This window comes from Triturus cristatus, chromosome 8, assembly GCF_964204655.1.
Source record: "Triturus cristatus chromosome 8, aTriCri1.1, whole genome shotgun sequence".
In the NCBI taxonomy this organism is placed as follows: Eukaryota; Metazoa; Chordata; class Amphibia; order Caudata; family Salamandridae; genus Triturus; species Triturus cristatus.
The window spans coordinates 489,140,166-489,716,881 of record NC_140591.1 but is presented as its reverse complement, the minus strand read 5'-3'; positions in this window follow the sequence as shown (position 1 = coordinate 489,716,881).

The following is a 576,716-nucleotide window of genomic DNA, read 5'->3' as shown; positions in this document are numbered from 1 at the left end:
GGGAGACAGAGGGAGATGGAGAGAGAGGGAGAAAGAGGGAGGGAGACAGAGGAGGCAGAGGGAGACAAAGGGGGGTGTCAGGGGGAGACAGACGGAGGGAGAGGGAGACAGACAGAGGGAGGGAGACAGAGGGAGGGAGGGAGAGGGACAGAGACAGAGGGAGTGAGACAGAGGGATGGAGACAGAGAGAGGGAGACAGAGGGCAACAGACAGAGGGAGGGAGACAGAGAGGGAGCCAGAGAGGGAGACAGAGAGAGAGGGAGCCAGAGAGAGAGGGAGACAGTGGGAGGGCGACAGAGGGAGACAGCGAGAGGGCGACAGAGGGATACAGGCAGTGGGAGAAAGAGGGAGACAGACAGAGGGAGAGAGAGGGAGACAGAGGGAGGGAGACAGAGGGAGAGAGAGAAAGGAAGACAGAGGGTGACAGACAGAGGGAGACAGACAGAGGGTAGGAGACAGACAGAGGGAGACAGACAGAGGGAGGAGGGCAACAGACAGAGGGAGACAGACAGATAGAGGGAGACAGAGGGAGGAAGACAGAGGGAGGGAGGCAGAGGGAGAGAGAGGGAGGGAGACAGAGGGAGAGAGGGAGGGAGACAGAGAGAGAGAGGGAGGGAGAGAGAGAGAGAGGGAGACAGACAGAGTAAGTGAGACAGAGGGAGACAGAGAGAGAGAGTGAGAGAGTGAGAGAGGGAGAGAGAGAGATAGAGAGAGGGAGGGAGACAGAGAGAGAGAGAGAGAGGGGGAGGGAGACATAGAGAGGGAGAGAGACAGATAGAGAGAGACAGAGAGAGAGAGAGAGTGGTAAAGCGAGAGGGAGAGAGAGAGAGATAGAGAGAGATAGAGAGAAAAGTGTGTGTATGCCGGGTCTGGTGGCTCAGTGGACCAAGGCTTCCGCTGCAGGAGCGTTTGTTCAACCTCATGTTCACAGTTTTTTTTTGCTCTAGCTCCGCCCCCCTCCCTCACAGACCCCGCCCCCACCGGTGCGGCCCTCGGCCACAAACCACACGATAAATTTGGCCCACAAGAGAAAGTTTGTGAGTACCCATAGTCTAGTGGATCCCTTACTGGTATACACAGGCAAAAGTAGATAATACTAACGCTAATGAAAGGGTAGTGCTAAGCATTTGTTGTACTCTCAGAGGCAATAAATGAAACACATACTCAAGAATAAATCCAATTTGTAAAAATAACATAGATTTTTAATATTGTTTTCCAGACCCAGAACTTCGTTCTAAGGAAAGTACTTCTTAAGTAATGATCTTTCAAAGCTCGAAAATAAATCACTGTTGTGTGCAATTATGTACAATAGAAGCAAATGAAGGAAAATAAAAAAAAGCATATAAAATTACATAGTGGATTCTCAAGGTTCACCTTCTGGATTTAGGTAAGTAGCAGAGCCAGGTCCAATGTTCAAGCAGCAGAGCATCCCGGATTCAGCCGGGTGCTAAAGTCGTTGGTAGCTGGTTATGTTACGAGGAAGGGGGCAACCTGAAAACATGCTGCACAGAGGGACTTAAAGATAAGTCAGGAGATCCTACTGAAGGGAGCTGGTCACAAAGGCCTCAGGGCCATGGGAGCACAACTGGTTCGTTGTTACCCAGGCTTGATGCAGAGCAGATATGGCAGCCAAGAGTTATGCGTCAAGATGGTCCAAGCAGTCAGGGGCAGGCAGGTTGCAGGGACAATTCCAGGATTGATGAGCCACTCACTGAGCGTGTTTCAGAATCTCAAAGTCCCTCAATGGGCATCTGCACCTTGAGTAGTTGAAGTCCAGACTGGACTCATTCATCTCTGTATTTAGTGTAAGGGGTCTGGTGCCCATGGTATTGGCACGGCATAGCTCTGGCAGATCCTGGTGTCATATCACTTGGTGGTAGACAGATCTGATCCTCCAGAGTCGATGTACCTCTTCTGGTTAGGGTGCTGCATCGGAGTCACCTGGGTGCCGCAGATCGGTAAACTGGACTCCGTAGTCCGGGACATGCAGGCTGTAGGGGAGTAGCTCTTCTATTCCAAGGGAGGTTCTCTGCAATTGGTTGAAGGCTATCGGTGCTCTAGGGTTCTTGAAGGCCTCACAGTTACAGGACAAGACAGCAAACCACGATTGTTGATTCTGGAAGCAGCCGGCAGGTTTTGGCACCAATTTTCTGCAGCAGGTCTCCAGTTCTCGGGCCAGCAGCACTTTTTTGTCTGTTGATTTTCTTAGGTCAATTGAATCTAAATTCAAGGGTCCAGGGATGCCACTTAAATACTACATTTAGGGGTGTTAACGTGGATGACAGGTAGTATCCAATGAGCTACCTTCCTTTTGGGTGTCTACACCCTCCAAGTGTCCACTTCCTGTGAGAGGGGATGCTACCCTAGCCCTGAGATGTTCATTTCCTAACAACTGAAGATGGAGGAATTAGAAAAGTAGTGTCCACATTGCCTGCCCCACCTTAAGGGTGGTGCTGGCTGAATGAGGGCATACCACCTAACCTAACTAATTTTCCCACCTGTCCTCCAACCAGAAGGAGAGCAGGAAAGGGGGTTGGCATTCTCTACTATCTGGAGATGCCAGGGTTGCTTTTCAAAGGCGGCATAGCCTTTGAAGCTTCGTGACCCACCTGGCTCTCCCAGCCTGACAGAAGTGTGAGACACCTCTATCCAGAGCAGACTCTACTCCTGGTATCTGAGAGCTATGGCTCTCACCCCATGAGGCCAGAAACATTTCTGGTGGTGGCAGGCTGGCTAAAACTAGTCAGAGTCCATACTAGGGCTTGGTAGGTTTTATGGGGTTCCTCTAAAAGGGTCTCCTGTGTGCATTTATTAATAACTCAATCAGTGGTATCAGTAAGGATTTATAAGGATGAGACATTTGGCAACAAACAACTTAGGGTATGGTGAAGCCATCATGGGTCTAGGGAACTTGTAATGGCAATCCAGCCCATGTACTCTGTATGGTATTCCTGTGGACTTAAAATGTCAAAGAATAGAGTTGATATTTTAGGGTCATATCTGCTTATGCAAATATGTCCACACATGGGATATAGTGCACTCTGTCTTAGGGCTTTAAATCCTGCAGTAGGGGTGACTTACCCATACCTCATACAGTAGCAATCAAACTGCATCTGTATAGCTCAGCACAGTCAACCCTAGGGGTATCTGGGCACTGTGTCTCTGTGAAAGAGACAGGTCTTGAGTCTCTTTCTGAAGTCTTCCAGCAAGGGGTCTGTATGTAGCTGGAGGGGAAGGTTATAACAGGTCTTGGCTACAATGTGAGAGAAGGAGCTGCAACTGCTACAATGTATGTGCGGTATATGTGCAAGGGAGAATGAAATGGAGCGCAGGTCCCTAGAGGGCTGGTGGAAGTTTAGTTGATGGTTGATGAGGCAGGTCCTAGGTCATCGGAGGGTTTGTAAGCTTGCATGAGGATCCTGAACTGGCAACGTTTCTGGATGGGGAGCCAGTGGAGGTCCTGCAGGTGGGGGGCGATGTGTGTTCATTTGGGGAATTCCAGGATGAGTCTGGCTGCAGCATTCTGTATGGTCAGGAGTCTTCTGAGGAGCTGTGTAGGGATGCCATAGTGGAGGTCTCTGGTGACTGAAGGCCTGAGTGACAGTCTTTCTTGTGTTGGTTGGGATCCATCTGAAGATTCTGTGGGGCATGTGAAGCGTGTGGAATCAGGCGGAGGCAACTCCATTGACGTGTCGTTTCATGGTCAGTTGGCTCTCAAAGATGATGGCTAGGTGGCGTGCATTGTCAGTCAGTGTGGGTGTAGGTCTGAGTTTTGCATGCCACCAGCTGTGGTCCAAAGCAGAGGTGATATTTCTAAAGATAAGTACTTCACTTTTGTCAGAGTTGAGTTGGAGGCAGTTGTTTCTCATCCATTTGGTTAAGTCAGTCATGGCTTTGCAGAAGGTGGTTTTGGTGTTGGAAGAGTCCTCGGGGAGCTAGTGGATCAGTTGAGGGGAATCTTTGTAGAAGATTATGTTGAGTCCAAGGAATCTGACGAAGTCTGCAGGGTAGCCATGTAGATGTTGAACAGGGTCGGTCTGAGGTTTGATCCTTGTGGTACTCTGCATTTGATATCTTTGGGTGCGGAGGTGAAGGGACACTGTTGGATGCTCTGTGTGCATCCTATAAGGAAGAAGGTGATCCACTTTAGGGCGTCTTGCTGTATGCTTATGTTGTGGAGTCTATTGATGAGGGTGTTGTGGGAGACGACGTTGAATGCTGTAGAGAGGTTGAGGAGGATAAGGGCCATAGGTTCTCCATGGTCGAGGAGTGTTCTGATGTTTTTTGTGGCTGAAATCAGCATAGTCTCAGTGCTGTGGTTATCACAGATTCCTGATTGCAAGGTGTCTAGAAGGTGGTTTTGTTTCAGGAATTCAGCATGGCACACAGGGATTTGTGCCATGTGGACTCTTCAGTTTTCTCCGCACCGAGACATGGAGCCTGCAATGGCAGTGTGCATGATCTTGGTGAGGAGTTCCTAGAGTGGCACAATTTGTGCTGCTGTTCTAGTAGACTGTCTTCAGTCCCAATGCACTAGGTACCAGAGGTACCATTTACTAGGGTCTTACAGGGGTTGCTGAAGCTGTGTCAATTGTGGTACAGTTTTTAAGGAAAGAATACTTGTACTGGAAATCCTGTTATCAGGGACCCAGTACACCTCAGTCAAAGCTGAATTTAAAACCAGGCAAAAAGTGTGTGTGGGGTACTGCAACAAAACCCAGCTTCCCACACCACTTCAATCCATTGGCACAGCAGGACTAGTCTCATGTACAGGGAGATTTGCTTGGTGACTAAATACCTATCATCTAAGCCCAGGAGCAGTGATCGCAATACATACTGGTACTCCAGCACTGCAAGTCTAGTTCATAAACAAACTGCAAAGGGCAATAGAGAGGGGGCGCCAGACCCAGGCAGAATTTCACCATCCATTTATAAGGATGACCCAACATTCAGGGCTGCACAACTAAGACCGCTTTTCTCCACCATCTTGCAGCTTAATAGTATTCCCCTCTCATGGTGTGGCTCGATTCTTGCACAAATATTCAAGGGTAGAGAAAAAAGGTGTCACTGGGAAAGATTTTTTGGTAGCTCTAATTGACAATGATGTCAAATATTTCCCAGGGGTGTTAATGGAAGAGCAAAAGGACTGTGCCAAGGCTAATACGATCATTCTGCCAAACTAAACCGGGTTCACAAAGCATGGAAGGAGCTCAGTCAACATTATGACATTCTCCTTATTATCTGACCAGGCAAAGCCCAACAGCCAACCAATCTACTTGTGTTTCATCAACTACAAATCTGCATTTGATTGGGGTGGCTTTGGCAGAGATTGGCCCTCCTTAACCATTTTGGCTGCTAGGCCTTTCCCTCCCTGTGCTAAGCATTTTTTTGGGCTATTTGGGGTAGTTCTCACTTAGGCCCCCGTAACTTTTTGCCCACATAAGGTGTCCATGCAAAATATTCGTCCTTTTCTTCCAATATCTTGAGGATTCTAAAGTTACCCCGGGTTTGTGGATTCCCCTGGAGGGGACCAAGAAATTAGCCAAAATATACTCACTTTTGTTTGTTTTTTGGAAAAACAGAAAAAAAGGTGCAGCAGAACAGAGAGTCTACTTTTTTAACTGAAAAAGGTAGCAACAAAGAGTTTGTGGTGCTAAAATCACCATCTTATCAGCTTTTGGGAACAGGCAGACTTTTGTCAGAAAACCAAAATTTTATACACAGTTCTGGCCTTTTACTGTGACATAACCTATTTTTCCTATCTTTTGTGCTTTCAACCTCCTTCCAGTTAGTGGTAGAAAAGGCTGTGAAACCAATAATGGATCCTGGAAAACTATGCATTTCTGAAAAGTATACACGATTCTGAATTCAGAAAGGGGCCATTTGTAATAGATCCCTCAAGGTTCTCCTATGGAAAATAACAGTTGAAATAAAAGAATATTCAAATTGAGTTAAAAAACAACCATTTTTGCCAACATTTTCACCTGTAAATTCTTCTAAGTATGGCAGATTTTTAAAATCAAAATACATTTACGTCCAACGGATGATTCTGGTTGCAAGGATTAATAGAACTTGTAGGTTCACCAAGAGCCCACAGTACCCAGAGCCAATAACTGAGCTGCATCTTGCAATGGTTTTTCATTGTGCAGCCGGTATATAGCTATTAATTTGGTATAAATATAAAGAGTGAAGAATAGGTATCAAGGAAACCTATATATTTCCAAAATGTAAATAGAAAATAGAGTTTAGAAGCAGTGGTCATTTGCACATCCATGAAGTTGTGGGCACCAAACTAGCATGTGAATCAGAGGGAATTTATCAAAATTTCTTCTTTTTTACACATTGTCGTGTGTTTGAAAGGCAGAAATGCAAAGAAAGTCAATTGGTAATAACACTTGTTCTACTATTCTATGTTCACCAGAGTCTCACAATACAAATGATACCTCACTAAACGCAGCGTGGATACATCACAATTTTCCAGTGAAAACTGACACTTTTTTCGCATTGTGCCTAGCTGTAGATTTTACAGTCTAGCTCAGCAGGCACCTAGGGAAACCTAGCAAACCTATACATTTTTGAAAATTAGACCCCCCAGGGAAATCCAGTATGGATGACTTGGGCTCTCACTAGAATCTGTTACCCAGAATCCCTTGCAAACCTTAAACTTTGTAAAACAAAAACATTTCCCTCACATTTCTGTAATGGAAAGTTCTGGAATCTGCAGGGAGCAACACATGTCCACCCACCCAGCAATTCCTCAAGTCACCACATCGATATAAATGGTACCTCATTTGTGTGGTAGACCTAGTATCCACCACAGGAACCGGCCAAAAACGCAACGTGGACAGATCACATTTTATCACAAAAAACAGACCTTTTTTTTTTTAGTGTGCCTAGCTGTGGATTTGGGACCCTAGCTCAGCCAACACCTAGTGAATCCTAGCAAACCTATATATATTTTTGGGAAACTAGACACCCAGAGGAATCCAGGATGGGGTAACTTGTGTGGCTTTTGCCAGGGTTCATTACAACCCTCAAACTTTGTAACAATAAAAAAACATTTTCCTCACATTTTTGTGACGGAATGTACTGGAATCTGTGGGAAGGCACAAACTTCAACCCACACAGCATTCCCCCAAATCTCCCGATAAAAATAGTACCTCACTTGTGTTGGTATGCCTAGTTCCCGAGAAAGGAAACAGCCTAAAACACAACATGGACACATCACATTTTTCCAGTGAAAACTGACCCATTTTTTGCAATGTGCCTAGGTGTGGATTTTGGACCTCAGCTCCTCTACCACTTAAGGAAATCTAGCAAACCTGTATGTTTTTGTAAACTAACACCCTGTGGAGTCCAGGATGGGATGACTTGTGTGGCTCTCACCAGGTTTTGTTACCCAGAATCCCTTTCAAACCTCAAACTTTGTAAGGCAATAAGATATTTTTCTCACTGTCTGTGATGGAATGTTCTGGAATCTGCGGGGAGCCACATACTTCCATCCACCCAGCATTTGCTCAAGTCTTCCAATAAAAATCGTATCTTAAGTGTGTGGGTAAGCCTAGTGCCCAATACAGGAAATGGCCCAAAACTTACTGTGGAGACTTCAGAATTATCGACTACAAAAACACCTTCTTTTGCAAGAGAGGTTCCTGTGTTTTGGATCCTGGGCTTGGCGGCCATCTAGGGTAGCCTACCAAACCCAGAAATTTCTAAAAACTAGACACGGTGAGTCCAGGGAGGTGAGACTTGCATGGATTCCCCAAAGTTTTCCTACCTAGAAACTAAGGGTGGGCGTCAAATTCCGTTCCGCTTGCGGAATTTGTGATATTTTGACATTTACGCGTTCCGCGGAGAGCGCAAAAATGCCAAAATTTCCACGATTTGCAGCATTGTGAAGATTTTTTTCATGTTCGCACTTTGAAAATGCGTTCTCGGGCATGCGATCTCCTTACCAGGATCCTTGCGATCGCCGATGAGTTTTCCAATCCGTTTGCGTGCTCCATGAGATGTTAATAGCCGGTCGCGCTATCCCGCGAGAGTTCGCGATCACGTCATTCGCCTCGCCATCAGAAACCGCGAGAGTCTGAGATCGCGAGCACGTCATTTTCCACTGCGAGAGAGAGCATGAGGTCGCGAACACATCAATCTCCACCGCGACAGAGAGCATGAGATCGCGAACACGTCATTATGAACACGCCATCGACATCCGACGGAAGAGTGGTGAAGCTCGCGAACATGCCAAATTTTCAATTTGGAGAAGAATATTATCTCTAGCAGCATAAAACCTTCTGTAAATGATGATTTGGATGAAAAAAACTCCTCAGATTGACATTTGGCTGTCCTCTTTTGTGCAAGGGGAGAGGGTGGAAGTGCCCCAGAGTCTCCAACTTCCTGTTCTTGTCCAGCAGGCTCCTTCCAGTGCTTTGTCCATCTCCTGTTCATTCTGCCTTTGGAATTTTGAGCTGGAAAGATCACTCTTTGTGTCTGCTGCATCATTATCATTGGATTTGAGGACTTTTGAATTTTATATTTTACAAGTAAGATGGTGTTGTGTCTGTTTGATTGGGGGCATTGCAGTTGCTGCAACTACAATTTTGGTACTTGTCATTCATATTTTTATATTTTTGGGGGAAACCAGTAGGCCAGAGCTAGTCATGGGTGGGTGCATGATGAAGCAACTGTTCAGTTGGTGTGTGTTGAATGTTTTTTAAACATCATTTAGGGCATGGATGGCATTGGATTGAGTTGGAAAATGTGTTTTGGGGGGTATTTCTGTTTTTGGGTGTGTGTTAAAGAAATGCCTTTGTTGTGTGTGCCTGGTGTGTTGGTGTGCACCCTGCAGACCTTGTTTTGCCCTGTGGAGTTTCGTTTTTGCATTTTATTGCATTAAAAAGGCAAAGCAGTGTGGTTTAGCATGCATCTTGTGCCTAGCTTCTTTTATAGGCCTTTTGTCATTTCATTGTTTCCCAGGCCTCCTGCTTGTTGCTTGTGATTTGTGAGTGTCCATGTGGCTGGTGGCCTTTTCTGGTGAGAGTTATTAGTGTGCTGCTTTTGCCATGTATAGGCCTGCATGGCATTCCTTTGTGGCCTAGGCTTCTTGTTGTGGGCCTGGCCATGAGGCTGGCGGCCATTTTGAAGGCAGGCAGTGTGCTTTTTGCAATAGTCCTGCATTGTCTGTCTTCTGTTTCTTGTAGTTGGGTGGGCCTGTCCATGTGGCTGGTGGCCATTTTGAAGCCTAGGCCTGCAAGATTTTGTGGCCTTGTCTGCCCACGGGCCTGCTTTCACCCAGTAGGCTCAGAGCAGGTAGCCACAGGTGCATTAAACAAGTGTTTCTGTGTGTTCTGTTAAATTTAAACATCATTTAGGGCATGGATGGCATTGGATTGAGTTGGAAAATGTGTTTTTTGGGGGTATTTCTGTTTTTGGTTGTGTGTTAAAGAAATGCCTTTGTTGTGTGTGCCTGGTGTGTTGGTGTGCACCCTGCAGACCTTGTTTTGCCCTGTGGATTTTTGGTTTTGCATGTTATTGCATTAAAAAGGCAAAGCAGTGTGGTTTAGCATGCATTTTTTGCCTGGCCTCTTTTATAGGCCTTTTGTCATTTCATTGTTTCCCAGGCCTCCTGCTTGTTGCTTGTGATTTGTGAGTGTCCATGTTGCTGGTGGCCTTTTCTGGTGGGAGTTATTAGTGTGCTGCTTTTGCCATATAGGCCTGCAATGTTTTCCTATTGGCTTACTGCTTCCATCCATCCCCTTTGCCAGCAGCAGCTCCCTTCCATTTCATTTGTATTTTGGTTGTTGTTCTTATTCTTTCCTATCCTTCCTGAGAGTGTAATGTGTACACTGAACACAGTAAGTAGTATACCATAGCCCTTGTTGCCAAAGTCTCACAAATGGCTACACTATATCTTTTTTTTGTTTGTTTGTACTAGTAGTAATTGAACCACAACAACAAATGCAACATTTCACTGATGTTCTTCCCCTGGCTTATTTGCTTTTAGGTGCACAAAAAGACAGAGGAGGAGGTAACTATCAACATCATCTGTTGTATTGCCAGACAGAAGTCCTGCTGCGGACATAATGTCCATGTGTGACCACAGACATCTCTGCAACTTGTGCACCTGCGTCCTGCCTGACATCTGAAGAAGGTGGCCCTAAAGAAAGGTACCAGGTCCTCCAGTACCAAGAAGGTTATCGGTGGGAAGAAGAAGGAACAGAAAAAGGAAGAGGCACGAACCACGACTAGTGTGCAGGCAAATGTGTTTTTTGGGACCAAACAAATTACGCCTGCAGCAGTGTTGTCCAGGAACCAAGCTGGAAGCAGCACCTCCGCAACAGCGGGCCAACCCCACCAACCTAGGCCCAAGTCCATGAGTGTTGCAGAGGTAGCCAGTCTACTAACGAGCAGCGATGTTGAAATGTCATTATCGCAAAGTAGTACACAATCAACGCAGGCAGAAACTCAGCAGATAAGTGTACAGCAGCAGGAGCAGCCGCAAGTATAGCAGCAAGAACGGCAGCAGCCGCAAGAACAGCAGCAGCCTCAAGAACAGCAGCAGCCGCAAGAACAGCAGCAGCCGCAAGAACAGGAGCAGCCGCAAGAACAGCAGCCGCCACAAGAACAGCAGCAGCCGCAAGAACAGCCACAAAAACAGCAGCAGCCGCAAGAACAGCAGTAGCCGTAAGAACAGCAGCCACCAGAAGAACAGCCGCAGCCACGAGAACAGCCACAACAACAGCCTACAATAGTAGTTGTTCCTCCTGAAGTAGGGGCATTTCAGGAAATCGAGTTTCCTGCAGACTAAGTGGAGCAAACCACTGTTTCAGAAGATCCATTGTCTTCCAGACACCCAGCAAGGAAAAGGAAGGTTAGTCCATCATCTTCTTCTTCAAACCCGCTTCTGATGATCTTGATGACACTTGGAAGCCACCAACTCAGTCTGAGAGTGATGCACGCCACAAGACAAGGCTAGTGAAAAGGAAGGTTCCAGAAAGCCTTAGAGTTAATAAAGTAGATGTGCAAGAGGGGGATGATGATGATGACAAGCCAGTCATCACGGACATCACTCTCAGCCCAAAGGAGATGGAGACCAACATTATTACCCTATCCAAAATGGCTGCTAGGGATGTAGCACATATACCACCAACAGAGGTAACACCACCACGACCTCCAGCTTCCATATTTTCATTTGCAAATGAAAGGCAGGGACCTACATCCAGCTCAACCACCACCTCAGTAGGTAGTGGTAGAAGTCACAGTATAGCTGCACAGAGTCACATTCCAAGCAAACCCTCCAGTTCATCTGGTATTGAAAGTGGCATATCCAGCAGCACCAGAAAGTTAACCCACCCAGTTTGGGACTTCTTTTCAGTTAGCAGTAAGGAGGAGAACATTGCTATATGCTCAATTTGTCGACATGCTGTTAGGCGGGGTAAGCTTGGTACAAACTATGGTACCGGAGGCAAACAAGTCATCTCAAAATACACCACACTATCGTGTGGGAGGCTCACCTACTTCGCTTAGAACAAAGGAAAACTCAACCCATTGTTGTTGGGCATTAAGAATCAGGGGACGATATTATCGCGGTGGAAGGTGAACAAGAGGGAGACACTTCTAGCCCTGGCCCCAGTAGTGTAGAGGTACCGTCCACATCCTCAGCAACATCTCAGTGGGACCGCAGTAAGAGTCAGAGTCAGGTTGAGACACCAAGGCGACCGAGTAGTACTGCAATGAAACAAAGTGCGTTGTTGAGCCTAACTGGGATAAAGAAAACAACTGCACCACAAAGGAAAATAATCCAGCCTACCATTGACAGCATGCTGAGGTTGGAGGGGCAGTACCAACGCAACCACCCAACGGCATGGTTGTACAATGCGAAGCTGACTAAAATGTTAGCGCTGGACCTTCTTCCTTTTTCTTTTGTGGAAGGGGTGGGTTTCCTTGAATTTGTGTCAACCATCTGCCCTATAGGGAAGGTTCCCAGCCAGTCCTATTTCGCAAGAGTTGCTGTTCCAGCACTACATCATGATGTGCTGGAATTGGTTGGACAAGCTTTGCAGCACAGTGCTCTTCACAATATCCACCTGATAACAGACATGTGGACCAGTTGCCAAGCCACTGATTACATGTGCATCACTGCACACTGGGTCTCTTTTGTGGGGGTTAGAGATAAGCTATCTGAAGTAGGTGCTGTTGACACAGCTGAGATTTTTAAAGCTACTCTGAAACATGCAACTGTATCCATGTTCGCCATGGAGAAATCTCATACTGCTGTAAACATATTGGAAGAGTTTTACAGCAAGGTTTTTGAATGGCTGCGCCCAAGAGGGCTTAAGATTGGTTTTGTTTCCACAGATAATGTCAGTAATGTACTTAAGGCCATGGAGCTTGGTTCCTATTTCAGGGTTCCGTGTTTGGCGCACTGCATTAACATTATAGTTCAAGACTTTCTGAAAAAAGAAGCCATAGTCAGCAACTTACTGACCACCTGCCGAAGAATATGCACTCATTTCAGCCATTCTTTTAAAGCTTGGAAGCAGCTGAGGATCATTCAACATGACTATAGAATGCCAGTCAAAGCACTCATCCAAGAGGTGGCAACACGTTGGAACTCAACTTATTACATGCTTGACAGTCTGTTTGAGCAGTACAGGCCAATCAATGAATATGTCATGCGAAGAGGGGATGCCACTCTGAAAGGCATGACCCTTCAGATGGACCAATGTTGCCTAGTTAAATGCCTGACTGAGATGCTTCTTCCTTTTGAGGTCTTCACACGTGAAGTCAGCATAGAGGACTGTACTATGGGCCAAGCTATCCCATTGTTACAAATGCTAGAGCATCAGCTGCAGGAGGTGTCTGTAGCATACAAAGGTGTCGATCAAAAAAAGAAGCATATGAGTTGCTGGAGAGCTGGCCCGTCGCTTAGCTGACAATACAAGGGTGCAAAATAAGATTTTGTCACAAAAACATAACATTTGTGCCACAATTCTGGATTCACAAAATGGGCACTGAAGACAATAATTTCTTTTTCAGAAATGGATGATGCCTGGTACAAAACTTGGATAGCTGAGTCAGCAAGTAAGTTGGAAAATGAACAGCTGCTAATTAAAAGCCCACTAGATAAACCCTCAACAAGTACTGCAGCAGGGCATCCGGTGTCAAGTTCAACTTCGGAGCCTGAGGGCAGTGCGTTTGGCTCGGAACACTCACCAACACTATCGACAACAGCAAGAACTGGATCATTAGGCCCAATAAAATCGTTACACGGTTGGTATTTACAGCAAGGCATTGGTAAGTCTAGTGCTGATGCAACGAGAAAAGAGCCCAAAAAAGTTTAGCACCCCTGAACATTGAGCGGATGGTCCAGGCCTATCTGGATGACCCAACAGAGGTGTACATTGATCAAAGCCCATTGCTGTATTGGTGTGGGAAAATGGGCCAATGGCCACTGCTCAGCAGACTGGCGATAAACTATCTGGCTTGCCCTGTCGCAAGTGTCTCTTCTGAACGGGTTTTAAGTGCTGCTGGTTCCACTGTAACAGTGAGAAGGGCCAGTCTCTCGCCCAAAAACTTGGAGAGGATAACCATGATCAAAATGAATCAGCACTTTATACCACCGAATTACGCAATACATGAATCAAGGGAGGAAGATGAGGACAGTGGCTGAGGTGACGGAAGTGGTGTGTTAGATGATGATTACCTACTTCTGGTTGAAACCCCAGAGTTTGAGGATGAGCTATACTTCCCTGACAATTAGGCTTGCACTTCTTACTGTCCTCCTCCCTTATTTTCTTTTATTTGTGTGTCTGTCTTTCTGGTTAGAAACTTTGAATCACAACAAATCCATCACCACCGTCTTCTACTCGTTTTATTGCCCTATACGAGTTTCAGCTGTCTGCATTTCACAGTACTCTCCTCCGAATCCTGCTCCTCCATCCTCCTGAATCTCCCTAAATCCATTGCCCTCAAGAAGACAGATGATGGTTGGATGATGCAAAATATAAGAAAAAATAAAATCTTTCGTAGTCCCTCCAAAAGAAGTGTAACATGATTGATGATGACTACTATAGCTATCCTCCTTTCTGATCCGAGAGAGACTGCCCATTAACTGAAGATGAGAAGGAACAGGTAATGAATGATGCCATGCATTGGATGCTGACTGAATGATTTTGTTGTTGTTTGTTGTGCATGGTTACTTCATTGTGTACTATATATAATAATCTACACACTAAAAGTAACTCAAGTCACTTTTTCCCTTCTTGTATTTTTAATAAAAAATTTGTACTTCTACTGCAGGCATTTTGAATATAGGAAGGGGATTCAATCTGTACACTGCACATTGAGTAGGACAACACCATGATGATGATGGCGAGAGAGACGGCCCCTTCACTTAAGATGAGAAGAAACAGATAATAAATGGCATGCATTGGACACCGACTCTGAGTGATTGGTGTTTGTGTTTTTATTGTTTGTTGTGCATGAATTGAAGTCAAAGTGTACTGGTATTTACTCTACACACTAACAGTGACTCAAGTCAATATTTACACTCTTGTTGTTTAATAACAAAATTGTACTTCTACTGCAAGCCGATCCATTGCATTTTTGAATATGGAATCTGGACTCACTCGGTACACTGCAGACTGAGTTGAACAATACCATCATGATGACCACAGTGACATAGTATCTTCACAGTCACTCAGTACAAGGATCGGAGATGATTGATGGAATAAGTCAGGGCGTTTCATGAGTGGCATAAAAGATAAACAAGTAAACAACAACCACAGCAGACCTAAATGTCTGTGTAGCGGTGGAGTCAAGTGTAGCAGTGGTATGACAGCGGTGCATTGATTTAGTCACTTAAATTGTAAAATGCTATGTTGCTGGATATGTGCTTTGTCCAACTCTTTAAAAAAATGTATGCTAAATGGAGGATGTGCAAAGGGTGCCGTCACCGTGGGCCTGCTCTGTCCTGTTGGTGCTGTAGGTTAATGCTGGAAACAGACTAGAGTAGAGCTGATGTATCCATGCCGCTCTGGAAAGTGTTTTTGTTGCACTACCCCATAACTTGTGCATATTTTTTAACTTGGTTTCTCAATATCCCTTTTGTTTTTCCATCTACAATTACAGACCGGGCCTTACCCTGTGCTATACTTGGGAAAACAATGCACACTTACCTTACCAAATAATCTACATCTGCCAGGCAGGCAGTGGCGTCACCCAAGATTGATGGAGGGAGCATCCATGGAAGGGAGGACCAAGAGGAATGCCGAGATTCAACTCCCCATTTGACCAGGATAACAAAGTAACAGTCTCAACTTTCATCATCTTCTGAATAATTCGATTCATTTTTTTGTCTACAATCATTACAACAGTGTGTTCTTTTTGTTATTATTATCATTAGGTTTGCTCTCTGTTTATAATTCATCCCTACAGATATTTTAAAATTTTCTCTGCTATCTGTAAAAGTAAGCTCGGTAACACTGAACACAAAATGTATGTAATCCGGGTCTCCTTATCATCATCATGCATGCATTTCCTTTTTCTCCCTTAACATATTGATATGGATATGGTAGTCTACAAAGATTCTGTCGTTTGTTGTTTGTCCATGCGTACTGTTTTTCTTTCTCAAACCTTTCCCAAACCCCCCTTCCCAACCATTCAACAAACCCTAACCCTCTTCCCCCAGGCTCTGTGACTTATTGAGGTGTGACTAAATTAAATGTACACCAATAATTTATCACATACTTGCTGGGGCGGATGTGGCAAAAGCAACAGTACTTCAATTTCAAGGCAGGCCGGGGATCTTCTTCTACTTGCCCACCCATGAGCAGTATATTTGTGAGGTAATTGTTTTACCAAAGGAACCTAATACATCAACATTAATTGCCGGCATCAATTGGATTAATGGATTTGTTGTCATCCTCCTACACAGCACTAACAGTTACGCTTGTGTCCAGTGTACTGTAGGCCTAGTCAAGTGACTCGACACAACTAGAGTTTATAAATCTGTGTACTACTAGGCTATCCCCACCACTATTATGTTTTGTTGTATTTTTGCATATTATTGTTTGGCAGTAAGTTCTGTACTGTACTTCATTCTACTACTCCTTGAAGAGTCTCTCTCAGGCTACTGACTGTCTCATTTTCTTTTTTTGCAAATGCTGCTGCCAGTGTCTACTACTTCTACTACCACCACAACCATGGCATGTTAGGAAAGAAAACCATCATCACCATGCAGCCATCGCTGTGCCTAAGTTAAACATCAAGCAAAGGTAAGAGAACTTTGGGGGAGGCATAATTAATAATGGACATGTTTTCATTAATTCAATTTCACACACCCCTTTGAGTCCAGTTGCAGAATGCATGGAGTAGAAGAGACTGACAGTACTAGTAGGACAAGTCCCTCAGTGAGGGGACCCGCATCTATCTGTTTGTGTCTTACAAAGTCAGCCAATTATTAAAATCAAACACTGGCTGTGGGCAGCCCTGCACCAGCAAGGAAACAGTGTGATGTAAAACAGCAACCCCACCCAGAAAACATTAACAACATCGTATGTAAAGTAGAAATATATATCAGTTAATCCCCTAACAAAAATAAACTATGTAAAAAAATCCCACAACACCTGACCCACACCTCTCCCTAACCCCAACCAATGTCTGTAAAGCAAAAGTCCAACATAATGTCCAATTGTCCAAAGAAAAGAGAAAACCCAACGCCCAATTGCCACCCACCAAAAGAATAAATAAAAAAGGGGCAATGAACAGGGTCTTATGTTCAGCGGGCTCGACCCTGGAGGACACGTACTTGCTCCTCTAGGCGGGCAACACAGCGCTTCAATGCGTGGCAGTTGCATCCACAGGGGGGGCAGCAGTGATGTTAAAGGAGGGGCGGCAGCGGGCGGCTGCCAGACGGTGGCACTGTACCACTGGAGGGCGGTGGCTGGGGCCCGGGGCATTGGAGGAGGCTGCAGCTGCTGCCACCTCCTCCTCTTCCAGAACCATCAGCGACGGTATTCACACTGTATGGTCTCCAGCTTCCGGCACCGGGCCTTGGCTGCCAACTCCTTCCTGTCAGGTTTCCCCTTGGAAGGAGTAGCTATATCAAGAAGAAAAAACAAGACTATTGTAAAATATACTCTTAGCAAAGCAGTAAGACAAATTAATTCTACACATAGTGGCACGGTACCACTAGCAGGCACAATATATAACATTTGTGGTATGTATCTATCCTCCCACTTTCTTGGACTTTAACATTTGTGGGAGTTTCAGGCATTCAACCAACCATGCATCTGATTCCTATCAGCCACCTATGCATGCATGCATCCCACATATCCTTCTCTGCCAGTCATAAATATTAAATCTCACCCGTCCTTCTTCCTTCCACTCTTCTTTCCCTTTTCGTTCAACCCATCTATCAAGGTCATCTGATCTGACTTTTAGTCTTCTCCATAAAACTTTCACAGCTGAGTTAAAATCAGATGGAAGAGGCCATTTGTTACTCAACACTCCCACCACTAATGCTTTTACTAATGCTAAGTAAAGGGTGTCTTTAACCGTTCACAACAACTTCTTACTTAGTAAGTCTCAACTGCACAGTATACTGTACACCCTTGCAGTGAGTGTAATGTCAATAAGTAAGGATTAGGAATCTAACTTACCGCCGCCTGCCACTGCTGCTGGCTCACCCCCTGCAGCTCCTCCTGCAACTGCTGCATCCTCTCCTCCGTCAGCAGCCGTGTCGCCTTCGCCGCTGGCCCAGGCACTGGTGGTTGGTAGTGCACCTTGAAAAAACATTACACATTTTTTAGGTGTCATATACACCTCCCCCTATTTTTCACTAGCAAAATTGAAAAATGTGTTAATAGTAATACATACATATATAACATACATCACTAGTACAAATCAGGTAGTACTAGAGTAGACACTAGCAGTTATATGGTCCCTAGGGTTATTCTAGTCTTTGCTTAGTTAGCCCCTAGCCATGCAACCATTTTACCTTTGTGTCATTTATTTTTGCACACACGTCGTTACCTCGCAGCTTGTTGTATAAAGACGCCTTTGAGCCCACATGAGCTCATACTGCTACTGTCTAAGCGCTACATACAATGTCAAACAAAACAAGCCACTTTGTTATGGAGTTCTGGTGTTAGTCCATATTGCTTATCCATAAAAATGATACACTTTTTGGCACGACTGAGAAATGCTTGCACCATTTTTCTCATAACAGACGGAAGATTCCCTTCTACGAACCAGAGCTTTGCAGAGCTTATGATGTAACCAGTACTAGGTTCTTCTAAGGTGAGGGGTCGACAGAATTTGCTCAGAGATTTTCATTTATAATGTTATATAAACTATATTCCTGCCAAGGGGATGGTGGTGCTTCCACCACTGTTCAGTTGTCATGATTTTGCATTGTTTTTCTTCGTTCTATGGACTTGGAATTAAGTGTAACAATGTTTATAGTTTTAATCTTATGCATTTTGCTGTTGGTGCTGCATTATAGAACAACGTACAGAGCTTGTCAGTTGCAAATAAAACTTTTGAACTTACATAGACTCGTGGTATTTGGTGTGGATGGACTTACACAAGTAAGAGAGCGAAAGGAACGGTGTGCATGTGCATTGCTTTCATGACTGAGAGGTCGGGAGTGTTATGTTCTGGGTTGTCTACTCATTGGGTATCTTGGGGGTTCGGAGAGCTAATAGTAATGAAACACTACTATAACTATTTGGGCAGAGGATTGTGGTGGGTTCTGTTCTGATTGAGGGGTGAGGAAGGTCCAACCTCCCATCACCAACATCCTATTTTCTTGTGCAAAGTTCTGTATGTGCAAAATCCCTACAACAGTAGTAGTATGTCCTATACTATCAAAATAGTAAAATCTGGTTGGGCATTTTGTTGGTGGGAATTGTAGAAAAACATCAAGATAATTAATACCTCAAGATTAAGAAGACTAGAAGAGTACAAGAGGACAACCAAAAGGACTGGGCTCAATGGCTAGAGCTACTGGTGAATCTGAGGTTTATTTAAAACCTTTTAAATAAAGAGTGGCCAACTGGGCAAGCTTAGCTACAGACAGACTAATAATAGTAGTACAGAGAGTCATAGCAGAGGCAGTTAGAGGCAGAGATAACAAGAATTTAGAAACAGATAGTCTAGATCGAAGGATAATTGTTGGTAAAAATAGCATTAGGAAACGGAAACAATAGTTCGGAAAAAATACGGTGCAGTAAAAGTTAGTGAATAATAATTATTAATATTAAAAACAGGAAGACTTATTGGGGCCAGCAGAAGAGCCCTCGTTCTGGTCCTCCTGTCCTTGGTGTTGAACTGCTCCCGCCGACTCTGACCCCGTCTTCTTGCCCCTGGGTGCTGATCATGAAAGATATAAGAAAGAAAGAGACAAATATTGATGATTGGTGTGAAACAAATAAAATATTTAAAAAAAAACCTTTATGTAAACAACAATTGCAAAAAAATTGACCTATCTAATCCGGTCGACAAGTAGTATTGGGGGATTCGCGGACTGACTAGTTATTATTTATCAACACTAATCCAGTGTTCCATTTTGATTCCAGAATACTAACTAAGCCTAAGTAGTATGTACGACCTGAACAAGCCCACCTATTCCAGGCGTGCCAATTGTATATTAAGTAAGCATTTCCACTTCTTTTAGTCCTCAAAAATGCATAAATGGAGGACACTTGCCTACATTTTTGCGTACATCAAATTGTTGGTTGGTTGATGCTGATGTTCTGCTAGTGCTAAGCCTATTACCACACACTGAACAAACTGCAAAAGGTTCTAAGGACTGGGGTAAGTACTAGCAGCACTCAGCAGCACGTGACGTAACAGAGGGGGCGTCACGCAGACCACTAAAAAAATACAAACTCATAATAAGTAACTAAACCTAAGTATCAATCCACCCCTATCTCTTAGTGACAGGAAAAAGGAAGGACTAGAGTCACTCTAGCATTACCTAACTTAAGTTCTCTAAAATAAACTCTTACATAATCACACAAAACAAGAGCAAACGCAAAATTGCAAATAAAAAGATTAGTAGCGCAGAGCACCTGTGTCATAACAATCACAGAATACTTTTAAACGTAATTTACCTGTAATGTAAGCAGCAGCATTCTAGCTGGTCGGAAAAAAAATATATTGGCAATATATAACACATAGCAGAAGAACAGACACAAAGTAGTAATAATTAAATAGCTACTCACCATGACCCGGGACCTCCACTCCTAGCAGGTCCTGCTCCCGATACAGGATATCGGACCACCGGTGCATCAACTGGTTTTGGCTGCGCCGGACACCAGAGCAGCGAAACACTGCCCGGCGCACCTTTCCCCACCGCTACCGACACTCCTGGAGCCTGTACCCAGACCCAAGCCTGCTGCCAGGGTTAAGGGGAGGTGGCGCTGCACAAAAAAAACAGCACGGCCAACTCCACCTCCCCAAATAAGGCCTGTGCCTGCACCCCTTGTGGGCGCCGCCTTCCACAAGGAAGGCGGTTGCGGCTCTGGCTGCGATGATGAGCCCTGCTGTGGCCCTTTGCCATGGTTCTGGGGTAGGTGGGGGGCGGAAAAGAAAACGTAAAAATGAAAAAAGTAAGTAAAAGAAATGAAAAAAGCAGGTAATAGAAAAAGAGTGAAAAAGTAGTTAAAAACACACCAAAAGTAGACAAAAACAAAAAATATAGAATCAGGAAAATAGAGAGTGATATAATAAATGAAAAAGATCAAAAAAAAGTTTTCAGAAACAATGGATTGAAAAGATAGAGGGAGGATTGAAAAGCAGGCCCCAGAACCATAGCAATAGAGTGAAAAACAAGATGGCCACGCCCATTGCGACCGCATGGGCAAGTTCGCGCGATATTTTCCCCCCGAGCACGCAGAAAGCGTCGCAAACACGTAATACGCGTTCCCGAACAGGAAATAACATCGCGAGCGGGCGGGACAAGTGAAAACAAGATGGCTGCACCCATTAGCGACCGCATGGGCAAGTTGACGACACATTTCCAATGAGATCATACAAAAAACATCGCGAACAGGCGGGACAAGCACTTCCGCGTCCGCGATATTTCCGCATGTTTGCGGAGATTTTTGACGTTTTCGCGAAGATTTGCATAACGCGATTGCACCAATTCCGCCCACCCCTACCAGGATCCTTGAGAACCTCAAATGTAGCTGAAAAAAATCTAGTGTTTTTCACATTTCTGTGTGGTAAAGTTGTGGGATCACCGGGCTGACAACAATTCCTACAACCCAGCGTTCCCCCAGGTTTCCCAATAAAAACGGTACCCCACTTGTGTGGGTGGGTCAAGTACCCCGACAAGCAAGGGTCCAAAATATATTCCTGAGACATCAAAATTATCTATTACAAAATGACCTGGTTTTGCTAGAGGGGGCACCTGCAATTTCGGTCCTGGGCTTGGCGTCCATCTAGGGAAACTACTATAACCAGACATTTCTGTAAACTAGACACCTGGAGGAGTCCAGGGAGGTGTGACTTGTGTAAATCCCCAAAGTTTTCCTTCCCAGAATCCCCTGCAAACCACATATATTATCTGAAAAAATCAATTTTTCTCACTTTCCTGTGTGGGAAAGCAGTGGGATCACTGGGCTGACATAAATTTCCTACCACCCAGCGTTCCCCCAGGTCTCTTGGAAAAAATGGTGCCTTACTTGTGTGAGTGGGTAAAGTACCTGTGGCAGGAAAGGGCCCAAAACATACTGTGAAGCCATCAAAAACACCTGGTATTAGAAGGTGGTACCTGTGTTTTTGGTCCTGGGCTTGGCGGCCATCTAGGGAAACCTAAAAAACCCACACATTTCTGAAAGCTAGTCACCCAGGGGAGGGCAGGGAGGTAAGGATTGCTTGGATCCCCCAACATTTTCCAACCCAGAATCCCCTGCAATCCTCAAATTTCTGTAAAAAAATCATATTTTCCTTACATTTCCGCATGGAAACACCGTGCTGACACAAATGTACTATCACCCAGCATTCCCCTTGGTCTCCCAATAAAAATTATGCCTCACTTGTGTGGGTGTCCAATTCAGAATTGCCTAAAAGCATATTTTTAAAAAAACAATATAGGGTTTAGAACCAGCTGTGCTATCCCCTCAATCCCTATGTTTTTGGCCCTTCCTAGTCACAGGTCCTTGGCCCACCCACACAAGTGAGGTTCCATGATTTTACTCAGGACAACAAGTTGAATGCGGGGTGGTAGGACATTTGTGCCAGTGTGGTGATCCCAGACAGAAATCTGAGGAAAATTAGGTTTTTTGGGTTACATTTGAGGTTTGCAGGGTATTTTGGGTAAGAAAACGTTGGGGGATACATGCAAGCCGTACCACTCTGGACACCCCAGGGTGTCTAGTTTTAAGAAATGTCTGGTGGCCTTCTAGGAAAACCTTCAAATCCCAGACATTTCTGAAACCTGGAGACCCGAGGAAGTCCATGGAGTTGTGGTTTACGTGGACCCTCCAACATTTTCTTACCCAGAATCCCACACAAACCTCAAATTTAGCTGAAACAAATCATATTTTCCTCACATTTCTGTCTAGGATCACTGTGTCTGCTCAAATTGCCTACCACCCAGTTTTTCCCTCGATCTCCTGAGTAAAGTAATACCTCATTTGTATGGGTGGGCTAAGGGCCTTTGACTGTGAAGGGACAAAAACATAGGGTTTGAGAGGATAGCACAGCGGGCTCTAACCACTTTATATTTTTTAATATGCGTTTTAGGAAGTGAGGTATCATTTTTATCTGGAGACCAAGGGGAACGCTAGGTGGTAAGACATTTGCGTCGGTATGGTGATGCCAGGCAGAAATGTAAGAAAATATCATTATTTTAGCTAAATTTGAGGTTTGCAGGAGATTCCTGGCAGGAAAACGTTGGGAGATACATGCAAGTCACACCTCCTTGGACACTATCAGGTGTCCAGTTTTCAGAAATGTCTGGGTTTTGGTAGGTTTCCCTAGATGCCCACCGAGCATGGGACCTAAAAGGCAGGTGACTCCCATGCAAAACCAAGTCTTTTTGTGATCAATAATTTTAAAGTTTCCACAGTACGTTTTGGGAAATTTCCTGTCACGGGCACTAGGCCTGACCACACAAGTGAGGTACCATTTTTCTCAGGAGACTTGGGGAATGCTGGGTGGGTGGAAGTTTGTGGCTACCTACAGACTCCGGAACTTTCCATCACAGACATGTAAGGAAAATGTGTTTCTTTTTACAAAGTTTGGGTGGCAGATTGGGGGCTATTGCCCTGATATGCCTCCAAGGGGGGTAGAAAGCCTGTCTCCATTTTTTGGGGGGGTGGGGGCATTGTATGACCATTCTGGGCAGCCTCGAGCCCTACTTCAAGAAACAAAGATAATCCCTGGTACCTAGTGGGATTTCTGTCCCTCAGGGGGCAGATCGGTGGGTATTGCTCTCCTATGCCTGCGTGGGGACAGAAAGATTGTGCCTGTTTTTTAAGGGGGGCAGCCCCCACCCCTTGACTAAGAAAAAATATTGTCCTTGGTGTCTAGTAGTCTTTCTGCTTGCCCAAAGGGGCAGATCTGGGGGTTATTGCTTCACCTACCCCCTTGGGGCAACCAAAATACTTTGGTCCCCATTTGTGTGGGATGGGGGAAAGGAAAAGCCCATTGTGGGCAGCCTCTGCCCCTCTTGTATTAAAAAAAATCCCTGTTGTCTAGATGGCTTTCTGCCCCCCAGGGGGCAGATCGTGGGGAATAACCACTATCTTCCCCCCAGGAGCAGCAGAAAGTCTGCCCCATTTGTGTTTGGGGGTAGGAGCATTGGCATCCCCATTCCGGGTAGTTACCACCCCTACATATAAAAAACAAAACTCCCTGTCACCTGGTGGGGTTTCTGCCCCCCAGGGTCAGATCAAGGGGCTATTGTCTCCAGCTGTCCCCCGGGAGGGCCGAAAGACTGTTTTAATTAGATTTGGGTGTAGGCATGGTCTTGCCCATTGTGGGCAGCCGCCATCACTCTTTTATAGAAAAAATACCCTGGTGTCTAGAGGGCTTTCTGGATAATTTCCCCATCTGCCGACCAGGGAGGGTAGAAAGACTATCTGATTCATTTGGGGAGGCTGAGGGCATAGGAATACCTATTTTTGGCAGCCCCCCAACCCTACATATACATTAGAAAAAAACTGGTGCCTAGTGTGCTTGGTGCTATTGCCCCATCTTCCCCTCGGGGGCACAAAAAGACTAAACAGGGCCAAAAATGTTGGGAAACCAAAGGCCCTTGCCCAAGCGGCCGCTCTTCCCTCCATGGTGGCTAGTGGTGGATCACTGCTTGGGGATCACCCTCCTGTGGCAATACCCAAACAGGGATCCACTAAGGAGGGGGTACCATTAGAAAGGGGAGATTCTCTCCCATTTGCCTCTGTGCTCGGAGGGCTGAGATAGCCCCACAAGCACGTAGGCAGTGAAACTCAAATGAGCCGACTCATCCATAGAGCCACTCACAAACTCATTTACTCACCCAACCAGCCACTCACACAGCCACTTTCTTACCCTCACACCTACTCACGCTTCCACTCAGTCAGCCATACAATCACTCAAACAGCTGCTCACTCACTTATACAACTACTCACACTAATAATAATAATAATAATAAACCATATTTACAAACTGCAAACATATCACCCCTTAAGGTTTCAAGGCACTGGAGGCCGTTTTGGAGATTATATGAGCTATTGCCAAAAGACACATGATGCTAAGCTGAGCAGGTGCTGGTGTCGGGGTTCAAACCTTGATCCCCTCGCTCTGGAGTCAGCCCCTCTGGCTGCTGTGCCACACTTCTCCCCCACTCAATGATTCAGCCATACATCCACTCACACCCCAACTCACTCACCCACACAGCCTCTCAACAGAGCCCCTCACCCACCCATACAACCACTCACACACCCACACAATCACTTACGTACCCATTCACACTTCCTTACAAGTACTCACATGTCACTCACTCACCCATGCAGCCACTCACACAGACCCTCGCTCTCCAATACAGCCAATCACACACCTACTCATTTAAACAAACACTCACTCAAACATCCACTCACCCACCCATACAGCCAATCACACAGATGCTCACTCACCCAACAGCAGTGCATTGTTGGAACATAAGGTATAGTTAGCTCAAGTAACTATAGCTCCTGAATTTCACTGGTTTTGTATGAGTGAAATCAGAGCCTAACTATAACGTCCCTGTAACCTTTGTTTCTTTCAGTGAATATATATATATATATATTTCTATATATAGGAGCGAGATCAAGCCATGAAGGTGAAACGCCTCATTTTTTTGACTTGCCGAATAAATTATCTGCATGCAAACTGGGTGTCCGAGTGTTACCTGTGAATACGGGGAACTGTGGAGTGCATGTATATATATATATATATATATATATTTACTTAAAAAACCATAGGTTTCACACATGTTATAGTTAGCTGGACATTTCCCTCGTAAAAAACCAATGAAATTCCCCCGTTATAGTTAGTAAAGGGAACTATAACTCACGCGACCGCAATCCACTGCTGATGACGTCAGATATTACATCACTGTATTTATTCACTTATTTACCCATTTTTCTTTCCTTTATCCTTTAGCTATACATATTTAATAAATATTTTGTTGTAATTTTATCCCACTTGGTACAGTCCATGCACCCCTACCCCTATTAGGCCATTGGTACAGCCGTGGAATGTTGGTATGAAGGCCACCTTAGAATGTTGATGAGGTTGCCTTCACTCACTCTGACTAGCCTGTTTGACTTACAAGCTGGGGATGCTGTTGCGTATGTACTTAATAAACAGTTTGATAATCTTCATCTGCGTGACTCTTCACTACAGATTTGGCGACGAGTGACAAAGGAGACCGTGGCAGGGACGGTGCAGCATCCCCCCCTGTGGATTTTGAGCTTGTATTGGTGTTTCGTCAAGAAGTCTGTGGCAGTGCATGAACTAAGCGGGGGAGATACGAGTGGGCCACTCCTTCTCTGGTGGTGGTTTTTCGTGTCATCAGAGGTTTCTACTGTAACGCTACTCCCCTTAAAACTACTTTGGCGCTTATAGCGTGTGGCAGCTGACTTTCGTGAAGCTGTCGCCCTGGCCGGCGATTCTTCTGTGGCGTTAGAAGAGTAGCCTATTTACACTTGTAGAAAGAAGAGTGTTTGAGGAAAAATTTGGTAATCATGGCATAATGTTAGAAAGTCCAGACATTTCCCCTTCAGGTTACAATAAGATCCCTATACCACTAGAGGGCATGGTGAGGATGAGGATCTCATTCAAAGACAGGCACACAGTGGGGAAGGTGTACATTGCAAAGGAGGGGTCCAGTTTGCTGGGATGGAAACACCAGAAAGAGTTGGGTATAAAGCTAGATCCCAACAACAGGGAACAAGTATTGCTCATGGAAACACATGGGGACAGTGCAGGTCTCATCAAGAACTACCCTGAAGTTTTCAGTGAGGAGCTGGGGTTACTTAAGAACTATATGCACAAAATAGTACTTAAAGATGGGGCAAAACCGGTAATTCACAGAACGAGATCAGTACCATTGTTGATGAGAGAACCGTTGAGGATGGAATTGGAGAAATTGGCAAGACAAGGTGTCATCAAGGAGGTTGAGAGCTCAGCATGGTTGGCTCCCATCGTCATCACGACAAAGGACAGTGGTAAGAGCATTAGGCTCTGTGTGGATGTGAGATCTCTCAATAGTAGCATGGAGGTGGACAGACACCCCTTGCCCAAAATACATGAAATGTTAAGTACTTTGCAGGGAGCGAAAGTGTTTAGTGTCTTGGACCTATCATCCGCTTACCATCAAATAAGATTGCACCCAGAATCACAGCCGTTGATGGCTTTCACGACTCCTTTTGGTAACTTCAAGTTTCTAAGAATGCCGTTTGGTCTGGCATCGGCAGCATCGGCGTTCCAAAGGGCCATGCAGCATGTGTTAAAGGACTGTCAGAAGTGCATGTGCTTCCAGGACGATACACTGATTTATGGCACAAGTGAGGAGGAGCATAAAATGAATGCTGCAAGGGTTCTAGGAAGATTGAAGGAAGTTGGTTTCACCACGAAGGAGAGCAAATGCAAGATGGGTGTCACTTCAGTAGAATATTTGGGTCACATAATATCAGAGGAAGGAATCAAACCCAAGTACAGCCTGGTGGAAGCAGTAAGGAGCGCGCCTACACCGAAGAATAAAGAAGAAGTTATTTCATTCCTCGGTCTGGCGGAATATATGGCAAAATTCATCAAGAATTTTGCCATGATGGCCCAACCTTTGAGAGAAATGTTAAAAAAAAATAATGAGTTCACCTGGGAGAAGGAACAGGAAAAGGCGATAAGAAACATAAAGGAAGCCATTGCAACGGCCCCATACATTGGTAATTTCGATGTAAAGAAAGACACCATGATTACCACGGATGCTAGCAGCAAAGGAATAGGGGCAATGCTGTCTCAAAGAACGAAGGAGGGCGTGAAGGTAGTGGCGTTTGCTTCAAGGTCCTTGACGGCTGCAGAGTATAATTATTCAACCATCGAGAAGGAAGCATTGGCAGTATATTGGTCAATCAAGCACTTCAATTTTTATGTGTGGGGCATGCCATTTGAGGTATACACGGACCACAAACCCCTGGTGGGGATGTTTGCAAAGAAGGATTTGGAGAACGTAACACCAAGGATTGCGAAATGGATCCTTGGACTGCAAGGTTTTAACTACAAGGTAGGATTCGTCCCAGGGCAACAAAATAAAGTGGCAGACTTTCTCTCAAGATCACCTATGGAACAACCGTTGGAAAAGGAAATGGTAATGGAGGTGAAGATCCCCGCAGTAGCAAGAGAGGAATGGGGCCAGCATATGGACCAGGACAGGATCCTGGGTGAGGTGAAAGGGTTAGTGAGGAAAGGATGGCCTAACAGATGCAAGGACCTGCCAGAAAACATTCAACCGTTCTGGAATGTGAGGAATGATTTGTCCATTGAGGGAAGAATACTGCTCAAGTCAGGAAAAATCGTACCTCCTGAGGGTTTAAGGTCCAAAATAATCGATCTCACCCATGAGGGTCATATGGGCAGAAGCATGTGCAAGACACGTCTGAGAGCGGATTACTGGTTCCCAGGAATGGATCAATTAATGGAGGACAAGGTGAAAGACTGTTGTGCGTGTAGCATGAGTGACAAGTCAAGAAGCATAAGACACGCTCCACTCCTGCCTGTAGAAATCCCTATGGTACCATGGGACAAATTGGGGTTTGACATTACGGGGCCCATTCGGGCCAAAGGACCACAGGAGTGCTACCTTTTGGTAATCATTGATTACTATTCGAACTGGATAACCTGTAAATTCGTGAATTCCATCAACACCAGGTCACTGATAGAGTTCATGAGCGAGATATTCTCTAGAGAAGGGATTCCCTCTTCTCTCGTCACGGACAATGGTGTACAGTTTGTGTCGGAGGAGATGAGAGAGTTCTTGGAAGACATGTCCGTTACACATGTGCGCACACCTCTTTATTGCCCCAGAGCAAATGGGAAGGTAGAGAGAGCGAACAGGATGCTAAAAGAATGCATACAACGTGCGAACAATTCAGGGTTGGCCATTGAACCTGCCATTAGAGACATGCTCTGGGCTTACCACACTACACCCAGTCTCTCAACGGGTCATACCCCCTTTGAACTGTTGAGGGGAAGAAAGGCAGGATCGAAATTGTCCCCCAATTGGTTGTGTCCAAAAGAGTTGGGGGAAGTTGACAAGGAGGAATTAAGGGACAGAACAGTGGTCCGACAAGGGAAATACAAGGAATGGTATGACAGAAAGTGGGGGGTCAAGGAGAGATTTTTCTTTCCAGGACAAAGGGTGCACATCCGGAAACCTGAGGTCATGAGAGGTAAAGGGGGAAAGTATTACCCCCAGGGAAGAATTAAGGAAGTCAAGAGAAATGTGGTTGTCATGGAGGATGGGAAGAAATGGAGCATGGACAGGGTGGCTGGAGATGTGAGGGAAAGGCCCTGCGGTGAAGGCACCAGGGGACAAGGTATTGAAGAGAGGGTGGATGTGGCACAACAGAGGAGAGGGGACCGGCAAAAGAACGCTCCTAGCTGGCACCAGCACTATAGCATGGGGTGGTAGACATTACTCTTTTGTGTTTCCTTAGGAGTCCTCCATAGGGCCCTGGAACTTCCAGTCAGTCTGTATTGGTTACCACCTCTCCCCTTATTTCCCAGCAGTTCTCGCTGCACCGTTGGTAGGGGGGAAGATGTGTTGTAATTTTTTATCCCACTTGGTACAGTCCATGCACCCCTACCCCTATTAGGCCATTGGTACAGCCGTGGAATGTTGGTATGAAGGCCACCTTAGAATGTTGACTAGCCTGTTTGACTTACAAGCTGGGGATGCTGGGGATGCTGTTGTGTATGTACTTAATAAACAGTTTGATAATCTTCATCTGCGTGACTCTTCACTACATATTTATTTTACAGAAAGACACATATGTCATCAGTGATGTAATATCTGACGTCATCAGCAGTGGATTGCGGTCGCGTGAGTTATAGTTCCCTTTACTAACTATAATGGGGGAATTTCATTGTTTTTTTACGAGGGAAATGTCCAGCTAACTATAACATGTGTGAAACCTATGGTTTTTTAAGTGAATTTGCAAGGTTTTTTAAATGCTAATTCCTAACTATAAGATGTGTGAAACCTATGGTTTTTTCAGTGAATTTGTACGGTTTTTTAAATGCTAAGTTATGTATTTATTATTTAATTATTTTTTTTTTTAGGTTTTTCACCGTGCGCGTACCGTGCGCGCACCGTGCGCGCTCTGTGGGCGCACGGTGCACTTCGCGCACCGCGCGCCCACGTTACGCCGTTGGCGTAATTTTCACGTTTCTACCGTGCGCGCACGGTAAGCGCACTCCGCGATTTTTCGTAAAAATATTAAAAACATTTATGGCCCTTGGGGGTCCTTTGGGTACCCCCTGACAAGGGCTAGGGGGTCAGGAACTGTCCACCCTGCCCCCTTTTCATGTTCTCCACCTTTATTTTTCACTTCCCTCGGACTGCGAGAGACAAAATGGCGGCCGACACTTCCGGGTTTCGACCGATTCGAATGTTTACTAAGATCTAACAACCAATCAAAATTGCGCTCGTGCACGGCAGGGTGCGCTTACCGTACGCGCACGGTGCGCGCCTATAGATATATATATGCTTTTAAATGCTATTTTCTCAGAAAATACTGAACAGATTTACACCAGACCTGCAAAAGGCACATCCCTGACCTGAGGACTACCTCTCTGCCAAATTTCAAGGTTTTCTGTTCAGCCGTTCGGGCTGTAGCGCGGACTAAAGGTCCTATGGGAAAATGCATGGGGAAAACACGTTTTGGGACCCCCCCTTTTTCTCAGCCCTCGCTTGACGAATCCCCCCGAGACTTTCAGGGAAGGAGCGGAGCGGAGTGCCCCACCTATTTTGAAAATTTCGCGAGGATTCGTCAATCGACGCAAAAGTTATTCCAAATAGAATGTTGCGGATTTCCTATGGAAACACGGTCCTAACTATAACTATCTACTAGCAACCGCCAGTAAATAATATATATATATATTTATAGATATATATATATATATATATATATATTTGTTCCAGGGTTTCCCAGTGTTGACGCCGGTGCTCCTTTACAGGGCGGTGCAATCCTTCCGACAGGGAACAGTCAGTTAAATATGTGTCAAGAAGAACAAAGGCGCTGCCAGACGACAGCACCCTTCGTAGTTTAGGAATGCATTCACTCGTGTGCTTTAAATTCAAAGGCGCTTTATTAACAAAACCGCTCCTTCACCCAACGCGTTTCACCTCCACCTGAGCCTTGATCATGGGATGTTGTTTGTTTCACCCAGCCTTCTTTTATTTCCACTCATTGTGCACACACCTTCTATTTGTCAAGTGGTGCATTGTGATATTTGTAGTGTGTGCGTGAATACAGATATACATTTTTTCTTTTCTGTTTTATAGTTTTTAGTGCTCATATGCAGTGTTTTGAATAGTGTCCCAAAGAAGTGCTTTCTATCAATTGTGATTGATAAAGTTTATCAATTTACTGCGAAGCCATTGAATTGGAAATCAATATGTCCATTCATACTCTCTGGTGAGTTGTCCTTGTATTCACAGTTCCAGTTTTAATTGTCCTCATCTGTTCATCTCTCTGGTGAGTTGTTATTGCTCTCCTAGGCTGCGATTACACTCTCTGGTGAGCTATATTAGCAGCTTTTTATCCTGTTGGTCGGTAATCTGTTTTTTAGTTATTGATGAGTTTATTGATGAGTTGTTATTTTCAAATGTGATTATAGATGTACCTGTAATTCCTCATTTTGATTCAATCCTCTGGGGTCAAGGGTTCTGAAGGTTATGATGTGGTGGGATTCTTTCTGTCTTAAGATCTTCGTTCTGTCTCCGCCTCTTTCTGATTGTGGTATTTGTTCCAGAGCCCAGAATTTTAATGACTCCCATTTGCCATCATGATGTTGAAACATATGTTTTGCTATGGCATTTGTTGAATCTTTGTGAGTTGTGGCTCGGGTGTGCTCCAGGATTCTCTTTTTTGCTTCAAAGATTGTGCTCCCGATGTACCGTTTCTTGCAGGGGCATTCTATCATGTAAATCACATAAGTGCTTTTGCATGTTAGATGTTGCTTGATTTGCCAAGTTTTGTTTTTCCCCATGTCTACGGATTTTGTTGGTATTGCGATTTTACATACTTTGCATTGCTTGCAAGGCCAGAAGCCTATTCTTTAGAGCCAGGTTGTGATTGGGGTCTCTTGGAAGTGGCTATGTATGATTTTGTCACTAATGTTAGTTGCTCGTCGATAAGTGATATTCGGGTGGTTGCCGATGATTTTGGCTAATGTTTGGTCCAATTGGAGGATTCCCCAATGTTTCTTGATTATTGCTGATAACTTATTGTTTTCTGCACTTTGTGTAGTTATCAGTCTTATGATCCTTCCTTCTTTCTCTTTTGATATTGATTGTGGCTGTAAAGTATCTGTTCGATTCAAAGCCGATACTCTGTTCAGGCTTTTTGTCACCACATTTTTCGGGTATTTTTGTTTGAGGAATCGTTCTTCCGCCTGTTTGCTGTGTTTCAGGAATTCACAATCTTATGAGCAGTTTCTCCGCATTCTTAAAAAATCCCCATATGGGATGCTCCATTTGAGATTTTCTCTGTGGAAGCTTTCTCCATGTAAGACTGCGTTTGTCGCAGTTTTCTTTCGATGTAATGTCGTTTGGAGAGAGTTTTTTGTCACGTAGATTTCTGTATCCAAGAATTCAACTCTTTCAGCACTGAATTTGTATGTGAATTTGAGCTTCATTGGAATGTTGTTCAGTCTCTTAAAGTAGGTTGCGAATTCTAGTTCAGTTCCATCCCAAATGATGAAAAGATCGTCTATGAATCGCAGCCATAGTACTATCTTTTGTCGAAATTGATAATTAGTCGTATTCCATGCCACTTTTTGTTCAGACCACCCCATTGTTAGGTTCGCGTAGTTGGGCGAAAAAGAGAAGCCCATTGCACATCCTTTTATCTGTTTAAAGATTTGTTTGTTAAACAGAAAGATATTGTTGTGTAGACACATGGAGATCATCTCATTCAGCATTCAATTATGTTCTTTGTAATGAATGCTCCTTTTGCCCAGGAAAAATTTGCATGCTTCCATTCCTATGGTGTGTTCAATGTTTGAATATAGAGCTACCACATCCATGGTTATTAGGTTGTACATCGGATTCCATTTTATTGAGTTTAGTTTGTTTAAAAGATCCGTTGTATCTCTCAAATAGGAGCTCAGTTTGGTTACAAGGGGTGCCAGGAAGTGGTCTATATAGTCTGAGATTGGTTCTTGCAAGGAATTGTTTGCCGAGACTATCGGTCTTCCTGGGGAATTAGTTTGGTCCTTATGAATCTTAGGCAGACAATAGAAGGTTGCCATCGTAGGGTGTTTTTTGTTTAAATAGCGGTATTCATCTGCATCCAGTAGGCCCTTTTGAAACCATTTCTGTAGATTGTCCTCTAATTTGTTTTGGATTTCAGTGGTTGGGTCTTTGTTCAGTTGTTGATAACATGATTGGTCCGTTAACTGTCTTTTTGCTTCCTATATGTAATCTCTTTTATTTAAAATCACAATGTTTCCCCCTTTGTCTGCGGGCTTGATTTCAATTGTTTTATCCTCTTGTAAGTTTTTCAGGGCATCCATCTGTTTTTTGGAGAGATTGTTTTTCTTGTTGCAGTGGGTCATTTTATATAGATCTTCTATTATTGCCTCCTGGAAGACGTCAATCTTATTGCCAGCTGGTAGATTAGGATAATACTTGGATTTTATTTTGAGGCCACTCTCGTCTGCCCCTTCCAATAGTTTCAGTTCCTGTAGTTCCCCAATCGCTTCTCTCTCCTGGGACTCCGTAGTTGTCCCCATGGTCATAAGTAGTTCTAAGTTTTTTAGATCTTTTACTTGAAGATTACTCTCAATTTGTCTTATGGCGGGTTGTTCCATATTGCTGATTTTCTCTGCATGGATTTTTGCCAATTTTAGTTTTCGTGTATGTTTATAAAGGTCTATTCTTGTTTGAGCGATATCCAAGTGTGATGTGGGGCAGAAGTTTAATCCTTTCTTTAAGACCTCGCTCTCTGTCGGTGTTAGGATTTTTTGTGATAGGTTGATTACGTTTAGTTCTTGGGAACTACAGGTTGTCTTCTCTATTTCTGTTTCCTTGGTTGTCTCAACCGATCCTTGGACCACATGTCTGTTTTTTGTTGTTGTGGGTCCTCCCTTCCCTCTCTGCCCTCTCCTTGTCTTCCTCGTTGCGCTCCTCTTCCTCGGCCTCTGCCACCTCCTCTTCGTGGTCGGTTGGTTTTGTTTTGTTGCTCCAAGGCCATTCTCATTTCTGTTAAAAAATTGGTCTTTTTTCTCTGATCTATTGATTGCTGGGGGTCCTCTGCGTCACTGAAATCTGTACTTGTTAGGGAATCTATACTTGATGACTGCTGGTTTGTCATTTCTAGTTGCGTTTTTCCTTTGCGTTCTTCATATTGTCTGCCAAATGTGAAGATTCTGCCTTCTTCAAAGTCTATTTTGTCTCGGAGGAATTTATGTTGCTTACAAAGTTTCACTCATTCTTCGTGCTTCTCTAGATGTTTCAAGATGTCTGACTTCAGTTTCTGAAGCTCTTCGCTCAAAGTCAGTTTATTTATTTCCTCCTCAAGACTTTTTAGTTCACTTCTAGTTTCCTTTAAGGCTTTTTCAATATACTTTACTAGGATGAGTATTAGTCCCATTGATGACTCTAGTAGGTGTTCCCCCCATTCTTGCAGGAGTTCTCCGCTTGTGTCCTGATGACTTGGCATGAGCATGAGGAGCAGGCCTCTTGGGATTCTTTTGACCTCTATATATTTTTGCAGGGTTATTAGTTCCCACCATTTATTTATCTCTTTTTTGGATAATCTTTCCCAATATCTTAATTTATCCTTGTTGTCACATTTGGTCATTATTTCTCCTCTCTCAGTTCTGGTTGTTGGTGTCACTGTGAATAGATCGGAGATTTCCGCATTGCGTTTGGCTTCGCGTTGTTCCATTGTCAGCGTTTTTGTTCGTGTTGCTGTTATATTATATTTGGTTGCGCCTTTGATTCACACGAGCCCCAATTTCCTCTGTTTATTGTTTGTTATTTTACTGGTGTAACTTCATTGCCCGGGCTATACTCGATTAAGATCACTATAGCTCCTAGAAGTTGCTGCTAGCCGAGCCGCTCGGGCTGATAGCAATTCTGTGTAAACAATAACGTTTTTTTCAAAAAGAGGAAATTAGTACAACATCCTTAATTTGATGTTATTGGGGGCCCACTTTGTTACATTTGAAGCCTTGCAACATTGGTTGATGTCAATTGTTTGTGAGGAAGAGGAGAGAAAATAATAATAATAATAGTGCTTTCACGCTTTATTCATATGCGAGTCTGCGAGTTCAATTTTAAAGCGCTTGCAATGAAATTCACTGAAACGAGCTGAGGAAAGCAAAAAGTAGAAAGTCAGAAAATAACAAGGCAAAGAAACCTTACCCTCCGTTAGCAGTCCGATGCTCCGTAACGTTCGTTTGAGTAATCAGACACTTGTGGGTTTGATTCTTTGACCCTGGATTCACAGTGCTTCACAGTGATAAACTCATCAATAACTAAAAAACAGATTACCGACCAACAGGATAAAAAGCTGCTAATATAGCTCACCAGAGAGTGTAATCGCAGCCTAGGAGAGCAACAACAACTCACCAGAGGGATGAACAGATGAGGACAATTAAAACTGGAACTGTGAATACAAGGACAACTCACCAGAGAGTATGAATGGACATATTGATTTCCAATTCAATGGCTTCGCAGTAAATTGATAAACTTTATCAATCACAATTGATAGAAAGCACTTCTTTGGGACACTATTCAAAACACTGCATATGAGCACTAAAAACTATAAAACAGAAAAGAAAAAATGTATATCTGTATTCACGCACACACTACAAATACCACAATGCACCACTTGACAAATAGAAGGTGTGTGCACAATGAGTGGAAATAAAAGAAGGCTGGGTGAAACAAACAACATCCCGTGATCAAGCCTCAGGTGGAGGTGAAACGCGTTGGGTGAAGGAGCGGTTTTGTTAATAAAGCGCCTTTGAATTTAAAGCACACGAGTGAGTGCATTCCTAAACTACGAAGGGTGCTGTCATCTGGCAGCGCCTTTGTTCTTCTTGACATATATATATATATATATTACCAACTGGCAGTGGCCAGTAGGTAGTTATAGTTAGGACCATAGGAAATCTGCAACATTCTATTTGGAATAACGTTGGCGCCCATTGACGAATCGTCGCAAAATTTTCAAAACTTTTGGCCAGCTCTGGTCCGCTCCTATCCTGAATATTTCACAGTGATTCGTCAAGCGGGGGCCGAGAAAAAAGGGGGGGTCCCAAAACGCGTTTTCCCCATGCATTTTCCGATAGGACCCGTTGACGCAGCTACAGCCCAAACTTCTGAATGGAATTACACCAAATTTGGCAAAGAGTTAGTCCTCAGTTCAGACTCATGCCTTTTGCTTAAATGGTGTAAATCCGTTCAGTAGTTCCTGAGAAAATTAAAGTTAAAAAGATAGATATATCTGGGCGGAGCCTTACCACAGATCTGATTGGCTGTCAGTACTTCATCCAAGATGTGTTGGCAGCCATCTTGGGACCAATATACATGATAGCACCTCATTAAAAAGCATTGCAGTGAATAGAAGGTTTTAAGACTTTAGTTACATTATAAATTATTTGTTGATGGTACCATACTCATTTTAGGAATTGTGGTGTGGTCTAAGGTGATTTTACCATGTGAAAAAGCCTTCTGCTGTGATATCATGAATCATGTTTGAGAGAAAACTATTTTCTCATGCTTTTCCCACAGAGGTTTGGAAGGTGATCTATAAGCTAAACTGAGAGCATATTTTCTGTAAATTCACATTATCTTTCTCAGTCATATGAGAATGAAGTCTGACATTCTCAGTAAAACATGTACATCCAACAAGGGCAGAGACTTCAGTTTATTCCTTTGTGTTCTACTGCAGCTTCCCAGAGCGTTCTAAAGAACAACTAGAGCGCTAACAGTCCTACTTATGACAAACATATTGCACACCTGAAGCCATCTTGATTGGAATAAAGTGGTAACTCTTAAAACATTTAATTTAAAAAGGAACAAAATGAGGGGGTTCATTTTGCCATAGAAAGTATGATTAGTGCTGCAGAAAGAAAAATTAGGGCACATTTTGAGTGACTTCTCAAATCCTCTTCTATTTCATTCAAAAATTCTGACATGCAGACTGAAACATGCACTTTCAATACCAGCAGCAGACTTCCCTGGTGAGCTGTAGCTTTACTACAGTGGTCTAATAAGCAACTAGAGTGCTAACATTCTGAATTTATGGCAAATGTGTGACACATCTGAAGGCCTTCTTGATGGAATCAAAGTAAAAAACCTGAACGTATTTCCTACTGAGGAGACTGTAGTAAATGAGGAAATTAGGAAACTTCATAACAATTAAATCTCCCAAAATGGCCACCGGAGACAAAAGAGCCCAAATATCACCCAGATGTAGCCCAAGTATAGCCCAATGACAGAATGTCCCAGAGTGTTCTAACGAACAACTAAAGCGCTAACAGTCTTACTTATGACAAAAGTATGGCACACCTAAAGACATCTTGATTGGAATAAAGTAGTAACACTTAAAACATTTAATTTACAAAGGAACAAAATGAGGGGGTTCATTTTACCATAGAAATTATGATTAGTGCTGCAGAAAGAAAAATTAGGGCACATTTTGACTTCTCAAATCCTCTTCTATTTCATAAAAACAAATTCTGACATGCAGACTGAAACATGCACTTGGAATACCAGCAGCAGACTTCCCTGGTGAGCAGTAGCTTTACTACAGTGATCTAATGAGCAACTAGAGTGCTAACATTCAGAATTTATGGCAAATGTGTGACACATCTGAATGCCTTCTTGATGGAACCAAAGTAAAAAACTGAAAGTATTTCCTACTGAGAAGACTGCAGTAAATGAGGAAATTAGGAAACTTCATAAAAAATAAATCTCCCAAGATGGCCACCAAAGACAAAAGAGCCCAAATGTAGCCCAAATATCATCCAGATGTAGCCCAAGTATAGCCCAATGACAGAATGTCCCAGAGTGTTCTAACGAACAACTAGAGCGCTAACAGTCTTACTTATGACAAAAGTATGGCACACCTGAAGCAATCTTGATTGGAATAAAGTGGTAACACTTAAAACATTTAATTTACAAAGGAACAAAATGAGGGGGTTCATTTTGCCATAGGAATTATGATTAGTGCTGCAGAAAGACAAATTAGGGCACATTTTGACTTCTCACATCCTCTTCTATTTCATAAAAAAATTCTGACATGCAGACTGAAACATGCACTTTCAAAACCAGCAGCAGACTTCCCTGGTGAGCAGTAGCTTTACTACAGTGATCTAATGATCAACTAGAGTGCTAACATTCAGAATTTATGGCAAATGTGTGACACATCTGAATGCCTTCTTGATGGAACCAAAATAAAAAACTGAAAGTATTTCCTACTGAGGAGACTGCAGTAGATGAGGAAGTTAGGAAACTTCCTAACAAATAAATCTCCCAAGATGGCCACCAGAGACAAAAGAGCACAAATGTAGCCCAAATATCACCCAGATGTAGCCCAAGTATAGCCCAATGACAGAATGTCCCAGAGTGTTCTTAAGAACAACTAGAGCGCTTACTGTCTTACTTATGACAAAAGTATGGCACACCTGAAGCCATCTTGATTGGAATAAACTGGTAACACTTAAAACATTTTATTTAAAAAGGAACACAATGAGGGGAATCATTTTGCCATAGAAATTATGATTAGTGCTGAAGAAAGAAAAATTAGGGAACATTTTGAGTGACTTCTCAAATCCTCTTCTATTTCATCACAAAATTCTGATATGAAGACTGAAACATGCACTTTTAATACCAGCAGCAGACTTTTGTGGTGAGCAGTAGCTTTACTACAGTGATCTAATGAGCAACTAGAGTGCTAACATTCAAAATTTATGGCAAATTTGTGACATATCTTAATACATTCTTGATGGAATCAAAGTAAAAAACTGAAAGCATTTCCTACTGAGGAGACTGCAGTAAATGAGGAAATTAGGAAATGTCATAACAAATAAATCTCCCAAGATGGCCACCAGAGACAAAAGAGCCCAAATGCAGCACAAATATCACCCAGGTGTAGCCCACATGTAGCCCAATGACAGAAGTGTGCAAAACACTTTTTTTGTGTGTATTTGCAGTTTTATATAGTGCAGACTTGTCAGGTATTGGAGTGCTTTACATGAGCATTGGTTACATCACACACGATCAAATTCATTTTGGTTGTAGACATGGGGAGATTAAGTGATTTGACCAGAATCACAGAATGTTGAGCTGAAGCAAAAACTCCAACCTGATTCCCCAGTTGCAAAGTTTGCAGCTCTGGAAGTAACACCACATCCTCTCCCCTAGGTGCAACATTTAATCAAGTGGTCAACTGGATAAAAAAACATAACAATTACAAATAGTTTAAAATTTCTTTGTCGCTATTTGAAAACTCAGAAAATATGTCCTCATTTTAATTTTTTAGAGCACTAACCATAATTTTGATGCAAATAAGACCCTCTCGTATATGTAATTTCTAAAGGAAATGCTCTAGGTATTACAGTTTTGATTACATCAAGATGACGTCAGGTGTTCCACACTTTTGTAATAAATATAGAATGTTAGCAATCTAGTTGTTCATTGGGATACTGTTGAGAGGCAGAGGCCAGGGGCATGGACTCTGAAAATTGAAGGCAGGTAGGAGAGTGCAGAGGCAACAATTTGACCACACTGGGCAGGCAGGAAGGGCAGTGGCAGCACACCAGACTATGGAGGGCAGTGGAAAGGGGGGCAGGGGCAACAAACCAACAATACAGGATTGGCAAGAGAGGCTGTGGCAATATAATAGACCATTGTGGGCAGAAGGAAGAGGCAGTGGTAGTACAACCATACATGCCAACAGACCCATTTCAGCCAGGAAACGTCCAATGTTTTTTAAGCTCAAATGGCCTTTATTTGATCTGTCTCCTGTCTACAATCTCCTCTTTTTCAATGTAACTCAAAAGGGGAAAATCAATACCCCAGTTTTTTTTCAAAATCTCCCTCTTACCAAGATCAAAATGTTTGCAAGTATGGTACATTGGATCATGGTAGGCAGGAGGAATTGGGGTAGGGACATGGACTCGGATAACAGAGGACAGGAGGGACATGGAGAGGTGCACCAAACTGATCCTACAGGGCAGGCATCAGGGTTTTCAGCAGCACAATACACCACACAGGGCATGCGGGACGGGAGTACAGCACAACAATCCATAGAAAGCAACAGGGAGGGGACAGGACCATGCACATGGACAACAGAGAACAGAGGGAAAAGAGGCAATGGTAGCTAGTTGACCATAATGGACAGACAGGAGAGAAAGCTGCAGCATAACAGACCATAAAGGGCAGGAGGGACGGATCAGGGGCATTACAATGGAACAGACAAGCCAGGAGGGAGGGAATAGGGGTCTGCACATGGGAACAGAGGGCTGGGGGCAAGGGGGCAGGGCAGGAGCAGCAAGATGACCATGGAGGTCAGGCAGGATGGACACTAGAAACAAGACACACCATGGAGAGCAACAATGAGACTATGATAGCATACACACAGACCATGGAGGGAAGGTGGGAGGGGTCAGGGGCAGCTAGCTGACCTCACAGGGAAGGTGGGAGGGGCCATGGCAGCACAGAAGACCATGCATGGCAAGCGGGAGGGTTAGTGGCAGCACAATGGCTATGATGGGCAAGAAGGAGGCTGCAGGGGCATGCACAAAGGACCATGGAGGATAGAAGGGAGGGTCAGGACATGGGCACAGACAAGAGAGTTCAGGGGAAGGGGCCTCACAACAGACCGCGCGGGGCAGGCTGGAGGAGCAGTTGCAGCACAACAGACCAGGGAGGGCAGAAGGATGTGGCAATAAAATGGACCATGGAGGACAGGAGGAAGGGGATAGGGGCATGGCATGTGGGCAGGCAGGGTGGAGGTGGCAGGGACAGGTTACAGTCATCTGACAATGCTAGGCAGGTGGGAGGGGAGTGGCAGCTCAACAGAACACTCAGCGTAGATAGGAGGGGCAGGTCCATGGAACATGGTGGGCAAAAAGGATGGAGCAGAGGCATGCACAAAGGCATCGGAGGGCAGGGGTAAGGAGAATAGAGGCAGCAAGCTAAGCACAGAGGCTAAGCAGGAGGTCAATGACGGGTCATAGAATTGGGCAATGGAGGGCAGGAGAAGTGGACTGGTACATCATGCTAAATGGAGGGCAGTGGCAGCACACCAGACCATGCATGGCAGGAGGGAGGAGGCTAGTCCATGGATTCAGACAGACAACAGAGGATAGGGAGGAGATGGATGGGGCAGCAAGCTAACTGTTCAGAGAAGGTGAGTATTAGGTACTTTATTGTTTTTAAAATGTGTGTCTGTGCAAACTACTTAAAATATGAACAAGTATGCAGCATAATCTCACTTTTATTCAGGAAGAAGAGGACGTTTGTGACTGTGACTCCGGGCTCACTTGGCAGAAACACCCCCTGACCCTCCACTCCCCATCGCAAAATGTAATTCTTGTGAAAAGGGTAGGTGGACGCAGTGTTATATAGAACATAGCCCTGAGAGCACGATTGAAAATGAAAACTAGATATAGTATATGGTATAAACTATGCACCAAAAAAGTGTGATATAAGATGAACCGGGGCATGAAATATAATATGCAATACATTGTGCGCAATGACAGATTCATTGGAGAACGCGAGATAGCACAGGCACTAGCGCGTGCTATGTGATATGCGCCTTGGAGTGTAATATGCACAGGGCAGTGTTGTGTAACCTAACTAGTCTCTAAAGTTGTAATATAAAATATGTGCTGGGGTGTTTAACGTTGCATATGCACTGTGACAAAGATATGGATCCCAGATTGTAATATGTATGGCATAGCGCTGTGCGTTATAACATAGGCATTGAGGAAGGCACGTTAGATGGGGCAATATAACCCGTGCAAAGGCAAGTGTGGCATGACATATTCACGGGGTGGTGTTACAGTGCACATGGGCTAGAGAGTGTCAAAGCATACGCACTAGCTGGTGGAATACAACACAGAGGTGTGAGGCAATCGGCGGGCACTGGTGGATGTAACACAGCATTGAGCTCAGCCAGGAGGACGCTGTGACTCTCAAGTGAGGTTCGTCTCCTTTCCAGAGAGTAAAATAAAAAGTATTACGCGTCCGGCGGTGGATGTGTGTTTTTTTAACCGTGAGGGGGGTTTCTTGCATCGTTTGGTCGAATTTTTGTCGAATCCCCTTTGAATGGCTTGGTGTGTGTGTGTATTAAATGTGCCCGTCAATAGCTACCCATGTTTGTATAAATCAACGACAAGGGTGTCTACTTGGAGAGTACCCACCGGCGGGGGCGCCGGGATTAGGCATGGTAGGGTGTCAGACACGTCAGAGCTTCACTAGCGGTGTAAATACATTCCACGTGGATTCATTGTATGCATAGTCGCCTTTTAATGAATATCACGCAAATCGTCATGGTGATAGGTACATACGGTTTGTCCAGCATGTCCTAGGTGTTTCTATAAATATATATTTTTTTTTAAATAATAAAAAACAAAGGCTGGCCCCGGGGGATGGGGTCCCCGGGGCCATAAGTGGCCTGAGGAGGGGGGCAACACAGCCCCCCTCCTATAAATTTGTTTTTTTAAAAAGACCATGACCCGGGGGTTGGGGTCCCCGGGGCCGATTAAGGCCTTGGGAGGGCCAAATTTATTTTTTTCAACAAAATAAATTAGGGTGCAGGCCCTGGGGGATGGGGTCCCCAGGGCCAATAAATTTGAAAAAAGAAGGAGGGCCACACAGACCTCCTTTTAAAAAAAATAAAATAAATAAAAGCCCGGCATCGCGCCGGAGGCCACGCCCCCTCCTTGCAGCACTCTGCAAACGCGCACCCTGGCCAGTTGTAAGTTGGGGAATTAATTCCCCTTCAATACTGAGGGTCCCTGAGGGCCAACTAGCCCAACAGGTATCTCCAGTATGCGCCAGGGAGCTGCGTTGCAGACAGGTGTTCTGAGGCCACGTTCATTTTTACACCTCTATGCAACGCAGCTCTGTGGCGCATACTGGAGGTACCTAGTGGGCTAGTTTGAAACTAGGGACCCTTAGGATTCAAGGGGACATAATCTCTCAACTTAGAATGGCCACAGGGCGCGTTTACACAGTGGTGAAGGGAGGGGACGGGGCCTGAGGTGACGTGTGTAAACACACCCTGTGGCGCATTTTAAATTGGGGAAATAATTCCCTTTCAATCCTGAGGGACCCTGGGGGCCAACTAGCCCACCAGGTGCATCCAGTAAGCGCCACTGCTCTGCGTTCCAGAGAGGTGGTGCTGGCTGTGCCCCTTTTTACACCTCTCTGCAATGGCGCTTACTGGACGTACCTAGTGGGCTATTTTGCCCCTAGGGACCCTCAGGATTCAAGGGGGACTTAATTTCCCAACTTAAAAAACGGCCACAGGGTGTGTTTACACAGTGGGGAAGGGAGGGGACGGGCCTGAGGTGACTTGTGCAAACACGCCCTATGGTGCGTTTTAAGTTGGGGAAATAATTCCCCTTCAATCCTGAGGGCCCCTGGGGGCTAACTAGCCCACCGGGTGCTTCCAGTAAGCACCACTGAGCTGCGTTGCAGAGAGGTGGTCCAGGCCGTGCCACTTTTTACTCCTTTCTGCAACGCAGCTCTGTGGCGCTTACTGGAGGTACCTAGTGGGCTAGTTGGACCCTAGGGACCCTCAGGATTCAAATTAACTTAATCTCCCAACTAAAAACGGCCACAGGGCATGTTTACACAGTGGTGAAGGAAGGGGACGGAGCCTGAGTTAACGTGTGCAAACAAGCCCTGTGGCGCGTTTTAAGTTGGGGAACTAATTCCCCTTCAATCCTGAGGGACCCTGGGGGCCAACTAGCCCAAAAGGTGCTTCCAGTAAGTGCCACTGCGCTGCGTTGCAGAGAGGTGGTCTAGGCCGTGCCCCTTTTTACATCTCTCTGCAACATCGCTCTGTGGCACTTACTGGAGGTACCTAGTGGTCTAGTTGGACCCTAGGGACCCTCAGGATTCAAGGGGACTTAATCTCCCAACTTAAAACAACCACGGAGCGTGTTTACACAGTGGGGAAGGGAGAGGACGGGGCCTTAGGTGACGTGTGCAAACACGCCCTGTGGCGCGTTTTAAGAGGTAGTTTTAATCCCCTGCCCTATTATACACTAGGGGCTTACAGAGGAGGTCATGCTAATCACAGGGGGACCCAAACGCATAGTGTTCCCTAGTCTATGTAGGTGTTTTCACTGTATTCTGAGTGTCTTTTAACATAGCACTGGCTCTAGGACTGGTTAGTCAGACTCAGTTACCACCAGTGTCCGTCTGAAAAAGTTGAGGGTACAGGATGATTTTGCAACAAGGTTTCTTTCTGCTCTTCTGTTTGTTCTTTCTGCACGTTATCCTTCTTCCTGCACTTTTCTTCGTCTTTGAGGACTTCTGTTGCTTCATTCTGCATTTCTTTTTTTTCTTTCTGTACGTTTTTTCTTCTTTCTTCACATGTCCTATCTCTGTAGGCATAGTTAGAAATTTGCATTTAAAAAACCTTTGAAATTCAGTGAAAAAAACATAGGTTTCAGGCACGTTATAGTTAGGAATCAGCATTTAAAAAACCTTAGAAATTCACTGAAAAAACCATAGGTTTCAGGGGCGTTATAGTTAGCTGGACTTTTCACTCGTACAAAACCATTGAAATTCCCCTGTTATAGTTAGTTCAGCTAACTATAACTCATGCGCCCGCAATGCACTGCTGATGATGTCACATATTACATCACTCATGACATGGTCAGTGACATCACTCATGACATCACTGATGACATCTCAAATGACATCACTGATGACATCACTGATGACATCATCCTTGTGGTAGAGTGGCAGACCTCCTATCCCCCTAATATAACCTTTGATACACACATTCAAAAATAGAAACTAAAATTTTCAAAACAATGGACATACCAATACCAGTTACAACAACCTATTCAGTAATTCTAAGATCCACATCCACTCATTCACCAACAGTCCTAAACAGTCACTCATACATGTACTCACTCATCATATGTACTCATACACCTATCCATCTTGTTACACAACGCCACTCATCCATAGAGTTACTCATACACATAGTCACTCATGCTAATAAAGAATCAAACATCCTGTATACTTGCATATACAGTTATACACACACCACCACACTTACTTCTACAGAAAATTACACATACTTAGTCTTTTAAACAATCACTTATAGAAACACATTCACTTATTCATACAGGAACACTTTCAATCTCTCACTCTCACATATACTCACTTATATACACCAATAGTCACATATACTAGTTTAAAACATATGTAGTTACTCATAAAGACACTATTGAGACAGTCATTCACTCACTAACACACCCATGCACACACTCATCCACCCATACAGTCTTTCACACATGCTGTCTTCAACACATACAAACAGTGAGTCACTCATCCATGCACCTAGGCACTACGTAATACCCCCCACCGAACCATACAGACACTCAGACACTCATACTGATACTCAAAAAACCAACTAATAACCTATATAGACACTCATGTAGCTACTCACCAACCCATGCAGCCACTTATACACAAAGTGAGAGACTGATACAGATATTTACATATTTAAACATTACTAACTAAGCCATGTATTCACTAAGATACACTTAATCAGTCAGTTATACAATCAATTTTTCAAAAACAAATCATCCATTTAGACACTTATATACCCATTTATTCTTCCATCGACTTTGAGATATACATAAATAAAGCATATGTAATTTTCAGAAAAACACACATTCACTGGATGATGTCATCAGTGATGTCATGAGTGATGTCACTTGAGATGTCATCAGGGATGTCATTTGAGATGTCATCAGTGATGTCATGAGTGATGTCACTGACCATGTCATGAGTGATGTAATATGTGATCTCATCAGCAGTGCATTGCGGGCGCGCAAGTTATAGTTAGCTGAACTAACTATAATGGGGGAATTTCAATGGTTTTGTACGAGTGAAAGGTCCAGCTAACTATAACGCCCCTGAAACCTATGGTTTTTTCAGTGAATTTCTAAGGTTTTTTAAATGCTGATTCCTAACTATAACGTGCCTGAAACCTATGGTTTTTTCTTTGAATATATATATATATATATATATATATCTATATATATATATATATATATATATATATTCACTGAAAAAACCATGGGTTTCACACACGTTATAGTTAGGAATTAGCATTTAAAAAACCTTAGAAATTCAATGAAAAAACCAAAGGTTTCACACATGTTATAGTTAGCTGGACATTTCACTCGTAAAAAACCATTGAAATTCCCCCGTTATAGTTAGTTCAGCTAACTATAACTCGCGCGCCCGCAATGCACTACTGATGACGTCACATATTACATCACTCATGACATGGTCACTGACATCACTCATGACATCACTGATGACATCTCAAATGACATCACTGATGACATCACTGATGACATCATCCTTGTGATAGAGTGGCAGACCTCCTCTCCCCCTAATATAACCATTGAAACACACATTCAAAAATAGAAACTAAAATGTTCAAAATAATGAACATATCAATATCAGTTACAACAACCTATTCAGTAATTCTAAGAACCACATACACATACAGTAATTCACCAACAGTCCTCTACAGTCACTCATACATGTACTCACTCATCATATGTACTCATACACCTGTACATCCCGTTACACAATGCCACTCATCCATAGAGTAACTCACACACATAGTCACTCATGCTAATAAAGAATCAATCATCCATTTACTTGCATATACAGTTATACACACACCACCACACTTACTTCTACAGAAACTTACATATACTTACTCTTTTAAACAATCACTTATAGAAACACATACTTATTCATACAGGAACTCTTCCAATCTCTCACTCTCACATATACTCACTTATATACACCAATAGTCACATATACTAGTTTAAAACATATGTAGTTACTCATAAAGACACTATTGAGACAGTCATTCACTCACTAACACACCCATGCACACACTCATCCACCCATACAGTCCTGCACACATGCTGTATTCAACACATACAAACAGTGAGTCACTCATTCATGCACCTATGCACTAAGTAATACCCCCCACCGAACCATACAGAAACTCAGACACTCATAGTGATAAAAAACCAACTAATAACCTATATAGACACTCATGTAGCTACTCACCAACCTATGCAGCCACTTATACACAAAGTAAGAAACTGATACAGATATTTAAATATTTAAAGATTACTCAGTAAGCCATGTATTCACTATGATACACTTAAACAGTCAGTTACACAAAAAAAATTCAAAAAAAAAGTATCCATTTAGACACTTATATACTCATTTATTCTTCCTTTGACCTTGAGATATACATAAATATAAAAAATATATAATTTTCATAAAAACACACAATCACTGGATGATGTCATCAGTGATGTCATCAGTGATGTCATTTGAGATGTCATGAGTGATGTCATGAGTGATGTCAGTGACCATGTCATGAGTGATGTAATATGTGACGTCATCAGTAGTGCATTGCGGGCGCGCGAGTTATAGTTAGCTGAACTAACTATAACGGGGGAATTTCAATGGTTTTTTACGAGTGAAATGTCCAGCTAACTATAACATGTGTGAAACCTTTGGTTTTTTCATTGAATTTCTAAGGCTTTTTAAATGCTAATTCCTAACTATAACGTGTGTGAAACCCATGGTTTTTTCAGTGAATTTCAAAGGTTTTTTAAATGCTAATTTCTAACTATGCCTACAGAGATAGGACATGTGAAGAAAGAAGAAAAAATGCACAGAAAGAAACAAAAGAAGTGCAGAAAGAAGCAACAGAAGTCCTCAAATACGAAGATAAGTGCAGGAAGAAGGATAACGTGCAGAAAGAACAAAAAGAAGAGCAGAAAGAAGCCTTGTTGCAAAATCATCCTGTACCCTCAACTTTTTCAGACGGATACTGGTGGTAACTGAGTCTGACTAACCAGTCCTAGAGCCAGTGCTATGTTAAAAGACACTTAGAATACAGTGAAAACACCTACATACACTAGGGAACATTATGCGTTGGGGTCCCCCTGTGATTAGCATGACCTCCTCTGTAAGCCCCTAGTGTATAATAGGGCATGGGGATTAAAACTACCTCTTAAAACAGGCCACAGGGCGTTTTTGCACACATTAACTCAGGCCCCGTCCCCTCCCTTCACCACTGTGTAAACACGCCCTGTGTCCATTTTTAGTTGGGAGATTAAGTTCATTTGAATCATGAGGGTCCCTAGGGTCCAACTAGCCCACTAGGTACCTCCAGTAAGTGCCACAGAGCTGCGTTGCAGAGAGGTGTAAAAAGTGGCACGGCCTGGACCACCTCTCTGCAATGCAGCTCAGTGGCGCTTACTGGAAGCACTTGGTGGGCTAGTTAGCCCCCAGGGGCCCTCAGTATTGAAGGGAAATTATATCCCCAATTTAAAACATGCCATAGTGCGTGTTTGCACACGTCACCTCAGGCCCCGTCCCCTCCCTTCACCACTGTGTAAACGCGCCCTGTGGCTGTTCTAAGTTGAGAGTCCCCCTGAATCCTAAGGGTCCCTAGGGTCAAACTAGACCACTAGGTACCTCCAGTAAGCGCCACAGAGCTGCGTTGCAGAGAGGTGTAAAAAGGGGCTTGGCCTCAGAACACCTGGCTGCAGCGCAGCTCCCTGGCGCATACTGGAGATGCCTGTTGGGGGCGCGTTTGCAGAGTGCTGCACGGAGGGGGCATGGCCTCCGGCACGATGCCAGTCTTTTATTTATTTTAGTTTTTTAAGAAGGGGGGCTGTTTGGTTCCCCTTCTTATTCTAATTTATTGGCCCTGATGACCCCATCCCCCAGGGCCAGTCTCCTAATTATATTTTTTTGACCCCAATCCCCAGGGCTGGCCACTGTTTTTTATTATTTTTAAAAAATATATATTTATAGACACACCTAGGACATGCTGGACAAACCGTACGTACCTATCACCATGACGATTTGTGTGATATTCATTAAAAGGCGACTATGCATGCAATGAATCCACGTGGAATGTATTTACACCACTAGTGAAGCTCTGACATGTCTGATGCCCTACCGTGCCTAATCCTGGTAGACACCCTTGTCGTTTATTTATACAAACATGGGTAGCTATTGACGGGCACATTTAATACACATGCACACCAAGCCATTCAAAGGGGATTCGACAAAAATTCGACCAAAACTATGCAAGAAACCCCCCTCACGGTTAATAAAACACACATCCACTGCCGGATGTGTAATACTTTTTATTTTACTCTCTGGAAAGGGGACGAACATCACTTGAGAGTCGCAGCGTGCTCCTGACAGAGCCCAATGCTGTGTTACACCCACCATTGCCTGCCGAGTGCCACACACCTCTGTGTTGTATTCCACTAGCTAGTGCATATGCTATGACACTCTCTAGCCCATGTGCACTGTAACACCACCCCGTGAATATGTCATGCCACACTTGTCTTCGCACGGGTTATATTGCCCCATCTAACGTGCCTTTCTCGATGCCTATGTTATAACGCACAGTGCTATGCCATACATATTACAATCTGGGATCCATATATTTGTCACAGTGCATATGCAACGTTACACTCCCCAGCACATATTTTATATTACAACTTTAGAGACTAGTTAGGTTACACAACACTGCCCTGTGCATATTACACTCCAAGGCGCATATCGCATAGCACGCGCTAGTGCCTGTGCTATCTCGCGCTCTCCAATGAATCTGTCATTGCGCACAATGTATTGCAAATTATATTTCACGCCCGGTTCATCTTATATCACACTTTTTGGTGCATAGTTTATACCATACACTATATCTAGTTTTCATTTTCAATCGTGCTCTCAGGACTATGTTCTATATAACACTGTGTTCACCTACCCTTTTCACGGGCATTACATTTTGCGATAGGGGGTGGAGGGTCAGGGGGTGTTTCTGCCAAGTGAGCCCGGAGTCACAGTCACAAACGTCCTCTTCTTCCTGAATAAAAGTGAGATTATGCTGAATACTTGTTCATATTTTAAGTAGTTCGCACATACACAATATTTTAAAAACAATAAAGTTCCTAATACCCGCCTTCTCTGAACAGTTAGCTTGCTGCCCCATCCCCTTCCTCCCTATCCTCTGTTGTGTGAATCCATGGACTAGCCTCCTCCCTCCTGCCATGCATGGTCTGATGTGCTGCCACTGCCCTCAATTTAGTATGATGTACCAGTCCAGTCCTCCTGCCCTCCATTGCCCAATTCTATGCCCCATCATTGACCTCCTGCTTAAACTCTGTGCTTAGCTTGCTGCCCCTATTCTCCTTCCCCCTGCCCTCCGATGTCTTTGTGCATGCCCCTGCTCCATCCTTTTTGCCCACCATGTCCCATGGACCTGCCACTCCTATCTACTCTGAGTGTTCTGTTGAGCTGCCACTCCCCTCCCACCTGCCTAGCATTGTCAGATGACTGTAACCTGTCCCTGCCACCTCCACCCTGCCTGTCCACTTGCCATGCCCCTATCCTCTTCCTCCTGTCCTACATGGTCCATTGTACTGCCACACCCTTCTGCCCTCCCTGGTCTGTTGTGCTGCAACTGCTCCTCCTGCCTGCCCCGTGTGGTCTGTTGTGAGGTCCCTTCCCCTGAACTTTCTTGTCTGTGCACAGGTCCTGACCCTCCCTTCTATCCTCCATTGTCCTTTGTGCATGCCCCTCCACCCTCCTTCTTGCCCATCATAGCCATTGTGCTGCCACTAACCCTCCCACTTGCCATGCATGGTCTTCTGTGCTGCCATGGCCCCTCCCACCTTCCCTGTGTGGTCAGTTAGCTGCCCCTGACCCCCTCCCACCTTCCCTCCATGGTCTGTGTGTATGCCATCACAGTCTCACTGTTGCTCTTCATGGTGTGTCTTGCTTCTAGTGCCCATCCTGCCTGACCTCCATGGCTATCTTGCTGCTCCTGCCCTGCCCCCTTGCCCCCAGCCCTACTCCCTCCCTCCTGGCTTGTCTGTTCCATTGTAATGCCCCTGATCCGTCCCTCCTGCCCTTTATGGTCTGTTATGCTGCAGCTTTCTCTCCTGTCTGTCCATTATGGTCAGCTAGCTACCATTGCCTCTTGCCCCTCTGTTCTCTGTTGTCCATGTGCATGGTCCTGTCCCCTCCCTCTTGCTTTCTATGGATTGTTGTGCTGCACTCCCGTCCTGTATGCCCTGTGTGGTGTATTGTGCTGCTGCAAACCCTGATACCTGCCCTGCAGGGTCAGTTTGGTGCACCTCTCCATGTCCCTCCTGTCCTCTGTTATCCAAGTCCATGTCCCTATCCCATTTCCTTCCATGATCCAATGTACCATACTTGCGAACATTTTGAACTTGGTAAGAGGGAGATTTTGAAAAAAAACTGGGGTATTGATTTTCCCCTTTGAGTTACATTGAAAAAGAGGATATTGTAGACAGGAGACAGATCAAATAAAGCCCATTTGAGCTTAAAAACATTGGACGTTTCCTGGCTGAATCGGGTCTGTTGGCATGTATGGTTGTACTACCATTGCCTCTTCCTTCTGCCCACAATGGTCTATTACATTGCCACAGCCTTGAAGGAGGGTAGATTTTGCATCACAGGGGGCCCCTGGCCCGTTCTGTCCACACCTGAAGTATGAGACCCTTGTCCTTGCCCTGCCAGCTGCATTTGTAGGCCGTATTAAATTGACCAGCGGGTCCTGTATTGCTATATAATTATCCTGAGACATCCTTACCACTCAGCCAGCATAAAACCCCTGTGTAGGCCCTTCTGTTCAATATGTAGGCCTCTTTGTTAAATTGACCATAGCTCTGCAATTTTAGTGTATAGCAGTCTGAAGGCAGGTCTGCGAGGCCTTCTGATCCAAACTAGTAGCCCCCACCCTACCCGAGTGCTCCGTGCTCGGTATCAAAGTTCAACATCCCCCTGAAGCTGCCGACATACAGTAGGCTGCATCCTTGACTGGTACTTGCTTCCTGGGCAGGTTTCCCGCTTTTAAGGAAGTGGCAACCGCAGAGCGTCAAGTTAGGAGAACTGAGGAGATTTTATACATGAATATATTGAATTCCCGTACAATACCCATTATTTTCTGCTTGCTCTATGGAACTTACGATAAGCGATTGGCCTGAGAGACTGACCTTTTCACCCAGTCCATTGTCAGCATTAAGTGGGTAAATGACGAAATGTCTGGTAAAATCTGCAGTCGAAGCTTTTGGGTAGCATACGTAGGTAGATGTAGCGTGCAAAGGAGCCCACAAAATGATATAAAAAGGGAGCACCCACAGATATCGACGGACTACCTCGCCGTCTGTATGTAGGTTAACAGGCAGTGCAGGTTTTCCCCAAGAGCTGGGAGCTCTTGTCTTCCTTTGCTTAAAATGTCTTGCTCTGCTTTGCTTGAAGTATCTTATTCTATTTTACCTATATGAAATGTCATGTTATGTTTAACCATTGTTCTCTTTACTTTTGCATTTAAAAGATTTTGTATTGTAATTGCAGGAATGCTTGCTCTAAGAGTAAACGTGAGTGTTCCTAGGTAACATTTTCCTTGGTGTAACTTGTTTCTCATGATGCATTTATAGATGTGTTTTCTCTCTCTCTCTGTCAGTACATTAATTGAGATACAGAGAATATTATGACAGCTGTATGATTATCTGGATTCTGTTTTTTGTACTTTATGTCTCTATTCTGCGGTTTCTTTGAAGTTGCATCTTCTCATTAAACTGCCATTGTATTCTGCCTCCAATTCCATGTCTCATATGTCTGTTTTCTTCATTTTTGGAGCAAGCGTTCCTAGGCACCCCGGCTCAAATTAAGGTGCCCCTTTTGTCCCTGACTCACTCTCCTGCTCAGTTCTGTGGTGGCTCCCGGGGATCTGGGGACCGCCCCTAGCTTCCTTGACCCGTAATAGATCTTCCCTCCAACAGCCTCTCTTGCAAGTCCTGTATTGTTGGTTTGTTGCCCCTGCCCCCCTTTCCACTGCCCTCCATAGTCTGTTGTGCTTCCACGGCCCTTCCTGCCTGCTCAGTGTGGTTAAATTGTTGCCTTTGCACCCTCCTACCTGCCTTCAATTTTCAGAGTCCGTGCCCCTGGCCTCTGCCTCTCAACAGTATCCTAATGAACAACTAGATTGCTAACATTCTATATTTATTACAAAAGTGTGGAACGCCTGACATCATCTTGATGTAATCAAAACTGTAATAACTAGAGCATTTCCTTTAGAAATTACATATATGAGAGGGTCTTATTGGCATCAAAATTATGGTTAGTGCTCTAAAAGACTAAAATAAGGACATATTTTCTGAGTTTTCAAATAGCGACAAAGAACTTTTAAATTATTTGTTATCTTTATGTTTTTTTATCCAGTTGACCACTTGATTAAATGTTGCACTTAGGGGAGAGGATGTGGTGTTACTTCCAGAACTGCAGACTTTGCAACTGGGGAACCAGGTTGAAGTTTCTGCTTCAGCTCGACATACTGTGATTCTGGTCAAATCACTTAGTCTCCCCATGTCTACAACCAAAATGAATTTGTTCTTGTGTGATGTAACCAATGCTCATGTAAAGCACTCCAATACCTGACAAGTCTGCACTATATAACCCTGCAAAAACACAAAATAATAAGTGTTTTGCACACTTCTGTCATTGGGCTATATTTGGGCTACATCTGGTTGATTTTGGGCTACATTTGGGCTCTTTTGTCTCCGGTGGCCATCTTGGGAGATTTATTTGTTATGAAGTTTCCTAATTTCCTCATGTACTGCAGTCTCCTCAGTAGGAAATGCTTTCAGTTTTTTACTTTGATTCCATCATGAAGGTATTCAGATATGTCACACATTTGCCATAAATTCTGAATGTTAGCACTCTAGTTGCTCATTAGATCACTGTAGTAAAACTACTCCACCATGGAAGTCTGCTCCTGGTATTAAAAGTGCATGTTTCAGTCTGCATGTCAGAATTTTTTAATGAAATAGAAGAGGATTTGAGAAGTCACTCAAAATGTGCCCTCATTTTCTTTCTTCAGTATTAATCATAATTTCTATGGCAAAATGAACCTCCTCATTGTGTTCCTTTTTAAATTAAATGTTTTAAGTGTTACCAGTTTATTCCAATCAAGATGGCTTCAGGTGTGCCATACTTTTGTCATAATGAAGACAGTAAGCGCTCTAGTTGTTTTTAAGAACATTCTGGGACATTCTGTCATTGGGCTATACTTGGGCTACATCTGGGTGATATTTGGGCTACATTTGGGCTCTTTTGTCTCTGGTGGCCATCTTGGGAGACTTTTTGTTATGAAGTTTCCTAATTTCCTCATTTACTGCAGTCTCCTCAGTAGGAAATACTTTCAGTTTTTTACTCTGATTCCATCAAGAAGGCATTCAGATGTGTCACACATTTGCCATAAATTCAGAATGTTAGCACTCTTTTTGCTAATTAGATCACTGTAGTAAAGCTACTGCTCACCAGGGAAAACTGCTGCTGGTATTGAAAGGGCATGTTTCAGTCTGCATGTCAGAATTTTTTAATGAAATAGAAGAGGATTTGAGAAGTCACTCAAAATGTGCCCTAATTTTTCTTTCTGCAGCACTAATCATACTTTTTATGGAAAAATGAACCCCCTAATTTTGGTCCTTTTTAAATTAAATGTTTTAAGAGTTACCACTTTAATCCAAGCAAGATGGCTTCAGGTGTGCCATACGTTTATCATAAGTAGGACTGTTAGCGCTCTAGTAGTTCTTTGGAACACTCTGGGAAGCTGCAGTAGAACACAAAGGAATCAACTGACAGTCTCTGCCCTTGTTGGATGTACATGTTTTACTGAGAATATCAGACTTCATTCTCACATGACTGAGAAAGATAATGTGAATTTACAGAAAATAAGCTCTCAGTTTAGCCTATAGATCACCTTCCAAACCTCTGTGGTAAAAGCATGAGAAAATATTTTTCTCTCAATCATGATATCCCAGCAGAAGGCTTTTTCACATGGTGAAATCACCTTAGAACATACCACAATTCCTAAAATGAGTATGGTACCATCAACAAATGATTTATAATGTAACTAAAGTCTTAAAACCTTCTATTAACTGCAATGCTTTTTAATGAGGTGCTATCATGTATATTTGTCCCAAGATGGCTGCCAACACTTCTTGGATGAAGTGCTGACAGCCAATCAGATCTCAGGATGAGCTGTGTGGTTAGGCTCCGCCCACATATATATATGCTTTTAAATGCTATTTACTCAGGAAATACTGAACAGATTTACACCAGACCTGCAAAAGGCACTTCCTTGACCTTATGGCTACCTCTCTGCCAAATTTCTAGTAATTCTGTTCAGCCGTTCGGGCTGTAGCTCGTTCTAAAGGTCCTATGGAAAAATGCATGGGAAAAACGCGTTTTGGGACCCCCCTTTTATCTCAGCCCCCGCTTGACGAATCCCCCCGAGACTTTCAGGGTAGGAGCGGAGCGTAGCGCCCCACCTATTTTGAGATATTCGCGAGGATTCATCGACCGGCGCCAAAGTTATTCAAAATAGAATGTTGCGGATTTCCTATGGAAAAGGGGTCCTAACTATAACTACCTACTGGCGACCGCCAGTAGGTAATATATATATATATATATATATAGATATATATATATATATATATATTACCTACTGGCGGTCGCCAGTAGGTAGTTATAGGACCTAGTTTCCATAGGAAAAGCATTTTTTGTTTTCCCAATAACTTTGGCGCCAGATGACGAATCGTTGTGAAATTTTCAAAACTCGTGGAGCGCTCCGGTCAGCTCCTGTCTTGAACGTTTTGGGGTGATTTGTCAAGCGGTGGCAGAGCAAAAAAGGGGGGGTCCCAAAACATGTTTTCTCCATGTTATTTTCCATAAGAAACTTTAGACACTGCTAAAGCTCGAACTGCTGAATGGAATTTCACCAAATTTGGCAAAAAGGTAGCCCTAGGTTCAGAAAGAGACCTTTTTGTTAAATGGTGTAAATCCGTTCAGTGGTTTCTGAGAAATTTAAAAAAAGGTGTTGGAAAGTCGATTTCCCATAGGAAACTTTAAACACGGCTACAGCTCGAACTGCTGAACGGAATTACACCAAATTTGGCAAAAGGGTAGCCCTTGGTTCATAAAGAGACCTTTTATTAAATGGTATAAATCCATTCAGTAGTTGCTGAGAAAATCAAAAAATATAAGTTTCGATATCTATGGCCACTGTGGATCCACGGACCCTCCTGACCATGAGCTTTATTCCAATTGGCTGTCAACAGTCCAAACCAGGAAGTGTTGGCAGCCATCTTGTGATTCGGTAGAACTGGGTCACAAGAAAACAGAAAAACAAATGTGTAGAACAAGAAAAGGGGGCAGGGTAGAAACACCCTGACCCCCTAGGCCTGCTTAGTGGGTCCCACACGGACCCCAGGGCAAAAAAAAGCATTTTTTGATAAATCAGCAAAAGTCGCAGAGGATCCGCGGATCCTAGTGCGAAAATGAAAAAAATGAAGCTGGGGCTCCCACGCTTCATTATTATTTAGCCCCTGGGTGGGCCAAGTCCTAGGGGCATGTTATATTGTGATTGGGGGGGCCCAGGGGGGACCCCACAGCCATGGGCACCGACACACCCCGGGGCTTTCCTTAAATATTTGCGGGGGCACATGACCCCCCGACAGCCCCAGGGACCGCCACCCCCCGGGGCTTGTTTTTTTTATAAAGACCCTGTGTGTGGGACATGCCCCAGGGACCACCACCTCCCTGGGGCACTAACTATGTAAATTTGGGGGTTCGTTACGGACCCCCGAGCCCCGGGGACCACCACCTCCCTGGGGCTTTGCCAATGTTGGGGGGGGACACACAGCTCCCCTCCAGGAGCCCTTGATGGCTCTGGTGACCGCCAGGGCCAGCTCCTGCAGTGTCCCAGTTTGCCCACTGATGGGACACTGCTGATTGCAATGACAGGGCGGGAGCCATGCGGCTCCCACCCTGTCATTGCAAACTGCTTTGCTTCATTGAAGCGAGGGCAGGGAAACCTTCTCTCGCTTCAATGAAGCAAAGCAGATTGCTTTTCCACACTGGGAGCTGCATGTCAGCAGCTCCCCATGTGGAAAAGGAATGCCGGCTCTTGCAGGACGCAGGGAGCTGGTGGGACCGTGGGGGGCATTGGCACTCCCCCCAAGGTCCCCAACGGATAGGGCCTGCCCCTGGTGGATGGGGTCCCTGGGGCTAGAAGTGGCCCAGGAGGGGGGCCACGCGGCCTCCCTCTCCAAAATAAATAAATAAGTAAGTAAAGGCCGGCCCCAGGGGATGGGGTCCCCAGGGCCAATTGAGGCCTCAGGAGACATAAAAAACAAAAACAAATGTAGCCATGGCCTAGGGGAGTGGGGTACCCGGGCCCAGAATTGGCCATGGGAGGGGGCCCACGCTTTTTTTTTTATAAAGGGGTCAGGCCCTGGGGGATGGGGTCCCCAGGGCCCAAAAGAAGGGAAAAGAAGGGGGGCCACACAGACCCCCTTCTAAAAAAATTTTTTTTAAAAGACCGCGATCATGCCGGAGGCCACGCCCCCTCCCAGCAACACACTGCAAACGCGCCCTGTCCACGCCGTGCCCCTTTTTACACCTCTCTGCAACGCAGCTCTGTGGCACTTACTGGAGGTACCTCGTGGGCTAGTTGGACCCCAGGGACCCTCAGGATTCAAGGGGACTTTATCCCCCAACTTGAAACGTGACACAGGGCACGTTTGCACAGTGGTGAAGGAGGGGGCAGGGACTTAAGTGACATGTGTGCAAACATGCCCTGTGGCGCATTTTAAGTTGGAGAATAAATTCCCCTTCAATCCTGAGGGCCCCTGGGGGCCAACTAGCCCACCAGGTACCTCCTGTAAGCGCCACATGCCTGTGTTGCGGAAATGTGGTTAAGGCCATGCCCCTTTTTACACCTCTCTGTAACCTAGCTCTGTGGCACTAACTGGAGGTACCTGGTGGGCTAGTTGGACCCCAGGTACCCTCAGGATTCAAGGGGACTTCATCCAGGAGGTAGTTATAGTTAGGACCAAGTTTCCATAGGAAGAAAAATTTTTGTTTTGCTTATAACTTTGGTGTCGTTTGATGAATCTTCATGAAATTTTCCAAACTCATTCTTTGTTCATATCAGCTCCTATGTTGCAAGTTTGGGGATGATTTGTCAAGGGAGGGCCAAGAAAAAAGGGGGGTCCCAAAACATTTCCATAGGAAACTTTAGACAAGGCTACAGGTCGAACGGGTGAACGGAATTAACCCAAATTTGGCAGGGAGAAGGGTCTCGGTCTAGAAAGCACACTTTTGTTTATTTGGTGCAAAGCGGTTAAGAAGTTTTTGAGAAATATCGAAATTTACAGATATTGATAATTGGAAATTCTGCCATTGATTGGCTGAGGCGTTACGAGCACGAGCTTGCTGCTTATTGGTTGCGAGCCGTTGCAACTAGGAAGTGTTGGCCGCCATTTTGTGATTCTGTTGAAGCGAGTAAGAGGAAAAAAGGGTGAAAAAGGTAGGAAAGAGGAGGGTAGGAGCACTGCAACTTCTGTAGGGTGTGTAGGGTGTGCCATAGAGGGGGTGCAAAGCAAACTACTCATACCTACCTGTCTGAAAGTGCTGGGTACAGAAATTAAGTGAGGTATTGCGTAGTGTGATGCAGCTAAGGTGAGCTGCTGCGAGAGTCGGGGATGAAAGCGTGAGCCTAAACTGTGTGTCTTATGGTGTGAAGTCATGTGCCCTGGCCGCTGCAGCACACCTGTGGAAGTAGTGTCAGCATGTGTTTATACCTACTAGGATGAACTACTGACTCCTACTGGTTTGAAAGTCCTGGGGTACGGAAAATATGTGAGGTATTGTCTAGAGTCTCATGGTGTTAAGCTGAGGTGCTGCCGGAGTCGGGGATGAAAGTGTGAGTCCAAACTGTGTGTCATATGCTGTGAAGTCATGTGCTCTGGCTGCTGTGCCACATCTGTCAAGTGGTGTCAGCATGTAGTTATACCTACTCGGAGGAACTTATGTTTCGAACATTGTAACTTGTGTATGGTGTTTAGGGGGTGTTATACAGGGAGTGCGAAGGTAAATTTGCACATATCAAATCAATACGGTATTTGTAAAGCTACTCACCCCTATGGGTCTGAAGACCTTTGAGGTCGGCGTGGAAATTATGTGAGCTATTAAGTGAGCTATTGCCCAGAGTCACAGGGTGCTGAACTAAGGTGTCCAAAGGTGTCCTTCATAAGCATTTCCAAACCTACCACAGTCATTGTGCTTAGGTCATGTCCACCACAATGCACAATCATGAGGTCAGGGTGTGGAAGATACAAAGAGGTTTTACCAAAGGTAGCAATTGGTGCCACTTCAATCTTCTCTGTGTAAACCATTTAATGTCCACATTTTGTAAATCTAGGTCTAAGTCAATACATCTGTGTTCTGCATACCTCTTGCCCCTGAAAATATAGTTATGTCCTACGATCCACACTAGCATTTTGAAGGTATGGCTGTAGCTCAAGCAGTTCCTCCTTAGAATAAGAGATATGTTTAAAGATGGGGAAGTACTTTTTTGCCATACTCAATGATACGTGATTGAAAAGCATTCTTTTTTAAAAGTAGGGTGCACATTTGTTTTGTGGAAAAGCATCTTTGTGATTGGTTGAGAAAAAGAAGTTTCAACATGGAGTACATATTTTAGGATAACATTTGCTCAACTGAACCACAGCTGCTACTTGCATTTGGAAGGCACTGTTCAAACTTAAAATAATCGTGAACTTTTAACCTGCACATGCCTTTAAATGTTTGAGAAAATATTGCAAAAAATATAGTTAAGTTTAAAAAAATTGATGAACTTTTAACCTGCACGTGTTGTAGAATGTTCTAGAAAGTGTGTTGATAGAATATGTTGCACTTCTGATTTCTATGTGTTGTTGAATATTAAAGAAACGGTGTATATGGAAAATTAAAAAGAAAGCAATAGAGAGAAGTTTTGAAACCTAAAAGAATCAAGGAACTATTCTAATTTGTTCTTTTCATGTGTTTATGTGTGGAGCAACAAAATTATAGACACAACAGCACCAGGAAGAGGAAGAAGCAGGGAGTGGGGGGACGGGGGGAGATGGGCACAATGGCATACATGCACAATTGAGTACAGCACAAGTATAGACAAACAATGGCCAAAATGAAACACACCAACAAGGAGCACAAATCACACAACCCACCAACATCACACCACTGAATGAGCATAGAAGTGAAAACCACGCTGCATTCATACAAGATGTGTACAAAGGCCAGTCGTTGGTGTTGTGGGATGTCTGCGACCGTGGTCATCATGGATGAGATGCCCAGCACGTGGCACATGGGCGAGTTCACTGTGTGTTACGTTGCCAAACAGCTGCTCCTCCCTCCCTCGAGCCCCCACACTTTTCCACGGTGCGCTGTTGTATCTCGTGCACTCGTACAGCACATCATTGTAATGCCTATTTGTGCATGTCCTGCTACATTCAAACTACACCATCACAGTGCCGTTTGGAGGTGGTACATGCCACTTTACAAGATCGAGTGCTGCGGCCTTTGTGACGGGCCACACTAGAACACAGAGACACACTTACCGCACTTCCTGTACATGGACATGTCCGAGACACCCCGTTCCCCTTGCCGGATAGGCACACCCCTGCACTGACCTGTGTACTCTGGACCAGCACACGCTGGTTGTACATGCAGGAGGATGCGTGCATGCGTAGCTACATGTCCAGGCTCACTGCCGACGCTGAAGTGACAGCACACTGTGATGTTGCAGGGCTCATGCCTATCATGCTAAGAAAATGAACACAGGGACATACTTACTCAGATGTGAATTTGGGGGGTGTTGGCGGTCTTGGAGTTGTTGCGATGAGTCTTGTGGCCCTCATGGGTATGCCTGTATCATGCTCATTGACTCTATGGCACCTGTGCGTGTTCTGGTGTGGCTCTTGGCTGTGTTCCATTTCATGGTGCAGGTAGTCCTCCTGCTTAACACCAGCAGAAAACAGGTGTAAAATCCCTGGTGCTAACGTGGCTTATTGCCGGAATTTGTTTCGCATTGCAGTTGGTGTGAAAGTTGTGATGTGATTTTTTTTGTGTGATGAATAATATACGAATTGAGCAGTGTATCTCGTCAAGATCCAGCACCTGACGCACTATTTCCAGTCAATATAAATACAATGAGATTTCTTAATTGATTTTGTGTGGACACTGTAAGTGCAGCCACTACCTCAGTGCAAGTCAATACAGGAATTTAGTATTTAGAATAAATTGCAAAGGTGCACCTCATGTCTTTTTGTACGGGAACGGCTAGTCTGCATTTCATTATCAGCACTTTAATGCAAGTAAAGTTGAGATAAATTAAACACACTATTCATAAGTCGGTGCAAACTGCAGACATCACCAGTATTCCCACGATAAGTGCCCCAACATTGGTGGACTCCATCAAATAAGAGTAATAAGAACAACAAACAGTCATGCAGCAGTGAAGAGAACAACTAAAACCGTTATAAAAAAAAATTCAAAACTATTTTTTTATAAATATATATGTAAATGATAAACGAAAAACTATTTTCAAACTTTATTTTTTTATTAACATATATATATGAATGATAAACTAATAAACAAAATTTAACAAAAATAATAGAAAACAACAAGGCACAACACTCCTGTGGGGACCATGGATGTCGACGACAGAGCCTGGAAAATAAAGCAGAAAATAAGGACGTGTGTAATGGGGATATCAAAGGAGAGAGACACAGAGAAACAAAGAAGGAAAAAAAAGACAGAGAGAAAAAGAGAGGGAAGGAAAGAAAGGGAGTGATAAAAGGAGAAGGAAGAGAGGGAGTTAGAGAGATAGAAGGAAAGGAAGGAAGAGAGAAAGAGAGAGAGAGAGAGAGAGGCAGACAGACACTGCCGCCTCTGCGCATCCATGAGCAAATAATTACCTGGTGCCACCGGAGTGTGTAGCAGTGGGTACTCCATGTGCCCGTCAAAAATCTGCGCATCCCAGATGTGTCGCTTAGTCCTGAGTCATGAATGGCAGGGACCACATCGGCTTCTCCGCGGATCTCACAGATGTCACTGAGTTCTGAGTCATGAATGGCGGAAACCACATAATCTTCACGTTCTGGCAGATCTCACACATGTCGCTGAGTCCTGAGTCATCAATGACGGTGACCACATCAGCTTCTCCATGGTCCGGCTGATCTCACACATGTTACTGAGTCCTGAGTCATCACGGGCAGAGACCACATCAGCTTTTGAGGCCGCTAAGCCTGTGGAACTCAAGTGCGTGCCACGTGGTGGTAGGCCCCTGATGGCCATATGAGCTTTGGGTGGTACTAACCCTGTGCATCTGATGGTGGTTGGCCCCTGACGGCTATACAGATCAGGGTGCGACTAACTTTCTGCGCAACTTTTCAAAGACTCTTTATGGTATGTCTTTATGGTTGAGACACGTGGAGCATCCGCCATCTAGTCAGCACCAGCAATAAAGGATGTGACGTTGTCGATCTATTATATTTGCGTGGTCACATGGCCTGTGACGCATGTGCCGGATGGGTGTGGTGTGTGTGCAACCCTGCCCTGAGGGAGTGGCCATGAGATGTTGAGAAATAGAGCACTGACCTGCACACCAACAGCGAGTATGCCTGCAACAGGTAGCTAAGTGGGGCCAACGTCGGAACGGAATCGCAGTGGCGTGGCGTGGCGTGGTGTACGACAGAACAGGGCAGGGATAGCTACAATGACGCAGACGGCTAATAGTACTGCGTCTGTGAGTCGAGCGGATGGGCTGCAGCTGGCCCTCTGCGAGCCTGGGTGCAAACTGTTCATAAACTCACACTACATAAGCATTGAAAAACTATTTTGTGATTCAGTCCGTCAGCTGGCATTTGTCCGAGGCATTTGTGAAAACATATCGGAGTTCTTTCTGTGATAGATACCCCTTTGACGCTGCCTCTCCCCACATCAGCAGGTAATGCACCCTCTTCCCACATTACCATCATACCCCCAACAACCTTCTTGGGCCTGGAAGTGTCCCTGTGCGGTTGGACAAAGAGGAATCTTAGTCATGTATAGATTTACATATAAAAAACATTATTTAAAGAAAAGAACAACAAATAAGACTGAAGGGAGTCTGGTGCTGTGGTTGCTGTCACGAAGTTGGGGTCCCTGCCATTCAGGACTCAGGACACAGTTACACATGTGGGATCGGCTTGAGTTAAAGAGGGTTAGTGGGACTACGTGTCGCCGGCCTTGCATATCGAAATATGCCTCACTGATTGAAGGGAGTGTGGTGCTGTGGTCTGTGCCATGGACTTGGGGTCACTGCCATTCAGGACTCAGGACACAGTTACACATGTGGGATCAGCTTGTATTAAAGAATGGGACTACGTGTCGCCGGCCTTGCATATGGAAATATGCCTAACTAATCAGAGGGAGTATGCTGCTGTGGTTGCTGCCATAGACTTGGGGTCACTGCCATTCAGGACTCAGGACACAGTTCCACATGTGGGATTGTTCGGCTTGTGTTGAACAGGGTTAGTGGCACCACGTGTCGCCACCGTTGCATAAGGAAATATGCCTCACTGTTCGAAGGGAGTCTGGTGCTGTGGTTGTCTCACTGAGTTGGGGCCACTACCATTCAGGACTTAGGACACAGTTCCACATGTGGAATCGGCTTGTGTTGAAGGCGGTTAGTGGCACCATTTGTTGCCGGTCTTCCACAGTGTAGGCCAGAGGTAGCGGTGAGTAAAGGCCCACAGCCACGTGCATACGTTGGTGACCCCACCGGCCTGCGTAGTGCAGGTTCAGTGGCACCACGTGTCACGGCCTTCCATATGGAAATACCCCTGACTGATCGAAGGGAGTCTGGTGCTGTGGTCACTGCCATTCAGGACTCAGGACACAGTTACACATGTGGGATCGGCTTGTGTTGAACAGGGTTGGTTGGCACCACGTGTCGCCGGTCTTCCACAGTGTAGGCTGGAGGCAGAGGTCAGCAAAGGCCCATAGGCAGGTGACATTGACTTGAGCTGCACAGATTGGGAGCATTTGGTCTTCTTAACCCATTATAGACTCTTACATAATTTATGTAGGTACTAATCTTGAATTGTGAACCGTGTAACCCCAGTGTAGGGTGTAGGCAGTGATCAGGATGGGCGCACAGCCACGTGGTGATGATTTATGGTGCATTGAGTTAGTAGCACCTGAAGCACACAGCGTGTGCGCACCGTGCGATGATGCGTGGTCTGGGCGGGCCGCACTGGGAGCAACGTGTCTTGTGAACTGGACTGCAACATTTGCAATCTCCACTGCATCTGAATTATGAGCGCTGCTGTCTGCAGTGTAGATCGAAGGCAGTAGTCGGTACAGACATAAGTCTGCGGTGCTGTGCCGCTGGGTTAGCAGGGGGCATGTGTCGAGTAGGCCCGCGGTTATGGCGGCAGCCACGTGCCAGGGTGAGGGCTGCCGCTGTGACTAACTCGTTGGTCTTCCCTCAAGTGAACCACACCTAGGGCCTGGCCTATTTATTCATACTCCTATGCTGGAGTGGCGTATGTTGGAGCAGCCCACTCGGCTTCCGCTTCCAGGGGGGGACAATACAGCTATATGACCAAGATCTTCCCCACTGCCTGCGGTAACATGGTTGCGTCCACTGTGCACTACAGTACAAGTATCAATAGTATATCTCCACATGGAGAGGTTTGTGCTTTGCATAGTGAGGTCTGTGCAGCACATCAGCGTTACACTTGACATTGTGTGCTTTATTGTTGATGGGTGACTTGCCTCCTTCATATATAGTTGGTTGCCACATCTCCTAACATTCAGCTATTGTGTGGCTGAGGGGCATGGCATTTTGGGAAGGTCCGTTGTCCTGTTTTGCGCTGCCTCAGTGGTAGTGGGTGGGTGGTGCGGGGGGGAGGTTCCGGTGGTGGTGGCGCTGGGTGTTGTGGTGTTGTTGTGTGTCGGACCTGCATGATCAGTAACTCTATCACGTGTTGGTCTTTAGATGTGGCTGTGAGTTGGGTCCAATTCACGGAGTAGATAGTCGACCTCCTTACACCAGTTAAAGGTTGATGTTAATTTGTTACTGCTAACTCAGCTTATCGCCTGCTTTGGATCGCAGTGCAGATTGGCTGGTCATTGAAAATATGGGGAAGTGGTGTTTTTGTGTTTTTTTGTGCACGGGAACGCCTACTTTGCATTTCATTAGCGTTAGTTGTGGCTCTAGTTTGTGGCGATTTTGTTGGCGTAAGGCATCGATGGAAGAGTGGTGAGATTTGCAGTTTTCACCAACTTGAGAATGGGTTGATAATTAAAAAACACAGAAAAAAGATAGGTTTAATGAACATTATAATTAGAAATTAGAATTTAAAAAACCTTTGAAATTCACAGAAAAAAACATAGGTTTCAGGCACGTTATAGTTAGAAATTAGCATTTAAAAAATGTTAAAAATTCACAGAAAAAAACATAGGTTTCAGGCACGTTATAGTTAGAAATTAGCATTTAAAAAACCTTAGAAATTCACAGAAAAAAACCATAGGTTTCAGGCACCAACGGTTTTTTAAATGCTAATTTCCAACTATAACGTGCCTGAAACCTATGTTTTTTTCAATTAAAATATATATATATAAATATATATATATGTCATATTTTGAGTTTCTGTAAATTAAATTTATACCTCCGCCATTTAATCTTCACATCTACTCCATGATCTTTAAACAGACTAAAGAGCTCATATCCTTAAGATATATGTTTATCCAAACCTTTAATATGTGATTTCACATTTTGCCTGATAGAACTATAATGAAAAGCTCCCCTTTATGGCAAAGCGCAATAACATGTTCATTATCTGAATAGATTGCCATGGGATTGCTTTTTATAAGTCCTTCAACATTTCTTTGATATCAAGGTGCAAATTAGCATAGAAGGAAATATATAGTAGTTTGAAAGCAGAAAATGGTGAAGGGATCCTAGCAATTTTCAGCACTTTCCGCAAATGCATTTTTTCCTCTTCTTTCTGTCTTGTGTCTCCCCTGTATAAAACTTGCATGTCATGAGTGATGTAACAAGCGAGAGCATAAGCATGATGGGGGGGGGGCAAGTTAGGTTTAGTTCAACAAACTGTAGCTGGTGCAGTTCAGTCATTTTTGGAGTTTTAAGTTTAGTTCTTTCCTTAAAATGTCTAACTATAACGTCACTTTAAGCACTGTTTTTTTCAGTGAGCACACGCTCTCTCTTATATACATATATATTTCGAGTTTCTGAAAATTAAATTTACACCTCTGCTATTTAATCTTCACATAACTCCCTGAACTTTAAACAGACTGAAGAGCTCATTTCCTTAAGATATATGTTTATCCAAGCCTTTACTATGTTGTTTCTCATTTTGCCTGATAGAACTGTAATGAAAAGCTCCCCTTCATGGCAAAGTGCAATAACATGCTCAATATCTAAATATATTTCTTAGGGATTTCTTTTATAAGTCCTTTAATATTTCTTTGATATCAAGGTGTAAATTTGCATTGAAGGATATATATAATAGTTTGACGGCAGAAAATAGTGAAGGGATCCTAGCAATTTTCAGTGCTTTCTGCCAATGCATTTTTTTCCTCTTTGGTCTGTCTTGTGTCTCCACCAGGCGCACAACACCTCAAGGGCTTCAGCCCCCCCCTGTTGTGTGTATCAGCCTGGGCTGAGACAGCTTCCCGGGCACACACACAGACAGTTTTTGAGCTTATCGCAGCCGCACCCCAGTACTTTAAAGGTCTTTGAAAGACCAGTAACGTGTAAACAAGGCTTTGTTGTTTTTTCACCCCTTCTTCTTCGCTCTGCCTATTGCTGGAAAAATTACCCACCCCCAAATGTTTTAGTAGCCCCCCAGAAATTTGGCTCTAGTTGCGCCTCTGGTCTACCCTGTATATGCATACTTACATGTTTAAAGGTAAACAAAAATACTGGTGTTATGTGCAGGTTGTGTAGCTGGTATTGTCACTTTTTAAGGTAGGTTGGCATATGGAGGCCTATATTTTTTAACAATGCCATAATGTTTCGTAAAATATTAAACAGTATGCATGTACTAAAGTCTTATAAACACAACTTAACTCACACCTCCACTTTCTCTCTACATAGAAGGACATTGCATATTTTTATAAGCAAATTAAAACCTGACTTTAATTGTATTGCTGTCTAAATGTCGTCGTTATTCCTCATTTCAATCTTTATTTCACTCCGATACGTTCAACAGGTTAGTTGAACAGCACATGCGGATATGTGACGCCCTCCTCTGTAAATACCGTGATAAAAAGAGAACATGCAGAATTCAAATTAATTTGACGTATTCGGTAAAGGCAGCGACAGCCATTCAGCATTCCAGTTGCTCTCCTGCACACTTTCTGATTGAAGAGGCACCCAGCAAGGGGCCTCGTTAAAGCTCGAAAATGCAGAGCGCCTGGATTCCTTTCGAATGCCGGAGACAGCGGTGGTATCAGGTGAATTTTAAACTTGTCCCTCCTGTGAATGCTTCGATAAATATGTGACAAAGCCCTGGCTGTTTATAGTTGCCATATGCGCTTTATTTGCTCGGTTTAATGGCAACAACACACCTCTAAAAATGTATAGCTCTTAAAGAATGGCAGCACATAGGCTTTTGGGAGTTCAGATGAAACCCTCTGGAAGAGCGGATCGTCTACGTGATCTGAGATGCGATGCGAAGCCGCTTCAAAGTTGTTTTTATGAAACTGTCAACCCTCTTCGGGCAACGGAGGAGGAAACACTTAACTACTTTCAAGCACTGCAAATGTCAGCTGTCTGCTTCATTTATTCCATTACCCTTCCAGACAGGAGTCGAAAAAGATCCTTAAGAGTGACTGGCTGAGGGTACCTGGGGCTCCGGCGGCTTTGGAAAACAGGTCCTGTGGAAAATCGTTAAGAGAATAAAACAAAAGACTTTTCCTCAGTTCAAAGCATTTTCTTGACACTTTCATTCTTCTGTGTCTCTCGCGGGCACAGCAAAGCGGCATTTTCTAAGAGGGAGAAGGCGCCGACTTATGGTCCGCTTCCGGCACTGCTGTTAGGACGATGCATGAGACTGAAAGATACCAGGACTGCAAAGCCATTGGCAAAGGCATCCCTTAACAAACTGTAAATTCAGGCAAGGTAACATTTCCCAAAATTTACGAAATCAAAACATTTGCCATACAAATTATAGTAAAGGTGTTCTAACTCGCTGTCTGTGAGAGAATTAAAAAAAAGTAAAAATCAATAAATAGGTTGCCTTCAGAAACAAGAGAGTTACCGCTTGCAAACCCCATCCGTCTGTATCTATGGGTTGTCACGCTGGGTGACCAGCTCCAAACCCAATGTTTATCGGTCTGATTCCATGTATCAAAATACCTATTTGTAGGGTTTAATATAGAGCAATAACAACCCACACTTAAATATGTATTGGCTTTAATATATGGGCCCCTGAATAAACACATCTGGCCTAGTGCCTCTGCCTTTATCATAACATTTCAGAATAAGCAGTTCAGGACGCTAGTCATCATCTTTGGCATCCACCATAACCAACAAACCCGCTGTATCAAAGTATAAACTTGGCCACAAGCCAAAAAGTGCAGTACAATATTCTTGGAGTCCAATGATCTCCTTTACCCCAATCAATCCTCATTTCGGCTTATCATAGGGAGACAGCTCTTCTAGAGGTGACAGAACACTTCAAATGTACTCTAAAAAAAGGTGGAAAGACTGTAATGGTGCTGTTATATCTTTCAGCAGTCTTTGATAAGATGCCACGTGCTATGCTCCTCTACCGCTTACAGCCATTGGTTTAGAGGGCCGAGCATTGAGATGGCTGCCTTCCCTTTTGGGGATCAGACGTCAAGTGGTTTGAACCCCCCCCCCCCGCCCCCCCCCCCTTTGAATACTAAGGCTTTAATGCTAGGGGTGCAACAAGGCTCTGCTCTAAGTCATACAGTTTTTAATATCCATCTAACTCATTTAGCACAGCTTTCAGGATCCTTTGTAGCAAAAATAATCTCTTTCGCTGACAATACGCAGCTGCTCTTTTCTTTTAATAGAGGTGAGGGAATAGCTCCTGACCTTGTTAAGCCATGTCTGGCAGCAGTTTGCTCATGGCTGCGTCTGAATCAGCTACTGTGCAATGCAGAGAAGACCAAAGTCTTCATCTTTGACCTTGACTCTCCTTTTGATTGGTCCTCACGCTGGACCGAGAGTGCTCCCCCTTCCTTCCTCAATCAGAAGTGAATAAGAAGTTTGGGTCTTATTTATGAAGCCCTGCGTCACATTTACGATGCAGTTGTGTCACTTTGTGTGATGCTGCGGCGACGTAAATAATGCGCCCCATTGCTCCATATTTATGAAGTGATGCACTTAGGCAGGTGCGTCACTTCGTACACCCCTGCGCCACATTATACCAGCATCAGGTATAATGTATGCAGGGTGGGCGTTCCCCTGCATCAAAGCCTCATAGAAGCAGCACATTGAAATCTATAAGATTTCAGTGCGTTACATCTAGGATGCCATTGCGTCAAAACCTGACGCCTGCCAAGGCAGGCTTAAGGGTTACACAGGCCCTTTCAAATGGGGCATCCATGGTGTCATGAGGAGGGCACACTGAGAAGTGTTGCTTCGCTGCTTTGTCACAGCGTTGCAACACTTCTCATAAATAAGGGCCTTAGGGTTTAAGTTTGATAATTAGCTCTCTTTTCAACCTCAAGTTTTGGTGCTGGTAGGGACCTGTTTTGGCCTTCTTCGTGTATTACATTTCCTATTTGAATTTCCTCTCCTTACTAGCCAAGAAATGTAGATTTAGGCCTTAATTTCCTTGAGGCTGGATTATGCAAATGTTCTCCATTTGAGTTTGCCAGATTATTTAATTAATTGTTTTTAGATTGTACAAAATGCAGCAGTGCGGCTGTTTCTCAATCTTCCTCTGAGAACTAAGGGGATATATGACGTTACAACGCATGCTGTTACAACGCATGCTGTTACAACGAAAGTTTTACAACGCGAGTGCATTGACAACGCAGGACATTACAACGCAAGTCTTTACATCGACTTGCACTAGATGGCGTGCTAACATTAAAAAAGTGTACTTTACTATTCCAACTCCAGTCCACGTAACAGTAGGGAAGGTGTTGGGATAGTAAACTACACTATTTTTAATGTTAGCACGCCATCTAGTGCAAGTCGATGTAAAGACTTGCGTTGTAATGTCCTGCGTTGTCAATGCACTCGCGTTGTAACAGTTTCGTTGTAATGGTAGTGCGTGGTAAAAGTTGCGTTGTAAAGGTTGTTCCCCGAACTAGGGTCACCTCTCATCTCCATTTTCTTCATAGACTTCCAGTGAATAAACAGATTAAATTCAAGACACTTGTACTTACCTTTAGAGACTTATATTGTGGAGGCCCTTATTATCTTGCAACAAAAATCCATCTTTATTCTCCCACTGGGAATCTATGCTCCTCCAATATGGCCTTGGCAGTGGTACCATGCATCAATCACTCCAAGAAAGGTGGCTGCTCCTTCTTCTTTCTGGGCCCTCTGCCTAGAATAAACATCCCTGTGATCTTTGCCTTGTAAGGTCAGAACAGATTTTTAAGAAGAAACTGAAAACATGCCTTTTTATTACTTTATAAGTATATACATCATTTTCCTCACCATCATCGTTATGAGAACTGAATGTTTCTTCTTCAAGAAAGTTGTTATAAATCTTAGTGCTATGAAACTGTCTGGAGATTCAGATTTACTTTTAGGGTTAGTTTGAATGCATTATCATTCAGAGTGATTTCCAAAACTGTACAGAACTCCAAATCACATAATAATTGCTGAAAATCAGTGAAGAAGTGGTTGAACTTCAGTATGTGCCACAAGAATCCAATTTCTAGCCAATATAAGGCTTTCATAATTACCAAATCAAGGCTTTCATAATTTTGTAAGCCTTAGTTAGGCTGGATATTGAATGATTGAAATTGTTGCACTTATTGTATTTATTTGCACAATGCTGTTTTTTATAAAATGAAAACTCATCACAACAAATAGCAGAACTTGGACCTGGTCTCTCTGCAGAGCCACCCCCAAACTTTTAACCTTCACTCCTCCATTTTTGCTGAAATCGTTTTTGCTGGCCTTAGGACTCTGTGCACTTTACCATTGCTAACCAATGCTAAAGTGATTGTACTCGTGCACTAAAGCATGGTAGAATTGGTTTATACCCAATTGGCATATTAATTTAAATGTAAGTCCCTAGTAAAGTCGCACTACATGTACCCAGAGCCTGACAATAAATGCTGCGTGTGGGCCTGCAGCACTGATTGTACCACCAACTTAGTAGTCTTTAAACATGCCTCAGGCCTGCCGTTGCCGAGTGTGTTTGTGCAATTTAAACTGCCATTTCGAAGTGGCAAAGTAAACTTGTTTGTCAGACCCAAATCTTCCTTTTCAATTCAAATAGGTCACCCCTAGGGATGGCCATGGACAACCCAGAGGGCAGGGTGTAATGTATTTAAAAAGCAGAATATGTACTTTTAAGTTTTATATGTCCTGGTAGTGAAAAACTGAGCTGCCTTATTAAATGTTATAAGTGTAATTTCCAATTGAGAAGAGATAACCAGTTAATCTTTGATTTCTTTGGAATTAGGGTGAAAAGCCATATTAAGGGCCGTATTACGAGTTTGGAGGTCCCCCTGCAGCACCGCCGTGCCACCGCGCTCAAAGGAGGACCACCAAGCCTGTGGTGCACCCACCCATCAGATTCTGAGTTGAGTCCAGGGCGGGTAGTCTGTGGAACGGTGGTCTCACTGTAACTGTGTTAGGCTAATAGGAGAGCCTTAACAGCAGACCACCTGTGTGACAGCGCCTGCAGCACTTTCCTGCATGTTGTTGAATGCACCATGCTATGCATGCCACAACATGCAGGAATGTGGGCGCAATTCCAGGGGGACACAACATGTGCTCCCCTGCACGCCCTTCTCAGGCCCAGAAGCCGCAGGGGGCCCTTTGTTGCATCTCCACCACCCTTTCTTGGTGGGCTCACCGCCATCAAATTGGTGGTGAAAATGCAACTCAGAATATGCTCGGAAGTGCTGCAGAAGCACCACCAGCATATCACTGCCCCACCTCTGCTGGATCCTGGGTCCCGGGGGACGGGCGGTCCTCTAGCGGTCAGACCACCACACTCAAAATACAGCAGGTGGACTAGCAGTGGTTGGACCGCCACAGCGAATACGGCGGTCCTAGGACCACCATACTCATAATAAGGCCCTTGGTGTTGCATTGTTTTTTTATCATAATTTTAAAAATGCCACTTTTAGAAAGATGGTATTTTCCTGCCCTTAGCCCTGCATGCCTAGAAACTAGCCTGGGTCACATGACTGGGTGTAACTGACAGTTAGACTTTGTGAATTCCTTCCAGACAGGCCCACAATGGAGGAAGTAGGTGTGCCTGAGTGGGTCAACTTCTGGGAGGAGGGGGTGCGGAGCTAAGCACAGCCCCACTTATACCTGCTGAAGAATATCGCAGGGTCCTAGAGGGAGCATGGTAGACAAACTTCATCTTAAGATCATCTGGACCTGTCCCATGCAGGGCTTTAAATGCAATACATAAGGCTTTAAAGTCAATGTGTTTGCCAACAGGTAACCAGTGAAGTTAGGCTAAAGCCGGAGATGCTGACTGATGCTTGGGAATCCCCATCAGTATACATGCTGCAGTGTTTTGTAGGACTTGTAATTTGTTCAATAGTCTCTGCTGCATATTGCGGTAAAGGGCATTACAATAGTCCAGTTTTGAAAGCACAGGAGCAATAACAACAAGTTTCTGCAAATCTTGTGAGATGAAAGGAAGAACCTTTCTCTAGATCTTTAATACAAATAAAGAAGAGGAAGTCACACAATTAATCTGCTTGTCAAATTCTACTTTGTTGTCAAACTCTATCCCCAAATGTTTTACTTTGGAGACCGGAACTGGTAGGGCTCCTTATTCTGATGGTCACCAAGCAGGGGCTCAGAAGGAAATACAGTCACCTAACAATAGTACTTCCGTTTCACTGGAGTTATGGTTTGGGCAATTGTTGGCCATCCAATGACTAATCCCCTGCATGCAGCTGTGGAAGTTGGAAGCCGAGACCTCAGGGTTTACGGACACGGAGACCACAATCTGGGTGTTGTCTGATTAGCTAACCACCGAAAGCCCAAACATTTTAATTAAATTGGCTAAGGGGGTAATATAAAGATTAAAAAGGGTAGGGATCAGAGAAGAGCTCTGATACCTTGCATGGGAGAGGGGTGTATAGCTATCCATGGCCACAAATTGTGCTGTTTTGAATAAAAAAGATTTGAGGAAGGCAAGAACTGCACCCCTAATGCATAGAGAGGAGAGGCGGTCAATCAGTATAGCATGACTGACCATATCGAAAGCCGCACAGGAGTCCAACGGAATCAAGACTGTATTACTGCCATTGTCCAGAGTAGTCCTCAGTTCTTCAGAAATCACAATCAAGGCCAATTAAGTGCAATGTTGACTCCTGAAACCAAATTGAGACAGGTACAAAAGATTGTTATTTTCCAGAAAGACTATAAGTTCTTTATCTAGTGCCTTCTCCGCAATTTTAGCCAGAAAGAAAAGATGGGAAATTGGCCAGTAGTTATTAGGACCCAGGAGATTAACGTTGGATTTTTGATCAGAGTCAAAATAGAAGCTACTTTCCAGGCTTTAGGTAGGCTTGGTTAAGCATTTCATTGACGATGTTCAGCAAATCACTAGTAATTGTCTTTGGGATTAATTGCAGGATTTTAGGAGGATGAAGCCAAAGGTGGCCCAGATGTAATAGATTGAAGAAGGTACCACATTTGATCAGCCGTCAGGGCTGAAGAAGAAAAAACTGATGAATCTGCATGAGAGACAGTTTCACTTGACTCAAGGAGGATTCAGAGCAGGAAACCTTTGAACTAACAAACTTAGAGGTTGAAGGTCAATGTATGGGGAAAGGACACAGCCTATTCAGGTGTAAGTGAGAGGCTGTGCCCAGCTCCTCACTCCCACTCATGTAACGATAAAACAACTAGGCCCATTAAGTCACACCTAAGGTCACTATGTGTGTAGCTGTCTGGGGTAATCCACAAACCCCAGCCATCACCCACCCCAGACTGATCAGACAGGCAGCAGGCACCAATGCTTAAAGTAAGAAACTGCCAACTTTCTAAAAGTGTCATGTTCAGAATTGCAATTTTAAATCCAACTTCATCATAAGCAGTGATTTTAAATCACTATTCCAGAGACACCAAATCCCAAATGTATATTTGGGAATTACACTTATAAAAATGTAATCAGGTAACCCAATGGTATCCTGTGGAAAAGATATGCCTTGCAGTAGTGTCACTACCAGGACATGCAAAACTTAAACAAACATGTCCTACCTCTGAAATTTATTGCACCCTCTCCTCTATGGTGTCCAGGGCCTACCTTAGGGGTGACTTATATGTGTATATAGCTTTATCTTGCCAGGTCGAAGTGGCAGTGTAAACTGCACATACAAGCTCTGCAATGGCAGGCCCAAGCAATGGTTAGAGGGCTACTCAAGTGAGTGGCACAATAAGAGCTGCAGGCCCACTAGCAACACTTAATTTACAGGCCCTGGGCACCTGTAGTGCATTTTACTAGGGACTTATAAGTAAATTAAATATACTGATTGTGGCTGAGACAATAATACCATGTTTATTGGAGAAAGCACAAGCACCTTAACACTTTTTAGCAGTGGGCACAGGTTCCTAAAGTCAGCAAAAACGAGGTCAGACAAATGGAGGGAGGCCGGCAAAAAATTTGGAGAAGACCACCCTAAGGCTGTCAGGTCTAACACTAACACTAACTTAAGGCAGGTTTGAGTCTGTTCAGGGCTCCCACGGCAAGGGAGCCTGTCATTGCAGAATCCACCTTGCACTCTGCACTTTTCATTGGGGGGCTCCACAGCCCCCATCAGGCACCGCAGCAGGTTCCACCCACGTTCTTCCGTCATGCCAGGAGGTGCTGAAAAGCTGCTGGGGGCTCCTGCAGCATGGCAGCCTGTCATTGCAGAATCCACCTTGCACTCTGCACTTTTAGTTGGGGGGACCACAGGCACTACGGCAGGAGCCACCCATTCTCTTCAAAAGCTGCTCGGGGCTACAGCGGCACAGGACGCGCACAAGCTCACCTTGGCCATGCCTGGGCGAAGCGCCCATCAGAGCCCGGAGGAGGCTGGGCTGGTCCACCCCTCTGAGGCCTGCCTGTGGAGACTTGATCTAAAAAGTCATCGCAGGACCCAAGGTAAGTGCCACTCCACCCTGACAGCATACATACTGCTGTCGAGACAACGCAGCTGTCTTTTATTCTTCTGTGACTTGTGCAGGCCTTATTTAACTTTGGTCCCTGCTAACTTTTCCCTGGTTTTACTGGTTGCCACTTCCATCAGTAGCTAGCGACAAGGCAGAGCGTAGCCAAGAGACGTTAAGGAGTCTTGATTTACCCTAACGTGTTACCCTTAAATCCAAAAATGGGAAAGTGAACCTAAACCTGTGCTGGTAAAAAACAAATGCTACCCTCGCAATCCATCCACAACAACCTTTCAACCAACTTCAATTGACAGGATGCTTCAGAGGGCTATAGGTGTGGTGGCCACCCAAATTGAACTAACCGAAAGGCGTTTATCGTTAACCCCAGATCTAGAGTTACCCTTGACGAATCATGATGTATCATGCACATCACCAGTCTTGGCCACTGACTCTCTTAAGCCCCAGCCAAGGACTCGTGCAATGGTATGCGAAACATCCATTCGGAGGCCGCTCATCTGGGCCCCATCAAAATAGGGAAATCCAAACCTGCAGTGAGAGTTTGGACCAAACGCAATAAGTTTGTCACAGCGCCTAATGGTGACTTTGGGGAGGGAGGGTCAGGTGGCTATTCACCAATAGTCATAGAACAGCCAGCTTGGATGACTAACCTAGTGGTGGATCTACAGGTCCAAGTAAGGGCTATTGTTAAAGATGAACTCAACATTCTGATGGCGCGGGTTGACAAGCTTGCATCCTTGGTTGAGAAATGGGCAGGCAAGACAGAAGCATTCCTAAGGGGGGCTGAGTCTTCAAATCACCAGGTATTGCAAGCTGTTCCTCCCAATACTAGGCTGGAGCCCATACCTACAAACAATCTGACTTATTATATTCCCAAACCAGACCAATCAGGAGATTGTAAATGAAAGTATGAATAATTGAGCAAAGCTGAAAGCAATTGATAGCACACATTGACAGGGGCCTAGTCACAGGGTGGAGGCTGGAAATAAATGCAGGGTCTACCCAGTAATGCCAGCAGTATATGATAACTCGCCCTGACAAGGGACCAATCATATTGCTAATGAGGGGTATGTTTCACAAGCAGAAGCCAGCTAAGAGAGGCCAGCCTTGCCATGCATCAATCTTCCCCAGGCCTCAATCCCATGTATCATTATTTTAACTGGAGTACCAGAGTTGAATAAGGGGCAAAGGGAATCACACTTTGTACAGAAGAATAAATGTATATATTGGCTGGCCAAGCAGTGGCAATTTTCTTACAAAGATGCAGGCGAAATCCTTCTGACATGCAGGGTTGGATGGGTGGTTGGAGGCCGAAAGATGTGCCAGGGGGATTGCATTGTCATCAATTTCAGAAACCCATTGGTTGTACAAGCTCTACTAGACCTGAACCACCAAAGACAGGAGGGGGGCATAAGGTCTCTTCAATGGGTAATTTTTACCCCTTAGCGTTTGACCAACAATTCAGAAAAGCGGGGAGGCCACTGGGTGGGGACGTGGAATCAGAACAACCAACACACTATTTAAGGCCAGGATCAACCCAGTCCGTTATTTTTCAATCTACCATTATCACATAGATTTGAGACCTTAGAGTCAGTAGATTTAATCGATCCTGCATGGCTCTGAATCGAGAAATACGATCATCAGAAGGAGCCCTTGGGGAGCCTCACTCAAAGGGGTGAGTTCTCTCAGTGGAATGGGCATGTTAGGCAGGAAAGTGAACAGGCAAAGGTGTGTGCTGACGGAGTAGGAGATGTTAAAGTGACGGCTGGCACAGGTCTTCTATCAGCCAACCCCTGCCTGATCCACCTCATGAGTCCATGCAGGCACTTAATTGCCAACTGTGGGTGACATTAAAATCTCCATCCCCATATCTGACCATTGTGCTATTAGCAACGGTTTAAGGCCAATGAGGGTGGAGACAACCAGCCCTCTTCAGCAAGAAAATGGCATACTAGCGACTGGCGGTCAGTCTCAAAACTTAAATAAGTGTGCGGGCCCATCGAGGCTGCGGGTATTATCTGGAAACATTGCTGGTCTCACTACTAAACTGGACAACCCTGAGTGGGGAGCATTTATAGAACAACATAAGATCTGTATGTTCCAGGAATCCTGGGCTTGGGTGGACAAGCATAGACTAGGCCATGCGTCATTTAGCTTAGCAGACACTTTTGGGGGGAGGGGAAGGCCATCAGGGGGAATTTGTACCTGGGTTGGTGTGCATTTGGGTTGTGTAGCCAAACCGATAGAGACATCTTCATGTGATATCCTCTGTATTTTTCTGATCTTTCCTACAAAGGTCAGAATTGCCTTGATGAATGTCTATTCCCGACCGGCTGGCTATAGCCAAGAGTCAACGACTCTTGATCAGTTGACTGCCTTTCTGTTCACCATTCCTGATTTATTTCTTGGTGATTCTCGGTGGTGATTTTAATTGCCAGTTTGAGCCCCTGAACGGTCTGAATGCAGGTAACCGCAGTGATGAGGATTTCCACTGGGCCATTCCAGAGCCCAATATTTTGCCAACTAAGGTGTGGACCCCATTGGTGCTTCAGATGAACACCCTCACATTGAATCATTCATTAAGGGCATGTAATAGTCACATTAAATCTAACTCACCGGGTAATCACACCTTTAATAGAATAGGACATGCCTCTATCTTAGAATATGTTCTGGTAGATACAAAATCTTGGCATATGATGATAGATTTTAAGATTATGCCCGTCATGACAGTGACAATAACACTCTTATTTTAGAGGTGATCTCACCTTGTGTCAAATTCAATAGTGCATCTCAATCAAACCTCCACCTGACTCCAAATTAACATTGACTAATTGCAGGGGGAGAGTTCAATGAGGGGTAATCTGCCAATCTCAAGAAAAGCTGTCCTCTCTATTTCAAACCATAATTTCATTCCTTATGGTTCGAATCAATCTATTTTGACCGACGGCATCTCTATCTCCCTCTCTAAAAATTTTGATAACCATCAAGTCTCAATATCAACTAGGGCTAATATTTTTCATCCCAATAAAAGAACATGGGAAAATATAAGATCACGACACCTCTGGTATATCGATATCTGCCATATGGCCGAGTCAGCTCTCATCTCTGCTATTAAACTTATGGATAGGCTGCTAATAAGAGAAAAAAGGGCAGCCTACAAAAGCATAATTGACAAGGGAAAAAGAAGATGGGAATGAGATAATTGGGACACGCTGAGAAGCACCCTAAGTACCCATGACATGAGGAGCTCCTGGAACGTGGTAAATACGGGCTGCTCAGAAGGTAAGCTAGCTATAGAACGTTTATACAGGGGCAGATGCATGGAAGGCCCATTTTGAATCTCTATATCTAAGGGTAGAGTACACGGATGGGCTGAAAATGAGTTCTCCCCTTCCCAGTTAATCTGTTCTGATGCTCCCATAATTTCCCTTAAGGAGATAACTGATGCCTTGAGCAGGGTAGCACCATCTAATGCCCCAGGGTTAGAGAAGATTCCTGGGGACCTCTTCCGTAGTAAACCTTCTATCTGGGCCTCCAACCTGTGGACCTTCTTTAAGGCTATTCTGCAGGGAATGTCGATCCCCACCAACAGGGTGGGGGGTAAATTATACCAATTTATAAAAAGGGATCACCACTCCTTCCTGTTAATTATCGACCTATTAGCCGTATTGACGTTAGCCTTAAAATATATGCCCACATACTGTTAAGATGACTCCAGAGCTGGATGTAGGAGCACAATGACCTTAGTCCTCTCCAAGCCGAGTTCAGAGCAAAGATGTCCACAATAGACCAAATCTTTAGGTTACAACTTTTACATTGGAAAACAGTGTGCATAGAGGGTGGCAGTCTCTATTTGATATTTGTGGACTTAAAGTCCGCATTTGACCTGGTGCCGAGGGACAAACTGTGGGCTATTTTATTGGACTTGTGGGCCCCAGCCTATCTTTGCCTTCAGCTGAAACGACTGCATGAAGGTAACCCTGGGCATAGTTGGCATAGTAGCGCTGCGCATAGCTATGCGAAGTGCACTTCGCACTACGCGAGATACGCGTAGCACTACGTGAACTGCGTAGTACGCTGTTCACGATGATTGCACAGTGCCGGATGCTTGTCTGCACTGTGCAATCATTGCAAACGGCATCTTGCACAGTGCAAGCAGTCGTTTTCTGCCGCTCGAGTAGATTTTTACTCGAGCGGCAGCTTTCTCAACGCGGACTGATAGTTTCTCATCGCGAGCGGTCACAAGCATACGCGACCACTCGCAATGAGAAACCGGACATCCGCGCGTTGAGAATCTCGCCGGGAGTTTTATTTTCCATGCTTGAGATCGGCAAGTTGATGTTGCTGATCGCGAACAAGGAAAAAGTCTCACCGGGATGTCATTTTGCTCGCTCGCGGTCGCCAACTTGACGTTGAGGACCGCGAGCGAGCAAAAAATGCCAACTACGCGACACTATTCGATTTTGCACTGTGCTACGTGCAATTCGCGTAGCACGAAGTAGCACAAACTACGCAAACTTTGCGAGCGTAGCGTAGTTGTCCGCCCAGGGTTACATGAAGGCAATATTGCCCAAATCAGGTATGTCAAAAATGGTGAACTTACCGCCCCCATATCTGTAGACAGAAGTGTATGCCAAGGCTGCGTTCTGGCCCGACCCTTTTCTGCCTTTTAATTAATAGCCTAGTTGAGGCGTTGATTGCAGAGAAGGATATTGATGCACCCAAGCTGGCCAACCATATGGTACCTGCCATGATGTTCGCCGACGACACCCTTTTGCTCTCGAACTCACCCATGGGAATCCAGAGGGCCATAGACAAATTTTATGTTTTTTTGTACAAATCGGGGGCTGGAGATTTATTTGCAGAAAACCAAATGTATGGTATTCAATGCAGGTGATGGCACCCAGCCAGATCCTCGTTCAGATGGGAAACCTCTTGAGAAGGTGTCTGTTTTTTAATATCTTGGAATCACGATCACAGAAAAAATGGACTGGGGTGCTCAAATTATGAAAGCAGGCTTAAAGCTGGCCCAGACAACGGGGGGACTGGCAAAGGTATACAGGAGTTGTATCCATAAGTCTGTTGGTCCAGTGGTGGAAATGTATAAAGCTCAAGCAAGGGGTGCTGCCCTGTATGGAGCTGACATTTGGAGTCACCTTCCATCTAGCTCTATAGCAAAAATTGAGAATTCCTTCGCCAGGCAACTAGTGGGCTTTCCCTCAAGCTCCCCGCTTACACTGCTTTACATGGACCTTGGGATTAGACTAATTGCAGACGAAGCCGATCTTAGACCGCTTTTATTCTGGCCACGACTGTGGAGTACCCCAGATTTGGCGGCATACAGGGAAGAGCTGAGTGAGGTGTAGAGCTTACATGGTGCGAGCAAATTATCATGGTAGGCTTTCATCAAGATCACCTTTGTAGCCATGGAAGGGGCAAATTGTGGAATAATGCAAACAAACCTGCTCCATAACATCTAGGAAGGACCTGATAGAGAGCTACATGGAGCATAAACAGGCCCAGTCACAGGGCAGCTCTATGTCTGGCCCACTGACTACAGTGTCTACAGAAATAAAAGATCAGTACAGACTACAGCCTGCCCTGGATGATAGCCAGCCAGCCCTTGCCAAGAAGGTATATCTGCCGTTTAGGCATGGGGTACTCCCATTGTGTGCTTTTACAAAGAAATGGGCAGGTCCATCCAATTTGGCATGCCCGGCCGGTAGCAATGCAGCAGAGATGGAAAATCATGTAATATTTTTCTGCCAAGGGTACAAGAAGGTGAGACACCGATGGCTATTACAGTTATGCAGAAATTTTGGATCTAAGTACTGCACTCAGGTTTTTAGGATACTGAAATATGACACCCACATGCCCATTGTGTTTTCAATATCAGGTTTCTTATTTTCTATGTGGTGTGTACGTAGACCTATCCTAAAGACAAGCCTATAGGTTCTGCCTGACCCTTCTATCAAACTTTATTTCCTGGGCCTAGTATATTTTTAACAAGTATGAAAGTATTTTATGACTTTTACATTAGTATCTCTTAATCAAAATATGTTGTATACTTTGTTTTTTGTGCCTTCTTATCGGAATATCTTTTTTTAGGTGATCACGTGATGGCTGCGATGTTAGTATCATGAACCCTGGTTTCTGGAAAATTGCTAGGGCTTTACTACTGCTCATATATTGCACATGCGCTTTATTGGATCTTATACCCATAGGATAATTTTAGGACCGTAGGAGGGTAGCATGCTGGCTAGCAGAGTGTTTTATGTAATACCAAGGCAATGCACATGTACATTTTGAGTTACTCTGCTCCTTATTCAGAGCAATGATAGTTTCTATCTTCTAGAAAGAAAAATTGAATTGAATGAAATGTATTTTATTTTTATCTGTGCTTTTATGGTCATATTGATCGAAATAAAGATCTTTTGATGATGATGATGATGAGATAGTGGTAGAAAGAATAAAGCTGTAAACAATGTGGACTGAGCATGGTCAATAGCTTAGAAAATCAAACCACTAATGCTTCATGACAATACAGGTCTGGAATGGAATATGGTGGAAATTCTCTACATGGCCAAGATTAAGATGGTGGCCTTCATTGTTAACCTTGATAAGTGGTATGAAATATGCTAATCTTCTTCCTACTATAACCCACATAATTGTTTAACCAAATGCATCAACCTTATTATTTCTCAGTGCTGAAACTCACACTCACATTTTGATATTTGCTACTTGTATATTTCACACCTGATCTTAATAGGTGTGTTGAGACCCCCCAGCACTCAGCAGCGCCTAGAATTCACATTTACCCCTTCCCTGCAGCTCCGGTCCCGCTCTCGGCTGAGTATTGACGCCGAGAGCGCTGGGCGCCGGTTTTGCCGGCCATCTTGGGTCGGGCTGGGTTAGTGAGGCCATCGACAGCGCTATAAAAACAGACAGTGATGGCTCCGCGCAGCGGACGCGACCAGCGGACGTGCCGGACCTGCGCCGGAGTCGTGCCAGAGTCCTGCCCGTCTGCTCCCGTCCGCGCACGACTGGGCTCAGGGCTTAGGGACTCTGGCACACGCACCTGCTATACCTCAGCGGATCTCCTAGCACTGAAATCTGACCGGTATACCCTATCTCCTATTATATGTGCCACTCTCAAGGAAAATCACATCTTGCACATCTCTAGCTGTAAGAACTCAAGCCGTTCAACCCCCTTAAAGCTAGCTACCCTCAACACCAGGTCACTGCAGAAACACCACTTGGAAATCTTCACCCTTCTACAGGACGAGACTATCGATATCCTGACACTCACCGAAACCTGGCTGAGTGATGCCTCTTTCCCCGGATATCATCGCCGCCCTTCCCAGTGGGTATGATATGATCTGGCATAATCGACCAGAGGGGGCCCGAGGTGGGGGTGTAGCAACGATCTTTAAAAGGCAATGTATGGTAACCAAAATCTTATCAGAGACCATAAATACCGTTGACCTACTGGGGATAAAAATTACCATGAATAACTCCTGTCTTACTATCTTAACAGTATATTGCCCACCCCAAAGTACCCCCATGTTCAATGATCTCTTTTTTCCCATTATTTCAGACCTATGCACACGTTATAAAAACATCCTGGTAACTGGTGACTTTAATGTCCACTGGGATAAAAGTGATCAAGATCCGTCAGTCCAGAAATTACAGACCACCATGACCGCCCTTGGATTGACACAACTTGTGGAAACTCCTACCCACATAAAAGGCCATATTTTAGATCTCATTTGGTCCTCGACACCAAAAGCGGTCATCACAAGTATTTCACCCTGTATTTGGTCGGATCACCATCTTATCTCGTATGACTTACCGCAAAATATCTACCAGGCCAAACTACCGTTAAAAACAAAAAAAGTGCGCCAATGGAAAAAAGTGAATTCTGAGACCCTAGCCAAAGCCCTGCCCAAATACAAACAGAATTTTACAACCCCTTCTGATAGTACTGACCTAGACTCAAAGTATGATATGATAATAACCACCCTTAGGCAATCAATCGATGAGCTAGCTCCTGAAAAGACACAAAAAATTAAAGGTGCAGAGAAAGGAGCCCCCTGGTTCACCGAAGGTCTACGTGAACAAAAAAGAAAGCTTTGCTACCTCGAAAGATGCTGGAGGAAATCCAAAAAAGGATACCGCCAGGGAATCATATAGAACATCGTTTCAATTATACAAAAAGCTTATTATATCAGCCAAGAAGGATTATTTTGAGACACGCATTAACAACGCTACTAACATTCAGAGAGAGACCTTCCAAATCCTGAAAGAGCTGAGTAAGAAGGAGGAAAAGGCAGATATCTTGATTGACTGCGATACCTTTCAAGGATATTTCCTAGAAAAAGTAGCGACCATCTTGTCTGATATCAAGAAGGATAACCCAGTCCCCTACATCGAACAACTGCCTCTTTCAAACTCTTCAATTCCTGTTTTTACCAGCTTCCCCGAAATTGATTCCACCATTCTGAGACAACTTGTAGTATCCACCAAATCAGGTTGCCCCGCTGATCCCTGCCCGCCCGACATCCTTCGGCTAGCAATACCGATTCTAGAAGACCAGATTTTAGATCTTTTAAACACTTCACTAGCCACTGGATCATTACCATCTATCTTCAAAGAGGCACGCGTCAGACCCCTGATAAAAAAGTCTGGAGCTGATCCAACTAGCCTGAAGAACTACAGGCCAATCTCCCAGCTGCCATTTCTGTCAAAGGTACTAGAACAGCACGTACTAAAATCCCTGTCATCCCTCCTGGAATCTCACCACCTTCTCCAGGAGCGGCAAGCTGGTTTTCGTGCCCACCATAGCACAGAACTAGTAATGCTGTCGGTACTGGATGAGCTAAGATGCATGGCTGACAGTAAAAAGCCAAGCGCCCTGATATTATTAGACCTTTCAGCGGCGTTTAATACTGTCAGCCATGCACTGCTCCTGGACAGACTGGCTAGGTTTGGGATAGGAGAGCAAGCCCTCAAATGGTTAACAGCCTTCTTAACAAGAAGGACGCAGAAGATCCAGTTGGCAGACCAGGTCTCAGACGTGGGCATGTTAGCCTGTGGAGTCCCGCAGGGATCAGCGCTCTCTCCGCTCCTATTTAATCTTTACCTACAACCATTGATAGAGTCCCTGGCAAACACGAATTGTAAAGTTTTTAACTATGCCGACGATACTCAGCTGTTGCTGAGTATCGATAATACACCATCGGCTCAGTCCATGGCCCAAGACATGCTACGATTTACAGTGAACTGGATGTCGTCCAATTTGCTGAAAATCAATCCAGACAAAACGGAAGTCCTCGTAATCTCAACTTCTATTTCCCCCTGGAATGATTTGTTTTGGCCACAAGAACTAGGACCTACTCCAAAACCGTGCCCTAGTGTCAAGAGTCTTGGGATGAAAATCGATCAGGAACTCTCGATGGCCAACCAAGTATCCGCTGTAGTTGGTTCCTGCACCAATCTGATCAGGCAACTACGTAAACTCGCCCCCCTGCTCTCGAGGAATATGCTGCGAACCATTGTCTCAGCCACAATAGTGTCTAGAATAGACTATGGCAATGCGTTGTACCTCGGCCTTCCAAAGAACTCCATCAACCGTCTTCAGATTATCCTAAATGACGCAGCACGTCTGATTCTTGGAATGCCGAGGCGGACTCATGCCTCCCCTCTGCTCTATAGGCTACATTGGCTGCCTATGGTGCAGAGAGTCGAATTTAAGAGTATGTGTATCTGCCACAAAGCAATCCACGGACAGGCGCCAGCCTACATAAAAGAAAGGCTCGAAATATACGAACCTAAGCGCGCCCTGCGATCGTCCGGATCTTTTCTGCTATCCTGTCCACGTTTCAAGTTAACAACAAAAGGAGGCAGATCTTTTTCAGTTCAGGCTCCTACCATCTGGAATAAGCTACCGGAGGCACTTCGCAGAGAACCCAATCTTCTCCATTTTAGGAAGTCCTTGAAAACCTTACTCTTTAAAGACGCATTCCCATCTCAATAGTCGGTTACTAGATCAGACACCTCTATATTCTTATTTCATCTTTGTTGCTGTACTTGGTCAGTAGCGCTTTGAGACCTGTCGGTGAGTTGGCGCGATACAAAACCCAGTTACAAATTACAATTACACTACTACCAATTTGCGTCTAAAACACTCACAACGACTTCCAATCCATTTAATTCATTAATTGATTTTGAAGTCTTTTGGTCATGACATCACAAATTACTGCAGATTGAAAAAGGAGGATCACATGCCCCCCAAGATTGAGAAGAAAAGCTAATACTCTCCCCAGGTACTTTTCTGTAGCGGCAGTACAGAGGCCAATTAGGATGTGTGCTCAGGTGCTCCTATATTTAATTCATGGTTACTGTGAATTTTCTGGGAAACCTCTGATTCTTCAGCTATCTCGATACCGGACCAGGTAATAGTATAGACATCATTAAAGTGATGAAGAAATCTATAAGTATTTAGAGAGGTTCTTGTGGCATGGATAGGATGATGAATTAATGGAGAAGAAGTCAGTAAGTTATTTAGAGTTCCACAACTAATGTTGAACTGTGTGTAGAAAGAGGGCATTAAATTGGCCACCATTAACCACTCTTACAGTTTGTCTAGTAGTATGCAGGTCGTGTGATGAAATATTGGCCACAAAAATAAACTGTACCTCCATGGAATTCCAAGAGTAAAACTCCTGGTGTTCCACTCACCTCTAATATACATAAACCTTTTTCATTTTATTGACTCCAAATCTACTGAAAGATTTACACAAAATTGCAAAAAAGCCTTCTTCCTGGACCAAGATCAAGCTTTCTGCCAAATTTGGTGTAATTCCCTTCAGTGTTTCAGGCTTTAGTCGTATTTAAAATACCTATGGGAAATTGCATAGGGAAAATGCATTTTGGGCCCTCCTTTTTCTCTGCCCTTGCTTGATGGATCACTCCAAAACTTTCCGGACAGCAGGTGAAGTGAGTGGCAAACTAGTTTTGAAAATTTCATGGAGATTCGTCAAACCGTGCTAAACAGAAAATTACTTTTCTATGGATACTAGGTTCTAACTATAACTACCTACTGGCGACTGAAAAACTGAAAGACCCAAAGATTAAAGTTACGTTATAGTGAGGTGAATTTCTCAGTGACAACATTAATGCTTTGAAAAAACAAAAACACAAAAATTCACCAGTTATAGTTAGCGGTGCTAACTAAATCTTGCGCCCTCCATGCACCACTTATTTCTTCACATATGACAGGTTCTATGACATAATTTATGACATTATTGATGACATCCCCGCTTAATGGATCACGACCAAAACTTTGCAGGGAGGAGCTAAAGTGCGTGAATGTTTTTTTTCAAACGTTTCATGAAGATTGGTCAAATAATGCCAAAGTTATTAGCCACTCCTAGTATAAACCTGTCAGTTATGGCGGCACTTGTTCACTTATCCCCAAGACTGGCTAGCCATGGTGCACACTGCACAGGATGTTACGTTGGCTGCAAAATAAAAAAAGGAATCAAAAAAATTGCATTCTTTTTGCAATACGTCTGAAAACTTTTCTTAAGACATTTTCCTCTGGATAACTGGCACACACTCTGCTATGAGGCATTTTGAATCCTCTTGAAGTCTGGTGCAGTGACCTCATTGGCATTAACTCCAGGAAGCGTGCAAAGGCTTTGAGGTTAAGGCCAAGCGTATCCACAGATAAAACTCTTCCCATGTAGTTCATCGAATGCCTGTAAATGTTCAAATATACCTGATGCCTTTTGAAGAGTGATAATTCTTATCACTCCCTTTGGCTGAGAATTGAGGATACTGCAATAAACCACCGATTCTCTTACTCAAATGCCGTGGCACGCATTTCATCCTTCTTTAAGCAATATCTGAAAAAGAGCGTGCACCGCACCTGTCGATAAAAAACGTCTCCTGTAGGTAATACCAAGAGCACACTAGGCTCAGTTTAACCCCCATGAACAGTGGTCACTGCAGGGCCACAATACCTTGACTGCACTTTGAATCACCTTCACTATCATTGAAGTTAATGTTAAATGCTTACAAGGAGAAACATCCATTACAATGTAGGCATTACAACGCAATGCTTTTACAACATAGTCAATACAGTTATGTTATGATATTTGGATTTTTAACGCGCACGGGTGTCCTGGTGCGATGTCTAAAGGGGAGCAAGGCGACTAGCAAACAAAAAGGTAAGTTTCCAGATTTTTCTTGACTACTGTCGGGTCTTTGATATTGCGTAATGCCATGGAAAGTGCGTTACAAGCAGCCGCGGCCCTCTGTGCCAGTGAGGTGCCACCAAGCCTCTGGTACTTAAAGCGGGGGACTAGTGCGAGGCAATGGGATGCCGATCGCAACTGTCTTGATGGCACATAGAATGCAAACTGCTTTTGAAGATAAGATGGTCCAAAGCCATGCAGAACGCGATGGGCTAGGACCAGCGATTTAAACTTCACCCGTTCAGCTACAGGAAGCCAGTGAATGGAATGCAGGTGATGTCTGGCAGAGATGCCCAGAAGTCTAGCTGCTGTATTCTGGATGACCTGGAGCTTTTTTATCAGGTAGCCAGGGATGCCAATGTAGAGCGCATTGGCATAATCTAGCTGGGACAGGATGAGAGCACAGGTGACCGTTTCTCTTGCTGCTTGGGGCATGAGAGGAAAGAACTTTCTTAAAGTCTTGAGGAGACCAAAACAATTGCCGGCCAACTTCTTTATGTGGAATGAGAAGGAGAGGCTCTCGTCAAACCATGCCCCCAAATTCTTGGACTGCCTTCCTACAGAGGTGGGCAGTGAGAACTCAGGTGGCCAGAGAGCTTTCCGGAAATTGGGAGGGAATTTTCCAAACAGAAGAATCTCTGACCTACTCATTACATTTTAGTTGTGCAGCCGCTAACCATTTAAAAATGGAGGAGGGACAGTGGTGAGCCAAGGAGACAGAACTGTCGTCATTGTCCGAAGTAAAGAGCAACTGGATGTCATCGGCATAGGCCATCACCTTGGCTCCCAGGCTCTAGGCCAGATAGACGAAGGGTGTCACATAAATGTTAAATAGAAAAGGGCTAAGGGAGGACTCCTGAGGAACAACTGTAGTCAGACTGTAGAAGAGAGGAGGACGGAGGCATCCAAATCTGCGGGACCCTCCCCTCAAAAAAGGACCTAAGTCAGTTCTAGGCAGTACCCGACACACCTGTCCTGGTGAGTCATGAGAGGAGAAGAGAGTGTGGGACCGTGTCAAACGCACTGAGAGGTCAAGCATAATCAATGCTGCCCTCCCGCCGGTGTCCAAACAGTCCTGGATGGCCTTCACAACCTCCACCAGCACCGATTGAGTGCTGTGAGCAGGCCGGAACCCTGACTGTGCAGGATGCAGCAGACCCTCCCTCTCAACGAACTCAGAAAGTTGTTTAGTGACAACTTTCTCACACACCTTGGCCAGGCCAGGTAATAGTGATATTGACCTGTAGTTCCCTGGGATGCGAGGGTCTAATGACGCCTTCCAGGGCGCTGGGACACTGGCTGTATGGAGGGACAGATTAATGATGCCATTCCCCTCTGAATTAATCATCTCAGCTGCAGCTGCTAGCAGTTTAGCAGGGCAGGGGTCAGAGGGAGAGCCAAACTTTAAATGCTTCAGAATTGTAAGCGTGACTAGCAAATCCACCGTCTTAAAAGCGTCCAGACGAAGTTTGGCCCCCACCGGTGAAGGCGATGCCGTTGACTCGATATCACTGTTACCAGGTAAAAAGGCCTCTGGATCGTGCAGATTTTGTCCAAGAAAAAAGTTTAAAGAGTCTCGCACCAGGCGACTGAAGATAGAGACTCAATAGCTTGGGCTGAAGGCGACATAAAGCTCTGAACAATCGCAAAAAATTATTTAGCGTTGTTTTTAGCAGAGTCAATATGGGTAGCATAAATTTCCCTTTTAGCTATAGCTATGGCCTCATAATAGACTTTTTGCTTGGTTCTGAGCTTCGGCTTGGCTGCGCGGCAGTAGTTGCTGCGGCGCAAAGCTCACTCTAGAATCTTACATTCGTGTTTTAGTTCTTCAAGTTCTGGACTTTACCAGCGTTTAGAGGAAGAACCCGTAGACAGCCCAGAAGAGCGCTTCGGGGCGAGAGTATCAACTACTGGAAAAACCATCTAGTCGATTCTCCAGGTCTCAAGAAAAGATGGGTTTAGAGGTTTCCAGAGCTTGGATGAAAGCACCTGAGGCAATTTTGCCGAAGGCAGGATTGCGGAAGGAGCACGCTAAGGGCTCGACATTTTGCACTTCCCATGAGAAGTATGTCAGGAAGTGGTCGACCAAGAGGCCGGACACGGGTCCCTCATCAAAATGGGGAAATTGGTACAAATTGAGTCCAGGATATGGCCAGCCTGATGCGTAGGGACACTAACCTGCTGGTCCAGTGGGGCCAGATGTAAGATATCCCAAAAATTGAACGTGTCCTTAGCCTCTGCCTGGTCAAAATGGATATTGAGATCTCCAAGGGTGACTTAGTGGGAGAATCTCATCGCCCTGGGCGCAATGGCATCACCGCAGGCCTCTAGAAACGATCCTGCTGGAGCAGGGGGCCTGTAGATCAGCGAGCCCGCCAGCGTGAAGTGGTCCGAGAAGTGAATGCTGAAATCGAGGGCTTCACAGCCTCCCAGGAGGTGATGTCCCCCTCCGCAATTCCCAGTTATCTTTGTAAAAAATGGCCACTCCCCCCTCCCTTCTGGGCAGTCAGCTCTAGAAATCTTGTATCCCACAGGTGTAGCAAGGGTAACAATAGGGTCTGACGGGGCATCGAGTAAGACTCCGTAATAAACAGATGATCTAAAGATATGTCGTCGAGGAGATCGAAAACCTTGGCGTAATGTTTCCTGAGGGATCTGACATTGATCATGGCTGCAACAATGGGGGGACCCTTGTAGACTCATGAGAGGGAGTGCTGAGTTGGGTTGGGGTAACAAGACCCTGTCCCAGTCTAAAGCCACAGGTCAAGCACACCTTGTTGCTGCTAGCCAGAACATCCCAGTTACCTTGGGAGGGACAGAAGTGGGCGTCGTCAATGGCCTGTAGGGCATCCCCAGTATAGCATAATCTGCCCTCACATCCAGACGCTCAACAGGCAGGGTGGCTGGCGCTGGACACTTCCAGGTCGCGGACCGGCGCAGATGGGCTTGCCTTAGGTGTGCCTTTGGAGTGCCAGTGGCGCGTCAGCTGCCAAAAACGCAGCACGCATTTTTAACCATACAGCAGCCACAGAGACTGGAGTGCAGACTTCCCCAAAATGGAGCCTTTAAGTGGCATGCTGGACAACCCGGAAATCACTGCCCACTTGACCACATCAAATTCAAAACAGTAGTGCGGGAGAATGATTCAGAGCATGTAAGTACAGTTACACACTGAACACTTATTCTTGAAATCAGGTTAAAATTATTTGACAGGTTAAAACAATGCTCAATTTAAAAACGATAGGAGTTTGAAATAAAGCGTAAAATAGTGCAATTTAGCCGAGAATGTGCAAATGAACAGAGACAGGGAGGAACGCAGTTAGAATCCTGCACACCCCTTAAGGCCTACAGTGCAAGTTCCATTACAAAGCATGCCATTACAACGCATGCATTACAACGCATATCCCTCACTGACCAGCACCTTCCTTGAGGGAAGCTTAGAATAGTAATTTTTGTTGTAATGGAACATGCGTTAATGGCTTGCATTGTAATGGCAAGCACTGTAATGGGAGTTGCGTTGTAAAAACCATGTTGTAAAGGTATGCGTTGTGATAATTTGGGCTGTAACGTCATATATCCGCTAACAAGTGGCTTTTGAATTGATATTGGAGCAACATTATGAAGAAGCGAAATTGAAAGATTTGTACATAGCTAAGATAGAAATTAAATCATGGTGCACATATATGTGTGAGAGAGTGCATCAGGTGTAGTGACACCAAGCCCCCGGGCAATGTGTGCTCCTATATACTCCAAATATAGTTGTTGTTTTACCACCAGAAAATGGTCTGAGCCTCGCTTGCATTGGTGCTCATGGCATCCTTGTCATTTCACAGCATGTCCACTTTTATTTGATGCCTTCTTTTTAGCAACAATTACTTGACAGTAAAGCAAACACGTCAACATATTTTGTGACCCAAGAGTGTCCCTCCCGGGCTTCTGTTTACAAGGCAGTCACCACAGGACAGCAGTAAATGTCAAATCCAGCTCAAACAGTCATGGTGCTGGAAAAAACAACTCTCCTAACCATTGTATGTCAAGCCTTTTTTCATCAAACAGATTTTAACAATGATGCAAATATTTGAAATCTGATTGGCTAAACAAGTTTCTGAAAATGTAGGTCTAATATTCCCAAGAATCAAGTCTGCAGCCATGCAAACAGCAGCGCCTTACCTCAATGTTTTGCTTGGCTGCTGCTTCTCCATCTGTCAGAGCTTTATCACCCCTTCTACTCCTAATTGTGGAAGCCTGCCAGCTCTCAGCAGGTGTCTGCCTAACTCATCTTTCCTCCCAAGTGAGCAGACTGAGGCAGTACCAACAGCTTCATACACTTTCCTTTAGTTCGAATCTCCTTAGCAGTCACATTACTGACAGTGTCTCCACTCCCAGGGAGGAATGGGACACCGTTGCACACTCACGCTGTCGCATGATGCTGAGCTATTGACAGGGAGGGGCCTTTTAGTGAGAACTACATGCTACCCAATCTGACGCTGCTTCTCTGTGACATGCCCTGGCGATCATGTGATGTTGTCTTTGCTAAGGCTCAGTCCTCTAATGAGAACATGTCACTGCTGGTACAGCTGCTAAAATACAGCCATAAGAAAGGAGGTGAGGTGTAATTTCGAAGGGTGTGGAGCTGGGGCAATGAAGTTAGCATAAGTACTGTAAAAGTGGTTCAGGCAAAGTGTTGTGAACTTATGAGAAGCCGCAGAGTGGGTAGTAGGTGACCAAGCCCCAATACCTCAGCAAAAGAATCTCCTTCCACGCCCCCAAGAGAAACCTCCACTCTGCTGACCTAGTCACGGTCCCCCGCATTCACAGGGCTAGAGTGAGTGGCAGATCCTTCTCCTACATCATGGCCAAGACCTGGAACAAACTCCCCCTCTACATCAGAAGAAGCCTGACACTTCTCCTATTCAGAAAGGATATCAAGACTTGGCTCTTCGGATGACCACGGAGATGCTAGAGCGCCCCAATGCCTTGAGACCCTCACAGGTGAGTAGCACACTTAAAAAACCCTGATTGATTGACCAAGCGGTTGAAAGAGGTAATGTAGGGGTCAGTACTGGTAAACTCCGCCAGTGTGGAGTAGCAAAACTCCACAAATTTCGCTGGTGAAGTGGACTTTACTGTCCACCCCTAATATATATCTAGAGACATGGATCTACCTTGGATCCACTGAGTCAGATCCGAGTCTCCTCACTCCAACTGCAATGTTGTGATTGGTGGGCAGCAGCCTGAGAGGAAAGTTGCAGCTGCCATTTTGAGCACCAGGACACAGCTCACAGGGACAGAAAAAACACTTAAAAGTGATTGAAGGATTCAGGGTAGAGGTGCTCTGACCCCATGGGATTGATGGAGGGATCTGTTAAAGATGCCACATGGGCAAGACATTATCCAAAAACATTCTTTCAGCATGAAAGAATCCACCTGGATCCACCCAGATCCTCACAAACTTGGACTGATTTTGGTCAATCCATGGATCCAAATCCCAATTAAAAAGAAACAAATATATCCACTCACAGACCCACACACCTAGTCACATACTCACTCACACACCCATAAAGCCACTAACACACCAACTCACAGATCCAAAAAAACACTCACAGACCCACACAGACATTCACAGACCCACCTACTCACACACCCACTGACACACTCACACAAACACTTACACACCACACAACTACCCACATACAAATACAACTACTTACCCACCCACTCACAGACCCACACAGCCACTCAAACACTGACTCGCACTAGGTGTGTGAGTGGTTTTTTGGGTCAGTGAGGGGCATATTATCAAGGACGGCATTAAAATTATCACCGCTTTACCGGCAGAAAACTGCCGCTAAAGCAGCGCTAATGGGCTTGATAATATGCTGCAGAGAATTCCAATAGAAGCCCTTGTTCACACCAGAACATGGGCTTCTACTGGAATTCTCTGCGGTATATTATCAAGCACATTATCGCCGCTTTTAGCGGCAGTTTTCTGCCAATAAAGCGGCGATAATTTTAACGCCGTCCTTGATAATATGCCCCTTAGTAGGTGTGAGAGTGATTTTATGGGTCAGTGAGTGGGTATGTGAGTGGTTGTGTGGGTGTGTAAATGGGTATCACTTGCACACCCACACACAAAACTCACACACCAACTCACTGACCCACAAAACCACTCACACACCTCTTCACACACCCACCTACACACCCATAGTCACTAACACACCCATATAGCCACTCACACGTCCACAGTCACTCAAACAGTCACTCACACAGCCACTCACACACCCACATACTGATATACTTGCAGTTCTCTGTGTGTTTTACCGGACTCTCTTACCTGGGCTCATATCGCTGGACTGCGAGGACCAGCAGCCTCAGCTTTCCACACAGCTGGTGCCTCTTCCCGGTGTCTGCCTACAGCCCGCCTGCCTGCCTTCATAACTGCTCGCGGCCCCCGCTTCGCGGGAGCCACTCGTAGCAGTTCTCTGTGTGTTTTACCGGACTCTCTTACCTGGGCTCATATCGCGGGACTGCGAGGACCAGCAGCCTCAGCTTTCCACACAGCTGGTGCCTCTTCCCGGTGACTGCCTACAGCCCGCCTGCACTTAACCATGCCCCTTACGTGCATCTTGGAACATGCACGGGCGCGCGCCGGGCGAAGCCCGGGCCAAGGGCGGGCCCGTCTGAGCCCGTCAGAGCACGACAGAGGACGGGACGGGGCCATTCTTCTTATACCAGTGGCCAAAATCTTGTGAGACAAGGTAATATCAAATACGAGCGATTGTGTGCTATACCGAAGGGGTGTTTAGATCATGTACGGGCTGGTAGTCCCGTAATCAGCGCTCGTGATCCACCGGCTGGAGATAATGGCTGCACCTGGTTTGGGGAAGGGACGTAAGTCACTCAATGGGGCCGGAGTGGCTGGGACTTTGGATAATTTCCTCATCAGGGCTGCGTCCGAGTTACAGAGAGAAATTGAGATGACTGAAAAAAGGCTCTCAATTGAGCAAGAATTGGAAAAGCGGTCTTCGTTGGGCACACTTGCCTTGGTAAAGTCCCCTGTACCTCTAGTTAACAGCCAGGCCAATTTACTGTTAGATCCCATTTCTGCCGAACATGAAGGGGAAGGAAACCCACCTCCAGTTGTTGCTTGCAGCCTGCATAGTCTAACGGAGCTGGCGGATCCCACTGAAAACAATCCTTCCATACTAGTGCATAATGTGGGAACCACAAGATCCGGGTTGCCAATACGATTGATACCGGACATGAGTGTGGAGGCAAATGGTCAGATGTCAGAACAGGTTGTTAGACGAAAGCGGGGAGGAACAACTTTGGTCAATAAGAAAACGAAAATCCAAAAACGGGCAAATGCCGGGAATAACGAATCTGCGGTTAACTTAGATGATCAGCACACAGCATCTACTGATCATTCTATAGCCCAAGGCATTGATGACCCGATTCCGAAAGAGCACAGAAGAGACTTTTGGGCCAAAATGGAGCAGTTATTTACAGTGACCTGTCTTCCGATTCATGATAGACTTGACTCTATTGAGAGAAGACTTTCTAAATTGGAACAAATGTATGCTACATTGACAGGGGGGAAGGTTACAGGGGTTGGGGAGGGCCCAACTGAGGGCCAAGGTTCACTGGTTAAAGAATTAGATGGTTGTCAGTGCCTTGACCCTAAAATAGCAAACAAAGTGATAGATCTGATAGCCCAACCAACCCCACAGGGAAACAGAGTGGGTATTGTTGATCAAGTAGAACATAACGTGCCAACTTCACTAGCCCTACTAGGTAACCAAAGGGGAAAGGCGGATCATGCTGTAGCCAATACACAATTTGAGGTTAGAAGTCTTGATTCGATCCCTTACAAGACAAACCAATTGAGGGCGATGGTTGTATCGAAGCCTGTGCTACCATGTCTGGATCTGCCCCCAGAGTCTATTCCCTATGTAGGGATTCTTGTGGGGGTTCCTATTCTGAATCATGGAACAAGGGAGGTATTTAGTGAGCTTAAAAATAAGTGTATCCACTGGTTGAATTACAACAAACCCCTCCCCAATAAGAGCAGAAGTGAAATTCTATTTGTAAGACGTGTGGATTGGGTGGGTCTTAGAGCCAAAGATCTACAGGGAGACTGTGTTGTAATCAATTTCAGGGATCCTAGAACAGTGAGGCATATTTGTACAATGGAGTCAGGTAGCCCTGAAACAGTAACAAAAGCCCTTCCACTTACTTACTTCTACCCGGGTGCCTCCAGATATGGATGTGGTGCTTCCCTGCGGGGTTGGGTGGATCGGCCAGGAAATGATCTGGAGGGTCGTATTCCTTACCCTGGAAACAACAATCAAATTAAGAACCAATACTGTCCCCCCCACTTGAAATCTTCCACCACAATAATAGATTTAGTATTCTGGACCTAGTTGATTGACGCCCAGAGGCTAATAAGTTACTCTCTGTGGCTAGGGACTATACAGGTTTACAGAACACTAAGGAAGGTTTCAAGGAGTTGAAATATAATTTTCTTAAGCAGGGGCTCTTTGAAGTACTGGCACCCATGAATGATTTAGCGTGTCCAATTTGGAAAAGCCCAAGGGGTAGGGTTATTGAGCCATTAACAATACCAGTGTTGAGTGGGTTGGAGAAGAAGTGTGTGCAGGGAAACATTGATAAGGTAATTTTTCCATCTGATTTAAATAAGCATGCTAGTAATTTGACTACTACTATAGGGGAGCCTAATGCGAATACTAATATACTTTCCTGGAATGTGGCAGGATTACAAAATAAATTGATCAGCGAAGAGTGGGGCAAGTTTATAGACACATTTGATATTTGTCTAATGCAAGAGACTTGGGCTATGGATAATTTGCAGCGGACTGGTTTTGTGACTTATAATATACATGCAATAACTAGTGGCAGGGGAAGACCTTCAGGGGGCTTAAGTATTTGGGTGGCTCTGCATTTGGGAGTTACAGCTAATCAGCTTCCAACTAGCTCACATGATATTCAATGTGTTCTACTTGACCTGCCAGGGAACAAACATTTAGTTTTATTGAATGTATATTCTAGACATTCTTTGAGAGGGCTGGAGTCTAAGGTTATTACTCAGTTGAACGATTATATTTTGACCTTGGACCCAGAGTACTTTGTGATAATAGGCGGTGATTTCAACTGCCAGTACGAACCACTCAGTATATTGGATTTAGATGATACGATTGTGGAAAACACACACTGGAATATTCCTGAGCCTTTGATCCCTCTGGCTAAAGCTTGGACTCCACTGGCTTTGCAGATTACTGCTCTCACTCTTTCTTTGTCCCTGAGGTCTTGTAATGGTAGATTTAACTCTGATAGACCTGGTCATGCCACCTTTAACAGAGTAGGGCAAACTTCCATTATAGATTATATTATGATTGAAACAAGATCCTGGGCCAAGGTTTTAGACTTTAGGATTCTTGATCGGGATGATAGCGACCACAATGCCCTGGTCATGACCCTAAAACCAGGAAGTTGGGGTTTGACCAGCTATGAAATTGAGCCCAATGTGGAACCGCAGGCTCTCATTCTGCATAACAACAGACGGAGAGTAAAATGGGCACGCATATTGGCCTGTTCTAACAAGCTGGCAGAGATATATAAACTGGTTGTGCCCCACCTTAGTGAAATGGCCGGGGAAGGGTTGAATTGTACTATCACTGGGTGGGGTGAAAGGGGGTGGGGGAAATTCACAGGCACCTGGCCTCTAAACTATCGGAGGAGTTCTTTCCGGCTGGGAGCTCTAAGGATAAGTTGGTTAAAACCAACCCTTGGTATAATGTTGAGTGTCGGAAGTTGAAAAGCGAACTGATCCAAGCAATTAAGGCTAAGGATAAAGAAAGGATCAAAATATTCCGAGCACAGTATAGACAGAAGATCGGAAGGGAAAGAAAGACTTGAGAGGATGATAAGTGGGAGGAGTTAAGATTAGCCCTGCAGTATAAGGATTTTAAATCCTTTTGGGCCATTGTTAGCAATGGCAGGAAAGAAAATGAGATGATATTATCTTCTAATATAGCCCCAACTGCTTGGGAAGATCATTTTGGGAGCTTATACTCATGGACAGGCCCCAATCAAGCAGCTTCAACTGCTTTACATCCCCTTTATGAGTACCGAGCAGAGGATGTTCAGGTGATTACGATAATGGAAGTGGAAACCGCTATTTATAAATTATTACCCAATAAAGCGCCAGGCCTAGACAAGGTCCCAGGTGATCTTTATCGGTCAGAACCTAAAGAATGGGCTCCCTATCTCTGTGTCTTGTTTAATTCTATACTATTAGGTGCGGAACCGCCACAGACCTGGCGTGGAGCAGAGATAGTGCCTATTCACAAAAAAGGATGCCCATTGCAACCTTCGAATTATAGGCCCATAAGTCTGATCGACACTACCCAAAAGCTGCTTGGACGCATAGTCCTGGATAGAATTCAGACTTGGGAGGTGGATAATGATATATTGAGTATCCTGCAGGCGGGTTTTAGAAAGGGCACTTCAACTATTGACCAGTTATTCCGACTCCAGGTCCTCTATTGGAAAACCGTGAGTGTGGAGGGTGGCAGCCTCTACCTCATTTTTGTTGACCTGAGGTCTTCATTTGACCTGGTGCCTCGAGAAAATCTATGGAGAGTTCTCCAGGAACTCGACGTCCCTCCGTATCTTCTGGATGTCCTGAGAAGGCTCCATACAGAAAATTTTGCCCAGGTTAGATGTGGGAAATATGGAGAGTTGTCTGCACGTTTCCCAGTGAACAGAGGAGTTCGCCAGGGATGCGTGCTGGTGCCCACCCTGTTCTGTTTGTATATTAATGGGCTTATTAAACATCTTGAAGGCATTAAGGACACTGATGTCCCAAGACTTGCTACAGGTAGGGTACCGGCATTGATGTTCGCCGACGACACTTTGTTGCTGTCCCGGACATCTGCCGGCATCCAGCGTATTTTAGACGGCTTTGTGGACTTCTGTGTGGAAAGGGGTTTGGAGATTAACTTAGCAAAAACAAAGTTTATGATCCTCAATCCCCCTAAGCACACACGCCCGAATCCAGTTCTGAATGGCACTCCGCTTGAGCGAGTTAAGACGTTCGGATACCTTGGGATCACTCTTCAAGAACATCTCGGGTGGGAGGTTCAAGTCGCAAACTCAGCATTAAAACTGACCCAAATTGTAGGAGGATTGTCCAAGTTGCTTAGAGGTTCGATCTTTAAGCCTGCTGCGCCAGTGGTAGAAATTTATAAGACACAAGCTAGAGCAGGGTCCATTTATGGAGCAGAATTATGGGGACATTGCAGGCCTCCAAGCCTAACTAGGATTGAACATTCCTTTATGAGAAATCTGTTAGGCTTGCCTCCAAGCACCCCGTTGGTTCCTATTAGGTTCGGCCTAGGGTTGCTACCTGTGGAGGAGGAGGTGGCGTTGCAGCCTGTGACATATTGGAAGAGACTTTGGTCTACCCCGGAGTTGGGCTCTTTTCAAGAAGAATTTAAGGGGGTTTGGCCCCTAATTAAAAATAAGAAAATTCCCTGGTTAACCCATATCAGGGATACTTGTGACAAGATTGGTCTTTCTGAATTATGGGGTTCCCCGGAGGATTCATGTATGGTACTCTCAAGGGCAAACCTGGTAGACCAGTATAGGCACTATAATCTTATGAGCCTTCATGTGAATTCTGGTGTTGGCAGACTGACTGCTCAGTTTCTCCAAATTAAAGATGACTACAGGAGGGAGGAATTTCTTGATCTGATCTTCCCAGCTGTTGCTAGGAAGTTGAATTTCCAGCTGAGAATAGGCAGCTTACCGCTCAGGTCTTTTACCTCCAAATGGGAGCTGAATAAAAATACCGCCTGCCCTGCCTGTGGTTATCGAATGGAAAATGAAAAACATGTTTTTTTCTTTTGCCCAGTGTACCATCGGTTACGTAATCGATGGGTGAAACCCATCTGTAAAAACCTGGTATTCAGAGACTGTGAAAACGCCATAAGAGTATTGAAATATGATACCCACCCCCCGATTGTCTTTGCAGTTTCCCTTTTTTTTAAATGGTATGTGGATCAAACACAGAATCTTCTGTAAATAAGCAATAAGTTTAAACGTATTCCACATACTTTATTGTATTCTTTGTATAATCTTTTTTTTTTATCTAACTTTGTCTTTATCATGTTGTACTTCTATTTAATTTATTTATTTTATAATGATGAACTGTATGTTGTTATAACTCACAGGGTTTTTTTTTTCAAGAATTGTATCTGTTTTATTAATTGTAATTTGTACTTTTATGGCCTTTGTGGCCGAAATAAAGACTTTGATGATGATGATGATATACTTATAGAAATTGCAATAGCATATGGTTGTATTAAATTCTTAGTTATTTTAGTATTGAATATGTGCTATAACCAGCAGATTCCTTGCTTGTCTGTGGATTTATATATATTTTCACTGAAAAAACAAAGGTTACAGGGATGTTATAGTTAGGTTCAAATTTTACGCTTATAAAATTAAGGAAATTCAGCAGTTATAGTTATCTCAAAATCATATGACTCATGCCCTAAGGTAAATATAACTCACACACTCCCCTTGCAGTGCTAATTACCCCACATATTACATTGATCATGACATCTTCTACAAAATCATTGATAATATTACTACAACATTTGCAATAAATTTATTGATGAGAAAACTGTGCATGGTGGGGGTGCGAGTTATAGTTACCTTAGGGCAGCAGTTATAGTTTCTTGAGATAACTCTAACTCTAACTGGTGAATTCCTATGGTTTTATGTGTGTAAAACCTGAACCTAACTATAATTTACCTGTACTCTTTGTTTTTTTGTGAATATGTATAAATTTGTGTGTGTATGTATAACTATATATGTGCTTCTATATATGTGTGTGTGTGTATGTATTTATATATATATTCACTGAAAAAACCATAGGTTTAAGGGCTGTTATAGTTAGCTGGACATTTCACTCCTACAAAACCATTGAAATTCCTCCATTATAGTTAGTTCTGCTAACTATAACTCGCGCGCCCGCATTCCGCTGCTGATGATGTCACATATTACATCATTCATGACATGGTCAGTGACATCACCGATGACATCACTGATGACATCTCAAATGACATCACTGATGACATCATCCAGTGAATGTGGTTTGGTTCGATATTTAAATATGTATTATATATATAGCAATCTGCATTGAAGAATGAGTGGATATATAGATATGTGGATGGAGTATTTAGTAGCAGTGTGATTGACTGTTTACTTGACTAATTTATAGTGTCTCACTAAATATATTGGATAGTGACTAAACTGTGTGAATATCTGTATCACTTTGTCAGTTGTTGTGTACACTGCTATACCAGTTGGTTACTAGCTACGTGAAAGTATATATTAGTTATTGATTAGTTAACTGAGTATTTGTATGGGAGAGTGAATGTGTGTGTGATTCGGTGGGGGTGTGTGACTGCCTAAAGATGTGTGAATAGTTGTTTCAGTAGGTATATAAGATTAAGACTGCAGGTTATAACAGTTGTTTGGGTGAGTGAATATCTTTATGGGTGTGGTGATGAGCAAATATATCTCTCAATGGTACATGTCCAACAAACTACAAAAATAAAAGGCAGTGTATGTGACAGTTGTATATAAATAAGTATACATAAGACTCAGTGATTGTATGAGTGACTGTATGGATAACTGTATACTTGTAATAGTGATTTTATAACACTCTAAGTATGAGTTACTATCTATATGAATACATAAAGTGGTGTTTGTATAAGTGTGTAGCTGAGTAAATGTAAGTATGATCCATTGTTTGCATAAGTGAGTAGTATGACTGCATAAGTGAATAGGATGTGTGCTGGTGTGTAATGTCGATATAGGTGTATAAGTATATTTGATAGTGGTCTGTTGGTCATTGACAGCAGGTATGAGTGAATCTATAGGTAAGTGATTAGATGTGTGTGTACATCTAGGAATCACTGAGTGGGTTTTTAGAAACTTGTATTGGTGTGTCAATGGATTCAAATATGGTACTCTGTATTTTACAGTGAGTGATGAAAGGTTATACTACTGTATGATGAGGTGTATCTGATTGTCATGTGGATGATGTCATCAGTGATGTCATCAGTGATGTCATTTGAGATGTCACCACAGGGCGTGTTTTCACACGTCACCTCAGGCCCCGTACCCTCCCTTCCCCACTGTGTAAACATGCCCTGTGTCCGTTTTAAGTTGGGAGATTAAGTCCCCTTGAATCCTGAAGGTCCCTAGGGTCAAAGTACTGGTTCCTCCAGTAAGCACCATTGCAGAGAGGTGTAAAAAGGGGTACGGTCTGGAGCACCTCTCTGCAACGCAGCACAATGGCGCTTATTAGAAGCACCTGGTGGGCTAGTTGGCCCCCAGGGGCTCTCAGGATTGAAGGGGAATTATTTCCCCAACTTAAAACACGCCACAGGGCATGTCTGCACACGTCACCTCAGGCCCCGTCCCCTCCCTTCACCCCTGTGTAAATGCGCCCTGTGTCCATTTTAAGTTGGGAGATTAAGTCCACTTAAATCCTGAGGGTCCCTAGGGTCAATCTAGCCCACTAGGTACCTCCAGTAAGCACCACAGAGCTGTATTGCAGAGAGGTGTAAAAAGGGGCGTGGCCTCTGAACACCTCTCTGCAACGCAACTCCCTGGTGCATACTGGAGGTACCTGGTGGGCTAGTTGGCCCCCAGGGACCCTCAAGATTGAAGAGGAATTAATTTCTCAACTTAAAACACACCACAGGGCGCGTTTGCACAATGGTGAATGAAGGGGGCAGGGCCTGAGGGGACATGTCTGCAAACACGCCCTGTGGCGCGTTTTAAGTTGGAAAATTAATTCCTCCTCAATCCCGAGGATTCCTAGGGGCCAACTAGCCCACCAGGTACCTCCAGTATGTGCCAGAGAGCTGTGTTGCAGAGAGGTGTTCAGAGGCCACGCCCCTTTTTACAACACTCTGCAACACAGCTCCTTGGCACTTACTGGAGGTACCTGGTGGGCTAGTTGGCCCCCAGGGAGCCTCAGGATTGAGGAGGAATTAATTCCTGAACTTAAAACGTGCCACAGGGCGTGTTTGCACACATATCCCCTCAGGCCCCGCACCCTCCCTTCACCACTGTGCAAACGCGCCCCGTGGCACGTTTTAAGTTGGGGGATTACCCCCCTTGAATCCTGTGGGTCCCTGGTGTGCAACTAGCCCACCAGCTACCTCCATTAAGCACCACAGAGCTGCATTGCAGAGAGGTGTAAAAAGGGGCGTGGCCTCAGAACACCTCTCTGCAACGCAGCCCCCTGGCACATACTGGAGGTTCCTGGTGGGCTAGTTGCCCCCCAGGGCCCCACAGTATTCAAGGGGAATTCGTTCCCCATCTGCAAACACGCCAGGGGGCGCGTTTGCAGAGTGCTGAAAGGAGGGGGCATGGCCTCGGCGCAATGCCGGTATTACTTTTTATTTTTTTAAGATGTAGAGATGTTTTTAAGAGGCTGTAAGCCTCTGAAGAGAAAGCTGAGGAGCTTTTGAAACGCATCAGGCAAACCTACACGGAGGCTGTTGATGGCCGCAAACGGTATCCGTCTGTACCATGGAAAGGGATTTCTCTTGCTGCTGCTGGTCGAGTGCGACTTAACTGATGGACACATCCTGGAGCTTTATATAATACGCAGCCGTCCTGCCGCGGAGTCTGCACCACCCCGCGATAATAGGGGGCCACTTGACAAGGTATTTACCAAATCGATTATGTGGGCCAACAGCAGAGGATTCAGGAAGGGTCTGCTTGCGGGGTCCATGTGACCTATTAATAACAGAGTATAATGCGTGCATCCATTTGGAGGATGATCGATTACGAACTATACTTTCCATAATGCACAGTTCCATATGACCATCGCATTGGAGGGAGTGCCGTATTTAAATGGGAATGTCATATGCACGCATCCCTTCCGTGAAAGCCTTTGAAGAGAAAGCTGAGGAGCTTTCGAAACGTGTCAGGCAAACCTACACGGAGGTTGTTGATGGCTGTAAGCAGTATCTGTCCTTACCATTGAAAGAGAGTACTCTTACTGCTGCTGGCCGAGTGCAACTCAACTGATGGTCACATCTGAGCTGAATGTATTCACGGACGTCCTGCTGCAGAGTCTGCACCACCCCGCGATAACTGGGGGCCACTCGACAAGGTATTTACCAAATCGATTATGTGGGCCAACAGCAGAGGATTTAGGACAGCCCCGCTTGCGGGGTCCATGTGACCTATTAATAACAGAGTATAATGCGTGCATCCATTTGGGGGATGATCGATTTCGAACTATACTTCCCATAATGCACAGTTCCATATGACCATCCCATTGGAGGGAATGCCGTATTTAAATGGCAACGTCATATGCACGCATCCTTTCCGTGAAAGCCTCTGAAGAGAAAGCTGAGGAGCTTTCAAAATGCATCAGGCAAACCTACATGGAGGCTGTTGATGGCTGTAAGCGGTATCCGTCCATACCATGGAAAGAGAGTTCTCTTGCTGCTGCTGGCCGAGTGCAACTCAACTGATGAACACATCTGAACTGAATGTATTCGCGGCCGACCTGCCACGGAGTCGGCACCACCCCGCGATAACTGGTGGCCACTTGCAAGGTATTTACCAAATCGATTATGTGGGCCAACAGCAGAGGATTTAGGACGGACCCGCTTGCTGGGTCCATGTGACCTATTAATAACAGTATAAATGTGTGCATCCATTTGGGGGATGATCGACTACGAACTATACTTCCCATAATGCACAGTTCCATATGACCATCCCATTGGAGGGAGTGCCGTATTCAAATGGGAACGTCATATGCACGCATCCTTTCCGTGAAAGCCTCTGAAGAGAAAGCTGAGGAGCTTTCGAAACGCGTCAGGCAAACCTACACGGAGGCTGTTGGTGGCTGTAAGCGGTATCCGTCAATACCATGGAAATAGAGTTCTCTTGCTGCTGCTGGCCGAGTGCAACTCAACTGATGGAGACATCTGAGCTGAATATATATATATATATATATATATATATATATATATATATATATATCACTTAAAGAACCATAGGTTTCACACATGTTATAGTTAGGTGGACATTTCAGTTAGTTCAGATAACGATAACTCGCGCGCCCGCAATCCACTGCTCATGATGTTACATCACTCATGACATGGTCAGTGGCATCACTCATGACATCACTGATGACATCATCCTTGTGATAGAGTGGCGGTCGCGCGAGTTATAGTTATCTGAACTAACTATAACGGGGGAATTTCATTGGTTTTTTACAAGTGAAATGTCCACCTAACTATAACGTGTGTGAAACCTATGGTTTTTTAAGTGAATTTGTACGGTTTTTTAAATGCTAAGTTATGTATGTATTATTATATTTTTTTTAAGGTTTTTCACGGTGCGCGCACCCCGCGATTTAAAAAAAAAAATAATGTTTTTTTCACCCTTCGGGGTCCTTCAGGGACCCCCTGACAAAGGCTAGGGGGTCAGGAACTCTCTACCCTGCCCCCTTTTCACGTTCGCCACCTCTCTTTTTCAGTGTCGCACCCAAAACAAACAAAACGGCGGCCGACACTTCCTGATTTCGACCGATTCGAACGTTGACTGACATGTAACCACCTATCAGAATTACGCTCGTGCACGTAAGGGTGCGCGCACGGTGCGCGCTTATAGATATTTATGTACTTTTAACTGCAATTTTCTCAGGAACTACTGTACAGATTGACTCCATATATGCAAAAGGCACATGCCTGACCTGAGGACTACCTCTCTTCCAAATTTCTAGCAATTCTGTTCAGCCGTTCGGGCTGTACCTTCGACTAAAGGTCCTATGGAAAAATGCATGGAGAAAACGTGTTTTGGGACCCCCCTTTTTTCTCGGTCCCCGCTTGACGAATCACCGCGAGACTTTCAGGGTAAGAGCTGAGCGGAGCGCCCCATTAGTTTTGAAAATTTCGCGAGGATTCATCAACCGGCACCAAAGTTATTCAAAATAGAATTTTGAGATTTCCTATGGAAACTCGGTCCTAACTATAACTATCTACTGGCGAACGCCAGTAGATAATTACCTACTGGCGGTCGCCAGTAGGTAGTTATAGTTAGGACCCCTTTTCCATAGGAAATCCGCAACATTCTATTTTAAATAACTTTGGCGCCGGTTGATGAATCCTCGCGAATTTCTCAAAATAGGTGGGGCGCTACGCTCCGCTCCTACCCTGAAAGTCTCGGGGGGATTCGTCAAGCGGGGGCTGAGATAAAAGGGGGGTCCCAAAACGCGTTTTTCCCATGCATTTTTCCATAGGACCTTTAGACAGGGCTACAGCCCGAACGGCTGAACAGAATTACTTGAAATTTGGCAGAGAGGTAGTCCTCAGGTCAAGGAAGTGCCTTTTGTAGGTTTGGTGTAAATCTGTTCAGTAGATTCTGAGAAAATAGCCTTTAAATCAATATATATATCTGAGCCAGCTTACGGTACGCTTACCGTAAGCTTACCGTACGCGTACGGTGGCGTGCGCGAGCGCGATTCTGATTGGCTCTTAGATCTTAGTAAACATTCGAATCGGCCGAAACCAGGAAGCGGCGGCCACCATTTTGTGTGTTTCACTCAGAAAAAAAAGAGTGAAAACAAGAAAAGGGGGCAAGGAGGAGAGTTACAGACCCCCTTACATTTGTGAGGGGGTCAAAGAAGGACAGAAAAGTACAAAGAAAACATTTATTGATTTTTAAAAACATCACGGGGTACGCGTACGGTAAGCTCACCGTAAACGCGTACGGTAAAAAAAAAAAAAAAAAAGAAATGAAATACAGATTTAAGTGTTTAGATATTAGGGGGCTCTAAAAAGAGCCGTTGTGTTTATGAAGTGATTTTTTATTGGTACCTACAAGTAAGTACCGATGCAGAGTCTAAGGTTCAAGAGGAAGACTCTGTTCCCTTCATCATTGAAGTGCACACCATCTCCTCTATAAATGTCTTGCATGTCATAACGCAAGTTGTTGTGGTAAATGGCACCCATACCATAGTCACGGAGGAAAGCAGAAACAGATTTGTTGACGTGCTTTCTTGCTTTGTCAATTTGCGGACAGAAATGATTGGACCAGTTCCATTTTTGCCTTTGGCATATGTTGGAAAACACAAAGGCAGTTTTAGGGAAAAGAGAAAACAGTTTTGCAAAGGTGTCCTTCATAAGCATTTCCAGACCTACCCCAGTCAAAGTGCCTAGGTCATTGCCACCACAGTGCACTATTGTGAGGTCAGGGTGTTGGTTTTGCATGAAGGATTTCACCAATGGCATCAATTGGTGCCACTTTAACCCTCTCTGACCAATCCATTTAATGTCTACATTTGGTAAAGCAAGGTCTCTCACCATATCTGTTTTCTCTGCAAACTTTTCACTCCAGAAGACATAGCTGTGCCCTACAATCCACACTGTGAACATCTTTAAAGGAGATCTGGATGCACTCAGGAGGTCTAATTCAGTAGAATGGTAAAAAGAAATGAAAAACAGTTTGGAAATGGAGGCATACATATTTTTAAATAAAAAAAAAGAACTGATTGGCTGTTTCATACCATTCTACACTAAAAACTAGGCTGTATGTGTAAATTTATAGAAGCATGTTTTGTATTGGTACAGAAAAATGTGTTACCAAAGAACAGTACTATGGATTTGCTGTAAGGTTTGAAAAGTCAAGCACTCTTGCTCTGTGGAATTGAAACATTGTTTGGCGAACTTCTGACCTAACTCCACACAGCAGTGTTCCATGAGCTGTTGCTATGGTAGCAGGCAGAAGTCAAGTTGGGGGAAGGGTACTTTAAGAAAAGGGTTGGTTTTCAACCAATAGAAATGTGTGATTACATTTGAAAAAAAGGGGGAAGCACTGAGATTTGAAACTTACATGTATATGTGTGGAAAAATAGAGGGAAAGTTTGCCATTTTCTGGTTCTGCTGAGAGGAGAGAGGTGTAGAGAACAGAGATCCTGGCTCTGATAATCTGCTGTTTGAGTGCCACATTTCTTTCACAACTAACTAATTTTAAAGGTGAGTTATGAGTTTGAGAGGGGATGTATATGGTAAATTAAGAAATGAATAATAGAATTGGAATTCCTTTTGTAGAAGTTGTGTTTATTATTTTCTGTTTTGGGAGAAATTTAAATGTGAGGAACATGTAAAATAATATGGACTATTTTTTCATGATAAATTAAGGTGTACTGGTAAAAATAAGGAATACTTTAAGGGTTTGAGGTTGCAGTCAGTAATGCAAATACATTCAGCATCACTAAGGCTGGTTGCCCTTGCTGGAGTGTAGGCAGTCACCGAGGATACACATGGTGGTGGTCTGAAAAAGCAGTCTGGACATGGGCTTTTAAAAAAATCAGAAAAGTGGTTTCATAATGTGTCAGTCTGTAAAAGTGATTTTCACTTGCCAAAAAAAAAGAGCAGTAAGTGTGCATTTAGATTGGCAAAGAAATTTCGTTTTGGGACTAATGTGAAAACATGACTCTGTGTGCAAATAGGAATTACAGGCAGAGATTTATTGCGTTTTGCTCTGGTGATTTCACAGTTGCATTAGTTTGAAAAAGGGGGAGCGATTTTTTGGGGGAAGAAGCAGACTCTTAGCACACACCCAGCTCCTTTCCATGTATAATCATGCACAGTATTTAGAAGCGAGTGGGGTTTTGAGGTTTCAGTCTGTAATGCAAATACATTCAGCATCACTAAGGCTGGTTGCCCTTGCTGGAGTGTAGGCAGTCACCGAGGATACACATGGTGGTGGTCTGAAAAAGCAGTCTGGACATGGGCTTTTAAAAAAATCAGAAAAGTGGTTTCATAATGTGTCAGTCTGTAAAAGTGATTTTCACTTGCCAAAAAAAAAGAGCAGTAAGTGTGCATTTAAATTGGCAAAGAAATTTCGTTTTGGGACTAATGTGAAAACATGACTCTGTGTGCAAATAGGAATTACAGGCAGAGATTTATTGCGTTTTGCTCTGGTGATTTCACAGTTGCATTAGTAGGAAAAAGGGGGAGCGATTTTTTGGGGGAAGAAGCAGACTCTTAGCACACACCCAGCTCCTTTCCATGTATAATCATGCACAGTATTTAGAAGCGAGTGGGGTTTTGAGGTTTCAGTCTGTAATGCAAATACATTCAGCATCACTAAGGCTGGTTGCCCTTGCTGTAGTGTAGGCAGTCACCGAGGATACACATGGTGGTGGTCTGAAAAAGCAGTCTGGACATGGGCTTTTAAAAAAATCTGAAAAGTGGTTTCATAATGTGTCAGTCTGTAAAAGTGATTTTCACTTGCCAAAAAAAAAGAGCAGTAAGTGTGCATTCAAATTGGCAAAGAAATTTCGTTTTGGGACTAATGTGAAAAGATGATTCTGTGTGCAAATAGGAATTACAGGCAGAGATTTATTGCGTTTTGCTCTGGTGATTTCACAGTTGCATTAGTAGGAAAAAGGGGGAGCGATTTTTTTGGTGCAGAAGCAGACTCTTAGCACACACCCAGCTCCTTTCCATGTATAATCATGCACAGTATTTAGAAGCGAGTGGGGTTTTGAGGTTTCAGTCTGTAATGCAAATACATTCAGCATCACTAAGGCTGGTTGCCCTTGCTGGAGTGTAGGCAGTCACCGAGGATACACATGGTGGTGGTCTGAAAAAGCAGTCTGGACATGGGCTTTTAAAAAAAACTGTAAAGTGGTTTCATAATGTGTCAGTCTGTAAAAGTGATTTTCACTTGCCAAAAAAAAAGAGCAGCAAGTGTGCATTTAAATTGGCAAAGAAATTTCGTTTTGGGACTAATGTGAAAACATGACTCTGTGTGCAAATAGGAATTACAGGCAGAGATTTATTGCGTTTTGCTCTGGTGATTTCACAGTTGCATTAGTAGGAAAAAGGGGGAGCGATTTTTTGGGGGAAGAAGCAGACTCTTAGCACACACCCAGCTCCTTTCCATGTATAATCATGCACAGTATTTAGAAGCGAGTGGGGTTTTGAGGTTTCAGTCTGTAATGCAAATACATTCAGCATCACTAAGGCTGGTTGCCCTTGCTGTAGTGTAGGCAGTCACCGAGGATACACATGGTGGTGGTCTGAAAAAGCAGTCTGGACATGGGCTTTTAAAAAAATCTGAAAAGTGGTTTCATAATGTGTCAGTCTGTAAAAGTGATTTTCACTTGCCAAAAAAAAAGGAGCAGTAAGTGTGCATTCAAATTGGCAAAGAAATTTCGTTTTGGGACTAATGTGAAAAGAGGACTCTGTGTGCAAATAGGAATTACAGGCAGAGATTTATTGCGTTTTGCTCTGGTGATTTCACAGTTGCATTAGTAGGAAAAAGGGGGAGCGATTTTTTTGGTGCAGAAGCAGACTCTTAGCACACACCCAGCTCCTTTCCATGTATAATCATGCACAGTATTTAGAAGCGAGTGGGGTTTTGAGGTTTCAGTCTGTAATGCAAATACATTCAGCATCACTAAGGCTGGTTGCCCTTGCTGGAGTGTAGGCAGTCACCGAGGATACACATGGTGGTGGTCTGAAAAAGCAGTCTGGACATGGGCTTTTTAAAAAAACTGTAAAGTGGTTTCATAATGTGTCAGTCTGTAAAAGTGATTTTCACTTGCCAAAAAAAAGAGCAGTAAGTGTGCATTCAAATTGGTAAAGAAATTTCGTTTTGGGACTAATGTGAAAAGATGACTCTGTGTGCAAATAGGAATTACAGGCAGAGATTTATTGCGTTTTGCTCTGGTGATTTCACAGTTGCATTAGTAGGAAAAAGGGGGAGCGATTTTTTGGGGGAAGAAGCAGACTCTTAGCACACACCCAGCTCCTTTCCATGTATAATCATGCACAGTATTTAGAAGCGAGTGGGGTTTTGAGGTTTCTGTCTGTAATGCAAATACATTCAGCATCACTAAGGCTGGTTGCCCTTGCTGGAGTGTAGGCAGTCACCGAGGATACACATGGTGGTGGTCTGAAAAAGCAGTCTGGACATGGGCTTTTAAAAAAAAATGAAAAGTGGTTTCATAATGTGTCAGTCTGTAAAAGTGATTTTCACTTGCCAAAAAAAAAGAGCAGTAAGTGTGCATTCAAATTGGCAAGGAAATTACGTTTTGTGACTATTGTGAAAAGAAATGTAGTAATATATTTAAATAAAATAAAGGAATTTTTTTTTAGTTTTTTTCAGGTATTGCTGAAGAGCAGTGAACAAAATTTAAGATGCCTACAAAATCCAGAGTTCAAAAACGCACAAAAAAAACCTATATTTGAAGACAACTAGAGGACCAAAGTTAGTAGAAGATGCTCATGTTGGGAAAAAGAAAAAATCTTCTGGTAAGCAGAAAAAACAATTTCTAAAAAATATATTCAAAAGAATGAAAAATGTACAAAATGTCTGTACTGGAAAGGATGTTTTGAAAAAAAAAGGAGAGGAAAAAATTGACAATTTAGTTAATGCAAATATACCTTCAGCAACTGAAAAGATTTATATAAATAGAAAAACAGCGTTTAAAGAGATACGTAGAAAAATGTTTCAGAGAAGAGTTATGTCCAATTTGATGAAGGATGTGAAGAAATATAAGAAAAAGACAAAGTTTTATAAAAGAAAAAAAGAAATAGAAGCCATTGCAGCAAAGGCATTAGAATTAAAAAGGAAACTATTCATTTTAATTTTGAATAGGATGCGTACATTAGACAAAATGGTTAATGTACTGAAATCACGGAGAGTAGTGAACAGAACAAACTTTTGTAAAGTGTTTTTAGGAAAGTGGATGCATAGTTCAAGTAGTGAACCTTTTTTTAATGAAGAGAGCTATTTTCAAAGTAATAGTTTGCTGCATGCAGTTGACACCAGAGGTCGTTCTTACGAAGTAAAAAATGGTTGCATAATGGAGAAGGAGATAATGGTTCCAAGAGATGAGGTACAAGTGATGGCAGATGAGGCTATGGGGAGACGTCCTAAAGCCCCAGTGTACACTTGGAATTGTAGTAGTATTTGCACTGTGCGTCAGGAATCTATTGACAAATTTCGAGAGTTTCTAAGAGAATATAGTAAAAAAAGTATAAAACAGAAGATTAAGGTGCTTCAAAGTCTGGATCCATGCAGAGTGAGAGAGAATACTGGTTTGCAGGGTCATTCTCTGGCTTGTCTATCTAGAAAAGTGTGCAATAGTGTTTTCCATCATTTTAGGATGCTGGCTGTTCATCATACTGAAATGAGAAAGTTTGTGAGACGGTTGTATTTTGCCAAAAGTCCAGCAATAAAGTTAAATGAATTGAATAGGGCTCTGTTCCGAGGAACGGTATCAGATGTAGAGAAGGTTGTTGATGAAATTCAGTTTTGTTACTTTGGTCCTGAACAAAACAGTGCAGAGAAGGACACAGTAAATGAGGAAGAAGTGGAAGAGAATGTAGAACCCTCTGTAAGTAACACATTTAATGATCACATAACAAAATTTGCAATAGTCTCTAATGAAAGACCAAATTTTACTTGTATTTGTTGCCGCAGAACTCATTATAGAAAACAAACTAGGAATGTTGATCTCTACAGAAAGAGTGAAAATGAAGATAATTATAAGTGGAAGGATTTTGCCACATATATATTTCTAGAAAATTGTTTTGATTTGGGTGAAGATCAGCGTATTTGTAAATACTGTTACAACAAGTTAGAGGAAAATAGAATGCCGACCAGAGCTGTACATAATAATTTAGAATTGGATGCTATTCCTGCTGAACTTTCTGAATTAAATACATATGAGTCTATACTCATTCAATGTGTTCATCCATTCCAGACCATAGTACGTATGGAGCCCAAAACTGGTAAATTACCTCCTTCTGATTTACTGAGAGGTTTAAAAGGAAGAGTGGTGTATTTGCCCTTGGATTTGAAAAAAAATATGGAAACTATTGATGCGGATACTTTGGAAACTGAACCATTAGTTATTCTGGTTAATGGTGTACCTACAAAGAATAAGAAGATTTGGCAGGAGCTGGTAGATGTGCGGAAAGTACAAAGAGCAAATTTGTATTTGAAAAGGAATAACAAATGGTATGAATCAATTTATATAGAAGAAGAAGAAGAAGAAGAAGATTTACAAGAAGACACAGAAACACCAACTGGACAAATTGAAAAAGTGGACAAGTCAAAGGAAGAAGAAATTTATGAACATTTTAGCATACATCCTCTTCATTCAAAAGAAGTTATGGGAGACAATATTGATCTCTTTCAGATGAAGAAAGCAAAAGGAACTCCCGTGAGTGTATGGGAGGAGAGCTTGGAAGCTCGATGTTTTCCCCAGCTGTTTCCTAAAGGAAAAGGAGGACGATACAATGAACGTCCAGAACAGATTCCAGCTTCTGAGTATCGGACTACAAGACTATATGCTGAAGATCCCAGATTTCGACAAAGTATTCCTTATTTGTTCCATCTTTTATTTGAAAGCGACTTGTCTGCACTGTCTTATGCAGTAAATCACATTTTAAAAAGTGGAGTACATTTACAAAATGTGTCTGCTAAGGATTTTATGGAGAAAGTGCAGCACCGAGATGATCATTTGGAAACACAACTGATCAATCTGATGGCTTGTCAGCGTGGGACAAATGAATATTGGTACCGACGTCATGGTGAATTAAAATGCATGTTACGAAATTTAGGAACACCAACATGGTTCCTTACCCTAAGCTGTGCTGAGTACGCTTGGGATGATTTACTGGATTTTCTACGAGAGGCAAATTCAAACATTAAAAACATTGAATACAAGACAGCAGGAGAACTGTGCTCATAGGATCCGGTTAATGTTTGCAGATATTTCAATCATAGATTTGAGGCTATGATGTCCTTCATCTGCAATAAAAAAAATCCACCTCTTGGAGAAGTAGTAGATTTCTTTTGGAGAAAAGAGTACCAGGCAAGAGGTGCTCCTCATATTCATATGCTGTTGTGGATCAAGGATGCCCCAAAGTTTGGAACAGATACTGATGAAGCAGTGTTATCTTTCATTGAAGAATATGCAACATGTGCTATACCAAAAAGCACAGAAGAGAAAAAGTTAAAGGAGCAAGTTTTACGTTTCCAAAGTCATCGGTGTGGAAAATACTGTCGACGGAAATACAAGAGCAAAGATAAATACTACACTAAATGTCGATTTGGATTTCCTAGACCTGTTTTTTCAAATGGAAGAGTCAACAGTTTTATGTCAGCTGTGAGACATACTATCACAAGAAAATCACCTAAGAATACCTACAACCTAAAAAGAAAAGAAGAATCAAAAAATATAAATGACTACAACCCAGTCATTTTATTCATGTGGAACGCTAACATGGATATACAGTATGTAGCTCACAATTCCATTGCTGTTGCTCGATATGTAACGTCTTACATTACGAAATCAGAAAAAACAGAATTGAAGGAAATGTGGGAAGAGATTTCTCACGAGAAGACTGTCAGTAAGAAGCTGTACAGTTTCAGTTTGAAGATGTTATCGCATCGAGAAATTGGATCCTACGAATGTTAAGATAGGTTATCTTCTGCAAGTCTCTACTCGAAGTCAAGAAGAATAATTTGGGCAAGTTTAGGCCTTGCAGCAATGAGAAATCGGGTACTGAAATCTGTTGGAGAAATTGAATATTTGGCCGAGAATGACCCAGAAAGTACAGATATTTTGAAATCAAACATGTTGGACACATATTATCCCAAGAGAAGTCAACATCTGGAGAACATGTGTCTCTATGAAGTGCTGCAGAACTACATTTATTCACGAAAAGCCGCAGAAGACATCAACAATGGAAAATATAAAGTCGTTGGTGAGGAAGGATGTTTGGTGAAGCAAACAAAAGGAAGTTTGATAAATCACAGGAAGCTGAGTTGCAACACTACTGACAAGAAGGAATTTTACTACTTGGCTCTTTTACAGTTGTTTAAACCATGGCGTACAGAGGATGAACTACTGGGAGAATTTCAAAGCTATGAAGATTCTTTTAATGCTTGCAAAGACAGCATACAATGCAGTACATTCTCAAGTTATCTGCAAATGTTAAATGAAGAAATTGAACAGGAAACTACAATTGCAGCAGAAATAGCTAGAGACAGTTCTCAGGACAGCCAAAGTTCAGGAACACTCAGTCAAGATCCCCTAGGACAACCAATCGTTGAAAATGAAGCATCAATAGCCATGAATGAAGTGGAAACGGCTATGAATCAAGCTCAAGAAGAATTTATAGACTTAGAAAATTTGGAAAGACAACTGAATCAAGAGCAGCAACAAATTTATGAAGAGATCAGAAACAAAATTGATCACGGATTTCTACATGAAAAAAAAGAGTGCTCATGCACATCATTTCATCCAATCAGGATGTATGTAAGCGGACAAGCTGGAACTGGAAAAAGTTTCCTTATAAAAGTCATCAGAAGCTACCTACAGCAAAAAACAGATTCTACTTTGTCTTGTGTGGTTACTGCTCCAACTGGGTTAGCAGCATATAACATAAAAGGAATCACTTTACATCGTTTGCTAATGTTACCAGTGGAGCATGAGAACAAAATACAATACAACAAGCTAACTGGAGAAGCATCCTTGGAAGTTTCAAGAGTATTGAAGAAGATGCAAGTTCTCATTATTGATGAGGTGAGCATGGTATCAAACTTAATGCTTGCCTTTGTGCATTTAAGAATGCAGCAAATTTTGAAGACAGACTATGACATGTTATTTGGTGGAAAACACGTCATACTGAGGACCCCGCCCAGCAGACCCGGCAGCAAGAAAGCCCCATGGTTCACCGACGAACTCAAGAGCTCCAAGAAGAACTGCCGAGCCCTCGAGAAAGTCTGGAGAAGGGAACCGACACCGGACAACAGGACCTCCTTCAAACTTGCCACCCGGAAACACCACCAGCTGATCCGCGCCGCCAAGAAAACAGCATTCAAGGACCGGTTGGACAACAACGCACACAACTGCAAGGAACACTTCAACATCGTGAAAGAGCTTTCCAACCCCAGCGCAGGAAACAACGACATCACCCCATCGCAAGACCTCTGCAACTCCCTCACTTCATACTTCCACAACAAGATCGCGGACATACACAACAGCTTCAACAACCAACCAACGCACACCATGACCGAGCAACCACCCCCACCACCACCCTCCACGCCTGGACCCCGATCAGCACCGAAGACACCATCCGCACGATGAACTCCATCCACTCCGGATCACCGACCGACCCCTGCCCTCACCACGTCTTCAACAAGGCCGACGCTGTCATCGCACCCCACCTGCGAGACATCATCAACACATCCTTCGACACCACCATCTTCCCTGAGAGCTGGAAACACGCCGAACTCAGCGCTCTACTCAAGAAACCAACAGCGGACCCCACCGACCTCAAGAATTACCGCCCCATCTCGCTCCTCCCGTTTCCAGCCAAAGTCATCGAGAAGACCGTCAACAAGCAGATGGCCACTTTCCTCGAGACGAACGGATCCCTCGACCCCTCACAGTCCGGCTTCCGAGCCAACCACAGCACCGAGACCGCCCTCATCGCCGCCACCGATGACATCCGAGCCCTGATGGACAATGGAGAAACAGCGGCCCTCATCCTCCTAGACCTGTCCGCGGCATTCGACACGGTCTGCCACCGCACCCTAGTACGGCGCCTCAGCAACATCGGAATCCAGGACAAGGCGCTGGAATGGATCATCTCCTTCCTCGACGGAAGAACACAGAGAGTCCGCCTACCACCGTACAAGTCAGAGGCCTCCGGAGTCATCTGCGGCGTCCCCCAAGGATCATCTCTGAGCCCCACCCTCTTCAACGTCTACATGAGCCCCCTCGCGGCCATCGTATGCAAACACAACCTCAGCATTATCTCCTACACCGACGACACCCAGCTGATCCTCTCCCTGACCAACGACCCCGCCGCCGCCAGAGCCAACCTGCACGAAGGGATGAAAGAGGTAGCCGAGTGGATGACGACCAGCCGCCTGAAACTGAACTCGGACAAGACGGAGGTCCTCATCCTGGGCTCCTCTCCCTCCGCCTGGGACGACTCCTGGTGGCCTCCCGCCCTGGGCACCGCACCCAAACCGACAGACCATGCACGCAACCTGGGCTTCATCCTGGACTCCTCCCTCTCCATGACCAGGCAAGTCAACAACGTCTCCTCGGCATGCTTCAACATCCTACGCATGCTACGGAAGATCTTCTGGTGGATCCACACCGAGACCAGGAAGACCGTCACCCAGGCCCTCGTCACCAGCCGACTGGACTACGGCAACGCCCTCTATGCCGGTACCACCGCCAAGCTCCAGAAGAGACTCCAGCGGATCCAGAACGCCTCAGCCAGACTCATCCTCGACATCCCACGAACCAGCCACATCTCCGGACATCTGAGAGACCTTCACTGGCTCCCCGTCAACAAAAGAATCACCTTCCGCCTCCTCACCCACGCACACAAAGCCCTACACGACCAAGGCCCAAGCTACCTCAACAGCCGAGTCAACTTCTACGCTCCCAAACGCCACCTCCGATCAGCCAACCACGCCCTCGCCGCCGTCCCCCGCATCCGAAAAGCGACTACAGGAGGAAGGTCCTTCTCCTACCTGGCCGCCAAGACCTGGAACTCCCTCCCGACCGACCTGCGCCTGACCCAAGACCACCTCTCCTTCAGGAAGAAGCTGAAGACCTGGCTGTTCGAGCAGTAGCGGCTCCCCCCCCCCCCCCCCAGCGCCTTGAGACCCTACGGGTATGTAGCGCGCTTTACAAGTGTCACTGATTGATTGATTGGAGATCTTTTGCAACTTACTCCAGTTAAAGGACAACCAGTGTTTAATACTGTCACACATGAAGACACGAAGAAGTCATTGGGAAGCATCAGAAATACAAATATTTGGTCCTTCTTTGAGTACAAGGAACTTACTACTAATATGAGGCAAGCAAGCGATGAAGAATATGGAAGTATTCTGAAAGATATCAGAATTGGACTACTCACAGAAGTTGGCAAAAAAGCATTACAGAGTCGGCTGCTACATAATTTATTTCCAAAGGAAGAAATAGTTGCAGAGAAGATATACAAGAACATTGCAGAAAACAAAAGTGTCATCTGCTTAATGCCAACTCTACGTGAATGCTCAATATTTAATGAGGAGCTTTTGAAATTGGAAAAGGAAGAGATCAGGAAATTGGAAGCAGTGGACAAAATTGAGGATGGAAGAATTACTGTCACAGTAACAGGCACAATGAAAAATAAATTGGATTCACTAGAGAAGAACATCTCCAAAACAGCTGGATTAGAAAAAAATCTATATGTTTGCATGAACTGTAGAGTATTTTTAAGGAGAAATTTGGATGTTGAAAAAGGTTTAGTTAATGGAGCTATGGGAAGAGTTGTGGGTTTTATTAATTATCAGAAAAAAGATGGAATTGAATGTTTAAAAATAAAATTTGATCAGATAGAAGAAGTTAAAGACATTTGTCGTTGTACAGTTCGTTTCATGCTTGTAAAAGACTTATATGTACGTAGGAAGCAGTTTCCGTTTTCGCTAGCATATGCTGTAACTATTCACAAGTCTCAAGGATTGACTGTAGATTGTGCATTTGTGAACATTGGTTCAACTGTGTTCAAAGAAGGTATGGCATATGTTGCTTTGTCACGAGTGAAAACATTATCAGGTTTATTCATGATAGACTTTGATGACTCAAAAGTTAGTGCTGATACAAATTGTGTAAAGGAGTATAATAGATTAAGAAGAAGCTATGCTCCTCATTTAGGTCAGTATCCTGTGTTGGAGAAACGTGTAGTTTCTCGTAAAAGGAGAAATGAGAATATCTGTGATGACGATGTAGAGAGGAGGAAAAAAAAGAGGAGTGATGTAATTGCAAGCAAAAAGAAAAAGGAAAATGAAGAACAGGTTGTAGGATGTCATTTTGAAAATAGCTCTGGTGTCAACTGCTACGCAAATGTAGTGCTGAATGTTGCATTTTATCTGGAAAGTTTGCAAGAGCAGATAATAGTAAATCAGGGAAAAAGATTCTGTTCTGAGCTGAGTCTCCTTTTTCAAAAGCTGAGTAAAGATAAAACTCAAATAGAAAGTGCTACTGAAATTAGAAAACTTTTAGATGTATGTTCAGGACGAACACAGTTTTCTCAAAATGAACAGCAAGATGCACACAAATTTTTGATGTATTTTCTTCAAGTACTGGAAGAAGAAGAAGTTGCAATTGATATTTTATTTGGTCTCTCTTATAAATGGGAACATAGTTGTGAAAACTGTTATAATATATGTGGCTCTAATGTTGATAATGAAAGGTTTATTTATTTGACATTGCCAGCGAGTAAAACAGTCACTTTTGCAAAATTAGTTAAAGATGCTAATCATAGCATGAAATGCGGTGAGTGTCAATCTGACATGTTTTCAACATTAATTTTGAAGGAATACGGACAGTATGTAATTTTAATGATGCAACGATGTAGAGCTGATGGTTCAAAATTGGATACTTTAATAAAGAAGTTTACAGGACAGCAATTATCAATTTCAGGAAAAACTTTTGTAACTGTTGCAATAATTTTCCATGATGGACCTACTGTTACTTCTGGATATTACACAGTTTATCTTAAATGTGAAAAAGGCTGGACACTGTGTAATGATTCCCAATTGATTTTCAAACAACGTTTGCCTTTTGATTTAGCGAATTCCTATCTAATCTTCCTGAAACCTAAATTTTAGAGAGACTTGGCAAGATCTGGACAAAATAATTTTACCATTTTACTGGATTACCATTGGAATTTTCAAAAAAAAAGATTTTTTAAATTATCATTTGGCCTAATGGAAAGATAACCAATTGTAATGTGGACTTTTTTAATTTTTTATGAAACTTTCAAAAACCAATAATTTAGAGAAAATCGGTAACATCTGCACAATTTAAATTTTGGAATGTTATTGGAGTGCCATTGGAATTTTTTTCAAAAAAGATTTTTAAAATTACTATTTGGCCATGCGGAAAAATAACCAATTCTATTGTGGACTTAATAAATTATTAATAAATTTTTCGGGAACCAAAATGTTACAGAGAATCGGTGAGATCTGGACAAATTAAACTTTAGAATTTTATTGGATTACCATTGGAAATTTAATCCAAAAATTTTTTTAAAATTACTATTTGGCCTAAAGGAAATGGAATCAGATGTATTGTGGAGTTATTTGAGATATAATATTGTGATTATACTTCTGAAACAAAAATATCAGACGGTATTTTAAAGAAATAAGTATTGTTTTTTGATGATATTTTTTTAGAATATTATGCATTTCTGTAATGTTAAGTTTAAGTGAGAAGAGATTCTGGGCTTTTTTAATACAATCTTTGAGATTGTTATTTTTTTTTTGCCCGCTGTTAAATGATGAATGCAATTGCTTTCACAATTTATAGTGAAATGCAATATATTCTGAAAACAGCAAAAATAAGGCAAAAATATTTTTTGGTAAATATGTAAATACGTGTACTGTATTTTAAAATGTTTAAAAAATATTAATACTTTTTTCTTTTTTTTCAGATTGACATAGAAAATTTTCAAAAACTAGAACCATTTTTAAAGCAATTTTTTTTAAAAAAAACAAATGAATAAATATTTTTTTGAGTGGGTATGGTAAGTCAATAATAATAATTGTAATGTCTCAAAGACCGTGTAATGTGATAATTGATTTTTAGTGTTTTTAAAAAAAAAAAAAAAAATTAGGCGCACCGTACGTGTACGGTAAAAAAAAATAAAAAACGTTTTTAAAAACATATATAAAAAAAAGATGAAAGATAAGGTTGGCTCTTAAAAGAGCCGTTGTGTTCATGCAGGGAGAGAGGAAAGAAAGAATGGGAAAATTAGTCTCTGTGACAAGTGTGCTGATCTATTTTGATGTTCACTAGGGAAACACTGGTCTCCCTATGACAAATTAGATCATGACAAGAGGCACATCGAATATCAACCCTCAGAAATCGAGGGTTAATTTCCAGAGGGCCAGCAAAAGGAGATGCTCCCCCCACAGATGAAGGGCTCACCTGACCTGCAGAAGAAGGAGTCAGCCCTGCAGATGATGGTCCAGGCTGAGCTGCTGTGGATGTGCTTGGAAGACTTACTGAAGGGTTACCTCCAGTAAGTCGAGCATGTGTCCTTCTGTGTACATCCCTGAGGTGCCTCATCATGGTATGATTCCCAAAGGAATACTTCCTGTCAGGATTACCTCTTGAAAGTACACGCTTACACAGCTTACAAGTCACTAAGGGTGCATTTACCTTTTGCTGGCCTTCAGGAAAAGTAAAATAATCCCATACATAAGAGGTCTTTTGTTTCCTCGCTCTCTGCCTCAAGGTAGTGCTGCTAGTGCTAGCCTCACTCTCAGAAGAGCTCTGCTGTTCTGCCATCGTATCACAAAGACAACCCAGCTCCTTCTCCTAAGGGATCACAAGCAGAAATGAGGGGAATGGGTGTGGTGTAGGAGAGTTCTAGAACTGAAAGTAGTTTCAACCAATCAAAAGTTGTGTTTCATGATCACATGACCTACCGTACGCTTACGGTACGCTTACGGCAAAAGTACGCATGCGCGTAAAAAAGACACACGCTTGCACGCATGCGCTTAACAGTCACTCCCCGACACTTCCGTGTAACGTGCGCGTGTAGCGTATACGCGTACACGACCCACGCATAGTACGCGCGGCTACGCAAATTGCGTAAATATACGCAAACAGCGTAGATAAATTACGGACGTTGCGTTAACCGTACGCTTACCGTAAGCTTACGGTACGCGTACTAAAAAAAAAAAAAAAGGAAAAAATGTACTGCAAAAAATGTTTACATGTTTATTTTAGGAAATATATTTAAAAAAACATATTAAAGAATTTTAAAAATTTAACCATAGTCTTTATAAAAGGTTAGAACATTAAATTAAAAATATGTTTAAAAAAATAGAAGAAAAAAAAAAATTAGCATTTAAAAAACCTTGCAAAATCACTGAAAAAACCATGGGTTTCACACACGTTATAGTTAGGAATTAGCATTTAAAAAACCTTGCAAATTCACTGAAAAAACCATGGGTTTCACACACGTTATAGTTAGGAATTAGCATTTAAAAAACCTTAGAAATTCAGTGAAAAAACCATAGGTTTCACACACGTTATAGTTAGGAATTAGCATTTAAAAAACCTTAGAAATTCAGTGAAAAAACCATAGGTATCACACACGTTATAGTTAGCTGGGCATTTTACTCGTAAAAAACCAATGAAATTCCCCCGTTATAGTTAGTTAAGCTAACTATAACTCGCGCGCCCGCAATGCACTGCTGATGACGTCACATATTACATCACTCATGACATGGTCAGTGACATCACTCATGACATCACTCATGACATCTCAAATGACATCACTGATGACATCACTGATGACATCATCCTTGTGATAGAGTGGCAGACCTCCTCTCACCCTAATATAACCTTTGATACACACATTCAAAAATAGAGACTAAACTTTTCAAAACAATGGACATACCAATACCAGTTACAACAACCTATTCAGTAATTCTAAGATCCACATACACATCCACTCATTCACCAACAGTCCTATACAGTCACTCATACATGTACTCACTCATCATATGTACTCATACACCTATACATCCTGTTACACAATGCCACTCATCCATAGAGTTACTCACACACATAGTCACTCATGCTAATAAAGAATCGAACATACATTTACTTGCATATAGTTATACACACACCACCACACTTACTTCTACAAAAACTTACACATACTTAGTCTTTTAAACAATCACTTATAGAAACACATACTTATTCATACAGGAACTCTTTCAATCTCTCACTCTCACATATACTCACTTATATACACCAATAGTCACATATACTAGTTAAAAACATATGTAGTTACTCATAAAGACACTGTTGAGACAGTCATTCACTCACTAACACACCCATACACACACTCATCCACCCATGCAGTCCTGCACACATGCTGTCTTCAACACATACAAACAGTGAGTCACTCATTCATGCACCTATGCACTACGTAATACCCCCCACCGAACCATGCAGACACTCAGACTGATACTCAAAAAAACAACTAATAACCTATATAGACACTCATGTAGCTACTCACCAACCCATACAGCCACTTATACACAAAGTGAAAGACTGATACAGATATATACATATTTAAACATTACTCACTAAGCCATGTATTCACTATGATACACTCAATCAGTCAGTAACACAATCAATTTTTCAAAAACAAATCATCCATTTAGACACTTATATACCCATTTATTCTTCCATCGACCTTGAGATATACGTATATAAAACATAGGTAATTTTCAGAAACACACACATTCACTGGATGATGTCATCAGTGATATCATCAGTGATATCATTTGAGATGTCATCAGTGATGTCATGAGTGATGTCACTGACCATGTCATGAGTGATGTAATATGTGACGTCATCAGCAGTGCATTGCGGGCGCGCGAGTTATAGTTAGCTTAACTAACTATAACGGGGGAATTTCAATGGTTTTTTACGAGTAAAATGTCCAGCTAACTATAATGTGTGTGATACCTATGGTTTTTTCACTGAATTTCTAAGGTTTTTTAAATGCTAATTCCTAACTATAACGTGTGTGAAACCTATGGTTTTTTCACTGAATATATATATATATACTACATTGATATACTCAACACTAATGCACTAAACCTGAAATTTACAGAGGAGGTAAGCAAAGAAAGTGTAGAATTTCTAGATTTGAAGGTATTTCCTGAGGGGGGCAGACTGTGCACTGCGTTGCACAGGAAACCAACCGCGGGAAATTCCGTATTACACGCGAGTAGCTGTCACCCGGGGAAAACCATAACAAGTATCCCATACGGGGAACTGTTGAGAATTAAAAGGAACTGTACACATCCATGTGACTATACAGTAGCAGCGAGGGAGAGCATGAACAGATTCAAAATGAGAGGGTACAGGCAAGAGACTCTGGAAGAAGCCATGCTAAAAGTAGAAAAGAAATCCAGAAAAGATTTGCTAGATGAGAACAGTGTGAGCAAAGAAAGAAAAAAACAAACGGAAGGAACCAGAAACATCTTGAGGATGATTACAGATCACTCTGGGGATGCGCAAGCAATTAGAAAAATTTTTGCTAAGCATTGGCACATCCTGAGATCAGACCCAATAATAGGGGAGGATCTGCCAAAAGCTCCCTTACTCACTTTTAGACGAGCTAAATCCCTACGCAACATATTGGTCCAAAGCCACTGCGAGAGTGACAGTAAAGTTCAACACTTTGGCAAACTTGCAGGATTCTACCCATGTCTTAGATGTAGGGCATGTAAGAATAGCAAAAAAACACTGGAGTATAAGGTACCAGGAATGAGGGAACCTAAGAAAATCAAAACTCTGATGAACTGCAACACCACCCACACGGTATACTGTTTGATATGTCCGTGTGGGTTGAGGTATATTGGCAGTACAATCCACCCGACAAAGATCAGAATTCTAGAACATCTCAGGGCCATACAAAATAAAGATCCCACCTATCCGGTGGCACGGCACTTTGAGATGTTCCATCAAAGTAATAGAGACCTTTTAAGCTTCTTTTGCATGGACCAAGTGCCCAATAATGTGAGAGGTGGTAACAGACTGCTGCAACTACGCAGACTGGAATCATGGCACATTATCGATAACCAGACCAAAAGACCAGGTGGCCTCAATAGTGGGGAAGAAATGGCTGTACATTTGTAATATTCTCTACTTTGTAAGGTCTTGTTTTTTGTTCTAAAAATGAGAGATCATTGGGTTAGTCATAATGAAAACACATAACAGGATGCAAGCCCATACAGGGCATGATTGTAATGTTTTCTGTTTTTTAGGTATTGAAGGACTGTATCATGTTCTTTACATTTTGCAATTTTGATTTAGCCCATTCAGGGCAAAATATCTATGTTTCTATAAGGCACAATGTATATCACTAACCCATTCAAAGATGGATGACACCTTCACTGAAGCAAGTGTAGGTGTCCTTTGTTGATGTCTCACAATGTAATGATATTTAAATCTGTGAGAAACTGGCGCCGGCCTCTATTGACAAAGGCGGCAAGCCAAAACGCGTCTAGTGTGTGTGTTAACCTTTCAAATAAAAATCTGAAAGGTACGTTCTTACGAGTGCTGGTATTTTTGCCGTGAGCTGGGGATTTGTAATCCGCACGGTTTCTGTCACCGTGCATGAGAGCACCCGATCGGGAGTGCAGGGACTAAGACGGAGTGAGAGCACGATATATATATATATATATATATATATATATATATATATATATATATATATATATATATATATATATATATATATATATATATATATATATATATATACACATACATATTTTTTTTTCACTGAGAAAATCAAAGGTTACAGGGACGGTATTGTTAGGCTCAGGTTTCCCTCATACAAGACCAGAGAAATTCAGCCATTATAGTTAGTGAGCAAACTATAACTTGCGTCCTGCAATGCACTGCTTATGACCTTACATATTACATCACTGCGTGGATGATTGAATGAGTGCATTAGTGGTGCATTGAGGATTAAATAAATGCAGGAGTGGTACATTGATAATGTTATAAGTATATGAGTGGTACATGGATGCTTGAATGAGTGCATAAGAGTTACATGGATAATTGAATGAATGAATGAGTAGTACTTGGATGATTGAACGAGTGCAAGAGTGGTGTATGAATGATTCAATGATTAAATTAGTGGTGCATGGATGCAAGAATGACTGAATCAGTGCATGAGTGGAGCATGCATAATTGAATGAGTGCATGAATCATGCATGCATTATTGAATGAAGGCATTTATTGTAGTTAAAAGTTTTCACACATGCAATTTTGCTGTACTACATCCGCCCTATAAAAATAAAGAAAAATATGTTAGTATTTCTTCTTTAAAATCAAAAAAGTATGCCAACATACATTACATATACTGTTATAATTTAATACAACACACCTCAAAAAAGAAAATTCTCAATTTTTTTCTCTTCTCAGCATTTATACTAGCTCACCATAAATAGTGCTCTATATGAAGCATCATCAATGAACAGTTAGATTGTAAAAATAAAACCAGTACTGCATAGTGAATCTTTTCAAATAAGTAATAAAATGCATAGCAGTCACTACAATTCATTAATAATTGGATTTTTCTATAATTAGTACAATCATCTAATAAACATTGGTTTTAACTGTTTTTTATATTGTTATACAAGAGGACATACAATTATGAAGCATATGATGCTGATAATTTCCTGTAGGTAAAATAATATGGAAAATTATGATGGTCCATGTATATGAAATTAATTTTGTTAACAATAGTCCCTAGCTTATTTATAGTTAGGAAGTAAGAATTCAACATAGACTTCGGTGAGACCTATGTGATTTCCTCCTGTGTCCAGCCGGACAGAGGAGCATTTAATCTTGATTATTTGAGAAGATATAAGCAAAATAAGGAAAGGCTGATGAAACAAGGGCACAGTCCTGTACCAAGTTTCCAAAAGAAAGAAAAGGAGAAAGGCCAAGAAGTTAGAGGCAATTATAAATTGATAACAGGCAAACACATCTTGGAGCAGCAAAGGGGGCTTACATTACAATGAGTGACTTTCAGATAAGCTCTACCTAATAGTATCCACAGAACATTTAAACAATTGCCATAATGTGGAACTATTCAAATAAGTCGACGTAACGTTTCGATCCCAAGCTCCTATTATACAGGGATCATCATCAGGACTGGAGGATATCTCAACAGAGTAATGCCTGGTAGATTTAAAACGCCTATGAATAATGTGTCATGGGGAAAAAAAGTGGAAAAAATACAAAGGAAAAATTACACAAAGTCAGCATTTGCGTACTCAGAAAGATAACAGGAGCACTGTCATTATGTGCCTACGAGTGGCGCCGCATGTGGTAATGGTGATGGGAAAGCTTAAGTGAAGAAGAACCATTTGGGTGACACCTTCGTATTTAAAAACCGATATGCGACAGGTAGAAACGTGAGGAGTGTTTCTTGTGAGTTGATGATGCATGCGAATATACTGTTTGGCGACAAGTCCGTATCGATGTTAAATTAGGTAAAAAGTGCCGAGTATAACTTGAAAAAAATGATGCATGCGAAACAACGACGGTTGGTGTGCCGCGCTTTCCATGCTTGAGGACCGTGTGACTGGCAAGGGTGACCGTGCATATGACCAGGATGAACTGAAGTGGTAGTTACCTCAGTGGGAGAGGGGAGGGGAAGCAAATGATGAAAAGGATCTCAGGGAAGTGTTTCCTTACTGCTCCAGGTGGATACGGATTGTTCCGGGCAGTGGGGTTGCGGTATCTAAAAGCACACAATGGTTATAGAGGAAATAGATGGAGTGGCCGCAAGGGGTTAGCACGATGAGCTTGCTTACCGTATCAATAAGGTTGCCCTCTATGGAGTCAGGGGAACACGTCTGAGTCTTGGGTGACAGCTGGTAGTGCTGTCTGGGTGAAGTTCGCGCTGATGGCGGGAGATGACAGGGAAAGGTATTATAAAAGGGGTTAAAATCGTAAAAACCAGCAAGGGAGAACTAAAAGGGGCACTGAATTGGAAAAGACAGACTGCTTACCAGTTCTAAAATAGGGAGAGAACACGCTTTGGAATCAGGAGGTGTGTCAAGGACTGGGAGCCGCAAATCGGCTACTTATGAAGTGCATAAGATTGCTAGGGACAGGAGACAAGAGACGGTGGGTTACCATGGGGACAATGCTAAATAGTCAGGCAGTGCTTATTCTAAGTTAAGCATTTCCGTGTTGTAAAATGGCTTACCCTAAATTAGGACAATCGACGAGGCAAAAATGATTGAAAGACGGAGGACTGCGTAGGTAAGGCTTCCTCCGGTCGGAAGCTACAATGGCTGTCCGCGTGCTGTTTAAGCGGAATAGAATTCCGTTAGTGGATTGCCGGTGACAAGAGGAGAAAAGCATTGCGTGGTGTGCTCGCGCTTACCTTGTTCTGCTTCCGCAATGGGGAGTCAAGGACGGTCGACGGTGCTGACTGTTCTGGGGTGGGAGGGGATTGATTTAAGCTAATGAATGCCGTAGAAATGGAAGAGGTACTGAAAAAATGGCGGGGGCCATTTTGGGATGGGAGAGAGTCGCGAGTAGATCGGTGAAGATTGGGGGCCATTTTGCGTTGGGAATGAGTTGTGAGTGGGACAATAAAGTGATGTGAATTCCGGTGCCTTGTGAGTGAAGCAGGTCGTGACAACAGGTTGACATGCAGAAGGGAATGCGTTATATTCAAAAATTAATACATTTGCATATGCATTTACAACTGGACTTATAGATAACATGAATTCTATTATGCATGGAACAGTCTTATGGGTGGCATGTTTAGAGGAGTGTTGTCCAATCTTCAGACCTGTTTAGGCCTTTTCGAATTGAGTCATATGTGATAATTGCCTTAAGTTCCTCTTTGTTTAGTAGTTGGGCCATGTTGCCTCCACGTGGTGGTAGTTTGAGCACTTTCAGCACTGTCCAACGGATTTCATCCTCATTGTGTTTAGCCTCTTCGAAGTGATCAACAAGTGGCGCATTCGGAGTCTTGCACCTGATTCTGCTTCTGTGCTGGCATATTCTGGTTTTTATTTTCTGCGTCGTTTGACCTATGTAGATCTTTTGGCATGGACACATAATGAGGTAGATCACATTTGTAGTGTTGCAATTAGAGAAGGAAGTGTTGATTGCTGGAATATTGTTAAAGGTGAATCTTTTACCTTCCATACAAAATGCACAAACATTACAATTTTTACATTTGAAATGCCCTAGAATGGGCGGGAGGCCCCATGCACCCTCGAGAGTAGAAGTGTTGACAGAGGAGGGTAGAGCTGCACGTATTAGATGATCCTTGAGATTCTTGCTTTTTTTGAAGGCAAAGAGTGGTTTATCTAATGTCAATGTTCCTGCATTGAGGATGGGCCAGTGAAGTAGTATCATTTTTCTTAGTTTGTTAGAGACTGGCGAAAAGGTGGTTACACAGGCTAGTCGGTCAGTTTCTTTTTTTGGTTTCGGTGTAAGCAGAATGTCCCTCGGGCAGTACCAAGCACGTTTAGAAGCATTTTTGATGATTCCCTTTGGGTATCCTCTTGCTTTTAATTTTGAGGAGAGATAGTTGGCTTCTCTAAAATAATCGGTCTTGCAAGAACAGTTTCGTCTTATTCTTAGAAATTGGGAGTAGGGTAATGAATCTCTGAGGGCCCTAGGATGGTTGCTTGCGTAATTCAATAAAGTATTACGCTCGGTAGGTTTCCGGTATAGTCGTGTCAGTAATTCCCCTTCGCAGTGGAATATTGTGAGGTCTAAAAAAGCAATGGACTCTTTGTCAGTCGTGAAGGTGAATGATAGGCCTGAACAATTATTATTCATCCAATGTACAAGAGATGTTATGGATTCTGTATTCTCCTGCCAGATTATAAAAATGTCATCGATATATCTACGCCAGAGGCAAATGCCTGGGAAGAATGGGTTGGAATCAGTAAGGATGACATTGGATTCAAGTTGATCCATAAACAGAACTGCCAGATTAGGCGCAAAAATTGCGCCCATAGAGGTTCCTTTGATCTGTTGATAATAAGTGTTGTCAAAAAGGAAAAAGTTCCGTGTGAGACAGATTTCTAGGAGTTGCAAAATGAACGTGGTAGGAACTGCATGGGGTCGTGATCTTGTGTTGAGAATATTTTCGATTGCCAGTAGGGCAGTTGTCTGTGGTATGTTGGTATAAAGTGATTCAACATCCATTGTACATAGTGTTTCGTATGTTGGATTATATGGATGATGTATATGAAATATCATAAAGTATTTTGCTTAAGTTCTTGTTGGAGAAACAAAAGATTTTTTTTTCCAAAACAGTTTTAGGTGGTAAGTCAAGGGTGCTGTGATTGCACTATATCCATCTATATGTAGGATTTATATGTTGTATAAACTCCTTGTTGAACGTAAAAAGACTGTTGGAGTTCCAATGTTCTGAAGACAATGCCCTTAATTTGCTGAATAATGTCTAATAAATCATAAGTGCCAAAAAAATAGAGTACATCAGTGTTTATCTACAAATAATCCTCAGAACTTTGGTTGAAAAAATATCAGATAAGGGTTTGGTAATTTCATAGATAGTCTTGGTTTTAATTTTAAAGTAATGTCATTGCATTCAGTCAATTCTGTTTGGGATCTTAAATAAACTGTATAGTGTCCAGACATTGTATTTACTCCTTCATGAAAGATGGCTGCCTAAAGTAGTAAAAGTCCTTTCTGAAATTGATATTTTTTCAGCTACAAAGTTTGGTATTTCAGTGTTCAGTTTTGAACCATGCGCTCTGCATAGTTGTAACATTCTTATAATGCATTTTTCTGTTCTTTATAGAAACAATGTATATATAATATCTGATCTACAGTTTGGGAAGGTCAAATTTTGGTTAGTGTTTTTGGTCAATTGCTGAAAAGGCACAGTTTTACAATCTGGTAATGTCAAGTACAGTAATCATTCTGAATTGATTACAGTAGTGGAGGTGAATTGACAATGTTCATAATGATGGACCCATTTATAAGTTAATCAAAATAGGCAATTAAAATGTATTTCTTATTCCTTCAATACTCCTAGCATCACTATAGCGAAGTCGGGTGCATCTTCTTGAATATTGAGAGTAAATACTACTGATCCATTAGACATATTTATAAGAGCCTATTTCTCTGCGAAAAAGCATTTTCAAACTAAAACTGTCCAATTTTTGTTGTAAGGCTCTTTTCTGCTTAAATCTCCTCCCACATCGCCTTCATCTCTGTCTTCTCTGACTTCAATGTAGAAGAAGTGACATAATGAGCAACAGTAATTGAGTTATCTTCAACAAACTCTAGATCCATGTTCACATATCCACATCTTCAAAATCACAGGATTGTAGTTCTTGATGTATTTTGAAGCTTCTGCTCTTTTGAGGTTGCATGTGTTCTTTGGTGATTATGCGTGAGAGTGTGTCTGTCTGCAGATAAATGCTGTTAACTCTTCCTTCTGAAATCACAAATCCTGGAAATCCAAAACAACATCTTATATAACATTTGGCTTTTAATCTATATTTTCAACAACAGTATTTCATACACCTATGATTTTGGAATCATAGAAATTGTCGTCTTAACATTTTCTCAACACTCATTTGGGATGATGCAGTCACATACTGCTCTATGAAAGACAACACAGACTCATCAGTGTCTGTTCCAAACTTGGGGGCATCTTTTACTCATAATAGCATGTGAATATGTGAAGCTCCTCTGACGTGATATTCTTTGCGCCAAAAGAAATCAATCACTTGTCAGAGAGGTAGATTAGTTTTATTGCAGATAAAAGCCAGCATGGCTTGAAATCTGTGGTTAAAATATCTGCAAATATTTGCAGGGCCCAATGAGCTAAGTTCTCCTGGTCTCTTTAGATTGATTTCTTTTAAATGAGAATTTCCTCTTGCAAGAATTGAAGCAGGTCAAACCATGCATACTTAGCACAACTGAGCAGTACAAACCATGTACATGCTCCCAAACTACTCAACATGCATTTTAGTTCACCGTGACAACGATACCAATATTCATTGGTTCCATGTTTACATGCCATGAGATTAATCACGCTGTTTTCCAGCTGTATATCTTTTCCATTAAGTTTCTCAACAAATTCTCTTGCAAATATATTTTGCAGATTTACTCCTGTTTTCAAAATGTGATTTACGGCTAAAGACAATGCAGACAAATATCTTTCAGATATTAGATGAAACATATAATGGATACATTGACAAAATCTAAGTTCAACTGAATAAAGTCTAGTAGATCTGTACCTGGCCACTGGTATCGATGGTATTTGTACAGGCTGATCATCATACCTACCACCTATTCCAGTAAAAAAGAGATGAGGGAAACAGTGAGCTTCGAAACTTTTCCCCCTTACACTTGAGGGAGTTCCTTTTGCTTCTTTTAGTTGATGTAGGTCAATAGCATCACCAAATATTACGTTAGGATGTAGGGGATGGAAGCCATAATGTTCATTAATTTCTTCTACTCTGGATTGATCCACTTTTTCTATCTGACCTATTAATGGTGATGTATTATCCTCCATATATGTGATATCTTGATTCTGCATTTTTATAATATATGGGTTTTTGTACCAGATATGAAGTTGAGTTTTTGACTTTACTAACATCTACTAACTCTTGCCATATCTTTCTACTCTTGGTCAGGACACCATTTACTAGCATTACAAGTCCCCCTTCCAAATTTCTCGTAACGTCTATAGTTTCAATATTTTCCTTAAAATCTTATGGCAAGTATACAGCTCTACTTTTGAGACCTTTCTGGATCTCAGTTGGAGGCAATTTCCCCCGTCTTTGGCGCCATGCAAGCCATAGCTTGAAATTGATGTATAGACTGTATTAATATGGATCATAAACATTCAAATCTTTAAGTACTTCTGGAACAAGTACTATTTCCAAGATTGTGTTATGTTCTGCTCTACCAAGCATTTTGTTTTCCATTAACTTATTATAGTGGTACTTACATAAACCTTGTCTGGTGGACAAGTCAAACAGTTCCTCCACAAATAAGTAAAGAACACATTCACATCACTTATCATTACTCTCTTTTTCACATTTAATGTACAAATCAACATTACGAGTTTGACTTTTGTAGGGAGTGCATCTACAACATATGCAAACGCCAGTTTGGTTAAACAGAACACACTCTTTTAAAGTTTGTAATCTCTTTTTCAAAATTATCAACATTAATACATGTTTCCTGTTCGGCAACTCCACTTGATAAGAACTCTCCATTTTCCCTACACTCATGTTCCGGTCCCAAGAAATGGAACTGAGCATCATCACAAATGTTTTCTACCTCTACTATAGTACTATGAAAAAGAGCTCTATTCATTTCTCCTAAACATAGAGAAAGAGTTTTCGCATAGTAAAGTCTCCTAACGAGAGGTATACACCTAACATTCTAAAATGATGGCAGGTGCTTTCACACTTTCTTTGATAGACACGCTAGTGTGTGTCCCTGTAAATTAGTATCAAGAAAAAGAAGGAGGAACCCTAGTACTAAGAAAAGAAAAGGGACGGGGTAGTTCAACAACAAAGTGAGTCCCTATTCAAGTTGTATACATGTATGGATCATGTGTTTGACACGTAACTTTATATTGTGACAATGGTTATGCAATAGACAATGCAGATAGTAGGAACAAGATCCTTAAAAATGATAAACAAACTTAATATGACAGCATCAACAAAATGTCTTACAATTAAAACAATATGGTCACATATGGGTTAAAAACATATCATATTCTTGATGTGTCTCCTTCACCTTCTTCAGGACAAAGTTTTCTATGTGGTAAGAAACATTTTATTATTATTACTTTAAACATAAAGTGACTCATCAATTGACAATCGATTATCCAAAAAACGTAGTTTAAAAAACATACATGTGACTACTGCTATACATTGTACTGCATTTAATAAAACCAATTCAACACTATTCTGCAAAACATGATACACAAAAATGTAACATCTAGTGTACTGCATTTAAATAAATCAATTCATCACTATTCTTCAACACATGACCCAAACAGAAGTGTAGGGCAACGTCTAATGTCATAACCTACCTAAAATAGTTTTGGCATTTAATTTGCTGGAAAACAGAAGGGGAAATATTCCTCTGTGGTGTTTTTATTGATAATGTAACTCTAAAATGAAGTAAAGAGTAGAATTTATCGAAGGGAAATATATGATATTTAACTAATTCAAACCAATAGTCCTCATTGCATACCTTGGTATTGATAACCACTCAATGAGGGTTGTGTTCATTGGCGCCACCGATAACAAATCACTCGGAATAAATATTACAACATGAATCTAGGTGAAACAATGAGAATCCCAAATGAGTCACCTAATGTGGTGTGAGCTCCCATTAGGGGTACCATATATATAGTTGGGCTTACCGTATCTGAACTGCTACATCCATAGAGCAAACAGATGTGCCGTGACTTAAAATACAATTTTCAGATGATGTCTGGGTTTTTCGCCGTTTTCAATAATTGGCAATGAAATACTGCACTGAAGTGAAACATGATTCTTTACTTGGCATACTGATCGGGGTCAAAGCTATCTGGTTTATAACCGTTTATTCCTGGTAATCTCCTTATAATTACCTGATATGGTTGCTCTGAGAATAATGCAACAGATAGAATTTAAATCTGTAATAACAAAAAAGGACAACGTTTTACTCATACGTGTCATCAGATGCTCATGATTTAACTGATATTGCCTATTTGGTATTAACTGAAAAGAATCTACATGATATAACTACTAATATCACCTACATTTTAAAATAAAATGTATAGTAATAGTATAAGTGGAATGACTAAGGAAATATTCTATACTACCCTGAGTTAATTTTTACCGTGAGCGACTGCCACTTGTTCCAAATACAGTTGCTTTAGTCGTAAGTAACTGTTGTTTATATAAAATCTACCAGGAAGGGCTGGAGTTTAAGACACTAATAACTCCCTCAAAACTTAAGTTAGTATACTTCCTCAGTTTGCATGGATGCAAACATTGCAAAGCCATAATTTTCTGTTTTTCCTTAAAAAGCTGCGCAAGAAGTTTCTCAGTATATCAATTGATTGCTGTTGAATACTGCAAACACTAGTAAAATTCCATTTGTATACAGAAGCCTGTCTACGCCGTCCTTGCACCTCTTCAGCAATCACTTATTTTACATTTCTAGGTACCAGTACGTTTTTTGGAATAGGAGTACCATTCTTCATTTCATTACAATGTCCGGATCTATCAACTGCATGCACTAATGTGTTGTCATTGCAAGTACCCTTCTTCATTAAAGAAAGGCTTAGTACTCAAAGTATGTATCATTCATCACTAAAAAGCACGCAAATGTTTGCTCTATTCAAAAGTCTTTGCTTTTGGCTTTGTCTTGTCATTGTCAGTAGCATTTTGTCTACAGTGTTCATGCTTTTTAGTATCAAAACAAATAGCTTTCTCTTGAGAGCAAACACCTTATTGACTACACCATCAACATGATAATTTGGTCTCACTGATTCTCTTCTACTTTTATACTTTTCCAGACTTCTAGTTACATTTTGTATTACTCTACTGCCAAACATTCTAGGTCTAATTTCCTTAAATTGCTTCTGTCTCCTAGTAAAAGTGTCTCGTTTTCTCTTCGTTTTTTCAGACTTCTTTTCATGTGTTTGTTTACCTTTCTTAGTGTGTCTTATATATTCTTGTGTATTAACTCCCTTTTCTAATGTTTCTAATTTAGCACATGCAATTTTAAGAAATGCCTTTGTCCTCCTGCCAGCAGTTCTTTTTCTCTTCTAGCATCTTTTTTCCATTTTCCCCGTTTGTTTGTTCTGAGGAGATAGTATTTTATAAGAAGATAGCACTAGCAGTAAGACTGCATTCACAGCCTCAACAGTAACAATCCTGACACATAATGTAAAGGCTACATTATCTGGATGGTACAATTGACAGTGCCAGTTGTTCGGCAGATATCTGAATGAGTACATTACTCCCTATGTGGGGTTGTAATTGCATATGTATGTACGTTTCCTGGTATATCACTGCCTGCCTTTCTGACATCTATGGTTCTCTTAATATGTCTGTAAGGGGCTGCATAAATTGCCTCTTGGGTGTCTTAGTGAATTGGGTTATTTAACTGCGTGAGCAACTACCTGCATTAGTGCTAGATACATAACACTTGTGCCTGTCTGTATAAGTGAATGTTTAGGTGCTTCTGTCATAGTCTCTATGGGTATTTTAGAGTCTGTCTACTCTTCTACTTAGGTATGTCAAACTGAAGTGTAAGTGGCAGGTTGGATATATATAACTGGGCACATGGGCCTCTAGCACTGTATATAGCTCACTAAAACTTCACAGTAGGTGTGTTACCTTTTAAGCATATAGCACCCTACCCTGTGGGGAAACAGCGTTTACAGCGCTGGTAACACAACGCGCTTCCATTACAATGTGGTTGTTGTAACGACCGCATTGTTTCTAAGTGATCCATTACAACGCAAGTCATCTCAATGACTTGCTGTAGGGGGCGCGCTAACCTAAGGAATAGTATAATTTACTATTCCAACACCTTCCCTATTATTGCACACACTGGAGTTGGAATAGTAAATTATACTATTTCTAAGTCCAGCGCACCCCCTACAGCAAGTTGTTGAAATGACTTGCAATGTAATGGATCATGCAGAAACAATGCAGTCGTTGTAACAACTGCGTTGTAATGGAATGCGTTGTGCAAGCATTCCTTGTAGAGGGCCACATTCCCCTATCACCTAGTTGCAGCCTATCTTAGTCACCTAGCTGTACCTACTTTAGTGATGAGTTATGCGTGATAAAAGAGAAGTTTATTCCTTCATTAGAAATTTTGAATGTGAATGTTGGCCTAGCAGTAAGATTGTATGCACATGCTCAACTGTACTAGGTCCAAGATATGATGCAAGATCTACTTCTCTATATGGTAGTTGAAACTGTCCGTTCTTTAGCAGGTATCTGATTGTGTGTCTCAGTTGCTATCTGGAGTATGATTACGTTTGTATGTAAGCTTGTAAATAAATCACTACCTATCTTTGTGACATATATGCTTCTCTAAATGTGTCTGTAAAGGACTGAATGGATTGCCTCATCAGTGTGATAGTGACTATTGTTTTTTTTTTAAGTGCGTGTGCAACTGCCTCCATAAGCGGTAGATAAATATCACTTCTATATGTCTATATCAATGAATCTTTACATGCATCTTTCAATATGTCAGGGGGTGTTTTAGTGCCTGTCTGCTTTTTACTAAGGTGTGTCAGATTAAATTCTAAGTGCCCGATTAGGATGGCGGGGGACCGCCACCGATAGCCCTTTAGTGGCGGTCCCACCCTCATCGGACCCATCAAATCCACCCACCATATTTCAATGGTAGGCGGATGGGTGGCGCTCAGAAAGACCGACCATCATGCATCTGACGAGCTCCCTGAGCCTGCCGGTGCAGCGGAGTGGGCCATAGTCCCTACAATAGTGGCAGTGCCTACCAGGCACCACAGAAGGGATTACAATGTTCCTTTCCACCAGCCTGTTCATGGCAGCTAACCCGCCATGAACAGGAAGGTGAAAAGAGACTTTGGGGCCCCGTAGCGGGTCCCCCTTTCCCTGGGCCACCGATGTGGGCACTGAGGAACATCTATGATGCCCCCTAAATATCTCTGCACCATGTGGCAGGCAACGCATGGTGCAGGGATATGCATGGGGTGCATTTTTTTAATTGATGCAGGTGCTGCAACCAAAGTAATCCCTATGGTGGGACTGCCGATGGCTAGTCAGTCGGTCCCATTTCGATAGGGTGGCGGGCAGACGAAAGTTCGCCCGCCATCCTAATCAGGCCCTAAGTAACAGGATGGATGTTTAATGGGGCATATCAGTTTGTATGAGCGCATATAGGTGAGTGAATCTTCAGAATACATGGATTACATTTTAACCACATACTAGACTGCCCTATGGGTTATCTACAACCTACCTCAGAGGTGACTTATATGTAATAAAAGATCAGGTTATTCCTTGTGGAGCAGTTTAAAATATGAAAGTTCGACTAGCAGAATAACTGCATCCAGGCGCTAAACTGTACAAGGCCCTAAACATGACTCAACAGTAACTTCTGAGTATGTTACACTTGAAAGTGTCAGTTTATTACTAGATAGATATGTGAATGTCTCAGTGATATCTGGGGCTGTGATTGCATGTGTATATAGGTTTGTGGGCAAATGATTGTCTCTCTTCATAACCTCTGTGATTTTCTGAATGTCTCTCTAAGGAACTGTCTGCATTGTTTGCTTTCGAGATGTGTTAGTGAGTATTAGCTTTTTAGCAGTGTGTGCAACTAGTTTCATTAGCACTACATAGATACCACCTGTGCCTGTCTATATCAGTGAATCTTTAAATGCTTCTTTGAGTATATCAGTGGATGTTTTCAAGCCTGTCTGCTTTTGTAGTAAGGTGTGTCAGATTAAACTCTAAGTAGTTGGATTGATGTTTAATAGGGCATACCAGTTTGTTTGAGTGCATATAGCTCACTGAATCGTCATACTTGATCTGTTAAATTTCAAGCACATACCAGCCTGCGCAATGGGCTAGCTACAGCCTATCTCACTGGTGACATATATAATAAAAGATCAGTTTGTGCCTTGCAGAGCTGTTCACACTATGAACGTTGGACTACCAGGAAAACTGCACCCAGATGCTAAACTGTACAAGGCCTAAAACATGATGCAACAGCAACTTTTGAGGATGCTACACTTGAAAGTGTCAGTTGATTACAAGATAGATATGTGAATGAATGTCTCAGTGATATCTAGATCTGTGATTAAATGTGTATATAGGTTTGTGGGCAAATGACTCCCTCTGCTCATAACCTCTTTGTGTGTTTTTCTGTTAATCTGTATCAGATTAAACTGTGAGTGGTAGGGTGGATGTTTAATGAAGCACATGAGTTTCTTTGACCACATATAGCTCTGTTAGAATGCACATGCTAGCTTTTAAACACCAGTCTGCTCTATGGCCTAGCTATAGCCTGCCTCAGTGGTGACGTATATCCAGTGAAAGATCATTTTGTACCTTGTCTAGGGCTTTAAAATATGAAGGTCAATTTAGCACTAAAACTACATCCAAAGGCTAAACTGTGCAAGGCCTAAAACATATTGGAAGGGCGACTTCTCTGCATATTAGACTTGAAAGTATGAGATATTTAGCAGATATGTGCAAGAATGTCTCAGCCCATATCTGTGGCTGTCACTGCATGTGTAAGTAACTTTGTGTGCAACTGACTGCCTCTCTTAGTTATCTAAACAGGTATGTAAGGGGTTACATAATTTGCCTCATACATATGTTAGTAATTATTATTTGTTTTTGGTGTGTGTGTGTGCAACATACATAGGAGTTCTACTTGTTTCCTTGAGTAAATGTAGAGGTGCTTCTGTCACAGTCTGTATGGGTGTTTTAGTTTCTATATGCTTGTTAACTTAGGTATGTCAGATTAAAGCCTGGGTTCCAGGGTGGATTTATAATTGGGCACAGGGGCTTTTAACAGTGCATATAGCTCACTGACATTTCAAAGTATTACATTTTAAGCACATAACTGCCAACGGTGCGGCCTAGCTGCACCCTACCTCAGTAGTAAGTTATTTTGCTACAAGAACAGTTTATGCCTCCTTTTGTCTGTGCTATTACCTTCATTAGCAGTACATAAATATGATGTGTGCCTGTCTAGAGCACTGCTTCTTTACTGCCTGTTTGCTTTCATTCTAAGGTGTGGATATTTAATACTGCATATCAGTTTCTGTGAGGGTATATAGCCCAGTCACTCTTTAGAGTACATGTGCTACCTTTTAGGCACACACCAGGCTGCCCTTTGGCCTATTTGCAGCCTACCTCACTTTTTACTTCTATCTATTAGAACATCGGCTTATGTCTTGTGTAGGAACATACATAGCTAAATGAATACCTTAGTTTCTCTGTTACAAATTACGAAACATATATCCAACTGCTTTTTATACTGCTAGAAATATATTCCTACTCAGTATGTTAGTGAATGTATAAGTGCTTCTGCTAATACATAACTGGGTCAGTAAATCTCTATATTCTTTTTAAGCATCTATGTCAGTTGCATAATAACTGGAATAGTCTTTATACAGCCTCACATAACACTCTCCACATGATGACTAAGTAACAGAAACTCAAATGGACAACATTCACTTTTTTTTACCCAGAAACAAACATACTTGAAAACATACCTACAGAATATATAAGAGGTTACTTATATATACCAAAACATACATTGAAAATGTCACAAATTAATTTTAAATGCTGCTAGTAACAGTATAAAAGCACACTTCACACTACTAACTGAAATCCATATTTAAACACTGCATGTTTAACTATGCCTAGCAGTGCAATATTACACATCTCACTTAGAATACTAATTAAAAAACATTTCACCGACTGTGCAAATAAAAATCTGCCCTGAAACTATCCAACAACTACACTAAAGAGAATCTAAAGATAGCTGTCACATTTCACAGATGCAAAATTCATCTACACCAGCAGTGCATGCTTTCCACATTCAATTGTAACTGTTCTAGTCCTATTTTATAAAGGACCAAATAGGACTACAACTCCCACAATTGAAATGAAAACATTGTGAGAAGCACATCATGTATACACATTTAAAACTATCACATCTCGTACTACATAATTATATATAAGTTTAACCATTAGTGTACACTCTTTCTTTCTACCACTTACACAATAGAGTAAAGGAGAAGAACTGCAATATGCAGGTCCATGGAAATACGTTGTGTGGCTGTTGGGGTTAAAAGCCATTAACGTTCATGTCGTTGATTCAGGTTTGTACAATTTCTTGTTCATTTCAAATACCAAGCATTCTATCTTGGTTATATTGAGCTTTCAGGTAGGAAGTGGACATCTTGGTGTACATGTAATGCAGGTAATGTGTGGGGTGTCTGAGCTCACCACCCAACAAATACATATTAGTATGATAATCAATTGTCCAACCCAGTACCTGACTATATATAAAATCAAAAGTACTTTAATGCACACTAGAAGAAATAGTACACACACGAAAATGTATACAATGCAAGGAAGTGTCCCATCTCTATCGTAGGTTGCTGCCTTATCCCAATATTGACCCTGGTTTCCACCATATGGTCATATCAAAGAGAGTTAGGTCCAGATTTACTAATATTTAGCATCATGGTTGCGTCACTCTCTTTACAGAGCCTAGATGCAAAAAACATGTCAGGACTTACTAAGTCCCACAAAGTCCGATTTAAATGGCTTTGTATGGGTTAGGAAAAAATGGTAATTCTACACAGTGCATAGTACTGTCTTGTGTCATCTTGAGTCGGATGGAGCATGGGTGTTCCTGTGCCTCCATTATGAACTTTTACGCAAACCCAGATTTTCAAAATTCTGTAAACGTGGGTTTGCGGCAAAATTGTTTGCCTATCAGAGGCTAGCATAATGAGGAAAAACATCTTTTTTTTCTTTCTTACTTTCTCTCTGCATGTATGCTGTATTCTAGAAAAAACATATGCAAAGTAACAAGCCTCTAAGAATAGTTTTAGTGCAGGAGGGTATCTCTCTCATCACAAAAACTATTTTGAGCACAATGAGGCACCCTTGGCAGCGATCTGCAGAAAGCCGTGTCCCTTGTTCATGGCTCTGTCCCCTCAGAAGCATTCTCATGGCTGGAGAGACAATGGTTTCAAGTTGCAGATCCCACCTCCTCCAATTGATCTCCTATCATGCGGTGAATGATTTTTGGCAATAGACAGATCTGCTTTTGGATCGCAATCACAGCTGCTTCTTGGACCAAGCAGCTACTGCAGACAAACTTGCTTTTCTGCATGACTCCTACACACTTGACTCTCACAGACATTTCTCTAAAAGTGCAAAGTTAAAATACTTGCAGATTAGCGCCATAGCGCACAGCAAACAGTCTTTGATAAAGGGGACTGGGTACTTGTCAAACAGAAATGGAAGCGTAAAACAGACACTCCATTTGCTGTTGACCCTTTGATGGTAACAAGCAAAGGGCACATGGTGGTAGCACATTGTCTTGGAAAGTCCAGCCCACTGGACTCGTCATACTTGGTGATCCCGCCTCATACCACCCGATCTGGCAGACCAGTGTGAGCGCTTGGCGACTCATTGAGGAAATATGATGCTAATGTTGTTTGTACTGGTTAGTTCACAAAATGGTAGATGCAGTGTCTTTGATATTATGCGCCTTCGCAGTTCTGGGCGGACTCTAAACGGTAATAAAGTAACTGCTGGGAGTTATTAAAGTGTGGTTATGAAAGGTATGACACAATCTGTGCAGAGCATGATAGTATGTTGAAGAATAAAGACGTCTGTTACAGAGCTTCATGTGTGGTGAGTTCATTTGCATGATCCAAGGCTGGGAAAGACGCTACATATTACTGCATGTCAAAATTGTCATTAGCATACCAGAGGTAATACGGATTTAACACAATGATGAATATATCCAAGGCAATATCTACAGGACAATTAAAAATGCAGCCTGCAAGTCAATCAATCAAACAATCATTCAACGTATAAAGCACACAGGTACTCGGAGAGTGTCCCAGCACTAACTAGGTCTTAAGCCACATTTTACACAAATAGGTTATCTAAATGCATTTTCAAACAGCCTGGTCTTCAGATGGCATTTGAAGGAAAATTCATCCTCTATAGAATGGAGCTGCAGAGGAAGAGAGTTCCAAATGGTTGATGAGAGAAACGAAAAGGATGCACCACCCTACGTTTTCGTCTTGGTTCTCAGAACTTCTGCCAAAAGTGCATCAGAAAGAGGTCGGACCGGGTGATAGGGATTAATCCTTTCCATAGGGTACCATGGCCCATATTGGTAGAAGGCTCTTTGAGTTAGGACAAGACCCTTAGACCTGACTCTATATTCAATGGGAAGACAGTTTAGCTCCTTAAGATACTGCTGCATGTTGCATCTTTTAGGCACATTTAAAAGAAGCTGAGCTGCCGTGTTCTGGAGGACCTGCAGTCAATTCAGTTGGTTTGCAGGTAGGCCCCAATAAAGGGCATCATATAATCAAGTCACAGCATGACAAGGACATGAACTATCATTTTCTGACTGAGCCCCGGAAGTAGGTAGAGGAATTTCTTCAAGGATCTCAGAAGGTTATAGCACATTGCTAACAAATGCACTAAGCTGAGTGTTCAAAGAGGCTTTATTATCAAATTTTAGTCCAGGAATCCTAGCAGCAGTGGTAGGGGCAGGTGGAGGATGAACGTGACTAGGCCAACAATACCCATCCCATATCGAAGGTGAACCAAACAATTATACCTCAGTTTTACTAGTGTTACATTGCAAATTGCTCCTACGCATCCATTGCAAACCACTGACAGGCAAGCCTTAAAGTTGATTAGGGAGGTGGAAGCATTTTTTTCCCACATGAGGACAATCTGAGTATCATCGGTGTATGACACCACTTGCACGCTAAATGTTTCAAAGAGCACCGCAAGGGGAGTTATCTACAAGTTAAACAGGGTGGGGCTCAGAATTGACCCTTGGGGAATGCCAAACACTAAAGGTTTAGGTTCTGATAAGTAGGGTGCCATCCAAATCCCCTGACTGCGGTCAGAGAGAGAAGAGTGGAGCCAGTCCAAGGCAGATCCACCGACTCCAATGTTTCCTAATCAATGCAGAAAGGTGGAGTGAGACACAGTATCGAAAGCAGCTTATAGATCCAGGAGAAGCAATGCCACGTGCTTCCCCTGGTCCAACACCATCTTAATGATATCCAAAACCTCAACCAGAGTGGATTCTATACTGAATCCTGGCCTGAAACCGGATTGGCAGGGGTGTAAATACTGGTGTTTTTCCAGGTAATCAGAGAGTTGCTTGTTAACCCACTTCTCCAGAATCTTAGAAAAGGCCGGTAACAGTGAGATGGGATGAAAATTGGTGAGTATCGACCCATCTGCTGATTGCTTTTTTAACGGAGGCACCAGTTTTGCTTGTTTTCAATAGCTGGGCAGTTTGGCCTTGCTAAGGGAACAGTTTAGAAGAAAGTTTAGGATGGATTAATGCTTTTAGAATTGGGCAACAAAATATGTGTTGGGCACGGATCATCAGGAGAACCAAATATGCATGCTTTTAACACATGTTCCGAGTCAGACAAAGAGAGAGGCCTGAACTCAGATAGAGAACAAGACAGAGCTTGAGAGATGGTAGGTGTCAGCTCTTCTACCCCCGGTAAATCTGAATCGCTAGAAGCTCCTGAAAGTGTCTCCACAATGCCAGTGATTTTGCTGACAAAAACATCAGATAGCTCAGAGCAAAGATTTGGAGAAGGTTCAAAGGGATTATTGAGCACAGCTGGATGGGTGTTTTTTTTAAAACTATTTTGAAGACTTCTCTAGGTCTGCAATTTGAGTCTGCTATCTTCTTGGCAAAGAAGTAAACTTGAGCTTTTTTAATGCCAGATGATAGAGTTTCTGAGCACATTTATTAAATTATATGCAAAAATTCTTTAGGTAGTAGTGTTCCTTACACAGGAAAAACGGCACACCCAGTTAAATATAAGTTTTGAATTGAATAGATAAAGTCAAGGCGTATTTATGTCAACAATACACAGTTAGATTGGGGTGCTCAAGGCTAATATTAATGTCTACTACCTGGAGACATCGTCCGTATGCACAAGACATACACAAATTAACAATCTAAAAAAAAGACTTAAATGGCACACCCTAAAAAAATATTAATTTTCAGTTCCACATTAGTGTGAATTGCTCGCTATATTTAAATTACATATGCTTGTCAAGAGAGAAGATGAGGAAAAACAGTTCCATTGGTTGATTGTCCTGTTTGATAACGAATCCAAGACCCCTTCAAATTCAGTTGCTTGTCATCTTTATTATTTAGAATTAAAAATTCCAACCGACACGTGTTTCGTCTTACAAAGACTTTTTCAAGGCAATTATTGCATGATGGTTGTATTCGTAGTAATCTGTTGAGATTCAAACACCAGACGTCCAATATATCCAAGGTCCCTCTTACTCGAAAAAGTCATAAAATCAATGCATGTCAACATGGTGTCTATTCCAGTATAACGAGGAGATAAACTTCAATCCTGTTCTTAACCCTGTGGCGTGCTGACTCCTTGATACGAGTGCACCCACTGCCTGTCTCGGAGTGAAAAATATATATAACCGCACTCAGCACTGTCACACCAGCAAGTAAAAAGCTTTGTAAGACGAAACACGTGTCGGCTGGTTTTTCCTCATCTACTCTCTTGACAAGCATATGTGATTTGGATATAGCGAGCAATTCACACTAATGTGGAACTGAAAATGTATATTTTTTTTAGGGTGTGCCATTTAAGTCTTTTTTTTTAGATTATTAAATTATATGTCTGCTGGTTGGTAGGCTTACCTCAACTACTTTCTAATCTCTTGCAGAACTTACGCGGATTCCTAAGTTAATCATTGAACCAAGGGACAGCTAAAGGTCTGCTCTTAGCTGTGCCAAGACTTGCTTTCAATGGCACCACCAAGTTTGCCATATTCAGTAGCCAGTCAGTGATTGCCCGAGAATTAACCACCATATCCCTGCATACTGTAGGGATACTGGAGCCAAGAGTGGCTGTCATCAATTTAATAGATATTTGAGACCAATTTCTGTAGGGGAGCAATCAGTCAGGGGTTTATAACGTGCGCTACTCACCCGTGAGGGTCTCAATGCACTGGGGGGTTGGGGGGGGGGTGGCGGGAATAGTTCTTCTGCCTAATGCACCATGATCTACCTTCCATGTAAAATTGATTGTGGAATGGTCAGTCCAGTCCATAGAAAGAGTGTCTCAGATAAGGGTCTGATTATTCAAGAAAATAGGATCAAGAATGTGACCGGCTGTGTGGGTGGGACAATTTACTAGCTGATTCATATTCCAAGAGGGCATGGTTTCAAGGAGTTGCCTGCTGTGAGGATCTAAGAAATTATCTAGGTGCAAATTCAAATCTCCCAATAGAGTAAAGTTGAAGCATTTGAATCAATTATTTCTAAAAATCAGCTGTTTAAGAAATACTGCTGGGGTGTTTTATTGGGGAAGGATATAGCTCCTAAATTTGTGCCTGAATGTTTATAGACCAATCATACACGCAGTTTCGTTTTAGAGATGTTGGGTTTAAATACTAGCTCAGTGGTCGTCGTATTTTCCGTAAATTCCATCTGTTTCGGTGGGTTAATTTTTTTATGTAATTAGGATGATGGCAGTAATGCAATTGCCAACCACAAAAAAGTTGACTGGAGGAATTCTTGCAGTTTCTCTAACCGGTACCAGTCCCTCAGGGTAGCATTCCAACTCATCTTTCTTTTGTCCACCATGCCACCTGAGATTAGACCCCCCATATAAATATTGGCCATGACTGGGCTCCACTTGCAAGTGTCTCACCTAAACTGCCAAGCCAGGACATCTCTGACCCAGAACACAACCAATTCAAGACTGGTTTCACCCTGATTGGGGTCATCATTCAGTTGCTGCTTTGTTTCAGTGGCACAGTGAGCAAAGGAGACACGTCTCAGCATAACCTTGGACACTTAGGGCGTAACATCAAGCACACAAAAGGTGATGAGAGGGATGCTTGCAATTAGTATAATTACTTGACATTGGTACACATAGTCATTTTTCTAAATTGGAGTGAGATTGTTATTATGTTGTGTTTTTGACTATTTAACTGTTTTGGTACTTCTAAATGCTTATGTTCCTTTACAATAATGTCTACCTGTTCTATGCCATAGCTTTTACTGGACTTAACAGTGTATCTCATATAAACCAGCAGGTGTTCCCAAATGTCCCTAGGGTGAGATCTTGGTGGCATCATGTTCCAGAATTGCAACAGTTGGTTGGAGCAAGAAGCACATCTAGTTGCCAGTCATTCACTCTTGGTGCCAGCTTTTTGCCCAAGCTCATATCCACCCTGCCCTTGGCCAGAAGAAGTCGCATGGCCAACAGTTTCCGACTATCAACTGGAACATCCTTGACATGACACAATAAGCCTATTATTGTTGTGCACTGAATATATGTTTTGGTTATAGACTGAATAACTACGAAAACCTTGTTCCAATAAGCAGCAACTTTTGGGCACTCCCGCACTAAATAAAAAAATGTGCCTGTGGTGCAGCGTATCTGAGGCAACTGGGGTCACTAGTCAGCCTCATCTTTTGTAGCTGCAGTGGGGTGCGAGATATCCAATGTAGAAATTTAGGGCTAGATGTATCAAACAGTTGTATCCATTCTGTGGCTATGGGGAAATGTGTTCATACATCTGGCCCTTAAAATGTATTAGGTGGAGTTTATAGTTAGGTGATAGCATTTCCATCTGCCCACAACAGAATGACTAGTGGACATTCGTCAATTCGGGACCTATATCAGTGTCCCATAGCCGTTCTAGCATCTACGGTCTGCGTCTGAGAGCAATGTTGGACCGATCAGTACAGTCGCCTCATCAGTTTCTGTGATGCCGTCATAGTGAGTATATGTTCCAGTGCTGGCAATGTCAGGGGTTGTGTTGGGAAAGTGTTTTGCAGTGCACATCAAAAAGTTCTAATTTGGTAATATAAAAGGAAGTCTAGTGCAGTTGATGGATGCATGGCATCGGTGGGCATTGTTTGTAGCAATGTGTCATTGGTAAAAATGTCTGGGAAAGTGTATATGCTCTGCTTTGCCTCCTGTATTCTCACTGTATTTAGGTTAAAAAAAAATAAGGTGCAGAATCAGCTGAAGCGTGGGAGCACATTTTAAATCGCAAATCATGTTTCTGTGCAAAAATCACTTTTGAGTGAAAATCCACCCTCTTAATCATATCTATGAGGCAACGCAAAGCTACCCTGCGTGCCTCTGCATGGCCTCATGTCATGGATATGGAGTAAGACAAGGCAGTGCAAAGCGCTACCTTGTCTTACTCTACATCAAGGAGGTGTTTCCTGGGCATTGCTGTTGGTGTTCCTACTCAACACCGATAGATTTTGACACTGCCCCAGATTAACAATATCACATAAAACTGAGGCAGCACTAAAACCGTAAGCCTCCCCAGCTCAGGCTTAACATTTACATGTTTCCTCGTTTTTACCTCTTTCTCTGTGTGCTGCATTCTGCAGCATAAAAAAAATGAAGAAAAAGCCTCTCATGATTGTTTTCCTGCAGTAAGGCGCCTCTTCCTGCACAGAAACAATAATGCCAACAACACAGACACCTGGGCTGCATGGTGCAAGGGTGCCTGTGTTGGTGCTCAGCAGCAAATTGTGCGCTGGCTGGAAGGACAGTATCTTGTAAATACAGAGCATTCCTGCCCTTTCAAACTGGCATAGGCCAGCGCAATAAAACGACTAGAGGCGCTGACCTACGCCAATTCTTTGAAAAGGAGACTCCAAATCCTAGCCCGCCACTAAAGAGATGGAGAAACCAAGAGTTGGATGGGGGAAGCACCACTGATTTACAGCAGCCCTTCCACTCTGCTAACTGTAAATGGCCTCCAAAATATCTCATGTAAGTCAAAGGTTCTCTGGTTCAAATTATGCAATTGTCGAAAGACATGTATTGTTACTATGGCTACCCCCTATGATTACACTGAAATTAGGTCACTGTGCGATGCTGTGGGAATCAGAGGTGCCATTATCTAGCTAATATGGGGACATATTAACAAGCCAGGCGATAAAATTATCACCGCTTTAGCTGCAGAAAACTGCCGCTAAAACGGCGATAATGGGCTTGATAATATGCTCTATGGAATTCCAATTGAAGCCCATGTTAAATGTGAAGGACGTCTAACATGGGTTAATTTTATCGCCTGGCTTGTTAATATGTCCCCATCTTTATTTAAGGAACAGTAGAGGAAGCTAGAATAAGATTGCACGTTGGTTGTATTCAATGTGCGTCTGGAAAAAATTTACAGAATTAAAACTAGAAAGGTTGGTACATGCGGCCCTCAGTCACACAGCTCTGTATGCACGGAACTTAACAAACAGAACACAGGCATTCGTTACAGCCAGTAAAATATTTTTAGGATTTAATATGACAGGCCAATTTAAAAACCACTGGATCGAAGGCATTTCTTGAAATGTTCTGCTTAGTTCCCTCCAATGTCTGCTTTCTGCTCAATTTTCACTTTCCAAATAAATGTAGTCACTTCAGCAAAATTGACTTACGGTTGTCCAAACCTCTACAGATATAAAGAGATAATAGTCCGGCATACAAACTTCAGAGTTTCACTGTGATCCGTGACCTTGTAAGTGTCATTATAAGGCCGCCTCTGATTTGTTCTGCTGTGCTTCGCTCTCCCACGTTATAGTCACTCACGTCATGCCCCTTCTAGCAAATTATAGTTGACTTTCGATTTGAAAACCAGGGTACCTTAATGCAACACAATCGCCACTCCACTATTATAGTGATGGGAAAGTGGGACATTCTGTTTGACAGAAGGGATGCGACCTGCTTAGCACTGTTGATGTCTTCGCCCCCTCCAGAACAAGCCACCTAACAAACGAGCATTAATTTATAATGTGGGTCCCACCAGGCAGTCAGAAACAACACAGGATGAACCTTTAAAAAATTGGGGTAATTTTAGATTTTCTCCGTTGTGACATTAATAAGTGTCTTTTAGAATTTCATTGCTAACCCCATGTCAGGCTATATTAGGAAAATGATGAGAGTTAAGGTTCGCCAAGGAGAATTTTATGGTAATTTAATAGAAAATGAATCTGCATACATACTGCTTTTGTTAAAGTGCACTATCTAATATATTCTACATTTTCGCGTTGCCTTTCACTCACTTCACAGGCGGAATTTCCTATTTCTGTTATGTTGAAAATAATATAGCAATAACTTTAAGGTGCAAAGTTCATTTCATCGCTTTATTAAAAAACAATATTTGTGCAAAATGTAGTTTTCATGAGGGGCAGGAGAGTGTGACACCTAAAATGTAAATATTATTTTTCTTCACAGACCAGGAAAGGCCAAGGCTGCGCAGTACAGTGCTTTCACTTGGTCTGAGAAAATCATCTTTCCGAAAACCCTCTTCAGAGCGATCAAGGACCTCTCAGATCCTAGCAGGATTTTGACAGCACCGAAATTATCCCAACCCCAATGTGAGGAGCCGGCACCTTTTTTCATCAAAAAGGTGTCAGATAATCAGATCTCTTTAGATTAAGGTGAAAAGGCTAGGTCACCACGAAGGATACTGGCGGGTCCTTCAACTATTGGAGAATCATCGAGAGCAGAGGGGACTAAAGTGAGCCGTATTAAAAGCTTGGGGGCATATCAGCAACACCCGGCGATAATTATCACTCAGCGCTCTTAGCGTGAGGATAATTATCGCCGGGTAACGTGGAATTTTATCGCTGAGATAGCGTGCTATTAGCAACGCTTATCTCCTCAGTGATAAAAATCCTCACGCTAACTGCCTAACGTGAGATTATCGCTGGAAACCCAGCGATAATCTCACGCAATGTGGCGTTAGCTTGTTGATAGGGACTCACAAACTTAGCCATGATATCCACCTTCCATAGGATATCATGGCTAAGTCAGTCCTGAAGCAGGCGTAAGGAAAGTAGCGATAACAGGGGTTATCGCTACTTTTCCTGCCGCTATGCTTCATAGCGTGGGGCTTGATGATAGGAGAAATGTTGCTTAGCGACATTTCTCCTGTCATGTTAGGGCAGGAACGCCCACTTTACATCTCATTAGAGATGCAAAGCTGGGCGTTAGGAATCCCCATGCTAAAGCAAGGTTTCACGCATTAGCGTGGCCTTGCTAATTAGGCGATAAAATTATCGCCGCTTTTCGGCCGAAAACGGCCGCAGAAGCGGCAATAATTTTTTATCGCCCGCTTGTAAATATGCCCCCTAGAACTTAATGCACTGGCCGCGGTTTTTGGCAATACTGTCCTCAATAAGGTAAAGTTCAGCAAGTGATCCGATTTCTCCATCCAAACTCAGGACGTTAGATCCGGAGATTCTTCAACTACTGGTGGAACTCCTAAACACCCCCTTAACAGAGGGGCAGTTCCCACAGGCATGGAGACATGTCTTGGCCTCTTCTGAAGAAATCCGACTTAGACCCTGACAACTGGGGCAACTATAGACCAGTTTCAATGCTTCCTATTATGGCAAAGGTCATGGAGAAACATGTTAACAACCAGCTCTCTGGTTTTATTGAGGCCCAGGTGCTCTCTGCACCCTTCGCAGTCAGGGTTCAAAAAGGGACACAGTACCAAATCCGCCCTTCTAGGAGTCACCGAACATCTGAGATGGGTCCTGGATAAGGGTGAGAAGGCTGCGCTGATTCTTCTTTATCTTAGTGCTGCGTTTGATAATGTGACTCATGAGATGCTTTTGTTGAAATTGGCGATTGTGGGAATCTAAGGCACAGCTCTGGCCTGGATGACATCCTTTTTTCTTTCAAATCTATTTTATTGAAACAATACAACAGCAAGCATAGAGAAAAGAAAGAAGGAAAAACATTACCGAAATGGGAAGAGCAAGGGTAAAAACAAATCCATATTTTCAAAGAGCACAGCATTGGGATCCCGGGGCTATCGATATGTTAAAACAAAGATATGGAGCAGTTGCATGTCTCAACTCTATAACATGTGGAAAGGCAGCGTACAAGGTCGAGAGCAGTGAACATGTGAGAAGAGGCTAAATGGTGCAAAGAGAGAGGGAAAACTACCAATGTAGGACAGAAGCGGAAGAAGCTAAATATCCCACAGCAATTAGGAGAACCCCTGTGAAGGGGAGAGCCAAAGGTGAATGAGGACCAATGGGAAGTCATGTCTGTGCAGATGTCCAGAGCCATGTGGGAAAACGATTAAGGGCTACCTCTGTTCAGCTCCCAAAGACTGTCAGCTCATGAATGGACTATGTTATTCTCGAAGAGGTGTAAGCCCCAAAACTTTGGGGGCTAAAGGTTGGCATGTTCAATTGTGCAGAAGCAATCTCTTAATGGTTGCCAGGTGTTTGCAAATTTTGTCTCATGACGGTGGAGCCGCACCGTGAGGAGTTCCATCGCCATGGTATGCCACAGGTGAGTGAACCACACGGTCACTGGGGGCGCCTCAGCCTTTTCCCAGTACACCGCTATTATCTCTTTAGCTGCGCCAAGCATTTGCGAGATCAAGCGCCAATCTGCGTGCGTCATAGCAATGCAGATCCGCGGGTTTGAGTCCCAGGGTAAGTATGGTCGGGGCTTCAGGTATGGGGTAGCCAATCACCTGTTTAATGTGACTGAGAATCTCCTTCCAGTAAGTGGCTAGTAGCGGGAGTGCCACCAAATGTGAAGAAAATCCCCAATAGCGCTTGCGCAATGCCAACAAACAGGAGAAGAGTTAAGGAACATTTTATGTAACCTGTGGTGAGTCCAATACCATTGTTTCATAACTTTGTTGGCGGATTCTCTCTGGGGCATGCTGCGGAAGACCCTTGGTATGTCAAGCCATATTTCTTCCCATTGTTTGTGTGAGATTTCATCAGGACTACTGGATTGCCATTGTGACTGGTAGGTATGTGGAGTGATCGGGGGGGGGGCATGTTGGAGTACTTGGTACAAACGGGATATCAGTCCCCTGGATCCATCATAAGAATGAACCTGCAGTTCAAGGGGGGGTGAAAGGGCAAGTGGCTCCCTGGACAGTGGGCGATGCCTGTACCTAGTGCCGGCGCTAGAGATATTGTAATCTCACACCCTCAGAAAGCTGAAATTCCCGTTTGCATTGTTCGAAAGATTTGAAAGTGTCTCCCATGAAAATGTCCCGGAGTATTCGACAGTCTCCTTCTGACCAAGCCAGAAAGAAATGGGGCAGCAGGGCGGTTGGAAAATGTGGATTACGAGCGATGGGGGTGTTGGGTGATGGAAAAGAGGTGAGGCCCCTGGACAGTGCAAGCTTGTCCCATATATCCAACATGATTTTTGTTTTTATGGCCATGTAGGCACTACGCAGTCGAGCCTACAAGCCAAGCAAGATCCCACAGAGGTCGACATTCAACAACCCTTGCCATATGAAATCTGACCTTCTAACTCTCCAGCACAACCCACTCTGAAATTTAGCGTAAATGCTAGGCCTAGTAATATTCCATCAGGTTAGGACACACCAGCCCCATCCTGTCCCGTGGTGGCATGAGTAATTTATTGGAAAAGCGCGACTGCCTCCCTCCCCAGATAAAGGTAGTAAGCTTGCATTGGAGATGTTGGATTTGGCTTTGTGGTAAAGGAGTGGGCCATCTTTTGAATAAGTATAATATTTTCGGCAGCACTGACATTTTAACCACGTTCAGATGCCCCAGCCACGATATAGGTAGGGATTTCTAAGTTCGTAAATCATCCATGACTGACGTTTTACATTCCTGTCAGTTTGCTTGCGACCACGTACTAAGAGTGGAGGCTACATTAAGTCCAAGATATCTAATGGAATTAGGGGCCATTGGTATGAAACAAGGGACTGAAGCTCGGGAATCTCAGATCGGGAATTGTAAGATTTAAGGCCCAAGATTTCGCATGGTTGATTTTAAGTGCGGGCAGGGAAGTATGCAGTTTTGATAATGCAAGAAGGAGATCGTCTGCAAAAAGGGCTATTTTGTGATCTACTCCTCCATGAATGATGCCACTGATGTCTGGTGATTGACGGATCAGTATGGCGAGAGGTTCCATAACAAGTGCGAAGAGTAGATGGGATAAAGGGCATCCCTGTCCTGTACCCCTGTGGACGTGTATAGGGCCCGTAAATTGACCGTTGACCTGGGCTTGAGGGGGGGTGTATTGCGTCATAATCCTGGAACCCATCATAGGCTCCAGCCCTATCTTCTGTAAGACTGCCCATAGGAAACTCGAACCCACTTGGTCAAATGCTTTTTCAGCATCAAGTGACAACAAGCAAGCATGTATATCCCAGTGGTGGGCCTTCCCTACCAGGTGCGCTATTCGCTGTACATTATCTGCACCCTGTTGGTGCCGGATAAAGCCAACCTGATCTGGTTCAATGAGCTCCAGCAAATGGGAATCAAGGAATTTGGCCAGATGTTTGGTGTAAAGCTTTTGGTCCGTGTTCAAGAGTGCAATGGGGCAGAATGAGGAACACAATGTGAGATCCTTACCTTAGGGAGCAGTGCAAATTCGGCAATGAGATATGATTCTAGCAAACCTATCCATTGCTTCCAAGGTAGATTAGGATCTCCCACATTATGCAATAAAGGAGGTGGTTGTGACATACTAGTTGTAGCCTAGACAATATGAGGAACGAAAGCTAACATGGAAGACACTAAATGAGTAACTCACAATACCACAAGAGTCTGCAGAAAATATCTCAATCAAAGTCCCCTGATAATATCTCAATTCCCCTCCCAAAGAAAGAAAAAAAAGAAAAGCAAATTAGTAAATCTACCAAACATACAATATGCGATCCTTGAATAAAATGTAAATCAGCACAAATGAAACTAGATGGAGCACCAGAGCTGCTAACAGATAGTCACCATAGTACCTTGGAGGTCCAATCCAACAGGAAATGACAGCTGTAGAAAAGTAGCAGAAAGTACAGCTGAAAATGCTAGCGGGGACAACCAACAGCTGTACCTATCAGTGTGGCAGGGGAAAGCAGGTGTAAGACAGAAAACTGATAGCCATATAGCAATACCTGTGCCTATCAGCGCGATGCCGATGATTGAACGAATGAAACTTAAAAGGTGGCAGGTCAAACTGAACTGCTCTGCCTGTCAGCTCAGATGACTCCCATCAATTGAGGCATGCCCAGGACTTGGAAACCAATCCGAGCGCTTAGACCCTTTCCTTAGGAGGGTTAGCAGTTGAGGCACCTGAAGTGTGGTGGGCTCAGCGGGAACGACTACCATCCACTGAGGCACGCCCAGGAAGTTTGGAGCCGGTCCGGGGCATGGACCGCCCAGCACAGACTCGGCAGAAGTTGACAGGAGCGAAAACAGACCTCTGCAGGGAACCGGAAAGGCGTCAAGGCAGCTGAAACTTGAGGAAAGTTGCCAAGGACTCCACGGTACGGGAATGCCAGAGATTTCCAAGCACAATCACAGCAGGACTTGAGCATAGTTCAAGCGCAATCTCAACTGGCTTGAAGAATGCGTTACAGGAGCTTAGTACGTGAGAAGATATGCCCAGGACTCTTAATACCAAAAATGCCACAGTCCAGAACCGAAGATTTGCTGGGAAACATCAAATAGACGGGGAGACATACTTTGGCTCACAACTGGAGCACAGACCTAAATTCCTCTATATTAACCTTGTAAGAGCAGATTGAAGAAAGTACTCACTGCTGTGCCATGCTGTAAAGGTGATTGACAAAAAGTGCTCCAATGAAAAGGGACGAGAAGGAACGTTTCAGATGGAGAAAGTGGAGAAGGTCTCAACACAAGTAAGGATTTTAAAGTAAAAACGAATGCCACTGGAGAAGAAGATGGGGGTGGTGATTAAGCTGCCCCCACACAGTGATCATCACCAGTGTTATAAAAAACAAACATTGGAAGAAGTTATGGTTTCTATATTGCATTCATTCACCACCACCTGTGGTTAAGGCTATGGATTGCTAATCCATTGTGCTTTGCATATGTGGTTTTGGATCCCATCCTTGTCGCCAGTATTACAAAAGACAAACACTGGAAGAAGTTAATGTTTTTTTACTGCATCCTTTCACCAACACAGGTTCCAGTCAGCTGGAGTCAGCTGTAGAAACTTGGGAACAAAAGAGGTGGGATATTTTATAGGAGCAAGAACAGGGTGGAAATGAAATATACCAAAGGACGATTATAACACAAACTTGTATTCTAGTCTCTGCTGCCTCAGATAATGCTAAAAAGGTCTTTCCCTCCTAATCAATGGAAAAAATAGGAACATGAATTATCACTCCCAATGCTGCAGCTCAACCTGTCTGGTATGGTGCCTGCATGCTGGAAAAATACAATAGTCAAGCCATTGTTAAGAAATGCCTCAGTCGACCCAAAAATCTTGGCTAACTATAGACCAATATCTCTCCTCCTTTTCCCAATAAATATTTTGGAACTACATAGTGGTAAAATCCTGTCCCACTATTTGGAGGACCATTCATTGTTAGAGGATGAGCGATTCAGCTTTACATCAGGCGGCAGCACTGAGACTGCCTTTACTCAGTGCCACTGATGGATGAATTTTGTCAGACAACGGTCAGTCAGTGGGGCTTGTGCTCCGCGAACTGTCAGTAGCCTTTGGCACAGTAAACCACCACACCCTGCTCACCAGATTAGCCTCAGTGTGTGTTGGTGGTCTTGTGTCAAAGTGGCTAAAATCATACATACAAGACTGCTGCCAGGCTGTGGCTCTGCCCCCCTTCTGATCTACTTTCAGAACTATTCTATGAGGCGTCCCACAGGGCTCTTCACTATGTCCATCAAGACACTGATCTCACTTAATAAAACCTATACTATCATGGTAATCAACTATGCAGACGATACTCAACTGATTTTATCACTTAACAGCAATATGTCTGTTTCTATTAGCCACTTTTAGGCCTGCATAATGGACATTTCAAATTGGATGAGTAAAAACATGCTGAAACTAAACAGTGGTAAATAAAAGCACCTTTGTTGCATTGGAGAAACTGTACACAAATATATTTCTCTTGAAAAGCACATCAATGGAGCAGTAGGGTTCTGATTTGCTCTTCTTCAGAGCCTTAGAAAGCTTTTTCCAATGCTACCTGCTCAAGCCAAATTGTTAAATGCCAGGTGTGTAGTGCTTAGTAGAGCAGTCTACTGTAATGCCCTCCTTTTCTGTGCTCCTAGTTATCTGAATAAGAAATTGGGTAGAGTTCAGGTTGCTATGGTCAAACTGATGCTAAATAGACCATGGAATTCGTCCAACTCCAGTGCTCTTAGGGATCTTCACTGGTTACCCATTGAAGAGAGGATCCTCTTCAAAACAATTTGCATTGTATTCAAAGCCCTCTAGAATAAGGGCCCAAAGACATTGCAGATCAGACTCAGGAAATATGCTCGAGTAGGACCGCTACATTCAGCTACAGCTAATCTTGTTCAATAACATAGATTCAGTAGGGTGTGTGAAGGGGGGTGGGCCTGTTCCATCAAAGCTGCTGAGGTATGGAAGAAGCTACCACCTCAACTAAGATCTCAGGCCGACTTGCTTCAGTTTAAGAAAACCGTTAACCCAAAATCCCCCAATTTATAATGTGCCAGGGGGTGCCTTTGCACACTTGCTATGTCTGGTCCAGCCCCCTCCCTGCACCACTGTGCAAACGTGCCCCCTGGCGCTCTGTAAATTTGGGGATTAATTCCCCTGGAATCCTGAGGGTCCCTGAGGGCCAGCTAGCCCACCAGATACCTCCAGTAAGCGCCACAAAGCTGCGTTGCAGAGAGGTGTAAAAAGGGGCGTGGCCTCTGAACATCTCTCTGCAACGCAGCTCCCTGGCACATACTGGAGGTTCCTGGTGGGCTAGTTGGTCCCCAGGGACCCTCAGTATTCAAAGGGAATTAATTCCCCAACATACAACGTGCCAGGGGGCGCGTTTGCTGAATACTGCAGGGAGGGGGCAGGGCCTAGCCACACTGCCGGGTTTAAAAAAAATATGGAAGAAGACTTTCATACTCATCTGTGATAAACTATATCATGAATGAACTTTCTGACCCCGCAGCAACTATGTATAGACAAATGGGTTTTTATAGTTAAAACTTTGATTTTGTTATTATTTACATTTACTGCACAATTTCACTTTGCACTTTTTTAAAACTGGAGTTGAATGGCATTCACAAAGTATTGTTGAATTTGATGATGGGAATTGCCCACTGTGGCTTGATTGCAATTATAAATGAGTTAATACAGATGATTTTTTTGCCCACAGGGGCAGAATACAGTGATAATCGCAGAAGCTGAAATTAGAAGTTGGAAATTGCCCACTGTTGCAACAAGATATTTAATTGATGCGTGTAGTCTAACGTGCACGATAATTATGGGCATGTAGACAGTGGAATATCATTGATACACCAGTATTATAAGGATACTTTTGTAACATTTAAATCCAAAAATTTATAAATTTGCCTCCAAAGTGCAGTATTTACCTGTTTTGGAATGAGAAATTGGTCAGTACTTTTGTGAAACTTTGTAAGAATCACTAAGATTCAGTAATAGTTTCTAGATAATGTGTAAAAACGACGAGTCTGTTTTCACTTATCATTCTTTGGTAGTCCACACGTGACACACAAACAAATGTGTTTATAAAGTGATTTCAAACTTTATTTCGGTATTGGTGAACCAGGCTGCAGGGCAGTCATAACGCGCCCAATTGTGGCCGGCAAATAAACATATTTGCGTATCTTCACATGGCATCATCATCCTTTTTACGAAAGGTTAATGGAGATATACATATATGCCACTGGGTAGCTGGATAGTTATTTTTAGGAACACATCAAAAGGAAAAGCATTGTAACTTTTTTTGTTTTTCGTAAAGCTTTGGTTCTCTTTAGGAGAATTTGGGGTGTTTCCCCAAAACACGTTTCCCCAATCATTTTTCAGTGAGAAAATTCGATACCGCACATATTGAGGAAAAGAATTACACCAAATTTGGCAAAAAGCTAGATCAAGAAGGCATGCTTTTTGTGATTTGGTGTAAATCACTTCAAAAGTTTTTGAGAAATTAAGGCTAAAAAAATATAGATATTTCACGACGCAGAGGATCAGTGAAGCCAACAGATCTTAGGATAAGATCTGATTACCTGCCACTACGTCAACCAAGATGTGGCAGCACCAATTTTCGGATTTGCGGACTGAGGTAATTTTCCTGTAAAAAATGTTTTTTTTTAAGTGTAAACAAAGATATGAGGTAGCAGGGTGAGGATTCTCTGCCTCTTAGCCTTATGGGTGGTCTTAGAGGGGACCCCCGGGCCATAAATGGCAATTTCTTTTTTAGCTGTGTCACTGCTAATCGCCAGAGAATTCTTTGATCTTCTGCTCCAATATAATAAAATGGCGGTCTCTTGCCTTTTCCAGGAGAAGATAGCACATTATTATTTTTTAGACTTCTTGAGGCCGTGAGTACTTCCTCCACTGCATCTGCTATTAATATAAAGGAAATGGGGCACATAGTCCACCTCCCTGTGTTTCTTAGAGTCCCTAGAGACCCCATCTAATTATAATGAAGGCAGGGAGCGTATGGATCCTCTCCCTGAGTCAATGGTCAGTTCGGGGACCTCATGTACTATGGCTCGACATGTTTCAGTGTCCCAAATATACAATTCCTCTGGACACTACAGTCGCCTGCTGGGAGAGTGCTGGCATACCCTGCCAGCACTGTCCCAGGTAGAAAACACAACTTTGCTCCTGCTCACGCTCGAGCAGTGCAAAATGCTGCTCCTTCTGGTTTGGAGCAAAGCCATTGAGCTGGCTTTCACCAGCAACCTCTGTGGTGCTGATCAATGAGCTGGCTGGGGCCACAGGGGCTATGAGGGTCTCCCAGTGTTCCTCAGCAACTTATCCACCAAAAATTGAAAAAGTGGCCAAATCCCACCAAGGAATCATCAAGGGGCTTCACTCCCAACTAAAAGAGGCTTCTGCATGCCTTAGGTCGGCACTCAGGCAGCCACCAAAAATTTAAAAAAGTGATTGTCTCCCACCAGGGAAGCCCGCAGGGGTTGTGCCCGCAGGGGTTGTGGGGATCCTACCGCAGCCCCATTACAAATTCAAGATGTGGGTGTCCTGGGTGGGAACAGATACACCCAAATTTAAAATAATAATTATAATAAAAATAATAACTGAGCAGCAGAAGCTGCATATTTAATTTTCACTTCTCCAGTGAGGAGCACCTCATAATGCCCTAGGCATTTTTTGTAATTTTATTTTTTTGCTGGTGGTTCCCTTAGAACCACCAAACATTGTTTTTGTGTTGTAGGGGCTAAAGGGAGTGCTATACCCCCAAACAACTTTTGAAAAACACAGTGGACCTGATTAGGATGTCGGTCGGTAAGCCTCCAACCACTCGTCAGAGGCTTACTGACCGACATCCTTGGTTTGAAGCCGCCCACTGTATTACAATGACAACGGTCAGAGTCCAAACCAGCCAGTCAATTTAACTGGCTTCCGATGGGTTCAAGGAGCCCGTCGGCCTGTCGGAACCGCCACAAAATCCCTTATGGATGGTGTTTCTGCTGCGGGGATTATGATGTCAGTTTCTGACCAGCTTTCCCTGTTGTTCATGCCAAATCAGAGCACCTTTTTGAATGCTAGTTTCTCAAATAGACCAAGCAAAGACACTTCCTTGAGTAAACTTCTACCTTCATGCAAAATTTGGTGTAATTCCATTGAGCCATTTTTCTATGTTGAAGATCCAGAAATCTTCTGGGAATTAAAATAGGAAATGCCACTTTTTTGATCCCTCAGCCCAGCATTTTGACGGCTCTGCACAAAACTTCCCATGAGAAACCCAAAGCAGAACAAACATATAGAGCAGTGGAGTGTGGCTGCGAATGAATATTTGGGAGCAGGGAACTCTGGGAGTAGCATATGATAAAAGAAAATTACTGAAATAATGTTACAGTGAAGTTGTGGTAAACTTTAATTATAAGACCTCTAAGAATATTTTTTTTTAAAGTGCAATTATTGTTATGTATTAAACCAGAAAAAAGCTGAAATTTGCAAGTCATGGTAAGGAGTGCAATTTATAGATTGCACAACAATTATGCACTACATAAATTGCATACCAAATACAATGTCTATGACGTCATAAAATTGATGATAATAAATTAAAGTACCTAAAACCTAAATTACCCAACAAAGCAAACAAACCAATAATGTGTTATTTAATCTCATGTGTAAAATGATGTGCAACATTTGAAATTTCATCTGTTTCACTAAGGGTGAGGTCATGAACATTACATTTAGTTCTGCTTTGCATGGCTGTTGTGCTAGTTGTGAATTGTGCTCCTAACCATATTATGAGCATATCAGTGGTTTATCAGTTTTAATTCACAACCATTACATGAGGTTAACTATGGTTTTTAGGTGAATATATATTATTGCACTAATAAATGCACATTCACACATGTTTTACTGCTGTGCAAAGGTCACATTTCAGTTTATTATCACAGAATAGCAAAGCTTACTTTGAAAGCACTGATTACTGCCTCTCAGATTGCAAGCAATAATTAATTTATACAGAGAAGCAACTCTCCCAATAGTCAGGAGACCTTTGCAATGTGATCTTACTTACTGCACAAATTCAACCCCTTGAAACCTTATTTTGGTTAAAGAAATTAAGTGGCATAAATAAGGGTAGGTGGTATTGGCAAAGTTTGGTTCCACAGAATCCTGCAGTATTACATTAAAATTCCATCAGAGGGTGCACTCTGTGCTACGAAAACAGTGCAGCTAAATACCACTTGGTGCCCTTGCACACTGTGCAGTGATGAAAGCTTTTACTCAATGCAGAGTATTCAAGGGCGCTGAGTGGTATGCAGAGGTTTCTAAACTTTAGAAACTACTGCATATCCCACGAGGGCCGCCCTCTACATACTATGCTATGCTCAAAGCTTCATCACTGAAAAGTATACAAGAGTGCTGAGTGCTCTGCAGTGGTTTCTAAACTTTAGAAACCACTGTATCATTTTATTCCATCCACCAGCAGAGCAGCATAATTTCAATTAATCAGTGTTGCAATGGCATTGTGTGCACTTGGCACCCCCCATTTTCGTGCTGACTGGTACTAGTGGTAACTGACTCTGACTGGTAAAAACAGAGTAACAACACACACCTATTAGGTTTCACAATGGGTTAGGGTACCCCTAAGATTTGTATGATCTACCCTATAAGTCCCTAGTACATAATAGGCCAGGGGGGGAAAACAACCTTAGGTTATAACAGGGCATGGTAGTTTAGAGGACAGCACCCGTTTCTGCACTTGCATGTTTGCACTGCTTAGAGTCTTAGATAATTTAAAATGCAGTCCTGTGTTGCAGGACTGCTTTTCAATGTAAATTGTGCCCAAACTCGACTTTGGAGTGAGGGTCACTTAAAAATTGATAAACTACAATATTTTAGCATAGTAGGTACCCCCAGGGTCTCCCCTAGGTGTCACAAGTGAAGCAAGTGGCCTTTAGGGGACACCTGGGTTATTTACAACCACCTGCTATGCCTTTCCAAGTAATGAAGAATTGTTCAGAGAGTAGCGAATATAAACAAGCATTTTATTAGTAATACTGTGCAGAGGAGTCCAATCTGACCTGCACCCTATGATGTCTGCCGAGGGACTGACCCCCCCAACAGCCTGCAATGTATAATCATTCCTCCAAGAACCCTCAACCATACCCACAGTGGAAAGTTACCAGCTCAGGCCGAACATGAACAAAGTAGTCACAGAAAGATAAGCTACCACCTGCTAGATGGGTACATGTTATCATTGCCTCAAGGTTGGCGTTCTTGGGCTCGGCATCTCCTAATGTGGGAGGAGAACTACACACAGGGATAGGTATGCAAGGGCAGAATGGCCTATTCATTAGTGAGTCAGAATCCAACCTTGAACAGAAAGGAAAATAATACTGAATACAGTGTTCTGCTGAGGCAACCAATACGAATAATGAGGACTAGTTCAGACACAGCAGAATAGGGATTACGAAATACAAAATGGAGTCACACTCACTAACTAAAGTTTACACATTGCAGGGATAACTCAGTGGGTTGCATAAATGGATATGAATGATGCCTAATTTAGCCGCACACTGCCAACCTAATATAGCCTAGAACAAGTGTATAATGATAAAGGATTTTTCAAACCTAACACAAGGGTGGGAATGGGAGGTCAAACACTTATAAGGAGGATACTTAAAAAGAGGGTTTATATGCCCCGGGGACAGTGAAATAGCAAATTTCACTTCCCCATTGTGCTAAAGTGCTTCCCAAAATCAACTTTTCTGCTAGGAGCACTGTGGAGTGAGGATCTACATTATTTTTGTATATTAAGGACCCCCTAAAATCTCACCTAGGTGTCCCAGGGGGTGTTCGTGTAGCTAAAAGCAAGGTTCTTGTAAAAGATATTTTATAGGCCCTGGTGTTGGAGAACATAGGTTAACATTGCAATAGTTTATGAACTCATAACTACCGCTAGGAATTCATGAAAAATTCCATTCAAGGACTTAAGAGAATGGCATTTATAAATCCAACAATATGCTATTGTTGAATTGTGGTTAAAGAATACAGAAAATAAGTTATATTAGAGGTTCTTCTCTGTAAGCCAAAATTCAGCCTTTCAGTGATCTGCCTTAATTGGTTAGAGTTTCCAAGATTAGACAGGCTGCTTTAATGAAGTGATATGTGGCTCACCCCAGAAAGGCTAATCTGTTATACAGAGTCCTGCTGCAGTGGAATGCCGGGGGGGAGTGGTTGTAAACCATGGGGCTTCAAAGAAAAGGTAGGACAGGCAGGAATAGAAAGGTCCATCTTCACCCATCTCCTAAGACCCAGCCAGATGGCAGTCTTAAGGAAGGAATTTGCAGATGTCAGGGGGATGGATGCTATGGAAATGAGCCATACTGGAGGCTGGTTTAGCTAGGCTCCTCTGCTGAGACTGCACCCATATTGAATTTTGGAGAAATAGTGCTGTCTGGGAGGCCATTGTGCGTGGGGTGTTACCCTGCACTTCATTGGACAGGAGTGGCCTCCTGCTTGACCTCAGAGAACACTGAATAAATACGAGAGAGGGGTAGAGCCTTTCAGATCTGCTGCTTAAAACTAAGAGAATAAGAAGGATCCATACTTGAAGTTTGATTTTCCACCAACCAGGTCCTACACTCTGACTGACTGTGCCTGCTGCACAATCTGGAACTATAGCCCTGTGGATATTCTTTGCTTTAAGAGGTAAAAAGAGTAGACTCCCTTCAAGCTACGGGTTAACAGAGCTCAACTGGATCATCACCGTTAGGATTACCCAACCTGGAGTGTGTCCAGTGGATTTGTAAGGGTTTTGTCCAAGTTGATTGTGGGAACTGACGTCCCAAACTTTCATGGACCATCATGGAGATTCCAGACCATTGCATTGTACTTTGGACACTTTGGAACCCCAAGAGGAACTTCAGGAAGAAGTTCCAGAAGGTTGGAGAAGTTTGGAGCAAGTTTGGAAAAAAGCTACATAAGGTTCATGTAGGACCGACTCAACTTGGCATGCCAAGTCAGCAGCCCTTAACTGCGAGCCGCCCTGCTCTGCTGGTTCATCTCGCTGAAAAGCTCCAGAGGTCCGATTTCCAGAGTTTGACTGGAAGCTCATTAAAAGTAAAAGTCAAGCCGGCGAACCGTCTCTATACCAGGCTTGGTGAAGAGCATTGAGGGACCCCAGCAGAAAAAGCTCTTGGAAGGTATAAGAGTTGACTGGCTCCAACGCGGGGGTCAAGCTGCCACCTTCAACTGTGAACCGGCCTTGATCCCTTCCATATTTTGACAAGGAGCTCATCGAAAATCAAGCTAGGGAACCCTCACTGAACTGGACTGGTGGAGAGCATAGCAGGACCCCAGCAGAAAAATCTCCAGGAACGTTTCCAAGTCAGAAGGAAAAGACTTTGACTAAGGCCTACCGCGAGGGGTACCCACGCAGGGCTCCATCGTGTTCGGCCTGAAACTTTGACTTTGTCCCAGTCTAGCATGACCAGATATCCCAATAGGCATTATAGGTTTCTATGTGCTATATATGCTAATTTATTTCTATTCATATCTTCGGTTCTCGGCATTGGGCTTTTTTGTTTTGGTGTCATTTTAAAGATACAAATATTTCCTTTATTTAGAAATTGTGTGTTGTGTCTTAATTATTTACTGAATTCTGTTTTAAAATCTTTACATACCTGTCTCTGAAGTTAAATCTGCCTGCGCGTAGACAAACTACCAGGAGTTGAGCATGGGAATAATTTTCTGAGACATATTCTGAGCCCTAGACTGTCTTAGTGGCATTACTGCCAGCGGTAGATTTATATTTACCACTACTAATAATCCACCTTCCAACAATCAATAATTCCCCATTACAAGAGTAACGCAGAATTTCCAGAATTCCTCCAATTCAACCAGCGGAATTTTAACCTCTGCCCGGACCCAGACATAAACCATAAATATTGATGTGCGGTCTGCAACATACTATTTTTTACCATTGTTGAATGAGAGGAGGGGTGGGCATCATGATTCTCTTAAATCTAAGATCACCCAAGCCTTGGCCCCTCCCCACACTCAAAAATTGAGATATCACAAACCTTTTTTGGCTAGTGTTATTTCATATCATTGGTGGTATGTCAAGACAGTGCTTGCTCCAAATACCTTTTACCACCATCAAATGAAAATAGGATTTTGGAGGTGGTGATGTGTAACAAAACTGTTTGTCAATCAATCAATCAATAAAATACTTTATTTCGATTGAATTTACAATCATAAAAAGTACATTTAAAGGATTACAACATTATAAAAATCAGTTTGCTCATTGGCTGCTTAAAAAGTGAAGCATTTTACATATAGGCACTAACACTGTACAGTACAAAACTAATAACACAGTAATCAGTTAAAATCAATTTGTTCAATAGCTGTTGAGGAAAGCAGGCAATTGGGAGTAAACGCTAACACTCTATATTCAGGAATAATAGCCGAGCAATCAGTAAAATCTTAAGAAACAGTTGCCAATAATTGAGAATGAGTTATCAAGCAGGCTTTAAGAAAGCAGGCTACGGTTTTGGCTATATACGGGGTATCCAGGTATTGAAGTGCCAAAAGAGCCGGTCTGCATCTTCTCAGCCCTAAATGTCGGAGCAGAGGAACCAGCCATCGTTTCCGCGGAGACTTGTAGAAACCGCAGAAAAAGGTTACATGCAGGGTTGACTGGCGGGTTAGACCGTCACAAGGACAGTTTGGTAGTTCCCGTGACCAGACTAAGGGCTCAGGCAGTGAAACAAGGCGATAAAATAGATCAAACCGAAATCTGGTTAAAACATACCTCTCATAATTTGACAGAAAAAAAGATAAATACAATTGAATGCCATGAGGAGATTGGACCATCGTTAAATGAACGTTTGATTTTTTGGAAAGTTCAGAACACAAACGAAGATCGTTTAGATGATCAGCACAAAGCTTTTTCAAGGATTTTCTGGATATATCCGATAAGGATTCAGGGTCAGTGAAAAATGCAGGGCGATTCAAATCTGTTAAAAATCTCGATACATATAGCAGCCAGGGAATCTTTTTCCAATAGGACAAAGAGAGACAGTCAGATATTAGTGACCTAGTTAGATGACATTGCTCCTTAGTCCATATACGGTGCCACAGTAGAATCGGCTGGTAGCTAATGATATCAGTCAGATACTCTCGGCCGAGTTCCGCATGGGTGCCGAAAATAGGAGCACTACGAGGGAGGGCTAATATGTATTTCAGAAAGCAATTTTCTATAATTTGTAGCTCATCAGTGGACACATAGCCCCAGACTCCGGCACCGTATGTTGCCACACTCATACATTTGGCCTGGTAAATCTGCAAAAGTACAGTAGGGGCGGGCTTACCCAGTTTCCTAGAGAACGAGGTCAGTGCAGATGTTGTGCGTTGAAACTGCAGTTTTTTGCTGGATATCGCAGGTTTCCAGGACAGTTGATTATCTATAAGGATACCTAGATACGGGTAGGTAGTGGCAGTTTCTAGTCTGGTCTTCTCAATAAGGAGAGATTTACATTTTTGGGCTCTCTTCCCGATGTTCATAACAAAGGTCTTAGATTTATTGACTTTGAGACCAAGAGAAGACATAAATTTGCAATATTTATCTAGTTGAATCTGAAGCTGGTTCGGAGTCCTTGCTAGGATAACTGAATCGTCTGCATACAGTAATGCAGGAATAGGGCGGGAGTTTATGCAGGGTAAATCTTTGCTGTCAACCAACATCGCTTGCTCCAGTCCGTTAGTATAGATGTTAAATAGGAATGGAGCAAGGACGCATCCCTGCCTTACGCCTTTTTCGATATTAAAGGATTCGGTAAGCTCCCCTTTAATACCGTATCTCACACAGGCTTTTGCGTCCGAGTATAGCTCTCGGAGAAAATTCAGCAGTGCAAGATCGATGCCCAGATGCTTCAAAATTGCCCATAACTTGGAGTGAATCACGCAATCGAATGCGGAACTCAAATCCACATAGACTAGATGAAGCTTACCACCTTTGGCCCCTACGTATTTGCCTATGAGTAGAGTCAGATTTAAGGCCTGTTCCACGGTGCCCAAGCCCTCCTGAAACCCAAACTGGAGGTCAGTTAAGATCTTGTTTTCTGTAGACCAGTCCCTTAATCGCTCCAGAATTAGTCTCCCAGCTACCTTGCCGAGGGAGTCCAAAAGGGAGATGGGCCTATAACAGGCTGGATTGTCCCGATCTCCCTTTTTGAAAATGGGCAGGAGCACAGAAGTAGACCAAGAGTCAAGAGGGCCAATCTGGGTGACTGCAGACATAACCTGCAAGACAATTGGAGACCAGAGATCTATATTGCTCACAAATATGTCTAAGGGAACCCCGTCTGGGCCGGGCGCCTTACCGGTCTTAGAGGCGGTCAGTGCTGCGATTATCTCCTCGAGATCAAAATGAAGGTCAATGGGGAAGATGTTATTACTAGTAGGAGCTTCCGCCTCTGGTCTGGGTGACTCAGTTGTCAAGGGGTAATCCGCGAAAATCTGCGAGTAATGTGCTACCCATTTATCAGCAGGTACTGCCACATCTAGATGCTGTATCGCAGCTTCATCCACTAGGAAAGGAGCCCTGACGGTTCTCCAGAACATAGTGGAGTCCTTGGTTAAAGTACTCTGGTGTAATTGGGCCCAGAGATTGTTTTTTATTTCCCGTTTACGGGATTGCTGTGCCATCTTATAGTTTTTCCTCAAGGAGGCAATTTGCGGCTTGTCCCTGATCTTATTTTGAAGTGCATTTTTCAATGCACGCTGCGCTTTGCGGCAGCGGAAATCAAACCACCCTCTTGAGTCCTTATCATTGATGCGAGTCTTATGAGATCGGGTGAGCTCTTGTCTGATGGCTTCTAATATTTTGGTGAAGCTGGAAAGAATCAGCTTTGGGGAAGATGACGTCTCCAAACAATGGTAGATAAGAGGAAGGGTTTTTTGGATGATCTTGCTGGTGATCTCTGTGGGATTGATCGTCGTCCACTTAACAGTATAACCATTGGTTTTATTCATCTCCAGAGTGTGCTGCGCCAAGAAGCTTGTTTTTGTGCAGGCTGGAGATGGTGAATTTAGAGCTATGGTTATGCTATTTGGGTAGTGGTCACTTGAAGGGTCGGTGCCAGTTGTAAATTGCTTCAATCGGTGTTTTAAAGATTGAGAGCATAAGATAAAATCTATGGTTGTAGTAGCACCTCTACCATGAAAGGTCGTTTTGAACTCTACAGCGGGACACACTAGGGTATTAGCGAATTCGAGTTCTAATGTGAAAATACAAGTATTTAGTGCGTGACCTACTGCATTATGAGTGAAGTGGGCCAAGGGAACGTCATGCTCGTCTAATAGCCCACAGATACCTTTACCATGATTGTTGCACAGATACACATTGAAATCCCCACCCCACACAATATGACAGTTTAACTCGTGACTCTTAGCTTTTTGGTCTTGAATATAGTGAGTAATTTCCGACAAAGATTTTACACAGTCGCTAGGTGAAGAATTATTATACATGTTAATGAGATAGTAACTGGAATTATTGTCAGGAACTAGTTTAAGGATTTGGACAATTGACGAATCTAGCTGAACTTCCGAGATTGTAAAAGGAATTAAGTTGGAAACATAGATGGCTAAGCCGCCCTTAGGTCTACCGTGAGTGGACGGTAGGGAAGGAAGGTGAAATGTTTTAAAACCCTGTATATGGATAGGGTTAATTGCCCAAGTTTCTTCGAGACATATTAGCTTGAATTTATTAGTAAGTTCCACCCAAGATTGAAGATGGATTTTCGTTCTTAGGCCAGCTACATTCCAAAATAAGATTTGAAGATCCTGGGTTGGTGTAAAAATAGAATTTGAGGGGAGAATTTCGGCAGAGGGATGTGAAAGTTGGGACAGGGACTGGGTGGTTAGAGCAGGAAAAGGAGGGATGGGTTCAGGCTCCCTGGGTTGGGGGGTAGGAGATTGTGGGTTTGGGGGCGGATCTGCAGGGGTAGCTGACATGCTATAGCATGCGTCCTGGTGAGGGAAGGGTGACTGCTGTTGGGCCAGGGTATACTGAGGAAGGGAAGGCTCAGACTGGGTACCATACAAGAATGACAAGGAGGAGCCGGCCACCCGTATGGTCTTACAGGGAACTTTTGGGTTAGGAAAAGCGCTGTTGTAACTGCTATCTTTCATTGGTAGAGATGATAGTCAATCCACCATGTCCAGGCAATCGTATCTGTTGGATAGTAGTGGACCTCTCCAGTTACTAAAGTGGCCTGATGGTGGGTTGCTGAAACCATGCCCCAACCACTGGTTTCGGTCTCTGGTACCGCCCCAGTTCCCTACCCTCGTCCAGGACCATGGAGGGCCTGCATTGCGTCGCGTATTAGGGGGATAGAAGTACGACAAGTTATGGGTAGCGATCCCTTCAGGAGAAGTTTGATCACCCCAAGAGCAAATATGCTCAACTGTGTTGGGATTTTCGAAGTTTACTATTATACAGTCGCCCTGTATATTTTTTGATTGGTTGCCTAACCAAGGCACTCTACGCACTGTAGTAACTCTGTTGTCCATAAAGATTGGAAGCGGTCTATTGTTGGACAGCCAAAAGATTACTTTATTTTTCAGGGACCAAACTGGTTCATCCTGATTTGGGGGGAGTTCCGGAACCCCAGTCATTATTACTACGTATGGTGAGGCCTCGGGTGGGAGATGGATAGGGGGAATCTTTCTGTTACGGTTAATTGGAATGGTGTTGAAGCCAGTAGTGATGTTGGATTGGGCAGGAGCGGGGGTAGGGGGTATAGGAGTGGGAAGGGAAGGAGGAGGGTTTGATGGGGGAAGTGCTATTGGTTTAGGATTAATTACAGGGCGAGATGGTGGCGGGTTCGAGGATTTAGAAGGTGGTTGTAGCTTGCTCACAGATGCTAGGTGATGATTTTGGATAGGCTTCTCAGGGCCTTTTTGTTTGTTAAATTTGGGGTTCTGAACGAAGGTTCCTGATTTTGACGCTTTGGCGTTAGGAGTATTTAAAATAGTGGACCTCCCTTTCACCAAATTGGAATCCTTCTTGTTTCCTGTACTTTGAGATATTACTAGAGACAGTTGGGTGAGTTGGGACTGAACCATGTGTAGGGCCTTTTCTATGGGTTCCAAGTGAGATTTAAACAGATCACCAATTCTAGTAAGCAGTAAGCTGTCGTTGGTGCATGCGTTAATTTTGAGATTACCATCCATCATATCTTCACTGCCGTGATTGCTGGTTGAACTGGTGGAGCTTATGTTCAGGTTAGCTGGAATAGAATCCGCTATTTGAGCAATTGGCAATGAGGGAGAGTGAAGGGGAGATAACATTAAGGTTTTCCGGAGGAAGATTTGAGACAACAGGAGTTACAGAGATAATTGTGGCAGGTGGAATGGTGGAATGGGGAGGCTTAACAATTGACTTCCTCTTTACTTTCTTAGGGATAGCTCCTTCTCGCGTACCCCTAACCATTGAAGGGGAGGTGTTATCAGGTTGAGTGGCAAAAATAACTGGAGATTTTTCCAAGGATAGATGGGAGTCAGACAAATCCAGAGATGCAGAAAGATCCACTGTGCGAGGAACCGTATGCGTTTCTGCATACACTATCGCTGGAGGAGGGAGATCAACAGGACGTAAGGGGGTTTTTGCAGTACCCAATAAGCCCATCGATGAGCGCCTGGCTATCGTCAGATCTTGTGAGATCCTTCGATCCAGTAGGATAATGCCCTGCTCAATAGCGTCATTGGCTTTGGTTATGAATTGGTCAATTGGGCCAATGATCTCACCAGCTAATTGAGCTTGCTTTTTAACAGTGTTCCTAGTGGTTCTTGGAGACATTGTGCCGTACAAGTTGGTTACAATATTAATACTTATTCTCAAACCAATACTAATAATGTCAATGTAAGATATCAATGGTAATAAAATTCATAAAACACTAACTGTAAATAGGGTGGCCCAGTCCAGTCCTGCCCGGTCTTGAACGGGCTTAAACGGGCCCGCCCTTGGCCCGGGCTTCGCCCGCGCTTCTCCCCGCGCGCGTCCCGCGTTGCGTTTGGGGCTGGTCAGTTTATAGTATGACGGACAGGGGGCGTGACCTCCGGGGGAAGAGGCACCAGCTGTTAGGTGTAGGGGCTGCTGGTCCTCGCAGTCCCCCGGTGAGGTGGACAGGTAGCCCTGGGGTCTAGTGCACGCTGGGAGCGTGCAGGCTGTCCGCCGAATGCGGAATAGCTCCCACCAGCGACACGACCCTTCGTGAGCGGAAGATAAGTATTAGCAAAGCGCCCTCCTTGATGGCATTCCGTAGTCCTTTAAAATGGCAAAATCAGCAGATTCCAAGTGAGCGGCACCCGCGAAGCGGGTGTCGCGAACAGTAAATAGGCGTCAGGTGGGGGGCGTGACCTCCGGGGGAAGAGGCACCAGCTGTTAGGTGTAGGGGCTGCTGGTCCTCGCAGTCCCCCGGTGAGGTGGACAGGTAGCCCTGGGGTCTAGTGCACGCTGGGAGCGTGCAGGCTGTCCGCCGAATGCGGAATAGCTCCCACCAGCGACACGACCCTTCGTGAGCGGAAGATAAGTATTAGCAAAGCGCCCTCCTTGATGGCATTCCGTAGTCCTTTAAAATGGCAAAATCAGCAGATTCCAAGTGAGCGGCACCCGCGAAGCGGGTGTCGCGAACAGTAAATAGGCGTCAGGTGGGGGGCGTGACCTCCGGGGGAAGAGGCACCAGCTGTTAGGTGTAGGGGCTGCTGGTCCTCGCAGTCCCCCGGTGAGGTGGACAGGTAGCCCTGGGGTCTAGTGCACGCTGGGAGCGTGCAGGCTGTCCGCCGAATGCGGAATAGCTCCCACCAGCGACACGACCCTTCGTGAGCGGAAGATAAGTATTAGCAAAGCGCCCTCCTTGATGGCATTCCGTAGTCCTTTAAAATGGCAAAATCAGCAGATTCCAAGTGAGCGGCACTGTTTGTCTATAATTGTTGTTTGAGAGATGTGTTCTGTTGTGTTTTATGCTGCCGTGTTTTTATGCTGCGTTATTCAATTGAATTTTGTTGTGTTGTACTGCAGCTGTTGTGTTGCGGTCTGTTTTGACAGTTTTGATGTGCTGTGCCCTGTTATCTTTCAAATATATTATGTTGTTTGGTGTAAATTATTGAGTTATATTCTGTTGTTTGCTTTGTACATGTCAACCAATACTCCTACATTTCCAGCCAAAAGCAGCATACTACTTAAAAGTTCCCATGGCTAGCAACTATTTACCACTGCATAAGGTGATAAAATAGCACTGTGTGTACTGCTCACATACTTAAGTCACCATTCAGCCTTAACTGTGGCAAAGACTAGGAGCTGCATTTATTGCTCGCTTTATGTGATATGGCCATGGTCAGAAAATTGAGCAGGGGACAGATGTAGACGGCCCTCCAGGGAAAATATGAAAAAGGTCTTACTTTCCTACTCAAACAACGATTATAGTTGCATATTATCAAGGACGGCGTTAAAAATCATCGCCGGATTAGCAGCAGAAAACGGTCGCTAAAGCGGCGATAATGGGCTTGATAATATGCCCTTGAGAATTCCAGTAGAAGCCCATGTTCTGGTGTTAACATGGGCTTCTATTGGAATTCTCTGCGGCATATTATCAAGCCCTTTATCGCCACTTTAGCGGCAGTTTTCTGTCGCTAAACCGGTGATAATTTTAACGCCGTCCTTGATAATATGCCCCATAGTAAGGATGTATTATCCGAACAAACTTTATTGAAAATACCCATTGGGCGCAAAATGTTGCCTGGGGTTGATCCCATTTCATTTTCGAGGAGACACGGCGATTTATGTCTGACCTCCGCGTGGGCCGGGATTGTAAAGACCTTACGAGAAGCACGAAACTTGGGAACGCCTGAGGGAGAGAAACAGGCCGAAGACTGCTTGCGGAGTGTAGATGTAGCAACTGGCTTTGTATGTTCTTGGAAGCTGCTGTGAGCAACATAAAAAGAGAATGATTTTAAATACTGTCATATGGACCTTTTAGGACATAAAAACCTGCTTCTGAGAAGCCAGGGGGATGAGTGGTCTGCGCAACTTGTTCTGTGATTCAGTCCGCACTAAAAACTGCCTTCTGAATCTCTTCTTTCCATTTACTCCCATTGGGGGGCCTTGGGATGAACTGATTGCACATTATGTTCCGCGTGTGTGCACCAGAAAAAAACACTTGAAAATAAATCTTTTGTCTTCGTCCTTCTTCCCACAGCTCCTCGCTGTGGCTTCCCAAAGATTCTGGCCAGCTTTTTGATACGTTTTGGAGCATGTTGTTTTATATAGAACTAAGTGATGTAGCGCAAAAATAAATTCAAAGATTTTTTGTAACGTCCTAGTAAATACAATGCAGAGAAGGCATCAGCTTTCTCTTCTGCACGGCTACAGAAAAGGCAATTAAAGCCCATCACAATGCCATAGCAATATCATGTTTAACGGCCTCAAACATAGCATTCGAAATCAGAAAATCCATATCCATTTTACAACGTGAACAATTTAGAGGAGCGAAGCAGTTTAGAACATAAAGAAAGCAGCATGTGTGACAATCCGATGAAACTTTGCTTAATGGACGTGCGTGCATGTTATAATAATCTTAATGTGCTGTGTGAATTAAAAACAGTAGGCCCATTAGTTCCAGAACTTTCACAAAGGTGTTCATAACTATGTTGCTAATTGTCGGTAATTTAGCAAAGCTTTTCGCGAGTTTATTTTTTTGTAAGGAAGTTCTCATCTTATATTTTGATCATGAAACATTTGTTTTTTACCGTCGACCTGTATGCAGGTTTACAGGACTGATCGCCAATGTGTGTTGTGAAAATTTTTAAATCTAATTACTTGGGCGTATTCTCAGTTTTGAGTAAATTTCGGACTTTTCAGAATTTGCTAAAGAGCTCCATGGGCCATATTATCAAGAAAGGCGATAACATTATTGCTGCTTCAGCGGCAGGAAACAGCTGCTAAAGCGGCGATAACTGGCTTGATAATATGCCCTTGAGAATTCTAATAGAAGCCCAGGTTCTGGTGTGAAGGACATCAAACCTGGGCTTCTATTGGAATTCACAAGGGCATATTATCAAGCCCCTTATCGCCGCTTTAGCTGCAGTTTCCTGCCGCTAAAGCGGGGATAATGTTATCGCCGTTCTTGATAATATGGCCCCATGTGTGCTGTTGCCAGTCCCATAAAGTACTCGCACTCGGGTCAAGTTAGGGACGAAGAAATGTACAGTTGTCCATTTCTTCATGCAAAATGTAACCCTAGTATGTATTTGAGCGTTGTACATTTAGCAAATTATCCTTTTTTTCTCCATAGGGAAAATGTTATTCTCTCTCAAGAGTGTTCACCAGAGTAACTGATTAACACAGTGAGTAATTTTAATATGGTGATGCTAAAATGTGAATTTACCTTGAAAAACACAAAGACAAGAGATGCTTGGCTAAACAGGAACAGTTGTGTTGATGAAACACTTCGGCCAGGCGCTCATTCCTAATGTTGTCTTACAAGTCTTTAATTTTTTTACTGATCTTTGAAGTTTGTGTTAAGTGAAGGTTTTGTATTAGGGGTTTAAACTTACTGCTTCTGTGGGTTTTGCGATTGTATAAAGGCATTGTCTCCCCAGACAGTTATGCCTCCCTGCTGTGGCCCTTGTTGAGCTGAGGGCCCTGTCTGCTGCTGATGTTGCCACATATTTGACCACCCACCTGATCACAGCTGTGATGGCGCAGTGGCTGGCTGAGCATAAGGTGCATTTGGATGTATGATGATACAACGCGTACCATCACAACGCGGTATGTTACATCGCGGTTTGACAAGGCAAGTCGTTACATCGACTTGCGTTGGAGGGCGATGGATTTAGGAATAGTGTGAATTACTATTCCAACTCCAGTCTACGTACAGTAGGGAAGGTGTTGGAATAGTATTTCCCACTATTCCTTAGTCTAGAGCGCCCTCCAGTGCAAGTCGGTGTAACGACTTTCGTTGTAAAAACCACGATGTAACCATACAGCGTTGTAATGGTTGCGTGGTAAAGGATGTTTCCCGGTGCATTTGGATAACCTTGGGCTTAGTTTTGAGGATGTGGATTTTGCAGGGACTGGTCAGATTTATCAATCTCTGTTTGTGATATGCTTTTTAGCTGCATCAATCAGCCATGTGGCCCATTTGATGGCAATAATAACATTTGTTGAGGTCTGGCTGCTGCCAATCTCCCTTACCGCTGCTGTTATAACTAAGTTGAAACCCTCTGGCATTCTGTGGCGGAGCCCGCTTCAATACTGGTGACATTATTTATTTTCTGCCAAAGTAGCCCCCTTGGGGGTGGTCTTTTTCAATTTGTTTTGGACCAACTTGGGGGCATATTTCTGCGCTTGTTCCTGTCCCTTCCCAGTGGGCTGAAATGTGGGGGGTATGTGTGGCTGCCTGCCCATCCTATGCTCAGGGGCCCTCCCTATGTGGTCGGCGGAGACACTTCCTGAGGGTGGTTTTCTATTTGCTCTAAGTACTGAATTTCCTATGGTGGTTACACACTAGGGGACCGCATTTGGCAGCGGGTAGGGGGTTTCAGACATGGAGAACACACCACATAGTGCCAGGCAACCATGTCTGCACCACTTCCTCATGTGTGGAGGTGCCATGATGGATGTACGGGTTTAGCTAAGGGATCTCGGAGATATGTGTGCTCTGGCTGTTACCGGCATTGCCCCTAGGCACCTTGGCCCTGCTTCCCACCCAGTCTTGGGGAACTCTCTTCCGCCATGCATACTCTGCTGGCTATCATGGTTCTCATTCTTTTGGTTGCTTCAACTAAGGGGTGGTGTGTGCAACATGCCCATTGCTGAGCTAAACTGCATAATTCAAAGATATTCTCTTCATATTCCAGGACTGCTTTAGTGAAGGGGGTCTGATTCGCTGGGACTGTCCTTACCTGTGTACAGGCAGTGCAGGAGTGCTTCACTGGTCTTTGTTGTAGGGAAAAAGCTCCAGAGGAGGAGCAGTTTATAGTGCCATTGTCAGCAAACTTGATGGACATTTTTAGTTTGGTAATGAGGTCCCACCCATATATATTAGTCAGGGATGAGGGAAACTATGATAACTGTTCCCACATCCCATGCCCCCATGTCCAGCTCAAGACGTTCTGTGATAGGGATTGCGGCCACTGTACCTGAGACTCCTTATATAGTTGCAGTGTGTTTTGATAAGGGGACTATCCCTTCCCATAGGCATGATCTCATTTCCCCTGTGTCTACCAGAAAATTGTATGGTGTCTTGTTCACCAGCACCGTGACCGCAGGATCTACCTCCAATCAATCTGAGGTGGACAGCAAGATGTGTGTGTTTTGTGGTGTTTTGTCAGTTTCTGGGTTAAATTCCTATTTCCCCCCTTGGTCTGATAGGTTGACTTTGTAGTCTCACTCTTCTGTCCGGATCCCGGTAGACTAGGCCCCTCCTCCTCACTCTTGCTAGTCGTATCACTGCCCAGACCTGCTATGAATCTCCCTGTCACCCGAATGTGCTCCCCTGAACCAGTGGGAGCTCATATTTCCTGTGATGCTGGGGTTTGTTTGGCTGAATGCAACAGATGGGGTTCCAGCTATGGGGAGCTCTAGCACTGGACTGGGGTGATACTGGGATTGCCTGGGCCTGCTGGTCTGTTGACCTTCCATGTATTGATTGAGTGCTTTGTTGTTCGGTAGGGGGCCTGTGGCTCCCTTGGCTGGTGGATTGTTATAACCAAATGCAGGGATGGCAGGTATCGGGGAGAGCACCTCCATTCCTACAGACGGTGGGGGAGGTGTGGATGCCTTAATTGCTCATTCTGGAATAGGATTATTGGTCTGAGAATCCTCAAAGAAGACCGATAGTTCTAACAGTGCCTTTCTTCTGGTCTTTGTTTGCCCTACATATTTGGTCCGAATGGGTGTTCTTGTGTGTTCAATTATGTTAGTGTCAAAGGTTTCGCCTCTGGCCACAGGAACGCTTGCATCTGAATGTGTGCGTGCCATTCTTTGCAATACTTGCTAGGTTTTTTAACCTGTGTGGGGAACCTAGTTTGCATGTGATTTAGCAGTGACTCCATGATAGCGTTGAACTTTTTTTCAGGTGACTGAAACACTCTAGTTTCCTAGTATTAAGTAATTTTAAGTTCTACTCTGATCGTGGGGAAATAAATACACAGAGATAACTGGTTACAACTAATTCTAGGAGCTAAGTTCTATATACAGATTCATCAGAATAGACGTTACACAAACACAACCAAAAAATGGATATGAAGGGTCACAATCTGAAAGGAAGTGCAATTGTTAGTTCAAAACATGTGAATTCAGCAGAAAAATTATTTAGATATGGAATATCAATTGTAAGAATTGGCAATGCCTTCACAAGCACATAGAGACAGTAACAAAACACATAATGCAGTTGCAACAATTTACCAGCACCACAACATCAAAAATGCATCAATGAATAACTACAGTGAACAAAAAGAGAGAAAAAATTGACAATGACAAGGGGAGGCTCTGGTGGTACAAGGTGGTACAAGGGACTAAGTGAGCCAGATAGTCTGTCAATATCGGCTTCAGGACAATGATAACAACAATGTATGTGGAAACGAGGAAAAAACTGACAACCACAGGCCCTCCTTGGCAAAGCACAAGCTGCACCTAATCTCTATGGTCCAAATATTCCCTAATGTCCAAATTACACCATATATCACTCCCAGGTGTTATACACACTATCGGTATCATGCCCAGAGGGCCTGAACAACACCTCTCACTTCTTTTAGGTACCAAAAATCTTAAGAAACAGTTATCAGTGAGAAAACCATTTTAGATTAAAAATAAGATCAAGTTGCTGGTCCTATATCACACCTAGAGAATATGCGTACAGTCTGTGTCATGCCCAGTGGTCCAAGCGGGGAGGCCTCACTCTGTATCACACCCATGGAACAAGCATACCATCTGTGTCACGCCCAACAGTCCAAGTGACTAGCAACCTTCACCTTTCCTAGCGCCACTGAGGCCGCCTTGTGACCACTCATAAAACAGGCAATATGTCTGATTTTGACTTTTGCACTTCTACCTGGTATGCCATTTGGCAAGTACTAGGACTAAGGATCAGATGTATTCTCTTACCAACTTGATGGCAGCTTCAGGACCGACCTCCGTCCTGCGGATTCAGCAGAACTATCAATTAATCGTTGCACCTTCTCACCTCCATTACTGCGCAGATGTTAATCCATCTGGGTGTGGTCTCTTCTTCGGCTGTAGTCAGGTTCGAAGCACCAATCTCTCCTATCTCACTCACCAAAATGTTGCTCATATGTGAATTTACCTTGAAAAAAGATAGACAAGAGGCGTTTGGCAAAACAGGAACAGTTGGTTTAATTAAACACTTTGGCTGGGAGCACAGTTACAGAAGCGGATCTGAGAACTGTCTCAAAGTGCAATCGATTTGAGCACCATTATATACATTTCTTGGAGTATCATAAAACAATTCATAGATCCTATTTAGGAAGAGAAATGTGAGCCTAGTCATGGATTTCTAAATTACTGCCACCTGATAATGAATGCAGGTGAGTCTCGACCTTGCAAGGACACAACAAGGGCCAGTGGGTAATGTGTCAAGATGTCTGGCATGGGGAAACACTTGACAACTGTGTGGGCTGTTTTTGCTGTGTCTTGATCAGCTGAGTGTTCCTATCTGTGTGTGGCATCTACATTTATGGTGTTTTGGGAAGACCTGCCCTTCGGGCAATGTGCACTTTATAAGGGCCAATTTCCCCAAACCATTGTGTTGTCGCTGCCTATCAGTGGGATTAATCTGGGTTTGTCCTGCTCATGCATTTGTTCTGCTGGTTACGTGCCATGCCACCTATGATCTTTCATTCAGTTGACTCAGGACTAGGTCGCAGGGCCTGCCTGAATACATATTTCTGACTCGGGCAGATGGAGAGGTCGTATTGGGTTATTTTGACAACAGTGATTCGATTTAATTTTTATGCACACATGTATCATTGCATACATCGACATCAATGTTAACTATAGCACAATAAAATATAATTTGTTCTTTTTCTGTGAATCTACCTCAGAAGTTTGATTTCAGAAATTACTGGATTGGTGCAGGCACAATTTGTCTCAAGTGCATGCATTTGAGAATTGCACCATATGACTGTCAGTTTCGCCACATTTCAGGCAAAGTGAACATTTGAGTCACCTTTTAGCCTAAAACTATATACTGCTGGGTGAAATTCTTCCATGTACCAGACTCCATACTTTGGAATTTGGTTCTCTCTTTCCCAGACATGAAGAAGATATCTTGAGCTTCTACTGAGGGTTGAAACACAATTTATTTTGTGATGCATGTTTCATTATGTATGTATAGCAGACCACTTCAAAGTTTGTCCATGACACAGTAGTTTCAACACATTTCAAATATCAGTATTCAAGGCCGGATACTGGAGAACTGAAACTCGAGACCTTCCTGCCCATACATACCCTACTAGTTCTCGTAGGCAGCCGTGCATGGAGGTATGGCCTCTATTCAAACCATGTAATGAAGATAGTGTGCAGCAAGTGACAGTTTCATTATTGATATACATTCACAATCTGCTAAATAGAATTATTCAAGTACAAAAGTTTGAGACCATTCTCATTTTGAATAAAGCAAAGTTGTCTTGCAAGAACTCCAATCAAGTGCACTATTTGCATTATTTATAATTCGCACTAGTGTCAGAGGTATACCCAGAGTTAATGCCTCTTTTTACTGAGCAGAAACATAGATATAAACGGTGGTCTATTACACAAAATCATTTATCACGAATGGAAACCATGCCTTAAACATTTAAAGCGACTTTAACAGAAATGATGATATTCTCAATAGGTTCCTTTTTTAAAGTGCAATGTGCAAATTTCCATCTTCTATTTACAATAGTAGGCATTAATCGAGCAACTTCAAGTAGATTTTTAGTAAAGTGCCATGCATTCAAGTTCCAAAAAGTAAGTTTATTTTTCTTTTCCCTCCTTAAACCTTAAATAAAGTGCATCATTTTGTATTGCACCCCGGGGTACAAACAATACCTATAACAAAAGTGCAAATATACTAAAATAGGTTAACATTTCAATTTTTTTCCCCAACGCATTGATAAAAGACCATCAGATACAATCTGATAAAGTGCAACGCATTTACGTCCCCTAAAGTGTATTGTTTACCTAGAACCAAGTGCAATTATACTTAAGATACATTGGCATTGCATTTCCCCCCCTACACTTGCCAGTTTTCCACATGTCCCATATATCTCCATATGATGGTGTATCTTTTAGTAGCACCAACCCTTTTAGCATAGGCCTCTTTGAATTTTCCTGTTTGAATCATTTTATTTTGCCATTCTACATAGGCTGGTACGAGGGAGAAGTGACCATTTATCAACTAAATGTTTAGTTTTTTTCAGCATGGCTTCGTAATTCAATTTGTAAATTTCTAAATACTGGTTGGTGACGTATATCCCTAAATATCAGATCAGGGAGAGGGCTTGATGTTTAAGATTAAATGGGAAAACATCAGTAGAATTATTGATTATTAAAGTTTCAGTCTTGTTATGATTTATTTTATACCCTCCAATTATTTAAAACTGTGCAATTTCTGCCAATGGCATTTCGATATTCTGCCTTTCTGGTCTAAGGTAAAGGATAATATCGTCTGCAAATAACTTCAATTTCGACATTCCAGATATTGGTGTTTTTATCTCTAAATTATTTTGGATCCTGAAAGCTAGGGGTTCGATTAAAAAAGTAAACAGTAGGGGGACAGAGGACAACCTATCCCAGTTCATCGACTAATATTGTGTGTCCCGGCCAGGTTAGAATTAAAAAAAACCTGAGCCTGCGCCCCTTGATAAATATTTTGTGACATGTTGATAACCTGGGGAGAAATCCCAAGCCTTCCAAGACCATAAAAAGAGCATCCCAGTTCACCAAGTTTAAAGCTTTCTCTGCGTCACCCATCATTAGAAGTTCTCATGTTGTGTTAGTATTAACAAAATCATGTGCTTGTGCTAGAAACCCAGTATTCAATGACATTAACCTCCTGGCCACAAACCCTGACTGCTCCTTATGGATCACATTTTGTGCAACTGGGGTAAAACGATTCAACCAGATTTTCATTCGAATATTAATGTCAGAATATAATACACTGATCGGCCTAAATGAGTTAATGTTCCTAGCGTTCGTGCCCTTCTTTACAAAACTTACAATAATAGATTCTTTGAAAATTGATCTAACCGCACCGCTCGCTTTAACATAGGTAAAGCTCGAACAAAAATGGTGCTAACTCCTCAGCAAACAGTTTATAAAATTTTATTGGAAGGCCGCCGTCACCACAGCCCCTTCCACCAGACATTGAGACAAGGGCTTGCTGAATTTTGGCTGCTGAAATGTCTGTTTGAATCTCTTCTGCATATGCATTTGCTAGCTGCAGGAGGTTTATTTCATAAAAATATTGCTTTATTGCTTCTTGCAAAGCTATATATTTAGTCATATATAACTCGATATAGAAGTTTAGAAAATGTTGGCAAACCTTTCCTTTTCGATCACCAAGGCCCTTGTCCCTGGCTCCTGCAGCTCAGTGATTAATGCTGCTTCCTGCTTTACCTTAGTTGACCAAGCTAAGAATTTGCCTACCATTTGACTTTCCTCGTAAACTCGCTGCTGTAATACCAGTGAACTATTTATTTCTTTGATCACAAAAATCTCTCTAAGCTTCTGTTGCAAAAAACTCTCTAAGCTCCTGTTTTGCTTTATTGAGTTGGCTCTCCACTAAATCTTTCCCCCTTGAGGAGGCATTCTTTCTCGACAAAGCAGTGTCCACTGCCACCTGAAGTTGGACTATGCGTGTCCTTCTGATTTTTGATTGTGCAGCCATAAAGGCCACCATCTACCCCCTGACAGAGGCCTGGAAGGCCCCCAGACTGAGAAGAGTGTCTCTGTGCCCTTGTTGTCCTGAAAAACTCTTTCAACCATTTTGTTGTGCTGGTTACCCATTGCCGGTTCCGTTCCAGTGAAGGTGTCGATCAATCTGCCACCTGGTCCTTATCCTCCTTCTAGAATCTATTACCAGTGAGTGGTCTGAAAATTTCCGAGCTGGAGCAGTTCAACTAGCGAAAAAATAAGAAACAAATCAAAACAAGCTGCGGACTGATATCGACGGGAATAGCAGGTATACTGCCAGGATTCCCGATGGGCTCTACGCCATGGATCGGTATGTTTTATGACATCTATTACTTTTTTAGTCTTAGGCTTCAGTTGCTTTTTGTTCGAAGTATCCTTTGCCAAATCTTGGATGACGTTAACCCCCCCCCAGATGATAGGTCCCTTAGCCCAGCTAAGTAAATCATTGATCTTCATAATAGATGTGGGATCATCTATAATTGGTGCATAGTAATTAACAAAATTAACGATGTTGCCATTTATCCTGGCCATGACCTATATCCATCTACAGTGAGGGTCTCTCTGGACTTGGGTAATCTCCCAATCAATCCCTTGACTGAAATAGATAGCGGCCCCCTTATTGCCAACCTGGCAGAAGAAAAATGCACCCTGGAAATCTTTCGGGGGGATAAAGAGCTTCGAAGTATTTGTTTTGAGGTGGGTTTCCTGAAGAAAAAGAACTTGTGGCAAAAAAGAAGCTAGCCATCTCATTAACCCACCATGCTTTTGCTTGTACGATATGCCATTTACATTGACCATGACTATGCGCAGTTTAAGACCCATCCCTTAAACTTTTTCCTTGAAGTTGAGGCGTCACCATCAGTACGCTCCAAAACCTTTCCCTCAATGATTCTGCTCATATTTTTTGCTCCCCACATCCACCTACTCCTGTGCCCTTCCAGCCCCTCACCCCCTCGGGAGATGGGGAATATCCTCCAGAACCCCTCTCCTCCCTCCCCTGATTAGCGCCCCCACTGGGTGCCATGGTGCTGCACCCTAAGTGATCAGTCTCCCCCACCCTCTATCATATTTTGACATTCTGTTTAATGTTTCTTTTCTATTTAGCGGAGTAGATCTCTGCAGCAGTTCCTGAGCTTCATCTTTATTGGCAAACATTTTAAACTTGTCTCTCGATAGAACCCTTAACTTAGACTGCTGTTCTATTGCCGCCTGCACACCCTGTGCTTTAAAAAGATACAGCGATATGACAAACTCCTTTTGCCGGGGTGCAGCGTTTGTTGACATGTCAGAAAAAATCCGGCAGCTGGATGCTTCATTAATCGCAAATTGTTTCTTCTGAAAAGCGTTTGAAAGTATCTGCTCTTTAATGTGGTAGTTGGCAAAAATTGTTCATGGCAGCTTTAAATTGGGGAATGGCTGCGCCGGTACCCTATGTGTTCTTGTGATAGTAAGGTCTCCTGCAAAGTCTGGCAAAATACTCTTTCTAATAAAGTCTCGACCCATTGAAATGTTTTGTCCCTTCACATCCTTCTGGGACCCTAACTAGACGCAGGTTAGACCGTCAAGAGTGGTTTTCGAGCTCCTCAAATTTGCTTTCTAGTGAGGATTTCTCCTTCCTGGCTAACTTCTCCTGTTGCTGCATAGAGTTCATCTGGTTCTCAAGCTGCAAGATCCTGGACTCTGCCTCTTGATTCTTACTGGGAAGCAACGCACTGGCTCCTCGATTTTTGACAGTCAATGATGAAGAGATGCTGTCTCATTTGCTTGTGTCATCTTGAGCTACCTTATTTAATCTTAGAGAAGATTTAACATGATTTTTATGTCGAATTGCAGGAGAGTTCCTTCACCTTGCAGCTGCTCAGCCTGCTTGCCGAGGAGCCCGCCAGTATCCGTGCTTACTGCCCTATGGGAGTTACTGCTTCTCTCTTTAAAGACTGAGGTTGTGGCTTCGGCTGTGGCGGTGACTGCTGCTGCAGTTGAAAACCCATAGAGACACTACTCTCCTTTTGAAGCAAACTGTGTCTATCCTTGTTCTCCAAGTGAGCCGGATAAGCAGCAGAGGGGTCATCGCTCAGCAAAAGACCAACTTGTGTTTCAGCGAAAGACTCTTGTGATGTAGATGCTGCAGCTAGTGATGCTTTGACTTTAGAGAATAGTCGGTACTCCTTTGTTTTCCCATAGGTCTGATTGACCATAGTCTACTTTGTATGCTCTTGTGGAGGGCCCGTTTCTTTCCCCCCTTGAACTGTCCCTACAAGCTGCCCCTCTTCTTTGTCCTCTTTGCCCTCTGGAGCCCAGACAGCTGAGTTGAGAATTTCTCTCCATGATTGGACCCCCGTTCCGAGCATCCTTCTAGACTCCATTGCATCTTCTTCCGAGCTCAGAGGGCTTAAAATTGTTGTAGCCCCACTCCATGAATTTTGGCTATGTTCTGCTCTTGCCGAGGCTTATGATGCTTTCATTTGAGCAGATTGTTACTTTTTGCTTTGAGGGTCGTAGCGGAGTCCACATTGGCCATTAGATTCAATAATTTTAAGGGCTTCCCCATTGTTTCGAGTCCAGAGTGCTTTACTGGATCGGGGGGAGGGAGGAGGACCAAAACCAGTGACCCACTGCCAGAACCCTCCTCAGAAGTATTAGCTCCTTTGGAGGTTCTTTGACTACTGGTGTGAAAGCTGGAGGTACCTCTATCCTTTAACAGCATTTTTTTCCAGGTTTGCAGGCGTCTAGTAAAGAACAAGACTGCATAACCATTGCCCGATTGTCCAGAAGGAAGGGGGGCGGCCACGGAGGAGAAGAACAAAAAACTACAACCAAGCATTGTGTCTTATGTTGTATCTTAGTGCTGCACTGGCACAGACGTAGGCACTTGGGGGGGTTCAGTGAGTCTCTTGCACTATGTCAGCACGCCCCCGGGAAAGCCTCTAGCCAGAGTCAGCCTCGACCGTCCATAAGAGCCTGAACACCCAGCCTTGTTGCAGTTAAAGTTGTAGCTATCAAATCATGAGAGACTGCTGATTCAACGCTGGTTGGGAACAGCACTTCAGTTACAGTCAGTAAAGGTCTCTCAATGTGAACCTATAGTTTACCGAATGGCAATTAAGCACAGCAGTCCCTTTGGGGTGTGCACACCGGCATAAAGCAGAAGAGCAAAAGTCCTCAGCTCTGTGCGGGGAGCAGTGTAGGGATCCAATTAGCATCCCACATCCAGCAGTACAGAAAAGATGAATAAAATATATAAAATGTCCATGGGGGCCTTAAGAGTCTGCTCACCTTCACGTTCCAATTACAGGCTGTGGGGGAGCAGCATGAGCTCTACAGTGCACTCCCAGCTCCCTGAGCGAGCCGACTCACTATCGGATACTTCAGCTGGGCAGACCAAACTCAGCCGCAACAGTCCCTCTTCCACAGCGGGGAACCTTCCTCCAGTCATCGGGGGTCAGTCCATGATCGGAGAAAGAACTCCCGGTAAGGCACTCTCACAAGGTGCGTCACGTCAAAGAGGCAGGTTTTGATGCCGCAGTGCCTCGGCGTCTGTCCACCTCACTACCGGCATTAGAACAAAAACAGTTTGAAGGTGGGGGGGCGGTAAGATCAGCAGCTGCTGCGCATTGCGGGACTTGTTGCCGAATGCCACCCTAGTAAGTCCCAGATTATTGCAATGGGTTTGTGCCACTTTTTAGATGCAGACCCAATACAAAAGAAATTTTGGGGATTTTTCTTTTACAAAGCAATACAAATATCAATTTGCATTGCGTCTTTAAAAAAAGTGATGCACGGCAGAGCATTGTGCTGCCTTTTGTAACATTACGTCAGAGGAGCATTCCATTGGTGGTGCTTGTGTGTATCAAAATGGTGCACTTGACTGAGACAAGGAGAATGAAGAGAAATATCTTTATTTCTCATCAATATTTCCTCTTTGCATGTGTGCTGCATTCTGCAGCACGCATACAAAGAGAAAAGGCTCCAAGAACAGCTCATCCTTCATGCACAAAAACTACCCTGTCTATAGGACAGGCACCCTTGTGGTGTGGCTCAAAGGTGCCTGTGTTGGCTCTCGGCAGCCCAAAGTGTGTCAGCCCAGGGATGAGAGCAGAACTGCACCATTTCTTTGAAAGTGTGCCCAATATTTGTCCGGTCCCTTCCGCGAAAGCAGTGCAGCCACTTCATTGGCTGCGCTGTGTTGCATGAAATGATTGTAAATTCGACCCCATGTTTTTTGTTGGTTTGCACTGTAATAGAAAATCCCCATTGCTCATAACCCCTCTTACCTCTGTTCTAGTAAACATTCCTAATGACAGAGCATTATAAATACATGATGTCAATTACACATAAGAAATACAAGTTTTAAAATACAGTGCAGCAAGATTAAGCAAGCCATGCCAAATTGGCTTGGTTGACCAGCTGACAAGTTTTGCCTTAGGAAAATACAGATGCCCCACAATGCAATGTTCTCCTATGGCACAGTTACTGCCCGATTCTGACTTAATGAGGTCAAAATGAGGGATAATCCACGGCATTGATGTTTGAGCTTTCTAACCTCTTTGACTTATTTTTCCTTTGCAAATAAAAAATCTCTGGATTCACAAATTGTACTTATTTTATAATCTGAACTTAAATATAAAAATCTGAGGAATGGAGGCATATGTGACATATGGGTGGGACTTCCCAGCTACATTTACTGAATCTAAATTTCCTAAACCAATGTGGATGAAGATGGAAAGATTCACAATAAGGTTTAAGATTACTTAGTCGTTTGGAATATGGAGAATTAAATGCAATTGAGGACTTGAAACCTCTGTCACTCATTCTTTTGTAATGTGTGGTACAATAAAAACATAGCAAAAAACTATTTTTTCCAAACAAATGGCTGTAATCCTAATTCAACTTAGAAGGACAGGTGAAGAATGATAACTACAACAGTTGCCCTGTGACTGATTCACATTCACTTGTATTATTTTCCATTAGTTCAATTAATCAGTTTAAATTTCTTATGTGATAATTGCACTTAGCTACCCGTAATTGGATTTGGACCCCATGAACCCCTGTCGTTTGTAGTATCTATGATAACACGTACCTATTGAAAATAGATGTGCTTGTAAATCTAGTTAATGAAACAGTATTTTCAAGGTAGTAATTGGATCTAAGTATCAACACTGCTAATTTGATATCTTTCACACTCTATGTAAAGATAGCCACAGACATATGCAAAGAAGGACAGGTGAAGTCATTAAAAAAATCATTCAAGGTTGATCTCGTGTTTATATGGATTCCTTCTAATGTAAAATGCAATAATTTAAGCTGTTATTTTAACCCAGTATGTGCTGTGTATCACTGACATTGTCATTCAGCGACTTGATTAAACACTAGATATTCTCAATCAGACTGATGCATAAACAACAAATGCTTCCACTGACCTTGGGTCCAATTCACACAAAACAATACGAAATCTGCACTTGCAGCAGTACTGCTTTTTGGCATCCAGAAATATTGGCAATGGTATGCCGAGAAAGCTACAGCAATCATAGGCTAATAAATAGGGGTGGGTGGAATTTGCGTGGTCGCGCTATGAAAAGCTCCGCGAAACGGTAAAAAATCTCCGTGAGCACGCAAAAGTTCCACAAACACGCGGAATTGCTTGTTCCATCCGTTCGCGATGCTTTTCTCCTGTTCGCGAACGCTGCTTGCATGCTCGGGGAGAAATATCTCACGAACACGCATTTTGAAAGAGCGAACAAGGAAAAAATACTGCGAAGCCACGGATCGCGGAATTTTTGGCAATTCCACATTCTCCACGGAACGCAAAATTACCCTAATTCGGCAAATTCCGTGAGCGGAACAGAATTTACCGCCCAGGCCTACTAATAAGTCAACTCATAGCAATGACATTTTAGATTTGCTATTTTCCCAATGCATTGTTGTTCTCACAGGACAATTATGCACTTAGTAAAGGCAGCCCCGCTGTACAATTACACATTGATTTTCTTTTTATTTATTTTTTCACCACAGGGATATCATTTTACAAATGAAGAATCCGCTTTGTCAACCTCACATGGAACATGAAGATGTTCCGCCCTCCCTCCCATCATTGAAGAGGTTTTACTCCAGCCTTTTGCTGGAACAAATCTCCGACCGTTCGGTTCGTAGGGTGGAATAAATTCATAGAGGAAATTGGGAATGTTCACAAGGTCACAAGTTTGTGGTAATTCACAAACTTTCAATATTTAAGATGTGTGATTCAATCATAAATCTTCCTCTAAGGCAAAATACTGGTATTGAAGCACCGGAATGAGGCACATGTTCCAAGAGACCCAGAGTGAATCAGCATTAGAAACTGTGTGAACTATATTTTACAATAATGACTAACATGCACAAACCAGAAAGTCCATAATGCTAAGCTCAATATGATTCATAAACAGTAAGTGCAAGTTATTAGCTGTTTGTTTGGAGTGTGTGCCTCCTTCTTGTGTTTGGGCATTTGTTGTGCTCGCTAGGATACAGTAAACTGCAGGTATTGAAGAACATGATATAGAGGGAAAAAATGAAATATAACTGAGGTGCAGTCCAGCCTCCTCTGTTTCCTCCTAGCCCATTCTGTGGCTGAAAGAAGAGAGATGGTAAATTAGCAACAGGCTCGCCTATGGGAAGTACCTGTCTGGCTACTGTTAATCCTGATAAAACACTGCTGGTGTGGGCATAACAATTAATATAGATGACCCACCACCATTTCCAGAAAAAGCATTGTTGTGCATCAGCACCAAAGGAACTTTGAACGTCTTGCACTGAAAACACAGAAATTAATTCGACATGCAAGCAGAAAATCACCTGTTACAAACATTTCCACTGTAGGTCCTGTGAAAGCTTTCCAACTTTGAAGGTATATTTGTCGAACCCACATTCAGACTATGAGGGCACTGGTGCATCAGAAGTCTGGAGAAACAAGCCAAGGCCATGAGTGCAGAAATAATAGAGGTGGACTGTGGTCCAATGACAAGAGTAATGGACAGAGGTGCCAGCGTACAGTGCAGACAGGCCTCAAAGAGTGGACATCCCAGGGGAGAATGCAGACGTACCACCTAATTTTACAATATAGCATCATTTTTCTTTTAACAATCATATTAACTTAGAGAAGTGGGTGAGTGGGTTCACTCACTAACCTAGAAGACAGAACATTTAGATATATGGTACATTGGGTCTCTGGGTCTCTGGGGCAAAAGGGCTGTTTGCAATGCACGTATCTGTACTCTGTCATACTCATTCCTTTGTTTCCATCTAACAATAGATTGATGGCGAATGATGTGCTGCTACTTATTGCCCAGATGAATATTGGCTTTGTGTTGTAGTGTTTGTCTTAGTCAAACCTTTCCCGAAATCCCATTACCCATCCATTCATCAAAATCCAAATATCACTCTGGGCATTTGACTGGTTGGTTCACAAAGTTAGACAAGCCATGAATGAAATAATGGTCAATGAAAAATATATAGTGTTAGGTGGCAAATGCAATGGGAGTGGGACCTCATACTTTTTTTCCCGCCTTGCTGCACTGTCATTGGAAACTGCTGGTATACTGTAACTATAAATGAACGGGTCTGCAGCACACTACTTGGGAAGGGGGGTGGTCCATGATAACTATGGTCAGTGTCTGGTGAACTGAACTGTGTTATAGTTAGGCATGAGTAGGAAAAGGAAAGCCTCCTGAACAAACATACATGGTGATTTTCAATTTAAACACTATTTTACTTGGGCCTGCTATCTGAATCTTTACGAATCACTATAGACAGCACCAAGATTCCAATAGACAAATAAATACCCCATGATTCTACGGCTCTACCCTAAGAAGTCCACAACAATCATAAAAGGACTTACTGGGATCAGCGGAGCCCTCTGCAGTGGCACCGGCTGACCAGCTTGCTCAGACCCTCCGAATTGTTCCTCTTCTTGCCCTTGGGTGTAAATGAAAGAAATTAAGAAGATAAATAAAAAAAGATTAGTGATTCTGTTAATGAATTACACAAAATGTTTTATGAAAAGCAAATGCAGTCGCTAAAACAGATCACCTATAGTACTACTAATTTTGACTCAAGTCTATCGACTGTCATTATATCCATAGTCCAAACTTTACTAAACATAACTTACCTTTGAATGTGAGCAACATGCTATTCAAAATTCTTTTTTTAGCATTGTAGGACACAAACTCAACAAATAATTAATATTCACGAGCCCCAGAATCTCGATGCCTAGCAGGTCCAGCAGGTCCTGTTCCCGGTTGAGAATGTCGGCCCAGAGGTGCAGCAGCTGCAGGACCATCGGAAACCTGGAGGAAGGTGCGCTGGTGCGCCGGTGCACCGGTGCGTGTGGCCTCACCAGTGATGTTCGGCGCACCTTCCCCCAGCGTTCCCATGCCCCCGCAGGGAGGGGCCACTACTGGGACTACAGCCTGCTGCCAACATAGAGGGGAGGTGGCGCTGCACAAAACAAACGAGTGCTTCCTCCTTCTCCTCTCCAAAGATCGCCCGGGGCTGCACACCTGGGCGGTGGTGCCGCCGGAATGGAAGCCTCCCCTCTGCCATGGTGCTGGGCGGGGAAATATAAACGAAGAAGGGAAAGGAAGGAAAAGTAAAGAAGAAAGAAATAAGACAAGAACAGGAAATAAAGGAAGTAAAAAAGTCACAAAATCAGGAAAAATATAAAATACACAAACACAAAGATGTACAATATTTAAAAAAAATTAAAATTAGGGGTAGAAAAGTAATAAAGGAGGAGGATCACAAAGAATAAGAACAGATAAATATTTAGGCCCAGCACCATAACAGAGAGCAGAAAAACAAGATGGCCATGCCCATGCGGACTGCGTGGTGCTGTTCGCTCATGATTTGGAACGCAAGCCCACTTTAGGACTCTGTAGTGGCATCTGCAACGCGAACTGGTGTTCCGGCAAACCCTCCCCCCGAATATTGAACTTCACGTAGTGCGGTGGAGTTTTTTGTTATTCTGCAGAATTCCGCATGGTAGGACTCTGCGATTAATACATTATAATTTCTTCTCTTAAGGTTATCACTTTGATTTGAATTATAGTCTTAAGCAATGGCACAGAAACAGAGTCATAAAATTAGTTACTTTCATGTTCAGTATCATCACAGTTAACTGGGTGATCAGTTTTAGAACAAAGGTGAAACGTTTCTGTTGTAATTAAGGTTGTCGGTTCACGTAAGTTGCAAAATGTAGATTTATTGAAGAAGATACCACCAGGATCAGCTTCCTCACTGCTCGGCTCACTCTCTCCAACTGACACTCTTACATGAAAGGCACTCATCAGCATTCCATTAGATCACACACACACTAACTGAGCAGCAGGGAACTGAGAAACTACCGCAGCTTACAACACATCTCTTCCCCTTAGAAAAATAAATGAAAATACAACAGGACATAAGATAGAAAAAAAGCAGTCAATAAGTTTGATAAAATTATTCAACCTTATAAATTATTCAGATAGTCCAAATAACAACACCTTCACACATGCAAATATGTGACTACAGAGTATATGATAGCCACGCATAATCTTCCATGAATGGGTGGTTCCTCAACCCCTGAAGGAGGAATCAAAGATGGACCATGATACAAAATAGATGATTCCTCAACCACTGAAAGAGGAATTGAAGATGGACTACAATGGAACTTGGAAACCTGCATATCTTTAATCACTGAGGAATTGAATTGAATTAAATTTGTAGAACTGAATTAAATTTTTAGAGCGTAGCATATACCCGAAGGCGTCTTGGCGCTATGCATGATCTGAGAGTATACAGAACATATGAAGAAGGCCGTAATCTAGTTAAAAGGTTTAGGCGGTTGTGTAAACAGCCAGGTTTTCAGGCCTTTCCTAAAATGGATCAAGGAGGGAGCTGATTTTAAAGTGATGGGTAATGTATTCCACATCATAGATGCTGATCTGAAGATGCTCTTGCCTCCCCAAGTAGCCTTTTTGGAGGGGGTAATTACCATGTTCCTAGCTGTTCCGGACCGCAGGGTTCTATTTGGAACATACCATTTTAGTTTATTCCTAAACTGTGTTGGTCCAAGATTGTGCAGTGATTTAAAAGCCAGGCATAGGACTTTAAACTGACATCTCTGCCTGACTGGGAGCCAGTGTAGTTTTTTTATGGCTTCTTTGGCAGAGACGTTTTTAGGAATATTCAAAATTAGGCGCGCCGCCGCATTTTGTACAATCTGGAGCCTGTTGAGCAGGCTAAGGTAAAGGCTATTGCAATAGTCTAGACGGGAAAGGACCAGGGCCAGGGTCACTGTTTTTAAATGATCCTCTGGTATAAATTGCTTTATTTTGTTAATTAGTCTAATGGCACAAAAAGAAATGGCTGTTATTTTGTTGATTTGGTCCTTAAATTTAAGTTCTTTATCGATAATATTATCTAAGTCCTTGGTTTTAGCTGCAGGCGCTGGTAGAACTCCAAGGGCAGGTGGCCACCAGTCAGGTGTCCAGAGAGAGGGTTTATTACCAGAGATGATGACCTCTATCTTAGTTGCATTCAACTTTAAACAGTTGACATCCATCCAATCGGTCACATTCTTCATACAGATCTTAAAGGCTTCACCCGGGTGTTTTTCTTCATTTGTTAAAGACACCACAATCTGTGTGTCATCAGCATAGGAAGCCAAGACGAAACCTGCTTTTTTTTATTATTGAGGCATATGGTGCAACATATAGATTAAAAATTGTGGGACTCAGGGCAGAGCCCTGTGGAACTCCACATGGTAAAGAAAAGTGTTTAGAGGTTGCTGATCCCATTGCTACATTAAGTTGCCGATTGATTAGAAAGGATTTTAGGAGTTCTAGTGCCATGCCTTTTATTCCTGCTTCTTGCATACGGGTAGCCAAGATCTCACGGCTGACCGTATCGAAGGCCACCGAGAGATCAAGCAGCACCAGAGCGGCCGTGCCTCCTTCATCTAAAATTGACCGAATATCTTCAGTAGCAGTGATTACGGCTGATTCAGTGCTGTGAAGCTTCCTGAATCCGTGTTGTGTTTCATCTAGTATGCCATTAGATTCAATGTGTTGAGTTATTTGTTTATTCATTAAATTCTCAAAACATTTGGCAGCGAAGGCTAATCTTGCGATAGGGCGATAGTTATCGACTTCTGAACTATCAAGATTATCTTTCTTCAAGAGAGGGAGAATTGAGGTCCGTTTCCATTCGGTGGGGAAGATTCCACTGGTGAATACTATGTTAATGATAGAACCCAGATACACTGCCAGTTGTGTGGGGATCAGAAGCATTATACTGGGCGGGCAGGGATCATATGGAGAGCCTGATTTCATTGATAGAATAAGGTCTGATACTTGTTCAACTGAGGGCTTTTTAAAATCGGATAAGCCAGTTAGGTCTTTCTTGGGATAGGTTTTAAAGTTACTCTGACAGTCGATACTTGTGAAGTTATCATAAATGTCAGTCACCTTTTTTGAAAAAGGTTTGCCAGCTCATTACAAAAGTCCTGACTTGATTCCTTATGACAACCCTAATTGGGTTTAGCCAATCTGTTAACCACCGAAAAAAGAGTTTTATTGGTGTCACAGGCATTTCTTATTTTTTCAGTAAAAGAGTCTGTCTTGGCTTTTAACATAACTTTTTTATGTTTTGCAAGTTTCACTTTGTATGCTATTTTCTCTTCTGCCTCATAGTTTCTTCTCCATTTTTGTTCCTGTCTCCGACATTCCTGTCTAGATAGTCTTAAATTCTCATTATACCAAGGTTGAGACAGCTTCCTTTCTTTTTTTGATGTACGAGAAATGGGAGTTATATTATTCAACATGGTATTTAGCCAACAGGAAAAGATTTCAATATTGCGGTCTGCGGCTGCATTCAGCTCGAGTTGGCAGGGAGTGGTGGCAATTGCCTCTACCAGAGCGTCTGGCTTAATTTTGTGCCAGGCTCTACTAGTAGTATATAGTGTCATTGGTCTATGTTGTCCTAATTTTGTGGCCGTCATCGACCAAGTAACCACCCAATGATCTGACCAAGTTACTGGAAAGGATGGAGATAACATAAGATTTTCCCAGTTGGAAAATATGCCATCCAACATATGGCCGGCTTTGTTTTTTGGACCTTTGTTAGCTAAGGGCAGTCCAAATGAGTCCATGAGGTCGATAAGTTTAATTGAATTAGGGTCTTCTCTATTCTCTAAATGAAAGTTAAAATCTCCCAGCACCATGTAACTTTCATTAATAGTAACAGTTTCCATCATGGAACTGAGTGTATCTATAAAACAATTCCTATCTCCTGGGGGACGGTATATCAAAACTCCTTTGATAGCAAGTAAGTCTGGAGGTTCGATCGAGAAGGTCATAGCCTCAATACCCAGCATTTGTAATGGATCAAACCTAGCCTTGTAATTATCCCAATATAAAATCGCCTGGCCTCCGCCTCTTTTGTGTTGCCTATCTGATCTAAAAATAGTATAGCCAGGTGGTGTGGCGGGAAAAATATTGAGATCAGAGCTCTCATCTGCTCATGTCTCTGTTAGAAAGGCAATGTGTATGCTCAGCGTGAGAGCTTGCTCGTGAAACTCTAGTTGATGTTTCACCAGAGATCTGGTGTTAAGAAGCAGGCAATGGATATTAGATATATCTGTTGTGGGGGGCTGAGTTATATTCGTGGGTGTCAAAGACCAAGTACTCAGAGGAGCGTCAGCTAGCACTCTAGCTTTATCAGATATATTACTATTTCTTAAGGCCAGTAGTTCTTCACGGGAGTATCCAATGATATGTTTATGGTCCGGAATTCCAGGACCAGGGGTTGTGGCACTTGGCGCGATCTGGGTGTGGATGGGCGCAGACGGGCTTGCCTTTGGCGCGCCTTTGGTGCGCCGCTGGCGCATGCGCCCACTGCGCGCACGCGTCATTTCCTCTTTTTATGTTACCCTACCTGGTTGAGTGGCAGGGGACTAGACCGCAGACCCAAGCAAGATGGCGGTACTGAGTGGCCCAAACCAGGAAAAATGTCACCTCAGTAATTATGGCCGTTCCCCGGGATCTCCCTCCACTACGACCAGTCCGCTAATGACTGGCGGTGGACCGGGGAGATCGCAGGGCGCAAGGTGTTACAGGCTTCCGTGGGTGAGTATTGTCCCCGTTTCCCCAGCTTCCCCCGCTTTTAAAATAGAGATAAGAGTGTTTGCCGCAGTTAAAAAGTAACAGTGCAATGTCAAGTGCAAAATACGCCAGTGCATAGCTAATAAAATACTATGCTAAAAAGATGCCAAGATTTCGCCGCAAAAATCTACGTTTTTTAAAAATAACACTTAACAATGGACTTCTACCACTAATTCTACCTGCTAAACCAGATTAGAGCCTGTACTTGAATGTTCTGTTCTGTTCTTCAAATCAAAGGATGGATGTTGAAATCTCAGGTTGCAACATAATACAGCCCTAACAATCCTTAACCACTGAGGAAGGACTCTTGCAAATGTAGGGTGCAGCACAACATGAACTTCTCAACCACAACATTTCTGAACCACTGAGAAAGGACTCTTGCAAATTTAGGCTGCAACACACATGACCCTTACAATATCTCCTTAACCCCTGAGGGAGGAACATCCTAAAATATAGAGGGAATACCTCATGCTCTCTACTACACACGCTTAACCCTTAACCCTCTAGGAAGCACTCTTGGAAATTTAGGATGCAACAAACATGACTCATGCAACATATCCTCAACCCTTGAGGGAGGAACATCTCAAATTATAGACTAAAACAACACACACCCTACCCTACATAACACATGCAGGCTAAAGGGTATAACCCCTTACTGCTTAGACTTACCAGGACCAGGAGTATGTATGCAAAACACTGACTCAATCATAACCACTACACTCTCCACACTGTCTCCTGCACCATTCTAAAGGAGTAGAAATGTGAAATTTCAGACATTTACATGACACTGTACTTAAATATTCTATATAGCATTAAGTAAAATACACTTGACTGCGCATAAAAAGATCACAACATCAAAAAGTATTCTCTGCAAAGTAACTCAAGTCCTCCACCATGGTGAAAGACTCCTCACCCGAACATATCACAAATCCTCTCCACTCTGGTGAGCGACATCCAAGTATCAGTGAGGCACAAATCCAGTTAGTTAGGTAAAGGATTAGAGGCTCCAGACCATTTCGATGCAAGATACCTCTGTCCAGAATGCTTCAAAATTATCTCATTGTACTTTCCTTGACATATTAAAGTATAAAAAATCTGACATGTGTTGACCCTACCAAGCACTTCATGAACACGTAAGGCTTGAATAATATGGTGTGCCTGCCACAGTGACAAGCAAATCTAACAGTTCTGTAAATACCCTCTGTAGGAGAGTAGGATCTGCTTCTTATGATTACCCCCACTTTTTGCTGCTGTAACACTGTTTTTTTTTTTTAATATAACTTTTTATTGAAAACCAATTCCACAGCAGTGCAGCAGTCTTGACATTTAGTTAACACCTCTACTGGCAGAATATACATACAGGTTTTTGAGACAACCAATAATATAATCATGACATTCAATAGTAACCCTCTTCCCTTAGTGAAACAGTCTAGAAGTGGTTACCTCCCCACCCTGGGATTCGGGTGCCCCCCATGGATAGAGCATAGCTGATGGCCTTCCGTCTTCGAATCAATGTGCGTTGCCCTGTTCCTCTAGTAAAGCCCACCTCTCCCTCCTGAGTTCAACTGTAGGAGAAATACAGATGTCCCCCCGGTATTTGTTCCACCATCCCCACTTATGATGCCACTTCCGTGTGCAGCCTCGATGTTTGTAAACCGTTTTCTCAGCCACCATGGCCAGATCCATATCCGAGACCCAAGCGTGCAGCAGCGGCATAGTGTCTACCCCCCATTTCTGCGCAATGTTCCTTTTGGCAATGGCCCACCCCATGGCCGCCCACTCCTGCTCCACCTGAGTGAGGTCTGTCGCTTCCCACACATTAAGGAGGCAGAGCTGGGGAGAAGGAGCGACAGGTTTGTCTACGGATCTCGCCATCTGTCGGGTAACTTCTATCCAGTACTGCTGGATGTGGGGGCATGTCCATAGGACGTGCAGAAATGTCCCTGTTTGGCGACAGTGTCGTACGCAAAGCGCATCAGGATGTCGTCCCAGTTTATGCAACAACTTTGCATCAAAATACACCCGATGCAAAATTTTGAGCTGAACCAGGCGAAACCGCATCGGCATTGCCACCTCTCGAGGGGAGGCAAGCGCCTCGGTCCAGTCCTCGTCAGCCATTTCCCCTAAGTCCGCCTCCCATCTGGTCCTTAATTTCCGCATTGGGTTGGCCCGATTCTTAATTAATTTTTTGTAGGTCAAAGAGATAGCCTTGCGGTCCATTGGGTCTAACAGCAGTCTGTCTTCTAAAGGAGAGGAGTCTGGAGGGGGGTGTCTGCGGGGAGGGAGCTGTCGATAGCGTGACTAATCTGAAGATATCGAAAATAATCTGACGGTGCCAGCTGATATTTATGCTGGAGCTCCGCAAATGACGCCTTTTTACCTTTTATCCAAACATCCCCAACCCTAGATATACCGATCAGGTCCCATTTATCACAACCTGCGCAGCCGCTCAGACGCCCCAGACAATCCGGCTCCCAGAGAGGGGTGGCCTTAGTTAGCCGCCCATACCAACCCATACGTCGCTGGAGCCTGTGCCAAATCTCTACCGTCCGAGCCGTAGGGCCAGTCAAGCCTAGTTTTTTGTGGTCTGAGTATAATGCTCTATTATACCCCCCCTTTCCCAATAGCCAGCGGTCAGTCCGGAAACTGGGATCATCGTGAGCTCCGAACACCCATTGATTGACGGCGATCAGGTGTGCTGCCTGGTAATAAAGGCGTATGTCCGGCAGGCCTATGCCACCATCGTACCAGCCCAAAGTGAGTTTCTGTATGGGGATTCGCGGCGGACCAGCGTCCCACAACAGACCTCTAATTATTGTCTCGATCTGCAAAAAATAGGACTCGGGAATCGGAGTGGGGGTGTTCTGCAGGGCATAGAGAAAGCGGGGGAGGGCAAGAATCTTAAAAAGGGCTGCCCGACCCAGGAGCGTGAGGAGCAGAGCCCTCCAGTGGACCACATCTGCCCTGAACCGTTGCAGCGGGCCCGCTAGGTTTCGGTCGTGGGAAAGGAATGGATCCAATGATATAAACATGCCAAGGTACTGGAAACCCTGTGAGGCCACCGGAATGTTATATCCCCTGGGACTACATGGCGGGTCCCCCCAAAGGGGGTACATCTGGTACTTAGACCAATTGATCTGGTAGCCGGAATGGGCTCCAAAAATGTAAAAAATATGGAGTACCCGACGGATCGAGCGTGCCGGGGAGGCTAGGTACAGCAGAATATTATCCGCATATAGAGAAATACGGTCTTCATGATCAGCTGACCATTTTAGGCCTCTGATTTCAGGGTCACCATGGATCGAGACTGCAAGTGGCTCAAGCGCCAAGGCAAAGAGAAGCGGCAAGAGCGGACAACCCTGCCTCGTGCCACGGTATAGGGAGAATGAGTGCGATCGGTGATTGTTCACTGAAATGTGAGCCGTGGGCATGTTATATAGCAGTCCGATCCAGCCGATCAGCCGGGGACCCCACCCCACACGAGCCAGGACAGCAAAAAGATACTCCCATGCCACTGTATCAAATTCCATTTTGGCATCAAGCGCAAGCAAAAGTGCCTCTTCTTGGAGTGTTGTAAAACGGCCCAGTGCCCCGTGGACACGCGCGGTATTACGGCCTGGCATGAATCCCGACTGATCGGGATGGATCAATGCAGAGAGATATGGAAGTAGACGATTAGCCAGTAGTTTGGCCAATATTTTGGCCTCGACTGTGATCAGTGATATGGGACGGTACGAGGAACACTCGTCCGCTGGTTTTCCAGGTTTGCGAATGACCACTATGGTGGCGGTGCGGACTTCAGCTGGGAAGATGCCAGCCTCGTAGCATTCATTATACAAGTTAAGCAGGTGAGGTGCCAGCTTCAACGCCATAGGTTACAGGAGCTCTATCGGGATACCATTGGGACCCATGGCCAGACTGGATATCTCGGATTGCTTTTTGAATCTCCTCCACCGAAATATCAGCCTCCAGGACCTCATTATCCGGCTGGGAAACACAAAGCACATCTATAGTGGCAAGAAGGTCTACTGCCCACCGTGCTTGTGAAGTCTACGGCGGGGAATAGATTTGTTCATAATACTTTGCAAACGTTTCAGCAATCCTTTGAGGGTCAGAGATCAGCACATCACCTGGCCCCTTGATCGCACCCACCCATCGCGCAGCTAACTCCTTACGCTCCAACCATGCCAGCAGTTTACCGGTGCGCTCACCCAGCTCATATATTCTGTGCCGGGTGGCGAGAGCGCGTCGGTTAGCATCTTCAAAGAGCAACTGCCTATAGACCTGCCTCTTGACATCAAGTATGTGCTGGGTCTTGTGGGTAGGGGTCCGCGAGGCATCGCGCTCAAGACGCAGTATCTCCGCTTCTAACTCACTAACTCATCTCTGACGTTCTGCCCTGTGTCCCACAATCATGGATAGCGCTCGCCCCTTAATAACTGCACCATACGCACCCCACAGCGTAACCGCTGATGCCACTGACCCCATGTTTTCATCAAAATAATGATCAGTGTCTTGTCGCAGTGCGTCTCTAATGTGTGGGATTTTGAACAGCCAGGGATGCCGCGTCCGACGGGCTCCAAAAATAGCTTTTACAGGGGAGTGGTCAGATATCCCCCGCGCCAGGCTCCCGGCTTCAGTGAAGTGCTGAATATGCGGCGCTAGGGTGAACAGGTAGTCAAGTCTTGAGTGGCTGCCATGAACACCAGATTGAAAAGTATAAAGTGTGTCTCGGGGATGCGACCACCTCCAAACATCTATCAGCCCGAACACGTCAGCAAAATTCCGGAGCTGTGATCCCTGCGGAGCGTCTCGTCGGGGTGGAGAGCGGTCGATGGCACCGTCCATTGTCAAGTTAAAGTCACCGCCCAAGATCAGGGCACCCTCAGGCAAGGTCATCAGAAGCGTCCCCACATCTTCCAAGGTCTGGCGCTGAAGGCCTGGTGGCACATACACTGACAGCACATTGAGGACTGTCCCCTCCCAGCTCCCCGAGCAAGCCACATACCTACCCTGTGGCTCGGTCTGTGTAGTTTAAATCACATATGGGCATCTCTTGCGTAGGACGATCCCAACCCCTCTGGACCCAGAAGTACAGCCAGAGTGCGCCACCATACGATACCCTTTTCTATCTAGAGCTTTACAGGAGTTCCCTATGAGGTGCGTTTGCTGGAGCAACACCAGGTCCAGGCGGTGCCGATGAATATATTGCTGTACCACTCCCCTTTTTATTTTGTCTCCCAGCCCATTGATATTCCATGACATGAGGCTAAGTCCCTGAGTCACCGCTATGAGATCCCAACTGCACTAAGGTAGAGTGTTCGGAGTGATCATCGGCAAGAGGCACCTCAGCCACTGCACTGCACACCACTTTAGCTGCCACCACCCCATCATGAGGACAAAGGAGATGAAACCAGGAGCTCGGAGGTAAGTACTCCGTAGCCCGTAACAATAGTTATAAATGTCCTGTAACACTGCTGCAAGAACACAATGAAAACAATGAAAAACAACTCTCCCAACAACCCAACTTAAGCCCACCGACACCCCTGCATAGCGGGACAAGAACCTCCCGCCTCCCCCAACATGCAGAGCCCCTGTAGCCCCCCCATGAACAATTCAAGGAAACGTGTACTGCCCCACTCCCAACACATTAAATGAAATCGCATCGGATCTTTCCCCCCCGTCCGACCAAACCCCAACTTTGAAGGAAAATTGTTAGATCTGCCTGGATTGCCAGGGCCCGTCCAGAGCAGTCCCCTTTAAACGGCCGTAGCCGCACCAGTGACTATATTCACACCAATTTCAACGATTGAATAGTATCGCGAGGAAAACCCCTATGCAGCGGTAGAAGGCAGGCCACCGCCCCCCCAGTGTCTTCCACTGAAGCCCAGGGTGACCACGTGCCAAAAGGGGTGAACCCCTCCCATCTCTTGGGGCCCATCCCTTGCACACCTTGGGCCAGTTCATGAGTGATAACCAGCCACCGGGCACAATCAAGGGAATTCCAATCAGACCCAACAAGGCACCATCCCCTCTTACCAAAGTCCAAAGTTAGTGTTCCCCAGCTGGGCCCGGGACTTCAGGGTCCGAGCGCGAAGGAGACCGCTCCTGGCGGCGCCAGTCCTCGGCCTTATCTGCTGCCGAGGGTCCTTTTTTCTTTTTTTTTCTTATCCACAGTGCGTCATCCCTCCAGCCAATCCATGGCTTCCTCTGGACGAGTAAAGAACCATGATTTGCCATCGGCCTCCACCCTCGGTTTGACCGGGGAAAACATTGCATATTTGAGTTCCTGGTCACGAAGCGCTTTTTTTACCTCAATAAAACTACGACGTTGCTTCTGGACTCTGAGGGTAAAATCTGGAAAGAACGTGATGTTGCTGTTCTCTACCGTGACAGGTGGCGCCGCTCTCGCCGTTTGAAGAATAACATCCCGGTCACGGAAATTGAACACGCGGGCAAGGAGCGGTCGGGGGGCCGATGGGCCCTCTCAATCGAGAAACACTTCGAGAGTCCTCGGGGTTGCAGCTGTTTGAGAATCAAGTCTTCAACAAAGAGATCAGCTGCAGGCCCCTCCGCCCATTCCGGAACACCAATAATGCGGACATTGTTGCGGCGCATCCTTCCTTCATAGTCGTCCAGCTGCCGAGCTAATACTTCCTGGGAGGCACGTAGGTCCGCTACCTCTCGCTTGAGCAGACTGGTGTCACTTGTCAGTTCTTGATCAGCAATTTTTCGCACGTCTTCGCGAATCAGGCCCACATAAGTGGCAACGGTGTCAATCCGATTTTCAACGGACGCCTTAACTGCAGTGATGGCGTCCAGAAGGTCTTTATTTGTCGGATCGGTTTTGTCTGAGGCCGGCATCTCGATCCGATCACTACCACTCTGGTGCTGCCATGCGAATTTCTCCAGCTTGGTCTGTGCCACTGTCCTATTGCTCCGTCCGGATGTCATGATCCCCGCTCAGGGGGGCGCTCCCCAGTCACAGGGTGCAGCCGCTAATCCCCACCGCTTTCAGCGGAGTACTCCACTCGGCCTGTCGGCTTTCGCTGGCTACCCCCTGCTCACCGGGACACCCCTCCAGGGCACCCAGCCACTGACCAGGATAGAGCAGGCCTCCACTCGTTCAGTTCACACACTCAGTGTTGGTGCGTGTCAGCCACCACTGCCGTCTCGTGCGGGTCAAGTATCGCCGTCCAGCACCTCGACCCAGTGCCAGGCCGTATGGAAAGGGTGACTGACCGGTTCAGCAGGTTCCCTGTAGATCTCTCACCGCCAGCAACCCTGGCCCGCCATACAACAGGCACGGGGAACCGAGGGTGCCCCCGCGAGGCTCTACTCACTCCGCTCCCACAGCTCTCAGGTGGCGTCGGGCATCCCCCGGGGGCGCCGTCACCCCGGCAAGGCGATGCCCCCACCACACCGCACTGCCCGGTCCACATGGTAGGAGGCGTCGGAGGCCCGCCCCCAGCACCCCGGGCAAACAGCCAACCGTGTCAGGACCTCAGTTCCTCGATCTGCAGTGGGACGCTTAGCCTCCGAGGAGGACCCTCCACGCACCTCGGTCGAATAGTATCAAGATCGCCAACTGATCCGTCCTCTCCGTGTGGGCCCTCACAGCGTCCGGCCACACTGGTGCTCCTCGAATCGCAGGGCCGTCCACTCACCCAGGTCTCCTCTGAGGCCCCTTCGCATGCGCCACCCTCTCAGCCCCTGCGTCCAGGGGGCGATAGATTGCTCCTCACCTCTTTGGGGCGCTTCCTTCAGCCGCCGGTCGTGGGCAGAAGCACCGGACCTGGAGATCCACCACTGCCCCTCCTCACCTATTCCGCGAGTCCGTTTTCAGAGCCAGTCAGCGTCCCCGGACCACACGGACCACCCTCGGGTACCGCAGAGAGGACCTCTACAACGTCGGAAGCAGCTCGCCTTAAATCGCCGTCCTCCAGGCCGTAGCCGCGGTCTCTCGCAGTCTGTGTATCCGGCGGGGATGCGTCTCACTCCACAGTCCAGAACGCGAGGAGCGGAGCCCCGCCACCTGACCACCGCCAATCAACACCAAAATTGCACCGCTGGGTCGGCAAGAGCTCCTGGACCACCAGGGACCCCTCACACCACGGGTAAGGTCCGTGGGGCACAAGGGATTCGGATATTTCGGGAGTGGCGCTTCAGAGCTACGCTACTGAGTGGCCATTCCCGTCGGCAGCAAGCCACGCCCCCGTAACACTGTTTTTTTACTTTAGACTGGCTGGGGCCCTGCTATTCAGGACCCCAGCCTAGCTGCTTCCTCTCTAAATTGATTCCATGTACTTTAGGTACACCACAGATTGGATTATGGGGTGCCCTTATACTTCTCTACTATATGGTATGGTACTCCAGAGGCCTACCAGGGGCTGAAGCATGTATTATGCCACCCCTGGGAAGCCCTCCAAAATGACACCACTGGGCTACTACTGCAGCCTGGGTAAGGTGGTGCATGCACCCCTTACAGAGATATAGGTTCACAATATCTCACCTATCACTGCACATAGAGACCTATCAGTCACCCCTATGGCACGCCTTATCCATCCTGAAGGCAGGGTGCTTGGTTTTGTGTGAGAGAGTGCCCATGCATGAGCAGAGTCCCTCTGCAGCCTTCGGAATCTCTTCTCCGGGGTTGTCTGTGATGCAGCCTGACCATATACTCTTAAGTGCATTATAACCCAAAGGTAAATGCTAACTTTGGACTGGCTGCACGGAAACATGTTGTGTTTGGTGTCAAACACATTGGAATCATACCCCCACACCAGTAACTGGTGTGGGAGTATGATCCCACCCTTCTGGAGGGAGAGACATGACAGCACCGGTATATCCGGTACCAACTTAAAAGAGCCCTGGCATCACAAAATGGATGCTGCAGCCACAGACACGAGTCTGGCCTCCTGCTGCTGACCGAAACTCCGGCAGAGAAGGCCTGGACAATAGATTTCCGGTTACAGGGAGGAATCACCACCTCCCAGACAGGCTTTAGTGTATTGGGGCTGGGTGGGTGCACTCTGAAAGTGCTTTAAAGTCCTGCACTGGGGGCATATTTGGTGTCCCTACGCATAGTCCATCTCAAACCGGTTCAGGGGCTACCAGCACCTGCTCTGGTGCGAAACTGTACAAAGGAATTGGGTGTAGCCACCCATCTTTCCAAACCCTCCCATAGGTGGGTCCCCTGAGTTAGTCCAACCCCTTCCTTGGGTATAAAGTAGGAACCCCCGGGCAACAGGACTTTAGATATCCCTGGACGAAACTCTAAAACTGAATCCTGGAACTAAGACAAACTGTTCAATGCCACATGATTGAAGAATCTCCCTTGGAGTAAAGGAGTTACTCCCCTGCTTGGCAGGCACCAAAGACGCATCTGTCCGTTCTGCATCTCCAAAGTTCCCTCCGGACGCCGAAGACTTTGCAACACCAGAGGTGGATTTCCAGACTTCCCAGAGGCTGAACCAAGTATCCACCTCTCCCCAAGAATTGGGAAAGAAGGCAGACAAATGGGTCAGAACCAGGGTGAGGCAGAAGGTTCAGAACCAAGGTGGTGACCAGAAGAAGCAAGATTCAAAGAACTCTGACAAGGGTGGGAAGAAGGGTAAAGACCAGAAGTCTTCACAAGGTCCCCAAAAATCTTCTTCAGGGCGGAATCCCAATCTAATAAAGGAAAAGGCTAAAAGAAACTATGGTGCAAGATCTGTAAGCAGGACACTCACTGGACTAGTGATTGCACCAAGTCCAAAGACTCAACTCCAGCCACCATTGCCCCTAAGGCAACTGTTACCCCTAGTGCAGCTACAATTGGTGGTGGTAATACTCAGAATAAGGGTATAGTAGGGTTAACCCTGGGTTCTGAGATAAACTCTGGCCTAGTCTGAGTTCCAACTCAGGCTGTCCTGATCTGTGATGTCCTCCTTTGTGGGTCCCAATAACTTGGGCAAATACAGACAGCAGCCTTTGATAAATGGAAAAGAGGCTTTGGCATTCAGGGACATAGGAGCAAATGTCACAATGGTGCCAAAAGATCTTGTGGATCCTGGGCAAATTATACTTGGTGAAATGTACCAAGTGACCAATGCTAGCAATGTCAGGACAGACCATTCCTTGGCAGTTGTTAATTTCTCCTGGGGAGGGGTAACTGGCCTCAAAAAGGTTGTGGTAAGTGCAGACCTCCCTGTTGAATGCTTGCTTGGCAATGATCTGGAAACTTCAGCTTGGGCTGAAGTGGAGCTCAGGACACATGCAGAAAGGCTAGGGATCCCTGCACATGTATTTGCTGTGACTAGGTCACAGGCCAAAATGTCTAACACTTGACAGGCCCTGGAGTCTTGAAGAATGGACCAGGTGCCTCGCAAGAGGAGGAACATTAGGGTTAAGGCAGTGCCTTCCTCCCTAACTCAGAATACAGATCAGCCTCCTGAGGGAAATGATCTTGGACCTGAAGAAGAAACTGTCCCAGAGGAGCTTGAACCTGACCAGGTTGAGTTCTTGGGGACAGGGGGCCCTTCCAGGGCAGACCTGAGCCAGGAGCAGCAAACCTGCCCCTCTCTTGAACCCCTCAGAAAGAAAGCTGCTGATGAGGCTGCTGGGAATGCTAGTGGCACCCATAAAATCTATTGGGATGATGGACTCCTTTATTCAGAGTGTAGAGACTCCAAGCCTGGTGCTTCCAGGAGGTTGGTAATACCTTTGAGGTTTAGGGACTTCCTGCTGACACTAGCCCATGATATTCCCCTAGCAGGATACTTGGGCCAAAACAAGACTTGGGACAGAATTGTTCCTCACTTTCATTGGCCCCACATGTCTGAAGACACTAAGGAGTTTTGTCGCTCCAGTGTAACCTGTCAAGCCAGTGGGAAGGCAGGTGGAACCACAAAGGCCCCCCCTGATACCACTACCTGTGGTGGGGGTTCCCTTTCAGAGGGTTGGGATTGACATTGTTGATCCCATGGATCCTCTAACAGCATCTGGGCACAGATTTATCCCGGTGGTGGTGGTCCATGCCACTAGGTACCCCAAAGCCATTCCACGTAGGACCACTACAGCAACTGTGGTGGCAAGGGCCTTCTTGGGTGTATTCTCAAGAGTGGGTTTTCCTAAGGAGGTAGTATCTGACCGGGATGCAAACTTCATGTCAAGTTACTTGGCTGCAATGTGAAAGGAATATGGAGTGAATTATAAATTCACCACGCCCTATCACCCACAATGCAATGGTTTAGTTGAATGATTGAACAAAACCTGAAAGGGCAAGATCAAAGGTCTCCCTGAAAAGCTTAGGTGCAGATTGGACATCCTTTTGCCCTGCCTTTTGTTTTCCTACAGGGAGGTGCCACAAAAGGGGGTTGGTTACAGCCCTTTTGAACTTGTGTTTGACCATCTTGTTAGGGGCCCTTTGTGTCTGGTGAAGGAGGGATTGGAGTTACCTCTCAAACTCCCTAAACAGGAAATAGAGGACTATGTACTTGGTCTCCATTCCAAGATGGCTGAGTATATGACTGTTGCCATGAGGCACAGGGTCAGACTGATTTGCATATGGCCATGTCTGCACTGGGGTGGCAGAGTGGGCTAAAGAACGGTGATGGATCAAACCCAGATCTGTTGACTGGGTGTGAGTGTTTGATTGGTTCTGATGCTCTGTCCATCACCACCCCCTTTTGTACCGCTTTGTTCACCATAAGTTGGCAGGGTACGCTCAGACGTGAGTCCCTTGCTCACTTTGCCACTGGATTCAAGCAAGCCTGGCTGAAGACGGCTGAAATGCCAGAAACTGGTCCTAGGAAGCTTGTTTCCGGTCCAGGGAAGGCATGGCTTGGCAGTTCAGGCTGGACTGTTCCCATGAGGCACAGGGTCAGACTGATTTGCATATGGCCATGTCTGAACTGGGGTGGCAGAGTGGGCTAAAGAACGGTGATGGATCAAACCCAGATCTGTTGACTGGGTGTGAGTGTTTGATTGGTTCTGATGCTCTGTCCATCACCACCCCCTTTTGTACCGCTTTGTTCGCCATAAGTTGGCAGGGTATGCTCAGACATGAGTCCCTTGCTCACTTTGCCACTGGGTTCAAGCAAGCCTGGCTGAAGACGGCTGAAATGACAGAAACCGGTCCTAGGAAGCTTGTTTCCGGTCCAGGGAAGGCATGGCTTGGCAGTTCGGGCTGGACTGTTCCCATGAGGCACAGGGTCAGACTGATTTGCATATGGCCATGTCTGAACTGGGGTGGCAGAGTGGGCTAAAGAACGGTGATGGATCAAACCCAGATCTGTTGACTGGGTGTGAGTGTTTGATTGGTTCTGATGCTCTGTCCATCACCACCACCTTTTGTACCGCTTTGTTCGCCATAAGTTGGCAGGGTATGCTCAGACGTGAGTCCCTTGCTCACTTTGCCACTGGATTCAAGCAAGCCTGGCTGAAGACGACTGAAATGCCAGAAACCGGTCCTAGGAAGCTTGTTTCCGGACCAGGGAAGGCATGGCTTGGTAGTTCGGGCTGGACTGTTCCCATGAGGCACAGGGTCAGACAGATTTGCATATGGCCATGTCTGAACTGGGGTGGCAGAGTGGGCTAAAGAACGGTGATGGATCAAACCCAGATCTGTTGACTGGGTGTGAGTGTTTGATTGGTTTTGATGGTCTGTCCATCACCACCCCCTTTTGTACCGCTTTGTTCGCCATAAGTTGGCAGGGTATGCTCAGACATGAGTCCCTTGCTCACTTTGCCACTGGATTCAAGCAAGCCTGGCTGAAGACGACTGAAATGCCAGAAACCGGTCCTAGGAAGCTTGTTTCCGTTCCAGGGAAGGCATGGCTTGGCAGTTCGGCCTGGACTGTTCCCATGAGGCACTGGGTCAGACTGATTTGCATATGGCCATGTCTGAACTGGGGTGGCAGAGTGGGCTAAAGAACGGTCATGGATCAAACCCAGATCTGTTGACTGGGTGTGAGTGTTTGATTGGTTCTGATGCTCTGTCCATCACCACCCCCTTTTGTACCGCTTTGTTCGCCATAAGTTGGCAGGGTATGCTCAGACGTGAGTCCCTTGCTCACTTTGCCACTGGATTCAAGCAAGCCTGGCTGAAGACGGCTGAAATGCCAGAAACCGGTCCTAGGAAGCTTGTTTCCGGTCCAGGGAAGGCATGGCTTGGCAGTTCGGGCTGGACTGTTCCCATGAGTCACAGGGTCAGACTGATTTGCATATGGCCATGTCTGAACTGGGGTGGCAGAGTGGGCTAAAGAACGGTGATGGATCAAACCCAGATCTGTTGACTGGGTGTGAGTGTTTGATTGGTTCTGATGCTCTGTCCATCACCAGCCCCTTTTGTACCGCTTTGTTTGCCATAAGTTGGCAGGGAATGCTCAGACGTGAGTCCCTTGCTCACTTTGCCACTGGATTCAAGCAAGCCTGGCTGAAGACGGCTGAAATGCCAGAAACCGGTCCTAGGAAGCTTGTTTCCGGTCCAGGGAAGGCATGGCTTGGCAGTTCGGGCTGGACTGTTCCCATGAGGCACAGGGTCAAACTGATTTGCATATGGCCATGTCTGAACTGGGGTGGCAGAGTGGGCTAAAGAACGGTGATTGATCAAACCCAGATCTGTTGACTGGGTGTGAGTGTTTGATTGGTTCTGATGCTCTGTCCATCACCAGCCCCTTTTGTACCGCTTTGTTCGCCATAAGTTGGCAGGGTATGCTCAGACGTGAGTCCCTTGCTCACTTTGCCACTGGATTCAAGCAAGCCTGGCTGAAGACGGCTGAAATGCCAGAAACCGGTCCTAGGAAGCTTGTTTCGGGACCAGGGAAGGCATGGCTTGGTAGTTCGGGCTGGACTGTTGCCATGAGGCACAGGGTCAAACTGATTTGCATATGGCCATGTCTGAACTGGGGTGGCAGAGTGGGCTAAAGAACGGTGATGGATCAAACCCAGATCTGTTGACTGGGTGTGAGTGTTTGATTGGTTCTGATGCTCTGTCCATCACCACCCCCTTTTGTACCACTTTGTTCGCCATAAGTTGGCAGGGTAAGCTTAATAATTTTATAACCTCTGTGCTAGAAGGGCATTCTCAGATATGGATGGACAAAAAACCATCAGACACTTAACAGTTACTGCCTGTTGGTTCATTCACCTCCAGTATTTCCTTCAGTAATGTCAGTCAGCATTAATCTGCATACATCAGCAGGTCCAATGCACGTGCACTTCCTTTGACCATAGGCATACTCTTCATCCATGTGTAATTTAGTACACCACCCTCTCAGTCTACAGAATGTCTGATGGGTAAGGCATTGGTAGGGTTCAGGGCATCTACTTCTTCTCTTCTTGTGTCTCTTTTCTCCTCTTGTGCTTTTAATGTTTCTTCACCTTTATTCCAAGAGTTCCTTGCACGTAAGTTCATTTCAAGATTGTCACCAATGTTGTAATTAAGGTGGCCGGTTCACGTAAGTTACAACATTTCGATTTATTGAAGAAGCTTTCTCTTACGTCACATGTTATATATAAATGCCGCAACCAGGAGCAGCATGTTCACTGCTCAACCCACTCTATCCAACTGACACTCTTACAGGCACAGGCACTCATCAAAATTCCATTATATCACCAACACACTGGCCTAGGAGAAGGGATCTTAGAAACTATGGAGATGATGCATTATAACAACCTCAGGTTACAACAGTTTCCTGGGCTTTTACTATTTCTACGAGTTAGAGGGTTTAGTTTGTTAATGTAAGACTGACTCAGCAGATGGTGGAGAACTGCTCAACATCAACAGTTAGGGAGAAAGTGAAGAAGGGTCATGTTTTAATATTGCAATGCTCTTACTACTACTAACTACTGAATTAGTACCATTGTTAATTATAACAGACTCCAATAGAACAAAAAGAGGGTGGGAGTAAACTGCCTTACATCCCAGTAGTTAGGTCGTGCCAATGCATTATCGTAAATGTAGTGCATGATAACACTTACTTCAGTGACAGTCTTTAGTTTTTCACCCAGGTTGGTGCAGCTACTGTTGTGTACCTCTGACTTATGTTTTAGGATAATTGTCCTTCTTCAGTAGAGAGGAACACGTTGTTTTGGGAGTGCTGGAAATGCTGCCCAAAATCTTCTCAGCTCTCTGTATCACTCACTGTGCGCTCGTGAACCCTTGTTGGTGCAGCCATTGCTGTGTGTTTCTGGAATCTCTGGGAAGACTGTGAGCAGCATTGCCAGCACACCCAAATGTCACTTGTTAGTCTCTACTGAAGAAGGACAACAATCCTGAAACACGTGTCTAGAGATGCACAGCACTGGCTGCACCAACAATAGAGACTACTAAAGGCTTTCAACTAAAGTGAGTGTTATCATGCATTCCATTTATCACAATGCATCTGGGCTAATTGTGTGTTGGTATACCAGGAAGGGTTCTCCCTCCTCTTTTTGTGATTGGCTCTTTGCTGAGTTATTGGGCAGAGAGCTCTGGAATGCACCTGTGCTCTGGGAATGGTACTAATCCTGAGAAGACTGTAAGAAGCATTGCCAGCACACCCAAATTTCACTTGTTACTCTCCACTGAAGAAGGACTACAATCCTTAATCAAGTGCCTAGATATACACTGCACTGACAGCACCAACAATGTTGAATACTAAAGAAGTGAATGTTGTTTACCATAATGCATCTGGGCTAATTGTGTGCTGATATGCCAGGCAGTGCATCCCTCCACCTTTTGAGTCTCCCCTAAAACCTTTTATCATGTAATAAACATGGCCTAATACTGCAAGAGGGCAAGGCCATATTTCCTCATGTAGCCTTTGCCATTGAAGAAATAAAGCTGATGCAACAGAACTACGGGGCATATTAACAAAGGCTTTATCTCGGAGATAAAACTATCGCCCTATTGGCACAATCGCATGTTAGCACCCTTTTTCCCGATGCCTCCCTTTGCATCTCTAAGTGGGCGTCACTGGGCGTACCCCGGATGGACTACCTTGTAAAATATCGCTGATGTTCACATCGCGATATTTACAAGGCTGCCCACAGGATTTTGGCACACGTTAGATTTAGGCAAAACTGCGGTTTTCGCCAAAATCTAACATCTGCTAAAATCCTGACTTACCTATGCTTAACATAGGGGGTTGATTATGCTGATATGACCACAGGGTCGTATCAGCAAGGCTATCACCATTTTGCAGGGAACATTGCAGGAAAACCAGTGATGTTCCCTGCAAAACGGCGATTTCTTCGCTATCGCTGGATTTCTTATCGCCGTTGTGAAAAGCGTTGTTGATACAGCGCTATCACGGCAATGAAATCCAGCGATAGGATAAACATCGCTAAACGCGCTTAGCGATATTTATCTCCAATCGTTGTTGATATGCTCCCAAGTGAGGATGATATGGCCTTCTGAATAGACTGAAGTGCGGAGTTATCGAGGAAATTATTCACATTTCTTTTAACCACCTTCTCTTCTCTTCCTCCAAACCAAGGCTTTGATCATCATTACTTAGATTTTAATTAGTCAATTAGTTTCTGCTATAACAATCTAAAGTGTGACAGAAGCCTACCAATTCCTAGCACTAAAACCAAAATATTAGGCTAAAACATGCTTTCAATAGTGGAGCCTCCCCATCATGTATATTGAAAATTTTAGGCTGCGAAACAAGGAAACAATTTATGAACTACAGGCTAATACAAGGAAGGCATGGATTGACTGAACCTCTATGAGAAACAACAGAGCAGTCACAGTGGCAGGAGACAGGAAGCACACATTGCTCTCTAACAAAGCCCCAAGGCCCGGAGGACATCAGCGTGTGTTGTGCCGCAAAAAAACTTAAGAGCAGGAGGCAAGAAACGTACCTCAAGCTCCACAAAGCTTTGAGGACAGCGGAGACAGCATAAATGTGAGCCACCACCGGGCAACCCTATCAGCAGAAATGCTGACTTAAAGCCCTGAATGAAGGCAGGAAGGTTGATGAAATATGCTTCACATGAGCAAGCCAACTACATGCACAAAGCATTAACAAATGAAAACTTTAGAACAAACACACATTTCTCCCCCATCAAATTCTTAACTGTGAGCTAGTAAGCAACAAGAAAAGAGATCTGTCTCAATCAAAGACTGCCTCTTAAAGCCTCATTGATTTATTCTTCTCCCCTCCTCCTAAGCGGGATTGTGGGTATGGCGGTATTGTTCTGTGGCTACTGAATATAAAACCAATATCCAATGTTGTATAATATAACCTACAGTTTAGTATTATTTTTTTTGCTTGTCAAATGGAAATGACTTTTTCCAAATTCAGATTTCTTAATATTTGCAAATTTTTAAATCATGATTTTGTATTTGCGAATCAGTGAGTCAAATACTTTTATTCAGCTGCTAGCCATAAAAAGATAAAAGCACATACATACAAGCAAATGAACAGTATTAGAACACAATGAAATGATACTTATAGATCTCAGGGTACAGAAAGCAATCTTATTGCACTAGAAAAGTGACCAGGTTGTAGCAGTCAAGGAAAAAAATCAATTTGCCAAAGACTTCAAAGGCTGGTTACAACAAAGGCAGGGGCTCTAGCCTGAGGTAGAGAATTCATATTTCTTGAGAAACGTTAAGGTTAACCACTTTTCAAATTCTAAGCGCTTGTTACGTATAAGTTATGACAGCTAAACAGCAGTGCTCCAAATCTAAAAGCTATAAACGATGCAAGCCTAAAATGTATGATCTAAAACCATGATAACGTAATAATAGACATAAACATTGCGATGTGGGGCGGGCATAAAAACCACAAAAGAGCATAAAATGTGAATGGTTAAACATTTGCCTGGACATGTTTTTACAAGGTTCCATTCCTTCAGCAGATTTTATATCTAGGTAGAATCAGCCTGAACTTATAGATGAGCATTTAGAGAGTCTGGCCTGATCTCTATGTTGATTAAAGAGAGATTTCGACCTATATACCCTAGAAGGTAATCTAGTCAATGCACAGGAGCAAATCAACTAATCCTTTTATAAATATTACACAACATTTGTTAGACTTGGGGGTCTCTAGTTGGCACAGGTATGCACTTGTGACAAATAGGGACCCTCGCCTCTAGTCAGGGTAAGGGGGTACACTCCTAAAATAACCTCTGCTCACCCCCTTGGTAGCTTGGCATGAGCAGACAGGCTTATTTCAGAGGCAGTGTGTAAAGCATTTGTGAACACATACAGTAACCAAGTGACACACTACAGATGGACACCACACAGGTTTTATATAAAAAATAAGTATTCTTTATATAAATTTACCACAAGACCATTAAATGACAAAAACACACAACACTGTTACCTTAGATGGTAGAATTTAGCTTAGTTCTCTTAAGTTCTTAAATGCGACACTTTAAGTCAATGTACCTTTTAGATGCGACACGCAGGGCAACGAAAGTGTTGCAACGATGTTGATGCGATTACTTTTTGGTGCAAAGAAATAAAGATGTGAAGATCTTCCAGATGCGTTACGCTTCTCTGATGTTGCGAGAAGACTCGACTCGATGCTTCAGCTGCAGCGGCGACACACTTTACGCGATGTGACTACAGCGGCCTTGGCAGAGACACTCTTCTCCGACGTTGCAAGACGCTTCCGCTCGATGCGATGTTGCAGCGGTGACACCCCTTTACGCGATGCGACGACAGCAGCTCCGACAGCGGCATGCTTCTCCTTGGATGCGAGACTCTTCTCTTGATGTGGTGCAATGCGACAACTACGATGGCTGCGATGGCGACATGCTTCTTCCTCGATGCGAAACTCTTCTCTTGATGTGGTGCAATGCGTCAGCTACAATGGCTGCGATGGCGACACGCTTCTTCGTCGTTGCGAGACACTTTCTGGATGATGCGAGACGCTTCCGCTCGATGCGATGCTGCAGCGGCGACACACTTTATGAGATGCGACGACAACAGCTCCGACGGCGGCACGCTTCTCCTTCTTGAGTCGCGCAAGCTCCTTGCGACACGCAGTCCCTCAGAAGGTCCAACAACAGCAGCAGGCACTTCCAAAGAACTCTGGGGAGCTGGGGGGTGAAGTCTGTTGTTCCTGAGACTTCAGAAGGAGGCAAGCTCTTTTCCAAGCCCTTGGAGATCCTTCACAAGTTGAGCAAAAGTACACACAAAGCTCCTTTCTCCTCTCTTTGACAGTAAGGCAACCACTGCAGGCCAATCCCCCAGTTTCAGGGATAGTTTCCTCCTCAGATTCTTCTAGTTCCTCCCTCAGCAGAGGTTCTTCTTGTTTCCCAAAGTGATCTAAATTCTTGGGATCAGGGTCCCAATATTTATACCCAGAAATCCTTTGTCCTCTGAAGGCAGAGGGGCCTTTGCCCAGTGCAAACCAGTTCCTGAGCACTTTGTTTACCAGACTTTTCCTTTCCTTTCACAGTGCAGGGTAGAAACATTAGACGCCCCACAGGAGGTGGAGCCAGCATTGTGGAAGGCAAGTACAGCTCTGGAGCACTTTGTTGACAGGATTCCTTCTCTTCATTCACTGTGCAGGGCAGAGACATCAGCCGCTCCCCAAGAGATGGAGCCAGCATTGTGGAAGGCAGGCACAGCCCTATTCAGGTCCCAGGTGCAACTCCACCCACCCATCTAGAGACAGATCTCTCTAATCACCACTGGGGCACCTCACCCTGTCTCCTGGAATTCCCCAGCCCTGTCACTCAAACTCCAGACAAAGGAATACACACAGCCTAGCAGAGGCAGGTTTGAATGGTTAGACAAGAAAATGCCTACTTTCCAAAAGTGGCATTTTCAAACACAGAATGTTAAAACCAACTTCACTAAAAGATGTATGTTATCATCCTGAGTTCAGGCATACTAATATCGAATTTCTACCATGTTCTCTGTGTCAGTTAAGATTATAAGATGTAATAACCAAACTGCCCATTCTGGCCTATGGAGAACAGGTAGCCTTGCAATAGTGAAAAACTAAAATGGTTGTAATTCACTATTAGAACATGCCACACACTCCAGGGCTTGTCCTTCCTTTTCCTTACAATGCACCCTGCCATTGGGCCTACCATAGGGGTGTCTGATATGAAGAAAAGGGAAGGTTTAGAGACTGGCAAGTGGGTGCACTTGCCCAGTCAGCATGACAGTACCAGACTGCATGCAGGCTCTGCAATGGCAGACCTTAGACACACTTTTACAGGCTGCTTCTGTGGGTGGCACAACCAGTGCTGCAAGCCCACCAGCAGCATTTTGATTACAAGCCCTGGGCACTTCTGGTGCACTGTACTAGGGTCTGACAGGTAAACCAAATCAGTCAATTATGGTATCACCAATTCATACATCAATTTACAATAGGGAGAGCATATGCACTTTAGCACTGATCAGCAGTGGTAACGTGCCCAGAGTCATAAAACAGCCAACAACAGGTCAGAAAAAATACAGGAGGAAGGCAAAAAGTTCAGGGATGACCCTGAAAAAAGGGCCAAGTCCAACAACATTATACAAGGCCCAGGAATCGGGTGCCCCTCAAGGAATGCAACAGTATTTAAAACATGCAGCACTTATGCAAGTAACGCAGGACCAATACACAGATCTAGAGGCCTCGCTTACAGTGACTGAAGTCTCGGACACCATCAAACAGCTAGCTAGAGGTAAAACCTGCGGAATGGACGGCTGGCCCACGGAATTTTACGCGACATGCTTAACCCAGTTGGCTCCTAGGCTGCTCACTCTATTTAAAGTTTCTTTTGATAGAGGCGTACTACCTGCCTCTCTTCATGAGGCTGTGCTTGTGGCCGTCCCAAAACCTGGTCGAGGCCCCCTCCTAATGAGCTCATATCGTCCTCTCTCACTGCTCACCTCAGACTTTAAAATCCTGGAAAAATTGTTGGCCAACAGGCTGATGGAAGTGGTTCCCCTTCTGGTCCACACGGACCAAAACGGGTTTGTACCAGGCAGGAGCACGGGACTAAACATTAGCCATTTGTTCAAACACCCGAGCAACACTGGATAGCAGCCCTAGATATAGAAAAAGCCTTCAAAACTCTGGAGTGGGACTACTTACTGGCGGTGCTGGCTAGATTTGGCATAGGTCTCAAGTTTTTATGTTGGGTGAAAATATAATACGCTAACCCACGAGCCAGAGTAAAAACAGATCGCAAGATATCACCATCTTTCACCATCGAGCAAGGTACCAGACAGGGGTGCCCGCTCTCACCAATCCTTTTTGCCCTGGCCATGGAGCCCATGGCTTGTGCACTTCGTGGCCATGTACTGGAATGGGGTACACGGGTACATAGGCAGTGGCACATAGTGTCTCTGTACGCGGATGAAGCATTAATTTATCTCTGCAATCAGGATGAGGTGTTCCTAGGCCTTGTGGCGCTACTAGCTGCCCATGCACGGCTATCGGGCTTGAAAGTCAACTGGGATAAGTTCATCTTATTCCCGATGTTACCTATCCCAATAGAGCAGCGACAGTGACAATCTCATGCACCACTTGCTAGAGCGCACAACTCATTGAGGTACTTGGGAGTCCAGGTCTATCATTCCTCGTCTGAATTGATAGACAGTTATTTGGGGAAGGTGATTTCCAATGCCAGAGCATCTCTTCCTTTCTGGACAACCCTCCCGCCATCACCCATATGCCGGATAGCTATATCCAAGATGCTCCTCCTACCCTGGCACCTGTACTTCTTCACAGTCCTTCCTTATAGACTGCCTCAGAAGTTATTCAAAGAATTACGATCATTGCTAGTAGCTATGATATTGGGTAACTCCAGAGCACGGGTAGCACTATCGAAGCTTCATCTTCCTTTCTCAGAGGGTAGCTTAGGTGCGCCCGACTATGAGCTATATTACACAGCTGCTCAGCTCCAGTGGCCTATGTGCTGGCTTGCAAGAAGGAACTTAACTGAGCTAGACAGCTGGACAATGACACAGTTCCAACCAGATCCGATTAAATGGATGTCAGGCTCCAAAACTCAACTCCAGAAGACTACAGGCTGCACTTTATTATGCGCAGCTCGTGATGTCTGGTTGCATTATGTCATAGCCAAACGTCACCCCTCACTGTACACCCCAGATCTCCTTATCGAGATTTCACCAGGGCTATATACCCATCTAAAACGGCTGGAATTCACTGAGTGGCAGGCAGCTGGCCTGACAACATGGGGTGACTTATTTGTTGACTCAATTCTATGCGATTTTACCACTCTGATGGACTATAATGGTGTATCTCCTGGCACGTTCCTTCTCTACGCAAGGAAAGCCATCACAGCCCCCTCATTAACCCCATTACGCGAATACTGGACAGCAGCGCTCTCAACCGAAATCAACAGACAAGCAATAGAAACAATGCGTGGAGAACCCCAAGATCATCTCCATGAATGCCAGACTGAAATTCACGCAATTTAATTACTTGCATCACACATACTTCACCCAGCAGAGGCTGCCGCAAATGTACGCGACTTCCACTGATGTCTATCCCAGGTGCCACGATTCGGGCGTGGATTTTATATATATGATATGGACATGCTCTTGTGTCACAACATACTGGGAGAAAGTGTCTGATACACTGTCAGCTGCAACGGGAACTACAATCACAACCCGGAGCGCACACTACTTACTAGGCATCACTAAACGGAATGCATGATGTAAGAATCTCAACAAATTCTTAGACCCGGCATTATTTCTGGCCAAACGCTCCTTGGCAATAGCCTGGAAGTCCTCGATGGACCCCTCCACTAGGCATTGGTTGACTGCTCACCGACGTGCCCTGACATCTCAACCCCCACGCCCAACATCCAGAACGCAACCAGTAGATTGGCAACACTATATAACTGTTATAGAAGCTAGTCTCTGCAACACAAATGATCTTTGGTGATGCATCGCAACTGGTCGCCATATCTCAGACACCCTGAGTACCCACATTAAAATCTACAGATTTATGGAGCGCTGGACAATATGTATGAGGGAATGGCGAGCAGACATAGCTGTCTCACACTTTCGGCCTGGTCACCCGCACTTCACATAAATGATACATCTTACGGTAATACATTTTGTTGAACATAGGACAGGCACCCTAGTTAGGTGGTGTCATGTTTATTTATTTATTTTATTTTAGTTTTATATCATGTTTATATATGGCTTTGTATAGCAACGTTTATTGATGACCTCTGTAGTGAATTGATGCCGGTATTGATTACCTGTAATGTTGGATATGGCGATTCGCCCCCCACCTACTGAGCACAACAATGCAAATGCAGATATACTAGGATATGTACCCTATCATGCCGTATTTACAGTTGTATATTGCTTTTGAGTATATTATGAATAAAGACTATTAAAAAAAAAAGAGAGGTTCCACCCTGTTCTTTGTGCTGTTATCAATTACGTTAGGTGTGAGAAATATATTCGGGAGAACAAATTCAGAAAAAATCCTTTTAACATAGGCCAACCAGGGGATGAGGTCTAAACTGTCTTGTCTCAAGTGCTCCTCAACAACCAATCAGGTAAATGTAGGGTGGAGTGAATGCCAGATCTTAACCGAAAGAAACAATGGTGCATCCTTAACTATGTCCTCCAAAAAAAGAAGTCCATGTTCCAGATGGACAATAAAACTGATGGTACTCTTGGAAGAAGTCAGCAATCTATACACACATTTGTTCTCAATCGATTGAAAGTTTCCAGGTAAAGTATGGCCCCAAACGCCAGCCCCATAAATTCCCAGAGAAAAACATTTGGTTTTATGCAGAGTTGTTAGCACCTTAATGGGTTTATGACCTAATTTATTCAAGAATTTAAAAATCGCATCTATAGCCCCAGCAAATTCACAGGCTCTCTGGGTCAGGAGCTTGTCCCATCACAAATTATCTGTCAGCAAGACCCCAAGGTAATTAAAAATCTACATCTTGGTGATTGGAATACCGTCTATGGTGTGTGTGCATGAATAGGTCTTTTTTGGTCCAAGGGATCATGATATGTGATTTCTGGTTGTTTATTGTCAGATTTAACCGACCATAAAATCATTTAAAGAATCAATACCAACTACAGTCCATTTGCGTTGTGGGCGATTGAGACTGCATCATCAGCTTAAAGTAAAACAGGAACTGGACGATGTCCAACCTCTTGTCACAAGCTCTGCCTTAAGAGCATTAATATAAAAAAAAGAAATAAAAAGGGGGCTAGAATGCATCCTTGTCTCACAACTTTGCTGGAATAAAATGCAGGAGAGCGCTCCCCTTTGGTGCCAAATTGGACCTGACCCACCGTACCACAGTGCAGATGTTTCAAAAGGGAAATTAGGGCTACATCAATCCCTTCTATAACATATCACTGTCGACCAAGTTGAAAGCAGTGGAGAGGTCCATAAAGGCCATATTGAGAGCTCCTTCCCTTGCTTGTGTATATATTTCCCAGATAGCAAGATAAGATTCAGGGCTTGATCGACCATACCAGCCCTTGGCTGAAAACCATATTGCGCCGCTAAGAAATATTTTTTCTCCACAGCTCAGTCTTTACATTTTTGCAAGATTACCCTCCCAAGGACATTTACTGAGGAGTTCAGGAGGAATATTGGTCTCTAGCAGTTTGAACAATTTCTATTCCCTTTTCTATATGCTGGGAAGATGATAGACTTCTTCCAGGAGTTAGGGATATCGGTTCTTATCACTGCATGATAAACATTTGTTAGCAAGGGTGACTAGAAAGTGGGATTCAATTCCATTCAAAATAACTTTATTTCAGCCCAAAGGCCATAAAAGCACACAAAAAGATCCTTATATAAAACAAAAAACAAATACAAGATTACCCAAACATTTTGGTGACACAGAAAATCAATGGGCACAACCATTTAAACAGTTAGATCTGCAAATGAAAAGAAGTAAAAACAGCTTAAAATGGTATGGTGTGCAGTGCCATTCAGATTACAAATAAACACATTCAAGCTGGGAATGTTAGTAAGGGGCAAAAGTATTGCACATCATGGATCACCACTAGCTTGTTTCTCAAGGAAGACATAGTTGTTGCCTTAATCTCCACATTGCCATCAGGTAAAGAGTTCGTACCAAAAAAATCAGCAATTTACTGGTATCTGATCTCAGTATCCTTAGGGTCTTTTTGTTCTCTCTAAAACCCATATTCCGGCAAAGTGGAAATATCCAAAAACACCTGCTGCTCATAAAGGCTGGGCAGATGAACATGATGTGCTCAGTGGTTTCTTGGGGGGAGCCACAGGCCAGGCACCACCAGTTCTCCTCCCTCGGGATTCGTGCCCACTTGGCAGTGAATGAGTGGAGGGGCAGGGTCATATACCAAAATTGCAGATGTCTGGCTAGAGGTTGTTCTACATTGTCCAGGAAGTCATCGCTTGTGAAGGAGTCCTTGACTGTAAGCATAGCATCGACTAGTGAACCTGCTCTTGTGTGTGAATGTAGAAGGGAGTCTTTGTGTTGCCAATAGGCTGTTTTGATGTTTGACTTGGAGATCGCTCTAGCCACGCCAGGGGTGCTCCACAGTTTTGCCTTCCCAATCCCTGACAGGGTGGCTTTCACAAGTGTTATCCTGGGTATGTTACAGGAGCCCACATGGCTGATTGTTTCCTCCAAGCATAACCATTAATACTGGGGTAGTACAGATTCTCCTCCAGTAAGGTATGGGATGCAGTCCGGTTTTGTCTGATAGAGCTCTGAGACCAAAATCCACCCCAATCAGGAGTAGGGGAGTGCTTCTGAGAACACCTACCAGCTGGAGCATGAATCGGTCTTCTACTGTAACTAATGAGGACACATCTGTAAGATCCCACAACTCTGTGCCATAGCCTGCTATCCCTAGAGATTGCTGATTGTAAATCTGTAATGCCAGCTGTAAAGAACAGAACCGTGAGGTACACAACATCTTGGTGTTTCCTTCCACAGCTTGCTACAACTTAAACCTACGCTGCGTGATGTGTACATGCCACCCAAGATGCTCTGTTGATGTGCTGCTCAAATACGAAAAGGTGAGCACGCGGTCAAGTGGGGTTCCTGCTAATTGTCGATTAGCCCTGGTTGTGTGCCCTGGGTTCTAAACCATGTACTTGGTTTTACGCAAATTAATCTCCGGACTCCACTGCTTGCAGAACCACTCATAATGGTCCAAGAGTTTTTGTAGACCCATTGGAGATTTAGTTCAGTATTGCTAGCTTGGGTGCATCATTGTCCCTCTGGTCTAAAAAGGTTATAAGACCATTATTATAGAGTGTAAATAACGTGGGATCAAGTATGCACCTTGTCTTACTCCTCTGTTTACAGGGAATGGTTCTGACAACTCACCTTCTTGGTCAATCTAACCTGTGCTTAGTTTTTATAATGCAGTCTTGCAATAATATCTAGTAAATGACTGGGTACCCCCAACTCTTGAAGTACCTGCCAAAGGGTTGACGTTGGAGCTAAATCACAGGCGGAGTATAGATTCGCAAAGGCAACATATAGTCAGCCATCACCCATAGTAACCTCTTTCCAATACAGCAACATTAGTCAGAACACTTGGTCGATTGTGCTTGTGGACTCTCTGTAGCCCACCTGTAAATATGTTTGCCCAGTATTACCATGCTCAATACCTTTTGTGAGCTATCTATAAGACTTATGGGTCTATAGTTTGCTGGTGAATCTTGTGAGTATTTGTAAATATGGGGATGATTTTAGCCCCAGCTTATGGCATTGGTGCCCTTTTTGTGATAGCTGTAAATAGCACTGAGAAATCAACACTTCAAATGCCTATCTCACTCAAGAATAGATCTTTAGGGATTTTGTCTAGCCCCAGCCCTTTCTTGGGCACAATTCCCTTAATGGCTATGCTTACTTCCTGAGCTGGGATCTCCAGGCCATCAGTCTCCTGTATTCGTATAGAGGTCCCTGTTAGGACCGCCTCATTGCTAGTCTCCTCCTCCTCTATAGCTTTACCTGGCTGAAAAAAGTCCCCTGGACTCATTGGATTGCTACCAGGGCTATCAATTCACCTATCTGCATGTATGAACTAGAAATGTGGATGACCCAATTGCTGAGTAAGATTTTGGTTTCAATAGAGCAAAACCCATCCCTACTATTATGGGACACCAAGTTCCAGAGAGAACAGCATTTTTTCAATCGAGCAGCTGCTAACAGTCAATCCCATTTTCCCTACTCCCTATCTTTTTTGGTAGCATACAATTGTTTTTTCTAAAACCACCTAATGACCTGGATCAAAGATCTAGTTTTGCTTTCACTTTGGTCTTAGCAGCTGTAATGGGCGCTTCTTCTCAGCTGTTCGCCTAGTCTCAATGAAAAAGGGGTTCATCCAACCTTGGAACTTATTATTATGCAACTCGGAGACTGCCCTCAATGGTGCTCTAGAATTCACTGTTCGAATCAGCGATAGAAGCCTCTCCATGTCATTGGCAACCAGGCAGCAAATCTCGCTAATCGAGTCATGTGGGTGTTCCCTACTGCTCAATTTGAACCTGCGTCTGTTTTTGTTGATTCTCAATCTTCTGTTAAATGTCTCTCCTTGGTTGGTAAGTTGAGCATTGGTAGAAATGCTCAACTTGTGAACCAAGGTGTTGTGGTCACTGTCTTGGTAGAGTATTTTTGTCATATTAATCAGATGTGGCCATAACTTAAGATCCAGCATTATATAGTTGAATAAACTGGTGTAATTTATATGATCGAATGTGTCCTTGCCTGTCTTTTTAGAGCTAGTTCTTCCATTGCAGGATCGTAGCTCCTGATTTATGGTAAGAGCATTCATTTGGACTGCAGTGGATGACCATTTCTTAATGGAAGAAATCTCCAGTTCTGAGATTGACCATACAGCATCTTCATCTGCCATGACAGCCTGGGTGACAACGCTCAAAGGTTCATATTGGCAGTTAAAATCACCCCCCCTCAAGTTTCCGTGCATTAGTTGGCAGCACGGCTAGGTGCACATTTAGTTGGGCTAGTACAATAGATTCCTTTTTATTCTCAGTGGGTCTACAGTACACATTATATATATAATAAGTTACACCCTGGGGGACAGACAGATTGATACACAGTAATTCAAGGGAGTCCTCCTTACACTCTCTTAGCTTACCTGTTATAGTGGTTCTAGCCCAGATTATGAGACCCCTAATTGCCTTCCCTCCCCAGCTATTAGAGCTTCCTTGGAGAAGTTTACATATCCTGCGCGGTGGAAGGGCAGCAAAGATCAGGTTTTTAGAAAAGACAGAAATCATTTTGTTCTACAAATTCACACCTCTCATGACTGTCAAACTTTGAGGCCGGACCTGCTACATTTCAAGAGATAACCATGGTTAGTGGTTCCAATGCAGCAAGAACAACCCTGCCCTCTGCAGCAGTCGTAGGGGATGAAGCAGCAGGACGGGTCTACCCATCTAGTTCGGGTGTGTATGGTGGCATTAAAACGTGATTGCAATCTCTGTCTGTGCTAAACCACCTTGACTATGCTAAGGTCTGCTATAGGAATTTGCTTGCTTGCGGGTATCTCGCTGTTGGCCTGCAGCTATTGGATGAGCTTCAGGACAGACTACTCTGATGTTATACCACAGGACTGAGCTCGAGGGCGCCATTTTCTTACACCCCTGACCAGGCAGGGTCCAGCTGCAGACCATAGTTCGGGGACCCAAGTCACCCCTTATGTTGTGGTTGTTGAGGTTAAAATACATTATGGTTCCTCTATCTTTAATAATTGATGTGGCACTCTGTATTCTGGCTCCCACAATGTTGAGACTAGACAAAGGCCACTGGCTTCCAACAGAATGTCAATCTATGCCTGCTAGAAAATCATATTGATTATAAGTTGGCTTTGGGTGGACGTCGCCTTATTTCATCTGATTTTGGTGTGGAGAGGCTAGTGGAGGAAGGTTACGTGGTCTCAGTGATAGCTGGTAAAAGGAGGAATATTGTTGGATAAATTGCCCATAGAAGAAGCCTAGTGGTAGGTCCTCAATTTGGGTCCCCACTAAAGAATTGTGTGTGCAGCCAAAAAAAACACTTTGGGCCATGGATCAGAGTCTAAAATTGACGATGGCACAGTCGCCATCTCGATCCACCCTCCCCATCCCAATAAAGGCAAGCCTTCAGGTGAGTAATATAATATATTGGTTACCCATGACAGGGGATGTCTCTGTACTCTGCGAGCCAGCCCAGGGTTTCGGTATAGATCTCTTCGTATGGCTCACTCTGTCCTGCCCGCAACTGAGGGACTCTGATTAAGATTGCTTCATATGGGCAGGATGGTTGACCACTGGTAGTTTTGGGCTTCCTGTAAATCCATTTATTCTGGGATTACCGGTGGAAGACAAACTCTCAGGATTGTTCCCTTCCTTACTACAAATGAACTTTGCTAAGTGGAGAGAAGGACGGGGTATCTTACAGTCAGTGCCAGGTTGCCTATGGGTCTGGAGAGGGAGATCTGAAGTTGTTCTGGTCTCTAGATGCCATATGCTTAGAGAGGGCCCTTGTCTGCTCATGGTATGACAATCCTTATTCATACAACCCTGCACAGCTCTGAAGTCCCTAGGGGCATGGGGATTCAATATCTCAGGTGAGGCCTAAGCCAGTCTGGTGGCAATGAGATCTTCTCTCCTCCCTCGCTGCACGTTGGCACCTCCATGTGCGGCTGTCCCTGGCATTCTGAATCCCAACTGCGATGGCAGATGCAAATATTTGTAGGCAACCCCCAGGCAGTGGGAGATAATGTCACTCTTTGAAGTGCTGAGGGCGGTGTCCTCCTCCTTCTCCCTCGTCACACGTTGGCACTTCTAGGCGCAGCTGTACCTGGGATTAAAAGTGCCAACTGCGATAGCAGGCACAAATTGTTGCATGCAACCCCCACCCAGCACACGTCACACTTTGAAGTGCTGAGAGGGGCCGTATCCTCCTCCTCCCTCATCACCCATTGGACCTCCATGTGCTGCTGTCCCTGGGACTCTGAGTCCCGACTGCGATGGCAGGCAGAAACTGTTGCAGACAACCCCCACGCAGCGGGATCCCACATCATACTTTGAATCGCTGAGGCGGGTGTCCCCCTACTCCCTTGCCATAAGTTAGTGCCTCCATACGCAGCTGTCCCAGGGACTGAATCCCAACTACGATGGCAGGCACAAACTGTCTGAAGACATCAACGTAACCCAAATCTCTTGGCTGGGGGAGAATATTTGAATCAGTCAACATTTCATCCATCATTTGTTGTAATTACCCAGTCGTGGGTCCCTTGCTCACTGTGCCACTGTATTCAAGCTAGCCTGGCTGATGAAGAGTGACATACCCTGAAACAGGTCCCAGGATGCTTGTTACTGTTCCAGGGAGGACCTGGCTTGGCAGTTCAATCTGGACTGTTCCCATGAAGCACAGGGTCAAGACTGATCTTGACTGGGGGAGAATGTTTGAATCATTCAGCATTCTGTCCATCATTTGTTGCAGTGAAGACAGCAACTGACACTCCATCTGGCCCTGGTGCTTTTCCTGCCGATGACTTTAATATAGCTCTAGTTACTGCGCTAATTTCAATAGATTCACATAGAGCTAGTATTTCGATTTGCGCATCATTTTTAATTACAAATCATGAAACAGCACTTGCAAATTACAAACATCACAGTGTCTACAAATGATGAAATCACAGATCCAGCAACTGTTTCAGGATCATTCATTCTGAGTCAGGAGAAGGAGACCATCTGTTGAGCTCCACAAAAGAGTCAGCGGAGGTGTTCAAAAGAAAAAGATGTAATGTCAATGAATTGGAAATCCTTGTAGAGAAGTGTGCAGATGTGTAGAGGAGAATGAAAAGGTTTTGGGAAGTCATCTCTTACAGTATCAGGGTCAATCAAAAAATCAAAAATAAATATTTAGATTAAGGCAAACCACAATAAATGAGGTTGGGATAACCAATCTAAATGTAGAAGAGATAAGGTAAATGCGGTTTAACCTTAGGTTGAGAACAAAAATAAAAATAGCCACCAAGAGACAGGAGGGAAATGCAACAGGTGGAGGACTCAGCTCCTAGAAAACACCATCACATTTTGAGCAATTATCAAATCAGCAATTCCAGACTGAGGCAGTATTAGGAGTTTCCAATATTGACTCTTATGAACCAAGAAGGAAAACTACAGCAATTTACATTTGAAATAGTTAATTAACTTTTATCATGTATTGATTTAATATAGATATTACATTACTATTTGCAAAAATGAATTACAAAAAACCCAAACAAGAATCCATGTCAGAATTTTACAAAAACCTTTAACTGAGAATGTAAACCATATTTTTTTCAGAAGATTAGCATAAGCAAAATAATTTTTACATGCCTGCAAATAAAAAAAACATTCCTAAGATATAGAACAATTTATTTATGTAGAATAGAAATTAGAATGCAATATAGTATTAGGAATAAAAGAGTTATATATGTAAGATATATACACACAATATTTGCAAAAGTCACATGTCCTGAATCAGATCAACCTTCACAGAAGAAGGCTGTGATCAAGCCTCTTCTGAAGAAGCCCTCCCTGGACCCCTCCGCCCCGGTCAGCTATAGACCTATTGCCTGTCTTCCCTTCCCGGCCAAAATCTGCGAAGCTCTGATGAATACACAGCTCTCAGAGTTCGTCGATACGCACCAACTATTAGACGAAACGCAGTTTGGCTTCAGGAAGGGACACGGGACGGAGACCGCTCTAATAAAAGCCTCTGATGAAATCAGAACCATCATGGATCAGGGAGGAATGGCCATCTTAATTCTTCTGGACCTATCCGCAGCATTTGACACGGTCGACCATGCCATTTTGGTCGACCGTGTCACAGCTCTGGGGATTGACGGCCTGGCTAGAAATCTCATTTCATCTTTTCTGGCCGACCGCACCCAGACAGTCAAGTTGGGTAATTTCTACTCTCCCGTCTCTGCACTACCATGCGGAGTACCACAGGGTTCCTCGCTAAGTCCCACGTTATTTAACATCTACGTAGCGGACTTAGCGAGGGTAATAAAGGCCTACGGGGTGTGATTAACTTCCTACGCAGACGATACCCAACTGGTGCTGGCGATCCATAAGAATGGCACAGCAGTGGCAGCTAATTTTCAGGAAGCAATGCTTGCTGTCAGTACGTGGATGTCCTCCAACTGCCTAAGGCTTAACTCGGATAAAACCGAGGTTATGACCTTCGGCAACCTCGCCCCAGAATGGTCCTCCACCTGGTGGCCCAAACAACTGGGCTCTCCTCCTGTCCCAGTGATAAAAGTGAGGAACTTGGGAGTCATCTTCGACAGCAAACTAACCTTCAACCTTCATGTCAACAAGGTTGTCTCCTCTGCTCTCTTCATGCTAAAGAAAATAAAGAAATTGCTGCCTTATCTTCCCTCCTCTGCTGGGAAGACTTTAGTTACCACTCTGGTATTTTCCAAAATGGACTATGGAAATGCCCTCTTCCTCAACACCCAGAAATCAGTGCTGTCAAAACTACAGTCTGTACAGAATGCGGCTGCCAGAACTCTTCTAAACATCCCTCACCGCCAGCCTACCACCCTAGCCATCCGCCAGCTTCACTGGCTCAGAGTAGAGAGCCGTATTAAGTTTAAGGCCCTTTGCATTGCCTACAAGGCCATGCATGGCACAGGACCTAAATTCTTGACTGAGGCACTCCAGCTGTATACCCCCAAAAGATTGCTGAGATCGGCTAACACTTGCCTTCTGCCCGTACCTCGCACCAGAACGGCAACCTGGGGAGATCGTCGCTTTTTAGTGGCTGCACCAAGACTCTGGAACCTTCTCCCACTAAATATCAAAAACGCCCCCAACCTGATGAGCTTTCGGAGGCTCGTAAAGACATGGCTGTTTGATCAGTGAACTCTACTATTATGATCCTGCTAGCTCACACATGCGCCGAGACACCTCCGGGTAATTGTTTGCGCAATAAAAATCTCAAAAATAAATAAATAAATAAATAAGATCAGTAAAACACAAACACTAGGCATCTAACCAAGAAGCTTTGGAAATATCTGAACATGAAACATAAAAACTTCAACTACCACCAGAGATGATGGATTTATGGATGACATATACACTATGGGGCTCATTTATGAGCCCCTGCGTCACTTTTGCGCCACCGGTGCGTCACTTTTTGTGACGCACCAGTGGCGTAAAACATGCGCCATGATGCGCCATATTTACAAAGTGACGCATCTACCTAGATGCGTCACTTTGCAAACCCCTGCGCTACATTATACCTGCGTCAGGTATAATGTATGCAGGGTGGGCGTTCCCACGTAAGTAAGCATCATAGAAGTGACGCAGTGTAATCTACGAGATTTCACTGCGCCACTTCTAGGGTGCAAATGTGTCAATATCTTACGCCTGCCTCACAGCAGGCGTAAGACTGACGCAGGCCCTATCACATGGGGCTTGCCCCATGTGAAAGGACACATTGCTGGAGTTGGGTCACTTTTGTGACACACTCCAGCATTGCGTCACTTTTGCGCCTACAGATACGTCAGAAATACTGATGTATCCGTGACTGCTTGCGACATGATGCGTTATACTGTAAATATGACGCATCACTGGAGTCGCAGGGAGGGCGCAGTGAAAAGTGACGCATCACTGTTTTCACGCAGTGATGCGTCATTTTTCATAAATGAGGCCCTATGTTTCCTGAAATGTATGAAACTGTAGGGATTGTGATTGATGCACCTAAGGTTGCCAATTTATCCGTCCAGAAAGTGATCTATTTATAACCAGATATCATTATGTACTAAGACAGAATAGGGATTTTGGGCACGCAGGGTCAGCATTAGTTAAAAAACAAATACTTAGGGATACCAAGTGCAACTCAATTTTGTGCCCTTGAAATGTCGATGCTAGCAATTCAGAAAAACATAGAGCTACTTGTTAGTCAAAGGTTTAACAAATGAACAATACTGCGTCTGAGTGCAACAATATAACGCAATCAGGAATATCAGATTTACTCAGGCAGTGAAGCATCTATATAATGCATTACCTTTAGAGGCACGGGCCAATAGGCGCAAACAAAGACATAATGCTATTATCCTACAGGCTGTAAGTTGGTCTAATTGAAGGTTAGCATCCTCAACGATGATAATGTGTAGAGGCACCTCTAATATGCAATTGATATTGGTAAGTCAGAGCAGTGGTTTAGTCAGAAGCTTGGCACAAATGACACATACCCCTGAAGAAATGCAAACATCTAATATGTCCAGTAAATCCAACACTGGTCAAAAAGATAGTGAAGAAATCCTATGTCTGTTAGACCGAAGTCTTGTCCTACCAGGACAGTTAGAAGTCAAACTTTGCATGGGGAATTCAGTCTAAGATCACATCCAGTTGACAAAGCTTGAAGTCATAAATAATAATATTTATCAGAAAGTAATTTACAAATATTATGTAACCACAGTAAATGGCATATTTTGTCGTCTTACATGTTGATTTGAAATATAGTTATAGTTTTTTGTACCCAAAAATAATTAGTCACATTAGTTCATTGTAAATCTTCAGCAGCTCTGGAAACTTCTTGTCTGGAGGGTTGAAGTCTAATCAATCATTGTTTTGATCCTTATTGTCAGAATCATTTGAGACTATTTCAGATGGTATGCCTTTTCTGATTGCAATGTTGTGTAGCATTTCACATGTTGCAATGATTTTACAACATCTTACCGGCTCGTATGCCAATCCACCCTCATACATATGAAGACTTTGAAATCTCTCCTTCATTAATCCCGTTGCCTTTGCTATTACTGATCGTGTTTGCTTGTGTGCACTATTGTACCTCGCTTATTTAGCTGATCTTGGTTAAGAATAGATCGTAAGAATACAAGGTTAAAAGCAGTCACCTAAACAAATCTAAAATGATTTACTAATATAAAATAACTCATTCCTACAATACAAATTGAATCTTGAATCATAAATGTATCTTTAACAAGCAACCATCCCTCTATAACACTCCTGTATCTAGCCAGTTATATAATGCACATATTTTAAATATGTAGAACTTATAGGTGTTTCCTGGCTACCATGCTACAGCATCCGTTATGAGGGATGAGGTATTACAAACCACCTGATGTTTAGATTGTGGTGACATTTTGTATTGCAGTAGGTATATTCAGACTCTGCTGGTGCACAAATGTGGATGTGTACCATCTACACATCCACTTACATTAGGGAAACTTAGAATAGAATAAAAAGCCACTTTTGTTGCTTATAATTGTGCTTGACTGGGGTACAAGGAAAACAAATATGGATATTTAATTTGTGACTCACAGCATCTAGAAATCTCCAAAATATTTTAGAAAAAAGACTCAGCAATATGTCTCTGGCAACTGTTAATGTGAGGGAAAATTCCCAGATGAAAGGAGATGAAGGCCACATAACACCTAAATATGTGAAGGGATCGCCAAACTGGTGGGTGGACCTTTCTCACTACAGTGGGTGGAACTTCATAAAACTGGCCACAGCTCAGAAATTAAACTCAAAATCACCTCCTTACTACATCTGCACTTACAATACACCTCCACGTCTGTTTGTTCAAACAAATGAACTCTTCCCCTAAAATTCTCTCTCTTCTCCTCCTCCTCTGCTGGGGTGCTAGAACGTGCACCCTCCCTACCACAGCACACAGTGAAGCCATTGTGAAAAGATAATAATGTATTTTAAGCAAGCTATCATGCATTGTGACTGGTTACCACCTGCTTCAAGCTGGTCTTAAATTGAATGTGCAAATTGCTGTTTTTTGCAATCATTCACAAACTGAAGTTGCCCAGGACATTCAATTTGTGATTTAATAATTGAGGGTCACAATTTAAGAAAAGCAAAAGTAATCACAAATTATTAAATCCTAAATATTTAGTTTTCCAATGCAATTTTTAGTCTTCCTAAATTTTCTGACTCTTGATACATCAAAGAAGACCAATGTAAAATGTCACAAACCATTCTGTGAATAGTTGCGATTTGGAAAACCTTCATATAGCATGCCCTATTTCTCCTAAATTTACTGGAGGACAACACAGGGTCTGCCAATCTTAGATTGTATTGTGTGTAGGTCAGGTAACTATTCAATTTGGAGTGACTTAGTGTACTTTGAAGATGTAATATAGCCTCTCATTCATTACAATGGTAACACAAACACATGCGAAAATTGCCAATCGGAAGGTAGTGAAAGTAAAATACTCCTGTTTGCCTAGACAAGATGGGATTACCAATGTCTCCTACCAATACATGACAGTTCCTGAGACAAACATTTCAATTGTTGAATGAGGCATGTGGGATCATTTAATAAGGCATCTATGATTATGTGAAGTAATAATTTTCCAATACCACTTCACACACTCTTAAAGTCTTTGCACAAATGGGCCAAAAACTCTAAAATGGGAATATTCACGGATGAGTTATATACATTTTGTTCAAATAGAAAGGACTGTGCCCTCTCTGCTAATAGGGATCGAACATTTCGGGGCCGACTCACAAAGCCATCTAATAGTACGTGAAGTAGTACTCCTTCATGTAGACAAGCTTTTGCTGAGTACCAGACCCAGAATGTTCTCTGTGGTGGATGAAACATTACAAGTCACTTAAAGATGAGTTTGCAGAAGCGCTAAAGCCAAGAGGCTCCGCAAGACCTTCAAATAGATCCCCCCGAATGCAGAAAGACCGTCACCCACGCACTCATAACCAGCAGACTGGACTACGGGAACGCCCTCTATGCCGGAATCAACAAAACCCTGCTACACAAACTCCAAACCATTCAAAACACCGCAGTCAGACTCGTTCTCGGAACCCCACGACACAAACACATAACCCAGCACCTACGAGACCTCCACTGGCTCCCCATCGAGAAGAGAGTAACCTTCAAGCTACTCATCCACGCCTACAAATCCCTCCACAACATCGGACCCAAATAACTCAACAAAAGAGTCTCCTTCCACGTACCCAAAGGGAACCTCCGCTCCGCCAACCTCGCCCTGGCAGAGACCCCACGCATCTGCAGAACCAGAGGAGGCGGAAGGGCCTTCTCCTACGTCACAGCAAAGACCTGGAACAAACTCCCAGGCAACATCAGACATCCCTCCACTCTGCACACCTTCAGGACGAGCTTGAAGACCTGGCTCTTCGACTTCGACTGATCCGGAACTGCACCCGCCCCCACCCAGCGCCTTTAGACCCTCACGGGTGAGTAGCGCGCTTTATAAACCCTTGATTGATTGATTTATTGAAAGCTTATAACAGGATCAATGTTACATTATAATTTATTTTATTCCTATAAAGCGCAGTAATGCTTGCAATACTTCCATATCAAGTAATGAAAGAGGAAATACATTCCTGCTCGTGCTGCCGTTTTGTGGCCATCTAACTGCAAAGAGTCTTGTTCTTCTAGAAGGGAGAAACAATAGGATGGTAGAGTTCTACTTTACATGCCAGTCTGATATTTCTGTTGATACCTATGCACATTTTCTAATGAAAGTTAACATTATGCCTGACAGGAACATGACAGTACTTCACTCACTCAAGCCCTCTGAAAGGAAGCATTTACATAATGATGCCGACTAGAGCGCACAATTGTAATCAACAAAATGGTGTTTTACTGTCAGTGAATCTTGTCTCGGGTTATTACCTTATTAGCTCAATCAGTATAACATCTAGTGTTCCGTATATATATCAGATGTCTGGAACAAGCTGAGGATGCATTTGAATGCGAAAACTATGAGCCAAATTAATTTTTCCAAGCAGAGGAACATTTCGTGACACAAACATCATTATTTAAGGGTTGTTTCCACTAAACTTTTTTGTGAGACTCTTATGCAAATAATACGGCCAGTATGTAGTTTTGCTTTATGTGTGTGCATTCGTGAGTGTGTGTGAATACGTGTGTTGTATCCCACATCCACTGTCACGTTCCTTGCTCATTTATTTTCTCCAATCATTTAAAGTACGTTTGTGTCATTCCATATTGCCTTGAACAGTGTCTGACTTCTACTCATCTTGTAGTGTAGCCACTACCAGTGAACAGTTCCCTAGTGGGAACAGGATCCAGAAGTAAAGGATTGAAGAGACATCTTGAGCGGTCCTCTGGCCCTGGTGCATCTCCTGGGAAGGAGGAGTTAGTGAAACATGTTGGCCTTAAATTAACTTATTTTTAAGTGTGCCAGATTGGTTTTATTTGTTTGCAAAGGGCGCACCAAATAAAATAGGCCACATTGGACGCAACTTTAATATGTCACTGAGGGTTACAGGACCGGCTCAATTAATGAGAGAATTTAAAGATCATAGAGAGTGAGGAAACAAACAAGAGAGCAGTGACCAGAGAGATGACATTCAACAGGGAACGTAGTAATATAGGCTACAAACCAGGCTGCCATTGCCCAGTAGGAGTATGCAGCCATAGACACCGACTGCCCTACCAAGACCATTTGATAACCATCATTGCGGCTGCAAGCACGCTCAGAGATATAGGCCACCCGAAGAGAGAGGTTCAGCTTGTGTCCCCCTCTCCTCTTACACGCAGTCACTTGAGAATATTAATGATGAGAAGACTGGGACACTGAATACATTTTCTCAATGTGACTCATGGTAACTCCTCTGAGGTGTCTCATTTTAAGCATTGGTGAAGCACCCATTGGGATGGGTTCACATGGCTTCTTAGCAGGCTTCAACATTACAATTAGAGGGTTATGGGTTATAAAATCAATTTCTTCATTGCATCACTTCAAGCGAGTAATAGTAGTCACCAGGGCCTGCTCTAGGGCGATGCGATCGGTGCCACCGCACCGGGCGCTGACTTCGGGTGAGGGCACCATGGTCATCTTTCAAAAGCACCTGATGCCGCGTACAACTCCGGTGATTAATGTTCTTCCCGGAGGAAGACCGGAGCTTTGTCTAGTAAAAGTTTTGAATCATCATAGTGCAGAGGGTTAATGTGCCTGCTGCATGTAAATTCCAAGGAAAATATTAAAGCTATATATTTTTTGCCCAGTCGTTCGTTGTCATAATTTTGCAAAATGGATTCATTTGGGGAGAAATCAATTCTTATTATTAAAGAAAACCCCTAACAATGGTGTCACATTTTAAATTCTGAATTTGTGCTTTTCCAGTTCAAGGACTCTTAAACTATATTGCCTACCAGTAAGGATGACATGTGACTCCTACTCCTCGTAGGCCTCTGGCTTACGTAACCTTTCCTATATACTGATTTGCACAGCGATGATTGTCTCTGTGCAATGCGTATGTGATGTAAAGTGTTCTGACATCTTAAAATGGTATGAGTGGCGCTATTAAACTAAATGAATCTAAGAGAGAGTGGTTACGGAGACTTGGGGGGGCATTGTCAAATGGTGGTAGTGAGGGAATCCGTGGCGGAGGTGGTCATTGGGTGGGTGCCACCAGTGCTAAAGCCTTTCCTGGTAGTCACCATGAAAGAATGTTAAATGTACGTTTTAATGGTGCCTATTATGAGGAATATTTATGGGTGGATAGTTTCCCATTAAGGGACATTTTTATGGAAGGCTTGTGTCACGTTTACTCCATGCAAAGTGCTTCAAACATGAGGCAAGCCTCTAAGTCAGATTTGTGAAGCCACACAAAGCCACATTGATTGCTTTGAATGGCTTCATAGATCTGGAGTAAGGCAATGCAACGCAAAATGCTGTGCAACCTTACTTTGCAAAAGTAAGGCACTCCATGGGAATTACGGTTGGTGTTTCCATGTAAATCCCATGGTTTTGATGCATTCACAGATTTACCAAACCTTGCAAACCTGGAAATGGGTCAAAAAGATACGCTTAACCAGGTGAGGCATAATGAGGAGAAATGTTTTTATTTCTCCTTGTTTTTCCTCTTTCTATGTGTGCTGCATTCTGACAACACCTCTTTTGATTGTTTTAGTGCAGGAAAGTGTTCCTTCCTGCATAAAACAATCCTGCCCACAACAGAGGCAGGCTTGCACCATGGTGTATGGGTGCTTGCTTTGGCGCTAGGCTGCTGAAATGGCTCCAAAGAAGGGGGAATAATGCCCCTAATTAACCCTTTTGACTCCTTCAAACGCAAAGCGGTCGTTTATTTACTCACTTAGGGCCCGATTCACAGAACAAACTTAAGACTAAATCCTAAACTTAGTACCAATCTGGTATTCACAGAATGCACCTAGTACTTCTGGTATTCACAGAATGAACTTACTACTTTAGCGATTCACAAAATGAACTTAGGACTTTTGCTATTCACAGAATCCATTTACGACCACTAAACTTACGTCCGCACCCGGGCCGGAATTTCCGCCCCCGGAGCGGAGTTTCCGGGCCCGGAGCGGGAAGTCCGCATGCGGGCCGGAAAGTCCGCTCCGGGGGCGGAATATCCGCTCCCGGGCCGGAACTCCCGGCCCCGGGCCGGAAATCCCGCATCAGGGCCGGAAGTTCCGATTACGGGCCGGGAAATCCGGTTTGGTGGCCATTGATCATGTGAGCCAAGGGTGAACCTGTCCAAGTCCCTACCATCCCCCACCATGCATCAGCTGACACACTCCAGCCAATCCTAGCTCGGCAGCACGTATAACTGCAGAGCAGACACACACAAACCCTTTCAACATGTCACTGAATGTGTTTGTTGCACTGCCCCTTGCCATGCAGCAAAACCACTTGAGGAGGAGGAGGAGGAGAGCCAGAGCAGAGAGGATCTTCAGACAGAGGATCAACTTATTTGGAATGTCCAGTCAAGATATAAGGGCCAGGTACCGTTTCCCTCCAGAAATCATCTTGGAAATGGTATGTGAGTGGGAGCAGGAACTTGACTCCGTGACCTGCTGCTATGCAATACCAGCATACCTCAAGATCCTATCAGCGCTCCATTTCTTTGCCACTGGCTCATTCCAAAGGGTCTCCAGTGACCATGTGGGCATATCCCAGGTGAGCCAGTCGCGGTGCCTGCATCAGGTACTGCGATGCATCACTGCAAGATCCCACCTCCACATACATATGCCACCGACACTGGCCCTGAGACAAAGGGCAGTACGAGATTTCTTTCGCATTGCACAATTTCCACGTGTGCTGGGTGCAATTGACTGTACCCATGTGGCCCTTCAGCCACCCCGCCACATTGCACACATCTTCTGTAATAGACACCGATGGCATTCCATCAACGTGCAAGCTGTCTGTGATGCCAGAGGGAGGTTCATTGATGTGCATGCGGGGTTCCCCGGCAGTACCCATGACAGCTTCATATTCCGCATGTCACCTCTTGCCCGGCGGATAGCTGCGGAAGAATTTGGCAACATGTGGCTACTGGGTAAGTACCAAGCGTTAGAAAGGAGGAATATGTGTTTTTGAAATGTCTGAATGCCCCCCAAAATTAACCATAGTACTTTAAGAATCATAAATCTAGATACAGGGCCCACCTGACAATGCATGTAATACAGTATAGATCATGTCCTGTGCAAGTCAAAGAGGGAAATCTAACCTACTGCCCTTTCCCCTCTACTCAGGTGACACTGGGTATGCACTCACCCCACATCTCCTCACCCCTTACAGGCGTGCAGACACTGTACCACAGCGTAGGTACAATAGGGCACACATACGGACTCGAGCCATCATAGAGCGCACTTTTGGTCTGTTGAAGTCGCGATTCAGATGTCTCGACCGTACAGGGGGGGTGCTGCAGTACTCCCAAGAAGTAGTGTGCAAGATCATTTTAGCCTGTTGTGTCTTGCACAACATTGCCTTAACGCATGGCTTACAGATACCGCTGGAACCTCGGCTACCTATGAATCAGGGAAACCGGGCCATGGCACATAACCGAGGTCAGGGCATGCAAGTCCGTGAGCAGCTTGTTGCCACGTTCTTCACATGAGCAACCTGTAGTGGAATGGACCAAATGTGGATTGCTGCCTGTTGCCAATGATGAAACTTGGATATACACGACTGTGTCAATAAATTCTTTCCTGAGGCAACTTTGCAAGCCACACTAACTGCATGTTAATCACAGCTCTTGACAGTAGTCAAAAGGTTGAGCCTGCATCAGCACATGTGCCCATGTCAGCGATCAGTGTAGTGGATGTCCCGAAAGAATCAATAGCCACAGATGCAAGATGATACATGTACTGAGAGACACAGCCGGACCTCATGAGGATGGGTCTCTTAATCAGAAAAGGCCATAACCATAGCATTGTCGGCCCTGTGCCATCAACAGATGTGACTCCCCCACAAATGATGCGCCCACGACGTGAGTGATGCAATGGGTCAATCAGACACCATGGGGCAGATTAATGTGGGACTTGCGGCCCTTTCACGCTGCTGTTGCGTCACTTTTGTGACGCTGCGGTGGTTCAAAGCCAGCCCCATGCTGCGGGGAATGTACTATATGACGCATCTGGGAGATGCGTCACGTTGTAAAGGCCTGCGCCACATGTAGGCGTTCTGGCGCAGGGGGGGGCCTTCCGGGCGCAGAAACGCCTCCTAAAAATCTACAATATTTCACTCAGTCACTTTTAAGGCCATGCTGCGTCAAAACCCTGCGCCTGCTTGAAGCAGGCGTAAGGATTGACGCAGCATCATAGGGATAGGGCACCCCCGAGCCTTGCTGGAGCTGCGTTGTGCATGCGACGCAACTCCAGCAATGCGCCGCCTTTCCAACGGGGGATGCGTCACGCATCTGCACATCCGAGCTGCACGGTGCACCGAAATGTCAATGCGGCGCATCTGTGTTGGCGCACGGGTGGGCAGATGCATCGCAACTCTTCTGACCCTTCTCTGCTGATTAGCAGAGATGCGCCCGAAGCCGTAACTCTGCCCCCTGTGTCTGTGATATATCCACACTTCTCAAACACAATGTTCCGGAACTCATCACACAACTCTGCAAATGAGCACCTAATATGGACTACATGTACCATAATGCAAAGCATGAGAAACTGAAACAGAAACTGCAGACATGTCTTGAAATGGTCACTTCACCCTCTTGTCACATTTAAATAATTCTTTTCTTTTTATCCACAACAGAACAGCAGGATGGCAGTAGATGTGATTCCAGATTGTGGATGGATCTGGATGACTACAAAATGGCAGGCAACTACTTCCTGTGATGTATTTGCTGCCTCCCACTCCCTGTCAAACATTTCCTGTATGGAATTATATGTTCCGGGTCATTTTCGGCATTTGCGGCCAAAAAGCGGAAGCTCCGATTACGGAGCGTACGGCCCGTGTGCGGAAACGCCGATTACGGAGCGTACGGCCCGTGTGCGGACCTCCCGCTCCGAAACCGGAAACTGCGCTTACGGGCGGTAAACTCCGAAAATGACCCGGAACACATAATTTCATTCAGGAAATGTTTTACAGGAAGTGGGAGGCAGGAAATACATCACAGGAAATAGTTTGCTGCCATTTTGTGTTCATTCTGAGTCATCCTCTATCACAGACAGATCCTCTGACATCCTGCTGCTCTCATCCTTCTTATTATCCCCATAATGGCTGAGGGTTACGAAGAGAAGGCACCCCCTTTCACTGAAAGTGAGTTGGACATCTTGGCTGAGGGGATGCTGGGCAAATTTTCTCAGCTATATGGGGACCCTGAACACCAGCTGAGCAATGCAGCCCGGGCCAGGCTGTGGGCCAACATCGCCGAGCGCTGCAGTGCAGTGGGAGTCCACACCAGGAGTGCGAGGGCATGCCGCAAGCGCTGGGAGGACCTAAAACGGTGGGCCCGGCACAACCATGTGCATCGTCCTCGCCTATCCCCACTGTACAGGAGGGTCCTGCGATCAGCTTGGCCGACCCTCCATGCTCAGCTGGAGGAGCATGAGCAGCAGGGACATGGTAAGTGCATCATATGCTAAATGTGTCTGGGAGTATGATGTGAGTGAAACAGTGCTGTACCATTGTGTGTCCGATGCCTCCATTCACAGATTCCGTGTCCATGCAGCAGTAACCAAGCTTAAAAAGGCACACTGTGGCATATGGACTGTACAGGGCAGAGTGCATTTTGGGAGTTGGAGTCTCGCCATGACAACTGGCTAAATGAGCCATATTTGTGCATTTGTACTGAAATCAGCTCTTCCCGCACCACTACAATTGGCACTAGGAAATCATGTGTGCATTGGATGAGCAATGGTACAGACACTGTCCTGTGTGCGCATGGCAGGCCAAAGGGTATTGGATGCTATGACTTGCATTGCATTTTTAGAGTGTGGGTTCCAATTGTGACAAAACATCATGTGCCATGGAGTCAAGACAGACTTTGACATCCTTTCATCACTCTTAAGCGCTGCTAAATTTACAAGGGGTGTTCACTGACACACGTCTCAGCCTCAGTGGCCTGTTTCACATTTCACATGTACAGGTAGTTGTCACAAAATTCCCCCAGTGTTCAGCGGTGTACTGCATTACCATATCAGTCACCAAAGCTAATATGCGCCACTGGATTGTCAGTACATGTGTGGGGACAGCCAAAGGCTAGACTCACAAGTTAGCTACAGAAATAGGCCAGAGCCTCCGTGCATGTGTGACACACATTCGCCAATTGTCGTGTCCCATACAATGCTACAAAGCAGATGACACTTGTCCAGACCTTCAACAGCTGCGACTCCCTATGAATGGCCATAATCTGAGATTCGGGACTTCATGTTCTCCATTGGTGGACTGCTTGTGGAACCTGCACATGTAGCTGTGGCAGGACACACAGTTCCCCAGAATGCCAGGTTGAGGGTTGGCTAATACAGTCGTGTAAGCCACACACATCCACGTGAGATGGCCATGTCAGACTAAATCCAGGATCTGACGGTGAACATACACGTAATGTCAGCTCATAGACACTGACAACTATTGAGTGTGATCAGAGGAAAATAAGTCTGACCTTGGCTCCTATGAATGTGTCTCGTCCTGCATGACACAAACATAACATTCGGATTTTGCTTACATTTCAGCAGGCACAGCTGGCGAAACAGAAGGGCAGCAGGCCCTGGTCCGGAGCAAGAGGCCACCAGTGCGGCGGCGGCTACACCCACTTTCCACCAGCGAGGAAGAGGAGGATGAGGATGGACCCTCAACATCAAGAGGCAAGGGGATTGCGCCCACCCGGACTGACAAGGGACACCCTGATGCTGGTGCCACATCCCGGGTGGAGGCTGCAGACATTGAATCGGGGGGGGGGATGAACACGACACCTCGGACCATGAGGTGTTGGAGAGCTACTCTCCTCAGGAATCTTCACCTGTGGTCCCTGAAAAGGTGTCCTCGGGGCAGGCCAACAAACAATCTGGGCCTGCCATCAGCCCCTCCCTACCTCTAGAGTTCCCCATTCCATCGGGGGACCCAGCTGCATCCCCTGCAACCAGTCCCCCTCATCGTAGCCGCCAGCTCCCCAACATCATTGGCTCCGGACCTCAGGCACCACATCCCTCCTTTTCCCCCCAGGCCCCTCCTGGTGTTGTTCCTCCTGTGGCTGTGCCAGTGGACTTGATGTGGATGTGTGAGGGTCAGCCAGACATGTCCGCTCGCATCCAGCTACAAGTGTGTATGGAGGTACGCATGATGCGAGAGGACATGCTCCGATGTATGGCCACCCTCACCACCAGCATCAATTCACTGCCCGCAGCCATCTCGTCTGTTGGCTCCCCAATCCCTTCCCATACCACTGTCAATGTCTCCCCCTGTCCGTTGCCCCACACTGTTTCCCCCCATACTCCTCGTGTGGCACGAACCCAAGTGGTGCCTGTTCCTGCACCCGCCAGACGTGTGCCTGCATCGGACTCTGAGGATCTGGACATTGTGGTCCTAGAGGATGACCAGAAGGACACTTGACTTTTGACGTGAACAACTATTTCATTTTCCCCTTGTAAATAGACTGTTTTCCCTGACGCTCCCTGACGTGTTATATTTTTTTTGCCCCACCCCAATCCAGGTTGCCATCTCCCTCTGCATTAAGATCATCATTTGTTTTCCTTTCTCCCTTCCAAACGGACGGTTGTTCTTTTGTACCTTCTCAAAATACAATTCGGAATACTAATAACTTCCACTTGTTTTACTTCATTCTGAATGTCTGGTTCGGAATATGGACACATATTTGGTGGGTCATCTGCTATGCACATAATGGCTGGTTGCAACGATGGGTTACACTTGTAACTGTGTCACACACACACATACCTTCTCACATCTCCAGGCCACCTGCAACGTTACACAGGACATGATACACAACAGATTATTATTTTTGGTAGGTGTTTATTTGGTGCACACACAAACACGTGATCACATTGTCCCGGGTTCCTGTCACTGGTGAGTGCGACGCCGCAATTTGGGGGGGGGGATGACCGCTCCGAGTGCTCAGGTCTGGCTCGCCGCCTACGTGGAGGTGGGTACTGTCCAGGGTCATCCACATGTGCTGGGGCAGATGGTGTATGCACACTTGATGGCTGTACAGGTGGTGGTGGTGGTGGTGGTTGTGCAGGTGGCGGGAGTGACTGTACAGGTGGTGGTGGTTGTGCAGGTGGCGGGAGTGACTGTACAGGTGGTGGTGGTTGTGCAGGTGGCGGGAGTGACTGTACAGGTGGTGGTGGTTGTGCAGGTGGCGGGAGTGACTGTACAGGTGGTGGTGGTTGTGCAGGTGGCGGGAGTGACTGTACAGGTGGTGGTGGTTGTGCAGGTGGCGGGAGTGACTGTACAGGTGGTGGTGGTTGGGCAGGTGGCGGGAGTGACTTTACAGGTGGTGGTGGTTGGGCAGGTGGCGGGAGTGACTGTACAGGGGGTGGTGGTTGTGCAGGTGGCGGGAGTGACTGTACAGGTGGTGGTGGTTGTGCAGGTGGCAGGAGTGACTGTACAGGGGGTGGTGTTGGGAGTGCCAGTTCAGCCCGCTGGTGTGGATGTCTCCCTTTGCTTTGTTGGTGTGCAGTTGGTACAGGTGTGGGGATGTGCTGTCCTGTGGGCAGATATGATGGCTCCCCTCCCTGCGTTGACCGTGAAGGGAAAGGTTGGCTCACTCTCAATATGCCCTCCATCATCTTTATGGCCAAGGCATGGTGTCTTGCACTCTCTTCCCTCTGGATGGAGAGCATGTCTCGCATATTTCTGGACATGTCCTGCCAAGTCCTATCCATCCTATCCAACACTTGGCTCAGCCTCTCCACCGCCTGAGGGAAGTGGACCATGTCCTGCAGGGAGTCCGACATGGTGGACAGGGTAGCCCCTATGGCACTAATGCCCTGCCTCACATCGCTCTGCTGTTGGAAGAAGTCCTGCTCCCACTGGTCATCACAGCCGGGTGCAGGCCCTCTCTGCAGCTGTCTGCCATGGATGGGATGTGCAGGTCCTACGGCAGGGGGTGGGGTGGGAGGTGGGAGCCTGTGGGCAGGTGAATGGTGCCCAGGGTATTCCAGCAGCACAACAGGGCTGGTACTACCCCCAGATGGTGTAGAGGCTGGCAGGGATACACTGTCTAGGGATGAGTGGGTAGGGGAACCACCATGTTGGTCCTGGACGTGAGGACTGTGAGGGAGTGATGTCTGTGTTGTGATGCGTGTGTGCTGTGGCTGGTTTGCTCGAGTCTGGGGACAGGCCATGGTATGCCTGGGAGGAGGCGGAGGGACGTTGCTTGGCAGAGGAGTTGATGCCATGACCGATTTAGCCAGTCTGCCACGATATCGCGCATTGGCATCTTCATCGTCAGACATGTAGTCCTCATCATCCACCAAGCAGAGGTCCTCAGGATATTCTTCCTCCTCCTCCTGAGCAGTGCTTGCAGCCGACATCACAGCTTGGAGGATCAGGGGATTCTCCCCTCTGATTCCCCGTCGAGCCGCACTGGTCATAGGCCTGTCATCCTCGTCATCAGCATCCCCTGGAACAGAGGTTGCAACCGTATTAGGGATTGACCTGGTATGACATGTGGTGCAAAACAAGGGTTTGTATCAACTGTACTTTGCATCAACAGATGAGGATCATGTGACCTGTGTAGGGTACCACCACAAATGACAGCTCACACCATAGCACTGAGGTGTTACACAGATACAGGCACACTCACCAGCTCCAGCCACAACTCTCTGTCCCTTGGTGTTACCCCCTAGTGTCACCTGCTGGACCTGTCTCCTCACAGGCCTAGCTGTCCCTGAACCATCAGCTGTCGAGGGAAGTGACAACATTCTCAATTATCTGCATCACCAATTGTCAGAAAGGCACATGACACTCCTGATTTGTATTTCACTTTGTACACAACTGCTGATTACATGCAGAGGGGAATCAGGATCTCTGTCATGGCTTTGGAGTCGAAGCCAGTGACACCCCTCATGCCAGAATTACCTGAAGGACAGGTGCGCGATGGTTTCAACGCTGCAGCCAGGCTGTCATGCAGTCCCCGGGATGGTGTCCGCTGCTGTGGTGTCATCCTGTCAGCAGCTGTGATGAGACATACAGGTCTATATTTTGCAACAACAGATGGTAGCTCTGAGCCAACATGTCATTCTCAATGACCATTTGTGGGTAATCCAGAACTATGTGCAGCATGTTTAGCTCCTGAACTTTACATTTGGGCACCTGCTCACATGCAGCAGTTGCCAGCCGTTCCCTCCACACAGCAGTTACATCAATCAGATGACACATCAACAGACACCTCATGCTAGAATTACCTGAAGGACAGCTGCGCGAGGGTTGGATGTCATACAGTCCCCGGGATGGTGCATGCTGCTGGGGTGTAATCCGGTCAGCAGCTGTGATAAGACATACAGGTCTATATTTTGCAACAAGAGATGGTAGCTCTGAGCCAACATGTCATTCTCAATGACCATTTGTGGGTAATCCAGAACTATGTGCAGCATGTTTAGCTCCTGGACTTTACATTTGGGCACCTGCTCACATGCAGCAGTTGCCAGCCGTTCCCTCCACACAGCAGTGACATCAATCAGATGACACATCAACAGACACCTCATGCTAGAATTACCTGAAGGACGGCTGCGCGAGGGTTGGATGTCGTACAGTTCCCGGGATGGTGCATGCTGCTGGGGTGTAATCCGGTCAGCAGCTGTGATAAGACATACAGGTCTATATTTTGCAACAAGAGATTGTAGCTCTGAGCCAACATGTCATTCTCAATGACCATTTGTGGGTAATCCAGAACTATGTGCAGCATGTTTAGCTCCTGAACTTTACATTTGGGCACCTGCTCACATGCAGCAGTTGCCAGCCGTTCCCTCCACACAGCAGTGACATCAATCAGATGACACATCAACAGACACCTCATGCTAGAATTACCTGAAGGACGGCTGCGCGAGGGTTGGATGTCGTACAGTCCCCGGGATGGTGCATGCTGCTGGGGTGTAATCCGGTCAGCAGCTGTGATAAGACATACAGGTCTATATTTTGCAACAAGAGATGGTAGCTCTGAGCCAACATGTCATTCTCAATGACCATTTGTGGGTAATCCAGAACTATGTGCAGCATGTTTAGCTCCTGAACTTTACATTTGGGCACCTGCTCACATGCAGCAGTTGCCAGCCGTTCCCTCCACACAGCAGTGACATCAATCAGATGACACATCAACAGACACCTCATGCTAGAATTACCTGAAGGACGGCTGCGCGAGGGTTGGATGTCATACAGTCCCCGGGATGGTGCATGCTGCTGGGGTGTAATCCGGTCAGCAGCTGTGATAAGACATACAGGTCTATATTTTGCAACAAGAGATGGTAGCTCTGAGCCAACATGTCATTCTCAATGACCATTTCGGGTTAATCTAGAACTATGTGCAGCATTTTTAGCTCCTGAACTTTACATTTGGGCACCTGCTCACATGCAGCAGTTGCCAGCCGTTCCCTCCACACAGCAGTGACATCAATCAGATGACACATCAACAGACACCTCATGCTAGAATTACCTGAAGGACGGCTGCGCGAGGGTTGGATGTCGTACAGTCCCCGGGATGGTGCATGCTGCTGGGGTGTAATCCGGTCAGCAGCTGTCATAAAACATACAGGTCTATATTTTGCAACAAGAGATGGTAGCTCTGAGCCAACATGTCATTCTCAATGACCATTTGTGGGTAATCCAGAACTATGTGCAGCATGTTTAGCTCCTGAACTTTACATTTGGGCACCTGCTCACATGCAGCAGTTGCCAGCCGTTCCCTCCACACAGCAGTGACATCAATCAGATGACACATCAACAGACACCTCATGCTAGAATTACCTGAAGGACGGCTGCGCGAGGGTTGGATGTCGTACAGTCCCCGGGATGGTGTATGCTGCTGGGGTGTAATCCGGTCAGCAGCTGTGATAAGACATACAGGTCTATATTTTGCAACAAGAGATGGTAGCTCTGAGCCAACATGTCATTCTCAATGACCATTTGTGGGTAATCCAGAACTATGTGCAGCATGTTTAGCTCCTGAACTTTACATTTGGGCACCTGCTCACATGCAGCAGTTGCCAGCCGTTCCCTCCACACAGCAGTGACATCAATCAGATGACACATCAACAGACACCTCATGCTAGAATTACCTGAAGGACGGCTGCGCGAGGGTTGGATGTCATACAGTCCCCGGGATGGTGCATGCTGCTGGGGTGTAATCCGGTCAGCAGCTGTGATAAGACATACAGGTCTATATTTTGCAACAAGAGATGGTAGCTCTGAGCCAACATGTCATTCTCAATGACCATTTGGCGGTAATCTAGAACTATGTGCAGCATGTTTAGCTCCTGAACTTTACATTTGGGCACCTGCTCACATGCAGCAGTTGCCAGCCGTTCCCTCCACACAGCAGTGACATCAATCAGATGACACATCAACAGACACCTCATGCTAGAATTACCTGAAGGACGGCTGCGCGAGGGGTGAACAGCTGCAGCCAGGATGTCATTGAGTGCCCGGGATGGTGCACGCTGCTGGGGTGTAATCCGGTCAGCATCTGTGATAAGACATACAGGTCTATATTTTGCAACGACAGATGGTAGCTCTGAGCCAACATGTCATTCTCAAAGACCATTTGTGGGTAATCCAGGACTATGTGCAGCATGTGTAGCTCCTGAACTTTCCATTTGGGCACCTGCTCACATCCAGCAGTTGCCAGCCGTTCCCTCCACACAGCAGTGACATCAATCAGATGACACATCAACAGACACACATGTATGAGAAGATTACTGATAGGAAGGGATAAATGACCCGGATTCCTCCCCATTACACTGCTATCACCTTTTCCATTCAGACTTACATATTTCCAGAGTCTCATGTTGTTTGTTGTCAAGTCAGAAAGGCTTTCATGTGTGAGATTTACAATAGTCAGGGACATGATGTTGCTCATTTGTGCTTCCCCACGCATGAAGTCACACATATTTGTATGAGAGAACACAGATGTCTTACATCCGTCCTTTGAGTGTCCTCTCTTTGCGTACTCTATTTCCCAGATCATGGTACTACTTAGCTGACGATGATTGGTGTCTTGTACAGCAGACATCCAAACCTCTTTTGTCAAACACTAACCTATACATGTGAATACAGTAGGAGAGGAGGCAAGCAGAATGTAACATTGTGGATAGGCTGAAAGGCTTTGATGCCTTCTGCCTGCACTGGATTAGCGTGTTGCTCTTCAGCCTAGTCATTTAGCAGGTGTAACTACATGAAGATTCACCTTAGCAGCCCCTACATTCATCTCAAAGGTACACTACTGGCATCAGTGTTGGCCTCAGCCATGCTATTTTCATTGTGGTGTTTCCTATCATTGAATTGCAAGCCGGTTGTGTTTTGGTCACTTCATATGACTCATGGTACTATTGAATGTCCATTCTGCACTCACTTGGCATACATTTTGTGTCATCCTTTCATTAGCCTTCAGGGTCTGATCTTGCATGGGTTCAAATGCCATATGTGAGCATATTGTGATGCAGGACAACAGTGTTGTAATACACATGCAACATACGGCGGACGTGAAAGGCACATTTCTTGAGCAGTCAGCCTGATATATTCTTGGGTTCCCCTCCCTTGGCCCAGCACCGGGACAGTGTGTGGGCCCTGAACAGATGTCACAGCCAACCTTGTAGCAGAAGTCAGTGTGTGTCTTTGATTCGGGGAGGACCTCGTTGTACCTACAATGATAAGTGTGTTTTGCTACTTCACATTCCGGCAGCCACATGTGATGCACTAGATTTCTGGCACAAAGGATGAGCACAAGCAGTTGTGGGCACCAGCGTTGCATTAGTGTGTTATACGTAATATCATGATTGCTCCCACATTACTTCGAATGGGCCCACTACCTGGATGCAACCTATATCACTATGACATGTCTACAGATCCTGATGTGCGGTCCACTATCGTGTTTTGTTGATGGGCAACACAGAAGCCAGACAATGTAAGTGGTACATGAACAGCTGTGTGGACTGGGCATTTGATCTATATTGGAAACATTCAAAGTTGGACAGTGCATGCATTGTCAATACTAATGACCCTGGGATCTCACTTGTTCATCATTGCCATATTTCAGTCAATTACTTTGATTGATTACGTCTACAGACACCATTACAACATAGTGGGGACACCCTTTTGAGTAGTTGTGGCTCTCGATAACAGGATTGGATTCCCAGGTCTGGGCCTGTTGCTGTAAAACATGTCATGTTCCGCAATTACGAAGGTTTGATGAGCCAAGACATGTAATATATTGTCTTCAGCTGTTCACAATTATAATTATCTAAAGGTGGATGTCCATTGACTACTCCAATAGTAATGCAGCTATTTGTACATCTCTGGTTGACTTTCATATGGGGGCACTACATGTCCCTCGGTCACTCCTGGCAATGTATGCATTTTGACCATCTCCTGGCCACTTTGACTTACCAGTCGGTGAGGGTGTACGGTGGCGATGCCTCCCAGTAGATGCAGGGACCTCCGCTACGGCAGTTGTCTGTGCTCTGGCTGAATGTGTCAATGGGTGAGAAGAGAGAAAACTAAACATCTGGAATATGTGCTTGTGGAACATTTCTGTGATTTCCCCATTTCTTCTGCATGCTAACAGTGTTTTGCAGTACTGCTGCTGACTGGGCAGGTAGGAGCAGTGGTGCATTGGGGTCGTAGTGGCGTGGCAGGGTGGGAAATGTACAACAGAATAGGTGTCTGAGTTTTGGACCAGATGGTTCTCTCACCTTCTGCTTTGTGCTTTCAGCTTGCACGGGGTGATTTACTTCTTAGAGATTTAGTGGCATGTTTCCATGCCCCTTGTAATACATTAACACCGCAGTTGCGTCACTTCTGTGACACAGCGGTGGGGTAATACAGGTGACACATTTAGACTTATTCCCAATGTTATGCATCTATGGGGATGCCTCACGGTGTGCGGTCCTGCGCAACATTAAACATGCATCAGCTGTGATGTAGGCAGGGTGTGTGTTCATTTGGTTATGCCTCGTACAAGTGATGCATTGTAATCGCCGGCATTTCACGTAGTCACTTTTCATAGGGTGTTGCCATGCAAACTTAAACCAGCTTGAGGCATCTGTAATGAGTTGCCCTGAGCGTTAGGTGTAGGCGGTCCATGGACATAGTTGGAGTTGCGTCACACTTGCGACACTACTCCAGCAGAGCATCCCCCTAATGCCATCAGTTGCGACACCCATCTGTCTATCCCAGCGCCACAGTGCACCGCATTGTCAATGTGACGCATCCGCAGTTGCACAAGAGTTGGATTGGGTGTGGCATTGTTACTGGCGCATCTCTGCTGTTATTTGTCAATTGCTACTTGGCGGGCTGGTGTATTAATGCAACTGGACAGTGGCCATGTTTTCAGAAGTGGAGGAGGGATTTGCCATTTCCATCCCTAAGGATTGTGGGACTTGTAGTGCTACATACAGAGGGTGACACAGGAGTCTCTGACTTACGGATTAATTAATACACTTTGGACTACTTCCTTATTCACACTGACAGTGCAACACAGACCTTCTATTCATGCACTTTAACTTTTCATCCCACTTACCTGGTACCACGTAGCGGACGTCACTGACAGGCAGCCCATGGACCAAGTGGGGGTGTATGGTCGTCAGGATGTCCTCCTCCTGTGTGGTGAGGCGGATGCGTGGTCCAGAGTGTGCGGCTGGGAGGATCCGTTGTAATTCCATCCTGGAGTATTTATCCTTTACCCTCAGCCGCTCATCCTGCCATTTTTTTTTAACGTCCTGGACAGTGCGCCTGTCCGCCCCTAATGCTGTGACAGCAGTGGCTAATTGCTGCCACAGGGCTGCCTTCTGGCTCCCACTGGTGCAGTAGGGTGAGAGTCCATAGAAGCGTTTGTGGTGCCTGACAATGAACTCCACAAGCATGGTGGTCTCCTCTGCTGTAAAGTTCCTCTTTGTCTTCAGGAGCTCCATTTTCTTTGCCGGTCTCTGCTTGGAAATACAAACTGCGTGTGGCCAAACCGGTTCCTTCACTGTGTGCTGCTTTTAAATGTTTTTTGCTGCTGGTCAATCTGTGTTAATTGGCTTCAGCTGGATCATGGTGGGGGATGGTAGGCACTAGCAACAAGATGGCTAACTGGAGCTGTTGGCTGGGATTGGCTGGAGTGCGGGATGGTAGGGACTTGAACAGGTGTTTCCCCTTGGCTCAAATGATATATGGCAACAGTAATGTAGTCTTGTTCCCAATTCTGATGTTCCGGCCCGGAAGCGGGATTTCCGGCCCGAGGCCGGAGTTTCCGGCCCGGGAGCGGGTATTCCGCACTCGGAGCGGACTTTCCGGCCCGCATGCGGACTTCCCGCTCCGGGCCCGGAAACTCCGCTCCGGGGGCGGAAATTCCGGCCCGGGTGCGGACGTAAGTTTAGTGGTCGTAAATGGATTCTGTGAATAGCAAAAGTCCTAGGTTCATTTTGTGAATCGCTAAAGTAGTAAGTTCATTCTGTGAATACCAGAAGTACTAGGTGCATTCTGTGAATACCAGATTGGTACTAAGTTTAGGATTTAGTCTTAAGTTTGTTCTGTGAATCGGGCCCTTAGTAATTTCCAAGATGGAAAAAATGCTTGCTCATCGAAAAGCTCTGTGATTTACATTTTTTGGTGTTTACTTATTTTGCTGGCTTCTTAACTGATCTCCTGTGCTACTGCGATCATGTCAGCTCAAAAACATTGTTGATCAGTTCAATGGCATTTTTATTTAGAAGCTTCTGCTTGTCCCATGGAAGTGGCTGGCCTGGGCTACTTGATCAATTAACCAGCAGTACTTAATTCAAGAAGTGGACTGCAATTGGTTCCAGAGATTGAAATGGACCGGTTTGGACAAGGCTTCAATGCAGAACCACACTTCCAACTTTTTTCTGCCTTTCCCTCTTTTCAAACTTATTAAAGTACACGTAATTTGTTATCTGTCTGAATGTTTGACGTGCTTGCAATAGGTGGACATAGTTAATTGTGCCCTGAGGCATCTGCGTAATACAACATGTAAGTCTCAGATGTTAAAAAGCCTCTCCTCACCTTATCGGCTTTGAAGACATTTGCTGCATCATGCATACATGTATACTTTTTAGTAAAACCCATCCCAACAGGCTGATGAATCAGCGATTGAATTGTTCCTAATAGTAACAATGCCGGATATGATGGCCTCTCATTTCCAGCCATGCCTTACTGATTCCTTCAAAATGTTTTGTGTTGGAAATGCACCATAACTGGCCTAAACGAATACCTTTTGCTATGGGTGACCACATTTTCTGCTTCTCTCTTCAAAGTTAGGACTTACCCCTTATGAGTAGGGGGAGGGAGGTTTATCCATAGCTACTTTTGCATGCAGAGCAACCTCCATTTACATTTTGGTTAACTTCAGTGTAACCTTTCCATAAATTAAGGCTGATTGAGCGAAAGAGACCGGCTAATACTTTAAAGCTATTCAAGTAAGTTTGCCTGAACTGCAGCATACGCAGACCTCTCTCTCATTTTACTTTACATTGTCATCACTCACTTTTTGAATATTTTTTCACTCAGACACCAGATGCTCTTTTTTGTATTGACCTGTTGATTGAGCCATGGATGAAACATGATCTACTCATAGGAGAATTCAGAGAAAACAATGTTACTGATACCTCGAAAGATGAGGACATTGTAGCAATCAGACTGAAGTCTTTGAAGAAGGATTTAATAAACAAAGATAATACACAGCACTCTCAGCAAGAATGCATAAGACAAGGCACTTCCACAATTGCCCAAATTCCGTTCTATAGAAGGCTCAGGCCTCAATGTACTACATGGGAATGACCGAATTGAAAGGGTCAAACATGGAAGCAAAATGGAGGATGGTCACATATCACTTATATGCATTTGTATATCTAAGTGCAAAATACAATTTTTATCTTCTTATCTTTATGAAGTCTGTCTCTAAATAACTATTGTCTTTTAAGTTGGTTCTGTATCTTGGAAATAGGCTACCTCTCTGGCTGTATCTCAAATATGCATATGGATTTATAATTAATCAAGAGAAGTGTTTGTCAAATTTACAACTTCTAATACAAAGCTCACTTCCTAGAATAACCTACTGTTAGGCCTTACTAGAGACAGTTCTTGTTTTACATCTTCCCAAACAAAACTAATTTCACCTATTGATGCCACAAGTGAGTGTTTTAGTGGTGCGTGTCATTCAGGCCACATTAGTAATCAACTGTATTAAGTCAATACACACATTAATGTCATGAATACCTCTAGTAAAAGTTGTTGAGCAAGAAGCAACTTGGAAAAAAAAGCCATCCGGCCACAAAAAATGGGATCTGCCGTGGTAACAACCTGACGACCTGCTATGGGGGGGGGGGGGGCATTGGAGGGAGGAGAAATATCCGCAGGCCTAAAATTAAGCTGTCACTTCACATCTCAGCAAACACAAGGAGATGATGGACGGAGTGCTGAAACTTTTCAAACACTCACCCCTAGTCACAGATCTGCGTTGAATCCATCATCATTCTTTAGCTCACTTTGCCACCCCAGTTCAGACACTGGTATATGCAAATCAGTCTTGACCCTGTGCCTCATGGGAACAAACCAGCCCAAACTGCCAAACCATGTCTTCCCTGGACAGGAAACAAGCATCCTGGGACCGGTTTTGGGCTTACAGCCCTCTTCAGCCAGGCTAGCTTGAATCCAGTGGCAAAGTGAGCAAGGGACCCACGTCTGGGCATACCCTGCCAACTTAGGGCAAACAAAGCAAACAAAAGGAGATGATGGAGGGAGTGCTGAAACTTTGCAAACACTCACCCCCAGTCACAGATCTGTGTTGAATCCATCATCATTCTTTAGCTCACTTTGCTACTCCAGTTCAGACAGAGCTATATGCAAATCAGTCTTGACCCTGTGCCTCATGGGAACAGTCCAGCCTGAACTGCCAAGTCATGTCTTCCCTGGACAGGAAACAAGCATCCTAAGACCGGTTTTGGGCTAACAGCCCTCTTCAGCCACACTGGCTTGAATCCAGTGGCAAAGTGAGCAAGGGACCCACGTCTGGGCATACCCTGCCAACTTAGGGCGAACAAAGCAAACACAAGGAGATGATGGACGGAGTGCTTAAACTTTTCAAACACTCACCCCTAGTCACAGATCTGGGTTGAATTCATTATCATTCTTTAGCTCACTTTGCCACCCCAGTTCAGACACAGCTATATGCAAATCAGTCTTGACCCTGGCCTCATGGGAACAGTCCAGCCCGAACTTCCAATCCATGTCTTCCCTGGACAGAAAACAAGTATCCTGAGACCGGTTTCGGGCTAACAGCCATCTTCAGCCAGGCTAACTTGAATCCAGTGGCAAAGGACCCACGTCTGGGCATACCCTGCCAACTCACATCTCAGCCCACACCCCTTGGCCCATTAGAAAACAAGAGAAAGAGGCCAGTTGTCAAGGCATTTCTGACCTCTTGGACTACTCAACCATCCCCCACTCTAATGAATGCCTCCAACTCAAGGGTGATAATCATCTGCATTTGCTCTCAATTTCATAAGATATGTGTTCCACATAATGATTGCCAAGCCCCTAGAGCCCCATCTAGCCGTGTAAGAAGTATGACTGCCTCGTCTGTCGCCCATGCGTTTAGATCTCTGAGCCAGGGCTTTGTTTTAGAGGAACATTGGATTTACAGGTCATTGCAATGCTTAATCAGAACTAGTGCCCAATACCACAAAGGGCATACTTGTCTTTCTGTACTCTAGGCATTATGCCAAGCAGGCAAGTCTCCGGGGTCAGTGTAAGTGACTCTCATCTCATTCAGGACTGCTCCCATGTTTGTGATAATCGATGGCAGGTCAAGACAATGTGGTAAAAGTCTGAATTGTGCTCTTTATTTCTGATGACACCTCAAGAAACATAAGGTGTCTGTGAGACGGGACAAGATAGGTCTGATGGACATATATAAATTGTATACATTTTAGCCTGGAGTTCCTTGAAATTTGTTTAACTTGTGAAAATGTGCGGTACCATTGTGCATCAGACAACTCAGAGCCCAATAAGCTTTACCACCGATGTTTCGGAACCTTGTGTTGGGGCGGTTGCTGTGCTAATAATGTGGAGTATATGGCTGAGATTTCCCTCCTCCTCGTCCATGTCAGCATACCTTGTAGTACATCTGATATGGACTGATTGGACCATCCAGCTCCCCAAAGCTGCTGTCCTCCGCAGCACCATGGGATAATAATAGGCCTGGCACAATCCCATAGCGTTCTTGCATGTCCTGAAATATATATAGGCCCTTCAAATTTTAAGTCACCCAAAAGGGCCTGACTCCACCTTGATCCATGTCTACAATTGTGTGTAACAGTAAGCCTCTTCATTGCCTGTATGTACCACTCAGGTAAACCCAGGGTATATGTAAAGGACTGTCCTCATACTCAAACATAATCGTACCAACAGGCTTTCACCATGATCGTTTGTCTGTCCAATGTGTTGAGTAATCTCAGTCTAACAATCGTCCAATTACTGATGGACCTTTACTTTTGACCTTTCCTGATTAGGCCTATCGCTCAGCCAACTCATTAGCCACTGCCCCCATGTGCTGGAGTTTTTTCTCATGCCTGGCTTGCCAATGGTAAGTTGGCAAGCACAAAATTGCATCCCCTAGTAAAATGTTTGGGTTCTAGGAATGCACCCGCCAAGATTTTGTCAATATGGGCAGTTTCAGGGGGTTGCAACCGTTTGAGGTGAAAAAGCTGCCACTTAGCAAAGAAGCAGTACCCTCTGGCACTGAATGGTGCCGTATGCACTGATTTGGCAGCGCAGAACAGGCTTCCAGCACTCAAAATTAGCGCGGGCAACAAGATGTGCTGATTTCCGCCCATTTGCGGAACTACACAGAAGCTCTCAGTGCTCCACCCACCAATTGCTGGGGATACCGAGACACCCACATTCTTTTTTTATATTTTAAAAAGGTCATTTTATTAAGGTGAAAAGTACAAAGTACAATAGATGTCATACATTGCAAGCAATTATAGCATTGAAAAAGAGGGGAAGAATTACATAAAAGATAGATAAAATTTGATAAGCTGTGCTAATTTACAACCATTTATGTTTGTTAGACCGACATAATATTAACAGTCATGTAATACAGAATGTCATGGAGGCTTCAAACTTCTTCTTCTGCATATGTTCGCATATCAAAACGTTTTGCATTCCTATTGATTAATTGAATGACAGGGGACCATAATAATAATCGCTTCATAGCAAGAGAAGGAGGGTACACATAAGCGGTATCTGATCTGTGGTTGTGGCAGACTGTGTACCGCCAAGCCTGGAAAGACAGCTTGGATAAATCTTTCCAATTTTTAGTGATTTGTTGAAATGCAACTGCTATGAGCAAGTCCAGAATAAGACTACTTGAGGAAAAATTTACCCAATCATCTAATAAGGAATCTAAAAAAAATTTAGTGGGGGAAAAAGGATCTGCGTAGTCAAACATTACGACTATCTGTTTCCAAACTTTCTCCCAGATATTGTGAACAAAGTGAAGGTGAAGATTAGATGTGTTAAATCGGTGTGTGCTGAAGAGCAGGACCAGCAAGCATCTGATATGTCATTGTTTATTCTATGTAGGGTTACAGGGGACAGGAGGAGCCTATTATATATATAAAAAAGATTGTTCGAGTGGTGTTAGCTGCTCTAGAGGATTCCCAGAATTTAGACCATATTTTAGACAAAGTAGGGATTGACCAATCATTTCCCAAGTCTTGTTCCCTAGCTAATTCTACATTAGTTTTGTCTCTAGTGTTATTGGACTTGAAGAGAGAAGAGTAAATGGTGGAAGGTCTGGGATTTGTGTGAAGGAGATTATGAAAATAAGTAATATTTTGAAATATACAAGGAGGAGATGAGGGAAACTGCGTGGAGGCATGGCATAAAGCATCATATAATGATTGGTATTTATTTTGAAATGAGAAACAAAAGTCAATTAGGAGGCTGGCTTGAGAGAAGGACATTACTTTGTTAGTCTCAAATAATTGATTTACCCAAATTAAGCCTTTTTGTCTTCAGGTTTTCCAGTAGAAAGGTTTATCCTTGATCAATATAAATTTATTGTGCCATAAAGTGGAATTAAGAAATGTTTTGAGACTATTAGGAATGAATGATTGAACCGATTCTAATAAGCGACTTCAGTGTTTAAGAATGGGAGTGGATATATGCTGAGGTTGGCTAGTGAACGACAGATATTCTTAGAAAGAAAAATAAGACTGTTCAAGTGATATCCAAAGAGGTGAAGCCAGCGGGGAATCTGATATCCAATAGGAGGTTTCACGCAACAAAAATGCTCTATGGTACTTAGAAAAATCAGGAAAATTAACTATTTTCTCTGTTTTGGGGTGCATAAGTTTTATTAAAGACATGCAAGCTTTCTTGTTGCTCCAGAGAAAAGAAGAAAGTGTGGAATTAATTTTCTTGAAGGATTTAGAGAATATAGCCATTGGGATGTTAGAAATAGTGTAAAGAATAATAGGTAATAGCATAATTTCGATAGTATCTAAACGCCTGTCAAATCAGACAATTTTGACAAACATTTCTCTACCTTCGTGGAGATGAAGGTTTTAATTGACGGAGTGAAATGTAAACCTAAATATTTTTCATGCTTAGGATTCCAAGTAAACTTAGAACTGATAAAATCTTCTTTGAATGTAAATTTGGGCAAGGGCAGGAACTTGCATTCATCATTATTTAGTTTATATCCAGAGACAAAAGAATATCAATTCATTTCTTGTAGAAAGGCAGGAAGGGAAGACTGAGGATTTAAAAAAAAAAATAAGATGTCGTCAGTGTATGCTGCCAGTTTCACTTGTAATGTATTTGATTTAAAACCGTGTATTCCCTAGTTTTGGCATATTTTAGCAAGAAATGTATCTAAGGCTAAATTGAAAAGAAAAGGAGACAGGGAGTAACCTTGTCGCACCCCTCTGCCTAAGGTGAAATAAAGGTAAGAAGTCTTATTAACAAAAATGGCTGCTTTAGGATTTTAATAGAGGAGAGAAATCAGAGAAATAATCTTTGGACCAAATCCAAACCATTTGAGAGACTGAAAAATAAAAGGCCAATGGACTCTATTGAATGCTTTCTCTGCGTCCAGTGCAATTGCCACTAGAGGCACTGAGGTATGGGAATACTTAGATAAAATATCGAAGAATAATCGGGTATTATCCATAATGTAGCATCCCTTAACAAAACCTGACTGTTCCCTACCTTGAAGATCTGGCAGGTAAGAGTCCATTCTCAAGGCCAAGGCCTTAGAGAGCATTTTATAGTCTATGTTTACAAAAGAGATAGGTCTGTAATTCCTACAATAGCACAAATCTTTACCATTTTTGGGGATAAGGCAAATCAAGGCTTCAAAGAAAGTTCCAGAGGCTTAGGCCGTTCGTAAGAAATAAGATACAAGAGTTGACACTTTTGGGAGGAGTAGTTGAAAGAAATGTATAAACCATTCTACAGTAAATCCGTCTGGACCCAGAGATTTATCTTTTTTGAGTGTAAGTAATGCTTTATGCAATTCGTGTTGTGAGATGTCAAGCTCTAATTGGTCATGGTTTAGTTGTGTAGCAAAGGATTTTGTTATAGTGGAGAGATAATCTGTGATTTGAGTATCTGAGGAAGAGATATCTGATGTGTATAAACATTTGTAAAAATTATGAAATTCTTCTAAAATCTCCGGATCTTTATATTTAGGGATCTGTTAGGAGTCTAGAATTGATTCAAATATTAAGTGTATTGTGTTTGATCTTAAGGATGTTTGCTAGAAGTTTGCCCTACTTATTCTGCCCCCATAAAATAGTGCACTGCATGTTAAAAGATATAGGGCCTCATGTAGGTAAATAAATTTTACCGGTTCTTAAATACCGAGCCGTACCGAATCGGTAAATTAGAATCGGTAAGTTATATGTAGGTAATAATTCGGTAACAGTTACCGATTCGGTAACATTCGGTAATCACGAATCGGAATTCACCGAATCGGTAAATACCGAGGTGGTATTTACCGAATCGGTAAATACCGAGGTGGTATTTACCGAATCGGAAAATACCGAGGTGGTATTTAGCGAATCGGAAAATACCGAGGATACTACCACCTTCCCTAAACTAAGTAGCTAATATCATAATTATGTCATAATAGAAGGTCTCTTAGGCTTGAATAGGGGACCCCGTACCTCATAAATCAGCTCGTTTGCAGGGCCACTGAAAGTCTCAGCCATCCAATTCAGTAAAGAAAAGGAACATACGTGTTCTCCAACCAACGGAGCCTCTAGCACAATCAGAGGGCACCCGGAATGTACCTCCAAATAGCTCATGGACAAGAAGTCGTAGGCTGCCGCTGAGATGTCCCAATTACCCAGGATACCATGCGCCGCACCACACGCCATGATCTGGACACCAGAACAGGACAACTCGTGAGACACTAAGGGCCTCATGAGTCGATCGAAATCCGGCACCGGAGACACCATGTTGGTCAAGCACAAATCCAAAGGCCATTCAAAGGGACAATCCAGGCAGTGTAATACAGGTTGTACGCAGGTGAAGTAGGAATACCTGAAGGATAATCCATAAGCCAGGCTCAAAGTCGCCAATGGCAAAGTACCATAGAAGTCAAGCATCCTATCACGAAGAAGATGCAGACGGGACAGGTGCTCGTGTGGCACAGAAGGACCAGCCATTCCGGAGTATGAGAAGGAAAAGCAGCACACCTGCCACTAGCGCCAGGAGCAGCGGGACTCCTCCAAAGATGCTCGAGAACAGTGAATGAACAAATGCCGGAATTACACCAAAAATAGTTTGGAAAGAGGTCACGAAACCCGAGCCCACATGTTTAAAAAAAAAGAGCCAGGCCGGTCGTGGACGAGGCATTGAAAATAGTTTGGATCAAAGAGCAGAAATGCAGGGGGAGGTCAGTATTCAGAGGCGCCTGTACCTCAGTGCGCGTATTAGCAACGTGAAGGACAAATGTATCACGAGAGGAAGTCAAAGGCACCTCTTTGTGGGACAATGGCGCTCTATTCTGCTCAACTTGTTGAACTCTGCTTTCAAGGTTGGAATCGAAGGCCAGATGGAAACATCCTGCCGCACATGCGGGGGTGGAAAAAGAACAGTATTGCAGCAGACAACTTCATGCGAGACAGTTATGTACGGGATTCCCACTCACATCCCGCAGCAAGCTTCATTATTCAAAATTAAATAAATACCGTTTGCAAGCAGAGTGAAAGAAGGTGTAATCACAGGCACTGGGATACCTCGTAGGACGCACGCCAAAATCGGGGCTTGTACATTGCATGCGCCGTGTACTTGCATATGCCTATTGTCTCATGTATGAATCCTAGACGAGAGAGTGCTAAAGCTATTATCTATAACGACTTAAGCCTTGTCCATGTTTGCTTGGTCAATAGCTCTCAATCTAGAAGCCGCGTCACTGTGCGACAACTTGAAGACTTCGTTGTAAATAGCATACGCGCACCTTTTGGTTCTGCCACCCACAGGACCATTCACAAAATCATTCCATTCGGTATGCACATTGATGGAGTGGGTGGACTTCCTGATCCTGTAGATGTGCTCTGTGTCAGCTGGTGGACAGAGTGGGATGTGTGTCCCATCAATGCAGCCGATGAAATGGTGGAAGAAATTCCTGAAGGAACGGGACAGGCAACTCTGGGATACACCACCCACCGCAGCTGTCACCACCTGAGAAATGCCGGATGCCAACAGATGTGGGCTGCAGCGCACCTGCACATGTGGGGGTATGGCGTGCGCCCTTCTTATTGGCTGGTCCAGGAGTGTGTGCGGGTCCCTGATTGAGTCCATGATGGTTTCGGGGTGTAGCCTGTACCTCTCATGTATCTCTGCATCAGTCAGCTGGAATAGTGTGATGCGCTGTCTGTGGATGCGTTCCTCCCGTCGCCAAACCCTCAGTCCTGCTGCCTGTAGACGTAGGCGCCTTGCAATGACGTACATAGCTGCCAGGGTGTCCACGCTGTTGCATTTTGGGATTGCTTAGCTGCACTGTTGATGGTTACCACCTGCTTTCAATCCGTGTTAATTACCGACTCTAATTTACCGATTTTCTTGGATTTCTTAATTACCGAGTGCTCCTACATGTCATTTTAACTTTTTACCACTTCATATTTACCACTTCATATTTACCGATTCGTTAATTCTGTATTCGGTAACTCTGAATCGGTATTTTGGAATTCGGTATATATGAATCGGTATTTACCGCCTCATATTTACCGAAAAGTGGTTTTTGGACTCCTACATCTCACTTGTCTGCATACCGGTCGGTAACGGCATATTTACCGAAAATCGGCCGTTACCGACCGGTATTTCGCTACCTACATGAGGCCCATAGTGAGGCATTATCTGTGGATTCTTTATTGAATTTAAGCTTGGTGTCAATGAGTTAATTTAAACAGTCTTTTGACCCTAAGGTGAAATAGGAGTGTTCCAATTTCTTTAGTTTTGCAAAGAGATCAGTGTTTTTTTCCAGGCAGCATGTCTTTTCTTGGAGACGTAGTTAATGATAACGTCTCTTGCTGTTGCCTTAAAGGCGTCCCAAATGGTGTAAAAATGTAAGTCATCTGATTCGTTGAAGTTTAAGTATTCATTAACAAAGGAGGTAAAAGAGGCAGTAAATTTTGGATCAAGAAGTAGGGAGTTGTTAAAGCTCCAACAATTAGGTAGATTGGGTTTGCTAAAAATATCTAATAGGATGGAAATTGGAGCATGATCTGAAATTAAAATAGAACAATTGTCAGGGGATTGTAAGGACTGTGAAACACTATGGGAGATAAAAATGATCAATACTTGACTGAGTCTGGTGCACCGGTGACAAGTAAGTATATTCTCTTGGGTTGGTGTTGCAAAATCTCCAGGCATCTAATAATTTCCGTTGCTTAACGGTTTGAACAAAACGTTTGTGGGCTTTTTTGTGTGTGAAGGAGGCTAGGGAACTACGGTCAATAAGGGTGTCTATAATTTGATTACCATCGCCCGCCAAGATGAAATTATCATGGGGATGTATGTAAAAGATTTTTTGCGAGGTTAGTCCAAAATCAAGAATCACCTGTGGTCGGAGCATAGATGTTGAATAGAAAGAGTGGGGTCTGTCCAATCAGTTAAGTAAACAACCATCGACCTACATCGTCAAATTTTTGGTAAAGTAATTTACCCCTTAATGATTTACGACATAATGTAGCAGCTCCTTTTCTCATGCCATCACCTGGGGAGAAGAAAACCGAGTCCTCCCAATGAGGTGAGGTGGGTTTCTTGTAATAGAGCAAAGTCTGCACCAAGCTTAGATGAATGTGTTAGTACTCATTGTCTTTTAATGGGGGAATTTAAGCCTTGATAGCACAGTACATACCTTACAATTCCAAATAAGAAGATACGCATCATACAAATTGCTTGAACGAAAGTAGTAACATAATAAAGAAGGTATGAAGACCAAAGAAAACATTGATGAAGGATATAAAGAAGGGACAGAAAGAAAAAAGATGGACAAGGGAAGGAAAAAGAAGCAAAGATAAAATAAAAAAAAGAGATCGAGAAAGGAATACACATGGATAAAAAAAACTCCAAAAAAGGTGGGGGGGGGAGAAACCACATGGAATGGTGGCACATCCACACTCCAAAGATGAGACATAGGAACCACCCTTCAACAAGATGTAAAACAATGTTGAGCATAGATAATGTGATTTCTAAAGGGGGAGAAAAAGAGAGGGTAAACTTGTTGTTTTTATAGGTAACTTTAACCCCTTCAGTGCCCATGACGAGATAGTCTCGTCATGGAGCGCGGTTGCGCTGTGCCCATGACGAGACTATCTCGTCATGAACCCCGCCCGCTAATTCAACGCCCGGCACAGGGCGGGGAAAGGACGGGGCACACAAGGGGTTAAAAAGGCAGGGATGGAAAAAAACATAGCAGGCTCCCAAAGAACGAAGATCGGGTCTCATGCTTAGAAATTCGTTGAGACTATCAGCCATGCTCTTGGCGTAATCCTGGGAGAAAAATAAAGCGTGGCCAGACCAAGAAATACGATTGATTGATTTTGCCACTGAGAGGACTTTGAGAAGGTCTGTATGCTCCAGAAAATACAGGATAACACCTCTTGGGTGTCTTGGCTAGGAAACTGCAGCAGGCAAGCGATCCTTCCACATTTTTCGGCAAGCCAAAAATTCATAGATTATTTCTTCTGTTTCTATTTTCCAACTCTTCAACTCGTTTTTGTCGAGATGAAACTTGAGTCTGAAGAGAGTTGACTTTATTCTTAGTTTCCCTGAAAAGAGAGATGCTAAGTTCCACTGCCATCAAGCGCTCATCTATTTGTGACCATCTTCCGGTACGGTATTGCAATTTATTATTTGTTTCTTCCATAAAGGGGCTCAGAGCTCGAATTTCTACTAGTAAGAGATCCAGTGAAAGCAGAGGGGGAGATTTTGCAGGGGAAGGCAGTTCTTTTTTTAGATGTTTTGTTCAGGCTTTCCCCAGGGCCGTCGAGCGAGAGTTTATGTCAGATGGGGCACCAATTTTAGGAGAAGAGGTTGCTGAGGAGGCTCCCATGGTTGGAAATTTTTTAAAAGGGTGGAATTCTTGATACATTTTTGTTTCATGGGCTCAATACAGGAGTCAGAATTCCTCAATCTCCCTATATGATAACAAATTAACAAGTTAACGAATACTCCACAATGTCACTGAGGTAAAATAGAGAATATGGTGCTGTTATAGGGGGAATGTCAATCAGCTTGCTATTTAAAAAGGAAGCCAAAAACGACCATAGCCATGCCGAGGGAATCAAGAGATCATTTGGCCAAAAAGCGCTGAAAGAAGCATACCTTGGTAGTTGTGGTATGCAGCATAAATGAGAAATTCCCTTCCCCGTCGTCTCCTCAGCTTGGATGTAGTGAGAGAAAATGGCTGCGATCCAAAATAGCGTCCGCTTCTGAGGAAAGTGAGAGCGCCCTCATTAAAAAGATTATAATCATTGCAGTGAGGGTGTCGGCTCACTCTGAAAGTTGTGAGCTGCTCCCTGCACCTTCAATAACCCATTCCGGCTCGTCTGGAGGGATGAGAACGGGGTCTATTGTTCGCGGTCCGCGTTGACCCGGTGGGAGTCTCAGACGTGCCGACATCTTCCTCGGGCATCAAGCAACGCCCCAAGACTCCCACATTCTAACTGTTGTACTTTATTTAGTGCCACGTGCCCCATATTACATCAGAGAGCACACCAAGCAAGTTCACAAAGAAGGAGTTCTTGAGCAGCACTGGTAAGGCTGTGAAGAAATGCAGAAAATGAGGTAGGATCAGCATCTTAGCTAGGGCCCTATATGTCCAATCGGGGACAGTGGTAGAACATTTCAAAAGTTCAGTGTTCCACCCAAGTTACTACATATCAAGTTCTACTCAGTATGGTAAACGTTTACGCCAAGATTCTTGAAGGTATCAAAGTTTCAAACTAGCTGGGTACAAGGCTGAGCACCAAAATTATGATGAGGGAGTTATTAGATGAGGAATAAACAGTATTTGGACCAATTTATTGATATGTCTTGAATTCAGTCAAGTTCTGCATTAGCCTTAGGAGCACCATTTGGCAGTCTCAAATGCAAAGGAGAGCATCATCTGCATATATAGGGACACTATATGCCAGCTATTGTGAAGAGAGATCACAAAATGAGGGCCATGTGCATGGAGCATATAAACCTGAGGCTCCAGGGCAAAGATTAGCCAATACGGAGGGCATCCCTGGTTGATGCGGCTGCATTTGGGAAATTGACCCAATATCAACCTACCTGTCTTAACCCTGGCTATTGGGTTGGTGTACAAGACACTTGATCCAGCTGAGTGTTTTCAGGGCCCAGACTCATTCTTTCTAAGGTCAGCATACCTTTTCTATGTCAAGGAATACCACCAATTGTAAAATTTCACTGAAGTCGACGAATGTTGAGGAAAGTGTTTCTTCCCAGGATAAACCCGTTTTGATATGAGTGAACCACCTTACCAATCACAGGGAAGCGATACTTAGCTAACAGTTTGTGGGTATCTTGTAACCCAAATTCAATAGCGATAGCAGGCAGTAGGAAAAAGCCCACCAACAGATCAAGTACTCGAAAGCCGAAAGTCTTCAGAGGACACTACCATGCACTCGGACCCCGAGAATAGCCCAACTCTAGTTTCCTCTATTACCCCGCAACTGGTGAACGATTACCTGGGTTGAAAAACAACGCAACACTACACATGAAATGAGCCAGGCGTCACCAATACAGTCAATCTATACTGGTGTAATCCCCACCTCGCACTATAATCCATGCTCAACTAACGAAACGGCCTGGGTCCTGTTTAATCTTACCGCGATATTAGTACCCAAGGTCACACATGCCCTACAATGCTCAGTAACCATGTCCCCCATGGCGAATGCAAGATGTCCACAGTTGGAACAGTTACTGTTATGGTTCTTTGTTTGTCCACCATAGTTACATTGTTGGACCCAGTATTTGGTTCTAAGGGGATCATTTCTTTGCTCGGCTCACCACCAATACTTCCTCCTTTAAGTGTACACTCAAGACACGTAGCGAGACACATAGCAACACAAACAAACATATGGCTACATTAGGGAAATATAATCGAATTACTTGGAATGTCTGGGAAATAGGCGCTGTACACAAGTGGCATAGAATATAGGCTCAATTGAACTGGAGAAAAGCACAGACAGTCTCCCTCCAAAAGACACACCTCACCCATTCTGAAGCAGCCAAACTGCAAAAAAAATGGCGAGGCCAAATATTCAACACATCATACTCAGCATTTGCGTGCGGGACGTTACATGAATCAAAAACGGTACCCCCTTTGTCACCCTGGAACAGCATATATATACTAAACAGCAGATATGTCTTGATACATGGCACATCAGATGGCACACATGCGGTTCTAAGTAGCATTTTGGTCTCAAATTATGATCAAGACAAATTCCTAGAAAACTTTAATATAACACTGGTGGAATGGGTAGGCTACCCTTGGTTAACCGGGAGATCTACAATGCAGTGCTAGGTTAACCTAGACCACTCACATCCCCCAATAGAAGGAGCGGCAACCATTAGGCAGCACAACGCCCTTCAAAACTGGGCTAAATGTTGGTCTTTAATGGATGCTTGGAGCATCAAAAACACAGGCCTTCGTTAATACTCATTTTGCTCCCCGTCACACATGCTACACACAAGTCTTGATGGGGTTTCTGCTCCACTATCCTCATGACCCAAGTCATGCACACCACCTACCTGGGGAAGACAGTATCGTATCACAATCACTTAGAACTCATCCTGTCCCGGGGGAGGATCCCTACACCGGTCCCCACCTGGAGACTATGACTTCAGATGCTAGAGGATGCAGTGTTCCCAATCACTATGACTACCACCATAAAAAAATTACTTCACTGAAAATGCTAACATCCGCAGGCTCCTGCCTGCGCCACATCCCTGATGGTGTAGTGGGAGAGCCTTGCTCTTCTGCTGGTTGCACGGCTGTCTGTGCTGCTTTGTGCCTGCTTTTCTGTCGTTTTCCTGCCTTTGCTATTGTGCCTGTTTTTCGTTTGTTTCTCTCTGTTTTCTGTTTTTAGGTATTGTGCCTCTGTAGTTGTACTTGTTTGCCTTGTCTCTCTCTGCTTGTTCCGTTACTCTGCCCATTTTCCCTTTCCCACCACTGTTGCCCATGCGGCCCCTCTACCCCTCTACCTGCTGGTTCCCACTCCCACCACCCAGCTGCGCTTTTCTTCCCCCTTCTCTATATAATGGTAGCCTCTGCGCGGCCATGCTGCTGGCGCACTAAAGACAAGCTCATCTTCACCCGTCCATAACCCAACCGCGACCAGCGCCAGGGACCCTGGCTCTATGACCACCCACCGCTCAGCTGCTTTCCTCGCACTCAACCCAGGAAGCAACAACAACTGCCAGCTGTATACGCCAAACACCACCCAGGGCCAGTTCTCCTGCAGTCACTGTTGCCAAACCTTCACCACCGTCTGTAACCCCAAGGCCACCGACCAAACGCCAAACGCCAACACCTCCGAAGCCCTGAGGTGCATCTTCCCCAACATGCACTCCCTGCATAGACACGCTGTAGAGATCTTAGATCTCCTTGATACCCTCTCGCCTAACATCGCCTTCTTCACAGAAACTTGGACCAACACCACCTCCACCCCGACATCGCCACTGCCATCCCAGATGGATACAAGATCCATAGGAAGGACCGCCCCAACTTCCCACAAGGAGGACTTGCCATCGCACACAAGAATAGGCCATGTTACAATGCATGCGATACATCGCATGCAATTACAACGAGGTCGTTACGACTGAGTTGTTGCATCGCATACCATTACAACTTAAGTTCTTACAATGACTTGCTGTAGGGGCGCTGGATGTTGGAATAGTATACATTTCTATAGGGAAGGTGTTGGATTTTAAATCTAACACATAGGGAAGGTGTTTGATTTTAAATCCAACACCTTCTGCCCTCTACAGCAAGTCGTTGTAACAGCTTGCATTGTAATGGTTAGTGGTGTAAGAAGTTGGTCGTTGTAATGGCATGCGATGTATCACATGCAATGTAAAGGATGTTTCCACGCACACAATAGTTCCATCCGACTGACGACCTACAGCTCGAGCGAATGCCCACCCACCACTGCACCCAGAATGACCCTAAGGGCACCCTCGCTTACAGACCTCACCACGACCTTCGCCAACCTTATCGCACCCCACGTAATCGCCTCCATGGACTACATACTCATCGGAGACCTCTACTTTCACCTCGACAACCTCAGCGACCTCCAACTCCACCACCCTCCTGGCCAACCTCGGCATGAAACAACTTTTCACCACCCCCACCCAAAAGGCAGGACACACCCTCGACCCCATCTTTGCAGGAGGTAACAAAATCCGCGTCAGCCACACCATGCAACTCCCATGGAGGGACCACCACTGCGTGCACTTCCACATCAAAAAAAACCACAGCACCCAAACCTGCACCCCGCCCTCCATGAAGAAACTGGATCAAAATCATTAAGGAGCAGCTCACCTCCACCCTCAAACTCTATGCACCCCCACCTGGACCAACACCACCCTCGCAGCCAAAGAGCTCCACAGATGGATTTCCAACTGTGCAGACGGGCTTGTACCCCTAAGTAACCCCCCCCAGGAAGGCCACCTTGTTCACTGCTGACCTCCAAGAATCCAGACACACCTGCAGACGTCTCGAGAAGAACTGGAGAAACAGCAACTCCTCAGAAGACCGCACCTCCTACAAGAACGCCATGACAGACTACCACCAATGCATCAAATCCACCAAAAGGACCTTCATCCAGAACAAGATCCTCACCAATGCCAGAAACTTCAAGGAACTCATCAGCACCATCCAGGAATTCACCAAACCCCTCAGCGAAACCATGGACATCACCCCCTCTCAGGACCTCTGCAGCAAGTTCAGAAACTACTTCCATCTGAAGATCCAGGGTCTCTACGACAAATTTAACGACCAGACACCTAACTCCAAAAGTACTCCATCCTCCAGCAATGCCAGCCAGTCCATCATCTCCTCCTGGATCCCAGTCACCACCAAAGACACCACATTGACCATGAAAGGCATTCACTCAGGAGCACCGATGGGCTCCTGCCCCCGCACATTTTCCAAAGATCCGCCGTCGCCATCGCTCCTGAACTACGAAGCACCATCAACACCATCTTCCAAACCGGCATCTTTTCCGATGACTGGAAACATGCAAAAGTCAGACCCTTACTCAAGAAGCACTCAGCAGATCCAACGGACCTCAAAAACTACCAACCCAGCTCCCTTCTCCCCTTTGTGGTCAAAGTCAGAGAGAAGACTGTCAACATCCAACTAACGAAATACAAAGAAGAAAACTTCATCCTCCACCCCTCCAAATCCGGATTCTGCAGCAACCACAGCACCGAGAACGCTCCACTTGCTGCCACAGATGACATCCAAACCCTACTGGACCAAGGACACACTGCAGCCCTGATCCTACTTGACCTCACTGCAGCCTTCGACACACTCTCCCACTGCCACTCACCACCAGACTCCATGAAGCCGGGATACTTTCTGGCATGCACAGGGTGTGGTTGGCCTGGCAGATCCTGTGCACAGTCAGGCAGACTTACTGGGTTGGTGAAACGGTCACAACACAAAAATATAAAAATGTGAACTTGTTGGCTTTCTCAAGGGGTGAGCATTTTAATAAACATAAAGCTATCATCGTTCTCCAAAAATGACCAATATTTTTAATCTAATGTATAATTCAGTAATTCACACAATGCAAGGTTTGTTATTAGGGATTATTATAAAAATGTTTAATGAAGTTGTAAGAAAAAAGTCTATAAGGGTTTCTATTAACATTGTTTTTATTTTGCATTTTTTTGGGCTGGAAAATGTTGCAAGAAAAAGCAAAAGACGTATTTTTTTTTAAAACAACATATCACTGAGAATTATAACAAGACAACACACAAGAGTCCTTGACTCCAGTTGAAGAGCATAGAGTGCCACTAGCAGTGGTTTAATAAAATATGGAAAGTTCCCCTCAGGTCATGGATATAATAATCCAGTAGACTTTCTGTTCTTTTTTTTAATCTAATGATGCTAGGGGGCTGCTGCACTTCTTGTAGCCCTCCCACAATATTAATAAAAATTACTTGCTTGTGCCCCGTCCATGTAGGGAGGCTGCCACGGAACAATTAGTAAATAGCCCTTACAGGTCATTATGTGGTGCTCTTCCATGGAGCGGTGATTACTTTGTATTCTGCCCCAGAGGATGGGGTCCTCAGGGCCTAAGAGCAGCTAGGGGAGGGAGGGGGCCCCATTCACACCCTTATTGCCCCAGGCCCTGATTCACCACAGGGGAAGGGGAATAATTATAATAAAAAACAACATCAGTTGGCATTTATTTTTAATTTTTTTGCTGCAAACTTCAGGAATACCATGGAATCACGGACCAAAAACAATTGTTTTAAAAATTTGACCCAAGTGGGGGTTCATCAGGGACCACACCTGCAAGGGCTAGGCTGGCCGGGTATCGCAAAGCTGCCCCTTTATATCTTGTTTTAAAAACGATCTCAGGATAGGGGCCAAAGTCCCTAAATTCTGAAACGGCTGCAGAAACATTTTTGCTCATATTGCTGCCAGTCAATCAGAGTGCTCACTCCCACAGGCGTGCACTCATGTGGAAGTTCCTAGACAAAACAGAATGATTTTTTTTTAAGTTAAGCTTGCAGGACTCTCAGCAGATTCCCTCATACCCAAAAATTTAGATAATTTATCTAAATTTCTCAAAACCTACTAAACAGATATATATTCCAAATCACAAAAAGTATAATATCTGGACCAAGATCTAGCTTCCTGTTGAATTTGGTGTAATTCCGTTCAGTAGTTTTGGCTTAAGACCTTTTCTAAAATCTCTATGGCAATTACTTGAAGATTGTACATTTGGGATTCCACCATTTTTCTCAGCCCCACTTGATGAATCACCCCAAACCATTCCATGAAGAAACTAAGCAAAAAATAGGACTTTTTTAAAGTTCCATGAAGATTTGTCAAAAGGACCAACCAATCTGAAGGGTTTATTTTGAATTCAGGTTCTGTAGGGCTCCAACGGGGTGCTGCAGTGTTAGGTATCTCTATTTTCTTAACCTTAATTTCTCAAATAGTGCTTACCAGATTTACACCAAGTCACAAGAGGCTGAGGGCCCCATGCATCAAACCAAAAACTGGTCGCAAACGGGCAGATTTGCAGAATCTGCCCTTTTGAGACTGGTATTTCTGCATTTGGGATGATGCATCCCAAATGCAAAAATGCAAATTAAGGAATCACTAAAATTGCAATTACTTAAATTGCAATTGCATTTAAGGAATCGCAAAATGCGATTCTTTAAATGCAATGCATTAAGCAAAAAATTATTGCGATTTCGCTATGAGGCATAGCAAATTACCATCAAAGTAAAGTTGATGGTAATTTGCGATTGCTTTGAAAAATGCACTAAAGTGCATTTTTCAAAGTCACATTTTATGTGCCCTTGGGGTATGTGTGTGTGCAACATGTGGAAAAAGGGGAGTTTCAGGGGTGCAACAGGGTATCCCTTTGGAACCCTTGCACCCTTGAAATTGCATGCTCAATTTGCAAGTACCTATGGAGAACTCGCAATTTGCGCATGCAATTCCCATTGATTCCTATGGGTCCCTAGGCCGATAGGAAGGAATGGGGATCAATTCCTTAACTGCGACTCGCAATTTTCAAGTCGCAATTAAGGAATTTGCAGGAATCACATTTTTTGGGGGTGATTCCTACATGCATTGCATTTTGCGATTTCTAAATAGCGAATTGGTAAAATTTTCTATTTAGAAATCGCAAAATGCGAGCTTGATGCATGTGCCCCTAAGTTACTAAGAAAACATCTAGGGGCTCATTTATGAGCCCCTGCGTCACTTTTGCGCCGCAGGTGCGTCACTTTTTGTGACGCACCAGTGGCATAAAACATGCGCCATTTTGCGCCATATTTACAAAGTGACGCATCTAGGTAGATGCGTCACTTTGTAAACCCCTGCGCCACATTATACCTGCGCCAGGTATAATGTATGCAAGGGGGGCGTTTTGACGCAAAAAAGGGTCGTAGAAGTGACGCAGTGAAATCTACGAGATTTCACTGCGCCACTTCTAGTGTGCAAATGCGTCAATTTCTTGCGCCTGCCTCACAGCAGGCGTAAGACTGACGCAGGCCCTTTCACATGGGGCTTGCATCACTGTTTTCACGCAGTGATGCGTCACTTTTCATAAATGAGGCCCCTAGGTTTTTGTTAAATTTGGTGTAGTTTTGCTGAGCCCTTTTTCTGTATTGTAGTCTAAATTTCCTATGGAAATTGCAAGAGGAAAAAAAGTGTTTTGGATTTCCCTTTTTTCTCAGCTCCCCACCCCTGCCGGATCACCCCAAACCTTTCCAGGATCAAGCTGAAGATAAACCTTGTTTCTGTAAACTCCTATTTTGTGTGTGTGTATGTATGTGTGTGTGTGTTTGTATATGTGTGTGTCTTTCGATAATTGCACCCATTTGACGAATCTCCATGAATCTTTGCTGACCAAATGTTTTTTCTAAATTGGCAGATGATGAAAAGTTTTACAGTGGGTTGTCAAGGGGGGCGCATTCAAAAAAGTGTGGTCCCAAAAAAGCCTTACTCTCCCAATTCATTTTCTATAGAGTTTTGTATTGGACGTAGCCCCAAAACATACAGTCAGAGTTCCGTTAAATTTTGCAGGATTACACATTATGGTATGCAAATGATCCTTTCTAGTACTGCAGGTGAGTTGGGTAGGTATTTTTTTAAGTTAAAAGGCATTTTAACTTAGTGATATCGGTGCCCATGGTAGTTTCATGAAATTTGGTGAAAGTACTATGGGACATGCCAATGACCATGCATTATGTGATTGCTTGACAACTGCCTTCACAAAAGTTAAGGGCCGCCATAAAAATAGGGAAGTATTAGGTTTAACATTTTATCCATACCTATTACCTCTTTATTAGATTGGTAATATGTAAGGAAAATTATTTATAAGGTTCTAGATAGTTGCATTGAGTGTCGTAGAGTGGGGTAGTGTGTTATTCAGTGGCATAGAGTAAAGCAGAGTGCTTTATATTTGCATTGACAGGAGTACATTGTTGTAAAGTGTGGAGATATAGTTTGAAGTATAGTGTGGGAGAGTGGGGGGCGGTAGACTGTCATTGAGTGTAGTACAGTGTCGTTGAGCAGAGTAGAGTGGAGTGGCGTGGAGTGGAGTTGAGTAGAGGGGGTGGCATAGAGTGGAAAGGCACAGAGTGGAGTGGCACAGAGTGGAATAGCATTCATTGAAGTGGCATACACTGGAGTGGCGTGGCGTAGAGTGGAGTGGAGTGGCATTGAGCGGAATAGTATAGAATGGAGCGGCTTAGAGGAGGGATAGTACAGTGAAATTGCTTGGAGTAGAATTGTTTAAAGTGGAGTTTCAAACATTCCATGGCATTGACTGGACTGACTGGACTGGCATTGATTGGAGTAGCGTAGAGTGGAATAGTATAGAATGGAGTGGTGTAGAGTGGAGAGGTATGGACTGGCGTGGCATAGAGTGGAGTGTGGTAGAGTGGAGCAGTGCACAGCAGAGTAGCGTAGAGTGGAGTGGCATACAATGGAATAGTGTACATTAGAGTGGCTTACAGCGAAAAAGCGTTGAGTGGATTTGGTTGGAATGGCATCCAGTGGAGTGGTGTACTCTGATTTAGCATAGAGTAGAGTGAGGTACAGTGAAGGAGTATACAGTGGAGTGACATATATTGGAGTGGCATAGAGTGGAGTGGTATAGAATGAAGTGGCATACAATGGATAAGTGTACAGTGGAATAGCGTACAATGCAGTGGTGTGGGAAAGAGTGTAGTGGCATAGAGTGTAAAAGTGTAGAGTGCAGTGGCATAGAGTGCAGTTACATACAATGGAATAGAGTATTCTGGAGTAGGGTAGAGTGGAGTGGGGTAGAGTGTAATAGCGTAGAGTGGAGTTGCGTACAGTGTAGTAGTATGCAATGAAATAGCGTACAGTGAAATAGAATGCAATGGAGTGGCATAGAGTAGAGTTGCATATAGTGGCATACCGTAGAGTGCAGCGCATACAGTAGAGTAGGTTGCATACAGTGTAATAGAGTAGAGTGGAGAGGCATACTGTGTAAGGGTATACAGTGTAGAGGTGTAGACTGGTGTGTTGTAGAATGGAGTATCAAAGAGTGTAATAACATACAGTAGGGGCATAGAGTGGAGGGGGTTAAGTTGAGTGGCGCACAGTGAATTAGCGTAGAGTGAAATTGTATAGAAAGGAATAGGTTACAGTGGAGCAGCTTGGAGTAGGTTGCACAGGGTGACGTAGAAGGGAGTGGCGTAGAGTGGAGTGGCATAGAATAGAATAGTGTACCTTAGAGTAGCATGCAGTGAAATAGCATAGAGTTGAGTGGCATAGAGTGGAGTGCCATAGACTGGAGTGGCATAGAGAGGAGTGACATGGAGTGGAATAGCATATAGTGGAGAGGCATGCAGTTGAATAGCATACAATGCAGTGGCATTGAGTGGAGTGGCATACAGTGAAACAGCGTAGAGTGTAGCTGCATACTGTGGAATAGTGTATTGTGGAGTGACGTAGAGTAGAGTGGGGTACAGTTGAGTGGTGTAGCCTGGAGTGGCAAAGAGTGGAAAAGGGTATACGGTGGAGTGGCATACAATGGAGTGGCATACGGTAGAATAGCAAAGACTGGAGTGGCATACAGTGGAGTGGTGTTGGGTGGAATAGGCGATAATTGAATGTGTTGGAATGGCATTGAGCGGAATGGTGTAGAATGTAATAGCATACTGTTGAGTGGTGTACAGTGGAGTGGCGTACATGGGAGTGGAGTAGACTGGTGGTATCATAAAGCGATTGGAGTGGCATACAGTGGAGGGGGATACAATGGAGTGGCATAGACCTACTTTTCATAGATTGGAATGGCATAGAATGCAAAAGTATACAGTGGAGTCTTGTAGACAAGAGTGGCGTAGAGTGGAGTGGAGTAAACTGAAGTGGAATACAATTAATTAGCATAGAGAGGAGTGGAGAATAGTGTAGTGACATGGAGTTGAGCGGCATAGACTGGAATAGCATAGAGTGCAGCTACATAGAGTGCAGTGGCATAGAGTTGAGGATGTTCTTGATTGGATAATGGCTGTCTTTACAAAACATAAAAGGAAGTCATGTAGTTTTCAGCACACTTTGACTGTGTTCTGGTATAGCGCCTTAGCTATGGGTAAATATTAGGTTGTATTGTTCTTCCCTCCCTTTTGTCACTTTAATAAATAACTTGCCACTCTTGCATGCACTGCGTTATCACAAATTATGTGATTTGTGATGTTTTAAATATTGGAGGGAATGCTATGATTTCAGAGGGGGTAAGTGATGTAATATCAAAGGGTATAAGCAATGTATGTAGATGACATGAGTTATAGTTATTGTAGTGTGGCTACCGAGTTCAATACACTATGTATGGAGGAGTGCGAGTTATAATAGTTTGAAGGTGTTGCATAAATTATAAATTAAAGGTATAATTTAGAATTTCAATTTAGTTTGTTTAGAAGAATAAAACAAATAACATTTTCCTAACTATAACTATAGTTTCTTTGGATTTTGTATTGAATATATAAATCGCCACTGGGTAATTGTAGTTAGGTCAGTTGTTCCATAGTAAAGGTGTTTATATTGTTGCTAATAACTTTGATCCCATTTGATGAATCTCTGCGAAACTGTAAAAAAAAGTGCTATTTTTTTACTACTGCAGGCATGTAAGGTTTTGGGGTGATCTGTCCAGTAGGGGATGAGAAAAAAGGGGGGTCCCAAAACACAAAATCCCCATGCATTTTCCATAGATTTTGAGAAGAGCAACAGCAAAAATGGCTGAATGGAATTACAACAAATTTGGCAGGAAGCTACACCTTGGAAAGTGGATTGTGGTTTTTGTGATTTGGTGTAAATCCATTCAGTCTCTTTTGAGAAATTAAGGTTAAAATAATAATTGTATATTTGGACAGTTGTGTCTGCTAGCGGGAGCACCAATTTAAAAATAAGGCATTCTGATTGGCCAAGGGAGAATTATTTCCTTAGGGCCCTCTTGCTCCAGCAGGAGTCAGATGCCTGGGAGAGAGGGTTCTCTAAATAACTGCCATCAACACAAGAAAAATATTCCTGGCAGCCTTTACAGGACTCAGGAAATGGTCCCCTGTACTGAAGTCATAAAAAAATATATAAAGGGGCAGGGTGGAGAAACCCTGCCCCCCTACGTTCCATGGGGTGTTACCCAGATATACCCCAAAGGGCTAAAATTGAAAGAACCCCTGCAAATGGTCCCATGATTCAGTGGAACTATTGTAGCGTTAAAAACAAAATGGTGGTCAAGGGCTGCATTCTTTAATTAAGGGGCAAAGGCGTGCTCCCCCAAGCAATATTTGGCCCTGGGGACCCCATCCACTTGGGCCTAATTTAAATATTTAGGGGAGGGGATCATGGCTCCCGCTCCCAGACCCATATTTGGCCTTGGGCACACCATACCCTGGGACCCAAAACATTTAATAAGTGGACTGCATGGCCCCGCTCACTGAGCCTTTGTTGACACCAGGAACCCTAGGACCGGCTCACATACTATGTGTCCGGGAAGCCCATGACCAGGACACAGTAATTTCTCTGCCTGCTCTGGCATGGGCAGGTAAACTTGTGCTTGCTCCCGCCTGGAGGAGAAGTTTTTTTAAACTCCCATCAAATGGGAGCAAGTACAAAGTGCACTTCCAGCGGGTGGGAGCTTTAAAAATGCTTTCTCTGGCTGGGAGCAAACTTGAGATTTGTTTTCCTGTCCCCACTGATGTCGGCAGGAAAAAAGATCAAGATATTGCTCCTGCAGGCGGGAGCATGCCGACTCCTGCAGTATGCTGGGAACAAGCTGAGGCCGGGGAGTCTTTTGGGCTCCCTCATGGCCCCCATCATTGTGCTTGGCAGGTGCCCTGGGTGGGCACCAGGGCACACACCTAATATATGACCAGGTCCATGGGAATGAGTCCCTGGGGGAAAAATAGATTAGGGGAGAGGGGCAGCATGGCCCCCCTTCCCTTTAACAAACAAACACGGCCTTGGGCTATGGGGTCCGCAGGGTAGTTGTGAGGTTTGGGAAGGGGAGCAACTTGGTGAAGGGTTGGATTCACGTATGGTAATACACTATTACATAATGCTTCGAAATTCACTGAAAATACCAAAGGTTGGTCCTGAGCCGCTTGGGCTTTTGACCCAATTTTGTTAATTGTGTGAGGCTCCTTTACCATCAGACATTGGCGAGGGTGTTAGACAATCCAACGGTGTCTCAAGAGTTCAAGCTTCAGAAAGAGACTAGAAAGGGTTGCCCATTGTCCCCTCTATTGTTTGGCCTGGCCCTTATGCCACTATCCGCTTGGGTACAACAGGACCCCCTGATTTGGGGTATTCCTGTGGGAGGAGAATAAGAGGAATGCATCTCCCTTTATGCTGACAACGTTCTGTTGTATGTCAGAAGGCCGAAACATTCGATTGATAGAATACTGCAAATCTTCCAAATCTATGGCAACTATTCAGGTTATTAAAGTCAAAAACAAGGACCCCCTGCTACTAACGTAGATTCCTAGGGCAGGAAAATAATGAAATTGAAGAAAACACCCCTAGGCAACTATAGGTCTATGGCAACTTTCAGATCTAACAGAACATAAACATGATATTAGGGACTCAGTGTACACACTAAGGGCCTCATGTAGGTAGCATACCAGTTACCACTTCTTAAATACCGAACGTTACCGAATCGGTATTTAAGAAGTGGTAACTCATATGTAGGTAAAGTGTCGGTATTTTTTACCGATTCGTTAAAATTCGGTAATTACCGAATCGGTATTTACCGATTCGGTAATGAGGCATACCTTCCCATTGTTGGGAAGGTATGCCTCATTACCGAATCGGTAAATACCGATTTGGTAATGGGGGGAACACATGCAAGGGTGGCAGGGTGTCACATTGACACCCTGTTGCACCCCTGATTCGGCCATGTGTGCACATGTGGCACACATACATGCCCTAAGGGCATGTATGTCTGCCACATTGCACACTGCTAAGCGCTTACACATGCTTACACACATCCATTAATTATTTACCACCAACTATTAGTTGGTGGTAAATACCGACTCCTAAAAACACCCACACACTCCCCCTACATCTCATTTCTGGATTCGGAATTTACCGAATCGGTAAACTTACCGATTCGGTAAAATTACCGAATCGGTAACATTACCGATTCGGTAATTTTATCGATTCGGTAATTTTACCGATTCGGTAAATTCCGAATCCAGAAATTGTCCCCCTACATACCAATAGCCAAAATACCGGTCGGTAACGGTATAATTACCAAAAATCGGCCGTTACCGACCGGTATTTGGCTTCCTACATGAGGCCCTAAATCATTAAAAGTTCATGTATTTCATACAAAATTCTTAAAAGTCATATATATTGCAACAGTTTCCAGGTGCAAACACATGACAACATCTCGACATAACTTATAAAATACAAAATACAATAGACAAACATCAACTCTGTGACAAAAAACAAGAAGGAATGATAGTGGTTTATTGAAAAAAAAAAACACTGTACAAAGGAATAAACATTTAAATTAGGTGGCTAAGTGATGGATCTTCTACGCGTGTTTTGGCCTACACGACGCCTTCATCAGAAGAGCCACAGTGATTCTTATGTATGGGAATGAGATAATGTACACTGAGTCCAAATGGAAATAACAATAAAATAACAATGACATCAATATCATTGTTGAAAACCTTCATTCTCCAAGTTTAAAAAAAAGAGAAAAAAACAATAATGGGGTGGAAAAAGGGCCCTTCACCTGAAACAGATATTTATTGTACCTAATATATACATTAAATGTGTCATAGACTAGAAGACAATCCTTAATGACGAATAAAGACACCATGGTAAAGATGTCTACTCATAGTAAGCCCAACAACAAGTGAAAAACAGAGCTGAATAAAATAGAATGCAGTGAGCTTACCAGATGTATATAAAAAAATACAAAAAGGATGGAAAAGTAACAACTACACAAATGTTGTGATGGGCTAGACGTTCTGCAAACGATAAATTAATGGGTATATTAGCCTAAATCAAATGAGTCGCAAATAATCTAGTAACGTGGGTAAAGGGAAAAGGGAAAGGAAGCATACCATGGGCAAATGATTCAGAAAGCTTGAGCCCAAGCTTAAGGATGCCCCGGCAACACAGTCAGATGTAGAAGATTCTCCCAGGTCAACCTCCAATTTGAAAGAAAAAAAAATAGAATTAGAGCATGAACTCCAATCTAGAGACGTCATGCACGAATATGATAACAGGGGAAAAATACTTGAATAGTCGTGTGTTAATTACCAGGGAATCAAGCTTCCAGATAGAACAGGAGTAGCAATGCTACAAGCCGGCAATGCAGACAGCTCAGGGAATTGTCTTACAGAATAGAATAGGTTGCTCTTCACACAGTGGGTAAGGAAAGGGTTACCTTAATACATAGGATAGATGATCAACCTATGTAAAAAAACAGTAAAAAGTGAAATTAAATATAAGTTTGGGAAGTGCCATGGTGTATACATATAAGGCATGAATCACATATATACCATAGGGGTCTGCCCTACAGGGATACGAGAAACTCACATGTATTGCACAATGCCACTCAAGGTGCACGTTATCTATATATGTTAAATCCCCAGATGGTGGAGTATATTTAACGAGTGGTGCATCCAGAGGGGTGTAGATATATCCCTCAGCAGGCACTCTATAGACTAGAGCTGCTATTTTTAAATTGATCATATTGTGCTCCTGGGTATATAAACATGGAGCAAAACATAAAACTCGATAAATGGAAATGAAATTACAGTTGTTAGGAAAATTGAGATCGCTGATAACATCTATCAAAAATCTGTAAAGTAAAGCAGAACGCTCGAGGGATGCTCAGAGTAAGCTTCTCCTCATAATATGACTCACTGATTAACAGCTGTAAATTACACTATGGTAGTATGCATTTAAATGCTAAAATACAAGCGACTAAGTCACAAACTAAAAGCCAGCTGTTATTCATAATATCATTGCGTATGTCTGCATACGCTAATGCCGGAAAATGACTATACTCACAGGGAACACATAAATGATAGCTACTAGAAATGCCACCGGGTAGGAAATATCTCCTCTACATAAACCCAAAAATCTTAACTGCCCCAAGGTGAGGGTTAATATATCATGATACCGGGTACGGAGGAGAGTGACTCACCTTACTCAGCCCTTATTACACCAAGCAGCATTACATTAGTTTCTCAGCTCCGTTGACGGCCGCTTATCCACGTAGAAATCATGCTGTACTTGCGAATAAGGTGAGTCGCTCCCCTCCTTACCCGGTATCATGATATATTAACCCTCACCTTGGGGCAGTTACAATTTTTGGATAATGAAAGTTTTTAACAGTGATATTGATGTTATTGTTATTTTATTGATATTTTAATTTGGACTCAGTGTACGTTATCTCATTCCCATACATAGGAATCACTGTTATCAGTCCTTCTTGATTTTTGTCACCACGTTGATGTTAGTCTATTGTATTTTTTATTTTGTAAGTAATGTCGAGATTTTGGCATGTGTTTGCACCTGGAAACTGTTGCATTATATATCAGAATGATTTTTAAGAATTTTGTATGAAATGAATGAACTTTGAATGATTTCATGTGAATTATTCAGGTTATCGCATCAACTGGGACAAATCGCTGTTATTTCCACTGGTGGGAGGCACACCAGTTCTTATGACCCAATGCACGGTACCAGTAGAGAATTTGGGCTTTAAATACTTGGGGATATACATAACCAAGAACCCCCAGGAATTCTACCAGAAAAATGCAGAGATGCAGCTGATAACATTCTCCATGGATGCCAAACACTGGTGCTCCCTCCCGCTCACATTAAAGGGACGTGCAGCATTATTTAAGATGATGACGCTCCCACAGGTGATATATGCAATTCAAAACACGCCCTACGAAATACCCAAGCTATTTCTCAAAAAAATCGACACCGAATTGAGGGTGCTGCTATGGAACGAGAGCGCTCCATTAATAGCTCTAAGTAAATTGCAAATAGTAGTTTATGATGGGGCTCTAGTAGATAAAGTAGCAATGGGATCCGGGATATCCCTCCCCACTATATAACAAAATGAGTCAAGGCACTTACCACCACACACACAAACAGTGGTAAGGGTGTGGTGATCAGTAACCATGTTCCTGGGGTGGGAAGGGAGACTAACCAGGATGAACCCACTCTGGGGAAGTGACCAACTTCCAAAAGTGGGCCAACTGGGTGATTTTGGGAAATGGAAAATATTGGGCATAGACAGAGGATATCTGAAGAGAACAGGCGTATATCACGTTTTCAACCCTACAGCAAAAATATGAAGCGGGACAAGGGGATTAGCTCAAATATATGCAACTGGGGTATGCCCTTAGAAATTATATACATGAAGGGGTGGTCCTGGGGGACTCATCCCCGTTAGAGGATAGACTACTGACTGAACCCGGAAGCCCTACAGGGCCAGTGGGAGGTGACGATACGAGCCAGATTCTGTCTGATCCAGTTAAAGTTCCTACACCGAATTTACTATGTCAGGACGTTATTACATAGACTGAGGTGAACGGAGAGTGGGCTATGCCAGAGAGGATGCAGGCATGAAGGGACTTTCCTCCATCTGTTGTGGGAATGCCTAATGATGCAATCATATTGGCTAGAAATAGGGAAAATCATGGCCAAAGTGGTGGGAGCAGGGGTCCCTATGGAGCCCAAATGGTTTCTAACGATAATTTCAGGTGAGGAAAACTGGCCTAAATATATGAGACTCTGGTTGACATTGACCGCAGTAATCGCTAAGCGCAATATCGTGAAGCACTGGGGGCAGCCCAACCCCCAAAGGCGTTGGACTAGAAAACCAACCTAGACTGGTGTCAACAAGTGGAGAACATATTTAATTCAAGGAGAGGCTGCCAAAAAAAATAGGGGAAACATCTGGGATCGATGGCGTACATATCGGAATCTGTGAGGGACGGGGTAGGAGGTGGGACTCCAAGTATGATGGTCTCCTCCCACAAATCAAATTGTAAATAAAGTATGACTCATATATTCAAAATTAATTATGTAGCTGCCATTTTGTTTACTAAGCACAAAACAATAAAAAGAGTTTAAAACAAAAAGAAAATACCAACGGTTAAAGTTACGTTATAGTTAGGTGAATATATCAGTTGCAATGTTAATGTTTTGAACTGAAACAATACGAAAATTGACCAGTTATAGTTGGCATAGCTAACTACAACTTGTGCTCTTGCCATGCTCTCCTTTTGATCTCACATATTTTACTCACTTGCAACATCAACACTATACCATACAACTCACGTGTAGCCTAGCTCACATTTACGATCAACCCCAGATATATGGCACACCCTCATTATACGTGGTGATCAATATATATAAAACTGCCAAGTTTCTCAAGATCCTTAGGGCCTTATGTAGGTGGGCTTGCATTTACCATTTCATAAATACCGAATCATACCGATTCGGTATTTATGAAGTGGTAAATGCAATGTAGGTAATGAGTCGGTAAATATTACCGATTCAGAAAAATTCGGTAATTACCGAATCGGTATTTACCGATTCGGTAATGAGGCATACCTTCCCATTGATGGGAAGGTATGCCTCATTACCGAATCGGTAAATACCGATTCGGTAATGGGGGAGCACATGCAAGGGTGGCAGGGTGTCACATTGACACCCTGTTGCACCCCTGATTCGGCCATGTGTGCACATGTGGCGCACATACATGCCCTAAGGGCATGTATGTCTGCCACATTGCACACTTACACGTGCACAAAAATGCTTTTTGTCATCTATTCGTCATTTACCACCAACCTTTAGTTGGTGGTAAATAACGAATCCCCACACCCACCACACACTCCCCCTACATCTCATTTCATGATTCGGTATTTACCGAATCGGTAATATTACCGATTCGGTAATTTTACCGATTCGGTAAATACCGAATCATGAAATTCTTCCCCTACATCTCAAAAGCCAAAATACCGGTCGGTAACGGTATAATTACCGAAAATCGGCCGTTACCGACCGGTATTTGGCTTCCTACATGAGGCCCTTAATGTCTACTTCAAAATTAATGCCCTTTCATTGACAGATTTTACCTGTATCAAACCCTTAGTAGTCACTAAGGGCCTCATGTAGGTAAATAAATATTACCGATTCATAAAATACCGAGCCGTACCGAATCGGTATTTAAGAATCGGTAAGTTATATGTAGGTACAAATTCGGTAACAATTACCGAATCGGTAACATTCGGTAATCAAGAATCGGAATTCACCGAATCGGTAAATACCGAGGTGGTATTTACCGAATCGGTAAATACCGCGGTGGTATTTACCGAATCGGAAAATACCGAATCGGTATTTACAGAATCGGGAAAAAAAACATGACTTGATGAAATAGCCAATCCTGTGCAACCACACCCCAGCCAACCAGGAAGTGGCCACACCCAGGCAGGTGCACACAATTAACAGACCTTGGAGAGGCTTGGAGTGCAGAGGAGAGGCAGGGAGCCAGTGCCTGTGTGTGCAGCACAAAAACAGCATGTTCAGCCAGAGGACACAGAGAGACGGAGGGGAAAGGAGGAGGAAGCTGAAATTCAGCCCCAAGGAACTCCAGGTGCTGGTGGAGGAGGTGGTGAAGCAGCACCAGAAGCTGTTTGGGAGGCAGTCCCTGCAAGTGCCTGAGGCTGAAAAGCGCAATATTTGGCTGGCCATCCAGGCGCAGGTCAATGCTGAGGGAGTGACCCACAGGGACATAGAGGTCCTCAAAAAGCGCTGGTATGACCTGAGGATTGTAACCAAGAGGAAGATGGGGGAAATCCAGAAGGAGGCCAGCCAGACTGGAGGTGGAACCAACAGGGCACCTGCCCTCACCGAACTGGAGGAGCTGGTGGGGGCCACAATCGAGAATGAGAGCGTCGTGGGTCTTGGGGATGCTGACAGCTCTGCCAGAGCCGCCACACAACAAGGTAAGACGAATGCACAGCAATGTAGCCCCCCCTACCCCTATCCCACATCCCCCATTGTGAAATGAGTATCTCACTCCAGTCCATGTGTTAGTGCAGACAGGCAATGCATCCTGGGAGATGTAGTCAGGGAAACCCCAACCATGAAGTAAATAGCACAGGGCAACAAGGCATGTTACACATATTAGGCACTAGGAGGCAGAGGAAAATTTGGAGTGTGACATGATTTATTGTGATGCTTGCAATGCAGCCCTTCGGGGCCACTGAGCCGATGTTGCATTTCTGTCCACAGATGTGACATCACGCAGGACAGGGCATGCTGCAGGAGAGAGGGCACACCGGCCACACAGATCACCTCTGGCCAGCACAAGTTCAGCCCAGGGAGCAGGGCCACAGGCAGCCGCACCACCAACACAGGCAGCCTCGCCTCAACCAGAGCCAGCATCACCTCAACCGGAGCCAGCATCACCTCACCCAGAGCCAGCATTGCCACTCATGTTTGAGTCACCGGCCACATCACCGCCTGCAGGTGTGAGAATGAGGAGGCGTCCTGCTGCCAGGCTGCGAGCCTTAGACACCTCGACTGACGACAGCAGGGGCCCTGAGCAAATTACCATGCCCCAGGACGGGAGCCATGCCACTGTGCCCTACACCTCACAGGCAGCACAGACGGGTGCAAGAGGGCGCCGCAGGTCGCGTGTCCAGAGTCCACCAGCAAGCATCGACAGCCATGGTGTCTTCTCTGGGCTCGAGGGCCAAATGTTGAAACAACAGCGCCTGCAAACAAAGGCAGTCATGTCAGTCCAGAGGCATATGCGGGTCATGAAAACAACATTTGTCAACATGGACAATAACATCAGCGCAATGGCAGCGGGCATTCGGGACATGTCCCAGTCAATCCAGCAGTTGTGCAGCAAATTAGATGCTGACCTAGATGCGCGGCGCCGGGAACGGCAGAGGAGGGACACTACCACCAGGGCACTCAACCGGCTGGCAACTGCCACTTCTCTGCTCTGCCGGCGCTCTGTGTCGATGCAGGAGGGCCTGACACACTGCTGCAGCGACGTGTCTCGGGGGATGGTGCAGGTCTCAAGTGCACTTGAGGTGCTATTAACCAGTCAGGCGGCGACTACTGCTGCAGGGGATGCTGCGGAGAGCATCGACACCAGCAGCAGGAGCAGCATCACCCCCCCGTCCCAGAAGCACGCAGGAGCAGCAGGCGACTTGGGGTTGGCTGTAGTGAGGATGCTCAAGCCGTGCCATCCCACACTGCAGCGCGTATGCGCAAACATTGATGCAGCCCTGCGTAGCCACTTCCCAATGGGTGACGTAACCCTGGACTTACTCATTGTATATATGCTATGTTGCCAGATTGGCTTGATCTTGTGTTCATGGCGTAGTGCCGCATTAAAACTACGTCATGACATACCACAACTGACTGTGTCCCCTTACTTACTCAGAAATAGTTGCATGTGATCTCTGCCCGTCTCTCTCTCCCATCTATTGCAGTTGCAACTCTAGCTGCGTTGCCCTCTGGCTGGCCTGACTCATCCTCGTTGTCCTCAAAATATGTTAGTTCCACATCTGTACCTCTCTTCGTGGCAAGGTTGTGCAGCATTTCACAAGTGGCAATGATCTTGCAGCAGTTGATGGGTGTGTACTGGCGTGCGCCTCCGCTCTTGTGGAGGCAGCGGAACCTGCTTTTCAGTAGTCCAAACGTGCGCTCCACCACATTGCGTGTAGATTTATGTGCCACGTTGTACCGTCTCTCACTCTGGGTTGATGGGTGTAGGTAGGGAGTGAGGATGAATGACCGGCAGGCATATGCACTGTCGCCTAGGTGAGTAAAAGGGAACCATCAGTCACGTGCCTCTATACACTATGATTTGCAGGTTTCATGGGGCGTCACTGTTACTTACCTAGCAGGTATCCCTCTCCAAATTCTCCGGCAATCAGTCGTGTGTAGATCCCACTGTTCTGGAAGATGTAAGAGTCGTGTGTGCTCCCAGGAAACTTCGCTACAATATCAGTGATGATGTTCCCTGCATCACAGATCACCTGCACATTGATGGAGTGGGTGGACTTTCTGTTCCTGTAGATGTGCTCTGTGTCAGCTGGTGGGCAGATTGGAATGTGTGTGTCATCAATACAGCCAATGACATGAGGGAACTGTGCCATGTGATAAAAGTCAGTTTTAGTTTTCTGCAGTTCAGCCTGTGTGTTTGGGAAGCTGATGTAGTGGTGCATTCTCTGCATCATGGCATCCAGGAACTTCCTGAAGAAACGGGACAGGCAACTCTGGGATACACCACCCACCGCAGCTATCACCACCTGATAACTGCCGAATGCCAGTAGATGTAGGCTGCAGAGCACCTGCACATGTGGTGGTATGGCATGCGCCCTTCTTGTTGGCTGGTCCAGGAGTGGGTGCAGGTCCCTTATCAGGTCCATGATGGTTTGGGGGTGTAGCCTGTACCTTTCATGTATCTCTGCATCAGTCAGTTGGAAGAGTGTGATGCGCTCTCTGTAGATGCGTTCCTCCCGTCTCCATATCCTCAGACCTGCTGCCTGTAGACGTAGGCGCCTTGCAATGACATACAGAGCGACCATGTTGTCCACGCTGTTGCATTTTGGGATTGCTTATATGCACTGTTGATGGTTACCACCTGCTTTCACTCAGTGTTAATTACCGACTCTTAATTACCGATTTTCATGGATTTCTTCATTACCGATTTTACCTACATGTCATTTTCAGTTTTACCACTTCATATTTACCACTTCATATTTACCGATTCATATTTACCACTTCATATTTACCGATTCGGTAAATATGTATTCGGTAATTATGAATCGGTATTTACCGCTTCATATTTACCGAAAACTGGTTTTTGGTCTCCTACACCTCACTTGTCTATATACCGGTCGGTAACGGCATATTTACCGATTTTCGGCCGTTACCGACCGGTATTAAGCTACCTACATGAGGCCCTAAACCTACATTGAGAAATGAAGTTGATATGAGTAGAAAAGTGGGTACTGTAATAAGAGTTTACTCTATGGAAACAGTTTACTCTGTACCACACAGTTGTCAGATTGTAAAGCTCTCATGAGAAATACACCACAGTGTATTAAAAAATATCTACTAAGAGCCGTGTACACTCCTTGCTAAAGTTGTCAAAAAAACACTATTCGCTTAAAATAACGAAGGTGTGAAGGTGCTAAAGTTTATTCTACCTGCAGCCTTTGGTGCTAAAACCCTTACAGATGGCACATCTTATTAAGCAAAACAAACACATGTACACAATTTAGTATGTTATGAAGAAATTATCATGCTGAGATGATTCTGTCTAATAAAACAAGGCTGCTTACAATACTTAGTATCTACTACAGATAATCTTTGCCCTGTTGGAAGCATTTTTTGCAGAACCTAAAAACGTGCATGGAATATGATGAACACAAGTTGTGAACTGTCACCATCACACAGACTTATTTTTCAGTACACAGATTTATAATAAGTTCAATGCCTCTACACACTTATGATGCATTAGGAGTACATGTGTTTTGCAAACAATTACGCCCATTCACTGGACACAGGCTGTACAAAATTAGGTAGATAACTAATATTGTAGTTACCCACCACTAAGTAAACTATAATGAATTATGTCATTTGATATGTCAGCAGTGATGTCATACAAGATGTATTGCAACATGTCATGAGTGATGTGAGATGTAAGGTTATAAGTAGTGCATGGCGAGGACACACGTTATAGTTAGCTCTGCAAACTATTACTTGTGAATTTCTGTGTTTATTTAGTTCAAAATGTATTTTAACAATTTTTAGTGAATTTCTAAAGTTTTATTGCTAGATAGACAGATAAATAGATAGATAGATAGATAGATAGATAGATAGATAGATAGATAGATAGATAGATAGATAGATAGATAGATAGATAGATAGATAGATAGATAGATAGATAGATAGATAGATAGATAGATAGATAGATAGATAGATAGATAGATAGATAGATAGATAGATAGATAGATAGATAGATAGATAGATAGATAGATAGATAGATAGATAGATAGATCCCGTTCTTAAAACAATGAGAGCTTTTGACTTGTCAGTCCTTTTTAATGAAATAGTCTCTCATCTTCAGTAGAAATGCTGGATAGCTCCTTTCACAAGATCAAATTGTACCGTGTTATTATATGGGACTGCTAGCAACAGCAGCTGGCTGTAAAAGCAATAATTTAGACGCTGTCATAAAGGATACATCTGTTACCAATGAGCAGTTCATCATTCATCTAATTTATTAGCAGTTTAGCGGACAGAATTGTAATTTAGAAAAATGGGTTTTGGTGTAAAATAGAAATGTCATAGCGTGCTACACAAATGATGGCCTGAGCTACTCTGTGCATTCAGTTTTAAGTGAAAGGTAGGATAGGATGTGACAAAGGAACATCTACATTTCTATCCTGTCCCATGTCTAAATTAGATCATCTGAGACGAGATAAATAGACAGCAGCACTTCACTCTTTCCACATAATATCATTAGGACGTCTTAATCAACTAAGCAGAAGAACGTTTATTCTTTTAGATAATTGGATGAGTGCTTATTTGATTTTGGGGTGGGAGGGCATTTGAGCAGCTTTGATTTAGAAAATAAATGCAGCTCTAAATGTCAAAGATAATAGTTAGCGTTTCAATATTATCTCTGAATACTCAATGATTTCTGTAGACAGTCGCTGACCCTTGAAGTCTATTAGAAGATGAAATCTGTTATCTTCATACTACTCATTTGTATTTTCACTTCCAGTTAAAAGAAGTAATTAAACAGCATTTAAGAATTATTTTTTTCTTGCCACAAATATAGAAGTTCTTCGTTTCAAGTTCATCTTAAGGATTTGTGGGGCCCTGGTTAAGACCAATTTTGGGCCCCCTTCTTCAGAAAATTACATTCATTACTCCTTTTTAGCTAATTCAAGCCCTGATGAGTGTTGAGTTTGAGAGAGTTGAGGTAAAGAGAGGGGGAGGAGAGGCAGAGAGAAAGGTGGGTATTGGCTAATCTCTGAGGAGAGCAGGAGATAAAAATGGGAAGGTGAGGTAGCAAAAGAGGGAGAGGAAGATACAGGCACGGAAATCAGCAGGAGGTACAGAAAGTGAGTTAGGCAGAAAGTAGGGAGTGTCGAGTTAATGATATGTAAAGAGAGACAGAGGTAGGCAGAGAGGTAGTGGCAGAGAAAGAAACAGAGAAGAAGGAGGAAATGAGTGAGAGAGAGAGAGAGAGAGAGCGAGAGAGAGAGAGAGAGAGAGAGCGAGAGAGAGAGAGAGAGAGAGAGAGAGAGAGTTAGAGAGAAAGGTCAATCAATCAATCAGAATTTGTAAATTGCTGCTTAATACCCGTGAGGGTATCCAGGCACTGGGGATAGAGGGTGGCTGCTGCTGGCCGGTGTCAATCAAATAGTCAGCATTTTATGCCGTCTCTGAAATCCTGCAGGGATCGGGGAGGTCTGGAGGTGAAGGGTGAGGCTGGTCCTTCATTGTGTAGGGCCTTGTAGGCATCGGTCAGCATTTTGAACTGACATTATTTGTGTATGGGGAGCCAGTGGAGTGTTCTGAGGTGGGGGGTAATGCAGGCTTGCCCTGGGAGATTGACGATAAGCCTGGCTGCTGCATTCTGGATGGTCTGTATTCTGTTTAGCAGCTTAGTGGTGACTCCTATGTAGAGAATGTAGTCTAGGCAGCAGGTGATGAGGGCTTGGGTGATGGTGCTTCTGGTGCTGATGGAGATCCACTTGTAAATTTTACAGAGCATGCGGAGCTTGAGCAAACGGGATGTGGATACTGCATTAATCTGTTTTTTCATGGTGAGCCTGTTGGCAAGTATTATTCCAAGGTTCCTGCTGTGGTCCAAGGGTGTAGTTGGGGGCACAGTTCTGCTGGCCGCCAGGTGTTAATCCAGGGATTGGCTTTGTTCCCGTAGATGAGTACTTCCGTTTTGTCAGTGTTGAGCTTGATAGAGTTGTTTTGCATCCAACTGGCAATGCTGGTCTTACACCTGTGGAAGTTAGCTTTTGTGTTGGTAGGGTCAGCGGATAGGGAAAGTATGAGCTGGGTGTCATCACCAGAAGGGCCATGTATGCGTTGAACAGGGTGGGACTCAGTGAGGGCCCATCGGGAATGCCGCAAATTATGTTCTTAGGGTGTGGATTGTAAGGTGGGAGATGGACGCTTTGAGTTCTTCAGGTGAGGAAAGATGCGATCCTGTTGAGAACGTCCCCTTATATTCTCATCTGGTTAAGTCTACATGAACGTTAGAGAGAAGGAGGATGAAAGAGAAAGTCTTCTGACTGTCTCATTCATTATAACATGCCCCCAGAACGTGGGGGCCTTGGGCAGTTGCCTACTTTTCCAATGCCTTAAAAATATGTATGGCTATATTTCCTATACACCCAGGTGATTTTTAGCCCACCTAGATCTAGAGCTGGTGGATTTTGTGAGATTGAGGAATTTATTCCATGGTTGGAAAGCCATGGGGCAGTTCATTGTATGTTATCTGGTTAGACATCAAGTTTATTGATGACAGTTCTTTTCTTCATTACGTTGCATATCACCAGCTGTTTTACAATTTTGAGCAAGATGTTTAAAGAAAATCATATCGGCTTGATATAATGAATAGATTTATGGTCGCACATCATGCGATTCCTTCAGGAAGACTGTAACATTTAAAAAATAAATTACGAATTTGAAAGTTGTCTAACTTCATAATGTTATGGTACGTGTATTACATCACAGATCCCAATAGCTTTCTGTAGTTTAAATCTTTCATTGACACGTCTATGAAATAATAGTGCATAAATCCAGTGGAACAAAATTGAAGATTTGCCAGAGGAAAAAAACATGTTTGATTTATTGAACTAAACAGTACTTTCCACCTTTCAATTCCTAAGTGCATATAGCTGGGCTTGTTGGTCAGGGTAAGAATACCTTACCACTCTCCTCTGGAGTGAGGTAAGCTGGGATGGCACCTTCATCTTTAAAGGGGTCAACCTATGCAATATATCCTGTGCCTTGAATTTAGATTGCAGGCAAAGATTACCCAAAGACTTTCTGGTGGTCTCCATTTCCATGGTAGTAGACATCATGATGTTCACCTTTGGGACCTTCATTTTAGCGTTACTGTCCAGCTGCTCTTTTGTGTGCCCATCCAGCTGGTGGAATTTGAATATCAGCCTTTCTCAATGATCTTCATCTCCTCCGCCAGAATGTTGGACCATCTTACTGACCTCCTCTGTCAATTTTGCGCCACCCAATGGCTATGCACGTTGGATAGGGTGACCAGACATTCAAAATCAAAAACTGGGACAGGCCTCAGACATAGAAGTAGGACTACAAAATGGCAGTATTAATATAGCACTACACTATTAATAAAGCACATCAATGTAGGACTGCAGTAATACTCAGCTCCAGAGACATTAGCGTATTCACTTCTTCTGTAAAGGTATAGACAATGGATCCACTACAAAAGCACAAATAGTGGAATGTCCTTTGTGACCATAAATTAAAAACAAAGGCAAAGCTTGTGATCCATTTTAAAGATTAGAGCTGTGATTTGGAGCTATGGGTGAGGCTGAGTCTGTGATGCTGTGTGGCCTTTCCAGAAATTTGACATGCTAGTATAGATTTTTTTTTAAAAGACACAGTACACCGTAGTTTGATGATGTTAGGAATGGGGCTTCTGGTTGGAAGAAGTATGCACGAAGTTAAGAAGGAACCAACAATCTAGTCGGGGTAATATAGATACATACTAAAAGAAAACCTGTGCAATGTGTGCAAAGCAAGCACCATCTGCTCCTCAGCATGAGCACCTGGAATCATCACACAAGCCATAGTGGAATAATTGGGCTGAGTAGTATGCCCAATTGAGATATTTGAAATGCACATGTCGATGGTGACCATTCAGAGAAATAGTACGTACTAAAGAACAGTGGTAAGCCCATTGTTTTTCACTAATGTATATAACTAGGTCTTCTTGCCAATCATGGCAAGCCTTGGAAATGCCAGTCTGTTAGGCCTCCTGTGAGAAGGCATATAATTGCTTTATCACTCACAATGACACCACCACCTGTAATAAGTAGGTGAGTGCCGGCAGCATCAATTTCCGCCAGGGTGTCATCCAGTAATGTCCTCATCATCTGACGCACCGAATCATAATGGGATTGCGCGAGGTTGGTTGGTGTTTTACATTGTGCACTGACCTTAGCCCAGTCACAAGGACCCCATTCTCAAGAAAGTCACCCATATTTTGTATTCCAAGCCCCCGTAGCGCTGGCCACTTTTCCTGCTCCAATGGAAACCACACGCACTACTCTTAGAGAGTCACAGGGAGTAGAAGAAGGGTTTATTTTGCGAGTCCGTCAATTTCATTCGGAGACTTTGAATGGTACCTGGTCCACTGTGTGAAAATGATGCATCGGTCTACCAAATAAAAAATGGGACAGTGACGGAGGGGATGCTGCATCATGCTCCAGGCTAAGATGTGGTAAATCCAGTGGTCCGTGAAGCTAGTAGTAGGCAAACATGCATTTTGCCACCCTTTAGTAGGCCTGCAGGTCTGGGGCATTAAGTCTACCCATTTCATATGAGAGAGTGGGTGAGTCCTAACGCACATGCAGCTGTTTGCCAGCCCACACCAGACACACCAGAAGACCATCCTGGGCAGTAGTATCAGAATGTTCACAAATAAGAACAAGAACCAGGGAAGGACCACCATCTTCATCATGTCTATGCATCCTCGGGGTTAGAGGGGTAAGCAAATCCAATGATCCACCACCTCAGTGAGGCGATATACAGTCTTTCCATAGTTCTCACGCAGTACTACTTCTAGGTCGGAGTGAACCTGTAAACCTAGGTAGCGAACCAGTTCTGGTGTCCACCTGAGGAGAAAATCCAGCTGTATTCCAATTAATACATAGTCCAGAATGGCCACCAAAGTAAGTAAGGAGGTAACTAGTAATTTATTGTCCGGTCAAATAAAACCTTTACATTTTCTCTTGAAAAGAAAGTGGCAAAAATTACAGCAGCAAGGTTCATAATTTAAAACTTCTCAATAATGTCATTTCATAAAAGATCCATGCATTGTACTTACATCTTTAGTACAAATGTCCGCAGTTGTATCAATTACAGTACTTTGATAAGAGATTTGATCGTTCTGTTTCATATCGGATTTTCAGATCCTAAGCATTTTTATGAGAAAAATAAGACTAAAAGATTAAAAGTTATAATAAAACACATCCGCAGTTCGATTAGAGGAGTGGTTATGCAATATACCAATTGCTTGCTGCCTGTGGTAGAAGTAATTTACAATTAACAGTCATGCTGGAACATCTGTTTTCCGGAAGAGGGGCAACCTGAATGCATCTTGTTTGTTGAGAAAGAAAAACTGAAGAATGATGCAGTGGTAGGTGATACTAGTGGTTTATCGGCCGAGTTTCACCCCAGCTGCTTCCATGAATTGTACGAAGCGACACGCCAGCTGGACGTTCCCTCCTCCGAGGCATACCATTACTGCTTGCCTACATGTTCTTATCCCCTCGCTTATGAAGTGTGGCTTCAGAAAATATCGTTGTTCTGCTTGTAATTCTCCGCAGATGCACAAAAGGTGTATTATGCTTTCATTAGCTTCCTTGCATAAACGGCATGTTGTCTGACCCGATGGTCTTTTCCAAGGGGGAAGGTGCTGCAATGTTGGTAAAATGCCCATTCGGAGGCAAAGATATTTTTCTTTCTTCCTCCGGTTAAAGCCTTCACCTAGATAGGATTGCGGGAAGGGCTTGACGTAGCTTTGCACAACGAACCATCCATTGGTTCTTTCTGAGGGGGCCGCCTTGTCTTCTAGTAATGATAGTTTTTTCACTGTCTTGTTTGCAATCTGTTTAAAACAATGATAGGACCCTGATGCTGCCCAAAGTTCCTCCAGTCCTAGACGGTCTTTTGATGCGATCAGGTAGCTCATGGCTGCACAGTATTTCTTTTGTTGTATTTCGGTCCATAGGTAAGAATTTAATGTTCCTGCTTCCGCTCTTTTGATTTTGTACCAACTCTTGCAATATATTTCTTTCTGGGCTAGTTCTTGGCTTTGCAGGCCGAATTCCAGCCTTATTTTTGCTGGTAAAACAAACTTAGGTAGGCTAAAAATCATTCTGGCTGCTCTTGGGACAATACTGTCTAATGTGGCTGCGTCTCTTCCCCTCATACACTAGCTCCCATAAGTGATTTCCAGAATGAGCTTTGCTCGCCAAACCGGTTATTGTATGCTTTATGGATTTTATTGCTGCAGAGATAGAGTTGCCTCTTCTTTTGATGACATCTTTTTGTGCGTTAAATGTGGCTTTATTATCTAAAATCACTCCTAAGTATTTGCATTGGTCCACCACAGCGATTGTCAAATTGGCCAGATGCCAGCGGAACTTGGAGGTGTCCTTTCTTGGATGAATCCTCATCACCTTTGTTTTATCATAGTTGATAGATAGACCATTCTTTGCTGAATAACTGCTGGTTGTATCTAATAGATGTTGGAGGCCAATGAGAGTCCGGCTCAGCAGCACTAGGTCGTCTGCATACAGGAGATTGGAAAGTGGCAACCCGCCCATTTTTGGTGCATGCGGAATACATGTGTCTAATTCCGATGTTAAATCGGACATGTACAGGTTAAAAGTGATGGCGCCAGTACGCACCCCTGTTTGAGACACATAGTCGTTGTTATTTTCCGGGATACAAACCTGCCGTCTCCTAGTATGACTTGAACCCATGTTTTTGTGTGAAGGAGTATTAGCTGGTTTAGGAGAGCAGATGGTATTTTTTTCCCCATTAGCCTATGCCATAGTTTACTCCTGTCAATTTTGTCGAATGTTGACGAGTAGTCGATGAAACATATGAATAGAGGTTGTTTTGCTAATTTCATCCTATCTATCAATAGGGACAGGGCTAGAATGTTTGTGGTTGTGCCCATGCCCTTACAAAAGCCAGTTTGATTGATAGGGATGATGGATTTATCCTCTGTCCAGGTAAGGTCTTCCAGAATTAGTCCAGCGTAATTTTTCGCTTCAATATCGATTAGGGCCACCAGCCTGTAGCTGTTTACTAAGTTCTTATCCCCTTTCTTATATATTGGGGATATGATTGACCCACCTCCAGGAGTACGGGATGCTGTTTCCTCCTGTGATTTGTGCAAACAGCGGTGACAGTTTAAAAGCCCAGTACTCCAGATCTTTTTAAAAAGACTTGGCGGAATCCCGTTGGGACCCGGTGCGCCCTCCCGTTTGCCTTTGGCTATCATGGCCTTTACCTGGTCGATTGTAAACGAATAACGCTTGTTTCCTGTGATAACTGTGAGATTGGCCAATAAAGAGTACTACCTCCCTTAGGACCAGCGCGAGGTAGAATTCATGGTCACGAAGGGGCGTATCGTCTGCTTACGCCAGTACTATGTTTTTATAGTTTTGAAAGTTAATGCCGTAATGAGCAAGGTATTTCAGCAGTGCACAAGCGAAAGGCTCCACTACAAGTGTATTTAGCAGTGGGGACAAGGGGTAACCTTGTCGGGTGTCCTTCGTGATGGCAATCGGGGCTGACACACGATCATTAATACATATATGAACCTTCGGTTCCGCATAAAGGACCCAGGTCAGCTTCAGGTAGGTATCACCCACTCATACATGACGTAACATAGAAAGTATAAATCCCCACTCAACAGAGTCAAAAGTTTTCATAGGCTCTAAACAGTGGCACGAACAACAGGATTGATACATTAACTACAAGCCAAAGGTGATGGATAGAGTGCCCCCTATAATGGCGTTGGGCAGAAAGGGTGTCATTATCAAATGAGCTGGTGTCAATGAGCCACACATCTTAGCTTCTATAGTTATGGAGTATTGGCAAGGATTTATTATATGTACAGAATGAGGGGTGGACCACAAAAGGTTCATGGAGGCATTCTCCAAAATATCAGCAGGAAATTTGCAAGTCCCGTTTAAGGACCAAGGAAAGCTAAAACAAGCATTGGCATAGCCAATAGGTCTCGCTTTTGGGACCTTATAAGTATTTAGTTATGCTGCACCTTATCCTTGGTGCAACAACATCAACTGTTGCATGGCTAAAACACTTATAAGGTCTCAATGGCGAGACCTATTGGCTATGCCAATGCTTGTGTTACTGGGGGCTGGTTTTGCAGCAGTACTGCAATATTAGCCTCCTGTAACAAAAGCAGCAGCAGTGTTTCCCACCAGCACCCCTCCCCCATGCTCCCCCCCCCCCGGGGCTGGTCCGACTTAATTACCAGGGCTGGTTTGTGTTTGCAGTCTGGCCCTGCATTCTGTAGCAAAATAATATATTCTGTGCGTTCGATTTGCATTATTATTTATTTATGTTTTTTGAAGCAGACAGATTTGCTTCATTTCAACTGTAAGGAAGTCATAGGGCCCCCTCACCTGGGTCAACTTCAGATGTTTGATGTCTCATGCCACATGGCAGCTGTCCTCATCATAGAGCACAGGAAGATAAGTTGTCGTCCTTCTTATCACATAAAAGCAATGCCTTCATGTTATGCCAGTGGAGTAGCTCAGTGGGTGAATGGCCGTTATGTTATGCAGATTTGTAGAGTGAACTATCACCCAGGAGGGTATCCTAGTGCTGATCAGTTGTGAGTTTTGGCACACGGAGGGCCTAGTGGGACTACTTGAAAAGTCTGGTCTCCAGAAGTGAAAAGAACAAATGATGGACGGAATGCTGAACAATGCAAACATTCACCCCCAGTCACAAAGGTCTGGGTTTAATCCATTGTTCTTTTGCTCATTATGCCACCCAGTTTGGACCCAGGTATATGGAAATCAGTCTTGACCGTGCTCCTCATGGGAACAGTCCACCCCGAACTGCCAGACAAGGTCTTCCCTGGACCGGAAGAAAGCATCCTAGGACCGGTTTCGGGGTATCGGTTTGAACTCAGGAGGTGAGGCGTAAATCTTATACAGAAATCTGCACATTTTACAGGGCATTGCTTAGAAACGAAATAGATTAGTTTAGTTTTGCAACCGTTTATATACAGTGCCATGAAGCTAATAATAAAAAACAGTGGCTGCAAATGCTATGCCATTATTTAAACAAAAGGGGCCCGCAGTTGCTCTTTTTAAAGGCCTATTTGTATGCTGTTCTATCATAAAAAGAGAAGGGCGCGAAATACATTTGTAATTTTACATATTACACAGAGAACGGCGGATCCCTTCACTATCTAGTGCCGGAAGCGACTGGCAGTAATCAGGAGAATTAATGCTTGAGTAAAGAAATCTCCTAGGCCCCTGCTAGGCAGAATTAGCAAGTCAAAGGCTTTGAATATGAGGGAGCAGGTAAAGCCAAATTTTGTATACCTCCTCTATTTGCATGAAAATACTAAATATATGACCTACTTATATTATAATTTGACTAACGGTATGATGTGTTATACTAATCAACCTTTTGCAAAATTTGTAAACACCAATTACACGTGGGACTTATTGCTATTTGCATGGCAAAATAACTCTAATTACTAAAAAATGTACGCATATTAATTGTAGTATATGTGGTAATAGGACATCGCATGATTTATGTTGCTTATGTGATGTTTGCGTTCCTGTTTTGTATCGTAAAGGTGAGTAATATCACTCCAAATGACGCCAAAAGCTAGGAAAATACTAATACAGAAAGGGATTAGTGAGGGTTTAACATTATAATCTTCATTTCTTTGTATTCAATATTTTGTGTTTGTTTCGCTTAAGTTGGCATTTGGGCCTACCAAAATATGGTGTCTGAAATGGAGTTCAGAAGTGGCCACCGTCTCGTGAGAGCGATGCCTACTGCGCAGACACGGATGGCTCCGGGAACTTCCAGGTGACCCCAAGTCACAGTGTTCCTGGTCAAGGATAGGAACATGGAGGACTGCCAAACTTCAGTCAGTAAAATCTGGTCTAAATGAACAATTGGGACATACAAGCAAATCTTCAACAATGTTACATAAGTGCAACACGGACAGAGGAAATGAACCAGCAAAATCCATGAGAACCTCATGGTAAAAAAATCGGACGATCCCCAACCAGCCAATCACTCTTAGCCTAAGAATGTTTAATGTTATCCCGAAATGTATTATAAAAGAGCAGTAGAATAGGGAGGGGTAGGTTGAAATGGAGATCAATTGATGCAGATGCTGCCTTCTTACTCGATGCCCGCAAATATCTATTGACCCCACAGGCGATGATACATGCTTGCACGATTTCTGGTCCTTTTGGGATCTTTGGGACTGTAACGTGCTGAGCAAAGAACTTTTGGACTTTGAGCTTTGGCCTATTTGGACAATTAACGGCTAAATTTGGTTATGCAGAGCCAAATGAATTAGAAAAAATCCAGATAGCAAGAATAGGTAAATATAAATGTAATGCGATTTGTGTTAATTGAATAAAATTCTAAACTTTGATCGACCATAAATGTTAATATTAATTGCAAATAATATTTAGATAAACAAATATGATTAACCGAAATTACGAGTTTGTGGTTTTTCAATGAAAAGAGTAGAGGATTCTGAGTCTTAAATGTGTTTAAGCTGGTTCTAAATCACCATCAACCAATACAACTAATTGGTCTTTCGACCAAGTGGTGGAGTGCCTTGATGTTTAGGATTAGGAATCTTTAGGTGGTGAATGCTAATGTATATTCTGTAAAATAACTTTTCTTCCCTATAGGTAATAAGGTACCCCCCCACATGTCCAGCGAAAAATCATCATCCCTCCTTTGTGCAGACTCGTGAGTGGAGACATGGGAGTGTTGATGTTATAGGCCCCACCAATGAATGCGTGTGTGAATGAGCTAGTGTGACGTTGGGTCTGCGACGCAGGAAGGGATAATTGTAATTTTGCCTCCTCTCTTTTTCCCCGGTCTCGCGCTGGATCAGTTTTTCTGGTAGCAGAGGATGGTTTTATTGCATTGGTTTGGTGATTATTGCTCATGGATTTGATTATTGCTTATTGATTTCTGATTTTTGAATATTGATTGATTTATGTACTAACATTCTATGTTGAGTCGCGTTGCGTTCTATGTTGTTTTTGAAGACTTCTGGGATGTAGGAAGTCGGATGGCCTGTGGCAAGTGAAGTCACATGGTGAAGTGTTTGTTGCCCTGTAGGTACACGGGGAAAATGTGTAACGATTGAAGTTGCACAACGCATTGTCTGGGTTTGATTTGGTAACATCGCTGTGTGTTACCGTTAGGGACATTTTTGTGTGAAAGAGGTGTATGGGTAGCAAAGGCCACCTGTGAAATATTGGTCCTAAGTAACAGGAGTCCACGTGAACTCTGATTACACGTAATAGGTGTTCCCTAAGCTTGATAAAAGGGTAAAGTAGATGCTACTTTATTAACAAATGTAATAATTTTGTAGTAGGGCAGAGGTAAGCGCTGCTCTCGGGAAACACAGGATTCTGTGTGAATGAACTACATTTTCCGTATGAAAGTGTGTAAATGAAACAGCATTCGACTCAATTGTGAAACTCTGGTTTTATTTCTCACGAGTAATGCGTCTCCAACAGGTGTCTTATTTCCAGAGAAACGGTTAGTTAATGCTTGCTAGAAGGGTATGGTAGAGGGAAGCGCTTCTTTATCGACGGATGTAATGATCCCGTAGTAGGGCAGAGGTAAGTGTTGCTCTCGGGAAAGATGGAATTCTAATAAAAAAGGTCAAGAATATCTCTTTTGATAGCGAAACATATAAAGGAGGGGTCAGGAGAAGCAGGAGTAGCGAGAAAAGCTGACGTCAGAAAAGACCGCGCTGGGATTGGCTAGTCAGTAAGAGACGTAGACGCTCCTGATTGGTGCGTTAGTGTACACCGCGCTAGGAGTGGAGAATTACAGGGTGATGTAGATGCTCTGGATTAGTGCGTTTGTGTGAGTCGCGCTGGGATTGGAGAATTGCAAAAGTGACATAGACGCTCCGGATTGGTGCGTTGGTGTGAGTCGCGCTACGATTGAATAAGACAAACAGAATAGTCATAGGAGAAATCTAGCAATACTACGAAAAGAAAATGATGTATTACGATCCACCAGAGAAAGAGAAAAAGTTCTGGTTCGGAAAGATCAAGAACTTATTTAAAAAGGACAAGCCGATTGTGACTAGAGAGGGACAGTTGCTTCCTCCACCAAAATCACCTGCATCCTTTATGGTTGCGAAATATGGGTATCATAAATGTATTTGGTTAGACAACTGGGCAAAGTATACAAAAGATGATGGAGTTTTAGCATTTCCGGAACATGGTTCATTCAATTTAGCGGTATTGAGGAATTTGAGAGAAAGAATGATGAAATTAGAACCAAGACCTAGACCTACTCAGTTTGAAGCCATGACAGAATGGGAAGATATGATGTATGACAGAGAACGACAGCGGAGTGGCGGAAGGTACAAATATATGTTTGGTAGACCGTGTGGCAAGAGAATCATGATGACAGAATGAGGAGATGGCGAAGTGCAAATATGGCTAATGGTATGTTCCCTATGAGAAATGCTGAAGAGACTATTAGTAGAAAATGTACAGAAAAGAGAAATAATACAGGATCAGAAGGCTATAAGTATGGTGAGCATGAGTCGGAGGATGATGTTCTTGAGGACATGTTTTATAAAAATCCACCCCGGTATCAACCAAATTCCACCTTATTGACACCAAGTGCCCCAGTAAAAGAATCACCACAGAATATAAAATTTGAATCAATACCACATGAGGTAGGAAGAAATAATCCCTTTAGAGAAACTGAAAATACACAACCTGGTAAAATGGCAAATGAAAATTCAGCTGAATTGGCCAGAACTACTTTAGAGTTAACTGAAAAGATTAGGAAATTGACTAACAACATGGAAGCTGTAACTGTTTCTGTAACAATAGGACTTGTAATGCCAATTTTTGATAAACAAAAGGATAGTGAGCATTGTCTGACGATTCCTTATAACAATAATAAACAAAATGAAATGCAAAGAAGACGATCAAGATAAATTCCACGGGGAAAAGCGGTAGAAATTTCTGAACAAAGTACTCCTAAAAATTTGACAGTAAATCAGAGTCTAGCAAACAGAGCAATAATGACGGCAGAATCAGTACCAGGGTCACCAAAAAGTTTAGAACAAACACAAAATTAAATGGTTCCTGTAGGTCCTACTTCTGATGAATTAAGTGAATGGTTAAGGAGTTTACAGCAAAAAGATGCTGAACCTCGACCTTTAGATGTGTCCAAATTAAAAATGGTTTGAGAAGAATTAATAGTAGGAACTATTCCCACTGAAAAGTTAAAAGCCTATCAGGATGAAGAATTAATGTTTCTATGCAAAAGTATAGCGTGGAGAGCAAGAAATTTACATGAAAGATTGGAAGAAGTAGCAAGTGAAATGGGTATCGACTTTGAAAAGGTGAAGTCATTACAAAAACCATACAGAGTAGACTTTTCTGGAAAAGATATTGAAAATTTCAATACTGCAGGACGAACAACTCAGATTAAAGACTTAATTATTTTACTGAGAAAATGGGGCGATGTAGACAAATGGAAAACTAGATGGTTTCGAAAACGAGACGATGCAACAGACAAAACGTTTGCAGCTTATCCAGTAAGAGAAAAAGAAACGGTGGTAACTGAATGTCCCATGAGGGAGATTCCAGGTGGAGGCTATGTGCATGTCCCCTGGACCAGACAAGATATTTTATCATTCACCAATGACTTTCCTCGCTTGAGCGAGAAGCCGGTTGAGTGGTACAGGCAGGTAGACAGGTTTGTAAAATTATCAAAAGTACTATAGATTGATTTGAATAGTTTATTTGACATAATTGTACCAGCAGACCTATGGGCAGAATGTAAAATTACAATAGGTTGGCCTACTCAAGAATACCCTAGAGATCCAAAAACAGGTGCTCCTGATCTAGAAGTAATGAGAAAATATGAACAAGTAATTATCTTTCTGAAAAATAAAGTGCCTCCCAAAGAAACTGACTGGGTAAAAATTGATACAACTCATCAAGAAGTGAAAGAGCCTGTACATGCCTTTTATGAGAGATTGTTACTAGCTTTTAAGCAATACAGTGGTGATGAAAATTTGAGTGAGAAGGATTTGAGTCATTTTGTATATCGATTTGTGTATGGGTTGTGTCCTGAAGTAAGTGAAATGATTAAACAGTATACAGTAGATTGGCAAAATAAAAAGATAGATGAAGTACTGAGATATGCAAAATATTTTAGTGATGAGAGTGAAGCAAAGCAGCGTAAATTAAAAGAAAAAGCAATGTGGGCTCAAGTTAAAGTGGCAGAGAGACAGGAAGCTCAATTGATTGAACAAGCAAATGGTACGAGCATGAGACAAAAACCCAACATTGGGAAAAGGAAAGGACAGATTAGTCTAGAAGAAGGCAAAAAGAAGTGGCCATGTCATAATTGCGGAAGAATAGGGCATTGGAGAACCAAGTGTAAATTTCCCCCAAGTGCTAATGGTGATAATGCACCATTGAATCCACAGGAGCAGAATGAGGTGAGTTGTCAACCGCAGCGACAGCAGCAGGTTGTTGCCCAACAGTGTCAGGCGCCAAAACCACCTTTTCCACAGAGCGTAAATCCTCAGAAATACAGTAATGAGACAGGATTCTACAACAGAGAACAGGTAACTAAGCTGCCGCGCGCTAGTGCTGTTTCGCAGTATTGGCTACAACGCGTTGAGAGTGAGTCAGAAGAAAGCTATTGAGGGTGCCGAGGGGAGGAAGAAGAGTGCGTACTTGGCGCAACTCTAGAAGTAGACCAGACAGGCCCTTTTGTGGATGAAAAGGTAAATGACAAAAACATTACTTCCCTAGTAGATACTGGTGCTACTCATTCAACTGTTAGGTCAGCTGATGTCAAAAATCTTCCTCTTTCGGATGAAACAATCCAAGTAGTTGGAGTATCCAACAGACAGATAAAAACATATCTCACTGAACCAGTTAAAGTTCAAATAGGGAAATTTTCTGAAATGCACCGTTTTGTCGTGTGCGATTCAAGCCCTGTAAACTTGTTAGGGAGAGATTTGCTTTTGAGACTCCTGATGAGGATGTACTGTACAAAATGACTATAGCTAATATGGAACCCAAAATTACCGAGGCATTTGCTGTATTTGACCCGAGGAATTGCCTCAAGAATTGAAGAAAACAGTAAAAACTGAGATATTGGATTTCACAGGAGAAGATGTGGGATTAATGAAAAATGTAGATCCCGTAAAAATATCTGTAAAGGAAGGAGTAAGTTACCCAAATATTCCGCAGTACAAATGGACACCCGAAATAATTGCAGGAGTCACTCCTTTAATAGAGATAATGATTGAACAAGGTACTTTGAGGGAAATAATGAGCAGTCCATGTAAAACAACATACCAACAACGTTGCAGGCATATGCTTCCACACCATCAGCCTATTACGCAAGGTCTTCCCCTTGCTGCCGGACCATTTTAGAAAAATTGTAGTGCAAGCCCTTATCCTGAGTCGGCTCGACTATTGTAATGGCCTGCTGCTCTCTGCCAATGAGGGAGTGTTGACTAGACTCCAGGTTATACAGAATGTGGCAGCTCGCCTGGTCCTTAATGCCGCTCCTAGAACAGCATCTAAGCCCCTACTGGATAAACTACATTGGCTCCCAATCCGTCAAAGGATAAAATTTAAAATATGCTGTCTGATTCAGAAGAGCATAAATGGACAAGGTCCCTCTTACCTAGAAAAGAAATGTATTCCCTACACTCCTTCCAGATTGCTCAGATCCAGTAGTGGGCATCTGCTGGTAGTACCACGTGCCAAGAAAGCTAGGCACGGAAGCAAAGCTCTATCTGTGGTGGGACCTACATTGTGGAATAGTCTCCCTTCGACTCTTCGAATATGCTCTGAACTTCTGACATTTAGGAAACAACTCAAAACTCTGCTGTTTAAAAATAAGATTTAGTTCAGCTCTCTCTCGTTCCGCTGGAGGGGAGGACCAACTGGCCCAAAAGCGCAGAGATACTCCTGTTGGAGTCAATTCTAGCGCTATACAAACTCACAAATAAATAAAATAAATAAATAAATTCACCAATTATGGGTCTGAAAAAGTCTAACAGAACTTTTAGAATAGTGCAAGACCTGAGAAAAATAAATAAAATCGTTGTATCGTGTTGTCCCATTGTACCAAATCCATCTGTGATTTTGTATCAGATTCCTCACGATGCAGTATGGTATACAGTGATTGATTTGTGTCATGCTTTCTTTTCCATTCTGTTGCACCCTGACAGCCAACAGATTTTTGCGTTCCGGTTTGGCGAACGTATTTTGGCGTGGTGCAGAATCCCACAGGGGTATACAGAGAGTCCCTCGATATTTATTCAGATTCTGAAAAAGTCTTTAGAAGATTTAAAAATGCCAGAAAATTCACTATCGGTCCAATATATCGATGACCTACTTGTGGCATCGAGAACTCAAGAAGCTTGTGTAGTGGATACCATTGCATTGTTGAATCATTTGGCAGATGGAGGACTTAAAGTATCCCCATCAAAATTGCAATTCTGTCAGAAGAAGTACAATATTTAGGCTGCAAAATTGAAAAAGGACTAAGAAAAGTAACTGCAGATAGAATCAGGATAATAAAAGGAATGAGAGCCCCAATGATTTAAAGAGAAGTGAGAATGTTTCTTGGAATGGTTGGAGATTGTCGTCAGTGGATTAGTAATTTTTCCTTGATTGCAAAACCTCTGGTACGCTTGATAAGGAGTGATGTAAAAGATCCCATTAAATTAAATAAAGAAGAGTTGAAGGCTTTTAAACAATTGAGAGATGCGTTGTGTGAAGCTCCAGCTCTTGGCATGCCTGACTATGAGAAAGAATTTGAGCTCTATTGCAGCGAAAGAAATGGATGTGCACTTTCTGTGTTAATACAGAAACACGGAAAATTGAGGAGACCAATTGCATATTTTTCAGCTATGTTAGACCCTGTAGCTATAGCATTGCCTGGTTGTTTGAAAGCTGTAGCAGCTAATTGTAAGAGTCTGGAACAAAGTGAAGGAATTGTGATGGGATATCCTGTGAGAGTGTTTGTACCTCATGATGTGGCAATCCTTTTAACAAGGAGCCGCACTCAGTTCATGACGCATAGACGTCTGACTAAATACGAGAAAGTCATCTTAGGTGCAACCATTGTGAGCCTTGTGAGATGTCTGAATGTGAATCCTTCAACATTGTTACCTGATGCTGAGAATGCGGAAGTCAGAGATGATGTGGATCATAACTGTTTGGAAGTACTTGATTTTTGTACCAAACCACGTCCTGATATAAAAGATGTACCTTTGACAGAAAGTGATTATGTGATGTTCGCGGATGGATCATGCTTGAGAACAGATGAGGAAATTCTGAGTGCAGCGTATGCAGAATGTATGGTAGCAGCTGTATTGGAAGCATCTTGTCTGAAAGGAGTAAAATCAGCCCAGGTTGCTGAACTTTTTGCATTAACAAGAGCATTCAAGTTGGGGAAGAATGTGAGAGTGACTGTGATAACCGATAGTCATTACGGCTTCGGTGTAGTGCATGATTTTGGGCAGATCAGGTCCCAAAGAGGGTTTTTGACATCGAGGGGAACTCCTATAAGGAATGCTGAAGTGGTTGGAAAATGCTTGAGGCAATACAGCTGCCTAAGCAGTTAGCAGTGGTGATATGTGTTGCGCATTCCAAGTCCGCTGATTATATTGCAGCGTGCAACCAGTTTGACAACGATATGGCTCAGTATTGTGCACGTAATCAGTTCTCTATGAATCGCGTGAGAGAAAAATAAATGAATTCATGTCCCTTGTTGTTTACTAACACTGTGAATACATGGGAAGAAGTGAGGCAGTTGCAGGAAGAAGCAGGAGATGAGGAAATGAGACAGTGGGTAAAAGCAGGATGTGCACCACGGGAAACAGATCATGTGTGAGTTTATCAGGATGGAAGACCTGTCATGCCTGATAGCATGGTTTCTACCATGGCACGGATGTATCATGGACAAGCACATGTAGGAAGAGATGCTATGATCAGACTTTTCAAACAGACATGGTATAATGCAAAATTTAGACTTGTAGCTGAAAGCCTTTGTCAAATATGTCTTATATGTCAGCAATTCAATCCTGGAAGAAAAATAGTGGTACGTCTGGGAATTATAGGACGAGAAGGAGGACCTTTCACAAGAATGCATATTGACTTCATACAAATGCCCCCCTGCAACAGGTTGAGGTATGTTCTAGTGATGGTTTGTCTGTTCTCTCGCTGGGTGGAAGCATACCCAACTAGAAGGAGTGATGGAATGACAGTGGCTAAATTACTTTTGAGGGAATTTATCCCTAGATATGGATTCCCAGTAACAATTGAATCAGACCGAGGAGGACATTTCCATAATGAGATCATAAAATTGATTTGTGAAGCATTGAATGTACAGCAAAAACTACATTGTGCCTATCACCCAGAGGCTTCTGGTGTGGTGGAACAAGTAAATGGCACCATTAAAAACAGACTGGGAAAAATGTGTTTAGCCACAGGTTTGAAATGGCCTGATGTCTTGCCTCTAGTACTGATGACTATTAGATCTATTCCGGATAGGAATACAGGCTTGAGTCCTCATGAAAGAGTGATGGGGTGAGCAATGCGACATGTTTTCATACCCGTCAACAAGCTATTGACTATATCTGATTACTTGGTGTTGGATTATTGCAAGGGGATGGCTGATTCCATTCATTCTGTGTTTCATAAGGTTGGATCAGATGCCACCATTCTTGAAAAGAAGCCAGCTCATGATCTGAGCCCAGGTGACTGGGTGAGAATAAAAGTGCATAGAAGAAATTGTTTGGTCCCAAGGTGGGGTAAACCACGTCAGGTGATCCTGACCACAACGACAGCTGTAAAATGTGCAGGAGTGAAGAACTGAATTCATGCTAGTCACACCTTGCGAATTCCAAATCCAGTGGATAACAAAGAAGGAGAATACTTTGAAGAATCTGATACAAGTTCCGAATCAGATACTGAAGAAATAAGAGCAAGACAAACTCCTGAAAGGGGGGAGTCAGAACCAAGTCCAGCTATAGCACCAGAGAATCTACCATTAAGAAGAAAATTGCAGATTTCTGACACCAGCTCAGAATCAGACACTGAACCAGTACAAGCACATAAGAGTGAAAATAAAAATAGAGAAGAGACTGTCAAAGAAATTCTTGATAAAGAAGTTCCATATGAAAAATCAAGAGAAATTCCACCTGAAATAACAGAAATAGATGGTAAGGTACCAGATACAGAGAGTGAGAGAAAGATTGTTGCAGAAGACCCCTGAGGAGATGTAGGGAAACCATACATCCAGGTAGAAGAAGGGACAGTTAGTCAGCAGGAAGATTGTGTGGAAGAACCGCGAGGAGGGACAGAAGTAGATAAGAAAAAGAAAGTGGTGGAAAGAAGGACTACTGAAAGTAAGAGTCAAGTTGGAACCGAATCGGAGGACAGTGATGAAGAAGTACCAGAAGGTCGAGTCCTGAGGAAAAGAGCATGGAGAACTGAGAGAAATGAAAAGGGAAGTAAGCAAAAAAGGCCAGCATAGGATGAAATTTGGCCAAACAAGATTAAGAGATTGAGATGCAGATTGACATGAGTAAATTCATCTAGAGCTGAACAAGTGAATGAGGTGTCTAGCCAAGAGAAAACAAAAGACTTTGAACAGACACCATCAGAAGAAAGCAAGCAAATGAGAAAACCTAACCAGAAGTATAAGTCACCAGAATGGTCGTATGTGGCACTTCCTGAAGCACAAGAAGAGGCAGACAGCAAAGGAGATCTAAAGGTGACTATACCAGAAGTGGCTGAGGAAGACGAAGAATCGGAAATCCTGAGAGTTATCTTGTCCGACATCGGGGAAGAGACGGATGTTCAGGAAATTCTGAATCAAGATTGTGAAAGAAAAGTGAAAGACTATCAAATGCCAAACTGAAGAGGACAAAAGTGCTCTAGAAGGAGAAACTTGAAAATGACTAAATAAAAGAAATAACAGAAAAAGAACCACGTAGGTGCTTAGAGCCTTGGGTTTAGATAAAACTAGTTGTGAAGTAGACGAGGCTAAGTCAAAAGACACTGATCATTTTCCGAAATGGCAAACACAGAAAGTAGAAAATCAACATGTGTGTTCCTTCGAAGATGGTGCAAAATGTGTTGTTTTTGTACAGGATTACTAATGCTTTTGTGGAGTGCGTTAGCTTTAATGGTCTCTTTTAAGGTTACATTAGAAACAATAGAAGGTCATAGTGAGAATAAGACTGATATAGAAAAGATTCAGAAGATTTATCCAACTAAAATAGATAGAAATTATTTACATAAAGCTAGGTCCATAACTAATTTTTCTAACAATGTTTTTTCAAAATTATTGTATGAATATGTGAAAACAATGGATGTGAGAGACTGTTATGTCTGCATGCAGTTGCCTGCATCAGTCTCTGAGGGAGTGACTTACCATCCCCTCCCAGCGACATATGGAATAACATGTAGCATATTAGCAAGTTTGTTTTACAAAATAGGGAAACTAGAATAATATTTTTCAGATGTAGATAACATATTTTCACAAGTACCTGTAGTCAATAAACTGAATAAAGTAAAACCTGCTAAAGTGTTAGGTGAATTTTTCTTAGAAACTAAAGAATTAACATTAGAGTCAATATTCAGAAATAATCTAACTTGCAGTCTGAAAAGAGAGGGGAAGACTTTCTTAGATATGGTAGAAGAAAGGAGACTAAAACTGCAAAAGAAGGTACCTGAGGGAAAAGAAGAAAAGACAGTTTGGGATGTCGAAAGACAAAAACATTTGAAAGGAGAAGCTAGTCCAACAATGGCTCTAGATTGGCCTCAGAAAGGAAAGTTGTGTATTAGAAGAAATCAAACTGCATATGATAACTATTTTGTAGGTACAAGTGATTTCCATGATACTTATAGAATCATGGGTGGATGGGGATTTAAAGGAGGAACTGATTCTGTATTTCCTGGATTATATTTTATCTGCAGGAACAAAGCTTATTATCGATTATCTGACCATTGGTATGGCACATGTTATCTAGGCCTTGTTTTCCCAAAGATATTTCATGTGGGAAGAGGAAAAGATGGTGCACATGAGATAGGTAAACAACTAACACGTAGGAGAAGAGAATCTTGGTCAGAAATTGTAGGAGACATTTTTGGAGCGTTGATACCAGCAGTTGGAATATCTCTGAATGCACACAAAATTAGAAAATTATCAACAGTAGTGGATCGCTTGTCAACAAGCCTGCTGGAGGATTTTTATTGGTAAATACCGAAATGGTTGCCATGCGAGCTATGGTGTTGCAAAATCGACTTGCCCTTGATATAATTTTGGCAACAGAGGGTGGAGTCTGTGGAATGCTGAAGGTTCAACATTGTTGTACTTATATTCCTGATGAAAGTCAAGATTTAAAGACGTACATAAAGAATATAACTGATTTGCATGAGGAGATTGCTCCACTGGAGGTTGAAGGTATTTGGGAAGAGATGGGAAAAAGGTTTTCTACTATTAAAGACTTTTTACTAAAAGTAGGTAGTACCTTTATTGGCAAGATATTATTTCCAGTAACATGTGTGATTATTCTAGTATTATTTCTGAGATTAGGATGTCTATGTAGTAAAAGAAGGAAAATACGAAATAACATAAAAAGAGAAACTGTAAAGAAAAGAGAGAAAGAAAGAAAAGAAGGAGAATTTGAATAGGTAGAATTAGAAGAGTGGAACGAGAATATGTATAAAAAGACAAGAGAAGAAGAGACAGGGGAAACAGTCATGTGATCTAACAAAATATTGAGAGAACTGAATTCCTTTCTACTTACAAATTTTATAAAAATGTAAGGTAGTGTGGTGATGTTAAAAATCACCAAAGGGGGGATTGATGGAGCAGGTAAAGCAAAATTTTGTTTACCTCCTCTATTTGCATGAAAATACTAACTATATAACCTACTTATATTATAATTTGACTAACGGTATGATGTGTTATACTAATCAACCTTTTGCAAATTTTGTAAACACCAATTACACGTGGGACTTATTGCTATTTGCATGGCAAAATAACTCTAATTACTAAAAAATGTACGCATATTAATAGTAGAACATGTAGTAATAGGACATTGCATGATTTATGTTGCTTATGTGACGTTTGCATTCTTGTTTTGGATCGTAAAGGTGAGCTTCATCGCTTCAAATGACGCAAAAAGCTAGGAAAATACTAATACATGAAGGGATTAGTGAGGGTTTATTATTAGAATCTTCATTTCTTTGTATTAATTATTCTTTTGTGTTTGTTTCACTTAAGTTGGCATTTGGGCCTACCAAAATATGGCGTCTGAAATGGAGTTCAGAAGTGGCCACCGTCTCGTGAGCGCGATGCCTACTGCGCTGACTCGGATGGCTCTGTGAACTTCCCGGCGACCCCAAGTCCCAGGGTTCCTGGTCAAGGATAGGAACATGGAGGACTGCCAAACTTCAGTCTGTAAAATCTGGTCTAAATGAACAATTGGGACATACAAGCAAATCTTCAACAATGTTGCATAAGGGCAACACGGACAGAGGAAATGAACCATCAAAATCCATGAGAACCTCATAGTATAAAAATCGGACATACCCCAACCAACCAATCATTTTCTTTCTTAGCCTAAGAATGTTTCATGTTATCCCGAAATTTATTATAAAAGAGCAGTAGAATAGGGAGGGGTAGGTTGAAATGGAGATCGATTGATGCAGATGATGCCTTCTTACTCGATGACCACATACTTCTATGCACCCCACAGGCGATGATACATGCTTGCACGATTTCTGGTCCTTTTGGGATCTTTGGGACTGTAACGTGCTGAGCAAAGAACTTTTGGACTTTGAGCTTTGGCCTGCTTTATTTGGACAATTAACAGCTAAATTCGGTTATGCAGAGCCAAATGAATTAGAGAAAATTCAGATAGCAAGAATAGGTAAATATAAATGTCATGCGATTTGTGTTAATTGAAGAAAGTTCTAAACTTTGATCGACCATAAATGTTAATATTAATTGCAAATAATATTTAGATAAACAAATATGATTAACGGAAATTACGAGTTTGTGGTTTTTCAATGAAAAGAGTAGAGCAGTGGTTCCCAAACTTTTGACTCCTGAGGACCCCCATTGACTCACCACTGGAAGCCGGGGACCCCCAGCAATTTGTATGATTTAAACTTCGTACATTAAAAGAGTAATTCGAAAAAAATAAACACGTGCACACAAAACAAATACTCAAAATAGTAAGGATTTTAGTATTTTATATTGAAAGAGCTAGCAAAAAACTGAAATATGTAATGGGAAGGTTGGTGCTGCATCTCTGTGATTAACTTTCCTGACCGGGCCAGAGTGGAAACCCAAAGCAGCCCTGGCAAATGTTTTCAGACCAGTCCCCATACAGTGCACACCAAGTGCAGTGAGTAAGCCTGACCACTACAAAGGGGGCTTTGGGAGGCTCTACCCCCAAGAAAATTTAGGATACAATGGTGCATTCTAATAAACACTTATCATTATATATTGAATTGTGTTAACTTTTAAAGACTAGTAAATGATGACCTTACTATGTACCAGGATACAACAGTCTTTGTTGGGGTTCTTCAATGATTCCCTTATTATCACTCTTCAACAGTGCCTTTCATTTTTCCATGGCCTATCTGTCACATGCATTTCATTTGTTTTATAGCATCTCTCATACCATTGTAGGATGTCAGAGCACTTTACATCACACACATATAGAGACAATGAATCATACGTGTAAATCAGTGTAGAGAAAATGTTACATAAGGCAAAGGGGACTACAAGGTGTAGGATTCATATGTCATTCATACTGGTAGGCATTTTTAAAGAGTGCTTGGTCTGGAAAACCACAAACTCAGGATACAGAACATAACACAGTGGTTAGCATTGACTTGAACAATAAAAATTTATTTTCGCCCAAATAAACCCCTTTAGCAGCATCAGAATAATGAAAGACTGGGAAAAAACATAAGTAACTAACTTGTACCATGCAGTGTGTAAGCAGTTCTTTGATGACAGTAGGGCACTGTGCTAGATTATGATTGTCTCTTATGAGCTTCAGAGTAACAAAATAATCTCTGTGACAAAAGCAGTAACCCAGTGACCTATGCACATAAAATACTGTTTTTTAAAATGTATGGTACGCGTTCTTTGCAGCAGGCATATTAACCCTCTGTGCTACATTAGATAGTCAAACCTGCCACTGGACAAAACTCTAATCTCTCTTCAGCAGGTACATTAATCACTGGTGTTATCTTGACACTTTTATTGTTGCTCAAACGGCTAATTTTACAAGGAACTTTGCAGTGCTTTTAAAACTGCTGCCTGCGGACCCCCTGGGAATGTTTCACGGACCCCTGGGGGTCCAGGGACCCCAGTTTGGGAAACACTGGAGTAGAGGATTCTGAGTCTTAAATGTGTTTTAGCTGGTTCTATATCACCATCAACCAATCCAACTAATTGGTCCGTCGGTCAAGTGGTGGACTGCCTTGATGTTTAGGATTATTAATCTATAGGTGGTGAATGCTAATGTATATTCTGTAAAATACCTTTTCTTCCCTATAGGTAATAAGGTACCACCCCCCACATGTCCAGCGCAAAATCATCATCCCTCCTGTGTGCAGACTCGTGAGTGGATATGTGCGAGTGTTGGTGTTATGGGCCCCACCAATGAATGCGTGTGTGAATGAGCTATTGTGATATCGGGTCTGCGAAGGGATAGTTGTAAATTTGCCTCCTTCTCTCTTTTTCCCCGGTCTCGCGCTGGATCAAATACAATCGGAATAAAGAATTTTGAGTAAAAACGTGAGATCCCGCCAAAAAGAGCACAAAGATTGTGTATGAGGGATCGACCAGTTAGAAAGCCAGACTGCTCACGGCCAACAATGCTTCGAAGCAAAGGTGCCAGACTGTTAGCCAAGACTTTCACAAAGAGCTTGTACTGTATTTAGGAGAGACAGCGGCTGGTAAGACGTGCATTGGTCACCTGGCTTACCCTGGCTTGAGCAGAGTGATCAGTAACACTTCACACATTGTTGGGATCATACATCCATCCTGTATCATCTCCTCGAAAAGGTTGGCCAGATGCGGTGTATGTTTGTCTTGATAGGCCTTATAGAAGCCTGGCACTTTCCCACTTGGCATATATTTCAATGCAGTGACAAATTTGGTGGAACAAAGTGCCGCCATAAGCCATTCTCTGGGTGCATCAGTTAACCAGTTCATGGTAATGTGTGTTAGGTAGTCAGCTGTGGCCTATTCATCATGAATGATTTGTGAAGACAGTGTAATAGCGGCAAAAGCGATCTGCCAACTAGTATGTAGTGGATCACCGTGCTCATCAAGAACAGTTAGTACTGCTCTGTCCTCCCAGCTGGGTTGAAAAAGGGCTGCTAAAATGGCGCCCATTCGCTCACCTTCGTCATGGATTTTGGCAGTAGCATACCTGCCTAAGTGCATGACTGCACTCTGAGCCAGCTCATTATATTTCTCTAGCTTGGCTCTGATATTGCTCAATCATTTCTACTCTGCCTTCTCCCTATTGAGGCTCTCTAGGTCGGCTAGGTCCTTCTCCAACCTAGCGAGCTGGTCCTGAATTGAGCGGAGCATGCTGGCATGTTTTGATATAGTAACCCAGCGGATATAGGCTTTAAAAGCCTCCTATGAATAGTGGTAAATATTGCTACCGAGCCTAAGTTGGTATGGAAGTAGTCATCAATCGCCTGCCCCAGTTCCTGAAGAAACACATCATCCATCAATGAATACTGCAGGAAGCGCTAGGAGAATGAGCATGGTTGCAGACCCTCTAGCTCATGGATTAATCATAGTGGGGAATTGTCTGAGTATGTACGAGGCAGGTGATCACACTGCCGGACCGTGTACAACAAGCTGCATGAAACATGCCAATAGACGATTCATGTATTTATGTTGTGGACAATGTAGTAATGTGTGTACTCCCTATCTTGCGAGATCGCTAGTGCCATACATCGACCAGGCCACAATGCTCAGCTATCACTGCAATGGCGCGGTCTGCCGCCTAGGGCCATCGCTGTAGTCCCAGGGAGCAGTCAAGTCAGGTGACTGAACACAATTAATATCGCCGTCCCCATATTTGAGGCAGATTGTAATTGTAGCGTACTAGTTTAGCCTGAAGTGCATGATAAAACTGCAAGTCATCGTAGTTTGGCCCATAAACCCCACCAGTATCTCATCATATGTTCTTTGCAGGAAAGCACCACAATGAAACACCCCCCAGGGTCCACACACACATCCTGCAGTTGAATCCATGCACTAAGTGAAGCCCAAATCAAGACCCTGCAGCCATGTGTAGTAATGCCCACAGCATGGCCCGCCCCCCTCGTATGCCTCTGCGTGAGCAGCCCGCTATTGGGGACCAGGTGTATCTCCTGTATTATTGCAACATCTAACTTGTGACACTGGCGAAACCATGCCACTTTACAGATCTTCCTAATATCCTTTAGCCCCCTGAGGTTACAAGTTATTAATTTCAACAGTGAAGGGTGCCCATCTGAAGATGTAGATTCCTCCAAATATTCTGTGCTTTGGAAAACAGTAGCGCAGATGCAGCACATGCACATGTGTCTGCGCCATATATTCAATTGGATAGGCCTACAACCATGCCCCACCCACGCCATGTCCCCCAATATTTTGCACAGCAATGCGCTTTCCACCCAAAACCCTCCTAGTCCCCCAAACAGCAAACCACAAAAAGAACAGTGAGGTTTACACATGGAGGGCCACATCTAGAATATGCATCACTCCAATTGAGCAATAAACAATCTTGAATATACAACTTCACTACACATCCACTCACATATATCCAGGTGTGTGCCAAGTGTCAGCACCCTCTCAGTCACCTCCGTGGACCCACCACTCAGCCCCAGAGTGGATGATCACATCAAACCGAAGGAGGACCCCCACAATCACTGACCCACATATCATCTGAGTATCACACTTGCTAAAGCATATAGACTTACCTGCATTCACATGCATTTTATTAGCTGGAATAGTGACAACAATTCTAAGCACAGTATAAAAAAGAATAAACATTGTGCAGTCCGTGATATGTTAGAGAGGACAGACAGGTCCTTCCAAATCGTGGGAGGCTGCCGGCTTGCCACTGTCCAATCTTGGGTACCTCCTTCTGCCACTCGCTGATTCGTGCTGCTTAAGGTATTGCTGTGCATTTTTAGGAGCACCAAACACCTTACTTTACCCATCAACAGTCACTCGCAAGCAAGCAATGTAGAGCATAGAGTAGTCAAGTTTCAATTCTTGCAACTTTCTGTTTGGTGTAAAGTCAAGGAAAATGGAAAGCTCTGTGACTTCATATTGAAGAATTATGATCTTGATAATTAAGTATTCTTGCTATTATCAGGTGGGGCCAGGCCCCTGGCATCACCCGCGGGGCTAGAGAACGATAAGCAAACGCCAATATGAAGAGATCGGAAAAAGTCTCTCATTCTACCAGTTCAATGAGGAGCCGCTCGACGAAGGATTACATATCACCAATGCTGGTTGATTCAACCAGGCCAATGATGTGAAGAATATTCCACCGGGAGGGCAGCATCAACAGTGCGTTCTCCATCTTCTTTTGTGTCCCTGCCATCAAGACCTGTTCATCCTCAGTTTCCGACACACGTCTTTCCACCATGTGTAGGTACTCTGCATGCTTGTCAATGCTCTCTGACATCCTCTTCATACAGTATGAAAGGGCGTTGATATTCCCGTCAATCTAGTTGAGGCTGAGCTGCATTGCTGTCGAGATTTGGCACAGTTTGCCTCCCATCTCAGGTCCCAAGGCGTCTGTGCTTGTCTTGGATGCTACTGCCCTTCCTCTCGCAGCCTGTGTTTTCTTCTCTGTTTCAACTGAGGTTTAGGCTGTTTTTTTTGGTTTTCCCCATTGAGGCCCATGCTAGTGAGTGCAGAGTCTGAGTTATTTACTGTTGTATGTGTAGGGCAACTCAAGAAGACAGTCAAAGGCTCATCAGGCTGCCCCAGTCCACGACTCCTGCTTAGGGGCAAAGACTGCAGTTATGGTACTTGTAAACAGCCGTTACTATGGCTGAGGATCTCCTCTTGTGGCACTTTCAGGGAACTGTTGCAAGCAGTGCCGTTTTAGTGGGGGCCGGCACGAGTGCACTCAAGCATGTTGTTGCTTCATCACTCCATATGAGACACCTGTATATACAAACAAGTATGGTGTGGCTTGTGCAGCTGGACTGAAGCAGGCCTCAAGTTGTGTTGCAGCACTGCACTGGCCTTAAAAGTAGGTCCCTGGGCCCTCAGTCAGTCTGTCACCCTCCTTGTCACTGTACCACGGGCTGGCCGCACGACAGAGTCAGCCCCTGAAGTCAGTTAGAGCCAGGACCTCAGCCCTGCTATAGTTGGAGCTGTCAGTCACGGGGACACAACACGACCAGGTGTGGCAAGCAGATAGTTTCCCTCCCAGGGGACACCCTAGACACAGCCAGCAGTGAATTTCAATATTTTAGAGCACCCACTCTGAGTTCCAGGGGCTCCGATAGTGCCCCACAAGGAGAGCAGACGCAGCAGTCCCCTACAGTGGATGCACCTCCAGTCACTGCCACCTCAACAGCCACCGAAGTCTGCCCCACAGAGGTATGGAGCCCCCCTCTGGGCACCGGGGGCTCCAATTGGCAAAGGGAGACGACCTCAATGAGGCAGTTCCCAATGCATGTCACCGTAGCAAGGCAGGCTGCACCAGGCCACAGTATGTTCCTGGGGGTACTTACAGCCATGGATCTTGGCAGGAAGAGGGCTGCTGGTGTATGGGGCACTGAAAGCAGTAATGTAGAACAGCAATGGATCGCATGAAGGTGCAGGATAATGTAGGATGCTGCAAATGGCTGAAGGAGCTCGCCTACTAGGCAGCTATATTCAGGTGAGGCAAGCTCCGCCTCCTTGTATACTGGTACTTAAGTGCAATATTGGACACCTAGACTTTTGTGAGCTGTTATTATTTACCTTTGTTTAGTCTTATGCTAATGAATTTGAAACATCATTCTTCTCTCTGATAAATGCACTGCCCATAAACCAATTTAGTTAGTTTGCCTTAAGTTAGTAAATAAATATCATGAGAGATCCCATTGCGATGAATTTGTTAAATCATGAACCCACCAGCTCTGGCATTTCAACTGGACAGAATTGAAATTTAATTTCAAGAAACCATATATCACTGCAATTTATGATATGTAATGCTATCTTTCAGTTTTCAGTTCCCAGTATTGCTCTGGCAATTATTTATAAATTGTATTCTCTTCAAACCTTATCATGTTTATTTAAGCAACTTTGTCATCAAAGATTTCAAAGTTGATTGTAAAACATTAGTGTTGATCCAAATGACTTTAAACTAATAATGTTAAAGAATGTGTTTACAGACAACACAAGGTATTCATAGGCTTTCTGTGGCACTAGCAAATTAAACTATACCTAGTAGGTATACCTAGTTTGCCTACCAAGGAGACACAAATATAGTAATAAGACATGAGCTGCATTGGCACAATTGTTACTGTGTCCAAGTCAAGGGTAATACAATTTGTGGAGTATAATTACTTAGATTTAAAGCCTTCTGTGAATGCATTCATTTTCTATTTTAATTTCTGTTCTACAACTGCAACTGAAAATAGCCAACATATTGTTCTTGTTGACACTCTAATTAAAAAATAAGACGAAGGTGGAGGCAGAAGACCAGGGCTGCCTGACTCTTCATAAAGGGCAAAAAGTCATTAGTTAAATCATGTAGAATCAGCAAACAAAATAATTAAAATTAAACATTTTGGAAGGTAGTTTGTTAGTAAGTGCATGTACGTATCTACAGCTAGTAACAACATCACAATCACAAATAATGTCCAGTAAAGTCTCAATAAATTCAGTGAGGCTTAATTTAGGAGACATGTGTGTAAAGCATTTAAAAACACAAATAACAGTAAATAAGTAAGACAGACCACACAATAAATCCAACACCAATTTAAAAACATGCAAAGTAATTTTATGATTGAAATTACACCAAAATGACAAAAATCCAATGTAGGAACCGGAGAGATGAATTTTTAAAGATCAAATGTGCAAATGGGCTTTCTAGTGCTTAAAAGAATATAGCACCAACTAGGACCAATTAACAGTTTCAGGCTGAGCATGATGGAGCGCAGGTCTGACCTTCTCATTTAGTCGTTTTTTTTGGTTCTTTTTCTCTCAAAGTTGAACGAATCTCCTTGGCAGGCCTGGTTGCGGTTTGATGATGGCAACTTGCTTCATTGTGAGGCCTCGGTGATTCCTGGAGGTCTTGGCTCTCATCGTTGATGGCAAAGAGCTCCAGAGCTGTTAGCGGGGCAAACCTGAAGTTCTGTCTGAGTCGCAGTTCGATGTCACCAAATTGATTCTCGACGACGGACCAGTCAGCTTATGGAACTTTTCACCAAGAATTCTCCAAATGATTCCAAACTTATGGATTTTCTTCCAGAAGGTCCTTTTGGGGTCTTGAAGGGCCCCCAATGCCAGTCAAGGTTCAAGAAGATCTCAGTTGCTCCTTGGAGAGTTAGTACTACAATTCCCACAAGGTACCTGGTCATGTCCTTAAAAGTCCACTGGACACTGGTCAGCTGGGCTCTTCTTGGTGGAGACAATGCAGGTGGAGCTCTTAACTCCTTAAACTTTAAAGCAAGGCAAAGCGTTCTGTTGTGAAGGCCAGAATGTGCTGCAGGTGTAGTCCTTATGAGTGCAGATCTTCTTTGTGCGGACCTTTGGTTCAGCAGTGCAGTCCTTCTTCTTCTACTTATTTTCAGGCAAGGATCTGAGATGCTGGGCATCTCTCTCATATTTATACAGGTTTTTGTGGTGGAAAGAAGGGGGATATCCTGCCCAATGGGGCGCAGGTTGCTACCCTGTTTTATGACCACTTACTTAGGTGTGTGGCATTGTCTTGTCCTAAAAGGCTTTGTTCTAAAAATATCAAAATGGAGAAAATCTCTCCTGGAGATTCAGGTCTGCCTAACCAAACCCTCTAGTGTAGCTACTTTTCCCTACACTCCCCATCCAGCCCCTCTCCTAATTCAATACCAGGGGCTCCCATCTGGCTGGGTGTGCAGGCAGTCGGGGCGAGCCTGGTCCTCACTGTTTTTCTCCTTTTGAAGTCCAGTTTGGTTACCCAGACCTCTTTCTGTCCTGGCACCTGCAGACAACAGATCTCCTCCCACCAGATGTGTCCTTTGTCTCAGTTAAGCCCCCTTCACAGGCAGCTTGGCTCAGCCTGTCAAAGGCTGGCCAGTCAGAAGAGGCTGCTGCAATGCTGAATTGGGTAACTTTGGGAAAGTAGTCCTATGACTTCTTTCCTGCAATATTGATAATAAATCCCACCGTGGCAAGTTGTTGGATTCATTGTAACTATTACTTTGAAACTTTGAAATATTATTTTAGCTCACTCCTTTCAAACTATAAACTTTATCAATGCTAAATAAAGTCTTCCCATGTTAGAATATGCAGCTAATGCACTACAATGGGGAAAAACAAAGTTGTTTATTTTCCCTCACCAGGGAATATAAAACATCTTTTATAAAGTACCTGCTTATTTTAACATGGTACCCTACCCTTGGGGCACGTAGGGAAAACCTTAGGGGTGACCAATTTGTAAGAATAGGGTTATTTATGACTTTTGAAATACTTTTAATTTCCAAAGTCGAATTTTGATACAGTTATATTTCACACTTGCATGCATAAAATCTTCTGGGCCTCTAAACCTACATGCCCTACCATATACTAGGAACTTAGAGGCAGGTTGTCAGTAGAGTGGGCATTAAACTTCGCTCCGCCGGCAGAGTCTACAGAGTTTTGCTACTCCACGCTCTGCTTGAAACGTGGAGTTCAGTACCAACTCCGCCAACCACTGGTGGAGCAGAGGTCACTGGCTCGTTCACCCTAGACTTCATTCCCCAAGATTAATGCACTAGGAGGCGCATTTGCAGAAATGGTGAGAAAGGGGGCAGGGCCTCCGACGAGGTCTCAGCAATCCCGCTGTGGGAGACCTACTTGACTTGTGGCAACATTAGGGGTTCTTGGCCCCCAACGACCCTCAGCAGCCAATGAGACTTCATTCTCTACCCAGCAGTGGGTCAGGAGGCCCCTTTGCACAGTGGTTGAGAAAGGGGCCTTTGACAAAGTCTCAGCAGTCCCACTGTGGAAGGATTACTTGTGGCAACAATAGGGGGTTCTTGCCCCCCACCAGCCCTCACCAGACAATGGGATGTTATCCCCCAACCAGTAGTGTGCCAGGAGGCCCCTTTGCAGAGTCGTTGGGAAAGGGGGCGGGGCTTCTGATGCGGTCTCAGCAATATCGCAGTGGAGGACTTACTTGTGGTAACAACAGGGGGCCTTGGCCTCCAATGACCCTCAGCTTCAGGCCTCAAGCAGTAGTTCACCAGGAGGCCCCTTTGCAGGGTGGATGAAAAAGTGGGCAGAGCCTCTGAATTGGTCTCAACAATCACACAGTAGGGGAATTACTTGTGGCAAAAATAGGTATTCTTGGTCCCCAACTACCCTCAGCAGGTAAGGGGACTTCATTCCTCAACCTGTAGTGTGCCAGTAGGCCCATTTGCAGAATGGTTGAGAAAGGGGACAGGGCCTCCGTCGAGGTCCTAGCAATCCCGCTGTGGGAGACTTACTTGTGGCAACCATAGGGGTTCTGGGAACCAATGACACTCAGCAGTTAAGGGAACTTCATCCTCCAACTAGTAGTCTGCCATGAGGCCACTTTGCAGGGTGGTTGAGAAAGGGGACAGGGCATCCAACGAGGTCTTAGCAATCCCTCTGTGGGGGACAAACTTGTGGCAACAATAAGGGTTTTTGGCCCCCAATGACTCTCAGCAGCCAAGGGGAGTAAATACCCCAACCAGTAGTGTGCCAGGAGTGGCTAAGAAAGGGGGCAGGCCTTTGATGAGGCCTCGCAATTTGGCTGTGGGGGACTTACGAGTGGCAACAATAGGAATTCTTGGTCGCAGTCCACAGATTTCTGCTGAGTGAATCCCCACAATCTCCACCCAGGCCTAGTTGTCAGTACTAATTGTAATTACAACTACTTACCATATAACTTTTAAAGAGAGCACTGGCCCTGGGCCTGGTTAGCAAAGATCAGTTCACAAACAGAGTCAGTAACCACCAGTATCAGTCAAAACATGAGGGTGATCAGGGTAAAAATGATGACTTTTCCACACAAACAATGCAAGAGAATTATTATAAGGTCGAATTCTAAAGCAAGCAGAAGGCAAAACCAAATTATAGATATGCAAGTGGACCGACATAGAGTCTGCCTCCAAAGAGCATGCCAAAGGCTAGTATAAATAAACAGATACATAGAGTCTGCACATTAACAGAAAACTCTAAGTGTAAAGTAATTAAATAGACTAGCACAGTGTCTTCTTAGTTTAAAAGGCAGATAAATTCTGGCACACTTTCAAAAAATGGGGTATTACAAACACAAGGCACACACATTTAGTTACTTCTAATAGTCTGGCAGGTTTGACTATCAATTTTACACGACGCAAACCAATTAGTATTCTAATACATTAGATGCAGTCAGTAAGATGCATCTAGTTAACACCTACTTTGTTGCATATTAATGAATGAGGTGTGCATAGAAAATGAAGGAGATGAGCATGCTTTTTTGTGTCTTAACAAAAAATAACATGTTAATTGAGTGAAAGGCCCTTTCATTCAAGCCCAGGAAAAGGGCCCAAACAATTGCAATAAACAGCAACATGCTGGATATGGCTTCCTTGTTAGAAAGGCACATTAATACAGTAAACAACACCATGAACAAAGCTTGTATTGTACTCGTTTTCTGAAATGGAAAAGCACTGAGGTAAATACATGAATATGGAGAATGTTCATTCACATAAAATTAACATGCCCTTTCTTTCTGCAAATGTAAAATTATGTCAATGCAAGCTATTTGAAACCCACTGAGGTTAACTTAACCACATATAAGTTAAGCATTATTTTCTAATTGTTACAAACAATTTCACAATCCCTTGCTAGATTCAACTATAATTTAATCCCGGGCTGTATTTGGTATTTTGCAGGGTTTTTTTATATAGGGAATGTTGTGAAATAACTTGACTCATGGTTTTGGACCAGAGAATGCACCCAGAGTTGTAGGTTCACACACAGATTCTTCAATATTTGAATAACCTTCGAAAATGTCTAAGTGTGGCATGGTTTACTGTCCCATTGAGAATTTCTCTTCTTTTTTTGTTCCAAAATGTGGTGTGAGTCATGATCTGATAGTCATACCTGTAGATGTTTGTTTGTATTTTCTCTGTGGGATGCAACGGAGAGAGGGTGCAGGTCATCTCACCCTCCAGCTTACCCTAGCTTACCATAACTAGTGAACCAAGTAATTCCTGTTGTACACGAGAGATGCTACCATGAGTAGGACGTGATTGCCAATAGAGGTATATTTAAATAAAATGTTGAAAGCCCCACCCGGTCCATTGCAATGGTACAGAGAGAATCCATCTCAGCTAGTTACAACAGCTTACACGTATCTAAAAGGGGGCATTTTCTATCCTTGTCACGAATCACAAATGCCATTTGTCAGCCTAACAATAACAGCATTAAGGGCTCATTTTTATTGTTACAAGTTGATATGTCACGCTTCCTAACTTATCATCTTATCACCCTGTGTGTGTTGTGTCTTTTGTGCCCATTTAGGTCTGGGACTTCAAGCGTTTACCTCGTAAAAATAATTATGGTAACAAAGTGACACATTAAACAAACCCTATTTTGGAACTTTTGGAAACACAAATGGAAATATCAAAAGGAATTTAGAGCCTATTCTAGCAAAGCAACATCTAAGAATAGATCCCCCAATGTGAATATCACCTCACAGCTTTTTAATTTTCCAATTGTAGATTCTTAAGAGTTGGTGGATCTCTTCTTGGATTCCAAACTCTGAGACTAGTAGCTAGGATTCCTTCACACTTCAATCCTGGCTGCAAGGAGAGGAGGCTCAGACTTGATGTCTTAGACATCTGTTGTAAGTTCCTCCACGTAACAGACAGGCTCTTTTGAAGCCACCAGGTGTGATAAAAGAGTGATAATCGTGCATATTTTTATCAGTTGGGAACTCTAGGTAGCACTCTAGATGGATCCTGGCTCTTACCCTTTACTCATTTTGTATATATATATTTTTTTCTGATACTTTATTGTAAATACATTTAGCAAGATAAGAGGGTCCATGTGGTTACACATTGCACATTTCATTTGCACACTTTTTCACTATTGGATACCTTTCATCCTTTTTCTGTTTTTATTTATATTTTATGGTTGGTGAAGAATATCTAGCCTACTCACTGGATATTTAAAAAAGGGGCATTATTCACAAGAAAATAGAATAATACATTATAGGTGGGGCAGCCTGTTTGTTACATTGGGTTTTGTGGTTTACAGATTCTCCAACTCACCTTTAAATCTATTAATGGGTGGTCCTGATAAAGGTAGATTTAATTTGAAAGTTTCCACCGAAATGTGCGTTGACCTGGTTCTTGTGATACCCCAGCGTACAACACCTTCATGGACATCGATTGAATTGTTCTTTCGTGATTTCCAACAGTGTATGCGATCTAGGCGGGGGGGTGGATGTATATGAGGAGAGTGTGATAATGTTTTGTTGTGTATGAGGTCAGAATGGTTGTGTGGTAAAACCTGGGGACGTATTAAATGCTATTATATATGTATTACTTTTTGAAGTGCAATAATATATCATCATGATTGTTATATGTATCAATAAGTGGAATTATTGTAGATTTGAGCCAATTAAAATTTTAAATATGTGTTTAACCTTTTTGTACACTTAAAAAATCTAATAAGAAAACTATGAATAATTTAAGAAATATTCTAATAATTTTATGGGTACAGGAATAGTATATTAAATTTGTAGAATGGACAGCCCCATAGAGCTCTTGTAGCCTATAGAAAGAAATATAGGTCATGTGGGAGTTTTGATTACTTATTTTTTTGTTATCTTGGAATCATTTCATTCAGTGCGCACCATTGTTGTTGTTCTGCAAGGTTAACCAGCTTGCACGTTCCCATGGTGCACGGGTAGGACCCTCCCATGTGAGAAGCACATCACACCCTGTGTGGTGTGGTGGTGTCGTGGGATCACTTTACAGTGTAAGAGTCTGCAGGAGCCCACCCGCCATTGGAGGCACCTGATGCAACAGATGCTTGGCTGATGCAAGTACTTTAAATGTCAAATGCCTCTAGTGGAAACTGCTCTAAGTGCCACTGCTGCAAGTGTAGGTTAACCCAATGTTATGGTGAAGAGTGCTGTGAACTTATGTACTAGTAGCACATCTTGTGCTAGAAGTTGTGGAAGTGGCAGATGCAGTGCCCTGGTGCCCACTGTGGAAGGTATCATCAAGTCCCTATGTTGCAAGTTGTTGTGATCAGTGTAAGCGGCCCTCCTGCAAGAACTCTGACACTTTTAACGGAACAGAGAAGGTTGCTTTGAGTACTGGAGGCAGGCATTTCCTAAGGTGTAAGGGGGCTCCTTGGTAAATCCAGGTTAATCAGCAGTGGTGGCTGGTGACATTTGAAAGTGGTGTGGCGTAAAATTATTGTCGTACTGCAACCTAGGGGGAGTTGGGGGGGGTTCTCGCCCTGGGAAAATTTTGAAAAAAGAGTGGACAAATGGTGCATTTTCAAGCAAATTTGAGGACGGTTAATAAAGAAATACGATTTAAATATTTATCATTTAAAAAATTGCCAATTTTTATGAGCTATGGAGGGCAATCTTTGCTTATGCTGATGTTATCATTTGCCCATATTAACTTTTGAACACACTGATACACTTGTAATGGTTTTAACTATACAATAAATACAGTCATTAACTGTGAAGTGCTGTACAACAATATGAGGACACTATTTCCTTAAATACATTTTCTGTTTTCATGCAATGGAGCTGCTGCTCTAGACACCCTTGCTTCCTCCCTCTGTACATTTCTCAATGTTTGTCTGCCTGCTCACTGACTTGGCCTATAGCTGTTTCCTTTCCAAATGACTATGTGCAGCGCTCTTGTGCCACATATCTAGGTTTTGATTGTTAAGTCCCATAGCGCACATATCATGGGACGTGTCTATAGCACAATATAATGGGGAAATTCTCTGTTGATATATTATTGGGAATATCTAAAGCACTATGTAATGTGGATATTTTCTGTCACAATTTGGTGGTAAACGTCTTCAGCACATTTTAATGGCTACCTTCCCTGTTGCTATGTTAAGGATGCAATTGCACAAAACAATGTGTCAAAATATGACGAGGAAAATGTATTGCTGCAATACAAAACGTGAACGCCCTGTAAATACCTGCATAAACGGGTACATATTTTGGTTACTGAAGCCTAGCTATGACATTACTACTCACCTACAATATGCCAATGTTATAACTACTGTTATATGATAATTTAACATAGGTAAGATCTGATGTCACAATGCCTATTGCAAGATTTGGTGAATGTTAAACACAGATCTTTAAAACAACGTCAACTGACACTTGAACACTTAATTAAACATAAACCTTTCTTATTAATCTCTCTATGCAAAATGTCCATATCTAGAAGATCACAGTTTTTACTGATTATGGCATTAGGCAACATGTAAGATCCTTTTTATCAAAGCAAGTGAGCATGAATCTTTCTGCATATCACCACATATGCTGAAACATGTCTTGCATGTGACCTGCATCAAATGTTTTACAACACTTGTAGGTCAAAATGAGGGAAAATCAAGATTTTTTATTTACTTCCACAGTACAAATTCAACAACCTATCTGCACCTTGAACAACACATATCAGAGACCCAATTGTGACTGTCACCGTGTGTAATCAGGGATAAAGTATTTGTAAAACACCTTGGACACTTTTAGTGATTATAGGAAACTCAACATTTGGTTTCGTTCCTTTATATGAACATAACTACCTTTGCAACTTTCTCAGTCACAATACGATGGGACATGCCTATGGTACAAGATGATGGGCACATTCTCAGTCGTGATATCATACAAAATGACTTTGCATTCTTAGAAGAGAAATTTATAGTATGCAAAATGGCTGCCACCTTCTTTTCAACAATACCCTGGGGATATATCAGGCATATAATTTAGCATTATGATGGCACATTCTTCCACACACTTATTAAGAAATATTCTCTACCACGAGACAATACCAGTCTTCAATAGTACAATATCTTGCCCAGTATCATTGGCGTATTATCTCCTTCGCCACACAGAAATCGCAAAGAAACTGTCTTGTTCAAAAGGTTTAGCAATTCTCCATCTCTCATTTCCCTTCAAAGCGCTCAGATGCCCTCGTGGATTATTTTAACGCTATATATGAACCAAGTAAAATAACAATGTGATATTAACTTTTCTCTTAACAGAATTTAAAGAAAATCTCTGCCTTAACCTGTGGGGCACATTTTTATGGGCACGTGCATTGCTACTCTGCCGTGAGTATGACAGAGCAACAATATTTTAGAGATATCTTAGTGACAACACCCTTTTAATGGCTGATGGAGAGGGCGTTATAAATACCTGAGTAAGATCTGAGTGGACATGTAAACCTGCTTGGTATTAGAAGGTAAACTTCCCTTTGAGGTGACCTTGCTTGTAAAGCTGCTTCTCATGGCATCCTCTTAATACCGGGGCTAACAGCTAATTGCCTTTCTCACCCTGGCTGCAGAGGGGAAGCGGACAGATGGCAAGGGGAGTTTTAATAATAATTAAAAAAACATACCTGACCAGGTCTGGGCCGGGGTCTCACGTTGGTGCCTTCTGCCTTCAACTTGTCTTGTGAACAGGAACAACAGCTGTGTCACCAAACCCTCTCAGCCAATACTGAGCGCCAAGATTGTCTTAGCAGTGATACTTGCCGCCCTGCCGCCCATTAGTAGACTGAGGGTTGCAGTGTTTAGCAACCCTCGGTCTCCTAATGCGCTGCCGCCAGCCAGACTCAACACTAGTGCCCATGACTGGGCTGGTTGGAAAAATTCTCTGACCTAAACCCAGCATGCGCAATTGTGCTGCTGCCTGCTATGCGCTCCGCCCCACCCCCTGGCCTGACAATGCATGTCAGTCAGCATGACGCCGGACTGCCCACCCCCTTCAGATTCTGACAGGGGTAGGTGGTCCGGCGTGATGCTGACTGACATGCATTGTCAGTTTACTTCAGTTCAGTCAGAGCCGCCGAGGGAGCTGCGGGCGCGGGTGGCTAGTGGGTCAACGCCCCAGCGCCCTAATGTACGCACAGCCACTGTTAACCAGCCCTCACGTGCAAGACATAGAGGAAGAACAGACTGCTGAAAGTGCCTCTGATGCAGAAGAATGTTGCTGCAAACTCACCGATAATGAAGCTGTCTTCCTGCCACGTGTGGCAAACTGTGGCACTGTAAGTCCCACTGGTGAGTTAAGTGCAGTCAAATCAAATCAAAACAAAAATTACTTTATTCGGTTACATCTTAATAACCATAAAAGCACAGAGTAAAAATTCTTATAAAACATTCTGTACAGGATAAAAATTACAATAAATTCCATTTTTATATACAATTATTCATTATCAAGATATTATGTAATAATTGTTTTCCTATGCTTAAAAACACTTTTTTAAAAAGCGGTAACAGAAGCAACAGCAAATACTGTGTCTAGCTGTTGTAAAGCCAAAAAAGCTGGACGACATAGCCTCAATCCAAATGTTTTTACAACTGGGATTATCCACCTTTTCCTTTGTAGAGAATAAAATTTACAGAAAAACAGGACATGAATAGTCGACTGATCAGAGGTGTTGTCACACGGGCATTTACATAACAACTTTGACCAATCATTAATAATAGGAAAACTTAATAATCGATACAGGGTCCCAGTGGAAAACGGATCAATAAGAATCTATCATACTCATTGGTTATGAGGCGTAAATATAGCTGCATTAAGAAAGTCGTTAGAGTAAGGTTATGGACTTGTACCTTACTCGACTCTGCACTAAGTCTCCTTTCAATCAGATATTGCAGGCAATCATTCTTAAGTTCTTTCCTGGTATATCCTATCATAGTGAGTGGTTCATCATAAAAACTTCGGTGTCCTATATTGCATAAAAACATTTTGACATAAGAGAACCATCTAATATTTAGCACTCCATCTCGGCCAGTACAGTCAACTAGGATTTTACGATTAAAATGTGTTTCTTCTGTAATCCATATTCTGTGCCACAACAGAACTGGTTGAATTTTTATAATATCCTGCAAATGGAAGAGACCTAATTCTGTGTGGCAAACAAACGAAGAAGTACTCTTTGGAACTATTAGTAAGAATCTCAAGAATATATTTTCAGCTGCCTGTAGAGAAGTTACATCTACGTAGCCCCATATACCTGCTCTGTATGTGGCTACAGTAACACTTTTTGCTTTGTAAATGTTCAGTAACTCCGTCGTGGGGCGTTTACCTAATTTCCTGCTAAAATTCGTGAGCGCAGACAGAGTTTTAATGTACAACAATCTTCTTGATTTTACTGCCTGCAACCATGACCCAAATCGATCAAATAATATTCCTAAGTAGGGAAAAACCTTAGTACTTTCAATCCTCTCCCCCTCTATAAAAATAGCTCTTGTTCTAATACTACCCACTCCACAATTCATAACAAAAGATTTCGTTGAATTAATGGAGAGTCCCCTTTCCCTCATCAATTTCGCAAAGCTAGTCACTGCTCTTTGTAATCCTATTGGTGTGCGGGCCATAAGGACCGCATCATCAGCGTATAGTAATGTGGGGATTGGTCATTTGCCTACCGCTGGAAAGTCTATATGTTCTTTGACTAGTACTTTTTCAAGATCATTTATATAAAGTGTGAAGAGGAAAGGGTAAGGACGCAACCCTGTTGCAAGCCCCAACTAACTTTAAAATACCCTATACATTCCCCACCCATACCATATCGCACACTAGCCTTTGCCCCCAAATATAATTCTCTTAAAAAGGAAATCATAGCTGGTTCGAGACCCAGCTCCTCTAAAATCAGCCATAAATTATTGTGCCTCACGCAATCAAATGCCGATATAAGGCTCCCTTTTTTGATTTTATATATTTATTCATGATTATATCTAAATTAGGACCTTGCTCTATTGTGCCAAGCTTCTTGCGAATGCCATACGGGTCTGATGGCAGTAGCAAGCTGGCTTCGCACCAACTGCCTTCAGTTAAATGCCACCAAAACAGAGGTGTTGGTATTAGGGAAGCACGCTGAGCTATGGGGTAACCAGTGGTGGCCATCAGAGTTGGGTGTCACTCCCATTCCAGCTTCTGGAGTGAGAAATTTAGGCATCTGGTTGGACTCTGCGCTCACCTTCAGGGACCACACTAAGAAGGTGGCTGCCACGTGCTATGGCATTCTGCGGGGAATAAGGCCGGTTTTAAAGTACTTTGATCCCCCTACCAGACAGCTTGTGGTCCAGGCCTCTATACTATCTCGGCTGGACTACGGCAGTTCACTGCTGTTAGGGGTGAATCAAGAGGAGGCCTCTAGGCTCCAAAGGGTACAAAATGCAGCGGCACGGGCCATTGTGGGCCTCCCTAGACATTGCTCAGTGTCTGGTACTATCACGGCCTTACATTGGCTCCCTGTCAGACAGCGAATCCAGTTCAAAGCGCTGTGCCTGACCTTTAAAATTTTGAAATCTTCTTCGCCGCCGGCACTTGCCAACCTACTCACGCCCTATATTCCTTTGAGATCCTTGAGATCGGAGGGGCTTCTCCTGGCTGTCTGTCCACGCTTTAAATTGAGCAGAATGGATGGCCGCTCCTGTAGGGTGCTCGCGGCAGGTTTATGGAACTCGCTCCCGGTACACATCCGAGCTCTTGAAGACCTGCTCGCCTTCAGGCAGGCGATTAAAACTCTCCTGTTTCCCGTGTCTGTTTAATTTCCTTTTCTTTTATTGTGTGTTATGTTGTAGTGTCTGTCATAGCGCCAGGACGCCCCTTTGCTGGGGCAGCTGTGCGCTATAAAAATATAAATAACATAACATACTGCAAGTCGCTAATTACTGATCTTTCTTCTGTCCAACCCTGCAATCTATTTAATATTACCCGGCCCATGATTTTCATAGTTGAGTCCAACAAAGATATCGGCCGATAGCATGCCGGGTACGATCTATTTCCCTTTTTAAAAATTGGTACCAAAATTGATTCATACCATGATGGGACATATCCAGATATGATAGTTGCATTAAGCACTTGTGTCAGTAGCGGACCCCATAAGGTGGCATTAGATTTAAAAATATCAACAGAAACACCATCTGGGCCTGCTGCCTTCCCACCCACACTAGATGCAATAGCTACATTTACCTCGCTTAGATCAAAATAGAGCAGGTTATTATGATCCTTCATAAAGTTGCATTGCTGCACCTTTGAGCCTGTATTTTTATTTGTCTCAAAGCACGTTTCCTCATATAACTTAGAGAAATTCTCAATCCACTGTTGCTCTGGGATTGCAACCTCAATTTTTGCTAGTTCTTTATCTCTAAGGAATGGTGCATTAACTGCCTTCCAGAAGGCACTAGAATCTTTTGAGTCCGCGGCATCGCGCAGAGATATCCAATATTCTAATCTTAACATATCTCTTCTCTCTTTTAGGGCACTCTTATATTCTTTTCAGGCATCTCTAAGCATATTTCTGTCTTTTACTACTATGTGTATGATTTTCTTGAGCTTTCTATAGGCCGTCGTACATTTCGAGTCAAACCACCCTTTAGTTTTGATCATTTTCCTATTATTTGTGTGAACAGTAAGAGCTTTCTTTATATAATCTGTAATGAGTATGAAATTATCCACAATACCTTTTGGGGGTGTAAGCTCATCCAAGCATCCCATGATGCTAGGATAGCAATTTTTTACAATGTTAGCCATGAAATTGTTTGGTTCCACCTTATCCCAACTAAGGGAGTAGCCATTTTTTGTCTGGTTAATAATATATTTTCTGTTCTGATATTACAAGCATTGGTCCTTCTCTTCCCATCATTAAAGAGCAGAATATCCACACTCTGGGCATAATGGTCGCTCAATACTATCTGGTGGTTTATAAAACCTTTAATACTTGAGCAATACCTATTGGGAACGAGTATAAAGTCTATTGTAGACAGTGTACCACACCCATTAAATGTGGGGGGAAAAGAAACAGGGGGAGTACTTAGGATATTAGCAAAGCCAAAATCAAATTGAAATATTAAATCATTTAAACTGTCACCATATTTTGTATATGAAAAGTGAGGAAGAGTCATCTCCTTGTCATAAGTAATTCCACAATTCCTTGTGTCAGCATAATTATTAATAACAAGGAGAGATGTTAAAATCACCCCCCCCCACACTACAATCAGATCTTTCTTCTCAACTTCCTGTAATTGTTGTAGGTGAGAACCTATGGCCTTCATAATATCCTCAAGTAAATTTCGTGGGATATTGTTATAATAATTTACCAGTATTACTATGCAACTTTCATTTACCCTAAATCTAATAATCTGGTAATAACAATCCTCAAACATCATGTTGATATTTTTAAAGGTTACTAAATTGGAAACATAGGTACACAGCCCTCCCTTAGCCTTACCATGTAGGTAGGTTACAGCTGGTGTATGCAAGGTTTTGTATCCATTAATATGAATCGGATCAATAGCCCATGTTTCCTGTAAACTTATCAGATCGAACTTCTGTATGAATTCTACCCATATTCCATTTGTCACTTTTGATTTTAACTCCTTCAGTGCCCATGACGAGATGGTCTCGTCATGGAGTGCGGTTGCGCTGTGCCCATGACGAGACTATCTCGTCATGAACCCCGCCCGCTAATGCAACGCCCGGCACAGGGCGGGGAAAGGGCGTGGCACTGAAGGGGTTAAGCCAGCGATATTCCAAAACATAAAGCTACAATTCCCAGCTCCTTTATCACTATAACTACCATTCAACGTTGCTCCAATACTTGTACCCAAAGTATTATAGCTTATTTGAGGCGTCGATATAGGGTCAGATGTTATCAGTAAAGGAGTCAGATTTACTTCACCAACAATAATTATATTTCCCTCTTGGGTATCTTCGCCGTTAAATGGTGTGATCATTGGTAGATCAATTATGTGTATGACAGAATCCTCCACCATCCGCATAGCATCGGTAAACTGTCAATCACATGTATCTAACCCTGACAGAGGAGCAAACCTGTTTACATGGTTAAAATCAACAAAACCATCTAGTGGTCTATTTAGGGCAGATCGATTCCCTCTAACTGGCGGTAAATATTTGAATGGCCTATAGAAAAACCCTAAAGACAAAAGTGAAATATTCTCCAAATAGTTTCCTGGGTTTCTGCCCCCTAAACACTTCAATAAAAATCTAACTACCTGCCTATTATTGAAATTAATTACAACACAATCACCCTGTACTTCCTTTTTAAGATATCCCACCCATGTGACACGTCTAGCCATGATCATTTGATTATAAATGTCATAGCCTAATATCCTCTCTGTCTTAAGTTGCTCAGTTAGCCAATACAATGACTTTGCCATTAACTGTTCTGCAGTTTCAATATTCCCCTACTGTAGAGTTGGAACATTTGTTAAGACCACTACCAGGGGCGCTGCAGCTGGGGGAAGAGGAAAAATCCCCGGTCTCTTCAGGTCTGTGCTGCGCGCCTGGGACTTACGCGTATTTGAATTCCCATCTCCCTGAGTGCCATTCGCACGTTGTTTTCCTAGTGACCCCCGTATAATTTGTTGTTGAGTGGATCTATCCCCCCGTCCCCTGGGTCATTCCTCCCCGGGCGTATTAGTAATGCATTCCGCAAGTTCACAAGACATATTACCTAATTCTCCCACTCCCACTCCCACCCCACCTCCTCTGCATTCTATATCTTCAGCTGGGACGATTTCCACCTTACCTCTCGAAACCAGTGATACAGGGGTTACATTTAGTCATGCAGGGTTAACAACAATAGATTTAGACAGAATCTGTTCAGTTGGGCCTTTCTCATCAGGTAGTTTGAGCCTTTCAAGTTTTCCCAAAATGTCCCTCATAATACAAAAATTAGGGACAATTTGTGATTCAAAGTGTGTTAATCTATCCTCAAACACCTTAAGCCTCTCCGTAATTGGGCTCAGACATGTCGACATTAAAGCCTCAATTTTAACCAGTAATGCCTCGGTGGCTTCAGGGGGCAAGTTACCATATATATCATGATTAGGGACAGCACCCACCAATTTTGCATGCGGGGTAGTTATTAATAAAGAAGATGTCTCTCCATTCCTAATGGGCATTTGTTTTTTTGCATTTTTCTGCATTTGCACCCCACCACTCTTCCTTGTAGCAGGTTTTTGTAATGCCAGCCCTGCATTGGGAGGATTAAGTTTAAATGCTGATCTCGTGGCAACACCTTTAGAAGTGTTACATTCCATACCTTCATTAATAGCCTCCGTAACCTGCGGACTAGTTGTAGTCTCAGTTACTATAGATAAGTCCAAAGGAATCAAAGGAGACAGAGACAATTGAGTCACACCTATTACAGGTTCATGATGATCAGTATCGATAGTCGATACATACGCTGGTTCCGGTGTTTGTACAAACTTCAGCCCTCCCAATGAAGATCGTTTGCCTTGTGGGAAATCAAGGGAAAGACGTCGTTCAGTCAGAGCTATTTCTTGTGTTAAAACCGAATTGGCTCTAGTAATGAATTTATCTAAAGTACCCATGATTCCCCCACTGGGATGCATTGTTTTGCTCCCTCCCTCGCGTGAGCTCATTTTAGCAAATCCAACCAGGAGCAACATATGTTAATTAATAACAATCAGTGTATCACCAGCTAATATATATATAGATAAGGCTCAAATACTTAAATAGTCACCAGTCTTCAAATGTAAGAGAGGCGGCCCAGCCCAGCCTCTTCCGGCCTCTAACGGGCTCAAACGGGCCCGCCCTTGGCACGGGCTTCGCCCGCGCGCATCCTGCGCTAGCTCCCGTCGTCTTATGAAGGATGCCTGACGTTAGTTCAACTCCCGCGAGACCGCGCTGCCTTCTGGGTACTGAAGTCCTGGCAGTCAGCGGTCCGCGAGGAGGTCCGCACAGGTCCCCAACTCTCCAACGGGGAAAAAGCAACAGCAGCAGGGACAGGACAACTAGGCGGGAAACAGGTAAAAATTAAAATCCTTCAGGCAGCATTAAGAGAAAGCATCAATTGTCAGTGCACGTTGCCTTAATTGCTGCTCCTGCGCCCTGAAAAGGCTACTGCTTTTACCTCCTCATGCTCCAGTGGCACAGAAGTGCCCAGACACCATAACTGCCCCTTCATTGTTTCAACAAAGTGTAGTGTAGATCCTACTTCCCTAATAGGCTCTGTGCATTGGAATAATATACACTATAGTTTTGTAATAGGACTTAGGTCAGTATGCCCCTACTGAGTATATTAAACTTAATTGCTTTGTGTGCCAGCTAACTCAGAGGCCACTAGAAACTCCTTGTGAAACATGAAGGGAGTCGTTTCTAGCAACCGTATAAACATGACAACTTTATTTCCCATTAGAATCGGAACACTCTCAGAATCGTGGAAACAATAGATAACAGTTTCACTCAGCTAATCGTGTATGCTTAGTTTCTGCAGAGCTTACACAGAAAGAGTAGAAAGGTGTTTCAATCGAAGGATTTATTGAACAGCCTTATTTCTCATGTAAGAGATATGTGCTGTTACAATCATAATACAGTATGCAAGATATATTATGTACAGCGTAAACAATAGAAAGAAATAATACTGCGCTAGCATTAACTTTTAGCTATGACACATATATTCATATACACAAATAACATAGGCTAAAAATGCGAGTACTCATACGATGCATTCTCTAACTAGTTCTACCCCAGTGTACCTAAGTATAGGACAAGGTAAGAAGTAGGTGCTGTATTCTATAGTATGGTATGCTATAGTTTGAATGCCAAGATTGTATGCCAAGAGTCCCTCTAGGTTCTAGTCAGCTCCATACCTTAAGAATGAGAGAGGTTGGAATCTCTATCCGGTTCTCGAACGCTAACACCCCGTGAAGGGAGTCAGAACACTGGAAGCTGGATTCTCTGTGAGCAGGGATGACAGCGTCTTGTCAGTGTGTCAGGCCAGGACATGGGCTCCTCTAAGTCGAGGTCTCCTCCTTGCTTGCTGCCATGGCGAGCAGTATCAAGTCTTGCAGCCGAGCCATGGCTTGCCATGGTAAGGGAAGGTATATTTATACCTGGAAGGTGCCTAGGAATGTTTGCATTGACGTAAAGTCGGACAGAGGAAGAGGTCATGAACATGAATGAACCCTTAGGGTATAGCGGGTTCATGCATAATAAATGAGTTTTTGGAGAAATCAATAATCCTGAGCTAGGGAAACTCCCAACAGCTTAAGGATCTGTTTTCTAAGAACTCGTTTTGACGTTGGGGTGGACGGATGTAGGTGAGCATGCCTGTATTTGGATAGCATGGCTAATGCCTAAATAAGGACCGGGATCCTATTCAAATTGTGTCTATATAAGGACATGTATCAGGAAAGCCTATACACAGACACCTAAAGCGGAATACAACAAAAGGGCCTACTACATTAAGGGGCATATTCTCAAGGATCTATCACCGAGTTCTCGGCACCTTATCGCAGCCAAAGTCAAGATAAATGTATCGCCCCATTCACAAGCTGGTGCAAACAGCCGACCGGTTTACCTGCGATAGCATATAGCATCCGCAAAATATATCGCCACAGATGACCCCGACAACTATCGCTAATGAGATGCAGAGTAGGCATTCCCGAGCAAAAAGCCGTGACAACACCACTCCACAACATTCTCAATGACCAGCCAGATTGGCGATAAGATCACAAAGCCTGCGATAAGGCGCGCTAGCAGCAGGATTTTAACACCTGCTCTTACCTGGTGTAAAGTCGGATGGCAGCCGGCACCAGACAAGGGAGCACAGCCCACAGCCACACTTGAAGAACAGCAGATGCCCTGGAGCAACTGAACATGCAGCCCGGAGCACCAATAGGGCAACAACACCCACCGCCACAACCCCCAGGACCACCCATCCCCGGGCCCAGCCCAGGCACCCCCCCTTTGGACAAAGCTATTGCACATCAACTCCACAGATTCATGAACCAAACAATTCACCTGAAGTCGCACAATCACAACATCTAACATACATGTGTTGTCAAAAAAAGGGAAGTCATACATTCATCTCATATTCCAAATAAGATGTTTGTTACAGAATAAACCCAAAACAACAATTCTGAAGAGTCATGGTGGGTCTTCTCACGACATTCTGTAAGTCACAGCCTGCAAGACAGAAATCTAGAGGTGTGTCATGCGCTCATCAAAGTATAGAGAGAGCGAAAGAGAGAGAGAGATAGAGATAAGGAGAGAAAGAGAGAGAGAGAGATAGATAGAGAGAGAGAGAGAGAGAGAGAGAGAGAGAGAGAGAGAGAGAGAGAGAGGGTGTGAGGGAGAGAGAGAGTGAGAGAGTGAGAGAGAGGGAGAGAGGGAGAGAGGGAGAGAGAAAGAGAGGGAGAGAGGGAGAGAGGGAGAGAGAGAGAGAGAGAGAGGGAGAGAGAGAGAAAGGGAGAGAGAGGGAGAGAGAGAGGGAGAGAGGGAAAGAGAGTGCCATCACTGCGGACCCAGGCCTTGCTGCTCACCTGCTGCCACCGGTGTGTCTCCAAACCACATGCCAGTATACACTGCAGTCCCCAAGGTCCCTCATCTGAGACAGTTTCCAGAGACATGAATGGCAGAGTCCATATAGTTGCACACGCCATCATCACTTGCCTGCCCCTGCGCAACCAGGCTGCTGCACCCCAGCCCCCGCCACCCAGCGATGATTGCCCGCCCCTGCACAACCAGGCTGCTGCACCCCAGCCACCCCCGCCGCCCAGCGGGGATTGCCCGCCCCTGCGCAACCAGGCCTCACTGCTCACCTTCCGCCACTGGCGAGTCTCCAAGAGGGCCCACCACGTGCCGGTGGGAGCTCCAAGCCTGTGGCCCACAACCATGGCACCCTCCACATCATGCAGCCCTGCACCGCCGGCCACCAGGTCACACACTTGATTATGGGTCTTGATTTTGCAATGGCAGAGAGCATATCAGTGCACACGGCATCATCGCAGGCTGCACAACCGCTCAGCTCTTGAGGTGCCAGTAACTCTGTGAACCATGAGGCAATGCCACGTGGTGGGAGGCCCGCACTGCCCGCTGGCTCAGGCCTACACAGCGGTCCATCAGAGCTCACATTAATCCTTGCCAGGCCAGAATGCCAGGGTGGCGCATCATCGCAGACTGCACACCCGCTCAGCAATTTAGGTGCCCCTACCTCAGTGCACTGAAAGACACCGCCCCATGGCGGTGTGCCGTGCCTGCCGCAGTGTATCCGGTGCCACCAAGTCTGTGCACCGATAGCCATGGACCCCTTATGATTGAGTCCCATGGTGAGTATGCCATCATGTCACCCCCGGCACTGGGCAATGTGAGGTGGCAGGGACCTAGGGCCCTCATGCATGAATGATAACCACACGGAGACACCCAGTTAGAGAGTGGAAATGGCATCCAGCATGTGCGCCAGACCCTTTTTATTGGCAGGGTCACATGTCCTGTGACGCTTGTGCTGGATGGGTGTGGTGTGTGAGTAAACCAGCCATGAGTTGTGGCATGCTGACAACTAGACCTGTGAGCAACAGATCCCTAAAGGGAAGATCTAGGACATTTAGCATTGTCATCTTCCCCTGCGAGTGTAAGCTGAGTGGGCTGTCCTGGCGTATGCCAGTCCAGCGTAAGGGTGTGACCAATGACCCCGGCGCTCTGGGTGTGGTTCAGTCCTGGGCTGGACAAGGAAGTAACTAATGGATGTGTCCCTGTTGTAGTGTCGGCGCCACCCGGACCGCAATCGGCAATGTGTCACCCTGTGACCCTAGTCCCACAACTTGAGCAACATGGACGTAAGGGGAAATCACTGACCCTACATTCATCCATACTTCCACACTTTAAAGATCATAGACATGACACATCTGTGTTGACATGAATGTTTATTGCACATTCAGTGGAGTGTTGCAGCTGGAGCAGTACAGGGCCATGCAAACCCCACTTTACATTGTTGGCCCGAGGAGGGCTTAAGGGAATGACAAGTACATCAGAAGAGCAGGAGTTCAGTCTGCAGTCTGATAGCCGTGTCACTGGTGACCAAACAGAATATGGCAGTCCATGTCGGGGTCCAAGGTGAGTGTCGCAGAGTGCATTGGGGGACAGTGGTAGGTGATGATGCAGAGGGCAGAACCAAGCAGAAATAGGCCACATGGTGGAGATGAATGCTACTGCCTCCTTCTGACCACGAAGGCAGATTCATCCGCATCTTCATCCTCTGCTGTTGCATGTGCTTCACAAGTGGGTGGTGGTGTTCTGTCTCCAGCACTGTGTGTCAGTGACACCTCAGGGGCCGGAGGTGGAATGTCTGCCGCACTGTGTGGCACTGACACATCAGGGGCCGAAGATGTGGATGGGGTTGTAACAGCAGCATGCATCAGCGCCAGGCCTTCTAGCAGCAATGCCATGAGGAGGGTCTTTAGGGCATTGAGGGACCCAGCTACCTCTCGGTGGTGTGCAGCCATGGCAGCTGCTCTTTCTACATAATGGGTATTTGTAAACCTCTCCTACACCCATGAGAGTCTTGACACTGAAAGCAGATGTTTAGTGCTACCCAACTCATTTCTATTGGTCTAGTTGATTAAGCTTTATCATGGGTCACCCTGTTCTTCGTGTCTTGTAAAGTTCCAGATCTGTAGAGGTGCCACTCTCGACCCTGGGCAGGGGATCCTGCTCCCTAAGGTGATAACCACACTCTGTAAAATGTTACCAACCTTTATTCAAACTGCTCTGGGCCACTTTATCTTTCAATGTCTCTTAGAGACATAAGTTCATCTCACTGCTGCAGACCTTCCAATAGACTCTGTAACACAATGTAGTCACTCAAGTAGGAAATAAGCATATAAACATCAGACGGCATGTGTATTTTCTGGCCCATGTCCTTCCTGATCCCAGCCTACTCAATTAGATAATGTGAGAACCCCTTTCAGAGTGTCACAGGCCATGTATGCGCAATTGGGTTTTTACCGTTGTGGTTTCAGACTTTTATTCCTGATGTCCTGGGGCCTGACCTACTGTGGACTCTGGTCAACTGTGCCAAGTACCCCTTCTGAATTTGACCCTCAGTGGCAGCTGTGGTTGAGCAGTCAAGTCTCCCACAGGGACTGAGGGGTATAGATATAGGTCAGTAAACACAACTCATAATTCAAAGTGCAGACAGTATGAACAATAGATCAATGTCCAGCCAATTACTTGCTTTAAAAGAAAAGGTAATATTTTATTTCTAACTCTACACATACAAAGGAATTTGACATTTAGAAGCAACAACACAATCCCCTTGAGGACAGCACTCTAGTCATTGTCAGGCAAATCTCTGTCCCATACTCCTAAGTTCAGTGAGTTCAGGGTTATTTCCCATTCACTGGTGGCTGCTTCAGGGAATGCTAATTATTAGGCCATACTCAAGAGTTCCCTTTTGACTTTTCAGGCTTTCAGTCAAAATTGTCTGTAGTGCCACAGCACCTTCAGGAGTAAATCCCCCAGGCCCCAGTCCTACCCACTCTGGCAGTGTGACAGTGTTCAGCGGTAGAGGGAGTGCCCTCTCCTTGGGTGCTCTGAAGTCCAGATCCTGTCCAGTGAAGTAAGCCACTTGTGATGTATGCCACACAAATGGCTGACATGAGCTCTTCCAGTGGAACAGCGCTGACCAACAGTTTCTAGCAATCGGAGCTGCTACCGCTCGCAGATACAAAAGCTAAGTTGCACCTCCCCAAGCAAAAGGGTGAAGGGGAGTTCTTCTGACCCAGACTGGAGCTCTGGGTGCGTGCAATGGCCTTTATGGTGTCCCGCGATCCTTGGAGCAATAGTCAGGTGCAGTTATAGGGCTAGATCCACATGTCACGGCAGTAATAGTTTTGGTCAAGCAACGGTTTGAAATGTTGGTTACAGCGATACTGGTAACCACTTCTGGCATACAGGTTCGCAGCATGGCTCACTATTGGGTGTAGACTGTCTGGCCAGCTGCTCTAAAAAAGTCTCACACTCTGGCTCAATTAGATTTACCAGTGGACCCTTCTGGCATTTGGGGTCACTGCGGTGCAGCAGTGTGAGTTGAGAAAGGAGGATCGGCAGCTTTGATACTGCTAGATCTGTCAGCTGCCTTTGACACGGTAGACCACGGCATTTTAATTGATAGGCTTTGTGAGGCAGGAGTTGGTGGCTCGGCCCTAGCATTCCTTAAGTCAATCCTGCATGGTAGGGAACAATTTGTTGAAATAGGAGTGTTACATTCTTTCTTTTATTTCCATTGTATTGTCCCTTGCTCCCTTCCCTTAGCTTGGAACATAAAACATAGTACCTGCGTGTACGTTTTATGTTCTATGTTCCAGGTTTGACAGTTGAACAGTAGATCTTTGGCTTTTTGCTGCGTGCTGTGCCTCACTGTTTATCTACCAATAAACCAACTATTACTCCTACATTTTTTCACTGTTCTTACCTAACAAATTTGACGACGACCGGAAGAAGACTCCTATCACCACGTTCCTTGAGGCACAGGTTTCTGGAGTTTTCTGAACCCTCTTTCACGTTTAAGAAGGAACGGTATTGGAGAGGAGTAGCTGTTTTTTTGCTGTACCTGCCTGACGAAATCCCGTTTTTCTACGTGTTTTCTACGAGTCTGTGGGGAATTTTCTTGCTTTTCAGAAGTTTCTTGGCTTGCTTCGGGATTGCGTAGACGTTATCACCTGCCAACGAGGTTGCTGGGTTGCTGGGATACGTCCCTATTTCGTCAACAGCGTCGCGCATCCAGTGGCATCCTCTTATTGGCTGCGTCTTACCTCATCAAGCTGGCGGCCATCTTTAACAAACAAAAAAAAAATATATGGAAAATAAACACAATTGTGAGGTGTGTTCCGTGTTGCGGCTGTGAATCACTGTCGGCGCTGTCTGCTATCAAGGAATAGTGGAAGGAATTTCTCCATGCATGGTACCATTTATTTCACAATAATAGCGGTGATTTCACTAACGCTACGTTCACGTTTTCTAAGTGTTTTTCATTCTGGCGGGGAGTCTCTGCAATAAACGATCCGCAGTAAACGATCGGAATATTTACCAGTGTGGTGACTTTGACATAACATATTGTTGCTAATTGAATTGGCCACAATTCATAACTTCTACTAAACAAAAACTCACCAGTTAAATCTTCAGCCTTCTATGAGGATCCAATTTGGTACGGCAAGAGCTTGAATGCTGTTCCTGGGGCTGCTAAGAGCAGAATAATCTATTTTACATATTTTTTTGTTTATTCATACTAGACTTCAACTGGTGCACATGATATTTACAAATTAGAAGGTTTCCATGATACAAATATCTCACATTGTCATTGCATGGACTATACTTATTCAACTGTATTGTAGTTGTTAAGTATTATATTACAGGACATCTCGTGAAGGATAGGCCTGTGATTTTCGGTGACAGGTACACCTGGAATTCCTGAATTTACTGTTTACATTTTGTGCATACATGCACTAATATTATCTTTGGTTTGTAAGTTTATTAGTATTACAATCCAATTTGATCCTCCTTCTAAATTTTTACAATCAAAAGGGGAACCACACATTCCGTGGGCTAGATGGAAAGAGGAGTTTTTCACATTTCTTAAAGCCATAGATGGCGAACGTATGTCTGCCGAAAGAAAAAAAAAAAAATTCTCTATTCTTTAGGTTCTGAAGGCCAACTTGTGTACAGAACCCTTCCTCCAGTTAGATCTGGTGGTGATTATAATGTCTATGATGAATCTGTTTTGCGTATTGAGGGTAGATCAAACCTACCACTAGAGTGGCACTCAACAGGTTCAAGTTTTACACTAGAGCACAAGATGAAAATGAAAGCTTTGATACATTTCTAACAGCTCTTCGTGCGTTATCTCTACATTGCAATTTCGGATTAATGACAGATGAAATTATCAGAGATCAGATAATTGTTCATGTTAAAAGTAAGTAAGTTCAAGAACAGTTGTGGATTTTGGGGTATCCCAGTTTAGAAGTAGCCATTAGTACAGCCAAGGCTTTAGAACAATCCGATAAATGGATTAAGTCCCTTAACAAAGATACCAAATCTAGCACATCTGGTGAGATTGGTGTTGTTAATCCTGATACATCAAAACCTATTTCTAATGGTAAAAGTAGCATTAAACCTAAACAGTTCTATTGTTACAGATGTGGTAACCCTGATCATATTGCTTCCTTTCCACATTGCCCTGCAGTGGGTAAAGAATGCAATAAGTGTGGACGCACAGGGCACTTTTCAAAAATGTGTAAGATTGTACCTAAGTTTGGTGTAACAAAAAATGTTCAAAGTTCACCATCTGTTCCAAATAAGGGTAAAGTTTCTTATGTTTCTCATAATATTTCTGTGGAGGACAGGTCTCAGGGTGGCACAGATTCTGGCATTGTAGTTTCAATTCAAAACAATCTTGAGGATTCCGAGATGGACAGAATTTCTTCACCCAAATGTATGGTCTACGTCATGGGAAAACAGTTGGAACTTATGGCAGACTCTGGATCACCTTGGACCATAATTACACAAGATTATTGTGCTAAATGCTTAGGAGAGTTGATTGATTGTGACTCCCTCTGTAAACCAGATATCATTGCATTCAATTTTGATGGTTCCAAAATTGATTTTATAGGGTTCAAGATTGTACCTATTGAATTTAGAGGAAATTCCGCTGTCATCAAACTTTATATTGCTTTCAAAGGTGTAAATGTTTTAGGTTGGCGTGACCAGGCTAGGTTGGGCATTGTTTTAAATCCTGGAAACAAGGAACCAGATTCAGTTCTTGCATTGTCACTATCTGGAACAGAAATTACGAGGTTATATCCTCAAGTATTTTCGGATAAGTTAGGCAAACTTGATGGTTTTAGCCATAGGATCAAAGTCAAGACGAATGCTGTTCCAGTAAGACAAAAATTGAGGGGTGTTCCCATTAGTGTTAGAGCGGAACTTAAAGAGATGTTAGACTCTATGGTTAAAGATGATATCATTGAAGAGATCGAGTCATCTGAATAGGTTTCTCCCATTGTTTTGGCCCGTAAACCGGATAATAGTATTCGGCTATGTGTTGATTTGAGGGCGTTAAACGCTAATTTGATTACTGATTGTCATCCTCTTCCCAACATTAATGAAATGATATGTATGTTGGATGGTTCTTGTATTTTCTCTACTCTCGATTTTCGGTCGGCTTATCACCAAATTGAACTCACAGATGATTCCAAAGATTTCACGGCATTCATTACACCCCATGGGTTGTGCCAGTTTAAAAGAATGCCTTTTGGCCTAGTTTCAGCCGCATCTGTGTTTCAGAGAGCGATGTATCACATTTTCAAAGATGTGAACATGTTTGTCAAATGTTTTCAAGATGATATACTCATCTTTTCTAAAAATGTGGATGAACACTTTCTTCACTTAAAAGAGGTATGTTCTAGATTGAGTATAGCTGGTTTAACACTTAAGGCTTTGAAATGCAATTTTTTTTTGCAAATCTGTAGAGTATCTTGGTCATACCCTTTCAGGTGAAGGTGTGGTGCCGAAAAAAACTTTGGTTGATGCGATCATAAATGCTCCTGCCCCTGACAATAAGGAAAAACTTCTTTCTTTTGCTGGTCTATGTGAATATTACAGCAAGTTTATACAAAACTTTGCTACTAAAATGGAGCCTCTCAGGGAGTTAACTAGGAAATCATCTGAATTTATTTGGACAGAAATCAAAAAAGAGATTGTCAATGCACCCACTCTTAAATCCTTTTGTCTTAATAAGAAGTGTATCATTACGGTGGATGCCTGTCTCTATGGATTGGGTGGTGTGCTTAGTCAAAGCTCTGGGAGAGATGAGTGGTGTGTAGCCTTTGCTTCCAGAACACTGTCTGCAACGGAAAGGAGATATGCGGTAATTGAGAGGGAATTACTAGCATGCATCTGGGCCATTGAACATTTTCGCAATTATGTCTGGGGTAGTAGATTCATACTCAGAACTGATCATAAACCTCTTGTTGGAATTTTATCTCCTGGGGGTGGGTGGAATTCCAATGCCCGCATAGCCCGCCTTACGTCCCGCTTACAGGAATATGACTTTAAGGTGGTGTTTGTCCCGGGCAGGAATAATGTCACGGCTGATTTTCTCTCTAGGTTACCATGCTCTGATGAGTATGTGTCCACTGTTGTACAAGATGTGGACATCATTGCCACTATAAAAGATTTTGTTTCTCACGAATTTACTAACCTGTCCGAAAGTGAGTGGTCTAGGGAAGTAAATGATGATGTTCTGTGTCAACAAATTTTCGAGTTCATAAAAAAAGGGTGGCCCAAGGAAAGACTTGTGTCTGCTGAAATTGCTCCGTATTGTCGTATATCTTCTGAGATTGAAGAAATTGGTGGTCTACTTTTCAAAAGGGGGAAAATTATTCCTCCTGTTAAGTTGCAAAAAAAGATTATGTCTCTTTCTCACCAAGGACATTTGGGTATGTCATCAATGAAACGACTTATTAGGGAAAATTTCTATTGGCCTGGACTCGACAAGATGGTAGACAAAACAGTTAGGGAATGTCCGGAATGTCTTAGTAGTGACAAGATGCTCCAGGTTTCTTCTGCCCCTCTAAATCCTGTCAGTTGGCCAGTTCACCTTTGGCAGAAAGTGGCTTTTGATATATCTGGGCCTTTCAAACAATTACCTTTAAATGCTCGTTTTGCCTTAGTCATTATGGATTATCACTCTAAATGGCCTGAGGTTAAATTTGTGGCAACTGTCTCATCTCAGGTAATTATTATGTTTTTAAAGAGGTCTTTGCCCGTGAAGGTGCACCTGAGATGATAGTAACTGATAATGGAGTTCAACTCGCTTCACAAGAAATGAAAGAGTTTCTTTTACAGTGCAACATTAAACACCATACCACGTCACTATATGAACCAAGAGAAAACTGTCTAGTAGAACGCTTTAATCGTGTTCTTAAAGATGGTATTCAGTCTGCTAATGGATCTTCTGAACCATGGACGGATATAGTGAGGAGGAAGTTATGGATGTATTGCATCACTCCGCACTCTGTGACTGGTGTAAGTCTTTTTAGACTATTGAAGTGTAGAGAACCCTCCTCTGACATCTGTCCTTGGTGGATAAAGAAAATTAATACCAATAACAACACACTTGATATTGACATTGTTGCCAAACGTGTGGAAGAGAAACAAAATAAAATTAAATTAGCATTTGATTCAAAAATTAAAGTTAAGGCTCATGATTTCGTGGTAGGAGAGTGGGTCAGAATCAAAAAACCTGTTTTTTTGGTAAAAGGTTATTCTAAGTTCTACCAACCCATTAAGATTGTGAAGGTTTGTTAGAGTAGTGTTATTACCCAAGATGGTAGGGTTTGGAATATGAGAAGGGTTGCTAAATGTAAAGCCTTAAACAATGCTGGTTCATCTCCATTATACAATTCAGAAAATGTTTCTGCTGATACTTTGGTGAATACACAATCAGTTGCATCTAGAGTTAAAGAAAATGTCCGTCCAAGAATTTTACCCGGTAGATATTTAACTTGATTGTTATGATTTATTTTGTTTTATGTTAGAGAAGAGATGTGTTACATTCTTTCTTTTATTTCCATTGTATTTTCCCTTGCTCCCTTCCCTTAGCTTGGAACATAGAACATAGTACCTGCGTGTACATTTTATGTTCTATGTTCCAGGTTTGACAGTTGAACAGTAGATCTTTGGCTTTTTGCTGCCTGCTGTGCCTCACTGTTTATCTACCAATAAACCAACTATTACTACTACATTTTTTCACTGTTCTTACCTAGCAAGGAGGTCTTAAATAAAAATGCTTTAGGCTCCCATGTGGGGTGCCCCAGGGCTCATCCCTGAGCCCTACCTTTTTCAATATTTATGTTGCTCCCCTGGCTTGTATGATCAAAACTCATGGTTTTGAACTGGTATCATACGCAGATGACACGCAGATTATTATATCAATCTGAAGCAAAAAACAGGGCACTGCACTAAAATTCAAGGACTGCATGAGAAGTGTTAGCGAATGGATGGCCGAAAATTGCCTTAAGTTAAACTCAAATAAAACAGAGGTTTTACTTTTCGGCAAGGATAGAACATTCTGGTCCTCAGACTGGTGGCCAGTAGAAGTGGGAGCTGTCCCCGTCCCAGCCACCAAGGCTAAAAATCTTGGAGTCATTATGGACCCCACCCTCTCCATCTCCCTGCATGTAAATATGTTCTACATCTATTTAGTATACCTTGAAAATCCTAAGGAAAGTGCTCACTTTTATTCCAACAAACCTACAGAAAACTGTGGTGCCAGCCTTGGTGTTATCAAAACTCGATTACTGCAATGGGCATCTGGTCAGAGTAAACAAATCGGTTGTAGCTAAGCTACAGGTACATCACAACTCCGCCGCAAGACTGCTCTTTGGATTAGCCAAACATACATCAGCTAAACATGCCCTCAACACTCTGCACTGGCTATCTATGGAGAAGCGCATAAGATTTAAGGCCTTATGCATTGCCTTTAAAGCATTACAAAATTCAGGTCCCAGCTACCTGATAAAGCGCTTTAAATGGCATATCCCTGGACGAACACTTCGGTCGACTTCACTGAAGTTAATTGCCGAGCCCATGTTCCGTCTTCAGAGATGGGGTGGAAAAAGTTTCTTCAGCATTACTACTAGATGGTGGAATAAGCTACCATTTGATTTGAGAAATGCCTCTGATTTGCTATCCTTTAGGAAGGGTCTAAAGACAAGGATCTTTACTCTGTAAACTTGCGTAAGAACTGGAAATATGACATTCAGTTTACACTATGTGCTGATTCTTCAAGCGCCTTGACGCCCTTGGGTAGATGTGCGCTATATCAATACTTAAATAAATAAATAAAATAAATACATGAGTATGGTGCTTCCCAAGCAGCACACTTCACACGATTAAGGTCATGACGTCACTCTCTGGGCATATGGGCATCACTGGACTCTTCCTGCACACAGGCAACAATGGTATCAGTGCGCAGCCACTCTCCTCACACCTCACTCAGGGACTTCTCTGGCAGGGCTACCCTCTGGAATTCGCTCCCTCCCATGCTATTCTCTGCTTCACAGGGCACAGTGGTCTTCATGAGTAGGCAGTCAGTGATGCTCCAGAGAAGGTGGTCTCGATGTCCTTGTGTAATGTCCCCTCACCCAGCAGGGAAAATAGCAGCTTTTGGCCCCCAGTTCTGGTCACAAGCAGAAGTCCTGCAGAGCTTCCCCATCTCACACAGCCTGTCCAGCAACTGGGCAGATGACAATATTTTGGTGACTCAACCTCCACTTCCTTTAGTCCTTTTCCAGACACCAAATGTAGTTTAGTCTGAGTATATAAAGTTTTATGTTTGGGTTTTGCTTTTTTTTCAAGTGGGCCCACCTCCTTTTCATCTTCCTTCATGAAAAAGGTCTGTTACAGCAGGCACATTGTTGATTGTCGACAACATAATTCATGGGAGTGCCCAGAGTTTACACCTTGATGTTAGCCACAGTGATATGTGCATCAAAGTGTAAATCTTCGACCACCAATCCTCCTATTTATGATTCTCTGATCAGCCCCATCTGATTTCCTGAGATATGTCTAGGCTCCTCCTGGTTTTCTATCACTGTATCAAAAGAACAGTTTTTGAGATGTAAAGGGACTATGTTCCTTTTCTCCAGCCTGTCCTCACCCAGCTCACAGGAATACAACAATACACATATCGGTCCTGGGGATTCCACTCAATCAATCAATCAATTAGGGAATTGTGAAGCGGGCTACTCACCTGTGAGGCTCTCAAGGCACTGGGGGGGTGCAGCTCTGGGTCAGCAGAAGAGGCAGGTCTTGAGGCTCTTCCTAAAGGTGTGCAATGTGGGGCAGAGTCAGATGTTCATCAGGAGCTTGTTCGAGGCCTGTGCCGCAATGTAGGAGAAGGCTCTTCCACCCGCTCTGGTTTTGCGGATGTGTGGGGTTTCTGCAAGGGTGAGGTCGGCAGAGCGGAGGTTTCTACTGGGTATGTGGAAGGAGACTCTTTCATTGAGGTATTTGGGTCCGGTGTTGTGGAAGGATTTGTAGGCCATTCCTTGTATGTCAGCGCCTTGGAGAATGGCTGAGAGAGTGCGGTGGGAGATGGGGTCAAAGGCTGCGGAGAAATCTAGTAGGATGAGGGCCACAGTGTGCACGGATGTCATTTGTGGCAGCGAGGAGGGTGGTCTTGGTGCTGTGGTTGCTTTGCAATCCAGATTGGGAAGGGTCGAGGATGGCGTTCTTCTTGATGAACTTAGTCAGCTGGTCGTTGACAATCTTCTCAGTGACTTTAACCGCGAAGGGGAGGAGAGAGGTGTGTTGGTAGTTTTTCAGGTAGGTCGGGTCTGCAGAGGGTTTCTTGAGGAGAGGCTTGACTCCTGTGCATTTCGAGCCATCGGGGAATGTGCCGGATTCAAAGGTGGTGTTGATGGTGCATCATTGCTCAGACACTATGGTGACGGTGGCTCTGTGGAAGATGAGTGGCGGGCAGGGGTCTGTGGGGGGCTCCTGAGTGAGTGCTGTTCATGGTCGTGGCGGTATCTTCGGTGGTAACCGGGGTCCAGGCAGCGATGGTAGTCTGCATGTCGTCGCTGGAGAAGGGGGATGGCTTCACCAAAATGGAACCCAGGGTCCACAATACATTGTACCATTCCAGACATTCTTACTCAGTGTACATTCATAGCACACTTTCTATTCAGCGCTATTACTTCTATGAATTGTACACTCACATGTACACAAGCATTCAGCACACACAGAGTCACTGCATGGTTCAGCCCTGAAATGTTTCCCTCTTTAACAAGGGTGTGTTATTTAAAAGCACACAAACAACCAGCACACACACCCACTATGTGCACAACTCTTCATGGTTTGTACTTCATGCAAGCACACATACACCCAACATGCGTTCCCTGTGCACGTACTGCACAACACTACATTGCTCATGTAATATATTCCTCTCAGGCATACATACAGTTGGTTATTGTATTATCCACACATGCACTACACCATACTGCTCTATCTCTATGCTGTACCCTTCCTATATACACATACATCCAGCACAAAGTCCCTACATCTGCGCTTTGAAGTACCACACAGCTACCTGATGTAGGCCAAGAGTAAGTGAACCACACAGCAGTGGAACTTTTAAATAGGGAAGTGAGCCTGTGGGCCTCACCTCAGTGACACAGGGTAAAGAGGTCCTGTTCACTACCACAGATCATTATACAGTATACATCAACCGCCACGCATGTGCTGCTCAACTCCTGGTTGTAGCCTTCGACCACCATGAGGGTAGCACTTTGGGTGCCCCTCCAGGTCCAGCAAGAGTTCAATCCATGAGAAAGGGTTATGTCATGGGGCTTGCTGATTATGACAGAAAAACGGCACTAGGGAACCAGAAAATGGTACAGTTGGCCACTCATGCTATGGGCACCCATCTCTTACCATGCAGAGGATCTTTCCGTCCCAACAGATCAAAAAGCAGAAGCTTGAAAAGTACACTGGCTTACACCCTAAGACTTAGAATCCTTTTCCAAGACGCACTAGAGGCACACCTTTTCTTTTACACGCATTAAATAGCATATGTGCATGCTATAGTGATCTGTTGCACATGTTTCAATCCAGTAACAAAGCTCAATGGGTTTATATGCCTGCTGCAGTGGATTCATACATGCACTGCATAGATGTGTGTAGTCTGTTGGTCTCAGGTCCTAAATTCAGCAGGATTGCTCAGTGGGGTAGCTGCAGAAACCTTCAAGTCAAAGGGCCTCATTTACTATATTTTGACGCACGGCAGTACAACAAGTCTTCTTGCTGCATTGCCATGCTTCAAAAGGAAAGGGCCAATCTACAAGATACGGCGCATTCCAATCCTTTTCCTATGCTCTAGAGCACAAAGGGCTGCCAGGCACCAACGCAGGCACCCATGCACCATGGTGCAAAGTTGTCTGCATTGTATAGGTGATTGTTTTTGCCAAAGACACATAGAAATAGGAAAAACGAGGAGAAAGAAAGACATATGCCTCCCTGTGGAGGCATAGGAATCTGATGCATTCTCAGGTATACAAAGACTTGTAAAACCTGGGAATGCGTCAGGTTCCATGGATGTTGCGTGGCAACATCCACAACAGCACCCATGGAATGCTCCTTTCACACAGAGTAATGTGTGAAAGGAGGCCATATTTACAAGGCCATGAAAAGCCACGCAGAGTGGCTTTACGTGGCCTTGTAAATATGGGCATGCACACTGTGCTGCCGGTGTGTCTAAAAAAGTGATGCAACTAAGGCGCAATGGACTTAAATTAACCGCATACTGTGCAATCCTGATGAGCGTACCCAAGTCTTTCAAGAATGTATGAAATTATAGAGTTCATAATTTTACCTAGAGGTCACTGTTGATTGGAATAAAGAAAGTATGTAACCTGACTTAGTAGATATTAGGGAAGTTAGATTTTAATTTTTTTTACAATTAGACAAGTAATTGTTGATGGAAAGCAGATTCTGGAAGAGTAGGTATTCCGAAATGTGGGCACAATAACTGAGAAGGAGCAGGCACCATATGAATATGCATTACCTGAGTTATGAGTGGGATGATCAAGGTGAAAATTGTTCTTTAGATTGATTGGTCCAATTTGATTTAAGACCAGGTGAACTTGGCAGTGGGATATGAAAATGGAACACTTAGCCAGTGGGAAAAAGTGAAGGGTGATATTTATGGCCAAGTCACTCAGAGAAGTCAGTGACCTTGCTGCACTGCGTAAAGGGAATATAGACGAATGGTGATTTTACGCAGCAAGCAGAGATGAAAGAAAGAAGATTTAACTGCGTGACCTCCTTGTCTTGAGAATGAGAGGGATGTTTCAAAAAGAAAGCTGATGGTGTATGAAGAATGTATCAGCGTATCAATGGACCTACGTTTTGAGGTCAATCACAGAAGAGACCAGTAGGATATGGAAGTCATCATGTTCAGCACCTCCGTCTTATCACTGTTAAGTTTGAAGCAGTTTTTATTCATCAATAAAGCCACTGATGTCATGCATCATCAAAATCCTTCTTGGATGTCAATCATGTAACTTCGATTCAAAGTCACCAACTGATAAATTAATAAGGAAGAATTATTCTTATGATTATCAAAAATACAGTCCAAAAATGAGATACCATCTAAAAACAGTTTTTCACATACTTACAGCTGTGTATTTATTTATTTGTATACGCACCTTGGAAGGCCCACACATTTGGTTGATGAGGTGTTCCTCAACCACCCTAGGAAGTGTCTGTTTGGTAGAGGGTAACAGTTACTTAAGGGAAGGCAAGTACCACATGATTATAACATTTAAATCTGTTGGTCGACTGAACTGGCTTGTACAATAACTGATGACATTTGATTGTAAATGAACAAGGATTTTGCATCAAATACATATTCATTCAAAGTTGAAATGTATTCAATACTTTTGAACGTATAAAATATATCATATACCAGAGACATTGAATGAAAAATAACTATGGAATCAGTTTTACATGAAATCACCATCAACATGTGGTGGGTACATGGAAACGCGCATTGAGACTGAACATGGATTAATAATATATTTTGGTCAGGTATTTTCACAAATATTGAAGAATTGGCAGAAAGTTAGATAGAAGTTCTAAAGAAGGCTCTGATGGGTTGGTTGCTGTACATCAGAAGTAATTTTGGAAAAGGCTTACTATCACTGTTGAAGACAAGGCAAACAGTTCAAAAAGAACTGTGGAGCTTTTAAAGAATGGGTTAGATTTTTATAACAATCTAACAATTGATCTACCAATGTGTAGGAGGAAAATACTGTTTCTAATGGAAATGAAATGCAGGGAAGTGTCTATTTTAATTAAACCAAAAATAATTTCATAATCTTCTGTGTTTATGCCTAATGAAAAAAATAAAAAAAAGATAATGATCAGGGTTGCCACTGGTGTACGTAATGAGGTTAAAATCCAATGGTGCAGATCAACGAGAAAAGAGGGGCGATGTAGATACTAAAGAGGTTAAGGCTCAAGAAGGAACCACAAGGTACCCATGTACAACCCACTAGAAAGCAAAATGAAAAGTTGAAAGTTGGACAATTTTGGCTCTACATCCAAGAAGGAGTGGAGCCACTCTAAAGCCTGTGTGAGAGGAGATTGATCAGAATCTCATGGGAGAGAATGCCAGAAGTTGTGAAAAGGTCCAGAAGGATCGGGGTGGATTCAGCATCATTGATGAAGAATATGGTGAAAGTTATTGGAAAGGCTGTTTCAACTTGAAATGAAGGACAAATGCTGATTGAGAGGTTTCCAGAAGGTTGTGTGTTTGAATATATTTTACAATTAAATTCTTTTTCAAGATTTTTAGGAGTAACGGCACAAAGATATTCAGTGGAATCCAGTGATTTTTTTTAAGCCAAGTTGTGACTGTTGCTTGTGTCCATATCTTTAAGAATGGAATGAGTAGTAAGGATTGTATTTCAGATATCCACTAATAATAGAGTAACAGGTTTTGCTGCAGTCACAGTTATATAGTGGGTGATGGGATCAAAATAAGACTCTGATTTTATAGAAGTAATGGCAAACTGGATAGTTTTAATGAAGGTAGGGGAAAATTTGAGGAAAAGCTTGCAGCGGAGGAATATTTGTATAGCTATGAGAAATTACCCTGAAGTACTGAGGGTGAGGTGGAATTGATAGGTAGATGTTATTTTTTCATGAATGAAATTAGCTAGTGTGAGCATATTCCTGAGATATAGGGCTAGAATTCATATATGCCAGGGAAAGAAACTTTATTTAACAATCATTAGAAACTCTTCAGAAAAGTTACTAGCCAAGGATATACTAATTTCGTAGATATGCAGGCTGATTTGACAAGCTTTTCTGTTTTTCTTAAAGCAGGAATGTAGATGATTTTAGAGTGAAACTATAATCTTCATTCAAACAGTGTTCCAGGTGTTTGCTTTGTTGTGTGACTATTCTGAGTTATTTTCAGTAACTTGTTGAAGAGGGGTAAAGGTGGTAAGAATGAAGATGAGAGTCAAGGGAAGCTGCAAGAAGGATAAGCAGAAGTATTGGTGCCCTTATCTGAAGTAAGAGTAGCACCTCCATTATGCAACTGCAAGGCGTTAACATCTGCTTTAGAATCTGTAGTAGACCTTGGAAGCCTTGTCAGAAAAACATTTATGAGAAGGCGTGATGTCTCCAAATAAATGAGATTGCAATGTTGTGTGACTATACAAGGGGAAAGGAAATGGAGCAAATGTGGAGACCCAAACAATTAGTAAAATATGATCCCGAATGTGCTGTACCATGTGAGTGGGGCTACTGACTAGCTGTTGCTGGCAGAGCTCAGATGAAAATTTGGTGACGTTAAGTGATTTGGGATGTCTGGCATCTACATAGACATTAAAGTCTTCCAAGGCAGTAAAGAATAGTAGCCCACTTAATAAAGGTGACAAGAATGTCTGACAGAGAAGGCCAAATGTGGAAGCAGGGACAGGTGAGTGAAATAACAGGGCAGTGCTTGGACAAAATATCAGATAAGAAATATTTGAAGGCAGAAATATCCGAGATTAAATATTGTGATACACATATATCATGATGCACAAATATCGTTGACCAGAATATCATTTTTTTATGATCCTAAATGTGCTGTGCCATGTAAGTGGGGCTACTTACTAGTTGTTGGAGGCGGCACTCAGATAAGATTTTGTTGACATTAAGTGCCTAATTACAAACACAACAGTACTGGGACTGCTGTACTCAGGGAGGGTGGTCTGACCACCACCATCGAGTCAGGACTCTCACTTGATTATGAGGGTGGAAGTGGGACTACCACAGGACCACCGCCTCTGCCTGGATCCAGGTTTCATTGGCGGCAGAGGTGTCAGGGTCCCTGCCATGAAGTGGGTGGTAGAATGGCATGGAAGGGGGCCCAAACAGGGCCCCCAGGCAAAACTGCCCATGTGAGTGCATTAGGGAGGGCACATGTTGTGCCTCCCTGAAATTGCACCATTGGGCATGACCAATGTTGGCAGGCACGACATGGTGCCTGCCACACAGTGCACCTGACATGGCAACGGTTCCACGCGGACAACATGACTGCTGGCTGTAATCCTCAGTCAAAGTATGCCACTGCCATAGGACCATCCGAAGGGCCCTGCCAGACCACCTACAAGATTGTAATTGGGCGGGCGAAAATGCTGACAACTTGGCACACTTTCTGGGACCCCTGCAGAGTTTGTCCTACAGGAAGACCGCCAAAGTCATAATAAGGCTCTAAGTGATAATAGATATCTGACATCTACATGAAAGTTAAAGTCTTCCAAAATGGTAAAAAATAGTAGCCCACTTAATAAAAAAGGTCAAGAAAGTCTGAAAGAGCAGGGTCAAAATTGGAAACAAGGCCAGATGTGTGATAAACAGGGTAGAGTTGGACAAATATCTGTCTAAAAATATCAGGAAGCAGAAATATCTTTATAGAAATATTGTGATACATAAATATTGGGCTGCATAGCTATAAACAAAAATATTGTTTTTTAGGTAAGTAATATCCGTTTTAATTATATTGATGTTTAAAATATCGTTTTCAATTGTATAGTGGTAAAAAATATTGTTTTTTAATTGTTTGAATATGTTTTAGTTGATATATTAATGTTGTCACTATTGTTTAAATAAACACTATTTTTCTAAATATATAGCTTGTAATTTAAGGGATTTAGAATTTTTATTTATGTTGTTACAGTAATTTATAGTGTCATAGCGGGTTATAGGTTTTATAGGGCGATAGGTTTGGAAGTTAGTTGATCAATAATAATGATACATTATTTAAAATCTTTAATTATATTAATTATATATTGATATGTATTATGTGACTTACATAATATTTACATATTTAGGGTGAGACTTTATTAACAATTCGTTATTATTTGCTACTTAATTATTTAATTGATTTTAATTATGTGGTTTATGAAATGCTGAATTATTTTACCTGTATTATAGTTGTGAGCTGCTAGGTTTGTAGGGGTTTGTAGTAGGAAGTTAAATAATAACTAATAATATAATTAATATTTTTAAATGAATTATTTAATTAAATCATAATAATGTAAAATATAGAATTCTGATTTACTGTACTAATATTGTAGTCGCGTAATTCTAGGTTTGTAGGGGTAAAGGGTGGGAAGTTATTTAGTTAATAAATATTTTACTAATAATTGTAAATGTATTATTTAATTGAATGTGAAATATTTAAAGTATGGAATTATTTAAATTATATTGAGTGGCAGGCTGCTATGCTTGTAGTGCCTAGGCTGGGACATTAACTAAGTCATAATTCATTAACCATGAATTATTAATTGTTAATTCAATATTTAACTGTTTTTAACCATGCAAATTATGAAATACTTATTTTTTAGTTATATATTCTGGGTGTGGTCTGCGAGGTTTGTAGGGGTATAGGGTGGAAAGGAAATGAATATTAGAATAGCAATTTATTAATTGATAATTAAAGATTCTTATAAATGTTAATATATATTTATATATTGCCTACTGGTAGTCGCCAGTAGGTAGTTATAGTTAGGACCTTGTTTCCATAGATAAAGCATTTTTTGACTATAACTTTGGCGTTGTTTGACCAATCTTCATGAAATTTTCCCAAAAAGTGTCAAAGTAGCTTCTGTGTGTCATGGAAAGTTTGGTGTGATTTGTGCAGTGGAGACCAAGAAATAGGGGTGCAAAAAAAGGGTGCATTTGTAATGTTAATTCCCATAGGAACGCGTTGTCGAACCTACAGCCTGAACCGCTGGACAGAATAACACCAAATTTAGTTGAAACTTAGATGTTGTTACACAGATTGTGCCTATTGTTATTTGGTGCAAATCCATTCAGTAGTTTTTGAGAAATTTAAGCCAAAGATTATAGATATAACTCTGTCCGTGGATGTTTCACAGAGGTTTCGCGATTAATCGTGGATGCGAGTGCCATTGGGAATAGTGTGATTGTCTGGTCATAACATGAACAGAAAGTTGTGTTTGCCATTTTATCATTTGGGAACAGTTTCCAGAGCTGAAACTTTGTTTGAAAGCTAAAAATAGAGGTCAGGGTGGAGATACTCTGACCCCATGTTTGACAAATGGATGTGTTAGTGACACAAGTTATGTGTCCAAAATAGATTTTTTAATCAAGTGCGATATTTGCGATGACACCGCAATCACCAATGTGGCCAACCATGTGCCATTGTGGGGACTTCATGACTATCGTATAGTCATTGCGAACATTAGTGAAAATATAAAAATATATATGTATTTGTACATATAGCCAGTCACTGTCACACACTAATGTATGCACTCACTCAGACACTTATACACCCATTCACACCCATTCACATACCCACTCACACACATACATCCAGTCATATACCCACTCAAATACTCATGCTCTCACTAACATACCTATTCAGGTACATATACACTCACTTACAGACTCACTTGGAGAGTCATGCACCGATGTACAGAGACTCATGTACCTACATAGAGACCAAATCATAGACTCATGCCTACAGTCTCATACCTACTGAAAGACTCTTACACCCACTCACAGATCTACCTGGGCACTCAGGCACCCACTCAGATACTCATGCACCCACGTACAGACTCCCTCAGAGAATCACCCACCCATGTACAGAACCACTCAGAGACTCATGCACCTACTTAGAGACCCACTAACAGACTCATGAAAACAGTCTCATATTGACTTAGAAACTCTTACACCTACTCAAAGACCTCCCTTGCACTCTTGCACCCACTCACAGACCCACTCAGATACTCATGTACCCACTTACAGACTCACTCAGAGAGTCATGCATCCATGTACAGACCCACTTAGAGACTCATGCACCCACTAACAGACCCTCTTTCACACTGATGTATGTTCTCACAGACCCACTGAGACACTCATACACCCACTTATAGATCCACTCAGACTCATACAACCATTCAAACACCCATAAAGTCACTCCCACACTCAGTGACGGACTCTCTCAGAGACTTATGGACTCAATCAGTCACTCATTGTTACGGTTTGTAGTAACAATCACGTTCAGAAGCATGCACAGACTCATTTAGAAGACCTTTAATGTAAAGGCAATGTTTAACAACCATGATTTTGTATAACATTCTTTCCGTAAAAGTATTAATGTTTGATTGACTATATATATATAATAGAAACATGAAAACATGGTTTGTATAATATTCTTTTACCCAAGGTGTTAGCCAATGCTTGTTTAAACGTTAATCATTTAATCATGGACTTGTACTGATTTGCCATTCATTCTGTATTGCCATTTTGTATTTAGCACGTGTTCCCACTGAACTCTTTACCATACTTTAAAATGAGCTTGTGATGTTCGTTATGCTACACGTGAGAAACACGTTGCTGGGATAATCAGCAGTTGAGCTCACGTTAATGAACAGACTTGCTGACACGTGTAATTTCGGACTTCTCCCGGTGCCAACCCCACCCTTTAGGCATTGCTATTTAAACCCCAGGCTTCCTCTCCTAAATGCTTGCGCTCGTTTCATTCTTCTCCTACCTGAAAGCAGGAACCCGGCGTCTTCATCTTGATACAGCTCCCGAGTGAATTCAGCACATCCGGTCCGGTCTTCAAAGGCTTCCCCGTAGTCCTGGAAACCAAACAAAGCTTCTTCCGGAGTGGCAAGAAAGACCTTCCCTCGCTGCACGCTGCAAAGGAAAGAAAACCCTTTTAAAGAACAGTGAGTAACCGGCAGACTTCTAGAAGAGAAAACAGTAAGTCCCTGATTTAATCTTGTGTTCTAATCACGTAATCAGCGCATTTAACAGACGTTTGGTCAGGCTAGCAGGACAATTTGCTAAATCACCCAAACGAGGATATTATGAACATTAACAACTTTGTACTTATCTGATTTCTGGAAATCTTCCTTTTTTGACATCGCCATCTCTGCAGTCAAGGCACTAAGGAAAAAAGGAAAAGACATTTCTTGTAAGAGACAATCATTTAGGAACAATAGTTTGCAACTCAACAGTGGGACCATACAGTTGTAACAGCAAACAAGTAAACAGCTGTTCTTTTATTCCTTACAGAACTACAATAACCTGTAATTAGATCGTCATCATTATCAGAGTGTGTTCAAGGTATACCGCATATGATTCAACCCAGTATATACTAATTATCGCTCTTGATATATGTCATTAATGTGTGCCTTTTGTTGTTTATTTGTTATTAGAAGATCATTCTGAAGAAAGAAAAGCCGATAATACAGATAGAAGTCAGCAGAGAGTGGCAGTGTTATTTCTGTTTATTATTTTGTCCCTTTTCCCCCTTCCCTTAGGAGTTTCTTTTGGGTAAACTGTGTCACATAATCAGTTGCGCCCAGGGGAAGCTCTTGGGGGAAGCCGAGAATAAGCTACACATCTCTCAAGTTGAACGTCCTGCTTTTCAGGTGAGTGAAGGTTTAACAGAAGTGCAAGCCTTCACAACATTTAAGTTCTCCTTGAGAGATATGGATTCTGATTCGGAAAGAATAGATGGTCAAGCTATGGCTCACGCACTTGCAGAAGATGTTTCTAGAAACCAATCTATTCCAGAGATGTTGCAAAAAATGCAATTAGAAATTGAGTCATTAAAACATGAGAACACTGTGTTACGACAGGAAGTTCTTCGCTACAAACCAAGAGATTCTTTATGGGGAGAACCTCTTTCGTCCCCACATGCTGGTTCTTCAGGTTTTGGTAGGTTTAAAAACCCAAAAGTAGTCATGAGTTCAGACGATAATTCAGCACCAGTGCAAGTAACAGTAGCAGTTCCTAATGTGGTTCCTTTGGCAGCCCCTGAACGGTTTTTGGGTGATTCCAATAAGTATAATATATTTCTTAGTCAATGCCAGTTACATTTTATATGTAAACCACAATTGTTTCCTAATGATGCCACTAAAGTAGCTTTTGTGCTTTCTTATTTGGGAGGCACAGCCGCAAATTGGTCCATACCCTACATTGATCGAGATTACCCCATTTTACATAACTGGCGTTTGTTTAAAAATACCATGACTAAATTGTTTGCAAAGCACACTTATGTGCAAGCTAGTGACAATGAGTTACTAAATCTAAAACAAGGCAAACAGGATTTATTAACCTATGTAACAATGTTTAATAGACTTCTGACAGAAACGCAGTGGCCAGAGGAGAAACGTACCTCCTTATTTTATAGGGGATTGCGTTATGACTTAAAAGATGCCTTGGCTCATATTGTGGATCTTCCAGAAGTTTACTCTGACTTTGTGGACCTAGTAGTAAAATTAGATCATCGATTAGGAGAACGAAAAGGTGATAAAACTCGATTCGAACCAAGGTTTTCTGTGTCCAAAGGTGATAGGAAGGACCTTGATATTAAATCATCAGAGTCTGAACCTATGCAGATAGGGACAATTAAAGGCCCTTTATCAACAGAGGAAAAGGATAGAAGAAGAAAATTAAACCTCTGCTTATATTGTGCTAAATCAGGGCATTATGCCAAGGAGTGTCCTATTAAACCTAAAGGAACAAAGAAAGTTAATTCCGTAACCTCACATCTTACAGAGCAGGAAAACTAAGAAACTCGTCAAGGAGGGGGGTCTCTTGTGCGAGTGAGGAATATTTATTGACCTCCAATGTGTCCACTAATATGGTACCAAGAATACCTAGACATTTTGTAATACAGGTAGTTCTGATTATCAGTGTCCATTTGCGGCACTCTGTTCCAGTCTTGTTAGATTGCGGAGCTACAGGGAATTTTATGGACATTAAAATGGCAGAGCAGTTACAGATTCCCACTGAGTGGAAGACCCAGCCTGAGGCGGTTTGCGCTGTTGATGGGACAGCTTTTTCCTCAGGTATGATAACCAAGAAAACTACTCCATTGGTGATGGTATGCCAGAATGGTCATACGGAAAAGATCGGCTTTGATTTAATCGATACCCCTACGTTTGGTTTAATTTTAGGAGTACCATGGTTAACTCAACATAATCCTAGAATTAATTGGACTCAAAGAACAGTAACTTTAGATTCCACGTTCTGCCGAGAATCTTGTTACCAAGAAGCTCTCAATGAATCTATGACAATTTTACATTGTGCCACTACACACACGCAGTTGACTGGTCTACCTCTTGAGTATCAGGAATTCAAAGACGTGTTTGACCCTGTAAAGGCTGGCTCTTTGCCACCACACAGGTCATACGATTGTCACATTGATTTACTACCTGGAGCTACTTTGACTAACTCTAGAGTTTATGCCCTCACAGAAGAAGAAACAAAGTATTTAAGAACATACCTTGATGATTTACTGGCGTCAGGATTTATAAGGCATTCTACCTCTCCAGTATCCTCGCCTCTATTTTTCATTCCTAAACCCGATGGCAGTCTTCGTGCTTGCATAGACTACCGCGGTTTAAATAAGGCCACAATTAAAAATAAATACCCATTGCCTCTGATACCTGTTCTTTTAGATCTATTAAGGCATTCCACCATTTATACAAAGCTCGATTTAAGAGGTGCATATCATCTTGTTAGAGTAAAAGAAAATGATGAATGGAAAACAGCTTTTAAAACCAAGTTTGGGTTATTTGAATATACAGTAATGCCATTTGGTTTATGTAATGCGCCTGCAGCATTTCAATTTTTTATCAATGAGGTGTTGCATGAATTTCTGGATGTATGTGTAATTGTGTATATTGATGATATACTTATTTACTCTAAAACCAAGGAAGAACATGTACAGCAAGTAAGAGCAGTGTTACAGAAATTGTTGACAAATCATCTGTTCGCTAAGTTTGAAAAATGTATTTTCAACACTAACACTGTAGATTTCCTGGGGTACTGTTTATCTCCAACAGGAATAATGATGGATGTTAAAAAGGTACAAGCCATTAGGGATTGGCCAGAACCCACCACAGTTAAAGAAGTACAAAAAGTTTTGGGTTTTGCCAATTTTTATAGGCGTTTTATTCCTCATTTTGCTGAAACTGTTGTACCTTTAACCAAATTACTGCATAAGGGACAGAAGTTTATATGGTCAGGACAAACTGCTCAGGCTTTTGAGTCACTTAAAGAAAAGTTCACCTCAGCACCTTTGTTGAAACACCCAGACCCAGATCTTCCTTTCTTTGTAGAGGCAGACGCTTCACAGGTGGCGGTGGGAGCTGTGCTCTCTCAAAGAGATATTCAGGATGGCCAATTACATCCAGTGGCTTTTTATTCTAAAAAACTGTTACCAGCGGAGCAAAATTATACAGTGGCAGAGAGGGAGCTCTTGGCCATAAAATTGGCTTTTACTGAATGGAGACATCATTTGATGGGCACAAAATTTCCCGTCACTATATTTAGTGATCACAAAAATTTGCAGTTTTTTAGTTCTGTAAGGGCTTTAACACCTAGACAGATGCGGTGGCTACATTTTTTTAGTGCCTTTGATTTTGTCATAACTTATCGACCTGGAGCACAGCAAATTCAGTCAGATGTTTTATCTAGATATGGGCACACTACAGACTTAAAGAAAGAAACAGGTCCGCCCATAATTCCTCCGCAGAAAATAGCAGCACCAACTCTACAGAAAGGTTTTTTAAGCCAAGTCAGGGAAGAACATTTGAAAATTAAGACACAAGAGTGGTTAAAAGACCCCCACAATAATGTACAAGATGGTTTATTGTATCATAACTCCTTGTTATATGTTCCAACTAAGTGTTTACAAGAAAAACTGTTGACATGGCATCATGGTTCGATTTTAGCAGGTCATCCAGGTTCACAAAAAACTTTGGAAAATTGTAAAAAACATTTCTGGTGGCCTTCAATGATTACGGACATTAAGAACTATGTCAAGTCCTGCCCAATTTGTGCAAGGAATAAATCTGTACACAAGGCTCCTATGGGGTTATTACAACCTCTGCCCACTCCTCCAAGCCCTTGGCACACCATCAGTTTGGATTTCATAGTTAATCTACCTAAGGCAAACACTTACACGACTATTTTAGTAGTTGTAGATTATTTGTCAAAAATGGCACACTTCATTCCTTTGGTGAAACTCCCTACTGCTGCAGAACTGACAGATATTTTTATTAAAGAAATTGTGAGATTACATGGTTTGCCCACTAAGATCCTTTCGGACAGGGGGAGCCAATTCACCTCTAAATTTTGGACTAATTTAGGAAAAAGTCTGAAAATGGAAATAGCTCTTTCAACCGCCTTTCATCCAGAAACCGATGGCCAGACTGAAAGCGTTAATCAAACGTTATTACAAACAATACGTTGTTTAATGGCAGAGTTTACCACTGATTGGGATAAGGTATTACCAATTGCAGAATTTATTTATAATAATAATGTGCATTCTGCAACGAAGTGTACTCCTTTTTATTTTTTACAAGGGTATCATCCACAAGCATTACCCATGTCAGTAATCCCCTCTTCAACTCCAGAAGTTACGGAGAGGCTTTCTACATTGTTAAACATACAAGAAAAGGCAAAGAAACATTTAAACAAATACAAAGACTCCATGAAAAGACAAGTAGATAAGCATAGACTGGATGCTCCACAATATCAAGTAGGAGATAAAGTATGGCTTTCAACCAAGAATTTAAAGTTAGTAGGAGCAAGAAAATTGCTACCAAAGTACATTGGACCATTTATTGTAAATAAGGTAATTAACCCTGTAACTGTTAAGTTGGATTTGCCTCCAGAATATCCTCTGCATCCTGCCTTTCATGTATCTTTATTGAAACCCTATGATCCACACACTAGACCAGAACCGCCTCCCCCGCCCATTCATGTTGATGGACATTTGGAATATGAAGTGCAAAAGATTCTGGATGCAAAAAGAATGCGAGGTAAACTGTTTTATTTGATAGCATGGAAAGGTTTTGACGCAACTGAGAACTCATGGGAACCCGCGTCATTCGTTCATGCTCCAAGACTGTTGAGACAATTTTACCTACGTTTCCCCCTCAAGCCTCGGTTGGTGGGGCGGCCTTTGAGGGGAGCGACTGTTACGGTTTGTAGTAACAATCACGTTCAGAAGCATGCACAGACTCATTTAGAAGACCTTTAATGTAAAGGCAATGTTTAACAACCATGATTTTGTATAACATTCTTTCCGCAAAAGTATTAATGTTTGATTGACTATATATATATAATAGAAACATGAAAACATGGTTTGTATAATATTCTTTTACCCAAGGTGTTAGCCAATGCTTGTTTAAACGTTAATCATTTAATCATGGACTTGTACTGATTTGCCATTCATTCTGTATTGCCATTTTGTATTTAGCACGTGTTCCCACTGAACTCTTTACCATACTTTAAAATGAGCTTGTGATGTTCGTTATGCTACACGTGAGAAACACGTTGCTGGGATAATCGGCAGTTGAGCTCACGTTAATGAACAGACTTGCTGACACGTGTAATTTCGGACTTCTCCCGGTGCCGACCCCACCCTTTAGGCATTGCTATTTAAACCCCAGGCTTCCTCTCCTAAATGCTTGCGCTCGTTTCATTCTTCTCCTACCTGAAAGCAGGAACCCGGCGTCTTCATCTTGATACAGCTCCCGAGTGAATTCAGCACATCCGGTCCGGTCTTCAAAGGCTTCCCCGTAGTCCTGGAAACCAAACAAAGCTTCTTCCGGAGTGGCAAGAAAGACCTTCCCTCGCTGCACGCTGCAAAGGAAAGAAAACCCTTTTAAAGAACAGTGAGTAACCGGCAGACTTCTAGAAGAGAAAACAGTAAGTCCCTGATTTAATCTTGTGTTCTAATCACGTAATCAGCGCATTTAACAGACGTTTGGTCAGGCTAGCAGGACAATTTGCTAAATCACCCAAACGAGGATATTATGAACATTAACAACTTTGTACTTATCTGATTTCTGGAAATCTTCCTTTTTTGACATCGCCATCTCTGCAGTCAAGGCACTAAGGAAAAAAGGAAAAGACATTTCTTGTAAGAGACAATCATTTAGGAACAATAGTTTGCAACTCAACAGTGGGACCATACAGTTGTAACAGCAAACAAGTAAACAGCTGTTCTTTTATTCCTTACAGAACTACAATAACCTGTAATTAGATCGTCATCATTATCAGAGTGTGTTCAAGGTATACCGCATATGATTCAACCCAGTATATACTAATTATCGCTCTTGATATATGTCATTAATGTGTGCCTTTTGTTGTTTATTTGTTATTAGAAGATCATTCTGAAGAAAGAAAAGCCGATAATACAGATAGAAGTCAGCAGAGAGTGGCAGTGTTATTTCTGTTTATTATTTTGTCCCTTTTCCCCCTCCCCTTAGGAGTTTCTTTTGGGTAAACTGTGTCACATAATCAGTTGCGCCCAGGGGAAGCTCTTGGGGGAAGCCGAGAATAAGCTACACATCTCTCAAGTTGAACGTCCTGCTTTTCAGGTGAGTGAAGGTTTAACACTCATACACTCAGAAACTCACACTCAGGCAGATATACACGCACCAATTTACTCACCCATTCAGGGCTCATGAATCCTCTCATAGACCCACTCAGACACTCGCCCCATCACAGACCCACTCAGACACTCTTGAATAAACCTGTTCACTCACAGACCCATTGAGACACTCATACACCCACTCACAGATCCACTCAGACAATCCTACATCCACTCATGGACCCACTCAGACACTCACATATCATTACAGTCACTCACACAGCCACTCCTAGACCCACTCAGGGACTTATGCACCCAGTCAGTTATACACTCAAAGACTCATGTACTTACTCACAGTTGCACTCAGAGAGCCTTGCACCCAGTGACAGAACAACTCAGACACTCACGCTGCCAGTCATAGAACTACTGAGAGACTCATGCACTCGCTCACAGATACACTCAGACACTCATGCAACCACTCACTCACTAGCTCAGGTGCCCACTCTGACACTCATGTATCCACTCACAGATACTGTCAGACAGTCATATATTTACTTGTAAATGCACAAAGGCACTCACGTACCTACTCAAAGATTGAGTGAGAGACTCTGCCTTCTGTGAATACCGAAAGTCTTAAAGTTAGGATTTTTCTCAGTTTAGGAGTAGTAACTTTACTACTCCTAAACTGTGAAAAATCCTAACTTTAAGACTTTCGGTATTCACAGAAGGCGAGTCCTAAAGTTAGGAGTCCTAACTTTACTACTCCTAAACTGAGAAAAATCCTAGCTTTAAGACTTTCGGTATTCACAGAAGGCATTTAGGAGTCCTAAAGTTAGGAGTCCTAACGTTAGTACTCCTAAACTGAGAAAAATTCTAACTTTAAGACTTTCGGTATTCACAGAATGCATTTAGGAGTCCTAAAGTTAGGAGTCCTAACTTTACTACTCCTAAACTGAGAAAAATCCTAACTTTAAGACTTTTGGTATTCACAGAAGGCATTTAAGGGTCCTAAAGTTAGGACTCCTAACCTGAATACCAAAATGAGTAAGTGCCTTCTGTGAATACCAAAATGAGTAAGTGCCTTCTGTGAATACCAAAATGGTAGTAAGTTTAGGATTTTGTCTTAAGTTAGTTTTGTGAATCAGGCCCTGTGTTTCCTAATTTAGGGGGATCCCCTTTACTAAGCCCCACCCTTCTTGGCAAATCATTAATATAGATGAAAAAAGGTAAAGGGGTCAAAAGGCACCCCTGCTTCAATCCATTGTTGGTTACTATTTTCCTCGAAAGACCTTGTGTTCCCCCCAATAATACCTGAGTCCAGGTGGAAGAGTGGAGAGCAATTATTAATTGTAAAAGATTCCCTGGTATCCCCATAGTGACCAATTTCCTCCACAGCTTCCCCCGATCTACCCTGTCGAATGCTGTGGAGAAATCTATAAAAGCCGAGTGTAACGGAACGCCCCGACTTAGTGGATATTTTTCAGCTAAAATTTGCAAAATGGTGATATTATCCAGTGTGCCACTATTCTTATGAAATCCTGTTTGTTCCAAAGGGATACAATTATTTCCAAATGCCCACTCTTGAAGATGAGTGAGAATACTCTTTGCAAAGAGTTTCCCAGTTGCATCCAGGAGCGAAATCTGTCTAAAACTGGCCAGGGAATTTTTTGGACCCTTTTTATATAGCGGAACTAGTACACTTCCCTTCCAGGATTGTGGAATATCACCATGAATATAACAGTGGACGAACAACGGATGCAGAAATTTCGCCCACTCTTCACAATCCTGTTTTATTATGGCTACTGGTACATCATCTGGGCCAATTGCGCTGGAATATCTTGCCCCTTTAATGTAACACTCAATCTCAATGCATGATGCAGAGGAAAAGGGTTAACATATTAACCATTCACAAGTGGAAATGCAGTAGTCTAAAATTAAACACATGATTTCATTTGTTGCCTTTCTCATGATCATAGAGTGGAAAGTTGAAGACATTGCCATTTTATAGTTGTTTCTATGAGAGTGGTGTACCATTCTTGTGCTTGGTTTTTACAAATCTTAACAGTGTCAAACTATCCAGAAACAGCTAAAACAACAATATAACCTACAACTTAATTCACTGTTATTTATATAACTTTTAAAATATTTAAAACATTTACATTAGAAATGAAGATGTATATGGGAGTTTGATTAAACAGAGTATGACAGTGATTTGAAAGAAATATATCAGATGGACTGAATCTGGCAGTGGGTATGTGTTTAAGATATTAGTACTGTTGAAAATTACCATGAGCAATGCAGATAAAACTGACAATGTTTTAAATATAAGCATTATGTAGAGAATAGATACATCTATATTATTGCATTCTGGGAGTTGTGGTAGTTTTAGTCACAATATTAAACATAAGTAGTATAAAAGATAAGGAATGTGCTGAATCTGTATATGAACAATAAAGTAGTAATACTTGTTAGGTATGTATTAGGAAGTGTTTGCCGATATGGGTTTTAACTTATGTGACCGGTTTGCATATACTTAGATGGTGAGATATGGTTTTTGTGGTTGCAGATAGCTATATGTATGATCAGACTCTTGAGTTTACTTAAAGATGCCGAGAACTATATATTTTTCCAAAGATGCCCTGAAGAGGTGTATATCTATTATGAATTGCCTATATGATTACGTGGTGATCTATGTTCTTTAAGGCTGTTGAAAATGGCATGTATTTGGTGAGAGTGGTGTATTTCTTTAAACATGCTACGTTAAAAATTGACGAGAGTTAATAGTGCAGAATGTCTCTTGAGAGTTCTTGGGCTAGCTTCACTTGACGTCCAAATGTTCTTTGAGAAATCCTGAATATATGTTTTAAAGGGGCTCAGAATATTTTCAAAATGATGTATGTATATAATTGAGGAAAGGTTTTATGATTTGAAAAAGTGAGATTTGTTAATAGAAACTTACTGATGCATGTGCACGCTGAGTAACAGAGCAAATTATGCTCTTAGAGACCCATGTATGAAATTGTATATCAAGTGTGATATCTAGACTTATTCAATCACCCAGGTACTAAACATGCACTCTTCCAATCACACAGGCACTAATTATGTACTCATTGAACTATGCAGGCAACACACATGCGTTTAGCCAATCATCCAGCTAGTAGCAATATAGTCATGTGAAAACACAGGCATAAACTATGCATATATGGAACCACCGATGTAGTGCCTACATACTGAGGAAATCATGCATTCACAACTTATAGTCTAAGGGAATCACTAGGCACTATCTATGCACTCATCCAATCATCCAGAGAGTATTGCTGTGCTCAACCAGAGACATGTATTTACAAGTTTTAGTGAGGAATATGTACACTATTAGAATCATCTGGTGAAGTATATATGTGACCAGTCACACACTGTTTGCATGTCGTCTAAATAATTAGTGAGCTGTATGCTGTGATACAGTTTAAAGTGCAGATTTTTATGTGCAGTGTTTCTCAAAATTTTAATCGGACACATCTAAGTAGAAAAGTATTGAAATACTAAATATACTAGTGACACGGTGGTAGAGAGGCACAGAAATAGCTTGTATGTTGTGTTTTTGGATTTACAGCATTGAGACACTGTATGTAATTTTGAACTTTGTTTAATGTTTATTTTTAAATTGATTACATAAGGAATAACATGTTTTTTTGCGTGTATAAGTGAGAATTAAGATATGGTGCAGCTGTGTTGTAGGAGAGGGTGCTATAATATTAAAAGGCAACTAATAAATTAAGTTTTGTGTTTTGGTTTGAGTTTGGTACATTGAAGTAAGTGCTTTTAGTTATGTAGGTAATTTCACTTGTAGATTTAAAACTGCAACATAACATAAACACTGTTTTGTATTATGATTAAGCCAGTAGTATTGTAGTTTATACATTGGTTAGACAAAATAATTCAAATATAGTTTTTTTTTTACAGAACAATATCTGCATGGTTACAGGCAGAATGGCTGTAAGAGCTCAGAGGATAAAGGAACAGAAGTAACTACAGTATCTGAGCAGAACTGAGATTCAAAAGGGGCAAATGAAGAAAAATGGTAAACAAAAAAAGGTAAGAAGACACAAGTCAATCCCAAAAATATATGTGGACATTTCCAATGATTATGAAATAATGAAAATAAAATTAAAACTATGAGAAAGATTACCGATGGATACAATCTTTATAACAATGGATAAAATGTATATAAGAAGAACAGGATAGAATGTAACAAAGATGGACACACCTTAAACAGGAAACAGAAGTACTTTAAGGAAATCAGAGCCAGGATGTTTCATAGTAGAGTAGTTATAAATCTACTGAGAAATATGAAGAAGTATAGAAGAAGGAGACATGCACTGATATAGAAAGACTGAGTTGAGAGAGTAGTTGATAAGGCCTTTTCATTGAAGGTGAAGCTTTTTATTTTGATAATAAATAGAATGAAGACTCTTTACAAAATGGTGTTGTGCATGAGGAGACAAAACCAGAAAAAAAGAACAGTGAATAAAAGTAACTTTTGTACAGTTTTTAGTGGAGAATGCATACATACTTCTAGTACAGAGTCTTTCTTAAATGAAGAAAGCTATCTCCAGGATAATAGATTAGTTCATGCTATTGATTAAAGAGGAGAATGTTATGAAATGAAGAATGGCACTTCTATAGCGAAAGAGGCGATGTTACCTACAAATGTAAAACAAGTTATTAGAGAACAGGTACAAGGAAGGTAGAGTCAGACACCTGATAGAAATGGAATTGTAGTAGGGTTTGCAATATTCAAAAGCAATCCATTGATGCATTAAGGAAATTTCTACATATCTTTCGAAGATGAAGTTTAGAACACAAAATAAGTGCATTACAAGGATTGGATCCTTGCAATATTAGACAGCATACACATTTGCAGGGATACTCACTAGTTTGTTTATCAAACAAAGTGTGCCAAAGCACCTTTCATCATTTCAGGATGTTAACTGTACACCACTCAACAATGAAAACTTTAGTTAGGAGGCTATACTATGTGAAAACTCCTGCTTTATGTTTAGGAGAAATTAATAATGCACTTTTGCATGGTACTGTCGCAGATGTACAAATGTTTCTTGATGATGTGCAGTTTTGTTTCTTTGGTCCTGAGCAGGATTCTAGGGTAAATGTAGAGTTGTTAAGAGGAGGAGTTGCAGAACAGGACACAGATATTACAGTTGATAGTTTTGAAAAAGAGATAAAAATATTTTACACAGTTCGATCTCAAAAACCAGAGTATGCTTGTATATGTTGTCGATATACTCACTAGAAGATTCAAACACAGGCTGTTGATTTGTATTTAAAAAGTGAAAAGTAAATAATGATAACTGGCAAAAGTTAAATGTCTATTTATTTGTAGAGGAATGCCTTGACTTGTACAAACAGCAGCTTATATGTAAACAGTGTTCAAATAAATTAGAAGATAATAAATGAACAACACATAAATATTAGATACCCCTTCTGTACGATAATGAAATGCCTGTTAATGTAAGAAAAAACTATGAAGTCCCACAATAAAAAAGTCAAAATCAACATTTATGATTCCTTGCAGCATTGCAAAGGGCTGTTATGGACTGCTCTCCAGCGCTCACTACAAATCCGCAATCCATGCAGTATGATACCATCAGGCAAAACTGTGGAGCCAAATCTTGAAGTTGAGATTGGACTTCTGAAGGGACACTTTGCCCTGGTGTTGTTTCGGCTGCGATGGAAGTTGAGGGTCCTTCAGCTTTGCAATGCCTTCTTGCTACTTTTACACTATAGCTATGGTATGTTTATAGATGGTAAAGCAGAGACGTAGTCCCCAAGTATATTTTTTATTTGTACCCTTTGATAATGTCTTGTGACATATTGTGCATTGCGCAAATTTGCTTACTATGAACTCCTCTTAAAGAATGTTCAAGATAGATAAATGGGCACGTTCTTCTTATTCTTTTAGTTGAAAAGTGTATTATCCAATGATATTCCTTTATTTCCTGGTGACATGATTTTCTGTTTTGTTTTTGAATTCTTTGTTTTTAGTGGTTTTGTAAAGGTTTAAAAAAATGTTCATTTTTATGGTAAGTAAATGGCAACTGGGACAGGAGTAATTAAAAAATGTGTGCACTGAGAAATGTGCAAAAAATATAAAAGGGGAAAACATTAGTATTTACAATGACTTTTTGCTGCATTGCGAGGAGCTGTAACACACTGCTCACCAGCACGGGTATTAACACTACAGTTAATGCAATAGGTAGCCATTCTTAAAAACTCTGGAGCCATATCTGTTGTAGGCTGCACCTCTGAAGGGACTTCCTGGCTGGGAATTGTTGGTGCTGCCATTGATGAAGATGGTCCTCCAGCTTCTCTCTGCTTGATCTCCAGGTGGAGAATTTTTCTATGGTTTTAAGATGATATAACAGGATGTTGTCCCACATGAATGTTTTTATTGTTCGTTCCCCAAGAGAGAGTTTTGTCACCGATTGTGCATCACACTAGTTTTGCAGCAGTTTTTGATTCCTCAAGACTTTGGGTAAAAATGGGTAGTTTGATGGGTGTTTGGTAGTTATGTTCTATTTGTGAGCTCAGATGTTGACAGTAATTTTTTGAACTGTTGTTTTTTTACAAATGTGTTGTCAAAATAAAGTGAAACCAATATGTTACTAAAATGTAAGACTCAAACTTTGCGTAAAATATGTCCACATGTCTGTTTTACACTTTGTCATATGTATTCGTGACTACTGATGTCCTTACGACCTCTGGAGGTGCTGTGAAGAAAGAACATTTATTTTTGATGTAGTTATTTCGACAAATTAATACAATGGGGAAAGTTGAATTAGCATCTTACTAAGAAGCTATACTGAAACTTTATGTCAAAAATGTCTTTATCAGTCTTTTACACTTTGTCAAAAACACCCGGTATTCACAGTGTGTCCTTGGAAAATACACTCATACAATCACCTAGGCACTACTCATGCACTTAAGTAATTACCCAGACATTACACACTCCCTCACAGACCCATACAGCCACTCATACACCTAGTCATCAACCTATACAGTGACTCACAAACTAACTCACAAAGATTACAGTTTACAGTTAGGAAATACATTTAAAAATGCTTTCAAAAATTCACTGAAAAAAACAAAAGGTTACAGGGAAATTATAGTTAGGAATTAGTGCTTAAAAACCTCAAAAATTCACTTAAATACCCAAAGTTTATAGGGCAATTATAGTTAGGAAATAGAATTAAAAAATTCTTAGAAATGTACTGATAAAATCAAAGGTTACAGAGACATTTTAGTTAGGCTGACATTTCACTCATACAATTCAGAGAAATTCAGCATATAGTTAGCTGAGCTAACTATAGCTTGTACCCCACAATGCACTGCTTATGACCTCACTCATTTCATCACTCATGACAGGGTCGGTGACATCATGGATGACATCACCCTTAGAATCTCTGACAAACAACTCAGTGCTGGGACCCAAGCCTTTGATGTGCCGATGTGGCGAGCAAACAGTGGTGTAGCAAACCCCATTTAAATCCAACCTCTGTCATTCATCTTCCTCTACGGTCACATAAGACCGTCGAAATGAAGAAACACACCACGGCTCAAATTTGCACAGAGTATGCAGCAACAATTCCAGAAGCGTTTTGGAGCTCATGGCTCCTTGATCAAGGGTCAGGTTATGTTTACTTCCTGATCCTTATAATACACAATGTGATTTACTCTGTCATATAAAACATAGAAAACAGACTTCATGTGTGTGCCAGATTAAGGTTTTACATTTTGATATATTTACATCTTGCCATTGAACCAGCACGAGGTCAATATCTGATCAGGGATCAATACTCTATATTAGTAAATTTACAATGGCCCATACACATTCACCCAAAACCCCTGATGCAATTGTATCAATTTGTTTTCGTTCTATAACCTTTCTCCTCTTTAAATCATGTAAAGCGTCTTTAAATACCTATTAACTTTTCTTCTACTTGGTTGATTGACCAATTAGTTGAATAGTTGATGATAATGACTATCTTACCTTAATTGACCCTACGGTTGACTAAATAACCACAGAAACTTGGTAAAATTTAGTTTGCTTTATCTTAGCAAATTGCAGTTTGCTCAAATGCATTAAGTCACAAATGTAAATAATGTAAACCACGAAGGATGAGATACACTATAGCAACATAAATGAAATTCATCTCAATCAGACTAACTCAATGACATGTGACATGAAGGAGTGGATAGTTCAAGAGACAGAAGTTTCTGCAGAATGTTATGCAAAACCTGAATAATACCTAATGGAAAGGATAGATGAAGAGACAAAAGTTTCATTTAAATAATACTTTTAATAAATCAACTGAAGTGGTTAGGTGGAGAGACAAGGAATAAAATACATTTGCAACAATTTTGCACAAATGAAACAGCGATGAAAATACAAACCTATTGGTTTGTAGAAAATCACCCCTTTGCCTAAGTGATGATGGGTGTTCCCTGAAAAAGGATCAGGGAACAAAGTCTAAAAGGACAGGACAGGACTGGTACAGCTAGGCCTCTCTGCAAACCGACATACTGCGACGCATCTCCCTTCTTCTCTCCTGCCAACCTAAGTGTAGAGCCACACCCCTAAAGGCACTCCAATTATACCCTCAAACGTACATATCCATCCCACATAAACTGAAACATTTCTAAATGTAAGCAAATGATTGGTGAGCTTCGGGGGTGTCTCTGTTACACCATGGTGACTTCATGTGCATCTCAGTCACTTTATTGTTTGTTTTATTTCTCACAGTTCACATCCTTAACACATGTTCACATTTCTTGCACCAGATACAATTTTAATATTTTTATTTACAGAAATTGACAATATCCGCAGAACATGACTCTGGTCCCATGGTCGTCTTCATTCTTGGCAGATGTACATCCTTGTGGCCTTCAACTTCAACCATCTTTCTGCTGAGCACAGCGTGTCTGCTTTGCTTCTGTTAGTTCTGTTGTGCTCCTCATCACACCCCTCCACTCGGGTTAGGCTTTCTAATTGAAATTATTATTAAAACTACTATAGCTATAGAAACAATCAGCATTATTATTTTCCCTAATAGACTACTTCCAAAGGTAGAAAACCATTTACTCACAGAGGAGAAACCCTTATCAAATTTCTCCCAAACACCATCAACCTCCAGTTGGGTCAAGTCCTCATGTAATTTCATAATATTCTTGATATAACCATCTATTCCTTTACTTCTATCAGGTATGTAGGTACAGCAATGTTGAATTTTCAACATGCCATATACTCCACCCTCTTTTGCAAGTAAAATATCAAGGGCAAGTCGATTTTGCAAAACCATTGATCTAATCGCAACCATTTCGGTGTCAATCATCAAAAAACCACCAGCAGTGTCTGTTGATAAATGATCAACCACTGTGAACAATTTTCAAATTTTGTGTAAATTCAGGACAACTCCAACTGAGGGTATCAGTGCACCAAATATGGCACCTACTATTTCAGAAAAATGTGCTCTTCTTCTACGTGTTAGTCCTTGTTTTACTTCAATTAGTTGATTAATATTTCGGTCCATGTGGTAGACTTTGGAAAGACGTTAGCAAAATAACAACTTCGTTACCAATGTGCAGCCAATCTATAGTAGGCCTTTCTACCACACACATGAAAAAGACTCCTGGAAAGACAGTATCAGCTCCACCCTTCAATCCCCAACCTCCAGTAATCTGGAAGGTATGTTCACACTCACTACTACCAATAAAGTAATTGTTATAATTAGTCTTTGTTCTAAGCAGACATATTTTCCCCTTCTTTGCCCAGTCCAGGGACATTGCAGTGTATGTCTCGCCTTTCTCACAATCTCCTTCTCTAAAAGCCCTCGGGGGTTCCCGTGACTTCTGTTCAGCAGCCTTTCTTTGGAGACTTTCCCTTCTACCTTCTACCATTCTATACAGATTTTTACTTCCACCCATAAACTACAAGTCAAGGTATTTCTATAAGCATATTCTACATCTAATGTTTTAGTGATATGGAAGAACTCTCCCATATATCGTGCATTTTTTCCCACTTAAAACCTTATTTAATTCTTTAATTACTAGTATTTCTGAAAATACTAAATCAATGTTAGAGTAATGGTATTCCAATTTACCAGTTACATATAAAAGACTGGTTAGGACACTGCAAGACACACCATATGTTAGAGGTAAGCGGTGATAGGTCACCCATGCTGAGATAGACAAAGGTAATTGCATGCACACATAACAGTCACTTATATTCACAGTCTCAACATACTCATACAGTAACTTGGTGAACACATTTAATGAGAAATCACTAATTGATTTATCATGTTGGAGAAAACTTACATCCAAAGGTACTAGTTTAGTATTAGGTGCTCCATTAGTGACATCACTCTTTCTTTCACTTGTTACATCATTAGTATTGTTTCTGTCATTAGTTACCATTAGAATGTGTATAAGAACAGTTAGTAATATCCACATAAGCAAGGTTTATTACATCTACGTTTTAGACTAGATTTTGGACGTTCAGTCACTTCCGCTTTAGCCATTTTATATTCTAAAAAAATAAAAATCTATCTAATCCTACAAGTGATAAAAAAAAAAATTCAGGACAAAAAGAATATCGGTGCAAACGTATCCCTATTGGCTTTCTTTTTTACCCCCTTTTCTTTTTTTTCCTTTGGTCTTCTGAGTCATTCAGTCTTTCTTTAGTTAGTAATTTTCACCATTCTCTTGTTCTCAAAAAGAAGTTATTTAAGGTGATCTCAACTTGTTTTCATCAACTCTCTCAGTGTCAGAACTATCTTTTTCTTCACTTGGATCAGAGCTTTCAATTTCTTCCAGAATCAGGTAGGTCCATTCTGGTGCCTTGTATCTTCTGCTTGGGATTCTCACTCTCTTGGTTTTTCGTACTAGTTCTTCTCCTGACTCTTCTTCTTCTGTTTGACTTGAAACTGCATTACTTTGTTCTGGTCTTCTTCTTGTCTTTCTTCTCACTAGGGTGTATTTCAGTCTTTTCACCCCATCTGGCCAATTATCACCTTTTCTTGGTTTCTTGGTTTCTTGGTTTGAACTACTTTTTCTCCTTCTCTGTCTGGTTCATAAGTTCTCTTATTTGGCCTTTCTCTAAGTTGTTCTTCCTGATCTCCAGCAATTTCTGGTTCTGCTGTCTCAACAGTATCTTCTCTTTCAACTGTGAAGTCACTTCCTTCTGGCTCAACAGTAGTTTCACTGGTTTCTTGTTCAGCTGTGAACTCACTTGGGGGCATGTTATGGAGCCAGGCAATAAAAGTATTGCCGCTTTGGCGGCAGAAAACTGCAGCTAAAACGGCGATAATGGGCTTGATAATATGCTCTATGGAATTCAAATTGAAGCCCATGTTAGATGTCCTTCACATCTAACATGGGCTTCAATTGGAATTCCATAGAGCATATTATCAAGCTCATTATCGCCGTTTTAGCGGCAGTTTTCTGCCGCTAAAGCAGCGATAATGTTACTGCCTGGCTTGATAATATGCCCCTTGGCTCTTAACTAGCAGTGAGCTCACTTTCGTCTGGCTCAATAGCAGCCCTTTGAGACCTTGTATCTGGCGTCCACTTTACTTGACTTGTGCTCGGCTGTTCATCATCTGGTTGATCATAAGAATCTGTCACTCTAAATTCATCAGCTTCACACACTTCAACCACTGGTTTTGTTCTTCTCTTACCATTTGCTGTTCTTCTTGCCGTTCAAGTGGATCTAGGATAGCTTGGTGTGGCTCTTGTGAATCCAATTTGGCAAACTACCACACTTCACTGCCGTTGTCATCACCAGTATGACTTGATAGGATCCGTGCCACCTGGATTCTAAACACGACTTCCTTACGTGCTTCTTGACATAGACCCATTCGCCTTGACTCAGATCATGAGCTTGTTTTGGCTGTGTCATAGTGGCATCTTCTCCAAAATGGTGAGACACAGAACTTACCAGGTCAGCCAGTCCTCTGCAATAATTGAGTACCAGGTCATCAGACAAACTCATCAATTTGTTGGCTGGTATGTATGCTTGTCTTATTGCTCTTCCCATGAGGATCTCATGTGGACTCAATCCTGTCTTTTTGTCAGGAATGTTCTTAGACTCATCAGTACAAGGGGTAAAGCGTCAGGCCATTTCAGTGATGTGGATGCACACACCTTACCTAACCTAGATTTTATGGTTCCATTGAGTTGTTCAACCACTCCAGACACTTCGGGTCGATAGGCACTATGGCGTTTCTGCTCAATTTTAAATGCTGCACAAATCAGCCGAATTATCTCATTGTTGAAATGTGTTCCTCTATCTGTCTCTAGAGTGACTGGAATTCCGAATCTAGGAATTAGTTCTTTCAAAAGCAGTTTTGCCACAGTAAGGCTGTCATTTCTTCTCTGTGATAGGCTTCTACCCAACGAGAAAACAAGCAGACAATGACAAGGACATACTTCAACACATTACATGGGGGAAGTTCAATAAAGTCAAGCTGAAGATGGGTAAACAGTCCTTCTACTCTCCCAATTCGTCTCCAACAACTGTCTTTCCAGCTGGATTTTGCTGCTGACAGATTACGAATCTCTGGCACAGACTCTCTGCAATGACCCCGAACTTAGTATTATGCCATGAGTGCTTGAAGAGCCTGATCATTGCATCTCTTCTGACATGTGCAATTCCACGGTAAGCCCTGGCCATGTGTGAAAGTAATGCATTTGGTAACACTGGACTCCCATTATGATAAACCCATAGTTCATATTCTCTTTTGCTACAGCCTGTTCTGTTCCATCTTTCCTTTTCCTCAACACTTGCCTCTTCTTGCATCTGTCTAACTTACTCCCAAGTTTCAAATGTTGCTGTAAACAAAAGATGGCAATTGGTATTTCCTCTTTCAATTGATCTGTTTAATGCCATTGAATTTTGTGCACAAAAGCGTTCAATTTTTTCAGCATATCTATTACCCTTAGTCACATAATCATCTCCTGATTTACGTGGAGCACATATGACCACTGCAATTGTTTTGGGCAATTGTAAACCATCTAATAATTTTTTTTACAGTTTTTCCATTACAGATAGGAGATCCTGAAGAAGTTAGAAATCCCCTCTGCACCCATAGCCACCCAAAATCATGAACAACCCCAAATCCGTATTGACTATCCGTGAATATGGTTACTTTCAGACTTTTGGAAATTTTTCATTCTCTTATTAGCGCTATCAGCTCTGTAATTTCTGCCGAATTTACCCCTTTTAGACAGGATGCTTCAAGAACTCCTTCTATGGTACAAACAGCATATGCAGTACATGGTTCCCCTTTCCTGTTTCTCATACATGACCCATCCACAAATATCTCACAGTCAGATTCTTCCAAAGGAGCATCCTCAATATCTGGCCTGGGCTTCCTACACAGTTCTGTCACATCCAAACAGTCATGATCAGCTTCCTCCCTTACTTCTTCACAGCGGGAGTTTGGCAACAGAGTTGCCGGGTTCACAGTAGTGCACCTTACTACGGTCACATTTTCAGCACCCAGAATCACTCTTTCATACTTAGTCAGCCGACTAGAAGTAAGATGCTGCGTATGTGTATGTGTCAAAAGAATTTCGACAGAATGTGGCACATAAACTGTAACTGGATAACCCCACACAATTGGTTCACTTTGTTCCAGTCTCATACAAGTTGCTGCTACAGCTTTCAAACATCCAGGCAATGCTGCAGCCACTGAATCCAAAGTAGCAGAAATAATGCTACTGGACATCGTGCCATTCCATGTTTCTGTGCTAGGACTGAGAGTGCACACCATCCCTCTCACAACAGTACAACACAAATTCCTTAGTATAATCTGGCATTCCCAAAGCAGGTGCATGACACAGACTGCTTCTCAATTTTACAAAAGCTTCCATACTTTCATCATCCACAACAATCGGATCTTTCACATCCTTCCGAGTTAACCTCTGTAGAGTTTTTGCAATCAGTGAGATACCACTGATCCACTGCCTGCAATATCCAACCATTCCCAATGACACTCGCACTTCCTTTTGTGTTGTGGGTGGACTCATCTTTTGATCACCTTTATTCTTTCTGGGATAACTTTTCTAACTCCTGTCTCCATTTTGTGTCCTAGGTGCTGGACTTCTTGTTTACAAAATTGTAGCTTTACTGGGACACTTTGTGTCCTCCTTCTGCTAAATGGTTCAATAGGGCAACTGTGCCTTTTACACATGCCTCTTGTGTCTTTGATGCCACCAGCAGGTCATCAATGTATTGAACCAACACTGAATTTCCTGGCATGACTAAAGTCTCCAGACACAGTTTTTCAAGCTCTGGTTGAAAATTGAGGGACTCTCTGTATACCCTTTAGGAACTCGGCACCATGCTATGTCACGGTCTCCAAACCGGAATGCAAACAAATATTGGCTTTCCGGATGCAAAGGAATTGAAAAAAGGCTTGGCACAAATCAACTGTGTACCATTCAGCATCACAGAGGATCTGATAATGAACACCGGCTGGATTTGGTACTACTGGACAACAGGGTACTACAATTTTATTAACTTTACGCAAATCCTGCACTATTCTGTAGTTTTCACAAGGCTTCTTAATACCTATGATAGGTGAATTACAAGGACTGCTCATTATTTCTTTTAAAATTCCTTGTTTGATCATTTGATCAATCACAGGAGCAACTCCTTCAATTACTTCTTGACTCATTTTATACTGTGGTGTGTTTGGATATACAGCACCATCCGTACCTGTAATCTAAATTGGGTCTACATTTGTCATTAAACCAATTTCTTTTCCTGAAAAATCCCACACATCCAATCTCACTGCACTTTTTAGTTCTTCAGGCAAACTCTCTTCTGTAAGAAGAGAATACAATTCAGCCACTTCTGTTTCTTGCTTGCTAGCATCATTTTGAATTCTACATCCTCATCAGGTGTCTGAAATGCAATTCGATCTGGTGTACAATAGATGGTACAGTTCATTTTGCACAACAAATCTCTTCCCAAGAGATTTACTGGACTAGAATCACATACCACAAACCGATGCATGTCTTTGAAGTTACCAGTGTGAACTTCAATCAGATTTGTAACTGGCGTTCTAATATGCTTATTCGAGACTCCTACAACGTGGATAGTTTCTTCCGAGAGGGGTAGGTTTGGAATTTCTGCTGCTCTCACAGTAAAACAGGTAGCACTAGTGTCCACTAAAAATGTGATGTCAGTACGCACTCCTCCTCCCCTCTCAGGCACCGTCATGGAGATGCTTCTGAATCATTCTCATTACACTGTAACCAATATTGTGGAGTCAATTGCAACATCTGATTCTTACCTATCTGGTCACCTCTGTGATATGCAGTACTCACACTGTACCTCTGTACTTGAGCATTCGCAGTATTTGGCATGGGAGCTTGTGGCACCTGTAACTGCTGAGTAACTATCTGCTGCTGCGGCTGTTGATTTACACCCACCTCATTTTGCATCTGTGGAATTAAATTCTGATTGCCCTGTTAATCTTTTTAGTAGATCTACACTCATTCTTCCAATGTCCAAGCTTTGCACATGCATGACAAGTACATTTCTTCATAGCCTCTTCTTTATTCATCCTTCTTCTTCCTTTCCCTGTACCAGTATTTTGCCCATTTTGATTCTGGCCACCCATCTGATTACTATTTTGAGAGCTATTATTCGCCTCTTGCTGCTCTGCCAATTTCACGTGTGCCCATATCATTTTCTCTTTTACTTTTTGTGTTTTGATTCAATGTCATCACTACAATACTTGACATGTGTTAGAATTTCCTCTATTGTTTTGCTTTGCCAGCAAATCATATGCTGTTGAATCACATCGCTAAGTTCTGGTCTCAATCCAAATATAAAACGATACACAAAATGTCCCAAATCTTTGTCTCCAATATTTTCAAACCCACTATATTGTTTAAATACCTGTAACAACCTTTCATAGTAGGCATATACCGACTCCTTTGGTTCCTGTGTTGTTCTGTAAATTTTAACCCAGTCTGTTTCTTTTGGGGAGATTTTCTCTTTCAGAAACTTGATTACCTGATTATACTTTTTCATCACCTCATCAGATGGTACACCTGTTTTAGCGTCTTTAGGGTATTCATCTTTTGGCCAATCAATAGTAATCTTACACACTGTCCATAAATCTGCTGGAACAAAAATCTCAAACAATCCATCTAGATCTTTTAACAACACCTTTGAGACCTTCACAAACCTTTCTACTTGTTTATATTTTTTGACCAGTTTCTCTCTCAACCGAGGAAAATCATTCATGAAGGACAATATGTCCTGTCAGGACCATGGTACATGAACATAGCCACTACCAGGTACTTCTCTCATGGGACACACCCTTTCAGCCTGTTCTGCCTCTTTTAACGGAAACATAGATGTTCCTTTATTAGCTGCTTCCTCCTTCTTTTTTGCCCATCTAGTTTTCCATCGATTTACAGCTCCTCATTTCTTCAAAATGTTCATCAATTCCTTTATTTGCAATTTTTTCCAGACGCATTCAGACTCTCTAGGTCCTTGTCAGTGAAAGCCAATCTATATGACTTTTGTAACACTTTCGATTTTTCTATGTCTCCTCCATACTCACTAGCAGCTTCAGTTATCTTCTCATGTAAATTCTTTGCTCTCCAAGTAATATTTTTACACAAAAACAGCAATTCATCATCTCGATAAGTCCCTGACCTATCTGGGCTTACTGTTCCAATAATCATTTCTTCCAAATCTACTCTCAATTGACTCACATTAATACTCTGGGGCTGTGGTTTTGGCTTTGTTATTTCCTTTATCGAATTACTGAATTCTTCTGGTGAAGAAGCTGCTGAACTCCCTGTTAATGGAGTGACATTTGGCCCTATTCTCCTTGGTTCTAATTGTATACCTCTTTGAGGGGTCTCTGTTATCAATTCACATACTGGAAAGTCTAACAAGGAGGTATTCTGGTCAATTTGACTATTCTCATTCAGTGCTGTCACTATTTCACCTCTTCTCCCCCTACTTGGAACTGTCAATTAATGTACTTTTGGCAAATTCTGTCTTAAAAAGGAACTACGGGACCAATTGTTACTGGTACTGTCAATGCTTCCGCATTCATGCTTAACTGATTTATTTTCTGAACCTGCTCCAGTCTTGCCTTATTCAACAAATTTGTTTCATTATCTCTCACTACTTTAGCTATCTCGATAACCTGGGGAGTTAGTGGGGTTCCCATCTGGGTTATTTCTCCTAAATTTTCTTCATAAGGCGGAGGTCTTTTAGTCATCATATCCTCCAACAGATCATCATCCTCAGAATAATTAGGATCATCTCTAAAACTTGAAGCCTCTATATTCTTCTTTTTCCCTTTGCATTTTCCTCCTGTCTGTTCATCAGCAACTACAACTGGATAAAATCCTTCAGCCACTGCAGTTCTCCTCCATCTTTTCAACTTTTCTTCCCTACTCTCGAAAGGATAACCATGTCTCCAACTCCTGTATCTTCCGTTACCTCCTCTGTATTTCTCTTTTTCAAACGCCTCCACTTCCCATTCTTCTAATGCTTCATACTGCGTCAATATAGGATTTGGTTCCAATGCATTCATTCGATATCTCAAATTCTGCATCATGCTTACATTGAATATACCATGTTGTAGAAATGCAATGACACCATCGTCCTTTGTATTCTCAACCCAATTCTCTAACCACATACACGTATGGTATCCTCGCTCCAACATCATATATGAAGTTGACGTTTTCGGGGGCGGAATCAGAATTCCCTCTCTAGTCACACTCAGTTTGTCCTTTTCAAAAAAACTCTTTATTTTCTTTAAAAGCTTCATTTTCTAGCGTACCTCACCAAAACAAAGAAACTTTCCTATAATCCTGCATATTCGATTTGTCAGTTCTCGTCCTATGCTAGCACGACTCACAACAAACAACCAATCAGAGCACTGCTACGTAAGCAAGGTCTTAACCTATGCTAGCGTGGCTCACACTAACCAACCAATCAAAGCTCAAAACACACCCGCTGCCTGACCAATGCCATTGCGGCCTTTTCTGATGTCAGTTTTACTCCTTCTACTGACCCTCCCTTCACAAAATAATATGGCAATATGTTCTTAATCAAAATTTCTGTTAGTAACAACATAAAAATACTGCTACCTTGTCTGTTTTATCTAAATAAAGAGATCGTTTGCACCTTTCTGAGAGTTTTCCTTCACTACGAGTCCTAATAATGACCAGCGTTATTTTACTCTTCATACAAGCTCCAGGTGGACCTATTACTCCTCTAGGGATAATACCAAGACTTCACAAGAGGACTTTTTGGCAAGAAATTGGGTCTTGTTACTCTACTGGGGATAAGGCTAGAGTTTCGGAAGCGTACCCTTTGCTGTTTCAGTCACTCCACTTTTATACGAAATTTCCCTAGAATAACACCTACAGCCCTCCGTAGCTTTTAGGTATTATTACAACAGACAAGGTACTTCTGCAGTGTGGTTTCATTACCACACTCTTCTTCTGCCTACTTCACGCTAAATTTCATTCCCGGGATTCTCTCAGGTCACTCCGTGCCTGAACTTCCAGACAACATAAAACAGGACACTAATTATTCATGTTATGATATGTAATCAATAATCAATAATCATTATCAAACTAATCAATAATGAAACCATCCTCTGCTACCAAGTAACTGATCCAGCGTGAGGTCAATACCTGATCAGGGATCAATACTCAATTCATAAATTTACAATGGCCCATACACATTCATCCAGAACCGCTGGTGCGCTGGTGTCAATTTGTTTTTGTTCTATAACCTTTCTCCTCTTTGAATGGAGTAAAGTGGCTTAAAATACCTATTACATTAAATAATCAACCTTTCTTCTACTTGGTCGATGGACCAATTAGTTGAATAGATGATGATAATGACTATCATACCTTAATTAACCCTCCAGTTGACTAAATAACCACAGACACTTGGTGAAATGTAGTTTGCTGAATCTTAGTAAATTGCAGTTTGCTCATATGCATTCAGTCACAAATGTAATTAATGTAAACCACGTAGGATGAGATACACTATAGCAACATAAATGAAATTCATCTCAATCAGACTAACTCAATGACATGTGACATGAAGGAGTGGATAGTTCAGGAGACAGAAGTTTCAGCAAAATATTATGCAAAACATGAATAATACCTGACGGAAAGGATAGATGAAGAGACAAAAGCTTCGTCTAAATAATACTTTCAATAAATCAACTGGAGTGGTTAGGTGGCGAGACAAAAGATTTCAGGAATACAATACATTTGCAACAGTTTTGCACAAATGAAACAGCGACAGAAAATACAAACCTATTGGTTTGTAGAAAATCATCCCTTTGACCTAATTGATGATGGGTGTTCCCTGAAAAAGGATCAGGGAACAAAGTCTAAAAGGACGGGACAGGACAGGACTGGTACAGTAGGGTCTCTCTGCCAACCGATGTACAGCGATGCATCTCCCCTCTTCACTCCTGCCAGCCTAAGCGTAGAGCCACACCCCTAAAGGCACTCCAATTATTCCCTCAAACGTACATGCCCATCCTACATAAACTGAAACATTTCTTAATCTAAGCAAATTATTGGTGAGCTTCTAGGGTGTCTCTGTCACCCCATGGTGAATTCATGTGCATCTCAGTCACTTTATTGTTCGTGTTCTTTCTCACAGTTTACATCCTTAACACGTGTTCACATTTCTTTCACCAGATACAATTTTAATATTTTTATTGACAATATCTGCAGAACATGACTCTGGTCCCATGGTCGTCTTCATTCTTGGCAGATGTACATCCTTGTAGCCTTCAACTTCAGGCAATCTGTCTGCTGAGCATAGCATGTCTGCTTCTCTTCTGTTAGTTCTGTTGTGCTCCTCATCACACCCCTCCCACTCGGGTTTGGCTTTCTAATTCAAGATGGAGTCTTATCCCGTATAATAAAGTAAATGCCACAGACATTCAATAATTATATGTATTTTTCACTGTGTACCCACCACCCATGCACCATTCCTTATTAAAGTTACCTAGCATAAGCTTTAAGCGCAAAGCAGCATTATTCACTGTTTAAAGCATTATGCAACATGTAATTCACAAAATGCTCATGTGGCCTAGTTTGTTTTCTCCAAAGCAAACTGCAACGTATTTAGTTCTTTCACATATTATTTCATATTAGTGCATGCATGCGCAAAGCTATTCCCCACATGTTTGTGTCAGATGTACATTAGTTCACTCACTACTTACTGTTAGTACATATTATGGGGGTACTCGATTCGACCAGGTTTCTTTTTTGCGAAACCCTGCTCCATCACTATTATATTACGATCTTCTATTTAATGCATACATAAAGCAAATTAGAGCTACATTTCTTTGTTGTTGGTTTGTATCACATTGTGGAGATTGTACTTTCCATTGTGGTGAAATGTTGTAACAAAAATTCTAAACATTTCATTTAATGTTTATCATTAGTCGGCAATCCTAGTACACTTTCAGTAAATTATAATTGGGTAAGTGAACTAACCCATTTTATACCTTTTGTCTATGGCTAATATTTTTCACTTTTCACGAGGATACTCATTCCATAATTAGGCCCCAGTGGGCATATCTAAATGTATTACAAGACAAAAAACAAAACATAGTTAGCCATTGTGGGCCTGACTCATGAATTTACAAATAACAATATATAAGTCAATTATACTTTCAACATGTTGTCTATTTACATAAAGAGCGTAGCACAAACAATACCTGCTTATGCTTAAGGAGGGACATGCAATGGGCCCAAATGTCTAGGTATAATTAGCTCTCTTGCATTTGAGGTTCCGCATTTGGTTTTAGGAATGTCTGAAATAGAATTCAAACAAACACAGTTAAAAATACCACATATCCTGAGTAATTAAAATAACACATAAACCAAATGTCCTTTGAGATATAAAAGGAGGGCCATGAACATATAGGACAGCATTTCACAAAAGCATCTTTAGATTACTTTATACTTTATATTCCTTTTTATTTTTCATTGAATCTTCATTTTTGGGTACCTTACGTAGCCTAAGTGTACTGCTAGTTCCTCATCCAAGTTGAGTGCATTAGGGTGAAGGGTACTCTACTTGATAATAAGTTTAGATTCTAACCTTCTCAGTTCTTGTACCCTTTTGCCTCCTCTTTTTCTTATCAGGATCCTATCTAATACACAAAAGTTTAACAGATTGGTATTCTTGTTGTGTTTCAATTTACAGTGCCTGGCTATTGGACATTGTTTGTTGTCTTTGTTTATTGCACTAAGGTGTTCTAGTATTCTTTTTTAGCATTATGAATGGTGCTCCCTATATAGTACTTGTTACATGGGCACCCTAGTCCATAGACAACATGGTCTGAATGACTTGTCAAAAGTTTAGTTATCTTGTATGGCTGTTGATCTGTGGATATCTCACTTGTCTTAATTGTCTTAAAGTTATGGCTATGTTTGCAAGCTTTACATTCAGCACATTTGTAAAAACATTTTGTGGTATTTGTCTCATTTTCTGATCTTACCAGACTTTGGCTCAAAGTGTCTTTTAAAGACGTGCACCTTCTAAATCTGATGCGGAAGAAAGCAGGTGCAGCAGGACAGCCGACCTCTACAGCAGCCTTGGGAGAACCATAATTTGCAGTCATTACAAAACCAGTTGACTGCAAATAATTGAGTGACATGGTTATTCACTGTGCAAAATGCTGCATGCTTGTTGCTGTAAAAATGTCTTCTGTGGGATACAATGAAGAAATAAAAAAAATTAAAAAGAAGAACAAAATCAAAAAAACATTCTAGAAAAATACAGTTCTTGTTAGAACCACCATCTGGTCAAACAATGAGCTAACTCTGTGTTTTTAACTTGTCATTAACTGTATCGGTGTGAGATTGTTTGTTTCTTTGTGTGCACCAGTGTATGTTAGAGTGTATTATTGAATGCATTAGTGCTTGGCTGGGTGTGTCAGTGTGTGCTTTGCTGTATGCCTGGGTGTGTTACTGTCTACATTGGTGTATGTCTGGGTGTGTCAGTGTATGCGTCAGTGTGTGTCTGGTTGTATTATTTGATGCATTAATGTTTGGCTGGGTGTGTCATTGCCTTGCATTTATGTATGCATGGTTGTGTTAGTGTATGCATTGGTATGTCCTTGGGTGTGTCAGTGTATGCATCAGTATGTGCCTGGGTGTGTAATTGAATGCATTAGTGTATGGCATGGGTGTGTCAGTGTCTGCATCAATGTATGCGTCAGTGTGTCAGTGTATCCATCAGTGTGTGTTTGGGTGTGTCAGTGTATGCATCCTACATCAAATATGTCTGTACAACAGTTGCTGACTACAGGGTTGCTGACTACAGGGTCATTTTAATCCATGTTGCTTGCAATTGCTAGAATGTCACAAACAAATGTCAGTGATGTGCCACTGGCACTTTGACCTACAATGAGGAGACATATCATCAGCTACATACAGTTCATGCACAGTGAGGATTTAGCCAAGGTGAAGGCATATTAGCATGAATTGGGCCCAATGCAACATTGTGTTGGATCACATGATGGCACACATATTGCATTATGAGCAACACACCACAAGGAACAAGTCCAATGGAAGCCACGTAACATCCATCCTATCACTGTGCACCCAAACTCTGTGACAGACATTCCCAGTACCAATCCATGTATACTTCGTACATCTGAAAGCATCATATACCTGCTAATGTCACAACTCTGAAATGTCCAAATGAAGATACCATGATGAAGCAATCTCAAAGAGACCAACACGGAGAGAGATTGGCTAATAAACCCTGTAAATGGCACAAATCACACTGTCAACTCCTAGTGAACACAGTCCATACCACATTTATAGCTGAATAAAGCTGCACTTATAAAACAAACAAACACCTTTCACCAGATATTTCCAAACCCATATATTTCTAATATGTATCATTGACATCCTCCTCACAACATCACTACAAGAGTTGAAATATTAGCCAATCTCATCACATTCCACACTATACTTACACTCAGGAGAAGAAGTTTTGGATGAGATCTCATTGCAGGTCCATCCCTTCCTCTGCACCACTATCATCAACATCAACATCAGCTTGTGAGCTTCCTCACCCGGGCATGCATCCTCTGTGATATTGGTGATGTTCTGTCACTTGAGTATAGGAGGGCTCCCCTAGGATTGTCCGGACATCTGAATCTGGCTTTCAGTAGCTCAAAAATATGCCCCACTTGCCGCCCTGTTCTTCTATGGGCCTCATTGTAGTGGACTTCCACTGGTGTAGTAGGATTCCTCAGCGGTGACAACAACATTGGATGGTTGGAATTCGCTGAGTCTCCTAGATGGTAGACAGACAGAAGTGCAACAATGAGTTATCCACTTTCAGATTATACGCCCTGACATTACCCACACAAAGTTAGGATAGATCACACTTACCTACAAGCCAGGTCCTCTCCTGTAGTAGTAATGACATCGGCTAAGGTATGGTGCTGTTATACAGTATGAATGAGTCATGAACAAATTTGGTAAACAGACAACATTGATAGAATGGGAGTGCTTCCAGTTGGGGTACACTTGTTCCCTGGCTGCGGTGGTACTAAGGCAATATGGACACCATCAATGGATCCAATCACATGAGTGCTGTATAACAAAAAAGGGGCAGGAAATGAGGCTGCCGCACCTAACCAGATATCTCACCAGATCATTCAATTGAATATTTGATTTTTTGCATTCCATGTAGACACCTGCCGCCAAGGTGTCACCCTAACCTTAAAGAAAGGCAGTAAAAATAAATATGTAGAGGTGCACCACTTTTACAACTATTTAAAAATTCAAGAGATATTTTCACAATATTCAATATAAATCTTCTCTTTATTCTCTTCTTCCTTTAAAGTGCTTTATGTTTAGACAGCAAAAAAACAGCCAACGAATTTCATCCATATACAAATGGACTTTTTCAGGGCTGTAAGGTTATCAATATGTTTAATATGTAAAAAAGATGCACCAACATTTTATAAGAAAAAAGAAACCATAATGACAATACATATTAACGCACACAAGAGTGATTACACACCAAATTATAGTGAAAACACAAAATAAGAGTAATTCATGTTATTATAAACATATTACACAATTATACTAAATCAAAAATATACACAACACCACAGAACATGAGTCAATGCATTATGAAAAGAAAATAAACATTATAACCTACAGCTAAACTTGGACAATATGCACAATGGCAAGGACCAGAGACAATCAAACACATATACAAAAAGGTTCAAAGACGTGGGCATTGGTTCCTATGACTAGTATTCACATCATGCAATTTGTTTCTCAATATATAAGATATTCTATATTGTTTAAACACCATGATCTATACATGATCATATCCAATCAAATCAATTACCTACAAATATTATGATTTGAAAGTCATATTTTGGGGGCAACTATCACCCAATACACCCAATGTTGCATCATGTGTTTGGTGTGTCAACCAGGAAAAAGAGTATATAAAAATTATTAAAGTGGTTGTAGCCTGAATTTTTGGAAGAAGTGGTGAAAGAAGAGCATGGGATTGATAGTTAGAAAAAAGGGGGGACAATTATATGCTCCTACCAAGATGAAAGTCAGAAGTCTAGAACCCCGGTCTTAACAAAATGTGTGAATACAAAATGATGTAGAAGGAACAGGTTAGGTAAGAGGAAACTGGGCTTGCATACATACCACAATAGAAGTTGAGAATTCAATTAAGCAAGCCGTTATCAAACAACTAACCATTTATTCGTAAAGGATTCAATCGTCATTACAATTAAAAGTTCTTCCATGATTCTTCCATCTATTTTGAGAGATAACTGCATGTCTAAAGTTCTAACCATATCCACACTACACTTAAATGGGGGAGGTGGAAAAGGGCATATAACATAACTGAGAAGGGAGCATACAAGGTAATGAGTTTTGAATAATACCTGCCAATCCAATTACTAGTCCATTTTCCATATATTACTTATATTTAGATTTAGACAAATGGAAGACAGAGGGCTCGTTTGCCCATTGTCAAGCACCTAAAAATACAAGGACAAAGTGTCTCACCAGGTCTTCTACATATATGAACAAAACAAAAATAAAAAACCTCAACAGCATAAGTGTCTGAACTTGTGGGACTCAAGTCAAGAAACCCAATGCTCAAAGAGCATGCACATCATGATATGATAAACATGCCTCCAATCAAAGAGCCACCATCGCAACAGCCAGAGCCAGCTCCAAATTGTATCCACTTGTCTAAATAATGTATCTCACGTAAGTGTGTATCAGGCATAATAACCAACATGAGCAGAGATTGAAAACGCTGCCAGTCACACATAACCATCCCTCTAGTCTCAGCCGCATGTATGTAAAATCAGAAGCCCACATGCTCTTAAGAGAAATGCCTCTTGACCAACTGTGCAAAAACAATTTAAGCAAACTTACTGCAATTGATTCCAAGGGAGAACCGAACCACTCCTCTTGGCCTACATGCCAAGAGTGATAAAGGAAACACGCAATGAGTGTTTCTGGATCATTTAAGCAGTCAACGTTACCTACCAATGGCATTGTATTCTGGCGACAGGCATTACATCAGACGTAAAGCATGTCTCTAAACTCGAGTGATGTAATCGGCCAACTTTGAAGAGTCAAGATGCCCATTAAATTAAATAAAGACAGCTGCTCCTCTCCATGGGTCAGCAGGTGTTGTCATTGCTATCAATACAAATACTACCAAGCTGAGTAAAGCTCCGCACAATAACATCTAAAATGTGAAGAAGTTATAATGTCCGGCCATCATATTATAAATCAATATTACCCAACCTATGTCCAAATAGCTGAACTGGATAGACAATTTAAAACGGTAGCCATATCGGAGGCAAAATACATTGTGTATCAAGCAATTTCACTCAAAAGTATTTTCAAACCAGCGCATGTCTCCAAAATGAGTGAGGAAGTGTAGTCATTGCGCTCAATACAAATACTCAGAAACCAAGGAAAGCTCCACACCAATCATATGACATGACAAGTGACGGTGATAACACTTATAACGTGAAGGAGTTATAGTATCCATCCATCACATTATCCATCAATATTATCAAACCCAAATCGCCGAATTGGATGACGAACTAAAAATAAATAATAGAAACATTTGCTATATCCGCGATCGTGATGACGGACTGCGACCGCGGGGACAGGGGTTCCCTGACCACTGAACTCATAATCAGGCCCAAAGTCTCCCGAGTCCTGTCATGGATGCCAGCAAAATTGTTCTCATGTTGCTGGCAGCCAATCAGAGCACTCACTCCCCCCGGAGTCTGACTCTCACAGGACCAAGATGGCCCAAGGGAAAAAAAGATCCCTTGCCCAATCAGAACGGTGCTCGCATGAGACTCTTGTGAGTCTCTCGCAGACGCAGCCATCCAGATATTGTACTTTTATTTTTTTCAAACTACTGAACGGATTTACACCAAATCACAAAAAGCACAATCCGGAGACCAAGAACTAGCTTTCTACCAGTTTTTCAGTTTAGCAGTTATTGTGGTAATACTTCTTAAAGAAGTCCATAGAAAGTACATGATGATTTTGTATTTTGAAACCCCCTTTTTTGGCCCCCACTTGTTGCATCACCCCAACCTTTTCATGTACAAACTAAGCAACAAAGAGCACTCTTTTGCCCTACAGCCCTGCACGTTGCACTTTTGCCTTGACCCCTGAGGCTGAGAGGAGGGGCTGCGGATGCATGTAAAGGCCAGCAGTAGTCCCGCGGAGCGGGTGAAGCACTCATCACTTTTGCCCTAATGCCCTGCACATTGCACTTTTGCCTGGACCCCTGAGGCTTGAGATGAGGGGCTGCGGATGCCTGTAAAGGCCAGTGGTGGTCCCGCAACAAAGAGCACTCTTTTGCCCTACAGCCCTGCATGTTGCACTTTTGCCTTGACCCCTGAGGCTGAGAGGAGGGGCTGCGGATGCATGTAAAGGCCAGCAGTAGTCCCGCGGAGCGGGTGAAGCACTCATCACTTTTGCCCTACTACCCTGCACGTTGCACTTTTGCCTGGACCCCTGAGGCTTGAAAGGAGGGGCTGCGGACACCTGTAAAGGCCTCATATTTATTTGGATATTAATTTTTATTTTTTTGATTGGAGGATGGGTAAAAGAAAAGTGGGATCTGCCCCCAGTACAACTGTGGAGAGGCAGCAATTGTTGTTGAATTATTTGACAGGAGCCATGGGGGTTATAGAAGAACAAATACATTCGGTGGAGGAGACCCTAACACAAGGAAAGATATGGAGAGTGATAGTAAAAAGTCCCATGATCCAAGTAATTGATGGCTCTTCGCAAGCTGGCACTCAGGAGGAAGTCTTTGACAAGCTGCCCCTGAACCAGTGCATTCAAAATATATCTGGTAACATGTATGTTAGTGACCTGGACTGCAAACCACAACCACCTTCTAAGCAATCCAGAAACCCAGATATCGCTGTTATGGCGCAAAATATAATTCCATCCATACACAAAGTGACCCCTAAGAAGGTAAATAGGATGAAGCGGAAGAAGGCAGGAAAACAGGGTAAACAGGGTAAGTCTGAGACAGGTAGGAAATCCTCGATTACGAGTAATGTATTGGTTGACGGGCAGATGGTTGAGCTTAGCACGATCTTCACTAAAATTGATAGTTGGCATAATAGTCTAACTGACTCTACATTAAAATTATCGGACAGAGTGAAGGCCCTTGAGGATATTTTAACAAACAAAATGGACCACTTGCACACTGTATTAAATGATAAGGTAATTGTTCAGGCAGATGACCCGATCTCCTTGACCTCTATGAATCCCTATGGTGTTGGTAACCCACATGGGTCAGTTCATATTATTAGGTCCTGTGATCCCCAAACTAGGTGTATGATTCCATCTGTGCCCAAAGTGCTAGTAACAACACAGATGGACATGACCCAGGAAAGAGGCACTACTGTGATTGATAATAAAACGATTAAACACATAGAGGCAAACTCTCAAAGTATTTTATTAAACACAGCTATCAATCTTGATCTACCACCCGCTGTGACTACCTGTACAATTATTCTGGCTAATGCACCTGTCTTAGATTCACAGAAAAATTAATCCTGGGAGGCTCTGAGGAACAAATCGCTTTTCTGGTTGGGTTCAGAAACCGGCTTAACCGAAGCTTTGTTCGCAAAATTTAAAATGGCTAGACGGGTGCCATGGGTTGGTCTGGACAATAAAATACTTGCAGGTGACTGCATAAGCCTTATATGCAGTGATCCGCACCTAATACAGGCTATTTTAACCAGAGCTGGAAATATAAATATATCATATGTGGGTATTAACATTCTGCCCTTAGAGTTCTTCTACCAGCAAAACGTGTTTTTTCAACAGAGAAACCAGAATACGCTCCCCCAGGTTAGTACTATTCCTACTTATAATGTACCGGATGCTATTCGTTTAGAGGTATTCCTAACATTAGAGGACATTGATTGAACAAGTGCTCAGGAGTCAGGAGTCCTTATGTTTACAAGTGGGAAAGAGGATAGGATCAGCAACTAGTACTACATCGGCTATTCCAAAAGATGATGAACTAACTAGTTTAAATATGGAAGAAGGGGACTCCATAATAATGGGGCCAACTTTACCTACTTGTGTGGATAAGAGCCGGCCCCTAAACAAGAGTGACATTATACATATCTCCAATGCAACTAATTGTAGGGTTTTAGTAGATATTGATCTGTCTATGTGTAATATATTATTCTGGAATGTGGCCGGGTTGCGCTAGAAAGTGGGAGATCCACAAGGGTCAATTTTGTTGGAGACTTTCCAATAGTATGTTTGCAAGAAACCTGGTTGATGAATGAGGTGCACATAAATGTATATAAAACCTTCCACACACCAGCGGTGAACTTGATGTGTGGAAGAAGCAAGTGGGGTCTGTGCACTTACGTCTCTAACAGAATTACTCTCAATAAGATTGATTTTAAAGTTTCCAAAAGTTTCTATAAAGTTTTGCTAATGCAAATGGATAGACAGCACATTGTGGTTCTTGTAAATTTCTATAATAACATTCCCAAAGAGCAGTTATGTCATGTGTTGGGTGAATTAAGGAAATATATTTTTAATATACAAGAAAGCTTGATGGAAGTCCTATGTATTATTTGGGGTGGTGATTTTAATAATAATAACGTGTGTCAGTATGCCTTGAGGGGTATCTGTGGTCTAAGCATGGAAAAAGGTGTTGCTATGCCCACTTTCCTCACACTATAGCAGGTGAGCTGCTGAATACTATCGTTTACCAATTTGATTTAGGGTTTGTTAATGAGCTTTGCTCCCCTATAGTTCCTTTTAAGAATACTTTTAATGGTAGAGGTCTTGGTTCCCTAATTGATTTTATTTTGATTACTAAGATTCATAATAGTAGGGTGAGAAACTTTGAAACCCACACGAACGCAATGAGTGACCACTTCCCTATAAGCTTCTTTATTTGCCTACCATGGGTGGCGCCCAACAAGGAGACCAGAGAGGAATTATTTCCTGAAAAACTCTCTCTTAATAGATTAAATGGTTAAACCCTGAGTTGGGAAAAAATCGATCCAACCTTGTTTTTCAGCCAAATAATTTGTGCCTGCAAGAAGGATGTGGCTGTCTGCCTTGATGAGTTGGCTCCTGATCTCATATGGTAGTATCATGAAAGGATCTATTGACGGTGAAAATCAAGGAAAGAAAGATAAAAGAACATGGATGGTTTGTCTCAGGTTGTACCAAAGCACATACTAATTTAAGGACGGTACTACATAGGAAGGATAGTAGTCTATATGAAAGAAAACTGGCAAGGGGCACCTATAAGCTGGCTCATAAGGAACGTAAAGAAACATTAAGAGCACAGGCCTGGCAAGCTCTGTATGATGCATATGAGCTCAAATATAATAATAGCTTTTGGAAGGTGGTTAATGCTCCCTTTCTAGTTCCCAGAGATCTACCTTCAGTAGAATTAGCTATTAGTAAAAATGTATGGGTTGAGCATTATACTAACCTATATAATGAGGTCCAGCTAGAGCAGGCCAACATGGACCAGGATCTTATGCTGTCAAATGAATATACCTGTATGTTCCCTTTGGATTTAGGTTTTACCCTACAAGAAGTTATATGTGCTATTAATAAAAGTGCCGCTGGTAACGCCCCCGGACCGATGGTGTCCCTGTAGATGTGTACAAATCTAATCTTCCGTTCTGGGGTCCTTTACTTACTCATGTTTTAAAAGCTTGTTGCCAACAGGGTTTGATATCATCGTGGTTGGATTCTACACTGGTCCCTATATTTAAAAAGGGAGATCGCAATAGTCCTGCTTGCTACCGACCGATCTCCCTGTTGGACCCTTTTCTTAAAATTACTGGTCGCATTATTTTAAATAGGCTACAGTCTTGGGCGGAAGAGAAAGGTGTTCTTTCTAAATTGCAATATGGTTTCCGCCAGGGTCTGGGGACCATTGTACAGAAGCTGAATCTAAGCCTTGTGATTGGTAAATATACACTAGCAAAACAAGGTAAATCATTTTTAGACCTCAGCTCAGCTTTTGATTGTGTGAGGCATGATAAATTGTGGAATATATTAAAGGAAATGGGTGTGAAGCCTCCGCTTATACTTTTTATGAAACAACAATGACTCACGGGTATCGTTTTCAAGGGGCAATTATGCATATATGTGTGATGACACAATTATTTAAACACAATTTAATTGTTACATGGAACAGACACCAGGGACACAATTTTTATAAATGCAGACTGTATTTCATATAGTAGACATGTTGGACATATTAACTTCATATGTTCAAGCACATGAGTCAGTAGCACTGCGTTACATTCAATGGCATGTAACCAACAAAATACTGTGCACCTGTGCTCGTGAAGTGTAGTGACGGTGCAAGTGAAACATGACGTGGTATAAACAGTGGAAAAGATGGGCGCAACAACAAGTGAGATAAAAACACGATTTATATGTTCCGGATACCGTATCAATGAATTGCAATATCAATTGAATTAGATATATAGGGTATCCATGGGTATGGGCGCCAAGAGTTCCACTGTGGGAGTTGACAGCGTTTCGGCCTGCAGAAAGTCTTAGGCCATCATCAGGACCAGGTTACGTTAGTCCAATGGCAGTGTGATGGTAGCCAGGAAACAATAATCCAGGTAAAGATATGGTCCTCGCAGTGCTTGGGACGCAGAAAATGCTATTGAAGAGCTTCAATTTGAAGGATATTTGTTACTCAGAAAAGGAGGACAGCGGGCAGCCTCGAGGTCTGTCAAGCTGTCAGGAATGAATCAAGAAGTGCCGTCAGGGGTCAGCCTATGATACAGATTATTGACCTGGTCTCTTTAGGGTTTATGGACTACCTCCTGTAGTCTGTTACTGCTTATACTTTTTATGACAAGGGGAAGAACAGGGAAACCCTACTCACAACGGAACCAGGGTACAATGTATATATAAGAAACAGCGGTTCCTGTGGACTATTGAGACTTATTTAAGCAATATTTATGCACAATCGCAAAATAAAGGGTGCAGTAATGTCAGAGGGCAAGAAACCAACTACACAGTTTAATCAGTATAGCATATTTTATAGAAAAACAAAAGGAATATATTGAAACTTCTTTTCAGTCAAAAGCGCAAATATGTGTGCATTGTGTCCCCAAGTGAAAAATGGAACCAACAAAGTGTAAATATTTAAGGTGAATGATTATATACACGGTTTCCATGAATTTTAAGAAATGGCCATACAAATATACTATTTCAACAGCATAGGTGCACAATAAAACATGCTGGGTAATGGTCCGTTCTTTGTGCTTGTCGACGGCGTTTCGACCCTTCTATCAATGTGGGGTCTCTTCAGGACTGACGATGTTGGGACATCTAAAACAAATTAAGGAAAGCATGAGGCTCATATACTGGCTCAAATGCAACAAATGATAGAGAAGGACTTGGATAAGAAGGGGTTACCTGGGTTGTGATATGCGCAGCCTTGGTGAAAGTGATGTGCCACAGTGAAAAAGTGAAAGTGAAAACTCACATGAGGACCCGGCCGTGTTCTTTCATGATGGGATGAGAAAAAGCAACCGTCAATGTCTGTAATGTTATATAACTGGGTATGTATTACAGGCGGTTAACTAAAATATTTACCTCAATATGAGGCAAGGCACTTCAGGATGTGTTGAGACCAGCTGGCTCGCCGATAGACACGCTACAGCCGTAGCGGTGCAATTAATCCTTTGAAGGTACTGGGTACAGTGACAGCGCACTGGGATTTCCTGCGGGGGGAGAGGAAGCAGAAAAATGGGTTTCCTAACGGTGGAAGGACAAGAGGGAGGGGTGGGTGTGCCTGCCTTAGGACTGGAACTTACCAGAGTATTATTTCGACCGGACGGATCTCCGTGTTGACTGCTGAAGCCTTGTGAGTCAGCTGCAGTCCAGCATCTTGATTTAGCTCTTGGTGCGATGACAGCGACCATGAGCAACGTCCTCTAATTTATGCAGACGTTTCCCGCCGTTCTGACTGTGGAACCGGCAGGCTTGTTAGTTGAGCGCCGGATTAGCGTTCGATCTGGTGATCGGTGCCTGTCAAGGGTAGAGAGTGTAAAGAGACCTCTCTGTGTGTGAGAGGGATATTGTGGCACATAATTGTTAAAATAGCGCTTGGATATGTTAAGGCAATTATAATTCCAGGAGGCTTAAGAAATGAAATAATATAAAATACTGTATAGAAAGGACTGGGCCGATCTGTGGCAGTGTCGGTTCATGCAGTTAGCGTGTGTACATAAGGAGAGTTCAGGAGAGTTCAGATCGTTATCTCCACTGTGCAGTATAGCTGGGATTGTATACAATATAAACAGGTAACATTATTATACCACTTAAAATTGCAAACTATGGCGAAGTAGTGTCTGCAGAGAGACGACCTGTTGTTATCATTATTCCACATGACGGTCTTGCCGCATGACAATCAGGTTGTACAGTGTGTGATACACATTACATCACTATGCATTATACAGAGTAAGCATGCCGGTGTGGGACAGGTTTTGTAGATAGGTTAAGATACATTATTACAAAACGATGCATCATATAGACTACACTTGCCGATGTGCGGCAAGTTGTGGTAATACAGTTTTTTAGCTGAATTGTCCAGTAAGCTACCTTACATGTGTACTATTACCGATCTCATGGTATATAACCCTTGCTCACAATGAGGTCGTGTGTGAGGCAGGTATGTCTATTTGGCTCGGAGTATACTGGAGGAGGTGTGTCACTGGTGCTGTGTGGATATGTGACATTATGGATACAGGTGAGATGTCTCAATGGAGAGTTGACACAAAGCCTCTCCATTCTTCGGCAGAGTTAAGGCCATTTTCTATGGAGTTAACCTTATCTATCCAACGGCATTCGATATGCTGTAGTATGTTAGTTATGTCACCTCCTCTCTCTGGTAAATTAGCAATGTCCATCACTTGCCATTTCAACTCCCGGCAGTGTGGTTTTTCTCATTATAGTGTTCCGCCAAGGGGGCATTTTGTACAGATCTGCGAATGCGACTATGGTGTTGGCCGATTCGTGCCTTAACTGGTTGTTGTGTCTGACCGATATAGGGGAGGTCGCAAGGGCACCAAATACAATACACTACATTTCGTGTGTTACAGTTTGAAAAGGTTTCTAAGTTGTATTTTATGTTGCCATGTTCAAAGGTGGTAGTGTTGAATGTGAAGTCACATGAGACACAGTTACCGCATTTACGGTGGCCTTTTATTTTTGGAAGGCCGCATGCGTTGATAAGTGTGTTGGGCGTGTTCACTCTCTTGTCTGTGGCAGATTTCACCTCTTTTGTATGCAAACAGTGGCATTTCTAATGTGGGGTCTATACTCTTGATGTTATTCCAATTTTTTATAATGAGGTTGCGTATCTGGTTAGTATGTGTGCCAAAAGTGGTGACACATACAATTTTCTCCAGAGTTGGTTTGTCTTTGGTTTTCAGTAGTTCTTCCCTTGGACAATGCCAGGCACGTTTGAGGGATCTCTTTAATAGTCTGTTAGGGTAGCCTCTAGTGACTTATTTTGCTCTGAGTATTTCCGCTTCTCTCATGTAGTCTGCTTTGTGCGTACAATTGCGGCGTATCCTAAGAAACTGACCGAAAGGTAGGCCATCTCTTAGGGCCCGGGGATGATGGCAGTCTTATGATAGCAGCGTGTTTCTTTCAGTGATTTTTCTGTGGAGGGAGGTGTATAGTACTCCACCTTCATGATTGATATTCAGATCTAAAAATGCTATCGTGGACTCATGTACTGTGGACGTGAATGTGAGAAGTGTCTGGGCAGTGTTCAGGTATGTGACAAATGTGTTGAAATCTGTGTCAGTGCCAGTCCAGATCACAAAGATGTCGTCGATGTAACGCTTCCAACATTTGATGCTGGAGCGATATGCGTTGTTGTCATTAAGGGCAAACTTGTGTTCAACATAGTCCATATAGATGTTAGCTAAATTCGATGCAAAAATTGCGCCCATACTAGTGCCGGAGCATTGTTGGTAATAGTTGCCCCCAGATATGAAGTAGTTGGTCTGCAGTGCAATGCGCAATAGTCTGATGATCAAGCTGGTTGGTACCTGAATGGGTCTAGGTCTTTTCTCTAGGAGAGTTTCAATAATTTCTATGCTTTCCTTCTGGGGTATGTTGGTATAGAGTGAGCTTATATCTAGGGTGGCTAACAGGTCGGTGCCAAGATTGAAGGGCATACCGTCTACCAGATTAATCATGTACATTGTATCCTTTACGTATGTATCTTGTAAAGGAACAAAGTCCTTAAGAAAGTGATCAATGTATGAACCAATAGGTTCTAAAATGGAACCACATCCTGATAATATGGGGCGGCCAGGGGGGTTGGTGGTACTTTTATGTATTTTGGGTATAGTGTAGAGAACTGGGTTCTAGGGTTGTCTGAGTTGAGAAACTCAAATTCTTTTTTGGAGATGTATCCCATATCTTTGGCTTCTGTGGTTACCAAGAGAATCTCATTTCGTATTTCCGGTAGAGGATTAGCACTTAACCTCTTGTAGTGTTTTTTCTCATTTATTTGTTTGTTGTTTCTGTCCCAACATCGTCAGTCCTGAAGAGACCCCACATTGATAGAAGTGTCGAAACGCCGTCGACAAGCACAAAGAACGGACCATTACCCAGCATGTTTTATTGTGCACCTATGCTGTTGAAATAGGATATTTATATGACCGTTTCTTATAATTCATGGAAACCGTGTATATAATCATTCACCTTATATATTTACACTTTGTTGGTTCCATTTTTCACTTGGGAACACAATGCACAAATATTTACGCTTTTAACTGAAAAGAAGTGTATATATATTCCTATTGTTTTTCTATAAAATATGCTATACTGATTAAACTGTGTAGTTTGTTTCTTGCTCTCTGACATTACTGCACCCTTTATATACTTTTATGAGGCAGCTATATAAAGATGCGGGTGCTACGGTTCGTTTTGGAAAGCAAGGTGAATGCACAGCCAAATTTCCTATTAGTAATGGTGTAAGGCAGGGCTGTATGTTGGCCCCTTTTCTTTTTACTTTATATAATAATGATTAAGGACAATTTTTAACTGAACAATGTCAGGACCTTCCCATTATCAATAAACAACCTGTACCTGCATTGATGAATGCGGATGACGCGGTTCTAATGGCGTGTACTCAATTAGGTTTGCAGAAAGTTTTAATGAGTTTTAATGGGTGTAAGGGGTCAAGTGAATATATCTAAAACTTTCATCATGAAGTGTGGTAAAAATAATGCCAGGTGTCGTGATATTTTTATTGACAACACAAAAGTAGAACGTATTAATAGTTTTCCATACCTAGGCATCCAATTTGATCACCGGGGGACCTGGGCACCAGCAGTGCAGGCGAGAAAATTGATGTTCACCAGGACGATTGGTGCTTTGTCTAATTTCGCCAGAAGATTAGGTAGAAGACCAGTACCCAAACTAATATTAATATATAAAGCTAAATACCTATCCACAGCCATGTATGGAGCAGGAATTTGGGGGTACATGGATGTGAACTTCATACAATTAATAGAAAATGCATTCACAAAGTACCTGTTGGTTGTCCCTAATAGCACGGCTAATTTTGTCTGTCATTCGGAACTCGGGTTGACCTATATATCAGATCTGGTTAAAATTGAACCGCTTTAACTGTGGCACAAGGTCTGGGCTTCCGTAGATATCATTTTTAATCGAGAAGTGGTTAGGGATTGCTTAGGTCTGGCAAAGGTGTCCTCTATCCCGTGGTTAAATTATATAAAAAAGTTCATGAGTGATATTGGCCATCCAGAATATTTTGAAAATCCTGACAGTATTACTGCAGTTACGAGAAAGTCTTTAAAAGCAATTTGCTAATTGCACTTACAAACCAATAGACTTACTACGGAGATCGTTAAACAAACTGTACTGGAGTATCAACTAATGTTCTCATGCTATGCTATTCAGCCATATTTAGTGTATGTACCTGGGATCTATGAGAGTATGCTTCTAACCCGTTTCTGCCTGGGGGTCTTTCATAGATTGGTGAGCTTCCCTGCCACTAATGACTGGTCGAGAAAACTGAGCGTTTGTCCATGTGACGACATATCGCATCAATCTATTCTACATGTTACCCTATTTTGTAAGTTTTATTTGTACCCAAGGAAAAGGTTTTTAAAACTTGTTTTTAAAAAGATGGGAGTGAGACAATGTTGTACTGCGTTCTTGGCGATGCAAATTTTAGATGATGAACTGACTATTTTAGCTGTTGCTTCATATTTGAAAAATGTAATCAATTATAGAAAATTCTATTACAGTCCATAATCTACGATTGTTCTTAACTACTAATGAAATTCTTTCTTTTGTAAACATGTTCTTAATGAATGAATGTATAGTATTGTGCTTTTATGATTTAGATACTAAATTGATTAAAGCTATTTTTGATTGATTGGTACGTTTTGTGAATATTCATTAAGCTGTGCCAAAGTTATTGGCTACACAATAAACTCATTTCCTAACAATACCTACCCAGTTATAGTCGGGGTTTCCATAGGAGGAGCGTTTAACAACTCCGTTGATGAATCTTCAAGAACCATGCCGTTAATCAAGCATGTGATGATGGACTTAGTTATCATGTCATAAATGAACCTTGGATGTATACATGTAAAATATCATATTCCGAATATTATTTTCTCCATATAATTTTTTGTGAGAGTGGCAAGTTCATTGCTTATCAGAGTGTTGCTCTATTTAACTGGATAACTGACTGTTGTGCAGAAGTGCTTCTTTGTATATATTGTAGGAGTGGGCGGGATGTTTCATTCTACCAGCGGAACTGGCAGAATTTGGCAACTCTGCATTACTCTTTTTTCCTGCGAGGCTCCCGAAATGCGAGAGAGATTTCTCATCCCTTCGTGCCATTTTCTAATGCAGGCAGTTGTGAACGGTGTTCAGCAGTTAAGATCAGAGTGCTGCTTCTCTAGTACATTTGCTGCCACACAAGAAGGTTTTCTACTCGAGCTGCAGCAAAATCAACTTGAAGGGCCTAACACTCTTGCACACCAAATGGTACTGATCACACAGATGGCGATATTCTCAAGAACGTGTGATATTCATTGCAAAATTAGCTTAACGCAACTCTTGACATCCCAGTCTATGATGGGAAATTAACACCGTGGTAACGTGGTATTCACAAGCCGGCGGTACCATGCGATAGGCTCACGACAATGCAACACATGTCCTCGCTAAAATCAATGCGTCTCCGCAAACATGCGAAACTCCAATGTGAAAAAAGTTGTGATGCCCCAAATCGCTATAAAAAAAATCAGAGACAACCAGCCACAGGCCTGCAATTCCCTCGTATCATGTGGCAAAATGCACTATAAAAGCAAAACAAAACACCAATACCAAATCCAACTGCGTAGCACCATGGATGCACCCGGACCGAGTGCAGAGGACAACCCTAACCCCACAAGCCCCACGGAGGACCAGCCAGGAACCCCGGAGTCGGGGAGAGGCAAGGAGAAGAGGAAGAGAAGACGGGTTTCATGCCACAGGAAGACCGGATCATCGTCACGGAGGTGATAGAACACTACCAACAACTGTTCGTCACCTCCATTGTGTCATTGGCAACACACACAGAAATATGACAGTCCATCATCATCAACATGAATGCAGTCGGAGTATCAAAGAGGTCAATGGAGGAGGACAAGAGGCGCTGGCATGAAGTGCACAGCCAAAGTTATGTTATGTTACATACATTTGTAATGCGCACTGCTGCCCCAGCAAAGCAAGGAGAAACTCACTGCCAACAGGAATTCAGCAAAGGTGACTGGAGGTGGAAGTCCTGTGTCACAGGAGGAGCTGGATGAGCTGGAGGAAATGGTGGTCACAGTCATCAATGTGGAGATGGTGCAAGGAGTTGGGGGTCTTGACACAGCTCGATATGACCTGACCCAACAGCAACAGGGTGAGTAACGACCAGGGACTGGGGGGACGGGGGGAGATGGCCACAATGGCACACATGCACAATAATGAGCAGCACACTGCACACCCACAATGAGTGTGGAACATGTCCCTGATACCCTTGGCACACTGCAGCACACATAGAAACACCAAGTAGGCCCCCGTACGCAATGTACATAAATGGGCCCCCCTCCATATCACCAATGCAACAACCTAACTATGCACATGTGCTGAATTCCTAAAAGCAGTGGCTCTGTGAGCCACACAGACTATGCAAGTGACTTTGCATGACAGATAGCATGGCTGCAGGCACAATACATGACATGGTGCACAAGATTACTCTGAGGTGGCTGAGTGTGGACCACATCCGTAAAGGAGCAGGTCGCACTTTGACACATCCACATGTACCTACAACCCATTACTTCAAAAACACATCTGCAGACAATGTACAAGAGTTAAAAAACCGTCCAAGAGCACAAATGACCCAAGAAGCAAACATCCCAGCACCCGAAAAGCACCCAAGTCAAGGGCACACCGACTCAAAGGGATATGGGGATGCAAAATCAGAGCTTCAGGGGAGACTCGCCAACACTGCAGCACACACACATAGCAAGCACAGTACATCGACATTGATGACAATGTTGTAGAAAGCGTAACCCTTACACCACAGGACAGAGGACACTACTGGTGCCGCTCATGCGTAGTAACTGGCCAATCATATCTGGCATTCCATGACACTGTGAGATAACAATGTATGAGTACAACATCACATCCGACATGTAGTCGAAATGTCCACTGTCTCCCATCAAATAGCCATCTTCACCAAAACAGCCAAAATGTACCCTGTCATGTAGTCTGAATGTAAACATCTCCAATGCGTGAACATACATGGAACACACTGTTAACCTGCATCTCCCCATTACATTGCAGAGGGACAATCATCATCTCCTGCAGAGCAGACCACACATCTCTACAGTGTTGATGAAGAGGACACCCTGCACATTTGCCCAGACACCCTCCAACGGCTCGTGGACTGCATCTGCACACCACCCCCAGGAGCAGGGCAGCCCAGCTGCATCGCGGTGACACCACACCCTGCACAGACCACACAGCAGGAAGCACACACCACCACAGCTGGCTCAAAGGACCCCCACAAGCAACACATGGAATTCCAATGCCGCGTGCTAGGGTGCCAGGAGAAGATGCCTGATCACCTGCGGGTGGGGTTTGAGCTCATGGCACCCAAACTCGATCCCATCAGGGACCATTTACAGTCCCTATCGAACACCCACTTTCCGCACCATGATCACCAACAATCCTTGGCTGACCTCGCTTGGGCCATTACTCAGATACAAGAACTGTCCAGTCAGACAGGCTCCAGCGATGACAGCACAGAGTTGGCACAGATGAGGAGGACAATGGAGACCATGGAGCCAATGCAGCCTGGAAGTAGGGCTGCCACGGCTGAACACCAGCGAGGTGTAGCTGGGATCTTCCATGCCTCGAAGATGCTCATCTTACTATTGCTGCCACAGAGCCTGCCACAGATAGCTGCTGCTGCAACTTCGACACACACATCTCCACCCCTGATGTGTCATTGGCATACATTGATGCAGCCCTACCACCTCCGCCCCCTGATGTGTCAGTGGCACACTGTGATGCAGCCATAACACCAACACACACTCCTGACACACCCGACACAGAAGATGTATCAGAGTAGTAAGTTGTGGAGGGTAACGACAGAGTGAGGAAGGAGGCAGTAGCATCCATAGCTGCCACATGGCCTGTCCCTGCCTTGTGCAGCCCTATGCATCATGACCAGGAACAACACCTCCCACTGTCCACCAGAACACTCTGCGACATTCACCTGGACCCCAACTGGGACTGCCATATCTGCTTGTGTACCAATGACACAGCAGTCTGGCTGAGGACTGAACTCTTCCATTCCAAATTAACTTTGCACACCACCAAGGACTCTGGTTGGCCCACCACTGGGCAACCACGTAATGTGTGCTTGAACTTGCCATGTACCCCTCCAGCTCCGACACTCCCCAGAATGTGAATAAAACTTTCCAAATCACACAGATGTATCCTGTCTATGTTCACTCACGTGTACAAGAATGGATGAATGTAGGGACATTGATTGCACAAAAAAGTTACACCCTGGTAAATGTCATCAATGCGCATGCCTGACCCTGACCCACATGGACCTTTAGATGAATGTGAAGGTGTGAACTAGCTGTGGTCTCATTGCACATGAACAACAATCTTGCATCCCCCAACGTAGCCCTACGTCCATGTATTATATGGGGCTGTGTGTGTAAATGTTAGAATCGGTAGCTCCCCTGCAGTAGTGTCACCCATCGCATGTGGCAACAGAACATCTCTTCGCATGACCTACGCACACACATCAGTGTGGACACAGTCTGTTTTCATGGATCATATTGATCCACATGGCAAGAAGTTGGACACCATACTCACATTGCTGAAGACACTTAAGAGCACAGGTCTACCAGCAACTAACGCAAACACAATGTCTGGCTCACAGGGGTGGAGATGCCAATAGGGATTCACCATCTATGTACCAGGGGCAGTCTGTCCCTCCCTGTGTACGGACGATGCTCATTGAGGTACAGGATTTGTCATACAAATCAACACTCATCACAGTTGTACACTGTTGCAGTTGCGTATACTTTATTAGCATGTGCGTGTCAGTACGGACAAGTAATGGGCCCGACAGGCTGACAAATGCTTAAGACACCTACAGGCAGAATGGGAATGTGTTGAGGTGCAAGAACTGGGGAGGCAAAAATTAACACATATACTTACGTTTGGCAACGGTCTCAGCCCACCTTGCCTTGCTGGTCGAGTCATGTGATGTAAGGCGTCTGCTCATAGCCCTGTGTCAGGGAACACCACTCACAGCCCATGGGATCTGCATGGAGCTGTACCACCCGACTGCACTGCCTGTGTGCTATGCTGACAGTGAGCAGGTGACAGGGACCACATCAAGGTCACATGTCGTGCATTGCCATGTATGTAGTCTCCCTCCAGCAGTATGTCAGATGTAGGAACGCTGCCAAACGACACTGTGCAGCTCCGCCCATGGGACTGCCTCAGCTTGCACAGGTGTGTGACAACACGCGTAGGTGCACGCACATGCAGTCTGAGTCAGAGCGAATGCAGACATATTCACTGTTGTTCTGGCTTATGGGACCATTCCTCCACGATGAAAACACGCTATTGTGACCTGTGTTCTGGGTGTCATTCGGTTGTGGTTGCAGGAAGGTGGTTACTCGTCCATGAATGCGAGCGTTGCTTCATAGGCAATCAATCCCAGAAGTACGTCGTTCTCGAATTCAAGGAACACGAGGGAGAGCAGATCCATTAACTGGTCCAGACAGATTTGCTCTGACCAAGCAGTTTTACCGATCCGCAACACAGCCCAATAGGGGAACGCCAAGATGTGGTCACTGCACCTTATTACTTGTGCAATCTCCCATCCACCACTGCCAGCACATACCTCACAGATCAGGGCATCCCATGCACGGGTATCCCGGTTGCACTCCTGTTCGTGGGCCAACAGGGGGCGCACACACAAGTCATAGTCCAGTTTGGCTGCCGTTGTGTTGGATAGGCAGACCTCCATTGGCCACTTGAATGTGTATGAATGAGAGTGGAACCATGGCTGGACGCATGTGATGTACGCAAGCCGGAAACTCAGACGGTAACTGATTCGCAAAACTCCCATTGGCAGAGCTCCCAACAGATGCAGCATTCGTGCACGGTATACTTCCACGTGACAGGGGTTGTGTATGTGCCCGGGATTGCCTGCCATTGCATTTGTTGGTCTCGTACCAACGGCACTCCTCAGATGGGCGGCAGTTCTGTGGACGATATGCCACAGCTCGGAGAAATGAGTCGCATGTGTGTTCAACGTTTGGACGTCTGGGTTGTTTTTTGGCAATGTGTTGGGGGGCATGCCATGAAGGTGTACCTCGAGCAGGGACAAGTGTGTGTGGGGTGTGGGCATGTTGCTCTTTCATTAGCGCGGTTCGTGGTGTGGGAGTCGTAGGAGTCTGGTATGGTATCACACTCAGGGGGTGCCAGGCGCAATGGAGACCAAGGTCGGAGGTTTGGATGTCCTTCCGCCTTGTGTATTGAGACAAAGGAGCTTTCATGCCTAATTTTAGTCTGACTAATGCTTGCATTTCTGAAATGTGATGTGGCCTTCGCGCTGAAATCATTGCCAGGCCTTAGATTCAGAGTGCACCTATTTCGAAACACATGCAACAGTTGGCATGTATGAGCCAAGGGCCCATTTGTCCTTGTGCTCCTTGTTCTGTCTCTCTCTCTCTCTCTTTCTCTCTCTCTCTCTCTCTCTGTCCTTTGATGGGTGCCTACCTCACCTTCTTATCTTAGATATTGCCTAACAGGCTGTCACTTACAGACTGTCCAGGAATGATCCGCCATGACTCTTCCAAATAGGTTTTGGGAGAGAAATTTTATTGTGAAATAATTTTGTTTGTACTTTCATTGGTGAATGATTTTTTCTGCTTTTTCTGTACTCACATGACTGTCAGTTGTTGTGATTCTGCAGCATCAGGCAGATGATTTTGTTCCTGTTTCGTGCCATTGATGTGCAGTCTCTTGGTCTGGGGGAGGTGGGTTGGGGGCCCAGGGTAGGGCCCTGGGGTGCGGGGGGTCCAGGGATTGGTGGCAGTGGGTGTTGTGGCCCTCTTGGTGCGCCGAGCTGCATGATTGTTGGCTCCATGGCATATGTTGTTCTTCATGTGTGGCTCTGGGCTGTGCTCCCTTGGCTGCTGCCGGTTGCTGTCCTACTTTCCACAAGGTCAGAGCAGGTGTTAATTTCCTGCTGCTAACGCACCTTATCACACGTTTTGAGTTCTTATCGCAGATCTGGCTGGTCGTTGGGAATATTGAGGTGTGGTGTTGTTGTGGATTTCTGCTCGGGAACGCCTACGCTGCATCTCATTAGCGATTGTTGCCGGGGTCATCCGTGGCGATCTTTTTTGAGGATGCTATTGCTAGAAAACTGGTGATATTGGCTGTTAGCACCAGCTTGTGAATGGTGCGATAAATTTATCGTGACTTTGGCTGCGATAAGATGGCAATAACTCGGCGATAACTCCTTGAGAATATGCCCCTGATTTTTTAGAGCTACTTGCGCTACTGAGTCTAAATTTCAGCGCAACATGCATTTTCCGCCCGTTGGCGCATCTTCACAGAATCTCGCTGAATTTTTGATGTAACTCAGTGGAATTCCTCAGAGCGAAACTCTGAGAGTTCCGCCCACCCCTTAGTATATTGTCAGTAAATTATCCTTTTGACCCTGATGAAGCAACATCAGTAGTTGAGAAACACATGTTGGGCTATTTTTCTGTTTGACACAATACTTACTAAAACACTCTCAATAAAACAATTAAGGTAATTGAGGAGTTGCAGGACTCTCGAGTGTGGTAGCTACTAAAAAACGAAGAGACCTTATACTCTGCCTGTTTGTGATGCTTATAGTAATGCTGGATGTGTCTGGAATATGTTTGTTTTTTATTCCACTGATTTTTAATGATAAATCCTAACAGGTTAATATTGAATTAATATTGTGGTTACCCTGTTGGTGCTTGCCTTTACTTTTCAATATGCTGACCTTTAGACAAAGCCGGTAGGCCTGTCTTATTTTAAATGACACCCCTTTTATTGTAATGCTGCATCTGGTATAGTGGAGTTAAAGTGAATTTTGCAGGATAATTTTTAAGTTGGCATGTCAGTTATCATTATTTGGACCCATCCCAAGGTGACGCCTTTTTTTGTTCACTTTCTCCATGGGGAAGACATTTGACATAACCAAGTCATTTTACATTTGGGTTGGGACACTGTTAGACAGACTCTGTCTGTCTGGGATGACAGGCTGCAGATTGGACAGGGATCGAGGTAAGCATTCATTGCACTCACTTGCCTATTGCACGGGTTATAATGCAGCGGGTTGAATTGCTGTGACAGGTGTTTTTATTTATTGGCAAATATTTTATATTTGGTGTGCACTACTCAGTGTTGACACACATGATTAGCACTGGTTTGAATTTTTTTACTGAATTAGTATATATCATTAAACTTATTCAGTTTGTTGAACTTCTCGCCTTTACATGAACACGCAGCATGGTCATTTAGAATCCTTGGGGCAGATTTACAAGCACCTTGCGCCACTTCTTCGTCACTTTTCCCATGTTTAAAATGATGCAAAAGTGACGCAAGGGGCTTGTAAATCTGCCCCCTTGTACTTAAGGCTACTCCAGCACTTTTGAGTCTAGTTACAAATAAACACAGACCACAAGTGAGACTGTTTTGTGCCCACATAAACGCAAACTGCCACTAATAGCTGTTGTTCATGACATTTAGTAGCCTGTGGGTACAATTTGTTTATATATCCACACTATGCTACCTGTGATGAAAGACCTGTTAGGTTCAAAATGTATTGGAGGTATTTTTACTCATACTCAAATAATCATGTAATAATATTGCAACAATATGGATGGATTGTTCAAAAGATTTTAGATTTATTTGGAAGTTTCACACATTTTCGAGCATTTTTTCATTTTTCTGCATCAAATTGGATACATCACACACTAAAATCGATGACATTTTGGTAACAGCATGATAAGTGTGTTTATTCATGAAAAAAACTGTTGATGTTTAAAGAATGGCTGTGCACCCTGAGACTCTTCTTGAGTACAGCCAGACTCTACTTAGCTGTGTGTTCTGAAAAGAGACACACTAAGGTAGCACACACTGACTGGGATCACCTAAAAGTTAAAGCATAATTCAATGTACACAAAAATATACACTAGAAATATATTTCACAATTGCAACACCATTAATATCAAGGGAGAGAGTACCAATATGCAATTTACATTGTAATTCACCATTGTTGTCAGTGGGGTAGTACCAACCTTCATAAGCATTTATTATACTGTAAAACCTTGGACTGTAAACCATCAGTAATATCAATCAAGCATTAAATTGAATAACATGTGCCCCATATTATTTCTTTCTATTTTACCTTGCTGCTACTGCAGCTTTAGGACCAGGTACCAGGAGTCCCCCCACACTAAAGAGCCTCTGAGCACAAAGCTTCAGCATCAGGAGTGCATCAAAATGAACCTCTCTCGAGGTCAGGGATTCAATCCTCTGTGAGACCTAGGGCTACTTTTAAAATAAATTCATCAGGTGTAAGCTGCTGTACCCCAGTAGTGCCTAGAAGGTAGGGCCCTTGGACTTCCCGGGGCACCACATAAGTAAAATATGGACCTTTTCAGTCAGCTCCTGGGACTTCCTGTGTGCTACTTTAACCTGGGCTTCCTTATGGAATAAGCAGCTTTGCCACTAACCACACTTCTTCATTTTTAGGTCTCGCCTGACCCAGCGCATGCTCTGGTCTGGCGAGACTTTTTGTGAGGGCTCAAAAAATGTTACCATGGCCAGCCTAGAGCTACAGTGCATGTGCGCGGGCGCGATCTTAGGAGCAGAGACTGGCAAACCTCGTCATGCTCATTAAGCGCCCGCGATCACTTTCGCCCGAATTCACTTTCGCGGCGCCCCTTTGATGTTCTTGTTCAAAGAACATCAAACATCAAAGAACATGTTGTGTTAATGCTTTGCTGCACCCATTTGACTTACAATGTGCTTTAATTTTCCACAAACTCGATGTTTGTGTTTCTTTATTTTGAGATGCTTTCAGTATTACTGTTTTGTGAGTTAAAGAACATTAAGGAAGTGTTACTGTGAAACTGAACAACGTTCACAGTGTTTATTTCTGATCGCAGCGGCTGCTTCATGTCTGTTGCACCATTCAGGGAGTCCTTTCGTTGGTGCTTTCATGAGGACATGATGAGGAAGCTGGAAACTTTTGGCACATTCTCTTTAAAAGCACAGCATGGTCGCGACTGGTTAATCGATTAGACCTATGTAGCACATTAGATCTCAAAGTGCTATGGTGGGTGCAGCAGTTTCAACTCATGAAATATGGGGTGCAACTCACAAGGAGGGGGCAGGTTTGAGTGCACATTGGCTGCAATCGAACTCTTAAGATGATGGGCTGTGTGTATCCATTATCAGCACTCAGTCTTCACTAAGTGATCTTGTTTGTTTTGTTGTTGTGTTAATGCTTTGCTGCACCCGTTTGACTTACAACGTGCTTTCTCTTTCCACAAACTCGATGTTTGTGTTCCTTTATTTTGAGATGCTTTTAGTATTAATGTCACACACAAGCACAACCACACACACAACCACACAACCACACACACACACACACAACCACAACCACACACACAACCACACACACAACCACACATACAACCACACCCACATAACCACACACACATACAACCACACACACATACACACAACCACATACAAACACACAACCACACCCACAACCACACACACACACACAACAACCACACAACCACACACACAACCACACACAACCCCACACACAACCACACACAACCACACACACACACACACAACCACAACCACAAACACAACCACACACACAACCACACACACAACCACATGTACAACCACACCCACAACCACACCCACACACAACCACACACACACACACACAACCACACAACTACACACCCAACCACAACCACACACACAACCACACACACAACCAAACACAACCACACACACACACACAACCACACCCACAATGACACACACACAACCACAACAACAAAAAACCACACCCACAATCCCCCCCCACACACACAACCACACACACAACCACACACACACAACCACAACCACACACACACAACCACACACACACACAACCACATGCACAACCACACACACAACACACACAACCACACACACAACCACACACAACCACAACCACACGCACAACCACACGTACAACCACACAACCACAACAACACACACAACCACATACACAACCACACACACACAACCACACCCAACCACACAACCACACATAACCACACACACAACCACACACACACAACCACACACACACACAACCACACACATAACCACGCACAACCACACCCAACCACACACACAAACACACAACCACACACACACAACCACACAGAACCACACACACAACCACAACCACACACACACAACCACACAAACCACACACACAACCACACCCACAACCACACACACACAACCACACCCAATCATATCCACACACACAACCACACACAACCACAACCACACACACACACACACAAATACACATACAACACACACAACCACACACACACAACCACACACACACAACCACACACACACAACCACACATACAACCACACACACACACAACCACACAAAACCACACACACAACCACACACAGCCACACACAACCACACACACAACCACAACTACACACACAACCACACACACAACCACACACACACACAACCACACACATACACAACCACACACACAACCACAACCACACACACGACAACACATACAACCACACATTCAACCACACACACAACCACACACACAACCACACACACAACCACACACACACGCAACCACACACACAAACACAACCACATACACACAACCACACACACAACCACACACACAACCACGCAACCACACACACAACCACACACACCACACACACACAACCAGAAACACACACAACCACACTCACACACGACCACACACACACAAAACCACAACCACACACAACTACAACCACACACACAACCACACACACACAACCACACACACATAACCACACACACAACCACACACAACCACACATCCACACACACACACCCACAACTGCACCCACAACCACCCCCACACCCACAACCGCACTCACTCCCGCACCCACACACACAACCACACACACACACAACCACACACACACAACCAAACACAACCACATACAGCCACACACACAACCACACCAAGCATAGCCAAAAGGTCTCGCCTTTGGGACCTTATAAGTGTTTAGCCATGCAACAGTTGATGTGGTTGCACCAAGGATATTGTGCTGCATAACTAAATACTTAGAAGGTCCCAAAAGCGAGACCTATTGGCTGTGCCAATGCTTGTTGTCTATGAAGCCAGGTGTGCGTTTTTCTTGTTGCGTCCAGGTGCCACTGTCTCTAATGGGGCACACAGCATCTGCCCCCTGCAGTGGCACTGTGAGGAATCCACTCCCATGGTGCCCAGTTGGCTTCCCAAATCTTCTGGTGCTGGCATGAGAGAAGGCAGGTGATTTTTCCTGCAAGCCTTGCAGCAAGCGGAAATCAGCCAGGGTGGGCATTGGGAACAAGGTCAGAACAATGTCATATGGGGAGGTGCGGTGCATTGAGAGTGGAAGGGGCACACTGCCATGAAGGGGTGCAGAAGCACTCCATCCTGTTTCTCGATTTGGGGTTCCCTGGGCGCAAGGTTGGCTCAAGGAGGGGGGCACAGACACACTTCCAATAAAAATAAATGTATTAATCATGTGCCAACTCTTGGGGGCTTAGCGCCCCTCTGAGGCATTTCAGAATGTATCTGTCAATGCTCTGCTCTGTCATCCTGAGGGACCAGGCTTTGGTGGCTCAGTGGAAAAATGCATCCACTGCGGGAGCCTGTGTTCGACCTCATGGTCACAGGTTCAAATCCCAGTGGGTGCACCCAGACTTTCATCCATCTGGGGTCGATAAAATGAGTACCATTGAGTTGGGTAACAATAACGATCTGTTATTCAGCACCAAGATTCCCTGTTAGGGGTGAAAATGTGCTTTACAAATGCACATGTTATGGTATTTCTTGTATTCTCTGTATTGAATAGTATTAGGTTAGTGTTGATCCTGGTGGACAGCCCCATAGCCAGGAGCATTTTCTTCAGGCCTCTTGTGCTCCAAAGGGTGCTTTGGTTGGGGGCATGATCTATGTTGCCCCTTCAGCAGACTTGCCTGCTGCCTGGGCTCCTGGGGCTCTCTCCTGGTTGGGGGTTTCCTTGACAGTACACAAGGACATCCTGCCTGACACATTCTTCAGGTCCCATAACCTCCGGACTGCTTTAAGGGTGACGGTTTGTCAAAGCCAAAGACTACTTCTTAGATGTCCTAGTGGAACCATCCACTGCAGGTCCATTCCCTAATTGTTTTTCAGTGGGAATGTGGGGACCAGCACCACTGGCCCTGGAGAGACTCATTTTTCTCCTGAGGATCAGCTGGAATTAAAGTCCTACAGCCATCCTTGCAGTGGCATGAAGGAGCTTCTCCTTCCAGAGGAGCATTCTTTTGCCATTCTATCCACTAGGTCCAGTGTCTTTTCATCAATATTTCCCTTGCTCAGGGATTCTTAAATGGGGATGGAAATTTCAAGAACATAGGCTCCCCTAGAGTGCCATATTATCGCTCCACTTATTTCCTAACTCTTTTGCACAGCATTATGGTACTTTTTAACATGGTGACTTCAAGTGCTGTAGGAAAGGACCTTCGCTGGGAGCCCTAGCTCCACCTACATCTCGCACAGCTGCCAGACCCCTTCCCACCCAAAATTCAAAGGGAAGATCCTCCTCTGTTTAGCTCCAGAGGTCTGTGGGCTCCCCAAACTCAGGTGCAATGTGAGGAGGTAATAGAAGATGCACAATTCCTCCCACCCCTTCTTTTCCTTGGAACTGTGTTAAGCACTATTTAATGACCCTATTGTATGGTGAGGCATTTGGCCCCCTGCTGGCCAGTAGAGTCAATAATTTAGCCCAGTAGAAGGGAATAGCGGCCTGGAATCTGATTATACTAATGTATACAAAAAGTCATGAAAGGAACGCTTGAATTAATCTCAGCCACTGGTAATTTCCCTGGCAGCTAACCCATTCCAACATTTTTTTGCACACCATACCACCTCAGTTTGGATTACTAATAAGATGAGCGCAGCAGGGTCAAATTATATGCAAAATCGCTTAACAAGTTAAGGTATCAATAATTCACCCAGTGCTCAAAGGATAAGAAAAACAGCTACCCCACGTTTGAAAATCTGTAGGCTGAAAGTCTCAAATATCATTAACAAAGCCTTTATCCTAAGCATACATCCAATAAGATTCAAGAGTCTGTAAGTATATAGTCTTTGAGACTTTTTCCCTATTTTAAAGTGTCCATTTTCTTAGTTCAGCAGGAATCCAAACATCACAGCCCGATGCACACTGGAGTCTATCCAAAATGTGAGTGATTTAACCATGTAACTGATGTAGACAACATTTGTTTCATCTTGGGTTTGATCTCCCACTGCCTACCTGAGGGCAAAATCAAATCAAGATACTGTCAGTATTCTCGTCAACAATGGGAATTATTTATTTTCTTCCAATGCCGATAATTTTTTTTTATTATAATCTCATATCCAATGGAGAGTACTCCTAGTAAGCAGTATGCACAAAAGGTTGTTGATGCCCCAGGTGGGCATCGGGCATCCACCTTAGGCCACAAGGGATTGGGTACCCAAGGCCAGTATTGGCTTGTGGGGAGGCTGTACACCTCCTTAAAAAGAATATGGTCCAGAAGAATGGTATTCCCGGGGACTGTAAAGCCTCAGGGACACACACGCCCCTCTCATCTTAAAAAAGGATACAGCCTGAGGGTGGGTCCCAGGCGCCTTAAAAAATAAAAGAATTGTCGCTTTCTCTGGCACCCAGGATGGGTGCTGGTAGGGGAGTTTGATGGACCGCAGGGGCCCTGGGGTTTCCCCTGCAGCCCTCAATAAAACATTAAGCTGCTTAGATTCATCCGTGCAGTCCTGTGGGAGTTTGGATGCCAGGCTGTTTGCCCAATCCCCCACAGCACAAGGTTTGTGTTCAGCTGAGACTTTGGGCACCAGCAAGGTTTGGGTACATGGCCTGGCTCATTGGCAACCAAAGGCTGTGCATGATGTGTGTTTGGCAGCCCACACGTGTTGGCCACAGGGATGGATGCAGAATATCAACAATTGAAAATGTCAGTAAAAACATACCATTTTAAACTAACAAAAACAATGAAATTCACAAGTTATAGTTATCTCAAGTAACTAGAACTCGTGCCCTAAAGTAACGATAATTCGAGCCCCCGACATGCACAGTGTTTTTATCAATGATGCCATTTCAGATGTTACAGTGATGTTATCAATGATATCATAGAACACGTCATGAGTGATGTAAAGTGAGATGTAATTAGCAGTGCATGATGATGGCGCACGTCATAGTAAGTTTAGGAGGCTGCATGGACTCCTAAAATGAATCACTTTTTCTGCTGTCATAAGATGCCAATTATCCATACAGAAATTGTATTGTTGGCTTGCACAATAGGATTTCCATTTTCAAACCCACATAATATACAAACGTTGCTGATGGTGGGTAGCTTTTTACATTAGGTCTGGTGAAAACGTTGGAAACAATTTACTAGAGGGTAGTTCAAATGCATGCTGACATCAATTTTGTGATTATCAATGCTTTGTCATACTTCTCCCAGGGAGAAAACCAGGTTCTAATTTGTTTTCGGCAAGCCATGAAATGTTTGATAGGGTTTCTGCCTTCGAGAAAATGTATTTATTTATTTATTATAATACTTATAGAGTGCACTGCAACTAGACTAGTATCCTGGCGCTAAGAGCAGTAATTGCCTACAGGGGCGGAAACCAAGCTTAATACATCATTACGGGCATCCACTATTTAGGGAACAGCCAGGTCTTTATGGCTTTCCTGAATTTCTGCAGGTCTGTCAGTGCTCTCAAATCAGGCAGCAGCCTGTCCCATAACTGAGCAACTTTTGATGAGAAGGTACGTCCACCTTGTTGAACCTTCCAGAACTTATGCTCCTGAATGAGATTAGCAGTAGCTGAACAAGGAGAGCCCCTTTGGATAGTATATTTTCAGCCAAAAGCTGCAGCAGTGCAGGACTCTTATTCTGAAAGGCTTTAAACACAATGCACACTGACTTATAGAAGATCCTCTGCTCCACAGGGAGCCAATGAAGTTTCATAAGAGCGTTGGATGCCAAGGATATCTGTGATTTGTTTAATGTCAGTTTAGTTGAAGCCACCTGTACACTATGGAGTCTCTTAATCAAAAGGAGAGCATGACAATAGTCCACTCAACTGAGTATAACAATCTGTCCAATTGAGGCTTTGGCGTGATCAAGTAAAACAAGAAACAACTTTCTAAGGCCACAAAGCAGTGCAAGGCAAGCACCAGCCATGCTGTTAACATGCTTCACTAAGGATAAACGATCATCAAAGGTGACTCCAAGAGTGTGTACTTCCTCCGAGGAGCATAGCTCAGTCTTGGTAGGTAGTGCCCAAAAATTCAGGGAGAGTGACATCATGATCTTGTTCGCTGAGCAACAGAGACATTTTGTTTGTATCCCCATTAGTTTAAGGGAGGTTGCCTCATCCATTGTACAATTTTAAATAAACAGGACTGAAATGTTTTTACAGCGGCTGACTGATTATTATTAAGAAACACGGTTTGCATGGTTGATACATCTAAAGTCTGATTGATAAGGGAGTAGAGCCACAGCCTGACAGCGATCTTGCAGATAGTATTTTTTCCTCTTCCGGACTGTCACACTAGCACCCTTGGCCGCCAGCTTTCCCAGCAAGGTGTGGTGGGTGACCATACCTAAAGTCGCTAAAAACTCAAGCAGGGCAGGAACTGTAGATTGGCCGCTATCTACCCTCGTACAGATCTCACCCAAGGCAACCAGTAGAGCCATCTATGTACCATGTCAGGTCTAAAGCCAAATTGTTCCTACTCTAATAATGAGCAAGACTCTAGATATTTAGATAGGATCTTGCTGACATGATGCTCCCGATTTTTCACCGTGAAGGGGAGTTGGGAAATGGGCCTATAATTTCCTAGCCGGGTCTGCTGATGGCTTCTTCAACAAAGGCATATCTATAGCCATCTTCCAAATGCCTGGTACTAGGTGAGAAGTTTTGGGATTGATTACATTGGCTGCAGTAAATCATCTGCCCATTTCTTCCATTGTCTGGGAGGAAGAGGATCTAATGGGGACCCAGACATCGTGGACAAGGCAATTGTTTGAACACTTTCCTCAGTGATTACTTCAAAAGATTCAATCATACAATTAATATTCTCAAAGTGATTCTGTCTGACACCAATCATGAGCCTAAGAATATCTGAGACATCTGTATTAAACAAGGGAACAGCATTCATAACAGTCCATTAATAGGTGCTGAATTCATGTACAGAGAACCCCCAATATCCTCTAAGATCTTGCTGATATTCTTTTCAAAGAAGACCGCCAGATCATCACACAACTTCTGCGTGGGGATAATATCTTGTTTTAAATATTTTGTGGGTTGGATAGCTCACAAAAAATGTCAAAGACCTTTTTTCACTAGTTAGCTGCAGCTAAGATAAAGTCCATGTAAAAGCCAGCTTTTGCTGTGCAAACCTCCTTTTCATACATATGCAGCGCCTACTTTAGACATTGTTTATCTTTTTCTATGTAATTCCGACACCATTTCCTTTCCAGTTGCCAACTGCTTTTAATGACTCCCTGTACCACAGGGCAGACTGTTGATTGCAGGGTTTTAAATTAGAGAGGGGGATTATTCTGTCTGTAGTCACTGTGATATCTTCAATAGTATCAGAAAATTCCAAGACAGGCCCATGAGCAGGCTATATAAGTTTGTGCGATGCCCTCCCCTTCCTCCCTGTGATTACAGCCCTTTTAGGGGCATAAGATTCCCGAAATGTTAGATTGAAAGACATTAGCGCATGGTGAGTCCAGCAAAGGGGAATAATTTTCTTTACCAAAATCAACTCATGTGGGGAAAAAATAAGATCTAATGTATGGCCCCCTTAATTAGTAGGATCACACATCAGTTGTTGGAGACCAATGATTTTGCAGGAGCTCTGTAGTTCTTGGGGAGACAGGTCCTCCTCTACCCATAAATTAATATCCCCCAAAATAAAGAAGGTACAGTAGGCAAGCATAAAATTACATATCACTTCCATAAATGGCTGGAGATGTAGAATCAAGGAGCCTGGGGGTCTATAATATAGATACCCAGAGAAGACATTACCTCACCCAGACTTCATGGAGAATCGTAACACTTTCAGTCCTTCGGACTCATCAATTGACAGTGTGGAATTGATGGAGGGCCTTAAATCCCATGGGACATGCCATATCTAAATCCACTGCTGAGTCATTAGAGGTCCAGGTTTCCGTAATAAATAAGGCATCCCAGATTCCTGACTCTAGCATCAGGTTAATTTCTTCTGAGTGCTTTACAAGGGACCTATCATTTAGTAACCACATTTTAGGCAGGCAGGTATTCTAACCACTGAAGAGTTAACATAAAACAGTGGCTTAGACTCAAAATCTTCCCTAGTAGGAGGTTGGTGTGTCTGGGGCTGCTTACCAATTAATAGGAGTTACACTCATGAACTGGGGCGGCTTCTACATGCAGACGGAGGAGCGTCACCCCACAGCTTTATCGCAGTGCGAGAAGCAGAAACATAATATGGTATTATAAATACCATTTTATGTATCTGCTTCTCGAACTGCGAGAAAGCAGAAGGGTTTGGTTGTTAGGTCCTGCTCTAGGGCAGAGGAGGAGTGGCTTGTCCACTCTGAGGGCACTGAGTGTTTGGTCAGCCCCAGGGCCGAAAAACCAGTCAGACGTACTCTGCCTTTTCTCCATGGAGAAAATTACCTCTACATAGACGCATGTCTGGTCAGCATCCCAACCAATCACAATGCTGCCATTGCAGTGTTGTGATTAGCTTAGGGGAGGGAGGCTGCCTGCTTCCTGTGAAGAGTAGAGAAGCAGAGACGACGTGGGACCGTACCCCGCTGGCGAAGGTGTTGACTGTTTTTAAAAATTAAACACCCCGCAAGACCCCCTGCCCCCCACCCGCTTGTCATTCCGGCTGCGACTGCTCATGATTACCTTATCCTGGTATCTGTGTGAAATTCAACAGCTCCCTGGACTTCTGGAAGAAAGCCGACAGCATGTCGCACTAGCCTTCTGCATATATAATTTGCTCCCTGCATCAACTAGATCGGCAACAACTCGACAGGTAGTAAATGAATGGTTCGCTCTCACAGGCTAGAACTGCCAGAAGTACAAAAGGTGCGAAAACGCAGGTACAGATACAAATTTGCATTTAAAATAGGTATTTTTATAAAAAGGATTCCTTCTACAGATCCCAAACGTACTACCTGCTCATTTTCTCACTCATAGACAGTAGTAGAGAACATTACTTGGATAATCACCTATAGACAAAGGTAGACAATAGAGATTAGTAGACAGTAGTAGAGAAAATGACTTGGATTATTTAATATTAATGAAAAGAATGAATAGGGCTAAATATTAACCTGTCAACATAAAAAATGCTTTTCATCTTCCTTTTTGATGTGTGATGTGAAGATTTGGCATGTTTTCTTTGCAAGTGCCAATGAGGATTATTAGATGTTGCTTGGCAACTCAGTGCTACAATGTAGGGCATTTGGTACCAGCCAAAATTAGTAGTACTTTTAACAAGGATGGCTACCACCCGAAAGAGCTATATACAACACTACTTATAATTGATTACAGTAGATACACAGACCCTTTCCCGTCTCCAGTGGGCAGGCTACTTAGTTGTTCTCCGTGGTAAATATATATGTGTAATCACCAAAACTACTCCTCCTCTTTTCAGTGATTGTATGTGCAGCATACAGGTGAGTTTCGGTAAACTTGTGTGGTAGCATACTGGCATTGAGATAGCTCTATGTTTGCATGGCACTCGTAAGGTTATGAGGGCTCCTTATGGGGAATTACAACCAAAACGTGCTATCTCTCATCTCCCTGCATGTATTTCAGCCCACCCTCCTTATAAGTGTAACTGTTTGGCTTCCAGTGCTGCTCCTGAAGGCTTTTGTTGTTCGCTCGACTTGGCAAACCAGTCCCGGCAAGCTAGTCAAAAACTCAAAGCAAATCTAAACTCCGTATGCAATGAAGAAGGGCTTCCTGCTCCTCCGAGCAGACTGTGCTTTGTAATGAAGGATGAGCACAGGATCAATTTTAATACACAAAACCAGAAGGACATTGTCACCTGAAACTGGTTGCCATGGAGCTGTGGCACACTAAACACCATATGTACTTCAAGTTTGAAGGAGCCAGATGAAGATGTTCTAGGTCTGCTCTAGAACCTCGAGTCAATTAATTCAAGAATCAGTATACAAAAGATCAGTGAAAAGGTATCAAAATGCACCTCCATTGAGGGTTGATGAAAATAAAGCATTAATCTATCTTGACGCTAGCACTAACAAGACATCCCCAATTAAGCATTCTTTTGGGCAGGATCGATTAAGGTGTCAGTGTGTGGAGTCTTCCTCAGAAGTCTCTGCACTTCAATTGGGTCAAGAAGTAAAAAGCTTCCATTTTAGCTTCCACCTTTCATCCAGCACACTAGCAGAGGTGGAATTGCTCTGTAGCAGGCTTCTGCACCCCACACCTATATGCATACACTGTGTGGTCATGAGTCATCCAACACAGGCTCTGCCCCATGTTGGCTTTGCCTTTTACTTCTGATGCTACCTCTGTTTTCTATATGAGCTAAGCTCACACTGTAGGTAGCTCTACTGTATCTGTTCTTTGTGTGCTGCAAATGTGTTATTCACTGAAGAGAGGGAGAGGGAGGCAGAGCATGGAGATGGAAATAGAAATAGATTGAGAGTGTGGAAGAGCGAAAGTAAAGCTTTCTCCACTTTTGCCCCCTGCCTGTGTTATGTGCAATCTGCCCACTTTACATGTATTATTTGATAGGTGGAATGGGGAATACAGCATATAGAGTATAAGGTAAATTCTCTGATTATGGTCCTGAAACACCACTACATTGTGTTGCGCTATGTCAAACGTATTCAACATTCACCGGTCAATTTTTCAGCAGGTTACCTTACACTGGATGACTAGGACAATTTAAAATTTACTCAAGAGAAGCTGGGTGTAAAAAATGTGAAGAAAACAACTTCAAATTTATATTTATGAAATTAACACATTTTAATTTTTTATATTTTTGGCTTTTATACTTTGAAAACATATTTTTGCTTTATACGTATTTGTATATAACTAATATTGAAAAACAACAAAAAAAAATTGTAATGTGATATTCAGTTATTTATTTTTAGAATAATGGAGATTGTGAAAACAACGATGAAGGGGGCAAGTATATGCTTTTCTTTAGTTGAGAGAAATCTTGAACATTTATCTGAAAAATTAATAAATTGCATTCTGATGTATACAATTCTGTCACCAAATCCAATATGACCTTCCTATTCTAATTAAAAATGAACTACTGGAGAACAAAGAAGACAGCACATGGATGGTGTAAGAAAGGACGATTTTCAACTCAGAAGCATTGTAAAATTAATTGCAAAATGTGCAAGTTCATTCCACTTGTGTGAAATGTAACACGTTGATATTTTCTTAGCTATTAGTTTGTCAATTCTTCAATGCGAATTTAAAAGATACTCTAATGTAACTGTGTTGGGCCAATATGATAGCATTCTTGACAATATATATGAGCCTTAAAGAATACAAAGCAAATGTAATGCTCAGTATATCTTACTAAAAACAAGAACATAAAGTGGAGAGAATATTCATCACTTGTATGCATCTCAATTTTGAAGTGAGAAGCATAAAGTTGTTTTTCGAGGTTAATTTTATTAGAATCAAAATAATTTAATATATTGATAATTAATTCAAATTTTCGTAGTCCAACTTTTACTTTACAAGAAATATAAAGAAATTTATAGCCATAGAAATAACTAAACCCCAGTCATCTGAGTGAGATTAAAACCATAATTGTTATTTGTAAAAGATTATTGGACCCCGTAGATCTGTCTCTCTGGACTGAGCAGACGTATTATTAGCATTTCTTCTCTTCTGTACACTTAATAGAAAAGGGTAAATCACTTTCATTGCAATTTTCTCGCCTCAAAATTTTTCCCATTAAACTTTCATCGATGTGAACACAGGGCTCATAAAGGGTCGCCACCTATTGTTCCTCACGTTTTTTTGTAAATATCTCTGGCGTGAACATTTCTCAGTTCTGCATGCAATGTCGTCACCTTTCTAGCATTGTGGAAGAAAATACCTTCTCGAATTCCTCTTTATTTCAGGCGTCCTGTGTTTTAGATTATAAGGTGTTGCTAAAATGGTGCTTTATTGCATAGTTTCAGAAGCAACCGGTCGGATGGTTATTGGGGTTCATCAGCTCTTTGTATCGTGCGTTGAGATCAGGAGAGTAAAACATCCTTGATTTTTCGATGCAGCGAAATGGGCTAAAATATTTCAATTGAGGGCTTTTATGTTAGTCTTCGTGATAGGGGGTCAGTCAAAAGCAGTGCCACGCTACCAATCAGGTCCTTCTCTAACAGTCGTCCATCTATCCCAATTTCAGATACTCAGGAAGTGCATTAAATCTATGATAACCAGGGAGAGTGTCCGAGGGCGGTCAGGACAGATGCTTAAACGCGAGCTCTGGCCCTCACATTGAACTATCCGTTTTTAGCTCCCTCACAGTGTGTTGGGGCGTGTCCCTCAACAGCGGCCTTTGGGGGGGGGGGGGAGGAGGTCGCATTCAACACTGTTACCTCCTTAAATCGACCCCAGATAGCAGAGGAGCAACTGAGGCCTGCACCATTGGCTGGGCCGAGCTTGCAGCCTGCGGAGTGTCAATGCCTGGAGCATGGAAACCCTGAAGCGATTGCCTGCTGCAGGTACGGTGCAGAAGAGGGATGTTGCAGTACCCCAATAGGGTTTGGGGCGTTTTAACACATTGATGATCGACGCTGGCCACCCCCGGCAGCCTGGCCAGGTGAACAGTGAAGCGAGTAGTGTCCTGCTTAACGAGTTCTAGTATTCATCTCCCTGTTTTACCCACTCTGAACACTAACCCATCACAGGCATCACCTTGCAAATGAAAGAGGCTAGGGGAACGTGCCCTGGGCCAGTTCTAGTACCACACAACATGTGTCTGCGTGGTCATTCGTGCAGCATGTGGGCCTTGGGCCCACAACACTACAATGGCGATGAGGCGGTAGATCCCCACGTGTGCTCTGTCGTCCGTTGTCTGTTTTGTTATGAGGGGAGTATTGGCAAGAGCATAAGGCACCCCACATCCGCTAGCAACATGACTGCAACTGAGGCTGACAGGGCACATCCACGGCCACACAGCGAGCCCAACTGCGTCCACCAGTAAGGCCCCTTCAGCCATAGTGCTAGCCGGTCCGGCAGCAAGAGAATCGAGAAAGGGGGAGTGCGGCAGGTGACACAGGGCTCCCTCTAGGTTTGACTAGCGCCGCAACAGCATTGCATAAGTCCCCCAATCCTGCATAGGACGTACCTGCGTGGGAGAAGAGATATGGCACTCACCAAAGGACGGGCTGTACGGGTCACCCACTGCGAGAGGGTTTTGTGAACAGGCAGTGCGGAGAGGTGAGGTGAGCAACGCCATTCCCTGATAGAGACCCCCAGCAGGGCCCATACACAAGCCTTTTCGGAGTCGCTGCCACAAACCAAAGTTACAGCTCACACACTAGCCTGCTGTGCACAACGCGATGTAGGGAGAATATCAGAGGCCCACTATGGTGGGATACGGCAAGAGGTCTTCCAGCCAGAAAAAAGGCTGTGCGCCCCACCAGCAGTTCAGGCAACGGAGGCCGCACTACAATAGTGCAAGCACCTCATGATGGCATCCCCATGCCTCACAGGCCTGGGTCAATGCTGCAGCCAGAGTGCACGGCTTAATATGAGCCACCCCGGGGTACCCTTGACAGTCCAGTAACGCACCACAAGCTGCCCCTGACTTATACCGGCAGCTCCCTTATGAGCAGAATGACCCACCATTCCTGCACTGTGAGAAGTTGGCCTGGTATATGCTGGTCACTAGTTAAAGTGGCCACCTTGCAGTAGTACAATTCGACTCATGGTAGATAGGTTTAAGACAACCTTTTAAAGATGGCTATCCTAGTGGTAGCTGTGGAGAGCAGCCTTCAGGCTAAGTCTCTGAGGAATGTAGAGCAGCTTGTTTTACCTTATAATCTCTTGAATCACTAACTGAAAGGACACCACACAGGTATATATATAAAATATATATGTATTTATTACTAGACACACTCTACTAATCTCTTTATGAGATTAGAAGTCAAGGACATATGCACAAATCAACATTTCACAACAAATTAAGCACTTAAATCGCTGGGGCCCTAGGGGCGTACCAGTCCATATACTAAAAAAGAGGTATAAAAAGAACGACTTGAGAAGGGAGAAGGCCTAAGGACTTCAGAAGCGATGGGGCCTCACTAATCCACCCAAGGCAGGTAAGTAAAGGACCCACGGGAGACGCATGTAGTGTGAGAACACAGCCGCGGATCCCAATAGGCTTCAATGGAGCAAGTCGCGGTTGGAATTTTAAAGTTTTAGGATACTTCGGGAAAAGCAAGTCACTTACAGGGTAAGTAGTTCAAGAGCCAATACACACAGGAGCACCGGAGTACTCGAGTTACCTCACCCAGGGAAGCCGGGTGCTTAGGTGTCTTTTGGTGTCGGGTCGCGGTGTCGTTTTCAATGGGAGCCAAAGAAGACTGAACAGAAGGGAAGTGTCCGGTGGAATCCAAGGCTGGATTCAGAAGAAAGAAGACCTAAAAGCAGAGGAGACAGTGTTCAAAGTCACTTGCCAGTGACCCGGGGCCAGGAAGCTGGATGCCCACAGTAGTCGGGTGATTTCAGGTGATCACGGGTGTCTTGACTCTTCAGCCACGAGGTCCAGGAGGAGTCGACAACAACCAGGAGCTGGATTCAGAGTGTACCACAAAGTCTGCAGCTTACTGAGGTGTCGGCAACCATATTGGAGCCAACAAGCCTTGCCAACAGCAAGTCTTGTGGAAAGTGAAGAAAGTCAGCGGTGCAGACCAGCAAGGTCTGAGGGACTCACCCAACAGAGGCAAGTCAGGGCAGGCCTGGAGCAACCAGGGGAGCCCTTTGTTTCTGTAGAAAAGTTTTCAGGGGACCCACAAGCCAACCAAGGGAGATTCTTCAGTATTCCAAAGGTAGTGGAACATCGAAGGTCCAGGATTCTTCTTCAGAGCGTCGTCCAGGGATATCTAGTTTGCAATGGCAAGGGTTCCCTAACTTATACTACAAGGAAGGGAGGGACTAGCTCTATGACCACTCCTATGGGATGGTCAGGGGAGTGGGTGGCTACACCCACTTCCCTTTGTCCAGTTTCGTACCAGAGCAGGGGCTGGTGCCCCTGAACCGGTTTGAGCTGGCATATGCACAGAGGAACCTACTGCTCCCTCAGTGCAGGACTCTAGGAGTGCACCCACCCAGCCCCAATACTCTTAATCTTGTCTGGAAGGTGGTTACACCTCCTGTGACAGGATGCCTATTGTTGGGCCTCCTCCACTGCGAGTTTCGGTCAGCAGCAGGAGGGCAGTCCAGTGTCCGTGCTGGTGGCATCCATTTTGTGATGCCAGGGCTCTTCAGGATTCTACCTTGTTTCCACAGTGGGTACATGTCTATCCCTCTAGAAGGGTGGAATCATACTCCCACACCAGTTACTGGTGTAGGGGTATGATTCCAATGTGTTTGACACCAAACATGACATGTTTTGATGCAGCCATACCAAAGTTAGCATTTACCGCTAGGTTATAATGCACTTAAGAGTATATGGTTTAACCGCATCCACAAACAGCTACAGAGAATAGACTCTGAGAGCTGCAGAGGGGCCCTGCTCAGGCAGAGGCACCCCCTCACATGGAAACCAAGCACCCTGCCCTCAGGATTGATAGGGCCTGCCTTAGGGGTGACTGATAGGTTTATATGTGTGTGTAAGGTGAGATATAGGGAACCTATACCTCAGTGAGGAGTGCTAACACTACTTCACCAGGCTGCAGTAGCATGCCTGTGGTGTCAGATTTAGTCTGCTTCCCAGGGTTGGCATAATACATGCTTCAGCCCCTGGTAGGCCTGTGAAGTACCTATGCCCTTGGTACCTAAGGTACTATATACTAGGGACTCATAAGGTACCACAGTATCCAATCACTAGCACATCTAATATGCACTACAAGTTGTTTAGAGAGAACAGAGAGGCTGGGGCCCTGATTAGCAGGGACCCAGCCAGACTATAGCCAGAAACCAGTGTAAACATCAGAAAAAAAGTGGGGGCAAAAAAAGTGCAGATCCTACTCTCCGACATGCACCCTCTGCTAGACGTGCAGACTGTGCACTTCGAGGTGCATGAGAAAATCCAGCGGCATGGGTGACGTCACCCACAGCATAAGGAGAGTCATCACGGCCTCCCATAATACCAGCAGAGCCAGAGAGAGCCAGTAATAATAATAATCCACATTTGTAAAGCGCGAACAATCACCCGTAAGGGTCTCTAGGCGCTGGGGGCCATCGGGAAGATTAAGCAAGCTATTGCCCAAAGTCACATGATGCTGGGCTAATCTGCCGCCGGCGCGGGGATTGGACCGTGATCCCCAGATTCCGGCATCAGTCGCCCTGGCCGCGGCGCCACACCTCTTCCCAGCGAGAGACAGCCACAAGAAGAAAGGCAGCCCAGCATGCAGTAAGTTGAAGGTCTGTCTACCAGAAAAAGGCTGCCCCTGTGCCTCTGCAGCCATCATCAGTAAATATTAGCACAATTGCTGCGCCTGCAGAGCCTTCGAAGGTGAGGGTCCAACATATTCAGTGCCTGCAGCATGGGGCCTGCGCATCTGGAAACAATGTAGAGGCCTAGGATTAGCGCCGCAGTGCCACCTAGCGATCGCCTAAGAGCACCACATGCCTACAAGAGAACATTTTGAGAGGCAGCCCCAAAAGGGTATGAAATGCACGACAAGTCACTCTGCCACAGGATGTCGTGAAGAGCCCTGCTCACCTCACTCTATTGCCCACTGGAGCCTGACTGATGGAAAAGTTGCGGCCAGCTTTGAAAGTATAGAAAGTGGCGGAAGCCCCTTTGAACTACAATGACACAAGCCATTACCCTGCATGGGCCTCGACGTGGGGATTGTGAAAACAGATAGCTGCCCAAATTACAGAGTCTGTAGTGCCGCGCAGCTACAGTAAAAACGCTTCAACACAGATTGAGAGAGCCAGCAAGTACTGCTGCCACCTCATGCAACTAGAGATCGTTTCCCCCAAACAGAGGGAGTCCCCAGGAGGCCCAAAGCTGCCTAGCCCAGAGAAGTCCAGCCAGAGCGGTGGAAGCAAAGCCAGTCAAGCTCCAAGCTGCAGAGCCAAAAGGCAGCAAGCCTAGCCAGCAAGCGCACTGAAGGCACAAGGAGCACTGGGAGCTACGCGCCCCCCCCCCTGTGGCTATCTGAAGCCTCTGCACCTGGAGAAGATAATGCTGCATGGCCACTAGTGGTGAACAACCACCACTGCAAGAAAGAAGAGCTAGTACGCCAAGTGCCACAAGAGGGCGTACTGAAGTAGAACGCAAAATCCGAGGTGCGCCGACACATGCACTCAGAAGTTTAACCACATAGTCAGGCACCCAGGAGAATGAGACCTCTCCACAGAAAGGAAGCGATGTGAAAGGTAACATGGAGAACCTCCACATCTCCACTGTACCAGCGAAGCCCCAAAAGACAGCACAAGTGTCCTGCAACACACTGCCTAAAGACAGAGGTGCCAGAGGCCCAAGACAAGTAAGAAGATAGTCGCACACTCCAGGTGGCAAGCTGTGACTGCAACATGTGCTCCAACGACAGGCGACACGTGGCCGGACACCACATCGCACCGCACCACAAGCAAGGAGTTCGTTACACGAAGTGACCAACCCCACCAAGCATGCCCGAATGAAGGCACGAGCAGGCGCCACAACGGCACAGGCTCGAGGCACAAGCACGACGCCCTCGAGCAAAAATGTAACCTGTCATCTTGGCAGAGGAGCACTGCGCTAATCCCTGAGGATGGGGCCCACAAAAGGTCCACAAAAAAATAAGAAGCATGTCCTAGCGACAGGACAAGCCTGCCACAGGTCTCTAGCAAGTAAAGACAGTCCTAAGAACTGGACATGACCATGTGGCACAAACATGGACATGTGGCAGGACGCCACATTAGAGTGAGGAACCTGGTCGGAAGGAGAAGTGAGTGGCTGGACATCACATAGCGAAGGAAAAGAGCGTGGATGATGCCACACCATAAAGGAAGAGAGGTGAGGGGGACGATATCACAGGGCAAACAACCGCCACAGAAACGCAAGAGAGAAAAGGAGAAGAGCAACAAGACATAGATCTCATGCCAGCACTGGAGAAGGTGTTCATCAGCACAAGCCAGCCACTGGGCTGCAGAGACGCCGCTAGCACGCATGATCTGTGTCCAGGCCCCACACTTCACAGTGTGACTGTCCACTCACCTGTGCCACATCTAGCAAGTGCACCTGCTAGAGGACAACCGTAAGTGGACACGAAGTCACTCCAGTCCTCCTCACTCCACGAGGTCACCAAAAGCATGAGATCACAACCTGTTGCTGAAGAAAATCATCATATTTATAATCCAGGTGCATCATCATTACCAAGAACATCTAGGGAGCATCACACCACCAGAGTAGATCCAAACACTCAAGTCATCTGGAGTTCAAAGACGCTTGCCACTCAGGATCCTTCTGTGTGCCCTGTTAACCTGAAGCCTGACGAGAAGAGCATACCCGACCATTGGACTATCCACCCTTGGGTTTACACGAGGCTTGGCTGAGACCCTGTTGGGAGTTCTGCAGTGGCCTGCACAGCCCAGACAGTCACATGGCAATCCAGGGGCAAAGGTCTCGATGGAGTTCCTGCGAGAGGGGATTTTGAACCAGAGATATGCGTCGGTAGCAGATCCATGACAGGTACCGGGACGCATGGAGGTCACAGACGAAGACTGGTATCCAAAAGACCATCTGACGGAGGCATGTGAACCTGAGTCCTTACGGCATGAGCACTCAGGGCCCGATTCACAGAACTAACTTAAGACAAAATCCTAAACTTACTACTTTTGGTATTCACAGAAGTTAGGATTTTGTCTTAAGTTTGTCTTAAGTCTGTCTTAAGTCTGTCTTAAGTCTGTCTTAAGTCTGTCTTAAGTTTGTCTTAAGTTTGTCTTAAGTTTGTCTTAAGTTTGTCTTAAGTCTGTTTTAAGTTTGTCTTAAGTCAAACTTAGGACAAAATCCTAACTTCTGTGAATACCAAAAGTAGTAAGTTTAGGATTTTGTCTTAAGTTAGTTCTGTGAATCGGGCCCATTGACTCTGAGACACCACCCCGTTGTGGCTGCATGAGTGATTTGGCTGTGTTACTGTTGCAGTTCCTCAGCGACTCCTTCGCACGGCCCACGAGAGGCCCGCACTGTGCACACGGTCCGATGGCAACCCAACAGGAAGGCCTTCCAGGAGACTCCCATGAGAGGGGAGTCCAGGCAGGAGAGGCAAGTCTGAGGCTGCTTGGCTATTGGGAACTAGAAAGCAACATCACCTCCAAGGAAAGCCCTAATCCACCAAGGATATCCTCTGTATTGGCAAGTTGTGTCGTACTTTGCAATTTGGGACCGCGTAGGAGGCAGGGCCCTACCCCTGTCTATCCCAGTATTAGTGAACCACGAATGGTTAATGCGGTATGTACAAGTGCTTTGTGTAACGTTTTAGCTATGAATGCACTGTGTATACGCTATTATACATAACTACGTGGGTTCCATTTTAGAGCGGTGGCCATCTTATGGTTGCCCTCACATAGGCTACATAGCATGAAGCGAATACGGGCCTTTTAGAGCACATGTGCCTTTCTTTGACTTTTCTGTGACCTGGGCAGCTTGGCTCCGCTGCCCCAGGTCAAACTGTTCCCACGAGTTCCCCGTCCTCTGGCCACCTGTGATTAGCATCAGGGTTTGACACACCATAAAGTCTTTTCATCCTACACGAGCCTCCAGCTAATCTCTTTTTCACCTGACTGTTCCTGCTTTATGGTTTGTTTTCCAAACAGGAGATGCTCATGTTTATTGGGGCCTATTGATATCTGATGTGGGATCTGAGCCTTGCTGTGTAAATAATTGCGGGCTGGCTTAACTGGAATGTGGGATGGTCATCATGACTCTGCCTTTTCGTTTGTAATGTATACATGTAATGGCCATATCGTAAACTAAGGAATGTATGCCTGAAGCAGGATATTCTGTATTTAAGAAGAAGCCCGTTTCTGTGATTTTCAGCAGTCTCCTGAGAACATACACGCTGTTGTACTTCTAGGACGCCTGTAATTGGTCTGCAGCCAATAAACTGATCTTTGATTTCACCCAGAAGACTCTGTGTTTCTGTAGGTCTGAAACAGGAAGAGCCCCGAAGTCATACGGTGTGTTCCCCTGCACCGCTGGGCTTAAAATACCCAGTACTTCAGTTGGCGCCCAATGTTGGGTGATTTCAGCGGTACCGGTCCAAGCCAAAGGTTCGTGAGGAGCTTCGTGTGGAAATTCTGGAGGAAGGCCGCCACTTCATCGACCCCTGCATGTGGACGTGGTCCGAAAGTCTTTTCTGCAAGGTTCTCCGCGTCCCGACGGCTACGAAGGACTGCTGCCCTGATTAATCGCCCTGTTTTGGACCCTTGACGATTTTTTGGTAGAGCGAAACAATCGAGAGAGTCTTCTGGGGACGCCATCGATGATCAATATTCAGTTAAGTATAAGTGGAGCGTCTCCTAGTTTGAATTTGGTATCCTTCGGGGTCATTTTGATTTGGTGCTTGCAAGTCCCAAAGCCAGAGGACTCGTGTATTCACGAAACTATCGTATTCGATAATCCTTTGACGTTTGAAACTAGACTAGTGAGCGAAGATGCCTGGTTCTAGTGTATTTTGTAGATTGTTTTGTTTGGGTTGTGGAAGGGATTTCCAGTTAGAGGATTCATGTCCGGTTCCTCCAATTGGAACTCCTACTTATGAGCTTTATGTAAAACATGGCGTGGGCCCCATTGCATATAATGAAATATGGATCCGATACACCAGAAAGGACGGTGTTTTAAAATGGCCCCAAAATGGTAGTTTCGATACAGATATCTTAGATAATTTGGAAGTTAAATTGTTTAAAAAGAAAGCCCGGCCGGCGATGTTTGATTCTTTCCGCCTATGGCGAAAGGAAGCCAAACAGAAGGAAATTAAGCTAGCGAAAAGAAATAAGAGCGAGAGAGGTATGTCAGTGATGCAAGCAGCTGTGCAATTTAAAGATAATGAGGAGGAACAAATGAATGAGCAATTACACAGACAGCGCAAACTAGGGATTGATAAATGTTACCCTGTTTTGTCACCCCTTGTGCAAGATGAGACAAAAGAGAAAGAAAAAGATTCCCTAATGTCCCATTTGTTAAGTTCACCACCCCCATATGCGCAAAATGCCACAGCACCTCCACAGCTTGTAAATGTGCAGCCTCCAGTAAATATGCCGCAAGCCTTCCCACAGCTGCCAGCTCCTCCTCAGCTGTCTCCTATCACTGCAGTGCAGCCCTCTCAAGGGCCGCCAGTTTTTGCTACCTGTTGCCCCTGCGCTTCCTGCGACTTTGCCTAACATGCCAGCGGCTTCCCCTGGCACTCCTTCTTACACTACCCCGGTACCTGTATCTGAATCTGTTTTTCTTCCCTCTGTCTATCCCCCCGTTGTCGCTTCAACTTCTCCTTCAGCACGACAACGACTAGCTAATGTAGTGACTACTTTAATGTCGCCTCTCTTTGGGTCATCTAGTGCGACCCCTGGTTTACAACGTAAGCAATTGCGCAGTCAGCTGCCTGATCCTGAAGAGAAAAAGATTATTTTTTCATCAATCTATGATGTGGAATCAGTTGTTGACGTTTTTCATCAATGGGATGCACCGAAACAGAGGTATGTGTTCGAGAAAATGTGTGAAATCCTCTGTGAGGAATTGGATGATCATGGTAGAGATCCAAGCCCGCAGGAGTTGTGTCGAGTGAGATTTGATTTTGGAAAAAGTACGATTGTGGGCCCCGATGTCAATAGAGCAGTTGCGATCTTATTATCCTTGAGGAATAATGATTGCCAGCAGTTGTTGTTTGAGCAGGATTTCCCTGTGGGGAAGAAGGTAAAAGCGCGCCAATATCCGATGCGTGAGGTTCCCCCAGTTTGGAGACCTGCTGATCCGAATGCTAACCCACCTGTCTTAGCACATTTTCAGCGTGTTTGGGTGCATGTCCCATGGAAGCGATCTGAGGTGTTAGCACTTAAGCAGACATTGCCTGACCCCCGTAAAAACCCTACCGGTTATTATAAGGAGTTGTCACAAACTGCAGAATCTTGTGTAATGAATCTGGCTGACATAGATATGCTGTTTGGGAATGTGGTCCCGCAGCCTTTATGGGGATCCATTCGTAATGTAGATCACGCTGCAGAATTGGGTGACACATGGGCTAATATCGTTGCTGCAGACGCTAGACAAGTTGGTGGCGCAAAACCTGACCCTTTGGTAGCAGAACTCCCTGGTCGAATTATTACATACATGAAGACCATAATGCCCGCGATGCGCGTAAATTGGGATAAACTATCTGCATGCAAGCAGAAGAAAGATGAGACAGTGTCCGATTTCTTCACCAGGTTTGAAGAAACGTTTATCGACCACAGTGGTCAAGACATGAGTACTGAATGTGGCCAACGCTTATTTGTTGATAAATTTGTGCAGAATCTACTTCCCGAGTTGTGTAGGAAATTAAAAGACTCAGAAAGTTCTTGGACTGTTTCCTCTTCAGCGCAAATACTGGCTACTGCACAGTATTATGAAAATAGAGACAAAGATGAGAAGGATAGAACAGATAAGAAACCGAAAGAACTAAAGACAAAGGTCCTCTTGCAGCAGGCTTATCCGCCACGTGGAGGACAGAGTAATTATAGGCAAACACAAGGTATGTATCAGCAACCCCAACAATTTCAGAATAGTCAGCAAATGAATGGGTATTATCAACCACGAATCCCTGTAGGTCCCATCCAATGTTCAAATTGCAAAGAGGAAGGTCATTTCAAATGTAGTTGCCCTAAATTAATGCAGCGTAACAGTAATGCGTACGGCACAAGAGGTAGAGGTGGTCAGAAAGCTCCTAGAGGCAGGGGGCGTGGAAATGCTCCCCAGAAGGCGCGTCCTCTTCCGCCTCAAAATACCATAAATAGCTTTGATCAGCAAGCCAACGCGACTGGTAATACAGCTCAGTACTACAATAATGATTATTATGCAGAAGACGGCAATGTAGAAGATAATGATTACTAGGACAGCCGTAGACAGAGAGAGGGAGTTGTTTCAGTGCCAGTGGATCAGAGCGGACCCTATGTTAAAATAACTACAGCAAATGTAACGGAGCCCTTTCTGCTGCATACTGGTGCTGCAAAGAGTTCAATCATGCATTCAAAACTCCCTGGCGCGCCTTTGTCTGGCGAAATAAATGTCTCAGTAGGTTTTTCTGGCGCCCCAGTTAGGAACCCGAATTCTAGTCCTATGTCACTTTCTGTTGGACCTTGTGAGCTAAAAGCACCCCTCATCCTAACAACAGGTTGTGGTGAAAATTTGCTAGGCTTAGATTTGCTAAAAAGATTGCATGTGACGCTATATTGTTCTCCCTCAGGAGTACAACTTACATTAGGCAAGAAAGTGATTTCCCCAATGTATTTGTCTAAAAATGCAATGCCACCTGAATTGTCATCCCTTCCGGATGTCCTTTGGGCTACTGGTCCCAATGATGTGGGTCTTTTGGAAATACCGCCATATGGGGTCACTTTAAATGCCAATGTCAGATTGCCACGTAGTCCCCAGTATAAGATCTCCAATGAAGGTCAGAAAGCGTTGTTAGAAATTGTCAGTGATTTGATTAAAAAGGGTGTAATTGAAGAGACAAGGGGCAACGTTTGCAATAGTCCTGTTTTACCTGTCTTAAAACGAACGGACCCTTCACAGCCACCTGTTTACAGATTTGTGATTGATCTTAGAGAGGTTAATAAGATTGTTGTACCACAGTTTCCAGTTGTCCCTGATATAACTGCCTTGTTAACCATGATTCCAGGCTCCGCTGCATGGTTCTCGGTGATCGATTTGAAGAATGCCTTCTTTAGCATCCCAATTGCAGAGGAGAGCAGAGACATTTTTGGCTTCAGTTTAGGAGGCCGAAGCTTCCGCTTTAAACGCGCTCCCCGGGGCTACTGTGAAAGTCCATCAATATACAGCCAAGCTTTGAAAGCGCAGCTTGATGCACTTGTTTTACCTAGTGGCGCTATCCTCATTCAGTACCTTGACGATTTACTGATCGCCGCGGATACTGAAAAGATTTGCAAAGAAGCTACATTGTCATTGTTGCGTCATTTGTCTGCCTTTCATCACAAAGTGTCTCTCTCAAAATTGCAATATTGTCGACAAGAAGTGACCTACTTAGGTCATCTCTTATCGAAGGAGGGAAGGAAACTGACCCCAGAAAGAATTCAAGCCATTGCACAGTTGAGTGTGCCAAGAACACAGAGAGAAGTGCGTGCTTTCTTGGGCATTACTTCATACTGTAGGCATTGGATTCCTAATTTTTCCTTGTTGGCAAAACCTTTGTTAGCATTAACATGCAAAGACACACCGAATCCTATTCCATGGTCTGAAGAGTGTCAGAAAAGTTTTGTGGAATTGCGTAATGCATTGTGTTCAGCTCCTGTGTTGGGTACCCCTGACTACAGCAAGCCTTTTACATTGTATGTTCATGAGAAAGATGGTTGCGCATTATCAGTGTTAACACAGCCTTTTGGCGACAGACCGCGTCCATGCGCATACTTTTCATCAACCTTGGACCCTGTAGCGAGGGCATTGCCAAGTTGTCTGAGAGCCACAGCTGCCGCAGCTATGTCTATTCGACAGTCTGCTGGCCTAGTAATGGATAATACATTGATTGTTATGGTTCCGCATGCTGTGGACACATTGTTAAACAGGACCAAGACGCAGCACTTAACTAGTGCACGGTTATCTGGATATGAGCTGACACTGTTAGCAAATCACATACACATAAAGAGATGCAACACGTTGAATCCAGCTACACTATTACCAATTCCAGCAGACCTAGATGAGATTGAGCAACATGATTGTCTGTTCAGAACAGAAGAAGAAACGAAAGGGAGAGTAGATCTTAAAGATACTCCCCTGACTGAGTGTGATGGTACTTTATGGGTGGATGGTTCGTGTTTCAAGCTTCCGAATGGTGATACGACTGCTGCATATGCTATCACGACTTTGCACACGGTTGTGGAAACTGCGCGTGTGCCACAAAATTCGGCTCAAGCAGCAGAATTGATTGCCCTTACAAGAGCATGCGTGTTGTCTGAAGGAATGAAAGTGAACATATATACGGATAGCCAATATGCCTTTGGCGTGGCTCATAGTTTTGGGCGATTGTGGAAGGAACGTGGGTTCCTGACTTCGCATGGAGCTAAGATTCAGAATGGCAAGTTGGTGAATGATCTTCTTGAGTCGCTGACCCTACCGTTGCAAGTTGCGATTATGAAATTCAGTGCGCACAAGAAAATCACTGATGATGTTGGTCGTGGTAACGCGTTTGCTGATGAAGTCGCGAAAGAAACAGCAAAAGATGTAAAGACTCGAATGTATGTTGCAGGCCCTGCCAGATGGGTTGGTGATGTTGGAATGTGTGAAAACACAATAGAGAGTGTAAAGTCCCTTCAAGCTGAAGCCACAGAGAAAGAGTTGAGCAAGTGGAGAGAAAGTATGGGTAAGTTGGATGAGAATGGTTGTTGGATTGATTTGTCAGAACATAGGCGATGGTTGTTACCTGATGCATATGTGCTTCCAGTGGTTACTATGGCACATGGAATGGCACATATAAGTACGAAAGGAATCTGTAAGTTGTTGGCTCCAGTATGGCAGAATGCTGGAATTCCCAAGTGTGCAGAGTATGTGGTCAAGAATTGTATGGTATGCTTGAAGTACAACCCTGGTAAGGGAACCCCAACTCCAGCTGGTCATTTTGCGCCTCCATCATATCCATTTGAAGTTTTGCAGCTAGATTTTATCCACATGGAAAGATGCAACAACCTGAAATATGTATTGGTGGTTGTTTGCTCTTTCTCAAAATGGACAGAGGCCTATCCTCTAAAAGATAACACTGCTCTGTCCACAGCCAAAGCCCTTGTGAAGGAATTTCTCCCCAGGTTTGGAATGCCAAGAATGGTGTGGAGTGATAACGGAAGTGAGTTTGTGGGTAAAGTGATGAAGAATGTGTGTGAGGGACTAGGTATAAAGCAAAAGTTCCACGCTGCAAATCACCCCCAATCAGCTGGATTAGTAGAGCGCTACAACGGCGCTCTAAAACTTAAATTGGCCAAAATCCAGGGGGAACAACATTTACAACGCAACTGTTACAACGCACTACACTTACAACGCATTTTTTACAACGCAACATCCACTACAACGCATTCCATTACATAGCATGACACTACAACGCATTTTTTAAAACTACCTTTACAACGCATTCCATTACATCGCATACTACCTTTACAACGCATACCATTACAACGCATAATATTAAACTACACTATCCAACACTTACCCTACTGTTGCATCCCCTGGAGTTAGAATAGTAATTTTTACCCGTATACTATCCAACACTTACCCTACTGTTGCACCCCCTGGAGTTAGAATAGTAATTTTTACCCCTATACTATCCAACACTTACCCTACTGTTGCACCCCCTGGAGTTAGAATAGCAATTTTTACCCCTATACTATCCAACACTTACCCTACTGTTGCACCCCCTGGAGTTAGAATAGTAATTTTTACCCCTATACTATCCAACACTTACCCTACTGTTGCACCCCCTGGAGTTAGAATATTAATTTTTACCCCTATACTATCCAACACTTACCCTACTGTTGCACCCCCTGGAGTTAGAATAGTAATTTTTACCCCTATACTATCCAACACTTACCCTACTGTTGCACCCCCTGGAGTTAGAATAGTAATTTTTACCCCTATACTATCCAACACTTACCTTAAATGCAATTTAATATTATGCGTTGTAATGGTATGCGTTGTAAAGGTAGTATGCGATGTAATGGAATGCGTTGTAAAGGTAGTTTTTAAAAATGCGTTGTAGTGTCATGCTATGTAATGGAATGCGTTGTAGTGGATGTTGCGTTGTAAAAAATGCGTTGTAAGTGTATGCGTTGTAAAAGTGTGCGTTGTAACGACATTTCAGGCGAGCACCGGTCTTAAATGGCCTGACGCTCTGCCTTTAGCACTCCTATCCACAAGAATGACCGTGCACTCACGAGTGGGACTTAGTCCTTATGAGGTTGTTTTTGGCCGCCCGGCCAATGTATGGGGTGTGCCAAGACCTACGAAATTCAGTGAAATCGAGCATCCAGTACTGCTTGATTACTTGTATGATTTGACGGTTAAACTGCGTGTTTTACACCAACAGGTGCATGATACTCTCCCCCCGGCCTCTGAGGCTCCAGGACACCCCATTGACCCTGGCACGTGGGTGCTCATCAAAAACTTCCAGCGGAAAAGCAACGATGAGCCCCGCTGGATTGGCCCTCACCTCGTACTACTGTCTACAAGATCAGCTGTTCGAGTGAAGGGGAAGAAGAACTGGATCCACGGCGCCCACGTGAAGAGGATCCCTTTGCCTCTGCCGTATGACCAGTGGGTCCAGGAGGGTATCGCAGACTCTGAAACAGACACTGTACCTCGTTTTGTGCCGTTCAGTGATGCACGCATAAAAGGCACAACTTCAGCACAGGAAAGTGACGATATTTTGCAAGAAGCTGTGCCACCATCAATTCGATTGGACACCACAGAGCCTGAACTCTTGTTCCAAGATCAAACAGTACCTGGCCGTCTCCATTACAATCTAAGACCAAGGCCTGTGGACAAATAAATATTCTTTTTCTTTTACCTTTTTATTTTTTGATAACCAGAGCTCTCCCATCTGAAGGACTTTCTTGATTTTTGTTTTTCGAACCACCATCCGGGTTCAGCCGCAGGGTCGCGGTGCCAATACTTTGGGGTACAGGCCGAAGACGTTAGGTCGACGGTTCTGGTTGGTCTAGGGCATTCCCTGGACTGACAGGCGTACTCCTTAGCAGAAGATACTCACCCACCGCGAGCGGCACGATTAGAGGATGGAGTTTTGTAAGATGGAGAGACCCGCTGAGGAAATGAACTATAAAGCAAGAATGTGTAAAATAATGAAGAGCAAACGTTTTGTATTTTTATGCCTGTTTGTATTATGTAGTATGGTAATGTTTACTGTAGGATTTGTATTCTTCTCCTCTCAAGAGCCCATTGCACCCACTGTACAGCCTATACCTCCTCCTACTGTCTCCTCACACTCTTTTCACCCTCTGCCTGAACACGAACAAGCTAGACGATCAGAGTTTGTGAATAACTCGTTTATTCAGCTCCTGCACCAGCACCAACTAGTCATGAATACAACCAATTGCTGGGTGTGTGGTTTAATGCCACACACCATTAATAAGGGTATTCCTTATCTAGTGCTGCCGTATAGTTACAATGGATCGTCATGGGCATTCCAGACCATGTTTCTCTATGCACTAGATGCGTACTCCCCGCGACAACCGCGTTCCATCAGACCTTGCACCAATAATAAAGCTTTAATGAAAGGAGTTGCCGATATGAGCAGAGATATCGATGCATACTCATCTATTCCCAAAGAACAGTTGAGAGCTTATGTAGGGTGGAACGCAACGGGGTATAGTATTAGTCTGGGTGAAAGACAGCTAAAAATCTCATCCCCAATCTGGGTCGTACCCCACATAGGTCGGTTCTGTTTGCAAGGTAATGGTCAGAATCCTAGAGCTCAACTGGGAAGAAGTGACTGTACTGAAACGTACACTTTCCCGTCACAGTTTTCCCCTGCGTTTTTGGCTGCCAAGGGTACATATTTTGTCTGCAATGACCGAGCCTATACATGGTTGCCCCCTGATTTCTCGGGCACATGTTATATTGCAAATCTGCTACCGCCAACATTTACTGCCGCCTCTGACTATCACAAGACCAGAGTTGTGAGAGGCGTGATTAGTAAGGAGGATACTGCCGGTCAGGAAGCAGGAGATTCTTTTTGGGTTTCCTGCCGTTTTGGGGACCTATGGTCAATAGTAGAAACCTGAGACAGCTGACCCGTGTGGTTGAATCCACTGTTAATGTCACGGCTGGTGCCCTTGGTAATTTGACAGCTGAGCTCCAGGCGGATCGCCTCATGACTTTGCAGAACCGCATGGTTCTAGACGTCATACTTGCAGACCACGATGGGGTAGGTAAGGTTATCCAATCCAGTTGTTGCATTTTCATACCAGACAACGCTCCAACAGTTTATCAAGCCATCTCCAAACTACATAAAATATCTGAGTCCATACACGTGGATAAAGGAGATTGGTCACTGGTGGGGTGGTTCTGGGAACTGATATCTGCCTGGGGTTGGAAAGTTCTGATGGTCATTGGAATGATCTTAGCCATCTTTTTCCTGTTCTGTCTGTGCATACAGTGTGCTCCTGCGATATGTGGCCTCTGTGCTACATTATGTGTAAGGAAACCTGTATCGAGGGACGAGCTAAGTAATAGGATGATGCTACAGCAACATCTCCATGACTTCATGAATATTGACCTAGACTCGGATTGAAATGAGTATAGTTATTGCCTATGTAAGGGCAAAAGGAGAGTCTGTCGTACTTTGCAATTTGGGACCGCGTAGGAGGCAGGGCCCTACCCCTGTCTATCCCAGTATTAGTGAACCGCGAATGGTTAATGCGGTATGTACAAGTGCTTTGTGTAACGTTTTAGCTATGAATGCACTGTGTATACGCTATTATACATCACTACGTGGATTCCATTTTAGAGCGGTGGCCATCTTATGGTTGCCCTCACATAGGCTACATAGCATGAAGCGAATACGGGCCTTTTAGATCACATGTGCCTTTCTTTGACTTTTCTGTGACCTGGGCAGCTTGGCTCCGCTGCCCCAGGTCAAACTGGTCCCACGAGTTCCCCGTCCTCTGGCCACCTGTGATTAGCATCAGGGTTTGACACACCATAAAGTCTTTTCATCCTACACGAGCCTCCAGCTAATCTCTTTTTCACCTGATTGTTCCTGCTTTATGGTTTGTTTTCCAAACAGGAGATGCTCATGTTTATTGGGGCCTATCGATATCTGATGTGGGATCTGAGCCTTGCTGTGTAAATAATTGCGGGCTGGCTTAACTGGAATGTGGGATGGTCATCATGACTCTGCCTTTTCGTTTGTAATGTATACATGTAATGGCCATATCGTAAACTAAGGAATGTATGCCTGAAGCAGGATATTCTGTATTTAAGAAGAAGCCAGTTTCTGTGATTTTCAGCAGTCTCCTGAGAACATACACGCTGTTGTACTTCTAGGATGCCTGTAATTGGTCTGCAGCCAATAAACTGATCTTTGACTTCACCCAGAAGACTCTGTGTTTCTGTATGTCTGAAACAGGAAGAACCCCGAAGTCATAGGGTGTGTTCCCCTGCACCGCTGGGCTTAAAATACCCAGTACTTCAGTTGGCTGTCCACCAGAGCCTGAGAACCTGCAAGAAGATCTTCAAATTGGATTCCACCATCACTCCAGATGCACCACCATTGGAACTATGTAAATAGACTCCAACACCATGAGACCAGGCCGGTCTGAACTAAATCGCCAAGGTGGACTAAAGCATCCTGAAAATGCAGTCCAGAGCTCCAGCTCTTCCCGGCAGATGGCCTGAAGTGTTGCAGGGATTCTGCTCATGCACAGAACTATGCGCAGGAAACCAGGACCTCAGTGAATTGTGGTGTACCAAAAACTCACTTCAGCACCCAGAACCCCTATCCGACCAGCATCAGTGTCCCATTCGTTATCCGTATTCTCTCGGAGGTCCCAATGTATAGACAACCCAGAACAAGTGACTTAGAGTATTCTCAAGAATGGTGGGAATCAGAAAAACCTGTTCGCTATTATTCTCATATCAGTCCACAACAAGAGTAATCAGAGACACGGTAAAGTTTAAAAGGTTAATTTTATAAACTACGTGTCCTAAGATGCAGTACTTTGGCTAACATAAGCAGACAAATGATTATAAGAAAAACCATTAGCATTGTTACAATACCATAGAAAATGAACGGAGAAATCATATTACAAATGACAGTGGAATACAGCCAAATTCCCTTCGCTAGTAAGCTAGTATTATTATACTAATAGAAGGTCTCTAGGCTCGAATGGGGAACCCCATACCGTAAAGATCAGCTTAGGTGAATCACATCACAGGATCAGCTTTGTTCTGCGCCTGGAAATGTTCTTCTCCAGAATGTGTTTCTAACGCATGCAAACTGTAATATTAAAGGCTCTCGGCATTCAGGTATTTGCAGCTGTGTGCATATTATGGCTAGACAGTGGGCCGATCTACCTGAACTCAAAAACATACATTGTCTGGTGGCTCAGAGTGTTTTGCACACAATGTTCAGACCAAGGTCGCAGTGCACGTCTAGGGATGTGAACAACAGACAGTTCTCATGTGAAGAATAATAACATGTCTCTGCAGTGTTGTGTGCAAAAGTAGCAAAAGTGGCAAGATGGCTTTCTAACATCTAATGCGCTTATGCTAACATAGCAATGAATGCATCTAAATCGCTGCCTTCACTACACCCCCCCTTGATCGGACCATGAACAAATAGGGATACAAAAAGGAACGCAGAGTTCAAGTTCGACAGAGCGGAACCAAGTGCATGTATTGGAAATCCAGATAAAGAGGAGTGAAAGTTCGAAAAAACCCGTAAAAAAAACAAAATAAAGGGGAAAAAAGAAAAAGGTTAGTCAATACATCATACAAAGGCTCACCGAGCCCAGAAGTAGGAACACACACAAAAAAATGTGTGGGAAGCTGGACGATAATCAAGTTAATCCATCAATGTGTAAGCACAGTACGTAGCAATAGCTTCCAAAAGGAAGTCATTGGAACGAGTTGCAAAAGTGTCCACCATCCAGTCTAATAAGGTAAATGAACATACATGTTCTTCGACCACTGGAGCCTCTAGCACGTTCAGAGGACAACCGGCGTGTTCTTCTAAATAACTTCGTGCCAAGAAGTCATACGCTGCCGTTCCGATGTCCCAATTCCCTAGGACTCCATGTGCCGCTCCACAGGCCATAATCCTAACACCAGAACAGTCCAACTCATGAGCCACTAATGGACTCATCAGTCGATCATAATCCGGGGCGGGAGACACCGAGTTTGACAAGCAAAAATCCAGAGCCCATTCGAATGGACAATCTAGGCAATGAAAAACAGTACGCATGTAAAGTAGGCAAACCAGAAGGATAATCCATAGGCTATGCTCAGGGTAGCCAGTGGTAAAGTTCCATAGTATTCAAGCATCCGGTTACGAAGGTGGAGCAGCTGGGACAGGCTGTTGCGTGACACAAAGTGTGCAGCAATTGCACAGTACGCAGACCAACAGCAGCACGCCAGCCGTGAGGGCGAGAATCAACGGGAGCCCTCCAAAGACGCTGGAAAAATTAGAATGAAAAAAGGCCGGTCTCACACCAAAAATAGTTTGGAAGGAGGTCACGAGGCCGGAGCCCACAATTTTGAAAAAATGCTCCAAGCCAGTTGTTGACGAGGCGTTAAATATCGTTTGAATCAGGTCACCAAAAAGAAGTGGGAGATCAGTATTTAAAAGCGCCTGCACCTCGGTACAGGTGTTGGCTACGTGAAGGACAAATGTTTCACGGGACAAAGTCAGAGCGACTTCTTTTTGAGACAATAGAGCCCTTATTATGCTCATCTTGTTGAACTCTGCTTTCAAGGTTGGAATGGAAGGCCAGATGGATACATCCAGCTGCCCATGCGGGGGTGGGAAAAGGAAATTTTTACAGCAGACTACACTCTGTAATGCAGTCACAATGTAGGGAATTCCCACTAGCATCCCACAACAAGCCTCATTATTTAAAAGCAAATAACTACCGTTAGCTAACAACGTGAAAGATGGTGTAATAGCTGGCACTGGAGTCCCTTTCAGGACGCATGGTAAATTAGGCGCTTGCACATTGCACGCGCCATGCAATTGGATGTGCCTACAGACTACAGAATGATCAGGTGAGGAAGAGCATTCCTCACCCTTCAAATAAATTTCTTTACTTTCTCTCATGCACCTGTATGTAAATGGGAGTGACCATACTTCACGCAGGAAAGCAGTACCCAATGGTTCATATCTGCCTAGGGCATAATGTTTCATGCACAAACTGAATTTAAATAAAGGAAATGGCAATGTGATTAACCCGTGGATAAGCCACACAGCTGAGTTCAATTCGGCCACTGAGAAAGGCAAAGGTTCTAACTTTTCAATACGTAGTAATGAGTATGTTGCATCTTTCATGGACATGAATTGTTGTTTCGCAGTTAGATTAAAAGGAAGGAATAATGATGAAGTATTCATGTAGTCCCAGGGGACTTTTCCAGCCTTTAACGTTTGCAAAGTCCATGCAAACTGCATTATAGAACGCAATTGATTCTGACCATGATACAAAACAGACACATCATCCTGCACGATATCAACAACAGATGAAACAATATTATCTAATGTGTAAATTCTGGAAGAAAGGGGGTAAATGCTATAATCTATAACCGCTAGCACTTTTTCCATATTAGCTTGATCAATAGCTCTCAATCTGGAAGCAGCTTCAATTTGTGATAACTTCCAAACTTCGTTATAAATAGCACACAACCATCTTTTGGACCTGCCACCCACAGGACCCTTAACAAAATCATTCAAATCTATTTTGTTATGTAATTTAGATAAATGAATTTTGATGCCAAGGTGGAATGTTGCCTCCAAGACTGGCATAACTTCCCAACTGAGTAGGTAGTAACAGAATGAGAAGATTCAAAGCGGGGGTCTACGCGAACCTACGTATACCCAGGCTGCAGACCCAAAAAACGATGTTGACAGGAATCTGAGCTTGTCTGCCAAGTCAACCATCCTTCCGAATTTACTTTGGAAATATTGAATGATGTGTTAGTAATGTATGACTGCAACGCATCAAGGGACAGATCTGTATGATTATCCCAATGTGGATAAGCACCCAGATCTGGAATAGAGGGGGAATTCAGCCTTTTAGAAGTAGCCAATCCAAAACAGGTGGTCTGAAAAAATAGTCAAATTCAAAAACAATATGTGGTTCGGGATGAGGCAGGCACGATGCAAAGCTTCTGTTCCTTGTACCTGCCATGGTTTAGAACCCCAAACAGATTTAAGATCAATAGTATCTTTCCACAGATCGTAACTAAGGGTGGGCGTAGTTCGTGAAGTAGCACTTCGCAAAGCTACGCAAAGTGAAGTTCGCACTACGCGAGCTACGCGTAGCACTTCGCGAACTGCGTAGTAACATGTTCGCACTGTGCAAGATGTTGTTTTCAATGATTGCACAGTGCGGACAAGCAACCGGCACTGTGCAATCATTCAAAATGGCATCTTGCACAGTGCGAGCTGTAGTTTTCTGCTGCTCGAGTAGATTTTTACTCGAGCGGCAGCTTTCTCAACGCGAACTGGTAGTTTCTCATCGCAAGCATACGCGACCCCTCGCAATGAGAAACCTGACCTCCTCGCGTTGGGAATCTCGCCGGGAGGTTTATTTTCCATGCTCGCGATCGCCAACTTGATGTTGCTGATCGCAAACAAGGAAAAAGTCTCGCCGGGATGTCATTTTGCTTGCTCGCGGTCACCAACTTGACGTTGAAGACCGCGAGCAAGCAAAAAATGACCGCAGCACTACGCAACACTACGCTACGCGTGTTCGCACTGTGCTACGTGCAGTTTGCGTAGTGCGAAGTAGCGCGAACTTCGCAAACTACGCGAGCGTAGCGTAGTGCTTCTCCCAGGCTTAATTGTAACCCCTGACCGCTAAATCATCAATAAAGGATTTGGAATACAATAATTTAGTGTGTGTCAGCCTAACCTTCGAGGCAGACTCTGCTGCCATCTTAAAATAAAAGGCGGCAGGTTTTGAAACACTGAAATCAGTAAATTAGGCAAATTTGTTCACCAATGTGCTGGAGCTGCCTAATATTGGTGTTGGACAATGTTCTCATTGTGTATAATTCACAAAATTACGATATGTATTGGCTTTATGCAGGAAATGATTGCCATAATGTTGATAGCAAAACAACTCCCCATAGTTAGCAGTGACTAAATACAAATCTTCTGGGAGAACAAAGAAGTGCCAATGCTGATAAATCCTTCAAAACCTTAAATTGAATGTGGAAGATACCATCAAACAACCACGAGAGTACTACTTAATAGTATTTATTTCATAAAGTTTTTTGGTCTATTTTGTATGAAAATTTTTTGAATACAAAAGTGAGAAGCCGTCAATCACTATGAATGCACGAACATAAAAACATTTTAGACAAGCAAAAGAATTTTTTGAGCAAAAAGAATATTTTTTGAAAAGGGGACTACACTCAACTCATCTGCCGGAGAGACAGAAATGATACTGTAAACAAACATTCATGCACCACTCCTCATACATCCAAACGAAAACTCAAACAAACTTTCCTTCGGTAGCCTATTCCTTTGTATTATTCTAATTTATCAAAGGGCCTACCAAACCTGGTGGGATTTTAACAAAACTGTTTAGATCTGCATATCCGTGCCCGCACCCTGCCGCAAGTCAAGTGCCCTCCGCCGTTAATAAGATACGGCGGCGCCGTCTCAAATTCAAGAGATTCCAGTGCGTCGAGTCAAAGGGAGAACCAAGAGCTCCCCCGCTCCATTTTAACCATGGGACTTGTCAATATTTCTTAAAAGAAATTCATCGATCTCCAAAGTGACTACTTCCGCCATAGCTTTGGCCAAGTTCGAAAAGGCTTGATTTACGCTGCCACTCTGAGTCTTGGTCCTGAGGAGAACCCCCCCACTTGGTAGTCAAGGATAAGGGGTTCGAAATGCGTCAACCTTTTGTTTTTTGTGTTAACAAACACTGGTGTCAAAATATATATACCTGGTGCATTCAAATATATTTTCCTTAATTGTGAAGAATTTGTTTAACAATCACGGATATGCACCTCTAAACAGTTTTGTTAAAATCCCACCAGGTTTGGTAGGCCCTTTGGTAAATTAGAATAATACAAAGGAATAGGCTACCGAAGGAAAGTTTGTTTGAGTGTTCGTTTGGATGTATGAGGAGTGGTGCATGAATGTTTGTTTATAGTATCATTTCTGTCTCTCCGGCAGATGAGTTGAGCGTAGTCCCCTTTTCAAAAAATATTCTTTTTGCTCAAAAAATTATTTTGCTTGTCTAAAATGTTTTTATGTTTGTGCATTCATAGTGATTGACGGCTGCTCACTTTTGTATTAAAAAATTTTTCATACAAAATAGACCAAAAAACTTTATGAAATAAATACTATTAAGTAGTACTCTCGTGGTTGTTTGATGGTATCTTCCACGTTCAATTTAAGGTTTTGAAGGATTTATCAGCATTGGCACTTCTTTGTTCTCCCAGTTATTTGGCTCAGCCTTGCTGATTAGAGCCACACCCATTGTTGTTCACAGATAAATACAAATCTTCAGCATCAAAAGCGGCATAATATTTCAAATCAGAAAACAGTGCTTCTATGGCCTGAACGTCCCAATCATCAGAGCGGATGTTTTGTTTAACCACATCACCCATAGAAACACGAAATACATTCGGAACAGTAATAACCTCAGTGGGTCCATGAATTTGAAATTTAACAGCATCCCACACAATCCCATCCAACACAGGCCATGCAGTAATATTCACAAAAGTCTGGTCTCTCTTCATGATGTGTGGTGAGGAGTGGGGGGCCAAAGTTCCATCAATTAATCTAATTGTCGATCTTTCTTTTAGGTAGTGTCCATTCACAAGACGAAAAAATACCACCACAAATCCGATGGACGTAAATAAAAAAATACATATGAGCATTAGCCAAATGTAAGTCCAAGGGGGAATCAAAAAATGTCTTTTAAACCAAACAGCAAAAATAGAAACTTTTGATGGGGCCCTGGAAGTCATAGAGTTAGTATCAAAGGAGAAACGTTACTGGGTAACTGCGGTTGATTGTAAAACAGGCAATGTTACATCTGCAGGATAAGCATACTCAGTATCTTCAGGTAGACCACCAGCCGGTGGTAGCAACAAAGGATCAGTAACTGTATGCATCTCGATGGCAAGCCGGAGCCGGAGCCAAAACAGAATTTCTCAGGATCGCAGCGCAAGAAACCGCTGGAGTCATACTAAGAAGAATCGGCCACTCGCTGTAGTTTGACATTGTCAATGGAGATGTACCTGTTATCCTTGCAACCAGGAAGTGGAGATAAAATGACTGTTCTTGTACCCTGCACTCCAAGCACTGGAACCGGGGCACAATAAGAGGGGCCAAACTCCTTCTTGTTCTCTACCTTCTCATAGACCAGGTCCCCAACTCGAGGTAGCCAGCCGACTACCGGAATCTGAAGTTCAGCATCAGATGTGGAGGGCAAGTGTTCCTTTGCGAGACTATCTCTGATCTCTTGTAGACTCTGTAACACAGCACAGTGATCATCTACGTCAAAGGGTGCCGCAGACGCCACCATGTCTAGATCATCAAGGTCCGGGACAAAAATTTTTCTGCCAAAGAGCATTATGTATGGGGTCCGCCCACCCAGAGACCTTCTAGGGAGATTATTAAGTGCACGTTGGACGTTATACAGATGGGCTAACCAGTTCCGGCCAGTGCCCAAAACCCTAGCTGTCAAGGATTGCTTTAAGTCATGGTTCATCCGCTCCACTACACTATTACCCTCAGGTCGGTATGGAGACGAAAATTTGGCTTGGACCCCCACATTTTTCATAGCTTCTTTGTATGCCTTAGAGGCGAACGCAGGGCCCTGATCAGAATGAAAGGTACCACACGCAAAACTTCCCACAAAGACACGCAAATTCCTGATGACAGTATGGGCATCAGCACTCCTTTGTGGCCATACCCACAGAAAATGTGTGCACGAATCCACTGCAACTAAGATATACTTGTACGCAGTATCAGAGGAGAATGGACCGCAGTGATCCAGATAAACACACCCAAGTGGTTTATTGGATATGTACAACTGAGTTTGTGGTGGATGCGCAGCAGTTGAAGGTTTTATCTGCTGGCAAATGTCACAATCAAGAACATAAGTGCGAACCTGTATATATAACCCGCGCCACCAGTAACGTTGTTGTAACTGAGAAACATTTGCTGCCACGCCGGCATGGGCAGACGCCATACCCTCGTGTGCCGCTGATATCAACGATGGTCTGCAGTCCGCGTTGGGAATCAATCTGTCACCAACGTCGTTAATTCTCACTAATGGGACGTTATCAGGTCTTAAGTGATAATGGTAATGAGAAGGGAAACCTCTCGGGTAATTACTTCCCTTTTCTGTAGCAGCAATAGCTGCCAAAATGTCATCATCGATCTTACTTTTGATCTTGTAACTGCTGCTACTAAATATGTCGCCACTGCCATTTTCGCTGCTTCGTCAGCTAAGCTGTTACCGACAGTGTTGACACCAATTTGTTGGTGCCCAAGAGTGTGAATTACATTCACAAGAGGCAGATGGTCTTTAAGTTCTGCCACTCGAACCCAAAGCATTTTATGCTTAATTGTGCTACCCTTGGAATAACGATATTCATTTTGAGACCAAATGAATAGATTGTCGTTAAAGGACTGAACACAGTAAAACGAGTCACTTACTATAAGAGTATTGACTCGAGGATCAGCAAACTCCAGTGCAAGTCCAGAGCACGGAGCTTCGCTAACTGTGCGGTACAATCATCCAATGGCTGCGTATGCACGACATCAGATTGGAATTCATCATTTACGAAAGTACCTGCCACAATTGCGCAAGCTGCTGAATAGGCGTGCTTCGATTCCGTCGCCGGTTGCGCCGAACCGTCAGTATAAATGACACAATGGTAATCTTCGAGCGGGCGCAAAGACAGAGGAGCCGGATGGATGAATTAATATTGCAAGTTCTCCTGCGTCTGTAATGAGGCATCAAAGATATAAGTGACATCTGGCGATGTCAGAGAAGTGGCCCATTGTATCCAACGTGGTTGCAAAGCTTTTGAATTGGGTACACTAGCTTTCGGCACTGACTGGTGACCACCAACATGCGTTTTCCTTGCGAAAGCGCTCGTTCTTTAAGAATCGCCATCTGCACTGCAGTCAAAACTTTTTTGACAGAGGAAAAGCGCAGTTCAGCCGAAGTGTACAGGTGTGATTTGAATGCAATGGGGACGGTGTCGCCCTCATTGAACGTTAAGTATGTGAAACCCACTGCGCCTGGCACAATTCTTATTACCAGGTTTGTGTGGTTATCACGTGTCAATAAGTATTTTGAAGCAAGAAGATCAGCCTGCAAGGATTGCAAAATAGCTGAATGCTCTGGCAGCCAGCTTGATTTGGAAAAAGTAGGTTGTACCAAGGCATATAGCGGCTTGATACGCTGGGCATAATCGGGAATGTACGTACAACCGAAATTCAGAAAGCCCAGCAAAGATTGTAATTTTTTCAGTGTTGTTGGAGCACGCAGACATGCACACTTCTCCAGAAAGTGAGGAGCTAATCCTCGACCCTCATTGTTAAGCTCGTAGCCCAAAAACAACACTGTATACTCTTTAACGTGAGACTTCGCAAAATTGAATTTGTAACCGAAGTCTGCAAACATAACAATGATGTGATCAATGCGACACAGATGCGGCCACAACTCGTCATCTGTGAGATAGATATCATCAACATACGAGTAAGCATCTTGGTCAATGCTCTCTAACAGAGAGACTACACGTGCGGCAACGATGCTAGGGCTGTTTTTATAGCCCATGGCCAATCTTTTAAATTGTTTTGCTTGCCGCCAGAAGTAAACGCTGTCCACTGACTACTAATAGAGGACAGTTTATGGCTGCAAAAGCCATTGGATATGTCAAGTGTGTTTTTAAACCTTTTACGCGCAAGACTATCAACGAGGGCAGAACTGTGGGTATTCTGTACCGCGCACGTCCGGCAATGAGAGTTTAAATGCCGGTAATTCAAAACTAGGCGGTACGACCCATCAGGCTTCGTTACAGTGAATAAAGGGTTATTCATTGGTGACACACATGTTTCAATAACTCCCTGATATTCCAATTGCTCAAGGATGTCCACCACGTGAGATCTAGCTTCGCGACGCATGAGATATTGGGGTTGTGGTTAAGACATAGACCGCAAGGGAATCTCATGGCTGGAGGACAATTTATCCCAGCCTACCTGTGTACAATACAAAGCCGGTGCAAGCACCTGAGCCCACTCTTCGGCAAACCTTTCAGCATGCTCCTTTGGCACTGTATGCACAAAGGACGGGAGGATTACCTCCTCCCCTCTAGGAGCATCTAAAATGAAAGTCGGGGGCCACTCTGCCTCTGCCAAGAGAATGTCATAGGAAGAGGTCAGATTATCCCAAAAAATCCCTTGTATTGTGCGTTGTATGTCACCTTCAATTAAGAGGACTATGTCATATAGTCTGTCAGGGGGAGCCACTCTAGTGTCCGCAGTTTCTACAGTAATGAACATGTCAGTTGCTGTCGCCTCCAGAAATGGACATAGTGCTTGTGCACTACTGTAACCTCCGCTGTGCTGTCAAGCAGCGTGAGTGCCCATGTCAAGTTCCGAAGCTGCGTCCGCACTATCTGTGGCATACCTCGCTGTTAAAGCAGCAACCTTCTTCTTCTGAAACGGGGGACGTTGACGTGCAAACTCGTCTTGCTTGCCTTTACCGTCAGCCTGACGGGGTTGCTCACGTCCTTGTTGGGCACCCCGACCTTTGCCACATTCTCCGCCACCGGACTGCGAGGCAGATGTTTCCTGTGAAGAACGAGGAGAACGTTGTTCAGTGACCTGAAATATATCAGGTGACTTAATACTAGTGCGATCGCGCAAATCGTATGTGTGTTCACTAGTCGGCTGTACGGGAGACGCAGGACGAGACCCCTGTTTCTGTTGCTGCTTTCCCTGTTTCTTTGTCCGCCAATTCTGCTTTGGAAAAGTTGGATGATCGTCTTTAACAGACGAGCTTACTTTAGTTTGTTGTATCAAGTCAGGAATGACTATAGTTGGTTTAACCCCTAAACTACTGCGGCCAATAGTTCTATAAGCCTCCGCAATAATTTTAGGCAACTCTTTGGGCTTATCGAGTTCATCGACGCAGGCTAAGCCATTAGCCACTTGGAATTGTACCGCATCTCCCTTGAGATTACCAAGGACGAGAGAGGCAACTACGTTGAATACTCCGACAAGTCGCATTCCCAACTCTACAGCCGCCTCCGGACCGTGGTTATCTTGAACACGTTTAATGACGGAGGGAAGCACAGCCAAAGCACTTCGAGTAGACTGCGGTAAAAACCTTACCCCAGCAATCGGACACTTCTGGGACTAAGTCTTTCGGCAAACTAATAGTGAGGATTCTGTGTTTCTCCACAGCGGTAGAGTGTGGAAACACTGCTTTCAGTTGGTCAAATTTCTCAGCATGCCAATAAAGCAAAACGTCCTTATTCTGGGGGCGCTTGCCCATCACCGAATTAACTATGACAGGGCTAATAACAACCGCAGGGTGACCAGCTGGTAGTCCCGCAACAGCAGGTGCCTCCACCTGCACATTGCGCAAAACGTATTGCACCAAAGCCCTATATACTGTAAGGAGGGCTGTATGGAGTGTACACAATTCATCCACCGCAATAGTCAAATAGCGGGGGTGAGGCGTGAATCCGGCCAGCACCGGCCATGTGGCCCCTGGAATCGACAAAGGGCCTAGTCTAGCCGGTGCAACCCCATGAGGAAGGGTGCTATTAAACCAAATGCAATGCTGCCAGGCTGAAAGGGGAATCTCCAGCATCCAGTATGGCGTATAATTTGCTGGGACCCATGTGTGAGTATACGAGTGAAACGTCTTCTCATCCGCATTCACTGCCGGCAGCATCACCCAAGAGTAAAACAACTCGTAAGGGTGAGACGCGCCCGCACTCACCACAAAAATTACACCCATCCCATCGTCCGGTATCCCATACAGCATCAAATGACGCGGCAAAGGCGTACGACTATGTGCTGCAATTTCGACCGCCATAAGGACACAGAGAAGAACAACAACAGATTTTACAGTAATACAAGGGTTCAGAAATATTAGAAATCTTAATCAACAAGCTTGAAAGAACCTATCAGGCTACTAATAGGTAGGTGTAATCCGTCACTCCCGTTATCCGGAAACAAGAGTGAGGGTGTCGTGGACTAATATAAGCACTACTAAGGCGTTTCAAATCAAAAGACCAAACGTTAGGTGCGCCATGTTTCAGGGATTCTGCTCATGCACAGAACTATGCGCAGGAAACCAGGACCTCAGTGAATTGTGGTGTACCAAAAACTCACTTCAGCACCCAGAACCCCTATCCGACCAGCATCAGTGTCCCATTCGTTATCCGTATTCTCTCGGAGGTCCCAATGTATAGACAACCCAGAACAAGTGACTTAGAGTACTCTCAAGAATGGTGGGAATCAGAAATACCTGTTCGCTATTATTCTCATATCAGTCCACAACAAAAGTAATCAGAGACACGGTAAAGTTTAAAAGGTTAATTTTATAAACTACGTGTCCTAAGATGCAGTACTTTGGCTAACATAAGCAGACAAATGATTATAAGAAAAACCATTAGCATTGTTACAATACCATAGAAAATGAACGGAGAAATCATATTACAAATGACAGTGGAATACGGCCACCTTCCCTTCGCTAGTAAGCTAGTATTATTATACTAATAGAAGGTCTCTAGGCTCGAATGGGGAACCCCATACCGTAAAGATCAGCTTAGGTGAATCACATCACAGGATCAGCTTTGTTCTGCGCCTGGAAATGTTCTTCTCCAGAATGTGTTTCTAACGCATGCAAACTGTAATATTAAAGTCTCTCGGCATTCAGGTATTTGCAGCTGTGTGCATATTATGGCTAGACAGTGGGCCGATCAACCTGAACTCAAAAACATACATTGTCTGGCGGCTCAGAGTGTTTTGCACACAATGTTCAGACCAAGGTCGCAGTGCACGTCTAGGGATGTGAACAACAGACAGTTCTCATGTGAAGAAAAGGCAAGCAAGCAGTTTTCAAATAATAACATGTCTCTGCAGTGTTGTGTGCAAAAGCAGCAAAAGTGACAAGATGGCTTTCTAACATCTAACGCGCTGATGCTAACATAGCAATGTATGCATCTAAATCGCTGCCTTCACGACAGAAGAGATTCATTGTTGCTATGTATTGTTTGTTTTCTTCATACGTTGGACTTTTATTTGTTTTTTTCATTAAAGTTTGGGAGGGATGTAGTATCCTGCTGGACAGGTTCTAGTGTTCAGCTTCTTATTGTACCTACTCTGAACATTCACACATCACAGGCATCACCAGTCAGCGGACCCTGCAAATAAAAGAGGCTGGGTGCACGTGCCCTGGGCCAGTTCTAGTACCATATACCATGTGTCTGGGTGGTCATATGTGCAGCATGTGGGCCCAGGGCCCTCAACACTACAAAGCGGTACACTTTATCCACTCCGGGGTGTCCTCAGCAGGAAGCCCGAGCAGCCGATCGTCAGACTCTGCAGGAGGGTCGCTGACAGTGCCAAGGGACAAACACTGTGTGTGTGGCACGGCTATGGGGGACTCTATTGATAACGTGATTGAGACATGGACGCCCGTCGCTGCGGCAAACAAAGGAAAAATATCTCGGACTTTTGCCTATACTAAAGAAGCAGAATACATCATGACTGGCCCAAACCCAGTTTGTGATTTAAAGTGAACTCGGTCTGGTAAAGATGTATGTGATTTGAAACTGGCAATTGAGGTGAAGGTTATTCTCAGGAGAAATAAGAGTGCGTGTCCATGTAGTTCAAGTGTGTCTGAGATTATCCATTCCTCTGATTTCTGGACTTTTGAAAGGACCTTTGTTTCCAAACCATACATGGATAAGAATTTCTCTGTGTGTCCTCCTAATGATACATGCATGCAGTTTGAAATAATACTGTCCCGAAAAAGGTGGATGGAAATATATGTATATCCAACAAAACGTGTATTGACTGTTGGTCTTTCCAGTCTGGACCTATACACCGAAAGGAGAAAAGAAACCAAACTTAGCTGGTGTATGTTTGATGCGGTTTTTCTAAACTGTTGTGTTTTGGATGCATGGAATGCAGCTTGAATGGTATGTGAGATGAGATTATGACAAAGGAGTGCTCATGGGGGAGTGTTGTATTTTGTAGTGATTTGGTCTTTGTTTTTTAAATAAATGAATGTATTTTGTTTATTGTAATGGAAGAAAAATCATGTTCAAAGACAAATAATCTTATTAAAAAATTATGTATGCAAAGAAGGTACAAAGTTCCTCAGAAACAAAACAGGGGGGGGAGAGGAGATACTAAAGGGTGCGGGTGATAAAAGTAGAACCACACTTACTAAAAGATAAGAAAAGAGAAGTGAAATGGAAAAAAGGGGGGAAATTCCCCTTACGGAACTAGAGCTCTCACACACCCAGCAAGCTAGGTGTCATGTTTCATCATATGAGCCTGCCCCTTGTCAGCTCGGCGCTGCAATACCTGATGGGCTCCCAAACCGGGGCTCTTTAGCGGGGATCTTTTGTTCCTGCCGGTTGGTGCAGTGGGGGTGAGGGGCCTAGTGTGTGTAGATGTGAATGAAAGTGGATTAAAACAGGTCAGTTAGTCCTAACCATTATTTTATTCATAAGGTAAACCACCTGATTAAAAATATAGAGAGTGGCAGTATACTAGATGCAAAGTGTCTAGTCGTGTAGCTCTACTCTCAAGATCAACATGTTTCGTGCCTCTACAGTCAGGAGGATTAGACACTTCCTCAGGATCAAAGAAAACCTATCTACACTATGTGGTCAAGTGAGTTCTATGTACCACGTTCACAGGTCGATGACCTATCCTGGTGCTTAGAATTGCTAGCAACAGTCCTGGAGGTTGTAAAAATGGACACCGAATGGGTCCCACGTGAGAGCACGCCGAGCCTATGACCTACCCTGCCACCGGAACCGGGATGGTTGAAATACATTGCCAAATACATTGCCAAAATTCATCTGGACCTCTTTTCCAACTATTGTTTTGTTCTTCCCCCGGTCCTAAGCCTGATATTGAAAGTACAACAGAGGCAGGTCCCTTTTGTGTATTTTGCATGGCTACAGGGTAGGCCTGAGACGCTTCAGATAAACACAGTCCCATGCAAATTGAGCCCCGTCTTATATTCTTTGTGGCACAGCTGTAGGGGGGGGTTTCACATGCTGGGAGGCTGGCACGTAACCTATGGGACCGCACCTTGTTAATTGTATTCTACCTGCTGCCCACTTGGAGTGCTCTTCCACTGCCTATTCTCCATTTTCTGGTGGACCACTCAACTAAATGTATTATAGGCTTTGAAGCTGACAGGACATAAGCTAATTCTAAACCCCCAGGCAACACTTCTCATGTGGCTTCACCTGGGTAGCAAGAGCCCGATGGCACATGCTAAAATAAGTGGGACAGTCTTACTGGCTGACTCCTTTCTTTAATATTGGGCAACCTTGTAAGTACAGCATCTGTGATTGGACCCTGCTGTTACCCTCGTAACTCAGCAACGCTACTAAAATAACTCCTCTCCTTTTTACTACTTGCAATGGCTAAAGTAAAGACTTGGAAAGGTGTGGATTGCGTCCTAACAGGCACCTTTATGGACCAATCACAGTGGGGGCTAGAGTTCTTCATCCAGGAGCACTCAAAGAAACATTCTGAACTCTTGATGGCTGTCATTAGCCTTAAGTCTACCATAGAACCCAAACTGGACTCTTGATTATTGATGTTGGGTTCTTAAGAGAGGATCATGAAAAGTTGAAAGACAGGGTGCATGAAACACAAAAAAGATACTGGGTATGATGTACCCCTCTGTCACAGATCAGCAGCAGCAGATCGAGGTGCTCTGGAAGAAGGTGGCGCTCTTGAGTGCGAGGGCTGATGACTCCAAAGGCAGCTCACAGGGAAATTAAATCAGGGTGGCCGGCATACCCGAAGGGGCGGAAGGCCCGAGTATAGACTTGTGATCTGAGAACTGGCTTATGGAGAAGGGGCTTGGGGGAAGAACCTCAAAGTTTTTCTCAGTAGAAAGGGGTTCTGGTCATCCCCCATGGCTGGGTTTTCCCACCGAGGCCAGTGGTGGTGAGTTTCTTCAACTTCAGAGACAGAGTATATATATTGCAGTTGGCACGCGCCAAGCGCACCTACCAGATCAACAATAGTGCTATTACAATCGTCCCAGATTACATTATGGATGTCTGCAGTTAACATGATGCATTAGAACATGTGAAACGGCCCCTCTGCTCCCTGGACATTAAATATGCTCTGCTATTCCCGGCAAAATGACAAGTCATTGAGGACAATGAAATGCTGTTCTTCGCAACACACAAGGTCACGTAGTCCTGGTTGGAAATAAGAGAGGATCATCAATGTTTACCCCCATCAGTCGATGACAGAGGCTCAGTGACGCCGGCGTCACACCACTAAGAATACTGGGGCATCCGTGGTAGACCTACAAAAGCACAAGCGGAACTGGGTAGAGCGGACACACCGGCAGTGGTGGAACAGGCATCTCCATGTAGCCAGGAGGGCAAGGGATCTGATAATGATGGTGGAACTCAGAGATACAACATACTGATGGTTACACTGCCAGAGGAACTGAGGGATGTCCCGGAGATAACCCCCATGACTGTGGAATTGTTTCAGTCTACTTGAGTATTCTAGATGGTTTTCTTTTTTTCCTCTATTATTTCACCTGCTGTGCAGTATTTGGGTTGGTGGGGTGTGTGGAAGTTTTCAGAATACACTTTACTGTGAGGGTTGCTTATTGTACTGATATAGCGGCAGATGATCTGGATTGAGGGATTTGCTGATGTCTGCTTGGAATACCCCTGGCACAAGATAGACTTTGTAGTAGTTGCTTAATCATTAATGGCATTAAATGACTGTGACCAACTGAGGGTTCAGCCTGGGTGCGGGTTTTTTTGGGTTTTTTAATTAGTGATTTGTTCTTTTATTCGTTTGTCAAATTGCTTGTTCCATCTTTTGCCGCACCTCACCCTTGCACTGTTTCTAGCAGCAAGAGTTGTACACCACATATGATTTACATGACTTCCAGGGAATATTCTACACTGACATGGAAAGTGAGGAATATGGGCAACTATTGTAAACAATATAGAATCTATTCATATTTACGACTTGTCTCCAGGAAACCTATTTAACTGCGGGGGAACACACTAGACTGAGCAAGTGCTTGCAAGGCAGGGTGATAGGCACCATTTATTTGATTTATGCTCAAGGGGTTTTACTGTTGTTGGCCCGAGGGTGCCCTATGTTCTTGAACACACCTTAGTGGACCGCAGAGGGACGCTTTGTCATTGCAGAGGGAACGCTTGATGGGTAATCCCTTACCTTTGTGGTGTTACATTTGCTGAATGTGGGCCAACCTCTATTCTTTACCTGTCTTACACCGGCACTTCTCCATTCCCATCCCTCCCCTTTCTTTTGGTGTGGGAACTTAAATTGTGTTCCGGATGTTGCATTACATAGGTCCTCACCCCAATTGCAGGATTACTGTCTTTCATTAAAAACCTAACAACTTCACAATGGGTGCTCAACATGCATGTCACTGAGGTTTGGCATGCTTGACAGAGAATATTTTTATTACTCTCTCTTACATCCACTGTACAGAAGAATAGACCTCTTATATGGCAGTGGGATGCTGATGTTCAACTGTAAGAAGGTGTAGTATTTGGCTTGGATGTTGTCGGACCACTGCCCCCAACTAGTGACATTCCAGTGGGGTAGGCCGCATCATGTAGTCCCCACGTGGTGGCTTCAACCTTGGGCCCTGACAGACCATGCAGTGAACAAATTTACAGATATTGCATAGAGAATGCATGTACCGCCTTGAATGAGGGGATTGAATGGGATGCATTTAAGGTGGAGATGTGAGGAACCTGTATGTCTGTGCAGTATGGCTTGAAGCGAACCCTTCAATGCGAGAGACTTGAATCAGAGACTCAATTGAGGGTTTCTGAATAGGATTATGTAATGGAACTGGTGATGATCCAGAAGTTAGAGGACATTCAACCCCCACACAGGGAGGCCTCCTGGCGTTTAGGCCCTTTTGATTATAAAGAACACACTAAACGTTAGCATGACCCTGGGGGACAAGGCCAGTGGCTTACTGGCCTGGCAGCTACGCCCAGATCACCCTCATACCCTCATAGGTGTAATTTGCACACCAATGGGGAACATAGTAAATTCTCAATTGGCCAATAATAGGGAATTTAAAATCTATCACAGGACTCTTTACCAAGAGCCACTGGATGTGGCTTTGAATGTAATTGCTGCATACCTAGATCCTCTTATTATGCCCCCTCTAAAACCTTTGTTACGACAGGAACTAGACACCCCCCTGACAGTCAAAGAGGTCAAATAGGCTATCAAACAGATAGCTAAGGGCAAAACTCCCAGTCCTGATGGGCTCCCCATAGAGCTCTATGTCACATTCCGAGCCCCCCTTGCTGAATGACTGTTGTAGATATACTGCAGAGCCAAAACCTGGGTTACTCTACCAGATAGCATGCGGGAAGCCCTGATAACAGTTTACCCAAAACCCAGAAGGTTTGCTACTTAACCTTGATTACAAGCTGCGGCGTAAGACCTTAGTTAACAGTTTGATCCCATTAATCCATTTGGAACAGAATGGGTTCATTCCAGGTAAGAACACGCTTTTGAACAATCGCTGGTTATTCGGAGTTATGGAGCTGGCACGCCATACCACTCACCAAGGATGGGTAGCCTTAATAAATATTTAAATCATATATATATCATTTAAAAAAAGGAGTTTGATACCCTGGGATGGAAGTACCTACAGGCAGTGTTAGTGAAACTGGGCATGGGGCCCGAGCTCTGTAAATGGGAATTAGTCCTTTAAGAGTGCCCTGTGGCCAGAGTGTGTACCGGTAGGGTTGTCTATTGAACGGAAACTAGGCGGGGATGCACTTTGTCCCCCTTGTGGTTCACCCTGATCAGTGTGCCATTGGCCTGCATGTTACGAGAGAAAACAGGGGATTGGGGCTACCCCATTTAAAACCATCCCAATATAGTTTTGATGCATGCTGATGACACCCTGATCTACCTGGAAACAGACCCTACAATATTGCTGGAAATAATGTCAGCATAAGATGCTTTTGTCTGCCGATTTGGTCATCGGATCAATTGGGGCAAGTCTTTTCTCTTCCCTTTGCTGCAGACACCGGAATCCATGCTTCATCCACATGGGAACATCCCTCTACAGTGGAAATATGACACCTTTAAATGTCTGGGAGTCCATATAAACCACTCTGAACACGATTTAATAGAAGGGAACTTGAGAAAAACCTTGACCGCAATTCGCAAGTCACTCCCCTTTTGGACACAGCTCCCCCTCTCTCCTATGGGCAGAGTCCCCATTGCTAAAATGTTAATTATTTCACGACTCCTGAATTGTGTCACGGCACTACCGCTGATAGTAAAGAAGACATGCTTTAAAGAATTACAATGCATGTTGGGGTCACTGGTATGAGGGATTAGGTTCTACAAATTCTCAGCGCTACTGCTGTGCAGCTCAACTTCAGTGGCCTCTCAGTTGGCTCCAATACCCTTTGGTATCCAGAGAGGCTGCTGTTGGGCTTTGAATTCCTGGTTATTCCACTTCTGGAGTGGCTCTTGGATTCCCCCCCTCACCGTACTATCCATTGGGCATTGTTAAGCGTGGCGTATGGTATTGGCAGAAATATCTACTTTGTGGTAGGGTACCAATACCATGCACACCTAGTCTCCCTAAATGGGCAACTCCAAAATGTAGGCAGCTGTGAGATATCTATAGTACATAGTGCTGTAGTCAGGCTTTGTGCTTTTGTGGACTTAACAGAAAGGGACACACTGGAACCAGGTCACTTTCTTCTATTTTCCACGCTTCAAGGGTGGCAGGGACTTTATGGAGCCATGGCAGGGCGAGAACAGGAGGGGAAGTGGGGCGGTCAGCGAGAGAAGTCCTGTGACTGTGGGAGGGGCAGTGCTCCAATAGGAGCAAGGGCCCTCACACACCCCAAGAGGTGTCTTGCTTCATCATAGGGCAACTCCTCGTGGGGCTGGTGCTTCAATGCCCAACGGGCCCTGCGGGGGAGGCTGTTTTCTGGAGATCTTTATTTATATTAAACCGTGTAGGCCCTGTTGTGGTGAAGATGTGGGGCACAGAAGCAAAGTGAATAGAGTGGTGTGGTGATGTTAACCACACTTTTTCCCCCTCACATTGCACATTCGAGATGTAGCAGGTTTAATCCTCCTGCCAGCCGGGACTCTTGCAGTCTATTTTTAACCATAGCACCAGTGCCCAGCTTAAATAAAGACTTTTTGGACACCTGTAGCTATTTTTAACATCAGCACAACACTCTACTCACTTTGCTTCTGTGCCCCACCTCTTCATCACAACAGGGTCAATACAGTTTAACATCATTAAAGATCTCCGGCAAAGAACCCCCCCCTCCCCACAGTCCTGTTCCTTCTCTCGCTGACCATCCCACTTCCCCTCCTGTTCTCGCCCTGCCACGGCCCCATTCCCCCCCCCAACCCCTATAAGGAACTGCATACCTTCTTGTGCATAGACATTGTTTAGGGCATGTACACAGGACCTGGATAAATAAAGCACTTGTCCCCCCTTTTGGTTTATTTATTTATTTATGAAACCTGGATGGGGAACACTGACAGGGCAGACGAGGACTATTTCATATATCTCCAAAGCCTTATGAAATGATGCTGCAGGATCCGGGTTCCCAACTCTCAAGGGGAGGTGGGAGATGACACTATCAATAGACGTACAATATGCCACATGATGAAGGTGTCTGTGCTCCACCAAAATGGGTACACACAGCGCCCGATTCAGGTTTCTGCAATTTAATTATCTACATCATACACATTTTTCCCCTGAGAGGATTGTAAAGATGTACCTGGGAGCAAGAGCATCATGCCCCAGATGTCTACAGGCAGACACAGATTTCCTCCATATGGTATGGTTTTCTCCTTGTATTAGAGGATTTCAGGCAAAATGTAACATCTTGCATATCAGATTTCAATGCCTCTATTTTGCCACGTGACCATATGCTTTGTCTTTTTCATTCCAGGTTTGTGACGAAAAGAACAAAACAACTGTGGGGGTTCTAAGGTCTAGCACTCGTACTAGCACAAAGACACATTACCATGTCCTGGAATGCTGCACATGCCCCTGATCCAGCAGAAAACCAATATCTGATCAATGATCAATACTATTATGCAAGAAACAATATTATGACGGAAAGGATAGGTGAAAACCGGGGATACGGCTGCATCAAGGACTTCACAAAGCATAGTTTCAATATAATCTTCCATTTTATCTATGTTTGTTGTTTCAGGGATTCTCTCTATTCAGAGGTTATTGGGCGGCAATCACACCTCTAAATCTTCGTTCTTTTAATTGACAACTGTGAAAACCTTGTCTTTATGCAAAAGATGCTCGCTGGTCATAGCATGCTCGTCATCCACGTCAGGGACTCTGGCTTCAAGATGGTCTATCCTGTCATTGTGTTTGTCAACTCTCTCTTTCCAGTGGTCTATACAGCTGGCCATTAGATCTAGTCTAGCATCAATTGCTCGTAAATTGGTCTTAACATCTTCTAGTATCTCCTTTCGGTTCACGTTCTGCCCAGCAGCAACTCTGGGGGTAAAGCTTTTACCTTTTGAAGAGGATCCTGCCTAATCTGTGTGGTGTGTCGTTTGCCCTCAAAAAAAAGCTTTAATTGTCATGCATCTTGTTTGCCCATTGTGTCTTTTGTGTGGAGCATGAACTTCTAGCCTCTTTATGTAGTGTGGCAAGAGATTAACTGTATTGCACAGTTGAGGCTTGTCTGGCAGCATCGTGTATGTAATGCAACATGGCCAGGCGTCCGCAGCAATCAGCAATGATCTCCCTCACCTGGGCCCTGCCACTCGGGGCATGAGCAGACCAGGGGAAGTCAAACATACAGCTGGGGTCCAACTCCATCATTCTCAAATGAATCACAGACCTCCAGCAAAGTACAGAGTCATCTAGGTCGTCCAGCTCAGGGGACACCCCACATCACATCCATGTCCAGGCCTACGTGCGCCTTCCTGAAGCAATGTCTCTAGTGTGTAAGCCTCAAAAGTGGGCAAGGTCGGTCATATAGCCCGGGCCAGGAAGCCAAGTGCAGATCTAGGACTGCAGGTCGTGTATATGGTCCTACCTCTCCCCGGGATGCAAGTCGAAGCCAGGGGGCACAAGCAGGCCTCACAGTACCATGCAGATTGGTAGAATGGGCTGCAGATTCATCACATCAAGCTGTGGGGCCACCCTGGGGATATAGGAGCCCGATCGGGCTCCAGTACAGCACATTTCGTCATTGGTGGTAAGGTGATCTGCAAATAGGTGTCAGCACTAAAGCGCCTCAACTCATATCCACAATAGCCAGGCGGGCCTTAATTTTGTTAACAAGGTCCGGAACTATGGAGGGCATGTAAGCTGGCAGTATGTTTTAGTATAATAATTCCCTGTTGGTACTGTGCGCGCTCCCATAGGAGCATCGCTGCCGAAGGTATCCCTGTCACAGCAGCGAGTGGGCACAGACCACGGTGCTTAAACATATAGGCCCCCCGACCGGCTGACCTCAGATCCGAGCCTCCTCCTCCACCAATAATTTTAGAAGTGCTAACTCACTGCTGCAGCACCGGGATCAGCCATCTTACTGCCATCCCCAGCCTCATCGAAACCCGCAGTTGGTCCACGGGGGATCTCCACAGCTCATGTTGATCAGTTAGGGGCCTCAGTGTCATGGGTGAGCCCACTGGAGGAGGATAAATGCAGGATATTATTTTTGACCAGCAGAGCCCATTTACAGAGCAGCCATCTTGCAGCCTGGATAGGCTCTGCCCCCCTCCCTCCATTGTTACGTGCAGCTTGTTGTGTACTGCCCCTCATCATTCAGCAGAAGTCATTAACTAAACATTACTCCAGGCATATGAGGGCTTAAGGGTCTATCCTACTAAGAGTTCATCAACGGGGGACTGAGAATATTTCGACAAGCCTAAATGTGGAATTCTATTAAAAGGCACCCAAAGATCTATTTTTCTCAGCCCTGGTTTCCATTTTTCTGTATTTAACCTACATTCAGGTGCACCCCTTCTGGGCTGCTCCCCTCTTTAATTTTCTTCTAGTTTGTTACTTCAGTTTCTGTGACCATTTTCCTTGCTTCCTGTCTTGTATCCATGATTCTAACCTTTTTATTCCTTTGCTTATTCTTCATATTCTGTCCTTTCCACCTGTATCTTCTCCCTAGTCTTGTTGTTTTATATGCCCATCACTTGTGTTTCCTGTTGTGCATTCTCAAATTGCATGCATCGCATCGAGCGGAAGCGTCTCGCATCATCCAGGAAGTGTCTCGCAACGCCGAAGAAGCGTGTCGCCATCTCAGCCATCGTAACTGATGCATTGCACCGCATCAAGAGAAGAGTCTCACATCGAGGAAGAAGCGTGTAGCCATCGCAGCCATCGTAGTTGTCGCATTGCACCACATCAAAAAAAGCCCCTCTCATCCACGGAGAAGCGTTCTGCCATCGTAGCTGCTGTCGTCGCATCGCGTAAAGGGGTGTCGCCGCTGCAACATCGCATCGAGCGGAAGCGTCTCGCAAACATCGGAGAAGAGTGTCGCTGCCAAGGCCGCTGTCATCGCATCGCGTAAAGTGTGTCGCCGCTGCAGCTGAAGCATCGAGTCGAGTCTTCTCGCAACATCGGAGAAGCGTGCCGCATCTGGAAGATTTTCACGTCTTTATTTCTTTGCACCGAAAACTTCATCGCATTAACATAGTTGCAACACTTTCGTTGCCCTGCGTGTCGCATCTAAAAGGTACATTGATTTAAAGTGTTGCATTTAAGAACTAAAGAGAACTAAGCAAAATTCTACCATCTGTCTTTTTGTCGTTTAATGGTCTTTTGGTAAATCTGTATAAAGAATACTTATTTTTGATATAAAACCTGTGTGGTGTCCATTTGTAGTGTTGTCACTTGGTTACTGTATGTGTTCACAAATGCTTTACACACTGCCTCTGAGATAAGCCTGTCTGCTCATGCCAAGCTACCAAGGGGGTGAGCAGGGGTTATTTTAGGAGTGTACCCCCTTACCCTGACTAGAGGAGAGGGTTCCTATTTGTCACAAGTGCATACCTGTGCCAACTAGAGACACCCAAGTCTAACAACCTTTGTACAACTCTAGTGGTAACCCACGGTTTTTGTTCAGTTATTGTTAATTTTTCTTGTTTGTGCACATTAGGATTGACATGCCTTATCTGCCCTGTTCTTATCCACTGCAATGTTTAGGTCTGCTCTCCGCCAGTGTATGTAATTGCCTGATCCTCTGTATAAGTACATGAATGCTCTGCTCTGTAATCTGACATATATATACCTTAAGGGATTTCGGGGCATATTATCAAGGGCAATATCGCTGCTTTTTCACCACTTTTTGCCGAAAAAGCGGCGATATTTTCATCGCCCTATTAGCAAGCCTGCGCTAACATGCGTTAGCGCAAGCTTTCAGGCACTTCTTGCATGTCAGCGATAATTATCGCCAATGACATGCAAGGTAGGTGTTTCTTACTTAAACTCCATTAAAATAGTCGCAAACTTAGCATCGCCCTATTATCAATGCGGCCGAAGCGATAATAAAATTCGCGCTAACTGCGGTTATAGCAGAAATTTAACTCCTGTTGAAAACCTGACTTAACCATCTTTCCAATGGAAGGTGGATTGATGGGTTAACTCTACACTTGCGTATTAGCAAGCTTTTTCACGTCGATATCTTTTTTCCGCCGGATTTCTCCCGCTATCGCAGGTTATCACCCCTATTGCTGGATTTTACATCACCTATTGGCGACGTATTGATAATACGCCGCCAACAGGGCGATGTAATCCAGCGATAATAAAAACCTTGCTAAACGAGGATTGCTATAATTATCGCATTCCGTTGCTAATATGCCCCTTGGAGTATTTTCCTGGACCCTATTTTTTTTCTTACTAGGACGCTGTACACTGGCACTCTTCTAATCAAAGACACAGTGCTTGTGCTCCTATCCTAAAATGGTATTGATAAAATTGGTTTCAACCAATTGGTCTATAGAAATGTCTTTTGATACTATTGTAGATGACACAGAAAATGCACCTATGACATGGAAATTAATTATCATGTGCAGGCTAAAGTGTTTATTTACATCATAGACACACATGACAAAAATATATGTCTTTCAGAAGCACCACTTTGCTCCTGCTGGGCCGCAGTTTAAATGCAATGACAAATGGCTTTGCAAAGTGCCTTGGTCATGTAAGAAAAGTCTATTTTTATATATTCATAAGTGACCGTGAAAATGTGCCTTGTAAGCCTGCAGCGAAATCATACAACAGGAGGATACCCATAAACCTAGTTGAGACCTGGGTGATTAGTATATATAGCAAGCAGCAATGTCTCAACATGCAATTATTAAAAGACAGTTTATGAAAACATGCACACAAATTGCAAAAGGAGGAGACAGGGAGACGTTAATGGTTATAGCAATAAATGCAAAGAGTGGTCTGTATTTGAAATAAAGTTGACAAAGTAGAGGGACAATAATGACGGCACTCTATTGCATTGAATGTATATGTAACCTGTATGAACTTGTGCACATTTGAGCTCGTGAAAAACAAGGTGAACAGCGCAAGTGACAAGTGAACAAACAGTGAAAAAGGAGGCATAAAAGAGAACAAAAAATGTCAACATACTCAGAGGACCTTATGGTGGTTCCAAATCATTAGTCCCAAATTAGAGAGGGAAGGTAATTTGGATGAACCACGAAAAGTGCGCCAAGGATTGCGCTGAGGGGTTGACGACGATTCGACCTGTGTTCAATTCAGGTCATCTTCAGGACCAGGTTACAAATTAAGGAGGGCTGCATGAATACCCGTAGTCAATTCCAGTGGGGGAAAAAAATCGAAGTCAAGGGTTGCTGAGATGGAGGATGGAATCCAATGGGGCGGGGGAGGTAAGGGCTCTCGTGGGCACAAAAATATCCTGAATAAACATAATTTGCTCAACTTCTATTGTCACTTCCTGAAAAGAAATCCTCAGCACACGTATGTTATGTCACAATACAAGTAAAATGCGTAACATAAGCATAGATTTAGGTACACGTAGGTAGGTTCTTGTTCTTTTCCTTTCTATTTCTTGATGTTCAGACAGCCGACACGTGTTTCGTCGCATACATGGGAATTCGTCCCGTGACTTTATCAAAGCTATTGTCTTTTCGTGAGAATTCTTTTTTTTGTGGTGATACTTCCAACACACAGTGGGGTTCCGTTTCCTGCGACGTCCAAATATCCAACCTTAAATCCAAGGGATCCCAGTATGTCCCAGATGCACAAGTTCTATTCAAAGTTTCACAGGTCACAAAATACGGATGTCGCTCCTCGTGTTGTCGAGTACGTTGAATAGAACTTATACAGGTAGCCCAGAACCACCTTCCATTCAGATCACTTGCAAAATTGACCACCTCAGCTTGGATTTTTTTACCCAGGAAGATCGCTGTGCCATACCTGTATAACACATAGAGAGGCAAAAACTCCAAAATACAAAAACTGTTCAATAGACATTTAAGTCCAAGTTATTCATTAATTCAAAATGTTTTCTTTAATGTTGCATGATGATCGTGTATAGCAGCAGCAAGACAGTCAACGCGTTTCGCCCGACAACGGGCTTCCTCTGGGCAAAATTCGAAACTTGTCCAATCTTGTATCAATCACTGATATGAAACGATCGCAGGTTGATTTGCTTAACAATCGTACAAAAAGTCTTCTTTAATTTCCAGTATGTACAAGAGAATGAATTCTTCAACTAGGTAGATGTACAGCAATTAAGTCCACAATTCGCATTAGTGTAATTCAAGCGCTGTATGGCACTCACAAACGTTCACTACGATTGGTGAATTTCCTGAGCGATAGATGTTACTTCATAACTGGCCCCGTAAGACGCCAAGTCCTCGTATCTGGACCCGCCAACATCCTTCAAACAGCTTTGTTAAGGCAGTGGACCAGAGAGGTGGGCAAACTGAATCTAGAAATCTTTTTCACATTTTGTGTGTATAGGAGGGTGGTGCAGCTGGTGTTTTCCTTAACTGCCTAATTTTGCTGTTTGTTTTTCCATACCTGTATAATCCTTTACCATATGAAGAGCTTTTTCAATCTCTAATCCAAATTCCTGGTGAAGTGATTATAGGGGCAGATTTTAATGTCTTAATGAACGCTAAAATCGATTCCTCAGCCATGCCTAAAAAACTGTTAAAACCAAAACCTCCTAGAGTCATTTAAGATTATGGAAAGACTCTGGACATAATTGACTAGTGGAGAACAGCATCCCCAACTAAGATCACGTATACCTGTTTTTCAGGTAGATTTCGTACTTCCTCACGTATTGATTTCTTCCTCATCTCTAAGATATTGACTTTTAGCCATCAGAGAATTCTTCTAAACGGATTCTTGGATCATGCTATGATCATTCTAGAATTAGAGTCAGGTAAATACCTCACGAATCCCAAAAGATGGACTTTAAATAGGCAATATCTATCAGTAGAAATTTGGGTGTTTCTTCTCAAAACAGAGATAAATGAGCTTCTTGTACAAAATCTGGTTCGGCACCTCCTCACATAGTCTGGGACTCGCTTAAGGCATACATACGGGGACGGGCCATTGGAAAAGATGCTATTAACTCAAGAAAAGTGAAGGACGAAAAGCAAAATCTAGAGCAGATGGTGCAAAGGTGCTATTATATCTTTCTCAGTAGCCCCTCAGTCCTTGACCAACGAAAATTTGAACAGGCTAAACAAGATCTTAGCGAAAAATATTATGTTAAATGTGAATCCTCCTATCAGAACCATAGGCAAAAGGTATACGAAGAGAGCAACTACACCAGGAGGTTTCTTGAATGGCAGGCCAGGGAGCAGGCAGCAAGAAACCAGATTAGCACACTGAGATGCCCTATAACTGGTCTTCGTTCTGATGATTCAGTGGCCATAGGGGATATAATGTCACAACATTACAGCAATATCTATGGCCAACAACAGTCTATTGATAGGGCATGTTTGGAAAAATTTCTCTAGAGATATGAAATGCTGGTACTTTCCGAGGATGATAAAATGAGAATGACGCGTCCTTTCTATAAAGAAGAACTGGGGGATGTCAACAAAAATCACCCGAATGGTAAAGCTTGTGGCCCGGATGGTCTACCGGCTGAATTTTTCAAAACCTTTTTGAGCCCCATTCTTGAATATCTTTTGCTGATCACAAATGTAATTTTAGAGGGCGGTTTAATACCATCTTCATTCAGAAAAGGGAATATAGTCAGTTTTTTTGAAAAAGGGAAAAGATTGTGAAGACCCTAACTCTTATCGCCCTATCATGCTCTTAAATTATTATTATAAAATCATTACTAAACTTTTAGCTAACCGATGCAATGTAATAGCTTCACACTTGATTCATCCTTATCAAAATGGTTTTATAGCAGGGAGGCAGCTCGGGACCAATACGCATTATCTGGTGGAAGCACTTGATTATTTTGAGACCCAGAACATACCAGCTTTGGTCCTTTTATTAGACGCCGAGAAGGCATTTGACCTGGTGGTCTAGGAGAACATATTTCTTATTCTCTTAAACTTCGTATACCTCCCAAAATTATGGGGCTGATCCAGAAATGTTTCCTAAATGCAGAAGCAAACATCTTTATTAATGCCTCCGTGGCAGGCCAAGTTAGTGTTAAACGGGGGACTAGACAAGGTTGTCCAATGTCCCCGATGCTATTTGCCGTTTTTATTGAGCCCTTGGCGAAAGTCAGCTGGAATAATGCAGATATTCGTCCCCCTCTACCAACTATGGGAAATCTTAAATTATATGCAGACAATATCATGCTAATAATAAAGAGGGATAAGGAGGCCCAAGCAAAAGTTTTGAGATCTTTGAGCAGTTTGAGTCGCTCGGTGGTTATAAAATCAATTTTAAAAAATGGAAATAATCCAGTTTGGCTGTAAGCCTGCGGATGTACATGCTGATATCCTTCCCTGTCTAAATACTAATTCAAATAGATCTCTGGGGGTTTATTTCTCTTCACGAATTTCCAAATTGTATGACCTAAACTTTGCCCCGCTTCTACGTAAAGTACAAGACTTATTTCTTCAATGAAATTTGCTTCTGCTAACCCTCATGGGAAGGGTCGCACTGATTAAGATGTATGTTCTGCCGTTATTTAATTTCTTATTCTCTGCGATCCCCTGTGTCTTTACGTCTTCTTTCTTTGCTAAACTAGAGTCTATGTTTACATCTTTTCTCTGGCGTAAGAAAGATCCCGAATTGCACTCAGCACTTTATATCAGGAACGGGCAGGTGGCGGATTAGCTCTCACCAACGTCAGACATTATTGATTTGCATATTTTGCACAATATGTCAAGGTTCAAGCTGGAACCACAAACAAGTCTATTTGTAAACTATTTCATGAAGTTAATTTGTAAAGAGAACCAGATACGCTGCCTACTAAAAATGGCAAAATACCCCAAACTAGTACGTTATAAGTGCATGCAGTGTTTTTTCTATAAACATCAGGTTTTCTATAGAAGATATTCAGTCCCCGTAATTCATTCTTCAACTCCACTATGCAAACTCACTTCAGTATCTGGGATTAGAGATTCAACTGCAATCATACAAAAATGGGCCAAGGCTGGCTTTGGGAAAATCTCTGATTTCTTAAAGAATGATAGGTGGCTGAATACTGCCGAAATGTATGATTCAATCCCGAATGATTTCTTTCCCCTTGGGTCATATAACATTCTTATTAAATTTCTGAGTAACCTCAATCTGGTACAGATTATCGAATGTAAAAATTTGGTATATGAATTACTTGATGAAATCATACTTAAGAAACCTGGGGAGTGGAAACAGCGTTTAGCTTCTATCAAGGGTAAAGATCTTCCGGAGAAAGCAATAACTAAATGTGGAAAACATGAGGAGTAGGAAATCACAGAGAGTATGTGGTCTGTATTAAACAACCAATCAGGGCAGTGTTTTTGCTCTCTAAACCATCCTTTAGCCAATTGGACACACATCATATCAATGTGCCCCTCGATCCAAGGGTTCTGGAATTATATTTTTGGCTATTTGGAAGCTGAATGTTTAATAACAACAGATTTGAATACTCGGTTGAAAGTTTTCGTTTACGACCCTACTCTACATTTTCCTGACAAGGTGGTCAAACTTTTATTTATCGCAATGGCAGTAGCCAGGTCACTCCTGCTTCAGAGATGGCAATCAGATCTATACCAACAAAAAGCGAATGGGTTCAGAAAATTAAGCAGGTTAAAAAAAGTGAGCGAGTCTATGCACTACGAATTTGGGGGATTAGAAGTTTGAGAAAGTCTCGGCAGCCTATTTTGATTAAAGTTTCAAACTGAGTCTATATTTCATCTATCTCAGCACTTTATTGCACTGTTGACACTTTAGTTTTTATTGTCAAGCATTTGAAGTGGCAGTCATAGGATGAAATATTACTCACGGCATCTATGTTGATTTTTCTGCAGATTTTAATGTACATAAGGCATAATCAATTTCTTAGCTTGTTTTAAAACAGACAGTTGGCGTTGTATTGGATTTTGAAACACTATCCGTTGTATTTTTCAAAGTCACATCTATAAGATTTATAACATTCATCTACATGTACATTCTAATGTATTACCGGTGTTGTGTAATATCTGGTATCCCCACGGTATCGTGTATCCCCTGCACTTCGGGACTTTTCGGAAACGAAACTCAGCCCGGGCAGGTTCAGACAGAAGCAGCTGATCACTGCTCGGGCTGAGTTAGGGGATACAGGGGATACACGATTAAACAGCATGCCAAACTCGGCTCAGGCGATAAATCACATGAAAGTGCTCGGGCTGAGTTAGGGGATACAGGGGATACATGATTGAACAGCATGCCAAACTCGGCTCAGGCGATAAATCACATGAAAGTTTTGCACGAAGAGAGACAAACGGAAATAAATGGAGCAAATGAATCGTAATGGAAATAGCAATTAAGTGAAAAAACATTGTGAAAGCAAAGAAACTATTGCTGAAGGATATCGAATCGTAACGAAATAACATGAGGGGAAGAGAATATAAACAACAGGGGTTTCAAATAAGGGGAAAAATAAAATCAAAACGAGCGAAAGATTAAAGGGTAAAGGTAAAAAAAAAAGGCAATGAAAAAGGCAAAGTATTAAAATGGGGAAAGAGTTTTGATTTTCATATAATGAATATGTTACAAGGTGCTGCTACTGGGGGTTTCTGTGTGCGGCCGGGCTTGTGCTCCGCTGAGCACGCTTGTTGCTCCTTCACCCCTCCATCCTGCGACCGGCCGGGCTTGGCTCCGCCGGCCGGACTACACTTCCCAGCATCCCCTCACCCGGTGACGCTCCCGCCGACCAGCTTCCCACGCCTGGAGGCGCTTAAAACATCGAGCGGTGGCGAGGACTCTGTGTGCTGCTACTGGGGGTTTCTGTGTGCGGCCGGGCTTGTGCTCCGCTGAGCACGCTTGTTGCTCCTTCACCCCTCCATCCTGCGACCGGCCGGGCTTGGCTCCGCCGGCCGGACTACACTTCCCAGCATCCCCTCACCCGGTGACGCTCCCGCCGACCAGCTTCCCGCGCCTGGAGGCGCTTAAAACATCGAGCGGTGGCGAGGACTCTGTGTGCTGCTACTGGGGGTTTCTGTGTGCGGCCGGGCTTGTGCTCCGCTGAGCACGCTTGTTGCTCCTTCACCCCTCCATCCTGCGACCGGCCGGGCTTGGCTCCGCCGGCCGGACTACACTTCCCAGCATCCCCTCACCCGGTGACGCTCCCGCCGACCAGCTTCCCGCGCCTGGAGGCGCTTAAAACATCGAGCGGTGGCGAGGACTCTGTGTGCTGCTACTGGGGGTTTCTGTGTGCGGCCGGGCTTGTGCTCCGCTGAGCACGCTTGTTGCTCCTTCACCCCTCCATCCTGCGACCGGCCGGGCTTGGCTCCGCCGGCCGGACTACACTTCCCAGCATCCCCTCACCCGGTGACGCTCCCGCCGACCAGCTTCCCGCGCCTGGAGGCGCTTAAAACATCGAGCGGTGGCGAGGACTCTGTGTGCTGCTACTGGGGGTTTCTGTGTGCGGCCGGGCTTGTGCTCCGCTGAGCACGCTTGTTGCTCCTTCACCCCTCCATCCTGCGACCGGCCGGGCTTGGCTCCGCCGGCCGGACTACACTTCCCAGCATCCCCTCACCCGGTGACGCTCCCGCCGACCAGCTTCCCGCGCCTGGAGGCGCTTAAAACATCGAGCGGTGGCGAGGACTCTGTGTGCTGCTACTGGGGGTTTCTGTGTGCGGCCGGGCTTGTGCTCCGCTGAGCACGCTTGTTGCTCCTTCACCCCTCCATCCTGCGACCGGCCGGGCTTGGCTCCGCCGGCCGGACTACACTTCCCAGCATCCCCTCACCCGGTGACGCTCCCGCCGACCAGCTTCCCGCGCCTGGAGGCGCTTAAAACATCGAGCGGTGGCGAGGACTCTGTGTGCTGCTACTGGGGGTTTCTGTGTGCGGCCGGGCTTGTGCTCCGCTGAGCACGCTTGTTGCTCCTTCACCCCTCCATCCTGCGACCGGCCGGGCTTGGCTCCGCCGGCCGGACTACACTTCCCAGCATCCCCTCACCCGGTGACGCTCCCGCCGACCAGCTTCCCGCGCCTGGAGGCGCTTAAAACATCGAGCGGTGGCGAGGACTCTGTGTGCTGCTACTGGGGGTTTCTGTGTGCGGCCGGGCTTGTGCTCCGCTGAGCACGCTTGTTGCTCCTTCACCCCTCCATCCTGCGACCGGCCGGGCTTGGCTCCGCCGGCCGGACTACACTTCCCAGCATCCCCTCACCCGGTGACGCTCCCGCCGACCAGCTTCCCGCGCCTGGAGGCGCTTAAAACATCGAGCGGTGGCGAGGACTCTGTGTGCTGCTACTGGGGGTTTCTGTGTGCGGCCGGGCTTGTGCTCCGCTGAGCACGCTTGTTGCTCCTTCACCCCTCCATCCTGCGACCGGCCGGGCTTGGCTCCGCCGGCCGGACTACACTTCCCAGCATCCCCTCACCCGGTGACGCTCCCGCCGACCAGCTTCCCGCGCCTGGAGGCGCTTAAAACATCGAGCGGTGGCGAGGACTCTGTGTGCTGCTACTGGGGGTTTCTGTGTGCGGCCGGGCTTGTGCTCCGCTGAGCACGCTTGTTGCTCCTTCACCCCTCCATCCTGCGACCGGCCGGGCTTGGCTCCGCCGGCCGGACTACACTTCCCAGCATCCCCTCACCCGGTGACGCTCCCGCCGACCAGCTTCCCGCACCTGGAGGCGCTTAAAACATCGAGCGGTGGCGAGGACTCTGTGTGCTGCTACTGGGGGTTTCTGTGTGCGGCCGGGCTTGTGCTCCGCTGAGCACGCTTGTTGCTCCTTCACCCCTCCATCCTGCGACCGGCCGGGCTTGGCTCCGCCGGCCGGACTACACTTCCCAGCATCCCCTCACCCGGTGACGCTCCCGCCGACCAGCTTCCCGCGCCTGGAGGCGCTTAAAACATCGAGCGGTGGCGAGGACTCTGTGTGCTGCTACTGGGGGTTTCTGTGTGCGGCCGGGCTTGTGCTCCGCTGAGCACGCTTGTTGCTCCTTCACCCCTCCATCCTGCGACCGGCCGGGCTTGGCTCCGCCGGCCGGACTACACTTCCCAGCATCCCCTCACCCGGTGACGCTCCCGCCGACCAGCTTCCCGCGCCTGGAGGCGCTTAAAACATCGAGCGGTGGCGAGGACTCTGTGTGCTGCTACTGGGGGTTTCTGTGTGCGGCCGGGCTTGTGCTCCGCTGAGCACGCTTGTTGCTCCTTCACCCCTCCATCCTGCGACCGGCCGGGCTTGGCTCCGCCGGCCGGACTACACTTCCCAGCATCCCCTCACCCGGTGACGCTCCCGCCGACCAGCTTCCCGCGCCTGGAGGCGCTTAAAACATCGAGCGGTGGCGAGGACTCTGTGTGCTGCTACTGGGGGTTTCTGTGTGCGGCCGGGCTTGTGCTCCGCTGAGCACGCTTGTTGCTCCTTCACCCCTCCATCCTGCGACCGGCCGGGCTTGGCTCCGCCGGCCGGACTACACTTCCCAGCATCCCCTCACCCGGTGACGCTCCCGCCGACCAGCTTCCCGCGCCTGGAGGCGCTTAAAACATCGAGCGGTGGCGAGGACTCTGTGTGCTGCTACTGGGGGTTTCTGTGTGCGGCCGGGCTTGTGCTCCGCTGAGCACGCTTGTTGCTCCTTCACCCCTCCATCCTGCGACCGGCCGGGCTTGGCTCCGCCGGCCGGACTACACTTCCCAGCATCCCCTCACCCGGTGACGCTCCCGCCGACCAGCTTCCCGCGCCTGGAGGCGCTTAAAACATCGAGCGGTGGCGAGGACTCTGTGTGCTGCTACTGGGGGTTTCTGTGTGCGGCCGGGCTTGTGCTCCGCTGAGCACGCTTGTTGCTCCTTCACCCCTCCATCCTGCGACCGGCCGGGCTTGGCTCCGCCGGCCGGACTACACTTCCCAGCATCCCCTCACCCGGTGACGCTCCCGCCGACCAGCTTCCCGCGCCTGGAGGCGCTTAAAACATCGAGCGGTGCGAGGACTCTGTGTGCTGCTACTGGGGGTTTCTGTGTGCGGCCGGGCTTGTGCTCCGCTGAGCACGCTTGTTGCTCCTTCACCCCTCCATCCTGCGACCGGCCGGGCTTGGCTCCGCCGGCCGGACTACACTTCCCAGCATCCCCTCACCCGGTGACGCTCCCGCCGACCAGCTTCCCGCGCCTGGAGGCGCTTAAAACATCGAGCGGTGGCGAGGACTCTGTGTGCTGCTACTGGGGGTTTCTGTGTGCGGCCGGGCTTGTGCTCCGCTGAGCACGCTTGTTGCTCCTTCACCCCTCCATCCTGCGACCGGCCGGGCTTGGCTCCGCCGGCCGGACTACACTTCCCAGCATCCCCTCACCCGGTGACGCTCCCGCCGACCAGCTTCCCGCGCCTGGAGGCGCTTAAAACATCGAGCGGTGGCGAGGACTCTGTGTGCTGCTACTGGGGGTTTCTGTGTGCGGCCGGGCTTGTGCTCCGCTGAGCACGCTTGTTGCTCCTTCACCCCTCCATCCTGCGACCGGCCGGGCTTGGCTCCGCCGGCCGGACTACACTTCCCAGCATCCCCTCACCCGGTGACGCTCCCGCCGACCAGCTTCCCGCGCCTGGAGGCGCTTAAAACATCGAGCGGTGGCGAGGACTCTGTGTGCTGCTACTGGGGGTTTCTGTGTGCGGCCGGGCTTGTGCTCCGCTGAGCACGCTTGTTGCTCCTTCACCCCTCCATCCTGCGACCGGCCGGGCTTGGCTCCGCCGGCCGGACTACACTTCCCAGCATCCCCTCACCCGGTGACGCTCCCGCCGACCAGCTTCCCGCGCCTGGAGGCGCTTAAAACATCGAGCGGTGGCGAGGACTCTGTGTGCTGCTACTGGGGGTTTCTGTGTGCGGCCGGGCTTGTGCTCCGCTGAGCACGCTTGTTGCTCCTTCACCCCTCCATCCTGCGACCGGCCGGGCTTGGCTCCGCCGGCCGGACTACACTTCCCAGCATCCCCTCACCCGGTGACGCTCCCGCCGACCAGCTTCCCGCGCCTGGAGGCGCTTAAAACATCGAGCGGTGGCGAGGACTCTGTGTGCTGCTACTGGGGGTTTCTGTGTGCGGCCGGGCTTGTGCTCCGCTGAGCACGCTTGTTGCTCCTTCACCCCTCCATCCTGCGACCGGCCGGGCTTGGCTCCGCCGGCCGGACTACACTTCCCAGCATCCCCTCACCCGGTGACGCTCCCGCCGACCAGCTTCCCGCGCCTGGAGGCGCTTAAAACATCGAGCGGTGGCGAGGACTCTGTGTGCTGCTACTGGGGGTTTCTGTGTGCGGCCGGGCTTGTGCTCCGCTGAGCACGCTTGTTGCTCCTTCACCCCTCCATCCTGCGACCGGCCGGGCTTGGCTCCGCCGGCCGGACTACACTTCCCAGCATCCCCTCACCCGGTGACGCTCCCGCCGACCAGCTTCCCGCGCCTGGAGGCGCTTAAAACATCGAGCGGTGGCGAGGACTCTGTGTGCTGCTACTGGGGGTTTCTGTGTGCGGCCGGGCTTGTGCTCCGCTGAGCACGCTTGTTGCTCCTTCACCCCTCCATCCTGCGACCGGCCGGGCTTGGCTCCGCCGGCCGGACTACACTTCCCAGCATCCCCTCACCCGGTGACGCTCCCGCCGACCAGCTTCCCGCGCCTGGAGGCGCTTAAAACATCGAGCGGTGGCGAGGACTCTGTGTGCTGCTACTGGGGGTTTCTGTGTGCGGCCGGGCTTGTGCTCCGCTGAGCACGCTTGTTGCTCCTTCACCCCTCCATCCTGCGACCGGCCGGGCTTGGCTCCGCCGGCCGGACTACACTTCCCAGCATCCCCTCACCCGGTGACGCTCCCGCCGACCAGCTTCCCGTGCCTAGAGGCGCTTAAAACATCGAGCGGTGGCGAGGACTCTGTGTGCTGCTACTGGGGGTTTCTGTGTGCGGCCGGGCTTGTGCTCCGCTGAGCACGCTTGTTGCTCCTTCACCCCTCCATCCTGCGACCGGCCGGGCTTGGCTCCGCCGGCCGGACTGCACTTCCCAGCATCCCCTCACCCGGTGACGCTCCCGCCGACCAGCTTCCCGCGCCTGGAGGCGCTTAAAACATCGAGCGGTGGCGAGGACTCTGTGTGCTGCTACTGGGGGTTTCTGTGTGCGGCCGGGCTTGTGCTCCGCTGAGCACGCTTGTTGCTCCTTCACCCCTCCATCCTGCGACCGGCCGGGCTTGGCTCCGCCGGCCGGACTACACTTCCCAGCATCCCCTCACCCGGTGACGCTCCCGCCGACCAGCTTCCCGCGCCTGGAGGCGCTTAAAACATCGAGCGGTGGCGAGGACTCTGTGTGCTGCTACTGGGGGTTTCTGTGTGCGGCCGGGCTTGTGCTCCGCTGAGCACGCTTGTTGCTCCTTCACCCCTCCATCCTGCGACCGGCCGGGCTTGGCTCCGCCGGCCGGACTACACTTCCCAGCATCCCCTCACCCGGTGACGCTCCCGCCGACCAGCTTCCCGCGCCTGGAGGCGCTTAAAACATCGAGCGGTGGCGAGGACTCTGTGTGCTGCTACTGGGGGTTTCTGTGTGCGGCCGGGCTTGTGCTCCGCTGAGCACGCTTGTTGCTCCTTCACCCCTCCATCCTGCGACCGGCCGGGCTTGGCTCCGCCGGCCGGACTACACTTCCCAGCATCCCCTCACCCGGTGACGCTCCCGCCGACCAGCTTCCCGCGCCTGGAGGCGCTTCAAACATCGAGCGGTGGCGAGGACTCTGTGTGCTGCTACTGGGGGTTTCTGTGTGCGGCCGGGCTTGTGCTCCGCTGAGCACGCTTGTTGCTCCTTCACCCCTCCATCCTGCGACCGGCCGGGCTTGGCTCCGCCGGCCGGACTACACTTCCCAGCATCCCCTCACCCGGTGACGCTCCCGCCGACCAGCTTCCCGCGCCTGGAGGCGCTTAAAACATCGAGCGGTGGCGAGGACTCTGTGTGCTGCTACTGGGGGTTTCTGTGTGCGGCCGGGCTTGTGCTCCGCTGAGCACGCTTGTTGCTCCTTCACCCCTCCATCCTGCGACCGGCCGGGCTTGGCTCCGCCGGCCGGACTACACTTCCCAGCATCCCCTCACCCGGTGACGCTCCCGCCGACCAGCTTCCCGCGCCTGGAGGCGCTTAAAACATCGAGCGGTGGCGAGGACTCTGTGTGCTGCTACTGGGGGTTTCTGTGTGCGGCCGGGCTTGTGCTCCGCTGAGCACGCTTGTTGCTCCTTCACCCCTCCATCCTGCGACCGGCCGGGCTTGGCTCCGCCGGCCGGACTACACTTCCCAGCATCCCCTCACCCGGTGACGCTCCCGCCGACCAGCTTCCCGCGCCTGGAGGCGCTTAAAACATCGAGCGGTGGCGAGGACTCTGTGTGCTGCTACTGGGGGTTTCTGTGTGCGGCCGGGCTTGTGCTCCGCTGAGCACGCTTGTTGCTCCTTCACCCCTCCATCCTGCGACCGGCCGGGCTTGGCTCCGCCGGCCGGACTACACTTCCCAGCATCCCCTCACCCGGTGACGCTCCCGCCGACCAGCTTCCCGCGCCTGGAGGCGCTTAAAACATCGAGCGGTGGCGAGGACTCTGTGTGCTGCTACTGGGGATTTCTGTGTGCGGCCGGGCTTGTGCTCCGCTGAGCACGCTTGTTGCTCCTTCACCCCTCCATCCTGCGACCGGCCGGGCTTGGCTCCGCCGGCCGGACTACACTTCCCAGCATCCCCTCACCCGGTGACGCTCCCGCCGACCAGCTTCCCGCGCCTGGAGGCGCTTAAAACATCGAGCGGTGGCGAGGACTCTGTGTGCTGCTACTGGGGGTTTCTGTGTGCGGCCGGGCTTGTGCTCCGCTGAGCACGCTTGTTGCTCCTTCACCCCTCCATCCTGCGACCGGCCGGGCTTGGCTCCGCCGGCCGGACTACACTTCCCAGCATCCCCTCACCCGGTGACGCTCCCGCCGACCAGCTTCCCGCGCCTGGAGGCGCTTAAAACATCGAGCGGTGGTGAGGACTCTGTGTGCTGCTACTGGGGGTTTCTGTGTGCGGCCGGGCTTGTGCTCCGCTGAGCACGCTTGTTGCTCCTTCACCCCTCCATCCTGCGACCGGCCGGGCTTGGCTCCGCCGGCCGGACTACACTTCCCAGCATCCCCTCACCCGGTGACGCTCCCGCCGACCAGCTTCCCGCGCCTGGAGGCGCTTAAAACATCGAGCGGTGGCGAGGACTCTGTGTGCTGCTACTGGGGGTTTCTGTGTGCGGCCGGGCTTGTGCTCCGCTGAGCACGCTTGTTGCTCCTTCACCCCTCCATCCTGCGACCGGCCGGGCTTGGCTCCGCCGGCCGGACTACACTTCCCAGCATCCCCTCACCCGGTGACGCTCCCGCCGACCAGCTTCCCGCGCCTGGAGGCGCTTAAAACATCGAGCGGTGGCGAGGACTCTGTGTGCTGCTACTGGGGGTTTCTGTGTGCGGCCGGGCTTGTGCTCCGCTGAGCACGCTTGTTGCTCCTTCACCCCTCCATCCTGCGACCGGCCGGGCTTGGCTCCGCCGGCCGGACTACACTTCCCAGCATCCCCTCACCCGGTGACGCTCCCGCCGACCAGCTTCCCGCGCCTGGAGGCGCTTAAAACATCGAGCGGTGGCGAGGACTCTGTGTGCCGCTACTGGGGGTTTCTGTGTGCGGCCGGGCTTGTGCTCCGCTGAGCACGCTTGTTGCTCCTTCACCCCTCCATCCTGCGACCGGCCGGGCTTGGCTCCGCCGGCCGGACTACACTTCCCAGCATCCCCTCACCCGGTGACGCTCCCGCCGACCAGCTTCCCGCGCCTGGAGGCGCTTAAAACATCGAGCGGTGGCGAGGACTCTGTGTGCTGCTACTGGGGGTTTCTGTGTGCGGCCGGGCTTGTGCTCCGCTGAGCACGCTTGTTGCTCCTTCACCCCTCCATCCTGCGACCGGCCGGGCTTGGCTCCGCCGGCCGGACTACACTTCCCAGCATCCCCTCACCCGGTGACGCTCCCGCCGACCAGCTTCCCGCGCCTGGAGGCGCTTAAAACATCGAGCGGTGGCGAGGACTCTGTGTGCTGCTACTGGGGGTTTCTGTGTGCGGCCGGGCTTGTGCTCCGCTGAGCACGCTTGTTGCTCCTTCACCCCTCCATCCTGCGACCGGCCGGGCTTGGCTCCGCCGGCCGGACTACACTTCCCAGCATCCCCTCACCCGGTGACGCTCCCGCCGACCAGCTTCCCGCGCCTGGAGGCGCTTAAAACATCGAGCGGTGGCGAGGACTCTGTGTGCTGCTACTGGGGGTTTCTGTGTGCGGCCGGGCTTGTGCTCCGCTGAGCACGCTTGTTGCTCCTTCACCCCTCCATCCTGCGACCGGCCGGGCTTGGCTCCGCCGGCCGGACTACACTTCCCAGCATCCCCTCACCCGGTGACGCTCCCGCCGACCAGCTTCCCGCGCCTGGAGGCGCTTAAAACATCGAGCGGTGGCGAGGACTCTGTGTGCTGCTACTGGGGGTTTCTGTGTGCGGCCGGGCTTGTGCTCCGCTGAGCACGCTTGTTGCTCCTTCACCCCTCCATCCTGCGACCGGCCGGGCTTGGCTCCGCCGGCCGGACTACACTTCCCAGCATCCCCTCACCCGGTGACGCTCCCGCCGACCAGCTTCCCGCGCCTGGAGGCGCTTAAAACATCGAGCGGTGGCGAGGACTCTGTGTGCTGCTACTGGGGGTTTCTGTGTGCGGCCGGGCTTGTGCTCCGCTGAGCACGCTTGTTGCTCCTTCACCCCTCCATCCTGCGACCGGCCGGGCTTGGCTCCGCCGGCCGGACTACACTTCCCAGCATCCCCTCACCCGGTGACGCTCCCGCCGACCAGCTTCCCGCGCCTGGAGGCGCTTAAAACATCGAGCGGTGGCGAGGACTCTGTGTGCTGCTACTGGGGGTTTCTGTGTGCGGCCGGGCTTGTGCTCCGCTGAGCACGCTTGTTGCTCCTTCACCCCTCCATCCTGCGACCGGCCGGGCTTGGCTCCGCCGGCCGGACTACACTTCCCAGCATCCCCTCACCCGGTGACGCTCCCGCCGACCAGCTTCCCGCGCCTGGAGGCGCTTAAAACATCGAGCGGTGGCGAGGACTCTGTGTGCTGCTACTGGGGGTTTCTGTGTGCGGCCGGGCTTGTGCTCCGCTGAGCACGCTTGTTGCTCCTTCACCCCTCCATCCTGCGACCGGCCGGGCTTGGCTCCGCCGGCCGGACTACACTTCCCAGCATCCCCTCACCCGGTGACGCTCCCGCCGACCAGCTTCCCGCGCCTGGAGGCGCTTAAAACATCGAGCGGTGGCGAGGACTCTGTGTGCTGCTACTGGGGGTTTCTGTGTGCGGCCGGGCTTGTGCTCCGCTGAGCACGCTTGTTGCTCCTTCACCCCTCCATCCTGCGACCGGCCGGGCTTGGCTCCGCCGGCCGGACTACACTTCCCAGCATCCCCTCACCCGGTGACGCTCCCGCCGACCAGCTTCCCGCGCCTGGAGGCGCTTAAAACATCGAGCGGTGGCGAGGACTCTGTGTGCTGCTACTGGGGGTTTCTGTGTGCGGCCGGGCTTGTGCTCCGCTGAGCACGCTTGTTGCTCCTTCACCCCTCCATCCTGCGACCGGCCGGGCTTGGCTCCGCCGGCCGGACTACACTTCCCAGCATCCCCTCACCCGGTGACGCTCCCGCCGACCAGCTTCCCGCGCCTGGAGGCGCTTAAAACATCGAGCGGTGGCGAGGACTCTGTGTGCTGCTACTGGGGGTTTCTGTGTGCGGCCGGGCTTGTGCTCCGCTGAGCCTGCTTGTTGCTCCTTCACCCCTCCATCCTGCGACCGGCCGGGCTTGGCTCCGCCGGCCGGACTACACTTCCCAGCATCCCCTCACCCGGTGACGCTCCCGCCGACCAGCTTCCCGCGCCTGGAGGTGCTTAAAACATCGAGCGGTGGCGAGGACTCTGTGTGCTGCTACTGGGGGTTTCTGTGTGCGGCCGGGCTTGTGCTCCGCTGAGCACGCTTGTTGCTCCTTCACCCCTCCATCCTGCGACGGCCGGGCTTGGCTCCGCCGGCCGGACTACACTTCCCAGCATCCCCTCACCCGGTGACGCTCCCGCCGACCAGCTTCCCGCGCCTGGAGGCGCTTAAAACATCGAGCGGTGGCGAGGACTCTGTGTGCTGCTACTGGGGGTTTCTGTGTGCGGCCGGGCTTGTGCTCCGCTGAGCACGCTTGTTGCTCCTTCACCCCTCCATCCTGCGACCGGCCGGGCTTGGCTCCGCCGGCCGGACTACACTTCCCAGCATCCCCTCACCCGGTGACGCTCCCGCCGACCAGCTTCCCGCGCCTGGAGGCGCTTAAAACATCGAGCGGTGGCGAGGACTCTGTGTGCTGCTACTGGGGGTTTCTGTGTGCGGCCGGGCTTGTGCTCCGCTGAGCACGCTTGTTGCTCCTTCACCCCTCCATCCTGCGACCGGCCGGGCTTGGCTCCGCCGGCCGGACTACACTTCCCAGCATCCCCTCACCCGGTGACGCTCCCGCCGACCAGCTTCCCGCGCCTGGAGGCGCTTAAAACATCGAGCGGTGGCGAGGACTCTGTGTGCTGCTACTGGGGGTTTCTGTGTGCGGCCGGGCTTGTGCTCCGCTGAGCACGCTTGTTGCTCCTTCACCCCTCCATCCTGCGACCGGCCGGGCTTGGCTCCGCCGGCCGGACTACACTTCCCAGCATCCCCTCACCCGGTGACGCTCCCGCCGACCAGCTTCCCGCGCCTGGAGGCGCTTAAAACATCGAGCGGTGGCGAGGACTCTGTGTGCTGCTACTGGGGGTTTCTGTGTGCGGCCGGGCTTGTGCTCCGCTGAGCACGCTTGTTGCTCCTTCACCCCTCCATCCTGCGACCGGCCGGGCTTGGCTCCGCCGGCCGGACTACACTTCCCAGCATCCCCTCACCCGGTAGTCCGACAGGCCGGTGTGCGGCCGGGCTTGTGCTCCTGAGCACGCTTGTTGCTCCTTCACCCCTCCATCCTGCGACCGGCCGGGCTTGGCTCCGCCGGCCGGACTACACTTCCCAGCATCCCCTCACCCGGTGACGCTCCCGCCGACCAGCTTCCCGCGCCTGGAGGCGCTTAAAACATCGAGCGGTGGCGAGGACTCTGTGTGCTGCTACTGGGGGTTTCTGTGTGCGGCCGGGCTTGTGCTCCGCTGAGCACGCTTGTTGCTCCTTCACCCCTCCATCCTGCGACCGGCCGGGCTTGGCTCCGCCGGCCGGACTACACTTCCCAGCATCCCCTCACCCGGTGACGCTCCCGCCGACCAGCTTCCCGCGCCTGGAGGCGCTTAAAACATCGAGCGGTGGCGAGGACTCTGTGTGCTGCTACTGGGGGTTTCTGTGTGCGGCCGGGCTTGTGCTCCGCTGAGCACGCTTGTTGCTCCTTCACCCCTCCATCCTGCGACCGGCCGGGCTTGGCTCCGCCGGCCGGACTACACTTCCCAGCATCCCCTCACCCGGTGACGCTCCCGCCGACCAGCTTCCCGCGCCTGGAGGCGCTTAAAACATCGAGCGGTGGCGAGGACTCTGTGTGCTGCTACTGGGGGTTTCTGTGTGCGGCCGGGCTTGTGCTCCGCTGAGCACGCTTGTTGCTCCTTCACCCCTCCATCCTGCGACCGGCCGGGCTTGGCTCCGCCGGCCGGACTACACTTCCCAGCATCCCCTCACCCGGTGACGCTCCCGCCGACCAGCTTCCCGCGCCTGGAGGCGCTTAAAACATCGAGCGGTGGCGAGGACTCTGTGTGCTGCTACTGGGGGTTTCTGTGTGCGGCCGGGCTTGTGCTCCGCTGAGCACGCTTGTTGCTCCTTCACCCCTCCATCCTGCGACCGGCCGGGCTTGGCTCCGCCGGCCGGACTACACTTCCCAGCATCCCCTCACCCGGTGACGCTCCCGCCGACCAGCTTCCCGCGCCTGGAGGCGCTTAAAACATCGAGCGGTGGCGAGGACTCTGTGTGCTGCTACTGGGGGTTTCTGTGTGCGGCCGGGCTTGTGCTCCGCTGAGCACGCTTGTTGCTCCTTCACCCCTCCATCCTGCGACCGGCCGGGCTTGGCTCCGCCGGCCGGACTACACTTCCCAGCATCCCCTCACCCGGTGACGCTCCCGCCGACCAGCTTCCCGCGCCTGGAGGCGCTTAAAACATCGAGCGGTGGCGAGGACTCTGTGTGCTGCTACTGGGGGTTTCTGTGTGCGGCCGGGCTTGTGCTCCGCTGAGCACGCTTGTTGCTCCTTCACCCCTCCATCCTGCGACCGGCCGGGCTTGGCTCCGCCGGCCGGACTACACTTCCCAGCATCCCCTCACCCGGTGACGCTCCCGCCGACCAGCTTCCCGCGCCTGGAGGCGCTTAAAACATCGAGCGGTGGCGAGGACTCTGTGTGCTGCTACTGGGGGTTTCTGTGTGCGGCCGGGCTTGTGCTCCGCTGAGCACGCTTGTTGCTCCTTCACCCCTCCATCCTGCGACCGGCCGGGCTTGGCTCCGCCGGCCGGACTACACTTCCCAGCATCCCCTCACCCGGTGACGCTCCCGCCGACCAGCTTCCCGCACCTGGAGGCGCTTAAAACATCGAGCGGTGGCGAGGACTCTGTGTGCTGCTACTGGGGGTTTCTGTGTGCGGCCGGGCTTGTGCTCCGCTGAGCACGCTTGTTGCTCCTTCACCCCTCCATCCTGCGACCGGCCGGGCTTGGCTCCGCCGGCCGGACTACACTTCCCAGCATCCCCTCACCCGGTGACGCTCCCGCCGACCAGCTTCCCGCGCCTGGAGGCGCTTAAAACATCGAGCGGTGGCGAGGACTCTGTGTGCTGCTACTGGGGGTTTCTGTGTGCGGCCGGGCTTGTGCTCCGCTGAGCACGCTTGTTGCTCCTTCACCCCTCCATCCTGCGACCGGCCGGGCTTGGCTCCGCCGGCCGGACTACACTTCCCAGCATCCCCTCACCCGGTGACGCTCCCGCCGACCAGCTTCCCGCGCCTGGAGGCGCTTAAAACATCGAGCGGTGGCGAGGACTCTGTGTGCTGCTACTGGGGGTTTCTGTGTGCGGCCGGGCTTGTGCTCCGCTGAGCACGCTTGTTGCTCCTTCACCCCTCCATCCTGCGACCGGCCGGGCTTGGCTCCGCCGGCCGGACTACACTTCCCAGCATCCCCTCACCCGGTGACGCTCCCGCCGACCAGCTTCCCGCACCTGGAGGCGCTTAAAACATCGAGCGGTGGCGAGGACTCTGTGTGCTGCTACTGGGGGTTTCTGTGTGCGGCCGGGCTTGTGCTCCGCTGAGCACGCTTGTTGCTCCTTCACCCCTCCATCCTGCGACCGGCCGGGCTTGGCTCCGCCGGCCGGACTACACTTCCCAGCATCCCCTCACCCGGTGACGCTCCCGCCGACCAGCTTCCCGCGCCTGGAGGCGCTTAAAACATCGAGCGGTGGCGAGGACTCTGTGTGCTGCTACTGGGGGTTTCTGTGTGCGGCCGGGCTTGTGCTCCGCTGAGCACGCTTGTTGCTCCTTCACCCCTCCATCCTGCGACCGGCCGGGCTTGGCTCCGCCGGCCGGACTACACTTCCCAGCATCCCCTCACCCGGTGACGCTCCCGCCGACCAGCTTCCCGCGCCTGGAGGCGCTTAAAACATCGAGCGGTGGCGAGGACTCTGTGTGCTGCTACTGGGGGTTTCTGTGTGCGGCCGGGCTTGTGCTCCGCTGAGCACGCTTGTTGCTCCTTCACCCCTCCATCCTGCGACCCGGCCGGGCTTGGCTCCGCCGGCCGGACTACACTTCCCAGCATCCCCTCACCCGGTGACGCTCCCGCCGACCAGCTTCCCGCGCCTGGAGGCGCTTAAAACATCGAGCGGTGGCGAGGACTCTGTGTGCTGCTACTGGGGGTTTCTGTGTGCGGCCGGGCTTGTGCTCCGCTGAGCACGCTTGTTGCTCCTTCACCCCTCCATCCTGCGACCGGCCGGGCTTGGCTCCGCCGGCCGGACTACACTTCCCAGCATCCCCTCACCCGGTGACGCTCCCGCCGACCAGCTTCCCGCGCCTGGAGGCGCTTAAAACATCGAGCGGTGGCGAGGACTCTGTGTGCTGCTACTGGGGGTTTCTGTGTGCGGCCGGGCTTGTGCTCCGCTGAGCACGCTTGTTGCTCCTTCACCCCTCCATCCTGCGACCGGCCGGGCTTGGCTCCGCCGGCCGGACTACACTTCCCAGCATCCCCTCACCCGGTGACGCTCCCGCCGACCAGCTTCCCGCGCCTGGAGGCGCTTAAAACATCGAGCGGTGGCGAGGACTCTGTGTGCTGCTACTGGGGGTTTCTGTGTGCGGCCGGGCTTGTGCTCCGCTGAGCACGCTTGTTGCTCCTTCACCCCTCCATCCTGCGACCGGCCGGGCTTGGCTCCGCCGGCCGGACTACACTTCCCAGCATCCCCTCACCCGGTGACGCTCCCGCCGACCAGCTTCCCGCGCCTGGAGGCGCTTAAAACATCGAGCGGTGGCGAGGACTCTGTGTGCTGCTACTGGGGGTTTCTGTGTGCGGCCGGGCTTGTGCTCCGCTGAGCACGCTTGTTGCTCCTTCACCCCTCCATCCTGCGACCGGCCGGGCTTGGCTCCGCCGGCCGGACTACACTTCCCAGCATCCCCTCACCCGGTGACGCTCCCGCCGACCAGCTTCCCGCGCCTGGAGGCGCTTAAAACATCGAGCGGTGGCGAGGACTCTGTGTGCTGCTACTGGGGGTTTCTGTGTGCGGCCGGGCTTGTGCTCCGCTGAGCACGCTTGTTGCTCCTTCACCCCTCCATCCTGCGACCGGCCGGGCTTGGCTCCGCCGGCCGGACTACACTTCCCAGCATCCCCTCACCCGGTGACGCTCCCGCCGACCAGCTTCCCGCGCCTGGAGGCGCTTAAAACATCGAGCGGTGGCGAGGACTCTGTGTGCTGCTACTGGGGGTTTCTGTGTGCGGCCGGGCTTGTGCTCCGCTGAGCCTGCTTGTTGCTCCTTCACCCCTCCATCCTGCGACCGGCCGGGCTTGGCTCCGCCGGCCGGACTACACTTCCCAGCATCCCCTCACCCGGTGACGCTCCCGCCGACCAGCTTCCCGCGCCTGGAGGCGCTTAAAACATCGAGCGGTGGCGAGGACTCTGTGTGCTGCTACTGGGGGTTTCTGTGTGCGGCCGGGCTTGTGCTCCGCTGAGCACGCTTGTTGCTCCTTCACCCCTCCATCCTGCGACCGGCCGGGCTTGGCTCCGCCGGCCGGACTACACTTCCCAGCATCCCCTCACCCGGTGACGCTCCCGCCGACCAGCTTCCCGCGCCTGGAGGCGCTTAAAACATCGAGCGGTGGCGAGGACTCTGTGTGCTGCTACTGGGGGTTTCTGTGTGCGGCCGGGCTTGTGCTCCGCTGAGCACGCTTGTTGCTCCTTCACCCCTCCATCCTGCGACCGGCCGGGCTTGGCTCCGCCGGCCGGACTACACTTCCCAGCATCCCCTCACCCGGTGACGCTCCCGCCGACCAGCTTCCCGCGCCTGGAGGCGCTTAAAACATCGAGCGGTGGCGAGGACTCTGTGTGCTGCTACTGGGGGTTTCTGTGTGCGGCCGGGCTTGTGCTCCGCTGAGCACGCTTGTTGCTCCTTCACCCCTCCATCCTGCGACCGGCCGGGCTTGGCTCCGCCGGCCGGACTACACTTCCCAGCATCCCCTCACCCGGTGACGCTCCCGCCGACCAGCTTCCCGCGCCTGGAGGCGCTTAAAACATCGAGCGGTGGTGAGGACTCTGTGTGCTGCTACTGGGGGTTTCTGTGTGCGGCCGGGCTTGTGCTCCGCTGAGCACGCTTGTTGCTCCTTCACCCCTCCATCCTGCGACCGGCCGGGCTTGGCTCCGCCGGCTGGACTACACTTCCCAGCATCCCCTCACCCGGTGACGCTCCCGCCGACCAGCTTCCCGCGCCTGGAGGCGCTTAAAACATCGAGCGGTGGCGAGGACTCTGTGTGCTGCTACTGGGGGTTTCTGTGTGCGGCCGGGCTTGTGCTCCGCTGAGCACGCTTGTTGCTCCTTCACCCCTCCATCCTGCGACCGGCCGGGCTTGGCTCCGCCGGCCGGACTACACTTCCCAGCATCCCCTCACCCGGTGACGCTCCCGCCGACCAGCTTCCCGCGCCTGGAGGCGCTTAAAACATCGAGCGGTGGCGAGGACTCTGTGTGCTGCTACTGGGGGTTTCTGTGTGCGGCCGGGCTTGTGCTCCGCTGAGCACGCTTGTTGCTCCTTCACCCCTCCATCCTGCGACCGGCCGGGCTTGGCTCCGCCGGCCGGACTACACTTCCCAGCATCCCCTCACCCGGTGACGCTCCCGCCGACCAGCTTCCCGCGCCTGGAGGCGCTTAAAACATCGAGCGGTGGCGAGGACTCTGTGTGCTGCTACTGGGGGTTTCTGTGTGCGGCCGGGCTTGTGCTCCGCTGAGCACGCTTGTTGCTCCTTCACCCCTCCATCCTGCGACCGGCCGGGCTTGGCTCCGCCGGCCGGACTACACTTCCCAGCATCCCCTCACCCGGTGACGCTCCCGCCGACCAGCTTCCCGCGCCTGGAGGCGCTTAAAACATCGAGCGGTGGCGAGGACTCTGTGTGCTGCTACTGGGGGTTTCTGTGTGCGGCCGGGCTTGTGCTCCGCTGAGCACGCTTGTTGCTCCTTCACCCCTCCATCCTGCGACCGGCCGGGCTTGGCTCCGCCGGCCGGACTACACTTCCCAGCATCCCCTCACCCGGTGACGCTCCCGCCGACCAGCTTCCCGCGCCTGGAGGCGCTTAAAACATCGAGCGGTGGCGAGGACTCTGTGTGCTGCTACTGGGGGTTTCTGTGTGCGGCCGGGCTTGTGCTCCGCTGAGCACGCTTGTTGCTCCTTCACCCCTCCATCCTGCGACCGGCCGGGCTTGGCTCCGCCGGCCGGACTACACTTCCCAGCATCCCCTCACCCGGTGACGCTCCCGCCGACCAGCTTCCCGCGCCTGGAGGCGCTTAAAACATCGAGCGGTGGCGAGGACTCTGTGTGCTGCTACTGGGGGTTTCTGTGTGCGGCCGGGCTTGTGCTCCGCTGAGCACGCTTGTTGCTCCTTCACCCCTCCATCCTGCGACCGGCCGGGCTTGGCTCCGCCGGCCGGACTACACTTCCCAGCATCCCCTCACCCGGTGACGCTCCCGCCGACCAGCTTCCCGCGCCTGGAGGCGCTTAAAACATCGAGCGGTGGCGAGGACTCTGTGTGCTGCTACTGGGGGTTTCTGTGTGCGGCCGGGCTTGTGCTCCGCTGAGCACGCTTGTTGCTCCTTCACCCCTCCATCCTGCGACCGGCCGGGCTTGGCTCCGCCGGCCGGACTACACTTCCCAGCATCCCCTCACCCAGTGACGCTCCCGCCGACCAGCTTCCCGCGCCTGGAGGCGCTTAAAACATCGAGCGGTGGCGAGGACTCTGTGTGCTGCTACTGGGGGTTTCTGTGTGCGGCCGGGCTTGTGCTCCGCTGAGCACGCTTGTTGCTCCTTCACCCCTCCATCCTGCGACGGGCCGGGCTTGGCTCCGCCGGCCGGACTACACTTCCCAGCATCCCCTCACCCGGTGACGCTCCCGCCGACCAGCTTCCCGCGCCTGGAGGCGCTTAAAACATCGAGCGGTGGCGAGGACTCTGTGTGCTGCTACTGGGGGTTTCTGTGTGCGGCCGGGCTTGTGCTCCGCTGAGCACGCTTGTTGCTCCTTCACCCCTCCATCCTGTGACCGGCCGGGCTTGGCTCCAGCGGCCGGACTACACTTCCCAGCATCCCCTCACCCGGTGACGCTCCCGCCGACCAGCTTCCCGCGCCTGGAGGCGCTTAAAACATCGAGCGGTGGCGAGGACTCTGTGTGCTGCTACTGGGGGTTTCTGTGTGCGGCCGGGCTTGTGCTCCGCTGAGCACGCTTGTTGCTCCTTCACCCCTCCATCCTGCGACCGGCCGGGCTTGGCTCCGCCGGCCGGACTACACTTCCCAGCATCCCCTCACCCGGTGACGCTCCCGCCGACCAGCTTCCCGCGCCTGGAGGCGCTTAAAACATCGAGCGGTGGCGAGGACTCTGTGTGCTGCTACTGGGGGTTTCTGTGTGCGGCCGGGCTTGTGCTCCGCTGAGCACGCTTGTTGCTCCTTCACCCCTCCATCCTGCGACCGGCCGGGCTTGGCTCCGCCGGCCGGACTACACTTCCCAGCATCCCCTCACCCGGTGACGCTCCCGCCGACCAGCTTCCCGCGCCTGGAGGCGCTTAAAACATCGAGCGGTGGCGAGGACTCTGTGTGCTGCTACTGGGGGTTTCTGTGTGCGGCCGGGCTTGTGCTCCGCTGAGCACGCTTGTTGCTCCTTCACCCCTCCATCCTGCGACCGGCCGGGCTTGGCTCCGCCGGCCGGACTACACTTCCCAGCATCCCCTCACCCGGTGACGCTCCCGCCGACCAGCTTCCCGCGCCTGGAGGCGCTTAAAACATCGAGCGGTGGCGAGGACTCTGTGTGCTGCTACTGGGGGTTTCTGTGTGCGGCCGGGCTTGTGCTCCGCTGAGCACGCTTGTTGCTCCTTCACCCCTCCATCCTGCAACCGGCCGGGCTTGGCTCCGCCGGCCGGACTACACTTCCCAGCATCCCCTCACCCGGTGACGCTCCCGCCGACCAGCTTCCCGCGCCTGGAGGCGCTTAAAACATCGAGCGGTGGCGAGGACTCTGTGTGCTGCTACTGGGGGTTTCTGTGTGCGGCCGGGCTTGTGCTCCGCTGAGCACGCTTGTTGCTCCTTCACCCCTCCATCCTGCGACCGGCCGGGCTTGGCTCCGCCGGCCGGACTACACTTCCCAGCATCCCCTCACCCGGTGACGCTCCCGCCGACCAGCTTCCCGCGCCTGGAGGCGCTTAAAACATCGAGCGGTGGCGAGGACTCTGTGTGCTGCTACTGGGGGTTTCTGTGTGCGGCCGGGCTTGTGCTCCGCTGAGCACGCTTGTTGCTCCTTCACCCCTCCATCCTGCGACCGGCCGGGCTTGGCTCCGCCGGCCGGACTACACTTCCCAGCATCCCCTCACCCGGTGACGCTCCCGCCGACCAGCTTCCCGCGCCTGGAGGCGCTTAAAACATCGAGCGGTGGCGAGGACTCTGTGTGCTGCTACTGGGGGTTTCTGTGTGCGGCCGGGCTTGTGATCCGCTGAGCACGCTTGTTGCTCCTTCACCCCTCCATCCTGCGACCGGCCGGGCTTGGCTCCGCCGGCCGGACTACACTTCCCAGCATCCCCTCACCCGGTGACGCTCCCGCCGACCAGCTTCCCGCGCCTGGAGGCGCTTAAAACATCGAACGGTAGCTCGTCCCGCGAGGACGCGCGCGGGGCGCGCCGGGCTAAGCCCGGGCAAAGGGCGGGCTGTCTGTGGCCGTCCGGGGCAGGACGAGGCTGGGCTGGGCCCCCCCCCCTTGCATCGCCAAGCCGTACAGGTATTTACATAAACTATGGGGAAACGCATGATGAAGCCCACACCTGCTAATACTGCTACCCCTATCGAGCTGCCCTCATCGATTGACGTATTATTGGCTAATGCCCTTACCATGGTTACCAACGAGATTGCGGACACCGAACGTAGAATGTCCTTTGGACTTCCTACTACTACCTTGTCATGCTCTCAGTCCCTCAACGAATCTCCTACTTTGGGTCTCCCCCTCTCCCCTACAGTAACAGTTATTAAAACATCAGCCCAAACTGATATTGTAACCCCCATTACTGATACAACCAGCTTGGTAACTGTACCTGTAACTGTCCAACTAGCGGAATCCGCACCAGACAAAACAACACGTCCTATCACAACAACAAGGGAGAAATGTAAGAGAGGCCCAGTGAAATGTACCATAAACAAAAGGAAACAACCAAGTCACTGTAGAAACCAACCTACCCCACAAAGTTTATGGAACAAAAATAAAGGAAATGACTGTGAAATAGCTTTATCAGGCTCCATTTAGGACTTATCATCGCAACTTTCACAATCGGATGAAGGATCGGGAAGACCCACCGTCCCTGTCTGTAGACCAGAGTCTCCTGCCCGGGATAAGGGTATATGTGAGGTCTTTAGACCATGCGATGAGATTGACAATTCGGTCAGTACCCAGACCGAGCACACTGACCGTAATATCCAACCCAAAGTCAATGGTAACCTGATTGAAACTATCGTTGATACCATTTTTAAGCAAGTCGAAATTCAAATAGCTAAGCAATTTAATCTTGTTTTTAAAAGATTGGACAAAATTGAAACCCTTGTAAAAAAAGAGGAAATTAAAAGGAAAGGCACTATGAGTATGGATGTCGCCCGGGGTGAAAAAATTATGAACAAATTAGAATCATTATGCAATGATCTGAGGGAGGGAGGTTTGGCCACTACTAATAACTCCGGCCACAGTAACACTAAAAGCTCATCTAGCAGTACTTTAACCAATATCCAACCCGCACTGACTAAGGGCCCAAATCATGATTCTTTTGGAGCAGCAGGAAGAGCTACTACTAATACCGTGAGCTCGGACGCTAATCCTACTATTACTCCATCAGTAACCCGAAAAGATAGGACAGGCAATAAACCGGAGAGTGTAAGCGCAAGTAGAGGTGCGACAGTAAGAAATAGCACCACTAACAATTTAGGACCATCACTTCACTTACCCCCAGAAGCCTGCCCATATGTTCTTGTGCTAGCTGGTGTACCAGCCCTTAATGAAAACCAAAGTGAGTCATGGCAACAATTGCACAATAAATGCACTGATTGGCTGACTAAACATAAAGGGGCAAGATGGAACATATCTAATGAGATTATATCAACCCGTCGGGTAAGCTGGGTGGGCCCACAACACAAAAATATCAGTGGGGACTGCATAGTGATCAACTTCCGACACCCGAGCTCAGTAAGATTCTTTTTAGACACACACAATACCTATGCCAGTACATCGACTGCCATAACTCTTCACCCACTGGGCCATTTTTATAGGCCCCCACACAGAATATTCCAAACGGCCCCTAACTCAATTCCTTTATTCAACAGATTCTCCGCTCTATCAGAATTAGGTAGCCTAGATTGACCACTATTAATTTCCTCCATTACACCGGATAAGGCTACTAGTACAATGCCTTTGGAAAGGGCAAAATTTATAAACACTCCTGAGCCCTGTCCAGATGGATTCATTTCACCCCTTGTAGTACGCCCCGACCTTCCCATTGCCCAGCCTTCTCGCACCACTATTCCACCAATTGATACTCTCAGTATCATTAGTTGGAATATTGCTGGGCTCTCAAGCAAGATGAAAATTAAAGAATGGGTTACATGGATAAGTCACTTTGATGTGGTAATGTTGCAGGAAACATGGTGTACATGTCCTCAATTACTGGAGGGTTTTTTCGCCCATAATCTTACTGCTTTGCCCTCCGTTTCGGGGCGACCAAGTGGTGGTTTATCCATCTGGGCAAAAGTTTCTAAAGACGTGAAAATTGAACCTTTACATGTGGTCAGTAAACATCTGATAGCTGTGAAATATGTTGCAAGGTTAAGAATTTGTCTTATAAACTTTTATAATAATGATTTTATTAACCATCCAAATCCTACTTTTTTGGAACTGTTTAATTTTATTGATGAGGTTGCAAATGGGGAAAAGTTTGGCCAATTTGATGGCATTTGTGTTGGTGGAGACTTTAATGCCCACATCCACCATACATCCCTGCCCTGTAGACGAGGTGTCGAATTATTGGATTTATTACATAGCAGGGATTTAGATGATGTAATGAGCCTATGTGGATCCCCCGAGGGAATTGAGCCGGCCCCTACTTACATTGGCCGTGGTAGTTCAACTACGATTGATTATATGTTTACCTCTTCCCTCCTCAGTGAAGTGTTATTTAGTTCTGAGGTTGTTAGTAGCCCATATAGCGATCATCTGCCCATAGTAATCCAACTTAAATCTATCAAAAAACCTATAGGCCCTTGTGAGACAGGAGCCCAAAATATCACTGTCTCTACAGACGGGCTCAGGATTGTCTGGAGAGGGATCGACAATCAAGAGATCCTATCTACTGTGATCAGGAATAATCCTCTGTTGATCTCCAAATGTTTAGCATTCGGTGGCCCCGACATAATTAAGTCTTTTTGTGATTTATGCATAGTTATAAAAAGGGCAATATCCAGACCGTCAAAAGAACACAATGTAACCGATCAAAGATGGTTTGACACTAATTGCTCGAGGGCCAATAGAGAACTCAGAAAGGCCTTGGCAGTTAAACCCCGAGATGTGTCCCTTGTCAGTTCACTACGCTTTAAATATAAACACGCACTAAAAGTTAGAACTGAGGAGCTTTTAACAAGCCACTGGGATAATCTAACGAAATCTGCTGCCCTAAAAGACTCAACCGGGTTTTGGAGAAACGTAAAGAACTTGAGAGCCCTGGGAAGCAACATCACCCCGATTAACTGCAATATCACAGGAGACTCATGGGTCACCCACTTTTCGAAATTATATGCGGAAGTTGGAGATCATACCGAGGATAATTTCCCAGATAGCACTATAGTTATAACACTAGAGGAGGTAGAGGAAGCTATTGGAAATAGTGCCAGTAACAAGGCACCAGGCCCGGATGGCCTGTCTATCGACCAGATTAAATCCAACATAAGCTTCTGGGCCCCCTTACTCTGTAATCTTTTTAACAACTTGAGTAAGAAATCTATCCCCCCGACTTGGTCCAGTAGTACTATTGTACCTATTTTCAAAAAGGGAAACAGGTTGGACCCGGGGTGTTATCAACCAATATCATTGATCGATAATACCCTGAAGGTCCTTGGCAGGGTCTTATTTGATAGAATTAGCACATGGGCAGATGACAACTCTATCATCCACCGCTGCCAGTTAGGCTTTAGGAGCAAACTTGGCACGGTAGAACAATGTCTGAACCTCAACCTTATAATGGCCAAATACACAAGAGCTAAACAATCCCCTCTGTATTTTGGGTTCATGGACCTAAGCTCAGCATTTGATTTTGTAAACCGTTCCCGCTTATGGTCCATTCTTTTAAACTACGGCTTAGATGAACCACTAGTCCACTTTTTGGCCAACCTCCATTGCAACCTGAAGGCCCGCGTCCGAATAAACAATGAAGGCGAGGTCTCAAACGAAATTTTAATAGGCAAGGGGGTCAGACAGGGCTGCGTTCTGGCCCCCTTGCTTTTTATATTATACATCAATGAATTAACCCACTCCTTATGTCACCTGACAAAAGACGTCCCTATGATTAATAAGAAACCAATCCCGGCGTTACTCTACGCGGATGATGCGGTACTTATAGGCCGCACCCCGAACGCCCTACGTATTTTAATTTCGGGATTCGTTGACTATATGTCTGACTTAGGTTTGTGCACTAATTTCAGTAAATCTTTTATAATGACCTGTGGTCCTAAAAACTATAAAATCCCAAAGATTGCGATAGGTCAAAACTCCTTAAAAAGCACTTGCACTTTCCCGTATTTAGGTCTGCTATTTTCTAATAGCGGCTCGTGGCAACCCCACGTTGCAATGGGGAGAAATAAACTCTCAAAATCGATCAACTCTGTTATCTCTCTCCGCCAACCGCGCCAGGCGGACGTAGTTCCCAGTCTATTACAAATTTATCGGAGCCAATGTCTCCCAACTGGCACATACGGGGCTGAAGTTTGGGGGTGTTCGAACTGTTCCGAACTACAGAGAGAAGAGAACAGATTTTGCCGGAAAATCTTGGGGGGAGTCATTAGTGCACCATCTACTGTATGCCATAATGAATTAAAACTACATTATGTTGAGGATTTCATAAGAGCCAGACCCGCACTGTTCTGGTTAAGGGTCTGGAAAAACCCGGCAGCTTCCCTGTCCCGCGAGATTATTATGGACTGTCTGAATTGCGAGAATGTCAACTTAATTCCTTGGATTAATGCGGTAGAAAAGAGCCTTATGAGTGTTAATTATGGTCATCTTTTTACATACCCCGACCAGATTAATGGCTCCCATAAAAATTTAGTGAGAAGGGCACTCTATCAGCATTACCACATAGAGAGGGAAAGAGTAGATTCCGTGAAACCATCTACTATCAATTATTTACAAATCCAGGAATCATCCCTTGAATTCTCGACGTTACCTCAGCCCTATTTACGTAAAAAATTGGGCAGATGGAAGAGGACCCTACTCTTCAGATTCAGGGACAGGAGTATTATTAATCTTATCTGTTTTCCATTGGGCTACATTAAAAATCTGGAAAAATTAAATTGCCCATGTGACCACGGTGGAACCCAGAGTATGTTACACTTTATTTTTGGCTGTGGTTTTTACATGAAGTTTACAAGGCACTATTTAATCCCCTATTGTAGAAAACATGATTTGACCGACCTCAATCACGCTTATAGACATTTTTTAATGTTGGGATCTGATGAATTAATTTTTAGAGTTAGCAATTTTCTTAATGCCATTGTATGCTCACGCAGGTCCTTGAGAATTGATTAATTTTATACCAAGATATGCACTTTGCACTTTAAAAACATGATTCGCACTAAACCTAATGTGTTATAACGCATTTGTCTTGTTTTCATAATACCTATATTTATCCTTTGCTATACACTGCTATATATTGTATTTAAGGTGGTTCTATGCATTGTACAGTATAAAGGCCATTTGAGTTTTCATTGCTGTTTTTATAAATTATATTTGTAAATGATAAGTTGTGGCCCAAAATTGCAGTATCATATGTGTATTTTTAAAATTTACTTTGTGCTTTTATGGATGGTTTTTGAAATCCGAATAAAGTCTATTTGAATTGAATTGAATGTTACAAGGTGTTAATGACAAACATATAACTTGCACAATAAGTTGAATAACAGTGCATGTTTAGTTTGACTCATATAACATACTTGTCATTTTACCAGCTGCCCTATCTTTTTGTGCCCATGCTAATTAAACAAGCATTGGCAACGCAATCTGTCTCCTACTTTTGTGAAAGTTAGAGCATATTGGCGATGTAAATGACAATGTTTTTTACTTATTTTCTAGGTCGTGCCTGGGCAGCGCAGGCGCTACTCTGTGGCATGATGTATTGATGCATGGAATAGAAGTCCCGTACACTCTCCTCTCATATTTGCCATTGGCTTGTGTCATTGTCCTTCGTAAATGCTGGCTTCTGATTCGTTAATAGGCTTGTAAGTTCTTCCTTAGTACCGCCTTGTCTTCATTTGTAACATCCCATGAGGACTGGCTCTTTTACTTCAGTTGTTACACGGTACGTCTATTTTAGTCTGTAAGCACTATTTTCTTTATTGAGTTTCTTCTACTGCAGGCACAACATGCTTTCCTGCAACATTCAGTGCGCCATGCGTGCTTTCACTTTCCGAGCAGCCTGGGATAACGGCGGCCGCTTCTTTGAATAGGTCTCGCATTTACAAGAGTTTGAACTATTGGCATTGTAAATGACAATGCCTTTTATTTATGTGTTGATTACCAAAACAGATAAATAAAAGTCATTGTCATTGTCATTTACAATCCCAATAGCTTAAACTCTGGCAAATGCGACACCTATTGCATTGCAAATGCTTGTAATACATGGCTCCTGGTGCACACTGGTGGGACACATTCTGTTTGTTTCTCACATTGCTGGTTTTCGTACACGGATCCTGGTGCATGCTGGGGGCTCACGGCATACATTCTGGTGCCAGCTTCTAGGTTTTTGTACATGAATTCTGGTTCACGCTCATGTCACTCACTGCACAACACACCCTAATGCTGGTTTTCCACATAGCAGGGCAGGTTTTCCTACACAAATGCTGGTGCGTGCTTGTGTCGCATGCTGCACAGCACACTCTAATGCTACTTTTCCACATGTCTGGTTTTTATGCAAAGATTCTGGTGCACGCTCATGTCTCATGCTGCACAGTACACACTAATGCTGGTTTTCCACATGGGTATTTTTCATGCACTTATCCTGGTGCACGCTCGTGTCTCACATAGCACTGCACACATTTTGATGCTGGTTTTCACACATGGATCCTGGTGCATCCTTGTGTCTCACGCATCACAGCACATTCTAATGCTGGTTTCCCACATGGCTGGCTTTCGCGCACAGATCCTGGTGCACGCTCTTGTCTCACTTTGCACAGCACACACTAATGCTGGTATTTCACAGGGCTGGTTTTAATGCACAGGTCCTGCTGAATGCGCATGTCTCGTGCTGCACAGCTAACTCTAATGCTAGTTTCCCACATGGCTGTTTTTCGCACGCGGATACTGGTGCACGCTCATGCCTCACGCTGCACAGCAAACTCTAATGCTGGTTTCCCACACAGCTGGTTTTCGTGCATGGACCCTGATGCAAACTCATGCCTCACGCTGCAGAGCACACTCTAATGCAGGTTTCCCACACAGCTGGTTTTCGCACACGGATCCTGGTGCACTCTCATGCCTCACGCTGTAAAGCACACACTAATGATAGTTTTCATATATGGACCCTGGTGCACGCTCGTGTCTCATGTGGCACAGCACACTCTAATGCTGGTTTTCCATAATACTGTTTTTAAGGCACAGGTCCTTGTGCACACTTGTGTCTCACACTGCACAGCACACTTTAATGCCGGTTTCCCACATGGCTGGTTTTCACTCACAGAACCTGGTGCACGCTTATGCCTCATGCTGCACAGCACAATCTAATCTAAAGGTTTTCAAATGGGGGCGCTAGAGGGCGTCTGGCAAAATGGCCACACTGCTGTGAGGCTCTGCCCGGCCGAGCCACAAACCGCCAATTATCTGCTGCATCTCGCACGTTTGATAGCTGACAATTACCTGTGTGAATTCCTGGTATTCTGCGGTGTCCCTCGGTGGCGGATTTGCCTCTGACGATTCACTGCTTGCGGCTCGCCGAACCTGTGCTGTCTCTCTACCGTGACGCTGCAAATGGCGGCCGCCATGCTGCTTTAGGCCGTACTTAGAGGCGGAGTCTGGTGCTTGACCTGGATCTATGTGCGGTGTCTCCTGCTCTGTTGAGGCAGAACGACTACCTGCTGACGCTGCCTGCCTTGCTCCCATCCTGAGGGCCGGGCGCCGGAGAAGTGAGCCATTGCCCGTTTGCTGGTGCGGGTGCCGGGGGCTGCTCGGATCGTGAGGAGCAGGCCCCCAGGGCTGCAGTCATCATCCTCCCCACGTCTTCTGCTGGTGTGCGGTGACTCTAAATTCCGGACGCCCGTCGGCGCCGGCAGCGGTGAGTGGGGCTAGGTCGGGTAGAGGCACGGGCTGCGGCAGCGGGATCGGGCCTTAATCCAGGACCTTGGCCTGCTTGCTGCAGTTGGCACGGGGCGCGATGTTGCGGTTAGGCTCCCGCATGTCGCCTTCGGCTTATTTGGAGATCCCCTCGGCCTTTCAGGCGCCGCTTCCCTTGGGACTCTTGAGCGGCCCCCGAGCCTGTGGACAGTGCTGCACCGACGCTTCAGCCCTAGTCACATGACAGCTTCTCAGATACCACCATTGAAGGACGGGGGCCTGGGGGCATAACTTCTCAGCTCTGGGACCTTGGCTGGTGTGCTGAGGTGACTGCGGAGCGCAGCGCTGTCGACCTAGATCTTGGGGGTTAACAGTGGCCTGGATTGGAGGCCTCCTGCTGATCACTGCTTCTGTGGGCCCGCAAACGTACTCCTTCTGGCCTCCTATCTCTCTTGACTGTGTATGGCACTTACCTGCTGGTAAGGGCTTCCACTGCTACCACTTGCGGACCTGCTGTGGGGGGGAGTGTCTCTGGCGGGGGCTGATTCTGCATTGTTTGGAGTTTACGACTATTCCCCCCAGTTAAGTTATTTCTCGGCCCTCGTGAACCATTGCACGACCACCTGTGCTTCTATCCTTGGCTCAGGTATATCCGACCGGGCGAGCTAGGTCTGGGGCCATGGGGAGAACTGACAAGTCGCAGCCGCGCCTGACTCGAATCGTGGAAGACTACCAAGACCATGCAGAAGGCTGCGTCGGACTCTGAGGCTGACTCCTTAGCGTAGGGCCCCCCCACGCTGGAATCCACGTTGATGGCTATGCAGCGCTCACTGCATTCTATTGAATGCACGATGGCTGCGGTGAATACCCGTATTGATCACGTGTCCTTCCAACTTGAAAAACAGAATGCCCGGGTGAATGAGGTGGAACAGAGGGTATCAGCGACGGAGGACGACCTTAGTTCTGTAGCAGGCAAAACCTCCAGCATGGAGAAAGCTCCTCCCTCATTCAGGCAAAGAACGAGGACTTAGAAGCGCGGTCCCGGTGCAACAATATCCGTATTACTGGGCTGCCGGAGTCCACAAATGTGGGTAAAATGGAGACTTATATTCAACGCCTCATCGTAGATATCTTTGGTTCGGATCAATTATCCAGCATGTTTATAGTGGAGCGTGCCCATTGTTCCTTAGCTGCTCACCCGGTCCCAGGTGCGCCTCCTCGCCCCCTTATTGCTAGAATGTTGAATTACATGGATCGTGACACTATCCTCCGAATAGCCAGAGAGAAAGGCGCTATCGTCCATCAGGGTAACACATTGGCCATTTTTCCTGATTTCACGGTGGCTGTCCAGGCGGCCCGCCGAGAATTTGGTGGTGTGAAAAATGTTTTGCAGGCTGAGGGGGTCTCTTATGCGATGTTGTACCCGGCCCGACTCCGCATCGGGGTGGATGGCGACAGCAAGATATTCTCATCCCCAAGGGCCGCGATGGACCACGCCAAGCAGCTGAAGCGCAGGAGATGGGACTCTACTACTGCTCCTGCGGCAGAGGAGTAGGGGTGGGATGTATCGACAAGCTTGGGGCTTCTTGTTTTTCTGCGACTCCCTTTTATGTCTGCTGTCGCTTTCCTTTTGCTCTAATTACTAATGTTGATCATTTTTATGTAACATATTCTTCTGTGCAAGCACTGATGCGCCTTTGTAACTTCCACGTGGCTGTTCACAGACTCTTATTGCCAGTTGGCCCTTTTCCTTGTCCTGTGGCTACCTGATGTGTGGTTGGAGCGTGGGTCCCATAAGGGTTCATGGCCATCGGCATTTAGTCATGGGCATGGTGGCAGGCTCATCTTTAGAATCACTACCGTCCAGATGCCTTGGAATTCTGTTTAAGACTGTTTGCCACAGTTGTTCTATGCATGCAGTTCAATGTATTGGACAAGCTTGGCCACCTCCCACCTATGGGAGGCTAGCAGCACTCTGTGCCCCCTGATAATGGGTGTACCCCAAATGTACTCTTTAGTTATTGGGTTGTGGGGGGAGGATGGGGTAGGGTATTGGGATGGCTTTGGCATGTTGGGGCAGCTGAAGTGGGTGGGGGGTGGTTCTTTTTTGGGAAGGCAGAATGTAGTTCGCATTTTTACAAATAAACTTCATAAGGGGTTGCACGCGAAGCTTGGATGCCATCTATTAGATATATATATACATAAATATAAATTTTGTTCGTTTCAACTTGTGAGAAAAACCTCCTGTAACGAAGCATATTGAATCTGTCACATAGTTTACCAATAGGCACTAGTCCTTTATCTTTTGTGAATGATTGCAACATCACACTCTTGCACCAATTGGTTAATAATACGAACTACCAATGAAATGAATTGTATTGTTAGATTACTTTCTGTACATTCTCAAGTGATTATTTTGCAAATTGCATTGATATGATTTATTTACATAAGCGAAACTCGATTTGTTTATTTCTTCTATGTCTACATTTAAAAAAAGTGCACTTACTCTTTTTAACTGGTGCAAATGGAGATTATGGTCATGTGACCAAGACCACGGACGTGGTCGAAACGCGTCGTCCTCTTCTGCCCTGTGAGGAATAAACTGCTTTGCTGACTAAGTGGGCTCGTGTGGATTCTTTCCGTGACCAGGAATCGACTTTTCAATATATATATATATATATATATATATATATATATATATATATATATATATATATATATATATATATATATATATATATATATATATATATATATATATATATATATATATATATATATATATAGGATGTATGACGTTACAACGCACACTTTTACAACGCATGCACTTACAACGCATTTTTTACAACGCATAATCCATTACAACGCATGACATTACAACGCAGGACACTACAACGCATTTTTAAAAAATACCTTTACAACGCATTACCATTACAACGCATACTACCTTTACAACGCATGCCATTACAACGCATAATATTAAATTTACATTTAAGGTAAGTATTAGATAGTATAGGGGTAAAAATTACTATTCTAACTCCAGGGGGTTCAACAGTAGGGTAAGTGTTGGATAGTGTAGGGGTAAAAATTACTATTCTAACTCCAGGGGGTGCAACAGTAGGGTAAGTGTTGGATAGTGTAGGGGTAAAAATTTCTATTCTAACTCCAGGGGGTGCAACAGTAGGGTAAGTGTTGGATAGTGTAGGGGTAAAAATTACTATTCTAACTCCAGGGGGTGCAACAGTAGGGTAAGTGTTGGATAGTGTAGGGGTAAAAATTACTATTCTAACTCCAGGGGGTGCATCAGTAGGGTAAGTGTTGGATAGTATAGGGGTAAAAATTACTATTCTAACTCCAGGGGGTGCATCAGTAGGGTAAGTGTTGGATAGTATAGGGGTAAAAATTACTATTCTAACTCCAGGGGGTGCATCAGTAGGGTAAGTGTTGGATAGTATAGGGGTAAAAATTACTATTCTAACTCCAGGGGGTGCAACAGTAAGGTAAGTGTTGGATAGTGTAGGGGTAAAAATTACTATTCTAACTCCAGGGGGTGCAACAGTAGGGTAAGTGTTGGATAGTGTAGGGGTAAAAATTACTATTCTAACTCCAGGGGGTGCAACAGTAGGGTAAGTGTTGGATAGTGTAGGGGTAAAAATTACTATTCTAACTCCAGGGGGTGCAACAGTAGGGTAAGTGTTGGATAGTATAGGGGTAAAAATTACTATTCTAACTCCAGGGGGTGCATCAGTAGGGTAAGTGTTGGATAGTATAGTGTAATATTATGCGTTGTAATGGTATGCGTTGTAATGGTAGTATGCGTTGTAATGGAATGCGTTGTAAAGGTAGTTTTTAAAAATGCGTTGTAGTGTCATGCGTTGTAATGTCATGCGTTGTAATGGATTATGCGTTGTAAAAAATGCGTTGTAATGGTAGTGCGTTGTAAAAGTTGCGTTGTAAAGGTTGTTCCCCATATATATATATATATATATATATATATATATATGGGTCCATATATGTCAGGTCCTTCATGATGACTAGTGGGATCCAGTTCCTTACTTGGAATGTTCGTGGCCTAAATACACCTAAAAAAATCAGGGCGGTGTTTGCATACTTAGATCGTATGGGAGTGCAGGTTGCCCTCCTACAAGAAACTCACCTGACTGGGGAATCAGCTATCAAAGTGGGCTCTCGTTGGGCGGGGGTTCGGCTCTTCTCCTTTTTTTCATCCTATTCTAGGGGCGTGCTGACCCTGGTGAAGAAAGGTGTATCCTTCACTGTGATTAGATCTGAAACTGATGCTTGTGGTCGGGTTGCGATTGTGCATGGCCGTTTGTCTGGAGAGAGTGTGTTGATTGTGAATGTTGTCTGACCGAACGTGGATGACCCTTCGTTTTACTCTGATGTGTGGCGTCAGATATCGTCGTTCCCCCCGGCATTGGTCATATGGGTGGGATTTTAATCTGTGTTTAGATGCTACCTTGGACCGAACTGACAGTAGTGTGGCCCGACCCAAACGTGCGGCAGATGTTTTGCTGGGGCTTCTAGATACTGGTCACTTACATGACGTCTGGCGTAGACGTCATCCTTCAAGTTGTAATGGTAGTGCGTTGTAAAAGTTGCGTTGTAAAGGTTGTTCCCCATATATATATATATATATATATATATATATATATATATGGGTCCATATATGTCAGGTCCTTCATGATGACTAGTGGGATCCAGTTCCTTACTTGGAATGTTCGTGGCCTAAATACACCTAAAAAAATCAGGGCGGTGTTTGCATACTTAGATCGTATGGGAGTGCAGGTTGCCCTCCTACAAGAAACTCACCTGACTGGGGAATCAGCTATCAAAGTGGGCTCTCGTTGGGCGGGGGTTCGGCTCTTCTCCTTTTTTTCATCCTATTCTAGGGGCGTGCTGACCCTGGTGAAGAAAGGTGTATCCTTCACTGTGATTAGATCTGAAACTGATGCTTGTGGTCGGGTTGCGATTGTGCATGGCCGTTTGTCTGGAGAGAGTGTGTTGATTGTGAATGTTGTCTGACCGAACGTGGATGACCCTTCGTTTTACTCTGATGTGTGGCGTCAGATATCGTCGTTCCCCCCGGCATTGGTCATATGGGTGGGATTTTAATCTGTGTTTAGATGCTACCTTGGACCGAACTGACAGTAGTGTGGCCCGACCCAAACGTGCGGCAGATGTTTTGCTGGGGCTTCTAGATACTGGTCACTTACATGACGTCTGGCGTAGACGTCATCCTTCAAGTTGGGAGAGCACGTTCGCTTCCTCAGTGCATGGGTCATGGTCCCGCATTGACTTTTGGTTGGTATCGGAAACGGTTTGCATCTGGACGACAGAGGTATCACATGGGGCTCGCACTTTATCGGACCACTCCCCGGTATTTCTAGCGTTACAGATTCCTATGTATCAGACGCCACCTTTTGCTTGGTGGCTGCAGCCTTCGGAGCTCAAGGACCCAGTATTCAAGCACACTATAGCAGACGCCATCAAACATTATTTTAGAGAAAATGAGGGGACTGTAGAAAGTGCGGGAACGCTTTGGGAAGCGTTTAAAGTTACTGTACGGGGGGCTTGCATAAGTGCCCAGTCCGGGGTATTGTGGGATATTCGGCGTCGGATAAAGAAGCTAGAATCTGACATCTCCAAGTTGGAGAGCGACTATGACTCTGACCCAACCACTGCCAAACTGGCCGCCATACGGGAACTGGTTACAGGCCATAATGAGACTGTTGACCAAGAGCTGTTACATTGTTCCCGGCGCCGCACAGCGCGTTACTATGGTGAGGGTGGCCGCCCAGGCCATTCGCTGGCGCAGAAGGTGTCTGAACCGAGTAGCCAGGAAACCATAACTGAGCTCCTGAATGAGGCGGGGGAGGCCCGGCACTCGACCACTGATCTCTGTGACATTGTATTGCAATTCTATACTCGCCTATACGCCGCTAGAGAGTCGCCACCAATAGAGGAGATTCATGAATACCTCGATGATATAGCGCTTGGGTGGCTGTCCGTTCGACATCGAGAGTACCTTTTGAGACCGTTCGACGAGGAGGATGTTATGGAGGCTATTCTGTCTCTACCGACCTGCAAAGCTGCAGGTCCTGACGGACTCTCCAGCGAGTTTTACAAGGCATATGCGACAGACCTCGCTCCTCGGCTTTTGGCAGTTTATGCGGAGGCCTATGAGACCAGGACCCTGCCGCCTTCGCTCCGGGAGGCCCTACTGGTCACACTACTGAAACCGGATAAACCGGCAAATCAATGCGGATCGTATCGACCACTTTCTATTATCAATATAGATGCAAAGATTTTGGCAAAAATTATAGCTTTTAGAATACAACCACTGGTTCCACTATTGGTATTGCCAGATCAGTCTGGGTTTGTCATGGAGCGCTCCACCATGCATAATTAGCGCACGCTTTTTTCTACTCTGCATTACTTTGAGTCAGACTTCCAAGTGGTGGCTGTGCTGCTAGACGCAGCTAAGGCCTTTGACTCTCTACTGTGGCCTTTTATGTTCACAGTATTGATTAGAATGGGCTTTCCCCCTTTCTTCTTGCAATGGCTAAGGGTTCTGTACAGTGACCCGGTTGACCGAGTGCGGGTTAACGGGTGGGTGTCATCATTGTTTCCCATCAGGAGAAGCACAAGGCAGGGGTGCCCATTGTCGCCTATGCTATTTGCCTTAGCATTGGAACCCCTTGCCTGCTAGCTGAGTCAAAAACACGCTGCAGCTGCACTACGGTTCCGGCAACGACCATTGATAGTCTCCCTTTATGCGGATGACATGCTGCTTTATGTTCGCAAACCTGCTGTCCACCTATCTGCGCTCCTCAGGGAGTACGTACAGTTTGAGCGCTTCTCTGGCCTAGGGATCCACTGGTCCAAATCTGTGGTGTTTCCGCTAACTGCAGGTACTAAAGAAGTGGAGCTGGACTTTCCCTTGTCATGGACATCTGACCCTGTGAAATATCTGGGGGTCTGGATCCACAGGGACCCGGATATGGTTGTCACTGAGAGTTACGGCCGCATGGTTACCCGTATTTCTGAACAGGCTATGAGATGGGTGCACATGCCCCTCTCCCTGGCGGATAGGATTGCGGTTGTAAAGATGGTGTTCTTGCCTAAATTGTTGTATTTATTTGTCAATATCCCTATAAAATTGAATGTGTGGGGAGGTAAGAAGCCTAGGTGTAGATGGGATCTGTTAGTGCAGCCTTTTGATCGGAGAGGTTTCGAGGCTCCTGACCTTCGCCTCTATTATCTGCGCAATTTGCACACTATTGGTATTTCCCACTGCGGTTTCAGCCCCATGTGGCTATTGAGGCAGATGCTGTACTTCCTGTTCCATTGCTGGCAGTGACTCTCTCGGGGGGGTCGGGTGGTCCACGGTCTGAGATCAACCCCACACAGTGCACGGCGTTGGCCTGGCGTGTGCTGGCATTACGCTACCTGTATGCGCCGCTGCTGCCTCTAGCATCACACCCAGAAATCTCTGCGGCAAGGGCAGGGCCTGACCTACGGGAGTTGGCTGCAGATGGCATCTCTCAGCTGGGTGACTTATACGCGGGGGGATGCTTTCAAACGCTACAAGAGGCACAGAATGGTGCAGAGCGCGGTTTTATGTTCAACTTCACATACGGCCGGGTTCGTCAAGCTGTCCGTGCGGCGTATCCGGCTTATCCTGCTGAGCCCACCATTCTACTAGCACTGCAGGTACTGCTGACGGGAGAGAGTCGAAAAAAGCTAATCACAAGACTCTATAATGCCTCCTTGCGTGAACGCGATCTGGAGGAACGTCTCTCTTGCGTGCGTTGGCGGCTGGTACTGGGCACTCCTATTTCACTTGAGGTCTGGAAAGCGTGCTGCCAGCTTACGGGCCGCCTCACTGCCAATTGCAATCTTCGAATTATCCCTTTTAAGTTCCTGCATCAGGTATATTACTCCCCCCTACAGTTATATAGATATGGTCTCAGAGATACCGCGTGAGGTGTGGGGCGGCGACACAGATTTTTTCCATGTTGCCTGGCTATGTGCGAGGGTGTATGCTTTTGGGACTGTGGTGGTGACTATTCTATCAGAAGTGGTGCTGGAACCTGTGTGCTGCACCCCTGAGTTATGCTGGGGTATGTTAAGCGCCTTAAGCCCTGCAATAGGCACATTGTTGCAGTCTCCACTCTTCTCGCAAAAAGGGCAGTGGCGCAGTGCTGGGGAGCAAAAACGTCGCCTACTATAAAAAAGTGGCTCCATGATTTGGTGTACTGTAAGAACCAGCTTCAGATACATGAGGAGGAACTGCCGGAATCATCTCGACCTAAAGATTTTTGGGTCCCCTTGACGGAGTGTCTGGGGTCCCACCCGGACCTACTGTGAGCGTTATGCGGTGTGACTTCTTTAGGCTCCGGTTCTCCTTAGTGTAAAGGCTATAGGGAGGGGCTGGCCTGCTCAAAGGGTGATTGTCGATTGAGGTTGGTCCTGGAGTTGGTCTTAGTAATAGGCTCTGGGTTGAATAGGGGGAAGAGCTTTCTTTGGATTTGTTCTTGGTATAATTTTGCATAAATGGATGTCTTGTTGTCCGAAATGTACTGTAATTCTGCTATTGTTCTGCCTGGGTGTGGGTGTGGCAGGGGGTGGGGGGGAGCTGTGGGCTTGCAAAGATTCTATTGTTTACTATGGCTTGTACTTTGATTGTCCAGCTTGTTTTAAAATCAATAAAATACATTTAAAAAAAAAAAAGGTTTTCAAATGAGTTTCTCCTACTGCAGGCAGACAGGCTTTCTAGCAACATTCTGAACTGGGGTGGTGGTGTGAACTAAAGAATGATGATGGATTAAACCCAGATCAGTTGACTGGGGGTGAGTGTTTGATTTGCTCCAACGCTCCGTCCATCATCCCCTTTGGTATCGCTTTGTTCGTCCTAAGTTGGCAGGGTATGCCCAGACGTGGGTCCCTTGCTCACTTTGCCACTGGATTCAAGATAGCTGGCTGATGAGGGTTATGAACCCGAAACCAGTCCCAGGATGCTTGTTTCCGGTCCAGGGAAGACATGGCTTGGCAGTTTGTGCTGGACTGTTCCCATGATTGTCAAAAAAGGAGGGGTTTAGCCCAAAGGATTAGAGGGTAGGTAGGGCTTATATAGGACTGTTCCTATGAGGCACAGGGTCAGACTGATTTGCATATGGCCATGTCTGAACTGGGGTGGTGGAGTGAGCTAAAGAATGATGATGGATTAAACCCAGATCAGTTGACTGGGGGTGAGTGTTTGATTTGCTCAAACGCTCCATCCATCATCCCCTTTGGTATCGCTTCCTGCAACATTCAGCGCGCCATTCGTGCTTTCAATTTCCAAGTAGCCCGGGACAATGGCAGCTGCTTCTTTGCAAGGAAATAGGTCTCGTATTTACAAGACTTTGAGATATTAGCATTGTAAATGACAATGTTTTTTATTTATGTGTTAATTACAAAACAGATAAATAAAAGGCATTGTCATTTACAATGCCGATAGCTTAAACTCTAGCAAATGCGAGATCTATTGCATTGCTAATGCTTGTTTTTGTTTGCAGTGGAGTGATCAGTTAGAAAAAGAGAGTTAAAGCTATTGGCATCGTAAATGTAAATATTTATGTGTTATAGAGTAGAGTCGGTGTATGAGGTGTGTAGTGGAATTATGTGGCTACCATCCAGATAATGTGAGCATTTAAGAAGCAGAGGTGCAGTTAGGATGGATGGGTTGGTGGAATGATAGCTATTTGTATGAATGCTTGAATGGATGGATGGCTGTACATGCATGGATGTCTGGGTGATCAGTTGAATGAAAAGATGATAGGTGATGCATGGGTAGGAAAGTTACAGATGGTTGGTATGGGAAAGAAAACGATGGACACATAGGGAAAATATTTATAAAAAGGAAAGTGTTGTACTTTATTGGACCTTTGGTCAAGACTAGATGATATATCAGGCTACATGGTGGCCCAGATCTCAATAAACATAAAATCCCATTTACAATTCAGAAGTTGGTGGTGGTTGTGTGCCCTTACCCTGAAACTAAGCTTCATTGTCAGCTGCTTGGTTGCCTGCCTAATCTGCAGTTTTCCAACACAGTATTACACTTGGACGCTGGTTTAACCCATTCAAATCTTAAATGCTGTGTTCCATCAAACCTTACAAGAGACAGTTACTAATTATGACTGATGAAGGAAAAGCCTGATGACTGGTCCCCTTTATAGCACTTGCATGTGGTGTTCTGCACGTTGCAAGGACACGTTGACAATGCCCTGTTGAAGAACACAATTATGCCACTCTGTGGCATTGAGACTGCCAAATATAGGTCTATTTGTAAACTCTCTGGTGCATGACATGCACACAAAGGGCATGCTACATGTTTCTGGAGTCTTGCAACTTGTAACCGTGTGAGGGCAAGGAAGGGATGACATGACTGGCACAGCAGGGGCAGCATTACTGTCTTTTGTTCTGAGGACTGCAACATTTCCCAGTGAGCCTTCACAGCAGCAGCTTCCCAGTATCTCTGTTGCTTACTTGATTGGAAGAACAAACAGATGATATCATATTCTGAGGCCGTATTACAGATGACTGCGCCAGCGCTAATTGTCACTGTGCGCCAGATTGTGCGCCCAACGGCATTACAGAGGATCAGTCTGTAATGCACCGTGATGTTGGTGAAGACTTTGAACTTTGTGCTTATAAGCGTTTGCGTCTGTGTGCATATTTTATTAGCTCACAGACGCAAATGCACATAAGCACAGACATACTCTGGTGCACAGCGACAATTAGCGCTGTCGCACTCGTCTGCAGTACGGCCCCAGAATGTTTAAGATACTGCTTTAGTTGATGGGTCTAGGTGAAAGTCCTTATTCTCTCACCAAACACCTGACCCATACATTCATTGAAGCACTACGAAGAAGAAATAAGGCTGCACTGCGCTCTGAAAAAACAATAGTCTAGCCTCACAAATCAGAAGTATATCTATACCCAAAGCACGCTCCAGAAACATTTTGTATGCCTTGCAAAGTTGCAGATAACAGTTTCAGGTGTTCAGCATGTATTGTATTAAACAGCACTCCTGCCGAACTTGTGATGCTGTACCTGCCCGGACAGCCCACCACCCCTGCCCTACCTGAACAAATGGAGCTCCAAGGCCATGCGCGTTGCCTGCTCCAGCTTTGCCAGTCCCAGTTTCACCTGCTGCTGCTGCAGCAGTGTGGACCCCATGGTCTCGTTGCTGTCTTCCAGGGCCTCCAGCAGTTCAGCCAGCACCGGAGGCAGAAGGAAGGCAAAAACTGGATTATTTTGACCAGCGCAGCACCCTTACTTTGTCACCCTAAGGGTGCCATATTAGTTACGGTACTTTCAACGCTGAAGATAATCTGTTTAGGATGCGCCATCTTGGTTAAGGGTTCGCAAACTGCGTAATCATGGTTGAGGGCTCGTGAACCTAATACAGCGGCAGCAGCACAAAACAAGTACTAGCGAAAGAAGCAAGACGGCTCTTAGCAGAAGCACTGTCACACGGAGGGCAGACTTCATGCATTTAAGTTCACAGCATCCAGGTGAGCCACCACTATTTTATTCTCACCACTGACTGATGAGAGAAATGGGGGGTTGTGGGCCGGTAATGAGAGAAATGCAGGGGTGGGCGGCTGTACATATGAACTGGGCTTTACATTTGTTGCACAGTGATAAAGCATGGCATGCCGTGCTGCCACAATAAGAAAAAATTGTTCTAACCAACAACAGATGAAGAATGCAAGCGGAAAGAAACTGTATTTAGGCGGTGCTCCTCTGTGAAAAACTGAAGTGAGGTATCACTGCATGAACCACTTAGGAGGCAACAAAGAAGAGCGACACTGGACTGAACCAATGTTAAGCAGCAGACTCCTTTATCAATACAACAGGTCTTCCAGACAGCACATGTGTGTTCCCTAGGCTCAACCTAAAAAGCAATACAACTATGTATTTTTTTTCCTTTTGACATTTACACCTAAAACAAGAAGCACACAAATCAGTCTTTTAAAAATATGCATTTCTTCTATGATTGCAAGAAATTGGATTCATATTTGGTGTGGTCAACTATGCATCTCAAGAAATATTCACAACTCGAGACAGCGTGGACCTTCATAGTCACTAATTAACCTAAGCTCCATCCGCTGATAGGAATGGTGTAGATAAGACAGGCTTAATTTAGGACAATGTGTGACTTATTTATCCACTGTCAGAACAGTAATAAAGTAAAAAACACCAAGCAATAAAAATACCAAACCGAATTATAAAAATAGAGTAAAATGTAATAAGCCAAATGACACCAAAACAAGACTAAAAATTGAAGTCAAAATCCTTCAGTGGGTCAAGCCCCCAGGCTGTATCCGACGGTCAGCTCCATGAGGCCTGGTACCTTATCGATCAGGGCCCACTGATTTGCTGCTGCGGCGAAGCTCCAAGTGGGAGAAACCACTTTCTTCAAACCAGCGTGGCTATGCCGTGGGTGGATAGAATGGGTTTGTGTGTTCTGGTCCTTTTGAGAACTGGAAATCTAAAACCTTGTAGGTACCAACTTTTCAGAGGTGGTATGACAAGTGCAGTTCGACACAGCTCAGGTTTCCAGGACCTGAGAAACAACAGTTGGAAGTCAAGACTCCCTCCAGGAGAGGCCATCAGCAGGTATCAAGTCAGGTCCAGTTGTTATTGGTCAGCTGGGCACTTCATGGAAAAGTCCTCTTGCATCTTGTTGTGGCCCTATAGCTATACAGGTCAATAGGCGTCTACTTTTTTGTCCCGGTTACAAGGGAAAGCAAGCCCAATCCTTCAAGGCTCTGCTCTAGTTACAGAAATCAGGTCTGGTCCTCTTCTCTTCTTCCACAGGTCCATAAAGTGTGATTAAAAAGTGTGTCTTGAGGTTCCATATTCACGCTTGGTACCAACGAGTGTATTGCTCCTAATGGCGCTCAAAGCGAATGGGTAAAAGTTCCTAGGGTTAACTCTACCCGCTTTTGAAACTGTTCCTGTTTGCCCTTCTGTAACCAATCCCACAGTGCCCCCTCACTCTCAAATTCCAAGATGGAGAAATCCTTTTCTCTTTATGCAGAATCTGTGTGCACTGCCTTCCCAGATGTATGACCAGAGAAATCAGCACTCTCCTTCTCTGAGGTCACCCTACACCAGTTCTGGAGGTAGCATTTGGGGCCAGCCTAATAAGAAGGACATAAGCCCGGACCTCTCCAGGTGTTACCAAACATTTGCATGTTACAGGGGACACCCCTTCGAAGTAAATTAAGTTCCTGGGCCAACCCCACTGGTCTTTCTGCCAGGAGAAGGGAAAAACAACTCCTGATTCCCAAGCCATTGTACCTGCCCTATGATAATTTTTCATACCATTCATCATGGCTTATTCCTGGCGGTGCCACTGCTTATGAGAGAATGCAAATTAGCCTTAGCAGCTTCAAGCAGGGAAAATTTTACTTTCTAAAATATAACGTTCCCTAATATTCATTAAAAATGCGACTTCACACCATTGAATTGGGATTTTAATAACTAATAGAAAATAGTTGTTTCATCATTTTTGTAGCTGGACCCTAACTGGAGAGACCAAAATTTATTTTTACAATCGCTTCCCAGTGTTTCCCTTTGGGATAGCAAGAGCCTTCTCACAGTACAAATAGCTTTTGGGTGCAAGTCACTATAAGGGCATGTTAACTGTATATTTCTACTGTTAACTGTATATTACTACTGTTCTACTTTCATAAACCCTGCACACTGCCTTGTGGGCTATGCAGCCTAAACAGGAGTGACTTTTGATATTCAAAAGAAATGATTTTACCTAACAAAAACTTTTTGTTGAATGAATGCACAGTAAATGTTTACAGTGCAGCAGTCAGGAATACACAGGGTAGGCCTGAAGCCATGTTTGCCCTGCTGCTGTAGTTGATGGCACTATAGGCACTGCAGTCCTCTAGTGCCAATACATTTCCGGACCCTGTGTTCACTTTCTTCATTATATAGTAAGGACATCCAAGCAACTTAAATATTCCAATGAGAAATAAGCCAAATTAACCATATCTAAGAGGGCACACAGGCACCCAACTAGCAGGGGTAAATTGCACAGAGTTGTAAAGCCAGCAAAGCAGATATGGGAAAAATCTGGAGGGACGCCACACAAAATATGGTCATTTCCTACAATGATTATTAAAAGGAAGCATAATTGTTACAAATGAATATAGGGCATTTTACACAAAAACCTTTTCATGTGCCAACACTTGGCTGTTTCAGAATAGTAAACATAACCAAATGATATTTGTTTCTGGTGCAGCCCCAGTGTCAGGTCTCTCTTTATTATGAGAGATGTAAATCTTCACTTTTTAGTCTACATTGAGCATTCTGGGACTTTTAGTTACTCTTTTAAGATTGCCAGTATGGAGGAGACTTACTGGCTTGGGAACACTAAAAGTGCTGTGTGAAAATGAACAGTGTAATGGTCAACAACCCAAAGAGAATCCAGACATTCAAATACCTGCAGCGCAAGCTTCACTTTAACAAATAAAAGTTACGGTCAGAGTTTATAAGGTGTACTAGGCGGTTGCTTCAGGTGCAAAGTGAAGGGCATGCCAAATTCAAGGGGAAACATTGCAAATTAAAAAAAAAATTGAAAGCTAAAAAATATCCTTAGTCTCAATATGTTATTTGGTTTTAGGTGGTGGATACTCCCTCTACTTGGTCTGGTTAGTGACTAGCAGCCAATCTTGGGTGCTACTGGTTACAGCACATTCTTCCTTTGCTCAATAGCATTTTGTATTTCACATTTAGAAAACATTTGAAATGGGTAAGTAACAAGACATTTCCATATTGGTTAAGTGAACACAATATTGTTTTCTAACAATGTGTACCAATCTTTCTGTTTTCCAAAATCTTTTTGTATGGGGGTAGCAAACAAAATTGCTCATTCATTAATATATCTTTGTCCCCACTTTTCAAAGTTTCCTTTGAGCCACTGACCAGTTTAAATGGCCTTTTATTTTGTAGACGCCTACAGTCTTGTTTTGCATTTAATTTCACAGCTTTCACATCTGCTTCCTTCGGAGTATACCAAATATAATGGCCTGTACAGCCTATAATATTTGGTAGCCCCTATTTTTCTGAAGATTGAACTTGCCAGGATACAATTTGACATGGCCTTATGTTGGCTGTATGAACACATTACTTTTTCTACCAGATAGAATCCTTGCTTGAGTTTTCAAACATCTTTTCCTAAAGTGATACCACATATTACAGCTCAAGCATTTCTGTAAAATCTGATTTCCCCTACTTTTCAACTCAAGTTGCCTTTTTTTATACCAGATTGCTGTATCTTTTCATACTTGTGATTTCATTCCACACGCTTTCACATCAGGGTCCTTCTGGGGATGTTAAATATAATGCTTTATAAGGGCAGTAATATTTGGTGTTCCCTATGTTTCTCGGGTTAGAGCTTACCAGGATTCAATTTGACATGGCAAACTTTGGGCTCCATGAACACAGTTTGGGGCATATCAAAAACGAGTCGATAGAAAATTATCGCCGCTTTTGCGGCCGTTTTCGGCCGAAAAGCGGTGATACTTTTATCGCCTAATAACAAGGTCACGCTAACGCGTGAAACCTTGCTTTAGCGTACGAAATCTTAACGCCCAGCTTTGCATCTCTAATGAGATGCAAAGTGGGCGTTCCTGACCTGACATGACAGGAGAAATGTTGCTAAGTGACATTTTCCTATCATCAAGCCCCACGCTATGAAGCATAGCGGCAGGAAAAGTAGCGATAACCCCTGTTATCACTACTTTCCTTACGCCTGCTTCAGGACTGACTTAGCCATGATATCGTATGGAAGGAGGATATGATGGCTAAATTTGTGAGTCCCTATCAACAAGCTAACGCCACATTTCGTGAGATTATCGCTCGGAGCGATAATCTCACGTTAGACAGTTAGCGCTAGGATTTTTATCGCTTTTGAGATAAGCGTTGCTAATAGCACGCTATCTCAGCGATAAAAATCCACGCTAGCCGGCGATAATTATCCTAGCGCTACAGTATCTTTTCACATTTAGTACATCATTCCACAAGATTTTGCCCCTTATATTCCTGCCAAATAGCACCGGTTACTGTGTTTTCCAACATCTTTTACTGTGGGGATATCTCATATTACTGCTCCTGCATTGCTGTAATTTCTGATATCCCCTACTATTCAACGGTTACCTTTTAGCCACTGACCAATTCAAGTTACCTTTTATATGATAGTAGATTACACTAATTCTTTGCATTTTTCATTTGATTCCACAAGCGTTCACATCTGGTTCCTTTCGGAGATACCAAATATAACGCCTTGTTTGGGTTATAATATTTGGTATCCCTTATATTTCTTGAGTTAGAGCTTACCAGGATTCAATTTAACATGGCATTCTGTTGACAAATTATTTTCCTGCCAAATAGCACCCTTACCTGTGTTTTCCATAATATTTTACTGTGGGATACCACAAATTATGGCTTCTGCAGTGCTGTAATATCTAGAATTTCCAACTTTTCAAGCATTACCTTTTAGCCACATATCAACTTAAGTTGCCTTTTATTTGCTAGCAGACTGCTATATCTTTTCACATTTTTGAATTCACTGCGCAAGCTTTCACATCTAGTTCCTTTGGAGGATACCAAATATAATGTCTCATAAGGGCTATAATATTTGGTATCCCCTATGTTTCTCGGGATAGACCATACCAGGATTCAATTGGACATGACATTCTGTTGTCTGGGTGAACAAAGTATTTTCCTGCCAAATGGCATCCTTCCCCCCGTTTTCCATAATATTGTATTATGGGGATACCACATATTACAGCTTCTGCATTGCTGTAATATCTGGTACCATATATAATGGACTCTACCGCCTATAAAATTTGGTATCCCTTGTGTTTCTCGGGTAAGAACTTACAAAGATTCAATTTGACGTGGTCCAATGTTGGATGGCTTACCACAGTATTCGTTTGCCAATAAGCGCCCTTCCTTTTGCTTTCCAACATCATTTACTATAGGGATACCAAGTATTTGGGCTCACGCATTGCTGTAACATCTCGTATCCCCTACTTTCCATGGGTTACCCTTTAGCCATTGACCACTTGAAGTTGTCTTTTATTTGGTAGCAGATTACAGTATCTTTTCACATTTTTTACATCATTCCATAGGAATTTACATCCAGTTCACTTAGGGGATACCAAATATAATAGCCTATATGGCCTTTAATATTTTGTATCCCCTGTGTTTCTCGAGTTGGAAATTACCAGGGTTTAATTTGATATAGTCTTATGTTGAATGGGTGAGCAAATTGTTGCTATGCCAAGTAGCACCCTTTTTTTTCGCTTTAAAACATAATTTAGTATGGGGATACCAAATAATATGACCCACATATTGCTGTAATATCTTGTATCCCCTATGTTTCATTGGTTACCCTTTAGCCATTGACCAGCTGAAGTTGCCTTATGTTTGATAATAGACTTCAATATCTTCTCACATTTTTACATCATTCCACAAGATTTTACATCCGGTTCCCTTAGGGGATGCCAAATATAATGGCTTTACCGGGTACAATATTTGGTATACCCAGTGTTTCTCGGGTGAGAAGTTACCAGGATTCAATATGACATCACCTTATGTTGCATGTGGGAGCACAGTATTTCTATATCAAATATCACCCTTCCTTTTGCTTTCCAACATCATTTAATATGGGGATACCAAATATTATGGCTCACTCATTGCTGTAATCTCTTGTATCCCGTATGTTTCATGGGTTACTCTTGAGCCATTGAAAAGTTGAAATTGCCTTTTATTTGATAGCAGCTACAGTATCTTTTCACATTTTGTACATCATTCCACAAGATTTTGTATCTGGTACCTTTAGGGGATACAAAATATAATAGCCTATACGGCCTATAATATTTGGTATCCCCAGTGTTTCTCGGGTTAGAAGTTACCAGGATTCAGTTTGACATCGCGTTATGTTGGCGGGGAGAGCACAGTATTTCTATACCAATATCACCCTTCCTTTTGCTTTCTAACATCATTTATTAAGGGGATACCAAATATTATGGCTCACGCGTTGCCATCATAACTTGTATCCCCTATGTTTCATGGGTTACCCTTCAGCCATTGACCAATTGAATTTGCCTTTTATTTGAAAGCAGACTACAGTATCTTTTCACATTTTGTACATCATTCCACAAGATTTTGCCTCCGATACCCTTAGGGGATACCACTTATAATAGCCTATACAGCCTATAATATTTGGTATCCCCAGCGTTTCTCGGGTTAGAAGTTACCAGGATTCAATTTGACATTGCCTTTTGTTGGATGGAGGAGCACAGTATTTCTATACCAAATGGTACCCTTCCTTTTGCTTTCCAACATCATTTACAACAGGGATACCAAATATTATGGCTCCCACTTTGTTGTAATATCTCGTATCCCCTATGTTTCATGGGTTACCTTTTAGCCATTGACTAGTTGAAATTGCCTTTTGTTTGATAGCAGACTACAGTATCTTTTCACATGTTTGTACATCATTCCACAAGATTTTGCATCCGTACCCTTAGGGGATAGCAACTATAAAGCCTATACGGCCTATAATATTTCGTATCCCCAGTGTTTGTCGGGTTAGAAGTTATCAGGATTCAATTTGACTTTGCCTTATGTTGGATGCAGGAGCAAGTTATTTCTATACCAAATAGCACCCTTCCTTTTGCTTTCCAACTTCATACACTATGGGGATACCAAATATTATGGCTCACGCATTGGTGTCATATCTCGTATCCCCTATGGTTCATGGCTTACCCTTGAGCCATTGAAAAGATGACATTGCCTTTTGTTTGATAGCAGACTACAGTATCTTTTCACATTTTATACATCAGTCCACAAGATTGTGCATCTGTACCCTTAGGGGATACCAACTATAATATCCTATACGGCCTATAATATTTGGTATCCCCAGTGTTTCTCGGGTTAGAAGTTAACAGTATTCAATTTGAATTTGCCTTATTTTGGATGCGGGAGCACAGTATTTCTATATCAAATATCACCCTTCCTTTTGCTTTCCAACATCATTTAATATGGGGATACCAAATATTATGGCTCACGCATTGCCATCATAACTTGTATCCCCTATGTTTCATGGGTTACCCTTCAGCCATTGACCAATTGAATTTGCCTTTTATTTGATAGCAGACTACAGTATCTTTTCACATTTTGTACATCATTCCACAAGATTTTGCCTTCGATACCCTTAGGGGATACCACTTATAATAGCCTATACAGCCTATAATATTTGGTATCCCCAGCGTTTCTCGGGTTAGAAGTTACCAGGACTCAATTTGACATTGCCTTATGTTGGATGGAGGAGCACAGTATTTCTATACCAAATGGTACCCTTCCTTTTGCTTTCCAACATCATTTACAACAGGGATACCAAATATTATGGCTCCCGCTTTGCTGTAATATCTCGTATCCCCTATGTTTCATGGGTTACCTTTTAGCCATTGACTAGTTGAAATTGCCTTTTGTTTGATAGCAGACTACAGTATCTTTTCACATTTTTGTACATCATTCCACAAGATTTTGCATCCGTACCCTTAGGGGATAGCAACTATAATAGCCTATACGGCCTATAATATTTCGTATCCCCAGTGTTTGTCGGGTTAGAAGTTATCAGGATTCAATTTGACTTTGCCTTATGTTGAATGCAGGAGCAAGTTATTTCTATACCAAATAGCACCCTTCCTTTTGCTTTCCAACTTCATACACTATGGGGATACCAAATATTATGGCTCACGCATTGGTGTCATATCTCGTATCCCCTATGTTTCATGGGTTACCCTTGAGCCATTGAAAAGATGACATTGCCTTTTGTTTGATAGCAGACTACAGTATCTTTTCACATTTTATACATCAGTCCACAAGATTGTGCATCTGTACCCTTAGGGGATACCAACTATAATATCCTATACGGCCTATAATATTTGGTATCCCCAGTGTTTCTCGGGTTAGAAGTTAACAGTATTCAATTTGAATTTGCCTTATTTTGGATGCGGGAGCACAGTATTTCTATATCAAATATCACCCTTCCTTTTGCTTTCCAACATCATTTAATATGGGGATACCAAATAGTATGGCTCACTAATTGCTGCAATATCTTGTATCCCGTATGTTTCATGGGTTACCCTTGAGCCATTGAAAAGTTGAAATTGCCTTTTGTTTGATTGCAGCTACAGTATCTTTTCACATTTTGTACATCTTCCACAAGATTTTGCATCTGGTACCCTTAGGGGATACAAAATATAATAGCCTATATGGCCTATAATATTTGGTATCCCGAGTGTTTCTCGGGTTAGAAGTTACCAGGATTCAGTTTGACATCGCCTTATGTTGGCGGGGAGAGCAAAGTATTTCTATACCATATATCACCCTTCCTTTTGCTTTCCAACATAATTTTTTAAGGGGATACCAAATATTATGGCTCACGCGTTGCCATAATATCTTGTATCCCCTATGTTTCATGGGTTACCCTTCAGCCATTGACCAATTGAATTTGCCTTTTATTTGATAGCAGACTACAGTATCTTTTCACATTTTTTACATCATTCCACAAGATTTTGCCTCCGATACCCTTAGAGGACACCACTTATAATAGCCTATACAGCCTATAATATTTGGTATCCCCAGCGTTTCTCGGGTTAGAAGTTACCAGGATTCAATTTGACATTGCCTTATGTTGGATGGAGGAGCACAGTATTTCTATACCAAATGGTACACTTCCTTTTGCTTTCCAACATCATTTACAACAGGGATACCATATAGTATGGCTTACGCTTTGCTGTAATATCTTGTATCCCCTATGTTTCATGGGTTACCTTTTAGCCATTGACTAGTTGAAATTGCCTTTTGTTTGATAGCAGACTACAGTATCTTTTCACATTTTTGTACATCATTCCACAAGATTTTGTATCTGTACCCTTAGGGGATAGCAACTATAATAGCCTATACGGCCTATAATATTTAGTATCCCCAGTGTTTGTCGGGTTAGACGTTATCAGGATTCAATTTGACTTTGCCTTATGTTGGATGCAGGAGCAAGTTATTTCTATACCAAATAGCACCCTTCCTTTTGCTTTCCAACTTCATACACTATGGGGATACCAAAGATTATGGCTCACGCATTGGTGTCATATCTCATATTCCCTATGTTTCATGGGTTACCCTTGAGCCATTGAAAAGATGACATTGCCTTTTGTTTGATAGCCCACTACAGTATCTTTTCGCATTTTATACATCAGTCCACAAGATTGTGCATCTGTACCATTAGGGGATACCAGCTATAATATCCTATACGGCCTATAATATTTGGTATCCCCAGTGTTTCTCGGGTTAGAAGTTAACAGTATTCAATTTGAATTTGCCTTATTTTGCTTGCGGGAGCACAGTATTTCTATATCAAATATCACCCTTCCTTTTGCTTTCCAACATCATTTAATATGGTGATACCAAATAGTATGGCTCACTAATTGCTGTAATATCTTGTATCCCGTATGTTTCATGGGTTACCCTTGAGCCATTGAAAAGTTGAAATTGCCTTTTGTTTGAATGCAGCTACAATATCTTTTCACATTTTTTACATCATTTCACAAGATTTTGCATCCGGTATCCTTAGGGGATACCAAATAGAATAGCCTATACGGCCTATAATATTTGGTATCCCCAGAGTTTCTCGGGTTAGAAGTTACCAGGATTCAGTTTGACATCGACTTATGTTGGTGGGGAGAGCACAGTATTTTTATACCAAATATCACCCTTCCATTTGCTTTCCAACATCATTTATTAAGGTGATACCAAACATTATGGCTCACGCATTGCTGTAATATCTCGTATCCCCTATGTCTCATGGGTTACCCTTTAACCATTGACCAATTGAATTTGCCTTTTGTTTGATAGCAGACTACAGTATCTTTTCACATTTTATACATCAGTCCACAAGATTGTGCATCTGTACCCTTAGGGAATACCAGCTATAATATCCTATACGGCCTATAATATTTGGTATGCCCAGTGTTTCTCGGGTTAGAAGTTAACAGTATTCAATTTGAATTTGCCTTCTTTTGCTTGCGGGAGCACAGTATTTCTATTTCAAATATCACCCTTCCTTTTGCTTTCCAACATCATTTAATATGGTGATACCAAATAGTATGGCTCACTAATTGCTGTAATATCTTGTGTCCCGTATGTTTCATGGGTTACCCTTGAGCCATTGAAAAGTTGAAATTGCCTTTTGTTTGAATGCAGCTACAGTATCTTTTCACATTTTGTACATCATTTCACAAGATTTTGCATCCGGTACCCTTAGGGGATACCAAATAGAATAGCCTGTACGGCCTATAATATTTGGTATCCCCAGAGTTTCTCGGGTTAGAAGTTACCAGGATTCAGTTTGACATCGACTTATGTTGGTGGGGAGAGCACAGTATTTCTATACCAAATATCACCCTTCCATTTGCTTTCCAACATCATTTATTAAGGGGATACCAAACATTATGGCTCACGCATTGCTGTAATATCTCGTATCCCCCATGTCTCATGGGTTACCCTTTAACCATTGACCAATTGAATTTGCCTTTTATTTGATAGCAGACTACAGTATCTTTTCACATTTTGTACTTCATTCCACAAGATTCTGCATCCGGTACACTTAGGAGACACCAAATATAATAGCCTATAGGGCCTATAATATTTGGTATCCCCAGCGTTTCTAAGGTTAGGAGTTACCAGGATTCAATTTGAATTTGCCTTATGTTGGATGCGGGAGCACAGTATTTCTATAGCAAATAGCACCCTTCTTTTTGTTTTCCAACATCATTTACTAAGAGGATACCAAATATTATGGCTCACGCATTGCCATAACATCTCGTATCCCCTATGTTTCATGGGTTACACTTTAGCCATTGACCAATTGAGTTTGCCTTTTATTTGATAGCAGCTACAGTATCTTTTCACATTTTGTACATCATTCCACAAGATTTTGCCTCTGATACCCTTAGGGGATACCACTTATAATAGCCTATACAGCCTATAATATTTGGTATCCCAAGCTTTTCTCAGGTTAGAAGTTACCAGGATTCAATTTGACATTGCCTTATGTTGGATGGAGGAGCACAGTATTTCTATACCAAATGGTACCCTTCCTTTTGCTTTTCAACATCATTTACAACAGGGATACCAAATATTATGGCTCCCGCTTTGCTGTAATATCTCGTATCCCCTATGTTTCATGGGTTACCTTTTAGCCATTGACTAGTTGAAATTGCCTTTTGTTTGATAGCAGACTACAGTATCTTTTCACATTTTTGTACATCATTCCACAAGATTTTGCATCCGTACCCTTAGGGGATAGCAACTATAATAGCCTATACGGCCTATAATATTTCGTATCCCCAGTGTTTGTCGGGTTAGAAGTTATCAGGATTCAATTTGACTTTGCCTTATGTTGGATGCAGGAGCAAGTTATTTCTATACCAAATAGCACCCTTCCTTTTGCTTTTCAACTTCATACACTATGGGGATACCAAATATTATGGCTCACGCATTTGTGTCATATCTCGTATCCCCTATGTTTCATGGGTTACCCTTGAGCCATTGAAAAGATGACATTGCCTTTTATTTGATAGCAGTCTACAGTATCTTTTCACATTTTGTACTTCATTTCACAAGATTTTGCATCCGGTACACTTAGGAGACACTCAATCAATCAATCACATAATTTGTAACCCTGGGCGTAGTTCGCGAAGTAGCACTTCGCGAAGCTACGCAAAGTGCAGTTCGCACTACGCGAGCTACGCGTAGCACTTCGCGAACTGCGTAGTACCTTGTTCGCACTGTGCCAGATGTCGTTTTCAATGATTGCACAGTGCGGACAAGCAACCGGCACTGTGCAATCATTGAAAATGGCATCTTGCACAGTGCGAGCTGTAGTTTTCTGCTGCTCGAGTAGATTTTTACTCGAGCGGCAGCTTTCTCAACGCGAACTGGTAGTTTCTCATCGCGAGCGGTCGCGAGCATATGCGACCACTCGCAATGAGAAACCTGACCTCCTCGCGTTGGGAATCTCGCCGAGAGGTTTATTTTCCATGCTCGCGATCGCCAACTTGATGTTGCTGATCGCGAACAAGCAAAAAGTCTCACCAGGATGTCATTTTGCTTGCTCGCGGTCGCCAACTTGACGTTGAGGACCGCGAGCAAGCAAAAAATGACCGCAGCACTACGCAACACTACGCTATGCGTGTTCGCACTGTGCTACGTGCAGTTCGCGTAGTGCGAAGTAGCGCGAACTTCGCAAACTACGCGAGCGTAGCGTAGTGCTTTGCCCAGGCTTGATAATTTGTAAAGTGCACTACATACCCGGGAGGGTTTCAAGGCGCTGGGGGGGTGATGCTGCTATTGGTTGAAGAGCCATGTCTTGAGTTGTCTCCTGAAGGTCAGCAGGTCTTCGGTTTGTCGCAGGTGGAGGAGGAGGGTGTTCCAGGTCCTGGTGGCGCAATGGGAGAAGGATGTGCTTCCGGAAGTAGTTCTCCGGATGCGTGGGACCGTGGCCAGGGCGTGGTCAGCGGAGCGGAGTTTCCTGTTGGGTACGTAGAAGGAGAGTCGACTGTTGAGATAGGCTGGGCCGGTTTTGTGGAGTGCCTTGTGTGTGTGGATAAGAAGCTTGAAGGAGATTCTTTTGTCGACGGGGAGCCAGTGTAGGTTCCTCAGGTGGGGGGTGATGTGGTCGCGGCGTGGGACATCGAGGATCAGGCATGCAGAGGCGTTCTGGATTCTCTGTAGTCTGTTGATGAGTTTGGACGAGGCTCCAGCGTAGAGGGCGTTTCCGTAGTCGAGTCTGCTGCTGACAAGGGCCCGGGTGACTGTTTTCCTCGTGTTTGTCGGGATCCATCTGTAGATCTTGCGGAGCATGCGGAGGGTGTAGAAACAGGTGGAGGAGACTGCGTTGACTTGTTTGGTAATGGAGAGTTTCGAGTCGAGGATGACTCCCAGGTTGTGTGTGTGGTCGGTGGGGGCCAAGGGGGACCCCAGTGACATGGGCCACCAGGAGTCGTCCCAAGCGGAGGGGTTAGACCCGAGGATGAGGATTTCCGTCTTGTCTGTGTTCAGTTTGAGGTGGCTGTCCTCCATCCAGTCTGCGACGGCCTTCATTCCGTGGTGGAGGTTGGATTTGTTGGTGAGGGAGAGGATCAGTTGAGTGTTGTCGGTGTAGGAGATTATGTTGAGGTCGTGCTGTCGGGCGATGCGTGCTAGTGGTGCCATGTAGATGTTGAACAGCGTCGGGCTGAGGGAGGATCTTTGAGGGACACCGCAGATGATCTCGGAGGCCTCGGATCGGAACGGGGGGAGGCGGACTCTCTGAGTTCTGACGGAGAGGAAGGAGGTGGTCCAGTCTAGGGCCTTTTCTCGGATCTCTGCGTCGTGGAGGCGCGTGCGTAGTGTGTGGTGGCAGACGGTGTCGAAGGCGGCGGAGAGGTCCAGGAGGATGAGGGCCGCTGTCTCGCCATTGTCTAGCAGGATCCTGATGTCGTCTGTGGCGGCGATGAGGGCAGTCTCGGTGCTGTGGTTGCTGCGGAATCCCAACTGGGATGGGTCCAGGATGTTGTTGTCTTCGGGGTGACGGGTGAGCTGGGTGTTAACTATCTTCTCGATGACCTTTGCTGGGAACGGAAGCAGGGAGATGGGTCGGAAGTTCTTGAGGTCGCTCGGATCCGCCTTGGGTTTCTTCAGTAGGGCGTTGATCTCTGCATGCTTCCAGTTTTCAGGGAAGGTGGCGGTCTCGAAGGAGAGGTTGATGATTTTGTGCAGGTGGGGTGCGATGGAATTGCTGGCTTTGTTGAAGATGTGGTGCGGGAGAGGGTCGGACGGGGATCCGGAGTGGATTGTTCCCATGGTCTTAATTGTGTCCTCGATGCTCACGTTGGCCCAGGTTGTCAGGGTGTCGTGGGCGGTGGGGTGCGGTGGGTTCGGTTCGGCGCGGTCGGCAGTGGTCGTCCGGGGTCTGAAGCTGTTATGGATGTCGGTGATTTTGCGGTGAAAGAAGGTCGCGAGGGAGTCGCACAGGATTTGCGATGGTGGGATGTCGTTGGCGTTGGAGCTGGGGTTGGAGAGTTCCTTCACAATGGTGAAGATTTCCTTGCTGTTGTGTGCATTGTTGTCACTGCGGTCTGTGAAGGAAGTTCTTTTGGCGGTCCTGATGAGGTGGTGGTGGTTGTGGATGGCGTCTTTGTGGGCGGTGCGGCTGTCTGGCGTCTTGTTGCTGTGCCATATGTTTTCCAGTTTCCGGCAGGTGCGTTTTGAGTCGAGGAGTTCCGGGGTGAACCAGCTGACTCTTCTGCTGGTGTCTCTGCTGGTGGGATTTGTCAGCGGGGCAACGGTGTTGGTGCAGTCTTTCATCCAGCGTTCGAGGGTGAGTGCACCCTCATCGGGGTTGGTGGGGTTCGTCGGAGGGTTGAGTGCGAGGCTTCTCTGTAGTTGTTCTTGGGTGACTTTGCCCCAGCAGCGGTGTCTGTAGTGTGCGGTGGTGTGTGAGGGGTTTTCGGAAGGAGAAGTGGATGCAGTCGTGGTCTGTCCAGGTGAGTTCGGAGGCATGGCTGAAGGTGACGTAGGGGCTTGAGGAGAAGATGGCATCTAGCGTGTGGCCGGCGATGTGGGTCTGCGTCGTGACGAGTTGTTTCAGTCCGAGGTTGGCGAGGTTGGCGATCAGGGTGGAAGAGTTGCTGTCATTGTTGTTCTCCAGGTGATAGTTCAGGTCTCCGAGGAGGATGTAGTCAGTGGAGGTCAGTACGTGGGTAGGGAAGCGGAGCGGGGCGAACTCGGGAAGGGGACAGAATCAGGGGGGCGACAGCAGCGAAAAACGGGGCACAGAATAAAAAGGGGACAGCAGCAGAGTCAAGACGGGGCACACATAAAATGGGGCAACAGAAGAGTCAAAACGGGCACACAATAAACGGGGGCAACAGCAGAGTGAAACGGGGCACACAATAAATGGGGGCAACAGCAGAGTCAAAACAGGGCACACAATAAAAGGGGGCAACAGCAGAGTGAAATGGGGCACACAGTAAAGGGGGCACAGAACAGAGCAGTGAGCGGGGGGCAGGGGGGCACAGAGGAGGATAGGCAGAGAAGGCAGAGTAGAGCAGATACAAACCAAGGCCACCACCGGCCACCAGGGATGAGGCGCATGTGGAAGCCTGCGGGTGGTGGAGGGCCTCGACTTCGGAGACGATCAGGACACTACAGCGGAGGTGCAGGTGGAGTTGCAGCGGGGGGAGCGACCTTACAGAAGGTCACCAAATATAATAGCCTAATTGGCCTATAATATTTGGTTTCCCCAGCGTTTCTCAGGTTAGGAGTTACCAGGATTCAATTTGAATTTGCCTTATGTTGGATGCGGGAGCACAGTATTTCTATAGCAAATAGCACCCTTCTTTTTGTTTTCCAACATCATTTACTAAGGGGATACCAAATATTATGGCTCACGCATTGCCATAACATCTCGTATCCCCTATGATTCATGGGTTACCCTTTAGCCATTGACCAATTGAGTTTGCCTTTTATTTGATAGCAACTACAGTATCTTTTCACATTGTATACATCATTCCACAAGATTTTGCATCCGGTACCCTTAGGGAATACAAAATATAATAGCCTATAAGGCCTATAATATTTGGTGTCCCCAGTGTTTCTCGGGTTAGAAGTTACCAGGATTCAGTTTGACATTGCCATATGTTGGCGGGGAGAGCACAGTATTTCTATACCAAATATCACCCTTCCTTTTGCTTTCCAACATCATTTATTAAGGGGATACCAAATATTATGGCTCACGCATTGCCATAATATCTCGTATCCCCTATGTTTCATGGCTTACCCTTCAGCCATTGACCAATTGAATTTGCCTTTTATTTAATAGCAGACTACAGTATCTTTTCACATTTTGTACATCAGTCCACAAGATTTTGCATCCGTACCCTTAGGGGAAAACAAATTTAATAGCCTATATGGCCTATAATATTTGGTATCCCTAGTGTTTCTCGGTTTAGAAGTTACCATGATTCACTCTGACTTTGCCTTATGTTGGATGGGGGAGCACAGTAATTCTATACCAAAGCCCACCATTCCTTTTGCCTTCCAACATCATTTACTAAGGGGATACCAAATATTATGGCTCAGGCATTGCTGTAATATCTCGTATCCCATACATTTCATAGGCTACCATTCAGCCATTGACCAGTTGAGGTGGACATTTATTTGATAGCAGACTACAGCAGCTTTCACAGTTTATACATCATTCCACAACATTTTACATCCGATTCCTTTAGGGGATACCATATATAATGGGCAATGCCATCTATAATATTTGGTATCCCCGGTGTTTCTCTGGTTAGAACTTAACAGGATTTAATTTGACATGGTCTTATGTTGGATGGGTGAGCACAGTATTTCTATGTCAAATAGCACCCTTCCTTTTTCTTTTAAACATTGGCTACTATGGGGATACCAAATATTATGGCTCAGGCGTTGCTGTAATATCTTGTATCTCCTACATTTCTTGGCCTACCATTCAGCCATTGACCAGTTGAGGTGGACATTTGTCTGATACAAGACTAACGCAGCTTTTCACAGTTTATACATCATTCCAAAACATTTTACATCCGGTTCCTTTACGGGATACCATATATAATGGGCTATGCCATCTATAATATTTGGTATCCCCTGTGTTTCTCGGGTTAAAACTTACCAGGATTCAATTTGACATGGTCTTCTGTTGGATGGGTGAGCACAGTATTTCTATGCCAAATGCACCCTTCATTTTTCTTTCTAACATCGGTTACTCTGGGGATACCAAATATTATAGCTCACGCATTTCTGTAATATCTCGTATCCCCTACATTTCATGGGCTGCCATTCAGCCATTGACCAGCTGAGGTGAATATTTATTTGATAGCAGACGACAGTAGCTTTTCAAATTTATACATCATTCCGCAAGATTTTGTATATTTGTATATATTTGCGAAGTAAAAACATGCACACTAAAATCATGCGTAGTAAAGGTATTTGCGAAGTAAAGACTTCGAAATAAATACCCCCGAAGTCCCCTCATATTGGCCATTCTCCCTATTAAACGTAGACTATAAGATATTAGGGAAGGCCCTGGCTCATTGGCTGCTCCCTGTTGCTAACACCCTAGTGCATGTAGATCAATGTGGGTTTATTCCAGAATGCAATTCTTTTTTCAACATACGATGACTACTTAATCTGATGAAACCTAACTTGAGTGAGACGGGGGAACAGTTGGTGGTGACGCTTGACTTAGATAAGGAGTTTGACATACTGGGTTGGATTACCTTCTGGCGACTCTGGAGGAAATCGGCGTCGGGCCAGAATATCTTAATTAGATCTGCACCCTCTATAAGAACCCGAAAGCAAGAGTCAGGATGGTACAGTTAATAATTGAAAGGTAGAGAAGTGTGAAAAGTGGCACAGAGAGGATGAAAACGGGGGGGAAGAGACCCAAGTATTGAGAACAAACTATTCAAAAAAAGCAAATGTGGACAAAACCTCTATATGCCTTTGTCCCTGTGCTGATAAAAAACATTGACCAAGGTAAACTTGCAGGGAAAAGGTCTGCAACATTTTTCCATCTGAACCACATTTTATTAATGCATTTGGTGAATGAGGAAGTTTAGCTGGGCAGAAACTTTGCAAACCTTATGAATTGTAGCAATTGGGAACGTCGTGAAAATTACAGTGGTATAAAAAAACTTGGCAGCCCTCTTCATCACATGCCGACTTTGGGGCATATTTACAAGCCCCTTGCGCCACTTTTGCATCACTTCTAACATGGGAAAAGTGACGCAAAAGTGGCGCAAGGGGCTTGTAAATCTGCCCCTTTGTCTTTGCCTTGACCTTTGTTGAGAGATCCACTACCTTTTGGTGCATTATAAATACCACATACATACATATAAAATATGTGAGACCGGCCTCGTGGCGTGGGCCCTCCCGACCAGCAAGCCACCCTGCAACCGCACCGATCCTCGATGTCACAGACTTCCGGCCACCATGGCCCAACATCCCGATGGCCGGCCAGACCCCCAACATGCATGCCCGGCCGAGGGAGAGAGAAACCCCCCAAGCCAGTCCGAGAGGCGCCGACCCTGTCACACCTCTGGTCTCTTCCCCAAGGGAGGTTTCGATCGACCACCAGGCCCCCGGTGAGCGGCCACCTCGCCTGCTGGGTGTCTGGAGTCCCTCCCGGACCCACCTGAACAGATCAAAGGGCTGAGCGACAGGAAGCCCCGACACACCGCCCCCAGGCACCAAGACCCCTCTCGGCGAGGACTCCGGACTTCAAAGAGGAGGGGGAGTATAACAAGGGGTGCGGAAGGGACGGGAGGCAGAGAAGACCTGGACTGACGAGAGCCTGCTGACCTGGTCGCGGCTCGATCGCTCCCCGAACCGAAGAACGCTACCCGAACTCTGAACCATCTGAGCCCTGCTGACGCTGTCGCGGCTCCCCGAACTCTGAACCATCTGAGCCCTGCTGACGCTGTCGCGGCTCCCCGAACTCTGAACCATCTGAGCCCTGCTGATGCTGTCGCGGCTCCCCGAACTCTGAACCATCTGAGCCCTGCTGACGCTGTCGCGGCTCCCCGAACTCTGAACCATCTGAGCCCCGCTGACGCTGTCGCGGCTCCCCGAACTCTGAACCATCTGAGCCCTTCTGACGCCGTCGCGGCTCCCCGAACTACGAACCTCCTGTGCCTGCTGAGTGACTCGCGGCACCCTCCTCCAAGAGAATCGGCAGAGATTGCCGAGAGAAGCAACATCCCCTCAGCTCGAGGATTGAGAGCTGTGCGCCGGATACTCCGCAGAGACACTGACTCAAAGACTGTCCCGCTACCCCCATACCCCCATCACGAGATCGCCGCCGCTTGTGGCACTAATTCTATATCTGCCTTCCGGATCATAAAGATCCCTTACAACTAACAATAAAGTATATTGTCTTACGAAGAACTACTGTGTGGTGTCCCTCTATCAGAAGAGAGTAAGCGCAGCGTGTGCGATCCTAGGTATGAGACCCTTCCAGGAAGGGCCTCCCCGCTCTTGCTCGGCCTAACTCTGGGAAAGGTGGGCCCCTGGGTGGTCAGGAACGCATTCCGCAGCCTCCCCGGTGAACGCCTTCCAACAAAATACATTTCTCTACTACATTTCTCTACTACTATCCACTGACTTGTTTGATACATATTGATGCACCAATAAGAAATTAGTTAATATGGGGTGACTAATTGCTAAATATCAAATGTGTTTCCCTTCTGTATCTCTCTCAGGACTATATCAAGAGTGAGCTGATAATTAAAATGTGTTCACAAATTGTGGCGGTTTGCTATCGTCGTGATTTAAGCAAGGTGAAACCTGCTGCAAATTGTGGGACCAGATAAAGCACATGCCATGTTTGTTCACCCCAGTATGGAATAGCATGAGCTTTTCACATGACATTCTACAATTCAAGGACCTTACTCGTACCATGACAAATTGCATACCACCTCAGTGCACCCATTTTGTGCAGCCCTATCATAATTGAGGCCTTAATCTTTCTTCTTCTCTTTGTGTCTCGGCTAATCTAACTGAATGAGGGCTGGCACATGTCACAGAGTAGCCATTTGGTCACGTGGGTATGAGCAGGACCAGCCCCAAATTCCTCATAGATGATGGGCTAATTCCACAGACCCATGTTCCGCACCAAAGCTACGCTGCTGTCTGCCCTTTGATTCACTTCTGGATCTGCTTCTCCTTTTTCAGAGAACTTAATAAGTTGTATATTAAGCTCTGCTCCTGCAACCCTTCCCTCTTTTCACTACCCTTGTCTCTGGTTCATGTCACCCCTGTCCTTTACACCCAATTTCTCTCGGCTTTGCCCACCTCTCCTAAAACTGATACGTCACCTATAACTCTCATGTCCTATTAACACCCATCCTTCTGCACATAACCATCTTTTCCTGTTTGTGACCAAACAGCAAGCTGTGGATTTTGAAGCCTTTTTGGAAGTTAAAGAAAAGCTCATGATTTATTTTAAGTAAGTAAATCTTTAATTCATGATTAATTAAAATCTTTGCATCAAAATGCATGATAAAACACCTATACAACACACATAAAATGACTAATTTAATAGCAGTAAGGTCAATAAAATTCTATTTTGAAAGCATTTAATGTTACTTTATAAAGTAAAATAGAAGATCTGTACTGGTGCGGGCATTAGTAAGCAATAAAACATTAAAGTGCAAGATATCAGTTCATAAAAACCCTTTTTCTAAAAATTAAGACAAAAGTTAATTGCTGGAAAAAAGGCGTAAGTAAACCGATAGAGCAGTTGTCAAGGGGGTCGAGGTGGTGCAGTTCAAAGTTGAAGTGTGATTGTTCCCACCTTCGAGTATTGTGCCTTTGGTTTGAGCCTAGCTACAGGCAATCACAAGCGTTTAGGAGTGTTAATGCCCAAGTGGTGACTTCTCAAGTAGCTTTTGCATCTCCACTGGCTACTTGCTCCTTAGTTGCTGCCCTCTATTCAAATCTCTGAAGGAATTTGATCACGGCACAGTTCAGACTGATATCTGTAGGGTCAAAGCAGGCTAGCACTGTCTCCCTGCATGACCTTATGACAGGTTTTTCCACTTCCTGCACAAACGCTCACGTAGATCCCCTATACTGGTGTGGCACAGGCATAACCGGCAACTGGCTTGCCCTGGCCTTCTTCTCCATGGGGGGAGTGCTTTAATAATGGTTATAAACCCAGCCTGTACTTCAGGAAATGCACCTTGGCCCAATTGCAATAGTCTTCGTCAAGGTAGCCCTGTGATTTAAACGTGGTGTAGTTTTGAAGTGTCATTCACCCATATCTATGTTTAGACAGTTTATCTTTATCCTCAAACACTGATGCCAACTGTGCTCTAGATTTGGTTAGTTTTGTAAGCTCCCGGTGGACTAGAGATAAGCCCCAAACATTTGTTAAGCTTTGTGAACTCAATGCCTGGTTTACATAGACATGTGTGGGGAGCTCGGCCTGAGTTCCAGTTCTTGCCAGAGGTGGCCGCCCAGAAAGCCCTCTGAAGCCTTCCTAAACTTGTGGCAACAGGACACACAGGCCACCTTCCGAGCCCTTGACTCTTTGGGAAAACCAAATTCCAGCCTTATTTGAGCAGGCGATGTGTTCGGAGATAGTTGGAAAATTCACCCTTATATTTTGAGAATCATTCTGTCCAGATTTGCACTGTCCTGGCCCTGAGAGCCAAGAGCCTCCCTCCCATATGTCAAGGTGGGAAGGATCTTAGCTTGTGCTACCTGTAAGATGGGGGTAAGTGTGGGGTCTTTAAACTTGTTGCAAAGAGACCTAAAAAAATATACCAACGCTTTGCCCTTCTTCCTGATTTCCTCCAGTTGGTCGCTATAGCTTCCATTCCCATTGAAATAAACTCCAAGGTACTTGAAGCTTTTAAATGATTCAATTATTTCATTCCCCAGACGCCAGGTATGCTTCTGTTTCATTTTTCTTTGCACTGGTAACATTTTTGTTTTTTTTCTGTTATTCACCGTAGGCGAGGGTTTCATTCAACAAGCGCTGTAGGTCGAGCTTGGCTCTGTTTGCAAGGACTAAATGATCTGCATACAGTAGGTTTGATAACTGGAAGCCCACCACTTTGGTGAGTTCACTTCATTTAGTGAGGGAATGAGGTCTGCAAGGAACAGGTTAAACAAGGTTGAGGCCAAAACACATCACTGTTTCAACCCTGGCGTGGTTTTTATTTTCTTTGATAAATGGGAGCCATCCCCTACCTTGATCATGACCCAGGTGTCTGTGTGCAGTATTTCCAGGGATCTTAACAAACCATTTGGCATTTTTAGGTTTGCCAATTTCCTCCAGAGCCTACCCGATCCACTGTATCAAAAGCATATTTAAAATCAATTAAACAAAGGTGGACAGAGTTTGTATTAATTTTTGTAGAATCAATCAGCAACGAAAGCACCATGATGTTTGTTTTGTTCCTTGTTTGTTTAGTAAAGCCTGGTTGATTTACAGTATGCCTCAGCCCAATGTTAAAATTCCTCCAATAGGTCACCTGCATAGTATTTTACATTATTATCAATTAAGGCTATTAAACAGTAATTTCTGGGGTTGCCCTTACATCCCCTTGTATTTTGGGGCAAGATTTGAACCTCTCCATGAGGAAGGAATACTATGGAGCTAAATGGGGCAAGTTGAGCTGTCCAGAACAGTGGGTCCTCCCTGTAAATGGCTGGTGGAATGCCATTCGAGCCCAGTGCCCCTTACCTACGTCCCCTTGCAATTTGCCTCTGCACATCGCAAGGGCGGATTGGGCACCTGGCTAATTCTGGGGCCCTCTCCCTTTGTGAGGTTTGAGATGTGCTTGCTGGGTCAGGGTCATCTAATTTGCACCTTTGTTGTTCCTCCAGTGCCCCTTGATTATAGTGATAGCTCAAGAAATGATACCAGATTGTCTCAGAGTTGTTGGATGCTGCCATTCTTGGGAGGGGCCGGTTGATTCGTTTAATGTTTGCCAAAAGGAGGTGGAGTTGTTTTCTCTTATGTCATGCAGCAGCTTAGTCCAGAATGAATCCTGAGATGCCCTTTGAAGCTGCCATTTTGCTCTTTTTAATTGTTTCCTTGAAGCTCTGAGATCTTTCAGAATGACAGGGTCCATAGGTGACCTTTTGAGGGGTTGGCAGAGGCGGTTGGCTTCCTTTTTGGCCATCCAGAATCGGGGTTACACTCCCTCCTCCCCTCTCCAGGGAGTTGACCTTAATCTCTTGATGTTGCCTGTTTATTAAGATTAACTTGACTGGTTTTGCAGTCAGATCTGTGAGTTTTATAGTGAATCTTTCCCAGCTGATCAGTGGGTATTACCAGAGGCGAATGTGCATTTTATGCGTTTGAGGTTGATCATGTAACCTGGCGTTCCATTATCCTTTGCTGGTACGAGTGCTTCTAAGCCTAAGTATAGAATTATTTGTTGGGACCGGAGGTCATTTTCCAATTTCTTGCCATACTCATAAGCACTAACAGCTTGCAGTAGTGAGAAACGTACAAATGTGTAGTCAATGAGTGATGCACCAGATCTGGACAGAAACGAAGGCTCAGGTGGTTTGCCGGGGTTGTACCGACCGTTTAATGCTCTAAGGCCTAAATGATCTAGGTGTTCTTGTAGGTTTTGACTTCTCCTATCTTCTTTTTGCCACTGGGGGCCACCTGAGTTGGCATCAGCCAAAGGGCTTCTTGGGCTGTGACCTCATTTTTCGGTAGCTTTCTCATTAGCCACATGTTGAAGTGGCCTGTAACTATCATTTCACTCTTGTTCATTTAGCCTTAGAGTCAGGTTTGTCTTAGTCAGCTTCTCTGTTAGCACAGCCTTGGTTGCGGCGTTGGGGTGAATGTAGACGTTTACCATTATAATTTTCTTTGGCTGGCTGTTTGTAGTCGTGACCGTCATTACTACGATTTGTAGACCAGCTTCATCAGTTTCTTGCTCTAGGTTTTCAATATTGCTTGAAGCTCAGACTCCTATTGCCAGACCACCCTTACTGCAGCCATGTTTGTGTGCTTTGACTGCAGGAGTATAAAAGCTTGTAAAGCCCTCTAGATGAGCCCAGGTTTCTTGGAGGAGAATTACATGGAAGGTGCGCAGGTATTGGTAGGTGTCTAGTCCTTCAAGCATATTAATATTCCAAGAGCAGATCCTAAGTGCTTTGTCAATACCAGTAGTAAGAGCAGTGTCTTGTCATTGTAAAATTCCGGTTCTGTTCAAGGTACCAGACAGCCAACCCCACTCTGTGCTACGTCTGGTTCTGTGGCATACCCACCACAGGGCCGTTCAGCACATTCAATTTGCTTCTTGCGCCTCTCAGGACAGAGTAGACAGTTCTCGGTCAGGTCGATTTTAAGGCAAACTTATATCCTGTTCCCTTGAATGGTGTAATGGTAATCCCCCCACCCTGGAATATATTGGCTGCACTCAGGATCTTCTCAGCAATCTCAATAGATCCCCACACTACCTTTGTTGATTCATTTCACTGACCAGCGCCTGGGTCAATACATTCAATTGATACTATATTATGTGAGGCGGCCTCCCCCATCTCATCCATTGTCCGAATGAGCTTGAGAATGTTACCTCTATCTGTTTGCAGGGCTGGTTTGTTTAAAAGTGGTCATTAATGTTGGAACATCCTCCCTGCCCTGAGTTGTCAGTTTCTCATAGAGATCTGCATCCCTGGGGGTGGAGTGTGGCCTGAGTCTTGTATTGAAGACTGGGTGGCTGCCAGCCTGCTAGACCGTGGGAGCTTTTTGTTGCAACCCTTTCTCTTCCTTGCTCCCTGCTGTTTTGGTGGTTCGTCCATGTTTTATTGGGTCCTGTCAAAATCTGGTGAGCCTGCCATTGGCGAAGGTGCCATCCCAGTGTTGGATCCAGCAGTCCCCGACATTCATTGTTGCAGCAGGAAATGTGGCCACACTTCAGCCCCTCTGGCTCTACTGGAAGTGGTGCCTCTGAGTGGTTTGCCTTAGTGTTCAGGGGTCCTATGCTCATTTGGGGCCTGTCTTTATTCAGGTCTTTGAGGTCAACCAGTAGACTCAACATATTCACCGGAAGTGTTGACAGCTTGTCTAAGACAGGGGAGCACCCGCACCTCTTTCCTATTCCCTGCATGTCAGCCTGTGCTTTCTTTTGGTTCGCAATTTTCGGTTCGCAATTTTCTCATCAATGCCTGACACATACATTGCTAGAGTGTTCAGTAGGCTAATTTGTATGTCCATTTGCTTGTTTGCTTGAAAACTGAGTACCTCTTCTGAGTTCTGCAGAATCCTTAATATGGTTGACCATAAGGCCCCTTGTGAGTTCTTGCTTCCTTTTGGGTTTGGGCTGGAGTTTGTTGGTGCCTCAATGCCCTATGAGACAAGCATCCTCTCCCATTCCTTCGAGTAGAGATATAAAGTATCATTCACAGCTGCTAATGAGTCCTCATTGTCAGTACCAGCCAAATTTTTGTAAGGATCTTACCCAGTCGAATTTCTGCAGGGACGTCAAGGAATCCCAACTTCAGGCGTAGGAAGGTCCCAACCTTCCACCCCACCCTACTGCGTCTATCAAACTCTAGAGCGCAGAGGAGGTGGCGGAAAGAGGGGAAACAAAACAAGGATAGAGGGGAAAAACACAGGAGCTGCAATCTTCTTGCTTCCTTTTCTGTGGAACTGTGTCTGTGTTCTTGGAGCAAGGTTCTGAAAAAGGTAAGAAGAACAATATATATAAGGCCCTAAATAAGGGCCTACAATACCCCTAGTTTAACCCTTCTTTAATGTATAGCTCTGCTATCTAGTTACCTATAACTAACAGCTTGCTTATTCTAGATAGTTGCACAGAAGGACTGAAGAGGTCAGGAAAGAGTACAGGCTAGTCGTAGTTTCCCTTCAGGACTGTAGGAGGATGTCCCTAGGATAGATAAAGGCAACCATATAGTAATACACCCACATGAACATCTGAAAACACTACTTCTCCTCCCCCTTCCGACCACTTATCTTACAAGGGTATCCAGATGTCATCACAGAACAAGGAGTCCGATCAAATGCTGTAGAGGCTTCTACAGCTAGAATCTGGAAGATGCAGCAGGGAAGTAACTCAGGAAGACGGGTCAGGACCAATGCGGCGTAAGGTGAACAAGAGCCTCCTCAGGGGGTAACTGGCAGGTCCACGGGAGCAGTTTGGGAGGAAGGGGACAGGGCAGAGACACCCGGCCGGCCCGCGGGACCAAATCCGGCAAGGTGGGCGGAGCGCTCTGACCCTAAAACACCAAAGTCCCGAAACTAGGGGCAGCTCGCGTCCAGTTACAGCCAACACAGAGGCTCGGCACCAATATAACGAACGCACAAAAAAGGAGGGGAAACAGAGCTCTGAAATATGAGAGACGGCTCTCATACAAATGACCGAAAAAAGAAGGGGATTGCAAACACACGAAGCGATGCAGGAGTGTAGAAAGTCCCGGTCCTCCGAGACGAACGCCAAGCGAAAAACCAGGAAACAGGATACAGGAAGTTCAGGGAACCGCCTGCGGGGCAACACTAGAACGCGAAGCCCCGAGGTTCCTGAACGGCAGGCTTTTCTACTGTTTCGTTGCTATCGCGCATGCGCGATAGCTAGACGCTATGGGGAAGTCACTCGCAACTCGGTGACGCTGGAATCGGCAATCCTGACAGTACATCCCCCCCAACACCCCTCCCACGGGTTTGGGCTTGTGTGGATGTCTCCTGTGAAACAAACGTATCAAACGAGGAGCATGTACTTGACTGGCAGGTTCCCATGTACGTTCTTCAATTCCATACCCCTTCCAGTGTATCAAATACTGCAAACGGCGTCTACTCCTTCGAGAGTCAATGATGGATTCCACTTCGTATTCTTCTTCACCGTCTACCAACACCGGAGCTGAATGAGAAGGCAGGCGAGTACCGGGTTCTACAGGTTTGATCAGTGACACATGAAAAACTGGGTGTACCTTGATGGTTTCAGGGAGTTTTAGTTCCATTGCCACGGGATTGATGACTCTAGAGATCGGGTAGGGTCCAAGGAACTTAGGTCGGAATTTACAAGACCCCTTCAAAGGAATGTATTTGGTTGACAGCCATACTTCATCCCCCACCTTATATTCTGGTTCTGTCTGTCTATGTCTATCTGCTCCCTTCTTGTACGCTGCCTTAGCTTTGTCTAAATTGGTATGTGTCAGCTGATGTATCTGTTGGATCTCTTGAATGAACTCACTAACTGCCGGTGCGGTGCAAGATGATAACCTCGGAGAGATGAAAGCCTTTGGATGATACCCTGATGAACAAAAGAAAGGGGTGTATTTTGTGGATGCATGCTGACTGTTATTATATGCGAATTCCGCCACCCACACCATCTTATCCCAATCACTGTGTGAGTGTAAGGACTGACTTCGCACATACTGTTCAAAACACTGATTGACTCGTTCAGTCTGCCCATCCGTCTGCGGATGGTGACTGGAAGAGAGTCTCACATCAATCTGTAGTAAGGAGCAGAGTTGTTGCCAAAAACGAGAAACAAACTGGGCACCCCTATCTGAAATTACCACCGAGGGGAACCCGTGTAGCCTGACCACCTGCTGTAAGAAAACAACTGCAAGCTCCGCTGCCGTGGGTAATCCCCTTAAGGGAATGAAGTGGGCAGTCTTTGTGAACAAATCCACCACAACTAACAGTGTGTTATGGCCCTTAGACGTAGGAGGGAGTTCTACGATAAAATCTAACGACACCGTGTGCCACGGAAGAGGAGGAGTGGGTAAGGGTTGGAGCAGCCCTATGGGGTTTTGATGAGATGTTTTACTTTGAGCACATACATGACAGGTCTTGACGTATTGCTCAACGTCTTTGCCTAAGGTAGACCACCAAAAATGGCGTCGCACATTATCAAGGGTCTTCTTAATCCCGGGATGCCCGGCCAAAGGATGAGAATGACACCATTCTAAAGCCTGTCTTTGCAGGTTCGGAGTAGTAAGGACTATCCCCCCCTGTACATACTGAATACCATCTCGACTCTCAGGTTCTACCGTCTGGATCACCTCCTGCCCTTCCTCACTCTGTTGTTCCCTCACTACTTCCAGGAGGAACTCCTTTTCAGATAATACTCCTATGATCTTGTCTGGCGAAATGATGGCCGGAGGTTCTGCCTGTTCTTCTTGGACCTCGAAACCTAATCTGGACATAGCATCTGCCTTGCCATTTTTTCTACCCGCCTGATATTGGATTGAGAAATCATATTCGCTAAAGAATTGGGCCCAACGGAGCTGTCTCATTGACAAGGCTTTAGCTGACTTTAGGAATTGTAAATTACGGTGATCTGTATAAACAGTCACCGTATGTTTGGTTCCTAGTAGGTATTGTCGCCATTCTTCAAAAGCCTTCTTAATGGCCAGTAATTCCTTATCTCCCACCGCATAGTTCATCTCCGCGGGGTTTAACTTGTGTGAAAAAAAGGCTACTGGGTGCAATTCTCCGGTGTGCTTATCTGCTTGTGACAGGACCCCACCTACCGCAACTTGTGAGGCATCTGCCTCCAACACAAATGGATAACTCGGGTCTGGGTGTTGAAGTACTGGGGCCTGGGTGAATGCCTCCTTCAGGGTTTGAAATGCTTTCTCAGCCTCATCTGACCACAAGAATGGAGTCCCCTTTCTGAGCAACCGTGTAATCGGTGACACTAACCTAGAAAAGCCATCGATAAAGCGCCGATAAAAATTGGCAAACCCGATGAATCGTTGGATATCTTTGATCTTTTGTGGGGCAGGCCACCTTGAGATGGCCTCCACCTTTTGTGGATCCATTTGCAACCCCTGGGGAGAGATGATAAACCCCAGAAAGGGAACAGACTGTACATGGAACGTACACTTTTCTAACTTGCAGTACAACTGATTGTCTTGCAAGCGCTGTAACACCTGTCTGACATGCGGTATGTGTTCCTTGAGTGACTGCGAATATATCAACAAATCATCGATATAGGCAATCACACAGACGTCTAACATGTCCTTAAGCACTTCATTTATGAAGAACTGAAAAGCGGAGGGCGCATTACAAAGCCCAAATGGCATAACCAAGTATTCAAAAAGTCCATACTTGGTACAAAAAGCCGTCTTCCACTCATCCCCCTCTACCACACGTACCAAATGGTAAGCCCCCCGTAAGTCCAATTTCGTGAACACACGGGCGTCTTTTACTCTATCTAGGAGAGCAGAGATGAGTGGAAGAGGGTACCTGTTCTTTATGGTAATTTTATTTAAGGCCCTGTAGTCTATGCAACAACGCAGACCCCCTTCGCGTTTAGGGATAAAAAACAGAGAGGAAGAGGCAGGGGATTTGGAGGGACGAATAAACCCTAAGGAAAGCATGTTATCCAAATACTCCCGCAAATACAGATTCTCCTTTTCAGTCAGAGAATAGACTCGACTGAATGGGATCTTAGCTCCTGCTTGAAGGTCAATGCGACAGTCAAAGGGTCTGTGGGGTGGTAAGGAAGTGGCCTCCTTTGGGTCAAAAATAGAACTTAAATCTTGATATACCGTTGGCAACACTTCTTCCTTCTCCGTCATCATAATCTCCTTGTTTGGACTCAGAGATAGGGTATGTGCCTGACAACACTCTGGACGAAACCGTAAGGTGGCGTTATGCCAGTCTATAAGGGGATTATGCATCCTTAACCAGGGTAAGCCTAAGAGAACAGGAAACTGCGGTGACTGGATCAGATCGAATTCCACTTGCTCCACATGATTAGATTCTAGGAGAACCTTGATAGATTCTGTCTTGTGTGTGATGGGTCCTGACTTTAACACACTCCCATCTATAGTGGTGACTGTCTCTCCATACCCCTTGTTTAGTGGTTGAATGTGATGTTCCTGGGCCCAAGCCTTGTCCATAAAATTCCCCGTAGCCCCTGAATCTAGCATAATGGGAGTGTTAGCCTGTCCTTGTTTCCAGAACAATCTAGCTGGGATAAAGAAATGACCAGAAGAAGACGCTATGGGGTCAGAAGAGGAGACACTCAAACCTGAATAACCCGAAGTCCTTGTCTCGCAGGTCTCCGGGCTTCCTAGTTTTCCGACTTCTTGCTGGGCACCGGTTTGGTGGGACAGGATCTCAAAAAGTGTCCCGCCTTACCGCAATAAAGACATAGTCGGTTTTCTCGCCTCCGGCGTCTCTCGTCTGGAGTCAGAGGTCCTCTCACAATCCCAATCTGCATGGGTTCTGCTTCCTCACCAGTAGATGGGAAGTCAGGTTTCTTCTCCCTGACTGTCACTACCCTGACCTCTGTCTTTCCTCTTTCTTTTTTACGTTCTTGCAGACGATGGTCTATTTGTACCGCTAGGTCCATGAGATCCTTACAAGAACGAGGGAGATCCACTATATGAGACAAAGCATCCTTGATCTCCTCCCTCAGTCCCCTATAAAACAGAGTACCTCGTTTTTCCTCTGGCCAACCCGCCTCAACTACTAGTCGCTGGAAAGAAGTGATGTAGGTGGCAATCTCAGCGGTCCCTTGCTTGAGGGAGAGCAAATCCGTATCAGCTGTGAGAGTGTAAGTATGCTTATCAAACAGTTTCTTAAATTCATCCTTGAAAGCCCCATAATTCTGTAGCAGAGGGTCGTCTCTTTCTATTAACGGTATGGCCCAATTGGCAGCTGGACCCCCTAGGTATGATATCACAAAGGCTACCTTAGCTTGATCAGTGGGAAAACAGGGAGCTTTGCAAGTAAAATGCAATTGACACTGGCTAATGAATGTGTTAAATTTGGAGGAATCGCCTGTAAACCTCTCAGGCGGTGCAAGAGGGATTGAGGGAGGAGTAGTGACCTGTATCACGGGAGCGGAAGCCCTTGAACTGCCCTCCCTTTGTGTTTCCCTCTGTATAGAGTTTACCCGCAAGGACAATGCCTGGGTCTCTGCCTGGAGATTCCCAATCATGTTGGCGAGATCCGCCAAGGTCACTTGTTGTAATTCCATGACGTCCGGGCAGAACGCACCACGTGGGCTTCGCGTTCTGTAAGGATCTTACCCAGTCGAATTTCTGCAGGGACGTCAAGGAATCCCAACTTCAGGCGTAGGAAGGTCCCAACCTTCCACCCCACCCTACTGCGTCTATCAAACTCTAGAGCGCAGAGGAGGTGGCGGAAAGAGGGGAAACAAAACAAGGATAGAGGGGAAAAACACAGGAGCTGCAATCTTCTTGCTTCCTTTTCTGTGGAACTGTGTCTGTGTTCTTGGAGCAAGGTTCTGAAAAAGGTAAGAAGAACAATATATATAAGGCCCTAAATAAGGGCCTACAATACCCCTAGTTTAACCCTTCTTTAATGTATAGCTCTGCTATCTAGTTACCTATAACTAACAGCTTGCTTATTCTAGATAGTTGCACAGAAGGACTGAAGAGGTCAGGAAAGAGTACAGGCTAGTCGTAGTTTCCCTTCAGGACTGTAGGAGGATGTCCCTAGGATAGATAAAGGCAACCATATAGTAATACACCCACATGAACATCTGAAAACACTACTTCTCCTCCCCCTTCCGACCACTTATCTTACAAGGGTATCCAGATGTCATCACAGAACAAGGAGTCCGATCAAATGCTGTAGAGGCTTCTACAGCTAGAATCTGGAAGATGCAGCAGGGAAGTAACTCAGGAAGACGGGTCAGGACCAATGCGGCGTAAGGTGAACAAGAGCCTCCTCAGGGGGTAACTGGCAGGTCCACGGGAGCAGTTTGGGAGGAAGGGGACAGGGCAGAGACACCCGGCCGGCCCGCGGGACCAAATCCGGCAAGGTGGGCGGAGCGCTCTGACCCTAAAACACCAAAGTCCCGAAACTAGGGGCAGCTCGCGTCCAGTTACAGCCAACACAGAGGCTCGGCACCAATATAACGAACGCACAAAAAAGGAGGGGAAACAGAGCTCTGAAATATGAGAGACGGCTCTCATACAAATGACCGAAAAAAGAAGGGGATTGCAAACACACGAAGCGATGCAGGAGTGTAGAAAGTCCCGGTCCTCCGAGACGAACGCCAAGCGAAAAACCAGGAAACAGGATACAGGAAGTTCAGGGAACCGCCTGCGGGGCAACACTAGAACGCGAAGCCCCGAGGTTCCTGAACGGCAGGCTTTTCTACTGTTTCGTTGCTATCGCGCATGCGCGATAGCTAGACGCTATGGGGAAGTCACTCGCAACTCGGTGACGCTGGAATCGGCAATCCTGACAATTTTCAGCTGTTTCCTGAGGGCTCAGCACAGTGGGGGGGATAGTCGCAGCCACAGCACGACCCAGTCGAGTTGAACAGTTGCTATGGGATCCCATTCCTAGCCCTGGCGGTGAGTCAGTCATGAGTGTTTGACATTTCCTTTCTTCCTCCTTCAAGTTGGTTTATTAACTGTAGCAGGTCGTCCTGCTCCCCAGTGGTTGACCGAGTGTTGGCTGCAAGAAATGTTCTGCTGTCAGGGGGATATAATTTTTCATCACTGTTTCCTCTGTCTGCTCAGAGTGTTCATAGAGCTCTAGGCATAAAGGGTTGATTTTGACTCTCAGGCTGGCTCGAGCTACCAGCATCATACCCTGGTTATCTAAATTATTCTTCTTAAAAGGGGATCTATGGATTTCTTGAAGTATCATGGTGCCATTGCTAGTTGTGGAAACCACCGCCTGCCGGGGGATAGCTGGTCCTCTAAGAGGGTTTTGTGCCAGTACTGTGGGGCTTAGGGAAACAGTAAACCCTTTGATGTTCAAATTGCTTGACTTCCCCAGCGTCTTTCAAGAAGGTAAACTTAAACGTAATCTTTGGCTGTAGCAGCCCCTCATTGGCCTCCCTAGGGAAGCATGTTGCAATTTAGTGTGGAGATACCAATATAGGTGTTAGTGTCAGTGGCTATATTGGCTGCTTTGGCGCCTTCCTTTTCCTCTTTAGGGTCACCACTGGAGCCCCGGATTTACCTGATCACATGCTGGGATCTTTTTCCCCAAGTTATTCCAATGAGCATCAGGAGGCCCCACCTCCTGTTGATTTATGCTGCGCCCAATCTCAGTCGTCTCACAGTAAAAGCCAGAGCCAATGTCTCCTTCCTCCTGTGGCTACACATAACCCTTTATCACTCACTGCCTACTGGGAGAGGTACGAGCACACCACTACCCAATATGAGTTGAGGCTTGTGTCCTTGTTAGATACTTTATGGTGTCTTAAAAGTATCGGATCTTACTACAATGGTTCTCAGTTGGCTGTTTTGAGCACTTGTAGCCAATTCTCAGCCTGTGGCTGCCTAGTAGGGATGCCCTGTGTATCCCAGCAGGGATTGCAACCAAAACTGAGCTTACTGGCTGAGATCAAGGGGGAGGGGATAGTGGCAATGTTGCAGTAAAAATGGTAAAGGCGGAGCTGGTATGGGATTCTAAAAAGGAAGGCACAAGCTGCACTGACCTAAAGCCGGCCACCTCCGCACCTACCAGTTGTGTGCCACAGCACTATGGCCTTACCTTAGCTCATATTCCACCCTCCACATCAGAGCTCAGCAATCTCTTCCATCCTAGTTTCCTTCTTCCTTGGAGCTTCTCTGGACATTGACTTGCATCGCCCTCGATGTGGGATTCGCCACCTTCTCCACTCGCAGCCCTGTTGTCATGCAGGCTCAGTATCTCCAATGCCTGCTCTGCTGACCTTCAAGGCAGATGCAGGCCTGCGAACTATGCGGGAGGTCCTGGTAGTTCTGGCACTAACCTCCCCTTCCTGGGAGCTGGCTGCAGCACAGTATGTGTCTCTGTCTTATATCGCGCCTCCGTGCTGCAAGGAGCGATCAGCACCCCACCAGCTGGCATGGTGCGTAATGTTTGGTGGTAACGCGGGGGGACAACTGCCCCAGAATGCTAAGTGCTGCTGGGTTGAAGGGGTGTCTGTTTGGCAGGTATATTGATCACTGGCATTATCAATCCTCAAATACTGTGGAAACTTGTGTACTCCCCCAGTGATGTGGCAGTCAAGAGCTGCGAGGGACTGGTGTCAGCCGGGCCGCAGTCTGGGGGCCACAGCTCCAGAGGCCCATGTGAACTGGGAGCCCCGGGTTGACCACCTGTGAGCTTCAGATATCTCTTGCGCTCCACTTGCTTCTCGTGGCACCGTTCTCCTCAGCCTCACCTCAGAGGCTGTAAACCACAAAAGCTACACGCTCGAACTGCGCCCTCCAAGGTCCTGCATTGGCTTCTGCATCCTACATCCTGTGTGATACTCTGCACTGCTAACCATGAACTCTTGATTCTGTTGTGTAATGTCAGTGGTACAATATATATAATCTATGCCTATTTCAAAGTCCATCAGTACTCTTTTCTCTTCCATTCATTTTTCCTTTCTGTTTATGAGATTGTCTGTCCTTACTGTTCAGTCGACACATGGAGTCTCCCCACTGCTTGGATGCACTTATTTTTAGGGACGAGCATTTATTTTTCCTCAACAGGTTTTGATCCAGAGCAGGGGAGAGAAAATCCCCAAAAGAAGGGAAGGAAGAAGAGAAAGGCAGACAGTGACACAGCGACAAAGCAGGGATAAACAAGCACCTGCAAGAGTGAAATAAAGAGGCAGGGAATGAGGTGGAAGCAAGACAATGCAATGTTGAATTTAACACACCGCCATTTAATAATGACAGCCGCGGGCATCTGAGCAAAACATTGGTTACAGAAAAGGATGTCTGGACAAGTTTTTGTGTTTGTTCTGATTCAGGAAAAAATTCCAGTAGGCTGAGTTCAAGGTGAAAATTCTTTATATAAAGGTGATTTAGGAATTCTATATAGGTTAAATAACGAGTGAAAAAACAGCCAACTCGTGTTTCGCTCCCTTACATGGCCATCCGGCCTGGGGCTTCTTCAGGGTGTATCAGATAATCAATTGAACTTACGAGTCTTCTAGAATTAATACAGTCGGAGATTCTAAGTCGATCTATATGTCTCGGGCATAATCCAACCAGCGTGTCTTAGAAAACAATGCAAAACATTGGGCCCTGGGACTTATTCTTTTACAAATTAAGCACTGCCTATTGCTCTTCCTTCTGGATTTCACCGTTTGTCTCCTTTCCTACCTGATTCTTTTTATTTACCATCCTACTGCTAATGCATGTCTCACTTCTTTTCGCCATCTGAGTTCAACAGAAACCTAATTTCTCAACTTTTCCTCTGAAACCCCCAACGCATCATGTTTTGATTCCTTTATAAATTGTGCCCTGCTCACATGTGCACAGTGGATGATTTCTAATGATGCCTTACTACTGAAAATTATAAACAATCCTGCAATTAGGAGTATACTAATAATATGCTAAATTAATAGCAGGCATTCTCTTAGCTGAGACACACAGAATCTTATTTAGAGTTTCTCAGATGTGAAACTTTAACAAAACGTGACGGGTATCCACTCTGCCGTATTACAAGTGCCAAACAAAGGCTGTAATGCTCTTTGCAATAAAGTGAATGAGAAATCCTCCATGGCTGTCATTTAATTGTAATTGTAATTATATAGTGCCTACTACGAGGCGTCAAAGCGCTTTACATCAAATAGCACACTACGCCGGAACGATTAGTGGTTAGTCCAGTGGTTATTGTTGTTTATTTTGATTAGTTGTGTAGTTTCCGGTGAACTGTTGGGTGGGATAGATAGGCTGGCAGATATTAGTTATTGTTAGATCACAGGGATAGGGATTTAAAGAGGAAAGGTTGTGATCTATGAAATGAGGTATCAGCCAAATGCAGAATGACAATAAAAAGGATTGAGGCAGACAGGCAAGAGACAGAGGAGACTATTGTTTAATTACACTACTATTCTCAGAAATAGAAGATATGCAGAGGATGGAAGCCAAGCAGAGGAGCATTCTGAAGAAAGAAAGGAGAGGAATCAAGCAAGAGTAAATGAATGACATTTTTTCAAGCAGTGTTTAGGAGTATAGTAGGAGAAGGCTTTCTGTGTTCAAGTAGTTAGAGAATGTCAGCTGTAGAGGGTAACATTATACATAGTGTTCTATATCCAGGGCAAACAGTTTAAACATGTGATTGCAAGTGTATACACCATTTCAACATTAAGAGCCCTAGATATTGCAGAAAAAAAGTGTGATGCTCATTTAAAGTGCTCTAGTGCCCCCGAACCTGAGTTTGCGCAATATAAAACTGTAAAACAATATCAGTATGCCTTGTAATGCCTTCTTTCATTCACGCTAAGAGAGGGTGTGAGGCAACGGACAGAGATGCTGAATCCAGAGCCGGGAAACAAGGCTCGAGTCTCCGCGTCGACCCAACATCCCTTGACTACGGGCAAACCACTCCATCTTCTCGTGCCTACAAAATCGGTGTGTTCCTATGCAATGCAACTGGCGTCCATGCAAAGCACTCCTACACTGCCTGGTGGAGCTCACGTAACACAATATGAAAGACAAATGGAGGCTGAACCCATGGCTGTGCAGATGTGGGCCAGAGGCTTGTTGTTTACGAGGCTGATAGGAAGACCCATTTGTTGGGGGCTTCTACAGGGAACGTCCTGGAGGGTAGGGGGTGAGATGGCATCTGAGTTGATTCTCCTGTTCCTCCCTCCGGTCTGATCCTGGTTCAACCCCCTACCCAGGAAGAGGAGGCCATGACACCCATGCAAAGAAATAGGGAGCTAAGTGGGAACAGGAAAAGTGGGCAACACTCCCATGAATGCTGCATATTTATAGCCTCTGGAGTCATAGGGGGTCTTTAATTCTTGCAAAATGGAAATGAACGAGGACCACAGAAAAGAAAGGCAGACAACTGAATTGAGGGGGGAATGGGACACAGGGATGGAACTGAGGCAGAAAAGATCAAGCAATGCAGGAACTGAGTGAGAAGAGAAAGAGATGACAGAGACGAAAGCAAGTGAGAGAGAGCAAGATGGTGCTTGTGTAACCTACCTCACTGTGTATCGCCCCACCCCATTTTGATAGCTCGGTGGTCCATTCCAGTACCTAAACAGCGCGAGGAAGTCCGGCGGGAGGGTGAGCCGATGGTGGTGAAATGTGAGAGGAGCTCTGGTGACTCACGTTATGGATGCTTTAGACGCGGTCTCCTCAAATTTGCCGTGGATTATAATTTGGCTGTGAACCTTATGACGTCGAAGCAACTGGCTAATGTGCTACAAACACAGGCCGTTACGGTAACCCTAAAAGAGGAGTGGCTGGCAAAGATGGCAGACAGAGGGGCAAAGTCCACGAAAACTAAACCTCCATCGTCAAACGTCACGGCGGCTCTGTTAATGTTAATGTTAATCATAGATTTATAGAGCACACAGCTACTTGACAGCGTGTCCCGGCACTATGACAGAAGAGATAAAGAGCTAAGGCTCGGAGACCAATATTAGTTATGGTAATAAGTTATGGTAATTGTTCAACCGGATGGGCCAGGACAGGTGCACCAACTTCAGCTCAAGTACCAAACAGCTGAGACACAGCAATGGAAGGAAGGATGGTGAGAAAAAGTGACGATCAGACAGCTAAAGGATAAGGAAACCCAGATGTTGGCAACAAACAGGCACAACAGCTGTCTCGTGGTATTAACCCCATGGAAGCTGGAGATGGCCAGCCATCACTTGTTGATATGTTTTCTGCTACAAGGAACAAAGAAATGAAAAAGGCAGTTATCCCAGCGGTCCAGTTGGATTTGGACACCCCTGTGATGTCATCAGAGGAATTTCCAATTACGATGCAGAGCGAGGTGGATGAAGAGACAGTAATCCTGGTGCCCTCTTCAGCACTGCAGTCGGATCCATTAAAGTTGGCACCCCGGCGGGGTCATATAGAGCGGAAAAAAAAGTGGGGTTGAGATGTCAGCGGTTGTTGTGTCCTCCAGTAAGGCGAGTCCTACCCAGATAATCCAAGGCAGTTTAACGGGCCCCATAACTTTATGCTCCCCCAAGCTTTTGGGTGGAAAATTCTTCTCGTTGATGGATGACTCGGAATCATCACCACCAGGAAACAAGTCCTCCACTACTACCTTTTCGGACCTAAGCAGCAACAGCCCATTGGAGGAATCAGTTGTGGCTGTAGGGAGAAAAAGTAGGTCCGAGGGTGGGGAGAGAGAAAAAAAAAGCCTCACTGCAGAAGAGAGGGGAAAGAAAAGGAAATGTGAGAAAAGAGAGCTCTAGACAAGATGGATTGAGTCGGGGGAACTCACCCAACCTAAGATTTGATTATCCAGACACACAGTTGCTGCCTCAGGAAAATGAGAAACAAGATAACGGAATAATAGAGGGTCCCAGCGGCACAGCTGATTCAGAAGTACAGAACACGGGAGAACCTTCACCCTCTGATATTTTATTTTCTATAAAACAGATGCAGGAGGAAGTGACAAGTGACAATCGTTGGGCATAGCAAGCCTCTAAAAAATTGCAGGGTGCAGTAAGGGGGATCAATAAAACATGCACAGACATATAGGAGAGAATGACAATGGTTGAGGCCCATACAGAGTTTCTCGAATGAGAGGCAGCAGAATTAAAGAAGACAAAGATATCTCAAGATCCCAGATAACTGACATGATGCGGAAATTGGAAGAGAAGGAGAACAGGCAAAGAAGAAATAACCTCAGACTCCTAGGAATACCTGAAGGCCATGAAGGGGGTATGCAAGAGGGTATAGAATAAAACTTTTGGAGGGGGCCTTCCCAGGTATCATAGGGTGGGACTGGGAAAATGAAATTCAAAGGGCCGATCGTGTTCCCTTAACTCTTAAAATTCATCATGCAGGCAATCAAGTGCAACCTCAGCCAATGCTTGTATTTTCAGGCAAATTTTTTCTGAGGGAATGTATATATGCGCAAGCACGGCCAAATGCAAAAAAGGAGTTTGAAGGGGTTTCCTTTTGTGCAAGACCTGACTTCACCTATGCCACAGTGGAGAGGAGGTGGCGTGTGAGGCAATTATTCACACAATTCCAGAAATTGGGAGCGGAGGTATATTTACAGTACCCTGTGAAACTGAAAATAGTTTTTAAGGGTAGTGTTCGTAGCCTTACCTGATTGAACTGTCGGGGGAGATCTGAAAGGCCTCAACAGAGAAATGGAGGGAGGGAGCCGAGTAGTTAGATGCAGCTGTTGAGGAGAGAGATTCCCCAATGATTTACAATGAGATGGGACCATCAAGCTTATGATGCTTTGAAGCAGGACAAAATATGGAGAGGTTGTTACCTTAGTAACATATGATGATTAGTCATGTTCGTTGGCGCCAGCACCACGCGTCACTTGGTGCATGAGTTTCCACGTAGCCGATTTTCCTTATGTGACGTATTTGTTTACTTTGTTACCTTGGTAACACATGATGATTAGTCACGTTCGTTGGCGCCAGCGCCGCTCGTTGCCTAGCAACCCACAGCGTTCGGCGTACACGCGCACGTTACTCTCGGCCTTTTATGCCGACTCACTGCATACGTTGCTGCCGATTCAATCAGATGAGCCAGGACCCCCGGCCTGCCGCCCGATCTTCCGAATGAGGTAATTGTGAATTCCCCAAGCGACCCGTATATTCTTAGTCCTTGCTCCCATTTGGCTCTCAGGCTTTTAATTCAAACCTGATTATTGCTTCTTTGCAGTTAACTTCGGTTGAAGAGCCAACTTTGCCTATTACCCACACTAAGGGATTAGAAGCGCCTGGATTTTAGACAGCACTTCGCATGAAATTAGGTGAGCACAAACCCTGCACTATTCGACCCATTAATCGGCCGAGTTGCAGCGGTCGTTTACTCTGATAACTCTAACGTCCCGTTATTTATTATTTTCTAGATGCAACCATTTTATATACAACTGTGGAGCACTGAATGCTACGGGACCAGTGAATCAACTGCTCCCACATGCAACATAGGTGAGCAAGTCAGGCTCCCTCATCACGTTGATCGAAACCCCCCCCCTTTTGGGATATAATGATTTTAATTGACCCCAAATTATTTACAGGCCCTTCACCAACACAGAATACTTAACCGGAACCCCATCCTGAGATTCATGCTGGATGCTTACCAACTCCACAGGCCCAGACTATTTTGAATTTCTCTCTTACTAAGGTGAGTCACCTGCCACCCTTAGTACTTAGATCCTTTCACTGATGCCAACACACCTGACCAAGTCCTTTTGTCACTCACAGGCCGTCACCCTTTATCCAAGTCCTGATGAAGACCCGCACTGACCTATCAAGAGTGCAGTACTAGGGTTGAAACGTCGACTATTCTGTGGACCTTTACATAGAATCTGTGCCAAAAGGAACTCTTCCATCACGCAGCTTTACTATTGAACCCTCTGGCCACTTTCGAATATTCTCGATTTTAAACTACTGTACATATCACGCACACTGTCACCGAGCACTTATTATTCACTGTGTCACTTGTATCATTACACTATTGCTTGACGGCCCTTCATGAAATATCGATGCATACATATATGAATGACGTAATTTATATATAAAGAATTTGATTTGCATATGAACTGTCTTGTGTGTTGCTTACAGTAGAATATCGTATATTATCTGAATAACGCTTGACTATGCCCAATGCGTAAAGTAATTCTTTCACCCAACGGAACCACTGTTAACCTTATAACTTACTGCCCAGGTTATGAGGGATACTGGGTCACCCCATTATTTGTTTAACTATCCCTGCAATGGAAGCAGGACACATGGGGGATTCGCTGGCCTCTGTGGGTGAAGGAGGTCCTGCAATACCATAAATGTCGCCTCAAAGCACACCTTCTCAGCCAGAACAAAGTGCACCCTTGGGACCAGTCACTCCAAAAGTAAATGTCTCGGCAAGATGAATGACACATGGTCATGATGTATGAATTGTCTGCAAGTCACACCTATGCACTGGCCAACTCAAACACATCTACACTCACACCCATTGGAACTGTAGGTATCCTCCCACTCTCTGGAGATGCAGTGTTCCTGTGGAGTATCCTGACCTGGCTGTGAAAATGTGTCTTTTAGATGACAATTGGGGAGATGTAGACATAGTACATAGCAACAAGCACACACAATGTCACCTATACATCATTGACAGTGGACACCTGACAGTGGCTAGAATGAACACACACATAGCTGACACTGTAGCATGGTGTCATTCAAAGAATGTGCAGTTGTGAGCTGCATTTCAATCCCACATCGGTCTGCATTGTACGCAATGTTCATGCAACACATTATTCACTGTCATGGAGACCCCAAACACAATGACTAACCTGGACTGTATCTGAGGAGGCATGCAACTCACAACAGCTGAACTGTAACACACACACCTCTGCCCATCACTGTAATGAGCATTGAAAAGCAAGAGAGCTTCTGTGCCCAATCCCTCTCACTGTGGAGGAATTTGACAAGATAGAAGGCGTTAGCACATACAAAACTCAGCACCAACTTCATTAGCTATGCTAGCACCATGACTTGTATGAGAAGAGATGTGAACTAGGAACACAGACAACAAATTAGTGTCTCACATTGGATCTCAGGCATACCATACTGCAACCATGTTGCACAGACACACCAATGTGACACACAGAGGAAAGAGAAGAATCACACAATACATGCCCCAAGCTCGCCACATACCCCAAGTTTAATTGTGCGTATGTCATTGTTAAAGCACAAATGTGGACAGTGATAATACAGCAGTGTCAGGTATGTAATGGAACCTGAGTGGCAATCTGCATCTACAGACAATTGGTCAATACATGAGCTGGTCATGCACACAGCTTGACGTGCACATCAAAATGCTCCAGGTTGCCATTACAAAGTGCTCCAACAATATCAACCTCTGTCTGTCACAACTTAGGAAAATGCAATGTACAGACTCTCATAATGATGTTCAGTGTCAAATGTCATGTGTGTGAAACATTGAGGTCTGTAAAAACATAACATACATTGTGTGTCTCCTTCAAACACAGGGGATGCTAGGGACACAGCAGGTCATGAGAAACAGTCCCAGTCCCTGACTCTGCCGGACCCTGAGCTCCCCTGCGTGGATCACTCTCCGTCCTCTTCGGACGACGACCTTGACCGACCTGGCACCTCTGGCGTGAGTTATCGTGCAGCCCCAGCAGCAGTAACATCAGCACCCCCCTCAACCACTCCTGCCACATCGGACACCAGACAGAGTCCCCATGCCGACACGGACAGGCCCAGGCCCCAGAACAACAACCGGAACAGGTACACAGGGCCCCCCGGAAGCAAGGGACAACACAACCGGCGCTAACACTCAAGGGGGCCCAGTGTTGGCTGGGCCGGCCATGGCAGGTCCTACCCCTGTGGGTCGGGGTGGTGCGAAGGTGGCCAGGCAGAGGACACAGCCTAACGATGGAGCTGGACTGCATGATGAGCCACACCTGGAACGCATCATAGATGCGTACCAGGAAAGTACCAGAGAGTTTGGACAGGTCTTGGGGATCCTCAAGGAACTCAAAGAACAGCAGGCTGCCCATCATGCCCGCTTGGACTCCCACATGGCCCGGGTGGAGTCCAAGTGGGACAAATTGGATGAACTAACAGCAGTGCATAGGGGCATACTGACATGCCTACACCAGATCAGCACCAACCTGACTACCCAGACACATCCTAACAATCAGGTAAACACTGTTTGGGAGTACAGACTACCAGAATGGACACATCACAGCAAGCATCCTGACAAGTAGCATACAGCCACAATCAATCGGCACCAGTGCACCGCCAACATAGGTCATGCCGACACATTACTTTAACAACACATACCTGTATACTGACATTCATGAGAAGAATTTCTGGATCAGCTGGCTTCGAACATCACCATCACCCTCATCATCACTGGCATCATGCCCCAGGCCAGGATCCTCCACGGCTGGCGGAGATTGGTCATCGTCATCCTGGATGAGAGGCAACCGCTTGCGCACTGCCAGGTTATGAAGCATGCAGCACGCAATGATGATCCTGCACACCTTCGCTGGTGCATATGGGAGGGCCCCTCCTGTCTTGTCCAGGCAGCGGAATCTGCTTTTCAGGAGGCCAAATGTCCGCTCAATCACTCTCCTGGTCCGACCATGTGTCTCATTGTAGCGCATCTCCGCTGGTGTCACAGGGTTCCTGAGGGGTGTCAGAAACCACGGCATGTTGGGGTATCCGGAGTCACCTACAGAGAGACAATTGCACATTAGTTGAGTGTGAAAATAGGGTGCGAATCTACTTTAGCAAACACACACAATGATAAGCAGTCAGTACACACCGACAAGCCAGGAACGCTGGTACTGTATCTGTGCCATCATCGTTGGGATGCGACTACTCCTCATCATGTAGGCGTCGTGCGCAGAGCCCGGGAACCTTGCACACACATGGGAAATGGTCATGTCCGCCAAACAAACGACAAGAGCATTTATAGAGTGGAAATGCGTCCTGTTCTGGTACGTCTGCTCATGTGCCTGCGGTGGTACCAAACCACATGTGTCCCATCGATAGAGCCAATGACATGTGGCATCCTGCCCAGAGCATAGAAGTCCCCCTTGATGTCAGCTAGTTGTTGTGCTTTGGGGAAATGGATGTACTGGTCGAGGAAATGCAACATTGCCTCCAACACATCCCGAAGCACACGGCTGAACATAGTCTGTGACATCCCACCAGCAGTAGCAACAGTGTGCTGGAAAGTACTGGTGGCAAAAAAGTGTAGGGCTGCCATCACCTTCACCTTGGGGGTCAGCGCTGTAGGGTATGTCCAGCCAGGTTGCAGATGTGGGGCCAGCTGCTCCGCCAATTCTTCGATCAGTGGCCTGGTGAAGTGGTACCGTCGCATGCAGTCACGTTAACCCATGGTTTCCACGTCCCGGAACGGTCTGTGGACATTTGGTCTCCTGCAGTACAACGGAGAGCAAAGACAGTTTGTCATTCCCCCTATCTATGTGCCAATGTACATGACAAATAGCACATGAGACCACATTACAGGACACAAGAACATGATGTGTGTGCTCTGGGTATGGACACACATATCAGATACATGCCCATCATCTGACATCTCAGCACTGCAGGGCCACACAACAAGGTCCCTGTTGTGCTGTGAGCAATCAATGGACTCCGTCACAGTACATCAGTACGAGTGTCACATACCAGACACACACCACAGAGACTAGTGAGGACAGATGTCTACCCCACATCACAGGATCCTGACAGACAGACACAGGGACCTTGTGTCGCAACATGGACACCATCATGATGTGGCTTCCCATATGCACAACACAGAGCACACATGACACACACATGTAGTGCCCCCTGATTTCATGCCAGCTTACACATGGATGTTTGTGACACACAGACGCAACATCAACTCACATTGACAATAGACAGGGATGTTGTGAACGTTTGACATTGAGCACATTAAATCATCTCTGCATGAAAATGCACACATACTGTGGATGAACATCACATATGTGGCACTGTATCACCCTGTGAGGCACCTACCATTCCACTGAAGAGTCAGGGTGTGTGTCACATGACATACACAATGTACACCGGGAACTGTGTACATGCCTCATGCACTGAAATGTACTGTTGTCAAACACAGTGGTTATGTGTCCAGCCAACAATTGTATCTGTCCCCATGACAACCTGCCCTGCCTGGGAGTGGGTGCCACTAAGTTAAACATACAAAATCACATGTTTATCCACATACTCACACAGGTAATACAGCCTGACATGCACTTTGAGTTACTGTGTCACAGACTTTATTGTTGTTGTGCCCATGGGTCAATGGCAAGCTATGGTGTGTTGCACGCCTTAAACAGTTACTTCTATGGTGACTGACGCGGGTGACCAATGCGAAAGACGCGTTGGACACCTAGGGATGGAGCCACATGCACGCCTTGCACGCACGCGTTGCACAAGGACTTCAATGGGGACTGACGCGGGTGGACGGAGCCGCACGCACGCCTTGCACAATGTCTTCAATGGGGACTGACACGGGTGGACGGAGCCGCATGCACGACTTGCACGCACGTCTTGCACAATGTCTTCAATAGGAACAGATGCGGATTTGAGCCTGGTACAAATCGGTTTCTTGAAAATCTGTTGGCTGCCTGCAACAATGTTTCAGACTCGTCATTGCAATGCTTTTGAATATTTCAAATGATGCGGATGGCGTGTACGAGGCGTGCAATGCGATGGATTGGCCAGATTCATAGGATGCAAACGTGTTGGACCTATCGCTTTTGACACATGGGACTGAATCTGCCTCTGCAGCACAGATATAAGTCTGTCTGTTCACCTGGGAGCTCACTTGACTGCAGTACATGATCAAGATTGACATCTCTGCTACCACTGCTGCTGTCTCTGCATCCTCTGGCTCCAAGAATGGCACGTACTGCGGAGAGGGCCCCAGCCTTCACAGTGGAGGAGAACAAGGCCCTGCTGGACAGCCTCCTTCCGCAGTATAGCAAGTTGTATGGGACACCAGGGAAGCAGGTGAGTGTGCACTCCACATCCATTATTCATTGTGTATGTTGTCTGACTGTCACCAATGAAATTGTGTTTATATCCCCAGGGTGTGTAGGTTCCTGTAGTGGACAGGTACTGTGCCTGAAAAGTGCCTTTTCACACGGTTGTAATACTCAGGCAATGTTTCCCTGTTGGAACTTCAGGACAACTGTCAATCACCAAATCTGCACTACCTGTGTCCATCATATACCCTTGCGAGAGAGAGATGTATATCCAACTGTGTGATGCACAAACATGTGGCATGTGTGGTAAAGGACTTTTTATTTCCTTGTCATCCTCACAGGTTGATGCCCACAAGAATTAGGAGATCTGGCTGACCATTGCCCGGGCTGTTCGTTGTGTGGGGGCCCACAGACGCCGCATCCGCTCCTGCCAGAAGAGGTGGCAGGACCTTCGTGGCTGAACCCGGAGGATTTCTAGAGTCCAGCTGAAGCTGTCGCCTCCTCGCAGAAGGGTCAGGCGATGGACACTGACCCCCCACATGCTCAAGATTCTGGCGGTGGTCTTCCCGGACCTGGATGGACAGTTAAAGGCCACACAGCAGCAAGGAGGGGGTAAGTGCATGCATTCTCTGTGTCCAATGTCTCACATGCTCTTTGCACTCCCACATCCTGGTTTCACTTCCACAGATCTCCTGTCTGATTGTACAGGAGTCGTGTGGCAAAAATAGGTCATGTCCCATTCTCATCTGATACACAGGTGTGCCCCTTTCAGTCTGTGACTTGTGTAACTTGGGTTGTGTGTTCCTGCTGTTGTACAAATTTAACGTTGTGAACAGCATCTGCGACCAGTGCATTGTTTGGTCTTCATGAGTGAGGCACAAGATTTCCATGTGTCTGCACATTGCCAGAAAAAAAGACATGTACTCTGTGTGGGCAATTGATATGTGTTCCAGTTGATGTTTTGGCACACCATATGTGCCAGGGGTATTTGACACACAGCCATGTAGCAGCAACGACAATTTATGGGCATCAGAAAAATGTACATCATGTGTTTCACACATGCATGGACACATGCCTGGTGTCCAGGGTAATCCCATGTTGCACATGTTCCTGGACAGGTATGCCTACTCCGGACATGAAGTACACTCTGTTCTTCTACTCCTGTGTGTCAGCCTAACATTAGTGCATTGTGAAGTGTGCTATATGGTGTCTGCATCGGTGTCATTGTGAGGTGGCCTAGCCTCTTAGACTCCTGTGGTGTTGGTCATTTTGGTTTGTGCAGCTAGCTGGGGTGTGGCCAATGGATCATCACAATGGGTTCATGCATAGGTGTGGAATCTCTTGACGGTGCATAATGTTGTATTGTACATCACAGTGCAGGCAGTCTCAATTCATTCTCATCATGCTGTGATGTCATCATGCTTACAGATTTGTGCTTGCAGTCAGTCATCTGTTGCATTTTTTTATTACGTGTGATCATCAGATGCCTGAAGATGTGGCTAGCATTGGGTGTACCTGTGCACTTGAAATCTGCAGGGCTTAAATTCTCATACATGTTAATGGTTGTGACACAGTGCAGTGTGTTTAAATTTGGATGCACTGCCCCTGAGAAAGAAGCCAGTGCTGACTGCTTAGCCATACTGGGCCGTAGCATGGTATCCCACTTGCTGATGTGTATCCCACAGTGATATCAGTTGTACAGCATGCACTCTATTGTGGCCTTGACCATCAAAACATGTGCACATCATGGTGTTTTGTGAGTGAAGCATATCCATTTTAGTGACAATGAATTTGGCCATCCCTTTGCATGACACATATACTGAGTCAGTGGCAGGAGATGGCATGTGTTAGTCCTGGCAGATTAAAATCATGAGTCCTGCAGTTCTGAGATATGTCCATGTGGTGCTTGTGCACAAATATGAGAAGTGGCATACAACATGCCCCAGACAGATGGGTCCATGGAGGGGCAGGATATGAGGGGCATGGTTGACTGACAGGTGTAATTTCCCAAAAATGTCTCCACTTTTCGCAATATCTGGCACTTGATGCCAAGGTGTACTTTGTGATGTGCTGTACTGACTGTGATGTGTCAGGTAAAACAAGTGACTGATGTGGATCTGTTTATCCCGATTGACTGGGGATACATCTACGGCTACTGGAGGAGACAGTCTATTGACCAAGAGGAGCCTCAGAGCCAGACTGGGTCAGCTTCAGAGGATTTTGAGGGACCCAGTGGCACTGAGGGTGAGGGGAGCCACACAGAGGAGACCTCAGCTACAAACACCTCTGCTGAGGAACACAGCATCTCCAGTGAGGATTCCCTTGTGGAGGCGGGTGTCAGCAGACCCCAGACAACACCTAGCGAGTCTGTCCCCACCACCACCATCTCCACCCTCCCAGATGTCCGTGGAGGCCCCCGTGTGAGGTAACATGTCTCCTTTGGTCCAGGCACCGCACCCCCTGCCCCTGTCTCCCCTGCTGCCCTGAGTGTGGAGTCTGTGGACTTACTGAAGAAGCTCCATGTAGGGCAGACTGCGATGCTGAGTGTTCTCCATTCCCACACCACTCTGTGGACTCAACTGGTGTCCTTCATGGAGGGCATCTCATCCAACATGTCTGCCCTACATCAGACCATTCAGTCCATGGCCTCCACACAGACAGCAGCAGTATCCCTCCTCCAACAGTCCCTCACCCCTCCTACCTCTGCCACACCCACAGCCCCCACTACCCTACCTGTCCAATGCACACACACACCAGCACCGGCACGCACCACAACAGACCCAGGCAGCCCACAATCATGCAAGTCAAAATCAAAATCCGCAGGCACGCACACTCCAGGGACTGATGACACACACACAGGGGATGGGTCACAGACGCACAAACAGGCATCCACGAGCACTCTACAGACCTCAGATGCTTCTCCCTCCAAAAGCACTTCCTCTGCCTCACCTGCACTCCCCCCCTCCCTTCCAAGCAGCTCTTCCTCTGTGACCTTGGCCTCTTCCCCACCGATCCATCTGCTCAGCTGCACAAGGGGAAGAGGAAGTCACCACGCACAAGGGCGAGTTCCCCTGCCACACAGACACCCACCCCCAGGAGCCCGGACACTGAGGCCCCCATCCGCAAGTTCCCCCAGAGCAGGAAGAGCAAGACCCCCCCAATCCCGCAGCTCAAAGTCACAGTCTACATCCTGCAGCCCCCAGGCCACCACTCCACAGGTCCCCCACCACACCCTGCCCCTGGTTCCCCCACACACCGATACCGCATCCCCAAAATGCTTAGGCCATCCCCTCCTACCACATGCACTTCCACCCCACCTCACATGCTCAGCCTGTTCCTGCCACTGATGTGGGGACCGTGTCCCCCCTCTGTCCTGCCAACCTCACCTGAGCCCCATGACACTCCCTTGGAGTTTTGCACTGCAGTGGAGTCCCTGTCCCAACCATCTGACCTCCCCACTGCAGTGCTGCCAGTAACAACCCCATCTGACTTGGGCCCTGCATTCGTGTCAGCACACACCCCATTGGACTTGGGCCCTGCCGTGGTGACGGCTCCAACTGTGTCAGACACCTCTGCTGCAGTTGCCAGTGACACTCCTGCACCCACCAACCTTCCCCTGCCTCATTCTGCTGTCCCCTGATCCTGTTACTGCGGTGCCTGGCCTGCCTTTGTGTATGCCCTTCCAAGGGGAGATGTCCCCTGCCCGTAGCAGTGCAGGCAAGCAATGGTTGACGACTTGTCACATCTCACCCTGTGAGGACTCCAGAAATGGACTGGCCATTGGCCTCTTGACATTGTGGCTAAACGGTTTCAAAGAGTTATGTTCCCAATAAAGTCAATTGTTGTTATCCAGTGTTGTTGCATCAAATGTACATGATGTTGATGATGAGTGTCATGGACTTGCTACTGTACAGGTGTTTTAAAGGTATAACAGAATATTTTTTGATGGGATGTACTCCATGTGGTCCCTGAAATCTGTGTACTTTTCAGATATGTATCCATGACATCCTCAGCTGCAATTTCAGGGTGTGATGTTGGCTACATGTTGTAGGCCAGATTTTCTCTTTGGGGTTGCAACTTCGCATCTTTAGCATACACTGTAGCACATAGGTTGTGCTTACATTTGGGCACATGGAAAGATTCCCTGACTTGGACAATCTCCACTGGACAGGCATGTTTGTGCATCCATGTTACACAAGTCATCTGTGTCACCAGTCCAACTTGTTGTACATGTGTATTGCATATGTGCAGATGACTGAGGGAGGACTCCCGTACCCAAGCTTCTGTGACATAGCTTTTCTTGAGTTGTAATAGTTGGATCACTGTGCAAGTGTTGTGCTGGCGTGACAGAAGCCTGCACAGACTACATTTGGCACAGCTGACCTTCCCCAGGAGTGCAGTACCCTCATGGAATTGTGTCATTCCATGACATTGCCTGGGCACATGGTGTGTGTTTTGTGAGCATGTCTGTATGTGTTCACTACACGTTTTTGGATGCAGCCTGTGTTCCAGACAGATGTACCTGTTTTGTGGACTTGCAGACTTGGCCTGTGTTCATCTAACTTCTTTGCCCTGCCTTTTGTGGGATGTAGGTGCATGACAATCTACTGCTCATAAGGCTGGCATCCCTGGCTGTTTCAGTAGTAAATTCCAGGGATGTTGTCCAACGCATGTGGGACACATTCTGGATTACCATTGGCACTTATGTGTTACCAACATCATGTTGTTTTTCCTTTGTGATATCTGTCATTGACAAGCTCACTTGTGTGTGTGTGTGTGAGACTACTCCCTATCATCAGGGTCATTGCTGCTATGTTGTAAGGTGTCGACCTTTGTGCGTTGTGGCTCTCCTTTGGTTCAACACTGGTGTAGGTGTGTGGCAGGGTTCCGAATTAATTGTGTAGTTTTCACGTAATGTCGATATGCCGCATGCTGTGCAGTGTGGCAGACCTTCACAGGTGTTGTTGTCAGCCCATGTGTGAGGATTTGTGGGTACCTTGGATCCCCCCCCCCGGGATTGTCATGTGTGCACAAGCAATATCACTAGTCCCTGTGTGCCTAGCTGATGCACAATGGGAGTTGTTTCATGTCTAGTCAATCATGTCTAGGCCCATGACTACTTTTTGCCCATTGTTTGCAGACCATGGCCAGTGATTTGTGTTTATGGAGGTGTGATGTGAGTTTGTGATCCCGGATACATGACGCAGGACGCACATCTGACTGTTCTACACAGTATGGGGAAAAACTTGCTTTATCATAACAGTGGGATTGGCCTACAGGCTAATGTCACCACAAATTAGGGTACTAAAGGGTAGTGCTGTGTTGGGTCTGTCTCATGCTGTGTTGGTTGCTGTTCCACCCACCTTGTGTCACATGAATCCTTTGTGATCCCGCTCACCTGACAATGCCTGCTTGCCCCCCAAAGGTGTGCCCAGTCAAAGATTTACTTTTGTATGGCACTGTGTACACATGTGTGTCATTGTAGTTCAGCTCACCGTCATGTGTTGTGCACTAGCCTGGGGACACTGTGACACACACATGTGTTGTGTATGATATGCAGTGTGTGGCTGCCTGTCTGTGTTTGTGCATCTGCGCCTCTGCATTGGTGTGGCTTTGGCGTTCCATTGGGGGGATGTTGTTTGGAGGTTTGTCCCTAGTGTCCAATGGTTCTTGTAGCTCATCATCCTGCACATTGATCATGTTTGGTATGTCCCATTGCTGCCATGGTATGTGACTTTGTCACCTAACATTGACAGTCTCCACAGGATTCCGCAGTTTGTGTCTGTTTGTAGAGATATGTGTGTATGCATCATGATGCTCACTTTTCACACAGTCTAATTGTACACTGTTGGTATTGTCAGGGGTCATGGCCAATGCATGTCTGCACATGAAAGTTCTTGTTATACACAGCATTCTTTGCCTCTCATATCTATGTTTGTAAGTGACACAACCACCATATTGCCACTACGTTGGTTGCAGTAGTCACAAGTGCTGGTCTGGTGATGCCGCTCTTGTTATGTCCACACTCACCTTTTGGTCACTTTAGTGATGGGGGGTTTGTACCCCATTACCACATTGATCTGACAATACTGGTTTTCTGGACCCCACACTCACTTTTTGTGACTTTTGGGCAGGCATGTGATGTGAGTCACATTGTATGTTCACTGTCTGGATCTGGCTTGTGGCCATTTTGCACACACAAACATATGATCTTGCCAAGATGTTAAGGGGATGGTTTGCTTGATCAACCTATGAGTGGGGAGGGGAGTGGTGCAGGACATACAGCCCCCTATGAGTGGGGAGGAAAGTGGTGCAGGACATACAGCCCCCTATGAGTGGGGAGGGGAGTGGTGCAGGGCATAATCCCCCTATGAGTTGTGGGCAGTGGTGCAGGACATACAGCCCCTATGAGTGGGGAGGGGAGTGGTGCAGGGCATAATCTCCCTATGAGTTGTGGGTAGTGGTGCAGGACATACAACCCCCTTATGAGTGGGGAGGGGAGTGGTCCAGGACATACAGCCCCCTATGAGTGGGGAGGGGAGTGGTGCAGGACATAATCCCCCTATGAGTTGTTGGTAGTAGTGCAGGACATACAGCCCCCTATGAGTGGGGAGGGGAGTGGTGCAGGACATACAGCCCCCTATGAGTTGTGGGTAGTGGTGCAGGACATACAGCCCCCTATGAGTGGGGAGGGGAGTGGTGCAGGACATACAGCCGCCTATGAGTGGGGAGGGGAGTGGTCCAGGACATACAGCCCCCTATGCGTGGGAAGTGGTGCAGAACATACAGCCCCCTATTAGTGGGGCGGGGAGTGGTGCAGGGCATAATCCCCCTATGAGTTGTGGGCAGTGGTACAGGACATACAGCCCCCTATGAGTGGGGAGGGGAGTGGTGCAGGACATACAGCCGCCTATGAGTGGGGAGGGGAGTGGTGAAGGACATACAGCCCCCTATGCGTGGGAAGTGGTGCAGGACATACAGCCCCCTATTAGTGGGGAGGGGAGTGGTGCAGGGCATAATCCCCCTATGAGTTGTGGGTAGTGGTACAGGACATACAGCCCCCTATGAGTGGGGAGGAGAGTGGTGCAGAACATACAGCCCCCTATGAGTGGGGAAGGGAGTGGTGCAGGGCATAATTCCCCTATGAGTTGTGGGTAGTGGGGCAGGACATACAGCCCTCTATGAGTGGGGAGGGGAGTGGTGCAGGACATGCAGCCCCCTATGAGTGGGGAGGGGAGTGGTGCAGGACATACAGCCCCCTATGAGTGGGGAGGGGAGTGGTGATGGGCACCTCCTAGGTGTGGTGACTGCTGCTAGTGGGGACCATGCTACCCCTGTTGTTTTGCTGGTGCTGGTGGAAGGGATTTCACCCCCTATGTGTGTGTAGCATTTCGCGTGTTCGTGATGTTAATTCGTGGGGGTGTCTGACTGACCGTCTGCGTTTTGCGCGTCTGTTCCTGATCCAGTCATTGATGTACAGTACTGGGATGACCTGCGCGAGGGGATTCATTGTTGGTTCAGCTCGTACTTGCTGCTCGTTGCTCCGTCTCGTACACGTTGAGAATTGGTCCGTCTCGTAGCCGTGGATCGTTTTGAGACGCGAATTGGACCTGATATGCAGCTCTCCCGGATTCTGTGACGTGCTGCTAGTGGCGACCCATCTGGCGCGTGGGATTTGCGCATCGTACTTGTCCGGCCGGAAACTGCTGTGGGAACTGCTTCTGGGCGACTCGAATCAGCATTCGGAGGTACGGCTCGTACTGGAAATGCTGCTGGAATCGCAGCCTATGTGTCGGACGGAATTGTGTCAGTTATGCGCATCGTACTTCATTGCCCGGACGACCGGCTCCCGGGACGAGTCGGTCGCAAGGTAAGGGTACGGACAGGCTAGAAAGGCCCTCATTACAAGTTCATGGCTAAATGCCAATCACTTCACAAGAAACTCTGTGAGCACAACACCTAGAGCCACTAACATACTTGATAAAAAAGGAAGCTCTCTTTTTTGACTCTTTTCACACTAATCATCTAAATCATTTCCATATGATACATTTAATATGCACCTCATTTGGTTTTGTGCGGAACAGCACCTTTTCAGGAGAGCAGGAACCTGCTTGTCTCCATCCATTTCAAAACTTTAAATAAGACTCATACCGTTTAGACTGTTGTATTTGCTCTTATTTACCAGAAATTGACAGTACAGGATATAAGTTAGTATCTTATATCTTAACTTTGAAAGATACATTGCAGCAATCAAGTCTGTACACGAGGAATACATGCAATCACACACGCACTCACATTGCATGCCCACACAGATGCAAACACAAACATGAGCACAGAGAACTGCTTTGGAAGTTAAGGGCACACACACATACACTCACACAAACAAAACAAAAGCATACAGGTGCCCAAACACATGCACATCCACATAATGCATGCCCTCACAAATGCACCCACAAACATGCACACATGCAAACACACAAACTTGCCATGAAAGACAAAGCACACGCACCGAAGCTTACAGAAACAAGCAAAGGCAGGTGTTTGCAGCCCTGCAAAGTGCCACGCATCACGCGTGATCCTAACGCATTTGAAGGCAAGTCCCCGCATCACCGCATTAAAAATAATCATCACGCATTATAGCGCTTCCTCAGTGTCAAGCAGGAGCACTGCAATATAGTAATTCGCAGTGTCTGTCTGAGCAAATCTCGAAGTGCTGGTTTGTGCTGCTCGCGGCTTGGGGCAGACTCAGCTGTGCTCCGCTCTGGATACATTTGACCTGGTCCCAACATTCTGATTCACGTGACCCAACGTCATGAGAATGACTGTAAGGATTTATCCAAAGACTGTGCAGCCACGAGGGGACACGTAAAGGCAGGCCATAAGCGGGCAAGCTGACGACACTGACCTGAGGAGTTCGAGGTACTCACTGTTTTATGCTCAGCCCTCTTTCCTTCAGGTCGGATGACTGTTCTGACTGAGAGCAGTGACGCAGCGGCAGCCGAGCTCACACAACAACTAACTGTGCAGCAGGGACAGTGGTTCAGTGTAGCCCCTAAGGTAATCAATGTCAGGGACAGTTCAGTTTACATTTCACATTTAACTAAATATTGTATTACATTGAATGCGGACAGCAGCAGCTTTCACCATTCCACAAGTGTCCTGGGCTCCAGTCTGGCACTTAAATCCACATTACCTTTACACAAAAGGAGTATTCCCACCCATTCCCCAAAGCTCTAATAAATTACACTAAATTATAGAAAAGAGTAATGACAAACACCAGCAAGCATCAGTCGAGGGGAGGTGAGACGCGAGAGTGTAAATATGGGAACGAGGCTAGGGATCCTTAGTTCCTACAAGTTTATTATTTTATTTACCCCAACAAACACGAATAAAGGAACTATGAATTATGTCACTATTACACGTAAGATTGACATTTAACCAACGGGAGGGTTCTTGTTTAGGTTATCAAGGGATGCTTTGTGATAAAGTTACACCAGTGCAAAAACAACATAGCATCCATTTCCATCACTGGCAAAAAGCATGTGCACCAATGCCCTTCTGGCGCTGCCATACTGCCCTACCCAAAAGAAAAGCAAAGTATTATTCGAAGGCGGCCACAATCTTTAATATGTTACAAGTTCCGTTTGCATAATGCGCCTGCCTGTTGCAGCAAAAAATGTCTGCTTCGTGTGAGTGCATGTAAATCACAGCCACTTCTCCCAGCTTTGGTCGTGCAGGCAGCATTTCCTCCTCCAATTATCTTCTCTCTGTAATAGAGCAGCCTCCTACAAGCAGCTCAGCTGTATAAGCTGTGAGTTCGTTCTTGTCTATTTCGCATGTATCACTTGTGTTGCACAAAATACTACTTTTGATAAGTGGGCTGAATGTAACAATTGAGTTGACACTACTGTACTGCAATATTTTTGATCACTTACAAAGCGATGGAAACTCAATCTGAGCAAAAAGTGGACTTCTTGAACTAGCGTCGGAATAGAATTTTTCATGAATTAGGTAAAAATTGTTTAAAGGGCACAAAAACTGCGAGTTTGAGTAAGAATGTAAGTGAACACAGGCACAGTGAATGAGTAGAAGTGTTTAATTGTAATGCATTTAGGGTGACAGGCCATAGATCCTTTGCATAAAAGCTTCTGCTCAACATTCCAAACTAAAGCTGGCATACAAATTGACCTTTTATACAACTGTGAATATTGTGTACGACTATGCTTATGACTCTGGTACTGTTTCTCATACTATACAAGTTTATAATTCCTTTTTGTTGTATGTAAGTTCTTCTTTGTGACTGTTACTTAACCTATGCATTTTTGTGTGCATCACTATGCTACTATCCCTGAAATTGTGATAGTCGGGTATTCTCACTGGGCGTCATAATTTAATGTCTGTCAGGGGCCCGTAGAGGTTCTCGCTGCTCAAATGGGAGTAATTTCTGATATTTACATGTTTTTCATGTTTTCATTGATTGATTTTGCGCGCGAGAAAGTGCCCCTCATAGTCATTGAATTGTCACTCATAATTACACTAAAATTATGAAAATGTCACACATAGCAATCTGAAACCTTGCCAGCTATGTGCTTGAACTAAAGTAAGTATATACAAACATGTGTGCCCTCAGCAGCTCACGATGAAAGTGGCACAAAGGCATACATGATGTTTCTCAGACACACAATACATATTAGCGCACATAAACTCGAATAACATTTCAATAAAGATTTTACTGTAAATCACTTTTTAATCGTGCTTCCTAAAAGAACTCTGCATCTGCGAACGTAATTGTTTAGCCAGCAGTTGGAAATGGCCCAGAAAAGAATTGTAATATGAGCTAATTTCAGAACCATGAATTATTTTCTCTCCTGTCTCCAAGACGTAAGGGATTCAATGGCTGTTTAAGAATCACCTAACTGCAATGCGTGCGTTTCTATCTGCAGCTCTGCTCGGCGCGCAGCTCCTTCTGCCTGCTGGAGCCGAGGTTCCTCTCTCCTGGGGTGGGCGGGGCTGCTGGGGGCTCGTCCGAGCTGCCCAATAGGCAGGACGTCCGGAGAATTCCGAAGAGCAGGGGATACCAGATCTCGAGGGGATACCAGATATTACACAACACCGGAACGTTTCCCTTTTTTTCTTTAATTTTTCCTATCTTTTTGGGGTATTGCTTTTAGACCTGTTTGTGGCTTAATGGTTTTTTACTACCTGACATGTTTAATGAATTGTATGGGTGTATTGATGAAACTTGATTTCAATAAAAACGTAAACACTCTGTAGGGACTTCTTAATCAGGTGATTGAATAGAGAGGCGTGAAGGCAGGACATCTGTCATTTTTGGGTGTACTCTTGTTACCACCAACCCTATCAATCCTTTTCATTTTATATTTCAACACTTTCAAAATCACTTTTAGTTCAAATGTTTTGTATTTATTTTCTTGGAAGCAAAATATTTGAATATGTATGTGACCTACTGTATATGAAAAATACAAGCTCAGATTGTACAAATGCACCCTGTTTAAATGACTTAACTATATGAAGAAATACAAATTGGGTGTTACGTACAGGCAGCCAAGTGATGAGCTGAACATCCTAATCCTTTAAAATAAAAAATATTTTACAATCCTTAAGAAAACAATACCACAGATGTAAGTCTTGCGGCAGTGAGGAAATCTGTAATCGTTGCAAAATAAAAAGACAAAGGTATCTTCAGAAATGAAAAGTATAAAAATAGGTTTTATTGTTTCATTCTTTCCACAGTGAAATACAAGTGAAAAAATGATAGAGGGGACAAATACATTCAGCGCTGCCAAGGACTCGAGTGTTATTGGAGGTGCTCTACAAATATTCATATGTCTTCATACATGTGCTTTTCTTTTGACATGCCGTGTGTTTCCTGGAAAATACAATAACATTTTAAAAGCATTCCTGGACCAGCGGTGGTCCTGAAAGACCCCCTACTTGTCCCTGTGTATGTCTTTGTCATTGTGATTGTCTCATTCATTCACATTCCTGTGGTAACCTAGGACCACTAAGAGGTTTCTAGAAAAGAAGTGAACAGTGTTAAATCAGAAGAGGGGCCTCGAGCCGTCCTGGACATCTCCTATTGAGTGTATACCAGGAACAGGCCATTAATCAACTGTGCGGTGATGTCGTTTGTTGTTATCACGGCTTGATCTTATGTTATTGCACGGAATGCGCTTGTACAACTACCTTACCGTGTAAAAAAGCAGAGGTGAGAATCTTGGACAACTCAGCCAAGTGCTTTATATTTAGGAGAACTTTCATGACGAGTACCCCGGATTTAGGTGAATGGATACCAGTGGGTTGGTCTCTGATTCGGAAAAGAATGTCGACACCTAAATACAGGGATCACAATTTTTTCCCCCTGGAATGGCTAAAAGATAACAGATCCTGTAATGCAAGGGCATGTACCTGTTTTTTTCCCATTTTAAGATATACTCTAGGGTTTATAGCATCAATATCATTGGGCATATTAAGGCACATGAGTGACTGAATGAACCCATGAATGAATTAATTAAATTATTGTATAATTGCTTAAAATCATTACATAGATACAACAGAACTGTCAACATAAAAACGTGCTATTAAAAAAGGGTACATTCATCTAAAGTAAAAAAAAAAAAATCAGTTCATTAAAGATCTTACATTTAATTGATCCCGCATGGATACATTCGACCTCAAGCAGTTCCTGGCCATTAATTTCGGACCTTGGGACCGTTGTCGGTTTGAGCAGTATGCTACACCCTGAGAGATGATATTAGGCCCTTGTGTCTCAGTCCAGGTCGCCTGTCATTGCCAAATTTTGGCAGTTCTGACGTGGCTTCCAGGAATGCAGGAGTTTCAACACACTCTTCAACCATAGGTGGCCTGTGATGTAGGAAAGTTGCCCTTGACAGCTGGTAGGGTTGCTTTTTTATGGAGGATTTAATAGCAGTGTAGGGCAGGGGCGTAACAGAAGCCCCCGCAGCCCCCACCTGCGGGGGGGGTGCACCGTACAGAGGGGGCCACTACAGATCCAGCAGCCCAGCTGCCGAGAATCTATATCATCTAAAACAATGCAACCATAAAAAAGCTACAGAGGCTGGTCAGAGACCTATCATTAATGGCAGATGTGAACGGAAAAAAAAGAATTAATTGAAGAGTGCCTTTCATTCGAAAGCGAGGGTTTCTTGGAGGGTTACCAAATGTTTCACTCTTCTGCTGCATGTCCAATTTGCACATACAGGGCCTCAGAGGTGAGCACTAGAGAGGAAACTGGAAAGCAGTGCAGCATCGTCTCTAAGGCAGGGGAGACAAAAGCAGCCAGCCTGCAGAGATCTTTGTGAGCCCCAATTTTTTCAAGGCACAATAGGAACAGTAAGACAGATATAGTGAATAATGTGCTTGCTGCAGAGAGCTGTTTTTGACTCATGAAGTAGTACAGAGGGTTAATGAGCTTCCTGCAAATGTGTAACCAGCAGATCACAGATTTGCATTTTATGGTGATAGCTCAGTAGCCTACTGTTTTCCGCACAGAGAATGTTTTGGTACTTGCAGTTCGTAAGCCACAATTATAATAATATTGCACAGTGAGCTATGTACCATTATCAAAGTGCTGCACGCAAACTGCAAGGCATAAGCTTAGAACCTTATTTTTTCCTCAAATCTTTGTTATTGTAAAGTTGCTAAAAAGGGTTCATTTCAGTAGTAAAAAATTTCTTATTTATATATCAAACCCCAAACACTGTTACATTTTAAATTCTGAGTTTGTGTTTCTCCAGTGAAATCACTCTTAACATATAGGGCCACATGTACCAATTTCAAAGAGCGATTACCTAATTGCGTTTCTCTGTGATTTGCAATTAGGTAATCACTATTTCAATGTATAAAACTCCATGACTTTAATTTATCATTTCCTAATGGGTCATTAATCGACTTACCTCATTAATAGTAAGGAGGCAGGTCGCAATTTGCAACCCATTAGGAATCTAAAAAATCCCAGGGATGGTGGTCTGCTGGGGTCAGCCATGGAAAGGCCGTTACTTAACAACATCCTAATTTGGTGGACAGTGCCTGCTAGACACTGCCACCATTTAGGCACCCTGCACCGGTACGATTTCCTTTGGCGGTGAAGTGGCGGATGGACTTTGTGTCCGCCGCGGTACCCGCCGCCATCCTAATTGGGTGGTGAGTAATTTGCTGTGTGATGGCGGAAGGACTGCCACCGCCAGGCCGGCTGTGGCGGGCCTTCCGCCATCCTAATCGGCCCCTAAATTTTTTATTGTTCATTTAAATGGCCTGAACAGATAAAAATAATATACAGGCACTACAATAACACATCAATCAATCAATCAAAATTTCTTTATTCGGCTCTCCAAAGAGAGTCATAACAGATACAAGTACGAATACACAATATAATACATATTAACCCCTTGAGTGCCCCGCCCTTTCCCCGCCCTGTGCCGGCCCTTTCATTAGCGGGCGGGGTTCATGACGAGATAGTCTCGTCATGGGCACAGCGCAACCGCGGCCCATGACGAGACCATCTCGTCATGGGCACTCAAGAGATTAAAAACACATTGATTTAAAATTCGTATTGCGTTGGAATTCATCGCTGACTCAAATAATCACAGTAATGTCAATTCACGGATTTAAGGTTGCATTACGAGAAAAGTGTCTGGGTAGGAAAACATCTATTAAATTAGTACAATTAATATAACAATAAAATCGGGGGTAGATTAAATCAGCCTAAGTTCTGTCTATGGCGAATGATGTTCTGTAAGAAGTTAGAAACAATGTACAATAACACATAGTATAATGGAAGCCAGGCTTGCTCCATAAGGTGAATTGAAACAATTGGTAAAATAAAAAGAAATGATCTTTAAAAAGCATATTTTATCATGCAGGTATCACTAAAACCTATATAATAAAACTCTGAAAGAAACAAGATTAAAAAAAAACCTTATTAAAGCATAACCCACATGCACCTAATGGCACACTAAGGTTGTACTTTTCATTACATTTCACAATTCATGCATGGCAAATTTGACATAGTGGTATGCACATTTTCACTAACACCCACACTCTCTTCTCTGCCATCATATGAGAAACCTCAGCTGGTTCTAGCTTTTCATCCAATATCACTGTGCATTCTGGAACTTGTAGTTTTGTTTTTAGCTTTTAAATATGAGATCAGAAATCCTTGTTTGCACCGTGCTTTTGGATAAAATGCCAGGAATGACTGACGGTGTCAAATATGACATGTTGCCAGTGGCACCTGTGCACACCTATCCCTTCATACTTCAGCACATGTTTTGTCACATAGGCTTGCTCTGCTGCTGTTGTGTCCGTCATTGCTTCGAGTTCCCCATGGTGTATCGCTCATTTGAGGGATGTTTGCAGGACTCATGTTTCCTGTGCGGTATCTGTTTTTGAGGGATACCTCTACAGCTGCTGCTCATATTTTTCATATTAAGTGTGAGAGAAGCTTGCACATCTACTGCCCATGATGGACCTGTTCTGCAAGGACCTCAAGACCTGGCTCTTCGACTGATCCGGAGCTGACCCCCCCAGCGCCTTGAGACCCTCACGGGTGAGTAGCGCGCCCTACAAACCCCTGATTGATTGAATTAACTTAATTAGCAATATAAATTATCAAATACTAAATTATTAATTAATAAAATAAATAATTAATTAATTTCAATGAAATTACTTCCCACTCTATTCCCTATAAACCCACAACCCGCTACAGAATTAAAATACGCAAAAAGTAATTAACATATAATTAATTCATTAATTCTAAACAATTCTTAAAAAATATATTATAATTAAATTACCTCCCACCCTATTCTCCTATAAACCCACAAGCCACTATGGAATAAAATTACGGAAAAATGAATTGAAATAAAATTAAAACATACATTACAAAAATAATACATACTTTTAACACATATACTAACATACAAAACACATTTTGTTTCTCTATTACCAACAACAATATTTTGACAAACGATATTACTAACTTCGATATTATAAAAACCGATATTTCTTACCTGCATGTCGATATTCTTAACCACTATATTTTTGCAAGTCGATATCCTGTCCACTCGATATTTTGAATTCGATATTATGACTAGTTACCAGCTTTGAGGTAGGTTATGCGGGTGAGGTACTTTAAACAAGTGGGTGGTAGAGTGATCTAATAAGGGGGCCCCCTAGCAGTACATTGCAGGGGGGCCCCCTAAGGTTTTGTTACTCTACTGGTGTAAGGGTTGGAGTCTCTGCCCCAATTTTCTTTGGCCAGGTTTAACTTTTCTGCAGCTATATTTAAGTAGTTATGCCATGGATTGCTCCCAGGTGTGAAGATAGATTTTAGAACCAATTTCATTTATTTTTCGGGAGCTTTGATTATCCAGAAAAAATATTTCGCATGTGCGGACATTCAAGTCTTTCTGATATAAGGCCGAATTTAATGCAGACCAGTGGATTTCGTGTGTGTGGAGGTAGTTGGAAGATTCACTCCTACCCCATGCATTGTATTTTATCCAACCCGGTCCCAAGAAGGCCAGGGTATGCATGCTGGCAAAAAATGACCTTAGTGACCTATTTGAATAATGTCCTCATGTTTGCAATGGATGTACATGCTCTGTGATGTTCTCAAGATATTGAACGAGTGATGAGCTGGTTGCCCCTCAGAGTACTGCACACAATCCTTCCTGTTCCAATAGGACCACCACTTACCAGAGGTGCGCTACGCCGTGTCAGCATGTTCTTCTATTTGCTGGCAACATAAAAAAGGAACTCCGGCGTCCATGCTCAGTCATGGGGGAGCCATTACACCGGAATTTGGTGCTGGGCTGGACTGCTCTAATGACAAAGTTAGTTCTCATTTTCCTTTTCAGCGACCCTACCTTTAAGTCCAAGTTTTATTGCATCAATATCGTTGGGCACATAAAGGCACGTGGGTGACTTATTTGAAAAATGTCCTCATTTTTGCAATGGATGTGAATGTCTCTGGGATGTTTCCAAGTTCACAAGATATTGAATGGGTAATGAGTGAATTGTTACCCACACTCATTGTGTCATATATGTTCAAATGATTCCATAGATTCCAACACACAATGCATGATAGCACATATTTGACACTATTATATTGGCAAAGTCACCTGACACTATTCTCCTATTTTTTTTACAGCTATCAGAAGATAGTTTCACACCCCAAAATTAGGCTGGTGGTGCAAAACACAACAGTATTAGCAGATGTGTGAGTTCATGCATGGTATGGGTATGACACTGCCTCACATTCATTTATAATGCAACGTGATGTATTCCCAATAACCAAAGTGGGTCTTGGATGGTTAACTATGTCAAGGCTGCTTGTCATTATTAAAAAACGTATTCTGCAACTGTTGGAAAGTGGAATTTTAGTAGTGACACACATGCATTTACCACTGGCAATAATATCACTAACACAATACAGGGCTCAGAATAGGTCTTAGAAAATGATTCCCATGCTCAACCCTTGGTAGCTTGGCTGATAGCAGGAAGGCTTAACTTCAAAGACAGATATTTAAAGCATTTAAAAACACCAATTCAGTAAATAATTAAGATGCCTCACAATAAAAATCCAGCACCAATTTATAAAAATAGGAAATACTTTTATCTTTAAAATGACACCAAAACGAAAATAAATCCTCTGTAGGGAACCAGAGATATGCATTTTTAAAGAGTAAACATTTTCTAGTGCTTAGAACCAATAGTGCCACATTTGGACATTTGGTTGCCTCTGACCGAGACAAAGCCAAAGTTTGAGGCCAGCCACAATGGTTGGATACACTAAGTGGGAGGCCCTGGTCAAGATTTTGCCTTCACAGTTAGAAACCTTTCTGGAGGATTTTTCAGAAGACATCGTGCAGCCTCCCACAGCACGCTGAAATTCAGTGAGAAACTACTTCTGAAAGTTCCTCTTGCGGGTCCAAAGTGTCCAAAACACAATCCAAGGGTCTGGAATCTCCAAGATGGTCCTTGAAAGGTTGGGACCATAATTCGCACAAAGCACCCGACAACACCTTTAGAAGTCTACTGGATACACACCAGGCAGGGAACTCTTGGTGTAGTTGATGCAGGTGAGCTCTCTCAACCTGTAGCTTGCAGGAAACGCAATCTTTATTCCTCTTGAAAGAAGGTACATCCAAAGGGCTGTGGTCCCGTAATATTTAATTGATGTGTTGCGTGATTCAGCTGGAGTCGCCCAACAATAAAGTTTGTTGAAGAGTGCACTTTGCCTAGAATAAAGTTTGTTGAAGAGTGCACTTCGCCTGGGGGGCAACTCCTCTTTTTTCAAATATTATGGCTGGCCCGGCAGTGAAGTGCACCACTGTGCCATCCCAGCGGGCCACGGTCTGTCTATTTGGGTAGCAATCGCGGATCAACAGAGCCTTTGAAATAGAGTGCTTTGAGGTGAGAAAACGCATTGTCAAAAGAAAAACACTTTGAACATGCGAGAGACTGGCAGCCCACGAGGGGTTATGTAAGAACCACCACTCCCAGGATACTTTGCAATTGCTTGAATCCTCACCTGAGAACAATGAGAGTCACTTGGGTATATAATGGTGGACTTTTGTGCACAGACCTTTTATACATGCACACTTTGAGAAAGGAAGTCTCATTCAAAAACACCTCAGGCATTGGTTTGCTGAGTTGTGCGACTCACCTTGACCTGCTCTTTGTGGAATAAAGTTTGTTGAAGAGTGCACTTCGCCTGGGGGGCAACTCCTTCTTCTTTCAAATGTTATCGCTGGCCCGACCGTGAAGTGCACCACCGCACCATCCCAGAGGGCCGCGGTCTGTCTATTTGGACAGCAATCGCGGATCAACAGACCCTTTGAAATAGAGTGCTTTGAGGTGAGCAAGCGCATTGGCAAAAGAAAAGATTTTGAACATGCAAGAGACTGGCAGCCCACAAGGGTATTATGTGAAAACCACCACTCCCAGGATTCTTTGCACTTGCTTGAATCCTCACCTGAGAACAAAGAGAGTCACTTGGGTATATAATGGTGGACTTTTGTGCACAGACTTTTTATGCATGCAGCCTTTGAGAAAGGAAGGCTCCTTCCAAAACACATCAGGCATGTGTTTGCTGTGTTGTGCGACTCACCTTGAGCTGCTCTTTGTGGAATAAAGTTTGTTGAAGAGTGCACTTCGCCTGGGGTGCAACTCCTTCATCTTTCAAATATTATGGCTGGCCCGGCCGTGAAGTGCACCCAGTGGTCGAAGTGGGGAAAAAAAAGTAGGGGAAATGTGGGCGGAGACTCAGGGGGCGGGAATAACCCAAGGATTGGATTAGTGGGCGGAGCAGGAGGTGTGGCTAGAAATAGCAAAACATACCAATTTTTGAACGTTTGGCATTTCACTGACCAGTTACAGCTTATAATGTTATTTAATTCAAAGCATCAATAAACATGTTTATTTGAGGTTTAATATATAAGTTGTTTATATTTAATTCATTTACAATGTGGGACATGTTTCCAATCACAGAATATTCCAAATACGCTTATAAGTGGAATCATAAGCCATTTGTCTCCGAGCCATGCAGTTTCTTTTATCTGCACTTCTCCTCTCTTTTTCTAACCATTTCTGAACATAAAATTCAGGTTTAAATTCTATGACAGGTGGCCCCACGATATTTATGAACATTGTAGAAGACAGACGATTGATTGATATTCTGTTCCGCAGTGGTGTGAGCACATCATTCATTACACTAAAGCCCCGTTCACATTCAGCAGTTGAGGTACAAAAGGTGTTTATAATGTGCATTAATGGTTTCAGGCTTTCAGAGATGCAATTTTTATTTTGTTTGTACTCTCTGAAACCAAGGATGTACTGCCTGGTATCAAATACATGCAACCTGCTACAAAGGTTTTGTAATTCTCCCTCACCATATAAGATGTCGACTGGATCTGGCCAATAAACTGGTTGTAGGAGTTTCATTCTATGTACTAACTCTTTGTATTCTATTTCATCATTGTTTGTGGTTGTGCATCTAGAAACATTTGATGCATTAGTCATTGTCATCCTTTTTCGCAGGTTATTTGCTAAGCTCCTAAAGAACTGTGCCCTATTGATGCTAACACAGCCTTTGTCCTGTTGCAGTCCTACACCAGCAAACTGCATCCGTTCAGCAGCATCTAATGCAGTTGTAGCAAACAAAGGGCCCGGGTGAATCAGCCATTGATTCAAACACTAAAATCTGCATCTGTATTGAACGATCGGCCTCATATATGGTCATATCACGCCGCTGCAGCCTTCTGGATAGGTCACCCAATTCTGTGAGAGCATCATATAAAATGCCCATATTTTCAACAAACACCAGGGAGGTTAATAAACGGTTTAAACCAGCATATTTCCTCTGCTCACTGTCACTCCTCGTTGAGTCTTCGGCAGATTCCATGAAATGTTTACTAAGTGCTTTGTAGTTTTTCCAAACAGCTCTCACAGATCTTTCAGTTGAGGACACCCAACGTACATCTAGCACCTTTCCAATTGCAAGAAGTCTTACCTCTACCTCCAGAGCACATTCCCCAAGCTCTCTCTGATTTTTCGGAGAGGCATGGTAGGTGGTATATAGTTTATCAAAAAAAACTTTGAGCTGATTAATGCCTGCGACTTCTTTACAAACATCACCCACAGCAAGCTCCAGCTTGTGGTTAGCACAGTGCCATACACTCAACTGTGGATATTTCAGTTTCAGAAGAGTTGCCACACCGGATTTCCTACCTATCATATTGGAAGCACCATCTGTTATGAGCTGAACCAAATGACTTTTTAAATACTCATCAGTAAAACTGAGTCTCTCTAAGCATGCCAGTAAGGTATCTAAGATTAGATCTGCTGCTGTGCTTGGCAACTCAACAAGGTCTAAGAAAAAGGTCAGTGGCTCATTGTGTTTATCAATACATGCTCTTACACAGATAATTAGTGTGGTCAATTTACTATTTGTGAGCTTAGGGACATATTTATGGGAATGGTGGCGCAGGGCAGCACAGCAAGTTACTTTGCTGCGCTGCCCTGGGTCACAGGGAAAGGGCGGGAATGTGCCGTATTTATCCAAT